This window comes from Homo sapiens, chromosome 12, assembly GCF_000001405.40.
Source record: "Homo sapiens chromosome 12, GRCh38.p14 Primary Assembly".
NCBI lineage: Eukaryota > Metazoa > Chordata > Mammalia > Primates > Hominidae > Homo > Homo sapiens.
In genome coordinates this window covers 31,351,615-31,924,182 of record NC_000012.12, presented here as the reverse complement: position 1 = coordinate 31,924,182, position 572,568 = coordinate 31,351,615, and the positions used below count along the sequence as shown (strand labels likewise).

The following is a 572,568-nucleotide window of genomic DNA, read 5'->3' as shown; positions in this document are numbered from 1 at the left end:
TGCAAAATGTTTACATCTTTGAGCCACCTAGAATTAACTGTAATGGAAGGTAAGCTGTAGGAGTTCAACTCTCGTTTTCCAGCTGGCTACTCAGTTGTCACAATACTATTTATTGAACAATTCATCCTAGATAAATATAGAATCAATTTTTGTGCATGTCCATTTTTTATCTATTGGCAACTAATAAGAAGTAAAACCAACACTGCAGACAAGCATATGAGAGAAGGTATTTTAATTGAGATCTTTTATAAATTGCAATTTGAGAGACACAAATCGAGCAAGCAGCTAAATCATATTCCATACAGACAAGCTGGGCAGGGGCTTATAAAGGTTCCTGGCAAGTTTATACAAGTGGAAAATTTTAGCACAGTCTATGATTGACAATGGCTGATTGACAGCTTAGATGTCTCTTGGTGATGAACGACCTAATTTGGCACAGCTGTCTTCTCAGGAGATTTGTGATCAGGCCCAGTGTAAACAGTTCACATCAAATTCAGCTGCTTCTTTAGGATGTTTGTGATTTGGTCCAATTTGAACATGTCAAATTTCATCTGAGTATATGGGTGATGGGGGTCCAACTCCTTATGCCCTCCTGGCTCCTTTTTAGAGACCTCTGGCATAATCATCTCCATTTTGGATTTCTTTTCAGATTTTCCCCTTTTGATTTAAATATTTCCTTAGAAACCACTGAGATCAATTATTTCAGTAAGCCCTTTGGTTCTGGAATAGATTTGTCCCAGGAAGTCATGTCCCATGGAGGAGGGAGTCATGGTAATGATAGTGGATGATCTGTGTCAAATGGAATAGTCCAAATTTGAGCAACAAGGAGGAGTTGAGGATGTGGGCCCCAATTGTGGTGCACATATGTGGTTAGGGTAGGATTCATGATTGTAGGCCTAATCTGTCAGTTCAATGTGTTGAGCCACCATAATTTTAGTTTCGTTGACAGCAACAGTGTGGCATCAAGCTGAGAGAGGAGAAAAGAAAGAACCAGCTAGGAAGGCGGTTAGGGCAGGTGCTCAGTAGAATTCTTTCAAACAAAGGAACAACCTGAAAACTCAGGCTACAGATACAGATAAGGGAACTAGCACAGGCAGCTTGCCTAGGATATACCCATAGCTGCACAGATAAGGAAGCAAGGCCCAACATAGAAGCACCTTTGTTCTTTGTGTAAGCAGCAGCCTTCCAGGAAATAGTTTCTTTTCCTTTTGTGGGCATGTAGATGGTGGGCTGTGGTGAGTACATTCCTTTCCTTTTTTGGGCATACTTTGGACTGTGAGCCAAACCTCTATGAATCATCACTCCAACACTAGGCTGGTTGTGAGCCAAGGCTCCAGTTGGTCCTTTACACCATCATGCCATTTTCTAAGTGGTGCCTTTTCTAAAGACAACCACCAGTCAGCCAGCACACTAGGGGTACAGGGTGGAGCTACCAGAAATTCACAACTTATGCAATTTCAGTTATGCAAATGAAATGCCCAGACCCATCTGGTTCCTCTGGGTTCCTCATAACAGCCTTTGTACTCAATTGTGAAATGGCAACCCTCTCAGGTCCCCTCTCTGCAGTGGAGAGCTTTCCTCTTTCACTTATTAAACTTTTGCTCTAAACTCACCCTTGGTGTCCACATTCCTTACTCTTCTTGGTCATGAGACAAAGAGCTCCAGGTAATACCTCAGGCAACAAGACTACCTCAAAGCCATTTAACAAGAATATAGTTTAACGAGGATAAACATGACTAGGGTCACAAACAAGAATAACAGGATAAGTTGGAACCCAGATCTTAAAATATTTCCAATAACTGTAGGAAGCAAACAAAAAAGATCAGAAAATTCAAGATTAACCCAATTAAAAAGACTACCAGAAGGTATACCTTTTAAGGATCTGACTAATCTTGGAATCTTCGAGGTTTCCAGTACTACCTGAATTTTTTTATTATTATTATTTTTTGAGACAGGCTATCACGTCGTCACCAGGCTGGAGTGCAGTGGTGGGATCTCAGCTCACCGCAGCCTCAACGTCCCAGGCTCAAGTGATCCTCCAACCTCAGCACCCCCTAGTAGGTGGGACTACAGGTGTGTACCACCACACCTGGCTAATTTTTGTAGTTTTATTAGGGATGGAGTTTCACCATGTTGCCCAGGCTGGTCTTGAACTCCTGCCTGCCTTGGCCTCCCAAAGTGCCGGGATTAGAAGTGTGAGCCACAGCACCCAGCCTTGAATTTTTTATTTACCCAAGCAGAACCAGAGGTGTTGGATATAGCAGACTCCTCCTTGAGCACTGAGTAAATAATCTGAAACTCTTCTATTATCTAATCTTTCACATGCTAGGGATTCTAAGGAGTTTTGTTGGGTCTAATGTCTCTTCCTACAAAGACAGCAAATTGTTACTGAACTTATGCAAATGACTATATTGCCATAAAAGAAGATTAATCACAAATGGTTTCCAAATTCTGAAGGGACCAGGTAGACAGAAATGCAAATGTTTCAATTCTGCTCACAAAAGTCTACTTTACCCAATTGATCTAAGCTATAAATAGCTTAAAGAAGAATAAAATTTTCCTTGACTCTGAAGAACAAAATATAAAGAATGTGGAATGCTTCAGATAAAAAGAACTCATAAAAAATTTCAATTCTTCATCAGTTGAGTCCCATGTAATTAATTCTTGTTTTTCTTGATGTCGGATTAGGAATCTTCATGAACACTTTAGTTTACTCATCAGAGTTCTGGAAGTTTTTACCTAGTCCAATGGTATGATCTCAAAAATTATAAAAAATCTGTATTCAAGAATGCTTGTTATGGTTTTTTTTCATGAATTTCCTTGAAGAAGCAGCAAATTTGGGGCTGCATGTCGTGTTTTATGCCTGTAATCCTAGTACTTTGCAAGGTCAAAGCGGGCAGATCACTTGAGCCCAGGAGTTCCAGAGCAGCCTGAACAACATAGTGAGACCTCATTTCTACAAAAAAATAAAAATAAATTAGCCAGCCATGGTGGCATGCGCCTGTGGTCCTAGTTACTTGGGAGGCTGAGGTGGGAGGATCACCTGAGCCCAGGAGTTCAAGGCTGCAGTGAGCTATGATCACACCACTGCATTCCAGCCTGAGTGGTGACAGAGTGAGACCCTGTCTCCAAAGAAAAAAAAAAAAAGCAAATTTTAGACTGTAGCTGATTATAAACCACCTTTTGAAGAGAATCAAGATCAAGGTAGGCCAGGTGCAGTGGCTCACGCCTGTAGTCCCAGCACTTTGGGAGGCCAAGGCGGGTGGATCACGAGGTCAGGAGTTTAAGACCAGCCTGGCCAAAATGGTGGAACCCAGTCTCTACTAAAAATACAAAAAATTCGCCAGGCGTGGTGGCAGGCACCTGTAATCCCAGCTACTTGGGAGGCTGAGGCAGGAGAACGGCATGAACCCGGGAGGCGGAGCGCTTGCAGTCAGCTGAGATCGTGCCACTGCACTCCAGCCTGGGCGACAGAGTGAGACTCAGCCTCAAAAAAAAAAAAAAAAAAAAAAAAACAAGGTAAAATAACAATTGCCTGTGGATGACAAAAGAGAATAGTCATGATTAATGATGGAACTGATAAGGAAGTATGGTTATTTCTGTGGTGTCAACAATTTAACACAATAATTAGAATTATGACTGATAACACATACCAAGATATATCAGATCTTTTTAGAAATTTTATACAATTTTGGAACACATATTAAAAATGCATTTATACAAATACAACTTCAAGAAGGTAAAACGTTATTTCTTATTTGACAATGAAATACCTCCTGTATAATTTAAGTAAAAGTTGATATTTAGGCTATGTATTTATACATATATAATACATATAAATCTTTTTTTTTTTTTTTTTTTTGAGAGAGAGAGGGTCTCACTCTATCACCCAGGCTGGAGTGCAGTGGTGTAATCATAGTTCACTACAGCCTCGAACTCTGGGGCTCGAGGGATCCTCTTGCCTCAGCCTCCAGATAGCTGGGATTATAAATGCATGCTGCCATGCTGGCTAATCAAAAAAATATATATTTGTAGAGACTTCGTCTCACTATGTTGCCCATGCTGGTCTTGAACTCCTGGCCTCAAGCAATCCTCCTACCTTGTTCTCCCAAAGTGTGGGCCATCTCACCCAGCCTGAATTCCTCTCCTCTTAAACTCCAGCTGACTATATGTGCTCCACCTCTCTGCTTTTTTTCTTGTTGACATTAATTTTGCCAAGGATAATGTAAAATTTATTTGGCTTTTTGGGAACAAGACCTCAAACTGGCTCCTCTAAGACTTGTTCTTCCATTTATATCCCTCCTTCCTCTTGCCACCTTTGCTACCACATGAGGGCAACTAACAACTATGTTTTATTATTTTTGTTTAATATTATTGAATTTTTGTTAATTGTTTGTAGAAAGAGGGTCTCGCTGTGTTGCCTAGGCTGGTCTTGAACTCCTGGCCTCAAGCAATACTCTCACCTCAGCCTCCCAAAGTGCTGGGATTATAGGCATGAGCCACTGAGCCCAGCTGGTAACGAAGACTTATAACAGTCCTGGGTCTCCTTGAGGACCCCTTGAAGGCCACATATTCCTTTTCTGGGGGTGGGAGGATCACTGTTTTCCTCGTAGAGCCCCAAGAGCTGTGGGTGGATAGGTTCCTCTCAGGTCTAACTCTCTACTCTTTTTCATATTTAACCTTGATCCTTTTGGCTTTTAGATACATACATGTGAGTTGGGCATAGTGGCACATGGCTATAATCCCAGGTACTCAGGTCGCTGAGGCAGAAAGATCATTTGAACTCAGGAGTTTGAGGCCATCCTGGACAGCATAGCGAGACCATGTCCCAAACAAAGAAACAAAGCCAAATAGACACATACATGTGTATGATATATGTTGTATCTACATGTATTTATATGTCTATACATATGTTTGTGTATTGTCTACATGGTACCAAATTAACTTAAAAATAAATGAGTGCTCATAAATAAGTTGAAATATTTTTTAAGTTTATGTGACTTTAGTAAATCTTTTGGTAGACAAGGCTAGTTTAATATTGTTGGTTTAATAAAAACAATTATGTCTCCTGAGTTGTCAGCAAAACATGCATGTATTTAACTTTAAGTTTCTTACTTTTATGATATTTACCTAACATACAGTAATAAAAAATGGTTACCTTTAGAATTTTGCTAAGCTAAATTAAATTATGGATAGTCATTGAATATCTAGGTCATTTCCAAATAAGATATAATGCTAAGACATTAATTACTAAATTCGAGTTTAAGCTTATATACTTTTGGCTCTGTTTGTTTGGTTATTTGAGACAGAGTCTCACTCTGTCACCCAGGCTGGAGTGCAGGGGCACGATCTCGGTTCATGGCAACCTCTGCCTCCCAAGTTCAAGGGATTCTCATGCTCTAAAAAGTCAAAAGTCAAAAGTCGATTTTGACTGTAGAGCTCTTAAAAAAAATCTTTTGACCAGATTTTAGATGGACAAATAGCAAACATTCCTATTTCTTGGCTTCATTTCTGAAATTTGCACCAAGAAGAAGCTTTTTGTTTTTGTTGTTTTTTGTTTGTTTGTTTTTGCAGGGGTGGGGGTATATTTGCCTATTAGAGGTCTAGAATAATCACTATTTTATTTATTTGTTTGTTTTTCCCGAGACAACTCTGTCACCCAGGCTGGAGTGCAGTGGCTCGGTCTCAGATCACTGCAACCTCCACCTCCCAGGCTCAAGTGATTCTCATGTCTCAGCCTCCTGAATAGCTGGGACTACAGGCGCGTGCCACCATGCCTGGGTAATTTTTGTGCTTTTAGTAGAGACAGGATTTCACTATGTTGGCCAGGCTGGTCTCAAACTCCAGGCCTCAAGTGATCCGCTCGCCTCAGCCTCCCAAAGTGCTGGGATTACAGGCGTGAGCCACCATGCCCAGCACTAGAATAATCACTATTTAAAGCTGTTGTCTTTGAAATGTTTTAATAAACTTGTTGAGTATGTGGTTCCATTTAGCTCAGGAGAGAAGGCTGAACAAACAAAGGAACAAAAAGTTTTCATAAATTTATAAATTTCATAAATTTAAATATAAACTATATAAATATTTTATATTTAAAATATAAACCGATGTTTAAAATCAAAGGTATACCTGAACAAATGAGAAAACCAACACAAATAAACACACAGGAGACCCAAACCAAGAAGCCCTTTTAAACCAAGCCCTTCATTAAAACTTGGCTTTAATCAAGTTTCCCAAAGAGGGAGCAAAAGTTAGCAGCCCTTACAGGATCCAGACCCTCCCAAGGACAGCTTAGAGAAAGCTTCCCTAGCAACAATTGGGGTGCAACCCCACATTTGTTCACCATATTCTCTATGGCCTCAGCTTTTCAGCCCAGTGTCTGCCAGACCTTCCACAAAGGCAGACCTTCCCTTGTGTGCCCAGCAGACAGACAATGAGAAGAGACAGTCACTAAAAGAGGAAAACAAAAGCTGCCCATGGGGGTGGAAAGAATTACAAATGGGCACCCCAAAACCTCAAGAGTCACACCAAAAATTCAAAACAATTAACCAAGCTAATTCTTATAAATGTTTCTCCCCTGAGCTAAAGACATCCCCTGAGGAAAGGAATTTTTTGGTTGGTCCGGAGAACTTTAGCTCTGTTTCAAATCCAATCTCGCTGGAATGCTGCTTAGCTAATTCCCTAAATGCTAACATTTCAAAAACATGGTAAGGTTTACATCTCCAAAGGACTGAGAAAGGCCTGGAAAATGCTGGAGTGACTTTAGTAAATCCTGCAGCAAAGTTGAGCAGGCAATTTGAACATTTAAAGAATTTTCTGCGGGTGTTAAAGGAGAACTCTCCAGAAAAAAAAGTTTTAGCCGTTAACAGTCCAAATTTCCAAAGGTTGGCCAGGTGCATTGGTTCATGCCTATAGTCCTAGCACTTTGGGAGGCCAAGGCTGGAGGATCTCTGAGTCCAGGAGTCTGAAACCAGTATGGGGAATATAGTGAGAAAGCCATCTCTACAAAAATTTTTTTTAAAAATTTAGCCAGGCATGGTGGCACATGCATGTATAAGTCTCTGCTACTTGGGAGGCTGAGGTGGGAGAATCACTTGAGCCTGGAATGTCGAGACTACAGTGAGCTGTAATTGTGCCACTGCAACCTCTGCAGCTTGTCTCAAACAAAACAAAACAAAATAAATTTCCAAAGGTATACCTCTAACTGGGACTCAAAACCTGTAAGCCTTTTTATGGTATATAATCAGATGCATAAATTATGCCTGAAGAGGGTGCAAGTATGCAGTTCCCCTCAAGATCTGAAATTTCTTCTGAAGATAGCCTAAGAAAGTAAAGACCCTCATTATCAAGGCAATGAAGGTTGAGACAATTAAGACAAATTTCCCTGAGAGATGACACATTTGAAAAAACAGACATTTCAGACCCCCGGCTGGACTCACAGCTGGCCATCTGACATAAGCTCAACAATGTACGCTCTCTGAGGTGGTAGAGACTGGAGAATAAATTTGCTGGTGACAAAGCCAAGCTTCTCAAGAAATTAAGCAGGATGAAAGGAGAATCTTATGATTTTTCCTCCTTATGAGAAGCCCTACAAAAAGAGAGCGACAAGGGAAATAAAGACCATCTTTGGAAACTAAAGAACAATAACCAACAGTACCTGAAGCAGATTCACAAGAGTCACATTTCAAAAAACTAATTGTTTTTTATTTGTAATTTTTTTTTCCTGCCAATCTGAACCTGGAAAAGAAGAAACAGGGAAATTTTTTACCTTCCTCTCTTGACCAGGTACCACAAATAGAAGTCTGGGAGAAGCTAGTTGGGCGCAGTGGCTCACGCCTATAATCCCAGTACTTTGGGAGGCCGAGGCAGGTGGATCACGAGGTCAGGAGTTCAAGACCAGCCTGGCCAACATGGTGAAACCCCGTCTCTACTAAAAATACAAAAATTAGCTGGATGTGGTGGCAGGTGCCTCTAATCCCAGCTACTCGGGAGGCTGAGGCAGGAGAATCGCTGTAACCCAGGAGGCAGAGGTTGCAGTGAGCCGAGATCACGCCACCATTACACTACAGCCTGGGCAGCAGGGGGAGACTCTGTCTCAAAAAAAAAAAAAAAAAAGAAGTCTGGGAGAAGCTGACTTTCATAAAAATCCTACCTATTTATATTGGCTTCTGCAAGTTCTCCCAGGATTCCACTTATAGGTCTTGGAGTGAGTGGAGTGTCTCTATTGGTCCCAACTGAGTTGCCAAATTGTAGAGGAGAAAATATAATTTTTTTCTTTCCCTCATAGGTTCTTATTTGAGACACTCCCCAAAACAATGAAGCCATCCTTGTAATTAAAAGTGGCAACAGAAAACACCTGAAAAAAGGCCTCAATCTGAACCATGTCAGGAGGTTTAGAACACAAGAGGACTCACCCAGTGAATTCCAGGGCTATCAAGATCAATGGAGTGCAAAAGCGTCCTGCAGGTACCTTTGCTTGGGTCCATGGTGGCATCAGAGATCAAGAGGGAACTGCTCTGTATCCCACTTCTGACACCACGTAATATAAACTAATAAGAAATAAAACCAACGCTGTGGATCAGCAAACAAAAGAGAAGATATTTTAGCCCAGCATGATGGCTCATGCCTGTAATTTCAATACTTTGGGAGGCTTAGGTGGGAGGATCACATGAACCCAGGGGTTAGAGACCAGCCTGGGCAACATAGTAAGACATTGTCTCTACAAAAAATAAAATTAGCTGGGCACGGTGGCGCATGCCTGTAGTCCCAGCTTGGGAGGCTGAGGTGGGAGGATCACTTGAGCCTGGGAGGTGGAGGTTGCAATGAGCCAAGATTGTGTCACTGTGCTCCAGGCTAGGTGACAGAGCAAGAGACCCTGTCTCAGAAAAAAAAAAAAAAAAAAAAGGTATTTTAATTGGGGTCTTTCATGACTTGCAATTTAGGAGACACAAATCTGTTCCATTCAGACAAGACTGGGCAGGGGCTTATAAAGGTTTCTTGCAAGTTTACACAAGTTGAAAATTTTAGCACAATCCATGATTGACAATGGTTGATTGACAGCTTGTATGTCTCTAGGCAGTAATGAGCTTAATTCAGCACAGTTGTCTCCTCAGGAGGTTGGTGATTAGACCTGGTGTAAATAGTTCAAATCAAATACAGCTGCTTCTTAAAGAAGTTTTAAATTTGGCTCAGTTCAAAGAGGTCAAATTCCTTCTGGGTGTGTACGTGACTGGGGTTCAACTCCCAACTCCTTATGCCCTCTTGGCTCCTTTTTAGAGACCTCTGACATAATCATCTCTATTTTGGATTTCTTTTCACTCTATCTATTATCTATATATCTATCTATAGTATATGTGTGTATGCATAAATACTGTTAAGAATTCCTTTGTATTTCACAGAATGCATAGATTAATTGGAAGAGATTTTCCTGTTTTTAATTTTTAATTTTATGTTGAGTCCTCTGATCCAGAGACTGTCTCTCCATTTATCCAGGTGTTCTTTTATATCCTTTTTTTTTTTTTTTTTTTTGAGACAGGGTCTTGCTCTGTCACCCAGTCTGGAGTGCAGTGGCATAATCTTGGCTTACTGCAACCTCTGCCTCCTGGGCTCAGGTGATCCTCTCACCTTAGCCTCCCAAGTAGCTGGGACTACAGGCATGCACCACCCACCACACCCAGCTGGTTTTTCTTTTTCTTTTTTTTTTTTTTTGAGACAGAGTCTTACTCTGTAGCCCAGGCTGGAGTGCCGTGGCTCAATCTCAGTTCACTGCAACCTCTGCCTCCCCAGTTCCGGTTCAAGCAGTTTTCCTGCCTCAGCCTCCTGAGTAGCTGAGATTACAGGCGTGTACCACCATGCCCAGTTAATTTTTTTTTTTTTTTTTTTTTGAGACAGACTCTCGCTCTGTTGCCGGGCTGGGGTGCAGTGGTGCAATTTCAGCTCACTGTAACCTCTGCCTCCTGGATTCAAGCGATTCTCCTGCCTCAGCCTCCTGAGTAGCTGGGATTACAGGCGCACACCACGCCCAGTTAATTTTTGTATTTTTAGTAGAGACAGGGTTTCACCACATTGGCCAGGATGGTCTTGAACTCCTGACCTCGTGATTCACCCGCCTAAGCCTCCCAAAGTGCTGGCATTACAGGTGTGAGCCACCATGCCTGGCCTAGTTTTTGTATTTTTAGTAGAGATGGGATTTCATCGTGTTGTCCAGGCTGGTCTCAAACTCCTGTGCTCAAGTGATCCTCGCGCCTCAACCTCCCTAAGTGCTGGGCTTACAGGCATGAGCCATTGCACCTGGTTGTTTATATCTTTTTATACAATCATACAGTTTTATGCAGTCTTTGTAGGTAGTCTAGTTTCTCCTGCTATTGTAAGGAAACTTTTCCATTGTGTTTCCTGATTTATTATTTTGTCCTATATATTTAGTTGTGATAAGTATATATAACATAAAACTTTGCCATTTTAGGCCAGGCACAGTGGCTCATGCCTGTAATCCCAGCACTTTGGGAGGCTGAGGCAGGTGGATCACAAGGTCAGGAGTTCAAGATCAGCCTGACCAATATGGTGAAACCCGTCTCTACTAAAAAAATACAAAAATTAGCCGGGCATGGTGGCGTGTGCCTGTAATCCCAGCTACTCAGGAGGTTGAGGCAGGAGAATTGCTTGAACCCAGGAGGCAGAGGTTGCAGTGAGCTAAGATCGTGCCACTGCACTCCAGCCTAGGCAACAGAGCAAGACTCCATCTCAAAAAAAAAATTTGCCATTTTAACAATACTTAAGTTGTTAAGTATTGTTAAAATGGCAAATTTTTATGTTATATATATCACAACTAAATATATAGGACAAAAGGATAAATTCACTATTTCCAATCTACTTAATACAATAATTCAGCATTAAGTATTGTGATTTCTCTGAAATGTATATTTGGTCTTCATCTTGTTTCTGGGCACACAACTTCTAAAATCCTTAGAATCTTCATTTAAAAAAACTATTTATTTATTAAAAAAAATAAAGACAGTGTCTCCCTATGTTGCCCAGGCTGGTCTCGAACTCCTGGGCTCAAGGGAACCTCCTGCCTTGGCCTCCCAAAGTGCTAAGAATACAGGCGTGAGCCACCATGCCCGGCCTCCTTAGAATCTTCAAAGTGATGTGTCTTTTTGTATGCTAACGAGTTGACTTAAATTTGGCAGCCTCTAGGTAGCTTCAGTGGGGTCTGGTTACCTCAAAAACCAACGTCAGAATAAGAATTGGGACTTTCAGCCCCACCCCTCAACCTCCAGGGAGCAAAGAAGGGCTGAAGGTTAAGTTGATCACCAAAGGCAAATGATTTAATCAATCATGCCTACGTACTGAACGTACTGAAACTTACATAACAAGAGAACAGGGTTCTGCGAGCCTTGGAATAGCTGAACATGTGGAAGTTCCTGGAGTGTGGCGCACCTAGAGAGGGCAAGGAAGCTCTCCATCCTTTGCCCCATACCTCGCCCTATGCATTGCTTCCTCGGTATCCTTTGTAATATCCTTCATAATAAATTGGTAAATGTGTTTTCCTGAGTTCTGTGAGCTGCTTTAGCAAATTAATCCAACCCAAAGACAGGCAACATAGTGAGATTCCTGTCTCTACAAAAAATTTTTTCAAAAAATTAGCTGGGCATGGTCGTGCACAGCTGCAGTCCCAGCTACTTTGGGAGGCTGAGGTGGGAGGACTGACTGAGGCCAGGAGTTCGAGACTGCAGTGAGCTGTGATCACACCACTGCACTCCAGCCTGGGCAACAGAGTAGTAATCTCTTTTTTTTTTTTTTTTTTTTTTTTTTTTTTTGAGAAGGAGTCTCGCTCTGTCACCCGGGTGGGAGTGCAGTGGTGCTATCTCGGCTCACTGCAAGCTCCACCTCCTGGGTTCATGCCATTCTCCTGCCTCAGCTTCCCCAGTAGCTGGGACTACAGGCGCCCGCCACCACGCCCGGCTAATTTTTTGTGTTTTTAGTAGAGACGGGGTTTCACCGTGTTAACCAGGATGGTCTCGATCTCCTGACCTCGTGATCCGCCCGCCTCGGCCTCCCAAAGTGCTGGGATTACAGGCGTGAGCCACTGTGCCCGGCCTGTCTCTTCTTTTTTTTTTTTGAGGTGGAGTCTCGCTCTGTTGCCCAGGCTGGAGTGCAGTGGTGCCATCTCGGCTCACTGCAAGCTCTGCCTCCTGGGTTCATGCCATTCTCCTGCCTCAGCCTCCTGAGTAGCTGGGACTACAGGCACCTGCCACCACGCCCGGCTAATTTTTTTTTGTATTTTTTTAGTAGAGACGGGGTTTCACCGTGTTAGCCAGGATGGTCTCGATGGGGTTGAACTAGGTGGCCTCTAAATATCTTTGCATCCCTGAACAGCAGCATTATACATTTAGCCCTTAACTGGAAGCCCTCAAGGAAACCCAGACTCTGTGCTTCCTCCTTCATACCTGTCAGGCCACTGAATATGACTTTTCATTTCTAGGCTACTTGCCTTTTCCTTTTTTCTTCTTTTTGTCTGCCTTCCTCCCTTCTCTCCCTGTTTTCTTCCTTCCTCCTCTTTCTTTCATTATCATGAAAAAATTTATCTCACATAATGAGAAGTCTGGGTGAAAACAATGCTGCCTTTTAATGGGTTTGGTGCAAAAGTAACTGTGGTTTTTGACATTAAAAGTAACGGCAATGGCCGGGCGCAGTGGCTCACACCTATAATCCCAGCACTTTGGGAAGCCAAGGCGGTGGATCACCTGAGGTCAGGAGTTCGAGACCAGCCTGGCCAACATGGCAAAACCCCGTCTCTACTAAAAAATACAAAAATTAGCCGGGTGTGATGGTGGGCGCCTGTAATCCCAGCTACTCAGGAGGCTGAGGCAGGAGAATCATTTGAACCCAGAAGGCAGAGGTTGCAGTGAGCAGAGATCATGCTGTTGCACTCGGCCTGGGCAACAAGAGCCAAACTCTGTCTCAGAAACAAAAAACAAATGGATGGCAATAACTTAATATGAAATGTATACTTTTTTTGAAAATCTTTTGGGGAAAGGAAAACACCTTGTGATTTTGATTACCCTGAGGATGTCCTAGGTATGGCTTGGGGATTTATGTAACTTTAAGGACCACCCTAGAGTAAGCATGTTAATTATGGTGGCTTTTGTCCACTAACTTCAGAAGTAGCCATTAAATAAAGCTGCAACCTAAGTCCTCAGTTTCCTAATCCTCCCTAGGGATTTATTAAGTTTACTTGTTATGGGATGTTTTTATATGACCAATCTTTATATTTCAACCATCTTGCCTCAGTTACCTCTTCTTGAGTCTTTTCCCACATCCAACTTGTCCTTGGTTTACATCAACCCTTCCAAACTCATACCCTACTGGCTGGTCTATTTTTTTTCCCAGTCTTACTTATTACCATTCCAGTTCAGGCCTTACACTGCAGCCTCACATACCTCACATACACCATAATATATGATGTAGGCAGTAAAAATTGTTTAAACCCTGGCTTCATGGAGTTTGGAATCTTTGGGGAAGCAAGATACATAGACATAAAACTATTATGAATCAATATAGTCTATGGTTGCTTTGAAAATGAGAATGATATAGAGTGTAAAGTCTCTCATCACATGCTATGAATAATGAAAGATTTTAAACCAAAAAAATAGAAAGTATAAAGATGGTGGCCGGGCGTGGTGGCTCACACCTGTAATCCCAGCACTTTGGGAGGCCAAGGCAGGTGCATCACCTGAGGTCAGGAGTTTGAGACTAGCCTGACCAACATGAAGAAACTCTGTCTTTACTAAAGATACAAAACATTAGCTGGGCATATTGGGGTATACCTGTAATCCCAGCTACTCGGGAGGCTAAGGTAAGAGAATTGCTTGAACCCAGGAGGTGGAAGTTGCGGTGAGCCAAAATTGTGCCATTGCACTGCAGCCTGGGCAACAAGAGTGAAAATGACCCAAAAAAAAAAAAAAAAAGATGGTAAGGAGATTTTACAAACTATAGATTTTTACATTTAAAGAATCCTCAAATTAAAAGACAAATAGAGAACAAAAATTTAAACAAGATGACAAATGGTTAATATCCTTAAGATAGAGAGCTGAATATTAAAAAGTCTTTATGTTATTAGGAAAAGTTCTACAGCCATAGTAACAAGTAAGTAGCAGAACTGGCTTAACCCACTGAAATCAATGGCAGCTTGCTTTGGTGAAAATGTCTTCAAAAACCAACTAATCAGAGACAGCTCAATGTCTGAAACGCAGCTAGTCAGCAACAGTCTTGCCAGGACAAGCTACTCTAGTCTCTGTAACTAACACAAGGCATAGTTCTATGATCCACTATTGCCTCTATAATCAATACAACTGTAAGGGTTTAAGGAAGAAGAAAGAAACACAAAAAGGGGCTCAATAATCACAGACAAGTGTATTTTGGAGAATAAACCTGAGAGGGGATTCTGGCTGGTTTAGGTCGGGGCCTTCTCTCTTATAGACTAAGAATATTTAAGGGTTTAGGGAGGGAGAGCTTATCGCAGATTTGGAATATTTCTGGGTGGAGGAGAGTTTTATTGTGGGGTTGGCATGTTTCTGGTCGGAGGGGGATTTATCTTGGGGTTGGAACATTTCCGGTTGGAGGTGTCATTTAATGGTCATGCTGACATTGGCCATTAGGGTGATGTTTCTGGGGCTGGATTAGGCGTTTTTTAATCAAGGGCAACTTAAAATGGCAGTGTTTGTCCAAGATGGTGATGCTCTTGCTCTGTCAATCCAGATCCTATAGTTATAGAAGGACAAGGGGCGGTGTGTTCTTTCTGGCTACTTCCTGCTAAGGGGAGGAGTGCGGAGAGTTCTTTGATCTCAGATTGACTGTAGGACTAATGCTGTCTGTAGATGTTTTTGGGTAGTTGTCTGTGAAATGGCCATGATCCTGTCAGTTAAAAATCTTTGAAAAAGGTTAATTAGGCAGGGTAAAAACATTAGTCCTAGGCACATCATTAGGAGAGGGCCCAGGAATGGGATGACCCATGTTGTGATTTTGTTCCAAAACCAACAATCTATTTGGTTGTTTTGGTATTCCCTTAGTCTTTTAGCCCTTTCTGTAAGTTTTTCAGCAGCATCTCTTACTAGGCTTGATTGGTTGAGGTATAGGCAACATTCCTCATCCAACGAGAGGCAGAGGCCATTTAAGATCTCCTTTTTCAGCCATTATAAGATCTAGTCCCCCTCTATTTTGGAGGATTACTCCAGCCAAGCAGTCTAGTTGGTCTTGGACTCTTATAAGACTTTGGGCTGTATCTTCTAAAGAACGCTGTAGTTCTGTTGAAAGAGCTTTAAAGTATGTTAAGGAGGTGGCCAATCTGCCTGCTCCCAATCTAAGTCCGGCGGTTATACCCAAGGTGGCCATCAAGGGAATGACATGGAAAGCCCTCCTCTTCCTAACATATTGGGCAGATGGAATGGGCAAAGGTTGACTAGGAGGAATTAGTCCAATGCAGGGAGAAAGATAAACTAGAGTACATGTTCTGGTACAGTTGGTGGGGAGACAAAGATATGTACTGGTTCCATATAAAAATAATAAGACTTGGCTGGGTGCGGTGGCTCACACCTGTAATCCCAGTACGTTGGGAGGCTGAGGCAGGCAGATCATGAAGTCAAGAGATCAAGACCGTCCTGGCCAACACGGTGAAACCCCGTCTCTACTAAAAATACAAAAAAAAAAAAAAAATAGCCGGGCTTGGTGGCACACGCTTGTAGTCCCAGCTATTCGGGAGGCTGAGGCAGGAGAATCACTTGAACCCAGGAGGTGGAGGTTGCAGTGAGCCAAAATTGTGCCACTGCACTCCAGCCTGGGCAACAGAGTGAGACTTTGTCTCAAAAAAAAAAATAAAATAAAATAAAAAATAAGCCTTGTTGTAAATATAGGCAGAGATATGGAAAGAAAGCAAGTGAATTAAGGCTGAAGTGTCTTTTCTTTCCTGTGGTTCATTACTCCAGATGGACAAGGAGGAGGCCAGAGAGACATCCACTATAGTAGAGATATAGGAAGAGTTATTCTTTATACATTTAATACAATCAGATGTTGCACCATTGATATTGAGCCATGAATAAAGCGGGCACTAGGGACAGCACAAATTAGGTCAGAGGCATCGGTTGAGGGAGAGGCTGTAAAACGAGCCAGTTGTGGAAATGCCCCATTTGCATCAGGTGATATGTGATAGTCAACTCGGTTAGTGTGATGGTCAGAGGGGTGTTTAACAATGATAGTGCATTGGTTAGGTGTTAAGGACCCTACAGGGAAATTTCCCTCACAGGCTGAAAAGCAAAGTGAGGCTTGTTGTAAAAGGGCGGTGTGTTTAGTTATGGGCCCTTCAATGGGAGGGCCTTGGGGCTTGAGGCATTGTAGGGAGTTGTAATAGGTTTGAAATGATTTGTTGGCTTGATTGGCCCTGGAAGGGGCATAATCACCTACCAGGGCGTCAGCTCTTTCAAAAAAGGAAGCTCCTTTTTGGAGTTTATAGATTATGGTTATGTTTCCTGTTAAAAGGTCATGAAAGGGTGTAGGAAGGGCTGTATAGGCTGAGGAAGACAGTGATAAGCACATCCAGGATTCTGGAGCAAAGGAAGAGTTAGCTTGCAGCATGAGGGATTGTGTAAGGTTTATAGAGCATTCCAGTTTGAGAGCAGTGAGGAGTGGTTGTATTGGTAAGGTTGATGTGATTACAGAATTTATATTGAAAGAAACAAGCAAAAGGAGAAAAAGGTTATTTGAGTAGGAGTAAAGTCCTGGAAAATTCCTTGAAGCCGTAAGTCCCATAGAATAGTAAGGAGCTGATCAGGATGGATAATGGGAGTTTCATAATGGTACCAATAAAGGTCTGTAACAAGATTGGTTGGGAAGCAATGAAAGTTTGAGAGAGAAAGAGACATAGCAGCTTATGTAAATTTCTCTTCCTTTTCCTCCAGGATTTGGTGAGGCGAAGGGAAGTGGGTCCTGTGGAGACACAAGAGAAGGCTGAAGGGGGTTTTGATTTGGTTGTTTTGGTATGTAGTGAAGTCTGTTGTCTTGAGAGATGTATAATGAAACCAGCTGGGGAGTCCCTGGGGTTTTGCTCCTGTGGTGTTGCAGGAATCAAGGGACAGAAGAGACCAATGGGTGGGACAGGAGGATTTATTAGGTGTGTACCAGCCCAGAGGATTAACATCCAAAGGCTGAGCCCCGAACAAAGACAGGGCTTGACTTTTATACATGCATCCAAAAGGGGGTTGGCTATACATGCATCCAAAAAGGGGCTCACCAGTTTGATGGTGCAAAACCTGTAGGGCGGGCAAGCAGGCTTACAGAAGCAGAACAAAGGCAGTTTGTGAAACAGTGACAGATTGTGCAACTTAAACATATCTTGTGACCTTATACAGAAGGAAAAACAGGAACTTACAAAACTTTGCAAAATAATTATGAGAATGGTAAGGGGGGAAGGGGAAGCTGAAAGAGGAGAAAAACTTGTTTTTCTCACCCCTGCTCCAAGATGGGAGGGAGAGGCTCTGGGGCTCATCCCTTGAGGGCCCTGGCTCTGCAGACAGGGCTATCAAAGCCCTGCCAGAGCCCTGCCTATCGCTGAGCCTCAAAGTGAGTTAGCCTAGTACAAGAAACTTTTTTTTTCCTGCTTAAGTGGGTGTAGTAAAGATGATCTGGTAAGACCCATTCCATTTAAGTGTGAGGGGAGGATTGAGGAGAGGACTGGGATCTTTTACCAGAACCCAGTCTCCTGGCTGTAGGAAGTGATTAGAGAAGTCGGCGATGGGTCGTGTCAGGTATTCGTCAGCATATTCCCAAATGAAATGGCAGATGGTATGTAGAAGTGGGGAAATGAGGCCAGGCACGGTGGCTCACACCTGTAATCCCAGCACTTTGGGAGGCTGAGGCGGGTGGATCACGAGGTCAGGAGTTCGAGACCAGCCTGGTCAATGTGGTGAAACCCCGTCTCTACTAAAAATACAAAAATTAGCCGAGCGTGATGGCATGCACCTGTAATTCCATCTACTTGGGAGGCTGAGGCAGGAGAATTGCTTGAACCTGGGAGGCAGAGGTCACAGTGAGCCAAGATCTTGCCGCTGCACTCCAGCCTGGGTCTCAAAAAAAAAACAGTAACAAAAAAGGTTTTAAAATTAGCTGGTTGCAGTGGTGTTTGCCTGTAGTCCTAGCTACTCAGGAGGCTGACGTGGGAGGATCATTTGAGCCCAGGAGTTCAAGGCTGCCGTAAGCTATGATCATGCCGCTGCACTCCAGCCTGGGTAACAGTGAGACCCCTGTTTCTGAAAAAGAAACAGAAAAACAAACCCCAAACAGCCAGTCTCTGTAACTGTGAGAAATAAATTTCTGTTATTTAAGTACTCAGCCTATGATATATTTGTTACAGCAGCCTAAACTGACTGAGACAACTACTAAGGCATTTAGTTTATTTACCTTTAATGAAATTAGTCTCAAAAAATCTATTGCCCTAGTTTATACTATCTTTCACTTCCTATTCTTTTTCTTTTGAGAGAGAGTCTCGCTCTGTCACCTAGGCTGGAGGGCAATGGTGTGATCTCGGCTCACTGCAACCTCCGCCTTCCGGGCTCAAGTGATCCTTTTGCCTCAGTCTCCTGAGTAGCTGGGATTACAGGCGTGTACCACCATCCCCAGCTAATTTTTATATTTTTAGTAGAGACGGGATTTTGCCATGTTGGCCAGGCTGGTCTCAAACGCCTATCCTCAAGTGATCTGCCAGCCTTGGCTTCCCAAAGTGCTTGGATTACAGGCATGAGCCACCATGCCTGGCCTTCCTATTTTTTTTTTTTGACTCTTTTTTGGTATTAATTATATTCTTCCTTGCTAGTTTGGAAGTTAAATACTCTATTCAGGTTTGAGATGCTTTTTTTGCCTTTTGTTTTTTGGGTTGATTTTTTTTGGTTGTTACCCTATAAGCTGCATTGTGATTACTTAAATTACAAAGTTAATCTATTTCTTTATCTCCTCCAGAACACAGACCTGTCATATGTTTTAATATTATCTTTTTTCTTTCAAATTTAACTATTACTAAACATTATCATTGTTTTATAGTTAATATTTTATACTTACCCAAAGTCTTTTTTACATGTTGTTTCTTCTTGTAGCTTCATTTAGGATCAATTTCCTTCTAGCTAAAATATATACTTTAGATTTTTCCTATAGGGAGAGTTTGCTGGCGAAAGAGTGAGTTTTATTTGTCTGAAACAATTTTATTTTGTCTTCATTAAAACAAATTTTAGGGCCGGGAGAGGTGGCTCACGCCTGTAATCCCAGCACTTTGGGAGGCCAAGTCGGGCAGATCACAAGGTCGGGAATTCGAGACCAGCATGGTGAACATGGTGAAACCCCGTCTCTATAAAAAATACAAAAATTACCTGGGCATCATGGCACATGCCTGTAATCCCAGCTACTCGGGAGGCTGAGGCAAGAGAATCACTTGAACCTGGGAGGCAGAGGTGGCAGTGAGCTGAGATTGAGCTCAAAAAAAAAAAAATTTAATTGGGTTTAGAATTCCAAATTTTCAGTTGCTTTTCCTCAGCAATTTGAAGATAACATTTCACTATCTTCCAGCTTACATTGTCTTTAAGCCAGCTGTCACTAACTCAGCTTCTTTTGAGATGATCTCCTTGCTGGCGCAGTAGCTCACACCTATAATCCCAGCACTTTGGGAGGCCAAGGTGGGTGGATCACCTGAGGTCAGGAGTTCGAGACCAGCCTGGCCAACATGGTGAAACCCCGTCTCTACTAAAAATACAAAAAAAAAAGTAGCTGGACATGGTGGTGGGTGCCTGTAATCCCAGCTACTTGGGAGGCTGAGGCAGGGAGAATCGCTGGAACCCGGTAGGCGGAGGTTGCAGTGAGCCGAGATCGAGCCATTGCATTCCAGCCTGGGTGAAAGAACAAGACTCTGTCTCAAAAAGAAAAAAGAAGATAATCTCCTTTCTCTCCTGCTGTTTTATAATCATTCTTTGTCATTGTTGTTCTGAAATTTCACCATTTTATGTCTGTGTGTGGGTTTCTTTTCTATGTACATAGACATACCTATGTACATAGACTGAAACTTATGCACATAGGTTTATTAAGATATATTCATAGGTTATAAACATATATACATAGGTTGTAAACATATAAACATAGCCTAAAAAAAATATAAAGCAAAAACATCACAAGAAGAAACAAGCTGGGTATGGTGGCTCATGCCTGTAATCCCAACAATTTGGGAGGCCGAGGTGGGCAGATCACCTGAGATCGGGAGTTTGAGACCAGCCTGACCAACATGGAGAAACCCCATCTCTACTAAAAATACAAAATTAGCCGGGCATGGTGACGGATGCCTGTAATCCCAGCTACTCAAGAGGTTAAGGCAGGAGAATCACTTGAACCTGGGAGGTGGAGGTTGTGGTGAGCCGAGATTGCGTCACTGCACTCCAGCCTGGCAACAGAGTGAGACTCTATCTCCAAAAAAAAAAAAAAGAAGAAACAGACAAATTTATATTCAATCATATTGGAGGATTTGAAAATTAATAATTGACAGAAAATGTTCATCGAGTAGATTTGATAAACATGATTACATATTTACTATGGTAGAAGCATAGAACGCTATACTAACAACTGCAAAAATCACATTCTTTTTAAGCACGCAAAATTTTTATTAATTGAAGACAGATTGTCTGTAAATCAAATCTCAAGAAAATTGACAGAATTAAAATGAGGACATTCTCTGACCATAGGCACATGTCAGAGATATTATAGGTTCAGTTCCAGATCATTGCAATAAAACAAACATCACAGTAAAGTAAGTCACACAATTTTTTTTGGTTTCCTAGTACATAAAGTTATTTTTAAACTATAATGTAGTCTATTTAGTATGCAATGGCATTATGTCTAAAAATATACCTTATTTTAAAAATAGTTTATCAGTAAAAAATGCTGACACAACGACACAAAAGTGAGCACATGCTGTTGGAAAAATGGCACTGATATACTTGCTCAACACAAGGTTGCCGCAAACCTTCGATTTGTAACAAAAATACAATCTAGAAAGCATGATAAAATGAAGTGCAATAAAATAAGGTATGCCTATGTATAATGCTATTAAGCTACAAATAAACAATAAAAAAAGCTAAAAAATTTCCTTTATGTGCTAGGAAATAAGAAAGACACAAATTAAACATTTTGAATGTAATAAACAGTATTACAGATGACGGCCGGGCACGGTGGCTCACGCCTGTAATCCCAGCACTTTGCGAGGCCGAGGCGGGCGGATCACGAGGTCAGGAGATCGAGACCATACTGGCTAACAAGGAGAAACTCCGTCTCTACTAAAAGTACAAAAAATTAGCCGGGCGTGGGGGCGGGCGCCTGTAGTCCCAGCTACTCGGGAGGCTGAGGCAGGAGAATGGCGTGAACCCGGGAGGCGGAGCTTGCAGTGAGCCGAGATGGCACCACTGCACTCCAGCCTGGGCGACAGAGCGAGACTCTGTCTCAAAAAAAAAAAAAAAGTATTACAGATGACAACTGTGGGATGCAGCTACGTAGTGTGTAGAAAGAAATGTATAAACTTGGCCGGGCGCAGTGGCTCATGCCCGTAATCCCAACATTCTGGGAGGCTGAGGAGGGCGGATCACCTGAGGTCAGGAGTTTCAGACCAGCCTAGGCAACATGGCGAAACCCTGTCTCTACTAAAAAATGCAAAAAATGGCTCGGTGTGGTGGCAGGTGCCTGTAATCCCAGCTGCTCGGGAGGCTGAGGCAGGAGAATCACTTGAACCCAGGAGGCGGAGGTTGCAGTGAGCCGAGATAGCCCCACTGCACTCCAGCCTGGGCGACAGAGCGAGACTCGGTCTCAAACAAAAACAAAAACAAACAAACAAAAAATAAATGTATAAACTTAAAAGACTTATATTAGTAAGTAATCATTTATAATAAGTCAGAAAAACAGAAAATAAATCCAAAGTAAAAGGAACAAAGCAGTTATTTTAAAAGACTACACAAAATTTGGCAAGAATGATCAACAACAAGAGAGAAATGTGAACATACATTTTACCAAATAAGTTATGTGAATGGCAAAAAACCAACATGAAATGATGCTCCACATCACTTGGTCATTGGGGAAATGTGAATTAAAACCATGAGGAAATATACTTCACACCCCCCCAAATACCACCTGTACCGCAATAACTTATGGAAATATAATAATAAGAAAATAAAAACTATACTTCACACCCACTAAAATGACTCAAATTAAAAAGACTAACAATATCAGGCGTGGAAGAGAATTTGGAGCATCAGGAACATTGCCGGTAAGAATGAAAATGGTATGTTCCTTAGTCCATTTTCTGATGCTATCATAGAATACCCTAGACTGGGTAAATTATAATAAAACAAAATTTCTTTCTTTCTTTTTTTTTTTTTGAGACAGAGTCTCGCTCTGTCGCCCAGGCTGGAGTGCAGTGGCGCCATCTCGGCTCACTGCAAGCTCCTCCTCCCAGGTTCACGCCATTCTCCTGCCTCAGCTTCCCGAGTAGCTGGGACTACAGGCACCTGCTACCACACCCAGCTAATTTTTTGTATTTTTAATAGAGACGGCGGTTTCACTGTGTTAGCCAGGATGGTCTCAATCTCCTGACCTCGTGATCCGCCCACCTCGGCCTCCCAAAGTGTTGGGATTACAGGCGTGAGCCACAGAGACTGGCTTTTTTTTTTTTTTTTTTAAGAAGGGGTCTCACTCTGTCACCCAGGCTGGAGTACAGCCGCGCAATCTCGGTTCACTGTAACCTCCACCTCCCGGATTAAAGGGATTCTCCTGCTTCAGCCTCCCAAGTAGCTGGGATTACAGGCACCACCACGCCCGGCTAAATTTTGTATTTTTAGTAGAGACAGGGTTTCACCATTTGGCCAGGCTGGTCTTGAACTCCTGACCTCAAGTGATCCACCCGCCTTGGTCTCCCAAAGTGCTGGGATTACCGGTGTGAGCCACCTCACCCAGACGAAATGTATTTGGTAAAGTTCTGGAAACTGGCAAGTGCTTGGATTCAAGGACAAGGAGTCACAACTGCAGGGGGCCTTCTTGCTGTGTCATAACATGTGAAGGCATCACAGGATAAGAAGAGTGCAAGGCTGGCTTTTATCACAAACCCGCTCTTGAGATAACTTATTCCCTTCCACTATAACCCCACTAATCTGTTAATTCATGAAAAGATTAATCCATTCATGAGGGCTTAAGGTCTGTCTCTTAAAATTCTCACCTCCCCTTTTTTTTTTAGAGTCAAGATTTTGCTCTGTTGCCCAGGCTGGAGTGCAGTGGCATGATCATGGCTCACTGCAGCCTTGACCTCCTGAGCTCAAGGTATCCTCCCACCTCAGCCTCCTGAGTAGCTAGGACCACAGGTGTGTGCCACCATGTCTGTCTAATTTTTAAATGTTTTGTACAGATGGGGTCTTACTACATTGACCAGGCTGGTCTTGAACTCCTGTCCTCAAGCAATCCTCTTGCGCTGGCCTCCTAAAGTTCTGGGATTACAGACGTGAGCCACCATGCCTAGCCTGGTCCCACCTCTTAATAGAGTCGCCATGGTAATTAAATTCCAACATCAGTTTTGGAGGGACACAAACCACAGTGGTATGAATACTTTGAAAAGAGTTTGGTGGTTTCTGATTATGTGAAAGACAGAGTTACCACATGACCCAGCAATCCAACTGTTACGTACTTCCCCAAAAGAAATGAAAACATGTCCACACAAAGACTTGTGTGCAACTGTTCATTGGAGTTTTTTTCATAGTATGTATCTCCCAACTGGAAACAACCAACTGGTGAATGGATACACTGTTTTACATCCATACAATGCAAAGCTACTTACCAAAAAGAGCTACTTTAGATTTTTCTGTTTGTGAGCCAAAACAAAATAGAAACACACAAACAAAAAACCTACCAATACACATCACAACATGTATGAATCTCGAAAGCATTATGCTGAAGACAGCTGGGTGTGGTGACTCACACCTGTAATCCCAGCACCTTGGGAGGCCGAGTGGGGTGGATCACTTGAGGTCAGGAGTTTGTGACCAGCCTGGCCAACATGGTGAAAGTCTGTCTTTACCGAAAATACAAAAATTAGCCAGGTGTGGTGGTGGGCGCCTGTAATCCCAGCTACTCTGGAGGCAGAGGCACGAGAATCGCTTGAACCTGGGAGGTAGAGGTTGCAGCGAGCCCAGATCACACTGGTGCACTCCAGCCTAGCAGGATTGTCTCAAAAAAAAAAAAAAAAAAAAGCATTATGCTAAATACAAGGAGCCAGACACCGAAGATTCTACGATATCATTCCACATTTATAAAATTTTAGAAAAGGCAAATATTGTATATAGTGATAGAAAGCAGACTGATGGTTAGATTAATGTGAAATATTTTGCCACATAATGCAATGGAAATAACATAAATAAAAATAAACAAAAAAGTCAGTGTCTATCATCAAGATAGCTTCTAAGGAAGCTTCTACTGATATTTACAATTTATTGTCTATATCAAAGGCTATTTTATTTGTGGCTTTTTGGAGAGGCCAGTGGAGATTACAGCTCTGCCAGATTACTTTTTTGTGAAGCAATTTGCAATCACATTCTTGTTATATGGAGAAAAATCCTTGTTCTTGAAGGGAATTCTTAAAGGGAAGGGATGGTTGCTGTCTTGCTCTTCTTCATTTTTCCTGCAGATATCTAATGTATATTCACTTGAAGTAAGTCTTATTTGGGGAGTGTAGCAATATGTCAAGGCACTTAACATTGTGTCAAGGGTCACAGTGCCAAGCACCATGTCAAGGCAGAGGGAAGATGATTGATGATGTATCCTGAAGAATACTGCAGTCAAAGCTTGGAGAATGAGTTGAGTGCTGTGGAAACCCTGATGACAGGGACTACAATGAGGAAGAAGACCCAGAGCAGCGAAAGCTTTGGCAATCTGGCCAGGGAGACTATTGGATAACTAGGTATCCTGGATTTATGCAAAGGCTCTACAATGAGATTACTCAGTTTATAATTTGGATTAACCTGTCGTTTCTGTGGGCTCACCCAGGAATTTTCCTTACAGTATGATGTAGGGAAATGCCTTTGACCACTCCCCTATCTCTTTATCAATACCAGGGTCACACCTCTACCTAGCCTCCTTCCTTCCTTCCTTCCTTTCTTTTCTTCTTTCTTTCTCTTTCTTTTCTTTCTTCTTTCTTTTCTTTCTTCTTTCTTTTCTTCCTTTCTTCTTTTTCTTTCTTTTTCTTTCCTTCTTGCTTCCTTCCTTCCTTTGTTCTTTCCTTACTTCTTACTTCTTTTTTTTTTTTTTTTGAGACGGAGTCTTGCTGTCACCCAGGCTGGAATGCAGTGGTACCATCCAGGCTCACTGCAACCTCTGACTCCCGGGTTCAAGTGTTTTTCCTGCCTCAGCCTCCCGAGTAGTTGGGACTACAGGGGTGCACTACCATGCCCGGCTAATTTTTGTATTTTTAGTAGAGACGGGGTTTCACCATGTTACCCAGGCTGGTCTCAAACTCCTGACCTCACGTGATCAACCCGCCTTGGCCTTTCAAAGTGCTGGGATTACAAGGGTGAGACACCACGCCTGGCCCCTTTCTTCTTTTTTTTCCTTCCTGCCTCCTTTCCTCCTTCCTTCCTTCTTTCCAGAAATTAGTGTCAGTTCATCCTGTTTCTTTTTTATTGACTAGATCGGGGTCAGAAAACTGACCTGCAGCCTGTTTTTGTATGACCCATGGGCTAAGAATGGCTTTATCTTTTTAAATGGTGGATAACAAATCCCCAACATGCCTGTCTTTTGAGTTATGCCTCTCCCAGTCCGGATCAGTTGCTTTCTACATTTGCTGTTTTTGATCCTGTGATTTTCCTTCGCCATCACTTTGCGTCTCTCCTGTTTCTTCTATTCCCTTCCCTTTCCCTCCCCTCCCCTCCCCCACTCCCCTTCCTCTCCCTCCTTCCCTCCCTCCCTTCTTTCTTTCTTTCCAGGGGAATTGGCAGGGGAGCAGGAAGTCAAATCATATGTCACCATGTGACTCTTGGGACTCCTTCTTCTCATGTTTCTTCTTCTTTGTAGTAGGGGCAGGGCCAGCAGCAGGAGCTACAGAGCCGGGGCAGCAGAGGCGGCCACAGCCTTGTGGGAGAGCACAATGGCAACTTGCCAATACCCTGGGCAATGACACCTTTAATGTTTTTTCCATTCAGCTCACTGATGATCTTGCTGCACTGGTTGCCATTGGCCTTATTGCTTATATTGTACAGGATCTTCTTGACGTCCTTGGTGCTGGGCAAGGGGTTGCCCCCGAGGGCAGCCAGTAGGTAGGAAGGACGACCTTCTGTGTCCCGGAGGAAAAGAAAGCCACACCTTCCTCTTTTAGTTTGTTTCTTTTCTTATTCCTGTGTTGCTGCTGAGAAACCCAATCCAATTCCGACTCCCCCACCACCCTTTTGTGCCACCCTTCTACCCCTTCTGGAAGCCTGAGAATCTCCTGTTTGTCCTAGATATTTTACATTTCACAATCATATGCTTTAGTGCAGGACAATTTTCATCTATTATGATGGACACTTTCAATTTGGTTCTTCTATTCTGAGTGTGTTTCTTCAACTATTTCTTTTTTTTTTTTTTTTGGAGATGGAGTCTCGCCCTGTTGCCCAGGCTGGAGTGCAGCGGCCCAGTCTCAGCTCACTGCAACCTCCGCCTCCTGGGTTCAAGCGATTCTTCTGCCTCAGCCTCCCAAGTAGCTGCGACTACAGGTGCATGCCACCACACCCAGCTAATTTTTTGTATTTTAGTAGAGACATGGTTTCACTGTGTTGCCCAGGCTGGTCTTGAACTCCTGAGCTCAGGCAATCCGCCCGCCTCAGCCTCCCAAAGTGCTAGGATTTCAGGTGTGAGCCACCACGCCCAGCCTGAACTATTTCATTGTTGATTTCTTCCCCTCTGTTTTACTCTTCCTGGAAATTCTATTATTTGGCTGCTGAACTTCATAGATTTCATAAATTTTCTTACCTTTTTTCTCTCATTTCCTATCTCCTTGTCTTTTTGCCACGCTTTCTGTGTAATTTCCTCAATTTTATCTTTCAATTCTTCATTAAAATGTTCATTTCTTATCATGTCTTTAACGTCTAAAATTTCTTCTTGTTCTCTGAATGTTCCTCTTTTTACAAAATAACATCTTGTTCTTGTTTTCAGAATGCAGTATCTTTTCTTATCTTATCTTTCTCAAGACTGAGAAATGGAAAACTACAGAAACCACAACTTGAAAAACAGTACAGAGACCACAATTTGCAAGACAGATAAACTATGTCAGCAACAGCTCAGCTTGGACCCAGGTGTTCAGGAAACAAAACCACAGACTTTTTCACAGACAGCCTTGCCTAGCCTATCGACACAGTCAGTGACTCAACTTTGCAACTTTTGACCAATTCTTTCCTGCCCTAACTCTACCCTTCCTTCCTGCCCCTCCCCCAACTCTTGTTATCCCCGCCCTAAAAGCATCCTTTGGCTAACGCCTCCTCAGTGAAACTGTATAAAACTCAAATGTTAAAGCTACTCGGCGTCCATTTGACTGACTCCATTTGCTCACTATCTCCCTTGCCTGGCACATTTCTAATAAACTAAGCTTCCTTAGTTATTGTTATTTGTTATTTGTTTGTTCTATGTTTTAACCATAACAGATTTCTTTGCTGCTCTTTTATGAGAAACTTTCTTTTTTTTTGAGACAGAGTCTCACTCCGACGGGGTTTCACCATGTTGGCCAGGCTGATCTCAAACTCCTGACCTCAAGTGATCCGCCCGCCTCAGCCTCCTAAAGTGCTAGGATTACAGGTGTAAGCCACCGGGCCTGGTCTTTTATTTATTTATTTTTTTGAGATGGAGTCTCGCTCTGTCACCCAGGCTGGAATGCAGTGGCGCTCTCGGCTCACTGTAACCTGCACCCCCTGAGTTCAAGTGATTCTCCTGCCTCAGCCTCCTGAGTAGCTGGGACTACAGGCGACCGCCACCATGCCCAGCTAATTTTTGTATTTTCAGTAGAGATGGGGTTTTACCATGTTAGCCAGGATGGTCTCGATCTCTTGACCTTGTGATACACCTCCCTCGGCCTCCCAAAGTGAGTGAGGGAGCCACCGCGCCCAACCGGCACCTGGTCTTTTATGAGAAGCTTTGACTGAACATGAGTTAGTTTTCTTTCATCCACATAGTATTCTGTTTCTCCAAGGTGCTTTCCCTGCTTGTGTGCTTTTTGTCTTGCATGATAGAGGCTTACTTTAGAGTTCTGGTAATTTTTGGTTTCTTACGATGAGGAATGAAGGACTACAGCTGATTGGAAGTTTGCAGTATATGGAGAGCTCTTGTATTTCTGAGTTTACTGTAGGGCCATTTATTTGTTGGGTAATCTTATCAGTTTCTCTTCTTTCCTCTTGGGCTGCTTTGATTCCTGAGAGAAAGGTGTGACAATCCCCTTCCTAGAGGGTAAAGATCTGGCTGACATGGTTTGGGCACTAAATGATTGATGAAGGCTGTGAGGCAGGAGGCAGGGGCTTAGCAATCAGCAAGCATGTGATTGTGTAAACCTCCATTTTTGTTTGGTATCAAAGCTCTCAGCTGTACTTGATGTTTCCCAGTCCACAGACTCCAACTTCTGCTGAAACTAGGGAGAAACAGTCATCCAGCAGCATGAGAGCAGGTAGAAGATCTGGGTCTGTTTGTGATTCTACAATATAATCATTTCTGTTTTCAATTTTTCTCTACTGTTGCCACATAATTCAGCTTTCTCAGTTCTTCTGAGTTAGTCTGCAATCATCTCTTTGCTTTTTAGCTTTCAAAGGTTTATCATCGGCCAGGTGCAGTGTGGCTCATGCCTGTAATCCCAGCATTCGGGAGGCTGAGGCAGGCAGATCACCTGAGGTCAGGAGTTCGAGACCATCCTGGCCAACATGGTGAAACCCCGTCTCTACTAAAAATACAATAATTAGCCATGTGTGGTGGCATGCGCCTGTAGTCCCAGTTACTGCAGAGGCTGAGGCAGGAGAATGGCTAGAACCCAGGAGGTGGAGGTTGCAGTGAGCCAAGCTTGTGCCACTGCAATCCAGCCTGGTGACAGAGTGAGACTCTATCTCAAAAAAAAAAAAAAAAAAAAAAAAAAAGAAAAAAGAAATGTGAAGACAGGAGATTTGAGAGGGGCCAGGGGCAGAATTATAGGGTTTGGCTGTGGCTGCACCCAAATCTCATCTTGAATTTTAGTTCCCATAGTCCCCACATGTTGTGTAAGGGACCCGGTGGGATGTAATTGAATCATGGTGGCAGTTTCTCCCATGCTATTGTTGTGATAGTAAGTTCTCACGAGATTTGATAGTTTTATAAGGAGCTTGCTGCTTCACTTGACCCTCATTCTCCTTCCTGCTGCCCTGTGAAGAAGAACATGTTTGCTTCCCTTTCCACCATGATCATCAGTTTCCTAAGGCCTCCTCAGCCATGCTGAACTGTGAGTCAGTTAAACTTCTTTCCTTTCTAAATTACCCAGTCTTGGATGTGTTCTTAGTATGAGAGTAGTATGAGAAAGGACTAATACAAGCTATTTCAATAAGCCATAAAAAGCAGTAAAAAGGCCAGACAGGGCCAGGCACGGTGGCTCATGCCTGTAATCTCAGTGCTTTGGGAGGCTGGAGGCAGGTGGACCACCTGAGGTCAGGAGTTCAAGACCAGCCTGGGCAAAATGGTGAAATGCCATCTCTACTAAAAATACAAAAAATTAACCAGATGTGGTGGCAGGCATCTGTAGTCCCAGCTACCTGGGAGGCTGAGGCAGGAGAATTGCTTGAACCCAGGAGGCAGAGGTTGCAGTGAGCTGAGATCGCGCCACTACACTCCAGCCTAGGTAACAGAGCAAGATTCTGTCTCAAAACAAAACAAAACAAAAAATGGGTCAGGCACAAAGGCTCATGCCTGTAATCCCAACACTTTGTGAGGCTGAGGTGGGAGGATCACTTGAGTCCCAGTATTTAAGACCAGCCTGGGCAACATAATGAGACGCATCTCTATTTATATAATCAAAAAAGAAAAAAGAAAAAAAAGGCAATATTCCTTTAACAGTGTGAGTGTCTCAATGAAATGGAATGGAAATCAGGTATTTCCATTCCCCTAGAGTTGTTTTTTTTTTTTTTTTCTCCCTCTGTTGCCCAGGCTGGAGTGCAGCGGCTCGATCTCTGCTCACTGCAACTTCTGCCTCCCGGGTTCAAGCGATTCTCCTGCCTCAGCCTCCTGAGTAGCTGGGATTACAAGTGCGTGCCACCACGCCTGGCTAATTTTTTGTATTTTTAGTAGAGATGGGGTTTCACCATCTTATCCAGGATGGTCTCTATCTCCTGACCTCGTGATCCGTCCACCTCGGCCTCCCAAAGTGCTGGGATTACAGGCATGAGCCACTGCGCGTGGCCGAGCATCTCTTATTTTCTCCACCCACAGGTAAAGAATACTTTCACCAATATTCTGAATTGTATTTTCTCAAGCCCATTTGATAAATCTGCACATTCTTGTCCTTTAAGCCAAGAGTCTTACCTACTAATAAGTAGGTGGAGCTGTACCTGTATATTAATTCAGTAGCATCACCTATGAGCAAAGTGTCCATTTGGGGTAATCAATATCATCACTAATTCTAATACAAAATGTTTTGGCATAGTCATCAATGACACGTAATTCCTCAAAATAAGTGGCTGTCATTGCTTCAGTCTCTTCATTCTGCCTCTGGTAGCTCCTTGCGCTCCCTTCAGCCATGTGGCCCCTAGAGCAGCCCTGGGGCTGGTGCTGAGGTCCAGAAGCGCAGGGTGGAATTTTTAGTTTCCAAATATTTTTTATCTGTGGTTGGTTGAATCCCCAGATGTGGAACCCACAAATACAGAGGGCCAACTGCGTGTGTGTGTGTGTGTGTGTGTGTGTGTGTGTGTGTACATGTTGAATGTTGGTGTTTATACCTTATGTTCATTTTTTAGAACTGTCTTTTTTTTGAGACAGGGTCTTGCTGTGTTGCCCAGGCTGGAGTGCAGTGGTACTATCATACTCACTGCAATCTCAAATTCATGGGCTCAAGTGCTCCTCCTGCCTGCCTCAACCTCCCAAGTAGCTGAGAATACAAGTGCTTGCCACCACACCCAGCTAATTTTAATTTTTTTTGTAGCAATTGGGTCTCACTATATTGCCCAGGCTGGTCTTGAACTCCTGGCCTCAAGTGATCCTCCCACCTCAGGCTCCCAAAGTGCTGAGATTGCAAGCATGAGCCACCACACCCAGCCTGATGTTTGGTGTTTTCATTGTATTAGTCCATTCTTGCACTACTATAAAGAAATACCTGAAACTGGGTAATTTTTCTTTTTTTTTTTTTTTGAAACGGAGTTTTGCTCTTGTTGACCAGGCTGGAGTGCAGTGGCACGATCTTGGCTCACCACAACCTCTGCCTCCAGAGTTCAAACAATTCTCCTGCCTCAGCATCCCAAGTAGCTGGGATTACAGGCATGCGCCACTATGCCTGGCTAATTTTGTATTTTTAGTAGAGACGGGGTTTTTCCATGTTGGTCAGGCTGGCCTTGAACTCCTGACCTCAGGTGATCCACCCACCTCAGCTTCCCAAAGTTCTGGGATTACAGGTGTGTGCCACTGGAAACTGGGTAATTTTTAAATAAAAGAGGCTTAATTGGCTCACGGTTCCACAGGCTGTACAGGAAGCATGCTGGGGAGGCCTCAGGAAACTTTCAATCATGGTGAAAGACAAAAGAGAAGCAGGCACGTCTTACAGGGCCAGAGCACGAGGAATAGAGAGAGTGGGGAGGTGCTACACACTTTTAAACAACCAGATCTCCTGATAATCCACTCACTATCACGAGAACAGCACCAAAGGGGAAATTTGCGTACAAGATCCAATCATTTCCCACCAGACCCCGCCTCCAACATTGGGGATTACAATTTGTCATGAGATTTGGGCAGGGACACAGACCCAACCATATCATTCATTATCACTCAATTTAAGTATGTCTTAAAATTTAAAAAAAAATTTTTTTTGTCTTATAACTGATGAAGTGGCAAATATTTCTTAATTTTTCTCATGACATCTGCTTGGTCCCAGGAGTTACTTAATGGTGCACTTTTAAGTTTCCAAGTAAATTTTAAGTAATCTTTTTTTTTTTTTTTTTGAGACAGAGTTTTGCTCTTGTTGCCCAGGCTGGAGTGTAGTGGCATGATCTCGGCTCACTGCAACCTCCGCCTTCTGATTTCAAGAGATTCTCCTGCCTCAGCCTCCCGAGTAGCTGGGATTACAGATGCCCACCACCACGCTTGGTTAATTTTTGTATTTTTAGTAGAGACGGGGTTTCACCATGTTGGTCAGGCTGGTCTCGAACTCCTGACCTTGTGATCCACCCACCTCGGCCTCACAAAGTGCTGGGATTACAGGCGTGAGCCACCACACCCAGCCAATTTTAAGTAATCTTTAACTTTAAAATTTTAATTGCCAGAAGGTCAGAGACTGTGGCCAGTAGAATATTCTGATTAGTAGATATTTTTTCCCTCCATTTTAACTCTAATGCCCTTTCCTTGAGCTAAAGCTTTTCTTCTTAACTCTGTCTTCCTCTAGAATAAGGGAAGACATTTTCGGGAGGTTCTTATTTTCCTCTGACCCCTGGCCACTAGTCCAACTAGTGCAACACATACCTGAATCTTAGAGTAAGTGGAGCACAGGATTAAACTGCAACTCGTGCCACACATGTCATTTTTAGCCCTCTCCACAGTGCATTGCACGTAGGACTAGTAGATAGCATTTCTTGAAGGCTCACCATGTGCTGGGCATTGTACTGAGAATATTGTATACAGTATCTCATTTAATCATCACAACACCTTTATTTTCTGCCATTTTGTGCACGAGGAAATGGAGGGAATGAGAAATTGAGTAACTTTCCCCAAGGCACACAGCTTAAGGTGATAACACCAAGAGAAGTGCCTAGTGTTTGTCTGACCACAGAGCCCACGCTATGTGAGCACTCACATGAGATGTGCTGAACAAATCTTATTTTGTCATTTGCTGAAATAAGATTTGTTCAGCAAATGAACACATTCAGTGAATCTGTTCAGTAGTTCACGGCCAAAATGGAATTCGTTGCCACTGGGTTATGCATCCACATAATCCTCTGTTATCACTTTATATAGTACACTCAACACTTGGGGAAAATCCTCAGGAATTTGGAATTATCTTCCTTTTGGACTGTTTTCAAACTATCTCTGAAACAAGAATGTGAAGAAATACAAGGCTGGTAAATTATTAAAGCTGCTACCTGTCTCTTAATGTCAGTGGTTTTCATGTTACATGTCTTTCTGACAAACCAATAGACACCTAACCACATCCTTGTTCTTAATGCTTCCTGTTAATGCTGTTAAAGCTCAGGAAATTGTGAACTTTCTAAATTACTTAAGATAATTTGCAATCATCCTCAAAAATCACTTTTTGTTGCTTCATCTTGTTGCATAACTTTGCTTTATCCTCACGATAGATCCCATTTTCCACAATTAATTACTTATATATTTTAAATTTGTGTTGTATATGTTCATACAAACAAAAATAAAACAAATTGAATACATATGGAGTACACTTTATTATTTATTTATTTTACTTATTTATTTATTTATTTTTTTCAAGAGGGAGTCTTGCTCTGTCACCCAGGCTGGAGTTCAGTGTCACAATCTCTGCTCACTGCAAACTCCGCCTCCCGGTTTCAAGTAATTTTCCCACCTCAGCCTCCTGAGTAGCTGGGATTACAGGTGTGCACCACCATGCCCGGCTAATTTTTGTATTTTTACTAGAGACCAGGTTTTGCTGTGTTGGCCGGGTTGGTCTTGAACTCCTGACCTCAGGTGATCCACCTGCCTTGGCCTTCCAAAGTGCTAGGATTACAGGTGTGAACCACCAACGCCTGGCCTTATTATTTTTAGTTTTGTGTGGTTTTTCTTTTTTAAAGTTTTCTTCTTGAATTCAATGACAACAAGCAATGTTTGAAATTATCTTTTGATTTTAAATAGCTACTGTTTCTACTTTAAAATGAAAGAAACACGATATGTACAAGTTAAAACAATAGAGCTGTTTATGATCATTTACTTTTTTATTGTGACAAAGTATATATTACATAAAATTTAACATTTTAACTTTTTTTTTTTTTTTTTGAGACAGAGTCTTGCTTTGTTGCCCACGCTGGAGTGCAGTGGCACGATCTCAGCTCTCTGCAAGCCCTGCCTCCCCGGTTCTCACCATTCTCCTGCCTCAGCCTCCCGAGTAGCTGGGACTACAGGCGCCCGCCACCACGCCCGGCTAATTTTTTTTTTTTTGAGACAGAGTCTCCCTCTGTCGCCCAGGCTGGAGTGCAGTGGCGCGATCTCAGTCACTGCAAGCTCCGCCTCCTGGGTTCACGCCATTATCCTGCCTCAGCCTCCTGAGTAGCTGGGACTACAGGCGCCCACCACCATGCCCGGCTACTTTTGTTTTTGTATTTTTAGTAGAGACGGGGTTTCACCGTGTTAGCCAGGATGGTCTCGAACTCTTGACCTCGTGATCCACCCGTCTTGGCCTCCCAAAGTGCTGGGATTACAGGCGTGAGCCACCGCGCCCAGCCAATTTTTTGTATTTTTAATAGAGACGGGGTTTCACTGTGTTAGCCAGGAAGGTCTCGATCTCCTGACCTCGTGATCCGCCCGCCTCAGCCTCCCAAAGTGCTGGGATTACAGGCGTGAGCCACCGTGCCCGGCCTTTTTTAACCGTTTTTAAGTGTAACATTCGGTGGCATTACGTACACTCACCGTTGCACAACTGTCGCCACTGAATTTCCCCCAGATTGCAGAGTTACTTTGGGAACACTATTTTGGTGATCTGAGGATTTTCAGAGGCTTTCACTTGAATGTTCTTAATATAATAGCCCTCCCTCGCTTCATCAATCAAAGAACAGTTGCTAAATATACCTTTTCCCACCGTTCATTCTGAGACTAGAGAAGTAACCACTGAATGGCTCCATCACGCCATTGGACACACTGGGAAACTGACTCTGGTCAAGGTTCCATCTATCACCTGGGTTCTGTAAACTTCTACTCTGAGTGGTGGACTATGCTGGATTTGTTGTTGTTGCGTTTGTTTCATTTCATCTTACTTTATTTTGTGTCTCCATGGATTAGCATCAGTTCAGAGCCAAAATCAATTAGCCCCCCCCTCCACCAAAAAAAATATTTACCTGTCTCCAGTTTATAGTCACACTGGGAAATGGCCCTACTTATTTCTGGGGAATGTTTTACTGAAGATCCACAAAACACACCTGTGGTCACATTGCAGTGTGCTTTCGGGCTCCAAGTCTGAACTAGCTTAGTTTGAGAAACTGGCTAAGAGTGTGTGAATTCCCACTACAGTGACTTAAACTAGGTTTCTGCCCACTAGACCTAGAATCATTGCCTGGATATGTGAAGAAGTACTTTGGGCTGCCCTTGTATTTAATTCCTACAGTCTTATGACTGATTACACGATGTTACATATCCCGAAAGTTCATACCCTGTGATCGTACACACTTCATCCCTGTGGGTTACTCTGGTAATTGTACTCACCTTGTGTTATGCAATTTGTGTTCCCCCAAAATCCGTAAGTTGAAACCCTAACCGCCAATGGGATGGTATTAGGAAGTGGGGTCTTTGGGAAATAATTAGGTATAGATGAGCTCATGAGGGTGGAGCTCCTGCTATAGGATTAGTGTCCTTAGAGAAGAGAAAGAGAAGAGCTCTCACTCTCTTTGCCATGTGAGAAGACAGCCATCTGTGAACCAGGAGGCAAGCCTTTACTGCAAACCAGCCATGCTGGCACCCTAATCTCAGGACTTCCAGTCTCCAGAACTTGAGCAATAAATGTTCGTTGTTTAAGTACCCATCTATGGTATTCTGACTGACTAAACCCAAACTGACTAAGACACCTTGTCACTGCAAGCTAAGGATTGCAACTGGCCTCTACCACTCCTGGATCCTTTATTCCAGCTGAGATCAGGAAATTCAATTCCATGGCAACATCCTTTGCCACCATCTCCTGCTGGCAAAGAACAGCTGCAACACAGTTTTATAAGAATGCTCAAGTCTCCTTACTGTTGCATCTGTAATGCCTGGGTATAGGGGACGTCCTCCAGGCTCTTCCAGGGATGACTGTCTTTCAGAGTGGCAGGGCAGGCTGTTCATAACAGATTCATGCATCATTCTTGTTTCCCTGGGCCTTTAGACTCCTTCCTCTACTTGTATACAATGTTCATAACAGCATTATTCATAATAGTCAAAAAGTGGAAACAACCCAACATGTGTTCATTGGCACCATCCTAAGGCTTAGTGTTCATCTGCCCTTTATTTAAGATGAAGAGGTTTTCCTTGCACATCCATTTATTCGCCCTGTTACCGAAATGCCAGGGGTTCTGTCTAGGTACTGCTGCTTGATCACTGAGACAATGGGTATTGCCAGGGAAGAAGGCTTTAGTTGGGTGCTGCAGCTGAGGAGATGGGAGATGAGTTCTAGATCAGTCCCAAATCCATCTCCCTGACTGATTAAAATTAAGGGTTTGTATAACAGAAAAGAAATGTAACCATTTTTGGGAAAACAAGAATTAGGGAGGGGTAAAGGGGAGGAGTTGGTCAACAAGAAGCAGGTGGTTGCTTAGGCAATCATGATGGGTGAGGGGTCTGGCTCCTCATTGTCCAGATGCAGTGATCTGGTAAGTTTCAGTTCCTTGATAATATCTGGGAGGCCTGATGGTTGGCTTCATGAGGAAGGAACTCAGATTAAGACAAATGTAACTTTCTCAAGTTTTAAGACTGGGAGGGTCAGTTTTCTTTCAGTTTCTTTCTTTTATTCAAAAGAAACCACAAATACCAGTTCTATCAGACAGTTGGGCCATTTTCAACTCAAGGCATCTGAGTTCCTCCTCATCAAGGTAGGGTGACTTTAAATGTCTACAAAGGTGGGATGTGGATTGTCCTCAGATTCTGTGTTTGTTTATAGGGGTGTGTGAAAAATTTCCCCTATCATTCAGCCTTCATGATGGAAGATCTTTTTCTCCTTTCTTCTTCCTTTAAGTCTCTATTTCCTTTCACTTTCCCCTGCAATCAAGCTGCTTGTTCTTCTATCTCCTTCCTATTCCCAGCTGTGATTTTATCTAGTCTTTGTGAATTAAGAAACTGGTTTAAGAAACTGGTTTCTAAGCATGCATTTTAATCATTTCAAGTCACAGTCAAGTTAGCAATTCTTGAACTTTTTTTCTGCAACATTGTGGCCTGGGGAAGGCGGGAAAGGAGCTTTTGGGGGATCATTAAGAGAGCAAAGCACAAAGGTATACAGCAAATATAAGCAAATGTATACTTCAGGCCCTAACCATGCCACGTTATAACAGAAACACTTTTCTCCAGGACTCTTGTTGGCATCACCCCTTAGGATCCAGATATGCTGGAGAAGATACAAATCATTCTGACTTAAAGAATCTTCAAATCAGTAAATATTTTTTGAGGATCATTGCCATACCATGTACCATGCAAAATGCCAGGAATACAGCAGTTAAACACAAACACACATGGTTCCTGAATTTGTGGACCATGTTTTTATGAACCTCATAGTACCGGCTAGAATTGTGAAATCATTGTAGGCACCATCTCTACTGCAGAGAAGAAAACTTTTGCATATATTGGAGAACTGAGCCTCTAGTCATATTTCAATATTGTCTCCAAGTCCCTTTTAATTCAAGGCCTTCTTCATTACAATCCACATCCTGGAATAGAAACTTAGACTAGTTGATAGCGTACAAGAGTTGACAAGGCAGAGGAGATGCTCAGAGATAGAAAAGGAGGCTTGTCAGAGTTTCCAAGCTAACTACATTGTATATCTCAGATGAGAGAAAAAGGGTTTCTCTCGTTAATTAAGAAATTCCTTTGGAGATTAATGAGGACAGAATGCAGGATGTACAAGAGAATATTCTCAAACCAAACAGCTTTTAACCTGGGAGAATAAAGAGACCCAAAGGGCTAGTCTTTGTCTAGAGCAGAGAAAACACAGAAGAAAATTTAAAAATATTCCTCCATTCCAATATTTGTATAATCTTGAGGAAAAGGCCTTTTTAAGCAAAAGACAAAATCTTTAATCCAGAGGATATAGAAGAAGAAAAAGATTTATGTTTGGCTACATAAAAATTAAAAACAGCATAGTAAAACATGTGACTAAAATGTTAAAAAGCAAAGAGCATTCTGGGGAAAAATATTTGCAACACTTAAGATTGGCACATATATTTCTTACAAGTAATAAGTCCAACAACTTAATAGGAAAATTGGCATTCTACTGACACTCGTTTGAATTTGGGAAAAAAGTTTTTTTAAAAAGAAAATTGGCAAAAGATATAAACCTACTGTTAAAATAAAAATAAATATTAAATAGCATGCATTAAATACTAAACAAAATAAATATGGCATATAAACAAATGAGAAGATGTTCAACTGCATTCATAATTAAGGAAATGCAAATTAAAATAGCAGAAAACCATTTTAACTTAGATGGATAAATCTCCATGGTGCTGGGGAATTTGCTGGAAAATAGACATACTTGGAACTATAAATCTTTGTAGCTGCATTGGTGGGCAATTTGGCATTTTTTTTTTTTATACTTTAAGTTCTGGGATACATGTGCTGAACGTGCAGGTTTGTTACATAGGTATACATGTGCCATGGTGGTTTGCTGCACCCAACAACCCGTCATCTAGGTTTTAAGCCCCGCATGCATTAGGTATTTGTCCTAATGCTCTCCTTCCCCTTGCCCCCCACCCCCTGACAGGCTCCAGGGTGTGATGTTCCCCTCCCTGTGTTCTTGTGTTCTCATTGTTCAACTCCCACTTATGAGTGAGAATATGCGGTGTTTAGTTTTCCGTTCCTGTGTTAGTTCGCTGAGAATGATGGTTTCCAGCTTCATCCATGTCCCTGCAAAGGACATTGAACTCATTCTTTTTTATGGCTGCATAGTATTTCAAAATGTAAAACACAATATTCTTTACATCAGTCATTTCCTGTTTGCTTTCCAACCCATTCCCTACCCTTCTGCTCTGCTCTGTCCCACAGAGGCTGAGCCCTGCAAACTACAGTTCCTAAGCCCCTTTGCTAACTGGCTTTTATTTAGAATCAGCCAATGGAAAGTGCTGGCAGGAGACTGAAGGGTGAATAATTGAATGGGAGAGCCAGCATATTTCTTTCCCCTTTCTGCATCTGGGGGTCTTCCCAGCAGCGGCTGCATCTGTCTCATATATGACCCAGCTCCCACCAGGCAGGACAGCCCTTCCCACCCAGCTTCTAGCCTCTGGTCACACCGGCTCCTCAATTTGTCCCTCTAGCCCTTGGTGGTTTTATCTTGTTGCTGATCTTTTTTTTTTTTTTTTGAGTGGGGGACACTGTTTCATTCTTGTTGCCCAGGCTGGAGTGTAATGGCGCCATCTTGGCTCACCACAACCACCACCTACTGGGTTCAAACGATTCTCCTGCCTCAGCCTCCTGAGTAGTTGGGATTACAGGCCTGTGCCACCACACTCGGCTAATTTTGTATTTTGGGTTTTTTTTTTGTTTTTTTTTTGTGAGACGGAGTCTCGCTCTGTCACCCAGACTGGAGTGCAGTGGCGTGATCTCGGCTTACTGCAAGCTCCGACTCCCAGGTTCACACCATTCTCCTGCCTCAGCCTCCCAAGTAGCTGGGACTACAGGCGCCCGCCACCACGCCCGGCTAATTTTTGTGTATTGTTTTTAGTAGAGATGGGGTTTCACTGTGTTAGCCAGGACGGTCTCGATCTCCTGATCTCATGATCCGCCCACCTCGGCCTCCCAAAATGCTGGGATTGCAGGCGTGAGCCACTGCGCCCGGCCTAATTTTATTTTTTGTACAGATGAGGTCTCACTTTGCTGCCTAGGCTGGCCTCGAACTTCTAGCCACAAGTGATCCTCCCGTTTCAGCTTCCCAAAGTGTGGGGATTATAGGTGTGAGCCACCTCACCTGGTCCAACCATTTTATTTATAATAATTTTTCCTTCATTCTTAGCTGTGTGAGCGTCTGCAGGCAAATACCTCAGCACAAGGATACTCAGTGAAGCATTGCTTTTAAGGGAAAATGCACAGAAACAATCTAGGTATTTATTGATTGGTGATTCATACAATGGAATACTATACAGCAAATTAAAGGAACGAGGTAGATTTATATACGTGGAAAGATAGGCAAGATATTGTTAAGTGAGAAAAGCAAGATGCCAAACAGCATGTACAGTATGAGTTAAAAAAAAAAAAATACACATAGGCCGGGCGTGGTGGCTCACGCCTGTAATCCCAGCACTTTGGGAGGCTGAGGTGGGCAGATCTTGAGGTAAGGAGGTGAGGAGATTTGAGACCATCCGGGCTAACATGGTGAAACCCTGTCTCTACTAAAAATACAAAAAATTAGCTGGGCATGGTGGCATGAGCCTGTAGTCCCAGCTACTCGGGAGGCCGAGGCAGGAGAATCGCTTCAACCCAGGAGGCAGAGGTTGCAGGGAGCTGAGATTGCGCCACTGTACTACAGCCTGGGTGACAGAGCGAGACGCCATCTCAAATTAAAAAACAACAACAAACAAAACAAAACAGCACAGCCAGGCGCAGTGGCTCACATCTCTAATCCCAGCACTTTGGGAGGCCAAGGTGAGCAGATGACTTGATGCCAGCATGTCCAGAATTGGTTCCTTCTGGTGGGTTCTTGGTCTCACTGAGTTCAAGAATGAAGCTGCAGACCTTCGTGGTGAGTGTTACAGCTCTTAAAGATGGTGTGTCAGGAGTTTGTTCCTTCAGATATGTCCAGAGTTTCTACCTTCCAGTGAGTTCATGGTCTTGCTGACTTCAAGAATGAAGCTGCCAACCTTCATGGTGTTACAGCTCTTAAAGGTGGTGCAGACCCAAAGAGTCAGCAGCAGCAAGATTTATTGTAAAGAGCAAAAGAAAAAAGCTTCCACAGCATGGAAGGTGACCTGAGTGGGTTGCCACTGCTGGCTGGGGGGGTGGCCAGCTTTTATTCCCTTATTTGGCCCCACCCACATCCTGCTGATTGGTCCATTTTACAGAGCACTGATTGGTCCATTTTACCGAGTGCTGATTGGTGCGTTTACAATCCTTTAGCTAGACACAGAGCGCTGATTGGTACATTTTTACAGAGTGCTGATTGGTGCATTTACAATCCGTTAGCTAGACACAGAGTACTGATTGGTATGTTTTTACAGAGTGCTGATTGGTGCATTTACAATCCTTTAGCTAGACACAGAGCGCTGATTGGTGCGTTTACAATCCCCTAGCTAGACAGAAAAGTTCTCCAAGGCCCCACTCAACCCAGGAAGTCCAGCTGGCTTCAGCTCTCACCAGGAGTTCAAGACCAGCCTGGGCAACAGGTCAAGACCTGGCTCTACAAAATTTAAAAAATTAGCAAGGCATGGTGGTGCATGTTTGTGGTCTTAGCTGCTTAGGAGGCTGAGAGAGGAGGATCGCTTGAGTCTGGGAGGTCGAGGTTGCAGTGTGCTGTGTTCATGCCACTGTACTCCAGCTGGGGCAACAGAGTGAGACCCTATCTCAAAAAATAAATAAATAAAATAAAAATTTTAAAGACATACATGCATACATGTGTGCTTTAAAAAATAGTGTCTAAAAAACACTCTGGAGCTAGACAGCCTGGGATTACATCTCAGTTTCACTACTTGATAACTTGTTGGGCAATTTACTTGAGTTCTCTGTTTTTGTATCTATCCCTGGTTCCTTATCTGTAAAATGGTGTTATGATAATAATCCTCATAAGGTTTTTTTGACTATTACATGAGTATAATTCAGGAGTTAGCAAACTAATAGCCATAGGCCAAATCTGGCTGTTGCTTGTTTGCTTTTTTTTGAGATGGGGTCTCGCTCTGTCACCAGGCTGGAGTGCAGTGGCCCAATGTCAGCTCACTGTAACCTCCGCCTCCTGGGTTCAAGTGATTTTCCTGTCTCAGCCTCCCAAGTAGCTGGGACTTCAGGCACGCACCACCATGCCCAGTTAATTTTTGTATTTTTAGTAGAGATGGGATTTCACCATGTTGGCCAGGATGGTCTCGATCTCCTGACCTCGTGATCTGCCTGCCTTGGCCTCCCAAAGTGCTAGGATTACTGGCGTGAGCCACTGCGCCTGGCGCTATAGCTTGTTTTTTTAAATAAAGTTTTATTGGAACATAGCTGCATCCGTTAGTTTACATACTCCCTATAGCTGCTTTCTTACTACAACAAAGTGTTGATTAGTTGCAACGGAGACCAAGTGCTCTACAAAGCCTAAAATATTTGCTATGTAACTTTAACATAAAAAATTTGCTTTCTGCTGAATTAATGCATATAAAGTGTTTAGGAGAGTACTTGACACGTAGTAAATGTTCAATGTTTATGGTGGTTATTGTATAAACATGGAAAATTTCTGCAAGGATTCCTGCTTGGGAGTCTGGGACACCATTCTTTGACACCATTTGACTTTTTCTTTTTGTCTTATACCTTTTTATGTTTGATTCTCCATAAATTATTTCTTTAGTTAAAAAACCAATTAGCAGGCCGGGCACGGTGGTGCATGCCTGTAATCCCAGAACTTTGGGAGGCCGAGGTGGGTGGATCACCTAAGGTCAGAGGTTCAAGACCAGCCTGGCCAACACGGTGAAACCCGGCCTCTACTAAAAATATAAAAATTAGCCAGGCATGGTGGCACTCGCTTGTAATCCCAGCTACTCGGGAGGCTGAGGCAGGAGAATTGCTTGAACCCAGGAGGCAGAGGTTACAGTGAGCCGAGATCGTGCCACTGCACTCCAGCCTGGGCGATAGAGTGAGACTCAGTCTCAAACAAAAACAAAAACAATTAACTTAAAAATAATTTTAATTGTCATTAATTATATAATTTATATTATTTATATTTAATGTCCTTTTACATTAAGATAAGCAGAACTGGAAGGGATCTCGTAGTTTGGCACACTATAAACCCTAAACTGGGCCAAGAGCAGTGGCTCACACCTGTAATCCCAGCATTTTGGGAGGCCAAGGCAGATGGATCACCTGAGGTCAGGAGTTTGAGACCAGCCTGGCCAACATGGTGAAACCCTGTCTCTACTAAAAATACAAAAAATTAGCTGGGCCTGGTGGCACGTGCCTGTAATCCCAGCTACTTGGAACGTTGAGGCAGGAGAATCACTTGAACCCAGGAGGCAGAGCTTGCAGTGAGCCGAGATCACGTCATTGCACTCCAGCCTGGGCAACAAGAGCAAAACTCTGTCTAAAACAAACAAACAAACAAAAACCTAAACTGTAGATTCTAAGATTTATGTGGTTTTGAAAGATACAAAGCTATTGGGGAACTTTAGGGGTCCATCTGGGATGGTTTGTCATATCCAGAGCTGCATTTGAGGGCTGGTTCATTTGCAAGTTCCCAGGAAGGCAGAGATAACATGAATTGGTATTTTCCACAGCAGCTTGTCAAGAGCTTTATCTTTTCTCCCATCTGTTTGGATTGGATACTTAACAGCTCTACAGCTGCTCTTTGGAGGAATCTTACAAATTCTGAGGAGAGAGCACTTTGCCTGGAAATCATGCTAAAGTTATCTTTGTAGCTACTTCAGTTATCTATTGCTAGATAATAAACCACTCCAAACTGCTCCTGTTTCTGTAGGTCTGGACACTAGACAGGGCTTGGCTTGATGGTTCTTTTAGTTCATGTGGTGACAGCCATGGTCACTCACTAGGATGGCTTCAGTGAGACGATGGGCTGGGGTTCTGACAAGAAAATCCACAATGGAGATGGTTGATGGTTTTGTTGGAGGTATCTAACAGTTGAGTTGAGAAGGCATGAAGAGTTGGACCCTCAGATGAAATCTGACTGTAACTGGGCCAAATTGTAAAACCAGCTGCATTTGATTTGAACTGTTTATGCTTTGCCTGATCATCAACCTGAAGAGTGTAAACCAAAAATTATATCCTAAGCCCCCAACCAACTGAACAGACAGCTGTCTAGGCCGAGGGGACCCCAGAGCAAGCTGAAAAACTAAATTCCAGGCCATGATGGGAAGGAAGGGTTGGACGTACCTCATTATACTCTCTCCCTTTTAAAGTTTAGGTATAACAGACCAGCATTAATATTAAAATAGAGATCATAAGACTGACAAAAACAGACTCTTTGGTAAGAAGATACCAAATTCCAACTGGTATAATATCACATGACAGATAACAGACCTTGAAGAAAATTAAAATATTTTACCTCAAAATATATTTCTTTGGCATATTTTGAAATGGTCCTGAGAAGCCATCTTTTGAGAAAGAAATTTTGCATCTGTAGAGGATCTTTATTAATGCAGCTAGGCTTTTCCCAGATCTAGCAGAGATTAACTAAGAGTCTGACACCTGTGAAATTCCAAAAGAGACGTTTACCATCTATTCTCTCTGAAGCCTGCTATCTGAGGCTTCATCTATATAACAAGAATCACAGCCCACCCCCCCTTATCTCAACCCAAGCATTTCTTTCTACTGACTTTGTCTTTTTTTTTTTTTTTTTTTTTTTGAGATGGAGTGTCGCTCTGTCACCCAGGCTGGAGTGCAGTGGTGCAATCTTGGTTCACTGCAAGCTCTGCCTCCTGGGTTCACGCCATTCTCCTGCCTCAGCCTCCCGAGTAGCTGGGACTACAGGTGTCCACCACCACGCCTGGCTAATTTTTTTTTTTTTGTATTTTTAGTAGAGACGGGTTTCACCATGTTAGCCAGGATGGTCTCGATCTCCTGACCTTGTGATCCGCCCGCCTCGGCCTCCCAAAGTGCTGGGATTATAGGCGTGAGCCACCACGCCCGGCCTGACTTTAAGTCTTCAGCTTAACTCTTTTGACCAATTCCAAATCAGAAAATCTTTGAATCCACCTATGACCTGTATTGCTCCTTCCTTAAGCTGTCCCGCCTTTCCTGGCCAAACCAATGTATACCTTAGATGTATTGATTTGTCTTTGCCTATAACTTCTGTCTCCCTACAATGTATAAAACCAAGCTGTAATTCAACCACCTCAGGCACACTTTCTCAGGACCTCTTTTAGACTGTTCCCTGGGCCATGGTCACTCATATGGGCTCAGAATAAAGCTCTTTAAATATTTTGCAGAGATTGGCTTTTTTTTTTTTTTTTTTTTACCGACAAGAGACAGCTATGCTGAACTAGATTGATCATCAAAGACGTACTAAATTGTTAACCAGCCATCATCCATTATGAACTATGCTAAAACCTTCCAGATGTGTAAACTCACAGTAGTCCTTCTAAGCCTCTGCCTAATCTCACCAAGACGGAACATGATTTTCCTATTTGCTGGATCTGTGTCTCCCAATTGCAATTCCTGAGACCCAGATTAAAATGCATTTTCTTTTGTTTGCCACTCCACAGTGTTGGTTTTACTTCTTATTAGTTGGCTGGCTCAAAAGTCCAAAAAGGCTTCACTCAATGCGTGGAGCCCCAGTGGTCCTCCACGTGGCCTTTCTCTCTCCATGTAGTCTCTTCTCTTCCAGTTGTCTTGGCTGAGCTTCTTCAAAGCATAGCATCTAGCTTCCTGAAACAAAAATGGAAGCTTCCAGGCCCCTGAAAATTTAAGCCTAGAACAGGAACATAAAACACAACTATACTGGGAATAAAACCTTTCCATCACTAAATTAGGTTCAAGTGGTGGTGGGGGGAGGAAGTGGGCCTGCAAATTTCCTGACATTAGACAGTTTAACTAGAGGGAAAAAGAACATGCTTTATATTCATACATGTGACAGCATTAGAAAGCAGTAGCTTGCTGAACAGCTAGGGGTAAGGGTATATTACAACAACAATTTAATAGGCAGAAGGAGCGGGAAAGCTAGAGCTTCTGTGGGAAGTACAAATGGGCTTTTAGGGAAACCAATGGCAGGTATTACAGTTTATGATAATGTTTGTTTATGCAATTTCTCACCCAGGTGCTAACAGTCAGGCTCCTTCCTGGCTGGAAGCTCCCCCAGAGAGGGGATTTATGGCAGCTTCATTCTCCAAAGGCCCTGCCTATAGTCAGATAAGGGAAGCTCAGAAGAGGCTTCTTTCTGCATCTATAACTTGAATGTCTTAAAAGAATCATTGTACCATAGGGTGGGTTGTGATTCCCTTTAACTTCCACCTCATTCTGTTTATTAGTCAAGGGAAGTCGCAAAACCAGACGGAATTCAAGGGAAGGAAACCGACTCCGCCTCTGATGGCTGCAACAGTATGCACATTCAGGGAGGAAAGGAATTAGCAGTGGTCATCTTTCTGGACCATCTACCACAGTGGCTAAAGTTAACACCTAGAAAGGAAGGTCGTGTTTTCAGCTTCTTTGACTGCTGCTCCAGGTGTCAAACCCTGAAGGGTGAGCTGACGCTAAAGACTGAGTGGTTATTTTTTCCAGAAGAGGAGAAAGATTGAAAATGTGGCCGGCCGATTCTCCCTGATGATCACACAGACAGACCTGCATGACAGTCAAACAGACAGGCCTGCATAGCACCCCAGTTACACAGACGAATTTCCCCAGAGCTGCCTTAACATTGAGCAAATAGTTAAACCTAGGGAAATTGGTGCCCAGACAGCAAAGCTAGAAATGAAACATATGGTCAGTAGGAGCCTTGCGTGGGCTTCTCCCTAACCTGGAGCAAACCAAAATAATAGAGACAGTCTTTCATTCCTAGTGCCAGGACCCGTCTCGGGTCAACGAAATCTGAGACAGTCAAGGTAACAGAGGCAGCTGTTCGAATAGATTCATTGGAGAGTCTAAGGCAGCCCTCCAGACCAAGCTGTAAAGCAGATAAGATAGAAATAATCACTCTGGTACCACAGTAGACAGGCCTTGTAGGTACTGGGCCGCTCACAGCTTAATCCGACTTAGAAAGCATTTTTGCCTCTGACCTTCTAGTTGAAACAAAATTAGTTACCAGTAGACTTAGGCAAATGCTACACTGCACACAGGCGCATAACCCCAACCTATATAAACACTAAGACAATTGTTGACACTTTGAGTTGGCCTGGTGGAATTATCTCCAGCCTTCTGCCTGTATCTGGTTACAGCAATAAATTCCCTTCTTTCCTAGTCTGTCTGCTTCTCGTTATTGGGCCTCAAGAAAATGCAGCCGGACCCGGCTTGGTTCCGGGAACAAAAATGCATATTTTAGGTAGGATGTAATTACAGGGATTGACAATCAAACACATACAACATACTGAAACCATGGACTATGTGTAGCATTAGACAGAAACAGGAAGCACCCAGGATAGGGAAATGGCTGCTTCCTGGAGTCTCTCCACTGCCACTCACCACTGCCACACTGGCTGCTCAGATATGTGGTTAAGAAGCCAAGGCTCACGTGCCCAAGAGTGTTCTGCCCAGGAGGGGAAAAATTCTTTTTCCTTCTACTCATTTTAGATTTACAGGCTGGGCCCTGTAAATTAGATTGACAAAAGACAGATTAACAAGATAAAAACGTTTTTATTTTATTTTATTTATTTTTTATTTTTTTATTTGTATTATTATTATTTTTTGAGACGGAGTTTCGCTCTTGTTGTCCAGGCTGGAGTGCAATGGTGCCATCTCAGCTCACCGCAACCTCCGCCTCTCAGGTTCAAGTGATTCTCCTGCCTCAGCCTCCCGAGTAGCTGGGACTACAGGCATGCGTCACCATGACCAGCTAATTTTGTATTTTTAGTAGAGATGGGGTTTCTCCATGTTGGTCAGGCTGGTCTCGAACTCCCAACCTCAGGTGATCCGCCCGCCTCGGCCTCCCAAAGTGTTGGCATTACAGGCGTGAGCCACCGTGCCCGGCCAAGAAAAAGTTTATTTTTATTTATTTATTTATTTATTTTTGAGACGGAGTCTTGCTCTGTCACCCAGGCTGGAGTGCAGTGCAGTGGCCCCATCTCAGCTCACTGCAAGCTCTGCCTTCTGGGTTCACACCATTCTCCTGCCTCAGCCTCCCAAGTAGCTGGGACTACAGGCGCCCGCCACCACGCCCAGCTAATTTTTTTCGTATTTTTAGTAGAGACGGGGTTTCACCTTGTTAGCCAGGATGGTCTCGATCTCCTGACCTCGTGATCCGCACGCCTTGGCCTCCCAAAGTGCTGGATTACAGGCGTGAGCCACCGCGCCTGGCCGAAAAAGTTTTTTAACATGTGCTGCCTGTATACACATGGGAGCATTCAGTGATGAGTAACTAAAAAGGGTGGCTAGAACTGGGGCTTGTCCAGCATCTTAACAAAATGATGAAGGGAAACAGTGACGGGTTAGTCAAAGCACATAAAATGGAGTCGGGAGGCCATTTCGGTTTGGACCTCAGGCCTGTCTTTTTAAAAAAAAAATTAAATTAATTATTTATTTATAGAGACAAGGTCCTACTACGTTGCCCAGGCTGGTTTAGAACTCCTGGGCTCAAGCAATCCCCCTACCTCTGCCTCCCAAAGTGCCAGGATTACAGGCATGAGTCACGGCGCCCAGCCACCCCACGCATGTCTTAAGCAGAGAACTTCCTGGCTAAACAACTGCCAAAACATCTGTGACTGCTTCCTGCTGAGCTGGGAAGTCCCCAGGAACAGGCCACCTTTTAAACAATTACAGCCTGTCTCCTGACTCCAAGACTGCTTTAGATACGATCACACTGATCATAATAGTTGAAAAACAACTTTTTTTTCCCTTCCCTTTCCTCCTTGCCTTTCCTCACCTCTTCCTTCCTCTCTTTCCCACCACCTCCCTTCCCTCTCCCCACGTTCTCACCCCCTCCCTACCTCATCTCCTATTGTCTTTCAGTATTGATGGAGCTGACATCTGACGGTGTGGGAGGCCTATGTGGATCCCAAGCCCTTGGTCCCTTGAAAAGTACAGCCTGAATCTTCATCCTGCCCCCCCACTGCAGCCCAGCCTGCAATGTCACTTATAAAGCAAACTCAACTTTGGTGTCTCCTCCTTCTCTTGTAGCTGTCACCACAGGTCTGGGTCCAACAGACCCTCTTGGCATCTGGTGGGCAGGGGAGGAGCCACTTGACTTCAAGAAGGTGTGTGAGCCACTGTCCACCTTCAGCATCCAGTCTCAGCCTGTGGAAGTCCTTAAGTTCTTTTTCTTTCCAGGCCCTGGGCTGAGGTGGTTAGTGAAGGAGAAACTGGAGAGACAGCAACTGCTTTGCTCTCGCCTCCCCTTCCCTTGCCAGGTCACACTGTGCTTTCACTCACCCAGTACCTGGTATTCTAGTGCCTGCCTTTCCAACCTCCCAGCTGACCCCAGGCCTGTTTATCTGCAGGATGAGAATGCTCCCATCTGCCCTGCATCTCCTGTGCTTCCTGGAAGATTTAGAGGAGCTTGGAAATGTTAGGTGCCGTGGACTTTTAAAGTTCCATTTTGCAAATGGGAAACCCACCTCCCCAAAGCCCCAGACCTAGCGAAAAACAACTTTTCTAGTCGCCCCTTTCCTGATTCATCCTTTTTTTCTTTTAAGGCCCGAGTCTCTTTTTTGATTTCTGGAGCACTTCTCAAGGTAACCTGGAAGTGTTTTCAGACTGCAGTCACTCACATTTGGCTCAGATAAATTATTTGACGTTTAAACCATGCCTCAGTTTTTTCTAGCTTCATAAGAAAGAACATTTGTAGAGAAATGATAATACAAAGGAAAACGACTTTAAGTTTCTAGGGTGATAAATTGTGGGAAAGTAAATATGTTTAAATGGGGGAACTAATAGATGGTAAGAGCTAGTTAATGAAGTTTGAAATGTAGATTCCTCTGGTGTCATCTCTGGGCTGATAAGAATCTACAGTTGTCTCCAGTGATTAACTTTGGTCCTTCCTGGTAGAAAGGGAAGGGCAGACACCTTTAAAAATTTTTGTCCTGGTGAACCAGGCGTGGTGGCTCACGCCTGTAATCCCAGCACTTTGGGAGGCCGAGGCGGGTGGATCACGAGGTCGGGAGATCGAGACCATCCTGGTTAACACAGTGAAACTCCCTCTCTACTAAAAATACAAAAAACAAAATTAGCTGGACATGGTGGCGGGCGCCTGTAGTCTCAGCTACGTGGGAGGCTGAGGCAGGAGAATGGCGTGAACCTGGGAGGTGGAGCTTGCAGTGAGCCGAGATTGCGCCCCTGCATTCCAGCCTGGGCGACAGAGCGAGACTCTGTCTCAAAAAAAAAAATTTGTGTCCTGGCTGGCGTGATGGCTCATGCCTGTAATCCTAGCACTTTGGGAGGCAGAGGTGGGAGGATTGCTTGAGCTCAGGAGGTTGAGGCTGCAGGGAGCCATGTTTACACCACTGCACTCCAGCCTGGTGACAGTGCGAGACCCTGTGTCAAAAAACAAACAAACAAACAAAAATTATGTCCTGCTTTTAGGCAAATATGGAGGGCAGGCAGAGAAGTTTTCTTGTATCTGCATCTGCTTCTGATACGGACAGGGGACAGGGAAAATACTGGTTAGAAGAGGGTGGATCCCTGGCAAAGACCTCACCTTCAAGCCTGAAGACCTGCGGCCCTAAATGAGGACAGGCATTCCTGTTTTCAAGACAAAGAGGTTGCCTTTTGTCCCTCCACACCCTCTATCCTGCCCCCACGTAAACCGCAAACCCCAAGCTCCACAGCAGAGCAGCAGGTGAGTAGAGGAGGATACCAGCAGATGGACGGTGGAACAGCACAGCAGGGAAAGAGAGAAGAGGAGAGACGTCTGGATGCCAAGAGGAGTTCAGCTGGGGGCGGTAGGAAAGGAGTCCAGCCGCTGGGCGGCCTGACTCCAGGGGAAGATCACCTTCCCATTCCATCCACCCACCGTCTGGCTCTCCATCCATCCCTCTGAAAGCCACCTCCACCACTCAATAAAACCTCGCATTCATCCTTTGAGTCCGTGTGTGACCTGATTTTTCCAGGACGCTGAACAAGAGCTCGGGATACAGCAAGCTATCATGTTGGCCCTCTGCCCTTGTGAAAAGGCAAAAGGTCCATTAAGCTGGTTAACATTCAAGCTGTCTTCGGGCGGCCAAGCTGAAAGCTTTGTAACGCTGGGGCTGCAGGCATCCACTCCTAGACACTACAGCCGGGCCAGACCCCAGAGCGCTCACCCCAGCCTCTGCACCTGCCTGTCTGCATGCTCTCTGTCTCACAAGGGGATTAAGCAGTGAGGCAACTGAACAGGTGAGCTACACTTCTGTTGCACGTCCTGCAAGGGGAATCAGGGAAGTATCCCATTTCCCTTCCTTTCACTGTCTTTATCTCAAAATAATCAATATGCCAAAGTGGCATGTTTGGAGTGGCATGTTTTGCTACTCTTCAGTTCACTTGAAGAATTCATTTGTGGGACTTAACCTTTAAGTTGCTTTTTTGTTTCCTTTTTTTCCTTCATTAAATGTCTCAGGAACAGTATAAAATATGATTTTCCTTCTCTCAACCTCCCAGCCCCATAACCTCCCATAGTCTAGCCTTTACATTCACCACCCTACTGAGATTCATCAGTTGAGCCTCACAGTGGCATTCTAATGAACAAATCCCATGGCTTTCTCAATTGCTCACAAATCCTCTTACGGCATTTGAGAGTATTGATCACTCCATACTTGACATATTATCTCTTCCTGGTTTTTCTGATATTCAAAGCCCTGGTTCTCACCTATCTGACCCTTCTGCTTCTCCTTCTGGGATATATGTATATATATTTTTAGATTAACTTTTTGAAGGCCAGGCATGGTGTCTCATGCCTGTAATCCCACCACTTTCAAAGGCCAAGGCAGGCAGATCACTTTGAGCTCAGGAGTTCCAAGACCAGCCTGTGCAACATGGTGAAGCCCTGTCTCTACAAAAAATACAAATATTAGCTGAGTGTCGTGGCGCACACGTATAGTCCCAGCTACTTGGGAGGCTATTGATATAGGAGTTAAAAAGAAATGATTTAGGCAGATAGTGAGGGTAAGAAAGTCCTCAGTAAGGTTTTCCTTTTAATGAAAAGCAGTCCCCAAGTCATTTCTTTTTGAAAAAGTCAGCCTGTAAAATTGAGCTGCAGACATAGATAAGCAAGCTGGAACCTTGCATGGGTGAATGCCGGCAGCTGTGACAATAGGAAAAGGTTACCTGGGGGCTAGGCATGTTCAACATGGCAGCTCCATCTTCCCTTTTCTTTGTCAACCACATGTCCAGTAAGGAACAGGCAACATGGCTCTGGCCAGGTAGAAAACCCATTTGCATAATAAAAGATTAAGGTGGGGTGGCCAGCTTCTTCGTGAGCTATGTAAACGTCACACCTGGTCTAACCAATCTTTGGGCCCTATGTAAATCAGACACTGCCTCCTCAAGCCAGTCTATAAAACCCGTGCACCTCACCATGGAACTGGAAGACCCACTCGGGCACCCCTCTCTCTGCAGGAGAGGGAGCTATTCTCTTTTCTCTTTCTTTTGCCTATTAAGCCTCTGCTCTTACTCATCTCTTGTGTGTCCGTGTCTTCGATTTCCTTGGTATGAGACAATGAACCTTGGGTATTTTCCCAGGCAAATGACACCACTTCACTGTGGTGGGAGGATCGCGGGAACCCGGGAAGTGGAGGTGGCAGTGAGCTGAAAATCATTATTTTCTATCTTCTTGGCTAGCTCTTCTTGTTTCTCTTGCCCTACCCTCCCATCTTCATTTCATCAGCCCCAGAGACTAAAAGAATTGGAAATAGACCCAGCCAAGTGGGCGCTGGGGGTGAAAGGGTGCTCAGTAAAGTTTTTGGTCTCTGGCAACAAGTGCGCCTCAGTGTACGTGGAATGATATGAGACCCACTGCAAAGACCTAGCATTGGTCGGGCCTGGTGGCTCACACCTGTAATCCCAGCACTTTGGGAGGCCGAGGCGGGAGGATCACTTGAGGTCAGAAGTTTGAGACCAGCCTGGCCAACATGGTGAAACCCTGTCTCTACTAAAAATACAAAAGTTATCTGGGTGTGGTAGTGCATGCCTATAATTCCAGTTACTCGGGAGGCTGAGGCAGAACCACTTGATCCCGGGAGGAGGAGGTTGCAGTGAGCCGAGATCGCACCACTGCACTCCAGCCTGGGCAACACAATGAGACTTTGTCTCAAAAAAAAAAAAAAAAAAAATGGCCAGGCGCGGTGGCTCACGCCTGTAATCCCAGCACTTTGGGAGGCGGAGGCGGGCAGATCACGAGGTCAGGAGATCGAGACCTTCCTGGCCAACACAGTGAAACCCCGTCTCTACTAAAAACACACAAAAAAATTAGCGGGGTGTGGTGGTGGGTGCCTGTAGTCCCAGTTACTTGGGAGGCTGAGGCAAGAGAATGGCGTGAACCCAGAAGGCAGAGCTTGCAGTGAGCCGAGATCACGCCACTGCCCTCCAGCCTGGGCAACAGAGCGAGACTCCGTCTCAAAAAAATAAATAAATAAAAATAAAATAGGCCAGGCGCAGTGGCTCACACCTGTAATCCCAGCACTTTGGGAGGCCGAGGCGGGCGGATCACGAGGTCAGGAGATCGAGACCATCCTGGCTAACACGGTGAAACCCCGTCTCTACTAAAAATACAAAAAATTAGCCAGGTGTGGTGGCGGGCACCTGTAGTCCCAGCTACTCAGGAGGCTGAGGCAGGAGAATGGCAAGAACCCGGGAGGCGGAGCTTGAAGTGAGCTGACATTGCGCCACTGGACTCCAGCCTGGGCGACAGATCAAGACTCCCTCTCAAAAAAAAATAATAAATAAAATAAAAGACCTAGCATTAAGAGCTCTCTTCAACAGACATACTGGTATGCAAGCAAAATTCTCCCAGAGATAGGAGTATCTAAGACAGGGCTAAGAAATGGGACAGTAGAAGGAATGGTCAATACTGCACAGTCTGTGTTCTGGAGAGGCTTGACAGTCTTATGGGAAGGAGAAGCTGAACAATGAAATTAGAGACTGTGATATTATGAAATATATATTTGGCCTTTGTCCTGTTTCCTGGCATAAGAACTCCTACAATCTGTGAAATCTGCAAAGTGAGAAATGTCTTTTTGTATGCTAATAAATTGACTTACGGCTGGCAGCCTCTAGGCTTCAGGATGGGGGCTGGTCACCTGAAAGACTAAGGTAGGATTTGCTGGTTCGAACTTTTAGCCCTACTCCTCAACCTCCTGGGAGGGGACAGGGGCTGAAGGTTAAGTTGATCACCAGTAGCCAATGGTTTAATCAATCATGCTTATGTAACAAAGACTCCATAAAAACCCCAAAAATCAGTGTTCAGAGGTTTTTCGGATGACTGAACACATGGAGATTCTTGGAGGGTGGTGTATTCAGAGAGGGCCTGGAAGCTCCATGCCCCTTCCCTCACCCCATGCCCTATGCATCTCTTCATCTGGTGTTCATCATTATTCTTCGTAATATCCTTTATAATAAACCAGTAAAGGTTAGTTAAGTGTTTTTCTGAGTTCTGTGAGCTGCTGTAGCAAATCCATCAAACCCAAGGAGGGGTTTTTGGGAAACCCGATGTATAGCTTGGTCAGTCAGAAGCACAGGTAAAACAACCTGGAGCTTGCAATTGGCATCTGAATGGAAAACAGGGCAGTCTCGGGAATTGAGTCCTCAACCTGTGGAATCTGATGCTATCTCCAGGTGGATAGTGTCAGAACTGAGCTGATTTAGAAGACACCCAACTGGTCAGGATTGATTGATTAGTTGCTGGTGAGAAGAAACCCCTACACATTTTGGTGATCAGAGGTCACAGGAGTCTTCTACGTTGATTGTTAGTGAGAGACTAGGAGAAACTCCTTTTTTTTTTTCTTTCCTATATTCTCAGAGATCCTAACCTGAGAGGAGAAATTTAAGTGCTGGAACACAAGGATTGCTACCAGCTGCTCCTGGGCAAATGGCCAAATTAACGTGCCAGGGATCTGACTGTGACCTTGCCTGTGTGTGTGTGTGTGTGTGTGTGTGTGTGTCCAAACTACTGGGGTTCCTAAGAGATAGCCACCTAGAAAACAAAAGCAAAGCAAGCAAAACCATAAATAATCAGTCTGGTCTGGTGGCTGGAGGGGACTAATGGGCAGTGATGTAAGAAACCCATAATTACTGAATCATAGCTATATTTATAGTTGTATCTTCTCAAATGCTAAAGATTTTACTTAACGTATTAATTAAATGAGAAAAGTAGGCAGATGTTATAACCTGTTCAAAGGCGTCAAAGAAGAAGAAATTTATGTGGAGTAAACAAATGTAGAAATGATTGTGCAAACTGGCTTGGGGTGGGGCAGGTGGGTTGGCCTCCCCCTAACAGACCATTGTCATATATATAGATAAGAATTATTTTACATTAATTCTTGTATCTTGTTATCAATATAGTATTAATTACTTTGCATTGCTAACAAACCTATAGAGTTATAAAGTAACTCTCATAGAATCAGATAACCAGGAAGGATGCAATTTATAAAATGCAGTTTTCGATGGAAGCACAAATTTCTCCCTAAAATGTAAAAGTCTGGAAGAATACATAACAAAGTCTTTGCCCTGTACAAAGGTGGGGGGTGCGGCCGGGAGCAGTGGCTCATGCAGGCAATCCTAGCACTATTAGGAGTCTGAGGTGAGTGGATTGCTTTTAGTTCATGAGTTCGAGACCAGCCTGGGCAACATGGCAAAACCCCTTCTTTACAAAAAATATTAGCCACGCATGGTGGCATGCACCTCCCAGCTACTCGGGAGGCTAAGGCAGGAGGATCACTTGCACCCGGAGGTCAAGACTACAGTGAGCCATGATCACACCACTGCACTCTAGCCTGGGTGACAAAGTAAGACCCTGCCACAAAAAAAAAAAAAAAAAGAAAAAAGAAGGTTGGGGATATATCTATGTGTTTTCCTTTAAACACTTATGTAAAGTTAAGTGCTTTTACAAGAATGTATTCATTGCAAAATTTGCTCTAAAAGAAAGAAACCACATTTAAAAGTTGACGTGAGTTGAGTGCCATATAGTCTAAAAGATGAGCAGAGCTCTGTAGTCAGTGGCTGGGTTTGCATCCCAGATTCACCCTTTACAGCTGTTTGATCTTAAGTTACATAGCCTAAGGCAGTTTCTTCAGCTGTGAAATGGAATGATATTAATACTGCCCGTTAAAAACATTTTAACTGGGGGCGGAGCGTGGTGGCTCATGCCTGTAATCTCAGCACTTTGAGAGGCCAAGGTGGGCGGATCACCTGAAATCAGGAGTTTGAGACCAGCCTGGCCAACAAGGCGAAACCCCATCTCTACTAAAAATACAAAAATTAGCCACACATGGTGGCATGCACCTGTAATCCCAGCTACTCAGGAGGCTGAGGCAGGAGAATTGCTTGAACTCGGGAGGTGGAGGTTGCAGTGAACCGAGATTGCGCCACTGCACTCCAGCCTGGGTGACAGAGGGAGACTCTTTCTCAAAACAAAACAAAACAAAACAAAACAAAACATTTTAACTGGGAGGCCATTAGGCTGAGATAGTCTCAGCTTTTTGGGTTCCTATGTAAGCAAACTGAGGCCCAATGTAAAAAGTAAAACAAAACTAGAGACTTAACCAACCAGAAACTGTCAATTAACTTCTAACTAGGGACTTTCCATGGGTTTATACCCAAATAAGGGCAGGTCTACTTGTAGCCAATCAGGAGATCTTTCCTCATTTGAAGATCCTGGCACTCTTCTTAAAAATGTTGACCATAAACATGTGGGTTTACTTCTGGACCCTCAATTCCATTCAATTGATCTACATGACAATTCTTAGACTACAGCCACACAGGTTTGAGTACTACAGCTTTTCAATAAGTTTTTTGTTTTTGTTTTTTTGAGACGGAGTCTCGCTGTGTCACCCAGGCTGGAGTGCAGTGGCATGATCTCAGCTCACTGCAACCTCTGCCTCCCGGGTTCAAGCAATTCTACTGCCGAGTAGCTGGGATTACAGGTGCCCACGACAATGCCCAGCTAATTTTTGTATTTTTAGTAGAGATGGGGTTTCACCATGTTAGCCAGGCTGGTCTCAAACTCCTGACCTCAGGCGATCTGCCCACTCGGACTCCTAAAGTGCTGGGATTACTGGTATAAGCCACTGCTTCCAGCCCTTATTAAGTTTTTACATTGCAAAGTGCGAGTCCTCCAACTTTGTTCTTCTTGATTGTTTTGAGTATTCTAGGTCCCTTGCAATTCCATATGAATTTTAGATCATTTTGTCAATTTCTATAACTAGCTGGAATTCTGATCAAATCTTCAAATCTGTAAATCTATAGATCAATTTGAGGAGTATTGCTTTTGTTTGTTTTGTTTTTGAGACAGGATCTCAGTCTGTCACCCAGGCTGGAATGCAGTGGTGTGATCACAGCTCACACCAGCCTTGGCAGCCTTGACTTCCTGCACTGAAGCGATCCTCCAACCTCAGCCTCTTGAGTAGCTGAGACCATAGGCGTGCACCACCACACTCAACTAATTTTTTTTAAATTTATTTAATTTATGTTTTTTGAGAGGGAGTGTTGCTCTCTTGCCCAGGCTGGAGTGCAGTGGCGTGATCTCAGCTCACTACAACCTCTGCCTCCTGGGTTCAAGTGATTCTTGTGCCTTAGCCTCCTGAGTAGCTGAGACTACATGCATATGCCACCATGCCAGGCTAATTTTTGTATTTTTAGTAGAGATGGGGTTTCACCATGTTGGCCAAGCTGGTCTCGAACTCCTGACCTCAGGTGATCCACTCACCTCGGCCTCCTAAAGTGCTGGGATTACAGGCATGAGCCCCTGTGCCTGGCTGGGCTAATTCTTAAATTTTTTGTAGAGATGGGGTCTTCCTATGTTGCCTCGGCTGGTCTTGAACTCCTGGGCTCAAGTGATCATCCTAGCTCAGCCTCTCAAAGTGCTGGGATTACAGACATGCACCACTGTGCCTGGCCGAGTATTGCTATCTTAACAATATTATCTCCCAATCCATGAACATAGAATGTTTTTCCATTTATTTGGATGTTTTTTAGTTTCTTTCAAGAATGGTTTGCAGTTTGGGGAGTATAATTTTTGCATTTCTTTTGTTAAAGTTATTCCTAAATAATGTATTCTTATTGATACTATTGTAGATGAAACTTTTATTAATTTTATTTTTGAACTGTTCATTGCAAGTGTGTAGAAACACGATTGATTTTTGTGTATTGATCTCATATCTTGCAGCCTTGCTAAAATTATTTATTAGTTCTAATCTCCCCTCTTAAGGCTTAAACTCTAGTTGGAAATCAAGGTTAGGGGAGGGGTACAGCCAAGGACTTACATTTCTTTTTTTTTTTTTTGAGGCAGAGTCTTGCTCTGTCGCACAGGCTGGAGTGCAGTGGCGCGATCTCAGCTCACTGCAACCTCTGCCTCCCGAGTTCAAGCAATCCTTTGCCTCAGCCTCCCGAGTAGCTGGGATTACAGGCGCCCACCACCCCACCCGGCTAATTTTTTGTATTTTTAGAAGAGGCGGGGTTTCACCATCTTGGCCAAGCTGATCTTGAACTCCTGACCTCGTGATCCACCTACCTCGGCCTCCCAAAGTGCTGGGATTACAGGTGTGAGCCACCATGCCCGGCCAGGATTTACACTTCTTATTGTTCACACTTCACTTTTTGTTTTTTCATTTTTACATTTATTTTATTTTATTTCTTTTTTTTTTTTTTTTTTTGAAATGAGGGTCTTGCTATGTTGCTGAGGCCGTTCTCAACCTCCTGGGCTCAAGCAATCCTCCCACCTCAGCCTCCCGAGTAGCTGGGATTACAGGCACATGCCACCATGCCCAGTCACTTTTTGACATATAAAACTATGCACATGTATTGCTTTCATAGAGATAAAAATAATATAAAAAGTATCCTGGCACAGTCCCCAGGACAACTCTTTACAGCTGCCACTCATCAGCTTAGTGTCTTGACAGTTAAGGCCAGGCCAAGGTCCCACTGTGACCTTTTTCCCTCCCTAAAGCTGCTTTGGGACTCTTTACCTTAAAGGGGTTAAAAAGAGGGAGAAATGTTTATAAATTCTAAAAGTAACTTAAGATAATATTTTAAAGTACTTAGCCATTAAAAGTAACTTTTATTTATCAAGATACAATTAGGTATCTGGCAAAGATGGCATGTCAAATCACTGAAGTAAAGAAAGACTTTGAAAAAATGCTAGAACAAATGGGTAGGCACTTGGAAAATATATATAGATGAATACTTCACACCATATGTAAGAATCAACTTCTAATAGATGAGGGATCTATATGTAAAAAAGGAAACCATTCAAGCACCATTAAAAGTAACAGCAGGGCTGGGCACAGTGGCTCATGCCTGTAATCCCAGCACTCTGGGAGACCGAAGTGGTCGGATCACCTGAGGTCAGGAGTTCAAGACTAGCCTAGCCAACATGGTGAAACCCCATCTCTACTAAAAATACAAAAAAAAAAAAAAAAATTAGCTGAGCATGGTGGCACGCACCTGTAATCCCAGCTACTCGGGAGGCTGAGGCAAGAGAATCACTTGAACCTAGGAGGTGGAGGTTGCAGTGAGCCAGTCGTGCCACTGCACTCTAGCCTGGGCAACAGAGCGAGACTCTATCTCAAAAATAAACAAACAAACAAACACATAAATAAATAAAAGTAATGGCAAAACCTCAATCACTTTTGCACCAACATATTAGAAAAACACACGGGTAGATTCCTCTTTAACTTCAGTGTAGGGAATGGCTTTTGAACTGGGGCTCAAAATTCAGACGTAATAAAAGATTGATAAATGTGATGATATGTAAATGCTTAAATTTGCGTGACAAAAGTACCATAAAGAAGGACAAAGGATAACTGACAAAAATAGGAGAAAATATTCACACATATACCATAGACAAGGAGTAAAATCCTTAAAATATAAAAAATGCTTAAAATTTGAGGACAAAGGACCAAAAACTCAACAGAAAAATGGGAAAAGATGTGAACAGACAACAAACAAAAAAAGATAGAAAAATGTCTCTCAAATATATGAAAAAATGTCAGACTCATTCATAATTAGAAAAATGCAGATTAAAACAACACTGAGATACCATTTTTACCTGGAAAAGTTTAGATAGACAAAAATTTAAAAATACAGACTGACAGTATATTCTGTTGGAGAGACTGTAAGGGAAATACACAGTCTCATTCATTACTGGTGGGAATGAAAATTGGTTCAACGCTTCTGGAGAGAAATTTGGTAATATCTGAATAAACGACATATGCACTTATATTTTGACCCAGCAATCTCATTTCTAGAAATTTACCCTGAAGATAAACTTCCAACAATATAAACATATATATGCATAAGTTTATTGCAGGTTTGATTTTTTGTTTTTGAGACGGAGTCTCGCTCTGTCGCCCACGCTGGAGTGCAGTGGCGTGATCTCGGCTCACTGCAAGCTCTGCCTCCTGGGTTCACGCCATTCTCCTGCCTCAGCCTCCCGAGCAGCTGGGTCTACAGGTGCCCGTCACCACGCCCGGCTAATTTTTTGTAATTTTTTGTATTTTTTTGTATTTTTAGTAGAGACGGGGCTTCACCATGTTAGCCAGGATGGTCTCGATCTCCTGACCTCGTGTTCCGCCTGCCTCAGCCTCCCAAAGTGCTGGGATTACAGGCATGAGCCACTGCGCCCGGCCAATTTTTTTTTTTTTTTTTTTTTTTTAAGACAGAGTCTTGCCCTGTCACCCAGCCTGGAGTGCAGTGGCGCGATCTCGGCTCACTGCAACCTCTGCCTCCAGGGTTCAAGTAATTCTCCTGCCTCAGCCTCCCAAGTAGCTGGGATTACAGGCATGTGCCACTACTTCAAGAATTGAAAAAACATACTGGTTTTTATACCTTTTGCATATTTATCTTTTTTTAAATTTTTTTAGACAGGATCTCACTCTCTTGCCCAGGCTGGGGTAGAGTGGCATGATCATGGCTCACTGCATCCTTGACCTTCTGGGCTCAAGGGATCCTCTCACCTCAGCCTCCTGAGTAGCTGGGACTAGGGGCATGCATCACCACACACCCAGCTAATTTTTTATTTTTTGTAGAGACCAGGTCTCGGCATGGTTCCCAGGCAGGTCTTGAACTTCTGCACTCAAGCAATCCTCTCCCACCTTGGCCTCTAAAAGTGTTGGGATTATAGGCATGAGCTACTGCATCTGGCCTGTATTTTTATCTTGAATACAACTACCATATCACTACTTTTATTGATTCAAGTAGTTTTTTTTTTTCTTCAAACCGGAGTCCTTGGGATATACAGGCATAAATCTTTTTTTTTTTTTTTTTTTTTTTTTTTTGAGACGGAGTCTCACTCTGTCACCCACACTGGAGTGCAGTGGCACGATCTCGGCTCACTGCAAGCTCCACCTCCCAGGTTCATGCCATTCTCCTGCCTCAGCCTCCCGAGTTGCTGGTACTACAGGTGCCCACCACCAAGCCCAGCTAATTTTTTGTATTTTTAGTAGAGATGGGGGTTTCACCGTGTTAGCCAGGATGGTCTCGAACTCCTGACCTCATGATCCGTCCGCCTCGGCCTCCCAAAGTGCTGAGATTACAGGCATGAACCACAGTGCCCGGCCGCATAAATCTTATAATCAGCTGAAAGATATCATTTTATCTTTTCTTATCCAATATATATACCAGTTGTTTAACTTTTTTGTATTATGTATTCTATGTATTTATCATAATATTTAAAATAATATAGTTCCACGTTCTAATAGTCCATCATTTAAAACAGGAAAAAGAAGAAAATCATATAAAGGGAAAGATTGATAAATTGTATTATATTAAAATTAAGAACTTCTGGTTTTCAAAAGATACCACAATGAAAATGAAAATATAAGCTACAAACTGGGAGAAGATATTTGGCACATAATTGACAAAGAATTATAACTGAGAAAAACATAACTAACTTCTACAAATAAGTAAGAAATACCAAACAACTCAGCCGGGCACAGTGGCTCACACCTGTAATCCCAGCACTTTGGGAGGCTGAGGTGGGCAGATCATTTGAGGTCAGGAGTGGGAGACCAGCCTGGCCAAGATGGTGAAACCCTGTCTCTACTAAAAAAATACAAAAATTAGCCAGGTGTGGTGGTATGTGCCTGTAATCCCAGCTACTCAGGAGTCTAAGGCACGAGAATCACTGGAGCCCAGGAGGTGGAGGTTGCAGTGAGCCGAGATCACCCCTGCACTCCAGCCTGGGCAATGCATCGAGATTCTGTCTCAAAAAAAAAAAAGAAAAAAATAAAGAAATACCAAACAACCCGTGAGAAAAATGGAAGAAAAACACATACATACATTTCATGAGTATACAACCCACAGAAACACGAACAGAAGCACAGTCTCACTACTTAACAGGGAAAGGCAAATTCAAACCATAATGAGATAATTTTATACCCACCATATTGCAAAAAAAAAAAAAAAAAAGGAGTTAAGTTTGACACAATCAAAAGATGGCAAGGATGTGGAGCAATAAGCAACCTTACACACGGCTGATAGGACTCCAAATTGGTGTATTGATTTTGGAAACCAATTTGGCATTATCTAGAACACCTGAAATGGATGTGCCCTATGACTCAGAAATTCCATTTACTGGGCATGTGCTCAGGAGAAACTCTTACATGTGGGCGCAATGAGGCAAACAAGAATGTTCAAAGCTATATTATGTATCATAACAAAAAACTAGAAACAGCCCTTATGTTCTCAATTAGAATGGACAAACAAATCCTGATATAACAAAATAATAAAATACTGAAAGCAATGAAAATAAACTACATCTACATGAATTAAAATCTATACATTTCATTGACATAATGTTGAGTAAGAAAAGAGCTAGCTGCCAAAAATATATTTATAATGTTGGTTTCATTCATATTAAGTTAAACGTGTAAAAATAAAAGTATATGTTTAAAACTATATGTTTTAAGGATACATGTGTATTTGATTAAACTATGATTAAATTAAATTAAACTTGATTACAGAATGAGGAAAACTATGGTTGGAGAAATTTGCAGGCAGGATCAGGGAAGAGTCTACAGCGTATTTCTTAAAACTAGATATTTCTTGCCTTGACATCTCAGCAAACAAACAAAACTGGGTATTTCTTAAACTAGGTGGTGGGTACACTGGTGTTCATTTGATGGTTATTGTCTATACTACTTGTTATTAAACTTGGCTGCAATTGGGATCGCCTAAAGGGCTTAAAAATAATACCGATGCCTCACTCCCACCTCAGAGATTTTGATTTAATTTCATGAGGTCTGGCAAATATTATCCTAAATGGAAACCCTAAAGATTCCTTAAAATGTATTACTCTAAAGATAAATGGCCTCATTCCTGATGTTTTTTAAAACTTTTCATTTTGAAATAATTTCAGACTTACCTCAAAGTTTCCAAAATAGTAGCGTTCCTGTAGTATCTTTTACCCAGCTTCCTCTAGTGTTAACACTTACGCAACCTAGTACAATGATCAAAACCGGGAAATTAACATTGCTAAATACTGTTCTTCAGCCGTTATTCAAATATTGCCAGTTTTCCCACTAATGTTCTTTCATTGGTCCAAGGTCTAATCCAGGATCTTACATTTCTCTAAGCCATCATGTCTTCTTAGTCTATTCCAATCTGTGACAGTTCCTCAGTCTTTCTTTGTCTTTCATGACCTTAATACTTTTGAGGACTGCTGATTAGTTATTTTACAGAGAGTAGCTGAATTTAGTTTGTCTGATATTTTCTTACAATTAGATTGAGGTTATGCATTTTTGGCAAGAATTCCACAGCAGGTATGTTGCCCCCTTCTTGGTGCATTATGTAAGGGATTATATTATGTTGATATATCTCATTACTGGTGATATTAACTCTGATCACTTAGTTAAGGTGGTGTCTATGAATTAATCAAGTTATCAAATCTCTCTTATTTCATTCTCAAAGGAAAACTCATCAATTATTGAGGACCTCTGACTGTCACTCTAATGCATGAATAAAGAGGTGCTGGATTAAAATACATGGGCATACAGACATACATGCACATATGTGCACATACAAATTAAAGACAAGATATTTCAACTCCATTATATTCATCAGTGATATGGTTTGGCTGTGTCCCCACCCAAATTTCATCTTGTATTGTAGTTCCCATAATCCCCACGTGTCATGGGAGGGACCCTGTGGGAGGTAATTGAATCATGAGGGCGGTTTCCCCCGTGCTGTTCCCATAATAGTGCGTTCTCATGAGATCTGATGATTTTATAAGGGGCTTTCCCCGCTTTTGCTCAGCACTTCTCCTCGCTGCTGCCATGTGAAGAACGAAGGTTTTGCTTCCCCTTCCACCATGATTATAAGTTTCCTGAGGTTTCCCCAGCCCTGCGGAACTGTGAGTCAATTAAACCCCTTTCCTTTAAACTACCAAGTCTCAGGCAGTTCTTTACAGCAGTGTGAGAATGGACTAAAACAGTCAGTTATTACCACAATAATGCTTCATAACACACCTCCTATGTCTCAGACTTACAACAACAAGTTCATGGATCTTTGCATGGGCTGGAGCAACCTTGCTTTAGGCTATAGGGTGCCTGAGTGTGGCTCTAGGCTTCTACTTGGGTTCAGGACTGCTCAACATGTTTCCTCAGTTCTTTGGACCAGCAGCTAACTGGGGCATGTCCTGTAAACTTTTTGTCTTGAAATAATTTTAGACTTACTACAGTGTTTCCAAAATAGTACAGAGTTCCTGTATATCTTTTACGCAGCATTCCCTGGTGTTAACATCTTACACAATCACAGTACAGCGATCATAACCGGGAAATTAACATTCATACAATACTATTCTTCAGCCATTATTCAAATATCGCCAGTTTTCTCACTCAAAGGAAAAACTCCTAAATCTTCGTTAAAAAAATCACAGGAACAACTGTGTGCAGTGGCTCATGGCTGTAATCACAGCATTTTGGGAGGCCAAGGCGGGCGGATCACGAGGTCAGGAGTTTGAGACCAGCCTGACCAACATGGTGAAACCCCATCTCTACTAAAAATACAAAAATTAGCCCTGCGTGGTGGCACGCACCTGTTAATCCCAGCTACTCAGGAGGCTGAGGCAGGAGAATCGCTTGAACCCAGGAGTTGGAGGTTGCAGTGAGCTGAGATGGTGCCACTGCACTTCAGCCTGGGTGACAGAGCGAGACTCCATCTCAAAAAAGAATAAATAAATACATACATAAATAAATAATCGCAGGAACATATCGGAAATTATTGTCTCTTGAAGCAAGAACTGTCACACCGTTCCTTCAACTCATAGTTCTTTTCTTTTTTTTATTATTTGTTTGTTTGTTTGTTTGTTTGTTTTTTGAGACGGAGTTTTGCTCTTTATTGCCCAGGCTGGAGTGCAGTGGTGTGATCTCGGCTCACTGCAACCTTTGCCTCCCAGGTTCAAGTGATTCTCCTGTCTCAGCTGCCCAAGTAGCTGGGATTACAGGCGTCCGCCACCATGCCCGGCTAATTTTTTGTATTTTTAGTAGAGATGGGGTCACACCATTGTTGGCCAGGCTGGTCACAAACTCCTGACTTCAGGTGATCCACCCGCCTTGGCCTCCCAAAGTGTTGGGATTATAGGCGTGAGCCACCATGCCCGGCCTCAACTCATATTTCATTAGTCAAAGTAACTCACAGGAAATACATCCCTTCCCTAGTGGGGAGAACTGCAAAGTCACATGGCAAAGAGTATAAAGGTAAAATTTGGATACAGAGTATGAAAAACTAAGAATAGTCATGTGATCTACCTAACTGACCTTGTGTTTTTTCAAAAGTGACAAGTTGTGAATAGTGTTGCAACGAAAAGATAAATAAAATCAAGTGACATGATCTTTGACATACAGTAGTCGCCCCTAAAGTAATTGGAGAAAAACATGTGTTTCTTACGGTGAGGATAGATCTAAGGGCTATGGCTAGATTAAGAGAGTACTAAAAGAACCCTCGGATAGTCACATAGTTTAACATAATTTAGTCATCCCTTCTCTCTGTTAAACTTAACTTTTTCTCAGTACACCTAAAATAATTTCAAAAAGATATGTTCTTCCTCACCTACTTCTAACTTGTTTCAAAGAACATAATTTGAGGCATAATGTAAATATTGACTTTTAAAAATAGAAGTTATATTACTTTTTCTGGCCGGGTGTGGTGGCTCACGCCTATAATCCCAGCACTTTGGGAAGCTGAGGTGACTGGATCATGAGGTCAGGAGTTGAAGACCAGCCTGGCCAATATGGTGAAACCCCGGCTCTACTAAAAATACAAAAAATTAGCCAGGCGTGGTGGCGTGTGCCTGTAGTCCCAGCTATTCGGGAGGCTGAGGCAGGAGAATCGCTTGAACCCAGAAGGCGGAGGTTGCAGTGAGCCGAGATTGTGCCATTGCACTCCAGCCTGGGCACCAGGGTAAGACTCTGTCTAAATAAATAAATAAATAAAAACAGACGTTATATTACTTCTTAAAGTGTATCTACCAAATCTAATTAGCATAGGGTTTTGGTATATTCCATCATTCATCATACAAGAGAGAAAATAACACTCTTCTTCAATAGACAGACATTTTATATAATTTATTTTATCTTTGAAAAATTTTTCATTCCTTTTCCTCACAAAATTTGATTTTAATATGTGTTCAAAAGTCTTTTATTAATCATCTTATCATATTTCTCTGAGCAAAAATGTGTCTAAGAATTGAAATTATTTTAAATTGTTTTTATTTCCTGTCATCTTAAAGTTCTTTTTTTTTTTTTTTTTGAGGCAGAGTCTCGCTCTCTTGCCCAGGCTGGAGTGCAGTGGTGTGATCTCCACTCACTGCAAGCTCCGCTTCCTGGGTTCACGCCATTCTCCTGCCTCAGCCTCCCAAGTAGCTGGGACTACAGGCACCCGCCACCATGCCCAGCTAACTTTTTGTATTTTCAGTAGAGATGGGGTTTCACAGTGTTCGCCAGGATGGTCTCGATCTCCTGACCTCGTGATCCGCCCGCCTCGGCCTCCCAAAGTGCTGGGATTACAGGCGTGAGCCACCGCACCCAGCCGATCTTAAAGTTCTAAGTGGTCAATGTTTCTTCTGGATTAAATGATCACTACAGTTATTAGTAATAAACAAACAATCACAAAAAGTAAATACACTTTTAAAAAATAATTGTTAAGCATTGTAAGAGAAACAATTCTCAGAGAATTGAAACTCTTGGTCCAGGTCCAGGGACACCTGGGAAGCTGACCCTGAATTTACTTTCTTGCAAAATTAGTTCTCAAAATGTACTAAGTTACGGTAAGTGTAGAATGTTGTGTGGACCATGCTTTTTCCACCTGAAGTGTATCTGGTTGTTGGGGCTATTTGTTGTATAACCTTTCATTGAGGTGCTACAGCTGCTCCCAAAGAATGTTATTTATGGCCGGGCGTGATGGCTCACGCCTGTAATCCCAGCAACTTGGGAGGCCGAGGCAGGCAGATCATGAGGTCATGAGTTTGAGACCATCCTGGCCAACATGGTGAAACCCCGTCTCTACTAGAAATACAAAAATTAGCTGGGCATGGTGGCATGAACTTGTAATCCCAGCTACTCAGGAGGCTGAGGCAGGAGAATTGCTTGAACTCGGGAGGTGGAGCTTGCAGTGAGCCAAGATCGGGCCATTGCACTCCATCCTGGGCAACAGAGTGAGACTCTGTCTCAAAAAAAAAAAAAGTTATTTATTAAGTTATACACACCCTGAGGAATGATATGACTAATAAGTTATAAAAAGTCAAAGAGCAGATAGTAGAAGAGCTTCCCAGTGCCAAGGTGGTCCATCTTGCTTTACCTTCATCCCTTGTAACTGAGCATGACCCATGAAATGATAAGCTTGGAAACTGTGCCTGGGATATTGCAAGGCCTTTTGCTCAAAGCAGTGCTTGCTTGGATGCTGAACTACCTGTCCTGCATCCTTTGAATAAAATAAGTAAACTGGTATTGAAACTGTGTCGTTTTGATCTGGGCGCAGTGGCTCATGCCTGTAATCCCAGCACTTTGGGAGGTTGAGGCTGGTGGATCACCTGAGGTCAGGAGATCGAGACCAGCCTGGGCAACATGGCAAAACCCTGTCTCTACTAAAAATACAAGCCAGGCATGGTGGCGGGCGCCTGTAATCCTAGCTACTTGGGAGACTGAGGCAGGAAAATTGCTTGAACCCGGGAGGTGGAGGTTGCAGTGAGCCGAGTTTGTACCATTGCGCTCCAGCCTGGGCAACAAGAGTGAAACTCCATCTCAGAAAAGAAAAAAGAAACTGCGTTGTTTTGTTAGTCTTTCCATCAATCCAGGTTTGTATCAAAAGTGGCGATTGATTCCGGTGCTTTGGGAGTGATGAAAAAGAAAAATTAAATTAAAAATAAAGTGGCAATTGATACGAAGACCTCTGACCCCGTAGAGGCAAAAAACCCTTATGTTGTAAGAAGATGAATAGGGAACAAATAATTTTGATGCCTGAAAGATTGCTTAACCATCATGTTGTTTGATATGACTCCATCCAAGAATTGCTCTTATCAGTGAAATTTAAAAAAACATTGATCTAATTCACTAAGAACTGATTAAATGGGTTGAAAAAAGAGAAGCAAGCAGTGCAGGGAAAAGCTAGAAATACTATCCCATGTTCGTTTCTTATGGCTTTTTTGGAAATGAAAGCATTGACAAAGAGAAGGGAAAGGAAAGCCAAGAGCTCTAAGCCTAGCAAAATCTGATCTTCATAGCTTCCCTAGTACCTGTGAGGGAAAGGGAGGGACAACATAGTTAAATCACACTGCCATCCCACTGAGATCCCTCCTTAATCAAACTAGCCCAGATCCCAATAGGGGCATGCAAGGCGTTACAGAGGACAAGCATTATAGTATAAAGAAGTTGAGTAATTTTGTTGAAAAATAACAGCAACTGCTTAAGAAATCCTTGTGATCTTGGATCCTTAGATAAAATGATCAGGATGCCAAAAATGTAATTGTGGATTCTGCATAATGAAGCAGTTTGCATGGAATAAGCATCTATATTATGGAAACAAATTGTATCTAATGAGTCCTTCTGTCATTCCTGAACTTAACACTAATAGCTGAGTTAGTGGGTGCTCCAATATGGAAGTAAAACATTACTGGAAATACTTATTTTAGTGAAATGGATGTCGTATGGATGCTCATGACTTTTTAATAAAATGCACAGGGTTCAGCATCAAATCCATGTAAACCTTTGGCAATGGGACCAGGCGTGGTGGCTCACGCCTGTAATCCTAGCACTTTGGGAGGCCGAGGCAGGTGAATCACCTGAGGTCAGGAGTTCGAGACCAGCCTGGCCAACATAGTGAAACTCCATCTCTACTAAAAATACAGAAAATTAGCTGGGCGTGGTGGCAGACACCTGTAATCCTATCTGCTCGGGAGCCTGAGGCAGGAGAATCACTTGAACCTGGGAGGCGGAGGTTGCTGTGAGCTGAGATCGCACCATTGCACTCCAGCCTGGGCGACAGAGCGAAACTCCATCTCAAAAACAAACAAACAAACAAACAAACAAAAAGGTTGGCAATGTTGAACTTTACCTGAGCATCATACTCCTGGAAAATAGCAATAGTTTAAAAATCCCTCCACTCTTTTGCGGTCCTGAAAATGGCTTACTGCAAAAATCCACCCTTCCCTATATGATTTAGATAAGACCAATGGATGACGACCCCCTTGTTTACCTAAGACAAAGACAACACAGGCTCTCCAAATTCCCATTATTTTATCTCATAAATGATTAGATGAACTGTTTGCACTGACCAGTCTGGACAAAATACCTGCTAATCTGACCTGACCAAACTCTAGTTAGGCTTCTCTTTTCCCCTGAGGCCCCTGAACTTTGGCCTACTGTTGAGTTTAAACAAGCATTGGAATGTGGAACAACCTCCTTAATGACCCTTCCAGAATTGGCTGACTGCAAAGAAAAATTGTCCAATGTGCCACTCTCTGATTCCATTTCCCCCATACTCTGTTCCTTCTAACCTTGTTTGCTCCAGTGGAGTATTCTTTCACAATAGCTTTCCCCCTGCCACCCCCATTACATAAGTCTTTTTGAAAAAGGCCTTTCTTTATCTAAGTATGGATTTGTTTTTATTGGACTCCTTGTAGCATAAATAGGTAGAATGGAATAGAAGGGGTTTTATTATAGTGATTTCATTCAATTATTTGAACTCTTTCTGAAGTATATGCCAAAACCCACATAGTTACTGATTATCAAAAGTTGATTTTTAATGAAATTTGGTATGTCAACTTTCTCAGCTCTCTTTCAATTTTGTTGAAAGCAAAGAATTGGGAAACATCTAACTTGCAAAAGATGCATTACTCCATCATCAGAGTCATCCACTTCCTCACTGGCCAGCACTGATATTTAGAAATGTATCTTTCCTGGAGCCCTGGAGGTTCCTCCTCCCATAAGCAATGCACCATAGTGGGTGTATATCAGTAGCAGGAGCTTGGATATAAATGGGGAGCTGGAAGAGTAGGACTGGGTAACATCTGAGAGCTAGCATGATAGAAGATCTCTTTTAAGAAAAAGCATAGACAGAAGTTGAGAATCTAGAAACTCATTTTCTAAAAACTAACTGCCAATGGTCCATTCTCTGTCTTCATCAGAGCTGCCATTTTGCTGTTGCCACTTGCTAGTGTTGAAAAAGCCTCCTGCTTCAGGTTCACTATCAGCATGAATGAAGAAAAGGTGGCCAGATTTCAGGCTCAGATCCAGAATGGTGATAAGGGTACCTTCCCTTACAGAAAGAAGATAACATATAGAATAGCAACAGCTGATGTCAAAAAGCCTCTTTTCTTTTTTAAAATAGCGGTGAGTAACTATTACTGGAATGGAATAGATAAACCTAAATAGAGGTAAAGGGGTAATCCCAGGACTCAGGCTTGCCTCTCTTATAGCATTATAATTACTCATCATGCAAAAGCCAAAACAGTGTCAGCAATGCTCCCTGGAATATTAAGGTAGCTGGGCACTGACAATGTTACAAGTTCTAGGAAGTTAGCCAAATAGTCTTTCTCGTAGCAAGTATTGAATAGCAAAACATGAAAAGTAGGAGACTAGTGGCTCTGTCCTCAATTACTGGCTTCGCGTTTCCTTTATTATTTTTTGGATTTTAAGCTTGCATACACTTACTAAATAATTGCATGTCAATCTTATCCCGTGTCCTAACTCTTCTTACTAGCACTGCAGAATTCTGTCTTTTCAGCAAGGTTGAAATTGTGAATGCCCTTTTTGTCCCTAACAACTATGTCAAGATATAATTCACATGCAATACAATTCACCCATTTCAATATATTTTGGCTAATTCGTTATTCATTTACAAATTGTGGTAAAGTATGTATAACATAAAGTTTGCCATCTTGGCTTTTTTAAGTGTATAGCTTAGTGGTATTAATGAATGATATTCACAATGTTGAGCAGCCACCACCACTATTTACTTCTGAAACTTCAACATGCCCAAAATAAACTCTAATTATTAAGCAATAACTCCCCAACCTCTGATAATCTCTAATCTACTTTTGTTACTGGAAAGGGGTCCTGATCCTGACTCCAAGAGAAGGTTCTTGGATCTCGTGCAAGAAAGAACTCAGGGCGAGTCTGTAAATTAAAGTGAGAACAATGTATTAAGAAAGTAAAGGAGTGAAAGAATGGGTACTCTATAGACAGCAGCCCCAAGGGCTGCTGGTTGCCCATTTTTATGGCTATTTCTTAATATGCTAAACAAGGGGTGGGTTATTCATGCCTCTCATTTTTAGACCATATATAATAACTTTCTGACGTTGTCATGGCATTTGTAAGTTGTCATGGCACTGGTGGGAGTGTAGCAGTGAGGATGACCAGAGGTCACTCTTGGTACCATCTTGGTTTTGGTGGGTTTTAGCTGGCTTCTTTACTATAACTTGTTTTATCAGCAAGGTCATTATGAACTGTATTTTGTGCTGACCTCCTATCTCATCCTATGAATCAGAATGCCTTAACTGTCTGGGAATGCCACCCAGTAGGTCTCAGCCTTATTTCACCCAGCCCCTTTTCAAGATGGAGTTGCTCTGGTTCCAATGCCTCTGACATTTCCCACCTTCCTTTTATAAGAGAACCCTTAATCCTAAGGGCTGCAGAGGGACAAAGATCCATTTTCTGTAACTTCTTTATGCTGAATAGGGGCAATGATATTCCTGCCTAACTATTAGGGTCTTTTGTGTTTACGGTAGAGAGGAGCTTAGTTAGAAAGCATTGGCCTGGGCGCAGTGACTCACGCCTGTAATCCCAGCACTTTGGGAGGCCGAGGTGGGCAGATCACCTGAGGTCAGGAGTTTGAGACCAACCTGGCCAACGTGGTGAAACCCCGACTCTACTAAAAATACAAAAATTAGCCAGGCGTGGTGGCGGGTGTCTGTAATCCTAGCTATTCAGGAGGAAGAGGCACGAGAATCACTTGAACCAAGGAGGCGGAGGTTGCAGTGAGTTAATATCGCTCCACTGCACTCCAGCCTGTGTGACAGAGTGAGATTTTTGTCTCAAAAAAAGAAAGAAAGAAAGAAAGCATTGGTATGTTGAGGGCCATTTATAACTTTTGAGTTCCAACAAAAGGTGATATTTGGAAGATTAATAAGTGTTTAAGAAAACATTGAGTAAGCTTATTTTGCATTGCTATACAAAGAGTACAACAGCAATATATTTCACCACACTAAAACAACATAAGCAAAATTATCCCAACTTAACTAAGTTAGAAGGCTTTCTATCAACTGGGCAAGTGTTAGAACCAAGCTGATAGGGGGTTGCTAGATGATTCCAGTATGTGCCCAGAATTAGATATTGATTCAGATTTTGACATTACCCATCCTCTCATTTCTTTTGAGCAGCAGTTAGAGATTACTGGTTGATTTACAGGAATAAGCAGAGTCAGTTTAATTTGCAGGGAAAAAAAATTTAAAGCAACTGATGAGACTAGAATTTAATAACAAGTGTACCACAGTTCTTGAAACATTAAGTTTTCTGTCTCCAGTTTCCCATTTTTATTAAAGACAAATTATGGTAACACCAACTTGCTTTATTATACTTGGCCTGATTGTTTGCATAAAGTGTAGCAAGAATAATTATTTTTCACATAAGCTTTTTGTAAATTGGAACTCTGTTCCATAGAAGGAATCTTAGATAAGATTTTTTTAGATCCGAGCCCTGCCATTGGTTTGTATGCTTAAATACCTATGAGCTAGGTAAATTCCTCTCCTCTTGAGGTTCCAAGATAACCTGGGGCTTCTGGGCCTGTTAGAAAGTGACATTCTTTACTTATCACAGGTCAGAAACCCTGTGCAGGGACTGTGTAGGCAAGGTATGAGGCCAGTTCTCCCAAGGGACTTGTATTGGCCCTATAAGTTAAATTTAATTCCTTAAAGGAAAACACACCATTCCAGTTAAAGCCTTGGTAAAATAACCAGTTTTTCCAATTGCATCCTGTTACAAAAGAAAATGGATTTTTATTGCACTTATGCAAATAACTATATTGCCATAAATTAAGAATACTTACAAATAGTTTCCATATTTTAGAGAAATCTGGTAGAGAGAAACAAATATGATCCACGTTTTGTTTACAGGAGTATACTTAATTGTTAAAAGCTGTAAATAGCTTCTATTAGTTTAGTCCATGCAGTTAATTCCTGTTTGATATTTATGAACATTTCAGCTTTCCGTGAGTCCGAAAGTTTTTTCCTGTATTTTAATATTACAGTGTTCAAAGGTATTAGAAACCTGAATTTAAGAGCACCTGTTAGAGTCCTATAGCTGATTATAAACCATTTTTTTAAAGAGGAATAAAACAACAAGTGTCCGTGGATGACAAAATGTCTTAGGACAGTCACAGTTAAAAACACAATTGACAAAGAAATTTGGTTACCTCTGTGGCATACAATGATTTTATGTAACAATTATAATTATTAATAATATACACTAAGTTATATTAGAATTATTTTGGAACACATACCAATAACATATTTATACAAATATAGCCCAAAGAAGCTAAACATTATTTTATATTTGACAGTGCTTCTTGTATGATTTTTATATAAAATAAGCCAAATGTCACTTTTACATTAGTGTACTATTACTGTCAAACCCAGTTTTTAATAAAACCTTATAGACAAATGTATTTAATCAGTTTGACCATAAGGTAAGATTTTTATAAACCTCTTTTATAACTACCTTTACAATATTTGTTAAAGAGCAGAGTAAAAGCAGGTTTTTGCTTTAAGAAAAACCTGTTGTGCTTTTATTCCAATGTTTAGTTTAAAACTGAATAATACCCCTTTAACTTTAGCCAATCTGTTCACACATAGATTTTTTTTATAATTAATTTTTTTATAAAACGTTTACAACTTGTTTAAACCTTTAGAATTTTCCTATTTCACTTAAAGCAATCCTTTAACCCTTTAGGCAAAAAAAATACATGCCCATGCCTTTTTATAATTTTTTACTAAAAACAAAGTTTACTTTTCTTACACACCTTGCATGTAAAACTGTTTCTTCAGTAGTCACAAATACATGTTACACTGTTAACTCTTAGTGACTTTAACTTTTGGTGAAAACCTTGGTAAGTTCAGGGTTTTAATTAGGTATGGAGCCGAGGACAGCAGACAGAAGTGCAGATAAGGTCTGATTTTTTTTTAGCATTTACGTGTCCCAGGCCTTACCTAGCTGTAAAGCAGGAAAGTTTTACAGTTACAAGTTATAGTGGCATTTTATGACACATTTAGGAAGCCTAATTACCTTTAAATTGTACAACATTTTTTGCATAAATTATTTTCATATTTTTATGACTTACACAGACCATTTATGACATGCTTGGACTTTCGGACTTGTCCTAAACATACCTCTTGTCAAACAACCATTTTACTTTAGAACAAGAATTTACCATACAAGATCCTTTGTTATATAAAATCTTTTTCTTTATAACCTTCTTTGTATAGCTAGGGGGCATGGCTAATCCCATATATCCCCAGGCCTTATCTAGAATTTAATGCTTTAAAATGAATTGAGGCTGGGCATGGTGGCTCAGGTCTGTAATCCCAGCACTTTGGGAGGCCAAGTGGGGCGGATCACTTGAGGTCAGGAGTTAGAAACCAGCCTGGACAATGTGGTGAAACCCTGTCTGTACTAAAAATGCAAAAACTAGCCAGGCATGGTGGTACGTGCCTGTAATCCCAGCTACTTGGGAGGCTGAGGCAGGAGAATCACTTGAATCTAGGAGGTAGAGGTTACATTGAGCTGTGATTGTGCCACTGCACTCCAGCCTGAGCAACAGCATGGAACTCCATCTCAAAAATAAATAAATAAAATAGAATAAAATAAATTGAACAATTTGTAAAAGTCAAAGAAGCAGTTTATGACCTGCCACTCTGCTTAGCACCCAATATCAAACTGGCAAGGCTCAAACTTGCCCCCTGTTGGGCCCCATCATCATTAATCCAACCTCTGACCAGAGAGTTTTGACTTGTGATCTCTGGGAAAGATGGTTACCCTGAGTAATAGAAAAAATAAGAAAGGGAAAGGAGAGAGAGAAAAGCCTTGCCTGTGGCAGGATGGGGAAGGTGAAGATCTCAGGGAGTTGAGAGAAAGACCCACCCATTCCAGCAACACTGAATCAAAAGTTCAGGTGGCCGCTTGTCAGCTGTGAAGGGATATTTTTCAGCAGTCCCATCAGCTCTCAAGTTTCCCCTTTTAGGGAAGAAAAAGCTCCCCATGTCCCACGATCCTGTTCATGCCTAATCCTGTCACCCATAGCTGTCAGCAAAGAGTGCAAGGCAGATTATTTGAAAGAGAATAGCAGTTAATAGTGTCAAACCCATTCTTAGCCAAGAAGGACTTTACTGAGAGAGGCCTCTAACTCCCTAAATCTTAGAAGGGATAACTCTTCTAATTTGGGCCTCTAACCCAAGGTTGGTTAAGCGTTCTTGCCTTTTATTAAGATGAGTCTCTAACCCACTCTGTTTCAGGAGAGACTCTAACTCCCCTAAGTTGCACCTCTAACCCAATCCCATCCTTTACTTGGGTACCCCAATTACCCAAAGTTGGCCAATTAGTGCTGCAGTCTGTTTCCTTTGGGTTGAGAAGTATTTTCAGTATTGTCCCACTTGTGGTTCATGAGAAAGATGTTATCAGACCCCAACACTTAACCAAAGTTAGCCTTTGAGTTGGGAGTTTCCACACTATAGTCCCCTCTGGGTCGTCAGAAAGATGTTACTGGAAAGGGGTTCCAATCCAGACCCCAAGAGAGTGTTCTTAGATCTTGCACAAGAAAGAATTCAGGGCACATTCATAGAATAAAGTTAAAGCAAGTTTATTAAGAAAGTAAAGGAATAAAAGAATACTCCATAGACAGAGCAGCCGGCTGCTGGTTGCCCATTTTTATGGTTATTTCTTGACGATATGCTAAACAAGGGGTGGATTATTCATGCCTCCCCTTTTTAGGGCCGGGCACGGTGGCTCATGCCTGTAATCCCGCACTTTGGGAGGCCAAAGCAGGCGGATCATGAGGTCAGGAGATCGAGACCATCCTGGCTAACATGGTGAAACCCGTCACTACTAAAAATACAAAAATTAGCCAGGCATGGTGGTGGGCGCCTGTAGTCCCAGCTACTCTGGAGGCTGAGGCAGGAGAATGGTGTGAACCCAGGAGTTAGAGCTTGCAGTGAGCCGAGATTGCGCCACTGCACTCCAGCCTGGGTGACAGAGCAAGACTCCGTCTCAAAAAAAAAAACAAAACAAAACAATAACAACAACAACAAAACACATACATACCAAAACCAAATGGCTTACAACAAGAATTCCTTTTTTTTTTTTTTTTTAGGAGTCTTGCTCTGTTGCCCAGGCTGGAGTGCAGTGGCGTGATCTCAGCTCACTTCAGCCTCTGCCTCCCGAGTAGCTGGGATTATAGCATGCACCAACATGCCCAGGTAATTTAAGAATTTATTTTTCTTTTATTTTGAGATGGAGTTTCACTCTTGTTGCCCAGGCTGGAATGCAATGGTGCCATCTCAGCTCACCACAACTTCTTCCTCCTGGGTTCAAGCGATTCCCCTGCCTCAGCCTCCCGAGTAGCTGGGATTACAGGCATGCACCACCCGCCTGGCTAATTTTGTATTTTTAGCAGAGATGGAGTTTTTCCATGTTTGTCAGGCTGGTCTCGAATTCCTGACCTCAGGTGATCCACCTGCCTCAACCTCCCAAAGTGCTAGGATTACAGGCATGAGCCACCATGCCTGGCCAAGAATTTATTTATCTTACTGGCAGATCTGCAGGTCAGCTGATAATTGTGCCTCAGACTGACACTCAGATGCCTAGGCTCTGGGGTTCAGGTTGTGCTCATATCTGTTTCCTGAGTCTTATTCTGGGACCCAGGCTGAAGAAGCAGTGCTGGTGGGACATGTTGTTCTTATGAACAATGGCAGGACTAGGAGAGCTATGTCAAACCAAGAGCCAAGTCAAACATATTCAAGGTCTCTCTCCTGTCTTTCCATTAGTAGTACATTTGCCAGAGCAAGTCACAGGGCCAGGCCCAAGAAGTATAATCTTCCCACAGTAGAAGGGAGAGGGGAGTGGATATTCATTGAACAATAAGCCAAACTACTGATCAACCTATCAATCATGCTCATGTTATTAGGTTGGTGTACAGATCTTACATTGGTATTTTGGTTGTACTTACATCGATGTTATCCATACACAAGAAATTACATATATATTCTCTCTTCACTCCCTTTTCAACACATAAGGTAACATTCAATACAAATACCTAATGTAACAGGTCATCTTTAAAATAAATTGTTTCCTGCCAGCAGAGGTGTGCTAAATCATCATCATCATCATCATCATCATCATCATAATTTATGAGAGATTTGGGGCTTTCCCACCTTCTTCTTTAATTCAAGATTGCTGTCCCATACATCATCGATAATTATGCTTTCTGCTGACATAGTCAGATTCAACACTTTAAGTTTGTCACACACATTGTTTTGATATTGAGTGCTTGATTTGGAAATTCTTACAACTGAAAGTGTTGGAAAGGATGAGATTTTTAAAAGGAAAATGAAGGGGAATGTCCAAAAGGAGAAGTTTAAGGGAAAAAAAACTTCAGAGACATTGAGACGACTGTCTGTGAATCTTCAGCACTCCTACATGTTTCGCTCCTGTGTGCCAGGATTATCTTTCTAGGAATGCCTAGTGCAAGCAGGCAGCCCTGGAGAGATAAAGACAAGGACTTCCCCTGAAGCAAATGTATTTACATTCCTAGATAAATAAAGATCAAAACGGTAACTTTCACCGAGAGATTTACAGACATCTTTCCCCAGAAATATTTGCTCACATTCCAGTGTAGAATGTTTCTCTCTGGAAGGGAGGATGGGCAGATTTTCCTGCAGCCCTATGCAAAATGTGAGCCTCCTAAACTCAGACTTCGCCTCCTGTATTGCACCTGAAAGCACCTGTAAGTACCATCTGGCCCTCCCTATGTTGCCTTATGGGAATTGGGGCTCAGGGAACCCAAGCTCTGAAGTCACCTTGGCTGCTGCTTTTACTGTGAATACACGTCTTTGTCTCTGACTCAGAGATCTCCTGTTTTCTAACACGATGTATATAAAAATTTGTGGGCCAGGCGTGGTGGCTCATGTCTGTAATTCCAGCACTTTGGAAGGCCGAGGTGGCTGGATCACCTGAGGTCAAGAGTTCGAGACCAGCCTGGCCAGCATGGTGAAACCTCATCTCTACTAAAAATACAGAAAATTAGTCGGGCATGGTGGCAGACGCCTGTAATCCCAGCTTCTCTGGAGGCTGAGGCAGGAGAATTCCTTGAACCCAGGAGGTGGAGGTTGCAGTGAGCCGAGATCACTGCATTGCACTCCAGCCTGGGCGACAGAGTGAGACTCTGTCTAAAAAAAAAAAAAAAAAATTGTGGCACGGTAACTTGTTAGCTTGCAAGTAGCAGAAAATCTCAGACTTTTCAGTTTCTGACTTCACAAGAAGGAATTAAGAAAAGTCAGGAAAAATGTGAATAAACTGAGGTATCTGTCCCATCCGAAAGTGACCGGGTGACTCTCTTAGTTTAAGAGGATTTATGGAACTGAAGGCAGAAATCTGAGAGGCCAGGTAGTTTGCTGTATTTCCACTCGGTGACATAAGACATAAAATATACGTCCTCAATTAAAAAATAAAGCATGGTCCCTGCCCACATAATGTTTTTATTCAAAGAATACAAGGGGCAAACACTTACAAGAAAAAAAAAAAAGGCTTTTGAAACCTCCAGGGAGGTATGACTCCAGTGCCAGATTGGTGCTGGGGGAAGAAAACAACAAGAGGAAGCAGCTGGCACCAAAAATAAACCAGTACACACTAAAAGGAATAATTTCCTTTTCATTGGAAAAATGGCCCATTCCAGGTCTGGGGCACAGAAATGTCCAATAAAAATAAATCTGGACTTAAGGAGATCATTTTTTAAAATTATTTTATTTTATTATTATTATTATTATTATTATTATTATTATTATTATTATTATTATTTGAGATAGAGTCTTGCTCTGTCACCCAGGCTGGAGTGTAGTGGCATGATCTCAGCTCACTATAACCTCCGCCTCCTAGGTTCAAGCGATTCTGCTGCTGCCTCAGCCTCCCAAGTAACTGGGACTACAGGTGCGTGCCACCAAGCCTGGCTAATTTTTGTATTTTCAGTAGAGAAGGGGTTTCACCATGTTGGCCAGGCTGGTCTCAAACTCCTGATCTCAGATGAGCCACCTGCTTTACCTCCCAAAGTGCTGGGATTATAGGCGTGAGTCATTGCACCCGGCCTATTTTTAAAGTTTTATTTATTTTTTTGAGACTGGGTTATGAGACTGGCTAATTTTTATTTTTGGTAGAGATGGGGTTTCACCATATTGCCCAAGCTGATCTTGAACTCCTTGGCCTCAGATGATCCACCCGCCTTGGCCTCCCAAAGTGTTGGGATTAGAGGCGTGAGCCACTGCAACCAGCCTAGGGAAATAATTTAACTAGAGAGAAAGACTATTGTAATAGTGTATTAGTCGGTTCTCATACTGCTATGAAGAACTGCCCTAGACTGGGTAATTTATAAAGAAAAGAGGTTTAATTGACTCACACTTCTGCATGGCTGGGCAGGCCTCAGGAAACTTACACTCATGGCAGAAGACATCTCTTCACAGGGAGGCAGGAAGGAGAAGTGCTGAGCAAAGGGAGATCTCGTGAGAACTCACTCATTATCATGAGAACAGCATGGGGGAACCACCCCCATGATCCAATTACCTCCACCTGGTCTCTCCATTGACACATGGGGATTACGGGGATGACAATTCAAGATGATATTTGGGTGGGGACACAAAGCCTAACCATATCAAATAGGGAGAGCACTCTGAACTCAGAAATGTATAAGCATCTCAAACTCAAACAGAAAAAAGTTTCCTTTTAGGGTAGGGGAGAGGAAGCAGAGATAAGAGCCTCTTTTAAGGGGAAGCTAGATAAGTAAGAAGAAATGACCAGTAGATCTGACAGGAAAGTGGGCTCGATGTGATTAGCCGACTCCCAGGAGAAGCTGATAAAGGGCAAGTTCTACTTCTTTTTGCTCAGATCTGGAGGCAAGCAGAGTTCAGGGGCCCATAGGAAAAAGAGAAGGCTTTGGTTAAGACAAAGCAGAGGGTAAGAAATGGGCAATTGTGAATGCTTAGTTAGAAAATACAGGCTGGGCACAGTGGCTCATGCCTGTAATACCAACACTTTGGGAGGTCGAGGTGGGTGGATCACGAGGTAAGGAGATTGAGACCATCCTGGCTAAAATGGTGAAACCTTGTCTCTACTAAAAATATAAAAAATTAGCTCGGCATGGTGACATGTGCCTGTAATCCCAGCCACTCTGGAGGCTGAGGCAGAAGAATCGCTTCAACCCAGGAGGCGGAGGTTCCAGTGAGCCGAGATGGTGCCACTGCACTCCAGCCTGGGCAACAGAGCAAGACACCATCTCAAAAAAAAAAAAAAAAAAAAGAAAAGAAAAGAAAAAGTAAAGAAAATATAAGGTATGCCTGGAACATCTTGTTGTGTCCCTAAAATTAGATTTTCTAGTTACAAATGATGACTCTACCACTTGCAGTTTGTTAAAATGAGCCTCCCAAAATTACGTACACAAAGACAGATGTTAAGACAAATATGATGAAATTAACAGTGATCGAGTCTAAGTGAAGGACATGTAGCTAATTCATTGTATTATTATTTCATTTATTTATTTTTTTAAGACAGGGTCTCGCTCCATCGCCCAGGCTGGAGTGCAGTGGCACAATCATAGCTCATTACAAGCTTCAACTCCTGGGCTCAAGTCATCCTCTCACCTCAGCCCCCCAAAATTCTGGGATTACAAGAGTGTACCACTACTCCTGGCTTCCATTGTACTTTTAAAATTTTCCTTGCATTTGAAAGTTTATAATAATAAAATATTGGGGGAAAATACACACAGAACAGACATATTTTACAAGAAATTTCAAGTGCTTAGGAATAAACCTAACGAAAGGCATATAAATCCTTCTTTGGATAAAATTATAAAATCTTATTGAGCTGCATTAAAGAAAACCTAAATAAGTTGAGAGACATAACCTATTTTTGGATAAGAAGGATCAATATCTCCAGCTGATTCTGAAAGTATTGTGGAATTGCTCACAGTCTTTCTTTTCAACTTGAACCTGGCAGAATGGCGCTGGCAAAGAAAGGAGAGGTGAAGAAGGGCCATTTTGCCATCCACAGGTGGTGACCTAAGAATACTGCCATCAATATTCATAATTGCATCCATGCAGTGAGCTCCAAGAAGCATGCCCCTCAAGCTGTCTAAGATATTCAGAAATTTGCCATAGGGTGATGGGGACTCCAAATGTGTGGATGGACAGCAGGCTCAAGGAAGCTGTCTGGGCCAAAGGAATAAGGAGTGTCCCATACCGTCTCCATATGCATTGTCCAGAAATGTAATGAGGATGAAGATTCACCAAACAAGCTCTCTACCTTGGTAACTCATGTACCTGTCACCACTTTAAAAAATCTACAGTCAATGTGAATGAGAACAAACTACTGATTGTCAAAGTTATAAAACCACCTAAATAAACAATAAAAAGTGTTATACAGGAATAAAGGGCCAAGCACAGTCAAACACTCTTGTTTGTAAGATTTAGTAGGCCGGGTGCTGGTGGCTCACGCCTGTAATCCCAGCACTTTGGGAGGCCGAGGTGGGCGGATCACGAGGTCAAGAGATGGAGACCATCCTAGCCAACACTGTGAAACCCTGTCTCTACTAAAAATACAAAAATTAGCTGGGCGTAGTGGCATGCACCTGTAGTCCCAGCTACTCGGGAGGCTGAGGCGGGGGAATTGCTTGAACCTGGGAGGCGGAGGTTGCAGGGAGGCGGAGGTTGCAGGGAGGCGGAGGTTGCAGTGAGCCGAGATTGCGCCACTGCACTCCAGCCTGGGCGACACTGCGAGACTCTGTCTCAAAAAAAAAAAAAAAAAAAAAAAAAAATTTAGTATTAGCTATAGGGTTTTTTTAAAAAGTAGGTCTATGAAACAGAAAGGAAAACCAGGAATGAAGTCCTATGCATACACAGAAACATGACTGGGGTGGAACACCACCACAGATCAGAGGAGAAAAAAAGATGGCTCCTGGGAAAATGGTTCTGAAACAACAGCAACAAAAACACAGTTTCAGAGAATTAAAGCCCTAAATGTAAAAGGCAAAATTATAACAACTTTTAGAAGCCAAAATAGGAAAATATTTTAAGACACTAGAGGGGGAAAATATTTATTAAACAATGTGTGAAAAACACAGGACAAAGGAAAGGATTGAGAAATTGAACTGCAATAAATGAAGAGCATCTATCAAAAGATAACCATAAAGTAAATGAAAGATGATGCCAAAGGAAATGACCAACAAAACGAAGATATCTGCATATCATATCACTGGAAGGATTATTACCCATAATATATTTTATTTAACTTCAATAAAAATGGAAAAATAAATACACAGAAAAATGGGCAAAAGGCAATTCATAGATAGGACTCAGGAATGTATTTTTAAAAGTTCACATGGGGCGCAGTGGCTCACGACTGTAATCCCAGCACCAGCACTTTGGGAGGCCAAGGCAGGCAGATCACAAGGTCAGGAGCTCGATGTATTGTTGAGGAATACATATACACTATAAAGATTCTAGTGTACATTCCAGATTGGTGGTGCAATCATAGTTCACAGCAGCCTCAAACTCCTGGGCTCAAACACTCCTCCTGCCTCCGCCTCCCAAGCAGTTAAGACTACAGCATGCACTATCATGCCTGGCCAATTTTTCACCTCTGTGGAAAGAACGGGTCTTGCTATATTGCCCAGGCTGATCTTGAACTCCTAGTGTTATGTAATCTTCCTACCTTGGCCTCCCAAAGTGCTGGGATTACAGGCATGAGCCTGGCCAGTTTATTTTCTTTCTTTCTTTCTTTCTTTCTTTCTTTCTTTCTTTCTTTCTTTCTTTCTTTCTTTCTTTCTTTCTTTCTTTCTTTCTTTCTCTCTCTCTCTCTCTCTCTCTCTCTTTCTCTCTCTCTCTCTTTCTTTCTTTCTTTCATTCTTTTTTCTTTTTTTTTTTTTAGACAGGGTCTTACTCTGTTGCCCAGGCTGGAGTGCAGTGGCATGATTATGGTGCCCGCCTGTAGTCCCAGCTACTCGGGAGGCTGAGGCAGGAGAATGGCGTGAACCCGGGAGGCGGAGCTTGCAGTGAGCCGAGATTGCGCCACTGCAATCTCAAAAAAAAAAAAAAAGATTTTGGAAGTTTGGCCGGGTGCGATGGCCCATGCCTGTAATCCTGACACTTTGGGAGGCCGAGACGGGCAGATCACAAGGTCAGGAGTTCGAGACCAGCCTGGACAACATGGTGAAACCCCCACCTCTACAAAAAACACAAAAAAATTAGCTGGGTGTGGTGGGCACCTGTAATCACAGCTACTTGGGAGGCTGAGGCAGGAAAATCGTTTGAACCCTGGAGGCAGAGGTTGCAGTGAGCCGAGATCATGCCATTGCACTCCAGCCTGGACAACAGGGTGAGACTCCATCTAAAAAAAAAAAAAAAAAATTTGGAGGTGAGATGTTTACCATTTTAGAACACTTCAAGGGATGACAAAGCCCAAAGCTGCACTGTCCAGCAGAAATAGAATGTGAACTACATTTGTAATTTTGAATTTTCTAATAGCCACATTTTCTTTAAAAAAAAAAAGTGAAAAGGCTAGGCACAGTGGCTCATGCTTCTAATCCCAGTACTTTGGGAGGCTGTGGTGGAAAGATCGCTTGAGTCCAGGGCTTCAAGATGAGCCTAGGCAATATACTGGGACCTCTACAAAACAAACAAACAAACAAAGGCAAAGAAAATGAAAGAAAAAAAATTAGCCAGGTGTGATGGTGTGCACCTGTAGTCCCAGCTACTTGGGAGGCTAAGGTGGGAGGATCACCTCAGCCCAGGAGGTCAAGGCTGCAGTGAGCCATGATCGTGCCACTGCACTCCATCCTGGGTGACAGATTGGGACCTTGTCTCAAAAATAATAATAAAATACAATAAATAAGGAAAAAGAAACATAAAATTAATTGGAAATAATTTTAATAATATATTTTCATATTATATATATGTGTATATATGTATATACACACACAAAATATGCTTTTAACATATAATCTATTTTATTTATTTTTTGAGACAGGGTCTTGCTCTGTTACCCAGGCTGGAGTGCAGTGGAACAATCACAGCTCACTGCAGCATTGACCTCCTGGGCTCAAGTGATCCTCCCACCTCAGCCTCCCAGGTAGCTAGCTAGAACTACAGGTGCATGCCACCATGCCTGGCTAACTTTTTTTTCTTTTCTTTTTGTGGAGACCAAGTCCCACTATGTTATCCAGGCTGGTCTTGAACTCCTGGGCTCAAACAATCCTTCTGCATCAGTCTCCCAACATGCTGGGATTACAGACATGAGCCACTCCACCTGGCCTATAATCAGTTTTAACAATGGGTATATCCAGTGATTGACAGCACAGACTCTAGAGTCACATAAAACTGGGTTTAAATCCCTGGTCCATCATTTGCTATGCTCCAACAACTTAAATCATTTATCCCTTACAATGATATCATAAAGAACTATTATTATCCTAATTTCACAAATGAAAAAACCGAAGCAAAAAGAAGTTAAACAACCTGCCAAGGGTTCTAGAGCTAGCTAAGTGTAGAGCTGAGAAATCACCCAGTCAGCCTGGCTCCTGGGCGCACACCAATGACTGCTATCTCTGCTCTTCTGTACAGAGCCTGACCTGGTATCCCAATGGAGATGCCCAGGAGGCCACTGAGAATCTGTAGCTAGAAAACGTTGGTGTCCTCAACCAGTAACCATTTTATGAGTCTCAACTCAGTGGGGAGTATATATGAAAAAATTATTTTTCCTCAAATCAGTGCTTTCAACCATATTATACTAAATCCCCTTTTCCTATACTTTAACAACATGCTGGACAGATATCATGATTTTCCATTTAGATTCCTCACTTTCAGTGTGAAAACTGAGTTCAGTCCAGCTGAAAACCACAATCACATACCTAATTCAAAACTTCCCTATCTGCTATGACCTGAATGTTGACGTCCCTCCAAAATTCGTATGTTGAAATCCTAACTGCCAGGGTGATGGTGTTAGGAGGTGAGAGCTTTGGAAGGTGATTAGGTTATGATGGTGGGGCACTCATGGATGGGATTTGTGCCCTTATGAAAGAGGCCTCAGAGAGACCCTGGCCTTTTCTGCCACATGAGGGTTCGTGGACCAGGGAGTGGGCCCTCACCAGACAGAATCTGCTGGTGCCTTGATCTTCAACTTTTCTGGAGAATTGTGAGGAACAAATTTCTGTTGTTTACAAGCTACCCTGTTTATGATGTTTTGTTATAGCAGCCTGAATGGACTAAGACACTATCCTTCATTCCTTGCTTAGAGCTACAGCTTGAGGAACCAAAAGAGGTGGCGGTCAGGAGGCGGGGATAGAGTCAACTTCATTATTTCCTCTACCACACTGAGGTGAAATCTGGCTTTCATTTTCTTGACTCCCATTCCACCCCACCCACACCCTGCCTAGCCTCTGACTCTTACTGCTGGAGTTCCCTTACCTGACCAACTATGTCTTGGGGCCAGCTAAGGTCCAAGAAAACATGTGTATCCCTGCCACCCAACCAGCAAGCAGCAGCAACTACTCCAAGGTTGCCCTCTCTCTTGTGCTGCCATCTCGAAGCCAAGGTTCAGTTGAGGCAAGAAATGCCTGTCTGGCCGGGCGTGGCAGCTCACGCCTGTAATCCCAGCACTTTGGGAGGCTGAGGGGTGGGGGGTGGATCACTTGAGCTCAGGAGTTCGAGACCAGCCTGGCCAACATGATGAAACCCCGTCTGTACTAAAAATACAAAAAATTAGCTGGGCGTGGTGGCGGGCGCTTGTAATCCCAGCCACTCAGGAGGCTGAGGCAGAGGCAGAAGAATCACTTGAACGCGGGAGGCGGAGGCTGCAGGTTGCTGTGAACCGAGATCGTGCCACTGCACCTGCACTCCAGCCTGTGTGAAAGAGCAAGACTCTGTCTCAAAAAAAAAAAAAAAAGAAAAGAAATGCAGCCAGGCGTGGTGGCTCACGCCTGTAATCCCAGCACTTTGGGAGGCCAAGGCGGGTGGACCACAAGGTCAGGAGATTGAGACCATCCTGGCTAACACAGTGAAACCCCGTCTCTACTAAAAATACAAAAAAAAAAAAAAAAATTAGCCAGGCGTGGTGGCGGGTGCCTGTAGTCCCAGCTACTCGGGAGGCTGAGGCAGGAGAATGGCGTGAACCCGGGAGGTGGAGCTTGCAGTGAGCCAAGGTCGCGCCACTGCATTCCAGCCTGGACAACAGAGTGAGACTCTGTCTCCAAAAAAAAAAAAGAAATGCCTGTCTACTTGTTGCAGGCACCCCCAGTCTCTCTCAGCGTTTCTACTGGAGGCTTCTCCCTCACTTAGTTTTTTGTTTTTTGGTTTTTTTTTTTCCTTTGAGACGGAGTCTTGCTGTGTAGTCCAGGCTGGATGGACTGCAGTGGTGAGATCTCGACTCACTGCAAGCTCCGTCTCCTGGGTTCAAGCAATTCTGCCTCAGCCTCCCGAGTAGCTGAGATTACAGGTATGTGCCACTATGCCCAGCTAATTTTTTTGTATTTTTAGTAGAGACGGGGTTTCATCATCTTGGCCAGGCTGGTCTTGAACTCCTGGCCTGAAATGATCTGCCCACCTTGGTCTCTCAAAGAGCTGGGATTACAGGTGTGAGCCACCGCGTCTGGCCACCCTCACTTAGTTTTGTGAAGGAAAGAAATACCACATGGCCAAGGGCAACTCTCATTTCCTCTGTCTGCTCCACTTCTCCCCAGCCTCTTTTCTATAGACGGGAGTTGAGGATAGGGTGAAAGCTGCCATGAATAAGGCTCATTCTGCTGTTCGTTAGTAAACCCAGGGGTAGAATCTAGCTCCAGTGATGGGTGGCTCTCTTTAAAACATATCTTTCTTGGTTCTTCTTTGCCTCGGCTTTTGACGTTAGTCCTTGATTTTGATTCAACAGAAGCAGCCACTTTTGGCATCTTGTTATAGATGCACAGGTGGTAATTGAAGCCATGAGAGTTAACCAATATATAAAGAACTGCAGACAGCTGAGAAGGAGTGCTATCTTCGTCCTTTATTAAGAGTCAGCTATTGGCCAGGCGCAGTGGCTCACGCCTGTAATCCCAGCAATTTGGGAGGCCAAGGCAGGCGGATCACGAGGTCAAGAGATCCAGACCATCCTGGCCAACATCGTGAAACCCCGTCTCTACTAAAAGTACAAAAAATTAGCTGGGCGTGCTGGCGGGCGCCTGTAGTCCCAGCTACTCGGGAGGCTGAGGCAGGAGAATCATTTGAACCTGGGAGGCAGAGGTTGCAGTGAGCCAAGATTGCACCACTGCACTGGTGACAGAGTGAGATTCCATCTCAAAAAATAAATAAAAAGTCAGCTATTAGCACCTTCGGAGGCTGAGGTGGGCAGATCACCTGAGGTCAGGAGTTGGAGACCAGCCTGGCCAACATGGTGAAACCCTCTCTCTACTAAAAATACAAAAATTAGCTGGATATGGTGGTGCATGCCTGTAATCCCAGCTACTCAGGAGGCTGAGGCATGAGAATCACTTGAATCTGGGAGGCAGAGGTTGCAGTGAGCAGAGATGGAGTGACTGTACTCCAGCCTGGGCAACAGAGCGAGACTCAGTCTCAAAAAAAAAAAAAAAAAAAAAGAAGATTAAAAAAATGTGATTATGCACTGGTGAAATAGCCATTGTAGAATCATGTCTTGAAATGTCCTATGTTGACTAAATGTATCCAGAATTGCCATGTGAAATGTGTGAAGGACAAGATGTTCTGTGTTTGGTAAATGTGTATGAGGAAGAGAGAAACAATTAGAAGTTCTCTGTCACACAATCTACACACTACCAGGAAGTTATTCTAGAAAAAATAACGTTCTCTAAAACGAACCATGCAATCTGACACCCGTCTTCCACCTCTCAGGGAAGAGAAACTTCAAAGGCAGGAGGCAGGGCCAATGCATGATGTGTTCTATTGTCCCAAGGAGACCTGCCTGAGCCTTGACCCTAGTTTCTGATGGCTTTCCGTGTTGAGTGTAGCCTAAGAAGCAGAAACTGAATCTACTGGAACCTTTCTGAATAGGGTTTATTTAATCACATGCACTGTTTCCTGTTTAAAGCATTTCCCAAAATGGCATAGCACCTCCTCTCCAATGGTGGTCAAATTGCGATGTGTACCCTTGGGGGAACTTGAAGAATTTCTATGATGTACATGGGCAGGAACAGCTTGAAAGGACCAATTTCTGAGTCTCAGCTTCCATTTGCACTCCGTAAAATTGACCTACCTGGGAATGTGTCTATGGTCTGCTAGTATTCCAGTCCCCCTTCTCCTAGCATACAAAATAAGGCAGACTTCTCACCCATCCCAAAACTTTTATGTTGTGTAGGGTGCAGGGGTGAGGGGCTGTACAAACTCTCTGAAACACAAAATAAAGGTACTATTCAGCCTTATTTCATCCAGATACCCAGATTCATACCTTGATTAATTAGCTATCTATCTATTGCTGCATAGAAAATTAGCCCAGAACAGCCAGGCACAGTGGCTCCCACCTGTAATCCCAGCACTTTGAGAGGCCGAGGTGGGCAGATCACGAGGTCAGGAGATCAAGACCATCCTGGTCAACATGATAAAACTCTATCTCTACTAAAAATACAAAAATTAGCTGGGCATGCGCCTGTAATCCCAACTACTTGGGAGGCTGAGGCAGGAGAATCGTTTGAACCCGGGAGGTGGATATTGCAGTGAGCTGAGATTGCACCACTAAACTCTGGCTTGGTGACAGAGAGAGACTCTGTCTCAAATAAATAAATAAATAAATAAAAATAAAAAAAATAAATTAGCCAATAACATAGTAGCTTAAAACAACAATAAACACAAATTCCCCAGGGTCGTTATGGTGGGATGCGACTTCATCACCAGATTGACCTATCAAGTGCAAGGAAACTTGGCTTCAGGAGAGGCTAACTTACTTCTGTGTAGTGTAGGGGGAAAAGAGAAAACACACACACACACACACACACACACACACATGTGCGCGCACGCACAGCGGTAAAGCAGAAGTTTCCAGCTGGGTTTTCTGTCCCTTTGGCCACATAATCAAGTCAGGTGATCTAACTTGTTAAAACCATCAGTAAAGAAATTGACCCTGGGGTTTCCCAGATTCAGTTTTTATTTTTATTTATTTTATTTATTTATTTTTTTTGAGATGGTGTCTCACTCTATCACCCAGGCCGGAGTGCAGTGGTGCCATCTCAGCTCACTGCAACCTTCGCCTCCTGGATTCAAGCGATTCTCCTGCCTCAGCCTCCCGAGTAACTAGGATTACAAGCGTGCACCACAACGCCTGGCTAGGTTTTGTATTTTTAGTGGAGACAGGGTTTCACCATGTTGGCCAGGCTGGTCTCAAATTCCTGACCTGGACAGAGGCCTGGCAGGTGATCTACCTGCCTCGGCCTCCCAAAGTGCTGCGATTACAGGTGTGAGTGACTGCGCTTGGCCCAGATTCAGATTTTAAACAGCACATGACAAATCTTGCTGCCCTTCTATCCGCTAAAGGTAAAAAACCAAACGTCCATAATTCTCCAAAGGCAAAGATAGAGTTTTTCCAGTACAGATGTAAGTCAGCCTATTATCCACACATTCCCAACAAATGGCCTTTAAGAGCCTTTGGTGCCAAATTCAACAAATGGAAGGGTTTTACACAGGTTAGGAAGATCACCAGATGCATGTGAGTCATGTTTACTTGAAGATCACTCTTCATGACACATATTAAATATTCTTAGTGCTTACATACTTAATGAAGCCTTATAGGTATTCTGTAAGTATTTATTGAGAAATAGGAAAGAAGAAGGAAGAAGAAAAAATACAATTCTTGTGGGTTCTATTTTCCTTTCTGCCTCTGCGCTTTCCCTATACTAAGCATTTTTGCTTCCTCATCTACATTGTAGTTCTACTCTCAGCTGTTTACACTTCACTTTCCTAAAAGCACCAGTGTGACCTTGATATCTGGCCCTAATTTAGCCTTTTGATGTCCATAGTTTCTGTTTTCTCCATCTGACACATGTTCGTTTCTCTTATTCTTGGATGCCTAGGTTCTGGGCTCCTATTGGGTTATCTTTCAAGTCATCCCAAGATAGAAGATAGACTTCCTGCTGAGAGAGAAGGCAGTTAGAGGCTGGTTAGGCAGATAGAGAGGGAGGGTCTCTGGAGAAGGGCAGTGTTCACAAGAACGCTAGCAGGACCGTACCTACACCGCCTCTGCAGCTAATGGGAAGAAATGTGGTTAAGAACTTCCCCTTATGCCAGGATGTTGCTCAGAAGGGACTGTCCTAACTTAGGCACAGGCGGAATAAATCAACCTAAGTGTCCTTGGCCCAGCTCATCATAGTGTCATTAACATGACATTTTTGTGGTTTTAGCCCCTTGGTGGGTTTCACTTAGGCACTCGTGGGTAACAACCAAGATGGAGTCACTCTGGCCAATCCCAGGCATGTGCAGATGCAACACCCTTAGGAGGGAACTTTACCCCTCCCATTTTGGGCAGAACCCACAGAAGACTTCCTTCCTTCCTCTTCCACATAAAAGACCCAGAACTCAGCCCCATTTCTGAAAACTTGCTTTCAGGGCACCTCTCTTTGCTGAGAGCTTTCCTTTTGCTTAATAAATCCTACTCTACTTACTCTGTGGTGTCTGTGTTCCTTATTCTTCTTGGTCCTGGGATAAGAACTCGGATGTAGCTGAACTAAGGAGTGATTTAGACTGCAATGCTGCTCCAGAAGATAGACTTCCTGCTCCAGAACATAGAAATGGGTGTGATATCTTCTCCCAAATTCAAAATAAATGACAATGGCTGAGCACGGTAAATTATGCCTGTAATCCCAGCACTTCGGGAGGCTGAGGCCAGCGGATCACTTGAGGCCAGGAATTCGAGACAAGCCTGACCAACACGGTGAAACCCCCTCTCTACTAAAAATGTAAAAATTAGCTGAACGTGGTGGCTGATGCCTATAATCCCAGCACTTTGGGAGGCAGAGATGGGCGGATCACTTGACGTCAGGGGTTTCAGACCAGTTTGGTCGACATGGTGAAACCCTATCTCTATTAAAAATACAAAAAGAATTAGCCGAGCGTGGTGGCACACGCCTGTAATCCCAGCTACTTGGGAAGCTGAGGCATAAGAATTGTTTGATCCTAGGAGGCCAGATCATGTCACTGCACTGCAGCCTTGGCAACAGAATGAGACTCTGTCACCAAAGAATAAATTAATACACAAATGAATAATAAAAAGTAAAATAAAATAAAACAACTCAATAAGCCCTACTTACCACTCTTTTCTAGGCAAATAGGTTAAAAGAGTTGTGTAACCTTTCATATTTATGTGATACCTTTCACGATTGATGCCATTCACTTCTTTTTTTTTTGAGACAGAATCTCACTCTGTTGCCCAGGTAAGAGTGCAGCAGCAAGTTATTGGCTCACTGCAACCTCTGCCTCCCAGGATTAAGCGATTCTCGTGCCTCAGCCTCCCAACTAGCTGGGATTACAGGCATGCGCCACCATACCCTGCTAATTTTTTTTTTTTTTTTTAGTAGAGACGGGTTTCCCCATGTTGGCTGGGCTGGTCTCAGACTCTTGGCCTTAAGTGATCTGCCTGCCTTGGCCTCCCAAAGTGCTAGGATTATAGGCATGAGCCACCATGCCCAGCCACTTCTTCTTTTTTTCTTTTATTTCAATAGCTTTTGGGGGAACAGGTGGTTTTTGGTTACATGGATAAGTTCTTTAATGGTGATTTCTGAGATATCAGTGCAACTATCACCTGAGCAGTGTACACTGTGCCCAATGTGTAGTCTTTCATCCCTCAGTCCCCTCCCACCTTTTCCCCTGAGTCCCTAAAGTCCAATGTCCATTTTATCATTCTCGTACTTTTGCTTCTTCATAGCTTAGCTCCCATTTGTAAGTGAGAACACACAATATTTGGTTTTCCATTCCTAAGTTACTTCACTTAGGGCCTCCCACTCCATCCAGTTGCTGCAAATGCCATTATTTCATTCCTTTTTATGGTTGAGTAGTATTCCAAGGTGCATATATACCACATTTTCTTTATCCAGTCGTTGGTTGATGGGCACTTAGGTTGGTTCCATATCTTTGCAATTGTGAATTGTGCTGCTGTAACCATGCACATGCAGGTGTCTTTTTCATATAATGACTTCTTTTCCTTTGGGTAGATACCCAGTAGTGGGATTGCTAGATGGAATGGTAGTTCTACTTTTAATTCGTTAAGGAATCGCCATACTGTTTTCCATAGTGGTTGTACTACTTTACACTCCCGTCAGCAGTGTAGAAGTGTTCCCTTTTCACCACATCCATGCCAGCATCTATTAGTTTTTGATTTTTAATTATGGGCATTCTTGCAGGAATAAGCTGGTATCTTATTGTGGTTTTAATTTGCATTTCCCTGATAATTAGTGATGTTGAGCATTTTTTCATATGTTTGTTGGCCATTTGTATATTTCTTTTGAGAATTGTCTATTCATGTCTTTTTCCCTCTTTTGGATGGGGTTATTTGGTTTTTTCTTGCTGATTTATTTGAGTTACTTGTAGATTCTCAATACTAGTCCTTTGTGGGATGCATAGTTTGTGAATATTTTCTCCCACTCTGTGGGTTGTCTATTTACTTTGTTAATTCTTTCTTTTGCTGTGCAGAGCTTTTTTGTTTAATTAGGCTTCATCTATTTATTTTTGTTTTTGTTGCATTTGCTTTTGGGTTCTTGGTCATGAACTCTTTGCCTAAACCAATGTCTAGAAGAGTTTTCCTGATGGTATCTTCTAGCACTTTTTTTTTTTTTTTGAAACAGAGTCTAACTCTGTTGCCCAGGCTTGAGTGCAGTGGCACGATCTCGGCTCACTACAACCTCTGCCCCCTGAGTTCAAGTGATTCTCCTGCCTCAGCCTCCTGAGTAGCTGGCATTACAAACACCTGCCACTGGGACCGGCTAATTTTTGTATTTTTAGCAGAGACAGGATTGCACCATCTTGGCCAGGCTAGTCTTGAAATCTTGACCTCGTGATCCACCCGCCTCAGCCTCCCAAAGTGCTGGGATTACAAGCATGAGCCACTGTGCCTGGCCTCTTCTAGCATTTTTGTGCTTTCAGGTCTTAGATTTAAGTGGTTTTTTTTTGTTTGTTTTTGTTTTTGTTTTTGACAGTCTCACTCTGTCCGAAGGCTGGAGTGCAGTGGCGTGATCTTGGCTCACTGCAACCTCTGCCTCCCGGGTTCAAGCGATTCTCCTGCCTCAGCTTCCCCAGTAGCTGGGATTACAGGCACCTGCCACCACGCCCAACTAATTTTTGTATTTTTAGTAGAGACGGGGTTTCACCATATTGGCCAGGCTGGTCTCAAACTCCTGACTTCAGGCTATCCCCCTGCCTCGGCCTCCCAAAGTGCTGGGATTACAGGTGTGAGCCACCGCACCAGCCAGATTTAAGTCTTTAATCCATCTTGAGTTGATTTTTGTGTAAGGAGAGAGATGAGGATCCAGTTTCATTCTTCTACATGTGGCTTGCCAATTATATCAGCACCATTGGTTGAATAGGGTGTCCTTTCCCCACTTTATGTTTTTGTTTGCTTTGTCAAAGATCAATTGGCTGTTAGTATTTGGCTTTATGTCTGGGTTCTCTATTCTGTTCCATTGGTCCTATGTTCCTATCTTCATACCAGTACCATGCTGTTTTGGTAACCACAGGCTTGGCACATAGCTTGAAGTTGGGTAATGTGATGCCTCCAGATTTATTCTTTTTATGTTGTATTGCTTTGGCTATGCGGGCTCTTTTTTGGTTCCATATGAATTTTAGGATCTTTTTTTCTAGTTCTGTGAAGAATGATGGCAGTATTTTGATGGGAATTGCATTGAATCTGTAGATTGCTTTTGGCAGTAAGTTCATTTTTGCAATATTGATTCTACTGATCCATGAGCATAGGATGTGTTTCTATTTGTTTCTGTCATCTATGATTCTTTTTTGTTTGTTTGTTTGTTTGTTTGTTTTTGAGACAGAGTCTCACTCTGTCTCCCTGGCTGGACTGCAGTGGCACAATCTTGGCTCACTGCAACCTCCACCTCCCGGGTTCAAGCAATTCTCCTACCTCAGCCTCCCGAGTAGCTGGGATTATTGGCATGTGCCACCATGCCCAGCTACTTTTTGTATTTTTAGTAGAGACGGGGTTTCGTGATGTTGGCCAGGCTTGACTTGAACTCCTGACCTCAGGTGATCCATCTGCCTTGGCCTCCCAAAGTGCTAGGATTACAGGTGTGAGCCACCACACCCAGCCTATGATTTCTTTCAGCAGTGTTGTGTAGTTTTCCTTGCAGAGGTCTTTCACCTCCTTGGTTAAGTATATTCCTAAGTATTTTATTTTATGTATATATTTTTTGCAGCTGTTGTAAAAGGGATTGAGTTCTTGATTTGATTCTCAGTTTGGTCGCTGTTGGTGTATAGCTGTGGTACTGATTTGTGTACATGGATTTTGTAGCCTGAAACTTTACTGAATTCATTTATCAGATCTAGGAGCTTTTTGGATGAGTCTTTAGGGTTTTCTAGGTATACAATCATATAATGAGTGAATAGTAACAGTCTGACTCCCTCTTTTCCAATTTGGGTACCCTTTATTTCTTTCTCTTGTCTGATTGCTCTGGCTAGGACTTCCTCCATTAACTTCTTTACAATTATCTTTGCAATCTGAGTTTACTCCTTATTAAATTTGTTCTCAATTCTTTAGGAAGATTGAATTTTAGTGTATAAATCCTGTTGACAAATGAGGTACTAGAATGATGAGAATTCTCTTTAAGAGGCCATTTCTGAGATAAATCTACATAGCAAGTAGGTCTAGTTGCTCAGTCCTTACACCTCCAAGGGAGCCTGGAATCATGATTGACCCTTGGCAAACCCTCGGAAATGTTCTTAGGATGTTCTTTATGTCACTAATTGATGATTTTGTTGTGTACACTTGGAGCAATGTACCATGCCATGCTGGCTTGCTAATTTGCTTTGCACAAACATTGAGATTGATGATGTACCCCTGGTCTCATTGTTGTGATCCTGAGTTTTGGTTGCTATGGCTAATCGCATAACAGGATATGTCTTTGTGATTGGTCCCTGATAAAAGCCTTAGACTCTGAAACCTGAATGGGCTTCCCTGAGCAGAGACATTTCACATATGTTCATTTCTAGAGAGAAAATACATCCTGTGTGACTTCAGATGAAAAAAGACTTGAAATATATGTTGGATCTCTCTAAATACTGCTACAGTCTCATCAATATACCATAATGTAGTAGTCTCTTGTTGTGTAGTATCACCAGGAGTTCTTTGTCTTATGACCATGCAAATTAAGGAATGTGGATGCAAAGCGTGAGGTTGGAGTGAAAGTTTAATAAATGAAAGAAGAAAGCTATCTATAGTGGAGAGGGGAGCCCAAGTGGGCTGCCGTTTTTACAGTTTAATTTAAAAGGTTTTTGGTTTGTTTGTTTGTTTGTTTGTTTGTTTGTTTTTTGAGATGAAGTCTTGCTCTCGTCCCCCAGGCTAGAGTGCAATGGTGCGATCTTGGCTCACTGCAACCTCCACCTCCCGGATTCAAGCAATTCTCCTGCCTCAGCCTCCCAAGTAGCGGGATTACAGGCACCTGCCACCACACCTGGCTAATTTTTGTATTTTTTAGTAGAGATAGGGTTTCACTTTGTTGGCCAGGCTGGCCTCAAACTCCTGACCTCAGGTGATCCACCCACCTTGGCCTCCCAAAGTGCTGGGATTACAGGCATGAACCACCGCACCCGGCCAGAAGTTTTTTTGTGTGTTTTTTGTTTGTTTGTTTGTTTTGGAGATGGAGTCTTGTTCTGTCACCCAGGCTGGAATGCAGTGGCATGATCTTGGCTCACTGCAACCTCCACCTCCCAGGTTCAAGCAATTCTTCTGTCCCAGCCTCCCGAGTAGCTGGGACTACAGGTGCCTGCCACCATGCCCGGCTAACTTTTGTATTTTTAGTAGAGATGGGGTTTCACCTTGTTGGTCAAGCTGGTCTCAAACTCCTGACCTCAGGTGATCCACCCACCTCGGCCTCCCAAAGTGCTGGGATTACAGGCGTGAGGCACCATGCCCGGCCTGATTTTTTAAAAGTTTTTATAGGAAACTCCTCTCATCTCTTTAGTTGTTGAGTAACTTATCTGTAAAGTCGTCTGCATAACTCCACACTATCTACAGGTGTGAGCCACTGTGCCTGGCCCAGGCTGACTCTTGTTAGGGACTAATGCAACCAATGACTTTAAGTTGGAGCCAGTGCTCACTGACCATTCTGAAAATCCTAGGGCTCGTAAGAATTATGCTAAGTTGGGCCAGTCGCGGTGGCTCACGCCTATAATCTCAGCACTTCGGAAGGCTGTGGCAGGCAGATCACTTGAGGTCAGGAGTTTGAGACCAGCCTGGCCAACATGGTGAGACCCTGTCTCTGCTAAAAATATAAAAATTAGCCGGGTGTGGTGGTGCACACCCATAATCCTAGCTACTAGGGAGGCTGAAGCAGGGGAACTGCTTGAACCCAGGAGGCAGAGGATGCAGTGAGCTGAGATTGTGGCACTGCACTCCAGCCTTGGCAGTAGAGTGACACTACATCTCAGAAAAAAAAAAAAAAAAGAATTATGCTAAATCTACTCTATTGCTCTATAATTGTAACAAAAAAGTCTGAATGACAGCACATCTGTTTACAGCATGATTTACTGAATTACTATTATTATTATTATTTTTTGAGACAGGGTTTCCCTCTGTCATTCAGGCTGTAGTGCAGTGGTCTGATCTTGGCTTACTGCAACCTCTACCTACTGGGCTCAAGTGAGCCTCCCACCTCAGCCACCTGAGTAGCTGGGACTACAGGTGCATACCACCATGCCTGGCTAATTTTTTTATATTTTTGGTAGAGTCAGGGTTTTGCCATGTTGCCCAGGCTGGTCTTGAACTCCTGAGCTCAACAAATCCACCTGCCTCAGCCTCCTAAGTGCTGGGATTACAGGCATGAACCACCACACCTGGCCAATTGACCGAATATTTTAATCCCACTGTTGAGACCTACTGCTCCAAAAAAAAACCTTCCTTTCAAAATATTACTACTCATGGACAATGTTCCTGGTCACCCAAGAGCTCTGATGGAGATGTACAAGAAGGTTAATGTTGTTTTCATGCATCCTAACATATCCACTTAGCAGCCCATGAATTAAGGGGCAATTCTGACTTTCAAGCCTTCTTATCTAAGAGATACATTTTGTAAGACGATGGCTGCTACAGATAGTGATTCCTCTGATGAATCTGGGCAAAGTGGATTGAAAACCTTTTGGAAAGGATTCACCATTTTAGGTGCCATTTGATTCATGTAAGTAGGTCAAAATATGAACATGAACTGGAGTTTGGAAGAAATTGATTTTAATCTTCATGGATGACTTTGAAGAGTTCAAGAGTTCAGTAGAAGAAGTAACTGAAGATGTAGTGGAAATAGCAAGAGAACTGGAATTATAAGTGGGGCCTAAAGATGTGACTGAATTGCTTCAATCACATGCTAAAAAAAGCTTTAATGGATGAAGAGTTGCTTTTTATGGATGAGCAAAGAAAGTGGTTTCTTGAGAGGGAATATATTCCTGGTGAAGATGCTGTGGATATTGTTGAAATGATAATGAAGGATTTAGAATATTCCATAAATTTAGTTGATAAAGCACCTTTAAAAGGATTTATTACAATTTTGAAAGAAGTTCTACTATGAGTAAAATGCTATCAAACAGCATAACATCCTAGAGAAATCTTTTGTGAAAGGAAGAGTCCACCACAGCCAGCATTATACTGATTGGGGAAAAGTTGAAAGCATTCTCTCTGAGAACTGGAACAAGACAAGGATGCCCACTTTTATTACTTCTATTCAACATAGTACTGGAAGTCCTAGCCAGAGCAATCAGACAAGAAAAAGAAACAAAGGGCATCCAAATCAATAAAGTGGAAGTCAAACTGTCCCTGTTCAGTAAAGTTTCAGAATACAAAATCACTGTACGCAAATCCGTAGCACTGCTATACACCAACAGCAACCAAGCTGAGAATCAAATCAAGAACTCAATCTCTTTTGCAACATTGCTGGAAAAAACAAAACAAAACAACAAAAGCAAAACAAAACAAAACAAAACCAAAAAAGCCACAAAATACTTAAGAATATACTTACCAAAGCAGGTGAAAGGCCTCTGCAAGGAATATGCTGAAAGAAATAACATGCTGAAAGAAATAACATAAACAAAACATGCTGAAAGAAATAATAGATGACACAAACAAATGGAAACATATCCCATGCTCATGGATCAGTAGAATCAATATTGCGAAAATGAACATACTGCCAAAAGCAATCTGCAGATTCAATGCAATTTCCATCAAAATACCATCATCATTCTTCACAGAACTAGAAAAAAAGCTGGGCGCGGTGGCTCACGCCTGTAATCCCAGCACTTTGGGAGGCAGAGGTGGGCAGATCATGAGGTCAGGAGATCGAGACCATCCTGGCTAACACAGTGAAACCCCGCCTCTACTAAAAATACAAAAAATTAGCCGGGCGTGGTGGCGGGCGCCTGTAGTCCCAGCTACTTGGGAGGCTGAGGCAGGAGAATGGCGTGAACCCGGGAGGCGGAGCTTGCAGTGAGCCGAGATTGCGCCACTGCACTCCAGCCTGGGTAACAGAGCGAGACTCCGTCTCAAAAAAAGAAAGAACTAGAAAAAAAATTCTAAAATTCATATGGAACCGAAAAAGAGCCCGCATAGCCAAAGCAATACTACATAAAAGGAATAAATCTGGAGGCATCACATTACCCAACTTCAAGCTATACTCCAAGCCTGTGGTTACCAAAACAGCATGGTACTGGTATGAAGAAGATAGGAACATAGGACCAGTGGAACAGAATAGAGAACCCAGACATAAAGCCAAATACTTACAGCTATTTGATCTTCGACAAAGCAAACAAAAACATAAAGTGGGGAATGGACATCCTATTCAACAAATGGTGCTGGGATAATTGGCAAGCCACATGTAGAAGAATGAAACTGGATCCTCATCTCTCATCTTACACAAAAATCAACTTAAGATGGATCACAGACTTAAATCTAACTCCCGAAACCATAAAAATGCCCTAGAAGATAATATCAGAAAAACTCTTGTAGACATTGGTTTAGGCAAAGAGTTCATGACCAAGAACCCAAAAGCAAATGCAACAAAAACAAAAATAATTAGATGGGACCTAATTAAACAAAAAAGCTCTGCACAGCAAAAGAAAGAATTAACAGAGTAAACAGACAACCCACAGAGTGGGAGAAATTATTCACAAACTATGCATCCAACAAAGGACTAGTATTGAGAATCTACAAGTAACTCAAATAAATCAGCAAGAAAAAACCAAATAACACCATCCAAAAGAGGGAAAAAGACATGAACAGACAATTCTCAAAAGAAATATACAAATGGCCAACAAACATATGAAAAAATGCTCAACATCACTAATTATCAGGGAAATGCAAATTAAAACCACAATGAGATACCAGCTTACTCCTGCAAGAATGCCCATAATTAAAAAATCAAAAACTAATAGATGTTGGCATGGATGTGGTGAAAAGGGAACACTTCTACACTGCTGATGGGAGTGTAAAGTAAATGCAAACGCATTTACCACTACAGAAAACAGTGTAGAGATTACTTAAAGAACTAAAAATAGAACTACCATTCCATCTAGCAATCCCACTACTGGGTATCTACCCAAAGGAAAAGAAGTCATTATATGAAAAAGACACCTGCATGTGCATGGTTACAGCAGCACAATTCACAATCGCAAAGATATGGAACCAACCTAAGTGCCCATCAATCAATGACTGGATAAAGAAAATGTGGTATATATGCACCATGGAATACTACTCAACCATAAAAGGGAACGAAATAATGGCATTTGCAGCAACTTGGATGGAGCGGGAGGCCATTATTCTAAGTGAAGTAATTTAGGAATGGAAAACGAAATATTGTATGTTCTCACTTATAAATGGGAGCTAAGCTATGAGGATGCAAAAGCATAAGAATGATACAATAGACTTTGGACTTTGGAGACTCAGGAAAAGGTGGGAGGGGAGTGAGGGATAAAAGACTATAGATCGGGCACCGTGTACAATGCTCAAGTGACAGTTGCACCAAAATCTCAGAAATCACCACTAAAGAAAGTATCCATGTAAGCAAAACCACCTGTTCCCCAAGAACTATTGAAATAAAATAAAATATTTTAAAAATGAGTCCATCAATGCAGCAAACTTTTTTGTTGTCTGATTTGAAGAAGTTGCCACATCCACTCCAGCCTTCAGCAACCACCACTCAGATCAGTCAGAAGTCATCCATGTTGAGGCAAGACTCTCCACCAGCTTTTTGCTGATGACACAAGATGACAACTCAATTAAGGCTCAGATGATTGTTAGCATTTTTTCAGCAATAAAGTATTTTATAATTAGTGTATTTATGTTGCACATTTATGACATAATGTTATTGCATACCTAGTAGGTTACAGTATAGTGTAAGCATAACTTTTACATGCACTGGGAAACCAAAAAATTTGTGTGACTTGCTTTATCACAATATTCACTTTATGGCAGTGGTCTAGAACAAAACCTGATATCACAAAACCTGATATTCCTGATATATGGGCTTATCTCTGAAGTATACCTGTATCTCAGTGAAGATGTTATTATTTATTTATTTATTTGAGACAGAGTCTCACTGTGTCACCCAGGTTGGAATGCAGTGGCACGATCTCCACTTACTGCAACCTCCACCTCCCGGGTTCAAGAGATTCTCCTGCCTCAGCATCCGAAGTAGCTGGGACTACAGGCATGTGCCACCACACCAGGCTAATTTTTTTTGTATTTTTAGTAGAGACAGGGTTTCACCATGTTGGTCAGGCTGGTCTCAAACTTCTGACCTCAAATGATCTGCCCACCTCGGCCTCCCAAAGTGCTGGGGTTACAGGCGTGAGCCACCGCGCCTGGACAAAGATGTTACTTGCTTTTTTTTTGAGACGGAGTTTTGCTCTTGTTGCCCAGGCTAGAGTGCAATGGTGTGATCTCGGCTCACTGCAACCTCCGCTTCCCGGGTTCAAGCGATTCTCCTGCCTCAGCTTCCCCAGTAGCTGGGATTACAGGCACCTGCCACCACGCCCAACTAATTTTTGTATTTTTAGTAGAGACAGGGTTTCACCATGTTGGCCAGGCTGGTCTCAAACTCCTGACTTTAGGCTATCCGCCTGCCTCGGCCTCCCAAAGTGCTGGGATTACAGGCGTGAGCCACCGCGCCCGGCCAAAGATGTTATTTTCTATAAAGGCAACCGTTAGAACCTTCAACTCATTATTTTTAGGCTGACAAAAACATCTGTTATTATTATACCACACTATGTATTGTGAATAGTTTATTTTACAAGCATAATAGAGTATTTTGAAATTACACTCTGCTAGAACCCCTTGCTAGTTGTTAATTTTACCTAGAAAAGACTCACAGATTCTTTGTTAAAATAAGAAATCTAGCAAAGTCAGACTTTTCTCCCTACCACCCCACCCAACCCCATTATACACAAAAGAAAAGAGGAACAGTCCAGATGTGGTGGCTGACACCTGTAATCCCAGTACTTTGTGAGGTGGAGAGTTGGGCAGATCACCTGAGGCCTGGAGTCTGAGATCACCCTGGCCAATATGGTGAATTCTCATCTTTACTAAAAACACAAAAATTAGCCGGGCATGGTGGCCCGTGCCTGTAATCCCAGCTACTTGGGAAGGTGAGGCACAAGAATCGCTTGAACTCAGGAAGTGGAGGTTGCAGCGAACAACCACTGCACTCCATCCTGGGTGACAGAGCAAGATCTGTCTCAAAAAAAAAATAAATAAATAAAATAAAATAAAATATAAAAAAAAGAGATGAGAAACAAATGATCAGATTTGCAGAGTAATCTTTCAAGAATTTATCCTATTTACACATGCAGAAATGTCAATTACAACATTACTATCAGGGCAACAAATTATCAAGTAAAGCTACCAATCAGAATTATAATCTATGAGAAAGGAGTTCACTCAGCTTATTTCCAGGAGTACCTGGAGTCACGGTACCAACCCTTAGCCAACCACTTGGGGCTAAGTCCTTGGAGTTAACATAGTCACCAATGAAGTTGTTTTGTGCTCCTGAGGCACTGAGGCATGACATGCTCAATTGCCAGCACTGCCTAACACAAATATCAAGATGTGCCATGAGCACCTGCCTCCTGGGTAAAGATCTGCACCATAGATTGTCACGTGGGAGGAATGTGCCTTGTGCAACCAGACTCCTGTAAGAACTCCGGGACCTCAGACCTAAGTGGACTTACGTGGGCAGAGACATCTCATATATGTTCGTATAATTTGTAGTCGTGCCAAAAGCACCTTACTGTGACCAGCATGGAGGGAGAACCTAGAAGTCTGCACCTAATCTTTCGGGTCTTCTTGTAGGCATAACTTTTTTCTGCTGATCCTGTATAATATCCTTTGCTGTAATAGGCTTTTAGCCATGAGAATAACCTGTTACTCAGCCAAATGCGTCCTGACAAATCTCAAAAGTAGTATATTCTCAGGACCCATAAAGCACAAGCATTTTTCCAAAGGTAATTTTCAAGGCCAGGGCAAGTAAGTTTCTAAGTCTTAGTTTTATAAAACTCTTTTTTCAAAGAAAATGACTTACAATAAGAAACCGAAGATTCACACCACTCTCCATATTGCACAAAAGAGAAAAAAGATTGATATTTTTGTCAATATCGACCATTTGACACTTTACAAAATCAGATATTTTGAATATGTGTTATATCTCAGAAAGACATCCTCCTCTCTGTGCTATAGGGGAGAGGAGCATATCCTTTATTTATTTCCAAGACTTCTGTTAATTACAAAGGCTCACATTGATAAGCCAAGCTCTGGATTTTCATTAGTTAGCATTATAAGCAAAAAGCAGGCCTGTGAGATCAATTTTACTGGCATAAATGCAGTAAAGAATGAATAAGATATAATAATAACTGAAATACAGAGCCTATAGCATTATTTTTCCACAATATGTAATCACATATTTATAAATCTGAAAATAAAAGAAATATCATTAGAATGTCACTCTGTACAAATTTATGGCAATATGCACAAAATACACTAAAAGCTGCCTTATTTTTATGCAGTTGCATGCTCACATATATATTTCTGTAACAGACAATTTTACTTTGATGTGACAGGAGATAATCGATCTTGAAGTTAAAGATAATAAATTTGGGTGTGACTAAGGTGTATAAATTTCAGTTGATCTATATAGATTTATAGCAAGATGGTTAAAATGTGAGGTTGCTCATCAGAGGCATAGGGTTATCTTAATTATCTCTGATATGTAAATCATTTACTTTTCACAAAAGGCCCTCTTTCTTGTGTAAACACAAACAACCATAAATTAAAATAAGTAGCAGATGACTAGTATGCTATTTTATTTTGCTTTATGAACAAAAGTAAACCTGCTTTGAAGACACAAATAATCTTTCTTGTAAGTAGGTACGTATCCGGCACCTTATTACATAGAAGAGAGCACCAGCACCAGACCCTGCCAAAATGAAACAAAACAAGAACTGGCAAAATGATTGTTTCTAATATAAGCCAGGAAATTGTTTCACAGGTCAAGAATGAGGAAAACTTTTTTTTTTTTTCCTAAGATCTTACCTCTTATTGTCTTTAGGAGTTCCTGTTTATTATTGAGGTCATGTGTTTTGTTACCAGGTCAACTAGCTTACTCCTGCACTGATGATCCTGGAATGAAAGTTTTTTTTATTGAAAGTCTATTTGCAGCCAGGTGTGGTGGCTCACACCTGTAATCCCAGCACTTTGGGAGGTTGAGGCAAAAGGATCCCTTGAGCCCAGGAGTTTAAGACAAGCCTGGGTTACATAGTGAGACCCCATCTCTACAAAAAATAAAAAATTAGCTGGGCATAGTCTCAGCTACTCAGGAGACTGAGGTGGGAGGATTGCTTGAGCCCTGAAGGTGGAGGCAGCAGTGAGCTGTGATTGTACCACTGCGCTCGAGGCTTGAGGACAGAGCAAAACACTGACTCAAAAAAAAAAAAAAAAAAAAAAGAAAGAAAGTCTACATCCAATAGCCAGAAGTATGTCTCTAAGGTCCTTGACCTTCCAAGTATAATGCAAAACACAGAAGAGATTGTTTTAGAATGATAAATTTGACTACTAAGCAAAAAATTATGCATGGCATAAGTCACAATTAACAAAGCCAAAAGAAAAATGACAAATATTTAATAAGAATATCTGGAAGCACTCAAGATCCATTAAGGCAATTGGAGTGTAATATCAGGCAGAAAGAACTAGAATGTAACTGAACTCAATATATTGATTGGGTTCTAATCCTAAAATACTGATTTTTATACTGTCCAAAGAAAGTTTGCAATCAAAACAAAGGTCAGAAGAGATAAGTAAAGGACAGCCAGAGAGCAAGATTTTGCACTGATTAGCTCTCACTATTCAGAGTCCAGAGAAATTTACTATAGTGGACACAAATACTCTAGTTGTTCCATAGTTATATACTATTGTGGGATAAGAATGGTTTATTTCAGTTTGGATAAAGTATCTCTTAAAACTATATAACTCCTGTTATTCCAGTTTCACTCTCCTTTAAGTAAACTGATTCTGTCAATACTTACCAGTTACTGGACAGGCACAGCAGCTCACACTTGTAATCCCAACACTTTGGGAGGTTGAGGTGGGTGGATCACTTGAGGTCAGGAGTTCGAGACCAGCCTGGCCAACATAGTGAAAACCCGCCTCTACTAAAAATACAAAAATTAGCTGGGTGTGGTGGCGGGCACCTGTAATCCCAGCTATTCGGGAGGCTGAGGCAGGAGAATGGCTTGAGCCCAAGAGGTGAAGGTTGCAGTGAACCACCAAGATCACGCCACTGCACTCCAGCCTGGGTGATGGAGTGAGACTCTGTCTCAAAAAAAAAAAAAAAAAAAAAAAAAAAAAAAAAAAAAAAAAAAAAAGATACTTACCAGTTACCAAAAAGAGAACATGAAAAATATATGTAATTTTCACTATAAATTTTTCTGGTAGATATCCTGGCTTACATAGTTTCTTATGAGTTTGGTTATCATGAATTCTTTGGTTATCCTGGTATTCATGGAATCTCATCAATTCTGGATTCATTCACAATTTTGAATTTTCACGCCTGAGAACTGGGGACCAGACTATAAGTTGATAACTCTTAACATTTTCACCTCTGAGCCCTTGCCCAAGTAGCCAAATGATCTCAAGATATGTCTGTTTCAGTTAGCCTTTGTTGTATAACAAATCACCTCTAGCCGGGTGCAGTGGCTCATGCCTGTAATCCCAACACTTTGGGAGGCCGTGGCAGGTGGATCACAGGGTCAGGAGTTCAAGACCAGCCTGGCCAACATGGTGAAACCCTGTCTCTACTAAAAATATAAAAAAAAATTAGCTGGGCCTGGTGGCGGATGCCTGTAATCTCAGCTACCCAGGAGGCTGAGGCAGAGAATTGCTTGAACCCAGGAGATGGAGGTTGCAGTGAGACGAGATCGCGCCACTGCACTCCAGCCTGGGCGACAGAGTGACACCATCTCAAAAACAAAACAAAACAAAACAAAAAAACAAAAAAAACAAATCACCTCTAAAATTAGTAGCCTATAATGGCATCTGTTTATTGTTCATATTTCTGTGGGTTGAAATTTGGACTGGAATCAGCTGAGTGGTGCTTCTGCTGATCTCCCCTGGAACCACTTGACTTGTCATCTCTCTAAGATGGTCTTTTGTTTACATACGTAGCACTTGGTGCTATCAACTTGTATACTTCAGGCCGTGGCCTCATCTTTAATACGCTATACTGAGCTTCTTTATACAATAGTCTCAGGGCAGAATTCTAAGAGCAAGAGCAGAAGCCAGAAGACCTTTTCAAAATGAAATTCAGAAGTCATCACTTCTCCATTTTATTGGTCAAAGTCACAAGACCAGCCCAAGATTCAAGAGGTGGGTAAATAGACTTCACCTCTTTTCAGGAGGGGATACAAATAATCTGTAGCTTTATTTATTTACTTATGCGACAGAGTCTTACTCTGTTGCCCAGGCTGGAGTGCAGTGGCGTGATCTCAGCTCACTGCAACCTCCACCTCCTGGGTTCAAGCGATTCTCCCACCTCAGCCTCCCAAGCTGGGATTAGCCCGCCACCATGCCTAGCTAACTTTTGTATTTTTAGTAGAGACGGGGTTTCACCATGTTGACCAGGCTGGTCTCAAACTCCTGTCCTTAGGTGACCTGCCCACCTCGGCCACCCAAAGTGTTGGGATTACAGACGTGAGCCACCTTGCCCAGCTCCCTGTAGCTATATTTAATTACCCACAACTTGTAACACCGATTCACAATAGTCCCAATAATGTTCTTTATAGAAAAAGAAGATTCTCTGGTCTGGGATCCAATCTAGGTTCACACAGTACATTTAGTTGTCATGTCTCTTTGGTCTCAATCTGTAACAATTCCTTAGTTTTTCTTTGTCTTTCATGATGTTGACAGTTTAAAATTTTGTCTTTTGGATTATGTGATGTTTTGAATTTTGTAACATGTCCCTCAATTTGGCTTTGTTGGATATTTCCTTGTGATTAGATTCAGATTTTGCATTTTTGGCAAAAAACTATATAAGAGCTATTATGACCATCTCATTGCAGTACAGCAGGAGAAAATGATGTCAGCTTGCCCCATTATTGGTGGTATTAACTTTGATTAACTGTTTTCACTGTCACATTACTATTTTTCTTTTGTAATTAATTAGTGGTAATTAATTGTGTTATGATAAGATGCTCCTTATCAAACTTTCACTGACTAGTTGTAGTATCAATTAATTACATTTAAAAATTTAAAGAAGGGCCGGGTGTGGTGGCTCACGCCTGCACTCCATCCTGGGCGACAAGAGCAAGACTCTGTCTCAAAAAAAAAAAAAAAATTTAAAGAAGAAACATTGTTTTAAACTTAGATTCAAACATCAGTTTGCTACTTATCAGCTGTGTGACCTTAGGGCAACTCACCAGATGGCTCTGAGCCTCAGTTTCCTCATGTGTAGATTGTAGATAATAATATTTTTCTCATAAAATTGATGTGGGTAATACATATAAAGTACTTAGCAGAGCGATTACCATTTATTTTATTTCACTAGTTTTTACGGAAATTCTTTAAATTTTAGTAGTGTGTAGGAAGAGATCATCTTTGTCCTAATAGAGATTATACTCTAGTCTAGAGTAGAGGTGAGCAAACTTTTTCTGTAAAGAGCAGATGGTGGCTGGGCACCGTGGCTCACGCCTGTAATCCCAGCACTTTGGGAGGCTGAGGCCGGCAGATCACCTGAGGTCAGCAGTTCAAGACCAACCTGGCCAACATAGCAAAGCCCCATGTCTACTAAAAATACAAACATTAGCTGGGCGTGGTGGTGCATATCTGTAATCTCAGCTATTCAGGAGGCTGAGGCATGAGAATCACTTGAACCCAGGAGGCGGAGGTTGCAGTGAGCTGAGACTGCACCACTGCACTCCAGCCTGGGCAAAAAGAGCGAAATTCCATCTCAAAAAAAAAAAAAAAAGCAGACGGTAAATATTTTAGGAGCCAAATGGGCAATACATAAATGAATGCATTTTACTGTATTCCAAAAACTTTATTTATAAAACAAGTGGTAGGCTGGACTTGGCCCATGGGCTGGAGTTTGCTGATCTCTGGTCTAGAGCAAACAGACCAACAAGAAAATATAATTACAAACAAACAAAAAACCCAGCCAAACAAAAATAAATAAAAATAATTACAAATCATAAGTGTTCTGAAGGGAAAAGATAGGTTTTAGGGGATTATATAACAGTGACCTCACCTTGTCTAGAATGTCAGGAGTAGCAACGCTAAAGCAGTAGCATTTACACTGAGACCTAGAAAGCAGGTAGTCATTAACTAAATATGTGGTGGCAGGGAGCTTATCAGGCAGAGCAAATAGCATATTCTAAGGAAATGAGGGAGAAAGTTACATAACTTTTTCTTTCTTTTTTTTTTTTGAGACAGGGTCTCATTCTGTTGTCCAGGCTGGAGGGCAGTGGTGCAATCATGGTCAGCTGGAGCCTTAAACTCCTGGGCTCAAGCAATCCTCCTACCTCAACCTCCTGAGTAGCTGGGACCACAGGCGTTCTCCATCATGTCCAGCTATTTTTGTATTTTTTTGTAGAGATGGAGCTCTCACTATGTTGCCCAGGCTTGTCTTGAACTCCTGGACTCAAGTGAGCCTCCTGCTTCACCCTCCCAAAATGCTGGGATTACAGACATAAGCCACAGCACCAGCTGAACTTTTTTTTCTGAGACGGAGTCTTGCTCTGTTGCCAGGTTGGAGTGCAGTGGCAAGATCTCGGCTCACTGCAACCTCTGTCTCCTGGGTTCAAGCGATCTCCTGCCTCCGCCTCCCAGGTAGCTGGGACTACAGGCGCATGCCACCACGCCCAGCTAATTTTTATATTTTTAGTAGAGACGGGGTTTCACCGTGTTGGCCAGGATTGTCTCAATCTCTTGACCTTGTGATCCACCCGCCTCAGCCTTCCAAAGTGCTGGGATTACAGGTGTGAGCCACCGCACCTGGCCAGCTTTGAATTCTTAAAAAATGTTCAGCTGAGGCCAGACACGGTGGCTCACACCTGTGATCCCAGCACTTTGGGAGGCCGAGGCTGGTGGATCACAAGGTCAGGAGATCAAGACATCCTGGCTAACACGGTGAAACGTCGTCTCTACCAAAAATACAAAAAAATAGCCAGGCATGGTGGCGGGCGCCTGTAATCCCAGCTACTCAGGAGGCTGAGGCAAGAGAATCGCTTGAACCCGGGATGCGGAGATTGCAGTGAGCCGAGATGGCGCTACTGCACTCCAGCCTGGGCGACAGAGCCAGACTAAGTCTCAAAAAAAAAGAAAAAAGAATTCAAAGCCAATGTAACTAGAGGGCAAAAAAGAAAGAAAAATGATGTGGGGAATCTCTGAATGAATAATCATTTGTTAAAAGATTCCCCACATCATTTTTCTTACTTTTCTTGCTGTGTGCTAGGCATTATTCTAGCTAAAAGGAATACACTGGTGAACAAGACTAATAAGGTCCCTGCCTCTATGGAGTTGACATTTGGGATAGAGGTGGGTGTTGGAGATGGACAATAAACACGTGAATACATAATTACATATTTAATATGTAATTATATAGACGTATGTGCATGTGTAAATGAATGTGTTTACAAATTACAAGTACCAAGAATAAGATGCATTTTGTTCTTTGAAACAGGGTCTTGCTCTGTCACCCAGGCTGAAGTGCAGTGGTGCAATCCTAGCTCACTGCAGCCTCAACCTCTCAGGCAATCCTCCCACCTCAGCCTCCTGAGTAGCTGAGACTACAGGTGCACGCTACTACATCCAGCTAATTTTAAACAATTGTTTGTAAAGGTGGAGTTTCACCATGTTGCGCAGGCTGGTCTTGAACTCCTGGGCTCAAGTGATCCTCCCACCATGGTCTTCTAAATTGTTGGGATTACAGGTGTGAGCCACTGTGCCCGGCCTGGAGAGGGCTTTCTGAGGAAGTGACATTTGATCCAAGACTTGAACACTGAGAAAAGGCCAAATACATGAAAGCAGAAAGAAGAATGTTAACAACTGTGAAACAACAAAAGCAGATGCCCTGAGACAATAAAGAACCACTGCTGAGGAAGGAACCTAGAGGGAGCCAAAGGGAGAGGGCTGTGAAACAAAATGGGAGAGGCAGGCAAAGGCCAGATCACACAGCACTGGAGTTCATGGTGAGAACTTTGGACTTCATTTGAAATGCACTGAAAATCAAAGGCAAGATTTTACTGAAGGGAGTGTGACATTACATTTTAAAAAGATTATTCTGGGTGCAGTGTGAGGAATGCAATAGAGAAAAAACAAGATTGAAAGCAGAAAGGAAGTTAAAAGGCTTTTGGACTAATCAGGTGAGAAACTATAAGGTAGTTAAAATGAGGGTGGTGACAGTATAGATGGAAGGAAATGAACAGATTAGAAAGATACTTAAATGATAAAATTGATGGAACTTGGTGATTTGTTAGATATGAATACTAAAAGAGAAAGATGGTCCCCAAGCTCCTGAAAGGAGAAATTGGATGAATGTTGGTGCCATTCAATGGGATATTCAAGTGGAAATGTTAAATGTGCAGTTGAATATAGGCGCTCAGGCCGGGCGCGGTGGCTCACGCCTGTAATCCCAGCACTTTGGGAGGCCGAGGTGGGTGGATCATATGAGGTCAGGAGTTTGAGACTAGTCTGGCTAACATGGTGAACCCCATCGCTACTAAAAATAGAAAAACTAGCCGGGCATGGTGGTGCATGCCTGTAGCCCCAGCTACTTGGGAGGCTGAGGCTAGAGAATGACTTGAACCCAGGAGGCTTGAACCCAGGAGCCGAGATCGTGCCACTGCACTATAGCCTGGGTGACAGAGTGAGACTCCGTCTCAAAATAATAATAATAATAATAATAATAATAATAATAATAATAATAATAATAAAAGGAAAATAGGAGCTCAGAGGCTGGGCACGGTGGCTTGTGCCTGTAATCCCAGCTGTCTGGGAGGCCGAGGCCAGTAGATCGCTTGAGCTCGGGAGTTTGAGACCAGTCTGGGCAACATGGCAAAACCCCTTCTCTACAAAAAAATACAAAAATTAGCTGGTGCTTGGTGGCTCATGCCTGTAGTCCCAGACACTTGGGAGGCTGAGGTGGGAGGATGGCTTGAGCACTGGAAGTCAAGGCTGCAATGAGCCATGATCGCACCATTGCACTCCAGCTTGGGTGACAGAGTGAGACCCTCTAAAAAAAAAGGAAAATAGGAGCTCAGAGGAGAACTGGGGACATATTTATCCACAGGTGGTAATCAGAGCCATGGATGTGGTTAATAACCTGGCCAACGTGGTGAAACCCCGTTGCTAATTAAAAAATACAAAAATTGGCCGGGCATGGTGGCTCACGCCTGTAATCCCAGCACTTTGGGAGGCTGAGGTGGGCAGATCACCTAAAGTCAGAAGTTTGAGACTGGCCTGACCAATATGGTGAAACCCTGTCTCTACTAAAAATACAAAAATTAGCCTGGCGCAGTGGCGCACACCTGTAGTCCCAGCTACTCGAGAGGCTGAGGCAGGAGAATCACTGGAACCCAGGAGGCAGAGGTTGCAGTAGGCCGAGATCGCACCACTGCACTCCAGCCCGGGCAACAGAGGAAGACTCCATTTCAAAAATAAAAAATAAAAAATTAGCCAGGCATGGTGGCACACGCCTGTAATCCCAGCTACTCAGGAGGCTGAGGCAGGAGAATAACTTGAACCTGGGTGGCGGAGGTTGCAGTGAGCCAAGATTGCGACACTGTACTCCAGCCTAGGGGATAGAGTACGCACTCCAGCCTGGGGGATAGAGCGAGACTCTGTCTCAAAAAAAAAAAAAAAAGAAGAAAAGAATTAGCTGGGCCTGGTGGCAGGCGCAGCTACTGGAGAGGCTGAGGCAGGAGAATCGCTTGACCCCGGGAGGCTGAGGTTGCAGTGAGCTGAGATCGCGCCACTGCACTCCAGCCTGGACTAAGAGCGAAACTCCGTCTCAAAAAAAGACTGGCAGAAGAGCATAAACTGACAAAGGAGTCTAAAAAGAAATGAGCAGAGATGCAGGCAGAACACCAGGAGAGCATCATGTCACAGAATGCTGCTGAGAGTTAAGGAATACGAGGATTGAAAAACAGCCACTGGATGGAAAGACAAAGGGGTCATTGATAGCGTTGGGAAGAGTCATTTTGGGGGAGTGGATGAAGCTAGATTGCAGTGTCAAGGGAATAAGTACAAGTGACAGGGAGTGTAGATGACTGTGAGAAACGTAGACATAAAAGGGAAGAGAGATAGGCCACAGACTCATCCCTCCATAAATAACAGTTTTGTTATTACTATTTACTAGTCATTTTTCAAAAGCAAAACTTTGAGACATTTATTTACTTCCCCACATTACCAATTATTACATCATAATTCTGAGTGGCTGTCTTATATCTTCTCAGAAAAAGTGCACTATTGAGTGGCTGGCATCTCATAGAGAGCTTCAGTCTTTGGTCATAGCATTAGGAGCCCTTGGTTTCACAGGTCATTTAATAGATTGTTTAGGTACTTACACTTAAGATTTTCTTTCTTTTTTTTTTTTTTTGAGACTGAGTCTCGCTCTGTCGCCCAGGCTGGAGTGCAGTGGCACGATCTCGGCTCACTGCAAGCTCTGCCTCCCAGGTTCACACTATTCTCCTGCCTCAGCCTCCGGAGTAGCTGGGACTACAGGCGCCCGCCACCGCGCCCGGTTAATTTTTTATATTTTTAGTAGAGACGGGTTTTCACCATGTTAGCCAGGATGGTCTCGATCTCTTGACCTTGTGATCCACCCGCCTCGGCCTCCCAAAGTGCTGGGATTACAGGCGTGAGCCACTGCACCCGGCCTACACTTAAGATTTTCACCTAAGTATCCAATTTACTTGTTTAGTGGATTTTTTGATTAATTAATTTTTTTTGGAAACAGAATCTCACTGTCACCCAGGCTGGAGTGCAGTGGTACAATCATAGCTCACTGCAGCCTCGACCTCCCAGGCTCAAGTGATCCTCCCACCTCAGCCTCCCAAGTAGCTGGGAACACAGGCATGCACGACCATGCCCGGTTAATTTTTTTACTTTTTGTAGAGATGAGGTTTCACCATGTTGCCCAGTCTGGTTCTCGAACTCCTGGGCATAAGTGATCCACCTGCTTCGGCCTCCTAAAGTGCTAGGATTACAGGTGTGAGCCACTGTGCCCAGCCTTAATTAATTATTTTAACATTAATTTTATTTTTTTAAAAAATAAGCAGGCCAGGCATGGTGGCCCATGCCTGTAATCCCAGCACTTTGGGAGGCCGAGGCAGGCAGATCATCTGAAGTCAGGAGTTCGAGACCAGCCTGGCCAACATGGTGAAACCCCATCTCTACTAAAAATATAAAAATCAGCCGGGCGTGGTGGTGCACGCCTGTAGTCCCAGCTACTCGGGAGGCTGAGGCAGGAGAATCGTTTGAACCCGGGAAGTGGAAGTTGCAGTGAGCCGAGATCTCGCCACTGTACTCCAGCTTGGTGACAGAGCGAGACTCCGTCTCAAAAAAAAAAAAAGCAATACATCCAAATGCTTCAAAATTCAGAAAGAGGCCAGGCACGGTGGCTCACACCTGTAATCTCAGCACTGTGGGAGGCCAAGGCAGGCGGATCACCTGAAGTCAGGAGTTCGAGACCAGCCTGGCCAACATGGTGAAACTCCATCTATACTAAAAATACAAAAATTAGCCGGGTGTGGCGATGCACACCTGTAATCCCAGCTACTCGGGAAGCTGAGGCAGGAGAATCACTTGAACCTAGGAGGCGGAGGTTGCGGTGAGCCGAGATCGTGCCACTGCACTCCATCCTGGGCAAGGGGGAGACTCTGTCTCAAAAAAAAAAAAATTCAGAAAGAACTAAAAGTTCAGTGAAAGTTTACTTTTCACCGTATTCCTGAACCCCTAGTTTCCTTCCTGGGGCAGCTGTACTTTATTTAACCAGGAGCCTAGTGATGAACATTTGCTTGTTAACAGTCTTCTATTATGAATGAAACAATGGATAATCTTGTATATGTCATTTTGTGCATACGTGAGTGTCTTCAGTCTATTTCCCTAGAAGCTGAGACTGGTGGAGCTTCGTAGGCAAGTGATTTATTAGGAAAGTAGTCTAGGTAGAAATCTAGGAGGGTGAGGGAGGGAAGCAGGCCAGGGGAGGGGAAGAAGGAAAGCAAGAATGGTTTCAGGGGAAGTCTAGACTCAGCCTATTCCTACCGGGAGCCCTGAAGCATAAAGTGCAAGCAGAATCTGTCTGCCCTTAGGCAAGGGACCAGAACATTTGTACCCTACCATAGACAGTCACTGGTTAAAGCAGCACATAACTCCCATGAACTTCATGTCCAGGTGGCTCTAATCATCCAAGTCCAGTCCCCTGGGGTTGTAGGTACAAACCATTACCAGCAGCACCCACAGCTCCTGGGGGAATGGGCACCACAAAATGGTAGCAGGGATCCCCAGGGATTGAGGTGGGGACACCAACAGGTTTCTGCCACAGTGGATATGTTGATGAAAAGAGTCAAACTCTGTTAAATATTTGAAGAGATTTATTCTGAGCCAAATATGAGTGACCATGGCCCATGACACAGCCCTCAGGAGATTCTGAGAATATGCGCCCAAGGTGGTCGGGGCACAGCTTGGGTTTTTTTTTTTTTTTTTTTTTTGAGACGGAGTCTCGCTCTGTCACCCAGGCTGGAGTGCAGTGGCGTGATCTCTGCTCACTGCAAGCTCCACCTCCCAGGTTCACGCCATTCTTCTGCCTCAAGCCTCCCGAGTAGCTGGGACTACAGGTGCCTGCCACTGCGCCTGGCTAATTTTTTGTTTTAGTAGAGACGGGGTTTCACCGTGTTAGCCAGGATGGTCTCGATCTCCTGACCTCGTGATCCGCCCACTTTGGCCTCCCAAAGTGCTGGGATTACAGGCATCAGCCACTGCGCCCGGCCAGCTTGGTTTTATTCATTTTAGGGAGACATGAGTCATCAATCAAATACATTTAAGAAATACATTGGTTTGGTTCAGAAAGGCAGGACAATGCAAAGCCGGGGCTTCCACGCTATAGGTAAATTTAAATACTTTCTGGTTGACAGTTGGTTGAGTTTATCTGAAGGCCGGGGATCAATGGAAAGAAAATGTTCAGGTTAAGATAAAGGATTGTGGAGACCAAGTTTTATTGTGCAGAGGAAGCTCTCAGATAGCTGACTTCAGAGAGAGCAGGTTGTAAAATGTTTCTTATTGAACTTAGAAGGGTGCCTGGCTCTTAGCTGATTATCTCCTGGATCTGGAAAGGAAGGAAGGAAAACAAAGGGGGAAAGGGGATTCTCTACAGAATGTGGATTTTTCCCACAAGAGACTTTGCAGGGCTGTTTCAAGATATGGCAGAGAAACATGTTTTGCAGTAAAATATTTTGATTTTCTTCCTTGTTATGCCAGAGTCAGATTGGAAAGTAAGTCACAATATACAGGATTAAATAAAACCCATCTGATGAGAATTGATGATTTGTAGGGCATGACTCCCCAGACCCCTTAGATAGGAATTTGGGCAAAAAAAAAAATCAGAGCTTAGTCCTCATATATCACTATAGGATACATTCCTGGAGGTAAAATTGCTGGATGAAGTCAACACTATTAGTTGCCTATTTAAAAAATATCCCCCTCTACACATACACACACACACACACACACACACACACACCCCATTTTTTGTAATAGAACCCTGCTTTTATTTGAAATAGCCATGTGTTCAATTTAAAAACTCACTTTCCCATCCTCATTTGCACTTGTGCTGGTCATGTGACGCTGCTTTTAGCAATAAGATGAAGGTGGTGGTTTCTGAGGGTAGTGTCCTTTTCAGAATAAAAAGACAAAGCTTATTTGCCTTCTTCTTCCTTTACTTTATATTCCTCTTTCTGCCAGGAATATAAATGTGACTCTGTGGTGTCACGCGCATCCGTGTGAAGAGACCACCAAACAGGCTTTGTGTGAGCAACAAGGCTGTTTATTTCAACTGGGTGCAGGCGGGCTGAGTCCAGAAAGAGTCAGCGAAGGGAGATAGGGGTGGGGCCGTTTTATAGGATTTGTGTGGGTAGTGGAAAATTACAGTCAAAAGGGGTTTTTCTCTTGCAGGCATAGGTGGGGGTCACAAGGTGCTCAGTGGGGGAGTTTCTAAGCCAGGAGAAGGAATTTCACAAGGTTAATCGCTCAGTTAAGGTGGGGCAGCAACAAATCACAATGGTGGGATGTCATAAGTTAAGGCAGGAATGGGCCATTTTCACTTCTTCTGTGATTCTTCAGTTACTTCAGGCCATCTGGATGTATACGTGCAGGTCACAGGGGATATGATGGCTTAGCTTGGGCTCAGAGGCCTGACATGTGGGTACAGCAGCTATCTTGTGACCATGAAACGGAGGCAGGAAAATGAAGACCTGTGCACCAAAATGCAGGAAGTCAACGTCATATGTATTAAAATACACTGCGGTAAGTGTCTTCTCTTTCCCAAGTCTCGGTGCATAATTATGTCAACAAAAAGAGTCAAACTCTGTAAAATATTTGAAGAAATTTATTCTGCCAAACATGAGTGATCATGGCCCATGACACAGCCCTCAGGAGATCCTGAGAATGTGTACCCAAGGCGAATGGGGTGCAGCTTAGTTTTATACATTTTAGGGAGACATGAGACTTCAATCAAATACATTTAGGAAATACACTGGTTCAGTTCAGAAAGGCAAGACAACTGGAAGGGGGCTGCCAGGTTGCAGGTAGATTTAAAAATTTTCTGGTTGACAATTGGTTGAGTTTATCTAAAGACCTGGGATGAATAGAAAGGAAATGTCTGGGTTAAGATGAAGGATTATGGAGACCAAAGTTCTGATGTGCAGAGGAGGCCTTCAGGTAGTGGGCTTGAGAGAGAATAGGCTGTAAAATGTTTCTTATCAGACTGAATTCTGTGTTGATATTAATGCCGGAGAGGTATAACAAGGCATGTCTGACCACCCCCTTCCATCACGGCCCGAACCAGTCTTTCAGGTTAAATTTTAAAAGTGCCCTGGCCAGGAGAAAGTCCATTCAGATGGTTGGGGGGCCTTAGAATTTTATTTTTGGTTTAGAATTATTACACAACTTTACTTTCATTTATATGGTATTTTATGAATTACAAGTATGCTTTCACAGACCTTTTCCTTCCACCTCACTTTATTTTTACAGTGTCTCCCATCCACATGACAAGTATTGGTGAGAGGTGACAGCGTGCTGGCAGTCCTCAGAGCCCTCGCTTGCTCTCGGCACCTCCCCTGCCTGGGCTCCCAGTTTGGTGGCATTTGAGGATCCCTTCAGCCCCCCCACTGCACTGTGGGAGCCCCTTTCTGGGCTGGCCAAGGCCGGAGCCCACTCCCTTAGCTTGCAGGGAGGTGTGGAGGGAGAGGCACGAGCGGGAACCGGGGCTGCCTGCGGCGCTTGCGGGCCAGCTGGAGTTCCGGGTGGGCGTGGGCTTGGTGGGCCCCGCACTCGGGCAGCCAGTCAGCCCTGCTGGCCCCAGGTAATGGGGGACTTAGCACGCGGGCCAGTGGCTGCGGAGGGTGTACTGGGTCCCCCAGCAGTGCTGGCCCACCGGCGCTGCGCTCGATTTCTCGCCGGGCCTTAGCTGCCTTCCCACGGGGCAGGGCTCGGGACCTGCAGCCCGCCATGCCTGAGCCTCCCACCCCCTCTGTGGGCTCCTGTGCGGCCCGAGCCTCCCCGACGAGCACCACCCCCTGCTCCAAGGCGCCCAGTCCCATCGACCACCCAAGGGCTGAGGAATGCGAGCAAACGGCGCAGGACTGGCAGGCAGCTCCACCTGCAGCCACGGTGCGGGATCCACTAGGTGAAGCCAGCTGGGCTCCTGAGTCTGGTGAGGACGTGGAGAGTCTTTATATCTAGCTCAGGGATTGTAAATACACCAATCAGCACCCTGTGTTTAGCTCAAGGTTTGTGAGTGCACCAGTCGACACTCTGTATCTAGCTGCTCTGGTGAGGACGTGGAGAGTCTTTATATCTAGCTCAGGGATTGTAAATGCACCAATCAGCACCCTGTGTTTAGCTCAAGGTTTGTGAGTGCACCAGTCTACAGTCTGTATCTAGCTGCTCTGGTGAGGACGTGGAGAGTCTTTATATCTAGCTCAGGGATTGTAAATACACCAATCAGCACCCTGTGTTTAGCTCAAGGTTTGTGAGTGCACCAATTGACACTCTGTATCTAGCTGCTCTGGTTGGGCCTTGGAGAACCTTTATGTCTAGCTCAGGGATTGTAAATACACCAATCGGCACTCTGTATCTAGCTCAAGGTTTGTAAACACACCAATCAGCACCCTGTGTTTAGCTGAAGGTTTGTGAGTGCACCAATCGACACTCTGTATCTAGCTGCTCTGGTGGGGCCTTGGAGAACCTGTGTGTGGAAACTCTGTATCTAACTAATCTGATGGGGACGTGGAGAACCTTTGTATCTAGCTCAGGGATTGTAAACGCACCAATCAGCGCCCTGACGAAACAGGCCACTCGGCTCTACCAATCAGCAGGATGTGGGTGGGGCCAGATAAGAGAATAAAAGCAGGCTGCCTGAGCCAGCATTGGCAACCAGCTCGGGTCCCCTTCCACACCGTGGAAGCTTTGTTCTTTCACTCTTTGCAATAAATCTTGCTACTGCTCACTCTTCGGGTCCAGGCTGCTTTTATGAGCTGTAACACTCACCGCGAAGATCTGCAGCTTCACTCCTGAGCCAGCGAGACCACGAACCCACCAGAAGGAAGAAACTCCAAACACATCTGAACATCAGAAGGGACAGACTCCAGACGTGCCACCTTAAGAGCTGTAACACCGCGAGGGTCCGCAGCTTCATTGTTGAAGTGAGACCAAGAACCCACCAATTCCGGACACATTGGTACTCTTGAAAAAAAAAATCTCCCGCAGTACTAAAAGCTAATAATTCATTGATGACTAATTTTGACTTAGTTTACTTTCCTTATAACAACTAGCTGAGATGAGCTACTCTAAAAGTATAGGATGTAAAATATGGGAAAAGTAATCTTGTAACAAAGAGTCTTTTGGGAAGGGATCCATACCCCAAAATAGAAGTACAGGGTAGAGTCCGGTGAGAGCACCAAAGATCAAAAAAAAGATGCAGTAAATGGGAGGGAAGGAGGGCAGAAGGGATACCCATGTGTTACTGAAGTCAACTTTTATTTATTCTGAAGTTTTGCACTATAGTCTGTGGGAAATACATTTTCTCTGTATTACTGAGTGTTCCTGCAAACTCAGGCTCTTGAACCACAGATATTAATCTACTATGAAAATGAAAATGCTTGCTTTCATTTCCCCCATAAATATTTGTTCTCTACAACCTTCATTATAGAGACACTGGCTTCCACTTAAAGGATAATAAAACTTCTCTTACCTGGAGGCAGAGCCTTACATTCCAGGATAGGGAACTTCCCCTCCTCCCTAGAAAGATCTCTGAAAGAATGTAGAGAACTATCTCTCCATGAGTTTGCAAGTCAAAAGTGGAGAAAAGCCTCAAAGAGGCTGATTTTATCTTCCCAGTAGAGATAGATACTTAGATTCCAAAAGGTGAGAATCCACAAACTCCTTTCCTTTTTGTTCCTAAGGAAAATGTGTTTACCTTAGGGAACAAAGCTTTTCCCTCTCCTTTGAGGAGAGTCTCTTTCCTATATGAATTCTCAGGCTTGAGGACAACTCAGCAATGTCGCTGTGGCTACTCTTATTGCTGTGAGTAAATAAAGCTCTGATCTTTGACTAGACGAAACCTGATGTTTCGTCTAGTATCTATTTATCATCTCTATCTATGTGCTTATTTATGACTATGCAAGTGGGGTAAGATCTCACATCCATCACAGTTGCCTTTTTTTTTTTAAGAGACAGGGTCTTGCTATACTGCCCAGGCTGGTCTGAAACTCCTGGCCTCTAGCAATCCTCCCACATTGGCCTCCCAAAGTGTTGGTATTACAGACATGAGCTACCTTGCCTGGTCCCATCACAGTTTTTGATTTGACATAATCCTCCTTTAAAAAATTGGTAAATTATGCTTGCTTCAGCATATATATGTGTATATGTGTGTACATATGTATATATACACATGCGTGCATGTATGTATATATGCACATGTGCGTGCACGTATGTATATATGTACATGTGCGTGCACGTATGTGTGTATGCACATATGTGTGTGTGTGTGTGTGTGTGTGTGTGTGTGTGTATTTTTTTGAGACAGAGTCTCGTTCTGTTGCCCAGGCTGCAGTGCAGTGGCGTGATCTCGGCCCACTGCAAGCTCCGCCTCCCGGGTTCACGTCATTCTCCTGCCTCAGCCTCCTGAGTAGCTGGGACTACAGGTGCCCGCCACGGCGCCCGGCTTATTTTTTGTATTTTTAATAGAGACGGGGTTTCACCGTGTTAGCCAAGATGGTCTCGATCTCCTGACCTTGTGATCTGCCTGCCTTGGCCTTCCAAAGTGCTGGGATTACAGGTGTGAGCCACCGCGCCCGGCCTAGCATATATATTAAAATTGGATGTTACGAAGAAGATTAGCATGCCTCCTGTGAAAGGATGACATGCTGACGTGGAAATTCGTGCTCCATATTTTTTCTTAACTGGTAAATTACTATTTAATAGTGAATCACCCAACATTGTGGGGTTTTTTTGTTTTTTTGTTTTTTTTTTTTGAGACAGAGCCTCACTGTGTCTCAGCCTGGAGTGCAGTGGCATGATCTTGGCTCACTACAACCTCCACCTCCTGGGTTCAAGCGATTCTTCTGCCTCAGCCACCTGAGTAGCTGGGATTACAGGCCGGCCCATGCCACCACACGCAACTAATTTTTGTATTTTTAGTAGAGATGTGGCTTTGTCATGTTGCCCAGGCTAGTCTGGAACTCCTGGCCTCAAGTGAGGCCCACCTCAGTCTCCCAAAGTGCTGGGACTACAGGCATAAGCCACCGCTCTGGGCCTGTATTTCTAATATATATATATACAAGATCATTTATGTAGTTTACTGCCAAAAATGGAAGAAACCTCATCATGAAGAGACATTTAGAAAACCTAAATTGATGAACATTCTAAAAATCTATTTGTCTGTGAAGACTAAGCTCTGATTTTTTTTTTTTCATCTTGCCTAAATTCCTATCTTAAGGGTCTGGAGAGTCATGGCCTACAAACTATAAATTCTCATCAGATGGGTTTGATTTAACCCTATATATCGTGACTTACTTTCCAATCTGACTCTGGCATAACATTATGTGACAAAGAAGAAAGTCAAAATATTTTACCCCAAAACATGTTTCTTTGCCATATTTTGAAATGGCCCTGCACAGCTGTCCTTTGGAGGGGAAGATTCACATCTGTAAAGAATCTCTATTAACATAGCTATATCTTTTTCTTCCAGGCCCTCCGAACCCTGAAGAGATCATCATATATATGTGCTGCCGAAGCGAGCACTCCTGAAGAGATTAACTAAGAGTCTAGCACCTTTTAAGGTCTGAATAGGAAACATCTGTCATCTATTCTCTCTAAGGGCAGCCACTATAAGAGTTCAAAAGAAACTTGCTCGCCACAATCTTTTTTTTTTTTTTTTGAGATGGAGTCTCACTCTGTTGCCCAGGCTGGAGTAGAGTGGCACCATCTTGTCTCACTGCAACCTCCACCTCCCAGGTTCAAGTGATCCTCCTGCCTCAGGCCCCCTAGTAGCTAGGATTACAGGCACGCATCACCATGCCTGGCTAATTTTTTTTTTTTTTTTGAGATGGAGTTTCATGCTGTTGCCCAGGCTGGAGTGCAATGGCGCCATCTTGACTCACTGCAACCTCCATCTCCTGGGTTCAAGCCATTCTCCTGCCTCAACTTCCCGAGTAGCTGGGATTACAGGCGCCTGCCACCACGCCCAGCTAATTTTTGTATTTTTAGTAGAGAAGCGGTTTCACCATGCTGGCCAGGCTGGTCTCGAACTCCCGACCTCAGGCTATCCGCCTGCCTCAGCCTCCCAAAGTGCTGGGATTATAGATGTGAGCCAGTGCGACTGGCCTAAGTGCTGGGATTACGGGAGTGAGCCGCTGCGCCTGGCCTAAGTGCTGGGGTACAGGCGTGAGCCACCAGGCCAGCGAAGTCTCCACAATCTTTTTTTTCTTTTTTTTTTGAGGCAGAGTCTCCCTCTGTCACCAGGCTGGATTGCAGTGGCGATCTCGGCTCACTGCAACCTCTGCCTCCCAGGTTCAAGCAATTCTCCTGCCTCAGCCTCCTGAGTAGCTGGGACTACAGGAACGCACCACCAACCCCAGCTAATTTTTGCATTTTTGGTAGAGACAGGGTTTCTCCATGTTGGCCAGGATGGTCTCCATCTCTTGACCTCGTGATCTGCCCACCTCTGCCTCCCAAAGTGCTGGGATTATAGGTGTGAACGACCGTGCCCGGCCCCCACAATCTTTTATCTTAACCTGAGCATTTCCTTTCTATGGATCCCAGGTCTTTAGACAAACTCATCCAATTGTCAACCAGAAAATGTTTAAATTTACCTATAGCCTGGAAGGCCCCCCGACCGACGCCCTCCCGCCCCCGCCCCCGCCGCCCCTCCACTGCCTTATCTGCTTTGAGTTGTCCCGCCTTTCTGGACCAAACCAATGTACTTCTTAAATGTATTTGATTAATGTCTCATGCCCTCCCTAAAATGTATAAAACCAAGCTGCACCCAACCACCTTGGGCACATGTTCTCAGGATCTCCTGAGGGCTGTGTCACAGACCATGGTCACTCATATTTGGCTCAGAATAAATTTCTTTAAATATTTTACAGAGTTTGACTCTTTTTGTCAACACTGTGCACTTCAAAAATGTTCATGTCATAGAAAACAAAGTTTGAGGAACTGTTCTAGATTAAAGGAGCCCAAATAGACACGAGAACTAAATGAAATGTGTGAAGGGAGAAGGATTGTTACAGAAGGCATTACTGGGACAATTGGCAAAATTTGAATATGGACTATATATTGATAATCATAGTGTATCAATGTTAAATGTCCTGAATTTGGTGATTGTACAGTAAGAGAATATCTTTCTTCAAGGATAGACACTAAATTATTTAGGCATGTTGGGTTGTGATATCTATAACTTAATTTCAAATGGAGAGAAAGAGAAAAAAACAAATGTGGCAAAATGTTTACTAACAATTAGTGATCTAGGTGAAGGGCGTTTCAGTTCATTGCACTATTCTTGCAACTTTTCTCTAGTTTATATTGTTTTCAAAATAAAAGGTTTTGTGAAAGAAGGAAAAACATTCCCAACAAGAAAAGCCTAGATCTGATGCTGTGGCTCACATCTGTAATTCCAGCAATTTGAGAGGCCGAGGCAGGCAGAACACTTGAGGCCAGGAGTTCCAGACAAGCCTGGCCAACATGGTGAAACCCGGTCTTAACTAAAATACAAAAATTAGGCTGGGTGCAGTGGCTTACCCCTGTAATCCCAGCACTTTGGGAGGCCAAGGCGGGTGGCTCACCTGAGGTCAGGAGTTTGAGACCAGCCTGGACAACATGGAGAAACCCTGTCTCTACTAAAAATACAAAAATTAGCCGGGCATGGTGGCAGGCACCTGTAATCCCAGCTACTTGGGAGGCTGAGGCAGGAGAATCGCTTGAACCCGGGAGGCAGAGGTTGCAGTGAGCCAAGATCACGCCACTGCACTCCAGCCTGGGTGACAAAGTGAGACCCTATCTCAAAAATAAATAAATAAAATAATAAAATAAAATACAAAAATTAGTTGGGCCTGGTGGTGGGCGCCTGTAATCCCAGCTAATCTGGAGGCTGAGGCAGGAGAATTGCTTGAGCCCTGGAGGCAGAGGTTGCAGTGAGCCAAGATAGTGCCACTGCACTCCAGCCTGGGTGACAGAGCAAGACTCCATCTGAAAAAAAAAAAAAAGGAGAAAAGTCTAACGTGTCAGGCACTGAGCTAAGCATAAGCCCTAGAGATGAGTAATGGATGTGATATATTCCCAGGCCACAAAATCCAACAGTCTAGTGAAGGAGATATGCAAGTAAATTAATATCATGTGACAAAATAAAAAAGGAAGGCTTTTTTTTTTTTTTTTTGAGACAGAGTCTTGCTCTGTCGCCAGGCTGGAGTGCAGTGGCACGATCTCAGCTCACTGCAACCTCCGCCTCCTGGGTTTAAGCGATTCTCCTGCCTCAGCCTCCTGAGTAGCTGGGACTACAGATGCAAGCCACCACACACAGCTAATTTTTGCATTTTTAGTAGAGACGGGGTTTCTCCATGTTGGCCAGGATGGTCTCCATCTCTTGACCTCGTGATCTGCCCCCTTGGCCTCCCAAAGTGCTGGGATTACAGGTGTGAGCCACCACACCCAGCCAAGGAAGCCTATTATTTTGGAGTATGATTATGGACATTTTCTTCACTTGGCCTCTGCAATATCATTGTATTTATTTATTTATTTATTTATTTATTTATTTATTTATTGAGATGGAGTTTTGCTCTTGTTGCCCAGGCTGGAGTGCAATGGTGTGATCTTGGCTCACAGCAACCTCTGCCTCCCGAGTTCAAGCCATTCTCCTGCCTCAGCCTCCAGAGTAGCTGGGATTACAGGCACGCGCCACCACGCCCGGCTAATTTTGTATTTTTAGTAGAGACAGGGTTTCTCCATGTTGGTCAGGCTGGTCTCAAACTCTCGACCTCAGCTGAACCACCCGCCTCAGCCACCCAAAGTGCTGGGATTACATGTGTAAGCCACCGCTCCTGGCCGTCTCTTTTTATTTATTTTCATTTTTTTATTTTTGGGACGGAGTCTTGCTCTTGTTGCCCAGGCTGGAGTGCAATGTCGCGATCTCGGCTCACCGCAACCTCCACCTCCCGGATTTAAGCAATTCTTCTGCCACAGCCTCCTGAGTAGCTGGGACTACAGGCGCACAACACCACACCTGGCTAATTTTGCGTTTTTTTGTTTGTTTGTTTTTGTTTTTGTTTTTTTGAGACGGAGTATCGCTGTCGCCCAGGCTGGAGTGCAGTGGCGTGATCTCGGCTCACTGCAAGCTCCGCCATTCTCGTGCCTCAGCCTCCCGAGTAGCTGGGACTACAGGCGCCCGCCAACACGCCCGGCTAATTTTTTGTATTTTTAGTAGAGACGGGGTTTCACCGTGTTAGCCAGGATGGTCTCGTGATCCGCCCGCCTCGGCCTCTTAAAATGCTGGGATTACAGGCGTGAGCCACCGCGCCCGGCCAGGGACACTTTCATCACATATCCATATGGCTTACTCTCTCATTTCTATTCAGATACCACCTTGACAGCGGAGCTGTCCCAGACTACCCTTGTGTAAAGCAGTATTTCCACACCCCTCCCCTGGACTACCTGTCCTCCTTACACTATAATAATTTTCTCCCATAACACCTATTATCATTTCTATAATAGACACATTATCTATCTATTGTAGTTTTTGTGTCACCCAATTAAATGTAAACTCCTTGACAGTAAAGACTTAGTTTCATTCACTGATACAGCCCTAGACCTAGACCAACACCTGTTGTATATACTAGACACTCAAAAAATATGTGTTGAATGTATGAATGGTTATAGTATGTAAAAAAATCCCACAAAGGATTTACACAGAATTGTAAATAATAACTGTATTAGGTTAAGAACCTTGGAAAATAAAGAACAAGGTCATATAGAGCGGGTATGTGGAGGATTTTTAGTTCCATGGAAAAGTCGCCCCAGTCAGCAGTGAGGGAGGAAGTTGAATAGTTGGTTCTCGGACATGAGATAAGAGAATGAAAACCGAATTATGTTTCGGCCGTAAGACTACCAGATCTCCAGTAAGTCAAGAACACTGGAAGCTGGCCAAAAAGGTGGGTAAAGGGCCCCACACAATGGGACTTCCCGGGCATGTCCTGGTTACTGTAGAAGTGTCTCCTCCTCAAGGCAATGTTATAACGACAAGTGAGGGAAATAGTCAACAAGGGCTGCAAAGCACGTTGGTCTAATTAGTGCCCCCTTGCCTAGAGATCTGGGGAGAAGTCTGAGGAGGGAGTATCCAAAGATGACATAACCTGAGTGCAGATTTTCAATTGTAAGTGAAAAGTGAGCTGAGCCTGTGCTCAAGGACTTCCTGCGTGCTGAGCACCCATGCTGAGCACTCTCTCTCACTAGCTTGCTGATTGGGGTTTGGGTTTATAAATTTCATGTTTTACTCACCAACACTAACTCATTTTATACTTCAATCGAAACAGAATGTGTGAGTCCAGGCGCGGTGGCTCATGCCTATAATCCCAGCACTTTGGGAGGCAGAGGCAGGCAGATGGCTTGAGCTCAGGCGTTGTAGACCAGCCTGGGCAATGCAGCGAAACACCATCTTCACCAAAAATACAAAAATATTAGCCAGGTATGGTGGCATGTGCCTGTAGTACCAGCTACTCTGGAGGCTAAGGTAGGAGGATTGCTTGAGCCCAGGAAGATGAGGGTGCAGTGAGCCAAGATCGCGCCACTGCACTCCACCCAGACTCTGTCTCAAAAAAAAAAAAAAAGTGGGTTTTTTTTTTCTGGAAGGAAATAGAACATATTCTCTAATATTCTCTAAGTGGTTTGTGTGCTTTGGCACACAAAAGAATGAAATGACGATGGCCTTTCTCACTGGTTGGTTTGCTGTTCCCGCAGTTAGAAGAGACTGCCCACATAGGGAGAGTGGCACAGAGGAGAGTAACATCAATCAACAGCGAATATGCACTTGATCGCGGTCTAATCAGCACCAGGCACCTCAGGGCAGCAGTATTGTCAGACGCATTGGAACCAGAGGGACTCCATCTTGAATAAGGTCTGGGTAAAATGAGGCTAACACCTACTGGGCTGCATTCCCAGGAGGTTAAGCATTCTTAGTCACAGGACAAGATAGGTCAGCAGGACAAGATAGAGGTCATAAAGACCCTGCTGATAAAACAATGCCATAAAGAAGGCAGCCAAAACCTGCCAAAACCAAGGTGGTGATGAAAGTGACCTCTAGTTGTCCTCACTGCTCACTATACGCTAATTATAATGCATTAGCATACTCAAAGACACTCCCAGCAGCACCACGACAGTTTACAAACGCCATGGCAACATTAGGAAGTTACCCTATATGGTCTAAAAGGGGAGGAACCCTCAGTTAGGGTAAATCCCTGCCCTTTTCCTGGAAAACTCATGAATGATCCACCCCTTGTTTAACATATAATCAAGAAATAACTATACGTGTACTCAGTTGAACATCCCGTGCCACTGCTCTGCCTATGGAGTAGCCATTCTTTTATTCTTTTACTTCTCTAATAAACTTGCTTTCACTTTACTTTATGAACTCGCCCCAAATTCTTTCTTGTGCAGGATCCAGAACCTTCTCTTGGGGTCTGGATTGGGACACCTTTCCTGTAACAGTATTAGTCATAACTATTATCTGAAAAAGTATATTTATATGGTACTTTACAAATTCAATTTTGCACAATAGACTCTGACTTATGTCATTCTCACAATCACCCCATAATGTCAATCCTCCCATTTCACAATAAAGAAATTGAGGCTCAGGCTGGAGACGGTGGCCCACACTTATAATCCCAGCACTTTGGGAGGCTGAGGCAATGGGATCATTTGAGGATCGGAGTTTGAAACCAGCATGGGCAACATGGTGAGATTCCAGTTCTACAAAAAAAAAAAATGTTTTTGGCCGGGCGCGGTGGCTCACACCTGTAATCCCAGCACTTTGGGAGGCCGAGGCGGGTGGATCACGAGGTCAGGAGATCGAGACCATCCTGGCTAACATGGTGAAACCCCGTCTCTACTAAAAATACAGAAAACTAGCCGGGCATGGTGGCGGGCACCTGTAGTCCCAGCTACGCAGGAGGCTGAGGTAGGAGAATGGCATGAACCCGGGACGCGGAGCTTGCAGTGAGCCAAGATTGCACCACCACACTCCAGCCTGGGCAACAGAGCGAGACTCCATCTCAAAAAAAAAAAATTGTTTTTAATTAGTTGGGCTTGGTGGGGCGATTCTAGTCCCAGGTACAAGGGACACTGAGGCAGGAGGATTGCTTGAGCCCAGGAGTTTGGGGCTGCTGCAGTGAGCCGAGATCACACCATTGCACTTTAGCCTGAGTGACAGAATGAGACCCTGTCTCAAAAAAAAAAAAAAGAAAAGAAGAAGAAGAAGAAGAAATTGAGGCTCAAGGAGGTTAGGGTGAATTGCTCAAAGCCATTCTGATGTGACCGACACCTAGAGTGAACATATGTCCTGATGTGTCCAGGACAGCCTCAGTTTATGCCTGCCTATTGTCCTGGTGTAATTATTAATAGCACCTTTTCACTCCCCGGAGTATCCTGGTTGGATAGTAAATTATATGGTCACTCTACCAAAACCTGTTTCTTTCATTCACTTAAATCCAATCTTTTATTTCATTACTGCCTTATTTCCTCCACTTAGGCAGCTTCAGGATGATTATAACAGCTGAAAAGGCTGGCTTCAGACCATGGTATCACTTCTATGAGAGAGGACATTTCAAGTTGCAAACAAACAATTCAACCAGTGACTTTTAAATTTGAAAACTACCAGTATAGTACGGCAGTGAAGAGATCAGGGTCTGAATCTCCATTAGCATAGACATTATTCAAAATGTCAGGCCTGAGAAGGAGCTAAAAAACGGCCTGTCTTGGGGGAAGAAACGGCAAGAATTTTATCGAACTTCAGCTGGAGTGGGAGAGGGGACTGTCAGCCAGAATGCGGCTAGTTTGGGGAAGAGTTGGTCAAAGAGATTCTTGAAAGAGGGAGGAATTGTTGTTGCAGATGAGCAGCCACTGTTTGGGCACTTTGGATTGATCAGCCTGGACAGGAGGAACAGTTAGGGGCTAAGATCCTGCACAGGAAGAGGTGGAAGGAACAACTACAGGCAAAGGGGACCTGCAGGGGAAAATGTTCCATGTGGAAAATGCTAGGACTTCAGGGTCTCTTAGGTTAGTTAACTCTTCTGAGCCTCATTTTCCTCATCTGTAAAATGAGGATGTTAACAGTTTAAGGTTGATTCTGAGGATGGAATGTACTCAGTACATAAGTGTTCAGCAAACAGTAGTAGCTCTTATTGTTTGAGTCTCTTCCCCGCCTTGTGCCCCTAGTGTAGTAGTAAGGGTACGGATTTTCTTTTTTTTGTTTGTTTTTGTTTTTGTTTTTGGAGGAGTCTCGCTCAGTCGCCCAGGCTGAAGTGCAGTGGCGCGATCTCCGCTCACTGCAAGCTCCGCCTCCCGGGTTCACGTCATTCTCCTGCCTCAGCCTCCCGAGTAGCTGGGACCACAGGCGCCTGCTACCATGCCCACCTATTTTTTTTTGTATTTTTAGTAGAGACGGCGTTTCACCGTGTTAGCCAGGATGGTCTCCATCTCCTGACCTCGTGATCCGCCCGCCTCGGCCTCCCAAAGTGCTGGGATTACAGGCGTGAGCCACCGCCCGGCTGGGTACGGATTTTCTTTACGCTGTATATAAAAGTCTGAGAAACTATCAATTGCTTATAATAAAGAATGAAAACTCCAAAGGCATCTGGGGTGAGGTTGAGGGTCTGCACAGAGATTATGGGGGAAGGGGACGTCCAAAGCTGTCATTGGATTCAGGCACTCAACAGATTGGAACACAGTGTAGAGATTTATGGTAGTGTGAAGGTGCTTTATTTGTTATGAATTACTCAGAGATTTTACTATATTTTAACCTGGGGCGGGGAACCCTTCCTTTTTTTGCCCTTTTGAAAATAAGGTAGATTTCTTCAGATGTGGAAAGTATCAATGGTCAATCCAATAGCTTTTCGTTATTTTATTTTTTTATTTTTGGAGGCAAAGTCTCACTCTGTTACCCTGGCTGGAGTGCAGTAGTGCAATCTGGGCTCATTGCAACATTTGCCTCCTAGGTTCAAGCAAGTCTCCTGCCTCAGCCTCCCGAGTAGCTGGGACTACAGGCGTATGCCACCACGCTTGGCTAATTTTTGTATTTTTAGTAGAGACAGGTTTTGCCATGTTGGCCAGGCTCGTCTCAAACTCCTGACCTCGTGATCCACCTGCCTCGGCCTCCCAGTGCTACCATTACAGGCGGAGCCACCACACCTGGCTCACTTTGTGGCATATTTCTAGAAGTTAAAAAACTCACCTGACAAAAGAGATACTTTGTGGCCAGGCACGGTGGCTCACTCCTGTAATCCCAGCACTTTGGGAGGCTGAAGTGGGTGGATCACTTCACGTCAGGAGTTCGAGACCAGCCTGGCGAAAATGGTAAAACCCCCGTCTCTACTAAAAATACAAAAATTAGCCAGGTGTGGTGGCAGGCACCTGTAATCCCAGCTACTTGGGAGGCTGAGACAGGAGAATTGCTTGAACCTGGGAGGTGGAGGTTTCAGCGAGACGAGATCGTGCCATTGCACTCCAGCCTGGGTGAGGACAGTGAAACTCCATCTCCCAAAAAACAAAAAAAAAAAAAAAAAAGAGAGAGAGAGAGAGAAACTTTATGATTTACTCCATGGAACAAATATCATATAGAACTGTAACATTTAAAAGTCAGATTTCTGTTTCTAAACTTTAGGTTTATACCTCTTGGCAGATGACTAGATGATTCTTTCCCCATTCCAAGAGTAACAGATATTCAGCCAACTTGTGTGTGTGTTTATCACATGTGATTCCACATTTCAGTTTGTTTCTCTATATTTTTTGTATTTTAAATTGGACAAGTATTACTTTTATAATAAGAAAAAAGATAATTACTAAAAATAAATGAGAAATACATATACATGTAGAATTTGCATAGTGTCAAGTAAATGATAAGGGTAGAAAGAGTGCAGAGAAAAAAAGGATGAAAACGAAGGTGGCTGAAGAATGCTTTGTGACGGAGGTGGGATTGAAATGAGCTTTGAAAGGCCGGGTGCAGTGGCTCACACCTGTAATCCCAGTAATTTGGGAGGCTGCGGCGGGCGGATCACCTGAGGTCAGGAGTTTGAGACCAGCCTGGCCAACATGGTGAAACTCCGTCTCTACTAAAAATACAAAAATTAACCAGGTGTGGTGGCAGGCGCCTGTAATCCCAGCTACTCTGGAGGCTGAGGCAGGAGAATCGCTCGAACCTGGGAGGTGGAGGTTGTAGTGAACCGAAATCACGCCACTGCACTCCAGCCTGGGCAACAAAGCGAGACTCCGTCTCAAAAAACAAAACAACAACAAAAAACGAAACACCGAAATGGGCTTTGAAGAATGGAAGGGATGCAGATAAAAGAGAGGAGGGCGCAGAGCGGTTTGGTCGTTCGTTGGACCAGTGTCGGTTCTTCGCTCGCGACTGCGGCTCTTCCTCGGGCAGCGGAAGCAGCGCGGAGGTCGGAGAAGTGGCCTAAAACTTCGGCGTTGGGTGAAAGAAAATGGCCCGAACCAAGCAGACTGCTCGTAAATCCACCGGTGGGAAAGCCCCCCGCAAACAGCTGGCCACGAAAGCTGCCAGGAAAAGCACCCCCTCTACCTGCGGGGTGAAGCCTCATCGCTACAGGCCTGGGACCGTGGCGCTTCGAGAGATTCGTCGTTATCAGAAGTCGACCGAGCTGCTCATCCGGAAGCTGCCCTTCCAGAGGTTGGTGAGGGAGATCGCGCAGGATTTCAACACTGACCTGAGGTTTCAGAGCGCAGCCGTCGGTGCGCTGCAGGAGGCTAGCGAAGCGTACCTGGTGGGTCTGTTGGAAGATACTAACCTGTGTGCCATCCACGCTAAGAGAGTCACCATCATGCCCAAAGACATCCAGTTGGCTCGCCGGATACGGGGAGAGAGAGCTTAAGTGAAGGCAGTTTTTATGGCATTTTGTAGTAAATTCTGTAAAATACTTTGGTTTAATTGGTGACTTTTTTTGTAAGAAATTGTTTATATGTTGCATTTGTACTTAAGTCATTCCATCTTTCACTCAGGATGAATGCGAAAAGTGACTGTTTACAGACCTCAGTGATGTCAGCACTGTTGCTCAGGAGTGACAAGTTGTTAATATGCAAAACGGATGCGTGATATTTCTTGCTTCTCATGATGCATGTTTCTGTATGTTAATGACTTGTTGGGTAGCTATTAAGGTACTAGAATTGATAAATGTGTACAACAGGGTCCTTTTGCAATAAAACTGGTTATGACTTGATCCAAGTGTTTAACAATTGGGGCTGTTAAGTCTGACCATACATCACTGTGATAGAATGTAGGCTTTTTCAAGGGTGAAGATACAAACCTTAACCACAGTGTAACTTATAGTTTCCTTTAAAAAAAAAAAATTAAACCTGGCAGCTATAGAATACAATATGTGCATTTATAATAGCTATTTTATATATTGTAGTGTCAACATTTTCAAATTAAATGTTTTACATTCACAAGTGGTGGGGAGTCTTGTCATTAAGGTGTGTGTAATTTAGAGTCCAGTTGGTTTTCTTCTGACTGCACTTGTTCTCATAGTAGTAAAATGCTATGTGCATTTATACCTTGCATAAATCCTCATTCTACCACATGTTAACTAACCCTCTAGCTGATAATGGAAACACTAACTGGGGGATTTTATTTATAAGGGCTCTAGAAAAAAATATGAGTTATTCACACCAGCATCATCTGTTAACTAATATTCTGAACTAGTGCAGCTTTTCATTGTGTTGTGTGGTTGGTCTCATAACTAGGTTGAGTTTTCTCCTCTGCTAAGAGGAAACAGTACTGAAGTTCTTTTTCTTGTGGCATTTGTATTATAAAAACTTGGTGTAGGGGAGGAGCACAAAGCTCTAGCCCACTGAACCTCTGCCGGTTAAGATGGTGTTAGGTTAGGTTACATCTGGTTACTGTCCTGGGAAAATCATTTTTATAGAGATGGCCTTCCAAGTGGTTTTAAAATTTATCTTATTGAAGTTTTTAGGTCAATTATGTATGTTGACTAAATTTACAAATAAACTTGTTTATCCAAAAAAAAAAAAAGAGAGGAAAAGAATCAGAAATATTGGAGAGTAGAAATGCAACAGAAGAGAACTATAAAGTTTATGTTGGGGGAAAACAATTAGTTTGTCTCAAGTGTAGTATTTACGCAAAGGAGAAAACTTTAGGGATGTAGGGCCCACATTGTAAAGAGCTTGGAATTAGGATTTAAGGAATTTTATACTCTATCCTGCAAAATTCACAGACAAATTTGAGAACTGACTAGCATTTTAACTTGCAAAAAAAGACAAGTTAGTACAGAACTAGCACATCTAATTTTTAAAAAAGTATTTGAACTATAACATGGTGAAATCCCGTCTCTATTAAAAATACAAAAATTAGCTGGATGTGGTGGTGGGCGCCTGTAATCCCAGCTACTGTCAAGGCTGAGGCAGGAGAATTGCCTGAACCCAGGAAGTGGAGGTTGCAGTGAGCCGAAATCGCACCATTGCACTCCAGCCTGGGTGTCAAGAGCAAGACTGTCTAAAAAAAAAAAAAATCACAAAGTCAGGAGATAGCTCAGATTGTTATATATTAGTCAACAATTCTGATTGGATAACTTTGGGGTCAGTCTTGATAAAAAGAAAAACAGTATGTTTCTGTCTTTTGCATAAAAAATAACTTCACGGCTTATCTTGGAATTCAAAGCTTTTGAAATATTTCTGGTTTTCGTGGCTTATCTTAGAGTGCAAAGCTTTTAGGAATGTCAGCCTTTTCCAGACTATGGTACAGGATGGGCTTGATTAGTCGATATAGTGGGCATGATATTCGTTTTACAGACTAGAGTTCACACTAAATGGCCATAGGCTCCCATAGGGCCACCAGGTAGAGTTGTGCAGATTGTATAGGCTGTGCACTGCACAACTTTTTATGTTATGTGCACAGTGCCCTCTGGAGTTATAAAATGCAAAGTCGGCTGGACGTGGTGGCTCTCGCCTGCAATCCCAGCACTTTGGGAGGCCGAGGCAGGCAGATCACAAGGTCAGGAGTTCGAGACCAGCCTGGCCAACATGGTGAAACCCCATCTCTACTAAAATACAAAAATTAGCTGGGCGTGGTGGCATGCGCCTGTCATCCCAGCTACTCAGGAGGCTGAGGCAGGAGAATCGTTTGAACCCAGGAGGTGGAGGTTGCAGTGAGCCGAGATCGTGCCATTGCACTCCAGCCTGGGAGACAGAGCAAGACTCTGTCTCAGAAAAAAAAAAAAAAAAAAAAGCAAAGTCTACTCAGCCATACCTGGAAGCCTAGACGCCAGGCAGGTAACACAAATCAGTGAAACCTGGGGCCCTTTGAAAGGATTCCAGCAAATTTAAAAATAATGGTCAGAGCACTGTGGAGTTGTAGAAAAACAAATTTGCAGACTATGTTCAGCCTTGGAGCTCAAGTTTGGGACCTCTGCCATATAAGGTAGAGGCAGTCAATATTTTTGTCAAGGTAATGATGCAAAGAGATATGTAAAATAGATTACCATAGAGAAAAGAGGCTACAAAGAAATAAAAAAGTCAGAAAAGTACTTCAATAATCTGGGCTGAGGAAACAGGGGCCTGGCCGGGCCAGAACTATGTGGATAGACATAGAAAGAAAAGAATTAGTAGAATTTAGTGATCAGATTCAGGTTTGATTCTGAACCAAATCAATTCAGACTTGATTTCTCATAAGACAAAAAAAAAAAAAAAAGAAAGGGAGACCAGAGTAATGCAAGGTTTTGAACTTGGGTCCTTAGGAAAATACCTGGAAGAAAAATATTTACCTTGGAAATAATTTCAGATTAAAAAATAATCTTTTGACCGGGTGTGGTGGCTCACGCCTGTAATCCCGGCACTTTGGGAGGCCGAGGCAGGCAGATCATGAGGTCAGGAGATGGAGACCATCCTGGCTAACATGGTGAAACCCCGTCTCTACCAAAAACACAAAAAATCAGCTGGGCGTGGTGGCGGATGCCTGTAGTCCCAGCTACTCGGGAGGCCAAGGCAGTAGAATGGTGTGAACTCATGAGGCGGAGCTTGTAGTGAGCCAAGATCGCACCACTGCACTCCAGCCTGGTCAACAGAGTGAGACTCAGTCTCAAAAAAAAAAAAAAAAAAAAAAAACTTTTAGGATAGGATAGTAAAAATCATGTTTTGAAAGCTTATGTAATGCTGGCCGGGCACGGTGGCTCACGCATGTTGGGAGGCTGAGGCAGGCGGATCACTTGAGGTCAGGAGTTCGAGACCAACCTGGCCAACATGGCGAAACCTTATCTCTACTAAAAATACAAAAATTAGCCAGGCTTGGTAGTGGGCGCCTGTAATCCTAGCTACTGGGGAGGCTGAGGCAGGAGAATCACTTGAACCTGGGAGGCAGAGGCTGCAGTGAGCAGAGATCGAGCCACTACACTCCAGCCTGGGCAATAAAGTGAGACACCATCTTAAAAAAAAAGAAAAAAGCGCTGGGAGCAGTGGCTCACCTCTGTAATCCCAGCACTTTGGGAGGCCGAGGTGGGCGGATCATGAGGTCAGGAGATCGGGACCATCCTGGCTAACACAGTGAAATCCCATCTCTACTAAAAATACAAAAAATTAGCCGGATGTGGTGGCGGGCACCTGTAGTCCCAGCTACTCGGGAGGCTGAGGCGGGAGAATGGCGTGAACCCAGGCGGCGGAGCTTGCAGTGAGCCGAGATTGTGCCACTGCACTCCAGACTGGGTGACAGAGTGAGACTCTGTCTCAAAAAAAAAAAAAGAAAAGAAAAAAGCTTATGTAATGCTATGGCACTGCTCATAATAAAAAAAATGTGAGAAAAAAGCAGACAAGAGGAAGACAAAAATTGGAAAAAAAACTATGCAAAAACATTAACAAAATGTTATCCTCAGCAATGTGATTGTAAGTTATAAAAATTTTCTTCCTTGTACTATGTTTCCAAACTTTCTACAATGAATGTTATATTTAAAAATAGAAAAAAATACTTTTAAAGATCCTAGAGGCTTCCCTTTTACAGAAACCATAAATTCAACCTTCATTATTTTGTTTTTGTGGTAACCATTTGTGACAGTAAGTGCTAACAGGCTTGGCTTTTTGGTTTTGGAAAAATTGGTCCTTGTGTACTAAATAGAAAGTCCTTGTAATCTCGAGGAGATAAAGATTTAATGTTGCCTAGTGATACAGATTTGTTTTAGGCATTATTTTCTTATTCAAAAACTAACTTCAATTGTTTTAATGATTTTTAGAAAAGATGGTTTTCCTTTTTTTTTTTTTTTGAGATGGAGTCTCGCTCTGTCGCCCAGGCTGGAGTGCAGTGGCGTGATCTTGGCTCACTGCAACCTCCACCCCCCGGGTTCAAGCAATTCTGTGCCTCAGCCTCCCAAGTAGCTGGGATTACAGGCACCTGCCACCATGCCCAGCTAATTTTTGTATTTTTAGTAGAGATGGGGTTTCACCATCTCTGCCAGGCTGGTCTTGAACTTCTGATCTCGTGATCTACCCTCCTCGGCTTCCCAAGACGCTGGGATTACAGGTGTGAGCCACTGCGCCCGGCCTCTTTTTTTGGAATTAGCTGTTAGCCCTTCCCAAGTTGTATTCATAGCTTAAAGCCTATCTAAGCTTTTGCCAAGAACATAAAGATTTAAGCAAAACGGAATGATAACAGTATTATTCTGTTTAAGGCCGGGCATGGTGGCTCACATCTGTAATCCCAGCACTTTAGGAGGCTGAGGTGATTGGATCATCTGAGGTCAGGAGTTCCAGATCAGCCTAGCCAACATGGTGAAATCCCATCTCTACTAAAATATAAAAATTAGCTGGGTGTGGTGGTGCATGCCTGTAATCCCAGCTACTCGGGAGGCTGAGGCGGGAGAATGGCGTGAACCCAGGCGGCGGAGGCTGAGACATGAGAATCACTTGAAAAGGAGGCAGAGGTTGCAGTGAGCCAAGATCGCGCCACTGCACTCCAGCTTGGGTGAGAGTGAGACTCTGTCTCAAAAAAGAAAAAAAAAAAGAAAAGAAAAAAGAAAAAATTCTGCTTATAGCAGTGTAAAGTTTTAAAAGATGGCTTCACATAGGCCTGGCACAGTGGCTCATGCCTATAATCCCAGCACTTTGGGAGGCTGAGGCGAGTGGATCACCTGAGGTCAGGAGTTCGAGACCAGGCTGACCAACATGGTGAAACCCTGCATCTACTAAAAATACAAAATTAGCTGGACATGATGGCGCATGCCTGTAATCCCAGATATTCGGGAGGCTGAGGCAGAAGAATTGCTTGAACCAGGGAGGTGGAGATTGCAGTAAGCCAAGATCGTGCCATTGCACTCCAGCCTGGACAAGAGTGAAACTCCATCTAAAAAAAAAAAATGGCTTCACATATATTTGATGCCAGGCTCATTTGACCTTTAAGAAGAAAAACAGGATGTAATTACAGCAGATTTTTTTCAGCTCTATTTTGTGGAGAAGACATTAAGGCTCACAGAGGTAAAGTCTCTTGCTCAGTATCACAGAGTTATCAAATGGTAAAGCAAGAATTTAAATCAAGGTCTTTCAAGTAGTACAATTTTTCTTACACACGATTAATTGAAAACCATGAGGACTGTCCTTGGCCCACAGGATTGGATCTCCTTGCTGTGCTGACAGCTGGATCTGTTCATCAACTCACCACCTTTGTCCAGCCCCATGACCTGGTCAAACCTCAGGCTATCAATGTGGTACAGCGGCTCCAGTACCCAGTAAAACCCAAAATACAACAAAGGAGAACAGAAGGTAGCTAACAACTCTAATTTCTTTAACGCGCATTTGGTATTTTAAACTTTGCACCATGGTTTCCACACAAGTCCTTCTTCAAAAGAATACAAGAGTCAAAGTCTGAGATAAATAATGAAAATTATAGAAAATTTTACAAGTTTGATGTAATAGTTCACATTCCACCAGCAGAATAATTTTTTCTGTGTGAAAATCTTGTACTTATCATAAATGGTTAAATTACGGGAGCACAGTTCCTGATAACCTGAAGCAGAACTTGAAGAATTAGCTTCAGTTCCACATGGTTACAGGCTCAAAATTAGTTTTCCCTTCATACTTCTTTTATATTATCCTATTTGGCAGTTATGCTCACTTGCTGCAGGAATTTCTCATTGTTCTGTGATCAGGGGTATTCATTTGTTTTAACTCATGCTATACAGTTCGTCATGCACACATGATTTTTACTTTGAATATAATTTTGGCTGGATACATTCTCACACTGTTCTTCACACATGCTTGGGTTTTTTGTATGTATCATTTTCTTCTGACAAGATGATTAACTTCTCATGTATACTGTTTGGGTATTTGTTTATACTTTTATGCTATTACCCATACTTCTTTGCTCAGTAAACCCTTCTTACTAGATAACTTGGATATACTAGCAAATAGCTCATTTATCACCCTACTAATCACTTTAAAAGCAGCATTGCTTTCTATAAAGTTAATACTAATGTCACATACAATAAATATTTATCAAATGAATGATTAAATGGATATCAGCTAAGAAAATAGGTATTATAGCCAACTTTGAGGATGTTACAAAAAGTAGGAAATTCTAATTTTATATATGTATTTATATATAAATATATACATTCATGTAAACATATATTTATTTAAAGACATATATTTAAATAAATATATGTATTTTGGAGAGAGGGAATTTTGCTATGTTGCCCAGGCTAGTCTTGAACTCCTGGCCTCAAGCAATCCTTCCACCTCAGCCTCCCTAAGTGCTGGGATGTTAGGCGTGAGCCACTACATCCAGCCTAAAATATTTTTTGATGAGCAATAAAAATGGCTTAAGTCTAGTTGTAACTTAGAATTTGAAATATTTTAAGATACCAAGCCTAAGCAATAAAGGGTAAACTTGAAGAACAAGATTTTACAAAAATGACCCTACATGGTAACTTCTCAGAGGAAGCAGTCTACCTTCCTGTTCAAAGCCAATCCCTCCTGTATTATCTATTTCTATATAACAAATTACCCAGACTTCACAGCTTAAAACAACAAATGTCTATTACCTCACACCATTTCGGATTTGAGGAATCTGGGAGCAACATGGCAGAGTGGTTCTGGCTCAGAATGTCTCATGAGAGTTACAGCCAGATGTCAACCAGGGCTGCCATTGTCTGAAGGCTTAACTGAACTGGAGGATTCCCTTCCAAGCTCCCTCACACGGTTGTTGGCAAGAAGCCTTAGTTCCTCACCATATGTGCTTCCCCACAGATGGCAGCTGGCTTCCCCCAGAGCAAATGATCAGGGAAGAGAGAGAAAGCAAGCGAAAGTCACCAAGACAGAAGCCACAGTATATTTTATAACCTAATCTCAGAAATGACATAGTGCCATTTCTGCCACATTCAATTAGTCACTCAGACCATTGTGGGAGGGGCTGACAAAAGGGCATGACTACCAGGAGGAAGGATCATTGGTGGCCATCTTGGAGGCTGACTACCAAACTTCCCTTGTATTCTTTATGATCTTCTCCCATCTCTTCAGGAACTTTGCTGCATCCATTACCCTCTTGCTCTTACAGTTTAACTAATTCCTCTTTACTAGTTCTCCTATCTTGGTTCTGGATACTCTGAAACTATATTCTGAGGTTTCACTCTATACTTCTTGTTTTCCTTGACTCTCTTTTGCCTTGACTAGTGTGACACCATTCTTCCCTGGCTTTTATCCACTGCTGACCTTCTTCCTTTAGCTCTCTATAAATGTTGGTATTTTTGACAATTTAGTCCTCATCTCTTTTTTCTTATTCTAAACACTCTCCCTTTCTTTTTCTATGTCATTGCCCTTAGCTGCCATCTGTATGCTGATGACTTCAAAATGCAAATTCCTAGATTTGTTCTCTTTTTTTAGTTCCATTATTATATCCAATTCCTTGCTCAAGAGTCTGAAAGTCCCACAGGTTTCCCAACTGATAGCTGTGTTGGTTCTGTTTGAGGGGATTGATTACTTCTGGGAGCTTTTGATTAGGAATAGAAACATTTTTTAATAACAGTATTCCAGGCCGGATGTGGTGGCTCATCCCTATAATCCTAACACTTTTGGAGGCTGAGGTGGGAGGATCACTTCGGGCCAGGAGTTCCAGACCAGTCTGGGCAACAGAGGGTGACTCCATCTCTACAAATAAATAAACGAACAAATATTTTAAAAAGTATGTAACTCCAAAATGAGTTGCATCTATTTGGTACAATCCCTAGGGCAAAGGCAAGATGGAATGTGGAAACAGCAAAAGTTTCCCTTTTTTTTCAGAGGACGCCACTGATATGTGCACCAAACCATTATTTATAGTTTTAGCTCATCATAAAAGCAGAAGGCTCACCCTAATTACCAGTTTATGCAGAAAATATAAAAGAGCTGCGCCCAGCCTCATAATCCACTTCTGTCTGCCAGCACCTTCTTCAGATACTTCATGGTGCCTATCCCAAGACTCAGAACCTTACCAAATCCACTCCTACGCAAATTGTTCAAGACCAACTCCTCCCTGGAATGCTCTAGATTTCAGACCTAAATTTCTCCTAAACCAATGTTATGAAACCAAGTTCTAAGAGCTGTGTCCCCCAGGGTGTCTCTAGCATAGACACTCTACATCCTGCAGCTATTGTCCCCACATTTCTATGATGTAACTGTGCTGTGAGCAAGAGTTCATAATGCAGTACAACATTTGCATATAATGCAATAATTATGCACTAAATATTATAATTATGGAATAACATCATTAGGCCCAATCACAAGCTACATGCAGCAGTAGCCTGCTCATACACATACAATATCAGAAACTGTTTTCACTTGCAAGTCGATATTGAAGCGGTAAAGTTTCCCTGTCCCCCTCGCAGAGCATGCAATGGGGGTGTGGCTCACTTCTTCAGTGCCTGGCTGCTCAGACCTCTAGGGGAGCATACAGACAGGCAGGCTGTGGGGCTCCGACCCCACGGCAGTGTCTAGGGGTGAATGTTTACGGCTCCTGAAGCCCCAGTGGGCATGTTACAGGATGCTTTTAGTTTACCGTCTTGTGTTAACCAGCTCAATTAGACCCTCTACCTTGTTGCAAGGACAGAGAGCTTTCTGTATCCCGGGTTCTTGCCTTGGTGTAGTGGAAGACTCGGATCACACGTGGACTTGGAAAATGAGTGCAAAGTTTTACTGAGCGGGAGCAGCTCTCAGCCGATGGAGGAGCCAGAAGGGAGATAGTCTTCCCCTGGAGTTGGGCCACTGGGCAGCCCTGGCTCTCCTCCGACTGTCCCGGCCAAACTGCACCTCCTCCCGCCTGCCGGTGGCGTCCCACCAGTCGATGGCCTGCCGACGTGCTGGTGCCTGCTGGTATGCTGGTGCCTGCTGATATGCTTTTCTCCTGGTGTGCTCCTTTCAACGACCAGCCACTTGCATCTTCTTCCACCAACGCCTTCCTCACAATGTCCAGCCACTGTGTCTGCCTGCCAGGGTCTCTGGTTTTTACAGGCCCAGGATGGGGGCGTGGCAGGCCAGGATGGTCTTGGGAAATGCAACATTTGGGCCGGAAATGCCTGTCCTCACCTAGGTCCGTGGGGGTGGAGCCCTAGGCAGGGACCACACCTTTCTCTATCCAGCACTTCCCTTCCTCCCTTTTGTATTGTTTAAAGGGACCACAATCTTCCCTTTCCAGCACTCCAGTATCAAAATGTATCCTTAATCAGGAACAAAACCTGATGTCAGGTGGATAGATGTTTCCTCTTATTCAAGCTATGAACCTTATTTTCACCAGTGAAATGATTGGCATTGAGATTGAGCACTCAGAACTTCTCCACATGCTTGAATCTCTAGAGCCTCAATGGTCAGGCTGATGAAATCATTTCTGTACTTCAAACCCATCTAAGTGGAAGAGGCTGCCTAGAAGCCAGTTAGTAGTGCCACAGTTCTAAAGTTTAAAACTGGTCGGGGACCACAAGAAGAAACACATTTCATCCAAGGAAACATCCCTCCCCTCCCCTGCCTTCCCCTCCCCTCCCCTCCGCTGCCCTACCCTGCCCTTCTTTTTTTCTTTCTTTCAACTATAGAGGTGAGGTCTCACTGTATTGCCCAGGTTGGTATCAAGCTCTTGGGCTCAAGCGATCCACCAGCCTCACCCAGTCAAAGTGCTGGGACTACAGATGTGTGCCACCACGCTCTGCTAGAAACGTGGGTTTCTAAACGTTAAAAATTTTCGGCCTGACGCGGTGGCTCAGGCGTGTAATCCCAGCACTTTGGGAGTCCGAGGCAGGCGGATCACCTGAGGTCAGGAGTTTGAGACCAACCTGGCCAACATGGTGAAACCCCGTCTCTACTAAAAATACAAAAATTAGCCAGGCGTGGTGTCAGGTGCCTGTAATCCCAGCTACTTGGGGAGGCTGAGACAGGAGAATCGCTTGAACCCAGGAGGTGGAGATTGCAGTGAGCCGAGATCGCGCCATTATGCTCCAGCCTAGGGGACAAGAGCGAGACTTCGTCTCAAAAAAAAAAAAAAAAAAAAATTCAGGGGACAGCCATGGTGGCTCACACCTGTAATCCCAGCACTTTGGGAAGCCAAGGCAGGCGGATCACTTGAGGTCAGGAGCTCAAGACCAGCTTGGCCAACATGGTGAGACCCCCCCATTTCTACTAAAAATACAAAATATTAGCCAGACATGGTGGTTTACACCTGTAATCCCAATTACTCGGGAGGCTGAGGCAGGAGAATAGCTTGAACCCAGGAGGTGGAGGTTGTAGTGAGCCGAGATTGCACCACTGCACTCCAGCCTGGGCAACAGAGCGAGAATCCATCTCAAATAGATAAATAAATAAATTTAAAAATAAATATAATAAAATTAATTTTTAAACAGGAAGAAAAATTGAAATATTTGTACTGAGAAAAATGCCATGTCCAACAAACTTAATGCTAGTCCTAGATTGTTTAGGTAGCTTTATAAAGGCAGGGAGGAAGGAAGGGAAAGAAAGAGGGTAAAAAGAAAAAATACATAAAGGAGGCCTCCTTATCCAGAAATCAATGAGAAAGGTTGGAGGCTTTGGTTCTGGATACCCCAAAACTATCTTTTCAAGTTGATCAACATTCTTTCATCTCATAGTGCTACTTTATATATATTGAGATTGCAGAAATTTATGGCTGATATGTTTGTAGTTTGGTATGTTGAGAATGCTTTCATAATTAAGACATACATACATTTTTTGTAGATGCATGTAATCTCGATGTTTGAACGTTTGAATGATTGACTGAAAAGAAGACACAAACAATTTCAAACAGTGTCTCTGGTACCAGGACAAACCAGGAACATTCTGATCCTAGAGTTGTTTAAACAAAGACTGGAGAGTACTGCCTTCTTTGGCGTACCAGAACCCACAGTAAAGTGGTAAATTACTGTGTAACCAGATGGGACCTTCAAGTCCAACACTATCAAATTATAAAGAAGAATTTCAGTAGCAGCTCGGATTACAACCTCACTCACTCCACTGAGCCACTCTGAGTATTGCAAAACACTTATAGGATGCAGGTATTGGTAAGGCGATTCTAATCAATGTCCTAATGTGTTTTTTCAAAAGTGTATTCTTGCAAACCTAGTTTTAAGACATCATGACCCTGGCATGAATCACAAGATCAAAAAAGCCTTCTGAGATTCTGCAAACATGGTATCTCTATCTCCTTGATGTTCACCTGTAACATTCCAGACAGGCTGTTGAGATTGAGGTAGAGATAGAGTGGGCAGCCTGAAGAAAATTGTAAATGTTTGTAAAACCCTCCGAGGGGATTTGGTGAAGCAGATGGCCCAGACCAAATAAAAAGACTGCCAAGCTGTGTTGGAGGTTCACCTGATTTTAGAGGGCATGGATTTATTGTGGCTATTGCATACTAGACCCCTTGAGTTTCTTTTCACATTTGCTCCTCATGACATCTTAATATGTAAATATAATTTTCCTGATTATGCAGGATTTAAATCACTAATACAAGCTGCCACCGCTAGTTAGGGTTTTGTAGTTGCAAACAACAGCAAATCACTTTTATCACAAGATAAAAGGGATTTCATTGGAAAAATATGTGGAAACAAGAGGGGCAAAACAAAGGGGGAGGTTAATGAACCAATATGTAAAAAACAAAACCAAAGCATTTCACAGGCCTCAGTAGTAGAAATGAATAGATTGATTATTTAGGACATAGCTGCCTGTATATTGCTTAATATCTTTGGATCACTCCACCCCAGAGTCCAATTCCAGAGAGAGGGGATGGTGGGGAGACACTGTCTGGCTTAGCTAGAGGCATATTCTTAGTTGGGGAGCTGCCTCCAAGACTGGAATACAGCATGGTGCAGATTAAGATGGTTTTGCCAAAGAAAGGAGGCTGGATAATGGTGAGCAAAAATGAGCATATGTCCACTGCAGATCACATATTTGTCAGATGTGAAACCTAATGTTATATGTTCTTTAGCTAGGTCTGTTGTCGTCTGGATGATTATAGCACAAGTGAAACAGAAGACTAAGAGATTTGAAGGCGTTAATGCTGGAAATAGTGATGGATAGTCACTATATTTCTGAGCTAGGGAAGAAAATGAGGCCAGAAGATAATTTGGAAACCAGGAGAACTGAGACAAGGTGGGTTTAAATCAAGTTTAGCTTAAAGCTGCCTTCTCACATGTTTAAGTTTGGCCTACAGGTTTTTCTGTACATCATGAACTGTAAAAAGTGGAGGTATACAGCCCACATCCGTGCCAATCACTGAGTTTTGGCCAATCAAATGTAGCCAAATGTTCAAACTGTGTTCAAGTAAGGCAAATGCCAAGCTGTAACCAATCCAGTTGTTTCTGTACTTCACTTCTGTTTTCTGTTCGTCACTTTCATTTTGCTGTCCATAAATCTTCTTCCACCAGGTAGCTACGCTGGATTCACTACGAATCTGCTGTGATTCTGGGGGTTGCCCTATTCGCAAATTGTTCATTGTTTAGCTAAACTTCTTTACATTTAACTCAGCTGAAGTTTTTTTCTTTTAACAGTGGTAAGAAATTTCTAAGAATCTTCTGAGATTTTTTTTTTTTTTTGAGACAGAGTCTCCCTCTTTTTGAGACATTGTTTCACCATGTTGGCCAGGCTGGACTCGAACTCCTGACCTCAAGTGATTCGCCTGCCTCGGCCTCCCAAAATGCTGGGATTACAGGAGTGAGCCATTATGCCTGGCCGAATCTTCTGAGATTATGCCAGAAATTATTATTATATTTTTTGAGATGGAGTTTCGCCCTTTTGCCCAGGCTGGAGTGAAGTGGCGTGATCTTGGCTTACTGCAACCTCTGTGCCCAGGTTCAAGCAATTCTCCTGCCTCAGCTTCCCAAGTAGCTGGGACTACAGGTGCCCACCACCACTCCTGGCTAATTTTTGTATTTTTAGTAGAGTTGGGGTTTCACCATGTTGGCCAGGCTGGTCTCGAACTCCTGACCTCAGGTGACCCACCCGCCTTGGCCTCCCAACGTGCTAGGATTACAGGCGTAAGCCACCATGCCCGGCCTATTATGCCAGAAATTCTATGATGTAAACCAAGCAAGAGGCATGCCATGAGAAATTGAGGTGCTATGAAGGGTCATCAAAGAGCAAATAAAGTTCCAATTGTGTTTTAGTTTCATGTATTTATTTATTTAAAATAGAACCAGGGCCGGGCGCGGTGGCTCATGTCTGTAATCCCAGCACTTTGGGAGGCCGAGGCAGGAGGATCACGAGGTCAGGAGATCAAGACCAGCCAGACCAACATGGTGAAACCCCGTCTGTACTAAAAATACAAAAAATTAGCTGGGCGTGGTAGCAGGCGCCTGTAGTCTCAGCTACTCGGAAGGCTGAGGCAGCAGAATGGCGTGAACCTGGGTGGCGGAGCTTGTAGTGAGCTGAGATCGCACCACTGCACTCCAGCCTGGATGACAGAGCCAGACTCCGTCTCAAAAAAAAATAATAATAAATAAAATAAAATAAATAAATAAATAAATAAAATAGAGCCAGGTACAGTGGCTCACTCCTATAATCCCAGCACTTTGGGAGGCTGAGGCTTTAGCCCAGAAGTTTGAGACCAGCCTGGGAAATATAGCGAGACCCTGTCTGTGTAAAAAAAGTTTTTAAATTAAATTAGCCCGGCACGGTGGGACATGCCTATAGTTCCAGCTACTCTAGAGGCTGAGATAGGAGGATCACTTATACCCAGGAGATTGAGGCTGCAGTGAGGTATGTTCACGCCACTGCATTCCAGTCTGGGCGACAGAGCAAGACCCTGTCTCAAATGAATAGAATAGAATAGAATAGAATAGAATAGAATAGAATAGAATAGGCCATACTGTCATTTATTTATTTATTTTTTTTGAAAATACAGATGGGAGCCGGGCATGGTGGCTCATGCCTGTAATCCCAACACTTTGGGAGGCCAAGGTGGGAAGGTCCCCTGAGGTCAGTAGTTCAAGACCAGCCTGGCCAACATGGTGACACACCATCTTTACTAAAAATACAAAAATTAGCTGGGAGTGGTGGTATACACCTGTAGTCCCAGCCCCTCAGGAGGCTGAGGCAGGAGAATCACTTGAACTCAGGAGGCAAAGGTTGCAGTGAGCCAAGATCCCACCGCTGCACTCCAGCCTGGGTGACAAGGCAAGACTCTGTCTCCAAAAAAAAAAAAAACAAAACAGACAGGGTCTCACTAAGTTAGCCACACAGGTCTCTAACTACTGGCCTCAAGCAATCCTCCTGCCTTAGTCTCTCAAAGTGCTAGGATTATAGGCATGACCCACTATGCCCAGCCATTTTTATGAGACGGGGTCTGGCTTTGTTGCCCTGACTGGAGTGCAGTGACACAATCTAAGCTCGCTGCAATGTCTGCCTCTTGGGCTCAAACCATCCTTCCATCTCAGCCTCCTGAATAGCTGGGACTACAGCTGTGCGCCACCACGCCCAGCTAATTTTTTTTGTATTTTTGGTAGAGATGGGGTTTTCCCATGTTGCCCAGGCTGGTCTCAAACTCCTGGCCTTAAGTGATCCTCTCGCCTTGGCCTCCCAAAGACCAAGGATTACAGGCACACCTGGGATTACACTGTTCAACCACTGGCTCAAGAAAAGCAGAAAGTCTTCTCAATGGCTCAAAATTCATTTTATGTTCAATGACAGGCCTTCTGCAAATTGAGACTCTGAGCTCGTTAGGGTAGTGACTGTAATTCTTCCTAGACACAGAAGGCCAACAGGGTGATTGTCACAACAGCACTGAGCAAAAGCCATTACATATTAGTAGCCAATGAGAATCAAGATTCAGGACCCTGCAGAGGAGAGCACTCTCATATGCCAGCAAGCAGAGTGGTGGAAGGGGAGCTTGGGTGCATGCTCATCCATTACAGCCAGTGGGAGGCTCTGAAGTCTAAGTAAGATGAAGACGCACTGCTGTACTGGTTGGCACCTAGGCAGTAAGTAACAATTCACTAGATAAAATTTTAGGTGGAACTACAGATTTGAAAAGTTCTGGGATGCAATATAATATCTATGGGAGCATTGCTATTAACATGAAAAGTCAGTATCTTGAAAACAAGTAGGGTCCCCTCCCCTGGAATATTGAAGAGATATGAAGACTGTATCTTCAAGTACCTGAGGGGAGACCTAATACAACGAGTTCTGTGACTTTCTGCCAGACCCGGTGCAGGGAATCCATGAACTGGTCAGGCCTCCTGCTCTGCTTGGGGACCCATAGCCAGAAAATGTGCTTTAGGTTCTAATACAGTCAGAATTACATTAATTATTTGGTTTACTGAAAACTCAGGCCAGGTGCAGTGGTTTACATCTGTAATCCCAACGCTTTGGGAAGCTGAGGCTGGAGGATTGCTTGAGCCCAGGAGTTGAAGACTAGCCTGGGCAACATAGGGAGACCCCCGTCTCTATAAAAAATAAAAAATTAGCTGGGCATGGTGGTGTGCACCTGTAGTTCCAGCTCCTCGGGAAGCTGAGGTGGGAGCATCCCTTGATCCCGATCCCAGGAGGTTGAGGCTGCAGTGAGCTATAATCACACCACTGCACTCCAACCTGGGTTGGAGACTCTGGAAAATAAAAATATAAAGAGAGAGAGAGAGAGAGAAAGAAAGAAAGATAGATTAAAAAAGAAAGAAAGAAAGAAAGAAAGAAAGAAAGAAAGAAAGAAAGAAAGAAAGAAAGAAAGAAAGAAAAAACTTAAGCAAGAGGGAGACAGGTCATTACCATAGCCTTTTTTTTTTTTTTTTTTTAAATCTGGGACAGAGTCTCCCTCCGACTCCCAGGCTGGAGTGCAGTGGTGTGATCTCAGCTTACTGCAATCTTTGCCTCCCGAGTCAAGCAATTCTCCTGCCACAGACTCCCAAGTAGCTGGGATGTCTTGCTCTGTCGCCCAGGCTGGAGTGCAATGGCACAATCTCAGCTCATTTCAACCTCCGCCTACCGGGTTCAAGCAGTTCTCCTGCCTTAGCCTCCCAAGTAGCTGGGATGACAGGCATGCAACACCAAATCTGGCTAAATTTTGTATTTTTAGTAGAGACAGGGTTTCTCCATGTTGGCCAGGCTGGTCTCGAACTCCCGACCTCAGGCGATCTGCCCACCTCAGCCTCCCAAAGTGCTGGGATTACAGGCTTGAGCCACCGTGCTGGTCCCTGTCATAACTATTAAAACAAAAAACAAAAAACAGCTACTCAAGATACTTGATAGCTTTTTGTTGAGCAAAGGAAAAATGAAAACTCTATTGATGATGGCATTTATAAATAAGAATGTCTGAAGATTATTTTATGAACTGACATTATTTTTTCTTCCCATCCCTTCTTCCCAAAGAACTGCCCTTTATGACTCCAGGGAATGCCCTCAAACAAGAGTGCTAGCAGAAACCTAGAGGCAAACTGTCTTAGGTTCCAAAAGATAGCCTGACTGGTAAAAGAAATTGAAAACAGGTGTTTTCATTTGCTTTGTATTAAAAGAATTGAAAGGCCGGGCACGATGGCTCATGCCTGTAATCCCAGCACTTTGGGAGGCTGAGGCGGGCAGATCACAAGGTCAGGAGATGGAGACCATCCTGGCTAACACGATGATACCCTCTCTCTACTAAAAATACAAAAAATTAGCCAGGCGTGGTGGCAGGCACCTGTAATCCCAGCTACTCGGGAGGCTGAGGCAGGAGAACTGCTTGAACCCAGGAGGCGGAGGTTGCAATGAGCTGAGATCGTGCCATTGCACTCCAGCCTGGGCGACAGAGCAAGACTCCATCTCAAAAATAAAAATAAAAAAAGGAAACTATCTCAGAGGAAATTTGCCATTTATGAGAAAAGTAGAGCGTAGTTAAAATGAATCTTCTGAGTTATGGGGAAGAACAGTATCTCCATCTCTTATGTTTCCAGATGCAGCAACTTCAGGTAGGTGAGTGGCTTTCTACCTCACTGCACATTGGTTCCCTGGGTGGCTTTGAACTGTGAGATTGGCTGAGAATCACTGAGTATCTCCCTGTTCCTCATTCGCCCCTCCCCAGGGAAATAGGAGTGAGCAGTCAGACATGTGAGTTAGTAAGAACAGACTGAGCTCAGCCCTTCCTCCACCTTTCTAGACCTGTGTGTTACAGGGAGTGGATCTGCTTCCTATGACCCTGCCTTTGCTGAGAAGCCTGTGTTGTTCAGCTGTGCCAGCAACCAGGCGGGGATGTCTGGGGAAAGTGTGAGCCTGCCCACTTGGCCACATCTTCCAGTTGACTTTATTAAGGTGATATTTTGATGCTCACTTATCCTGACTCCTGTATTTCTCTCAATTGATTCTGAATTCAAGAGGAAGAAAGATACTCTGAATTCAAGAGGAAGAAAGATACTCTGAATTCAAGAGGAAGAAAGAAAGATAAATATATTAGCCCACCAAGGAAGGAATTTTTGGCTGGTCTAAACTTTTGCCCCAGACCCAGGGACCCTGGGGATATGACCTTAGATTTACCTTCTTGCCACTCTGCTCCCCAGAATGTATTGATACAAGATAAACTTGGAATGTTAGCAGGTCAGATTGCCCCTGGCTTACAGAAGCATTCATTGTGAAACCCCTGATTGATGAGTTGCAGCTGCCCTGTTAGGCATGTGATTTAGCACTTTCTCCCAGAGGCTATGCAGCAAGCATGGACTACACATAGGTAGAGAATGGAAAGGGTGGCTGCCCAGAGGTCAAGTCTTCTGCACACGCTTCAGCCTCACCTCTTGCAGCTGAGCATGCTGTGTGGTGGAGGGGCATGGAAGCTGCACCCAGCATTGCCAGACATCAGAAGGTCTCTGCTGTTTAGCTGTGTGCATTGTTTACCGTGTACCTTTTAAGGCTAAGTAAACTGTGACTTGTGAGTCTTTTTTTTAAAAATCAATTTTGATCTTAGGACTAACAGATATTGAGTAACATGTATAGCAAATAGTCCACTAAATTCCTACACCTGAGTCCTGCCCTTCAATAATTGGATTATTAAAGTTGTTTGTTCAATCACTTACTTGTAGTCAATTCTGTAGGTTAGCTCACCTGTCACTCATTCCAACTCTTATTTCAATTTTCCTTCCTTCTTTAGAGAAGGAGGAAAGCTAAAAACTTCCCTTCTCAGATTTCCTTGTAGCTAGGGGTGGTCCCATGACTCAATTCTGGCTAACAAAATGTAAGCTGAATTTTGCTGGTACTGCCTCTTCCATTTCTTTTTTCCTGCCTGGAACCGGTGAGGATGCCTGAGGCTCAGCAGTCATTGCTAAGCATGGTAGTGATCAGGACACTAGGGGTCAGTTTCCTTGCTGGCATTGTTGAGGCCATCACAATCAGCCTTGAGCTTCCCGTTCCCAGATTTCCTGCTATAGGAGACAGAGAGATCCCTTACTTGTTTAAGCGGTCAAGTGCAATTCTAACGGATATATTTATAAATTCAATTTCCACGTGTGGTAGGAAGAATAAAGGTCCCCTAAACATGTTCGTGTCCTAATCCTTGTGACCTGCAAATATGTTAACTTACATGGCAAGAGGGATTTTGCAGGTGTGACTAAATTAAGGCCCTCAAGGTAGGAAGAGTATCCTTGATCCTCCAGGCAGGCTCAAGGTAATTGTAAAGGTCCTTACAACTGAAAGAGGGAGGACGAAGGGGTTGTCAGAGAAAGAGATATGACAACAGAAGTAGGGTCAGAGAAACGTTTGTTGCTCGCTTTGAAGAAGGAGAAAAGGGGCTGTGAGCCAAGGAATGTGGGTAACCTCTAGAAGCTGGAAAAAGAAAGGAAACAGATTCTTCCCTAGAGCCTCAAGAAGGAATTCAGCTCTTCCAGTATCTTGGTTTTTAGTCTAGTGAGACCTGTGTCAGATTTCTAATATACTGAATCATAAGATGATAAATTTGTATTGTGTTAAGTGACTAAATTTGTGGTAATTTGTTACAGCGGAAGAGAAAATTAATACACTATATTATGACCTTTTAATATAAAATTATGATAGGTCAAAAGAAATTAAAATTTTCAGTGCAAGATTCCTCTAGTTTTTAAAATCAAGACCAAGCAAAAAAAGATGGAACTTTTTTTTTTTTTTTTTTTTTTTGAGATGGAGTCTCACTCTGTTGCCCAGGCTGGAGTGCAGTGGTGCTATCTCAGCTCACTGCAAGCTCCACCTCCCGGGTTCACGCCATTCTCCTGCCTCAGCCTCCCAAGTAGCTGGGACTACAGGCGCCTACCACCACACCTGGCTAATTTTTTTGTGTTTTTAGTAGAGATGGGGTTTCACTGTGTTAGCCAGGATGGTCTCGATCTCCTGACCTCATGATCCGCCCACCTTGGCCTCCCAAAGTGCTGGGATTATAGGCGTGAGCCACCGCGACCGGCCTTCGTTTTTAGAATTTAAAAAAAATCCCCACAAACCTAGAAAAAGACTGATTTTTTTTTTTTTTAAACAGAGTCTCACTCTGTCACCTAGGCTGGAGTACAGTGGCGTGATCTGGGCTCACTGCAACCTCCGCCTCCTGGGTTCAAGCGATTCTCCTGCTTCAGCCTCCCGAGTTGCTGGGACTACAGGCATGTACCACCATGCCCAGGTAATTTTAGTATTTTTTGGTAGAGACGGGGTTTCACCATGTTGGCCAGGCTGGTTTTGAACTCGTGACCTCAGGTGATCCACCCGCCACAGCCTCCCAAAGTACTGGGATTACAGGTGTGAGCCACTGTGCCCAGCCGAGACTGAAATTTTTATAGCATGGTACCAACTAAACACCAATGCTTGTTTTAAACCTGTTGTAATTGATCAGTGATAGCTCCTTCAGCAAACACATCTAGGTAACAGAAAATGAACTTCTGTAACCCATGCTTTTATGACTGATTTTCCAAACTACTCCTGCCTCAGTAACCAATACACCCCATAACAAACCCTTCCCATAAAGCCTATATGTTTTTTGAGACGGAGTCTCGCTCTGTTGCCCAGGCTGGAGTGCAGTGGTGCAATCTCGGCTCACTGCAAGCTCTACCTCCTGGGTTCACGCCATTCTCCTGCCTCAGCCTCCTGAGTAGCTGGGACTACAGGTGCCCGCCACCAGACTCAGTTAATTTTTTTGTATTTTTAGTAGAGATGGGGTTTCACCGTGTTAGCCAGGATGGTATCGATCTCCTGACCTCATGATCCACCTGCCTCAGCCTCCCAAAGTGCTGGGATTACAGGCATGAGCCACCATACCCAGCCAAAGCCTGTATTTTCTTTGTTCAACAAGACTAATCAGCATAGCTTTGGGTTGGTGATCTCATCCTTTGATATACTGTATATTTTTCCTAAACAAAGGGAGACTTCATTTAACAAGGGTCAAGGCAAATACAGAATATCTAGTAGATAAAAGCAGAGTACCAAGTTTTGTACTATTCAATGAAGGGAGGTAGGAAAGTGGTATATGATAATTTGTTTTAATTATGTGAAGAAATAACTTTATGTATTGGTTTGAAACTCTTGATTTTTTCCTATGTTTTTATTTGAAAAACAAAAATGCTAAAAATGAATAAAATCCTTCATGATCCCACCATCTTCATATTTGAAATATTTAAAAAAGTAAAAGTCTTCCCCTTGTCTCCTTTCTAGCAATCCCATCCAACAGATGTAATTGCTATTAATAATTCTAGCCAGGCGTGGTGGCACACACCTGTAGTCCCAGCTACTGAGGAGGCTGAGGCAGGAGAATTGCTTAAACCCAGAAGGTGGAGGCTGCAGGGAGCTGACATTGCACCACTGCACCCCAGCCTGGTCGACAGAGTGAGACCCTGTCTCAAAAAAATAAAATAAAAATAAAAAGTTGTGTGTATCCTTTCAGATGTATACTTAGGCACGGGGTGTTATAATAAATCTATTTTAACCAACTGCCATAGTTGCTGGGGCCTTTAGAACCTATTTTATGTAATTGGATATAGTTTAGTAACTTCAGCATGCTTGTGAGCTTCTTGAGAACAGCAGCCAGGATACACTAATCTCTGTATAACAGATAATATTAAATAATAGGTTTCCAGCAAATACTGACTAATTGAATTAAGAATTAGGAATTTCTCTAATAAGATCCCACTTAATCTCTGGTATAAGAATACAATTTGTGGTCCTAAAGAGATGTGGGTTCAGATACTGGATCCAACTGTAGTAGCCTCTCTGGCATCTGAATGTTTAAAGTTCTGGGACAGCCTTGCTCAAAGAATAGTCAGCTGGTGGTCTATCAAGTAGTCAAGAGAGTTTGGCCATTTCAGAGGAAAAAAATAAAGAAGTATAATAATTTTGTTCAAATACATTTTATCAATGTGAAATTAAGATTAAGAATTATTTTTGGCTGGGTGCGGTGGCTCATGCCTGTAATCCCAGCACTTTGGGAGGCCGAGGTGGGTGGATCACGAGGTCAGGAGACCAAGACCATCCTGGCTAACACAGTGAAACCCCATCTCTACTAAAAATACAAAAAATTAGCTGAGCGTGGTGGTGGGTACCTGTAGTCCCAGCTACTCGGGAGGCTGAGGCAGGAGAATGGTGTGAACCTGGGAGGTGGAGCTTGCAGTGAGCTAAGATCACACCACTGCACTCCAACAGAGTGAGACTCCATCTCAAAAAAAATTTTTTTTACAGAAATTCTGCTATATTTTCAGTGTATCATTTATTTTTATTTTTTTGAGACAGGGTCTCACTCTTGCCCAGGCTGGAGTACAGTGGTGAGATCATGGTTCACTGCAGCCTTGACCTCCCAAGTTCACTCTATCCTCTCACCTCAGCCTCCTGAATACCTGGAACCTCAGGAGTGTGCCACCATGCCCTGCTAATTTTAAAATTTTTTGTAGAGATAGGATCTTACCATGTTGTCCAGGGTTGTCTTGAACTCCTGGGCTAGAGCAATCCTCCCCTCTTGGCCTCCCAAAGTGTGGGATTACAAGTGTGAGCCACTGTACCCGGTCCATTATTTACTTTTAAATTAGATGTGACTTTCATAAGACTCAAAATTGAAAAAGGTTAAAGATAAACAGTATAAGGTCTCCCCCTAACCACATCCCCTAAGCCAGTATTGATCAGCATGTGTATCCCCTTACAGAGATATTTTACAGTATACAAGAAAACACACACACATACACAAATACACACACATTTTGCCCCCCGCCTTTTTTTTTTTTTTTTTGAGACGGAGTCTTGCTTTGTCACCCAGGCTGGAGTGCAGTGGCACGATCTCAGCTCACTGCAACCTCCACCTCCTGGGTTCACGCCATTCTCCTGCCTCAGCCTCCCGAGTAGCTGGGACCACAGGTGCATGCCACCATGCCTGGCTAATTTTTTGTATTTTTAGTAGAGATGGGGTTTCACCGTGTCAGCCAGGATGGTCTTGATCTCCTGACCTCGTGATCTGCCCGTCTTGGCCTGCCAAAGTGCTAGGATTACAGGCATGAGCCACCACACCCGGCCCATTTTGCTCTTTTTTACACAAGCAACATAAGCTATACACTTTTCTGCACCTTACTTGTTCCATGAAACAGTATATCTAGGACAATGGTCTCCTACTTTTTTGACACTAGGGACTGGTTTTGTGGAAGACAATTTTCCATGAATCAGGGTGGGGAGGGATGGTTTCAGGATGATTCAAGCGCATTACATTTATTGTGCACTTTATTTCTATCATTATTATATTGTAATATATAATGAAACAATTATACAACTTGCCATAATGTGGAATCAGTGGGAGCCCTGAGCTTGTTTTCCTGCAATAAGATGGTCCCATATGGGGGTGATGGGAGACAGTAACAGATCATCGGGCATTAGATTCTCATAAGGACACTCAACCTAGATTCCTGAATGCTCTGGTCATGATAGGGTTCATGCTCCTATGATAATCTAGTGCCACCGCTGATCTGACAGAAGGTGGAGCTCAGGTGGTAATGTGAGTGATGGGGAGCAGCTGTAAATACAGATGAAGCTCTGCTTGCTTGCTCACTGCTCACCACCTGCTGTGGGGTCCACTTCCTGACAAGCCACAGACCAGTAGGATTGGGGACCCCTGGTCTAGGACTCTCCTCCCTCCCTCCCTCCCTTCCCTTCTCTCTTTCTCTCTCTCTCTCTCATCTAGGACTCTTTCTTTCTCTCTTCCTTTCTTTCTTTCTTGCTTTCACTGTCTCTCATCTAGGACTCTCTCTCTCTCTCATCTAGGACTCTTTCTTTTTTTTCCTTCCTTCCTTCTCTCCTTCCTTCCTTCTCTCTCCCTCCCTCCCTCCCTCCCTTCCTTCCTTCCTTCCTTCCCTCTCCCTCTCTCCCTCCCTCCCTCCCTCCTTCCTTCCTTCCTTCCTTTCTTCCTTCCTTCCTTCCTTCCTTCTCTCTCTCTTTCTTTCATTTTCTCTCTTTCTCTCTCTTGTCTAGGACTCTCTCTCTCTCTCTCTTTTTTTTTTTTGTTGAGATGGAGTCTTGCTGTTGCTCAGCCTGGAGTGCAATGGTGTGATCTCGGCTCACTGCAATCTCTGCCTCCTGGGTTCAAGTGATTCTCCAGCCTCCGCCTCCCAAGTAGCTGGGATTACAGGCACACACCACCATGCCTGGCTAATTTTTTTTTTTTTTTGGATTTTTAGTAGAGATGGGGTTTCACTATGTTGGCCAGGCTGGTCTCAAATTCCTGACCTCAAGTGATCTGCCCGCCTTGGCCTCCTGAAGTGCTGGGATTACAGGTGTAAGCCACCCACCGCACCCAGCCTCTTTCTCTCCCTCCCCTCCTCTTTCTTTTAATTTTTAGTAGAGGTGGGGTTTTACCATGTTGGCCAGGCTGGTCTTGAATTTCTGACCTCCAGTATTCTGCCTGCCTTAGCCTCCCAAAGTGCTGGGATTACAGGCATGAACCACCATACCTGGCCTAGGACACTTTCCATATCAGTAGACAAAGAACAGCTTCATTCTTTTTCATAGCTGCAGAGAATTCTTGAATGGATACAAAGACTGTTTTCTTAATTACAAAGAAGATTTTAATAAATAGCTTTGTACAAATGTCAATTTAGGCTTTCCTCTTCGTTTTGACTAGTTTTCTATCATTTCCCTTCTTCATCAAACGTACGTTGAATTTTTATTTTTTTCTGTTTGAACTTTCAAATCAGCCTGTCTTTTTTTTAAAAAAATCCTTAGAATTTGGGAGAGGAGTTATTATAAATTAATTTAGAAAGAATTGAAGTTTTATCATGTTGAAGCATCCTATATTATCAAGTTATGCCTTTTTATTTGTTCAAACCTTCTCTTTTTTTGAGACAGTCTGGCTCTGTTGCCCAGACTGGAGTGCAGTGGCACAGGCTTGGCTTACTGCAACATCTGCTTTCTGGTCTGAAGCCATCCTTCCACCTCAGCCTCATGAGTAGCTGGGACTAAAGGCTCAAGCCAGTAACGCCCGGCTAATTTTTGTATTTTTTGTAGAGACAGGGTTTCACCATGTTGGCCAGGCTGGTCCCAAACTTCTGAGCTCAAGTGATCCACCCACGTTGGCCTCCCAAAGTGTTGAGATTACAGGTGTGAGCCACCACGCCTGGCTGCAAACCATCTTTTATTTCCTTTAGTAGCGAGTTTAAAGTTTTCTTCGTTTAGATTTTGCACATTTATTGTTAGATTATTCCCAGAAATTATTTTTCTGTTGCTATTGTAAATAGATGTTTTTGAACTGCTTATTGTTTGTATATATGAAAATGATTGATTTTGACTGTTAATGTCATGCTAGTCCACCTGAATTCTCTTATGATCTATAAAATTTTGTGTTTTTCTCTCAGGTTTTTCCATGTATATAATCCTATCATCTAGAAATAATTTATAAAATTACCACATCCTTTCCCTGTAAAACCATTTTTTCCCTTTTCTAAAAGTTTAATTCTGTTATAATAAACTTAAAACTTAACCATATTTTTGAGATATAATTCAAGCACAAATAAATTTCACCATTTTAAAGTGTGTAGGTCAGTGATTTTTAGTGTAGTCACAAGGTTGTACAACCATCACCACTAGTTTCAAAACATTTTTATCATCCCAAAGTGAAACTCCGTAGCCATTATTAGTCACTCCTCATCCTTCCTTCCCCCTAAGCTCTGGCAGCCACTAGTCTATAGTTTGTCTCTGTGGATTTACCTATTTTGGACATTTCCTATAAAAAGGGAAGCTTTTTGTATATAGCTTCTTTCAGTGAGTACAATGTTTTTGAGGTTCATCTATGTTTTAGCATCTTTCATACTTCATTCCTTTTTATGACTAAATAATACTCGATTTTATGGATATACCACATTTTGTTTATCCATTCATCAGTTGATTAACATTTCAGTTGTTTCCTTTTTTTGCTATCTTATATGAACATATGTTTTCAATTCCCTAAGGTACGTACCAAGGAGTGAAATTGCTCATCATATTAGTAATTCTAGGTTTAAGTTTTTTTTTTGTTTGTTTTTGAGACGGAGTCTCCCTCTGTTGCCCAGGCTGGAATGCAGTGGCGCGATCTCGGCTCACTGCAAGCTCCACCTCCTGGTTTCTCGCCATTCTCCCGCCTCAGCCTTCCAAGTAGCTGGGACTACAGGTGCCTGCCACCACGCCCAGCTAATTTGGTTTCTGTATTTTTAGTAGAGATGGGGTTTCACCGTGTGGCCTCATGATCCACCTGCCTCAGCCTCCCGAAGTGCTGGGATTACAGGCGTGAGCCACCACACCCGGCCTCTAGGTTTACCTTTTAAAGGAACTCCCAAACTGTTTTTTTACTACCATTTCATATTTCTACCAGCAATTTCCATGGGTTCCTATTTCTCCACAACCTCATCAACACCTGTAATTGTTTTAAAAAATTATTATACGGCTGGGCCCAGTGGCTCACACTTGTAATCTCAGCACTTTGGGAGGCTAAGGCGGGTAGATCGCTTGAGGTTGGGAGTTTGAGACCAGATCGGCCAACATGGTGAAATCCTGTCTCTACTAAAAATTTAAAAAATAGCTGGGCATCGTGGCACATGCCTGTAGTTCCAGCTATTCAGGAGGCTGAGGCATGAGAATTGCTTGAACCCGGGAGGCGGAGGTTGCAGTGAGCTGAGATGGGATCACACCACTGCACTCCAGCCTGGGCTACAGAGTGAGACTCCATCTCAAAAAAAAAAAATTAAAAGTTAAAAAAATTAGAGTAGCCATCATAGTGGGTATGACTTAGTATCTCCTAGTTTTGATTTGTAATTCCCTAATGATTAGCAGCATTGAGCATCTTTTCATATGCTTATTGGTCATTTGTTGTCTTCTTTGAAGAAATGCCTATTCAAATCCTTTGTCTTGGCCTGTGGATGGCTCATGCCTGTAATCCTTGCACTTTAGGAGGCCGAGGCAGGCAGATCACTTGAGGTCAGGAGTTCAAGACCAGCCTGGCCAATGTGGGGAAACCCCGTCTCTACTAAAAATAAAAAATAAAAAATAAATTAGCTGGGCGTGGTGGCGGGCGCCTGTAATTCCAGCTACTCTGGAGGCTGAGGCAGGAGAATCACTTGAACCTAGGAGACGGAGGTTGCAGTGAGTGGAGATTGCGCCACTGTACTCCAGCTTGGGGGACAGAGCAAGACTTCATCTCAAAAAAAAAAAAAAAATCCTTTGTCAATTTTTTAGTTGGGTTGTCTTTTATTGCTGAATTGTTAGAGTTTTTTATATATTCTAGATACAAGTTCTTTTTTTTTGAGACGGAGTCTTACTCTGTCCCCCAGGCTGGAGTGCAGTGGCACGATCTTGGCTCACTGCAAGCTCCGCCTCCCGGGTTCACGCCATTCTCCTGCCTCAGCCTCCCGAGTAGCTGGGACTACAGGCATGCGCCACCACGCCCGGCTAATTTTTTGTATTCATAATAGAGACGGGGTTTCACGGTGTTAGCCAGGCTTGTCTCTATCTCCTGACCTTGTGATCCACCTGCCTCGGCCTCCCAAAGTGCTGGGATTACAGGCGTGAGCCACCATGCCCGGCCAATTCAAGTTCTTTACTAGAATGACTTGCAAATATTTTATCCTTTTCTATAGGTTGTCTTTTCAGTTTCTGGATAATGTCCTTTGTAGCACTAAAGTGTTTAATTTTGGAGTAGATCAATTTTTCTATTTTTTTCTTTTATAGTTTGTGTTTTTGGTGCCATAACTAAAAAAACATTACCTAATCCAAGGTCACAGGGATTTACATCTATGTTTTCTTCTAAGAGTTTATAATTTTAGCTCTTATGTTTAGGTCCTGATCCATTTTGAGTTAATTTTTGTATATAGTGTATGGTACTCAGGTGCCAAATTCATTATTTTGTATGTAGATATCTAGTTGTTCAGAACCATTTGTTGAAAGATTATTCTTTCCTCCATTGAACTGTCTTGGCAGCCTTGTTGAAAATCAATTGATGCAAGAGTCTGGGTTTATTTCTGGACTCTCAATTCATTGTCCTCAACTACATGTCTATTCTTATGCCCATACTACAGTCTTGATATTATAGCTTTAAGCAAAGTTTTGAAATGGGGAGGTGTGAGTCTTTCAATTTTTAACTTTTTCAAGATTGTTTTGGTTATTCAGGGCCCCTTGCAGTTCTATATGTATTTGAGGATCAGCTTTTACATTTCTGAAAAAATTAAAAATGCTGTTGGAATTTTGACAGGGATTGTGTTGAGTCTGCAGATTAATTTAAGAAGTACTGATATCTTAACAATATTAGATATTCCAATCCATGAAAACAGATGTTGTTTCAACTAGTCTTCTTTCTTTTTCTCTTTTTCTTGCTTCTCTTTTTGGTTTTCAGTAGGATCTTGCTCTGTCACCCAGGCTGGAGTACAGTGGCGCGATCATAGCTAACTACAAACTCAAACTCCTGATCCTCCTGCCTCAGCCTCCTGAGTCATCTCTTTCAATGATCTCTTTTTCAGTATGAGTCATCCATTTCTTTTGTTTGTTTGTTTCTTTTTTTTTTTTTTTTTGAGACGGAGTCTCACACTGTTGCCTGGGCTGGAGGGCAATGGCACGATCTCAGCTCACTGCAACCTCCACCTCCCGGGTTCAAGCAATTCTCCTGCCTCAGCCTCCCGAGTAGCTGGGATTACAGGTGCCCGCCACCACACCCAGCTAATTTTTTTGTATTTTTAGTAGAGATGAGGTTTCACTATGTTGGCCAGGCTGGTCTCGAACTCCTGACCTCATGATCTGCCTGCCTCGGCCTCCCAAAGTGCTGGGATTACAGGTGTGAGCCACCTTGCCTGGCTGAGTCATCCACTTCTTTTGTTAAATTTGTTGCAAAGTATTTTATTATATTTGATGGTATTATAAATGGAATTATTTTCTTAATTTTATTTTTGGATTGTTCATTGTTACTTTATAGAAATACAACTGATTTTTGTATATTGATCTTGCATTGTTGCACCATTCTGAGCTTGTTTATTAGCCCTAATGGATTTTTTGTGAATTGTTTAGGGATTTTTATCTCATCTGCAAAAAAAGATAGTTGTCCCTCCTCTTTTCCAACCTAGATGCCTTTTATTTTATTTTCTTGCCTAATTGCCTTGGCTAGAACTTCCAGTTCAATTTTGAATGCAAGTGATGACAGCAGGCATTGTTGTCTTGTTTCCAATAACTTTTAACTTCTAATTTTCCCCCAAATATAAAGATAAACACATTAGATAGAAAAATATTACTGATAATAGTAGTCATCATTATTTAAAATCTTTTGTTAATGGGAGTACTTCTAATATTTTCCTTTGAACATAAGCTGTCTTGAGGTTAAAATAGATTCATATTAAGGAAATGTCTTCTATTCTTTTTTTTTATTTTTCAAATTTAATTAAAAAAATTTTTTATTTCCTCATTCTTGCTGTCAACTTATATTCTTATTCTTTTATGATCATTTTTGATTGAAAAGTAGATGGGCCAGGCACTGTGGTTCACATCTATAATCCCAGCATTTTGGGAGGCCGAGGCAGATGGATCACTTGAGGTCAGGAGTTCGAGACCAGCCTGGCCAACATGGTGAAACCCCATCTCCATTAAAAATACAAAAATTAGCAAGGCATGGTGATGCATGCCTATAATCCCAGCTACTTGGGACACTGAGGCAGGAGAATCACTTGAACCCAAGAGGCTGAGGTTGCAGTGAGCTGAGCTGAGATCGCACCACTGCACTCTAGCCTGGGTGAAAAAGCGAGACTCTGTCTAAATAAATAAATAAATAAATAAATAAATAAATGTTAAAAGGTTTTTTTTTTGTTTTTTTTTTTTGAGATGGAATCTCACTCTGTCGCTCAGGCTGGAGTGCAGTGGTGTGATCTCAGCTCACTGCAACCTCCACCTTCCAGGTTCACGTCATTCTCCTGCCTCAGCCTCCAGAGTAGCTGGGACTACAGGTGCCTGCCACCACGCCTGGCTAATTTTTTGTATTTTCAGTAGAGACAGGGTTTCACTGTGTTAGCCAGGATGGTCTCAATCTCCTGATCTCATGATCTGCCCACCTTGGCCTCCCAAAAGCTTTTAATCAAATTATTTTTCAAAGTCTGTTGAGTTGATTGTCCTTGGGTCTCTTTATAAAATAGATTTCCTAATAATTTATTATCCTTGTATTTCTGAAATAATCCCCATTTTTGTCCTTTCATTCTTGTAAGGTATTACAGGATTCTTTTTCCTAGTACCTAGTATTATTTCATCAATACATATAAATGAGATTAGTGCTCAGGTTTTTTTCTACACACCTTGTTAGAGTTAGTGTCAAACTATTCTTGCTTCATAGAAGTATTTTAGATGGTTTCTTTCTTTTTTTTATGTGTTAGAAAAGCTCACATAGCTTTGGAATTGTTTCCTTAAAGGTGGAATATAACCACCTATGAAAATATCTAGACCTGGTACTCCTTTTGTGGAATAGCTCTTTATACTTCTTTTATGGTAATTATTTGCTTATTTAGATTTTCTGTTTTTTTTTTTAAGATCAGTTTTGGCAAGTCATACTTTCTTTAAAAATAATCCATTTTATCTAGAATTTCCAAATTATTGCATCAAGTATATTTTAGCTGTTTTTCCTAGTTAACTTAGCTAAAAGCCTATCTTTTTTATTTTTCAAGTAACCAGCTCTTGGATTATATATTTAATTCTACTTTTTTTCTAATTAAGTAGTTTCTATTTTTATTTTTTCAATTTCTTTGCTTTCTTAGCTTTGTTTGGCTGATCTTTAACTTCATTCATTTTGATGCTTTCCTTCTTTCTTTCTTTCCCTTCCTTCCTTCCTTCCTTCCTTCCTTCCTTCCTTCATCTTCTTTCTTTCTTGATGGAGTCTCGCTCTGGAGTGCAGTGGCACGATCTTGGCTCACTGCAATCTCCGTCTCCTGGGTTCAAGTGATTTTCCTGCCTCAGACTTGTGAGTAACGGGGATTACAGGTGCCTGCCACCATGTCCAGCTGTTTTTTGTTTGTTTGTTTGTTTGTTTTTTTGAGACAGAGTCTCCTCTGTCGCCCAGGCTGGAGTGCAGTGGCACGATCTCGGCTCACTGCAAGCTCTGCCTCCCGCGTTCAAGCGATTCTCCTGCCTCAGCCTCCTGAGTAGCTGGGATTAGAGGCATGTGCCACCATGCCTGGCTAATTTTTGTATTTTTAGTAGAGGCGGGGTTTCAGCATGTTAGCCAGGATGGTCTCCATCTCCTTACTGCGTGATCCACCCACCTCAGCCTCCCAAAGTGCTGGGATTACAGGCATAAGCCACCGTGCCCGGTCCTCACCTACTTTTTTAGTAGAGACAAGATTTCACCATGTTGGCCAGGCTGATCTTGAGCTCCTGACCTCAAGTGATTTACCCACCTTGGCCTCCCAAAGTGCTGGGATTATAGGAGTGAGCCACTGCACCTGGCCTATTCTCTTATTAACTAATACAGTGAAGTTTTCCAGCTGCCTTACGATTTGTTCACCTGTGGATGTGACCTACTTTGAATATTTGTAGAGCCAGATTCTAAGATACGTTTGTGTCAACATGACTTGGAATATATGCAATTTATATCTGCTTAAAAGCCAAAATCATTTAAGTGTGCACAGATAGCCAGTAACAGGGATGGTTAAACTTAGTGCTTCATGTAACTTCAGTCTGCTTTGACAAGGACAGCTAGGCCCTCAGCTTTATGCAAACTTTCTGCATTGTAACTTGTTTGCTCTCTCTCAGACCCAAACCCCACTCCATATACCTATCCACCAACTAAACTGTGCTGCCTTGTCCTTCCTTTTCTTTTTTGACACAGTTCATTAAGTTCAAGACTTCCCCTAGCAAACTGAATACACCCTTTTCTCTTTTCTCTTTCCACAGCTGCCTTTGCCACAGTTTCTGCTCACACACCCCTTCCCTGAGAGGTTTCTAGCTTAGGCTTTGAGTGTCTTCCTATTGTCATAGCCTCCTTTGATAAAGTCTTGCCTTGCTGAGGTCTAGACTTGCATTTTTGCTTTGGCACCACAAGAGATACTTTATTCCTAGAACTCCACTGATTTTTGGATAATTTTGCTGCTAGTGACTTTTGCTTATTAAATAGTATAACTATTTTACACATGCAGCAGGTTTTTGGACTCCCACAGTACAATCCCTAGATACAAATCCGGATCAGTATACATGTCATTATGGCATATTATTAAAGTATTTATTTTTACATTTTTTGTTTTGTTTCTTCCTTTTTTTTTTTTTTTTTTTGAGACAGAGTCTTGCTCTGTCACCTAAGCTGGAGTGTAGTGGTGCAATCATGGCTCACTGCAGCCTCAACTTCCCAGGCTCACGTGATTCTTCCACCTTAGCCTTCCCAGTAGCTGGTTCTACCTGCGCTTGCCACCACGCCAGGCTAATTTTTTTGTAGAGACAGGGTTTCGCCATGTTGCCCAGGTTGCTCTCAAACTCCTGGGCTCAAGCAATTTACCCGCCTCGGCTTCCCCAAATGCTGGAATTACAGGCGTGTGCCACCATGCCCAGTCAAATTTTTTGCTTTGTTTCTTTTTTTTTTTTTTTTTTTTTTGAGATAGAGTCTCGCTCTGTCGCCCAGGCTGGAGTGCAGTGGCGTGATCTCGGCTCACTGCAAGCTCCGCCTCCCGGGTTCACGCCATTCTTCTGCCTCAGCTCCCGAGTAGCTGGGACTACAGGCGCCCGTCACCACGCCCGGCTAATTTTTTTGTATTTTTTTAGTAGAGACGGCGTTTCACCATGTTAGCCAGGATGGTCTCGATCTCCTGACCTCGTGATCCACCCACCTCGGCCTCCCAAAGTGCTGGGATTACAGGCGTGAGTCACTGCGCCCGGCCTTGCTTTGTTTATTAATATTGTTATATATAAAGTTTCAGTGCCGCAAAAGAAATAGCACTCGAATATAAAATTTTCTTTTTAATTCTCAGCAAGGCAAGGTACTTCTATAGAAGGGTGCGCCCTTACAGATGGAGCAATGGTGAGCACACACTTGGACAAGGAAGGGGAGGGGGTTCTTATCCCTGATTCAGGTGGCCCCTGCTGCTGTGTCATTCCCCTATTGGCTAGGGTTAGACCGCCCAGGCTAAACTAATTCCGATTGGCCAATTTAAAGAGAGTGATGGGGTGAGTGGTTTGGCGGGAAAAATGGTTATGACAGAGCAGGTAATGGGAATGAGTCAGGGTGGAGCAGGTCATGGGAATGAGTCAAGGTGGAGCAGGTAATGGGAATGAATCAGGGTGGAGCAGGTAATCAGAACGCGTCAGGGTGGAGCAGGTGATTGAAATGAGTCAGGTTGGAGCAGGTGATTGAAATGAGTCAGGTTGGAGCAGGTGATCAAAATGAGTCAGGGTGGAGCAGGTAATTGAAAAAGGTTGCTTTATGAGGAAGTTTAAAAGTAGAAGGTAAATAATTGAACATACTGACATATTCTTTGAAAACAAGTTTAGAATTCATATCTAACAATATGACTTTTTTTTTTTTTGAGACGGAGTCTCGCTCTGTCGCCCAGGCTGGAGTGCAGTGGTGCAATCTCGGCTCACTGCAAGCTCCGTCTCCCGGGTTCACACCATTCTCCTGCCTCAGCCTCCCAAGTAGCTGGGACTACAGGCACCCGCCATCACGCCCGGCTAATTTTTTGTACATTTAGTAGAGACGGGGTTTCACCATGTTAGCCAGGATGGTCTCGAACTCCTGACCTCGTGATCCAGCCGCCTTGGCCTCCCAAAGTGCTGGGATTACAGGCATAAGCCACTGCGCCCAGCCAACAATATGACTTTTATTACTAAGTTCTGCATTTGTAATGAAGCTGCCCCTGCAAAATTATGACAGTAAAAGAAATCTGATGTAATTGACTCCATCCTGCTTCTTACCTCCAAGCTGTTCTTGGTCATACCTGGGCACAGACCAAGCTAACTCTGGGAGGAATGTAGTTGTCAATAGTTTAACTTCGGGCCAGGTGCGGTGGTTCATGCCTGTAATCCCAGCACTTTGGGAGGCCAAGGCGGGGAAATCACCTGAGGTCAGGAGTTCAAGACCAGCCTGGCCAACATGGTGAAACCCCATCTCTACAAAAAATACAAAAAATGAGCCGGGTACAGTGGTGGGTGCCTGTAATCCCAGCTACTTGGGAGGCTGAGGCAGGAGAATCGCTTTAACTCAGGAGGCAGAGGTTGCAGTGAGCCAAGATTGCCCCACTACACTCCAGCTCAGGGGCAACAGAGTGAGACTCTGTCTCAAAAATAAAAATATATAGTTTGGCTTTGAAGCAAAGATTATAATAATCCTTCCCTAAAATGAATTCCCTCCCTGTTCAGGGGCTGAAACTGCCTTTTTAAAACTAATGAAAGGCCATAAGATTAGGGTTATGGGAGGGGCCTGAGTTCTGCTAAAATGTAGGCATAGTTTCTACAATCTCTTATTGCTCAGGAGTCCTGTGGCCAGAGGTCACAGGATTTGTGACTTCTCCAATTGCTCCTATAGATAACACCACTACTGTAAAACCTGAGATTTTTTTTTTTTTTTTTTTTTGAGATTTTCTCAGACTGACTCCACCTGGACTCGTGACTCATGACTCAGCTGGTCCTGTGGCTCCACCAGAAGTGGACTAAGTGCACAAGGACTATTTTCCACACCCCTGTGATTTCCTCCCTGATCACTCAGCAGTACCCATTCCCTAGCTCCCTGCCCACCAAATTGTCCATTAAAAACCCTAATCTCTGAGCCTTCAAGGAAACTGACTTGAGGAGTAACACCATCTTCTGTGTGCCTGGCCTTGTGTCAAATTTTTCTCTACTGCAATGCTGAGGTCTCAGTAAATCGATTTTTGTCTGTGCAGTGGGCTGGAAGGAGTCAACAGGTGATTATAGTAATTCTATATAATATTCTTTAAGATAAGTGTAGAAAAGAATTTCAGAAATTTATTTCATTGTTCATAACTTGTAATAAAGATATTTAAAATACAATGTTTGAACACTGCTTCAGCAGTATCATATAGAGTCTGATGTGCAATATTTTTGTTATCATTACTTTTTAGATGGTCTGCAATTTCATTTGGATTTTCCTCTTGGGCCCGAGAGCTATTTAAAACCAAGATATTTTATTTCCAAATACGTAGGGGCTTTGGTTTCCTCCTTATATTATTGTCTTCTAGTTTTATTGCCTTGGTACTAGATAAAGTTGTCTGTACTGTTTTATCCTTTTTTTTTTTTTTTCTCTCTTTTTGAGACAGAGTCTCTCTCTGTCACCCAGACTGGAGTGCAGTGGTGCTATCTCGGCTCCCTGCAACCTCCACCTCCCAGGTTCAAACAATTCTCCTGCCTTCGCCTCCGGAGTAGCTGGGATTACAGGTGCCTTCTACTTTGCCTGGCTAATTTTTGTATTCTTAGTAGAGACGGGGTTTCACCATGTTGGCCAGGCTAGTCTCAAACTCCTGACCTCAGGCAATCCACCTGCCTTGGCCTCCCAAAGTGCTGGGATTACAGGCTTGAGCTAGTGTGCCCAGCTGTACTGTTTTATCTTTTTGAAATTTATTGAAGGTTTTTTTATTGGAAATATAAAAATATGTATTTTCTGTTTTCAGAAGCACAGAATTTGACATATATCTACCTTACTAATTATAAATTCACTATACCCTTGTTTGGCTTTCTGCATACTTTTGAGAAGAGTTAAAGTATCCCACCATTAATGTATTTCTCTCTACTTTTCTGTTGTAGACCTTGAAGGAAATTAAAATATTTTAGCCCCAAATATATTTCTTTGACATATTTTGAAATGGCTGCCCCTTGGTCAGAAAACGGAAGTGGCCTAGCAAAGCTGTCCTTTGTGGGGAAAATTTGCATCTGTAGAGAATCTCCACTAATGCAGCCCTGCCTCTCTTTTCTATTCCTTTCCCGATCCAGGAGAGACTGGCAGTCTGGCACCTTTAAAGGTGTGGAAATAAACTTTTACCATGTATTCCCTCTGAGGGAGGCTTCTCTGTACAACAAGGCCACCATTGCTAGCAAAGCCTCTTCCTTCCTTTCTTCCTCCCATAACCTGCCTTGCCACTAAATCCTGTTTTTGGACATACTCTGAGTCCGCATTGTTTCTGCAATTTCAAGGTGGTATATAAGCTTCTGTTACTTATTGGGAAATTGGGTCCGCATTCTGAAGGCTCCTGTGTATACATGTTAAATAAATTTGTACGCTTTTTCTTCTATTCGTCAATCTGCTTCATGTCGGTGATTTTTTAGCAAACCTTTAGGGGGTCAACAGCCCATGGCCTCCAACACCTTAACTTTTGCTTTAAGGGCTATGCTTATATCAATGCCATGTTATTTGTAAATAGATATTCATAACTGTTATTTTTGTGAATTTCAACCTTTAGCATATAAAGTGTCTGTGTCTTATTTAGCACTTATTCCCCCAAACTCAGTCATATTTGAATTTATTTATTTATTTATTTTACCAGAAACACGTACACTTTATTGAATGCCGTCGTAAAAAAGTGTGTGAGGATAAAGGGCTGATACAGGACTTGGCTCCGGGAGCAGGGCGAGGAATGGAAGGTGGAGTACAAAGGATACAGGTCATGGGTAGATCTCCTGGCCTCAGTGATGTCTCCTGATCTATCTATGGGCTTGGAAGATTAATACTGGGATGATGATGAGCAGAATGGTCATGAGGATGCCCAAAATCAGGGCCCAGATGTTCAGGCACTTGGTGGTGGAGGCATAGGCCTGGGCCCCAGTCACGTTGCCAACCATCTTCCTGTCCCTAGACTTCACGGAGTAGGCAAATGCTATGAAGCCCAGGCAGCAGGGGTTCATGAAGAGGGTGTTGAACAGGGACCAGACGACATGGTGGGGCACGGAGGTCTTGCTGCGGATGTGGATCACGGTGGACGTTGGGGGAGCAGGGTTGTGGGGCACCCCCAGCACAGCCACCTTGTGCTCCTCCTTGAGCATCTCATAGTTGGGGGGCTGGCCGCTGTTGACAGGAGAGAAGAAGGTTTGGACAGTGTGGTTCATGGTGTCCAGCGAAGACCAGCCGTGGTTGAGTTACTGGGATGGTTCTCAGTGGACCCTCCCTTTCCCCAGTAGTTTTGTTTTCTCCATATTTGAAATTAAGATAACAATTACTTTCGTTTGCATTAGCCTAGTACAGGTTTGCCCATTTATCTTTTTTTCTCTTCATTTTCTGTCCTTCTGAATCTATTAGTTTTAGGTTTGTCTTTGTTTTTATGGTATTGAATTATTTTTTATTTGTGGTTCTATCTGACTTTTTCCCCTTTTACTAGATGAATTAAACTCATTTACAATTATTACAATTGTTTAAAATTTTTGATATGAAAGACATGTTTGGTCATGACTATATCATGTTATTTCATGTTATAATTCATGGTTTCAAAGTTAAAAATATTTTCGTATGTGAGATGTTTTCGTATGTGAGATGTTTTTGTTGTATGTCCATTTCTTCTGATAATTATGCATGTTTGTATTTTGTCAAATGTCTGATCTTCTTTCTTTTTTTTTTTTCTTTGAGATGGAGTCTCGCTCTGTCACCCAGGCTGGAGGGCAGTGTCGCGATCTTGGCTCACTGCAACCTCCTCCTCCCAGGTTCAAGCGATTCTCCTGCCTCACGCTCCTGAGTAGCTGGGATTACAGGTGTGTGCCACACCACCAGGCCCAGCTAATTTTTGTATTTGGTAGAGACGGGGTTTACCATGTTGGCCGTGATGGTCTCCATCTCCTGACCTTGTGATCTACCTGCCTCGGCCTCCCAAAGTTCTGGGATTACAGTCATGAGCCACTGTGCCCGGCCCTGATCTTCTTTCTTTAACCACTATTATCAATGCCCTATTCTGATAATTGCTAATAATTAAATTAGTAGCTTTCTTCTTCCTTCCACCTCCTTTTTCTCTCTACAACTTCTCAATTTTTGTTAATTATATTATGTTTCTTAATGTGTATATTTGTTCTGTTTAATAACAACAATCCCACATTTATTTTAGTTTTAAGCCAATTTACCAGCAGCGCTTATGCTATCTACCCAGTGCTTTCTAGTCATCTCTGGTTTGACAACATTTGTCCATTGGTGGATTCTTCATGTGAGTTAATACAAACAATACCCTTAAGATGTTGTGTTTTCAAAACTCTTTGGCTTTATATACATACATACATATGTATGTATATAAACAAATATATATATGTGTGTGTGTTTGTTTTGTCTTGTTTTGAGACAGGGTCTCACTGTGTCACCTAGGCTGGAGTGTGGTGGTGCAACCATGGCTCACCACAGCCTCAATCTCCTGCACTCAAGCGATCCTCCCACCTCAGCCTCCCAGGTAGCTGGAACTGTAGGCATGCATCATCATGCCTGGCTAAATTTTTTTTTAATTTTATTTTTATTAGGGACAAGGTGTCACCATGTTGCCCAGGCTGGTCTTGAACTCCTGGGATCAAGGAATCCTCCTGCCTCAGCCTCCCAAAGTGCTAGAATTAGAGACGTGAGGCACCACACCACCTACCTTTATATTTAAGCAACAGTTTGACTGCATACAAAATTCCTGGGTCACATCTCTTTGCTGGAGGATTTTATTGGTATGTATACATAATGTCTTCTAAGAACAAATGCTGTGGAGAAATCTGAAATCAGCCTGTTTTTCTCATTATAAGTGATTTATTCTCTGGCTTTTAAATAATTCTTTTTGAAATCTAATAATTTTATCAGGACATAGATTGCTCTTGACTACTTGGAATCTTTTTTAGTAATATGCCATTTTACATTTTTAGACTCGTTTCCTTTTTCTCTGCAATTTTTTAAAAATTATATTTTAAATTTGTTTCCCTGTTTCCTTATTTTTTTTTTCTTTGCTTTCAAGATCTGTGGGTATATGCTTCTCACCAGTTCTGGGAAATTCACAGCCATTATCTCTTTACACATTGCCTCTACTCTTTTCTCACTATCTTTCTAATTGAAACTAAGTGTATGTTAAATCTTCTTGATGCAGAACTGCTGGGCTCCAGGCTAAACTTCACCCTCAAGCCTGGAACCTCAGTCCTAAGTGAAACAGCTGACCCCATTTTTTCCACCCAAATGATTGCTTTTTTGGCCCGCTCCACCCCCTGTCATATGCCTATAAATACCAGACCAGCTAGCAGAACAAAAGGAAGAAAAAGAGCAACCTCAGCAGCTGATGCAAGTGGTCGGGGATACAAGCTGCTGAGCATCAGGAATACATGCAGCTGAGCATCGGAAACTACAGATAGACACGGCTTCAGAGAAAGAGCAGTTTCTTCCCATACCATCCCCTTTCCAATTCCCCATCCTGCTGAGAGCCACTTTTATCACACAGTAAAATCTTCCATATACACTACCCTTCAAAAAGTTTATGTGACCTGATTCTTCCTGGACTCTGAATAAGAATTCGGGTGTCAAGAAGGGCAGGTGCAGAAGGCTGTCAGCCTGGGCTGTTAACACTTAGCCATCCACGGACTGCAGGCTGAGTGAAACAAGCCACTCCAGTTCCTGCCCACAAAGGGGGTCAAGGTCAAGACTTGACCTTGAACTATGAACTATCCTGTCTCATTCTCATCCTATCTTACATATCTTTTAACCTTTTTTTCATATTTTCCATTTCCTTGTTTCTCCCTGTGCATTCTGGATCAGTTATTTAGATATATTTTCTGGTTCACAAATTCTCACTTGAGTTATCTAATCTGCTAGTTCATCCCTCCACTGAGTTCCTACCACCACTTCCCCATCCCCGACCTCATTTTTTTTTTTTTTTTTTTTTTTTTTGTTTTGAGACGAAGTCTCGCTCTGTGGCCAGGCTGGAGTGCAGTGGTGCGATCTCGGCTCACTGCAACCTCCTGCCTCAGCCTCCCAAGCAGCTGGGATTATAAGGCGCACACTGCCACACCTGACTAATTTTTGTCTTTTTAGTAGGGATGGGGTTTCATCATGTTGGCCAGGCTTGTCTTGAATTCCAGACCGCAAATGATCCACCCTTCGGCCTCCCAAAGTGGTGGGATTACAGGCATGTGCCATCATGCCTGGCTAATTTTTGTATTTTTGTAGTGACGGGGTTTTGCCATGTTGACTGGGCTGGTCTCAAACTCCTGATCTCAAAGGATCCACACGCCTTAGCCTCACAAAGTGCTGGGATTACAGATGTGAGTCACCCCATTATATTTTTAATTCCTGGTTCTTTTTGGATTGTTTCCAAAATGTTTCTGTTCATTCCTGTTTCTAGTTGAAGGCTCACTTTTTAAATTATATACTTCTTTAAACACTTCATACACAGCTGTTTTATGTCGTATATATGTAATTATAATTCTAATACTAGAAATATTTGAGAAATCTAAATCAGTTGTTTCTGCTGACTCTCACAGTGATTGCCTTCTTGTGTGTTTGGTAATCCAGTTTGTGAGTTGATGGCTTCATCATAATCTGTGGGAGTCCTCTGTACCAAACTTGGAAAGTTCTCCTCCAGACAAGGTCGGTTTTCATTCCTGTCTGTAATGTTGAGGCTTAGAAACCAATTCCCCAAAATATGGCATGTTTACATCCTGAACTAAGAAGACTCAAGGTCTCTCTGATCTACCCACCCCTCACCAGCTCTTCCAAAGAGGCTCAAGTTCCTTTACCTGCCTAAGCTCCAGACCCACCAAGGAGAACAATAGTTTTCTTCCCTTCCCTGGGAAACCTGCCCAATTGTCCTGTAGAGGTGATGTTTATGGTTCTTTTTAATAAACATAGAAATTTATCCTCCTGGTCTTAAAACTTGAGAAAATTACATCTGTCTTATCTGAGTTGCTTTCTCAGAAAAGAAACCATCAGTCCTCCCAGACAGTATCAAGGAGCTGAAACTTACCAGATCATCACATCTGGACAAAGGGAGCCAGACGCCTCACCAATCATGACTGCCTGCTTCCTGTTGACCCCTTTCTCTTCCTTACCCCTCCCTAAAATTCCCGTTTTTCCACACATAGTTACATTTCTTCCCTGCTATACAAATCCCAAATTTTAGACAGTCAGGGAGTTGGATTTGGGACTGATCTCCCATCTCCTCTGCTGCAGCACTGGATTACAGCCTTCTTCCCTGGCAATACTCATTGTCTTAATGATTGGCTTTCTGTGAGGGGAGCAACAGGACCTAGACTGAATCTTGGGTGTTTTGGTAACATCTGTAAGACCGAAAATGTAACCACACCTAAACAGACCCTTTTTCAAGATAATGACTGACTCTCTCCAAGGATCATTTAAATTCCAAAGAGAACTACCTACAAGTTAATTTCTGTTCCCTGATCCAGTCATTCTCCCTAGCAATCATTTATTACCCCTCATCTAATCTAATCCCAAACCCTAAATCTAATAAAATACTTCTAAAATCTGCACCCCTAATGCCCTCCCACACTCAACCATTCCACTTACTTTGTAATTTAGAGAGGCCTAAATTTTGTTAAAATAGAGGCACAGCTAATAGATGTTTGTTACACTTACTTTCTTTCCCTTTGACATTTTCATCTACCAGGCATGATTACGTAACATAGTCCTTTTTTTTTTTTTTGTGATGAAGTCTTGCTCTGTCGCCCAGGCTGGAGTACGGTGGTGCGATCTCAGCTCACTACAGCCTCTGCCTCCCGGGTTCAAGCAATTCTCCTGCCTCAGCCTCCCGAGTAGCTGGGATTGCAGGCGTGTGCCACCACGCCCGGCTAATTTTTTGTATTTTTAGTAGAGGCGGGGTTTCACCATGTTGGCCAGGCTGGTCTCGAACTCCTGACCTCAGGTGATCTGCCAGCCTCTGCCTCCCAAAGTGCTGGGATTATAGGCATTGAGCCACTGCCTGGCCAACACGGTGAAACCCCGCCTCTACTAAAAATACAAAAAATTAGCCAGGCGTGGTGGCACATGCCTGTGATCCCAGCTACTCGGGAGGCTGAAGCAGGAGAATCGCTTGAACCCAGGAGGCGGAGGTTGCAGTGAGCCCAGGTTGTGCCACTGCACTCCAGCCTCGGCGACAGACCAAGACTCTGTCTCAAAAAAAAAAAAAAAAAGAAAAAGAAACAATGATCTTTAAGTCATGCAGACTGCCTTTGTATTTTCCAGAAGTTGGATCAACTGAGGAGTGCAAGCAGTTTCAATCACCAGGGAGCTCACCTCTTAAGCTGTAGGCGTAGTTGAATGATAGCCCATCATTGTTCTCTTGTTTGCTTTTCTATAATTGCTTATTGCTCAGGAGTTATGTAACAGGCAGTCACAAGCGCTATTGTGAAACCTGAGACTGATCTCTGAGATATTTTTCAGACTTTGCCTTCAGGTGAATCAACTGACACCAGCTTGAACAGTGACCGTGACTGCAACAAAGGAACTGACTCAACCGGTCCTCTGACCACTCCCCTGCAGGAAATGACTCAGCACATGAAGACAGTTTCAACACTCCTATGATTTCATCCCCCAACCAATCCACAACATCTGTTTCCTAATGCCCTACCTGCCAAATCATCCTTAAAAACCTTAGCCTCTGAATTCTTGGTGAGGTGGATCTGGGAAATGTATCCCGTCCTCCTCACTCTATTGCCTTGCAATAATCAAACTCTTTCTCTGCTGCAACTCCTGCTGGCTCAGTGTTTTGGTTTTATCTGTGCAGTGGGCAAGAACCAGTCAGGTGGTAACAGTTCTGATTGTTACTTTTGGGTGATTTCCCCTACAAAGAGGAAAAATACTAATTTTGAACCACCATATTCAATTCTTAAGGCTTCCTATATTCTTAGTGATAATGTCATTTTTGAAGATAACATATTTCAAAGTACAGTAGCTTTGAAGTATATTTGTATTTTGAAGATACATGTACTTGAAAAATTGAGTTTGGCAATGTGTTTCCACTAACATTAATTTAACAGGTAAGGCCGGGCGCAGTGGTTCACGCCTGTAATCCCAGCACTTTGGGAGGCCAAGGTGGGCAGATCACGAGGTCTAGGAGTTCGAGACCAGCCTGGCCAATATGGTGACACCCTGTCTCTACTAAAAATACAAAAATTAGCTGGGCGTGGTGGCTCGCACCTGTAGTCCCAGCTACTCGGGAGGCTGAGGCAGAAGAATCGCTTGAGCCTGGGAGGCGGAGGTTGCAGTGAGCCGAGATGGTGCCACTGCACGCCAGCCTGGGTGACAGAGCGAGACTCCGTCTCAAAAAAAAAAAAAATTTACCAGGTAAAAGTCATCTTGGTTTAAAATATTTTCACAACACTTTAATTTTTCATGTGGTTACCAGTGTGGCCTTATATCGCCAATGTTTAAAAAAATGTTATGGACTCCTGCCTCAGCCTCCCAAGTGGCTGGGACTACAGGCGCCGGCCACCATGCCTGGCTAATTTTTTGTATTTTAAGTAGAGACGGGGTTTCAGTGTGTTAGCCAGGATGGTCTCTATCTCCTGACCTCGTGATCTGCCCACCTCAGCCTCCCAAAGTGCTGGGATTACAGGGGTGAGCCACCGTGCCTGGCCAGAGGATAGTAGAAAATGAGAAGATTAATGCAGAAAAGTCATCAAAGCAGAAGGTAGATCTCCAGTCTTTGCCAACTCGTGCCTACCTGGATCAGACAGTTGTGCCTATCTTATTACAGGGACTTGCTGTGCTTGCAAAGGAAAGATGAGGAAACAGACTTGGAGAGGTTAAGTGACATGCTCAAGACAACACTGCTGGGTCTTGCTACGTACGTTGACCAGGTTGGAATGCAGTGGCGTGATCATGGCTCACTGTAGCCTCGACCTCATGGGCTCAAGTGATCCTCCCGCCTCTGCCTACCAAGTAGCTAGGACCACAGGCGAAGCCACCATGCCCGGATAATTAAAAAATAAAAAATTTATAGAAAAAAATGTTATCGAGGACTTTGAAAGTATTTCACTAAACCAAAACATAGTGATGAAAATAGTAATGTGAATATTAAAGTAGAGAATGTCACAAATATAAAAAATTAACAAGAGCCCCATTTTCACTGAGGAAATAGGTGAATATGATAATTTTATAGAAACAAGTAAAGAAAAATGTGAATAGAAGTATGAAAGTGGATATCTGAAAATGAGCAATCCAGCTACTCTTTTTTTTACACCATGTTTATCTTTTAAGTAAGTCTGTCAAGTTTTGACATGAAGTTAATGATGCTTTCATTTTGATTTTTTTTTTCTTTTCTTTTTTTTGAGATGGAGTCTCGCTCTATTGCCCAGGCTGGAGTGCAGTGGCGCGATCTTGGCTCACTGCAACCTCCACCTCCCAGGTTCACGCCATTCTCCTGCCTCAGAGTAGCTGGGATTACAGGCGCCCGCTGCCAGGCCCGGCTAATTTTTTGTATTTTTAGTAGAGACAGGGTTTCACCATGTTAGCCAGGATGGTCTCGATCTCCTGACCTTGTGATCCACCCACCTCGTTCTCTCAAAGTGCTGGGATTACAGGCGTGAGCCACCGCGCCCGACCTTCATTTTGATTTCTAACAAAACACTGAGCACTGGTAAACCAATTAAATTTTTCATTTCTAAAACAAAACAGCATAGTAAAAAATTAAATAATTCTTTTGCTAAAGTCAGAAAGAGGCCAAAACTAGATATCCATTCAGATTTGCACTTCTTATATCCTAAAACAGACAGTTCTTACTGCTGTCAAAAGGTTTGTAAAAACCTAATGTGAAATTATTCAAAATATGCTCAGAGAGAAAGCAAAACACACTGCTACTGGAAAATTACATTGTCAAGTGACTCATCTGACATTGTGTAACATTAGTAGCATTCATTATGAAAGAGGAATTACGGTCTTGTGTGCATGCTAGCAAATATCCTGTTCAGAATTGGATAAAGCCACCGACACTTGCCATCTGCCACAAAACATCCCCTATCAAGCTTGCCAACCATCTTTATCTTGCCAAATCTAATGATTTGTTCTCTATCCAAATCACAGTTAATTTCTCAGTAGTAGCTGACCATTATTTTCTTTTTGAAACACTTTCTTCTTGAAGTTTTCCTGAAGCCACACTGTTTCCCCTCTTTATCACTGGCTGCTTCTTCTCAATCTCCTTGCTAGTACCTGCCTCTTTTTTCTCCTCATCTTCTAAATATTAGGACTCTCTAGAGCTGGGTCCTTGATGCTCTTCTGTTTTTTGTGTACATTCTTTCCCTATTTAATCTCAGTCAGTCCCATAGCTTTATGACAAGCATGTTACGGATTCCCAAATGAATACCTAGAGCCCTGTTTTCTTCCCTGAACTCTGAATTCATATATCATTTGCTGCTTTATTATTATTATTATTATAGATGAGGTCTCACTACGTTGTCCAGGTTGGAGTGCAGTGGCTATTCACAGGTGTGATTGTAGCACACTGCAGCCTTGAACTCCTGGACTTGAGTGATCCTCCTGCCTCAGCCTCCTAAGAATAGCTGTGACTACAGGTGCATGCCACCCATAGCTGGCTAATTTTTAAATTTTTGTGGAGATGGGGGTCTCACTATTTTGCCCAGGCTGGTCTCAAACTCCTGAGCTCAAGCAATCCTCCTACCTCAGCCTTAGTAACTGGGACTACATCCATGTTCCACCACACCAGGCTCCAATTACATTTTGACTTCTCCACTTGGATGTTTAAAATGCTTCTCAAATTTAACATATCCTAAAGATAATTTTGTGTCTCCCCACAAAACTTGCTCTTTTTGCATTCATTGCTGTCTTAGTTAATGGCACCACCATCCATACTGTTACTTTAGCCAGAAACCTTTGAAACATCCCAATTGGTCTTTCTGATTTTCTCTGTTTCACAACTTATTCTCCACAGACAGGATACTCCAAACAGTACCCAAAGCCATTGTCTCTTATACTTTTCAATCTATAAAATATACATACATAAGAGTATATAAAATATATTATAAAGTAAATATCCATGTATCCAAACACACAGGTTTAGAACTGGAACACAATATGCAAAAGAATAATATTGGACCCCCTACCTCATGTCATATACAAAAATTAACTCAAAATATACCAAAGATCTAAATGTAAGAGCTGAAATTATAAAACTCTTCAAAGAAATCATAGGTGTAAATCTTTGTGTCCATGAATTTAGCAAGAATTTCTTAAATATGACCTCCAAAGCACAAGCAATCAAAGAAAAAAAATAGATAGGTTGGACTTCAACAAAATTAAAAATTTTCATGCTTCATAGAAACGGAACACTTTCAGGACATCATAAGACCTCTTCTTGCTCACATTTCCTCCCTTTCTGCAAAGATAAATGCAGTTCTTTGTGTGCATGTATTTGTGTGTGTGTGTGTGTGTGTATGTGTGTGTGTGCGTGATGATCATTCTCTTGCTTTAGTTTTATCTCACACTTATATCCATAAGCAATATCACCAATATTACAACCTAAACAATATAGTTTAGGTTTTACCCATCTTCAAGTTATATAAATGGAATCTCACTATTTTTTTTTTCTGTGACTTGCTGCTTTTTGGCTCAATATAATGTTTGTGAGCTTCATCTGTCCTTATGCATATAGCTGTAGCTCTGTATAGAATTTCATATATTGTAATTAATATCATAATTTATTATACTCTTTAATGGACTTTTGGGTGTTTTCAGTTATTATTAGTGCTACAATAAACACTTTGATACATGCTTTCTGGCACTTACATGCAAGAGTTTCTCTAAGATATATAACTAGGAGAATGTAGATATCAGACTGTCTAATAAACTTGAAGATGCACAGCCTTTCTTTTCCAAAATGGTTACAACCTGTTTAATGCTCTACCAAAGGGTGAGTTTCCATTGGTATTGTCAAAGTTCCTTGAGAGTGTCAGATTGTTTTTCCTACTTTTACCATCCTAGTGGCTTGTACAGTTTTTTGGGGGGAGTTTTTTGGAGACGGAGTCTTGCTATGTTCCCCAAGCTGCAGTGCAGTGGCTATTCACAGGCATAATCATACTGCACCATAGCCTTGTTAGATATGAGTTCTAAATTTCTTTTCAAAGAATTAATGTCAGTATGTTCAATTATTTGCCTTCTACTTTTAAACTTAACTTCCTCGTAAAGCTACCTTTTTCGATTACCTACTCCACTCTGACTCATTCTGGTCACCTACTCCACCCTAACTCATTCTGATTACCTGCTACCTGCCCTGCCCTGACTCCTGCCAAAGCACACACCCTGTCATTCTCTTTAAATTAGCCAATTGGAATTAGTTTAGCCTGTGAGGTCTAACCCTAGCCAATAGGGGAACCACACAGCAGCAGGGGCCACGTGTGTCAGGGATAAGAACCCCTTCCCCTCCCTTATCCAAGTGTGCGCTCACCATTGCTCCATCTGTAAGGGCACACCCTTCTATTGAAGTACCTTGCCTTGCTGAGAATTAAAAAGAAAATTTTATATTCGAGTGCTATTTCTTTTGCGGCACCGAACCTTTATATATAACAACCTCAAACTCCTGGGCTTAAGTGATCCTCCTGCCTCAGCCTCTAAAGTAGTTGGGACTACAGGCTCCTGTTACTGCCTCTGGCTTTTGTACAAGTTTTTTTGTTGTTGTTGCTTGTTTTGTTGTTGTTGTTTTTTTTTTTAGACAGAGCCTTGCTCTGTTGCCAGGCTGGAGTACAGTGGCGCAATCTTGGCCCACTGCAACCTCCGCCTCCTGGGTTCAGGCGATTCTCCTGCCTCAGCCTCCTGAGTAGCTGGGACTACAGGCATGTGCCACCACACCCAGCTAATATTTTGTATTTTAGTAGAGATGGAGTTTCACCATGTTGGCCAGGATGGTCTCAATCTCCTGACCTCGTAATCTGCCAGCCTCGGCCTTCCAAAGTGCTGGGATTACTGGCATGAGCCACCATGCCCGGCCTTGTACAAGTTTTAACATGTGGAAGTTCGTTTTTTGTTTTGTTTTTTTGAGGCAGAGTCTTGCTAGGTCACCAGGCTGGAGTGCAGTGGCGCGATCTCGGCACACTGCAACCTCCACCTCCCAAGTTAAAGCAATTTTCTTGCCTCAGCCTCCCAAGTAGCTGGGACTACAGGTGCGTGCCACCACGCCCGGCTAATTTTTGTATTTGTAGTAGAAGCGGGGTTTCACCATGTTGGCCAAGATTGTCTCAATCTCTTGACCTCATGATCCGCCCACCTCCGCCTCTCAAAGTGCTGGGATTACAGGCGTGAGCCACTGCGCCCGGCCAACATGTGGAAGTTCGAACATGTATTTCCCTGGTTGATTAACAAGACAGAACATTTTTCATATGCTTTTGACCATTTAGATTTCCTCTGTGGGGAAGTGCCTGCTTAAGTATTTTGCTGATTTTCCAATTGTGTGTGTGTGTGTGTTTTCATCATATTGATTTGCAGTACCTTTTAAAATCTAGATACACATCCTCTTCAGTTACTTGTGTTACATATATTTTCCCCAAAATTAATCTATTAAAAATGCATATCAGATCCTGTCATGTCCTTGTTCAGAGCAACCCTCCAACATTCTCCCAATTGCACTTAGCTGTAACCAAATCTCTATGATTCTCAAGGCACTATGTGATCTAGTCCCTGCCTACCTCTCTGTCTTTATCTCCTTCCCTAAGCTTCAGCAACACTGGCCTTCTTTTCCTTCCTCAATTACGTGTGTGAGACAGACTTGCACTCCCTCTTTTGCACAGTTTGGACAAGTGCCAGTTCTTAGTGAATGCTCAGTTGCACCTCTGCACTTCTGCAGGAAGTTGAAAGGCCCACCTGCAATGTTCATAACCTAGCTCTGATAAAATGTTTTCTGGCAGTTGTGCAAACCCAGGAAAAAAAAATTATAATGAAAATAACCCCACCCATAAAAAGGTAAGAGAAAATTAGGTAATATCTATTGCTAAGGCTTATATCCAATGGAAAAGCACCAATTTAAGTAGTAGACCAGATGTCACACATTAGGAGAATTAGTAAGTATAGAAGAAGCCCTGTAAGTCGGGTGCGGTGGCTCACACCTGTAATCCCAACACTTTGGGAGGCTGAGGCAGGAGAATCACTTGAGTCCAGGATTTCAAGACCAGCCTGGGCAATATATTAAGATCCTATCTCTACAAAAAATTACGATAAATAAAATAAGAAGAAGCCCTTCAGATGAGGCAAAGTCCCACCTAATCCTGGCTGCAGGTCTATTGAAGGCCACATATTCTGAGCAGCTTGAAGCCTAGGAAAACTGCATTCCTGGGAAAAAAACACCGATAGGAAATATCCCACCTGAAAATATAGGGTATTTCTCTATCTTCCATTAGAAGCTCGGTACTTAAGTTCCATACTGTTTTTTAGCAGATTAACAATAATTAAAGGTCTATTATGAAAATTTTTCACTGAATCTGACCCAGTCAAACCATTCTTATAATTCATATCAAGCTTGTCTTGTCTCAAGGTATTACATTACTATTCTTTTTTTAAATAGCAGCTTTATTAAGGTATGATTCATATACCATACAATTCACCCATTTAAAGTATATATTTTTAGTATATTCACAGAATTGTACAATTATCACCACAATCAATTTTAGAACATTTTCATCACCCCAAAAAGAAACTCTGTACCTCTAAGCAGTATATTTGCTCTTCCTTACCCACCCCACGGATTGCTAGTCCGCAGATTTCACAAGTCTGACAATTTCTTGGCAAATCTCAAGTAAAACATTGCCTCTCTAGAGAGACCACCTTACTACCCCTTTTAATTCTTCCTTGAATCTGTGGAGGATGGTGCTTGTTGTTTATAGTCATTCCTTCTCCCTTCCTCTTCTTTTTTAACAGAATCCTGATTTTGTTCAGGTATCAGATGGCCATGTGCTATAGGGGTATTCAGACTCATGCCCATCCTGAGGGATGAATTATGATTGATCTAAGTCATATCTCATTTCCCTTGGTAATGATTGGTTTAATCATAGCAAGTGCCATAGTACTGAGGATGCTGCTGTGAGTTCTTCTAGGCAAAGATTTTGTGTTCTTAACAAGAGAGATGTGAGAAAAATACAAGTACATGTTACCTGCCTCCAGGAACTTTAGTGTTCTCCTACCCTACCCTACAGTGTTATATTTCATTCAACAAACAACTGAGTGCTTAGTATGTGACAATGCATTGCTTATTTCTTAAACAGTGGCAAAAACAAATGCTTGAGAATCAGAAATATACTCAATTTTACTTTCTGTCTAACATGTCTAATGCCAATTCCAGCTGTCACATGCGTATTTCACAAGTAAAATGGAATAAGTCAAATAAGAGGCTCAAAGTAAAGCAATGAACTAGAATTTTCCTAACTTGCATCCTCAGTGCAAGGATGTATTGCTTGGACCTGCAGAGCCATCTTGAAAGCATGAGAGGAAAACTCAAGGGAATCACAGAGGTTCTGAGCAGGAATTATAATGTCATTAAGCCACTGAACAACCAACCCTGGAACTATCCTATTCTGACCTCCCTCCTCTTATTCTGACCTCCCTCCCTCCCCCGCTTCCTCTCTTCCTCTCTTCCTTCTCCTTCCTTCCTTTTCTCTCTCTTTTTTTTTTTTTTTTTTTTTTTGAGACAGTGTCTCACTCTGTTGTCCACTGGAGTGCAGTGGCACAGTCTTGGCTCATTGCAGCTTTGACCCCCCCCAGGCTCAAGCGATCCACTCACCTCAGCGTCCTAAGTAGCTGGGACTACAGGCATGTGCCACCACAGCTGGATATATATATATATATATTTGGAAGAGATGAGGTTTTCCCATATTGCCCAGTCTGGCATTCTGACTTTTCATGTGAGATTAAAACCTTATTTTTTTCTAGGACATAACCAAACACAATAATATTTGCAGTGGAAGGCTTTGTGGTTTGTGGTGGAAAGACTCTTAGTTGGCCCCACGATCCTTGCCTCCCCTTATGTGATCCTTTCCCCTTAGTGTGGGCAGGATCTGTGGCTCGCTTCTAACTGAAAGAAACAGTAAAGATGATGGGATGTATGTGATTGTGTGTACATGATTGGGGTCATGTTACATAAGATGGTAGCACCCATCTTTCTCCCCCTCCCCCAGTTTAGCTTTGAGGGCGCAGATGGCCATGTTAGAGGACTCTGCATGGCAAGAAATACAGGCAGCCTCTCAGAGCTGAGGGCAGCCTCCAGCCAACAGCCAACAAAAAACTTGAAGCTCTCAGTCCTACGACCTCAAGGAACTGAATTCTGCCATTAACATGAGTGAACTTGGAAGTGAGTCCTTCCCCATCTGAACCCAGGTGAGACTGCAGTCCCTGATGACAGCTCGATTGTAGCCTTTTGAGACCATAAGCAGAGGACCCAGTCAAGCCATGCTCAGACTCCTGCTACTTGGTAAATGTGTATTGTTACAAAACAATGAAACGCTAATAAGGGTATGGCTATTCACACCTTTTCCCCCTAATTTTTAAAATTTATCAATAAAAATTATTATTAAAAAATATAAATAGGCTGGGCGTGGTGGCTCACGCCTGTAATCCCAGCACTTTGGGAGGCCGGGGTGGGCGGATCACCTGAGATCAGGAATTCGAGACCAGCCTGGCCAACATGGTGAAACCCCGTCTCTACTAAAAATACAAAAATTAGCTGGGCATGATGGTGGGCGCCTATAATCCCAGCTACTCGGGAGGCTGAGGCAGGAGAATCACTTGAACCCGGGAGGCGAAGGTTGCAGTGAGCCGAGATCGTGCCACTGCACTCCAGCCTGGGTGACAGAGCAAGACTCCATCTCAACAAAGAAACAAACAATTAAACAAACAAACCAAAAAAATATATAATTTAAATAGCTTCACTCTCCTGTTCACCTGTTCAACTCCTCACTCCTCTTCCCATTCATTAATTGATTCCACATTTATCCACTCTTCACACAGAAGAGTCTGGGCAGCAAATACAGGAAAATCCTTTTGGCTTCAGAGTTTTTTGGGCTTCCAAATTGCAGATAAAGGACTGTGGGCTTTTAGTATATAGCCATAGAATCACTGGGGGATGGAACAAGACACTATTTGTAAAGGCTTGGAACAAGATTCAGCACACAGGAAGGGCTCAATAAATAATAGCTGTTATGGTGATTAGAATTAGAACTCCTGGGGCAGGTCTCTCTGACTGCTCTGTTACTCCTTGCAAGTCACTTCCTTTCTCCGGGCCTCAGTTTCCCCATTTTTAATAGGAGGGCCCCTCAGAGAAGCTCTCAAAAAGAGGGTTGAGCTCCTGTTCTGGAGGTGGCTCTGGACTGGGTGCTCATGAGCTGCAATACGAATTGCTCCTGAGCGAATGGTACACAGTCTGTTTGCGGCCTTAGTTTGTGGCAAGCCTGGGGAAATGGCTTCTCCTTGCCTAATCTCAGGTTCTCTACTGTCAAATGGGGCCAGAAGGTCACTCCCACCTAAACACATGAGAAAAGAGGCAGGACAAGGTGTACTCACTCTGGACTGGGCTTGTTTGTTTTTTAAAATATCATTTGAGGGGAAGAACAGATGCAAGGGTTTGCCTGGCTTCTCCTCATATACACAAAAGAACCCCCCACCACCCTAATCCCAACCCCCATCTCCACCCCAGCACAGAGCAGAGAGGAGTGACTCCTTGTCTCTGGCCTAGTCTTCTGTGCAATTGGAGTGAGGGCTGCAGGTCTTCACCTGCCCAGACCACCACACCCACCTCTGCATTCCCCATTTCTTTTTTTTCCTTATTTATTTATTTATTTTTGAGACAGAGTCTCGTTCTATCGTCCAGGCTAGAGTGCAATGGCACGATCTCGGCTCACTGCAACCTCCACCTCCAGGGTTCCAGCAATTCTCCTGCCTCAGCCTCCCAAGTAGCTGGGATTACAGGCGCATACCACCACACCCAGCTAATTTTTGTATTTTTAGTAGAGATGGGGTTTCTCCATGTTGGCCAGGCTGGTCTGGAACTTCTGAGCTCAAATGATTCACCCCCCTTGGTCTCCCAAAGTGCTGGGATTACAGGCGTGAGCCACTGCTTCCCCATTTCTTATGCAGTAATGATCTCTATCAGTGTTCCTCTCCTACCTCCCCCACCAGACTGTGAGTTCACGCCTAGCACCCTGCGTGTACCTCGATAAATGTGGAATCAATGAACAAATGGGAAGAGGAGTGAGGAGTTTACCAGGTGAACAGGAGAGTCAGACAACACTTTCAGCCTGGGCGTGCACTCAGTTGACAGCCCCACAGATGTTCAGCAGTGGTCAAATTTGAGTACATTTTGAAGACTGAGCCCAGAAACTCATTGAAGGATTAGAGGCAAGGAGGTAGAGATTGGAAAGAGACAAATCAAAGCTTTGTTCATTCATTCATTTTCAATTAGTAATTATTGGTTATTCACTAGGTATCATGTACTGTTTAAAGTGTTTCAGGCACAGTGGCAAACAAAAGAAAAGTCCCTGATTTCAAGGAACTTACATTCTAATTGATGGAGACAAGCAACAAACAAACAAATTAAGATATTACAGAGTGTTAACTGCTAAGAGAAAGGTAAAAGAGGGTGATGTAACAGATTTTTAGGAAGAATACATGTGGCTGAAAACCCAACTCAAAATGGGGTGTCTCATAATATCCAGTCATATGTACCATAATAGCTTTCTAAAATCTTGAAAATTTTGAATTCTGAGAATTGCCTGTCCTCATGCACTTTGAATAGGCTTTATATTACTATCCCCATATTACAGGTGAAAAAATAGAATTACTAAGGAGTCAAGTGATTCATTTTAGGCCAAAATAAGGATTCAGAAGCTGTAGTCAGAGACCAAGCTCTTAGTGACACAGCCTCCGTGGTTCTGAGATTCAAGAGCCTGTGATACTAAGATATCAAGTGTTATCACTGTCATCACAGCAATGCAAGATTGAAGGCAACAGATCCAGGCCCAAAGGTCCTGCAGATGCAATGCTGCTTGCCACCACCATCACCTCCTTCTCGGTCCCTGAAGGGCTTCCCACCTTGTGAGGAAGCTAAAGATTCTAGAGGGGATTAAGGAGAGGCATAGCCTTCGGGGAAGCCACCACCAGGCTCTAACCTATTCAAAACATGCTGCAATTCACTCCCCAAAGCCCCCTCCATTCTTCACACTGCCGCCCAAATGGTATTGAGGTAGGAGGTGGGACTCAACTCCAGACCAGATTGAAGACTGGCTGAAACAGAGAAGCATGGAAAGCACTTCTTCATAAGACACTCCTACCAGTGACGCGACAGTTTACCATTGCTGTGGCAACACCTAGAAGTTAGCACCACTCTCTCTGGCAATGACCTGGAAATTACCACCCCTTTTCTAGAAATTTCTGAATTACCTGCCCCTTGATTTGCATGTAATTAGAAGTGGGTATAAACATGATTAGAGAACTGCCTCTGAGCTGCTCCTCTCAATACACTGCCTATGGGGTAGCTCCGCTCTGCAGGAGCAGTCATGGAGCTGTCACACTGCCACATCAGAAAAGCTGTTTTCTGGCTGGGCATGGTGGCTCACACCGTAATCCCAGCATTTTGGGAGGCCAAGGTGGGAGAATCAGCTGAGGTCAGGAGTTCGAGACTGGCCTGGACAACATGGTGAAACCCCATCTCTACTAAAAATACAAAAAATATCCAGGCGTGGTGGGGAGCACCTATAATCCCAGCTTATTGGGAGGCTGAGGCACGAGAATTTCTTGAACCCAGGAGGTGGAGGCTGCAGTGAGCTGAGATCATGCCACTGTACTCCAGCCTGTGTGACAGAGCGAGACCATGTCTCAAAAACAAACAAACAAACAAACAAACCTGTTTTCTACTATCAGCTCACCCTTGAATTATTTCCTGGGTAAAGCCAAGGACTTCCCCAGGCTAAGCCCCAATTTTGGGGCTCACCTGTGTTGCACGGGTATCATTCCCCTTCTTTAAAACTTCAATACTGTCATTTCATTTTGAATAAGATTCAAAGTCAGGTGTGCAAGTGAGTGTGTGTGTCTGTGTGTGTGTGTTGCTTCTTCACAGCCCTGATGCATCAAAGTTAGTTTGGGTTTTTTTGTTGCTATGTTTTTTTAGAGATAAGGTCTTTCTCTGCTCTGTCAAAGACTTCAGGAAGAAAAAAAGAAAAAGAGGGCCTCACTCACTCTGTTGTCTAGGCTACAGTGCAGTGGCATGATCATAACTCACAGCAACCTCAAACTCCTGGGCTCCAGGGATCCTCCCACCTCAGCTATGACTACAAGCATGAGCCACCATGCCTGAATCAGACAGTTTGTTTGGGGGTTTTTTTTGTCTTTTTTTTTTTTTTTTTTTTTTTAAGATGGAGTCTGGCTCTGTTGCCTGGGCTGGAGTGCAGTGGCACGATCTCGGCTCACTGCAACCTCTGCCTCCCAGGTTCATGCCATTCTCCTGCCTCAGCCTCCCAAGTAGCTGGGACTACAGGTGCCCGCCACCAAACCTGGCTAATTTTTTGTATTTTTAGTAGAGATGGGGTTTCACTCTGTTAGCCAGGATGGTCTCCATCTCCTGACCTCATGATCCGCCCACCTCGGCCTCCCAAAGTGCTGGGATTACAGGTGTGAGCCACCGCGCCTGGCTTCTTTTTTTTTGAGACGGAGTCTCACTCTGTCACCCAGGCTGGAGTGCAGTGGCACAATCTTGGCTCACTGTAACCTCCACCTCCCGGGTTCAAGCAATTCCCCTGCCTCAGCCTCCCAAGTAGCTGGGACTTCATGTGCACGCCACCACACCCGGCTAATTTTTGTATTTTTAGTAGAGACAGGGTTTCACCATGTTGGTCAGGCTGGTCTCGAACTCCTGACCTCAAGTGATCTGCCTACCTCAGCCTCCCAAAGTGCTGGGATTACAGGCATCAGTCACTGCACCCAGCTGTTTTTTTTTTTTTTTTTTTTTTTTGAGACAGAGTCTGGCTCTGTCACTCAGGCTGGAGTGCAGTGGTGCCATCTTGGCTTACTACAACCTCTGCCTCTGAGGTTGAAGAGATTCTTGTGTCTCAGCCTTCCGAGTGGCTGGGATTACAGGCACCTGCCACCACATGCCAGGCTACATTTTGTATTTTTAGTAGAGATGGGGTTTCGCCATGTTGGCCAGGCTGGTCTCAAACTCCTGACCTCAAGTGATCCACCTGCCTCAGCCTCCCAACGTGCTGGGATTACAGGCGTGAGACACCAGGCCTGGCCCAAAGACAGTTTTTTGATCGTCAAGGTTTTACCTGATTTGGGCCCAGGCTCAGCCAATCCCATTTCCTCCTACTCCCTGCTCCATTCAGCCACACTGACCTCCTTCTGTCCTTCAAATGCTATCAAGCACATTTTTACTTCAGTGCCTTTCTTTTCCCTCTGTCTCTAAATCTCTGCATAGCTGCCTCCTTTTTAATCCTCAGATCTCAGCAGAAGTGTCACAGCGTCAGAGAAGCCTTCCATGACCACCTGAGCAAAAATAAATCTCTCTCTTTCTCTCAATCCGTCCTCCCCATCTTGTTCTTTATAGTTCGTATCTCCATATGCTGTTTTGTTTGTGTGCTTTTCTATCTCTCACACTAGAGTGTAAGCTCCTAGAGGACATATTCATGTACTGATACATCCCACCTGGTATATAACAGGTATTAAATATTTGTTTGAATGAATGTAAGTAATGGGGTTTGAAAGTCTGATTATCTGACAGAAATACCAGGCATTTGATTCCATTGCAATAACCAGTAATTGTGAGTTAGGAATTACATAACTTTCTAAAAATAAAAATAACAAGTGAAGCTAATCAAAAAAAGATGGTGGTTTAAGCTGTCATTGCGCTGGCTCCCAGCATCTTAGTGAAAGACCACAATTGTCATCCCTCTCACTGTTATGAAACTATAATAGGCTGGGCACAGTGGCTCGCGCCTGTAATCCCAGCACTTTGGGAGGCTGAGGCGGGAGGATCACCTGAGGTCAGGAGTTGAAGACCAGCCTGGCCAACATGGTGAAACCCCATCTCTACCAAAAATACAAAAAAAATTAGCTGGGCTTGGTGGTGGGCTCCTATAATCCCAGCTACTTGGGAGGCTGAGGCAGGAGAATCACATGAACCCAGGAGGCGGAGATTGCAGTGAGCCAAGATCACACCACTGCACTCTAGCCTGGGCGAGAGTGTGAGACTGTCTCAAAAAAAAAAGAAAAAAAGGAAACTATAATAATTATTATTTTGGCTCAGATGAAGCTATTCTTATTAATTTTCAAAATGTTTTTGATATTTAATCCCTTTACCAAAAAAATCAGTAATCTGTTGATGAGTTACTTATTTTCTAATTTCTCTCCTTCTCTACTCTAGGCTCTGAGAAGCTGACTTTTATTGATCGCATAAACGGGGATGCTTTGAGCTCTAACTTCTGGTTGGCTGAAGCAATGACAGCCGACAGCAGGACATCAAAAAGGGGATGAAGAATGGAGCTTGAAGGGTATTCCTGTAGCCCCTTCCTGGCTGGATCACAACAGGCTGGCTAGGTTGCCTTATCAAACTGAAACCGCCTTTGCAAAATTATCACTGAGACGGTGAAAGAGTTTTAACTTAACCGACTCCATCTTGCTTCTAACCTCCTTGTTCGTTCAGCATAGGCTGAACTAACTTTGAGAGAAACTTATAGTTTAAAACAAAGATGATAACAGCCCTTTCCCAAAGCACACCTCCTTCTTGCCTGGGGACTAGATTCCCTTTGTAGGACTAACATTAGCTACAAGATTAGAAATTATGGTTTAAGAGTCATGCAACTAGAGGCTTCAAGATTTTCTTCAAATATCTCAGTGCTTGAGATATTTTCCAGACCCTGCAATTGCCGGATCAGCTGGCACCACCCAGATGGATAAACTGGCTAATCTGATCTTGTGGCTCCCACCCAGGAAGTGACTCAGCACAAGAAGACAGCTTCAACTCCCTATGATTTCATTTCCGTCCTGACCAATCAGCACTCCCGGGTCACTGGCTTCCCCCAACCCACCAATTTATCCTTAAAGATTCTGCTCCTGGCTGGGCGTGGTGACTCGCACCTGTAATCCCAGCACTTTTGGAGGTTGAGGTGGGTGGATCACCCGAGGTCAGGAGTTCGAGACCAGCCTGACCAACATAGTGAAACCCCGTCTCTATTAAAAATACAAAATTAGCCGGGCGTGGTGGCACATGCCTGTAATCTCAGCTACTTGGTAGGCTGAGGCAGGAGAATCACTTGAACCCAGGAGGCAGAGGTTGCAGTGAGCCAAGACAGCGCCACTGCACTCCAGCCTGGGTGACAGAGCAAGACTCTGAAAAAAAAACACAAACAAAAAAAAACTCTGCTCCCCAAATGCTTGGGGAGACTGATTTGAGTAATAATAAAACTGTCTCCCGCACAGCTGGCTCTGTGTGAATTACTCTTTCTCTATTGTAATTCCCCCGTCTTGATGAATCAGTTCTTTCTAGGCAGGGGGCAAGGTGAACCCCTTAGGCGGTTACAAATTCAAAGGCCACAGTTCCTTTCAGGTGGCTTCACCTGTGGTCACTCTGGCAAGGTTTTGGTTTTGCCCTCCAGGACCAGAAGAGGTAAGGTCTTCCTGCTATTGTAGCGCTATGGTATTGAACTACCTTTACCCTTGCTCTGCCCTAACTCTGTCCACACCTTTGGGAACAGCTCCTTTATTAACATCTCCTTGCTTCTCCTGTTTGAACTTGCCCAACTCTTAACCTGCTTGGATCCTGAGTCATCCATTGTATGACTCAGACTCCTGAGAATTTGAAAGTCACAGATCTCTAACCTAGAAACAAAGCAAGTGTTTCTAGCCAATGGGAAATTTCAACAATGTATAACAATCCATGAGCATGGGCACTGTTATTTCCAATTTGGAGTGTGATATTATAAAACAAGCTATGAAAAGAAACTAAATAAAAAGACGTGTTATTTTCTCAAAGGACACTTGGAGAGTTAAGAGCAATCCTATTTGAAAATAACCTACACATGGTAGGATAATAAAGTAGGGGCTCACTTGGCTTAGCTCCGTTCTGTTCTTGTGAAAGCACACATTCATATAAATAAGATATACTTGTTTTATATATATTTATTGTATTTTAAAACATGGGTCCACATACAGCTCATATATTACATTATGAATTAACAGCATGATTTAAGAAAAGTAATTTTGTTAATTATTTTTATAAAACAAACCCAGAGGCCGGGTACGGTGGCTCACGCCTGTAATCCCAGCACTTTGGGAGGTCGAGGTAGGTGGATCACAAGGTCAGGAGTTCGACACCAGCCTAGCCAATATGGTGAAACCTCGTCTCTACTAAAAATACAAAAAAAAAAAAATTAGCCTGGCATGGTGGCACATGCCTGTAATCCCAGCTACTTGGGAGGCTGAGGCGGGAGAATTGCTTGAATCCGAGAGGCAGAGGTTGCAGTGAGCCGAGATTGCGCCACTGCACTCCAGCCTGGAGTAAAGTAAAACAAACCCACAGCAACAATCTATGATAACGTTTACTTTGTATGGTAGCTATGGTAGGAAGTGGAGGAGATTCTGAGCTAGAGGAAACTATATTAAAGTGGGCACAGCAAACAGAGAGGAGAAAAGGAAAATATCTTGCCCTTAGCCTAACCCTGCCTACAAATCACTTACCATACACTAGAAAAGACTTTCATTCCCAATAACTTTGCATTCAAAGATAAACCATGAATAGCGGGAACCTCCTAAAAGCCTTGACTAACGGGAAATCCTAAAAGCTTTGCCTCCAGAGATAAGCCACAAAAACAAGAACATCCTGTTTTCCTTACCACAAAACAGGAACATCTTGTTCTTATCCAATTGGAATGAACTGCCATATCTGAGCTATAAATATCTGCCATTTCATCTGAGCTATAAATTCCTCTATTCTATTTAGCGAGCCACTCTCTGAAAGTCTGATTTTCTTGAACTGCAAGTAAAAATGTCTCTCTGTGCTCATATTTGTCTTTGATTTTTATTTTGACATAGGGTTCCTGAACTGATTTTTGGGGGGGGGAATCCTGAAGTTGGACGCACCCAGGGCTGGCTTCATGGGTGGGCAAAATGTGCAGTCACACGGGCCCCACTCTGGGTTTAGTGCTCTGCTATCACCATCTTAAAATTCGTAATTTCTTTGTTTTTTTTGAGGTAGAGTCTCACTCTTGTTGCCCAGGCTGGAGTACAGTGGTGTGATCTCGGCTCAGTGCAACCTCCGCCTCCTGGGTTCAAGCAATTCTCCTGCCTCAGCCTCCTGAGTAGCTGGGATTACAGGCACCTGCCACCACGCCCAGCTAATTTTTTTGTACTTTTAGTAGAGTTTCTCCATATTGCCCAGGCTGGTCTCGAACTCCTAACCTCAGCTGATCCGCCCACCTTGGCCTCCCAAAGTGCTGGGATTACAGGCGTGAGGCATGTGCATTTTAGCTTTCTAGATCAGGTGAGGGCACATGGACAAATGGCTCAAGGGTCAAATCCAGTCCACTGTCTGTTTTTGTATAGCTTGCAACTTAAGGATGGCTTTTACATTTTTCAGTGGCTGAAAAAGATCAAAAGATGAGTATTTCATGACAGTTGAAAATTACATAAAATTCAAACTTCAGTGTTTAGGATAAGGTTTTATTGGAACAGAGACCCACCCATTCATACTGTCTATGGCTAATTTTAAGATACAAGTTGAATAGCTGTGACCAAGCCAGCATGACCCACAAAACCTAAAATATTTCTTGTTTGGCTCTGGGAAGCTAAAAGACAACAAAGAAAGAATTCTCCAAAGATACTGAGTTTCTTTGGGAGTGAACAAAAAGAATTATAATCCAAGATGTACAGCTATGGCAAGCCACGGGTCTGGAGAAGGGAAGAATAGGGGGAAGATTTTACTGGTAAAGGAGGGAAGTTCACATAAACTCTTGGAAACTAAGTTGATTGGTTCCCAAGGCTCAAATCAAGAATTGGAGTCCGTTCATTGGTGGAGGTCCTGCTGCTGGGCCAAACGTCCTTTCGACAGTATCTTATCTGAACTGCTGCAGTTTTAAAGAATATTTAGCAATAAATCTTGTCATAGAAATGTGCGCATATTTGCAAAACAAGCAAGTTGTGCAAAACATTAAATGCATGAAAGATGTGAAGAAATTGTGGGTTTTTTGGTTTATTTTTTAAAGTCCTTGAGGCAGTTCGTTCTTTCTTTTTTTTTTTTTTTGAGACGGAGTCTTGCTCTGTCGCCCAGGCTGGAGTGCAGTGGCACGATCTCGGCTCACTATAACCTCCTCCGAGTTCAAGCGATTCTCCTGCCTCAGCCTCCTCAGTAGCTGGGATTACAGGCGCCCGCCACCACACCCAGTTTTTTTTTTTTTTTTTTGTATTTTTAGTAGAGACGGGAATTTCACCACGTTGGCCAGGCTGGTCTCAAACTCCTGACCTCGTGATCCGCCCGCCTCGGCCTCCCAAAGTACTAGGATTACAGGTGTGAGCCACCGCGTCTGGCCTTGAGACAGTTCTTATCTCAGACATACAAGCATGAGTTTCCTTCCTTTCTGGTCTCTAGGCTCCAATTTGTCTGGGTCTGACAATAGTTACTTCTCCTGGAATCTGCAACTTTCAGAGCACTTTATGGAAAAAGTCGGCCAACCCCTGCCCTACACTCACTCTTGATCACTCTCCAGTGTAGCCATCCCAAACTATTTGCAGACCACCCTTTTCTCTCTGATCTGTATCCCACCCCCATGGGTGCTTCCATAGAACTAACCCCATCTAAGCATTTAACAGTTATTCTAATTGCCCTTTTACTTGTCTGACCCAAGTGTTCGCCACTCAATCCTCAGCACCCAGCACGATCCCTAGCCCTCGTTCAGCGCTTAATAAATCCATGTTGATTCAATGTGTAGCATCCTGAACAGGCAACAGCAGTGGGTTCCAACTTTCAAGGAGCTTAAAAAAGGAACTCAGCATACAAACAACAGACTAATCTACAAGGAAGAATGAGGGGGGTGGAGGGAGCACTAAAAAGCAGCAAGTACTCTGCAGCAGAACCAAAGATAAAATTCCACCTAAAGGTGCCCTTTCTTCAGGATCCTTCCTAATTTGAATACAGGTTCCCTTCTCCTCCATGACGAAATTCTTAGTGAGGTTACTTGTTGGTACGCAGTGTCCTCATCTGTAAAATAAGGCTAAATAATTACGATTTCACCGGATTATAATGAATATGGTTAAGTATTGAACTAAGGCCTAGAAAGCACGTAGCTCAGTGCACGCTTCCTAGAAAGTGCTCAGTAAACTCGGATCCTCTAACACGCTCCGTTTGATGTTAATGGAGTCCGTATCCGAGCGGGTCTCCAGTGTGCATCGCCAAGGGTATGGCCCAGCATCCAACGCATCCTTTTAGTAAGAGTAGCGACTTCTCAGCGCTCCCTTCGCCCCAGGAGAGTTCTCGGCTCGCGGCGTCGCGGCGGGGCTGCGCGCTGGGCTGAACTCCCAAGAAACCTCCTGCAGCTGAACCGGAGCAGACGCCCGCCAGGTGAAAGAACTACAACTCCCGTCACGTTGCATCCGAGTTTAGGGCCTCTTTATAGTTTATCACACCCAGCCTCTTCCGCGCAGCCCTCAGTGGCTCCGCCCCAAAGGGGGCTCTCTTCTTTCCTTGTGGAGTCCGAAGCGTGGCCACGCCCCGGTCACCGGAAAAATCCGTGTGACGTCACAAAAACCTACGCGTCGCGCGGTGGGCGGGAGTTGGCGGACGGTCCCTGGCTGGGTTCTGGAGGCCCTGGGACCGCGGAAGAGGCTTCAGACGCTGCAGCGATGCCTCGCCCACGGCGGGTCAGTCAGCTCCTGGATCTGTGAGTCTACCCTGTCCCGCCTCCCTTCGCGCCGCCCCAGCACCTCCTCCAAACGGCCAGGCCCTGCGCTGCTCTTCCTCCCCGCCCCTTTCCCACCCCCCCCGCCGACCTCTGAAGAGGCCCCGCGTGTGTTTCTGTCCCTGGGTTCCTGATCTGTCGTTTCCTGGCTGAGGACAGTTGTGCAAAGTGGGTCTCTTGGCGGGCTTGCCCCTCCAACACTCCGCTGCGCGATGAGCGTCCATTCCTCCGTCAGCCTTGACAGCTCGGCGCCCCGGCTGTTACTGGCAGTGGCCTCTCTCTTAGCAGCTAAAAGCCTTGGTAGAAAAAAACACAACGCTAGATGAGGTTCTCAAAAGCTTCTAGCAGAATTCCACCCCTGTAACTGGAATAAACATTGACAGACCCTGGGATAAAGGTAACAAAGTGGTTAAGACCACGGATCCCTGGCTGAGATTGCTGGGTTCAGCCCCCGGCTCTGCCATTCACCAGCCACGTGACCATGGACCGGTAACGTAACCTCTCCCTGTGCCTAGGTTCTTTATCTATAAAATTTTTGTGATAATAGCACCCATCACATGGAGTTGTCCTGAGGGATAAATTTAAAACATGTAAAACCCTTATAAGGATGCCCAGCAAATAATAAACACCACTAAGTGTTATTGTTATTATTATTTCCTACCAGAAATTGTACGGAAATGGAAGTTACAAGGGCAATTGCGTCTCTCCAGGAGCTTTCAGTCCGTTAATATTGCCATGTAAAAAATAGACATCTTAAGGATAAGGAGAACAATCTCCTTAATCTACTGAAGGCTTTCTGAAACAATGGCATCTGATATTTTACATTAAACTTGGGAGGCCGAGGTGGGAGAACTGCTTGAGCTCAGGAGTTCGAGACCAGCCTGGGCAACGTGGCGAAACCCCGCCTCTACTAAAGATACAAAAATTATCTGGGCACGGTGGTTCACGCCTGTAATCCCAGCACTTTGGGAGGCCGAGGCACTTGAGATCAGGAGAGTTGGAGACCAGCCTAGCCAGCACGGCAAAACCGCGGCATGTACTAAAAATACAAAAATTAGCCAGGAGTAGTAGTGGCGCCGGTAGTCCCAGCTACTCTGGAGGCTGAGGCAGGAGAATCGCCTCAACCCAGGAGGCAGAGGTTGCAGTGAGCTGAGATCGCGCCACTGCACGCCTAGGCTGCTAGGCGACAGAGCGAGACTGTCTCAAAAAAATAAAATAAATAACTATAATATATGTAGAATAATATCACAAGCGGGAGAGTAACAAACTTTTGAAATTTCTAATAAGGAAAAGAATAGGAGAAAGCTTTGTCAAGGGGGTTATTTTTGAACATTGGTAGTATCTGACGGTTGCAAATGGGAGGAAATGTATCGTAGAGAGTGAAATAAAAAGAGTAAAGGTTTGACAGGCAGGAAAGGTAGAAATATGAGAGAAGACCAGAAAGTAGCGCTCCAATGTGAATGGAAGATACAATATGAATAGCACAGTAGTGAGACATAAAGCCAGGTCATTGGGAATAGAATCTTAGGGACCAGGATGAAGTAAGAGCATTTCCTCTTTCAGTCATGGGGAGCTATCAAAGGTTTTAGAACTGTACTGTGAGCAGAGAGAGATTTGAATTAGGCAGAAGTTGGAAATAGGGAGACACTTAGAAGACTGTTACAAAATCTTAAGAGGTGAAGAGCCCAAACCAGGAGACACATGAAGATGTTCTTTGCAGAATTATTTCTGGTGGCATGGAGCTGGAATGGGAGAGTTACCATGGAATATTATGCAGCTGTTAGAAAAGCAAAGGGTAGGCCAGGCATGGTGGCTCACACCTGTAATCCCAACATTTTGGGACCCTGAGGAGGGTGGATTGCTTGAGGCCAGGAGTTGGAGACCAGTCTAGGCAACATGGCAAAACCATGTCTCTACCAAAAATAAAAAGTTAGCCAATCTCATAACCTGGTCTCAAAATAAATAAATAAATAGATAAATAAATGAAAGAAAAGCAAAGAGTAGATTCATTTGGATAGAATTTTAAAACACAGTGCTTAGTGAAAAAAAGAGGAAACAGACTAACAATGTTAAGAAAAATTCTTCAGAACTTGGGGCTAAGACAGGGATGACTACATGATCTTCATTGTCATGCTAGAGTGTGGTCCCTAGGTAAAGGTCCATATTTGCCCTTAGAACCTAATTTTGTACCCTTCTGGGACAAGGTACAGTCTGAGACTGGCAGTTGGTCAGCAAGCTATTTCTGGTTTGTAACAAAGTAAGAAGCTTGAGCCAGACTAGTAATTAAGTGTGTCACTAAGCACATTATTTAGTCCAGCTGATGAGGCTTTCTCCATGAAGGAAACAGGGCTTGGTTTATGTTCTTGCATAAACTCCTTATCTCCTCACTGACCAGCACTTTAACACTGCTTTAGAGAATCCTTTGGATCTGGGACATGAATAGTTTTGAATAGAGGGACCGAGGAAAGAGAAGAATTAGAAATTACTCTTTTAGTTGGGGGCCGTGGCTCACGCCTGTAACCCCAGCACTTTGGAAGGCTGAGGCAGGTGGATCACCTGAGGTGGGGAGTTCGAGACTAGTCTGACCAACATGGAGAAACCCTGTCTCTACTAAAAATACAAAATTAGCCGGCCGTGGTGGTGCATGCCTGTAATCCCAGCTCCTTGGGAGGCTGAGGTGGGAGAATCGCTTGAACCTGGGAGGCAGAGGTTGCGGTGAGCCGAGCTTGCACCATTGCACTCCAGTTTGGGCAACAAGAGCGAAACTCCGTCCCCCCAAAAAAAAAAAAAAGAAATTACTCTTTTAGTTTTAGCTTCGTTGACAGGTAGAATGGTGATTAGACTATTATGGAGGAAGAAGTGTCTTACGGGGAAAATGAATCAGAATATCCAGTAGAAATATCAAGCAGGCAGTTAGAATATAATTTTGAATCTGAAAGAAAGATCAAGGATTAGGCTGGGTGCAGTGGCTCATGCCTGTAATCCCAACACTTTGGGAGGCCGAGGCAGGTGAATCACTTGAGGTCAGGAGTTCGAGACCAGCCTAGCCAACATGGTGAAACCCTGTCTCTACCAAAAATACAAAAAAAATTAACTGGGCATGGTGGTGCACATGTGTATTCCCAGCTACTTGGGAGGCTGAGACAGGAGAATTGCTTGAACCCAGGAGGCGGAGCTTGGAGTGAGCCAAGATGGTGCTACTGCACTCCAGCCTGGGCAACAGAGTGAGACTCCATCTCTAAATAAATAAATACATAAATACACAAATAAAATGAAGAGAGATCAAGGATTGAAACTAAGATTGGGGGTATAACTTTGTAGATGATAGGAAGCCATGGTTAAGTTTAAAAGAGGGCTATAGAGAGAAAAAAAGAAAGTCAAGGACAAAATTTTATGTAACACTTACATTAGAAGCAGTCCATGTTGCCAAAACTCTTTTATTTGTTAGATCAATTCACCATATGATGATTTGGCCAAATAGTAATAGGTTGTTTCTTTTAAGTATAAAACGTAGAGCAACTATTATTGGTTGGGATATCCACCCGTCTCCCCAATTGTTTTACAGCTTTTAAAGATTATAAGTTTTAGCTGACTTCTTTTCATTTTGTCTTGAGAAATGAGACTGCCTGTGCCAACTGTGGGGCCTGAGAATCAACACCACTTATGTCAACCTAACTTTTTGCTCTAGGAAATTTTTGCAAATCAGTTTATCTAAATAAACAGCTATCAGGACAAACATTTTGATTTTTAGGACAAACATTATGTTTATCTGGACAGATTGCTCATCAAGCCTGGCTTTTTGTGTCCATCCGTTTTAAACTAAGTCACAAACTTTGCCTAATCCTTACCCATTCGCCACTGTGGGGGGAGAAGCACCCACTTAAACTGGTGGCGTTTATATCCCAGAAACTTATGTATACTCTTGCCTAACATTCCTCTATTGAAATGCTACCAAAACCCTGTCAAGATGATCTCCCTTGCTGTAGTAAATGTAATACATGATTTGACAAATTTAATCAATTTGTTTGACCAGCAGGGTTTCTGGATGGGCTTTGTGGCCATTCAATAGTCCTCCCAGAATTTTAAGAACTATTTGATTTGTTTCTGTCCCAACTCCCTGCTATTGCAGCTGGAGGGAACTGGAGCAGAAAGAGGAAACCATTTACTTTGGGAAACACATGGTACAGCCTCTGCACTGCTGAGCTCAGAGAAGAGCATACTAAAGGGCTAAGATGAAAGAGACTGAGAGAAAAAGGTGGCGGTGGGGGGCAGAGAGCCATGTTGTAGGAAAAAGGTAACATATTGAAATATACCTGAAATCTTGCATAAAGCAAAATACAGTAGTCTCTCCTTATGTGCTGTTTTGTTTCGGCAGTTTCAGGTACCTGCAGTCAACCATGGTAAAAAAATATATATATATGTTAAATGGAAAATTCTAGGAAGAAACAATTCATAAATTTTAAATTATGCACCATTTTGAGTAGCATGATGAAATCTCATGCCACCCTGCCCTGTCTGCCCAGGATGTGAATTCTGCCTTCGTTCAGCATATCCATGCTGTCCATTTAGTAGCCTTCTTGGTTATCAGAGCTATTGTCGCAGGGCTACTGCATTCACATAACCCTGATATTACTTAACAATTGCACCAGAGCACAAGAGTACTGATGCTGGCATATTGTTACATGTATTTTTTATTTTTCCACCCAATCCTTGTAGATGTTGTTATAACTGTTCTATTTTATTGTTGTTGTTGTTCATCTCTTACTGTGCCTAATTTATATATTAAACTTTACCACAGGTATGTCTGCATAGTAAATGCAGGGTGTATATATAGGATTTAGGATTCAGTACTATCCATGATTTCAGGTGTCCACAGGGAGTCTTAGAATGTTTTTCCCATGGATAAAGGGGATCTGCTATATAACAGGAGTGATTGTCAGTCACTTCAAATGCTTTACTTTTCTCTAATCCCCTACTCACAGAGGTCATGTGCAAGAGGAACAAGAGCATTTTTATAAAGTTTACACAGACTTACCTTGTTTCCTTGCTTGACTGGTGTGGGTCACTGTAGGGGTACTTGGTGAGCAGTATCCTCAACCAAGTGGTAGTTATCTTTGTTATCTAGGGCAGGAGTTGGTAACCTTTCTGTGAAGGGCCAGAGAGTAATATTTTCAGCTTTGTAGGCTACACACCCTCTGACACAGTTACTCAGCTCTGCCATTGTAGAACACAAGCAGCCACAGACAACACATAAAGAAATGGCAGCAGCCTGAGGATGATAAGGGGTGTGAAACATCTGTTGAATACCTTGACTATCGGCTCATTGTTGAGCAACCTTTGCAGTAAAAGACCTATCATTGTCAGAGTGAAAGTGGTCTGCTTTGGGAGGCCGAGGCGGGTGGATCACGAGGTCAGGAGATCGAGACCATCCTGGCTAACATGGTGAAACCCTGTCTCTACTAAAAATACAAAAACTTAGCCGGGCATAGTGGCGGGCGCCTGTAGTCTCAGCTACTCAGGAGGCTGAGGCAGGAGAATGGTGTGAACCCAGGAGGCGGAGCTTGCAGTGAGCCGAGATCGCAGTGGTCTGGAAAACCAAAAACATAACACACTTTGATCAGTGTGGCTGGAGTTGGTTGATCAGACTGAAACCATGAAACCATAACCTGAAAAAATGTCAACAACTGTAACACATTAACAATAGCCCCAGGGGTGGTGTGTGTGTGCGTGTGTGTTTGTGTGTGTGTCAGTCAAAGGCAGTGTTCCAATAAAATTTGATTTCTTTCTTGTTTTTTGAGACGAGGTCTCACTCTGTTGCCCAGGCTGGAGTGCAGTGGCCCGATCTCAGCTCACTGCAACCTCTGCCTCCCAGGTTCAAGTGATTCTCCTGCCTCAGCCTCCCAAGTAGCTGGGATTACAGGCATGCACTACCACACCTGGCTAATTTTTTGTATTTTTAGTAGAGACAGGGTCTCACCAGCTTGGCCAGCCTGGTCTTGAGCTCCTGACTTCAGGTGATCTGCTTGCCTCAGCCTCCCAAAGTTCTGGGATTACAGGTGTGAGCCACCGTGCCAGGCGTAAAACTTGATTTCTGAAAACTAGCAGCTGGCTACATTTGTCCCACAGGTCATAGTTTGCTGACCCCTGATCCAGGTTTCAGTACAACAAGAGAATCCAGGTGGCTGAACCAGAATTAAGTTTGAATTTCCTAAGTTCCCTTTTGCCAGACTGCCACCCAGAGAGTGTACCAACCAGGCTGACTTGGAGTCATTGTTTGGAGAAAGAAAGCTGCATATCATGCCCAGGAATTGTCAGAGTGGAATCCCAGAATATCAGACTAAGTCTAGCAAACCCTCCCCTTTTCATCCTGATCATTATATAGGAGGTGGCTAGGAGACTATGAACCCTTTCAGGGTGCCTTTTTTGTGACCAAACTACCTTACTAAGATGCATGGACCAGGAGAGTGTGAAGGAGGTAGAGTCAGAAATTTCTTTTAGTGGATTTTTTAAAAGTCCGTTTTACTTCTTGTTGGAGCCAACACCCTAAGGATGATAAGGGGTGTGAAATATCCGTTGAATACCTTGACTTATTGGCTCATTGTTGAGCAACCTCTGCGCAGTAAAAGACATATCATTGTCAGAGTGAAAGTGGTCTGGAAAACCAAAAACATAACACATTTTGATCAGTGTGACTGGCGTTGGTTGAACAGACTGGAACAATGAAACCATAACCCGAAAAAATGTCAACAACTGTAACACATTAACAATAGCCCCAGGTGTGTGTGTGTGTGTGTGTGTGTGTGTGTGTGTGTGTGTGTGTGTCAAAGGCCTGATATAGTCAACTTGTCAGAAGTAAGAGGGACCACACACCATAAAATACGGTCTATTTCACTGAGACAAAACAGGCTGACTTTTGAAAGGAAGCACAAGACCAGCATGCAATGGTAGCGTCAGATACATGTAATCTTTACTCTGTTCCTAGGCCATGATGGCAGATAATGTTGCTATGTGCAGTGTGTTGTTACAGTGTGCAGACTGCTGATCCTGGCAGCAGTGGCAGCAGTCTGGATGGTGTATACTTGATTAGCAGCATCATTGCAGTCTATTCCATTAGAGAATGAGCCATTACCATGGACATCTGTCTGATTCTCTGCTGTGATTTGTTTTCACAGTTCACAGTCCTAAAGAGGAGTGTCTGTAATCCGCTAGTTTGTTTTCTTCCAAGTGGCAGACCAGGTAACATTGTCAACAGCCCAAGAGTCAGTAAAAATATAATATGCCTTGACCAAGGACGTGTTGTTTGTTGACTAAGGCAGATATTGGCAAACTTTGTAGGCTCCACCTGCAGTGTCACTTTAGCCTCTCTTCCCCACTGAAGACTTTACCCAGACCTCATCAGTTGCATTTGGTTGCCTTTTTCCCCTAAGGGATCAGAGACCAAGGAGCTTAATGTGTGCCCAAGTTATGAATTATAGCAACAGCCAACAGGAGACTGCTGTTCACCAGCTGGAAGTGTGGGGAATGCAGAGTGGCAGGGAGGTTGGCTCACAGGGAATGCTGAGGGTGTTGAGGATGATATTTCCCTCTTGCTGTCCACTCCTGTATTGATGCCACCCCAGTATTGATACCTGAGCATCAGATACCCAGCTTCCTCCCCTGGGTACCTCCCATTGAGCATCCAAACCCGGAAGTCCTTCTTTTTCTTCCCCAGTGGAAACCGCTACATTTTACTCCACGGTCCTTGATAATTTCGGCCACCCATATGCCCAGCACCCCATCATCCTCACCAATCAAATCAGACTGTCGCAGGAGCCAGATATATAAGCAGCTGGCTTTGCACTGTTAGGCAAGGCTCTGCATTCACTTTTGTTTTGAGAGACTGCTCACCTGTGGCTCAACCAAATAAATGAGGCTGGTCTCAAACTCCTGGACTCAAGAGATATTCCCACGTTGGCTTCCAAAGTGCTGGGATTATAGATATGAGCCACTACACTTGGCCTACAATTCTGCTACAATTTGACTTCTAAGTCTATACCCAGTTGAATTGAAACTGGGTACTCAAATACTTGTACATGAATGTTCATAGCAGCATTATTCACATTAGCCAAAGGTAGAAAAACCCAGACAGATGTCCATCAATTGATGAATCAATAAACAAAATGTGGTATATTTGTATAGTTGAATGTTATTCAGCTGTAAAAAGGAATGAAATACTGATACATACTACAATGTGGATAAACCTTGAAAACATGATGCTAATTGAAGGCAGCCAGACACAGAGGCCACATATTGTATAAATCCAGATAAATCAATAGTGACAGGAAGCAAATTGGTAGTTCTGAGGTATTACAACCCATAATTGGTATTTGTGAGAAAAAGGAGGAATGGGGATTGACTTTTTTTTTTTTTTTTGAGACAGAGTTTCACTCATGTTGTCCAGGCTGGAGTGCAGTGGCACGATCTCAGCTCACTGAAACCTCTTCCTCCATGGTTCAAGCGATTTTCCTGCCTCAGCCTCCCAAGTAGCTGGGATTACAGGCACCTGCCACCACACCCGGCTAATTTTGTATTTTTGGTAGAGATGGGGTTATACCATGTTGGTCAGGCTGGTCTCGAACTCCTGACCTCAGATGATCCACATGCCTCAGCTTCCCAAAGTACTGGGATTACAGGTGGGAGCCACCACACCCGGCAGGGACTGACTTCTTAATAGAGATAAGTTTTCTTTTGGGCTGGTGAAAATGTTTTAGAACTAGATACAGGTGGTAGTTGCACAACATTGTAAATGTACAAAATGCCACTGAAGTGCACACTGTAAAATGATTAATTTCATATTATCTTTCATCTCAACTTTTTAAAAGAAAAAAGTAAAGCAATGTATGTTGACAATGTCAAATGACAACGGAATGGAAAAATTAAATGTAGTATATTCACACAATGAAATATATATATACACACATACATGTATCATCTATATATTATAACATATATTGAGAACGAAATGAACTGTGGCCGCATGCAACCACTTGAATAAATTGCACAAACAAAAGGTTCCATTGTATAACTATATTGTAATTCATTCTATTTACTGTGGATGGTAATTTGAGTTGTTTTTAGTTCTCTCTGTTACAAACAATGCTGCTGTGAGTTTTGTTGTCTACATCTTCTGACTCAAAAGTGCAAGGTTTTCCAGGGTTGATACCTCCAACTGGAATTGCTAGATCTTAGGATCTATACATCTTTAGCTTTACTAGATAAGGCCAAACAGTTTTCTCAGATGCTTGTACCAAATTACATGCCTACTCTCAATGTTTGAGAGTTCCTGTTGACTACCATCTTGACCAACATTTGATGTTCTCCATACCTTTCTGAAGTCTTTGAAGTCTCTAAAGAGATAGGGAGGCTTGATAAAATGCTACATAAGTTCTTACAATCACTAGATCTACAGTGAGCAATACAAATAACATATTGTATATTCCAGAACAAATATAATTTTATATGTGTATAATTGTATATATTTTTACTTCCCTAACAAAATGTCTAACCTTTTCTCTACATTTTTGAAATTTCTGAAAAATTTGCTTTTCTGATCCTAGTGATGCTTAGGAAAGATTTTATATCATTAAAAAGAAATTGGGAGGTCACTTCCAAGATGGCTAAATGGGAACAGCTCCAGTCTGCAGCTCCCAGCAAGATTGACGCAGAAGATGGGCGATTTCTGCATTTCCAACTGAGGTACCTGGTTCATCTCACTGGGACTGGTTGAACAGTGACTGCAGCCCACGGAGGGCGAGCTGAAGCAGGGCAGGGCGTCGCCTCACCTGGGTGCAAGGGGTCGGGGGATTTCCCTTTCCTAGTCAAGGGAAGCTCTGAGTGACTGTACACTCCTGCCCAAATACTGCGCTTTTCCCACGGTCTTCCCAATCAGCAGACCAGGAGACTGCCTCCTGTGCCTGGCTTGGCAGGTCCCATACCCACGGAGCCTTGCTCGCTGCTAGCGCAGCAGTCTGAGATCGACCTGGGATGTGGGAGCTTGGCGGGGGGAGGGGCGTCTGCCATTGCTGAGGCTTGAGTAGGCGGTTCTATGCTCACAGTGTAAACAAAGTGGCAAGGAAGCTCACACTGGGCGGAGCCCACTACAGCTCAGCAAGGCCTACTGCCTCTCTAGATTCCACCTCTGGGGCAGGGCATATCTGAACAAAAGGCAGCAGACAGGTCTATAGACCCAGGCAAACAGGGTCTGGAGTGGACCTCCAGTAAACTCCAACAGACCTGCAGCTGAGGGGCCTGTCTGTTAGAAGGAAAACTAACAAACAGAAAGGAATAGCATCAACATTAACAAAAAGGACATCCACACCAAAACCCCATCCATAGGTCACCAACATCAAAGACCAAAGGTAGATAAAACCACAAAGATGGGGAGAAACTAGAGCAGAAAGCCTGAAAATTCCAAAAACCAGAATGCCTATTCTCCAGAGGAACACAACTCCTTGCCAGCAAGGGAACAAAACTGGACAGAGAATGAGTTTGACGAGTTGACAGAAGTAGGCTTCAGAAGGTTGGTAATAACAAACTCTCCAAGCTAAAGAAGCATGTTCTAACCCAACACAAGGAAGCTAAGAACCTTGATAAAAGGTTACAGGAACTGCTAACTAGAATAACCAGTTTAGAGAAGAACATAAATGACCTGATGGAGCTGAAAAACACAGCATGAGAACTTCATGAAGCATATACAATATCAATAGCCAAATTGATCAAGCAGAAGAAAGAATAGCAGAGATTGAAGATCAACTTACTGAAATAAGAGGCAAAGACAAGATTAGAGAAAAAGGAATGAAAACGAACAAAGCCTCCAAGAAATATGGGACTATGTGAAAAGACCAAACCTACGATTGATTGGTGTACCTGAAAGTGATTGAGAGAATGGAACCACGTTGGAAAACACACTTCAGGATATTATGCAGGAGAACTTCCCCAACCTAGCAAGACAGGCCAACATTCAAATTCAGGTTGAACAATGAGAACACATGGACACAGGGAGGGGAACATCACACACTGGGGCCTGTCGGGGGGTTGGGGACAAGGGGAGGGAGAGCATTAGGACAAATACCTAGTGCATGCAGGGCTTAAAACCTAGATGACAGGTTGATAGGGGCAGCAAACCACCATGGCACATGTATACCTATGTAACAAACCTGAATGTTCTGCACATGTATCTCAGAACTTAAAGTAAAATTAAAAAAAAAAAGTTAACTATAAATCTTAGTTACCAAGAAATCCCAGTTTCTGATACTGCCTCTTGTGAATTAAATAAGACTGAATTAAATTAGACTGTCTGTAGACAGATTAGAAGGCACCACAGAAGAGTCTTGAATTAAAACAAGTTTAAAGTAGCTTGACACTAGAGAAGAATTTATTTAATCTTTCTTCATAACGAATGTGTTTATCCAGGAATACCATTTGACCCAGCAATCCCATTACTGGGTATATACCCAAAGGAATATAAATGATTCTATTACAATGAATGTTTGCTTATTGCACACATATGTTTATTGCAGCACTATTCACAATAGCAAAGACATGGAACCAACTCAAATGCTCATCAGTGATAGACTGGATAAAGAAAGTGTGGTACATATAAACCATGGAATACTATGCAGCCATAAAAAGAAATGAAATCACGTCCTTTGCAGGGACATGGATAAAGCTGGAAGACATCATCCTCAGCAAACTAACACAGGAACAGAAAACCAAACACCGCATGTCATAAGTGGAGCTGAATGATGAGAACACATGGACACAGGGAGGGGAACAACACACACCGGGGCCTGTGGTTGGGGGGAGCAAGGGAAAGGATAGCATCAGGACAAATAGACAATGCATGTGGGGCTTAATACCTAGGTGTATATCCCGGAACTTAAATAAAAATGTAAAAAAAAAAATCAGTTCCTGGTGGTTTGTAAGTCAAAAAGGAAAGGTGAAACAATAAACTTAGTGAATTCTTGTAGAAGAAAACATAGGAGAATATCTTCATGAACTTAGGACAGGGAAAGTTTATGAACAGGACAAAAAATCACCTGCTGTAATGGAAAACACTGATAAATTGGACTGTATTAGAATGTACTTCTCTTCAGCAAAAGACATGATTAAGAAAGTGGAAAGGCAATCCACGGAATGGGGGAATATATTTGCAACGTATATAACAAACAGAAGGTTCATATCCAGCATATAACAGGAATTCCTATATATCAGTAAGAAACATAATTAACCCAAAATGAAAGAGGGCAAAATACTTGAGTAGATACTCCACAAAAGAGGATATCCAACCAGACAATAAAAAGATGAATGTGTACCCATATTAATCAGAGATTGCAATTTAATGCCACATTGCATTGCTATTATATACCCACTAAAATGACTAAAATTTAAAAGATTAACAATGCCAAGTGTTGGCAAGGATATGGACCACAAGAATGCTCATTCACCAATGGTAGGATTGTGATTGGGTACAACCACTTTGAAAAACTGGCATTAAGCTAAACATATGCCTACCCTATGAGCCAGCAGTTCCACTACTAGATATATACACTCAGTTGAAACACAGATACGTGTGTACCAAAAGACATGTCTAAGAATATTCATATTGATATTCATAATAATAAAGAGTTACAAATGACCCAACTGTATATTCACTGTAGAATAAATTGGTCAAACAACAGAATATTATACGTTAGTGAAAATGGACATGAACAACGTGAAAATGGAAATGAATAATCTATAGCTACATGTAACGATACAGATAAATTTCACAAACATAATGTTGAGCAAAAGAAACCATGGAAAAATGATGGAGCAATACTGAAATCAAACAGAATAGTCTCTAAAGTGAAAAACATGAATACGGATAAAGAGAGACATTACTTAATGATAAAAGGAATATTCCACAAGAAAATATCATGAATTTGCAACTGACACCAGTCTTACAAAAAGGAAACCTGTCATGTAGTTTAGTCAAATTTAGTCACGTTAGGAAACTTAATAAACTACTCTTAAATTTTATAAATACAGAAAACAGCTCAGAGTGTGGTCAGGTGGCTCAGATCTAGCAGAGTTTTCCTTATCCCAGTGGATTTTGTAGAATACACTGCCAGTCTCTTGTCTTTCATTCATCATGGCTACTTCTGATATCCAGGTGAAAGCACTGGAGAAGTGTGCCTCAGGCTAGGCTTTTGAACTGATTCTCAGATACCATCAAAAGAATCCATCCCAGAGTTCCTTATTTCCCCTCCAAAGAAGAAAGATCTTTCCCTGGAGGAAATTCAGAATAAATCAGAAGCTTCAGAAGAAAGACACAAGCCCTGCGAAGCTGAGGCCTTGAAGCAGCTTGCTGAAAAATGAGAGCAGGAGAAAGAAGTGCTTCAGAAATCAATAAAAGAACAGCTTCAGTGAAATAGCAGAAGAGAAACTGACCCACAAAATGGAAGCTAACAAAGAGAACAGGAAGGCGCAAATGACTACCACACTGGAGTGTTTGCAGAGAAAGATAAGCACGTTGAAGAAATGCGGAAGAGCAAAGAATCCAGAGATCCTGGTGATGAGGCTGAAGCTGACTAATTTGTTCTAAGAACTGACTTTCTCCCCGCTCTTCTTCCTAGATATTCAGACTATACTGGCCAGTGTCATTTTATTTTTTGCTCCTGACAAATATTCTAGAAGCTGATGTAGGACTAGATAGGTAAATCCAGCCTGTACAATGTTGTTTTAGGAGCTAAAGGGAAGAAACTGAAAGAGTTTTACTCTTTTTCTAAAATGTTGGTCTTTCTAACATAGCTATTTTTCTTGTTGCATCTTTGCTACTTCAGTACACTTGGGTTAATGGCTAGTACTGTACTGGCTTTGTGAAACATATTTGTGAAAAGAGTATGTAGTGGCTTCTTTTGAACTGTTTGATACGGAATATTTGTTCATTTTTTAATCCCAATTCTGTCCTAATTTTACCAGATGCTACTGGACTTGAATGGTTAATAAAATTGCACAATGTTGTTGGTGGCAGTGACTTCTTTCTGTTCAGGTAATAAGTTAAAAAGATCCTCCTAGTTTATATTTGTTTCAGGTAGAGCTTTTAGGTCAATGGAAATAACCAGCATACACATTACTGCAAAGTCTCTGCTTTTGAGTTTCTTGCTCCAGAGTTGTTTGTATTGTCTTCTACAATCATTGCTTTGTTTCAATGCCTGGACCCTGATCAGCTGTTGCTATATTCTTTCAAATGTTTATTTGCAAACAATCTTTTTTGTTCTGTGTTCCTGTTTAAAAAGCAGATTAAGGCCGAGCACAAGGCTCATGCCTGTAATCCCAGCAGTTTGGGAGGCCAAGGTGGGAGGCTCACTTCAGCCCAGGAGTTCAAGACCGGCCTGGGCAACATATAGAGACCCCATCTCTACAAGAAATACAGAAAATTAGCTGATTGTGGTGGTGCATGTCTGTAGTCCCAACTACTTGGGAGGCTGAGGTAAGAGGATCACTTGAGCCTTGGAGGTTGAGGCTGCAGTGAGCTGTGATTGTGCCACTGTACTCCAGCCTGGGCAACAGAGTGAGACCTTGTCTCAAGATAAATAAATAAAAATTTTAAAGGCAGATTAAAGGCACAAATGGTGTTTCTAGAGAACAATTTAGAGGGAATCTTAAGATCCTAGTTGGAGATATCTGGTGGTTTGCTTGCTTTATGTTACAGGTGGAGGTGTATTCTAATGCTTTCCTGCCGTAAAAGCTATAATTTGAGAATTGGAAAATTTTTTGGGCTTTTTTCTTTACCCCCGACTCATAGTACAGCTTTGAGAATATAATAATATTAAAAAAGCTTTCCATGCTGCTGTAGCAACTCCTGTGAAATGATTTAAGGGAACTTTATTTATATTTTAAAAATCAATAATTTATTTATAGATATATGTATTAGTATTAAAAGTATAATTAAATAATGGACAGGAACTATTTTTAAAACTTTATGGTAGTAATTGTCTCTACAAACAGAGATACATAGAGTAAACCAGTCGAGTATATAAAAGTGGCTTTAATTTTATCAGAAAATTTTTTTTTTCTTTTTTTGAGACAAGGTCTAGCTCTCTCACCCAGGCTGGAGTGCAGTGGTACAATCACAGCTTACTGCAGCCTCACCTCCTGGACTCAAACAATCCTCCCACCTCAGCACCCCCGCACCCCAGGTAGCTGGGACTACAAGTGAATGCCACTACACCCAGCTAATTTTTGTATTATTTGTAGAGACAGGGTTTTGCCATGTTTCCCAGGCTGGTCTTGAACTCCTGGGCTCAAGTGAGCCTCCTGTCTCAGTCTCCCAAAGTGCTGGGATTATAGACATAAGCCACCATGCTCAGCCTTAATCAGAAATGTTTTATGTCTTGAGATGTCTGACACAAATATGATAAAAGAGTAACAAAATTCTAGGTTTGAGGTACATAGATGTATATCACCCTGTTTTATATTTCTGTATTTTTGAAATTTTTTATTATAAAACAACAAGCAAAAACTTGCAGAAATGAAAAGAAGACTTGATTTTAAATTACAAATATCATAAACTAGAAATTCCACATTTAGTAGAAAAATAAGAATATAGTAGAATTAGATAATACTGTAAATAAACATATATACATTAAACATATTTATGTGCAAACACATATACATACATGGAGAGAGATACTTATACATACATATATATATAACACACAGAGAGAACATTACATCTCTCACGTAGATAATATACATTCTCTGAATATATAGAGCATGTATTTGGCCACAACAAAGAGCTCTTACAAATTTGTCAACAAATAACAAAATGGTCCTCAAAAAACTAAAAATGGAACTACCCTATGATTCAGCAATTTCACCACTGGGTAAATATCCAAAAGAAAATAAATAAATATATAAAAGAGATATCTGCACTCCCATGTTTATTGCAGCACTATTTGTAATAACCAAAATATGGGCCGAGCATGGTGGCTCACACCTGTAATCCCAACACTTTGGGAGGCCGAGGCGTGTGGATCACGAGGTCAGGAGTTTGAGACCATCCTGGCTAACATGGTGAAACCCCGTCTCTACTAAAAAAGAAAAAATTAGCTGAGTGTGGTGGCATGCACCTGTAGTCCCAGCTACTTGGGAGGCTGAGGCAGGGGAATTGCTTGAACCCGGAAGGCAGAGGTTGCAGTGAGCTGAGATTGTGCCACTGCACTCCAGCCTGGCAACAGAGCAAGACTCTGTCTCAAAAAAATAAAAATAACCAAAATATGGAATCAACCTAAGTGCCCATCAATGGATGAATGAATAAAGAAAATGTGGTATAATACATATATATGATGGAATATTATTCAGCCATTAAAAAATAATGAAATCTGCTGGGTACGGTGGCTCATGCCTGTATTCCCAACACTTTGGGAGGCCAAGGCAGGCAGATCACGAGGTCAAGAGTTCAAGACCAGTCTGGCCAACATGGTGAAACCCTGTCTCTACTAAGAATACAAAAATTAGCCGGGCGTGGTGGCATGTGCCTGTAATCCCAGCTATTTGGGAGGCCAAGGAAGGAGAATTGCTTGAACCTGGGTGGCAGAGGTTGCAGTGAGCCGACATTGCACCACTGCACTCTAGCCTGGGCGACAGAGCAAGACTCCATCTTGAAAAAAAATAATAATAAAATAAAATAATAATGAAATCTTAGTCAAGTGTGGTAAGCATGCCTCTAGAAGCTGAGGCAGGAGGATCTCTTGAGCCTAGGAGGTTAAGGCTGCAGTGAGCTGTGATTGCACCATTGCACCCCAACCTAGGCAACAGAGCAAGACCCCATCTCGGGAGAGAGGGAGGTAGGGAAGGAGGGAGGGAGGGAGGAAGGGAGGGAGGGGGGAATGAATGAATTCTGTCATATGCAGCAACATGGATGGAACTGGAGGTCATTTTGTTAAGTAAGCCAGACACAGAAAGACAAATGTCACATGTTCTCATTCATATGTGGGAACTAAAAAAAAGTGGATATCATGAAGATAGAGAGTAGATGGGTGGCTAACAGAGGCTGGGAAGGGCAGGGGATGGCGGCATAGAGAGAGGTTGATTAATGGGTATAAATACACAAATAAAAAATAGTGTTCAATAGATGGGTAGGGTGACTATAGTTAATAATAATCTATTATACACTTCAAAATGGTTAGAAGAGAATAATTTGAATGTTCCTAGCATAAACAAAAGATAAATATTTAAGGTGATGGATAACCCAGTTACCCTGATTTGATCTTTACACATTATATGAATGTATCAAATTATCACATGTACCCTGAAAATATGTACATCTATTATGTATCAGTTTTTAAAAATAACAAAACAGGCAAAGGATATGTATAGATTGTTTATGGAAAAGCATATCCAGATAGCCAGCAAGCTCATGCAAGGATGTTGTTTATTGGTAATTAGAGAAATACAAGTTAAAGTAATAGTGAGACATCATTTTCACCTGTTAGGCCTTCCAACATTTAAGAGTAGGTGATCTTGAAAACAGTGCTGAGTGAAAAACTAAACAAATCTATGACAAGTCCCATGTTTATAAATTAGAAATGCATGCATACAATAAACATGTTAAAAGGAAATATACAATGAAAGGATACACATTAAACATGAGAATGGTTTCCTAGAGGGGTGGGGAATGGGAGTGGGAAATGGAGATAACAAAGAAATGGAAAGAATAAATAAAATTAAAATTAAATATAAAATAAATAAATAGGGCTGGGTGCGGTGGCTCATGCCTGTAATCCCAAGTGAGGAGTTTGGACCATCCTGGCCAATATGGTGAAACCCCATCTCTATTAAAAATACAAAAATTAGCCAGGCATGGTGGCACACGCCTATAGTCTCAGCTACTTGGGAGGCTGAGGCAGAAGAATTGCTTGAACCTGGGAGGCAGAGGTTGCAGTGAGCTGAGATCATGCCACTGCACTCCAGCCTGGGTGACAGAGTGAGACTCTGTCTCAAAAAATAAATAAACTAGCCATGATATCTATTGCTGGAAGGATGTAGAGGGAAAGGAGCTTTCTGACACTACTAATAGAAATATGAAGTGTTTTCCAGACTTTCTGAAAAATAATCTGACAACATATCCTAGAAATAGTGGTAATGCTTGTCAGCATACAAGTCACTAAATAGATCATCCGTACTGTGAAATATGATGTGACCATTAAGGGAGAATCAGTACTGTGTCGGATGCCTTGAAGGGATTTCATAAGATACTGAATGAAAGACAGTGTATAAAAGTAAGTGTACTGTGGTGCCGTTTTAGGAAACAATGACCCCTCCCCCACACAAGCCTTTAAATGTGTGTGTGTGTGTGTGTGTGTGTGTGTGTGTGTACAAGAACAGAGAAAAATAAGAAAGAATATATGCTACATTGGTGTAGAGAGCTAATGGAGGGGGAAGGACAAGAGAGGAAACTGTGTAGGAAACCAAAAGAGGAAAAAGAAAAAATTAACATTGCACTAAAAAATTAATCACAGGTATATGATCACATTCACTCATGAATGTAAAATTTTGTATATATGGGGATATTTGTAGACAGAAATTAATAAGATTTGTATTTGTTTCTTTAAAGTATGAGTTTTTCAGATGGTTGGAATTTCAGGACACAGATAAGATATGTTGGTCATAAGATTCTTGGTTGTTGCCTGATAACTCTACTTTCTGCCTATACAACCCTGGCACTGAGTTTGATATCTCTGTGATTTGTAATATTTGCTGAATCTTTGTGGTTATGGTTCTTTCTCTAGTGATTTCATTATCCACATAGTTTTCAAGAAAAATAGTAAAAACAAGTTTGCTGGATTAACAGATAAAACTTTTCAATTAGTGGGTCCCAATATAAAGCTTATTTAGGAGTATGTGTCTTAGAAATTAGACACTTAGGAAAAACATTCTTGTTGGTCATTTAAAATGCATTTTGATAAATGAGGTATGCATAGAAAAAAATTGTAGAGGAAGAGCATCTTGTCCGTAATTTAACACAGACTAGGTTTTTGAAGCTTACAGAGCTAAAGTTGTAAATATAGTATTAATATAAAATGTATATACTTTTTTTTGAGACAGGATCTTGCTCTGTTGCCCAGGCTGGAGCGTAGTGGCACAATCACAGCTCACTGCAGTCTCGACCTTCTGGGCCCAAGCGATCCTCCCACCTCAGCCTCCCAAGTAGCTGGGACTACAGGCTCACATCACCATGCTCAGCTAATTTTTGTATTTTTTTTCTTTTTTTGTAGAGACAGGGTTTCACTATGTTGTTCAGGCTGGTCTCAAACTCCTGAGCTCAAGCCATCCTCCTGCCTGGGCTTCCCAAAGTGTTGGGATTACAGGCGTGAGCCACCACACCCAGCCAAAATGTACACACTTTTATGAAAGGGCTAAGTGCTAACAAATAGCATTAAGACAAGTGTTAGGAATCAGTACAGGCCCAGTGTGATTTACTATATTGTATTTGTATTTCAGATGCCTTTGGTGCTTCATGAAGAATATTTCCAGATATCTCACAGACATTAAGCCTTTGCCTCCCAACATAAAAGACAGACTGATTAAAATAATGAGTATGCAGGGACAGATAACAGATTCAAATATAAGTGAGGTAAGAGTATGAATAACTGTAAAGCAAGCATATTATATTTTCTGTTTAGATATGGTTTTAGATTTTTGGAACAATGGTATATGGTAAGACTGGTAATCATTTTTAATTTTTTTTTTTTTATACAGGGTCATGCTCCGTTGCCCAGGCTGGAGTACAGTGGTGCAATCTCAGCTCACTGCAACCTCCGCTGCCTGGACTTAGGTGATCCCTCTTCAGCCTCCTGAGTAGTTGGGACTATAGGTGTACACCACCATGCCTGGCTAATTTTTGCATTTTTTGTAGAGACAGGGTTTCACCATGTTGCCCAGGCTGGTCTCGAACTCCGGAGCTCAAGTGATCCATCCGCCTCAGCCTCTCAAAATGCTGGGATTACAGGTGTGAGCCACCATGCCTGGCCCACATTTTAGAATATTATAAAGTATAAGGGTTTGTTTTTTTCCCTCCAGATAACCAAAATGTCCATATGTAATTATCAGAGGAACCTGCCCCCAATATTTCAATGTAGGTTCTTTCTATTTTTCCTAAGTGTCGGCTGGTCTGAGAAATAAAGAGAAAGAGTACAAAGAGAGGAATTTTACAGCTGGGCCGCCGGGGGTGACATCACATATCGGTAGGACTGTGATGCCCACCTGAGCCACAAAACCAGCAAGTTTTTATTAAGGATTTCAAAAGGGGAGGAATGTACGAACAGGGAGTAGGTCACATGCTTTAAAGGGCAAAAAGCAGAGCAAAGATCACATGCTTCTGAGGAAACAGGGCAAGGACAAAATCAGAACTCCTGATAAGGGTCTATGTTCAGCAGTGCACGTATTGTCTTGATAAACATCTTAACAGAAAACGGTTCGAGAGCAGAGAACCAGTCTGACCTCAAATTTACCAGGGCTGGGGTTTCCCAATCCTAGTAAGCCTGAGGGTACTGCAGGAGACCAGGGTGTATCTCAGTCCTTATCTCAACCGCATAGGACAGACACTCCCATAGGACAGACACTCCCAGAGTGGCCATTTATAGACCTCCCCCCAGGAATGCAATTCTTTCCCTAGGGTCTTAATATTCCTTGCTAGGAAAAGAATTTAGCAATATCTCTCCTACTTGCACGTCTGTTTATAGGCTCTCTGCAAGAAGAAAAATATGGCTCTTTTTGCCTGACCCCGCAGGCAGTCAGACCTTATGGTCGTCTTCCCTTGTTCGCTAAAATTGCTGTTATTCTGTTCTTTTTCAAGGTGCACTGATTTCATATTGTTCAAACACATGTTTTACAATCAATTTGTACAGTTAATGCAATCATCACAGTGGTCCAGAGGTGACGTACATCCTCAGTTTATGAAGATAATAGGATTAAGAGATTAAAATAAAGACAGGCATAAGAAATTATGAAAGCATTATTTGGGAAGTGATAAATGTCCATGAAATCTTCACAATTTATGTTCCTCTGCCATGGCTCCAGCTGGTCCCTCCATTTGGGGTCCCTGACTTCCCGCAACATGTAATAGTTCCTAAAACATCTTCTACCATTGTCTCAGTTACTTCTCTTGTGTCAACCAGAGTCGTGGAGACTGAAAATCCAAGCAAAAAGGTTTATTGGTGGTTTTAGAATTGAATTCAAGGAACACAGATTCCAGAGGCATCTGAAATCATGTCCTAACTATTTAATTCATATGTCCTAAGAGATATATGAGGTCTTTTAAAGAGAAAGGTGGGAGAGGGTTATCAAACAATTCATTAGTTAGAATAAGGGTTTCTAGGCAGAAGTCCTTGATTCAGGGGTTTGGAAAAAGTTCAGTCATCAGCATAGCATAGTCTTTTCAGAAGTGGCAGCAATTTCATCTGCAGCATCAGCAAGTACGTTCTACAGTCAAGCAGTTGCAGAATGACATTCAGGAACAAAATGGTGTTGTTCTGGTCAGCTCCCATTAGCCTTCCATACACACTTGTCTTCATGGTACCTGTACCCTTGACCTCCGTGTTTTCAAAAAGTTTAAAACTTTTTGATCAAGACTCACAATAAGAAATATACGTTACATTGTGACTGTAGTACACAAACCACACTTAGGTGTAACAGTATAATGTATAGTACATTTTGGTCTTTTCTATTTAATTTTATTCTATTTAGTCTTATTTTACTGAAAAAATATTGATCACAGTCTGCTAAACTGATTTTGTAATCCATTCATGGATAATGACCAGTAGTTAAAAAATCACTCTTCTCATCTATACTGTTCTTTTTTCAACTGCTATATTTTTCATATTTAATATTTCCAATTCACCTTTTTATGGTTTCGTTTTATCTTATTAATCTTTTCTTATTTCTTTTAGCATATTATTATGCTTATTAATATATTTGGCCTCTCTGTTCTAATTCCTCTGCTCCTGATGGAATCAGTAATCTTTGTTTTTCTTTTGAAATAGTGGTGCTCTCTAGATGTCTTGTTTTGGCCTGTGAACATATCTCTGTATACTCTCTGGTAGTGGTAAGAGTAAAGGAGGCCAGACCCAAGTCTGTTTCGGCCCTACTAAGCTGACATAGGGGGTGGAGGCCTGGAGAGGGGCTGGAGTGATGAGCTCCAAGGCAGAGAGCCCCAAGCACTAGAAAAAGATGGTTAATCACTCTTTGTTCTGCTAAACAGCCCGTGAGATTAGGGCTTAACCTTCAGCCTCTGATTTTAAAGGTTATTAAATAGCAGAGTAGATAATTTCCTTCGATACTACTCCTGTGTTATCTTTTGTATTTTTGCTATTTGTGTTTCAAAAAGTGAAAATGCTAGTTAGTAGTTTCTACACTACTTACATTTAAATATTGTCTTTGGGTTTGCAGCCACCACCACTCTGCAGCCATCACCATCTAGTCTGCAGAGACTAGAACTGCCAATTGCTGTTGGGGGTGAGCGGCATCTATCCAGGCTGGTGGGATGGTGGTAAAAGAATTTACCAAGACAGTTGTAGGTAAAGAAAGGCAGATTTTTTTTTTTTTTTTTTTTTTTTTGAGACGGAGTCTTGCTGTTTCACCCAGGCTGGAGCGCAGTGGCATGATCTTGGCTCACTGCAACCTCTGCCTCCCAGGTTCACGCCATTCTCCTGCCTCAGCCTCCTGAGTAGCTGGGACTACAGGCGCCCGCCACCACACCCAGCTAATTTTTTGTATTTTTAGTAGAGACGGGGTTTCACCATGTTAGCCAGGATGGTCTCGATCTCCTGACCTTGTGATCTGCCCGCCTCAGCCTCCCAAAGTGCTGGGATTACAGGCGTGAGCCACCGCGCCCGGCCAAGAAAGGCAGATTTATTAGAGAAAATATGAAAATACATTGCAAGGGAGCAACGGGCAGAACCAGCAAGAGAGGACCCAACTGCCAGGAGACAAAGGCTTGCTGGGGATTTTATAGAATGGAACTTGGGCTGATTGACAGCACCAAGGTAGGAGGGAACTAACTTGCATCCTTCTGTCAGCCGAGGTGTTTGATGATAGATCAAAGTGTTTGGTGATAAGCAGGAGGTTTATGAGTTTTGTATGTTGTCTGCACAGGAGGGCTATATGTTCTGGGCCATAAAGAAAGGCAGACCTATAGCTTATCTGCTTCTTCTTTTTGTTTATATGTTCTGGACCATGAAGAAAGGCAGACCTGTAGCTTATTTGCTTTCCCCTTGTCCTGCCAGCCTGACTCCTTTTCCCTAATTAGGACTCCACAATTGCTCTGACTTCACTTCACCTTCTGCCTAAAGCCTGTAATCAAAAGGAAGCAAGGTCTGATGATAGCACTCCAGCATATGTTTTTCTGTGGTTTTTGCTTGTTTGTTGTTTTTTTTTTGAGACAGGGTCTCACTCTGTCACCCAGGGTAGAGTGCATAATCATGGCTCACTGCAGCCTCAACCTCCTGGGCTCAGGTGATCCTCCCACCTCAGCCTCCTGAGTAGCTAGGACTACAGGCACCCACTACCACATCCAGCTAATTTTTGTATTTTTTTTAGAGACAGGGTTTCACCATGTTGCCCAGGCTGGTCTTGAACCTCTGGGCTCAAGCAATCTGCCCACCTTGGCCTCCCAAAGATCTAGGATTATAAGTGTGAGCCACAGTGCCCAGCCTACATGCTAGAGCATGTGACTAACCCTGTGACTTTACATTGGAATTGCACTTTAACCTGTTTTTAATGTTTCTTCTGCATTAACCTGATATATCTTTATTATAATGCTTTATTTTCTTCATGTTAGCTTGCATTTGAACATAGATACCTTAGTGGTGTAGTTTGCTTGGCTCTGTGGAAGTAGAATAATATCTCCACGTTCTTATTGTTGATGGTTCTGTTGAAGTATGTAATGTTATATGTGACTCATAGATGAACCATAATGACACTGTAGAAAAATGGTGGTTTTCTTCACTTTTCCACCATCCACATTTCTTACTATCCCTTTAGCTTATCCTTCAGTGACTTAGGTTTTTGTTTGATGGCAATCCTTACCATTTTTTAAGCCTAATTTTAGCTGAATTTAAAAGGAGGGGTGAAGAGGGTGAATGAGATAGAAAAACAAGACATGATTTTTCTGGGTACTCTCCCTCTAGTCTCCATCCTTAACAAGAGTCTTGCTTATGACATTATTCAAAAAGCCAGATACAACATCCATTACAAAGTGACACACATCTTTGGATGGCTGTTTTTGAAGTATTTCATAAATCTTTTTATACTCTCTGGATGGAGAAGGCCTTTTTAAACATGATACTAAAGTTGGAAACCAAGAAAAAAAGTTGGATGGATTTGATTACATAAAAATACAGACTTCCTTATGGCAAGAAGAAAAAAAAAAAAGAAACAAAGTCAAAAACTTGGAAAAATATTTACAGTATGTATGAAAATCTAGGGGCTTTTTTATCTTGACAATATAAAGAATCCCTCCAAGCCAATAAGAAAAAACAAAACAACCAAATAAAAAACCAGAAGAATCAGGAAATACTCAGAGGAAAAAATACAAATCTCCAATAACATATCAAAGGATATTTAACCTTACTAGTCATCAAAGTGACAGTTTGCCTTTCAGTTTGGCAGAGACTTTAAAAAAATCCCAAAACCCAATGTTAGCAATAGTGTGGAGAAACTGTCACTTTTATCTCCTGCTAGTGAGAGTGTAAATTGATTTAAAAAAACCTTTTAGACGGACAGTTTGGCATTATTAAAAATTCTAAAGATTTGCTTATTATTAATTCAACAATTTACTTCCTGTAGAAATCTCAGGAAGATAATAGAAAAGTACACACATATATTCATTATAATATCATTTATGATAATAAGCATAGTTATATATAGCATATGTTATAAGCAAGACACCTTTATTTCTCACAACATATCCTGTTTTAGTAATAAGGCTAGTAAAGCACAGAGAGAAAACTGAGCTTGATGGCAATCATAGGGTTCCAGGTTGGGCAGTCTGCTTGCAAAGCACATGTTCTTAATCACGGCATAATATTGCCTACCTAAAGCAACCTAAATGTTCAACTCAAGTGTTTGCCAGTGTAGGATGCATTTAATAAGTTATGATACTTGCAGAAAATGGAATAATATACAACCACAATCTATTGATTTTATAAAAAGTGCTCATCTTATATGTGATCTGATCCTGTTGTTCTTCAAAGCGTTTTTTAAACTCAAAAAACATCAAAATGAATATATACAGCCATAAAATCATGTCCTTTACAGCAACATGGATGCAGCTGGAGGCCGTTATCCTAATGAATAAATGCAGACACAGAAAACCAAATACTGCATGTTCTCACTTATAAGTGGGAGCCAATCGCTGGGTGCACACAGACATAAAGATGGGAAAAATACACACTGGGGACTTCAAAAGGGAGGAAGGAGGAAGGGAAGCAAGGATTGAAAAACTACCTGTCAAGTACTGTGTTCACTCTTTGGGTGATGGGTTCAATTGAAGCCTAAACTTCAGCATCATGCAGTATATCCCTGTAACTAACCTGCACATGTACCCCCTGAATCTAACAGTTTTAAAAAGCTAATATAATTTTATCTCTGGGTATTGGTATTATGGGTAATTTTAGTTATAGAGGTTAAAAGGTTAGGCTTTGGAATTAAAAGGACCTGGGTTCCAATCCCAGCTCCACTCCTTTTGGCTATGTTCTTTATGTTGGCTACTTAAGCTCTCAGGGTCTTAATTCCCGATTTGTAAAATGGCAATGACCAATCCCTTGGGGGCGGGCAGTGGGGTGGTGGGCAGTGGAAAGAGAGAGAGAGAGAATATTAAATAACATAATGTAGGCCAGGCACAGTGGCTCACGCCTGTAATCCCAGCACTTTGGGAGGCCAAGGCGGGCAGATCACCTGAAGCCGGGAGTTTGAGACCAGCCTGACCAACATGGAGAAACCACATCTCTACTAAAAAATACAAAATTAGCCAGGCGTGGTGGTGCATGCCTGTAATCCCAGCTACTGGGAGGCTGAGGCAGGAGAATCGCTTGAACCCGGGAGGCGGAGGTTGCAGTGAGCCGAGATCACGCCATTGCACTCCAGCCTGGGCAACAAGAGTGAAATTCCATCTCAAAAATAAAATAAAATAAAAAATAATATAATGTATATGACAGTACCCTTCCTGGTAAGCATCTAATAAATAGAAATCATTATTCTTATAACTTATTATAATTTTTCTAAATTGTCTGAGTGTTTTACAATAATAATACCTTATTTTATTTTCAGAAAGGTAAAGCCATTTCTATTTTGGAAAAAAAATAAAGAACAGAAAAATACAGGAAAGAGCTCAGAATGCTTAGGAATTAATCTATTATTTGTCAACCTCAAGAAAACACCCAATAATACTGGGGTATTTTATTAGCTCCCAAAAATAATGATATAGAAGGTAAATGTTCTAGATAAGCAGTACTAGTGCTCTGTAAGCACTTGGTACACAAGTGATTAAAGACTCATACTTCCTAAGCACAGAGGCCCATAGGGAGAGTCTCTAATGCCAGCAGCTACCAGAAGATTATTACTCACTGCCACATTGGTTAAGCTTCTCAGGTCTATGGATCCTTCCCCTGAATTAGCCATCTCAACAGTGCTTTGTGTCCCAAGAAGGACTTTGCCAGCACTGAAAGCTGCACCTCCTGCTGGAAGTAGAAGTGGTTTTCTCCTGCTTTGTGTGTCTGTCTGCACATGGATATGCTTCTGTATTCTTTGCTGTATTTTACATCAGCCACTTGTCTGTTATGACCACCAAAACACTGAATATGGAATAAATATTTGTATTTATAGAAAGAAATAATTTTTTCAAAATCACTTATTTGTTATAGATTTTACATCCTGAAGTCCAAACTCTAGATCTACGGAGCTGCGATATATCAGATGCTGCTCTCCTGCACCTGTCTAACTGTAGAAAACTGAAGAAATTAAATTTAAATGCTTCAAAAGGGAACCGAGTTTCTGTAACTTCAGAAGGTATGTTTATTAACACTGAGTACATTGGTAGATTACTATTCACTATCTGGTAAAATTGTGGAGTAAGGGAGAAAATACGTCAAAAGAGAGTATGAAGAAGTCAGAGAAATATGAATTATATTTATCAGTAAAAACATTCAGACTAAGAAAATAATCCAAGTTAGAATTCTTGCTTATAATCAGTGCTCAAAGTTAAGAAAGACACTGGGTAAGTCACTACCTTGTATTTTAAACATATGTAAAATAAACATGGGCCAGGCTAGGTGGCTTATGACAGTCATTCCAGCACTTTTTTAGCTGGGAGGCCGGCAGACTGCTTGAGCCAAGGAGTTCGATGCCAGCCTGGCCAGCATGATGGACCGCCCCCGACCCCTACCTCATCTCTACAAAAAATACAAAAGTTAGCCAGGCATGGTGGTGCACCCTGTAGTCCCAGCTACTTAGGAGGTGGAGGCACGAGAATCCCTTGAGCCTGGGAGGTAGCAGTTGCAATGAGCTGAGATTGCACCACTACTCCAGCCTGGGTGACATAGGGAGACTCTATCAGAAAGAAATAAAAAATAGGGCCAGGTGCGGTGGCTCATGCCTGTAATCCCAGCACTCTGGGAGGCCGAGGCAGGTGGATCACCTGAGGTCAGGAGTTCGAGACCAGCCTGACCAACATGGAGAAACCCTGTCTCTACTAAAAATACAAAATTAGCCAGGCGTGGTGGTGCATGCCTGTAATCCCAGCTACTTGGGAGGCTGAGGTAGGAGAATCGCTTGAACCTAGGAGGTGGAGGTTGCATTGAGCTGAGATTGTGCCATTGCACTCCAGCCTGGGCAATGAGAGCAAAACTCTCTCAAAAATAAACAACAACAACAACAAAAAATTGGCCAGGCGTGTTGGCTCACGCCTGTAATCCCAGCACTTTGGGAGGCCTAGGCGGGTGGATCACGAGGTCAGGAGATCGAGACCATCCTGGCTAACATGGTGAAACCCCGTCTCTACTAAAACTACAAAAAATTAGCCGGGCATGGTGACACGTGCCTGTAGTCCCAGCTACTCGGGAGGCTGAGGTAGGAGAATCGCTTGAACTGGGGAGGTGGAGGTTGCAGTGAGCCGAGATTGCGCCACTGCACTCCAGCCTGAGCAACAGAGCAAGACTCCGTCTCAAAAAAATAAATAAAATTAAAATTAAAACTAAAAAAAAAACAAAACATGGATACATACGTCTGTATTTTAAATATTTTGCCTGGTATAGTGGAAGAAGAAATGACCAGTTCATATTTTGTTAAGGCTTTTTTGATGCCATATTACAAAAGAATTAATCATCAGATTAAATTTACTAGGTACTCTCCTATCAGTTTGTGTAATGCATAGCTTTTTATAGCTAGACAAACTGCATTGTTCAGTGTCACTATTACATGAGTTAGTGAATCTTTACCTTTTTTCCTCTCTATAGACCTCTTTTTTTCAATATTTGGTTTGCATTAATACTTATTTTTATTTATTTATTTAAGACAGTGTCTTGATCTGTCACCCAAGCTGGAATGCAGTGGCACAATCTTGGCTCACTGTAGCCTCAGCCTCCCAGGCTCAAGCGATCCTCCCACCTCAGCCTCCCAAGTAGCTGGGACCGCAGATGTGCACCACCACCCACTGCGAATTTTTTATTTTTAGTAGAGACGAGGTCTCACTAGGTTGCCCAGGCTTTTTTTTTTTTTTTAAATATAAGAAAGAGGGACTTTTTTGGCCTCTTAGAATTCTGGAAAACTGTGTGGGTAGTTGAGTATATTTTGCAGTCATCTTGGTTAGCGAGTTAGGATATTCATAATATTGCAAACACGCATAAGTTTTAATATGTTTACATAAATAATAACTCACAAAAAAGAACTTCTCCAATAAAACCACATTTCTCTACACTCACACCACACTTCTGACAGCAAATGTGTGGGGTTTTTTCACACCAAACAATTCTCCAACTCTCTGGACACCAGCTGGGTGCGCTACAATTTAATTCAATTCTGACACTATCTACCTGGAGTTAGCCTCAGATCCCACAAGTTAAGGGCTCAGTCCCACAAGACTATCCCCACTTCAGATGCCAATTGCAAGGCCAGGCCTCTGGTACATATGACTGACCAACTATAAATGGAGGGTTTCCATGACCTCCTCCTCCATTCAATAATTTGTCAGAATGGCTCACAAAACTCAGGGAAACACTTTTGTTACATTTACCAGTTTATTCTAAGAGATTATAAAGGATACAGATGAACAGCAAGATGAAGAGTACATAGGGTGAGGTCTGGAAGCGCAGGAGCCCCTGTCCCCATGGAGTTGGGATACACTGCCCTCCCAGCATGTGGATGCATTCACCAACCCAGAAGCTCATCAAGTCTTCTTGTTCAAGAGGTTTTTTGTTTGTTTTTTCTTCTTCCTTTTTCTTTTCTTTTCTTTCTTTTTTTTTTTTTTTTTTTTTTTTTTGAGACAGAGTCTCACCATATTGCCCAGGCTTGAGTGTAGTGGTGCCATCTCGGCTCACTGCATCCTCCACCTCTGGGTTCAAGTGATTCTGATTCTCCTGCCTCAGCCTCCGGAGTAGCTGGGATTACAGGCATGTAACACCATGCCCAGCTAATTTTTGTATTTTTAGTAGAGACAGGGTTTCACCATGTTGGCCAGGCTGCTCTCAAACTCCTGAGCTCAAGTAATCTGCCCGCCTCGGCCTCCCAAAGTGCTGAGATTACAGGTGTGAACCACCACACCCGTCCCAAGAGTTTTTATAGAGCTTAATCCCCATCCCCTATTCCCTGCCGTCCCTGACCCCCACCTCGCCAAAGGTCTGTGGACTGAGCTGAATGTTCTAACCCTCTACTCACTTGATTTTTCTGGAGACAGGCCCCAACCTTAGGCTATCTAGGGGTCACATGCTGTCACCTCATTAGCTTAAACTCAGGTATGATCAAAAGGGGCTTATTATGACTAACAAAAGGCACTCCGGTCACTCAGGAAATTATAAGGCTTTTCGGAGCTCTGTGTCAGGGACTGGGAACAAAGATCAAATACAGTTCTTATTGTATCACAACTTCCATGCTGGACACTGATAAATAAAATAACTGGTCTTAAGAAAAAAAAAAAGTTCTTTCTTAAGATATGGAAAACAGTAAAAATGACCTACCCATGAATTTACCATCTTCCCTTCTGTGTATTTTGCCCATAAAGGTATCTTTTAACAGTGCTACCATGTTTGTTTATGACCAAAGGGCCCAGGATCCCCGAAGTACTCTTTTATTTATGTGCACCCATCTCCAATGGGCACTTATATCAGCTTAACTGGATTTAAAGACTTCTCTTTTTTGACCCTCAGGAAAATGTAAGATTGGTCCAGGCTAACAGAAGGAGCATGGTGGTAGAAAATAAATTCACTTTTGAGAACAGAGTCAAAGTGGAGCGAGAGAGAACACATAGGCATAGCTATAAATTTCTAACCGCAAGCATGAAGATCATGACTGAAACCATTTGGGCAGTTTAACTTTTGGTTTGCCTCCAAAGTCCACTAGAAAAGTAATTTGATTACTTGAAAATTTTTGTTTTAACCAAAAGGAGAATCGCCTACTATTTCACTATCTAATTGGGTTCTGAATGACTTTTGCCTATTTCCTAAAAGGAATTCAACCTGTGGACAATAAAGCCTTGCCATTAATTGCAGATACTACAGACTGTGTAGAGAATTCCTGAAACATTCCAAAAGAGTTCTGAATAATGACAGTATCACTGGAAAATCAGTATTTCCTCACAGGTGGACTACTTTGAAAAGGGCTAACACTGAACTGGTGATTGCTAAAATGAAAATCAGTCACATTTCTCATGTATACATATACACACATATAGCTCATTGATATATAATTATATTTTCCCCCAGGAATAAAAGCTGTGGCTTCATCTTGTTCATACCTACACGAAGCTTCTTTGAAAAGATGCTGCAATCTCACTGACGAAGGAGTCGTTGCTCTTGCACTCAATTGCCAGCTGCTAAAGATCATCGATTTAGGTGGCTGCTTAAGTATTACTGATGTGTCCTTACATGCATTAGGAAAAAACTGCCCATTTTTGCAGTGTGTCGACTTTTCAGCTACTCAGGTAAATGACATATAGGCTACAAACATATAGACTATGTGTTTACCAAATGTATTTTCATGACTAATGAGAACATATCATAAGGAGTTCATTTTGTTTTTGTTGAAACTATTGACCACTTCATGCTTTTTGTGGTTAAGTAATTGAGATATATATTGGCATATTCCTCTCAATTAAGTAGCAAGGGTGAAAGGTATATATGGCTAAAACACATGTTTGATGAATGGGAGGCATTAAGACTATATCTAAATAATGAATACATTTTGGAAAATTCTACTTCCGTTGTCTGGATTCATGGACTGTGTTTCTTTTTCCCTTTGCTTAGGTATCTGACAGTGGTGTGATTGCACTTGTTAGTGGACCTTGTGCGAAGAAATTAGAGGTAATTTTAAAACAATTATAAAGATGGTGGTGATTAAATTTTTATATTCTTAGAAATTATGTTTAAAACCTAGCGGATAACCAATGCTTTATCAATTACGTATTTTAGGGACTTTGTTGGTGGGTGTTCTATCTCTTTATTGCCAGAGTAAATAAAAATTGTTAGGATATAAAATAAAGGTGCTTTAAAATAAAAACTCATTTTACTTCCAATAAAAGGCCTTATTTCCCCGAAGTTTTAGCTTCTAACAGATTTAAGAATCATCTTATTATGGATGAAGATTATGAATGTTTATCAGTGTAAAGTGATATTATTTATAATAGGATTTCAGGTCTTAATGATATTTCTACCAGGAGTATTAATTCTCTTGACATCCTGTCATCCTATTTTTCTTGATAGCCACATTGTACGATCATTTAAAAAAGTTTTTTTTTTTTTTTGAGACGGAGTCTCCCACTGTTGCCCAGGCTGGAGTGCAGTGGCATAATCTCGGCTCACTGGAACCTCCACCTCCCAGGTTCAAGCACTTCTCGTGCCTCAGCCTCCCAAGCAGCTAGGATTACAGATGTGTGCCACCGACTAATTTTTGTATTTTTAGTAGAGACGGGGTTTCACCGTGTTGGCCAGGCTGGTCTCGAACTCCCGACCTCAGGTGATCCGACCGCCTCGGCCTCTCATAGTACTGGGATTACAGGAGTGAGCCACTGCACCCGGCCTAAAAAAGATCTTAAATTTGTGTTCATCCTTTGAATTGAATCACTAATGCACTTGTAACCTATTTCTAAATATATTAAGAAGCCTTTTATCCCAGGATTTTGGTTTCTGTCTTCCCCAGTTGACAAGTGGTTTAATATAACTATGCTATTTAACAGTAAGCTACATCAAATCCTTTTTGGAAGTAGGCAGGCTGTAAATTAATTATAAAAATGTTAGTAAAAATAACTATTTTAATAGGGCACAGTGGTGCATTCCTGTAGTCCCAGCTACTCAGGGAGGCTGAGGCAGGAGGATCCCTTGAACCCAAGAGTTGGAGTCCAGCCTGGCAACATAGTGAGAACTTATATCTTAAATAAATAAATACTTTTTTATTTTAATTTTAATTAATTAATTTATTTATTTATTTTGAGACGGAGTCTTGCTCTGTCGCCCAGGCTGGAGTGCAGTGGTGTGATCTCAGCTCACTGCAACTTCCATGTCCCAAGTTCAAGCGATTCTCCAGCCTCAGTCTCCTGAGTAGCTGGGACTGCAGGCATGTGCCACCACATCCAGCTAATTTTTATATTAGAGACAGGGTTTTGCCATGTTGGCTAGGCTGGTCTCAGACTTCTGACCTCAGGTGATCCGCCCCCCTCGACCTCCCAAAGTGCTGGGATTGCAGGTGTGAGCCACCGTGCCCTGCCATAAATACATTTTTTAAAAAGCCAACTATTGTAATGGAATGACAATGCCACGTTTTTGCCAAAATATTTATCCTTGAGTTATTGCCCAAAGAGATTCTTTTTTGTGATTTTATATATCTGGGTCTTGGTAGCATATATATTTTTTAAATATTTTATTAAGAAATTACCATATTAGGTTGGGCATGGTGGCTCACGCCTATAATCCCAGCACTTTGGGAGGCCGAGACAGGTGGATCACCTGAGGCCAGGAGTTCAAGACCAGCCTGGCCAACATGGAGAAACCCCATCTCTACTAAAAATACAAAAAATTAGCTGGGCATGGTGGCAGGTACCTGTAATCCCAGCTACTTGGGAGCCTGAGATAGGAGAATCACTTGAACCTGGGAGGTGGGAGGTTGCAGTGAGCCGAGACTGCGCTATTGCATTCCAGCCTGGGCAACAAGAGCGAAACTCCATCTCAAAAAAAAAAAAAAGAAAGAAAGAAAGAAATTACTATATTTATTATTATACCAAGTTTTGAATTCCAAATTGCATCCTAAATGCAGGAACAGTAATTTTTGGTATTTTAAGTGCAAACATTTGTCGAGCACTTACTGTTATGCCAGGCTGTATACTAACTGCCTTATATTCACTAGGTTATGTAATGCTTACAACATTATCTTGTAATTACTATAATTTTAAATAAAGTTCTCAGTTAAATTAGTTTATCACCTTCAAATAAAACCACCAAGAAATTAGTTGTTATGCATGATAGTAAATATACTGACCTATTTACCTCAACATTATAAAATTAAGAGCACCAACCTAAGTAGAATGAGAAAAAAATGCAATAACCAGTGTGTTGGTGATTATAGTGCCATATCATTACATTTTTTATTTTTTCAGTTTTCCAAAGATTATTCCAAAGTGCCAAAACATTTTAATGGAAATGTCTCTAAAATTTATTAGAACTTAATGCCTTACTTAAACAAAGTAGGGTGAATATACTTTTTAAAAAAATTGTTTTGTTTTGTTTTGTTTTGTAGAGACAGGGTCTTTTTATGTTGCCCAGGCTGGTCTCAAACTCCTGGCCTCAGTGATCCTCCTGTCTTGACTTCCTAAAGTGCTAGAACTATAGGTGTGAGCCACATGCTTGGCCTGAGTGAATATACTTTAACCTTTGGTTTATAGCATCCTCTGACTCAAACTGAAGGACAAACTTAAATTTTGTTTTTTGAGACAGGGTCTTGTTCTGTCACCCAGGGTGGAGTACAGTGGCACAATCATGGCTTACAGCAGCCTTGACTGCCCTGGCTCAAGCAATCCTCCCACCTCAGCTTCCTAAATAGCTGGGGCTACAGGTATGTGCCCCCACTCCTGGCTACTTTTTTATTTTTTGTAGAGATGGGTCTTGCCATGTTGCCCAGGATGATCTTGAACTCCTGGACTCAAGCAGTTCTCCTGCCTTGGCTTCCCAAAGTGCTGGAATTACAGGTATAAGCCACCATGTCTGGCCTTAATTTTTTTTTTTTTTTTTTTGAGACAGAGTTTCGCTCTTGTGGCCCAGGCTGGAGTGCAATAGTGTGATCTCAGCTCACTGCAACCTCCGTCTCCCAGGTACAAGCAATTCTTCTGCCTCAGCCTCCCAAGTAGCTGGGATTATAGGCAGCTGCCACCATGCCCAGCTAATTTTTGTATTTTTAGTAGAGCCAGGGTTTCACCATGTTGGCCAGGCTGGTCTCAAACACCTGATTTCAGGTGATCCACCCTCCTTGGCCCCCCAAAGTGCTGGGATTACAGGTGTGAGCCACCGCACCCAGCCCTAATTTTTTTTTTTTTTTACTAACTACTCTCATAGGTAATGCGGAGGCCTACCTTTCATCACATTTTAATCTGTTGCTTTTAATTTGTTCCATTCTGGGAAATTAAATTATTAATGTTGCTAAATTATTTATAATTTGGAAATCAATTTGATTAAAGGTCTAAGGACCTTTCCTAAAGATTGACAAGAGGCTGAATGTGGTGGCTCACTTCTGTAATTTCAGCACTTTGGGAGGCTAAAGCAAGTGGATCCCTTGAGCTCAGGATTTCAAGAACATCCTGGGCAACACAGTGAAACCTTGTCTCTATGAAAAATACAGGCTGGGTGCGGTGGCTCACACCTGTAATCCCAGCACTTTGGGAGGCTGAGGTGGGCAGATCACCTGAGGTTGGGAGTTTGAGACCAGCCTGACCAACATGGAGAAACCCCGTCTCTACTAAAAATACAAAATTAGCTGGGTGTGGTGGCGCATGCCTGTAATCCCAACTACTTAGGAGGCTGAGGCAGGAGAATTGCTTGAACCCAAGAGGCAGAGGTTGTGGTGAGCTGAGATCACACCATTGCACTCCACCCTGGGCAACAAGAGCAAAACTCCATCTAAAAAAAAAAAGAAAAAAGAAAAATACAAACATTGGCTGGACATGGTGGCTTACGCCTGTAATCCCAGCACTTTGGGAGGCCGAGGCAGGTGGATCACATGAAGCTGGGAGTTCAGAGACGAGCCTGACCAACATGGAGAAACCTCATCTCTACTAAAAATACAAAATTAGCTGGGCATGGTGGTGCATGCCTGTAATCCCAGCTACTCAGGAGGCTGAGGCTTGAACCTGGGAGGTGGAGGATGCAGTGAGCTAAGATCACGCAATTGCACTCCAGCCTGGGCAACAAGAGCGAAACTCCATCTCAAAAAAAAAATTAACCAGAGGTGGTGGTGCATGCCTGTACTCCCAGCTGCTCAGGAGTCTGGAGTGGGGAGATCAATTGATCTCCTTCAACTTGGGAGGTTGAAGCTACGGTGAACTGTGTTTGCACTACTGCACTCCAGCTTGGGGAACAGAGTGAGACCGTGTCTCAAAAAAATTATAAAATTAAAGAAAAAAAGATCAACAAGCACTTAGTACAAACTTATGTTACAGCATTTAGCAAATATCATGATCGTTTCTGAAATCTCTGTTGATCATTGTGTTCATCATTTTGTTCATTTTATCCTCAGCTTTTAATACAATTCTAGATATGTGGTAGTACCTCAATAAATGTTATCACATTCTTAGCCTTATATTACAGTCATTTCATAAGTTTCTTTAATCCTTATAATTAAAATTTAATTTGCTGTATAAAATTTCATTTATTAATAAATATTTATTAAGCATTTACTGTTCTAGATCCTGGCATATCAGAGAACAGACTGTCCGTATAATGTAACATACTTGTTTTTTATTGTTGGTAATTCAGATTGTTTCTGGTTTTTAGCTATTAGAAATAATTATATATTGGGACAGTCACTTTTCCTTCCGTTGCTATAATGAATTCCCAAAAATGGAACAAATGGATTAATAGGTATGAATATTTTTTTAACAGTCCTAAATTGTTTTCCATAAAAGTTATGCTATGAGTATGCAATTTCAGTAAGACCCTAATCTGCCAGAAATATTTTCTTTTTTTTAATGCCTTAATTTAATATGTTTTTTTTCGTTTGTTTTTTTTTTTTGAGACAGAGTCTCACTTTGTCACTCAGGCTGGTATGCAGTGATCTCGGCTCACTGCAACCTCCACCTCCCGGGTTCAAGCGATTCTTCTGCCTCAGCTTCCCAAGTAGCTGGGACTACAGGTGCACACCACCACGCCCAGCTAATTTTTGTATTTTTAGTAGAGACAGGGTTTCACTATGTTGGCCAGGCTGGTCTCGAACTCCTGACCTCAGGTGATCTGCCCGCCTTGGCCTCCCAAAGTGCTGGATTTGTTCTTTTTCTAAAATAATGTTACAGCTGGGTGCAGTGGCTCACACCTGTAATCCCAACACTTTGAGAGGCTGAGGCGGGTGGATCACTTGAGGTCAGAGTTTGAGGCCAGCCTGACCAACATGGTGAAACCCTGTCTCTACTAAAAATACAAAAATTAGCCAGGCATATTTGCACATGCCTGTAATCCCAGCTACTTGGGAGGCTGAGGCAGAAAAATCACTTGAGCCCTGGAGGCAGAGGTTGCAATGAGCCAAGACTGCTCCATTGCACTCCAGCCTGGGCAACAAGAATGAAACTCTGTCTCAAAAAAATAAATAAAGTAAAATAAAATAAAATAATGTTACATCTAAAGCCCCGCTCAATTATTCTCCCTTTCTGCCTTCAGAAGTAACCACTATCCTAAATATGATTATGTATCTCTCCTTGCATGTTTGGATACCTTTTCTTTTTTTTCTTCCTGTGGACCCTGCTCAGACAGAAATGGATACTTTTTCTATTATGTACAAATCTATAAATAAGATATAGCCTTGTTTTATATGCTTTCAAATTTTACATAATAGCTTCATAATATATGTCCCTTTACAATTTGTTATTCAAAATTATGTTTTCTGAAATTTTTCAGGTATAATTGAGGTATAATTTACATACAAGAAAATTCACTCATATTATGTGCATAGTTGGATAAATTTTGGTAATTGTTATACAGCCATATAACCACCACCACAATTGATGTATAGAACATTTTCATCACCCTAAAAAGTTGTCTGTGTTCTCTGTGGTTTTATTTTGTTTTTTTGTCTCTGGTCCTTTGTAGTTGATCCCCTTCTGTGACCCTCTCTTAGGCAACCACTGATTTACTTTGTCATTGTTTTGGCTTTTCTATAATTGTATATAAATTCAATTTTATATACATATAATTTTATATAATGGAATTCTGCAGAATATAATATACTATTTTGGTTTTTATTTCTTTATTTTACTTCCTTCACTTAGCATAGTGTTTGTGAGATTGATCCATGTTATTGCATATGTTAATATTTCATTCCTTTTTTTTTTTTTTTGAGACGGAGTCTTGCTCTATCACCCAGGCTGGAGTGCAGTGGCATGATCTCGGCTCACTGCAACCTCCATCTCCCAGGTTCAAGTGATTCTCCTGCCTCAGCCTCCCAAGTAGTGGGGACTACAGGCATGTTCCACCATGCCCAGCTAATTTTTTTGTATTTTTAGTAGAGACGGGGGGTTTCACCATGTTAGCCAGGATGGTCTCGGTCTCCTGACCTCATGATCCACCCACCCTGGCCTCCCAAAGTGCTGGGATTACAGGCATGAGCCACCACACTCAGCCCCTTTTTATTGCTAAGTAGTGTTCCATAGTATGGATATGCCATAATTTATTTATAATTTTACCATTTGATGCAAAGATAAATAGCTGGGAATTAAATGTAAACAGCTTTTGCACAGCAAAAGGAATAGTCAGCAGAGTAAACAGATAACCCACAGAATGGGAGAAAATCTTCACAATCTATACATCTGACAAAGGACTAATATCCAGAATCTAGAACAAACTCAAACAAATTAGCAAGAAAAAAGCAAACAGTCCCATCAAACAGTGGGCTAAGGACATGAATAGACAATTCTCAAAAGAAGATATACAAATGGCCAACAAACATGAAAAAATGCTCAACATCATTTGTGATTACGGAAATGCAAAGCAAAACCACAATGCGATACCACCTGACTCCTGCAAGAATGGCCATAATAAAAAAAATAAAAAAATAATAGATGTTGGTGTGGATGTGGTGAACAGGGAACACTTCTACACTGCTGGTGGGAATGTAAACTAGTACAACCACTATTGAAAACAGTGTGGAAATTCTTTAAATAACTAAAAGTAGAAGTACCATTTGATCCAGCAATCCCACTACTGGGTGTCTACCCAGAGAAAAAAGTCATTATACGAAAAAGATACTTGTACACACATGTTTATAGCAGCACAATTTGCAATTGCAAAAATGTGGAACCAATGCAAATGCCCATCAATCAACGAGTGGATACAGAAACTGTGGTATATGTATACAATGGAATACTACTCAGCCATAAAAAGGAATGAATTAATGGCATTCACAGCAACCTGGATGGGATTGGAGATTATTCTTCTAAGTGAAGTAACTCAGGAATGGAAAGGCAAACATCATACGTTCTCACTCATAAGTAGGAGCTAAATTATGAGGATGCAAATGCATAAGAATGACATAATGGACTTTGGGGACTCAGGGGGAAAGGGTGGGAAGGAGGTGAGGGGTAAAAGACTAAAAATCGGGTTCAGTGTATACTGCTTGGTTGATGGTTGCACCAAAATCTCACAAATGACCACTAAAGAACTTACTTATGTAACCAAATACCACCTGTTCCCCAAAAATCTATGGAAATTTTTAAAAAATTTAAAAATAATTTTATCATTTGATGGACATTTGGGTTCCAATTTTGGACTGCTGCAGACATTTGCATACAAACCTCTGTGTAGACATATGTTTTTATTTTTCTTGGGTAAATGCCTACGAGTGAAATTGCTGGGTCATATAGCAAATACATGTTTAGCTTTATAAGATACTACCATACTGTTTGCCAAAGGGTCTGAACTAACATGTTTGAGATTTATGTCTATTAATACAAGTAGATATTTTTCATTTTAGCTGTTTTCTATAAAGCATTGATTTTCCCGTTCTCCACTTTTTTTACTATTACAAGTAATACTGCAAAGGGCATATTTATAAATTGTTTCCTTGTGCACATGTAGAAGAGATTCTCTGTAGATCAACAATTGGAATTGCTGAGTTCTGGGGCATACTCATCTTCAGCTTTAATAGCTATTACACATTACTTTATAAAATGGTTGGGCATTTAACTTTTTAAGCTGCTCCTTCCAAATTACTTCAGACTTATATTGGTCTTTTCTATATACTTTTTTTTTGCAAGTAGATATCTGGTTCTTTTTGTATCAGAATGTTTCTCAAAATTGTTCATACTGTTATTATAGATCTTTGTTTTCATTTGACTTTATTTTCTTTATTTTTGCATAGGAGATTCATATGGGACATTGTGTAAATCTGACTGATGGGGCTGTCGAAGCTGTCCTTACTTACTGTCCTCAAATACGTATATTACTCTTCCATGGATGCCCCTTGATAACAGGTTAGTGCAATAGATTGCTTGGGTTCAAATTCTGGCTTCATCTTTTACTGTGTGACCTTGAGTACATTACTTAACCCATTTCATTATTCAGTTTCCTCATCTGTAAAACAGGCATAATGAGAGTACCTACCTCATAGACTTAGTCATGATTATCTGACAATTCTTTATTTTATTTTATTTTATTTTAATTTTTTGGGAGACGGAGTCTTGCTCTGTCACCCAAGCTGGAGTGCAATGGTGCAATCTCAGCTCACTGCAACCTCCACCTCCTGGGTTAAAGCAATTCTCCTGCCTCAGCCTCCTGAGTAGCTGGGACTACAGGTGCACGCCACCATGCCAGGCTAATTTTTTTTGTATTTTTAGCAGAGACGGGATTTCCCCGTGTTGCCCAGGCTGGTCTCTAACTCCTGAGCTCAGGCAATCCGCCTGCCTTGGCCTCCCAAAGTGCTAGGATTACAGACGTTAGCTGCCGCGCCCGGCCTCTGACAATTCCTTATGTGGTGGCCTTGCACATAGTAAGAGCTCAATAAATGTTAGTCATGATAACGATAAATGAAGGTGGTAATGGTGGCCAGTGCTCAATAAATGTTACCTATGAAGAAGATTATGATGGCAGCAGTAGTTGTGTTCATGATATTGAACATGATGCTTTATGTAAACAATAAGAAAATTTCAAGTTTATAATATTACATCTATCAAATACACTAAATGACTTGTTAACTATTATCAAACTGTAGACATTAGGATCAGAATAGCCGGGCGTGGTGGCTCATGCCTATAATCCCATTACTTTGGGAGGCCAAGGCGGGTGGATCACCTGAGGTTGGGAGTTCGAGACCAGCCTGACCAACATGAAGATACCCCATCTCTACTAAAATTACAAAATTAGCCAGGTGTGGTGGTGCGCACCTGTAATCCCAGCTACTCGGGAGATTGAGGACGGAGAATCACTTGAACTCGGGAGGTGGAGGTTGCAGTGAGCTGAGATCACGCCATTGCATTCCAGCCTGGGCAACAAGAGCGAAACTCCGTCTCAAACAAACAAACAAAAAGTCAGAAAAATTTGGACTCTTAGGCTAATGTGGCTCTTCACTGGAGGAGAACAAAACAGCAGTAGCCCATTTTGCCTGTATAAGAGCCATGGTATATATCCTCCTACCCTAGAAACCATGGCACCCTTTCATATTACCCCTATAATAGGTCCACACCGTAATATAAACTGGATCTAACTTGTAAATCAGTAGTTATGCCCAGTCCTTCCAGCTCATTTTTCTTATTACAGTCTAAATAATTATTCCAATTATTCTTTTTTTTTTTTTTGAGACAGAATCTCGCTCTGTCACCCGCCGAGGCTGGAGTGCAGTGGTGCAATCTTGGCTCACTGCAACCTCTGCCTTCCAGGTTCAAGTGATTCTCCTGCCTCAGCCTCCCAAGTAGCTGGGACTACAGGCGCATGCCACCACATCCAACTAATTTTTGTATTTTTAGTAGAGACGGGGTATCACCATACTGGTCAGGCCAGGCTCCTGACCTCATGATCCACCCACCCCAGCCTCCCAAAGTGCTGGGATCACAGGCGTGAGCCACCATGCCCAGCCAGTCTAAACAATTATTCTGTAGGTTAAGCTATTATCCTGGAAGTCCCTTTGACAACTTCTCTTTTATTTTTAGGAAGTCCCTTTGACAACTTCTCTTTTTTATTTTTAGGTTGCCAGCCTTAACCAAGGCTGTAACCATAGATTGTATCTGGGTATCAGTGACATCTGTAGTGAAGATTAGATCTTTATGCAAAGACATTTCTTAAGAAACTAGAGCCAGTAAGGACACTGGTGGCCGGGTGCAGTGGTTTATGCCTGTAATCCCAGCACTGTGGGAGGCTAAGGTGGGTGGATCACTTAAGCCTGGGAGGTCGAAGCTGCAGTGAGCCATGATCACCCCACTGCACCCCAGTCTGGGTAACAGAGTGAGACCCTGTGTCAAAAAAAGAAAAAGAAAAAAGAAAAAAAGAAACTGTTAACTGGGGTTAGCTGCACAGAAAGTTGTGAAGGAACAAGAGTAGGAAAAAAAATGTCATTGTATACCCTTTTGTATCTTTTGAATTTTATATCATGTGGATTATTTTTAAACTATTAAAAATTAATTGGTTGGACGTGGTGGCTGTCAGCACACAGATGATCCCTGACTTAAAATGATCAATTTACAGTTTTTCGACTTTACAATGGTGCAAAAGCCATATGCATTCAGTAGAAGCCATACTTCAAGAACCTGTGCAAGCATTTTTTTCACTTTCAGTATAATATTCAATAGATTACATGAGACAGTCAACACTTTATTAAAAAATAGGCTTTGTGTCGGAAAATTTTGCCCATCTGTAGGCTAATTTAAGTGTTCTGAGCATGTAGGCTAGGCTAAGCTATGTTGTTCAGTAAGTTAGGTATATTGAACACATTTTCGACTTTGTGTATTTTCGACTTATGAGTTTGTCAGGGTGTAACCCCATCATAAATTGAGAAGCATCTGTAGAGAGAAGCAATAAATACCAATTTTCTTTTTTCTTTTTTTGAGGCAGAATCTCACTCTGTCACCCAGGCTGGAGTGCAGAGGCATGATCTTGGCTCACTGCAACCTCCACCTCCTGGGTTCAAGTGCTTCTCCTGCCTCAGCCTCCCAAGTAGCTGGGATTACAGGCTTGCACCACCCTACCCAGCTAATTTTTGTATTTTAGTAGAGACAGGGTTTCACCATGTTGGCCAGGCTGGTCTTGAACTCCTGACCTCAGGTGATCCACCTGGCTCAGTCTCCCAAAGTGCTGGGATTACAGGCATGAATCACCATGCCTGGCCTAAATACCAGTTTTCAAGTCTGGAAAATATACTGGAGTGGTTAATCAGATTTTCAAACCAAGGAGTCTTTTGAGATAAATTATGTCATTATGGAGATCACTAGTAACCAAAGATATGTTAACAGATCATGGATTTAAGATAAATGCCTAGTTGATGTGATTTCAGACACCAGGAAAGCTTAATGACACTAAATGATTAATGAGTGCAATGAGCTTAATCACACTAAATGATTGCAATGAGCTGAGATCACGTCATTGCACTCCAGCTTGGGCAACAAGAGTGAAACTCCGTTTCCAAAAAAAAAAAAATAATAACAAATGCGGTTGAGCATTCCTTTTTTCTTTCTTTCTTTCTTTTTTTTTTGATAATGAGTCTTGCTCTGTCGCCCAGGCTGGAGTGCAGTGGTGCAATCTTGACTCACTGCAACCTCCGCCTCCCAGGTTCAAGTGATTCTCCTGCCTCAGCCTCCCAAGTAGCTGGGATTACAGACGCCCGCCACCAGGTCTGGCTAATTTTTGTATTTTTAGTAGAAATGGTGTTTCACCATGTTGGCCAGGCTGTTGTCGAACTCCTGACCTCAGGTGATCTGCCCGCCTTGGCCTCCCAAAGTTCTGGGATTACAAGCGTGAGCTACCACGCCCAGCTGTTTGAGCGTTCTATAGTGGAAAAAATGTGAAAGTCATGGTATTAACTAAATTTTCATTTAAGAGTGTGGGAAGAATGATCCTTCAATGGACAGCTTTGGAGGGACCAAGGGAGACAAAAGTAGAATTGCTGTTAATGTTGAACCTTAAGAGCCATCTTTGTTCAACATACAAATTAAAATACCATTATAGGCCAGGCGAAGTGGCTCACGCCTGTAATCCCAACACTTTGGGAGGCTGAGGTGGGCAGACCACTTGAGGTCAGGAGTTCAAGACCAACCTGGCCAACATGGTGAAACCCTGTGTCTACTAAAAATACAAAAATTAGTTGAGTGTGGGGCTGGGTGCCTGTAATCCCAGCTACTTGGGAGGCTGAGGCAGGAGAATAGCTTGAACCTGGAAGGCAGAGGTTACAGTGAGCCAAGATCTCCGCACTGCACTCCAGCCTGGGCAAGAGTGGGCAGGACTCTATCTCAAAAAAAAAAAAATAATAATTATGGAAAACAAAATTTATAAAAATCTAAAAGATATGTGATATAAATGTAACTCACTTAAGAAGCATCTTAGATTTTGTATTCCCCGTATGTTTCAGAGCAATTCTATTGGTTTTACCTTCGTATTTTTATGTTGGTGATGAGAAAACACTTAACCATTTGTAGGTTTCAGTAATTGAAATAATACTTTCTGGTAGTATTTTTCAAATAGACCCCAGGACCCATTTACATTCTTAAAAATTATTGAGGATCCCAGGCCGGGCGCGGTGGCTCACGCCGGTAATCCCAGCACTTTGCGAGGCCAAGGCAGGTGGATCACAAGGTCAGGAGATCGAGATCATCCTGGCTAACACGGTGAAACCCTGTCCGTACTAAAAATACAAAAAAATTAGCCGGGCATGGTGGCGGGCGCCTGTAGTCCCAGCTATTCAGGAGGCTGAGGCAGGAGAATGGCATGAACTTGGGAGGCCGAGCTTGCAGTGAGCCAAGATCGCACAACGGCACTCCAGCCTGGGCAATAGAGTGAGACTCCATCTCAAAAAAAAAAAAAAAATCACTGAGGATCCCCAAAGAGTTTTTGTTTATGTATATTTGTTAAATTAAAATTTCTATTAAAACAGATAAATTTTAATAGACATTCATTTTTTAAAAATCGTAAATCTATTACCTAGAAAAGAGATATATTTTCATTCAGATCATCACTTTTCAGATCATTGTGGATACTCTTCTTTGATACCCCAAAACTCAGCAAGTGGTAATTTCTTATGGGTTGTTGCAATGTGGAACTTGAAAACATATCAATGAACTTTGCGTACATTTTGTTATGATGCACTTTTCATACATTTGTGTTATGATGCACTAGTCTGTCTTGAATTTTGAGTTGATCTTTACCAATGCATGATTTTGTAACATCATGCATTGGCAGTTCGGAAAATATTGGTTCTCTGAGTTATATAGATCTTTTAAATATTGACACATTTTATTATCCAAAACAAAAATCAGTTGTTAACATAATAACTGATGTCATTAGAAAGGTCCTGGATAGCTTTCAAGATCACAGTGGCAGCTACGAGGCTTCCAAAATTCACTTGAAAGCTAAAGCTTTATCACTGACAACAAATTCTGTCATTTGTTTTCTTTGAAATGACAGCCTCATTTCTTCTATTTTCATGAAATAGTCTGCCAAGTACTCAAATAAGAATAACCTTACACTGTAGTCATTGTATTAGTCCGTTTTCACACTGCTGATACAGACATACCCAAGACTGGGTAACTTATAAAGAAAAAGAGGTTTAATGGACTCACAGTTCCACGTGGCTGGGGAAGCCTCACAATCATGGCTGAAGGCGAAAGGCACGTCTTACAGGGTGGCAGGCAAGAGAGAATGAGAGCCAAGAGAAGGGGTTTCCCCTTTTAAAACCATCAGATCTCATGAGACTTATTTACTATCATAAGAACAGCACAGGAAAGACTTGCCCCCATGATTCAATTACCTCCCACCGGGTCCCTCTCACGACACATGGGAATTGTGGGAGCTACAATTCAAGATGAGATTTGGGTGGCGACACAGTCAAACCATATCAATCATTCTTTTAAAAAGTAAAAATGGTGTTCCATGAGAAAAGTAACTAGTTCAGTTCACAACCCTGAAAGGGTCTCAGACTACAGAATATGCAGACTACACTTTGGGAACCACTGCTTTATGGTAAAGAAAAATTATCAGTCAACTTCAACATTTGCAGCAAGAATAGCATATCATTTTCTGGCCAGGTGTGGTAGCTCACGCCTGTAGTCCTGCACTTTGGGAGGCCAAGGCAGGCAGATCACTTGAGATTAGGAGTTTGAGACCAGCCTGGCCAATATGGTGAAACCCCCTCTCTACTAAAAATACAAAAATTAGCTGGGCATGGTGGCGCACGCCTGTAATCCCAGCTACTCTGATGGCTGACGCATGAGGATCACTTGAGCCTGGGGGGCAGAGGTTGCAATTAGCCAAGATTGTGCCACTGCACTCCAGCCTGAGTGACAAGGTGAGACACTGTCTCAAAAAAAAAAAAAAAAAGAATAGCATACCCCTTTCAAATCACTTCTTATATTTTTGTGTGGCTGCCAGAAGTAGTGGAAGTAGACATTGAAATGGCAGGAGTTCAAAATATTTGGAATAAAAATATTTTTGATCTGGAAGATCACAGTTGGTAAATGCTGGACTAGGTGTTACCGTTACATGATCTAAAAATGACCTTTGGGGCCCTGTGTTGTTTACTTCTTCACAGCAACCAGGACTGTTAGCTCAAAAGCCCATCATCACCAAATCAAATGTTTACACATCCAATTGTTTAAGTATAGCCTAAATAACCAAATTATTAGCCATCTATCTAGAGCCCACCTGCTTTACATACCCTGCAAACTACACTCAACGTCTACTATCCATAGATAAAAACCCCAGGCTATAAAAGACCCCAAATCACTGCTGCCCTTTGGAGCTCTGTAACCCAGAGACACCCCCCCACCCGCCCCGCCGATCTTGCTGCTAAACAACGTCATGACACATACACCCTCTCTCTAGTCCTCCAGGAATTCTCTTACCCTCCCCCTTCTGAGTAGTGGCCGCCCTACACTGTCGCTGCCTTTGGAAGGTCTCATGCTGTGAGGGACTTCCCGGCATACAAACCTGTCAAAGCGCTGTCCAAAGAGAGCTTGTTGTGTCCCACTGCCACCTTGTGGTCACATCTTTTTCTTTGTTCTGCCCTGAAATCCTTCAGATTCACTGCAGTTACATGGTGTGCCATAACATAAAACAAAAAGTGTTTATATGTCCAAAAAGTTTGTGAAGGGCAACATGCCACTATTATGAATGTTAATTTGTCAAAGGCTCTGAGAAATACTATAGCTAAGAAACTGTTTAACTTCGTTTGTCCAAGCATTTCCAAATTTCTAGCACAGAACACTTTTTTGATTACCCTAGCCAACTCCATCACATTTTAAAATGTTATTTTTCTGATCCCTGATTTCACAGAATAGGAAAGTGAGATATTGAAATGTTATTTGTGTCAGGGTGCGGTGGCTCATGCCTGTAATCCCAGCACTTTGGGAGGCCAAGGTGGGTGGATCGCTTGAATGCAGGAGTTTGACACCAGCCTGGGCAACATAGAGAAACCCTGCTTCTATAAAAAATTGTTTTAATTAGCTGGGCATGGTGGTGCACACCTATAGTCCCAGCTACTCGGGAGGCTGAGGTGGGAGGATCGCTTGAGGCCCCAGGGGTTTGAAATCAGCCTGCACAACATTAACTGAGACTTGCTGTCTAATAAAATAATAATAGTGCTAAGACTAAAACTAAAATCTTAAGATACAGTAAAACGAACGCTGATCCCATCCACGCCATCTCTCCAGAACATCGAATAAATCACTTAACTCTTATGGATCTCGACTTTGCCTTGTGCATAATGGCCAATTATCATAACATTGAGAGATCTAATATTAATAATAATGCAAGAGGCCGGGCATGGTGGCTCACGCCTGTAATCCCAGAACTTTGGGAGGCCGAGGCAGGTGGATCACCTGAGGTCAGGACTATGAGACCAGCCTGACCAACATGGTGAAACCCTGTCTCTACTAAAAATACAAAAATTAGCCAGGCATGATGATGTATGCCTGTAATTCCAGCTACTCAGGAGGCTAAGGCAGGAGAATTGCTTGAACGCAGGAGGCAGAGGTTGCAGTGAGCCAAGGTCATGCCACTATACTCCAGCCTGAGCAACAAGAGCGAAACTTCGTCTCAAAAAAAATAAATAAAAATAATAATGCAAGAGTTCATACAATATATTCTACCTTGAGTCATCACATCAAAAAAAATAAATTTTTTAAATAGTTCATATAAAATGGCTTTTATTAATAAACTAAAGAGAAAAAAGCTGAAGAAATTTTAACTACCCAGATCACTTCTACTCTTCCCACTTAACCATCAGTACCCCTAAATCTTCTATAATGATATATTTTTGCTAACATCATTGAATGGAAGTAAAGTGGGCTAACATGTTCACCTTATATTTGATTTTTAATTTCTTCTTTTTCCAAGGAAGATAAATGCTGGTTGTGTTTGTGGGGGTTTTTTGTTTGATACATGGAAGGCCTTTCTTCTTTCGTGACACCTTATATAACATGATTCCTCTTATATATTCATATGGTTGCTCACATATGAGTATTTAAGACCATAAAATTTATATTATATAGAAAGTATTTACTATACTTGCATATGCATGTGCAATTATAATATTGTTACCCTCAAAGCAACCTGACTCCCAGATTAGCACTGCTCACTGTAATTTCCCATCAGATCTCCTGAATTAACCTATTTTCTCGACTATGTTTCTAAGTATTTATAAAATTTCTTAACCTTAGTTAGAATAAAACATAACTTCACATTATGAATTAGGACTTGAAACTGTTAGAAGTACTCTGAGTTGGTTTCTGCAGAAGAGATAAAAACTAAGCTGCTATTAGAAATATGAAAATTATGGTTTTGGCTGTGTATGGTGGCTCACGCCTGTAATCCCAGCCCTGTGGGGGGGCCGAGGCAGGCGGATCACCTGAGGTCAGGAGTTTGAGACCAGCTTGGCCAACATGGTGAAACCCCGTCTCTACTAAAAATACAGAAATGAGTCGGGCGTGGTGACGGGTGCCTATAATCCCAGGTATTTGGGAGGCTGAGACAGGAGAATTGCTTGAACCCGGGAGGCGGAGGTTGCAGTGAGCCAAGATCACACCACTACACTCCAGCCTGGGCAACAAAGAGCAAAACTCCATCTCAAAAGAAAAGAAAAGAAAAGAAAATTATAGTTTTATAGATGTTACAACAGCATGAAAATAATTTTTAAACTTACTAAATCTTTTTTTTTTTTTTGAGATGGAGTTTCACTCTTTGTTGCCGCCTGGAGTGTAGTGGTGCGATCTTGGTTCACTGCAACCTCCACCTCCCGGGTGCAAGCGATTCTCCTGTCTCAGCCTCCTGAGTTGGGATCACAAGCGGGTGCCACCACACCCGGCTAATTTTTTGTATTTTTAGTAGAGACAGGGTTTCACCATTTTGGCCAGCCTAGTCTCGAACTCCTGACCTCAGGTGATCTGCCCACCTCAGCCTCCCAAAGTACTGAGATTACAGGTGTGAGCCACCAAGCCTGTCCTAAAACTTACTAAAGCATTTTAATTCAATTAGGTCTTCAATGATTATCAGTAAGTTCACCTCACATACCTTTGCTAATCTCCTACAGCAGACATGCATTGCCGTTTCTCATAGTTATCTAAGCATGTTTGACAGTATTCAAAGACATGGAGGATTTTAGAAGGGCAATAAAGCAGTTAGAGAGTCCTTATGTTTTACCCTGAGAGGCAGGAGAATCCAACAGGAAATCTGCCGCTTTCAATTTAGTCGACTTGAATTTTAATCTTATCTGAGGATTTGTTTTAACCTGATTTAAAGGCAAGTTCTTTTTTTTGAAATGGAGTCTCACTCTGTTGCCCAGGCTGGAGTGCAGTGGCACCATCTCAGTTTACTGCAACCTCCGCCTCCCAGGTTCAAGCGATTCTCCTGCCTCAGCCTCCTGAATAGCTGGGATTAAAGGTGTGTGCCACCATGCCTGGCTAATTTTTTTGTATTTTTTTAGTAGAGATAGGGTTTCACCATGTTGACCAGGCTGGTCTTGAACTCCTGACCTCAGGTGAGCCACCTGCCTCGGCCTCCCAAAGTGCTGGGATTACAGGTGTGAGCCACCACACCCAGCCAGCAAGTTCTTTACTTAGATTCTGGATAATGTAGATGTCAGGATTTACCACAAAGAGCCAAAACAGTATTTTAAATTTTTATTTATTTATTTATTTATAAATAGAGACGGGGTTTCGCCATGTTGGTCAGACTGTCTCGAACTCTTGGGCTCAAGAGATCCACCCACGTTGGCCTCTCAAAGTGCTGGGATTACAGGCGTGAGCTGCCATGCCCAGCCAAAACAGTATTTTAAGACCCAAGTGGTTTGCTTCAGGGTTTCCCTTTAATTAAAGCTGGTTCCTTGCTTAAAGGAGAACTCATTTTTTTATTTCATATTTGTCTTAATCCTGTATTATTCTGTTTCCTCATTATTCATTCATTCATTACTAATCCTACATGACATGTTTATTTTTGCCAGATCACTGTAATGAAACATTAGGACTTTGATCATTATTTGTAAAAATGTGTTCAGCCATACTTTTTTCACTGTGTGTTCTCTAAAAATGTCTAAATTACATTTCCTTTGAACATTTGAAAAAAATACTTTGTTAAAAGTTTGTATTCTTTGGCCGGGCACGGTGGTGGCTCACGCCTGTAATCCCAGCACTTTGGGAGGCCAAGGTGGGCGGATCATAAGGTCAGGAGTTCGAGACCAGCCTGGCCAATATGGTGAAACCCCATCTCTACTAAAAATACAAAAATTAGCCGGGTGTGGTGGTGGGCACCTGTAGTCCCAGCTACTCGGGAGACTGAGGCAGGAGAGTCACTTGAACCCAGGAGACGGAGGTTGCAGTGAGCTGAGATGACACCATTGCACTCCAGCCTAGGCGACAGGGTGAGACTCTGTCTCAACATAAAAAAAAAAAAAAAGTTTGTATTTCCCATAGTTTCTTCTTCTTCTTGGTGTTCCAAGTGCTCCTGCCATGAATCTTTCAAAAAATGCTCTCCATCTATATTGTCATAGATTTTTACAGAGGTGGTCAACAGTTCCTTAGAGGTTGGGAGGCAGAAAGGTATACCTTTCCTCACCCATCATAAGGGTCAAGGCTGACAGTCCTATACGAAAAGGGAGGTTAATAAGAGAAAGGCGTAACAGGTTTATTTGGTCAAAGATTTATAAGAGACTTCAGAAATGAAGAGCCAAACACCCAGGGAAAACTGCTTGTTTTTATGCTTATGAAGCATGGACAGCCATGTAGAGATGTGACTGGAAAAGAGAATGAACTAATAGTAAGAGTGGAGAAACCCAGCAAGGCCTGTTCAGATTCTTCTTGGCCTTTCTGTGTGACCTTCCTTTTTCCAGGGTATAGGGCGGGGCCACTCTGGAATGAGGGCCTTATGATCTCCTATCTGACAAGGGTACATCAGAGAATTTCTTTATGGCCAGCTCCTAGGCAGAAAGGCTGGGGAAGTTTAGAGTAATATTTGTAGGTTTTATGTCTTCCTTTGGGGAAAAGGGTTCTAGTTTCTGTGACCCACCTTGGGGAAGAGGAATCCTGGTTTCTGTGACTCACTTGCGGAGAATGAAGGGTAAGAGATAGGAGGGCAGGAGAAGGTCAGAGACCTTGGTTCTGAGGTGGATTCTGAGGCCTTCCAATGTCCTTTAGTTCAAAGTACTCAGCATGCCAAAGTGCCATACTTTGGGGAATCCTTTTCTGAGCCCCAACAAGGTCATCTATACAACTCCCTCATTTTAAAGATAAGGGAACAGAGATACAATTGATTTAAGTGGCTTGCCCCACATCTTAGAAATAGTTGATAGAACTGGAAGTAAAACCTAAGTCATCTGAACCACAATCTATAATTCCTTCCTGAGCCTTTAATGTAAAGTGGCTTAACTGTTACTAGGATAGAGAAACAAATAGGAAGGTGACATCAAGCATCAGTCGGGTGATTAGCATAAATGACCCGTTAGCCCTTTTTCAGTCTGGAGAGTATGTGATTCTTTTTCTTTTTCTTTTTTTTGAGACGGAGTCTCGCTCAGTCACCCAGGCTGGAGTGCAGTGGCGCGATCTCGGCTCACTGCAAGCTCCGCCTCCCAGGTTCACGCCATTCTCCTGCCTCAGCCTCCCGAGTAGTTGGGACTACAGGTGCACGCCACTACGCCCAGCTAATTTTTTTGTATTTTTTAGTAGAGGCGGGGTTTCACCATGTTAGCCAGGATAGTCTCGATCTCCTGACCTCGTGATCCGCCCGTCTCGTCCTCCCAAAGTGCTGGGATTACAGGTGTGAGCCGCCGCGCCCGGCCAAGAGAGTATGTGTTTCTATAAAATGTTCTGCCAAGAGATTATGAAATACTTAGCGACCCCATAGTTTTTCCCTGTAGCATAATAAAGGCATTGAATATTCTTATTTAAACCCACAGTCCTAAATACTCTATCTTCATGGGAAGAAGCTGCCTAAGGAGACTGTAATATAACACTGCCATCTGGCATCAAAAATTTTTAATTACATAAAAATGTTACATGCTTACTATTGGAGGGAAAAGCATCTTCCTATAATGTGCAATAGTGAATTCAAAACAGAATAGTGACAAATGTAGACAGAAGACAAATTTTATATATGTTTGATAACATATTCACAACTTGGAAAAATGCCAAAATGATTGTAGACACACCAGCTAAAATGAAATTGGGAAGTGTTGGCCAGGCGCGGTGGCTCACACCTGTAATTGCAGCACTTTGGGAGGCCAAGGCGGGCAGATCACGAGGTCAGGAGATCGAGACCATCCTGGCTAACATGGTGAAACCCCATCTCTACTAAAAATACAAAAAAATTAGCTGGGGGGGCCAAATTCTGGCTAATTTTTGCATTTTTAGTAGAGACGGGGTTTCGCCATGTTGCCCAGGCTAGTCTCAAACTCCTGAACTCAAGCGATCCACCTGCCTTGGCCTCCCAAAGTGCTGAGATTACAGGTGTGAGCCACCTTACCAGGCCCCATCTTATTGATTTCTGCAAAAAATAAAAAGCCAGCTTGTATTTTGATATGAATTTCATTGAATCTATAGGTAATTTGGGAAATATTGCTATCTTAATAATATTAAGCCTTCTGGTTTGGATTTCTTTATTTAGGTCTTTAATTTCTTTCAATAAAGTCTTATAGTTTTCAGAGTATAAGTTTTTCACTTTCATTTGATTTATTCCTAAGTATTCTATTCTTTTTGATGGTAACATAAATGGAGTTATTTTCTAGTTCATTTTTGGATTATTCATTGTTGATGTATAGAAATACATTTGATTTTTATATATTGTTCTTGTACCTTGCTGAACTCATTTATTCTATTTTTTTAGTGAATTCCTTGGGATATTGTATACACAGTATAACATCTACAAATAGATAGTTTTACTTCTTCCTTCTAACCTGAATGCCTTTTCTTTTTCTTGCCTAATTTCCATGGCTGGAACCTCTGGTACATGCCATTTCTATGTTGGATAGAAATGGCAAGAGTGGACATCCTGGCGGGTAACGGTGGCTCACGCCTGTAACCCCAGCACTTTGGGAGGCCAAGGCAGGTGGATCAGGTCTCAAACTGCTGAGGTCAGGAGTTCAAGACCAGCCTGGCCAGCATGGTTAAACCCCGTCTCCACTAAAAATACAAAAAATTAGCTGGGCGTGGTTGCGGGCGCCTGTAATCCCAGCTACTCGGGAGGCTGAGGCAGGAGAATCACTTGAGCCTGGAAGCCAGGGTTGCAGTGAGCCAAGATCACATCATTGAACTCCAGCCTGGGCAAAGGGTGAGACTCTGTCTCAAAAAAAAAAAAAAGTGTGGATATCCTTGTCTTGATCCTAGGGAGAAAACATTTAATTTTTCACTATTAGCTATAGGTTTTTCTTGTTTGTTTTTGAGACAGGGTCTTGCTCTGTTGCTCAGGCTGGAGTGCAGTGGTGTGAACACACTCACTGCAACCTCTGCCTCCCAGGCTCAATTGGATCCTCCTACCTCAGCCTCCCAAGTAATTGGGACTACAGGCATGTGCCACCACACTCAGCTAATTTTTAAATTTCTTTCGCAGAGACAGGGTCTCACTATATTTCCCAGGCTGGTCTTGAACTCCTGGGCTCAAGTGATCCTCCCGCCTTGGCCTCCCAAAATGCTGGGATTACAGACATGAGCCACTGCATCCTGCCATCTATGGGTTTTTCATAGACGCCCTTTATCAGGTTGAGGAAGTTATCTTCTATTCCTAGTTGGTTGAATGAGCATTGGTTTTTGTCAACTGGTGTTTCTTTTTTTTTTTTTTTGACACTGGGTCTTGCTGTGTTGCCCAGGCTGGAGTACAGTGGCACCATCTCAGCTCACTGCAATCTCTGCCTCCTGGATTCAAGCGATTCCCCTGCCTCGGTCTCCTGAGTAGCTGGGATTACAAGCACCCACCACCATGCATGGCTAATTTTTTTTTTTGTATTTTTAGTAGAGACGGGGTTTTCCCATCTTAGCCAGGCTGGTCTTGAACTCTTGACCTCAGGTGATCCGCCCTCAGCCTCCCAAAGTGCTGGAATTACAGGCATGAGCCACCGTACCCAGCCAATTGGTGTTTCTTTGTCTATTGAGATGATCATGTGGTTTTAGTTCTTTGTTCTATTAGAATGGTGTAGGTGGTAAGCTGAATAATGCTCTCACCCACCCAATGATATCCACGTTCTAATGCCCAAAATGTGAGTATGTTATGTTACATAAGGTTGCCAATGGAATTAAAGTTGCTAATCAGTTGATTTTTAAGTAGGGAGATCATTCTGTATTATCTATGTAGGCCCAAAATAATCATAAGGGTCCTTAAAAGTAGAAGGAGAGAGGACCATAGAGATGGCAGCTTGAGAAGGACTGTGCTCAATGATGCCCACTTTTTTTTTTTTTTGAGATGGAGTCTCACTCTGTCACCCAGGCAAGAGTACGATGGCATGGTCTTGGCTTACTGCAATCTCCGCCTCCCTGGTTCAAGCAATTCTCCCACCTCAGCCTCCCAGGTAGCTGGGACTACAGGTGCATGCCACAGTGCTCGGCTAATTTTTGTATTTTTAGTAGAGATGGGGGTTTCACTATGTTGGCCAGGCTGGTCTCAAACTCCTGACCTCATGATCTGCCCGCCTCAGCCTCCCAAAGTGCTGGGATTGCAGGCGTGAGCCACCGCACCCAGCCCAATGTTGTTCACTTTAAATAAGCAGGAAGGAATGCAAGGAATGTGGTAGTTTCTAGAAGCTAGAAAAGTAAAGGAAGTAGATTCCCCTGTAGAGCCTCCAAAAAAAAAAAAAGATAAGACTTTCCTCTAAAAAGTAACGCAGACCTGCCCACACCTGATTTTAGCCCAGTGAGACCCATTTTGGAATTCTGACCTTCAAAACTGTACAATAACAAATTTGTTGCTTTAAGCCACTAAATTTGTGGTAATTTGTTACAGCAGCAATAGGACATTAACACAGTATATTATACTAATTGATTTTCAGATGTTAAAGTAACCTTGCATTCCTATGATAAATCTCAGTTGGTCATGGTATGTAATCCTTTCTTCTAGTGGCTGGATTTGGTGTGCTGGTGTTTTGTTGAGCATTTTTTAGTCTACATTAATAAAAGATCCTTGTCTGCAGTTTTCTTTTTCATGTGATGTCTTTGTCTGGCTTTGGTATCAGGGTAACACTGGCCTCACAGAAAGAGTTGGAAAGTGTTTCCCCCTTCTTCTATAGCCACCCAGCTTTGTCATGGTTGCCATTTAAATGGTATGTCTTTGTCCATTCTTTTACTTTCAACATAATTTGAATCTATCTTTGATTGAGATTTCCTCTACAATAACCAATAATATTTTTATGACCATGAATAAAACTGCATTTATCTTACTAGCTGCTTTTTTAAAAAATTGTAAACCTTTGTTTTCCCAATGATAATAACTTTTCATTTCTATACACTCTCTGGTTCTCTTGCTGGCAATAAACCTTGGTATTTTTGCTTAATTTTGTTAAACTTAAAATAAAATTTTGTCACTGTATATGTTGGGCCCATCTTTTTTTTTTTTTCTACTGGTCTGTGAAATCTGTCTAGGAACCACCAAATTACAGGATTTCCAAGACTAGGTTAGAGATATGTTGTACATAAAACATAGGTTGTATCTATGGAAACAAGTTTATTAAACTTATGAGTAATATTTAAACTAACAAAATTTTATCAGTATTTTTGCTTTAATTCAGATTTTTAAAAGACATCCTAAAACTAGGATGGAAACCATATCAAAATCACGACTGTACATTGTGAAAAACTGAAAACATCTAAATGTCCAATAATATAGATTGGTTAAATTACAGTGTATTTATATAATGGTTATCTATTTAAAATCATGCTTTATAGTAGTATTATACAGACATGGAAAAATGTTCAGCTACAGGTCAACTTGTCACGTTCGGTGACTACTACCTCCTTTAACCCTTTGGGTGTGTTGCAGCTTCCCAAGGTGGTTTACCGTACCTATTGGCTTTCTTTAATCCTACTTTTTTGGTAAATATTCCCTTCATTAAATGCTGTTCAGTCACCCCACTTTAGTGAATCATCTATTTCCGGCTAAGATCCTGAAAAAAGTTATTAACCATTAACACAGGTTAATGGTGAAATTAGACCATTACTCTGGTTGGTGGAATTATGATGAAATTACAGAGAAAACAACAAATGCCTGTTTTTTTTTTTTAAACAAGTAATACCATGATAGGTGCACTACACCTAATAATAGTGAGGGCTACCATTAATTAATTATTAGTGAGTTAGTTGTATATTGTGCTTTATAGATCACCTCCTTTAATCCTTTAAATAACTGTATAATAATTAACATCACCTCCAGTTAGACATGAGGAAACATTAAACATTTTTTATTGTCAATTAATATATTGTCATTGTTTTCTTTTATAGATCATTCCCGAGAAGTGTTGGAGCAATTAGTAGGCCCAAACAAACTAAAGCAAGTGACATGGACTGTTTATTGATGCTTTTTTGAAGATGATCAATGCTAGGAAAGCTTATCAAAACTACTTTCCCAGGAAACCATCTATAGAGATTTGCATTCTACTTAATGTTAACACTATTTTTAATTATTTTATTGTCTTAAGTTATAACTCTCAGAGAATTAGCTAAGTCTTGGTATATACATGGTTTGTGCTTTACTCTTAAACATCTTTAAAGTGCTATTATTCTATATCTGTTGGATGAGTCATTATTTTTGAAATGATAATCCTAGCATGAACTCTGATCTATGGTGTTGGATTCTGTTTCTTAAATAACTTTAAAATTAACTGTTTTCCCTTGAGATTTCCTTCTCCTATGTAGGTATTTGAGCTATTGTTCTAAGTTTACCTGTAAGTATAAACCTTGGGAGAATCTAAGTAAACATATTTCTAAAAGCATAGTTACCTTCCTATTTTCTGGCTCTTACCTTCTTGGAGTATTTAAATGCCCATTTGCCAAAAGCAGACCTGAACATCAAGCCTGTTAATTCTTCAAAGAATTTAGGTATTTGTTTCACCGAAATGAAGTGACTTATTAGCCATTCAGCGTATTAGTATTACAGAGGCTCTTGCCCAGCCACATCCATTCATTGATTTTTATGGCTACTCTTCCCAGTTACATTTTATGCATCTGTAAGCTTTCCTTCCTTAGCAAAATTGCATTCAAAAATGTGTAAAAATGAGTAAATACAGAATATCACTACAGAGACTTGTATCCTCAGGTTTATTGATTTCACATTGTGAAATAAACAGCAAAGGTCTTAGTTTTCAAGTGAAAACTTTTTGGTAATCACAAAATTACCTGACACATACCACGCTTAAACCAACCCCCAAATTTAGCATATTCATTTTGCCATGAGCCAGTCTTGAGATTTTCTTAAAAGATTTCTTATTTTGCCTCTGATGTAGTGAAAAACGGGGTAAGTATGCTAACTTTCTTGTATATGTTGGGGGGTACTTATTCAACTCCATTTCTTGTCCTTACAAGATTTATAAATGTGGTATGTTTATAGTGTGGATATATATGTTGCCACTGCAAAGGTGGTGCATATGTATATATGTGCAAAATGGGTAAGGCCTGTTCTAACTATGAAATTTTTCTAAAGACAAATTCAATAAAATTTAATACTGAATATTTAACCAAGTCAATCACATTTTCCCCTTTTTGCAGAAACTAGTTTCGACATCTAAATTGTGAGCTTCTTTGGGTCTATGAAGGATTTATCTTCCTAAAACAGTTTGCAGTTTGATATTTCTCCTTTTTTATGTTGCTAGCTGTATTAACTATTTCTCACCACTCTGTTTAAAATATCTGTACCCCATCCAGTACCCAGTATTCCCTATTACCCTTACTTCTTTTTCTCCTTACTACCTATCACCATCTGATGCCTGTTTTCATTTGTTCATTATGTCTCCCTACTCTAGAATACAAATTTCATAAGGACAAAGTATTTATCTTTTTTTTTCATTGCTGTATCCCCATATCCCCAGTGCCTAGAACAGTGCCTGGTATATAATAAGCACTCAAATATTCATTGAATAAGTAAATATGGAAAGAAATAAAGGAGGAAAGAAAGAAATACCCAGTAATACCCAGCCTGGCCAATGTAGCAAGACTCCATGTCTACAAAAAATACAAAATAAAAAAACTAGCCAGGCATCATGGTGGTGCATGCCTACAGTCCTAGCTACTAAGGAGGCTGAAGTGGGAGGATTACCTGAGCCTAGAAAGTCGAGGCTGCAGTGAGCACGGTCGCATTGCTGAACTCCAGCCTGGATGAGAGAGCAAGACCTGTCTAAAAACAAACAAAACAAAACACCCAACAACAACAACAAAAATTTCCAGTCTCTAGTCTGATTTATATTTTCTAATATAAAGAGATTGGAAGTCATCATTCCCATCCTCACAATAAGAAAAAAGCTCAATAAACTGAAAAGTCAACAACACTTAGATCCATTAGAGAATTAAGGTTAAAGAGAGAATGCCTCACAAATTAGAAACGCAAATACAAAGAACCATAGCTTACAGGGAGCAGAAGCCTGTTGCTGGAGCCAGTACCAATAGGAACATTTATGCTGTAATTCCTGAGTTGCTGGAGGCTCCATGTGGATGGACTTAAGAATCAAAAGCTCCAGCCTGGCACAGTGGCTCACACGTGTAATCCCAGCACTTGGGGAGGCTGAGGCAGGTGGATCACCTGAGGTCAGGAGTTCGAGACCAGCCTGGCCAACATGGCGAAGCCCTGTCTTTACTAAAAATACAAAAATTAGCTGGGCATGGTGGTGCATGCCTGTAATCCCAGCTGGGTTTGGTGGTGTATACCTGTAATCCCAGCTACTCAGGAGGCTGAGGCAGGAGAATCACTTTAACCCAGGAGGTGGAGGTTGCAGTGAGCCAAGATCACGCCATTGCACTCCAGCCTGGGCAATAAGAGTGAAACTCTGCCTCAAAAAAAAAAAAAAAAGAATCAAAAGCTCTAGGAATCTGTCCATAAACGTTATCTAACCAGGTGTGGCAACCCTGCAGTCACTCTGAACCTATTCTGCTTTTGGGAGCTGCCCAATTCACAGATTGTTCTTTGCTCAATTAAACTTTGTTAAATTAAAACAAACAAACTCCAGGGGGCCCACTCCTAGGGGAGACACCACACTTTCATAGTTTTACCTCCAGGATACCTACCAGGTTCTCAGGGTGAGGATCAGAGAAAAATCCCCTCTTCTGGTATGAGGATAGGGAAAGTAACCATTTTGAAATATGCCCAAGTGTTCAGTTCTCCTTAACAAAAGCCAGTTCTCAAGGGAAACTATTTTACCAGAGCCTCGTTGACCTGGGGGAAAGGAAGCACCCAACTCCAGCTGCCTCTAGCCTTCCTGTCTCACCAAAGTGACAAAAGAAAAGCTGAAAGCACTTGTGAAGGTCACAGCAGGGGCACAGGCTGACTTAACTGACTGAGACTTAATCACAGGACTATAGAACATACCTTCTCCCATACCTTATCACATCAGTTAGGCTACTGTATAATAACAGGGAATTACAGGTGAAAAAAACTGCAAGCTTCAGACTCTATATAAGAAGGAATCTCTAGGGAAACTCAAAGATAACAGAGGAGACAATAGCCAGGACACTAGAGGAAAATTTAGCCTGTAATATCTACTCTACAGCAAACAGTAGCCCTACCCAGATTTTAAAACCTCATGCTACCTTAGTTTACTTGTTTATTTATGCAATACATCATGTCTAGCTATCAACAAAAAATTACAAGGCATGCTAAAAGACAAAAAAACAGTCTGAAAAGAAAACAAGCATCAGAACCAGACTCAGTTATGGCAGACATTTTAGAATTACCAGATCATAAATTTAAAATAACTGATTAACATGCAAAGGGCTCTAATGCGAAAAGCATACAACACGCAAGAATGATGGGTGACGTAAGCAGAGATAGAAGCTATAAGAAAAAATCAAAAGGAAGTGATAGAAGTAAAAAACATCGTCAGGCTGGCGTGGTGGCTCACACCTGTAATCCTAGCACTTTGGGAGGCCAAGGCGGGTGGATCACCTGAGGTCAGGAGTTTGAGACCGGCCTGGCCAACATGGCAAAACCCCGTCTCTACTAAAAATACAAAAATTAGCCAGGCATGGTGGTGCACACCTAAAATCCCAGCTACTCTGGAGGCTGAGACAGGACAATCGCTTGATTGGGGGAGGTGGAGGCTACAGTGAGCCGAGACATGAGTCACTGCACTCCAGCCTGGACGACAGAGCTGAGACTCCATCTCAAAAAAAAAAAAAAGCCCAGAGTTCAAGGCTGCAGTGCCCAATGATTAAGCCTCTGAATAGCCACTGCATTCCAGCCTGGGAGCAAAGTGAGACTGTCTCTAAAAAAAGAAAAAATATATATATAGTCTTCTTCTGTTTTGTTTTGTTTGTTTAATTCAAAGTTACATCACAGTTGTCCTCGACTACAGAAACAGATCCAGCTACAATGTTTAATTCTTCTCCATTACTTAAATTAAATGCTGCCACCATTGAGTATGGCATTGTATAATCATATTCCTTCAGCGGTTAAAATAGAAAAAAAAATGCAGATAGAGATGTGTATAATTGGCATGCATAGAAATACAGAACCAGTTACATGACAAAAGTAAACAAAACTCTAAACCTTCATATTTTAAAAACAAGATTTTCCATTTAACAAGAATTACATTCATTAAACTGGAGAGTATCTCCTATAGAGAAAACTTTTAGAGTCAGATCCAAACATTACTATATTCATACTTGGAAGCACTTTGACAACTCAAGGCTGAAAACCCCACACTGTGCTTGTTGTCAGTCCACTGTTTTCCTGCCTAGTAGACTCCAAAAGTGAATATTCTACCACTTTGTGCAGGTGATGCTGAATGCTGTGTCCACTGAACTGGGGCCGCCCAGGGTCACCAATCAGTACTCGAGTTCTATAGGTCCAGAAGCACTTCTTCAGCCACTGATGAAGACTATCTGCAAGGTCTTCATCATAAAACATATCGCCAAGAACAACAAGGTCCCACTTATCTTGTTCCAAATTCAAAATGTTTTGGATTAAAATAGGAAAAGGATTCAGTCTGTTCAATTCACAATTTAGTGTAATAGCCATTCCTGCAACTTAAAAAAAAAAAAAGCACAAAATGAATTGGTATATGCTAGGCTGTTATAATTCCATGTTGATTAAATAATTTAGAAGATCTGCTAACAATATATTTTTCTTCCTTTTTGATGAAAGTTGTTTTTTAAAGTAGAGAAGTATAAAGGTTATCCCAATATAAGCTATACCACAATTTCCAAATACATGACTGGATATCCTGAAAACAAACAATTCAAAACACCTAGAAATGCTGGGACTTTTAGGAATATTTGCTGATTTCATTAACCAAAAGATTTTGTTTTTTTACTGTGGACAGGGAAACGAGACTTGGGCTTGATTGAGCATGGCAATAAATTAGAACTGAGACCCCTTGGCTGGGCGCAGTGGCTCACGCCTATAATCCCAGTACTTTGGGAGGCCGAGGCGGGTGGATCACCTGAGGTCAGGAGTTCAAGACCAGCCTGGCCAACATGGTCAAACCCTGTCTCTAATAAAAATACAAAAATTAGCTGGGCATGGTGGTGCATGCCTGTAATCCCAGCTACTCGGGAGGCTGAGGCAGGAGAATCACTTGAACCCACGAGGTGGAGGTTGCAGTGAGCCAAGACCGTGCCACTGCACTCCAGCCTGGGCAATAGAGTGAGACTCTGTATCAAAAAAAAAAAAAGAAAAAAAAAGAACTGAGACTCCTTTATAAAATAAAGGTTTTCAGCCAGGCGCGGTGGCTCATGCCTGTAATCCTAGCACTTTGGGAGGCCAAGACGGGCAGATCACGAGGTCAGGAGATTGAGACCATCCTGAATAACACGGTGAAACCCCATCTCTACTAAAAATGCAAAAAAAAAAAAATTAGCCAGGCATGGTGGCAGGCACCTATAGTCCCAGCTACTCAGGAGGCTGAGGCAGGAGAATGGTGTGAACCCGGGAGGCGGAGCTTGCAGTGAGCTGAGATTGTGCTACTGCACTCCAGCCTGGGTGACAGAGGGAGACTCTGTCTCAAAATAAATAAATAAATAAAATAAAATAAAGGTTTTCAAGGACTATATTCTCAGTGAAAGGGTAGACCAGAAGAAAATCAGATCAAATAAAAACTTACCTGTCTCAGCCTGGGTTCTAATGGAATAAAAATAACCCTCAAAGACAGGTCAATACTCACTTGGGTTTGGGGTCAAATAAACACTATTTACATATTTCAGGAAATTCCTAGCCCATAAATTAACATAAGTGCTTACTCTGGATGTCTGGCAGACACAAATCCTCTTGGGAAAAATGCACCATCTACTCAGACCTCAGGGGATTCCTACAGATAATGTCCCAGTGCACAGAGATTCACAATGTCCAATCACAAAATACATATAACGATAAGCTACCACACTGAGCATGTGTACATATTTATCCCAGAGAAAAAAAAAAGATGAGCCTTAAATATTTTAAAATATGAATCCTTACTAGGGTCTATGTCATTGGCCAAGATCCTTGATGCCCCACTCATCTTAGCAGCAATAGCTGTAGCTCCACATCCACTCCCAAGATCTAATACAGATTTTCCTCTGACAACATCAGGATTATCCAAAAGATACCTAAATTAAAAAGGAGAAACATGTCTCAGAGAGATGAGGAAAAATAAATGTTGGGAACAGGCCCCCCAAAATCTGGCCATAAACTGGCCCCAAAACTGGCTATAAACAAAATCTCTGCAGCACTGTGACATGTTCATGATGGCCATAACACCCACGCTGGAAGGCTGTGGGTTTACCGGAATGAGGGCAAGGAACACCTGGCCTGCCCAGGGCAGAGAACTGCTTAAAGGCGTTCTTAAACCACAAACAATAGCATGGGCGATCTGTGCCTTAAGGACATGCTCCTGCTGCAGATAACTAACCCAACCCATCCCTTTATTTCAGCCCATCCCTTCATTTCCCATAAGGGATACTTTTAGTTAATCTAATATCTATAGAAACAATGCTAATGACTGGCTTGCTGTTAATAAACATGTGGGTAAATCTCTGTTCGGGGCTCTCAGGTCTGAAGGCTGTGAGACGCCTGATTTCCCACTTCACACCTCTACATTTCTGTGTGTGTATCTTTAATTCCTCTAGTGTCACTGGGTTAGGGTCTCCCCAGCCGAGCTGGTCTCAGCAAATAAGAGGTATGCAAAAAAAGAAAAAAGAAAAGAAAAGGAAAAGAAAGAAAAGAGATGTCTTTAGGTTGACTGGACAAAAGAAATAGTGAAAAGTAGCAGAACTTGGTCCAACCTTGGCAAGTTTGGTCTGACTAGAGTGACACAAAAAGTCCATCTCCAGAGCTGGGCAGAGGTGGCAGAAGAAAGGACCTAGTCATTTGGTCTTTCTCTTCAGCAGGTGTGAAGCACAGTACCACACAACTGACTGATTATGCTATTCAAGTCAATTTTTTTCAAAAAAAAGTTGTAGGCTGGGCACAGTGGCTCCTGCCTGTAATCCCAGCACTTTGGGAGGCTGAGCAGGTGGATCACCTGAGGTCAGGAGTTCGAGACCAGTCTGGCCAACATGGTGAAATCCCATCTCTACTAAAAATACAAAAATTAGCCAGGTGTGGTGGCGGGCACCTGCAATCCCAGCTACTCGGGAGGCTGAGGCAGGAGAATTGCTTGAACCCAGGAGGCAGAGGCTGCAGTGAGTAGAGATCAAGCCATTGCACTCCAGCCTGGGTGACAGAGTAAGACTCTGTCTCAAAAAAAAAAAAAAAGAAAGAAAGAAAAGAAATGTATAAATGGCCAGGTGTGGTGGCTCACGCCTGTAATCCCAGCACTTTAGGAGGCAAGGTGGGTGGATCACCTGAGGTCAGGAGTTCGAGACCAGCCTGGCCAACAGGGTGAAACCCCGTCTCTACTAAAAATACAAAATTAGCCAGGCGTGGTGGTACATGCCTGTAATCCCAGCTACTCGGGAGGCTGAGGCAGAGAATCGTTTGAACCCGGGAGGGGAAGGCTGCAGTCTGCCAAGATTGTGCCATTGCACTCCAGCCTGGGCAACAAGAGCAAAACTCCATCTCAAAAAAAAAAAAAAAAAGAAAGAAAAAGAAATGTATAAATACTGTGCCTCCTAAAAACCTCTTAGAAGAGCACAGGCCACAAACTTTTCTGTGACTTGCATTTTTCTTGGGCTTAACAAACCTTGACTGGTTGAGACTCATGCCTCAGTCTCTCATTTCGGCTGACAAAGTATTGAATACTTAGTATGTTCCAGAAACTACCGAGCACCACGAATTAAGACTGACAAAATACTGCTAAAACAAAGACTAAAATTAGTAAACTCAATCCAAGAGTCACTGTCTCCTCTTGACTCCATCATAGAGTGATTTTCCTGCTGCTTGAAATGTAGTATAATGACCTCTCTGGTAAAACTCAAAGTCCAATTCAACCAAGGAATTTGGACTGGAGCTAAATAGTTACCAAACAAGCGAAGAGGGATGGAGAAACGCTGAAATAACAAATTTCAGCTGACTCTTGATCTTCGGATTGGAGTAATAAGGAACAGTGGGTACTACTGAGGCAGGAGAATGGCAGAGGAAGTCAGGGGTGAAGGGGACCCGTTGGACATAGGCTAGCTGAAGCAATACCAAAAGCAAAGCATACAAGATAGCAGAAACAGGACATATGAAATAAGACAGTAAGCAGTAAGAGATACGGGAGTAAGCAATGAGTTAGAACATGCAAGATAAGGAAAATAAGTGGAAAGGGGTTGCAGTAGCAATTTGGTTACAAGAACTAAAAGTAAAGATGAGCAATTTTGTCAGAAAAGATAAAATAAGGTTAAGCAAGGATGCACAATTAGCTTATGAGAAATAAAGTGCGGTTTAGGCACAATGAGGGAAAGGCCAGGATGAGCAATTCACTTACGAAAAACAAAGTAAGGTTAAGCAAGTGAGGAAAAAACATATAAAAGGCCATGAACTATAACAAACTGGGGCTGATACCACTCGCAGGTCAGCCTGATCCGTTGCTGATTGCATTCTGCTTAACAAACTGTTTGCTGCCTTGCTACTTGTATGTGTCATGTCCAATTCTTTGTTGATGGCACTAAGAACCTGGGACTTGACATCAACCAGTTAACACTATGGCAAAGTAGAGGCATACATGCCCTGTCTAAATAGCTGCTACTGCCAGGCACGATGGCTCATGCCTGTAATCCCAGCACTTTGGGAGGCCGAGGCTGGCGGATCACTTGAGGTCAGGGGTTCGAGACCAGCCTGGTCAACATGGTGAAACCCTGTCTCTACTAAAAATACAAAATTAAGCCAGGCGCGGTGGCTCACGCCTGTAATCCCAGCACTTTGGGAGGCCGAGGAGGGCGGATCACGAGGTCAGAAGTTCGAGACCAGCCTGATCAACATGGTGAAACCCCATCTCTACTAAAAATACAAAAATTAGCCGGGCATGGTGGCATGAGCCTGTAGTCCCAGCTACTCAGGAGGGTGAGGCAGGAGAATGGCGTGAACCCGGGAGGCGGGGCTTGCAGTGAGCCGAGATCACACCACTGCACTCCAGCCTGGGTGACAGAGTGAGACTCTGTCTCAAAAAAAAAAAAAATTTTTTTTTGTAGAGATAGGGGTATCACTATGTTGCCTACGCTGGTCTCAAACTCTTGACTTCAAGCTGTCCTCCTGCACTGGCTTCCTAAAGCACTGGGATTACAGGCACTGCACCCAACAGAAGAGGGAAACTTTGAACAGCCCACTCACTCACAGCTCCTGTTTTATGGGAAAATAAGCAACTCTGGAAGGAATGTGAGGTTTATGGAGCGACATTCACTGAATTAAAGGAGAGCGAAAGGACTGGGTGTTTAGCTTCCATCTAGGAACTCTGCAATGGTCATGCGCTATGAACTATGAACCTCCTAACAGGTGAGATTTCTGGATCACTTATAGCTATCCAGGGTCTTGACAGCTGACTCTAGGATTTCTCTTGGGGAGACAGTTACTTGGGAAAATAGCTTGATAAGCTTGGGTTAGAATGGGAAATTACGCAACAAGGCAACAAAAAATATGGCTAACCTGAGGCTAGGCTCAGAGGCTCATGTCTGTAATACCAGCACTTGGGGAGGTTGAGGAGGCCAGATGTTTAAGACCAGCCTGGACAACATAGCAAGATCCTGTCTCTACCAAAAAAAAAAAAAAAAAAGAAAGAAAGAAAAAAGAAAACAACAAGACTGAGTTTTGCCGGTTTCTGTTTTGTTTTTGAGACAGGCCAGGCGAGAGTGCAGTGGCAGGATCACAGCTTACAGCCTCAGCCTCCCAAAGTACTGAGACTACAGGCATGAGCCACCACGCCTAGCATTGCTCTGGTTTTTTGTAGAGGTTGGAGGGAACTGAAAACAGCAAAGATCTGTAGCGCCTTAAAGGTTTCATTAGGGTAGTACCTAGACAGGGCTTGGCCTCCTGGCCAGTAGATTGCCCAGTAAGGATCACTGTGGGGCCACAGGTCAGCTCTCTCCCACCAGAATTTGCATCTGGGGGTCAAAAGCCGCAACTGGATTTCAGGGGTGAGGCTACCACTGCTGGTGACTTCAGTGTTCTCCTCCAGGAAAGCCTTTATCTCAGGGTCCAAAAAGCTTCCAGCTCCTCTCCAGGGACACTGGCCACAGGGAAACAAGAGAAGACCACTGCTTCGCAGAGCCTGCAAGAGGAGACCACAGTGGTTCCTGTGTGCTTTCCAACCTAGACTCAAAGCCATCAGTCCTTTCCCCAAACACAGGTTCTGTCAATGTTCTGTTGATAATAGCTGCTTCTCAAGGAGAATGAACAAGGGTGTGTCTCCCAACTTGATCTCAACCGGAACCTCTGACTCTGAAAAAAAAAAGAAAAGTAATACTGAGAATTCTGAGGAAGAGCAACATTTCTAGATCCTATTACATAATAAGAAAATATTGGCCGGGCGCGGTGGCTCACGCCTGTAATCCCTGCACTTTGGGAGGCCAAGGCGGGTGGATCACGAGGTCAGGTGTTCAAGACCAGTGTGGCCATCATGGTGAAACCCTGTCTCTACTAAAAATACAAAAAATTAGCCAGGCGTGGTGGCGGGTACCTGTAATCTCACTACTTGAGAATTGCTTGAACCCGGGAGGCGGAGGTTGCAGTGTGCCGAGATCGCACCATTGCATTCCAGCCTGGGCAACAAGAGCAAAACTCCGTCTCATAAAAAAAAAAAAGAAATAAAATATTACAGTGTATATTACTGTATCTGATGATTCACATGTGCAAGTTCATTTCAGATGAAAGCTTTGGTGCATCAATTGGGAAAATCCAATCTTTTTAAATGATACTTTTCACAAGAGAATCCTTTTAGTAATTTAACACAACAAATATACAAGCATTTGATTTTGAAAGAATCCTCAAGAAAATGCCTCTTACAGGAAATCAGCCATACAGTCATCCTTCAGTATCCTCAAGTGATTGGTTCCGGTATCCCCTGCTTCCAGGATACCACAATCAGAGGATACTCAAGTCCCTTATATAAAATGGCATCATATTTGTATATAAACTAGGCATATGCTGTGGTATACTTTACTTTAAATCATCTCTGGATGACTCATAATACTTAATACAACGTAAATGCTATATAAGTAGTTGTTACACTATTTTTGTGTTATTTTTATTGTTGTAATTTTATATTGCTATATTGTTATATTGTGGGCCAACTGTACCTTTAAAGTTCTTTCATAAATTTAACAAAGTAGGCATGCTTGGTAACTGTGAACAAAATAACAGAAGTCTTCTGTCTTCAGGAAGCTTATATTCTAGTGGTGGGATAAAGCAGTTAACAGGGCAAACACAGTTTTTGCCTTTATGAAGTCTAGCCAAGAGTTCTGGGGGTTAATGAATTTATAATTGTCTGTGGGCAGAGATATATTAATACAAATTATATTGACTACTCTATTTCATTAAAGATTGTTGTATCATAAAACAATGCAATCAAGATTCAGGTTTTTTCCTTTAAAAATACTGTATGCATTTAATTGTAATAAAAGAACATCAACTCCTAAATCTCTTTCTGTAAAAGTATCTGATGGTTCGATTTTACCAAGCCTAAACTGAAAAGATTTGCTCCAACAGAAAAACACCTGTGCAATTGATCACTAAGATTTGTTTAAAAATATATATATATAGAAAAACACCCGGATTAGAATAAATGAGAATGAGGAACAACTTAAACACAACTTATACACCCAGTTGTTTGGGGACCTCGGATCTCTTCTGCATAAATGTTTTAAATGGTCTTAAATCCACTAAAGTATTTAGGGGTCAAAAATCCAAATCCCCACAAGGGGCTGGACATCATAAATGAGTGATGCAGGCTGGCTGTAAAATAACAGAGGGGCTGTGGCAAGCTGGAGACTGTTTTCAAACAGTTCAAAAAGGCTAGGCAGGACATGCTGCCAGATCCTCCGATTTCTCAAAATCATCAAAAAAATCTAGATATTGACACATTAGCTTCCACCTTTTTTTTTTTTTTTTTTTTTTTTTTTGAGACAGAGTCTCTGTTGCCCAGGCTGGAGTGCAGTGGCGTGATCTCGGCTCACTGCAACCTCCGACTCCCAGGTTCAAGCGATTCTCCTACCTCAGCCTCCCGAGTCCTGGGATTACAGGGGCGTGCCACCACGCCCGGCTAATTTTTGTATTTTTTTTTTTTTTTTTTTTTTTAGTAGAGACGAGGTTTCGCCATGTTGGCCAGACTGGTCTGGAACTCCTGACCTGAAGCGATCCTCCTGCCTCGACCTCCCAAAGTGCTGGGATTACAGGCGCGAGCCACCACGCCCGGCCAGCTTCGGCTTGTAAACATCAGCAACTCATTCAAATATCAAAACACAGGGCAGGTCAAAATGCATGTCAGGTCATACATAGCCTGTGAACTCAGCGTAGACTTCCAGTGGGTGTTAGTTACCCCACATCAGTGTCCTGGGATCGTAGGGGTCTCTCAGGGCCTGGTATCCCACTAGACTAATTGTTAAGCAGTACTAGGCTGTCACTTGAATCACACAACGCAGCCTAAGTTTAAAGGTAACGCAGAGCAAATAGAGATTATTTGGGATTTGGACCCCATGTCATTTAGATCGGCGCTTCCCTCTCCCGTCCCAGCACCGATGAGGCATGGGTTATGAAGTATGTGACTGTGGTGACCACTTGGTATTTCTCTTAATGAGAAGGAGAGCTGATGGGATGAAAAGAGTTACGTTCCACAACGGGTAGACGGCGGCGTCATTTTCCTCCAGAGGCGGGGTGGAGTCGATCTTAAAGGGGCAGGCACCGTCCTCCCTGTCTCCTTACCTAGCTTTGCTGACACCGCCCTCGGAAGTAAAGCATAGGGCTCGCCTGTCACTCGCCCTGGCGACTGTTCCCGCTCATGCTTTACATTTCCGGGGTCCCGCTACCAAAACTGAGCCACGCTCTAGCAGAGCGCCGCGGCCCGGCAGGGGGCGGGACGGACGGCGGCCCCTCGCGGCCCCGCCCTTTTTCCCAGCAGCGCTTTCTTTCTCCTCCACTTTCTTAAAGGGACAGAAGCGCGAAACCAAAGGGCGCCCTGACCTCACCTGGAAAATAAGGGAACGTTAAATCTGTGTGCAATGTTTGTAGAATTTTGATTCCTAAAAAGTTCATTCTGAAACTATGCAACACCTACTATGTGCCAGTCGCACTTCCAGGCACCGGGCATAGAGTGGTGAGCAAAATAGACACCGTATATTTAAAAAAAAAAAAAAAAAAAGACACAGTATAAGCCCTCTGTGCTGCCTACATTCAACTGCGATTAAATCATAATGAATGTCCTTTCTTTTCTAATAATTCATAAATTCACTAGCAATTTATTTGCAGCCTATATCACTCGAGTCTGGATCTACATATATCCACCTTTCAACTGGACCCACATCCCACTGGCCCCTCAACTCAACACTCAAAGTTAACTCACCATCTGACCTGACAACAATTAAAACCTGCTCTGGCGTGCTAGAGGGGGGAAAACGGTCCAAAACTAAGAAACAGGAAAATCGTGTTTCTGCATTTTAGTTTGCAGTTTGAGAAATGCACTGGCACCTGCCTGTTCAAAATTAGAATTTGTCGCTTGGGTTCTGCGCTCCTGCCATGGGTGTGACAGCTTTCTGTCTTTCCATGTAAACTGGAATCTTTAGGAACTACTACAAGGAAAGGAAACTTTGTGCTTCCAGTCAACAGCCCCAGATGCAGCCTTATCATTTCTTTCTTAGTTGAATGGTGTATTTGCTACATTCTTGTTGATAAGCTATACACCTTGCATTTCACAGTATTCTGCCTTAGATTTCCTGTGTAATAACTGATATAATGTGTTTATGAACTGCATTCATCCACTTATGAGCTGCTTTTTTCTTAATTAGTTGCTGATGTAAACGCTTGTTTTCTCAACTATAACTTTTCATTACCACACACTCTCCGATTCTCCTGCTAGCAGTGAACCTTGATCCATGTTCAAGATCAATTTCTATAAGAAATATTGTTTTTAACCAGCTTCGGTGTTCTATCCCAATTAATAGTTTGAACATCCCAGTCACTGCCCAAGAAACCAGAACGAACAGGCTAACCTAACATTTTTACAAAAGAGGGTTGGTTCCTGGAAAAAAGCTTGGTAGTCATCACTGAAGATGCATTTAATAATGTTTGGATAACTCATTCAAAACTTGCAACTTGGCTGAAGGGACTGCAACATGCCTTTCCTGTCCCATAATGGATTTAAAACTGGTCCAGTTCTTTCTATCCCTCCTGCCATTGCCTTAGTTTGGCATTATAATGGCTTGCCTGGGTTCCTATAACTTGTCTATCTCTAATTCTGCCTTCCTTAAAACTATTCTTTTTTTTTTTTTTTTTTTTTTGAGATGAAGTCTTGCTCTGTCGCCCAGGCTGGAGTGCAGTGGCATGATCTCGGCTCATTGTAACCTCTGCCTCCTGGGTTCAAGCCATTCTCCTGCCTCAGCTTCCCCAGTAGCTGGGATTATAGGCGCACACCACCACACCCAGCTAATTTTTGTGTTTTTAGTAGAGACGGGGTTTCACCATGTTGGTCAGGCTGGTGCCCAACTTTTGACCTCGTGATCCGCCCACCTCGGCCTCCCAAAGTGTTGGGATTACAGGTGTGAGCCACTGCGACCGGCCAAGATTATTCTTTATATTGCAGCTTAAATGATTTTTTTCTGAAACTTAGATTCCATAGTCTAGAAAAGGCCTGCCCTTCCTTTAGTCCCAGACAAAGCATGAAAAACAGGGATATATGGATTTTCTTTTCTGTTGTTTGGTGTTGATGCATTGTAATGTCTTAATAGAAAGGACCGTCTAGATTTTAACAAAATTGACCCACATACATCCAAGCAGACTTGTGAACTGATAACAATTTGAGCTGTTGTCTATCCTTGTGATTTTTTTACTTTAAATACCTGCCCTACATTTTTGTTTACAAAGCCAGTTCTCTAATAATCGGTCCCTCTTGCAGGTGCAAGTAAAAAATTCTATTCCCTACACAACTTTGTCTTTAAGGGTTTTTTGGTTTTTCAACAAGTTATTCAATTACACTTATTAACTGTATGATCTTGGACACATTGCTAAACCTTCTTAATAATCAGTTTCTTCATCTGTAAAATAGTGATGATAGTAATAATGTTTTAGGAAGATTTAATAAGATAAAAGCACATCTTGTTTAGCCCAGTTCCTGGCATGTAGTAAATGCTTGCTAAGTATGCTATTACAGTGATGATCATTATTAGAAACACAGAGATAGTGTTGATGAGCAGCAGATCAGGTTTTCAGTTAAAGGTGAGAGGATCAAACTTGAATTTTAGAAAAATGTTTTATGCTGCAGGTAGCAAAGAGTTAAAGGCGGGGCAAGACTGAAGACAAGGAAACCGCCATTGGAGGATATTATGGTAATCCAAGCAAACAATAATGGAGACAGAACTAAGGTAACTGCGATAGGGATGGAAAGAATTGGAACATTTGAAAATGATTAAGGATGAGCTATTAGCAGGACTTGGAGACTAATTAAATACACTCGTTTAACCGTAATGCTAGCCAATCTAAGGGCAAGATGGTTTCTCTTGCTCCACTCGATTGGCCTGTGCTGTTCATCAGCAGGCTATCTGTGTTCTCCCTTGCTTAAAACCTGCTCTAGCTCCCCAGACCTTCAATGGTACAGCCGGATTCCTGACCACAGCTTTCCTGGCCCATGCTGATCAGTCCCGACTTAACCTATCCTGCCTCTTTTCAAAACACTCCTCTTCTCCCCTCTCTGCTGCAATTTGTTTTCCTCCCACAGCGCCTTGTTCTCTCATCCCTAGGCCTTGTTGAAGACAGAAAGCTGCCACTGCTAACCGCTCCTCACTGTCCAAACCACCTACTCGTCCTTCAGAACTCAGTTCAACGTTAAGGTCCTCTGAAAAGCCTTCCCCAACATGCCAGCCTACACGCTAATCTTCCTATTTTCTTAGCTTCCTATGGGCATGTACAACAAGCATATCAAGCAGAACCGTCACTGCCTAGACTTGAAAGCAGACCATGTCATACCTCTTTTAGCCTCTGGCACAGACACTCAATAAACTCTGTTAAATGAAAGAAAAGGCAAATAAATACATGAGTAAAATAACAAACATTACATATCAGTATCTCATTTAAAAAATTTACTTTTAACAGCTTTATTGAGGTATATTTGACTTCACATTGGCAACTTTGCATGTTTACAGAGTACAGTCTAATGTCCTGACATATGTATTGTCAACCCAAATGAGAGACTGAGGCAAGAATCTCAATCAATCCAGGTTTATTGAGCCAGAGCTTAAAGGTGTGCCCAGGAAAACCCTGAGTCACAGAAACATGAGTCTGTGGCCCGTGCTCCTTGGGAAAGGCTTCAGGAGACTCGGTATTTACACATTGCTTTAAGAGAAAAGACATGCAGGAAAAGGGAGATAGGCGTGAAGCAAATGATGACATTCTTGTGAGATTTTAATTAGTGCCCAGTACATCTATGCTATACATGAGATAAGGCAAACATTCGAAAATAGGGAGTAAAGGAAGAATTCATTATTCAGACTTCTCAGGATAGGTAGAAGAATAATGGATGTCATCTTTGTTTTTGCACTTGGGAAGATAAGGCTTATAATTGACACAGTCGGTGTGAAATTTACCAGACTTTAGGTTCCTGGACAAGGAGTTAGACTTAAGTCACAGACTTAAAGTGACAGTTGACATGTCCTTGTTTATGGGAGGATTTATTATACACCTTGAAAGGTTTAGGAGCCAGGAAAGAATTTTCTTAGGCGCGATTTGTGAGGGCAGTTATCTGGAAATGCCTGAGACCTTTTCCTTTTGTAGGGATCTGGCTAATGTATAGCGCTTTGACACAAGGTTGTGAAGTAAGCAGGCTTAATTTTCCCTTTGGCATAATGAGTTTGGGGGTTTTGAGAGTTTTTATGTTCCTTTACAGTATATACTCATGAAACCATCACCAAAATCAAGATAGTGAATATATTCAGTGCTCCTGTGTAATTCCTCCCTCCAGTTCTTCCCCTACTTTTTTTTTTTTATCTTTTTGTTCTGTTTTTTTGTTTGTTTGTTTGTTTCATGAGACAGAGTCTCACTCTGTCGCCCAGGCTGGAGTGCAGTGGCGCGATCTTGGCTCACTGCAACCTTCTCCTCCCGGGTTCAAGCAATTCTCATGCCTCAGCCTCCCGAGTACCTGGGATTACAGGCGTGAACCACCACACCTGGCTAATTTTTATATTTTTAGTAGAGACAGCGTTTCACCATGTTAGCCAGGCTGGTCTCTAATTCCTGACCTCAAGTGATCTGCCCACCTCAGCCTCCCGAAGTGCTGGGTTTACAGGCATGAGCCACGGCACCCGTCCAGTCCTTCTCCCTTCTACCACAACCATTCTTGGCTTTCTGTCGCTACAGATTACTTTGCTTTTTCTAGATTTTCATATGCATGCAATTGTATAGAGTTTATACGGTTTTTGTCTTATTTCTTTCATTAGTAATTATTTTTATTCATCCATGTTTCCTGCATCAATAATTCATTCCTTTATATTGCTAAGTAGTGTTTCATTGTACATATAGATAAGCTCCCATGTTTATCCATTTACATGTTGATGAACATTTGAGTTCTTTCTTTCTTTTACTATTACAAATAAAGCTGTTTTGAACATTTGTGTACAAGTCTTTGTACAGACTTAGGCTTTCTTTCCTTTGCATAAATACCTAGGAGTGCAATGGCTAGATCATATGGTAGGTGTATGATTAACTGCAAACTTTTTCTAAAATGGTTGTGCCTGCTGGGCACCATGGCTCATGCCTGTAATCCCAGCACTTTGGGAGGCCAAGGTGGGAGGATCACCTGAGGTCAGGAGTTCAAGAACAGCCTGGCCAACATGGTGAAACCGTGTCTCTACTAAAAATACAAAAATTAGTCGGACATGGTGGCGTGTGCCTGTAATCCCAGTTACTCAGGAGGCTGAGACAGAAGAATCACTTGAACCCGGGAGGTGGAGGTTGCAGTGAGCTGAGATCGTGCAACCACACTCCAGCCTGGACGACAGGGTGAGGCTCTGTCTCAGAAATAAAATAAAACAAAATAGTTGTGTCATTTTACATTTCCACCATCATTGTATGAGATCTCCAATTGCTCCACATCCTAGCCAACACTTGCTATTATTTGTCTTCTTTATTTTTTTTGAGACAGAGTTTCACTCTGTCACCCAGGATGGAGTGCAGTAGCGCTATCTCAGCTCACTGCAACCTCTGCCTCCCAGGTTCAAGTGATTCTCCCACCTCAGCCTCCCCAATAGCTGGGATTACAGGCACCCGCCACCACACCCAGCTAATTTTTTGTATTTTCAGTAGAGACAGGTTTCGCCATGTTGGCCAGGCTGGTCTCAAACTTCTGGCCTCAAGTGATCCACCCACTTCGGCCTCCCAAAGTGCTGGGATTACAGGCCTGAGCCACCGCACCCGGCCTCTCCCTAGACTTTTGAAGGAAGTTTGTAGTTTTGGGTTTTCTGGAGCTTCAGCTTCCTTCTAGCTTCTCTCTACCAAACTGCCCTTGCAACAAATCTATGGGCACCGTGTCTGTGTAAATTTGTGTGTTTCCTTTTTTCAATTCCCTATCTGCAGTTTGTACTTGTTGCTCCCTCAGTTAGTAACCGGGCAAACTTTTAAGCATAGGTCACTGAGTCACACCTAAACATCCGACAACTGACACTAGAATCCTCACTCCCTGCAAAACCCAGAAATCTTCAGCTAACTAAGACTGTGGTGCCATCTACTGATAATTTAGCTTAACATCGGCCAAGTGTGCTTCAGCTAAAACAGTAAAAGCAAAAACAAAACTGAAACTTAAACAGTTATGTATAAAGAGCAAAGATTCTCACCCACAATGTTACTACACACTGGTACCTTTTTTTTTTTTTTTTTTGAGACGGAGTCTCGCTGCATAGCCCAGGCTGGAGTGCAGTGGCACGATCTCAGCTCACTGCAACCTCTGCCTCCTGGGTTCAAGCGATTCTCCTGCCTCAGGCTCCTGAGTAGCTGGGACTACAGGCGCATGCCGCCAAGGCCGGCTGATTTTTTGTATTTTAGTACAGACGAGATTTCACCGTGTTGCCCAGGCTGGTTCCGAACTCCTGAGCTCAGGCAATCCGCCGGCCTCGGCCTCCCAAAGTGCTGGGATTACAGGCATGAGCCACCGCGACCGGCCTGGCACATTTCTTTAGTTGTAAGATATGATGGAAATACTTATCATTGGTCATAAATAGTTCAGGCTTAAAGCTTAAGAAAGATTTGGTATAATCTATAACACATTCTCTCTCAATCTTTCTCTCACACACACGTGCACACTCCACAACTAACCCACTAGCAAATCCAAAACACTGTCTATGCAGAATCTGACCACTTTTCACCACCTGCATTGCTTTCCTCTAATATAAATCACCATCATCTCTAGCCTGGATTATTGCTGATGGGAGGATAAATTCTCCTCTACTCCCTTGGGATCGTCTAAAGCTAAGTCTAAGAATTAAATGGACATAAACCAGATTAACAGAAAAGCATACAAGTGTTACTAATTTTTACTTGCACATGAAGACTCTCACAAGATGAAAGGGGCGACGACCTGAAGAAAATGGCCAGAACAGAAAGCTTTTATACCTTTTGGACAAAGAAATGATAAATTTATGAAGAAATGATAAGACAAAGGGATTTGGACTAGGGGCAGTAAATTGCGGGGGAATCACTAGGAGATATATGGTGATGAAGGGACCATACCACTGTCTGCGGTATAAACCCGGGGTTTGTCGTCAGGCGCCAGGAAAATTTAGGACACTGACACACACAAGGAGTGTAGGAGCAGAGGTTTAATAGGCAGAAGAGAAGGGAAAGAGAAACAGCTTTCTCTATAGAGAAATGGATCTGCGAGTGGAAAGGACCAGCCGGCAGTGGATGCGCCGAAGTTTATAGTCAGGTCTGAGGAGACGGTGTCTGATTTACATAGGGCTCATAGATTGGTTTGATCAGGTATGACGTTTACACTGTGCGCAGGGGAAGCCTGGTTACCCCACCCTAATCTTATTATGGAAATAGACTTTCTAGTTGATCAACACCATCTTGTCTGCTCCTTACAGTACACGTGGCTGACAAAGGGAAGGGAAGATGGAGCCTCCAATTTGAACATGTGTACTCCGAAGTTCCTCCCTGCGTTCACTCGTGCAAGCTCCCAGCTTGCTTGTCTGTGTCTGCAGCTCGGCTTTACAGAATGCTCTTTGTTAGAAAATGATTTGGGGCTGCTTTTCATGAAAAAGAAAAGCCTTACTGAGGATTCCCATACTCCTACTATCTGCCTAAGTGATTTCTTCTAAACTCCTGTATCAGTGAAGTGCAAAGCTAGTGAAAGGTAAGTGTTCGTTTAGTAAGTTTATCTGTATAGGTCCATTGTAGCATCAATTCCCAGTCTCTGGAGATAAGGGTTATTTTCTCTTTCTACTAAAGGAAGGCATCGGCCGGGCGCGGTGGCCCATGTCTGTAATCTCAGCACTTTGGGAGGCGGAGGCGGCTAGATCACACCTGAGGTCAGGAGTTCCAGACCAGCCTGGCCAACGTGGTAAAACCCCGTCTCTACTAAAAATACAAAAATTAGCCATGCGTGGTGGCACGCACCTGTAATCCCTGCTATTCGGGAGGCTGAGGCTAGAGAATTGCTTGAACCCGGGTTGCCTCACTGCAACCCGGGAGGTGGAGGTTGCAGTGAGCCGAGATTGCGCCACTGCACTCCAGCCTGGACGACAGAGCAAGACTCCGTCTCAAAAAAGAAAAAAAAAAAAAGGGAAGGCATCTTTCTCAAAGGAATTTTTATGGCTTCCTAAAGGTAGGAATGGACACGTCAGTGGGGAGGGCAAAGCAACTCCATCCTGGATGCTAATCCATGCTGGTTTCTGATTAACGCCAGTTCCAGGAAGTCTTGTAAGACTTCCAGTTTATCTATTGTTCCTTGTGTAAGAGCACGTACTGACTGTAAATCCTGCCCTTAGGTCAAGTGGCCTTGATGTTATCATACTTAAGTTGTTCTCCACGTCCCTTCTGAATCACTCCTCTCCTGGGGTATATAAGCCCTGGGTTTGAGGGGTAATGGTGCGGGGATCCACCATCTTGTCTCACTGCTTCCTGAGATACAGACATGGCTTCTGTTCTAAGTCCCTAGTAAACGTTTCTTCCTAAGAAACTGGATGTGTCAGCCTCTTTCTTCCACCTCTCAGCTTCCTTGGCCGCAGGTTTGCATAGACCCTGTCCACTGTGAAACAGTGAGCTAGCTCTTCCTGCAATGACAGTCTCTCAAGTACCTTCAGCTTGAAATAATCAGTATGCCAAACTGGCATATTTGGGGGTGGCACGTCCTTAACTCTTTCATTGCAAAGGTCTTTGAACTAACCTCCTTATCCCTCCTTGCTTCCTTTGGTCTCTTCTCAACAGAAAAGCCAGAGTGATTCTTTAAAAAAAAAAAAAAAGGTCAGGTCATTTCAATCTTCCACTCAAAACCCTCTTAGTGTTACTGGAAAGGGATCACGATTCAGATCCCAAGAGAGGGTTCTTGGATCTCACGCAAGAAAGAAATCAGGGCAAGTCCATAAAGTGAAAGCAAGTTTAAGAAAGTAAAGAAATAAAAGAATGGCTACTCCAAAGACAGAGCAGCCCCAAGGGTTGCTTGTTGCCCATTTTTTATGGTTATTTCTTGATGATATATGCTAAACAACGGGTGGATTATTTATGCCTCCCCTTTGAGACTATATAGGGTAACTTCCTGATGTTGCCACAGCATTTGTAAACTGTCATGGCACTGGTGGGAGTGTAGCAGTGAGGACGACTGGAGATCACTCTCGTTGCCATCTTGGTTTTGGTGGGTTTTGGTTGGCTTCCTTACTGCAACCTGTTTGATCAGCAAAGTCTTTACAGCGACCTCCTATCTCATTCTGTGACTAAGAATACCTTAACTTACTGGAAATGTAGCCCAGCAGGTTTCAGCCTCAGGTTAACCAGCCCCTATTCGAGATGGAGTTGCTCTGGTACAAAGGCCTCTGACAGCAGGGCTGAGTGCAGTGGCTCATGCCTGTAATCCCAGCACTTTGGGAGGCAGGTGGATCACTTGAGGCCAGGAGTTCGAGACCAACCTGGCCAATATGGCAAAACCCCACCTCTACTAAAAATACATAAATTAGCTGGGTGTGGTGGTACGTGCCTGTAATCCCAGCTACTCAGGGGGCTGAGGCAGGAGAATTGCTTGAACTTGGGAGGTGGAGGTTGCAGTAAGCTGAGATCATGCCATTGTACTTCGCTACGGAGAGAGATTCTGTCTCAAAAAAAAAAAAGAAAAGGAAAAGAACACACACATTTATCCATTAAGTTCACCATCTTTCATGGGTGCTCCAAAACAATTACAATAGAAACATCAAAGATCTATGATCACAGATCACCAGAACAGATAATCATATTAGGTTGGTGCAAAAGTAATTGTTGTTTTGGCCATTACTTTTAATATTAATGAAAAAAATTTAAATACTGTGAGGATTACCAAAATGTGACACAGAAACACGAAGTAAGCACACTCTGTTTGAAAAAAAAATGGCACCAATAGACTAGCCCGACACAGGGGTACCACAAACGTTCAATTTGTAAAATTCACAATATCTGTGAGGCACAATAAAGCCAAGCACAGTAAAAGGAGGGATGCCTGTGAGTGGAATCATATGCAGTCCTTTGTGACTGACTCTTTCATTGAGCATAATGTTTTCTTCATTCATGTTGTAGAATGAATAAGTACAGTCAGACCTCTGTATCTGTAGGTTTCACATCCGTAGATTCAACCAACCGCAGATTGAAAAAATTGGGGAAAAAAATTTGTATCTGTACTGAACAGCATGTATAGACTTTTTTTTCTTGTCATTATTTCCTAAAAATATAACAACTATCTCCAGCCTGGGCAACACGGTGAAACCCCGTCTCTACTAAAATACAAAACATTAGCCCGGCATGGTGGTGGGCGCCTGTAATCCCAGCTACTTGGGAGGCTGAGGCAGAGGTTGGCATGAGCCAATTGCACGCCACTGCACTCCAGCCTAGGTGACAAAGCGAGACTCCGTCTCCAAAAAAAATACAACTATTGGTCGGGCGTGGTGGCTCATGCCTGTAATCCCAGCACTTTGGGAGGCTGAGGCAGGCGGATCACAAGGTCAGGAGTTCAGGACCAGCCTGACCAACATGGTGAAACCCCGTCACAGGGCTGGGCGCGGTGGCTCACGCCTGTAATCCCAGCACTTTGGGAGGCCAAGGTGGGCAGATCACAAGGTCAGGAGATCGAGACCATCCTGGCTAACATGGTGAAACCCTGTCTCTACTAAAAATACAAAAACTTAGCCAGGCGTGGTGGTGGGCCCCTGTAGCCCCAGCTACCTGGGAGGCTGAGGCAGGAGAATGGCTAGAACCCGGGAGGCAGAGCTTGCAGTGAGCCGAGATTGCGCCACTGAACTCCAGCCTGGGAGACAGCGAGACTCCGTCTCAAAAAAAAAAAAAAAAAAAAAAAAGAAACCCATCTCTACTAAAAATATAAAAATTAGCTGGGCATGGTGGTCCATGCCTATAATCCCGGCTACTCAGGAGGCTGAGGCAGGAGAATCGCTTGAACCTGGGAGGCGGAGGTTGCAGTCAACTGAGATGGTGCCATTGCACTCCAGCCTGGGCAAAAGAGCGAGACTCCATCTCAAAAAAAAAAAAAAAAAAACTATTTACATCATATTCAACATTATAATCTACAGATGATTTAAAGTAATTATGCAAATACTACATCATTTTATATAAGGAACTCAAGCATCCATGGATTTTGATATCCTCAGGGGTCCTGAAACGAATCCCCTGTGGATACTGAAGGACAATTGTACTACATTCCTTTTGTGGCTAAATAATATTCCATTATGTGAATATTCAGTACTATATTGTGTTTCTCCATTCATCTGTGATAAACATTAAGGTGGTTTCCACTTTCTGGCTATTATGAATAATGCCACTATAAACATTAATGTACACATTTATGTGGAGACATATGCTTTCAATTCACTTGGGTATATACCTAGGAATGGAAGTGCTGGGTGATATAGTAACTCTATGCTCAAATTATTTAGGAATTGCCAGACTGTCTTCCAAAGTGACTGCACAATTTTACATTCTCACCAGCAATTTATGAAGGTTCCAATTTCTCCACATTCTTATCAACACTTGTTTTTTTTTTGTTTGTTTGTTTTCTTTGGTTTTGTTTTGAGATGGAGTCTCCCTCTGTCACCAAGGCTGGAGTGCAGTGGCGTGATCTTGGCTCACTGCAACCTTCGCCTCCCGGGTTCACGTGATTCTCCTGTCCCAGCTTCCCGAGTAGCTGGGATTACAGGCACCTGCCACCACACCTGGCTAATTTTTGTATTTTTAGTAGAGACGGGGTTTTGCCATGTTGGCCAGGCTGATCTCGAACTCCTGACCTCAGGTGATCCACCCGCCTCAGTCCCACAAAGTGCTGGGATTACACGCGCCCAGCCCCTAAATTACCTCTTTAAGCTTCAAAATAAGCATAGGATGTAGGTATACTATTATGACCTCTGTTTTAGAGGTAAAGAAGTGAAGTCACAGGAAGGTTCAGTAACTTGCCTGAGGGCTCATAAATAGCTGGCAGTAGAGTTGGGATGACACACATGTCGTCTGGTTCCAGAGCTGCACTTAAACACAGGACGTAGACTCGGTAATGAGAAAGAGGAAGCTATTTCAAGCACGAGCCAAAGGCAGGGATTTACAAGTTCATTGCAGAAAATAAACAGCCCAGTCTGACTACGAAGAGCACTCACCGGAGCCAGGTTGCGGGAGATGAAATGAGGATAGGGTGAGGCAGGCTGGTGGAGGGCCTGGACTGTGAGGCTTAGAGGCTTGGATTCCATTAAGAATATTAATTGGGAGTCATGGTTGGTTGGTGTGTGGTCAAGGGAACAATAAAACAAAAACAGCAGCTCAGTGGCTGTCGACATGTTAATGGCCTTTGAAAATAAAGTATACAAACAATGAGTGGCAGGAAGGCGAAAAGAAAGCTTTCTCATCACCAAGCTCAAACTACTCTGCATTATAATTACACAATATAAAAAGATGGAGGATCATGCCTGTAATCTCAGCACAAGATCCTTAGGGAGGCTAAGGTGTGAGGACTGTTTGAAGCCAGGAGTTTGAAACCAGCCTGGGCAACATAGCGAGGCTTTGTGACAAAAAATACGAAAATTCCAGCCTGGGCAACATAATGAAACCTGGTCTCTACAAAAATTGTAAGAACTAGCTGAGCATGGTGGTGCACACCTGTCATCCCAGCTACTCAGGAGGCTGAGGCAGGAGGATCACCTGAGCCCAGGAGGTTGATGCTGCAGTAGCCATGTTCAAGCCACTGCACTTTAGCTTGAAGGACAGAGCAAGATGCTGTCTCTAAGAAACAAAACGAAACAAAAAAAGGCTGGGCGAAGTGGCTCACGCCTGTAATCCCAGCACTTTGGGAGGACAGGGTGGGCAGACCACGTGACATCAGGAGGTCAAGACCAGCCTGGCCAACATGGTGAAACCCCATCTCTACTAAAAATACAAAAATGAGCTGGGCGTGGTGTCATGTGCCTGTAATCCCAGCTACTTTGGAGGCAGAGATTTGAAAATTATTTGAACCCGGGAGGTGGAGGCTGCAGTGAGCCAAGATCATGCCACTGCACTCCAGCCTGGGCGACATTGCAAGACCCTCTCTAAAACACAACAAAACAAAACAAAACAAAACAAAAGATGGAAAGATTGTAAGTTATCCTTACCAAACTTCTCTGTCCCCTTCAGACACATTTAGATGTTCACATCTATAATTAGCCATTGTCAATGGTAATGAGATTCTAACAACCGCGTATCGCCTGTGTGCAATGTGCTGTGTACAAAGTTTTTAATCTCCACAGCAACCAGTTCAGAAGAGGAAGCTGATGCTTGGGCGGGTAGGGGGAATGTTATGTCTCTTTCCTTTTCTCTGGAAAAAAACAACAACTTTCATGTCATCCAGGCTCTCTCTCATCAAACATGAATCTTCTCTACAGCATCTGAAGGCCTCTAGGATTCTTCCTATTAAGTCACATCTGCCTCTGAGCAGGGGGACAAGGCAGCGTTGCACAAAGCCTGTCTCCACCTCTCTTAGCCCACAGTGACCCCAGGAGCTAAAAGAACATCAGAGAAAAACATCACTAATATCTCAAAGATACTGAGTGCTGCTTAGAGTTGCAGTGGCAAAAATTTTTATCCATGTAAAAATGTAGTCCAGGAAAGATTAGTTTGTCTTCCCCTGCTGGACTCCAGCCTATTTCTACCTAATTATTTTTTCATGTGCCAAAAGTACAGGTAGGGAATTCAGGGGGAAGTAAAATAGTGTTTATTGAGTGCAACTCTATGGCAGGCTCTTTATTCACATGATCTCATTTAATTCCCTTAACAATCTTGTAAGGTAAAAATTGTTATTCCCGGTGTTAATGCAATATATGGACACTGAGGCCAAACAGCTTAAGTAACTGGCTGAATGCACAAAGGCCTGGAAGTGGCAGAACTTGGACTCCCATCCAAGTTCTAAAGACTTCCTTCTATGTCCCTTGCACTCTCTGATCGCCCACATTCTCTTTCCCAGCAGTCTCTAGTTACCAAAATTGCTCTCCTTAAAAAAAAAAAAAAAAAAAAAAAAGGCCAGCCACAGTGGCTCACGCCTGTAGTCCAGCACTTCGGGATCCTAAGGCAAGAGGATCACTTGAGCCCAGGAGTTTGAGACCAGCCTGGGCCACATAGGGTGACCCTATCTCTATTAAAAAGAAAGAAAATTAGCCAGGTGTGGTGGCACACACTTGTGGTCCCAGCTACTCAAGAGGCTGAGGTGAAAGAATCACCTGATTACCTGAGGATCACTTGTGGTTCCAGCTACTTGGGAGGTCGAGGCTGCGGTGAGCCAAGATCATGTCACTGCACTCCAGCCTGGGCAACAGAAAGAGATCCTGTCTCAAAAAAAAAATTGCTCTCCCTCGACAGCCTGCTTAGACGGCACCTGGCTTCAACAAATAATGCCTTGAACATTAGTAGCAGTGCTGGGGAGGAAATGAGCTGAACCCAATACACTGGAGATGGTGGCCAGGGGGCCTCTCACAATTCCTGCTCCCACCTCATCCTGTAGCAAAAGAAGCACTTTCTTCCACTTCCTTATTGGTTCTGTGAGGGTTAATTCTATGTGTCAGCTTGACTGGGTTGCAATGTGTTCAGACAGTTAGTCAAACATTCCTCTGGGTGTTCCTCTGAGGGTATTTCTGAAAGAGATGAACATTTGAGCCCGGGCGTGGTGTCTCACGCCTGTAATCCGAACACTTTGGGAGGCTGAAGGAGGTGGATCACCTGGGGTCAGGAGTTTGAGAACAGCCTGGCCAACATGATGAAACCCCATCTCTACTAAAAATACAAAAAATTAACCGGGCGTGGTCGACAGTGTCCCCTGGCACCGCTGTATGTGCAGCAACAGATAGGTAAAATCTAAGGTTTTAGGACAGATGTGTGAAGGCTGCTGGTGAATGGATGGGACCAGGACAAAGAGGGTACCTCAAGTACAAGGTGCTCTTTGATCAAGCCAAGGACCATTACGGGTTGCAGGGTTGTTTCCCTCCCGGTCAGCCCTGACAGCTAAAGGGACATCATTTATGCCAGTGCTCCAAGCCACCCTTCAGCTCTTTTGGTTAAACCAACATGTATGGCTCTGGGCTGGGCATGGTGGTGCACGCCTATAATCTCAGCAGTTTGGGAAGCCGAGGCGGGAGGATTGCTTGAGCCCAGGAGTTTGAGGCTAGCCTGGGCAACATAGCGAAACCCCAACTCTACAAAAAAATACAAAAATTAGCCGGGTGTGGTGGAGTGCACCTGTAATCCCACCTACTTGGGGGCTGAGGTGTGAGGCTCACTTGGGCTTGGGCAGATGAATGTGCAGTGAGCTGTGATCATGCCACTGCACTCCAGGCTGGGTGACAGAGGGAGACCCTGTCTCAAAAAAAAAAAAAAAAAAATGTATGGCTCTGGCATTTTTCACGTTTGCTGAAGCATGTTCCTTGGGGGCATAATGAGAACACAGGAACCTTGTCTATAATGCATAATGACCATCGGAGGAAAGAATCCCCAGCTAGCTCCATTGTCAGCAACTATCAAGAACCTGCTAGGGGGCCAGGTGCGGTGTCTCATGCCTGTAATCTCAGCACTTTGGGAGGCCGACGCAGGCGGATCACTTGAGGTCAGGAGTTCGAAACCAGCCTGGCCAACATGATGAAACTCCGTCTCTACTAGAAAAAATATAAAAATTGTCCAGGTGCGGTGGCTCACGCTTATAATCCCAGCACTTTGGGAGGCCGAGGTGGATGGATCACTTGAGGTCAGCAGTTCAAGACCAGGCTGGCCAAAATGGTGAAACCCTGTCTCTACTAAAAATACAAAAATTAGCTGGGCGTGGTGGCATGCCCCTGTAATCCCAGCTACATGGGAGGCTGAGGCAGGAGAATCGCTTGAACCCAGGAGGCAGAGTTTACAGTGAGCTGAGATCGCACCACTGCACTCCAGCCTGGGTGACAGAACAAGAGTCCGTCTCAAACAAACAAAAACGAAAAACAAAAATTAGCCCTGTGTGGTGGTGTGTGCCTGTAGTCCCAGCTACTCAGGAGGCTGAGGCAGGAGAATTGCTTGAACCCGGGAGGCAGAGGTTGCAGTGAGCTGAGATCACGCCACTGCACTCCAGCCTGGGCAACAGAGTGAGACTCCATCTCAGAAAAAAAAAAAAAAATTTGTGGGAGAAACAAAAATGAATAAGACTTCGGTCCTACCTTCATGGAGTTTTAATATGAATCTGAGTAGTTTCAAAATATGCCTAATGAGACTCAAAATAATCCATATGTCACAGAATGAATTCTGTTAAAGGGCAGAACAGAGTGGCTCTAAAGTCAATCTGTTCCACCACTTACTAGCTCTGTGAGCTTGATTAAGTGCCGTAACCTCTCTGTGCTTCGGTGAATTTGTCTATAAGATGAGAGAACAAGGCCGGGCACGGTGGCTCACACCTGTAATCCCAGCACTTTGGGAGGCCGAGGTGGGTGTATTGCTTGAGCTCAAGAGTTTGAGACCAGCCTGGGCAACATGGCGACACCCCATCTCTACTAAAAGTACAAAACAAAATAAAATTGAAAAATGAGAGAACAAGAAGTACCTACTTCATAGGTTGTGGTGAGGATTAAATGAGTCAATGCCTATAAACTTCTTAAAGCAAGGCCTGGAACATAGAAAATGTTCTATTAATATTAATAATAATTATTATTTAAACTATCAACAAATATTGTGTCTCTGCATGAGACGTAACAACCAAGAGTTTTATAAAGGTGGCACAAGGATACCTCATCTCTTGGTTATTTTGGGAGTCGGAAACATTGTAATGGAGACACTTAGTTTCCAGGCTCTCAAACAAAAGGTTCTCTAAGCCGTGTTATCACTTGAGAGTTGCATGTTTTCAGTTTAAAGACAAATTTAAGACCATTCTATTGTAATAACCGAAAATTAAATGGCACACTGATAAAAAGAGAACCAGCAGCGTTTTATTTACCTTGAAAGGTGGTAATTTAAGAAAAACAGGGGAGATTTTAACAGGATGAAGAGGAATATAAAAATTTGTGACAAGATGAAAAGAAATATCGGGGTACTTGAAAGGTTTTAGAGGTTGAGACTCAAGTATTTTTTTTAGAAAGTCTTATTTCACCCTGGGACTTACATGACTTTTTTTCCCCAGCCATTACTAGAAGGGGTTTTGCACCTCCACACGGTATTAAAAGCGACAGAAGAGGACAAAAGGAAGATATGTATACAGGAGGGAGAAATAAATTATGTGCAATGGAATTAACTCAGCTTTAAGAAATAAGGGCAGGATGGAGAGTCTTCAAAAGGAAATATAAAATATTCCCAGCAGTCCGGGACCTCTATACCTTCAATGATCGTGTTACCGGAAAAGGGATCTCTATCCAGACCCCAAGAGAACGTTCTTGGATCTCGAGCAGGAGGGACTTCAAAACGAGTCACAGAGTGCAGTGAAAGAAGCAACGTTATTAGAAACTACACTGTTAGAGTAGGGCATCCTCAGAAAGCAAGAGGAGGAACGCCTCGACTTTGTTTTTTGTTTTTCTTCTCTAGAGATCTTGTCTATATAAAGGCTAAGCTAAGCTGTGTCCACGTGTGGGTGAGCAGACAGCATGACAGAATGTATGACTACTGATTTAAAGAAAACTGGCCTTGACATTCTAGTGTGTGGATACATCAAAGCAAAACTATTATTATCTTGAAAACAGAGATTGTTATGGGTATTGGACATCTGGACTCTTGGCTGTAGTAGGAGTGTGTCCTTGTAGGTATCTTTAGGCTGTTTCTTCCACTGTAAACAGCCCATGAATGTGGGTCGTGACCAGCAGAGAATGGGCTTTACTATTTCTCAAGATGGAGCTGAACTTAAAATGGTGCTACTCTGGCCCTCCTAGGCTCCTGGTTCCCTAACATTACCCCCACTAATTTTGAGGGAACCCTTAATCTTTTTGTTTTGTTTTGTTTTTTTGAGACAGGGTCTCGCTCTGCCACCCAGGCTAGAGTGTGGTGGTGCGATCTTGGCTCACTGCAGCCTCTGCTTCCCGGGCTCAAGTGATTCTCGTGCCTCATCCTCCCAAGTATCTGGGATTACAAGCATGCGCCACTATGCCCAGCTAAGAGAGCCCTTAATTTTAAGAGGAGAGGAGGGTGAAGGTCATTCTTCTGTAACTTCTTCCTGCTGATAGTGGACATCGATTGCTGGGACAGGGTCCTTTCACGAAAGCATGCAGTGAGCCTCCTCAGGGAGCCAGGTGGTTCCTTGCTTGAGCAATGTCCCAATAGTTCCTATAAAGGTAAAATATGAAATGAGTAAATAGATGGGCAAAGAAGTTGCTGAGCTATTTTATCTTGCAAACCTACACAAGTGCAACAGAAGTAAAAAGCACAGCAATTTATAATAACGAGTATTACAATACCAAGCATGCTGAAAAGAAATGCTTTCCAAGTACTGGATAGCTAACAAACCAGGCCATTATGGGGCCTTGAGACAGAGAATTAATGCTGTAATGTGAGTTTCCAAGGAACTCATAGCCTGGGATACATTATGGGAATACTCAGGAATATAAATACAACATTCAGTTTTGATCAGGGCAAAAATTCCCCCTTGGGCTGCAGTTAAAATGTCTAAAGCCATACAGTTTTGTAGAGCCATTTGTCTTATTTGGTAAGTCTCTTCTGTCAGAAGGGTGATAGCCTGGTAAGTATTTTTTTTTTTTTGAGACGGAGTCTCGCTCTGTTCCCCAGGCTGGAGTGCAGTGGTGTGGTCTCAGCCCACTGCAAGCTCTGCCTCCCAGGTTCACACCATTCTCCTGCCTCAGCCTCCCGAGTAGCTGGGACTACAGGCGCCCGCCACCATGCCTGGCTAATTTTTTGTATTTTTAGTAGAGACGGGGTTTCACCATGTTAGCCAGGATGGTCTTGATCTCCTGACCTCGTGATCCGCCCACCTCGGCCTCCCAAAGTGCTGGGATTACAGGCGTGAGCCACCGCTGCTGGCCCTGATGAGTATTATTGAAAGCTACAGTGGGCTGAGCCTGGTGGCTCACACCTATAATCCCAGCACTTTGGGAGGTTGAGGCAGGTGGATCACTTGAGTTCAGGAGTTAGAGACCAGCCTGGCCAACGTGGTGAAAACCTGTCTCTACTAAAAAAACAAAAATTGGCTAGGTGTGGTGGCGCACGCTTGTTGTTCCAGCGACTCAGGAGGCTAAGGCTAACCTGGGAGGTGGAGTTTGCAGTGAGCCGAGATGGCACCACTGCTTTTCAACCTGGGTGACAGAGCGAGACTCCCTCTCAAAAATAAATAAATAAAAGCTGCAGCTGTGTGTTTTGCCAGGGCTTCTACTTGTAATTCAACATCTATAGCCACTGCTTGAGGAGAGAAGACAGCCATAGAATAAAATCACCAAGAAGCCCACTTTTTCTGTCTATGACGGGCTGTCACTGTTTCCCAATTGGTGGGGAGGGAATCTAGATGTGTAAGGACACCTGGGAGATAAGGACAGTCTCAAGTGTATTGTCCAGTCCAACTGTAAGGTGGATATGGTCAACTGTGAGACTCACATGCTCATAACCATCCCCAAGGAGAGGAATGGGCACCCAATCTTAGAGATGTATTTTGCTGTCCTATCCACATCTGATCAGTTAAGGGGAGGGTTTGATTGCGTTGGTTGGGTGGCAGCCATCCATGTTATATATTTCAGCCTGGAGGCTGCTGTTTTCATGCCTCTCAAGGCATAAAGGTACTTTGCTTACTACTTGAATTTGGGTAGCCATTAACCAACTAAACTCATTATATATGGTGTAGCCTAAAGTAGGGATGTTATTGGGAGGCCAAGGCAGGTGGATCACCTGAGGTCGGGAGTTTGAGACAAGCCGGACCAACATGGAGAAACCCCGTCTCTACTAAAAATACAAAATTACCCAGGCGTGGTGGCACATGCCTGTAATCCCAGCTACTCAGGAGGCTGAGGCAGGAGAATCACTTGAACCGGGGAGGCAGAGGTTGCAGTGAGCCGAGATCACGCCACTGTACTCCAGCCTGGGCAACAAGAGCGAAACTCCATCTCAAAAAAAAAAAAAAAGTAGGGATGTTAATCATTTGTTTGTGGATTAACTGAAAAAGGCATTTCTTAGCTTCAGTGTAGAAAGAAAAGGAATAGTGACTGGTATCCCTTTGGTGCATTGGAGAAGGAAGATACTCATTTCTTTTTTGTGTGTGTGGTTTTTTTTTTTTGGAGACGGAGTCTGTCTCTGTCCCCCAGACTGGGGTGCAGTGGCGCGTAATCTCGGCTCACTTCAAATTCCACCTCCCGGGTTCAAGGGATTCTCCTGCCTCAGCATTCCGAGTAGCTGGGATTACAGGCACGTGCCATCACGCCCGGCTAATTTTTGTATTTTTAGTAGAGACGGGGTTTCCTCATGTTGGTAAGGCTGGTCTCAAACGCCTGGCCTCATGATCCGCCTGCCTCAGCCTCTCAAAGTGCTGGGATTACAGGCATGAGCCACCGCGCCCAGCTAAGGTGTGTTATTTCTTACAGACTACTTATAGAAGTGGCTCCAAAGGCTTAAATCAGCCTATTGAATATGCCAAAATAAGCCTGAGGTCGATGAAAGAGGTAACTCATGGCTTACCGAACAATTTGGTTTTGCAGGGGGAGAGAGTTTGTGCCCAATCTGCAAACAAATTAGTTTCAACTCTATAGCAAAACAAGCTTAATATTAAGGCCGGGCGTGGTGGCTCACGCCTGTAATCCCAGCACTTTGGGAGGCCGAGACGGGCAGATCACGAGGTCAGCAGATCGAGACCATCCTGGCTAACATGGTGAAACCCCGTCTCTACTAAAAATACAAAAAAAAAAAAAAAAAAAATTAGCCGGGTGTGGTGGCAGGCGCCTGTAGTCCCAGCTACTCGGGAGACTGAGGCAGGAGAATGGCGTGAACCCGGGAGGCGGAGCTTGCAGTGAGCTAAGATTGCGCCGCTGCACTCCAGCCTCGGCGACAGAGAGAGACTCCGTCTCAAAAAACGAAAAACAAAAAAAAAAACAGTAACTTCATTTTGTGAGTGGTACCCATTCACTGGATGGCTTTTTCTTGAAAAGAAGCTTTTTTTTTTTTTTTTTTTTTTTAAGATGGAGTCTCACTCCTGTTTCCTAGGCTGGAGTGCAGTGGTGCGATCTCAGCTCACTGCAACCTCCGCCTCCCAGGTTCAAGTGATTCTCCTGCCTCAGCTTCCTGAGTAGCTGGGATTACAGGCGCCCGCCACCACACCTGGCTAATTTTTGTATTTTTAGTAGAGACAGGGTTTCACCATGTTGGCCAGGTTGGTCTCTAATTCCTAACCTCAGGTGATCCGCCCCCTTCGGCCTCCCAAAGTGCTGGGATTACAGGTGTGAGCCACTGCGCCTGGCCTGAAGAGAAGCTGTTGATCCTTTATTGGCTCACAGGAGTGTTCCAGAACAGCGGCCCCTGTGTGAGATGCCTGTGGCATGTAGCTCCAGGAGAGACAGGTTTAATTCCGGATAAGTGTACCCAACTGCATACTGATATTCACAAAGTGCCTTTTGTACCTGTCGAAAATTAATATATTTTTGCAATTGGTGGCTGTTTTCATGTATTAGAAAATCTGCAGTCAAGAAAGGCCTGCTGCCCCGGCACAGTGGCTCACGCCTGTAATCCTAGCACTCTGGGAGGCTGAGATGGGTGGATCACCTGAGGTCAGAAGTTCAAGACCAGCCTGGCCAACATAGTGAAACCCTGTCTCTACTAAAAATACAAAAATTAGCTGGGCATGGTGGCACAGGCCTGTAGTCCCAGCTATTCAGGAGGCTGAGGCAGGAGAATCACTTGAACCTGAGAGGCAGAGGTTGCAGTGAGCCGAGATTGCACCACTGAGCTCCAGCTGGGGCGACAGAGTGAGACTCTGTCTAAGAAAAAAAAAAAAGGAAGAGAAGAAAGAAAGAAAGAAAGAGAAAGAAAAAAGAAAGAGAGGAAGGAGGGAGGGAAGGAAAGAAATATTTGAAAATTGTGAAATGAAATTAAACATTTGATTATCCATTTTAATTCTCTGGAAATGGAAATCCCCATAACATGTAAACTCACATAGAGTATATAAATCCAACTTTTTCACTTGATTTTCAGAAATACTGTGCATATGTGCAAAAGTAAAGGCATGGTCTGGCCGGGCACGGTGGCCCATGCCTGTAATCCCAGCACTTTGGGAGGCAGAGGCGGGTGGATCACTTGAAGTCTGGAGTTCAAGACCAGCCTGGCCAATATGGTGAAACCTCGTCTCTACCAAAAATACAAAAATTAGCCGGGCTTGATGGTGGGCGCCTGTAGTCCTACCTACTCCGGAGGCTGAGGCAGGAGAATTGCTTGAACCTCGGAGACGGAGGTTGCAGTGAGCCGAAATCGCCACTGCACTCCAGCCTGGGCGACAGAGCAAGACTCTGTCTCAACCAGCCAACCAACCAACCAACTAACCAACCAACCAACCAACCAACCAAAGAATAAAGGCATGGCTGGCACAAAGCCAGGAAGCACGCCTGGCCGGGTGGCTCCCCACATTGGCCACCAGGGGGCACCATCATCTCATAACTGTCTGGCTCTGGGACCTACACATGCGAGAGAGGAATTTTTTAGTGCGGTTTGAGAAGGAATAAGCAACCTGCTGTTTAATGTGTTCATTCAATGGGTCTTTTACAAATTGCTATTTGTAACCTAGAGCGTGCCAGTTATTTAGGATATAATTAGGTTTTTGCTGTTTCACTAACATACCTCACATACCTCGTATAAATGCTTTTTTTTTTTTTAACACACCTCTATACTAAAGAGGAAAATGCTTTTAAATGTAATCTTGAGGTTAATTGACTCTCACTTCTCCTTTCTCTGAAGGGCCTGCAGAACTCTTTCAGTTCTGACGTGGCCCCAGTAGTTTTTTGGTTTTATTTTTTTGAGATAGGGACTCTCTCACCCAGGCTGGGGTACAGTGGCACGATCATAGCTCACTGCAGCCTCTGCCTCCCAGGCTCAAGTGATCCTCCCTCCTCAGCCTCTTGAGTAGCTGGGGCTAAAGGCATGCGCCATCACGCCCAGCTAAGCTTTGTTTGTTTGTTTTTTGTTTGTTTGTTTGTTTGTTTGTTTTAGAGACAGGGTTTCACTATGTAGCCCAGGCTGATCTTGAACTTCTGAGCTCAAGCAATCGGTCCACCTTGGCCTCTCGAAGTGCTGGGATTACAGGCGTGAGCCACCTGGTCGTTTTTTGTTTTTTTTTTTTTTGAGATAGAGTCTCACCCTGTCGCCCAGGCTGGGGTGCAATGGTGAGATCTCGTCTGACTACAATCTCTACCTACTGGGTTCAAATGATTCTCCTGCCTCAGCCTCCCGAGTAGCTGGGATTACAGGTGCCTGCCACCATGCCCAGCTATTTTTTTTGTATTTTTAGTACAGACGGGGTTTCACCATGTTGGCCAGGCTGGTCTTGAACTCCTGACCTCGTGATCCGCCCGCCTCAGCCTCCCAAAGTGCTGGGATTACGGCGTGAGCCACCACGCCTGGTTACCACCTAGTAGTTTTTATCTGGTGACATCTCATCTCTTTGAAATCTGAAACACCAAATCTAAGTAAGAATCTGACTTTAGATTTTGATGTCTTTAAATTAGATAAACTAGCTGGACGCGGTAGTTCAAGCCTATGATCGCAGCACTTTGGGAGGCCAAAGTGAGAGGATCGCTTGAGTCCAGGAGTTCAAGACCAGCATGGGCAACATGACAAAACCCCTCTCAATAAATAAAATAAAAATAAAAGAATACAAATAAATAACTAAATTAGGTAAACTGTTGCACTTAATATTTATCTGAGCCAGTGGTGTTTATGTCAAGATGGGGTCAGATTCTAGACTAAATCAAACTCTCAGACAAGAAAATGGCCTCTTGCCCTGTCATGCTCTCTGTCATGTTATGCTGCGGTAAGAAGGCCCTCACCAGATGCAGCCCAACAGCTGTGGACTTTCAAACCTCCAGAACTGTAAGAAATACGTTTATTTTTAAAATAAATTTAAAAGGCTGGGCATGGTGGCTCATGCCTGTAATCCCAGCACTTTGGGAGGCCGAGGTGGGTGGATCACCTGAGGTTAGGAGTTTGAGACCAGCCTGGCCAACATGGTGAAGCCCCATCTCTACTAAAAATACAAAAATCAGCCAGGCGGGGTGGCACGAAGCCTGTAATCCCAGCTACTCGGGAGGCTGAGGCAGGAGAATCGCTTGAACCTGGGAGGCAGAGGTTGAAGTGAGCCAAGATTGTGCCGTTGCACTCCAGCCTAGGCGACAGCAAGACTTTGTTTTTTTGTTTTTTGTTTTTCAAAAAAAGAAAGAAAGAAATCTCCAGCATGGGGAACATTATGAAACCCTGTCTACAAAAACTGCAGGAAAAAAAAAATCACTGAACATGGTAGTGGGCACCTGTAGTCCCAGCTACTCGGGAGGCACAAGAGGATCATTTGAGCCAGGAAGGCAGAGGTTGCAGTGAGCTAAGATTGCACCATTGCACTCCAGCCTGGGCAACAGAGTGAGACCCACCCTGTCTCCAAAAAAAGAAAGGAAAAGAAAGGAAAGGAAAAGGAAAAAGAAAAAAAAAGGAAAGCAAAGGAAAGGAATCTCATGTCAAATAATCATAGTAGAAGTTAAAGTACATAACAATGGCATCTATTTTCATTGCCATGTTACTGCAGAGAGTAGTTTTTGGTGGTCATTGCATTTTTTTTTTTTTTGAGACATGGTCTCACTCTGTCACCCAAGCTGGAGTGTAGTGGCGTGATCTCTGCTCCCTATGGTCTCCACCTCCCTCCCACTTCAGCCTCCAAAGTAACTGGCATTATAGGCGCACATCAGCATGCCTAGCTAATTTTTGTATTTTTTGTAGAGATGGGGTTTTGCCATGTTGCCCAGGCTGGTCTGGAACTCCTGAGCTCAAGCAATCTGCTGGTCTTGGCCTCCTAAAGTGCTGAAGTGCTGGGATTACAGGTGTGAGCCACCACACCCGGCCTGATTATTGTCTTTAGTCTGCTGTAGTCATACTACGTAGAATTGAGTTTCCACTTCATATATTTATTATGCATTCATGTGACCAAAGAAGTTCCAGATATGTGCTGCTATCATTATTTCATCTGGGCCACAGTCTTGAATTGTTACATAGCACATTGTTACATGCCTCTAGAAATAATAAAAGAATGTTACAACAAAAATAAACTTTTTGTTTTCTTTTTATTGAGACAGAGTCTCGCTCTGTCGTGAAGGCTGCAGTGCAGTGGCGTGATCTCGGCTCACTGCCAAACTCTGCCGCCCAGGTTCAAGCAATTCTCATGCCTCAGCCTCCCAAGTAGCTGGGATTACAGGTGCCTGCCACCATGCCTGACTAATTTTTTTGTATTTTTAATAGAGACGGAGTTTCACCATGTTGGCCAGGCTGTTCTCGAACTCCTGATCTCAGGTGATCCACCTGCCTTGGCCTCCCAAAGTGCTGGGATTACAGGCGTGAGCCACCGTGCCCGGCCAAAAATAAACTTTTAAAGTTAAAATTAACAAGGAAGAATAAATTCTCGCATCCCATTGCACAGTAGGGTGGCTGTAGCCAACAATAAGGTATTGTATATCTCAAAATAGCTAGAGGAGAGGATTTTGTATGTTCCCACCACAAAAAAAAATTAATCTTTGAGGTGGTGAGTGTACTAGTTACCCTGATTTTGTCATTACGCAATATATACATGTATCAAAACATCACATTGTACCCTATAAATATGTACAATTATTACATTTGAATTAAAAATAAAAATTTTTAAAAACCACTGTACTACTTGCTATGGACTGAATTGTGTTCCTTCAAAATTTCTCTGTTGAAGCCCTAATCTCCGGTGTGATGGTATGTGTTTTTGATTTTGTTTTGAGATGGAATTTTGCTCTGTTGCCCAGGCTGGAGTGCAGTGGCACGATCTTGGCTCACTGCAGCCTCCACCTCCCAGGTTCAAGCAATTCTCCTACCTCAGCCTCCTGAGTAGCTGGGATTACAGGCGCCTGCCACCATGCCTGGCTAATTTTCGTGTTTTTAATAGAGATGGGGTTTCACCATGCTGGCCAGGCTGGTCTCAAACTCCTGACCTCAAGTGATCTGCCCTCCTTGGCCTCCCAAAGTGCTAGGATTACAGGTCTGAACAGCCACGCCCGGCCTCTTTTTTTTCGACTTTAAAGTTCTGGGGTACATGTGCAGGATGTGCAGGTTTGTTACATAGGTAAATGTGTGCCATGTTGCTTTCCTGCACAGATCATCCCATCACCTAGGTATGAAGCCCAGCATCCATTAGCTATTCTCCCTGATGCGCTCCCTCCTCCCATCCCCCGACAGGCCCCAGTGTGTTGTTTCCCCCATGTGTCCATGTGTTCTCATCGTACAGCTCTCGCTTATAATCGAGAATATACGGTGTTTGGTTTTCTGTTCCTGTGTTAGTTTGCTGAGGATAACAGCTTCCAACTCCATCCATGTCCCTGCAAAGGACACAATCTCGTTCCTTTTTTTTTTTTTACCTCTTTTTTTAGAGAAAGAGTCTTGCTTTGTCTCCCAGGCTGGAGGGCAGTGGTGCAATCATAGCTCATGGCAGCCTCGACTTCCTGGACTCAAGCTATCCTCCTACCTCAGCCACCTGAAGAAAATAATTAGCTGTCTGGACAATTTTATCCTTTACCTCCAAGGCCTAAACAATACAGAAGTAAACTTTGGCAAGAAGAGCTTTGGTGGAGATGCTTCTGTAGTTCCTTTTCCCATTCAGAACCTAATGGTAGGATCAGGGTCTCTGCTGACCCGTCCCTGCCACTTTCAGGTGTACGTAAAGCCACAGGGACCTACAATGCCTGGGCTTGAGCTTTCCCAGCTGGGAAACTGAGGTGAAGAGGACTAACTTAGAGAGGTCTTTTCAGTATGGTAAAACATTAGCCCAAAGGAGATAATGCCTTCTCTGTAGAATGGGAGTTGCAGTGGAGGAGTTGGGAGAGTAAAGAAGAAAGAAGGCTGGGTGTGGTGGCTCACACCTATAATCTCAGCAGTTTGGGAGGCCGAGGCAGGTGGATCACCTGAGGTCAGGAGTTTGAGACCAGCCTGACCAACATGGTGAAACCCCATGTCTACTAAATACAAAAAACTAGCCGGGCGTGGTGGCACATGCCTGTAGTCCCAGCTACTCGGGAGGCTGAGGTAGGAGAATCTTGAACCCGGGAGGCAGAGGTTGCAGTGAGCTGAGATGGCGCCACTGCACTCCAGTGTGGGCGACAGAGTGAGGCTCCGTCTCAAAAAAAAAAAAAAAAAGAAGAAGAAGAAATGCTGGGCAGAAAAGAGGAAGCAATCCCAGGAGTGGCCTTTCCCGAACCAGCTGAAGTCAGAGCACCCTCCATTACGGGATGTATCCACGGGGAGACGCATGGGAAAGCATTGCGTTCAGGTGCGCAGATGGGGCCAAGCTTGTGTTGAAGCTCACCAGTCCCTTAGTTCATCTGCAGCGAGAGTCAGCTTTATGATTTGGGTTTACACACCCTAGGGAAGTGTGGTCTAGGTAAGAGGCCATTAGGAGGGGCTTATAGTAGGATTTGAGTTTATGTTAGATGACTTGGGGAAGGGCTGAGCCGAGCGAGGCCTGCTCTGGACTGGGTGCAGTCAGATAGTGTGGGCAATTTGGTGATTGAGTATCTTAATGATTTTTATTTAGAAAGTGGCAGGAACCAAGCCCCACTCAAAACCTCATTGATAAAGAAGCCTCAGCTGCTTATAGTAGCCAGGAAAGGGAGGTGTTTGGTCGCTTCTGTAGTTTACACAGTACGTGCACTTGTTTCTGTCTGTGCTGAGGGCATGGGCATGATTACACACTGGTCTCTTCTTTGTTTCACTCCATTGTGTTACGCATTGCTTTGCTGTGAAATGGTCTGTTTGGCAGGTGCACATTGTGGGGGAGAAAACATATTTTTTCCTTTTCTTTTTTAGGTTTTTAGTTGAGATACTCTCCTGAAAACAAAAGTTAGATTAACAAAAAAAAAAAAAAAGCAGAAATTTATTAATGCATGCAGTACCCATCACACGGGAGAGGCCTCAGTTCAAAAGTATTTCTCTCTCAAGGCAGTGGCTTAGGGGCTTTGCTTAAATCATAGTTTAACAAAGAGCCATAAATCCTACATAGTGACAAGATGAAAGAGAGAGCAGTTCCAGTCTTTTCAAAGGCGGAAAAATATGGTGTGATGGTTAATACTGAGTGTCAACTTGCTTGGATTGAAGGATACAAAGTATTGATCCTGGGTGTGTCCGTGTAGGTGTTGCCAAAAGAGATTAACATTTGAGTCTGGGCTGGGGAAGGCAGATCCACCCTTAATCTAGTGGGCACAATCTAATCAGCTGCCAATGAATATAAAGCAGGCAGAAACCATGAAGAGGTGTGACAGGCCTGGCCTCCCAGCCTACATCTTTCTTCCGTGCTGGATGCTTCCTGCCTTTGAACATCAGACTCCAAGTTCTTCATTTTTGGGACTTGGACTGGCTCTCCTTGCTCCTCAGCTTGCAGACAGCCTATTGTGGGAGTTTGTGACTGTGTAACTTAATACTTAATAAACTTCCCTTTATCTCTATCTATCCATGTATCTATGTATCTATCTACGTATGTATGTATGTATGTATGCATCTATCTATCTATCTATCTATCTATCTATCTATCTATCTATCTATCTATCTATCTCTTTCCTATTAGTTCTGTCCCTCTAAGAGAATCCTGACTAATACATGTGGGAAGAGAGTAAAATCTGTTCCCAGTTTCCGCTGGTGCCTGCTGGTGCCTTCTCTGGGCCAAAAAGCAAGTGCTGTCTCCAATAAGGAAGGATTTATGCCCCGCCATCAGGCACACAGAGGCTGAGGCACAGCGGTCCCCTGCGGTTTAGTGTCTTCAACTAACAATCCTCAATATTTTGGGGAGAAATATTTTGGTTTCCCTCAGTGTTCGGCAGGTGGACACCATACTCTGGCTGTTGTGCTTGGCTAATTCCCAGCTGACAGTTTCTTTTTCACACGCTTCTATCCAGAGATACCAGACACCGAAAGGAGCATTTCCAAGAAGCCGCCTCTTAGGAAAGCCCATAGCATGGTGATTACAAGCCCAACCATGGCCTCAGACTGACCTGCATTTGCGTCCCAGCTCTGTCACTCACTGGCTGTGTGACCTTGACTAATTTAACTGAGAGCCTCTGTTTCCTGTCTTATAAGACAGGGCTAAAAATAATACTTTCCTCTTATGGAAATTGGGAAAATTAAATGTGATAACAAACATAAAACACATAAAATAGTACCTAGCACATGATAAGCATTTAACTTAGGCTCTCTACCCATATCATTGTTTGTCAGAGGTCACATTCTCTTGGCAAGTCCCACTGCACTCTGGCAACCCATCCGGGGGCTGAGGAATCAAACAATATGCGGTTTCTATGGAATTCCTGGCGCTAGAAGGAGCTCAGAAGACGAGCTGATGGGTTGTCTTCCATTTCTGGTTTGTCAAATAAAAAAAATTCTGGATGTGGTAAAAGAGAGACCTTCATTCGAAGGAATTATTGCCAGGGCATTGCGGGGGTACTCCTGCAATGGAGGGAGGGGAATGCTGGGACTGGAAGGTCTGTAAACATCTCAAAGGTTGCAAAGGGTTTCTCTATGGTAGGAGGAAACAAGGCTAGGATGAACCAGATGTGGGAAGCAGATGAAAGAGTAACAAATCGAGCAAATTGGAATGTTTGGCCCTGAAGCCACCCTGTTCTCTGAAGGGGCTCAGGCCAAGGGTAAACAAAGTTCTGAGGCTCTGAGGAAGGAGAGAAGCCTAACCAAAGTTTGGGTAACATGTATTTTGCTCTAGTTCTTCAGTGAGGACAAGCAGTTCAGCTAATCATCTGTGAGGCAAAGAAAGGAAATTTTGAGGGTCTGTGTCTGGTCTTAACATAGGTAAAGAAGAAGAGCATCTGTGAGTCTTACTGAAGTGACATGTGGAAGGGTTGGGGGGTGGTCTTTGCAGTAAGCCCTTTTGCAGAACATGAAGGGTGGGGGATTTTCTTTCTTTCTTTCTTTCTTTCTTTCTTTCTTTCTTTCTTTCTTTTTCTTTTTTTTTTTTTTTTTTTGAGACTGAGTCTTGCTCTGTTGCCAGGCTAGAGTGCAGTGGCCTGATCTCGGCTCACTGCAACCTCCGCCTTCTGGGTTCCAACGATTCTTCTGTCTCAGTATCCTGAGTAGCTGGGACTACAGGTGCCTGCCACCACAACGGCTAATTTTTTTTGTATTTTTAGTAGAGACAGGGTTTCACCATGTTGGTCATGGCTGGTCTCGAACTCCTGACCTCAGGTGATCCTCTCACCTCGGCCTCCCAAAGTGCTGGGATTACAGGCGTGAGCCACCATGCCCAGCCCGGGTAGGGGATTTTTCTTTTTTTTTTTTTTGAGATGGAGTCTCGCTCTGTCACCCAGGCTGGAGTGCAGTGGCGCGATCTCGGCTCGCTGCAAGCTCCGCCTCCCGGGTTCACGCCATTCTCCTGCCTCAGCCTCCCGAGTAGCTGGGACTACAGGTTCCCGCCACCACGCCCGGCTAATTTTTTTTTGTATTGTTAGTAGAGACGGGTTTTCACTGTGTTAGCCAGGATGGTCTTGATCTCCCGACCTTGTGATCTGGGTGGGGGATTTCTTAACCTTCACTGTTCACCAGGCCCACAAGGCTCAGGTAAAATTCAACTTTGTCAGGTTACAAATCATGCATTTCCTATTTCTCAAATTGTATTTCAGATAAAAGAGTGAAATGTAGGCTTTAACACGACTTGAGGCACTTCTGGGTCCTTACATAGAGGGTCAGGACTATTTGGAAGAGGAAACTGGGGAAAGGGGCATGTTTATTTGTGACTCCCTTGCCAAGCTGCACCGTTTAGAACATAGGTGCTTGGGACTGTAGCTTGTGTGACTCTCTGACCTGCAAGTGATCAATGAGAAATAAAATGTAAAATGGGCCAGGCGCGGTGGCTCATACCTGTAATCCTAGCACTTTGGGAGGCCGAGGCGGCTGGATCACCTGAGGTCAGGAGTTCAAGACCAGCCTGGCCAACGTGGTAAAACCCCGTCTCTACTAAAAATACAAAATTAGCCGGGCATGGTGGTGCGTGTCTATAATCCCAGCTACTAGGGAGGCTGAGGCAGGAGAATCACTTGAACCTGGCGGCGGGGCAGTGTGGAGGTTGCAGTGAGCTGAGATTGCACCATTGCACTCCAGCCTGGGCCACAAGAGCAAAACTCTGTCTCAAAACAAAAACTAAAAAACGTAAAATGAGGCAACATCAGCACAAATGCTGAAACCAGACTTCGTTTCAACCCATATTGGTTGACCAGCTACTGAGGGCCTGCAGCTCTCTTTCCTGGTGCTTTGGCCAATTCCCTGTCTTTGGCTCAGCACTGAAATGCTGCTCACTGACAGACTTCCGCTTCAGGATTCTCTCTGCCTTCATGGATGTCTAAATGTTTTCCTGTGTTGCTTTGTCTGCCTCTCTTGGGAGAATTCAAACATCTTGCTTGCTTGCGTTGCAGGGCTTTCCATGCCAGTTTGCACCTATAACATCTCCCCCTCATTCTTTTCTCTCTTTTTATAGCCTTTTGTTCTGCAGTGACTTCACTTGAGGGCCACTAATTCATTCTGCAACAGAGCTGGGAAATCTTGGCATTCTTACCACTTGCAGTATTTCTGGAAGCCAGCCTGGATCTGGAGTAGATCCTGAGAGACCACCGCAGAGTCCTCAAGCCTGCCCCCACCCTGGGATGACCATGACCATCTTTTTTTTTTTTTTTTTTTTTTTTTGAGACAGTCTCCCTCTTGTCACCCAGGCTGGAGTGCAGTGGCATGATCTGGGCTCACTGCAACCTCCACCTCCCAGGTTCATGCAATTCTCTTGCCTCAGCCTCCTGAGTAGCTGGGATTACACGTGCCCGCCACCATGCCCGGCTAATTTTTGTAGTTTTAGTAGAGATGGGGTTTCACCATGTTGGTCAGGCTGGTCTGAAACTCCTGACCTCAAGTGATCCGCCCGCCTCGGCCTCCCAAAGTGCTGGGATTACAGGCATGAGCCACTGCGCCAAGCTGAACATCTTTATTAAATGCTCCTGCCAGGTTCTGGGCAGACAAGCTTTGATTTACTTTCCCTTTCAAGAGCCAAGGGAATAAAGCTACCAAGTACGAGTTGATGATTTGAACTAATTCTGAAGATTTGTGAAAATGCTCAAAATCCAAGTGGGGAGTGAAGAGCAGCCGCCTGACAACTAAAACTGGGAAATGGGTGTTATTTGTCTCACAGTCCCCGCTTGCCCCTGCCTGCGCTGCTCCATCTCTTCCCCTCCTCCCTGCCACTTCAGGAGCCCATGCCCTCTCCCCTTATTGAAACCAAAACAAACACTGCTGTTCTAAAAGAAAGGATGTGAATAATAGAATCCTTCGATAACTAGGAGGGCCTTTAGTGAGTTATCTAATCCAACTCCCTCATTTTGTAAAATACTTGTCACTCCACATTTGGAAATCTAAATCTGGCCCTTTTTCCTTACATCTTGGAAGGTTCTAATTATGTATTTTCCTAGAAGTGGAAGAAAAGAAGTCACTTCTCATCTGTTGGTCTCCTTCCTTTTCCTGGAGCCTGCGTCTCCAAGCAGAGAAGGGTATTTTGTGGCACCTCAAAAGAGAAGCAATAAAACATTACACATATCCATGCACCCAGTACCCTGAAGGGTTCCAAAGCCATGTGATATGGTGTGGCCACGTGATATGGTGTGTCCCACCCAGATCTCACCTCGAGTTGTAATAAGCCCCACGTGTCAAGGGTGGAGCCAGGTGAAGATACTTGAACCATGGGGGTGGTTTCCCCCATACTGTTCTTGTGGTGGTGAGTAAGTCTCACAAGATCTGATGGTTTTATAAAGGGGAGTTCCCCTGGGCATACTCTCTTGCCTGCTGCCGTGTAAGACTTGACTTTGCTCTTCATTCACCTTCTGCCATGATTGTGAGGCCTCCCTAGTCATGTAGAACTGTGAGTCAATTAAACTTCTTTTATAAATTACCCGGTCTCGGGTATGTCTTTATTAGCAGCGTGAGAACAGACTAATACACCATGTGAACCATGAGGATAAAGATTCTTAGAGGGGACACACTGGTTAAATAGGGGAGTGGGTGTGGATAGAGTATTAGTCAAAGAAGGTTGTGATCTACCTTTTTTTTTTTTGAGACGGAGGGTTGCTCTGTCGTCTGGGCTGGAGTGCAATGGCATGATCTGGGCTCACTGCAACCTCTGCCTCCCGGTTTCAAGCAATTCTCTTGCCTCAGCCTCCAGAGTAGCTGGGATTACAAGTCCATGCCACATTGCCCGGCTAATTTTTGTATTTTTAGTAGAGACAGGGTTTCACCACATTGGTCAGGCTGGTCTTGAACTCCTGACCTCAGGTGATCCACCTGCCTCGGCCTCCCAAAGTGCTGGGATTACAGGCGTGAGCCACTGCACCCGGCCGATCTACTACTCTTAACACATTTATGTCTGCTGAGAACGCATAAATAGTAGTCAAACAGAGATAGGTGGGGTGTGCTGATTTGCAACCACATCTTAGAGTACTCCTATTTTGCTCTGGGGAGACTTCTGTTCCCCACTTTCAGTCCCTGTACTCCAGATAAAGCCAACTCAGCTCTAGAGGTGGAACATGTGTCCAAGCCTAAGCCAATCAGAACATGCTTATACCCCTGGCCACTGGGACTGGTTCAGAAATGGGCACCTCAGAAATGGGGCCATCTAAGATGGTCCACTCGTTGGATCCTAGGTCTTGCTGCAGCTCCCTAGAACGATTTCTCTCTCGCTCCCTCTCATTGAACTTGAGCCTCAGAGGCTGAGTCGAGAGCTGCTACTTCGACCAACTGCTCGGAGCCTGAGAAAGAAACCAGCACACAGAGAAGAGCAGTCAGCCAAGAAACAGAAAAATCCATTTCCCCTTCACATTGTTGAGCCCTGAGTTAGGCCTCTCCTGAAACTGGTCCTCCATTCCACGAGCCAATAAATTCCCATTTGCCTTAATCCAATTTGAGCTAGTTTTCTATACTGCATACTCAGAGTCCTACCTGAGAGAATCAGTATGCTTAACCCATAATAGGTGTTCAAAAGGTTTTTGTTTTTGTTGTTGTTGTCTGCTTTTTTGTAGAGATGGGGTCTGACTCTGTTGCCCAGGCTTATTTCCAACTTCTGGCCTCAAGCCATCCTCCTGCCTCCCAAAGTGCTGGGATTATAGGCTTGAGCCACCATGCCCGGCCTCAAAAAGTTTTTTTGAATGAATTAGTGAATCAAGCTTTTATCTTAATGTACCATTAAGTTATACACAGATATTTCAGCTTCCTTCCTGGTTCCTTTCGCCAAGTGAGTTAAAAAAAACTTCATGTGTTTAAATTTAAGGTAGAGAGGCCAGGCTCGGTGGCTCATGCCTGTAATCCCAGCACTTTGGGAGGCTGAGGCAGGTGGATCACCTGAGGTCAGGAGTTCAAAACCAGCCTGGCCAACATGGTGAAACCCTATCTCTATTAAAACTACAAAAATTAGCAGGGCGTGGTGGTGGGCGCCTGTAATCCCAGCTGTTTGGGAGGCTGAGGCAGGAAAATCACTTGAACCTGGGAGGCGGAAGTTACAGTGAGCCGAGATCTTGCCATTGCACTCCAGCCTGGGCAACAGGAGCGAAACTCTGTCTCAAAGAAAAAAAAATTAAGGTAGATAAATGGTAGGTATTACTGTGATTGTGATTATTATTTTATAATCTTTGTGGCAGTTTTTGTTTGTTTATTTGACATGGGGTCTTATTCTGTTGCTCAGGCTGGAGTGCAGTGGCGCAATCATAGCTCACTCGAACTCTTGGGCCCAAGCGATCCCCCTGCCTCTGCCTCCCAAAAAGCTGGATTACAGGCATGAATAACCATTCCCACCAGTAGGTATTATTTTATTTATTTATTTTGAGATGGAGTCTCGCTCTGTTACCCAGGCTGGAGTGCAGTGGTGCGACCTTGGCTCACTGCAACCTCCGCCTCCCAGGTTCAAGCGATTCTCCTGCCACAGCCTCCTGAACAGCTGGGATTACAGGGGTCTGTCACCACACCTGGCTCATTTTTTTGTATTTATAGTAGAGGCGGGGTTTCACCATGTTGGACAGGCTGGTCTCGAACTCCTGACCTCAATTGATCTGCCTGCCTTGGCCTCCCAAAGTGCTGGGATTACAGGCATGAGCCGCTGTACCCAGCTGAGTAGCATTTACTTTTGTTTGAAGATGAGCAGAGCAGAAGATGAGAGAGAATTAGGGAGAACAAGAAGGAAGAAAACTAGAGCTGGTGAAGATAAGAAAATTAGTGGAGGACTTCCAGAGTAAGGGGTTACCTACTCAGAAAAGAGGCAAAATTTAAATGCCCTCTAAAAAGCTGGACACTATGGCACCTTAAATGAAGAAACTCAGACTCAGGGCAGAGAACAGTCTTCTAAGGCTTGCACCCTGAAAAGCACAGACTCTTTAAGGGCACTGCAAATTGTATAAACAGGATCAATCTATTAGAAACTCTTGCCAGTGTGTGGGAAAAGAAAATTTATCTTTTGACCTGTGTTTCAAGTACCTTTATATTAGGTAACTACTGACAGACTTGACGGCTTAATACAAGTTGAGTATCCTTAATGCAAAATGTTTGGGACCAGAACTGTTTCAGATTTTGGAATATTTGCATATACATAAGGAGATCTGTTGGGAATGGAGCCCAGGTCTAAATATGAAATTCATTTATGTTTCATATATACCTTATGCACATAGACCGAAGGTGGTTTTATATAATATTTTATTTTTAATCATTTATTTATTTATTTTGAGACAGGTTCTTGCTCTGTCACTCCAGTTGGAGTATAAGGGTGTGATCTCAGCTCACTGCAACCTCAACTTCCCAGGTTTGAGTGATCCTCCCACCTCGGCCTCCCAAGTAGCCGGGACTAAAGACCCATGCCATCCTGCCCAGCTAATTTTTGTATTTTTTTCTTTAATTGAGACAGGGTGCCACTCTGTTGCCCAGGCTGGAGTGCAGTGGTGCCATCTCAGCTCACTGAAAACTCCACCTCCCAGATTCAAGCCATTCTCGTGCCTCAGCTTCTCGAGTAGCTGGGATTAAGGTGCATAGCACTATGCCCAGCTCATTTTTGTTTTTTCAGTAGAGATGGGGTTTCACCATGTTGGCCAGGCTGGTCTCGAACTCCTGGCCTCAGATGATTCACCCACTGCAGCCTCCCAAAGTGCTGGGGTTACAGGTGTGAACCACTGTGCCCAGCCAAATTTTTGTATTATTATTATTATTGTTTTGGTAGAGACAGGGTTTTGCTGTATTGCCCAGGCTGGTCTCGAACTCCTGGGCTCAAGCTATCTGCCCACTTCAGCCCCCCAGAGTGCTGAGATTACAGGTGTAAGCCACTGCGCCCAGCCCATACAATATCTTAAATAATTTTGTATATGAAACAAAGTTTTTATTTTATTATGCTTTGTGGATGCGCTTGCACGAAGGAATCTGAACAGATGCAGAAAAGATATCACAGCTGAAGAGGACTGGGAGGGTCTTTTTTCCTCTGAGAATGCTAAGTAAACTGTGTGCTGTCAGCCTTTGTTTTGACTTCAACTCATCACATGAGGTCATGTGTGGAATTTTTCTCTTGTGGCATCATGTTAATACTCAAAAAAGTTTTGGATTCTGGAACATTTACGATTTTGAATTTTCAGATTAAGGATGTTCAACCTATATAACCATTTATTTTGCATGCAGTTTTGTGAGTATGAAATTTGGGAAGGGCTCTGCTAGACAGTTTGTCTGCCTGGCTTTCTGTCGGGTAATGAGATCTGGAACATGCACTTCCCAGGTGGTGTCTTTCCTCACAGTCTCTCAAATGCTCTGGAGCTTTTCTTGTTCTATACCTAGCACTGGAGCCCCTAGGGCCCCTTCATGTGGCTTGGACTTCTCATAGCATGGGGGCTCTCAGAATAGTTGCACTTCGCCGAAGTGGGAAGTAGATGTTACCAGGCCAAACAAGGGCTGCACCTGAAAAAGCGCAATGTCACTATTACCATATTCTATTGGTCAAAGCAGTCACAGGGCCCAGGTTCAAAGGAGAGTGACAAGATCACATTGCAGAAGAGCACTAGGATCAGGAGGATATTGTGGCTGCTTTTGGAACATACAATCTGCCACAAGCTATAATTTATTTATTTTTTTGAGACAGGGTCTCGCTCTGTTGCCCAGGCTGGAGTGCAGTGGTGCGATCTCAGCTCACTGCAACCTCTGCCTCCCAGGTTCAAGCAATTCTCCTGCCTTAGCTTCCCAAGTAGTTGGGACTACAGGCATGCGCCACCACCCCCAGCTAATTTTTGTATTTTTAGTAGAGACAAGGTTTTGCTATGTTGGCCAGGCTGGTCTCGAACTCCTGACCTCAGGTGATCCACCCGCCTCGGCCTCCCAAAGTGCTGAAATTACAGGTGTGAGCCACCGTGCCTGGCCACAACCTATAATCATATCCTTATAAATGTATTACGTAGAAATAATCCAAGGAATATATAAGAACAGAAAAGTTCGTCTCAACTTTAGTAGGGAAAAAATTTGGAAAAAACCTACATGTCTCCTGATAGATAAATAGCTAAGTAAATTATCACATACCAACTAACAGGAATATGAAGCTGTAGTAATTAAGATGATTATGAAACAATTTGAATGAAAGTTGGTATAAATGGAGAAAAAGTAAAATTAAGAAGCACATACACTGTGATGATAATTATGTAAAAGCCTGTATGCATCTGGACAAAGTCTGGAAGGAAATCAGTGGAAATGGAGATAATTGCATTGAGGTGGTAAGATTATGTAAGCCTTAGATTTTCTTCTTTATTGTTATAGCATCACAAAAAATAAAAATGAGAAGAAAAGAAGAGAATTACAATTTTAATGGTCAGTGCTCAATACTTGGTAGGTACATGTACTAAGTGCAGGGAAGGCAAAGGGGACACTCATTACACTCTAATTCACTCAGATTCAGAGAAACTTCCAGGCCAGAGGAGCCACAGATATTTATAATTAATAACCTGTTTTGACCCCTTATCTTTGGAATGCTGATTAACATGAAGCAATAATTACTATTAATATATTAGTCTTTCAATATTGCTGAGACTATTCATAAGACTGAAAACCCTTTAAAAAGCTCCCACGACGGCCGGGCGCGGTGGCTCACGCCTGTAATCCCAGCACTTTGGGAGGCCGAGGCGGGCGGATCACGAGGTCAGGAGATCGAGACCACGGTGAAACCCCGTCTCTACTAAAAATACAAAAAATTAGCCGGGCGCAGTGGCGGGCGCCTGTAGTCCCAGCTACTCGGGAGGCTGAGGCAGGAGAACGGCGTGAACCCGGAAGGCGGAGCTTGCAGTGAGCGGAGATCGCGCCACAGCACTCCCGCCTGGGCGACAGAACGAGACTCCGTCCCAAAAAAAAAAAAAAAAAAAAAAAGCTCCCACGACACATAAACATAAGGTGATATTTTAATCTTTATCATAATGAATTTATCCAATCCAGGGTTTCTAAAATTGTCAGTGGTAATTTGGCCTGGGAATTTATCCTAGAATACTCTGACGAGAACTAGATTAATTCTGGTCTCCCACTTCACAGTGTTCTGTTTGCCTTGGGACTCATTGTAGGTAAAAAGGATGTGGAGTCTGGAATAGTCTATGCTTATGAAACCGCAAGCAAAATTCCTAGAGTGGCCCTGAATTCAACCCATCTTCCTGGGACTATGACACTCATGGCTATGGGTGAAACCAACCTTTGAACAGTCATTGCATTCCAGTACTCCCATAACTTGCTAGTCATTGCATTTTTTTCAAGGCCTCTTTTGAAGAGTTATTAAGGAAGGTAAAAGTGCATAAAGGTCAAAGTCTTAAGAAAGTCTGATTAAATAATTGCAAAAACAATTTTTTTTTTTTGAGGCAAAGTCTTGCTTTGTTGCCCAGGCTGGAGTGAAGTGGCATGATCTCGGCTCACTACAACCTCCGCCTCCCAGGTTCAAGCGATTCTCCTGCCTCAGACTCCTGAGTAGCTGGGATTACAGGCATCTGCCACCATGCCTGGCTACAGAAATGTTTTTTTAAAAAAAGAACATATCATGAGTTGGCATAGCCACTAATTATGTTAACATAGTTAATAACTGGGGAAAACCTGAATGAGGGAAGTGTTTAGATTACATCTTGGTAAATTATTTTGATTTGGTTCAATTGCCTTTTGGGAAGTTAAAAAAAGGGAAGGGGCTATCTACTGGTTGCCAAAAAAATTACTGATATTCTTAGACTTGTCAAAAGACAAAGTTACAACAAGTTTAGTTTAAATATCTCAGTTGGGCTGGGTGCGGTGGCTCATGCCTGTAATCCCAGCACTTTGGGAGGCTGAGGCGGGTAAATCACTTGAGGTTAGGAGTTCAATACCAGCCTGGCCAACATGGTGAAATCCTGTCTCTACTAAAAATACAAAAATTAGCCGGGCATGGTGGTGTGCACCTGTAGTTCTAGCTACTTGGCAGGCTGAGGTGGAAGAATCCCTTGAACCCAGGAGTTGGAGGTTGCAGTGAGCTGAGATCTCACCACTACACTATAGCCTGGGCAACAGAGTGTGACTCTGCCAAAAAAAAAAAAAAAAAAAAAATCTCAATTGGCTTTATTTGCAATTCTAGAAACAGGTAACACTTTGTTCCACAAAACAGAATCATGAGCTGAGCAGAAGGCATTGGCTTCACAGAGCAAGAAGGAATGAAGAAAGAAGCAGGCTGGGTGCAGTGGCTCACACCTGTAATCCCAGCACTTTAGGAGGCCCAGAAGGGTGGATCACTTGAGGTCACGAGTTCAAGATCAGCCTGGGCAACATGCTGAAACTCCATCTCTACTAAAAAATACAAAAATTAGCCGGGTGTGGTGGCCCATGCCTGTAATCCCAGCTACCCGGGAAGCTGAGGTGGGAGGATCATGGTGGACCAGCCCATGAGGTGGAGGTTGCAGTGAACTGAGATGGCACCACTGTACTCCTGCCTGGACGACAGAGCGAGCCTCTGTCTCAGGAAAAAAAAAAAAAAAAGAAGAAGCAAAGATTATGTCCATTGTTTCAAAGTGACTTTTCTTGTAAGATGAGACAAGGAGATAGAACAACAGAAAAATAACTGATTAGTTAACATCAGGCTTCTTGGGGCTACTTTTTCTGTGTGTGAAAGGATTAAAGCAGAGGGAAACTCATTATCGTGACTCTTGAAGATTAAGTGACCTGTTTGGGAATTTGGCTATCTCTCTCTCCTGCTTTCTCTTGAGACAGGAATAATACAGGGTGGTTGCAAGAGAACAGAAAATTCCAGGCAGCAGTTTCACATGCCTAGCAAAATGAAACTGTTGAAATAGCTCCATAAACTGGGGACTGATAAGACCATGAAAAACAGGATGTGGGCCAAGCTGGCTAAAACCAACTGGACCCAACAGAGAGCAGGATTTGACCTAGGTTTCTCCTAGGACCTCATTATTCACCCATTAATAAACAAATCGCACACCCACCTACACTGTGACAAGAACACTGTATTTGGTGTTAAAATGGGCAGCATCACAGTTCTGAGAAATCTTCACCTTTTTCCAGGAATCTTCATGAATAGTCCACCCCTTGGGTAAAGAAACCCATATAAGAAACCCCAAGCCCCTTTGTGCAGCTCTCTCATGAGTATGCCCATGCTCCCCTTTCTTGAGTGTGTATTTTTACTTTGCAATAAATCTCCGTACTTTCACGATTTTCTGACTCATCCTTGAATTCCTTCTCATCATGGTATCAAGAACCTGCACACTGGCCTGGGTCAGGGTTTCATCAGTGTTTGGGAACTTCCCCCAGCCCACTGGTCTCACTCTGAAGATCAGATAACAACTTATTGAAGTTTGGTGACAGAACTTTAGCATGGGTGACTCCATTTTGATTTTTGGTTTTGTCTGTTGGAGCATAGTACAGAAACTTAATCCAAAAAAACAACCTCCTATACTTTTTATTCAACAGAATCAACATTTCAGGTTTCTTTTTTAACCTGAAATTGGTGTTTCATTTAATAAATGCTTACCTAGTAGTTACTCGGTGGCATTATCCTGTACTTTACAGACATTAACTAATTTAGTTATCAATAACCCATTGAGTAGAAAAAACAGTTTTTCCTCTGCTCTCACACCAGTCTCACAGAAGACTTCTGTGACCAAATGTGTGGGAGTTTCTCTCCACCAGCAAGAAATAAAAAAAATTAGGGGGAAGGGCAAGGGGGTGCACCTATGGTCCCAGCTAGGGATGCTGAGGTGGGATTACCTCTTGAGCCTGAGAGGTTGATAGGCTGCAGTAAGCCTTGATCATGCCACTGCACTCCAGCCTGGGTGACAGAGCAAGACCCTGTCTAAGAAAAATTCTGCAATGGACACTAGCTGGGTGGTGGTGGTGGCAGCAGGGGGTGGGGGGGGCAGGTCCTCTAATTCAATCCGATTCTCATACTATCTACTTGGGTAGTGTCAGATGCCATAGGTTGAGGACTCAGTCCCACTTCCAATGCAATTGCAAGCCCCAGGTTGTTTTGTCTGTGCTTCTGACCTACCAACTATAAATCACGGTTCCATGACCCCCTTCTTGGGGGATTTATTTGCTAGAGCTGCTCACAGAGCTCAGGGAAATACATATCTACATTTATCAGTTCATTATAAAGAATATTATTGGCAGGTGCCTGTGATCCCAGTTACTCAGGAGGCTGAGACAGGAGAAACGCTTGAACAGGGAGGCAGAGGTTGCAGTGAGCCAAGATTGTGCCATTGCACTCCAGCCTGGATGACAGAGTGAGGCTCTGTATAAAATAAAATAAAGTAAAGTAAAAAGGCTGGGCACGGTGGCTCACGTCTGTAAACCCAGAACTTTGAGAGGCCAAGGTGGGCGGATCATGAGGTCAAGAGATCAAGACCATCCTGGCCAACATGGTGAAACCCCATCTCTACAAAAAATACAAAAATTAGCTGGGCATGGTGGCACGTGCCTGTAGTCCCAGTTACTCAGGAGGCTGAGGCAGGAGAACCGTTTGAACCAGGGAGCTGGAGGTTGCAGTGAGCCAAGATCGCGCCACTGCGCTCCAGCTTGGTGATAGAGCAAGACTCCGTCTCAAAAATATATATATATTGTAAAGGATACTTGAAAGGATGCATAGGGCAAGGTATGGGAAGGGGCATAGAGCTTCCATGCCCTATGTGGGGTGAGAGGCACCCTCCAGGAACCTCCATGTGTTCAGCTATCCAGAAGCTCCCCCAGCCAGACCTTTGGGGTTTTTATGGAGGCTTCATTATGTAGGCATGATTGATTAAATCACTGGCCGTCAGGATTAACTTAACCTTCAGCCCCTTCCCCTTCCCAGAAGTTGGATAGGGCTGAAAATCATAACTCTCTGATTTTGTCTTGGTCTTTCACGTGCCCAACCTCCATCCTGAAGCCACCTAGGGGCTGCCAGCCATCAGTCAACTCATTAGGTTACAAAAAGACACTTATCACTTGGGAGATTCCAAAGATTTTATGCCAGGAGATGGTAGGAAGACCAAATAAATATTTCACAATATCACATCCCTAATGTAGGTCCTATTATCACCATTCTCATTTTGCAGGTGAGGAGACTGAAGCATGAGATTAAGAAATCAAGACCGCCTTCCCCCTGTAGGGCCGGCCGGCGAGTCCCAGTGAGAGCGGAGGGTGCCAGAGGTAGGGGGCCGAGAAACAAAGTTCCCGGGGCTCCCTCCGGGGCCGCGGTCGGGGCTGCGCGTTTGACCGCCCCCCTCCTCGCGAAGGCAATGGCTTCCAAACTCCTGCGCGCGGTCATCCTCGGGCCGCCCGGCTCGGGCAAGGGCACCGTGTGCCAGAGGATCGCCCAGAACTTTGGTCTCCAGCATCTCTCCAGCGGCCACTTCTTGCGGGAGAACATCAAGGCCAGCACCGAAGTTGGTGAGGTGGCAAAGCAGTATATAGAGAAAAGTCTTTTGGTTCCAGACCATGTGATCACACGCCTAATGATGTCCGAGTTGGAGAATAGGCGTGGCCAGCACTGGCTCCTTGATGGTTTTCCTAGGACATTAGGACAAGCCGAGGCCCTGGACAAAATCTGTGAAGTGGATCTAGTGATCAGTTTGAATATTCCATTTGAAACACTTAAAGATCGTCTCAGCCGCCGTTGGATTCACCCTCCTAGCGGAAGGGTATATAACCTGGACTTCAATCCACCTCATGTACATGGTATTGATGACGTCACTGGTGAACCATTAGTCCAGCAGGAGGATGATAAACCCGAAGCAGTTGCTGCCAGGCTAAGACAGTACAAAGACGCGGCAAAGCCAGTCATTGAATTATACAAGAGCCGAGGAGTGCTCCACCAATTTTCCGGAACGGAGACGAACAAAATCTGGCCCTACGTTTACACACTTTTCTCAAACAAGATCACACCTATTCAGTCCAAAGAAGCATATTGACCCTGCCCAATGGAAGAACCAGGAAGATGTGGTCATTCATTCAATAGTGTGTGTAGTATTGGTGCTGTGTCCAAATTAGAAGCTAGCTGAGGTAGCTTGCAGCATCTTTTCTAGTTGAAATGGTGAACTGATAGGAAAACAAATGAGTAGAAAGAGTTCATGAAGAGGCCCTCCTCTGCCTTTCAAAAGGGTGGTCACCTACACATGTTTAAGGTGTCTCTGCACATGTCTCAAGCCCATCACAAGAAAGCAAGTACAGTGTGGATTTCAAATGGTGTGTAACTTCAGCTCCAGCTGGTTTTTGACAGCTGTTGCTGTGGTAATATTTTTTACATGTGATGGTGATAGTCTCTGGTTCTCCCCATCCCCACAAAGGCTGTTGAACCACAGCACCAGGAAGCCTGAGAATGAATCCTGAGGGCTCTAGCCCAGGCTTTGTCCCAGGCTTTCTGGTGTGTGCCCTCCTGGTAACAGTGAAATTGAAGCTACTTACTCATAGTGGTTGTTTCTCTGGTCTTGAGTGACTGTGTCCACAGTTCATTTTTTTCCGGTAGGAATAACTCCTTTTCTACATCCACACTCCATAGAGTCTCTCCTTTTCAGATATCCTGGGATGAAAGAATTTGGCTTTTTTTTTTTTTTTTTTTTTGACATCTGTTTTCACTCTTAGGCTTTTAAACAATAGTTATTGCTCTTATCCCTCTCAGATTCTAATAACTGAGAGTGATGGGGCTATATTGAATCTCTGTATGCACTGAGAACTGAGCTATGAAGAGGATCTTATTAAACTGCTGGTCTGACTTTATGGATTGACACTGTTCCTTTCTTTTATTGTGAAAAAAAAAAAAAACCCTGAAAGTCTTGGGAACCCCCTAAAGTCTTTTGGGAATCCTCAAAAAGCATGGGAAGTTAAGTATTTAGCTACATAAATGTTGTAAGATCATATCTTATGTATAGAAGTAATAAGACCATTTGGAATTACTGGACTAATTGAATAGTTAAGGTTTCTATTCGGGACAATAAAATGTATTTTGAAAGTGCTGCTAACTATTGATGCTGACAGTGTTTCACTCCTATGAGTGACCCAAACATATTATAAATATGTGGTAAAGGGAATGGAGCCTGTGGGGTTGAGCAGAATGTTGTACTAGCTGTGCCTGGACTGAGTATAGCAGCTTTATGATTATGAGAAAACAAATTCTTTATTTTTTTTTCTGTTCCAAAGATTCATCCTATGGGGTGGCCATAAAGTCTAGAATTAGATACTAATATTTTGTCATTCATTATAACATATCAATAAACCATTTGTTAAAAGATTTGCCTGGTTTCCAGACTTGGTGGCCACCTTGAATAATTCTTGCTGTCTTCTGGGAAGGATGATGAAATTTATTCCTGCTGCCTTAAAAATATGTATCCCTTCTTCACCCATCATGACTGTCCCCAGTGAGTGTCCTTTACTATTCTTGGGAGTGACTCCTGTCTAACTTTTCATACTGGCGAGAAGAAAAGAGGCCTATTTTAACACTTTAGTGGTGTTGAAACACATTACTTACTTTCTGAAGATGTCCCAGTGAATCCTCTGTCAATTCACTGCCATATGTAATCTATATGATAAGGAATGCATCTTCCAAGTACTGCCCAAACTCTTGCCAGCTCCTCTCCCATTGTCCCTTCATGTGAATATTTCTTGGCTACCTTAGTGGAAATATAGATCAGTCTTCTCCCCATCCATCCTCTCAAACATAATGAGATTGTTTACTTTTTAGATTTATGCAGTGAAAATGCCCAGTCAGGTCTGAATCGTCAGTGCATTATATTGACCCTGAGCACTTTAGAATTTAGAGTTGCAATTGAATGCCAGCTGTGGAGATGGGGTGCATATCAGATATATAAATAAAGCTCAGGTTTGCTAGGGAACCAGGTATAGAGAAAAATAAGTCTGATATGAGGAAAATTGCACAATTTAGAGTAGTTATGCCGTAGAGAAAATTTCCACAAACTAGGAAATGTAGAGAGTTATTCTATAGAATACTCAAAAGAGGAAAGTATGTGATTTTTGGAAACAGGAAAATCTTCAAACTTCTTTCTTCACTTCCCTTTGTGTTTAGCTGACCCTCCAATGTGATCATTGCCTTTGGAGTTTGGGAGAGGTACGGGAAGTGGCCTGATGCCTGCTTCCATACTTCACTCCTCCATCCATCCTTCCCTCCCTCTTCCCCTCCAGCTAAATGGACAATTCTAGCCAACATTGAGTCACTCAATAAGTCTCAACAGTGGGTGTGTTTGCTGAGATTGTCCAGCAGTTGAGCAGTTTGGTCTCACCTCCCTCGCTAGTTGAGACCAAAAAGAGACAAATAACTTTTTCATGGTCTTTGAAACATAATGCTTATTTCGTGGTCAATGGCTTTAAAAAAATCTGTTTCTTGTTTTCTTCAACAAACTCACTAGTTTTCCCTTAAATGATATTGTAAAAATTAAAGTAATCTTGAAAATGTTTTGACAAAAGTAAAATTAAAGGGACAAAAAAAAAAAAGAAATCAAGACCACTAGTGAGTAAGCAGCCCAGGTAGGACTCAAACCCAGACAGGCAGCCTCCAGAGTCCTGTACTTAACTGCTATACTATGCTGTCTGGTTAAGAGAATAGATCTTTCTTTCTTTCTTTCTCTTTCTTTCTTTTCTTTTCTTTCTTTCTTTCTCTTTCTTTCTTCTTTCCCTCTTTCTCTCCTTCCTTCCGTCTTTCCTTCTTTTCTTTTCTTTTCTTTCTCTCTTTCTTTCCTTTCTTTCTTTTTCTTTCTTTCCCTCTTTCTTTTCTTTCCTTTCTCTCTCTCTCTCTTTTCTTTCTTTCTTTTGACAGTGTCTAACGCTGTCACCCTAGCTGGAGTGCATGGTGTTCATAGTTCACTGTAGCTTTGAATTCCTGGGCTCCAGCAATCTTACTGCCTCAGCCTCCAAAGTAGCTGGGAGTACAGGCATACGCTACCACACCCGACTAATTTGAAAAAATTTTTTTGTAGAGAAGTAGTCTCTTTTTTTTCTTTTTTGTAGAGATGGGGTCTTTTTTTTTTCTTTTCTTTTCTTTATTTTTTTGAGACGGAGTGTCGCTCTGTCACCCAGGCTGGAGTGCAGTGGTGCAATCTCGGCTCACTGCAAGCTCTGCCTCCTGGGTTCACACCATTCTCCTGCCTCAGCCTCCTGAGTATCTGGGACTATAGGTGCCTACCACCATGCCCGGCTAATTTTTTGTATTTTTAGTAGAGATGGGGTTTCACCGTGTTAGCCAGGATGGCCTCGATCTCCTCATCTCGTGATCTGCCCACCTCAGCCTCCCAAAGTGCTGGGATCACAGGCGTGAGCCACCACGCCCGGCCAGAGATGGGGTCTTGCCATGTTGCCCAGGTTGGTCTTAAACTTCTGGACTCAAGCAATCTGGCCACCTTGGCCTCCCAAAGTGCTGGGATTACAGGTGTGAGCCACCTTACCCAGCTTGGAAATTTCATTATAACACATATATCTACAAAGAGTTTGTATAACAAAATATTTCCATATCTAGGTGTATGCTTTTTGATCAAGTTGCTGCAAAGACTCCTATACTCAAAATAGTTCATAAGCCCTCTCTACTCTAGTTTGTACAACTCTGCATTAGGAAAGATGCTATAGTTTGCAATACAGCTGAGCCATTTAGAGTATTTCTTTTTTCTCAGCTGCCAGATAGTCATACAATAGGTAAAATATACTGAACCTTGGCATGGTGTGCTTGCCAGTTTCATTGATTACCTCCACCTCCCTTGACCCCATGAAACACTCCTGGTATGCAGGCCCCAGTATAGTTCCTTGAATCTAGGCTGGCCTTGTGACTCTATTAACCAATAAAATATGGCAGAAGTGATGCTGTGCTAAGTCCAGGCTTAAGTATTGGAAAGACTGGTATCTTCCACATTTTGCTCTTGGGAACCCTGACCTGCACTTAAGAAGTCCAACTACCTTGCTGTACAGACCACATGCAGATGCCATGTGAAGAGGGATGTGGAGCGGGGAGCCCAGGCCTGCTCTTCCCAGGGGCAGAGAAGTCAGGGTTTGAGGAATGGGGGAAGAGAATCTGGTAGGTTCGGGTTGGGAGTACAGGGTAGTAGCTGGTTACCAACCTTTTCAGAAGAATTTTAATATTTTAACATTGAGTGCAACAATAGCAGTACAAACCAGTTGAAAAGTAGCCATGGCTTTAGCAAGTAGGCTATCAAGATATTACTCCTTTTCTGAATTCAGAGAGGTTATTTTCAAAAGCAGAGAAGTTGGATTTCAGTTTTGCTGTTTCTTGTCCTGTAATCAACTTGCTATATTCCTAGACCTTGGATAAAATTAACCAACCTATCTGTTAAACATGGGAATGTGGTTTATATGTTCAGTTTAGGGTAATTTTAATACAACAAACAATTCAAGTATTACATGGAAATAATCTCAAAAATTTAGATTCCTATATAGTTCAATTTGAAAACATTTTATATTACTACTAAATATTATCTAAGCTATGTGACTATAAGTAAGACCTATTTTTTTATTTTTATTAAAAAAATTTTTTTTGTAGGGATAGGGTCACCCAAGCTGGTCTTGAACTCCTGGGCTCAAGTGAACCTCCCACCTAGGCCTCCTAAAGTGCTGGGATTACATGCATGACCCACCGTGCCTGACCAGTAAGACTTTTAATATTACCGACTGTATGTTATGTGATATTAAGGGGTTCATTTTTTGTAGATGTGACACTGGAATTCTGATTGTGCCTTGAAAAGACAAAAAGAGTTTTATCTCCTAGATATACGTATTACAGTATTTTCTCATGGAATGACCTGATGTGATATCTGACAGTTGATTTTTTTTTTTTTTTTTTTGAGACAGAGTCTTGCTCTGTTCCCCAGGCTGGAGTTCAGTGGCACCATCCTGGCTCACTGCAACCTCTACCTCCCAGGTTCAAGTGATTCTCCTGCCTCAGCCTTCCGAGTAGCTGGGATTACAGTTGCCTGCCACCATGCCCAGCTAATTTTTGTATTTTTAGTAGAAACAGGGTTTCACCATATTGGCCAGGCTGGTCTTGAACTCCTGACCTCAAGTGATCTGCCCACCTTGGGCTCCCAAAGCGCTGGGAGTACAAGCATGAGCCATCATGCCTGGCCTGACAGTTGATTTTTTAATTTATTTTTCTAATTTAATTTTTAAAATTTTAATTTATTATTTATTTATTTATTTTTGAGACGGAGTCTTGCTCTGTCGCCCAGGCTGGAGGGCAGTGGCACAATCTCAGCTCACTGCAAGCTCCGCCTCCTGGGTTCACACCATTCTCCTGCCTCAGCCTCCTGAGTAGCTGGGACCACAGGTTCCAGCCACCACGCCCGGCTAATTTTTTGCATTTTTAGTAGAGATGGGGTTTCACTGTGTTAGCCAGGATGGTCTCGATCTCCTGACCTCATGATCTGCCCGCCTTGGCCTCCCAAAGTGCTGGGATTACAGGCATGAGCCACTGTGCCCAGCCTATTTTTAATTTTTTTATTATTTTTTATTTTTTTGAAACGGAGTCTCGTTCTATAGTCCAGGTTGGAATGTAGTGGCACAATCTTGGCCCACTGCAACCTCTGCCTCTTGGGTTCAAGCAATTCTCCTGCCTCAGCCTCCTGAGAAGCTGGGATTAGAGGTGCACACCACCATGCCTGGTGAATTTTTGTATTTTAGTAGAGACAGGGTTTCACCATGTTGGCCAGGCTGGTCTCCAACTCTTGACCTTAAGTGATCCCCCTGCCTTGACCTCCCAAAGTCCTGGGATTACAGGCATGAGCCACCATGCCCTGACCAACAGTTGATTTTAAATAATCTAGTGTGCAGGGGGTGAGAGCAGAGGGGTTGTAAATGAAATAGATTGGCCATATGTTGATAAATGTTGCCATATGTTGATAAATGTTGAATCTGGGTAATAGATACATGGGTGCTCATTATTCTATTCTTTCTATTTTGTGTGTGTTTGGAAATTTCTATAACAAAAAGTTTAAGAAAAAAGCTCAATAGTTATTCGAGATTTGTTCAAAACAGACATGAGATTGCAATTGTTTTCTACCTTTCACTTGCTTTAGGGTTGCTTTTCTTGAAAGGATTTTGTGAAATTGTATGTTTTAATACGAATATAAAAAGTAGTGTGTATTTAACCATAACCTCTTTTATAGTAGCTTCTGGGTGCCTCCTATACACTTCCAATCTTAGCAACAAGAATAAATAATTCCCTCTAATTTGGCCTCAACACTCAACTGCTGTCACATTAATTGCTACGTTTGTGTAGCTAATGCCTGCCTGTAGCCAGTGATAACATTTTAAAATACATTACAAGATGGACAATATTTTAGTGCCTAAATTCAGATATTAACCTTATAAGCTTTCCATTTTTTGGTAACTTTTTAAAAGTTAAACATTTTAAATTCTGTTATTGTCTTATTTCTTTATTATAATCTGGCCGTATGTTATCTTAGAGGCATCTCCAGAACTCACTTTTTACCCAACAATGTTGACAAGGTGGCTCCACCATATTTTAAAATTTCTAGCTATACCTTATATAGTATATATCCCTAAGTAAGATATTCTTCACTCACTCTTTTCACTGGTATTTATAATGGATTCAGTTTATAGATAACTATAATAGATTTGTAGAAAGGGAATTTATAAAAAGGCTTAAGTGGGTATTGTAAGCTTGAATTTTATGTTCTTTTTTTAATTTTATGTTCTTAATAACTTAAAATTTCAAAACTGATGTCTGAGGGTTACCTATTATTTTCTCTATTCATTTCTATTTTTCATTTTTATGTATTTTCATTTTTTTTTTTTTGAGACAAAGTCTAACTGTGACACCCAGGCTGGAGTGCAGTGGAACAATCATGGCTCACTGCAGCTTTGATCTTCCAGGCTCAAGCAACCCTCCTGTTAGAAGTAAAATGTTGTGTTTTTTTTTATTTTTTTATTTTATTATTATTATACTTTAAGTTTTAGGGTACATGTGCACAATGTGCAGGTTAGTTACATATGTATACATGTGCCATGCTGGTGTGCTGCACCCATTAACTCGTCATTTAGCATTAGGTATATCTCCTAATGCTATCCCTCCCCCCGCCAAAAATGTTTATTTAGAAATAGAATGCTTGTTCCTTGGTACCACAAGGAAAAATCAGCATTTAGACAAAAAGTTTTCTCAGCAAGGCAATTTTACCTTCTGCAGAAAGGGTGCTCCTCACAGATGGAACAATGGTGAGACCACACCTGAACAAAGGAGGGAAGCAATTTTATTCCTTACACAGCTTGTCCCTGCTAATGTGTCCTGTCTCCATTGGCTGGAGCTGGACCTCACAATCTAAATTAAACCTGACTGGCTAATAACTTAAAACTTTCCTAAATAGGTAAAAGCAAAGGAGAACAAAGAAAAAGAGGAAGTTGCTTATGAAAGGAAACAAATATCTTGGTTAAAGTACAAAGACATAGAATGTACTCATTCCCTTATATCTAGCAGCTACATAGGATAGGGCTTAACCAAGAGTTATTAGCATAAAGCAAGGAGGCTTGAGGGAAGTTACTCTTTAAAAGAAACTATTACTTCTAACACTTATGATTTATTCTTTAACAAGAAGGGAAATTTTGAAGAGAAAACTTTTTACTTTCTACACATCCCATCTCAGCCTCCCAAGCAGCTGGGACTACAGGCACATGGCACCAAATCTGGCTGGATTTTGTATTTTTTGTTGAGACAGGTTCTCACTATGTTGCCCAGGCTGGTCTCAAACTCCTAGCCTCAAGTGATCCTCTCACATCAGCCTCCCAAAGTGCTGGGATTATAGGCATGAGCCCCTGCACCCAATCTCTACTAATTTTTAAAGGCTAAAATATGCTATTATTTTTGTGATTTTTTAGTAGTCATTTAAAAATTTTTCTTATTGAATTAATTAAATAATTTTTAGAAATGGAGTTTGCTATGTTGCCAGGCTGCTCTGAAACTCCTGGCCCCAAGTGATGCTCTGGCCTCAGCCTCCTGAGTTGCTGGGATTACATGCATGAGCCACCATGCCCAACTCAGAAGTCTATTTCATATCACACGTATGATAATAATTTAATCACAAAGGACCGTACATTTAATAATGTTTATAAGAGCTAAGGAGATCAAGCAAAGATGTGTGAAATGAGTCAAACCTTCAATCCTCTCAGTCTGGTATTTACTAGTGTAAGAAAAAAATTAAAATGTATAACTTGAATTACAGTTGACTCTTGAACATAGGCGTTAGGGGCACCGACACTTCCTCAAGTAGAAAATTTGCATTTAACTTTTGACTCCCCCAGAATTTAACTACTAATAACCTACTGTACAGCACAAGCCTTATGGATAATATAAACAGTTGATTAACACATATTTTGTATGTTATATGTGTTATGTATTGTATTCTTAAAGTAAGCTAAGTAAAAGAAAATGTGAAGAAAATCATAAGGAAGTGAAAGTATGTTTACTGTTTATTAAGTGGAAGTAGCTCTTCATAAAAGTCTCCATCCTCATCATCTTCATATTGAGTAGGCTGAGGAGGAGGAGGAAGAACAGGCTGTCTCAGGGGCAGCAAAGGCAGAAGAAAATTGGCATATAAGCAGACCCACACAGTTCAAACCAGTGTTGTTCAGGATCGGCTGTATAATCTACCTTAGAGAAAAAATTTCACTTTTTTTTTCTTTCTTTTTTTTTTTTTGAGACGAAGTTTCCCTCCTGTTTCCCAGGCTGGAGTGCAATGGCGTGATCTCAGCTCACTGCAACCTCTGCCTCCTGGGTTCAAGCAATTCTCCCACCTCAGCCTCCCAAGTAGCTGGGATTATAGGTGCCCACCACCACGCCTGGCTAATTTTTGTATTTTTAGTAGAGACAGGGTTTCACCACCTTGGCCAGGCTGGTCTTGAACTCCTGACCTCAGGTGATCTGCCTGCCTTGGCCTCCCAAAGTGCTGGGATTACAGGCATGAGCCACCGTACCGCACCCGGCCTTTTTTTTTCTTTTTGAGATGGGATTTTGCTGTGTTGTCAGGCTGGATTTGAACTCCTGGGCTCAAGGGATCTTCCCACCTCAGCCTTCTGAGTAGCTGGGACTACAGGTGCCTGCAAAATTTCACTTTTGAAAAATATGGGGCAAGTTCAATGGCTCATGTCTGCCGTCTGTTATTCCAGGACTTTGGTAGGCAGAGGCCGGAAGATTGTCTGAGCCCAGGAGCTGGAGACCAGCCTGGACAATATGGTGAGGTCCTGTCTCTACTTAATAATACATTTTTTAAAATTGAAAATAGAAAAAGAAAAATATGGCCAGGTGAGGTGGCTTACGCCTGTAATCCCAACACTTTGGGAGGCTGAATTTGGCAGATCACCTGAGGTCTAGAGTTTGAGACCAGTCTGGCCAACATGGTGAAACCTTGTCTCTACTAAAAATACAAAAAAAATTAGCTGGACATGGTGGCACACGCCTGTAGTCCCACTGCACTCCAGCCTGAGCAACAGAGGGAGACTCTATTTCAAAAAAAAAAAAAAAAAAGTAAAAGAAAAGTATGATTTCCCCAATTTAAATTGAGATTAGAGGTAATGCATATGTTAGCTAGATTTAGTCATTATACCATGTATATATACTTCAAAATATTGTTATACACAGTAAATACATATAATTTTATCTGTCAATTCAAAAAAAAATTAAAACTGAGATTACCCTTTTTGTGTTGGGCCATTTATTTACTAGTCAACCTGTTTGAGGAGCTTGATGTTTTTTTCAGCTTATATAGACAACAATTTCGCTGAATGATAGAGAGTTTGCTTATATATTAAGGACAGAGAAGCTAAACACAGGGACATAAAGTTATTTTATCCATCGTAAACTCTAAAGGGGAGTATAAATCTAAAGTGGTTGATTCATGCTCCTGGCTTTTTGCTACTAGATAATGCTCTCTCCTACTCTTAGGTAATAACATGCATAGCCAAAATTAAGCCTCTTATGTTGCCTTGGATTCTGTTACTTTAAATAGGCACTCACCAGATTATAATTTTGGCTCGTTTGGAGATTGCTGCAGTCTGATACTAATTTTTTTCCTCCCCCCAACCCACAAAATTACAATGGGCAAGCTAGAAGTCAGGAACAATTATTCCAACAGTACAATTAAATGGGCTTTTCTCCTGGCATTTTTCTTGCCATCTTTAATTACTGTTTGAGTCTGAAGTTAAAGGAAATAGTCACAGGAGAAGAATTCTTAAGAGAGAGAGAGGAGAATGAGTCCATACTTTTCCTCAAACAGAATAGATACTTTCCAAAACATTTTCCAAAAACTATTATGTAAGCTAACATTGCTCCTTAGAAATGATGCCTGTGGAGGGGATATAGACTTGGAGGATGATGTTTGCTTAGAAGGGAGCCATGGCAAATAAACATCCTGAAGTTTCTAAGATTTCAAGCCTAATTCAATAATGGGATTATGGCTAAATTGCTAAACTTAAAATAATTGCCTTATGAACAGTCACATTGATTATGACTAAAAAGGACAGAGGATTTGTGTTCTATTTTTAGAGTAGATATACGGCCTTTGTTGGGGAGGCTGAGGGATGCATTTAATCAATCAATCTTCTGAAAGTATAAACTGTGTGATGTGTGGATGTGAGGTGAGAGAAAACAGCTCCCTACCTCCGGAAGCTCTTAGCTGCACAAGTAGGGAAGAAAACATTAATGTTATTGTCTGAATGTTTGTGTCTTCCCCAAATTCACATGTTGAAATCCTAACCCCCAATGTGAGGCGTTGGGAGGTAGAGCCTTTGGGAGATGATTAGGTCATGAAGGCGGGTACCTTATCAGTGGGATTAGTGCCTTTATAAAAGAGACCCCAGGAGAACTAGTTCTTTTCTTTTTACCACCTGAGGACACAGTGAGAAGGTGCCATCTATCATCCAGGAAACTAGCCTTCACCAGACAATGAATTTGCTGGTACCTTGGACTACCCAGCCTCCAGACTGCAGTAAATAAATTTCTGTTGTTTATAAGCCACTCAGTTTATGGCATTTTGTCACAGCAGGCCAAACAGACTAAAACAATTAATACACTTAGAATAATATTGCAATACTAAAAGGTGTGGGACCAGTTACAAGTGCCTCTGAATTCAAAGTGGGAAAGAATAGATGAGTGAGATTTCTGTGATTTAAAAGAGGTGTTAGAAATTGCATGTGAAGGCCAGGCTCCATAGCTCATGCCTATAATCCCAACACTTCACAAGGCTGAGGTGGGCAGATCATTTAAGTCTGGGAGTTCAAGACCAGCATGAGCAACACAGCAAAACTCAGTCTCTACAAACAAACAAACAAACAAACAAACAAAGAAACATTAGCCAAGTGTGCTGGTATATGCCTGTGATCCAGCTACTTGGGAGGCTGAGTGGGAGGATCACTTGAACCTGGGAGGTGGAGGCTTCAGTGAGCCATGATTGTGCCTGTACTCTAGCCTAGATGACGGAGTGAGACCTAATCTCAAAAAAAAAAAAAAAAAAAAAGAACAAGAGAAATTGTATGTAGCAGGGGGCATGGTGGCAGGCACCCATAATCCTAGCTACATGGGAGGTTGAGGCAGGAGAATCACTTGAGCTCGGGAAGTGGAGGTTGCAGTGAGCTGAGATCGCACCACTACACTCCAGCCTGGGTGACAGAGTGAGACTCCATCTCAAAAAAAAAAAAAAAAAGAAAAGAAAAAAGAAAAAGAGAGCGAGAGAGAGAAATCACATGTGAAGTCTGTAACAGAGAACTCAGGTTCAAAGTCTGGCATGTGGCCAGAGTTTAAAGATGCTGGATCCAAAATATACTCAGATCAAGACTGATAGTGTTATTCCGTTGGCTACTGGAGTGTTTTCAACCTTAAGGTTTTTAGATGGAATTGAGAAAGATTACAAATTTGTAACATAAAATCAAGTTAATCACTGAGTAGCCAAATTGGTTTTTTTGATGATTGAAAATTATGCAAACTTTGTTTCATTTCTCTTTTTTTACTTTTTTTTTTAAGAAACAAAGTCTCTGTTCTGTCACTCAGGCTGGAGTGCAGTGGTGCGATCATAGCTCACTTCCACCTGCAACTCTGGGCTGAAGCAATCCTCCCACCTCAGTCTCCCTGGTAGCTGGGGTTATAGGCACATGCCATCACACCTGGCTAATCCTTTCAATTTCATAGTTATTTATACTCTTCAGACTATTTTGAATGTATATATGTACAGCATTATATATCTCTAGGATTTTATTCATTGATATATCCCTGGAACATTACCTGGCATATAGTAGGCATTATAAGAATTGTTGAGTAATTAATGAATGTTCATGCATCCATGTATACATATGCATATATGTATAGTTATTCAAATTAGTCTCACTAATAAGTCATTATAATAGTTACAAATTTGAGTGATTTATATAAGAATAGCCATGATTCACAATGCTGATCATCTTTTCTCACAGAAACACACACGGACTTAAGAAAGAAAGGCTTTGAATTACAAAAAGCAATAGATGCCTGTTGTCAATTTTTAACAATATAGAAATATGAAAAATAACAAATGGAAGCTGTTCAGATGTTTTCATGCACAAACATGTATACAGTTTATTTTTAACACAAAAATAGGAACTATATATTTTTCTTTTCTTGCTTTTTTTTTTTTTGAGATGGAGTCTCATTCTGTTGCCCAGGCTGGAGTGCAGTGTCACGATCTCAGCTCACTGCAACCCTCCATCTCCCAGATTCAAGTGATTCTTCTGACTCAGCCTCCCAAGTAGCTGGGACTATAAGTGCGCACCACCAAGCCTGGCTAATTTTTTGTAATTTTAATAGAGACGAGGTTTCACCATATTGGCCAGGCTGGTCTTGAACTCCTGACCTCAAGTGATCCGCCCACCTCAGCCTCCCAAAGTGTTGGGATTATGGGTGTGAGCCACCACACCCAGCTGTCTTTTCTTGCCTTTTATATTCAGCCATATATTAGATATTTTTTCCATCAGTGTAACCTCATTCTTAGCATGCATTGTATCAGATATACCAGAATCTATTTAACCACTTCATTTTTTGTCTTTTTTATTTTTATTTAAAATTTTTTTTTATATTTTTTACTTTTTATTTTTAATATAGGCAGAGTTCCATCATGTTGCCCAGACTGGTCTTGAACTCCTAGGCTCAAAGGAACCTCCTGCCTCCCAGAGTGCTGGGATTACAGATGTGAGCCACCACACCCAGCTAACTGCTTCCTATTTCCTATTGGTAGGAATAAGATTGTTTCCACTTTTAAATATAATGAGCAATGTTTCAGGGGACGTTGTACACATATTCTTTACTTGCATATTTCTGTAGGAGAAAGTCTGAGATGCAGAATTGATGAATCAGAGGGTATGAGTATTCTAACTTTTGATAGAAAATCTGCATTTTAATTTCTACTCATATACTCTTGATTTTGGTTTGATGGAAGGAACCCAGCCAACCCAGGAAAATACCTTCTGCAGAAGGCTGCTAAAATTTCTTCCTCATCTTGGGCCAGGCGCAGTGGCTCATGCCTGTAATCCCAGCACTTTGGGAGGCCGAGGTGGTTAGATCACAAAGTCAGGAGTTCAAGACCAGCCTGGCCAAGATGGTGAAACCTCGTCTCTATTAAAAACACGAAAATTAGCTGGGCGTGGTGGCACACGCCTGTAATCCCAGCTGCTCAGGAGGCTGAGGCAGGAGAATCGCTTGAACCCGGGAGGCAGAGGTTGCAGTGAGCCGAGATTGCGCCACTGCACTCCAGCCTGGGTGACACAGCGAGACTCTCCTTCTCAAAAAAAAAAAAAAAAGATTTCTTTCTCATCTTATGGGCTGATTTCCAGGAAAGCCTACCTTAGCTGCCTGAAGCTCTAGTGCAGATCACTGTCACATCCTTAAGAAGAGCTAGTTCTGGCCGGTCGCGGAGGCTCACGCCTGTAATCCCAGCGCTTTGCGAGGCCGAGGTGGGCAGATCACGAGGTTAGAAGATTGAGACCATCCTGGCTAATACGGTGAAACCCCGTCTGTACTGAAAATACAAAAAAAAAAAAAAAAAAAAAAAAAAATTAGCCGCGCCTGGTGGCGGGCGCCTGTAGTCCCAGCAACTCAGAAGGCTGAGGCAGGAGAATGGCGTGAACTCGGGAGGCAGAACTTGCAGTGAGCCGAGATCGCGCCACTGCACTCCAGCCTGGACAACAGACCGAGCCTCCGTCCCCCCAAAAAAAAGAAAAGAAGAAAGAAGAGCTAGTTCTGGGGCTTTTTCTAGAATATGGAATTATATTTCTTTCCTTTCAGTTTTTTTTTTTTTTTTTTTGGAGGCGGAGTCTCGCTTAGTCGCCCAGGCTGGAGTGCAGTGGCGCGATCTCAGCTCACTGGAAGCTCCGCCTCCCAGGTTCATGCCATTCTCCTGCCTCAGCCTCCCGAGTAGCTGGGACTACAGGCATGCGCCACTACGCCCGGCTAATTTTTTGCATTTTTAGTAGAGACGGGGTTTCACCGTGTTAGCCAGGATGGTCTCGATCTCCTGACCTCGTGATCTGCCCACCTCGGCCTTCCAAAGTGCTAGGATTGCAGGTGTGAGCCACCGCGCCTGGCCTCCTTTTAGATTCATAAGGTTTTTTTTTTTTTTTAACTGGACGGGATCTTAGAGACTATTCCCCTTATTTTGAGAGTAAACATTCAGTTGAAAGTTAAAGAAAATAACTCAAACTGGCTGAAACAATAAAAGGAATTCATTGGCTCACATTAACTGACAAATTCCAGATATTGAGTAGGCTTCCTGTATGATTTGAGCCAGAGTTTATAATATAGTCTACTTTTCAGTGATATTCTTGGCTCTGCTCCATTCTGTATATTGGCTTCATCCTTGGCCTGGCTTTCCTTGTAAGGCTACTGGTAATTTTGGGACGGTATATATCATATTTACACCCAAGGTAAGAAGAGGATGTTCCTTTCTCCAACTATCAAACAAAAGTTCTGAACCTCATCCTAATTAGGCCAGCTTAGGATAACTGTTCATCCCTGAGTCAGTAACTCTTAAAAGGAATATAGGTTCACAAAGACATCCTAGAGCTAGGTGTAAACCCAATACCATGTGAAGGACATGAACACTACACAACGAAGGAGGAGGGGATGGATTCTGATTAAACAGCCACCTATTAGGGAGGAACTTCCTTTCCTCTTGCCTCACGTTTCCATGTAGAGGAACTTCTACTACAGTAACACTGTTGGCCCCCACTTCACCCCTCCCCTGCCTGCTAGGTTTGCAAAGTAGTTCATGGTCTTCATTTCTCCATTGGATGGCGCTAATCTAATTAAAGTTAGCAAGCATTGGAGAGTCTTCTATTTCCTTCCCACCTGGGGCTTACATGGGACAGCAATACTGAACTAAATGTAGATGCTCTACAGATTCAAATATCCCCTTCGGTGGCCTGAGCCAGGGTTTGGTCAGCGGGAAGAAAAGATTGAAGGGATGGAAAGTAATGTAGCAAATCTCTGCCACAGACCTGCTCTTTCTTCAGATCAGCTTTACCTTTTTTTTTTTTTTTTTTTTTTTTTTTAAAGACAGAGTCCACTCTGTCACCCAGGCTGGAGTGCAGTGGTGCTATCTGCACTCACCACAACCTCCGCTTCCCAGGTTCAAGTGATTCTTCTGCCTCAGCCTCCCGAGTAGCTGGGATTACAGGTGTGCGCCATTGCACCTGGCTAATTTTTGTATTTTCAGTAGAGATGGGGTTTTGCCATGTTGGCCAGTCTGGTCTTGAACTCCTGACTTCAGGTGATCTGCCCACCTCAGCCTCCCAAAGTGCTGGGATTACAGGTGTGAGCCACCGTGCCCAGCCGGCTTTAGCATTAACAGAGGCTACATTTAATAATAGAAACTGTTCTCCATCTGTTGGCATCCTATATCTTATTTCTCAATTGGTTCCAATCTTAGGGAAGAAAGATGAAGTTGTTGATTGACCTTTTAAAACCCAAATCCTGCTGGGTATAGTGGCTCATGCCTGTAATCCCAGCACTTTGGGAGGCTGAGGTGGTAGGATTGCTTGAGCCCATGAGTTTGAGACCAGCCTGGGCAATATAGCGAGACTTTGTCTCTGCTTTTAAAACAACAACAACAACAAAACAACAACAACAACAACAACAACACCACTACCCTGTTTCAGTTTCTGGTCTATTTAGAGCTTTTCCTTCCCATAGATGAGGACACTTGATGTGGATTTTCAGGCCTATCCCTGCCCCATTTTCTGCTACAAATGGGTTCTGCTTGGACCTTCTACCAAGTCCTGTCACCGTCTTTTGTATTTAGACTTTGTCATTGTACGTAGGTCCTTAGAATTTAGCTTCTGCCTTATATGCAAGTGTCTCTCTCCAGGAGCCCTCGGTCCTAGTATCTTGGGTTCCGCTCTGGTAACCTACCTAGGTCTCTAGTTCCTTTTTCAGGCTGGGCCCTTGCAGGTTCCCCTCTACATTAATTTCCTAGGGCTGCTGCAACCAATTACCACAAACTTGGTGGTTTAAATAACAGAAGTTAATTTTCTCACAGTTTTAGATGCCACAAGGCTAAAACCAAGGTGTCAGGAGGGCTGATTCCTTCTGGGGGACCCCCAGGGAGAATCCATTCCATCCCTCTCTCCTAGCTTCTGGTGTCTGCTGGCAATGCTTGGCACTCCTTAGCTTGTGGCAACAACATTCCAAGCTCTGTCTCTGTCTTCACATGATCTTCGCCTATGTGTGTCTCAATATCTCAAATCTCCCTTTTCTTATAAGGACACCAGTCATTGGGTTTAGGGCCCACTCAGCTATAATTGCACTGCATTAAGGATCTCAAGATGAGATCCTCAATTACATCTGCAAATATTTTATTTCTGAATAAGATCACATTCACAGGTATAGGGATTAGGACTTGGACACACCTTTTTGGGGACACAATTCAACCCACTATATCCTCTTGACTTCTTATTACAACTGGAGAGAACCTGTGATTCCATGATAGACTTCCTGAAGCTGCTTGCCTGGAATTTTATATTATATTATTTTACTTTTTGGAGACAAAGTCTCACTCTGTCTCCCAGGCTGGAGCACAGTGGTGCAATCTCGGCTCACTGCAACCTTCACCTGCCTGGGTTCCGGCGATTCTCCTACCTCAGCCTTCCAAGTAGCTGGGATTATAGGTGTGCGCCACCACGCCTGGCTAATTTTGTATTTTTAGTAGAGACAGGGTCTCGCCATGTTGGCCAGGCTGGTCTTGAACTCCTGACCTCAGCTGTTCCACCTGCCTCGGCCTCCCAAAGTGCTGGGATTACAGGTGTGAGCCACCACCCCCCCACCCCCGCCACCTTGCTTGCCTGGATTTCCGAATGCCAGATGCCTTGGATGCTCCTTTCTGTCACCATTTGCAACAACTAAATCTTACGGCCCCTTTTGCTGACCGTGTAGACGCCATCTAGAGATGGTGGCCCACTTTGGATGCTAAGTTTGACTGCCACATTGAACTTCTCTTGTCAACACAGCACAGGCTCAGTGACCCCAACCCCCCTATACCCCTCTCAGTATTTATCATGTCTCATTGAGTGGGCCTGGAACTAGGGTCTGCATATCTCCATTGGCCCTATCTGATTAAAGTGATCATGACCTATTGTATTCTGAAGTGCTACGCAAGAAGTGCTAGACCTCTTGGACTGATTTTCATGACTGGGCGTGGTGGCTCATGCCCACTTTGGGAGGCCAAGGCAGGAGGATCATTTGAGTTTAGGAGTTCGAGACTTACATTGCACACCTGGGCAATGTAAGGATACCCTATCTCTATTAAAAATAAAAATAAAAAGTTGGCCAGGCGGGGTGGCTCACACCTGTAATCCCAGCACTTTGGGAGGCTGAGGCGGGCATAGCACTTGAGGCTAGGAGACCAGCCTGGCTAACATGGTGAAACCCCAGCTCTACAAAAAATACAAACATTAGCCGGGCATGATAGCTTGTGCCTGTGGTCCCGGTACTCAGGGAGCTGAGAGGTGGGAGGATCATTTGCACCCAGGAGGTGGAGGCTGCAGTGAGCCTTGATCATGCCACTGCACTCCAGCCTGGGTGGCACAGTGAGACCTTGACTCAAAAAATAAAATAAAATAAATAAAGAATTAGCTGGGCATGGTGGCATGTGCCTGTAGCTGCAGCTCCTAGGGAGGCTGAGATGAGAGGATCACTTGAGCCTGGAAGATGGAGGCTGCAGTGAGCTATAATCACACCACTGCACTTCGCCCACAATCCCTCGCACTCTTCCTTTCCAACTTGGGCCCCTCAGAATGCCTCCCGCAAAGAAGGGTGGTGAGAAGAATTACAGTTCTGCCATCAGTGAGCTGGTGACCAGAGAATATACCATCAACATTCACAAGCGCATTCATGGAGTTGGTTTCAAGAAGAGTGCCCCTCGGGCACTCAGCGAGATCTGGAAATTTGCCATCAAGGACATGGGAACTACGGATGTGCACACTGATACCAGGCTTAACAAAGCTGTCTTGACCAAAGGATTAAGGAATGTCCCATATGGCATCCCTATGCTTTCAAAAATCTACAGACAGTCAATGTGGATGAGAACTAACCACTGATTGTCGAATATATCAAATAAAATTATAAAACTGCCTTCCAAAAAAAGAAAATCACACCACTGCACTCCAGCCTGAGCAACAGAGAGAGAGAAACTGTCTCAAAAAAAAAAAAATCAAAATAATGAGATAGAGTATGTTAAAATGTCTAGCTCAGTGTCTGGCACACAGAAACAATGAGTTACATATATTGAATACTTTCTATGTTCTAGGGACTGTGCTAAGCACTCTACATGTATTATCTCCTTCAAACTTCACAATAACTTAATTTTGATCTGCACTGGACAAATAAGGAAATTAAAGCTAGAGTAACATTAAGCAGATTGTCTTATAGATACTAAAAGAAGTGAGATTTGAACCCAGGTAGTGAGAGTCTGGAGGTTGTCCCCTTTATCAGCACACCAAACCACCCCAAAACATACTGGTTGAAAAAAAACCAAAATTGAATAAAATTTTTGTAAGAATTTGGATCAGTCCTTGTCAATCAACCAAAATGAGTAGAATTTTAGGAAATGTAAAGTTTTGAAACTTTACAAAAGTTTTTGAAAATGAGTAGGATGCAATAAAAACTGGACATAAATCTTTTGGCTCTTTTTTGTTTGTAAATAGATTTGTGAGTACAATTTTATTTATTTATTTATTTATTTATTTGTTTGTTTGTTTGACAGGGTCTTGCTCTGTTGCCCAGGCTGGAGTGCAGTGGCACAATCTCAGCTCATCAAAACCTCCATCTCCTGGGTTCAAGCGATCTTCCCATCTCAGCCTCCTAAGTAGCTGGGACCAAAGGCATACGTCACCATGCCCAGCTAAGAGGTACAATTTATATATATTAAAATGTATTTGCTAGCCAGGCGCGGTGGCTCACGCCTGTAATCCCAGCACTTTGGGAGGCTGAGGCGGACAGATCACCTAAGGTCAGGAGTTCGAGACCAGCCTGACCAATACGGTGAAACCCTGTCTCTACTAAAAATACAAAAATTAGCCGGGTGTGGTGGCGTGCACCTGTAATCCCAGCTACTCAGGAGGCTGAGGCAGGAGAATTGCTTGAACCCGGGAGGCAAAGGTTGCAGTGAGCCGAGATTGAGCCACTACACTCCTACCTGGGTGACAGAGTGAGACTCCATCTCAAAAAAAAAAAAATGTATTTGCTGTAAGAGTACATTGGGTTTTGACAAATATATCTGTCTGTGAAAGCACTACCACAATCAAGGTACAACATTTTCCCATTGCTCCGGAAAGCTCCCTCCTGCCCTTTTGCAGTCAATTTCCCACCACATCACCTCTGGCCCCAGGCAACCACTGATCTGCTTCCTGCCCAGTCTAGAATTTCATATGAGTAGAGGGATACACTATGGACTCCTCTGTGCCTGGCATCTTTTGCTTAGCATATTTTTGACAGCCATGCACCTTGTGGCATGTATCAGTGGTTCATTCCTCTTTACTACTAAGTAGTGTTCCCTTGTATGAGGATACCAATTTAATTCTCCATTCATCTGGTGATGGACATTTGGCTTATGGATTAGTCAGGAGATAGAAACCAGTAATTTGAACACGAAAATTTATTATAATTGTTAGCTAGTAAAAAGTGGTTAACAACAACAAGGGGTAAAAGAGGGTTCTAAGGTGGCTCAAACCTGTAATCCCAGCACTTTGGGAGACTGAAGCAGGTGGATCGTTTGAGCCCAGGGGTTTGAGACCCGCCTGGGCAACAGGGTGAAACCCTGTCTCTACCAAAAATACAAAAAACTAGCTGGGTGTGATTGCACATGCCTGTGGGTGGTCCCAGCTCTTTGGGAGGCTGAGGTGGGAGGATTGCTTGAGCCAGGGAGGTGGAGGCTGCAGTGAGTCGAGATTGTGCCACTGCCCTCCAGCCTGGGTGAGTGACCCGCCACCCCCCCAAAAAAGAGGGCTGTAAGGGATCGAGAAGTAGCAAATACGATGAGGAGAATGGACTCTCCAAAATATTTAAGTCGTGTTAAGGAGAGGAGAGGTTATTTTTCTCTTTTGATGCTATGACAATCCTTGTCAACACCGTTCTTCACCACCACACTCCAGCCACATATAAACAACCAAGAAAGAAGGGATTGATTGCTAATGTAACTATTTAGAGCCCAAAACATTCATTGGACCACATTTTACTGGTAGTCAGAGTCACCATGTGCCACCAGCTTAGCAGTGCTATCAATCTCTCATTCCTCCACTTCCGCAGACCGTGGCAGGACTCAGCTATCCCAAGCATGCCATGCCGTCCATTTGAGGCTTTACCAGTAAGTCCTTTGGAGACAGCAGATCATTGCTCAGATTTTTGTTCACTGAGCTAATTTACTTCTCTGTCATTATTTCAGAGGACAATCTGCATATAATGATACATAGCTAATTCTTGAGTATCCTTTCAACTTCGTTTCATTGTAGCTTAATGCAGAATATACTTACACAGTGTCATCCTGAAGTGATAATTAAAAAAGTATACGGATATTTTCAAATTAGTGTTTAATTTTGTAATGTGTGACTATTTTCCTAAAAGCTTTAGGAAAGATTTTAGGAATTCTATTTTTATGAGATTAGTATATTTTAATTGCATGCATTGTTTGTTGGTGATTCAATTTTTTTCACCTTAAAAATATTAATGTGGGGCTTACAAACTCATAAATCAGTTACTGGTCAAATTTAAAAAAAAAATGACGTGCCTTGGCTAGTGCAAACAGTAAATCAGTTTTTTTACTGTGTTTGTTTGATTCGCTTGGAATCTAACAAACATTCTGTAAGAAGTTACCACCGAAGACAGGAGAAACAGATACCTGGCACTTCCTTCCTTACTAATGAAATGTTATGCATTTCAGTACTTTCTACGTGAGGAAAAGCAATATTGCATAAGAGTAATTAAAGTGTTCACAATTAGGTCCATACTCTGGTTTCTCTTCAGATCGTATACGTCTTTTGTCTTTTACTAAAGATTTCCGTGGAAGGGAACAATTCTGAGTTTTTGACTAAGTTTTGTTTTGTTTTGTTTGAGACGGAGTTTTGCTCTGTTGCCCAGGCTGGAGTGCAGTGGTGCGATCTTGGCTCACTGCAACCTCTGCCTCTTGGGTTCAAGCCATTCTTCTGTCTCAGCCCCCCAAGTAGTTGGGACTACAGGCACTCACCACCATGCCAGGCTAATTTTTGTATTTTTAATAGAGACAGGGTTTCACCACGTTGGCCAGTCTGGTCTTGAACTCCTGACCTCAGGTGATCTGCCCCCTTCGGCCTCCCAAAGTGCTGGGATTACAGGCGTGAGCCACCGTACCTGGCCTGACCAAGTTTTGAGGCCTTGCATATGTGGAGCTTATTTTTATTTTTATTTATTTTTTAATCTTTATTTTATTATTATTTTTTGAGACAGAGTCTCACTCTGTCACCTGGAGTGCAGTGGCATGATCTTGGCTCACTGCAACCTCTGCCTCCCGGGTTCAAGTGATTCTCGTGCCTCAGCCTCCCAAGTAGAGCTGGGATTACAGGTGTGCACCACCACACCTGGCTAATTTTTGTATTTTTAGTACAGACGGGGCTTCACCATGTGGATCAGGCTGGTCTCGAACTCCCGACCTCATGTGATCCACCTGCCTCGGCCTCCCAAAGTGCTCGGATTACAGGTGTGAGCCACCATGCCCAGCCCAGGACTTATTTTTTAAAAAATGTTACAGATATTAAAGTTTGTATATTTTTCTGGTAGAATCAACAACCTGTTATCACCTAGATAACTGCTCTTCTTTCAACACTCAAATATAAATTGAGGGGCTAAATAGGACCAGAGTTCTGCTAGATACCAGAAAAGTGAAGAACCACAGAGTCCAACTCTTGCTCTGTGGAGTTTACAACACAGCTAAGAAGACACAGAAAAGCCATTACAAGTGTTTTTGAAGAAGTACAGGGTGCAACATGACCTAAAGGTCAATTACCCAGACTGTGGCTCACCCTGATTTCTTGATTCTTCTTGTATTTTCTTTTCTTTTCTTATTTTTTTTGAGACAGTCTTACTCTGTTGCCCAGGCTGGAGTGCAGTGGCGCGATCTCGGCTCACTCTAATCTCCGCCTCCCAGGTTCAAGTGATTCTCCTGCCTCAGCCTCCCGAGTAGCTGGGACCACACGTGCGTGCCACCACACTGGCTAATTTTTTGTATTTTTAGTAGAGACAGGGCTTCACCATGTTGGCCAAGATGGTCTCGGTCTCCTGACCTCGTGATCCGCCCGCCTTGGCCTCCCAAAGTGCTGGGATTACAGACATGAGCCACTGCACCCGGCCAATTCTTCTTATATTTTACTAATTATTATTTTATTGATTTTTTTTTTTTTTTTTTTTTTTTAGTAGAGACGGAGTTTCACCATGTTGGCCAGGCTTGTCTCAAACTCCTGACCTCAAGTGAGCCTCTCGCCTTGGCCTCCGAAAGGACTGGGATTACAGGCTTGAGCCACTGCACCCGGCCTCATTTTATTTTTATAGAGACAGGGTCTCTCACTATTTTGCCCAGGTTGGTCTTGAATTCCTGGACTCAAATGCTCCTCCTGCCTTGGCCTCTCAAAGTGCTGGGATTACAGGCCTGAGCCACCATGGCCAGCCTCTTTCATTTCAAAATTGAAGAAAGAAAGTGAAGATACAAGCTACATTAAATGATGGTATGCACGCACATGTATCTTCTAGGAAGAACATTATTCAGTCAAATAATCGAGGTTCTCTCAGGCAACCTCTCTGGAAGGTTTGCTTGTATGTCTAGTGGTAGATGCCCCAAATCCCCAAAGAAGAAAGCAGGGAGTGGTGTGGAAGGGGTTGCCATGTGGAGATGAATTGCATTCAGTTTTCTATCTTTTAAGTTTTATTTTTACTTACATGGCCGGGCACAGTGGCTTATTATGCCTGTAATCCTAGCACATTTGGGGGCCAAGGCGGGAGGATCACTTGAACCCAGGAGTTTGAGAGCAGCCTGGTCAATACAGTGAGACCCTGTCTCTTAAAAAATTATTTTTTAAATAAATAAATGTTATTTTTTTACTTAGATGGAGACAGAGTCTCCCTCTATTGCCCAGGCTGGTCTTGAACTCCTGGTCTCATGTGATCTTCCTACCTGGGCTTCCCAAAGTGTTGAGTAAATTACAGGTGTGAGCCACTGAGCCCAGCCAGTTTTCTTTCAAAGGAAAAAGAACTGGTTGTCGAGTTCCTTCCGAGAAGGCAAAAGACAGCTGAGCAGGGCAAGAAAGCCGTGCCTTTGGGAGGAGCAGAGTTCATGGTCTAATTCCTGTTGCTTTAGCCTCCGATTGTTACTTGCGGGGAGAGCCGATAACATCGGATGGGTACAGGGCTGCGGAACTGGAGCGCCTTGGCTATTTACACTGACCTGGAAAATGTCAGGATAAATGACAGAAGGCGGGGGTTGGTGACTGCACTCCTTCTAGAAGTCTCAACGCTTTGTGGGTATTGAGTTGTGTTTTTTCCCCCTCACGGTTGACTTGTCACTAAGTCACTAAGGATGGCCTGTAAATGGGGTGACGGCTGGGGGAAGGGAGGACCTTAAAGTGAGACAGGCACCCCCACACAGGTCACAGTTTAAAAGACGATGGTTCAGACCGTTATGCGAAATGATCTCAGAGCGGCTGTTCACCTTCCCCAAAGCTGCATTAAAAGAAATAAGGATGGGTGACAACCCCTTTAGAAGACAGACCCCCACACTGAGGCTAGCCCTCTTATCGGCTGGCCAGGGCGAGGAGGGGTGTGTGCAGGGTCGCCCTCGATGCCGCAGCCGGGGCCAGTGGGCACGAATGCGGCCCCACGCCAGGCTTGGCCTCCGAACCCGCTAGGCGCGCGCGCACGGTAGAAGCGCGCGCCTCCGTCCCTCGCGAGCGCGCCCCCCACCCCTCTCCGTCGCACGCGCCGAGCCCCGGCGCCCCCGCCCGCCCCGCGCTCCCACAGCCCGAGCGCCGCTCAGCTGACCCGCGGGCGCCAGACGCGGCGGCTCTCAGCTCGCGAGCGCAGCTGCGGCTGCGAGGGCCTCTCAGGCCGACACTCCCCCCGCGCCCCTCCCCCACCCGGCCGGGCTCCGGACCCGCCGCGCGCGAGCCCGCGGCCGCTTCCCCCGCGCCGAGCGAGGAGGCAGGCTGCGGCGGCGAGAGGCGGCTGCGCGGCCATGGGCGCGCCAGTGTCGCCCTAGGGCGGGCGCACAGACCACAGCCGGAGCGGTGGTGGCAGCCTCCGCAGAAAGCCTTCCCGGGCGGCGGCGGCGGCGGCCCCTGGAGCAGCGCGGCCGGGATGAGCGGGAGCTGCGCGGCGCCCGGCCCGGGCTCGGGCTCCTCCCCGGCCGCCTGCCGCTTCGCGCACTACTTCGTGCTGTGCGGGATCGACGCGGACAGCGGGCTGGAGCCTGACGAGCTGGCGGGTAAGGCCAGGGCTGCGGCGGCGCTGAGCCCCCTCAGGGGCGCGGGGGACGCTGTGGGGACGCGCGGGAGGCGGGGTGCAGGCTCCAGACAAAGTCAGCTCCCGGTGGCGCCCTCCCGCCGCTTTCTGGCCGAACTGGCGCTCGGGCGCGATTTAATGACATTGTTATTTATTCCGCGTGCGGGCTTTGCGGCTGCGCCCACCGGGGCTTTCGCCTCCAGGCGCTGGGTTATTAATAACAGGCGCGGGGGTGGCCCCAAGGGCACGGACCCCGCCTGGCGCGCCGGCCCCTTCGCTTGCAGCCGCACTCGGAGGCGGCCGGTGAGTCACCGGGCGCGCGGGCTGCCCCCCGACCGCCGTGCCTGCCTCCCACCCGCCAGCCACCCGGCCCCGGCCGCGAAGTTTCGGCCCCGCACGTGACGCGGCTTTCGGGCCTCTTCGGGAGACGGGGAGTCGGACTCAGCTCGGCTCCCGCCGGGGTAGCGTCCGCGGAGGAGCCGGTGGCCGTGCGGAGCGAGCGCGGGGCGGGGACCGGTCGGACTCTGCCCTCTGCGCCGCCTGCCGCTCTGCGGTGCCGGCCAAGTCACCTTTTGGAATCCTGTGGATTTGGCCGCGTCTGGGAGCTGGCAGGGACCTTTGGACGCTCGGGACCCAGCACCGCGCTTTGTTGACACTGCCTACACTGTTCCCGAGTTTAAATTCAGTTGGGTGCACCGTGTGTTAGTGCCTGGTTTTCCCGGAGGGGTACCGGTCCTTCCGCTTGACTCATTTGATGGCGCAGTGCGGGGCTGTGCTGGGCAAACGACGCCGTTAAAAGGGGCCGCTAAAGGGCGATGGGCGGGGGCAGGGCAGCGGAGTGCGCAGTGTCGAGAGGAGGCCGGGGAGAAACAACTGATTTCATTTTTCACGCCTGTTCCTTTCTGCTTGCCTCCGCGGGATCTGAATCTTGATTTGTTGTTGTTGTTAAATGGGTGAGAGAAGTGACATCTACCGCCTGAACTTTGTGTTAAAGACTTAGGTCATAGCCTTTCAGAACAACTTCCTTTGGACAAATAATTCCTTATTGATTGCACTAACGTAAATTTTTCGCTTTTCCTTTGGTGGGGGTGGGGAGACTGGGAAGAATATATTAAATAATAAACAATAGTAAACAAAACTGTTCAGCCTTAAAATACAGTCCCCATCAACCCACGTCTTGGCTATCTTCTTCTTAACTCAGCTTCAGAGCAAAACATTTTCTTTTTTTCATATTCTTCGGAGGTAGAAACACAAAACATTTTCAACAAAAACTGTAAGTCTAGTTTTAGTTAAAAAAAAATTTGGAGAGATAATAGAATACCAAGTTTTTCCGTATGTGTAATTATGTAATCACATTGTTTCTTCAACTAAGATTTCATGTACATGTTAAGAATGGCTTTGTTAAAGGATATGAAGAAAAAATGTCTGCAGAGAGATTTGGAGAGATTCTTCTCGAGATTGGTGAAGGAATATTGTTATTTTTCTAGACTCCTTTCTTCCCTAAAGATCCTAAACATTTGTGGCACCAGGGTCACTTGGAGGCCTTCTGTCAGTGATGACTAATGAAAGGAAAAAAGCCTGTATTTTTCTTTTCCGTTTGCCTACTGAAGCTAAAACTGTACCTTTTAGGTGTGACCTAGGACTCTTTAGGCACAGAGAGAATGATGTTAACAAAACCATCAATTAGACTTTAATGCATTTTTAAGAAACAAACTATGATGTCTCTTTTTGCAAAACTGTGTGAGTGTGGGTGATTGGGATTTCTGCTTCTCATAATATTTAATGTATTCAGGTAATAATGTATTTTGCCTTGTAATATTTCAGTATCATTCATCCAACAGTTTTGAAAGCATCTATCTGTAGTCGGTTTTTTAGGCACTGGGGACAGCTGTGAAGAAAGCAGTCAGAAATCCCTGCCATCATGGAGCATACGTTCTAGTGTAAAGAGATAATGAAAATACAATCATCTCTCCGTAACCATGGGGGATGGATTCTAGAGTGTCCCCCACACCAAAATCCTCGGATGCTGAAGTCTCTTATAATAAAATGTTGTAGCATTTGTATATAACCTATGAACATTTTCCTGTACACTTTGTCATCTCTAGATTACTTACAATACCTGTTACGTTGTAATGTTATGTAAATAGTTGTTATACTGTATTGTTTAGGGAATAATGACAAGAAAAGAAGTCTGTACATGTTCAGTACAGATGCAACCATTGTAGGCCTAACTACATTTTCAATCTGTGCTTGGTTGAATCTGTGGATGCGGAGTCCACGTGAAGTGCCGACTGTATATAGTTCTCCAGATGTTAATAAGTGCTATGAGGAAAAATAAAGCAGGGGAGTGGATTTAGGGACATGCCAGCAGAGTGGTGGGATGGTGGGGTTGTGATTTTAAATAAGATGGTTAGGGAAGGCCTCACAGGGAGGGTGACATTTGAACAGAGCCTTGAAGGACATGAGGAAGCAGGCCAGATGGATCACCTGGGGGCACAGCATTGCACGCAGAAGAAACAGCAAGTGCGAAGACCCTGAGTGGGACAGTCACTAGTTTGTGCTGGTAACAGCAAGGAGTCCAGTATGGCTGGAGCTGAGGGAGAGGGAGAGTAGTAGGTAAGATCAAAGAGAAAGGGCAGGGGAGATTGTATAGGGCCTCATGCAGTTTTTAGGCTTTTAACTCTGAGATGGGAAAGTATTGGAAGGTTTTGAGCAGAGTAATGACAAGATCTGATGTGCCTTCTAAAATGACTGTTGTGGCTGCCATGTTGGGTAGACTATATCAGGGCAGGGGTAGAGGCAAGAGACCAGTTAGGGAGCTCTTTCAGTATTTGAGGTGAGAGGCTGGATGCTGTGGCTCACGCCTATAATCCTAGCACTTTGGAAGGCCGAGGCAGGTGGATCACTTGAGGTCAGGAGTTCAAGACCAGCCTGGCCAATATGGTGAAACCACATCTCACCTGAAAATACAAAAAGCTGGGCGTGGTGGCACATGCCTGTAATATCCCAGTTACTCTGGAGGCTGAGGCAGGAGAATCGCTTGAACCCAGGAGGTGGAGGTTGCAGTGAGCTGAGATCGTGCCACTGCACTCCAGCCTGGGCAACAGAGGGAGACTCTGTCTCAAAAAAAAAAAAAAAAAAAAAAAAAAAAAAAAAAAAAAAGGTATTTGTGGTGAGAGAAGTTGTTGGCTTGGTGAAGCAGCAGGAAGGACTCAGATTCTAGATAGATGTTGAAGGTAGGCCCAACGAGATTTGCTGATGATTTATATGAATATGTATGAATTCTATGAATATGGTAGTCATATTCAAAGAAGTGATCAAAGATGACTCCAAGATTTTGGGGCTGAACAATTATAAACTTCTCTCCTGAAATAGGAAGACTGATGGAGAATCAGACTGGAAATCAGTTCAGTTTTGGATGTATTAAGTTTGATGTGTCCATTAGACATTCAAATGGAGATGTCACATAGACAAGACATCTCTTGGGGGAAGATCTGGACTGTAGGTATAAATTTAAAGCCATGAAATTACTTAAGGGTTGAGTATAGATAGAAAAGAGAGGAGGACACGCAAATGATTGAGCCCTGGGGCCATTCTAGCATGCATAGGTGGGGAGGATGAGGAGGAGGAGGCAACCGAGGAGATTAAGGAGTGTGGATAGTGACATGGCAGGAAAACAGGAGAATGTCATATCATGTTCTCAACTAAGAATTTTCTTGACTATTTCCGTAGAGCAACATTTGGGGATCATGAAACTGTGTTAGGCAAATTAGCCAGAAGGTAGTTTCTGTTTTGCTGCATTAATTTCAAAGTTAATGATAGTCAAGTTTCTATTTTGCCTTGCTGGAGCTGATCTGTCTTTATCACACTTTCTTAGCAAGTTGTCACCGTGCCTCTAGAAGGTCTTAATTGACTTCTATTAAACATAAATTCTACCAGTTGCTTCATAGACTTTCTTAACATACGCATATTCCTAGAATTCACACTCTGCAGGTGGTGGGACATTGAAATCAAAGACAACAACAGTTAAATAGACTAAGACCTTATAATAAAACTTATCAAGGCTTCAAATGGTTTTTAGACCCTCCTAGTAAAACCAAGCTTAAACAGCAATGGAAGAGACTTCTTTCATCTCAAATACGTAGAACTCTTAATAGCTGAAAATAATTTAACTATATACATAAAAATATATTTTAAAATGGAGGACTTAGAAACTTTATGGTGATGTCCACATGTATATACTGATATACTCATATTACCTGTCGTCCTTTCTGTACCACATCGAAGTTCTTGTGCTTCTCCTACCCACTGTATATTTTCAAGAGGTACTTTGCCCATGAACAAAACGTCCTTTGGGAGAAATGTTTAAATTCCCTTTAAATATTAAAGATAAGGAAAAGGTTTCAAAACGAGATTCTTTATTGCATGTAGAAGAAAGGAGGTATAAATGGAGGTAAATCATGCAATTAGTTGATGTCAGGGAAGGCAGACATCATTTTGAAATCTTATTTTATAGCTTTTATTTCCTTTAAGACCTGGCTGTAGGAGTACACATGGCTTAATTTACAGCAGTCAATCTTTTGAGCAATGGGAAAATGAAGGACATGATAAGGCCTTGATTAAGTAAAATAAATATACAAGCCCTCTAAGAGAGAAGGGACTTTGCCTCTTTCGTAGTACCTTATATACAGTACACAGTGTTTAATAAGGGAATGAATATAAGTTTACATGAGTCTACAAATTATGTGATGACCAGAATATTCTTAAAGTGTTCCCTTGGTAGCCTGGATTCAGCCCTCCTAATAGTTGTCGAAGTCTGATGGATGAGATCTCTGCCATAGAACTTTGTTTAGATCTTTTCCTTAGTGTCTCTCTCTAGCTATTTTTAGCTTTGGTTGTGTTGGGTGTGGTTTTCAAAAGAGCGTAGAGACGGTGGAGACCATGATCTGAATTCAAATAAGCAGAACATTTAGTCAAGACTGACAGAATATCATGTCACGTTAGTTCTTGAAGGGACCTTAGACATATTTATGGTAAAGAGACTGAGGCTCAGAGATTAAGGGCCCTCTCAGATTACATTTGATCAGCAGTAGACACCTGACTAGTGCCTGGTGGTTCCAGTCCACTATGCTCCATAGTTATTCTATTTAAACTCAGAAAAAAGATGAGCTTGACTCATTCAACAAGCATTTCAGGATTGCCCTTATTCCAGACTGAATGTCATAGTCAAGACTGTGCTGAAGTGTGTTTTTTAAAAACAGTGGCCGGGTGTATAGGCTTAATTGGGATAGAAGCTGCCGTGATCCAAATACCATTGATACTGTGTCAATTGTTAGCTTTGTTGACATCCTTGGCTCACAATAGGTTCTTGGGAGTTTGGAAGGTCTGCCCCGGGTAGCTCAGGGGCTGGGGAAGGAGTAGTACAGGGATCAGCCTTCATTTTAATGAGGCCAAAGAAGATTCAAGATCTGGTTGCTGTGTGCTAGTTTGGCTCTTTGTCCCCAAACCTCATGTTGAAATTTGATTCCTAATGTTGGAGGTGGGGCTTATTGGGAGATATTTGGGTTATGGGGGCAGATCCCTCGTTAATGGCTTGGTGCCCTCCTAGAGGTAATGGGTGAGTTCTCCCTTTATGAGTTCCCACAAGAGCTAGTTGTTAAAAAGAGTCTGGCACCACTCCCCTACCCTCTTCGTTCCTCTCTCTTGCTATGTGATCTCTAATTGGCTAGCCTTCTGCCATGAGAGGAAGCAGCCTGAAGCTCTCACCAGAAGTAGATGCTGGCGCCATGCCTCTTGCGTAGTATAGCCGCCAACTATTTCTTTTCTTTTTCTTTCTTTTTTTTCGGGGAGGGTGGGTGGGGGGTGTGGGACAGAGTCTCTGTTACCCAGGCTGGAGTGCAGTGGTGCAATGTTGGCTTATTGCAGCCTCAATCTCCTTGGGCTCAAGCAGTCCTTCACCTCAGTCTCCCTAGTAGCTGAGACCACAGGCATGTGCCACCATGCCTGGCTAATTTTTGTATTTTTTGTAGAGATGGGGTTTTGCCATCTCTACAAAGATGTTGCCTAAGCTGATCTCAAACTCCTGAGCTCAAGCAGTCCACCCATCCTTGGCCTCCCAAAGTGCTGGGATTACAGGCAGTGAGCCACCATGCCTGGCTGCGCCATTTCTTTATAGACTACCCAGCCTCAGGTATTTTCTTTATAGCAACACGAAAACAGACTAAGACACTGTGGTATAATGATCATTTAATTTTGGAAATCTACTGGAAATAAAACTCTTTATAGTGAAATTGGCCCAAGAGTGAGTGAAGCTAAATTCTCTGTGATAACCCCAAGGCTCAGGCTTATGGCCCATTTTGTTAATACAGGACACACCAGCATAGACAACTGGGAAGACAAGGGAGGGGAAGAGGGTGAGACATAGTGTCTTTGAGGGAGGAGAGAAAGGGAAAGAAAAGGGGACAGGGAGAGAGAAAGGAGGCTGGAGGAGTACAAGTTCTGTTTGCTGCTAAGGTGTTAAGACAGACTGTCCTAAAATTCCTGTGCACATCCTTTTGCTTGTATTTCCACTGTTGGTCACAGATACTCTCAGAGTAATAAAAGTAAATATCTAGAATACAATGCATTGTTAGTCATGATTTCCATAAAGCTTCATACGGAAGAAAACAATTTCCTCTTCTATAATTTACTGAATGGTAGAGATGGTTCTATACAGGATGCTTTAGGAAACGTGCCATATGCCTGATCCTTAGCATTTTTGTTTAATAATGACCTAAATTTTGTTTTTGGTAAAACCATAACTAGCTATTATATTTTGGATTATTTAATGTTAAATGCTTACAGTGTGTCAGATTCTGGAGTACATACGTAAGTGGTGGCCACTGTCCTATAAGAATCTGTGATGAAATAGTAAAATAGCTAACATTTATAGAGTGCTTTCCACATGCCAGACACTGTGCTAAATTCTTGTTGTTGTTGTTGTTTGTTTTTGTTTTTGTTTTTGTTTTTTCCCAGACACAGTCTTGCTCTGTTGCCCGGGCTGGAGTGCAGTAGCGTGATCTCGGCTCACTGCAACCTCTGCCTCCCAGGTTTAAGTGATTCTCGTGCCTCAGCCTCCCAAGTAGCTGGGACTACAGGTGCGTGCCACCATGCCTGGCTAATTTTTGTATTTTTTGGTAGAGACGGAGTTTCATCATGTTGGCCAGGCTGGTCTTGAACTCCTGACCTCAGGTGATCCTCCTGCCTCGGCCTCCCAAAGTGCTAGGATTACAGTTGTGAGCCACCCCACCCAACCACTGTGCTAAATTCTTTATAGTCAGTACCTCATTCAGTCTGGACAACAACCTTAGGAAATAGGCATTCTTTTCTCTCTCTCTCTCTTTTTTTTTTTTTTTTAAAAGACTGAGTCTCACTCTGTCGCCCAGGCTGGAGCGCAGTGGCGCTATCTCTCCTCACTGCAATCTCCGCCTCCCGGGTTCAAGTGATTCTCCTGCCTCAGCCTCCTGAGTAGCTGGGATTACAGGCACACGCCACCACACCTGGCTACTTTTTGTATTTTTAGTAGAGATGGGGTTTCACCATGTTGATCACGCTTATCTAAAACTCCTGACCTTGTGATCCACCCACCTTGGCCTCCCAAAGTGCTGGGATTACAGGCGTGAGCCACCACGCCTGGCCTGTTTTCTCTTTTGTACACAGGAGGAAACTGAGTCTAGAGAATGAATACTTTACTTCAGTTCCTATAATAAGTAAGAAGCCTGGATTGAAGATCTGTCTGACATAATTCATCCATACCCATAACATCCATACCCATAACCACTATATTTGCTGTCTCCCTAGTAACATATGCTGTATCATACAGATTGTAAAATCTACCAGAATATAGATCCCAAATGGGTAACCTTATCGTCAAGTGAAATTATCTTCTTATTCCTCTATATGGGAAAGATATTAAAGGCGACACTATCGGGCAGGCCTTTATGACCTGACCTAGCTTGTTTCTTCTTTGGTCAGCACTAGTAATTTCTCTTGCATGCATTTCCTCATTCATTCATCACAGATTTAGATTTAGAAGATTATATATTTAATGATATTTTTGCTTTTGTCAATGAATATTTTTAAAGATAAGGTGTTACTGTATAAAGGCTTTTACTATGAAATATACCACTTTTAACTTTTTAAAAAACCTCTTTGCTCTTCTTACTGGGTTTTATCATTTCTTAGCATAAATAATTTGTCATTAGGTGAGTTTATAGTTTTTTAAAGGAATGTATGAATGCTTGTGAAACCATAGCTGGCAGGGCAGTGAGTACAGCAGTTAGAGCTGAATGCACAGTCAGAAGCTGAGATTCCATTCCTGGCCTGTCACTTATGACAGCCGCAGGCATCAGTGTTCTCGTCTGTCTTGAAAAGGGTTAAATGAGATGAATGATTTCTAACTACCACCCTTGGGGCCTGAAATTGTTTTTGAGTAAAAAAACTAAGTTTATCTGTTAAAAAAAAATTAATCCTAAATGTCATAGAACAAGAGGACGAGTACACACCACATGTATAGTCAGCCCTCCATGTGTGTGGGTTCCACATCTGTGGATTAAACCATCATCAAATTGAAAATACAGTGTTCCAAAAAAAATAAAAACCAAAAATTGTGGTTGCATGTACGTGTTTTTTGTTCTCGCTATTGTTCCCTAAACAATACAGCATAACAACCATTTACATGGAATTTGCATCGTACTGAGTATTATAACTAACCAGGAGGTGACTTAAAGTGTACGGGAGAATGTGCGTATGTTATCTGTACGTACTACACGATTTTATGTAAGGGGCTTGAGCATCCTGGGAGTCTTGGAACCAATCCCACACAGATACTGAGGGATAACTATACCACATGAGGAGCGATTAAGTAATTAGAAAATCAGCCACCAGGAAAGGGAGAAAATCAATTAGTTTATACAGTTCCCTTTCCAGAAAAGCTACTTTTTTTTTTTTTTTTTTTGAGACAGAGTTTCCCTGTTGTTGCCCAGGCTGGAGGGCAATGGTGTGATCTCGGCTCACCGCAGCCAGCGCCTCCCAGGTTCAAGCGATTCACCTGCCTCAGCTTCCCGAATAGCTGGGATTACAGGCATGTGCCACCATGTCCCTCTAATTTTTTTTTGTATTTTTAGTAGAGACGGAGTTTCACCATGTTGGTCAGGCTGGTCTCGGGCTCCCGACCTCAGGTGATCTGCCCGCCTCGGCCTCCCAAAGTGCTAGGATTACAGGCCACTGTGCCTGGCCGAAAGCTACAATTTTTAAGAAGCATTTTGAAATCTTAATGTCAATTAATGGACTCCCAATTATTATCTACATGGACTTTTAAGGACCCAGGGGTTCCTGTTTGAAATTACTGTACTAATCTCTAGATTATTACTGTAGTATGGATGATACTGCCAGTTCCCAAATATAGTCATTGAGATCTTAGAATAATTTTTTTCTACTTAAAATTCTCTAATAACTTCCTTTGTATTTAGAATAAGATTCAAACTTTTAGGTATTTGTTTATAACAAATAAATATTACATTTATTTGTTTATTTATAACAAGAGTGAGACAGGGTCTTGCTCTGTTGTCCAGGCTGGAGTGCAATACTTCAATCACAGCTCACTGCAGCCTCAACCTCCTAGGCTCAAGTGATCCTCCTACCTCAGCCTCCCAAGTAGCTTGGACTGTAGGTGTGCACCACTATGCCTGACTGATTAAAAAAATTTTTTTTGTAGAGATGGGGTCTGTGTTGCCCAGGGTGGTCTTGAACTCCTGGGCTCAAGGGATCCGCCCATCTTGGCCTCTCAAAGTGCTGGGATTACAGGGGTGAGCCACTATGCCTGGCCTATGTGTGGATTTTAAAAACTCTAAAATGGACCAGGCGCGGTGGCTTAGCCCTATAATCCCAGCACTTTGGGTGGCCGAGACGGGTGGATCACTTGAAGTCAGGAGTTTGTGAGCATGCTCACCAACATGGCGGAACTCTGTCTCTACTAGAAATACAAAAATTAGCTGGGCGTGGTGGTGTTTGCCTGTAATCCCAGCTACTCGGGAGGCTGAGGCACGAGAATCGCTTGAACCCAGGATGTCAAGGTTGCAGTGAGCTGAGATTGCGCTGCTGCACTCCAGCCTGGTTAACAGAGTGAGACCCTGTCTCAAAAATTAAAAATAAAATAAAATAAATAAAAACAGTAAAATGGAAGCTAGAGTTTTCTTAAAAATGAGAAGCTTGAGATTGATGAAAAAGCAAGATAATGGATAAATGATTTCTAAAAAAAGGTATCTAACAGCTTTGTGAAGGGCTAATAAAATTTCTTTCAACTATAAAATGTATTAGCCTATTCCTTTCCTCTTCAAATAAGATACGGTAAATAAAATTAACCATTTTTACCAGGTATATGCAAGCAAGCATGCAGGTACCAACAAGGCTTTGATTTTTTTTTAAGCAAACATGTCTTATTTATTTATAAACTAGTGCCAAGTGATGAGCATGTAAATGATGGGCAGTATTTATGAAATTTCAGAAAGTGGTTGTACTAAAGAGCACTTGTAGCTTCAGTTGTGGTTTTAAAGGAATATCTTAGGAAACTGCATTTACAGATTTGTTCTTCATGGCACCTACATCAGCTTTGGGCACAGTCAGTCAGTACAGTTCTCTTTGTTTCAATAAAGTTTAATCCTATATATATATTTTTTTATATATATTTTTTTCTGTTTATACTCTCCTATTGTGCTTTACAATGCACTGTTCTACCTAAGGCTTGACTTTTTAAGATGGCACCATGTAAGGTCCTCTTGGCCAGAGATTCCAAAAATTTTTGATATGGGACTGTCTTTCCCCATTACTCTTCTCTCTTCTCTCTTCTCTCCTCCCTCCCTCCCTCCCTCCTTCCTTCCTTCCTCCCTTCCTCCCTCTCTCCCTTCCCTCCCCTCCCCTCCCCTTCCCTCTTTCTCTCACTCTTTCTCTCTTTCTCCTTTTCTTTCTCAGAATCTCGCTGTGTCTCAAAAAAATAAATAAATAAATAAATAAACCCAGGCTAGAGTGCAGTGGCGCAATCTCGCCTCATTGCAGTATCTGCCTCCTGGGTTCAAGTGATTCTCCTGCCTCAGCCTCCCAAGTAGCTGGGACTACAGGCACTCGCCACCAAGCCTGGCTCATTTTTGTATTTTTAGTAGAGAAGGGGTTTCAGCTTGTTGGCCAGGCTGGCTTCAAACTCCTGGCTTCAGGTGATCACCCCCCTCGGCTACCCAAAGTGCTGGGATTACAGGCATGAGCCACTGCGCCTGGCCTCCATTACTTTTCAAACAAAATGCAGCGATGACTGGTTGAGTGTGAGGAGGTAAGAACTCAGAATTCTAGGAATGAAAGTATTAGTATTTTATCTGCTGCTGAGACAGCACATCCTGAGGATAGAAGAGGCCGCAAGATTAGCTTTCTCAGATGTTCTGCACCTTTTCCAAGAATCTATGACTTTACTAACTTTATTTGAAATTAACTCTTGTAACTATTTTTACTAACATGGGTTTCTTGGGTTACCTTTTATTTTTCTGTTAGAAACTTGTGTATATCACTCATGCAGAAAGCTAATTTTGAAATAATGCTTTATTTAAATGACTTTCAAAGATATGTGCTAGCATTATTAAGTCAGAAGTAATCCCAGGAAGTCACCCTTATTCTATGATGCTATGAAAATAGCTAACATTTATGAGGCATGAACTGTGGTTGGTGATTTATAAACGCTAATTCTCACAATAACTTGAAAATATGACTTTTCTCATTTGATAGATGAGAAGGATGACATTCAGTGAGTTGCCCAAAGACAGGAAAGGCCATAGCTTGGATTCCATCCCAGGCTGTCTGGCTGCAAACTAGCCTTTTTTCCTACGCCCTGCTGCCCCTCTGAGTCCTTCAGACCAGCTGTCCTCAACTGCTGGGTGGTGACACATTAATGGGCCTACTGTTCATGAGCTAGGTCACAAGTAATTATTAACAGTAGTAGACATACTGAGGTTATGATATATATTTTAAAATAAGTGGAATGGATTCAAGGTCTTCCCTCTAATGATATTATTTTTATTCAGTTCCATTCCTGTATGCTTTTACTGGGTGGGAGAGAAAGGTGGCATTATATGCATCAAACCAGTAATTGTGCATAGCCCCATACATAATGGGAAATCTATTTTATGCTACTGGTAAGCTACCGTTACTGATGAGCTATGAATAGTTTCCACATATTAATAAAGCCTTTTAGGAATATCACTGCAGAAGTAGTCAGTCTGTTTGCTTTACTTTCCTCTAGAAAACTATTTTGTGCATTATCTGAGGACACCCATGGGAGTGTGTGTCTCAACACTTTTGCTGATCTGGATTGTTTCTAGATACTTTTCTCAATTATACAATGTGACAGTGTTTTGGAAAGAGTATTTATAAATTACAATAAAAAATGATCCAAAAGGTGATCTGAGCTAAAGACGAACAAACAAAAATGTGATGGAGTTAATAATGTTAGGGTTGTAGTTTTTTTTTTTTTTTTTTTTTTTTTGAGACAGCGTCCCACTTTGTCCCCCAGGCTGGAGTGCAGTGGCATGATCTTGGCTCACTTCAGTCTCCACTTTCTGGGCTTACGCAGTACTCCTGCCTCAGTCCCCCAAATAGCTGGGACTATAGGTGTGTGTGCTACCACGCCTGGCTAATTTTTGTATTTTTTGTAGAGATGGGGTTTCACTATGTTGCCGAAGCTGGTCTCGAACTCCAGAGCTCAAGCTATCAGTCTGCCTCGGCCTCCTAAAGTGCTTAGGTTTACAGGCGTGAGCCACTGCACTGGACCCTGTAGAATTTTTTCATTCAGTTCTGCTGTGAAGACTGAAGTGCTGAATCCTTAAATATAGTTTGTGGACCTCTAGATTTTAAACTGTGAAACCCAGTTTAAAGATTTTTTTTTTTTTTTTTTTTTTTTTTGAGACAGAGTCTCGTTCTGTCGCCCAGGCTGGAGTACAGTGGCGCAATCTCAGCTCACTGCAAGCTCTGCCTCCCAGGTTCACGCCGTTCTCCTGTCTCAGCCTCCTGAGTAGCTGGGACTACAGGCGCCCGCCACCACGCCTGGCTAATTTTTTGTATTTTTTAGTAGAGACGGGGTTTCACCATGTTAGCCAGGAAGGTCTCGATCTCCTGACCTCGTGATCTGCCTGCCTCGGCCTCCCAAAGTGCTGGGATTACAGGCGTGAGCCACCGTGCCCGGCCTAAAGATATTTTTAAGTTTAAATATTTTTAAGTTTAAATCTATTTTTATAGATTCCCAGAGACCTTCTGATGAAAATCCACTTAATTTTGCTTAATTTTTTCCTGTCCATGCCTGGAGAATCCAGGTTTCTGCTTTGTAGACTATATTTTCTTGCCCCTCCCTTCTCTTCCTCTTTTCTAGTACAACATACTCTGTCATTTATTTAAACAGGAAATTATCCTATAGTTTGAGAAAACATCAATGTAGAAGTGATAATGTAAATTAAGTAAATTTCTGATCATCTTAATTCCTCAGTACAGCTTGACACAAGATTGCTCATAGACCAGGCTTTTGTACTTTTTTTCTCTAATCCCTTCTTCAAAGATCACCCTTATTTTCACCTTGGTCCTCATGATGCCACCTCTTATTGCTCTTTTGGTTGTCCCTTTTTGAGAAAAACCTGTAGAAGAAGAAATATTCTTTTGACAAAAAAGTTCTTGTATCATTATGTAAAACCTCATAGTGAAAAAGCTCGCTCTTTTTTTTTTTAGAAATAAGGTCTCACTCTGCTGCCCAGGCTGGAGTGCAGTGGTGTGATCATAGCTCACTGCAGGCTTGATCTCCCAAACTCCTGGGCTCAAGTGATCCTCCTGCCTCAACCTCCTGAGAAGCTGAGACCACGGCTGTGCGCCACCATGACCAGCTAATTAAAAAAAACATTTTTTTTTTGTAGAGATGGGTTCTTGCTTTATTGCTCAAGCTGGTCTCGAACTCCTGACTTCAAGTAATCCTCCCTCCTCATCCTACAAAAGTGCTGGGATTATAGGTGTGAGCCACCACGCCTGACCTGAAAAAACTCTTGGAAATGTCTGTCTGAATCTTCCATTTACCTTCATTTCTAGCAGAAACTGGGAAATTTCTTTTTTTCTTTTTTCTTTTCTTTCTCTCTTTTCTCTGTCTCTTTCTTATCTTTCATTATTATTACTTTTTTTTGAGATGGTGTGTTGCTCTGTCTCCCAGGCTGGAGTGCAGTGGCATGATCACGGCTCACTGCAACACACTCTGTCTCCCGGGTTCAAGCGATTCTGATGCCTCAGCCTCCCGATTAGCTGGGATTACAGGCGTCTGCCACTACGCTTGGCTAATTTTTGTATTTTTTAGTAGAGACAGAGTTTCACCATGTTGGCCAGACTGGTCTGGAACTCCTGACCTCAAATGATCCACTCACCTTGGCCTCTTAAAATGCTGGGATTACAGGTGTGAGCCCCTGTGCGCGCGGCCTCATTCTTCTTTTTTTTTTTTTTTTTGGAGACAGAGCCTTGCTCTGTCACACGGGCTGGAGTGCAGTGGCACAGTCATAGCTCACTGTAACCTCAACCTCCCTGGCTCAAGCAGTCCTTCCACTTCAGCCTCTTGAGTAGCTGGGACTACAGGCATGTGCCACCATGCCTGGTTAACTTTTTTCTTTCTTTCTTTCTGTTTTTTGAGACAGTCTTGCTCTGTCTCCCAGGCTGGAGTGCAGTGGCGTGATCTTGGCTCACTGCAACCTCCGCCTCCCGTGTTCAAGTAATTCTCATGCCTCAGCCTCCCAAGTAGCTGATATTACAGGCATGTACCACCGTGCCCTGCTATGTGCCTGGTTAATTTTTAAATTTTTTTGTAGACATGGGGTCACACTGTGTTGCCCAGGCTGTCTCGAACTCCTGGACTCAAGCTATCCTGCCTGGGCCTCCCAAAGTGCTGGAATTACAGGTGTGAGCCACCACATCCAGCCTGAAACTGGGCAATTTCTTATATCTCACATCTTTTCGGGTTTAGTACCTTTTATTTCCAGTATCTGTTCAGTTTTCTTCCTCTTCCTTCTCTTGTGGTCCTTTGAGAAAACAGGGACAATCTGCTAGTCTAAGGATATTCTTTCTAGATATTAAATTTATATCAATTTTTTATTGCTGTAGATCAGGACTAAAACAGCAAAAAGGAATTGTTTCCTTTGGGCAGAGATGTGACTTGCTTTTGAAGGGGGAAGTGGGTAGTCACAATCTACTCTTACGTAATTCCCTGATGTAGTCCTCCTTTGTTACAAGAATCAGCACCAACATTATCAATTGGAATTCTATGAGAATGACATACTAACTTTAATAAGAATACATTGAGCAGTAGGAATTTATGGCTGGTTATAGGTTTAAAGCTTGTAGGTGATTTACTTTTAGAACCACAGTGTTTTCTATTTTTAGGTTAAGTTATCCTCAACTTCAACTCTAACTTTTAAGGAAATATAAATGGCTGGGGTAACAAGATAACAGATTGTTTAAAACTATTTCCTATCTCCTGTCTCAAGTGTATGTATTTTCTTAATAAATAAACTTTTGTCAGGATTTCAAAATATTCTTGCTCAGCTCGAGGAAAATGAACTTTCACACTGGACTTAACTTGTTTTGTGCCATTGTTCACCAGAACAATGACTGTGATTTCACAGTTAAAACACAGGCATTGGTACCCTTGAGGTGACTATGTGAAAATAGGTTATTTTGTTTGGTCATTCTCACTCCTGTCTGGCAGTGCTTCATTTTTTCACTGGCAGCTCTAGCTACAATCTGATTTTAATTAAATATGTGAAAGCTGTGTGTACTAGAATGTAAAATCTTGTATATTCTTCATAGTGAAGGACTGACAGGACCCGTTTACAGTGAACCACTTGTAAATCATCTTGTTTCTGGTGGATGGGGCCAATGGGGAAATAATTAAAGTATTGAGTGTATGGAGAGGATAGAAGTTGGTAGAAAACAAAAACTTAAGAACCATACTGGTGATTCCAAAATTCCCCCTCCACCTCCCTTTTATTATTTTATTTTTTATTTTGAGGCAGAGTCTCGCTCTGTCACCCAGGCTGGAGTGCGGTGACGCAATCTCAGCTCACTGCAACCTCCGCCTCCCAGGTTCAAGCGATTCTTCTGCCTCAGCCTCTCGAGTAGCTGGGACTACAGGCATGCACCAGCATGCCCAGCTAACTTTTGTATTTTTAGTAGAGACAGGGTTTTGCTGTGTTGCCCAGGTTGGTCTCGAACTCCAGACTTCAAGAGCTCCACCCGCCTTGGCCTCCCAAAGTGCTGGGATTACAGGGAGCCACCGCGCCTGGCCACCTCCCTTTTAAATTATTATTATTATTATTATTATTATTATTTTTTAGAGACAGGGTCTCATTCTCTCACCCATGCTGGAGTGCAGTGGCGCGATCACAGCTCACTGCAGCCTCGATCTCCCGGGCTCAAGTGGTTCTCTTGCCTCAGCCTTCCGAGTAGCTGGGACCACAGGCACATGCCACCACACCTGGCTAATTTTTTTTTTTATTTTTGTAGAGACAAGATCTCACCGTGTTGTCCAGGCTAGTCTCAAATGGTCCTTGCCTCAAATGGTTCTTCCACCTTGGCCTCCCACTGTTGGGATTTCAGGCATGAGCCACTGTGCCTTTTTTTTTTTTTTTAAGAGATAAAGAGTCTCCCTTTGTTGCCCAGAATGGAGCACAGTGGCTATTAACAGGCCATCATAGCTCACTACAGCCTCAACCTCCTGGGCTCAAGGGATCTTCCTGCCTCAGCCTCCTGGGATAGCTGGGACTAATGGCGTGCACCACGGTGCCTGGCCAGAATTCTCTTTATCTCTTTGATACCTCTATCACCCTCTCTGCCACTTAGAACACAAAATTTGTGGTTAGAGTAGAAGTGGTAGAGGGATAGCCAGCAAATGCCCTAGACCCCAGAGCTTCTGTAGATTTAATTGTCCATTGAAGAATCATGGAGTCATTATAAGAGTCTCTTGCACAAGTGTTGAGCCTACTTAATGAATATTGAACGAAATTACATTCACTTTTCCCTGGAATGAAATCTCTAAGCAAGAGTAAAAATTTAGCTTTTTCTGAATGTGAACATAAGGCCATGAAGTAGACATACCTTGTTGAATCATTATGGGGCAGAGGCCCAGATATGAAATGTCTGTTGACATGTATGCACATTCAGTATTTATTTCAGTGCCTTATTGAACTCTATTGAATAGGTCAGGTGACAGCTTTTATCTGAACATCAGTCTTTGAGGGACAGTTGAAGCACTGGTATATGTGTGAGCGAGAGATTGGTGTTTTTTTCAAATGTAGAAGAGGTAACTTCTTACATTTTTTGCTCTTAAAAGTATATTATTTCATAATATTCAAATTTGCCTTGGGATTTAAAGTATAAATTGTCATTTTAGTAACACAATTGAATATTTTTTAATATCTCTGAACTAATGAGATACAGTTTTCTTTCAAGTGTGGGAACTATTTTGTACCCTGTTCCCTGACCTCTGCCTTTTGACCCTGTCACTTTGTGATGAGATTATAGATAGGCCTTTGAGCTTTTCTCCAGTCTGCTCAGGTTTCCTTACACAGCAACATATAAAGCTTTAAGGTCCTTTAAAAGATGCTCTTAGAATTAAAGAGAACATTCAGATTTAATTGGCATGAGTTTCGTAAATATTTTTTCTTTAAAAAGTCTTTTTCTTCCTTAATGCTTTCCTGTCCCCCAAATCTATTTAATTATGTTTTCTAAAATGGTATATTTCGGGAGAGGCTAACAATTAGAGCTTTCTAGGATAAGGAAATCCAAGAGAGATTCAACTGTTTATTCCCTATTTGTTGTCTCTAGGTATGAGAAGTTAAAATCCAGAATTAGAGGGTGTCATACAAGAGCAGGAGATTTTTTTCAGAGAGAATCAGTGCTTTAACCTTCTTATAATAAGCACTTTTTAGATAACACCTTTTAGATACTTTTTCAGATGCCTAAAATAGAGTAGGAAGAGAAACAAGGACAGAGAAAAGGAGACTGATTTCATTGGCTATGTGTTAATAACTCGTGAGTTTTTTTTTTTTTTTTTTTTTGAGAAAGAGTAAAATTAGTGACAAAAATAAGGGCTTGGGGATTTGATATTTATTTTGTTATTGTTTTACATCCTATCTTCAAGATTATCCAGAAAATTAAGTATTTGCTTTGTTTCAGACATTTTTTAATAGGACTTTCTGAGGAATGTCTGTTTTACGCACCATCAGAAAGATTTGTAACAATGAAGCTGTAGGACTTTGGTTTGCGTGGGGGCATTCTTGCTACTTAACAATGAGTGAGGGTAAATAAAATGATTGTTTTGAAATAACAAAAGGCAATATGTGCTTTATGTGCCTTTTTTTCTTTTTTTTTTTGAGACAGAGTTTCGCTCTTGTTGCCCAGGCTGGAGTGCAGTGTTGTGATCTCGGCTCACCACAACCTCCACCTCCTGGGCTCAAGGGATTCTCCTGCTTCAGCCTCCCAAGTAGCTGGGATTACAGGCATGCGCCACCACACCTGGCTAATTTTGTATTTTTAGTTGGGATGGGGTTTTTCCATGTTGGTCAGGCTGGTCTTGAGCTCCCGACCTCACATGATCCACCTGCGCTGGCCTCCCAAAGTGCTGAGATTACAGGCATGAGCCACTGCACCTGGCCTGGCAATATGTGCTTTTAAAAAATTGTAGCTTTTGGCTGGGTACGGTGGCTCTCGCCTGTAATCCCAGCACTTTAAGAGGTCAAAGCGGGCAGATCACCTGAGGTCAGGAGTTTGAGACCAGCCTGGCCAACATGGTGAAACCCTGTCTCTACTAAAAATACACAAAAATTAGCCGGGCGTGGTGGCTCCCCAGCTACTCAGGAGGTTGAGGCAGGAGAATCGCTTGAGCCCGAGAGGTGGAGGTTGCAGTGAGCCGAGAACGTGCCATGGCACTCCAGCCTGGGCAATGAGTGAAACTCCGTCTCAAAAAAACAAAAAAAAAAATTGTGGCTTTTAAATTATTTTTCTAAAAAAGAAAGAGTGAATGGATAAAATGGAGTTTTCTAATTCAGGTGTTTACTTTTGAGAGATAGAAATTAAATCCGTAGTTCTTGCAACTTTTTTTTTTTAAACCCAAATCCTTTCTACAATTAGTAATTAAAGTGAAATGAGAAAAGAAAGAGTAGCTTTGAATCTCACTCAGTTGCTTAATGCTAAAATAATCTATTAAAATTTTTTTTTCTATGGAAAGGGGAAAACACTAGTGACAAATAAGATGGGAAGACAGGAAGAAGCTAGTTAGCAGAAGAGGCAACTCAGTGACAAGATAAACTCTTGATCTCTATCTTACTGGTCCGATTTGTGTGTTGTCACGTAGAATGAAAATATGTTTAGACGGTATAAGAAACCTCTGATGGAAAAATCTGGTTGTCTCCCTGCAGGTTGCTAAGAAAGAGTGATGTTTCAGGGAGGCTGAGTCTTGAAGCAGCAGCAGCAGATCTGACACTTGTCCTTCACAGCTCCTTTCCTGTCTCCCATAGTAAGGGCTATGTAAACATTTCATGATCAGTGCTGGCACTTGCAGCCGAGAATGCGGAGAATGCTTGCAGTTTCCCTTTTCATGCAGCAGAATGATAACAGGGACAATCTTTTGATTGTCTTATTATGTTTTGGCTTTTGTTGCTTTTAAAATTCCCAGTTTGTGTTGCTGTAAGGGAGGTAACATTTCTCACCCTTTCTGTAAATGAGTTTCCTGCCAAAACCTACCTGTGAGTTTCAAATGTTTAGACCAATCAACCAACCAAAGACCTTGAGATAACCTAAGAAGGTATAACCTAAGAAGGGACAGTTACACAGTAATTGGGAAAACTTCTGCAAGGACAGATGTGCATTTCTCATTTTCTTTAAACCTATCAATTTACTGAAAATGAATATGATTTTTGTTAATAATGACAGTGCCAAAAAAAATTACTAAAATCTTTTTGAGTAAATGAAACCAAACTCCTAAAAAAAGAAAACTTTTTTTTTTTTTTTAAAGAGAATTTTGGCTGGGTGCAGTGGCTCACGCCTGTAATCCCAGCACTTTGGGAGGCCGAGGCGGGTGGATCACGAGGTCAGGAGATCGAGACCATCCTGGCTAACATGGTAAAACCCTGTCTCTACTAAAAATACAAAAATTAGCCGGGTGTGGTGGCGGGCGCCTGTAGTCTCAGCCACTCGGGAGGCTGAGGCAGGAGAATGGTGGGTGAACCCAGGAGGCGGAGCTTGTAGTGAGCCAAAGTCGTGCCACTGCACTCCAGCCTGGGCAACAGAGTGAGACTCCGTCTCTTAAAAAAAAAAAAAAAGAGAGAGAATTTTGATTAGTTCTTATCTGGAGATATATTGCTTATAATTTTTTTCTCTTGGTTTTTTTGTTTGTTTGTTTTTGAGATGGAGTATTGCTGTGTCACCCAGGCTGGAGTGCAGTGTTGGCGATCTTGGCTCACTGCAACCTCCACCTCCCGGGTTCCAGTGATTCTCCTGCCTCAGCCTCCTGAGTAGCTGGGATTACAGGCACCCGCCACCATGCCCAGCTAATTTTTTGTATTTTTAGTAGAGATGGGGTTTCATCGTGTTAGCCAGGATGGTCTCGATCTCCTGACCTTTTGATCTGCCTGCCTCAGCCTCCCAAAGTGTTGGGATTACAGGCATGAGCCACCGCACCAGGCCATTTTTTGGTAATTTTTTAGAATGAGTTGAATTGAGATGAATTTTAGTTGTTCCTAAGTACTGTGTACTGTGACTGGCAGTGGCTCTTAACTGTTATTTTTTGAGACAGAGTCTCACTCTGTTGCCCAGGCTGGAATGCAGTGACACAATCATGGCTCACTGCAACCTCTGCCTCCTGGGCTCAAGCTATCCTACTGCCTCAGCTTCTTGAGTAGCTGGAATCACAGGCATGTACCACCATACTCGGCTAATTTTTTTGTGTGTTTTTAATAGAGACAGGGTTCACCACATTGGCCAGGCTGGTCTTGAACTCCTGGCCTCAAGTGATCTGCCTGCCTCTGGCTCCCAAAGCACTGGGATTATAGGCATGAGCCATCGCTCCCAGCTGGCATTGGCTCTTTAAAATTTTTGGGAGGAGAATATAACACAGTCACAAAATAATGTAAGGGGGCAAATTGTGGAAAAGAAGGTCTATTTATGCCCAGCTCACTGCTCCTACTTTTTGTTTCCAGAGCCAGATATATATGTTACACACATAAAAGAGGTATGTAGGCCAGGCGTGGTGGCTCATACCTGTAATCCCAGAACTTTGGGAGGCAGGTGAATTGCTTGAGCTCAGGAGTTCGAGACCAGCCTGCGCAGCATGGTGAAACTCCATCTCTACCAAAAATACAGAAAATTAGCTGGGTGTTGGCAGTATGCGCCTGTGGTCCCAGCTACTCGGTAGGCTGAGGTGGGAGGACCACCGGAGCCTGGAAGGTGGAGATTTCATTGAGCCTAGATTTCACCACTGTACTCCAGCCTGGGTGACACAGTAAGACCCTCGTCTCAAAAAAAAAAAAAAAAAAAAAAAGGTATGTTGCTGGGTGTGGTGGCATGTATGTACCTGTAACCCTAGCTACCTGGGAGGCTAAGGTGGGAGGATTGCTTGAGCCCAGGAGTTCAAGACCAGTCTGAGCAACATACCAGACCCTTGTCTCAAAAACAAAGAGGAATATAGATTAGCCCACTTCAACATTTTATGAAGTGGTGGGAGATGACTTGGGAAAAGAGGTTGAATCAGCCTTTGGAGTTCTCTATCAGTTAGAATGCTGTGGTTTATAGGTCAAAGAGGAGATAAAGGAATTTGGCTGGTTCACAAAATTTAAAAGGAGTTTTTGGGGGCATGTGTTCAGGGTGTAATTTGAACGTGGCTCCAGCTTCATTTCACTGCAGCTGTTTAGGCGCAACCTTTATGCACTGTTGACTTCTCTTCTGGTGGCTTCCCTCAGAGTTATTAAGTGGCAGCAGAAGTTAAGAGTTTGTATTCGCACATCACACCTTCCTTAGAAGAGATTTAACTTTCCTCCTCTAGCCTTCACTCCTGTCAGGAAACAAAAATATGGGTGTTTGCTGTGGCCTGTCCTTTAACAAATCAGTGTGGCAAGTAAAATGGGATTAAACTGATTACTGAGACTAATTTGGGATGAAAACTATATAGCTAGTTCACAGTAGAAGAGGGAGGGAAGTGGCTGCTGGGAAACATTCCCAATACAGGTTGAGTATCCCTTATCCAAAATATTTGAGACCAAAAGTATTTAGGATTTTGTGTTTTTTCAGATTTTGGAATATTTGCATATACATAATGAGATTTCTTAAGGGTGGGACCTAAGTCTAAACATGAAATTCACTTATATTTCATATGTACCTTATTCATGTAGCCTGAAGGTAATTTTATACAGTATTTTAAATGATTTTGTGTACCCATCACATTAGTTCAGGTATGGAATTTTCCACTTGTGGTGTCATTAGCAGTCAAAAAATTTCAGATTTTGGAGCATTTCATATTTCTGGATTAGGGATGCTCAACCTGTATTCTCTACTTGTTGAATGCTAGACTATAAAGATGGCCCTCTGAAGGACAGAAAAGAGGCCAGTTGTGGTGGCTCACATCTGTAATCCCGTACTTTGGAAGGCCGAGGTGGGAGGATGGCTTGGCTTGAGCCCAGGAGTTCATGACTAGCCTGGTCAACAAAGCAAGACCCTGTCTCTACAAAACAAAACAACCCCCTAAAAATAGAAAAGAGCCACTGAAAGGTGTTTTGTTGTTGTTGTTTTTTAAAGAGGTGGAATCTTGCTCTGTTTGCCTAGGCTGGAGTGCAGTGGTGAGATCATAGCTCACTGCAGCCTTAATCTCCTGGGCTCAAGCAGTTCTCCCACCTCAGCCTCCCAAGTAGCTGGGACTGCAGGTATGCACCACCCTAAAAGGTTTTGAACAAAGGAGTGGCTTGCTCAAAACTGTAGCCTTAGGAATATCACTCTGGATGGAGGATATAGCATGGAATTAAACTGGGACGAGATTTGAAGTGGGGAAACCAATTAGGATGCTTTTTTTTTTTTTTTTTTTTTAGACAGAGTCTTGCTCTGTTGCCCAGGCTGGAGTGCAGTGGCACGATCTTGGCTCACTGCAACCTCTGAGGAGGCTGTTCTGTAAGACAAATTAGAAGGCAACATTCTGAATTAGAATAGTAGTGGTGGGAGTAAAGAAGATGGGGGATGGATAGGAAAGATAGGACACACAAGTAAATTGAATTTGGCAACTTCTTTTTTTTTTTTTGAGACAAGGTCTTGCTCTGGCACACAGGCTGGAGTGCAGTGATGCTATCACAGCTCACTGCAGCCTCCATCTCCTGGGCTCAGGTGATCCTCCCACCTCAGCTTTCCAAATAGCTGGGACTACACCCACGTGCCACCACACCCAGCTAATGAATTTGGCAACTTTATTGTATGTTGGGTTTGTCAACCTAAATAACAAATAGGGATAGGCTCTCTAAAAGAAAATTATTTTTATTTTGAAATAAGGTGTTGCAATAGGAATATACATGCGATAGTAAACTGTGTGTTCTTTAACATTGTGGAATTTGTATAGCTTACCAGTTTGAATGTCTGCAAGTGCTTGCACTGGGTTCTAACCTCCGCCTCCCAGGCTCAAGCAGTTCTCCTGCCTTAGCTTCCCAAGTAGCTGGTAGAACAGGCACACTCCACCGAACCCAGCTAATGTTCCAGTCATCTGGTACTACCATAGAAAAATGTTTACCAATTAGCTGTATAGAAGAATCTGATGTTGAACTGCCTGCTATTGGTTGATAATGCTTGTATAGTACTTACTATGTAGCCTGGCAGGATGTAATTGCACAATAAATATTAGCCACATTTTCATCATCATAATTAATTGGTTTAAACCTTGGGCAGTTTGATGATGAAATTTAAGGTATTCCTGGAACTCTCCTTTAGATATTTTTTCTTTAAAAAATTTTTAAAAAATTATTGTAGATACCTGGTCCTGCTATGTGGCCCTTGCTCGTCTTGAACTCCTGGCCTCAAGTGATCCTCCCACCTCTGCCTCCCAAAGTGCTGGGATTATAGGCATGAGCTACTGGGCCCAGCCTATGACATGTTTTATCGTAGAATATGCACCTAATTTTAATATATATATATCTGTTTTACCATGTTGCCTTTTAATCTCTTAATTTAATAACAATAATAAAAGTATTGCTTGAATTACACACACACACACACACACACACACACACACAGTTTTTAAGAGAGAGGTTCTCACTATGTTTCCCTGGCCGGAATGCAGTAGCTATTCACAGATGTGATTACAGCACACTATAGCCTCGAACTCCTGGGCTCAAGCAATCCTCCTGCCTCAGTCTCTTGAGTTGCTGGAACTACAGGTGTGCACCACCATGACTGGCTTCAAATTATATTTTTTAATTTTTTTTGAGACAAGAGTTTCACTTCTGTCACCCAGGCTTCACTGTAGTGGTGTGATCTCAGCTCACTGCCATCTCCACCTTCTGGGTTCAAGCGATCCTTCCACCCTAGTCTCCCAAGTAGTTGGGACTACAGGTGCATGCCACCATGCCCAGCTAATTTTTATATTTTTTTTTCTAGAGATGGGGCTTTACCATGTTGCCCAGGCTGGTCTCAAACTCCTGGGTTCAAGCAATCCACCTGCCCTAGCCTCCCAAAGTGCTGGGATTACAGGTGTGAACCTCTGTGCCAGGCCACTATTTTTTAGTTTTTATAGCCAGTCAAATATGGTCCCTAGTTTGCAGCTGGCAATCATGTTTAGAGACGTTAAATGAATTACCTAAGTTTGCATTGCTAGTGGCAGAATTAGAACCACAACAGAGATTCTTCTGGGTCCAAATCCAGGCCCCTTTAACTATAGAGAACAGTCTCAGAGAAACTTAATCATTCTCATGTGTAAAAGAGCCCACCTTTTAAATCTGATAGAGAGCAGGGCATTTATATACTTAAAAGGAACATTAATAAACCTATTATATGTTAACCTAAATCACATTCTAAATGAAAACAAGACTAACTTTGGGCCTTTTATGCATGAAAATTACAGATTTTGTTGGTTGTGCATCTGTTTTAGGAGTAGACTATCTACGTGTAAGCGACCAGAGGCATCCACATAAGCAAGATGTATAAATTGCTTAACAGGACTCAACGTGAGTGTAAAAGGACTCAATAGATTTACTCCTTTCTTTTCTTTCGTTTTTTTGTGAGATGATCTCAGCTCACTGCAACCTCTGCCTCCTGGGCTCAAGCGATCTTTCTATCCTAGTCTCCCAAGTAGTTGGGACTACAGGTGTGTGCCGGCACACCTAGCTGGTTTTTTTATTTTTTTGTGGAGACAGAGTTTTGCCATGTTGCCCAGGCTGGTCTCAAGTGAGCCACCTGCCTTGGCCTCTGAAAGTGCTGGGATTACAGGCATGAGCCACTGTGCCCAGCTAATCCCTTAATAGATGCAGTAGTCGAATTGGCAAGGTTGTGAATACCAGGAACCAAGAATCATTGAGGGTCATCTTGAGGCTGACTGCCACATTGATTAAATCTGTTAGGATCTATAATCTTCAGCAGTGGTTTTAAGTAGAGCATACTAAAGCAATAGTAGTGTGCAGGATTTTGATGCCATCTCCGCTGAAGGAAATAATACAATCTGCTATCTTTAGAATTGCAGTATGGCATGGGCTGGTTGTGGTGGCTCACACCTGTAATCTAGCACTTAGGGAGGCAGAGGTGGGAGGATCACTTGAGGCTAGGAGTGTGAGACCAGCCTGGGCAACATGGCAAAACCCTGTCTCTAAAAAAAATACAAAAATTAGCAAAGGGAGGTGGTGCCTACCTGTAGTCCCAGCTACTCTGGAGGCTGAGGTGGGAGGATCACTTGAGCCTGGGAGTTGGAGGTTGCAGTGAGCAGAGATCTCGCCACTGCTCTCCAGACTGGGTGACAGAGCCAGACCCTGTCTCAAAATAATAATAATAATAATAATAATAATAATAATAATAATAATAGAATGAAAAGAGAGGGGTGGTAGTGGAAGGGAACTGAAAAGTGCATGATAAATTATGTAAGGAAGCATTAGGCTTTGGTCAGAAATGTTGTTAGCCAGCTGCAAGTGAACCCATCTGGCACACTTTTTCATTATTCTTCTGAAATATTCATGGACTCTTAACAGTTCCTACCTTGTTTGCACTAGATCCTCACATACTCTTACCTTCTGGCAGCCAGTCTATGGTTGCAGTGGGTTGCTCTTGTTTTGTTTCTTGTTGCTGAGGATGTAATCAATAAAGAGTAGATACTCAAGGTAAAGTTTATGGATACTCAAATTCACTTACAAATAATGGCTAATCACTACATTTTATTATGCTTTAATGTGTATATATATAATATTTTATCTCTGAATTATGAATCTATTCTAGTCATTAAATAGTAACATTCATTTTCTTTTCTTTTTTGAGCTGGAGACTTGCTCTGTTGCCCAGGCTGGAGTGCAGTGGTGTGATTCTGGCTCATTGCAACTTCTGCCCCTCTGGGCTTAAGCAGTTCTCCTGCCTCAGCCTCCCTAGTAGCTGGGATTACAGGCATGCACTACCATGCTCAGCTAATTTTTATATTTTTGGTAGAGATGGTGTTTCACCACATTGGCCAGGCTGGTCTTGAACTCCTGACTTCAAGTGATCCACTCACCTCAGCCTCCCAAAGTGCTGGGATTACAAGGATGAGCCACCACAACCGGCCCACTTTCATTAAAGAAGTTTTTTTTAAATTTAGAGAGCATATGATTAAAAGTTGACTTAAATTTTTTTATTTGCAAAAGGCATTTGCATGTTTCTTATTGGTTTCCAAGAGATCTCTTGAAATCATTTAGGAAGTAGATGAAGAGAGACAGTAAATAATCCTTTTATTTTTAAAAATTAAATTATCTTCAGATCATTGATAGTAGGTTTATCTAGGATTCAAAAATGTTTCTGAAAATTGGTCTTACAAACTCAAAGTTCGTAAGACTGCTTTTTGCACTGAATAGTAACTTGAGTTCACTTAGGTGTTCCTGCTTCTGTTTTAGGAAGAAACTTTGCTGCTTTGTCTTTACAATTAAAGTATGATCTTCTTACATTAACTCTCTGCTTTACACAGGAATGGAATCCTCAGTTTTTGTTTTTGTTTTTACCCCCAAAGGAGGTTAGCAGTTGGAGTTCATTAAAAAATGCTGAGATTTTACCTAGTTGAGTGATAGATTTAGATTTTAGAAAGAGTAGGATCAGTCTTTCCATTTTTTGTAGATTAACACTGTGATGGCGGTGTTGAAAAAGGTGGGCTGTTTGTGTTATAAATTTGTATGATACGGATTTTCATGTTTAAGTCCAGTCTTCCTTTGGCTTCTCTTCTTTTAGCTTTGACTCCATTGTCTGCTTTGGCTTTGCAAGGTGAAAAAACATGGCCCCAGGGTCAGTGCTTCCCAGAAACCTAGCTGACTTTGATGGTCAGTAGAACTCATTTGCCACCTTTTAAACAAAAAGTTTGTAGACTTTGCAGGCTCTCCATCTGTCTCACCAAGCTAGGTGCAGTTATTGTGCAGAAAGTTTGCTTAGGGGCAGAGGAAGCCTTATCTACGTAAGTATTTAGAATTTGTTAAAAAAAAAAAAAAAGGAAAAAGGAAAGCAGTTTATAGATGAATACTTAAATAGTTTCATTTTGTACAAGTCACCTGGTTTTGTTCCCATGTGTTAGGAAGAAATGAGTTGGACAGAATTAGAAGTCTTGTCACTGAAGTAATTAAAGTTATTACAGAGCAGCTTTTTTAGATTAGAAAGGAAGAAGCTAGAAATTAGTCATTGGTTGCTTTCATTATCTATTATTTGCTTTCATTTTATTTTTCTTACAAAACTGCTATCATTACACAGATCGTATACAACTACAAGCCTTTTATTTTATTTTATTTTATTTCATTTTTTTTTTTAAAGACAGAGTTTCGCCTTTGTTGCCCAGGCTGGCGCGCAATGGTGCGATCTCGGCTCACCGCAACCTCCACCTCCCGGGTTCAACTGATTCTCCTGCCTTAGCCTCCCTACCTGGTAGCTGGAATTATAGGTGCCCGCCACCACGCCCAGCTAATTTTGTATTTGTATTAGAGATGGGGTTTCTCCATGTTGGTCAGGATGGTCTTGGAACTCCTGATCTCAGGTGATCCGCCTGCCTCGGCCTCCCAACGTGCTGGGATTATAGGCATGAGCTGCTGCGCCCGGCCCATTTATTTTAATTTAAATTTATCCTTTAGAAAGCAATTCTGTAGTATGAAATGTGTGTACTCTTTACCTGTGGGTACATAAATTGCCATTTTTATTTATTGGACTTTTGGGTGGTAATGAGGTAGGGCTGGCCAGATAGTATTAATATGATTTCTAAGCATGTCTTTCTGACTTCTAGACTTGAAGCTACTTGAGGGAAACAGTTTAGCATAATAGTTTATCATCTCTAAAATAGGGAAGTATTTAATTTATAATGGTGGCTAAGTTGATGAATGAGATAATGTACAGAGTCTGGGGTATATGGGAAGTACCCAATTAATGTAACCTGTTATTTATTTATATTTGTAGTCCTTCAGCATCTACTACAGTGCTTGCACTTAATAGATGCTCACTGCAACTTTGTTGAATGAATGATGTGGCTTAAACTTACGGAGAAAGTTCCAGAATATATAGCCATTGTCAGCATGATTGATGAATCTATTACAAAGGGAAAAAATGCTCATGTGTTTGATATTTATACCTCATTTTGACTGTAGTTACTACACTCTTAATGCCATACTAGCTCCTGTCACAGGCCTGACAAATAGTAGGCGCTCAATGTATGTTTGAATAAATTATTGATTTTTTGTTCTTCCTGGAAATGGCAATGTTTTCTATTTGTCACTTTATGTTATGCTAAACAGGTTTGAGTTTTAGGAGTCCTCTTTACTATAAATTGAGGTGGTTAGATGTTGGCTAATCAGGTTTCAAAATATGTATATATATATTTTAAACGTAAGCATCAAGTCTCAAGTAAGCCCCTTTTCCTAGAGATGAACTGTTGCAGGCATGTGGAGCATAAATTGTTGTTGTTGTTATTATTATTATTTGAGACAGGGTCTCACTATGTTGCCCAGACTGTTCTTGAACTTCCGGGCTCAGGTGATCCTTCCTCCTCAGCCTCTCAAGTAGCTGGAATTATAGGTGTGTGCCACCACGCTTGGCTTAGGAAATTATTGTGAAATGTATTTGTGTATGCTATGCTTGAGCTGGGATATATTTTCTTGCTGTTTCTCTTTTGCGATATGTGGATAAGGAAATGCTTTGCTGTGCTTTAAATTGCGGGCTTTGCCCCCTTGAGATGCGTACATGAGTATGGTGCAGCTGTGTATCTGTGACTCGGACAGATCCTGAGTATAGATCCTTTTTGGTAACTGATCTCCTCTTTTCTTCATCCCTTACATACGGAGTTCTCTTTTTAAATCCCTGAACATAACTGGGATCTTGACAAAGGTTCCAGCAAATCTCCTATTCTATTTTCTCGTAAGAATACTCCCTCTGATCTTAGTACTTTCTTCCACGGTCTCTGCTAGGTGAAATGAGCTCACTAAGCATAGTTTACTCTCTCTTTTTGGTAGTAAAGGAGCTGGTTGCAATATTAAACAAGGTGTTCAGGGTAGCCCTCACTGAGAGGTGATCTTTGAACAAAGACTTAAGAAAGTAAGGGAGTTAGCCAAGTAGATATTTGGGAAAAGTATCCCAAAGTAAACATCAAGCGGTCACCTGGTGAGTTCGAGTAACCCTAAAGAGTCTGGAGGAGTGAACAAGAGGAATGAATAATAGAAGGGGAAGCCACAGGAGGCCCCATCATGAAGGGCCTTATGTTGTTGAAAGGACTTTGGTTTTTACTCTAAGAGAATGGGGGGAGCCATTGCCTGATTTGAACAGGGTAGAGAGACCTCTGACTTAGTTTTAAAAGGATCATCCTGGCAGCTAGCTGTATTAAGACTAAATTGTGTGTGTGTATGCAGGGAGGTTCAAGGGTAGAAGCAGGAAGATCTGTTGGGAAGCCTGCAGTAATTTAAGTAAGGGATGATGGTGGTGGCTCAGGCCACATAGTAGCAGTGGAGATAGTGAGATGTAGTCAATTTCTGGACATATTTGGAAGATTGAAACAATAGGATTTTGTTATCAAAAGGCGGGGTGTGAGAGAAAGGGGATGAATCAAAGATGACTCTAAAGGTTTTAAACTTCAGTAAGTTGAAGAAAAATGGAATTACCATCAACTTAACTGGAGAATACCATAGTATGGGTTGCATAGGTTGGAGGAGGGTTGGCACAGCTCAGGAATCCATTTTTGGACATTCTGAGTTTGAGACACCTGTAAGATATTCTGGTCAAGTAGGCAGTTAGACGTATGAGTCTGGAGTTAAGAGAGAAGACTGAGCTGGAATTATACATTATGGAGGCAAAATATTTAAATCCTTGAGTTTAGATAAGATCACCAAGGGAGAGAATGTGGATAGAGAAGAGGAAGAGGGCCAAGGATAGTTCATGGATGTTCTAACAGTAAGATTGGATCAGTAAGCACATTTACAACATTTTAGGGGAAAAATTACTAAGTATTTTTTGAATATATGGAGAATAGAACAGTAAAGAAGGAAGGCAGCAGCAGCACTAAGAGTATCTCTTTTTTCTTCCCTTTTTTCCTTCCGTTGTAAAATTCCTAAAAAATTTCCATGTGGTAATAGACTCAAGGTCAGAGTGAACACACAGCTAACCCTTTTCTTGGTGGATTAATGCCTTGATTCTATTTCTTTCACTGTTGTTTTTCTTTTTTCTTTTATTTCTTCTTTCACTATTTTATTGAAATTCTTAAATCCATGATTAAACTTCAAGTGTATAATTGCTAAACAGATATTAATAAGTGCTGTCAGATTCTTACATTTCCATTACACTTTAATTAAGCTAAACAGTATAGGCAAAACTTTCCTAATGTTAATAAAAATTAAAGATGTAAATTCTGAAAATCATCAGCGGTTGAACATAATAGGATTTTAACATTTTTCTTGTGTTTTTACTCTTTGTCTGGAGATAACTCCAAAATATTTGTGTTTCAGCTACTTTACATGCTTAAGCAGTACATGGTAATGAATGATAAATACCTGGTCTAGTTGATGGAACATCCTTGCCAATACTTTGAATTAGATTAACTAATTCTGGACTATAATATGGCATAGGAGACAGTGTCCTCTTTTATTCTTTTATTCTGTGTTTCCAGTTTTGTAAGCTTGTCTTTGAGTTTGATTTGTTGAGGAAAAATAACTTAGGGAGGGTAGCTTAATTTGCCATGAGTTCATCGTTTCCTCCACTAATGTGAAGGTTTAACTAAAATAGACCGAAGACTGACTGTTTTTCCCTACTCTCCCATGAGAATTTTCTATCAGTACGAGGATGGTAGAAAGTTTACTTTTCATTTTTCATCTGGGGTTAGAACTTATGTTCCAAGTGACATATTTACCAGTGAATTAAGGTGTATTTGATTATATGATCTATATTTGAAGGGACAAGTATATTTTCTTTCTTTCAGCTGTTTTTCTTTTCGTATTACAAAAAGGTAATGCTTCCAGGTGCTGAATAGATGATAGTCAAGAGTCTTCAGTCATTCCTAGAGAGGAGATGAAATGGTGTTAGTTGCATTTGTTAGTAAAAATCATTTATCTGGCTATATTCCTGAAGAACCACAGAATTTCAAATGCTAAAATAAACTTTCATTTGCTAAATGGATGCATAGTTAATGCTTAGTCATGAGATTGATTCATGTTTGGGTTCTACTACTGAAATTAAGCCAGTCCTTTAGGAGGAGGCAAGCAAAGGGGAGTTGATTCAGTGTTGTGTAAAGTGTTATCCATCAGTATGAGTATTTTTCATGTTTTATTCATGAGTAATAGATTCAAAGAAGTTTTAATAAAGTGCCCAATTTTATTTGCATAGGTCAGAATAAACTTTGTAAATAAGTTTGTGATACCTGGGTACAAACTAAAAGGCTAGGAATGAAGTTATTTGGGTCTTATGCCTAAAGTTTAGGAGTTCCAGGAAAATTTTTCTGTTAAGCCCTGGAGGTCTACATGTTTCTGTAGATCAAAGAGGTGAGAACCATTTCTCTTATTGTGCTGTTCTTGTAGTTGCACTGTAATAATCTTTCATGGAACAACTGAGAACTCATGTCATTGTGGAGAGTCACCAGTGCAATTGCCTCTTGCTCCAAGCCCAGGAAAAAGAAAACAAGGGGGTTGGGGGGTGGGTTCTGATTCATATATGTATAAGGAAATTAAGAACACCATCTATGAGGAATTGCTGAAAAGAACAATAAAACTGTCTGGTCTTTGATACACGTCTACATTATTTTAGAAAGGGCTCAGTGTCTGAGTATCTCTAGCGCTGTTATCAAGGTAGTGAACTCCTAAGACTAGTCTATGCGATTGCTTTTGTTTGGGGTTTTTAGACTTTTTTTTCTAAGAGACGGGATCTCTTTTGCCCAGGCTTTAGTGCAGTGGTGAGATCATAGCTCACCGGAGCTTCAAACTCCTGGGCTTAACCAGTCCTCTCGCCTCAGCCTCCAAAATAGCTGGGACTACTACCATGCCTGGCTGAAGGGTTGGGAGACTTCAGAGCAGCTTCTTGCCTGCATTGGTTTTGATGTGGCTAAAGTGGTGAGCATTTCTGTGTCTTTTTTTTTTTTTTTTTTTTTTTGCCACCACAGCTCCCCAGTTTCTCTGGTTTTAATAGGTTGTATATTGTTCCCACGTTTCAGCCCTTTCTTTTTCTCTCTTCTCCTTTTCCCTACTCTCTAAAATACCTAAAGGGTAGTAGTCAGATAGGTTATTTTTTTTCAATTGCTAAACTTCCTATTCACCTTATGCCTTGAATTTGTACGTTTACTTTTTGCCTTTAAAAACAAAGTTCGAGATCAGCCTGGGTGACATGGTGAAACCCTGTTTCTACAACAAATACAAAAATTAGCCTAGTGTGCTGGTGCATACCTGTAATCCCAGCTACTTGGGAGGCTGAGGTGGGAGGAGGATCAGTTGAGCCCAGGAGGTTGAGGCTGCAGGGAGCCATGAGCATGCCACTGCACTCCAGCCTGGGTGACAGAGCGAGACCCTGTCTTAAAAGAAAAAAGAAAAAAATGAATATGAATATAACTATATTTTTAAATTCTGATATGCATTTTATAGAAAATTTAAGCAATACAGGAAAATGTAAAGAAAGTAAAAATGAACAGCAACTCAACTGTTTAGAGATAACTACTAATACATTTAGTAGCCATTATGTCTCTCTACTCTCTATGCCTGTATAATTAACTTTAATATATATTGTTTGATTTTAATATTTGTATTTAATGTCTTACTAATCATATGTAGTAAAATCATTATGGATGCTGTCTTAACCTGTTTAAACCCAATGATATATTGTGGAGATAATTCCATTTTATATCTACATTATCTAGAATACCATGTACTTTACACCCTTATTTACAGGTATATCCTTATTTACAGATTCTCTTACTATAGATTCTGAGGTTGTTTTGATTTTTTTGTTATTTTAAGCAGCATTGAGGAGAACCTCCTAGTGGGAAAATCTTTGCACACATTTTTAATGATTCCTTCAAGTCACATTTCTAAGGAAACTGCTGGGTCAAGAGGCATGCATATTTCTTTTTTTTAATCATATTGCCAATTTACTCATCTGCTAGTATTCTTGAAGGAATATAAACAGTTCGGCAGTATTTTTACACTTCAGTGTGTATTTTGTTAAGAAAACAGACCTGACTGAAAGACCTAGAATCACTTTATTCTGTAAACAATAGGTTTCTTTTCTTGTTTTCTATTTTTATTTTTTATTTAAAGTAGAATAGAGATAGGGTCTTGCTATGTTGCCCAGGCTGGTCTTGAACTCCTGACCTCAAGCCTAGCAAACAGTAGTTTTCTTAATATTGTTCTGCAAAGCCTCTGAAATTCCCAGATGTCATAAAGTTCTCTTTTGAAAATTAAGAATGGCCTTTTAGCTGGGCATGGTGGCTCACGCCTGTAATCCCAGCACTTTGGGAGGCCGAGGCAAGTGAATCAGCTGAGGTCGGGAGTTCAAGACCAGCCTGACCAACAATGTGAAACCCTATCTCTACTAAAAATACAAAAATTAGCTGGGCATGGTGGCAGGTGCCTGGAGTCCCAGCTACTTGGGAGGCTGAGACAGAACTGTTTGAACCCAGGAGGCGGAGGTTGCAGTGAGCCGAGGTCATGCTGCTCCACTCCAGTCTGGGTGACAGAGTGAGACTGCATCTTAAAAAAAGAAAAAAAAGGGGGGAGGAGCCAAGATGGCCAAATAGGAACAGCTCCAGTCTACAGCTCCCATTGTGAGCAACGCAGAAGACGGGTGATTTCTGTATTTCCAACTGAGGTACCGGGTTCATCTCACTGGGGAGTGCCAGACAGTAGGTGCAGGACAGTGGGTGCAGCGCACCACGCGCAAGCCGAAGCAGGGCGAGGCATCACCTCACCCGGGAAGCGCAAGGGGTCAGGGAATTCCCTTTCCTAGTCAAAGAAAGCAGTGACAGAGGGCACCTGGAAAATCGGCTCACTCCCACCCTAATATTGTGCTTTTCCAACGGGCTTAAAAAATGGCACACCAGGAGATTATATCCCGCACCTGGCTCGGAGGGTCCTACTCCCAGGGAGTCTCGCTCATTGCTAGCATAGCAGTCCGAGATCAAACTGCAAGGTGGCAGTGAGGCTGGGGGAGGGGCACCTGTCATTGCCAAGTTAGTTGTTTGATTAGGTAAACAAAGCGGCCAGGAAGCTCGAACTGGGTGGAGCCCACCACAGCTCAAGGAGGCCTGCCTGCATCTGTAGGCGCCACCTCTGGGGGCAGGGCACAGACAAAAAGACAGCAGTAACCTCTACAGACTTAAATGTCCCTCTCTGACAGCTTTGAAGAGAGTAGTGGTTCTCCCAGCATGCAGCTTGAGATCTGAGAACGGGCAGACTGCCTCCTCAAGTGGGTCCCTGACCCCCGAGTAGCCTAACTGGGAGGCACCCCCCAGTAGGGGTGGACTGACACCTCACACGGCCAGGTACTCCTCTGAGACAAAACTTCCAGAAGAACGATCAGGCAGCAGCATCTGCGGTTCACCAATATCCGCTGTTCTGCAGCCACTGCTGCTGATACCCAGGCAAACAGGGTCTGGAGTGGACCTCCAGCAAACTCCAACAGACCTGCAGCTGAGGGTCCTGTCTGTAAGAAGGAAAACTAGCAAACAGAAAGGACATCCACACCAAAAACCCATCTGTACGTCACCATCATCAAAGTCCAAAGGTAGATAAAACCACAAAGATGGGAAAAAAACAGCAGAAAAACTGGAAACTCTAAAAATCAGAGTGCCTCTCCTCCTCCAAAGGAACGCAGCTCCTCACCAGCAACGGAACAAAGCTGGACAAAGAATGACTGACGAGTTGAGAGAAGAAGGCTTCAGATGATCAAACTACTCTGAGCTACAGGAGGAAGTTCAAACCAATGGCAAAGAAGTTAAAAGCTTTGAAAAAAAATTAGATGAATGGATAACTAGAATAACCAATGCAGAGAAGTCCTTAAAGGACCTGATGGAGCTGAAAACCAAGGCACGAGAGCTACGTGACGAATGCAGAAGCCTCAGTAGCCAATGTGATCAACTGGCAGAAAGGGTATCAGTGATGGAAGACGAAATGAATGAAGTGAAGCGAGAAGAGAAGTTTAGAGCAAAAAGAATAAAAAGAAGTGAACAAAGCCTCCAAGAAATATGGGACTATGTGAAAAGACCAAATCTACATCTGATTGGTGTACCTGAAAGTGACGGGGAGAATGGAACCAAGTTGGAAAACACTCTGCAGGATATAGGAAAACTTCCCCAATCTAGCAAGGCAGGCCAACATTCAAATTCAGGAAATACAGAGGACGCGACAAAGATACTCCTCGAGAGAGCAACTCCAAGACACATAATTGTCAGATTCACCAAAGTTGAAATGAAGGAAAAAATGTTAAGGGCAGCCAGAGAGAAAGGTCGGGTTACCCACAAAGGGAAGCCCATCAGACTAACAGCAGATCTCTTGGCAGAAATTCTACAAGCCAGAAGAGAGTGGGGGCCAATATTCAACATTCTTAAAGAAAAGAATTTTCAACCCAGAATATCATATCCAGCCAAACTAAGCTTCATAAGTGAAGGAGAAATAAAATACTTTACAGACAAGTAAATGCTGAGAGATTTTGTCACCACCAGGCCTGCCCTAAAAGAGCTCCTGAAGGAAGCACTAAACATGGAAAGGAACAACCGGTACCAGCCACTGCAAAAACATGCCAAATTGTAAAGACCATCAAGGCTAGGAAGAAACTGCATCAACTAACAAGCAAAATAACCATCTAACATCATAATGACAGGATCAAATTCACACATAACAATATTAACTTTAAATGTAAATGGGCTAAATGCTCCAATTAAAAGACACAGACTGGCAAATTGGATAAAGAGTCAAGACCCATCAGTGTGCTGTATTCAGGAAACCCATCTCACGTGCAGAGACATACATAGGCTCAAAATAAAGGGATGGAGGAAGATCTACCAAGCAAATGGAAAACAAAAAAAGGCAGGGGTTGCAATCCTAGTCTCTGATAAAACAAACTTTAAACCAACAAAGATCAAAAGAGACAAAGAAGGCCATTACATAATGGTAAAGGGATCAATTCAACAAGAAGAGTTAACTATCCTAAATATATATGCACCCAATACAGGAGCACCCAGATTCATAAAGCAAGTCCTTAGTGACCTACAAAGTGACTTAGACTCCCACACAATAATAATGGGAGACTTTAACACCCCACTGTCAACATTAGACAGATCAATGACACAGAAAGTTAACAAGGATACCCAGGAATTGAACTCAGCTCTGCACCAAGTGGACCTAATAGACATCTACAGAACTCTCCACCCCAAATCAACAGAATATACATTCTTTGCAGCACCACACCACACCTACTCCAAAATTGACTACATAGTTGGAAGTAAAGCACTCCTCAACAAATGTAAAAGAACAGAAATTATAACAAACTGTCTCTCAGACCACAGTGCAATCAAACTAGGACTCAGGATTAAGAGACTCACTCAAAAACACTCAACTACATGGAAACTGAACAACCTGCTCCTGAATGACTACTGGGTAAATAATGAAATGAAGGCAGAAATAAAGATGTTCCTTGAAACCAAGGAGAACAAAGACACAACATACCAGAATCTCTGGGACACATTCAAAGCAGTGTGTACAGGGAAATTTATAGCACTAAATGTCCACAAGAGAAAGCAGGAAAGATCTAAAATTGACACCCTAACATCACAATTAAAAGAACTAGAAAAGCAAGAGCAAACACATTCAAAAGCTAGCAGAAGGCAAGAAATAACTAAGATCAGAGCAGAACTGGAGGAAATAGAGACCAAAAAAACCCTTCAAAAAATTAATGAATCCAGGACCTGGTTTTTTGAAAAGATCAACAAAATTGACAGACCGCTAGCAAGACTAGTAAAGAAGAAAAGAAGAATCAAATAGGCGCAATAAAAAATGATAAAGGGGATATCACCACCGATCCCACAGAAATACAAACTACCATCAGAGATACTATAAACACCTCTACGCAAATAAACTAGAAAATCTAGAAGAAACGGATAAATTCCTTGACACATACATCCTCCCAAGACTAAACCAGGAAGAAGTTGAATCTCTGAATAGACCAATAACAGGCTCTGAAATTGAGGCAATAATCAATAGCTTACTAACCAAAAAAAGTCCAGGACCAGATGGATTCACAGCCAAATTCTACCAGAGGTAGGTACAAGGAGGAGCTGGTACCATTCCTTCTGAAACTATTCCAATCAGTAGAAAAAGAGGGTATCCTCCCTAACTCTTTTTATGAGGCCAGCATCATCCTGATACCAAAGCCTGGCAGAGACACAACCAAAAAAAGAGAATTTTAGACCAATATCCTTGATGAACATCGATGCAAAAATCCTCAATAAAATACTGGCAAACCAAATCCAGCAGCACGTCAAAAAGCTTATCCACTATGATCAAGTGGGCTTCATCCCTGGGATGCAAGGCTGGTTCAACATACACAAATCAATAAATGTAATCCAACATAAACAGAACCAAAGACAAAAACCACATGATTATCTCAATAGATGCAGAAAAGGCCTTTGACAAAATTCAGCAGCCCTTCATGCCAAAAACTCTCTATAAATTAGGTGTTGATGGGACGTATCTCAAAATAATAAGAGCTATCTATGACAACCCACAGCCAATATCATACTGAATGGGCAAAAACTGGAAGCATTCCCTTTGAAAACAGGCACAAGACAGGGATGCCCTCTCTCACGACTCCTATTCAACATAGTGTTGGAAGTTCTGGCCAGGGCAATCAGGCAGGAGAAGGAAATAAAGGGTATTCAATTAGGAAAAGAGGAAGTCAAATTGTCCCTGTTTGCAGACAACATGATTGTCTATCTAGAAAACCCCATCGTCTCAGCCCAAAATCTCCTTAAGCTGATAAGCAACTTCAGCAAAGTCTCAGGATACAAAATCGATGTGCAAAAATCACAAGCATTCTTTTACACCAATAACAGACAAACAGAAAGCCAAATCATGAGTGAACTCCCATTCACAATTGCTTCAAAGAGAATAAAATACCTAGGAATCCAACTTACAAGGGATGTGAAGGGCCTCTTCAAGGAGAACTACAAACCACTGCTCAATGAAATAAAAGAAGATACAAACAAATGGAAGAACATTCCATGCTCATGGGTAGGAAGAATCAATATCGTGAAAATGGCCATACTGCCCAAGGTAATTTATAGATTCAATGCCATCCCCATCAAGCAACCAATGACTTTCTTCACAGAATTGGAAAAAACTACTTTAAAGTTTATATGGAACCAGAAAAAGAGCCTGCATCGCCGAGTCAATCCTAAGCCAAAAGAACAAAGCTGGAGGCATCACGCTACCTGACTTCAAACTATACTACAAGGCTACAGTAACCAAAGCAGCATGGTACGGGTACCAAAACAGAGATATAGATCAATGGAACAGAGCAGAGCCCTCAGAAATAATGCCGCATATCTACAACTATCTGATCTTTGACAAACCTGAGAAAAACAAGCAATGGGGAAAGGATTCCCTATTTAATAAATGGTGCTGGGAAAACTGGCTAGCCATATGTGGAAAGCTGAAACTGGATCCCTTCCTTACACCTTTTACAAAAATTAATTCAAGATGGATTAAAGACTTAAATGTTAGACCTAAAACCATAAAAACCCTAGAAGAAAACCTAGGCAATACCATTCAGGACATAGGCATGGGCAAGGACTTCATGTCTAAAACACCAAAAGCAATGGCAACAAAAGCCAAAATTGACAAATGGGATCTAATGAAACTAAAGAGCTTCTGTACAGCAAAAGAAACTACCATCAGAGTGAACAGGCAACCTACAAAATGGGAGAAAATTTTTGCAACCTACTCATCTGACAAAGGGCTAATATCCAGAATCTACAATGAACTCAAACAAATTTACAAGAAAAAAACAACCCCATCAACAAGTGGGCGAAGGATATGAACAGACACTTCTCAAAAGAAGACATTTATGCAGCCAAAAAAACACATGAAAAAATGCTCATCATCACTGGCCATCAGAGAAATGCAAATCAAAACCGCAATGAGATACCATCTCACACCAGTTGGAATGGCGATCATTAAAAAGTCAGGAAACAACAGGTGCTGGAGAGGATGTGGAGAAATAGGAACACTTTTACACTGTTCTTGGGACTGTAAACTAGTTCAACCATTGTGGAAGTCAGTGTGGCAATTCCTCAGGGATCTAGAACTAGAAATACCATTTGACCCAGACATCCCATTACTGGCTATATACCCAAAGGATTATAAATCATGCTGCTATAAAGACACATGCACACGTATGTTTATAGTGGCACTATTCACAATAGCAAAGACTTGGAACCAACCTAAATGTCCAAGAACGATAGACTGTATTAAGAAAATGTGGCACATATACACCATGGAATACTATGCAGCCATAAAAAATGATGAGTTCATGTCCTTTGTAGGGACATGGATGAAACTGGAAACCATCGTTCTCAGCAAACTATTGCAAGGACCAAAAACCAAACACCACATGTTCTCACTCATAGGTGGGAATTGAACAATGAGAACACATGGACACAGGAAGGGGAACATCACACACTGGGGACTGTTGTGGGGTGGGGGGAGGGGGGAGGGATAGCATTAGGAGATATACCTAATGCTAAATGATGAGTTAATGGGTGCAGCACACCAGCATGGCACATGTATACATATGTAAGAAACTTGCACATTGTGCACATGTACCCTAAAACTTAAAGTATAATAATAATAAAATTTAAAAAAAAAAGAAAAAAAGAATGGCCTTTTATGATTCCTCAGAGATCTAGAACCAGAAATACCATTTGACCCAACAATCCCATTACTGGGTATATACCCAAAGGAATATAAATCATCCTGTTACAAAGATGCATGCATGCGTATGTTCATTGAAGCACTATCTGCAGTAGCAAAGACGTGGAATCAACCCAAATGCCCATCAATGATAGACTGGGACCTGGGAGCCATTATCCTCAGCAAACTAACACAGGAGCAGAAAACCAAACACTGCATATTCTCACTTACAAATGGGAGGTGAATAGTGAGAACACATGGACACAGGGAGGGGAACAACACACACTGGGGTCTGTTGGAGGTTGGGATGGGGGAAGAGAGCATTAGGAAAAATATATTTAGTGCATACTGGGCTTAATACCTAGGTGATGGGTTGATAGGTGCAGCAAACCACCATGGCACACATTTACCTGTGTAACAAACCTGCATATCCTGCACCTGTACCCTGGAACTTAAAATAAAAATAAAAATTAAAAAAAATAGTCACATTAAAAAAAAAGAATGGCCTTTTATGGAAACCCATAGGACCCAAGAAAGTAATAATTTTCTAAAGAATAGAAAATTAGAGCCATATAGATAGCGTAATTAAAATAATAATATTTGTTTCAGAATAATTTTAAAAATTGTAACCTTAAGTTTTATGCACATTTTTTAAAAAATCAGGATTCCTTTTCTTAGAATTAAGGAAAAAGTCAGTGCCGTTTTACGATAACAAGAAGACTTGGTTATCATTGCTGATAGGGGCAGATGCTACATTTTATCTCTCATTTCTAAACTTTCTTACTAAAGTCAGAATTTAAAAATGAACTTGGCCAGGCATGGTGGCTCATGCCTGTAATCCCAGCACTTCGGGAGGTCCACTCGGAAGGATCACCTGAAGCCAGGAATTCAGAAACAGCGTGTACAACAAAGCGAGACTTCGTGTCTCTAAAAAAATTTTTAAAGAATTAGCCAGGTATAGTGGCAGGTGCCTGTACCCCGAGCTACCCAGGAGGCTAAGGCAGGAGGATCACTTGAGCTCAGGGGTTCAAGGCTGCTGTGAGCTATGATCGTACCACTGCACCCCAGCCTGGGTTGACAAAGCAAGACCCAGTCTCTAAAGGAAAAAAAACCCTTGGCTTTCAGTAGTACTCTGTTTATTGATGTTATGCCAAAAGGAACCAGTTTTCAGCTGTACCCAATAATATATTCTCTGCATATGGGGACTGTAGTTCTGACCTTAGAAAAATACATAGCCATTAATTAATTAAATTGGTCTCCTTGAAAGCACACTTGTTGAAAGGTCTGTCCTTTTACCCAAAGGAGGAAGAGGTTTGATTAATTTACAGATTCTGCTCTGGTGTATAACACAACATTTGAGAAAATGTCAGGTTCTCATGAGTTGAAAATTATACAGGAAATTTATTTATTTATTGTTGTTTGACAAAACGAGTATGATCTAAACATTTATTTGTTTATTGAACTAGGTTCAGGAGTCCAAGAGGTCTTGTGATGTAGTCAAGTTTTTAAAGTGGCAGTATGTCTTGCCAGGAAAAGAACCTGGTCTTAGATACTGTGGGTTCTGCTTCTGGTGAGAGAGTCGCTTAAATTCTTTTTTTTTTCTTCTTCTTTTTTTTTTGTTTTTTGAGACAGATGTTGCCTAAGCTGCTGTGCAGTAGAGCGATCACAGCTCACGGCAGCCTTGACCTCCTGGGCTCAGGTGATCCTATACCTCAGCTTTCCGAATAGCTGGGGCTATAGGTATATGCCACCATGTCTGGCTAATTTTTAAAACTTTTTTTGTAGAGGTGGGGTTTCACTTTGTTGCCCAGGCTGGTCTTGAACTTCTGCGCTCAAGTGATCCTCCTGCCTCGGCCTCCCAAAGCACTGGGATTACAAATGTGTCCCACTGTGCCTGGCTGGATTCTAATGTGAACTATATTAGATGTTAAGTTTAATATTTTAATATTTTTAATATCTTACGTTTTAAGCGAAAGAAGACAAATGCCTTTAAAACTTTTTAGAGGCTGGGTGCGGTGGCTCACACCTTCAGTCCCAGCACTTTGGGAAGCCGAGGTTGGTGGATCACCTGAGGTCAGGAGTTTGAGACCAGCCTGGCCAACATGGTGAAACCCTGCCTCTACTAAAAATACAAAAAAGTAACCAGGCTTGGTGGCAGGTGCCTGTAATCCCAGCTACTTGGGAGGCTGAGGCAGGAGAATTGCTTGAACCCGGTGGTAGAGGTTGCAGTGAACCAAGATCGCACCATTGCACTCCAGCCTGGGCAACCAGAGCAAAACTCCGTCTCAAAAAACAAAACAAACTTTTTAGTTTGAGGCCGGGTGCAGTGGTTTACGCCTGTAATCCCAGCATTTTGGGAGGTGGGGCGAGTGGATCACGAGGTCAGAATTTCAAGACCAGCCTGACCAATATGATGAAACCCCATCTCTACTAAAAATACAAAAATTAGCCAGCTTGGTGGCATGTGTCTGTAGTTCCAGCTACTCAGGAGGCTGAGGCAGGAGAATCGCTTGAACCCAGGAGGCAGAGGTTGCAGTGAGCCAAGATTGTGCCACTGCACTCCAGCCTGGGTGACCGAGACTCTGTCTCAAAAACAAAACAAAAAACTTTTTAGTTTGCTAGCCGGAAATTTTCATCTAATCATGTCTAAGATTTCTTTTAAAATACTTCAATGCCTGCTCCCTGTCTTAAAAAGTTGGGAGGGGAGTAGATAAAACAAGAATAGTAAACTATTGATAATTATTGAAGCTGGGTAGTGAGTACATGGGAGTTCATTATACTTTTCCCTTTTTCTCTGGCCTTAGATATATGTTTAACAATGTGTATGTAAAAAAAAGAAAAGTAACACAACAATAAGTGCAAATCTGCTGAGATTGCACACAGGCACAGGTTCCTCAGTGTTAACTTGTCTGATAGGAAGCAACATGGCAGTGACCTCAGAGAAACTCTAGAGGAAAAAAGCGTAATGGCTAATGAAGCATATTTGCTGGAAAGAGAGAAAAACTCAGAACTGTCATTCCCCATGTGTGACTCTTTGTTTCTGTTAAACATAGCAGATATGTCTGTGCCAATTAAACTTGAATGTTAGTATGATATTTTTAGAAATTCATGTTGCGGACTGTAAACTCAAAATAAATTTTGGTTGCGGTTGTCGAATGTATCAAACAAATATTACCATATTTTTATAGAACAAGGAAACTTAGTATACAGAAAGTACACTTCCAACAAATGTTTTTCACTCCTCCCTGGGTCTTTTAGATGTGGGGTTATAATGTTGCTTTTAAATGCAGAATAATTTTATACTCTTGGAAATAAAAATTTTTTGAGATGGAGTCTCGCTCTGTCTCCCAGGCTGGAGTGCAGTGGCGTGATCTCGGCTCACTACAACATCTGCCTCCTGGTTCAAGCGATTCTCCTGCCTCAGCCTCCTGAGGAGCTGGGATTACAGGCGCGTACCACCATGCCTGGCTAATTTTTGTATTTTTAGTAGAGATGTGGTTTCACCATGTTGGTCAGGCTGGTCTCGAACTCCTGACCTCAAGTGATCCACTCACCTTAGCCTTCCAGAGTGCTGGGATTACAGGTGTGAGCCACCGCACCTGGCCAAAATAAAAACTTTATTCCCACTAAATATGTATTACTCAGGGAGGAGTTGAAAAGAAATATAATGGAGAAAGAATTTAAGAGAGCTTTGTTTTGGTAAAGATTTGGGGAAATGTTCAGAAAATGGTTATAGAACGACACCGTGCTTAATAAATAACATTTTGAAATGGGAAAAACAAATATGCTGTAACATAAAGCCAACTTACCTAGATTTGTTATTATATGGGTCATATATATAGCATATATATATAGTTTCTAATTTGAGAAAGAATTTTTAAAATCACAGAAAATGCCTGGTTATTAAAACTAGAAAGCAAAGAAAAAATAACTTGAAAGTACAAACACTAGCCATACAGTGTTAATATTTCACTGTATTTCCTTTCCATTTTTAAAGCTTTTGTGTAGATTTTCTTGTTACCTTACATATTCCCCCACTTTTTTTTTTTTTTTTTTTTTGAGACAGTGTCTTACTCTCTCACCCATACTGGAGTGCAGTGTTGTGATCCTGACTCACTGCAACCTCTATCTCGAGTGATCCTCCCACCTCAGCCTCTTGAGTAGCTGGAACTACAGGCATGTACTACCATACCTGGCTAATGTTTGTTTTATTTTGTTTTGTAGACATGGGTTTCACTGTGTTGCCCAGGCTGGTGTCAAACTCTTGGGCTCAAGCCATCCACCTGGCTTAGCCTCCCAAAGTGCTGGGATTACAGGTGTGAGCCACCGCGCCTGGCCCATATATCCTTTTATCCTGATTTTTCACTAAACATTTGAAATATGTACTTTTCATTATTATATATCCTTTTCATTACTACATACATTTTAGAGGCTGTATAATATTACATTCTGGGTATGCCTTAATTTGCTTAACATTCTTTTGTCATTTATAATTTTTCACTGTTAAAACCATGCTGTCAAATACCACATGTTCACATTTGTAAGTGGAAGCTAAACATTGGGTACTCATAGACATAAAGATGGCAACAACAGAAACTGGGGACTATTAGATGGAGGAGAAAGGAAGGAGGGGAATGGTTGAAAAACGGGTATTATATTCAATACTTGGGTGACGTGGGAACATTTGTACCCCAAACCTCAGCATTATACAATATACCCAAATAGCAAACCTGCACCTGTACCCCCTGTATCTAAAATAAAAGTTGGAAAAAGAAATAAAAATAGATAAATAGGAAAGGAAATGAAAAAACATGCTGCTAACATCATCTTTTTGTACGTGAATTTTTTAGTTTTTTTGGATTCTTTTTCACAGGATAAAATCCCAAGGATGTAGGCTCTGGCTCTGATAAGGACTTTTTAGTTTATTATGAATGGACTGAGAAGCTTCTGTGTGTCTGTGGTGGGGGCGATTGTCTAAAAACTGATTCCCCTTCCCTTTGTTTTTATGCTTTTGATTTTTTCAAGAAACTAGGTTATTTTCCCTGTAGAATGTCCCATATTTTGGATTCTTTGTTTATTGTCTATTTCTTGGTGGTTAACTTGTTGCTCTATCTCCTGGATTTCTTAAGAACTTTCCTCTAAAGTCTTAATTAGATTCAGGTTCAACATTCTTTGGGGGAAAGAATAAATATTTTATTAGTGGTTTTATATAGTTCATAGTGCATCCTATCAGGAGGGCATAATGTCTGATTGTCTCAAGCTGTAGATATTTTCATTAGTTTATTCTTGCCTTTCCACTTTTGGTGGTGTTCCTTTTGATGCACAGGAGATTTAAATTTTTTTTGTAGTTGAATTAATATTTTCCTTTTTATTTCATTGTAATTTCAGTTTCACTCTATTCATATTCATAGATTTGATAGTTATTGGCTGGGCATGGTGGTTCACACTTCTAATCCCAACACTTTGGGAGACTGAGGTGGGAGGATCACTTGAGCCCAGGACCTCGAGACCAGCCTGGGCAATACAGGGAGACCCCGTCTCTACAAATAAAATAATAAAAATTAGCTGGATGTGGAGGCACATGCCAGCAATTCCATCTGCTTGGAAGGCTGAGGCAGGAGGATTGCTTGAGCCCTGGAGGTTGAGGCTACAGTGAGCTGTGCTTGTGCCACTGCACTGCAGCATGGGTGACAGAGTGAAACCCTGTCTCAAAAATAAAAATTAAAATTAAAAATGTGACATTGATAATATCTTCTAAAATATTTTTATGAATTAACTTTTAAAATGTATTTTAATGTGTATTAAAGTTACTTATTACATATTTAATTAATTCATTCATTAATTTTGAGATGGAGTCTCACTCTGTTGCCCAGGCTGGAGTGCAGTGGTACAATCTCAGCTCACTGCAACTTCTGCCTCTCAGGTTCAAGCGATTCTTGTGCCTCAGCCTCCTGAATAGCTGGGAATACAGGCTTGTGCCACCATGCCTGACTAGTTTTTGTATTTTTAGTAGAGACAGGTTTTCACCATGTTGGCCAGGCTGGTCTCAAACTCCTGACCTCAAGTGATCTGGCTGGCCTCCCAAAGTGCTGGAATTACAGGCGTGAGCCATTGTGCCGGCCATATTTAGTAAATTTAAATCACTTTTTATATGTTGTTTGTATCTTATGGATAGAGAGTAGATAGAGATGTGATATACTTGGAATTTATTTTGCTGTAGGGTAAGGATCTGAGTAGATTATTTTTCAAAAACCAGCCACATGTTCCAGTCTGTGTTTATTGAATAAACATTCCCTTTCTGTTTTCTAATTTTCCTTTTATTACATGCTAAGTAATTACATATACTAGTGTCTGTGGGCTTTCTCTTTTTTTCCTAGCAACTTGTTTGTATGCTGCTATACTTTTGATGATTGTCATAACGTTATAAGAGAATTTCTAATAGGACTAACCTTTTTCTAATTTCTCACCTTTTTTCAAAATGGTAGCACAGTATGTTTGATCTTAAACTTCCGTAACAGCCTAGTGGGTTTTTTTCCAGATAAAATTTTATAAGTCACTTACCTTATAAAAACTTTGAAAAGGTATCTATGCTGACAAGCAAGGAGCATAAATTACTTTTATAAAAAGTCAGATCTTAGTAGCAGGTACTGTCAAAGAAGCAAGCTAATGACTTGGAGTGTAAGGAGTGATACCACACACATCATCTTACTCCTAACATTTTCTGTTACAAAACATATGGAAACTCTACGTAGCAGTTTTGCATCTTTATGAACCATTTGGTATGAAATCTCTCTTGTTTTTTGAGACAAAGTCTCACTTTGTCACCAAAGCTGGAGTGCAGTGGCCCGGTCAACGCTCACTGTAGCCTCAACCTCCTGGAGTCAAGGGATCCTCCTGCCTTAGCCTACTGAGCCTCCCAGGTAGTTGGGACTACAGGCATGGGCTACCATGCCTGGCTAGTTTTTGTATTTTTTGTAGAGATTTAAGTGTTGTCTACCAAAAAAACCTTTTTTGTCTCACTACAACATTTTTTTCAGTACCATTTACTTATTTGAGACAGGGTCTGGCTCTGTCGCCCAGGCTGGAGTAATGGTGGCACAGTCTTGGCTCCCTGCAACTTCCACCTCCCAGGCTCAAGCCACCCTCCACCTCAGCTTCCTGAGTTGCTGGGACTGCAGTTGCATGCCACCACACTGAGGTAATTTTTATATTTTTTCATAGAGATGGGGTTTTGCTATGTTGCTCATGCTGGTCTCAAACTCCTGGGCTCAAAGAATCCACCCGTTTTGGCCTCCCAAAGTGTTGGGATTACAGGCATGAGCCACCGTGCCCTACCCATTTTTAAAAAATTTTAATTTTTGTGGATACATAGCAGATGTATATATTTATGGGTTACATGAGATATTTTTATACATGCATTCAATGCATAATAATCCCATCATGGAAGATGAGGTATCCATCCCCTCAAGCATTTATCATTTGTGTTACAAACAATCCAGTTATACTCTTAATTATTTTAAAATGTACAATTACATTATTTTTTTCCTATAGTCACCCTGTTGTGCTAGCAAATACTAGGTCTTATTCATTCTGTTTTTTTGTGCCCATTAACCATTCCCACTTTCCCCCATCCTACCTTCTACCCTTCTCAGCCTCTGGTAACTATCCTTCTACTTTCTATGTTCATGAGTTCAATTGTTTTAATTTTTTTTTTTTTTTTTTGAGACGGAGTCTCGCTCTGTTGCCCAGGCTGGAGTGCAGTGGTGCGATCTCGGCTCACTGCAACCTCCACCTCCCAGGTTCAAGTGATTCTCCTGCCTCAGCCTCCTGAGTAGCTGGGACTACAAGTGCCCACCACCACGCCCAGCTAATTTTTTTGTATTTTTAGTAGAGACAGGGTTTCACCGTATTGGCCAGACTGGTCTTGAACTCCTGACCTTGTGATCTGCCCGTTTTGGCCTCCCAAAGTGCTGGGATTACAGGCGTGAGCCAATGTGCCTGACCAGTTGTTTTAATTTTTAGCTCCCACAAATAAGTGAAAACATGTGAAGTTTGTCTTTCTGTGTCTGGCTTATTTCACTTAACATAATGACTTCCAGTTCAATCCACGGTGTTGCAGACAACAGGATCTCATTCTTTTTATGGCTGAATAGTGCTCCATTATGTATAAGTACCACATTTTCTTTATCCATTCATCTGTTGATGGACACTTAGGTTGCTTCCAAATCTTAGCTATTGTGAATAGTGCTGTAATAAACGTGGAAGTGCAGATATCGCTTCGATATACTGATTTCCTTTATTTTGGGTATATACCTAGGAGTGGGATCACTGGATCATATGGTAGCTCTATTTTTAGTTTTTTGAGGAACCTCCAAACTGTTCTCCATAGTGGTTGTACTAATTTACATTCCCACCAGCTGTCTACAAGGGTTCCCCTTTCTCCACATCCTTGCCAGCATTTATTATTGCCTGTCTTTGTATAAAAGCCATTTTAACTGGGATGAGATTATATCTCATTGTAGTTTTGATTTGCATTCCTCTGATAGTGATGTTGAGCAGCTTTTCGTATACCTGTTTGCCATTTGTATGTCTTTTGAGAAATGTCTATTCAGATATTTTGCCCATTTTTGATTGGATGATTAGATTTTTTTTCCTGTAGAGTTGCATGAGCTTCCTTATGTATTTTGGATATTAATCCCTTGCCAGATGGGTAGTTTCAAAATATTTTCTCCCATTCTTTGGGTTGTCTCTTGTTGATAGTTTCCTTTGCTGTGCAGAAGGTTTTTAACTTGATGTGATCCCATTTGTCCATTTTTGCTTTGGTTGCCTGTGCTTGTGGGGTATTACTCAAGAAATCCTTGCCCACTCCAGTGTTCTGGAGAGGTTCCCCAATGTTTTCTTTTAGTAGTTTCATAGTTTGAGGTCTTAAATTTAAGTTTTTAACCCATTTTCATTTGATTTTTTTTTTATATGGTAAGAGATACGGGGTCAACCTTCATTCTTCTGCGTAAAGATATCCAGTTTTCCCAGCACCATTGACTGAAGAGACTGTCCTTTCTCCATTGTATGTTCTCGGCACCTTTGTCTAAAGTGAGTTCACTGTAAATGTGTGGATTTATTTCTGCATTCTTTATTAGACTGTTTCACTGGTCTAATGTGTCTGTTTTTATGCCAGTATCATCCTGTTTTGGTTACTCTAACTGTAGTATAATTTGAAGTCAGGTAATAAAATTCCTCGTTTTGTTTTTTTCCTCAGGATAGCTTTGGCTATTCTGGGTCTTTTGTGGTTCCATGTAAATTTTAGGTTTGTTTTTTTCTCTTCTTTTCTTTTTTTTTTGGTGGGGGGGTTGGGGGGCGGGACAGAGTCTGACTGTGTCGCCCAGGCTGGAGTGCAGTGGCACAGTCTTGGCTCACTACAACCTCTGCCTCCCAGGTTCAAGCGATTCTTGTGCCTCAGCCTCCTGAGTAGCTAGGATTACAGGTAGTCGCCACCTCACCTGGCTAATTTTTGTATTTTTAGTAGAGACGATGTCTTACCATGTTGGCCAGGCTGGTCTGGAACTCTTGGCCTCAAGTGATCTGCCCACCTTGGCCTCCCAAAGCACTGGGATTGCAGGCATGAGGCATCACGCCTGGCCTAGAATTGTTTTTTCTACTTTTGTGAAGAACATTATTGGTATTTTTATAGGGATTGCATGAAATCTGTAGATTGCTTTGGGGAGAATGGGCATTTTAACAATATTGAGTTTTCCAACCCATGAATATGGAATGTCTTTCCAGTTTTTTGTGTCCTTTTCAATTTCTTGCTCCAGTGTTTTAGTTTTCATTGTAGGGACTTTTCACTTATTTGGTTAGTTCCTAGGTATTTAATTTTATTTGTAGTTATTGTAAATGGGATTACTTTCTTGATTTCTTTTTTAGATTGTTTGCTATTGGCCTATAGAAATGCTAGATTTTTGTAGGTTGATTTTGTATCCTGCAGCTTTACTGATTTTGTATGAGTTCTAATAGTTTTTTGGTGGAGTCTTTAGGTTTTTCCAAATACGAGATCATATCATCTGCAAACAAGGATAACTTGACTCCTTCCTTTCCAATTTGGATACCCTTTATATCTTTCTCTTGTCTGATTGCTCTAGCTAGGACTTCTAGTACCGTGTTGAATAACAGTGGTGAAAGTGGATATCCTTGTTGTATTCCAGATCTCAGAGGAAAGGTTTTTTTTTTTCCTCATCAGTATGATACTAGCTGAGAGTCTGTCATATATGGTGTAATTATATTAAGATATGTTTCTTCTATACCAAGTTTTTTTAAGGTTTTTATTATGAAGGGATGTTGAATGTTATCAAGTGCTTTTTAAGCATCCATTGAAATGATCATATGGTTTTTGTTCTTCATTTTGTTGATATGATGATATATCAGATTGATTGATTTGCATATGTTGAACTATCCTTGCATCCCTGGGATAAATCCTATTTAGTCATGATGAATGATCTTTTTAATGTGTTGTTGAATTTGGTTTGCTAGTATTTTGTTGAGGATTTTTGCATCAATTTTCATCAGTGATATTGGTCTGTAATTTTTTTTCTTTTAATATGTAATATGTCTTTGATTTTGGTATACAGGCCTCATAGAGTGAGTTTGGAATTATTCCCTCCTCCTCTAGTTTTCAGAATAGTTTGAGTAGGATTGGTATTCGTTCTTTAAATGTTTGGTAGACTTCTGTAGTGAAGCCATCAGGTCCCAGGCTTTTCTTTACTGGGAGATTTTTTATTATGGCTTTGATGTTGTTGCTTGTTATTGGTTTGTTCAGGTTTTGGATTTCTTCATGGTTCAATCATGGTAGGTTGTAGTATCTAGGAATTTATCCATTTTCTCTAGATTTTCTCATTTATTGGCATATAGTTGATCATAGCAGCCACTAATGATCCTTTGAATTTCTGTGGTATCAGTTGAATGTTTCCTTCTTTATCTCTGGTTTTACTTAGTTGTGTCTTCTCTTTTTCTTAGTCTGTCTAGCAGTTTGTCAATTTTTTTTTTCAAAAAAAAAAAAACCTTTTGTTTCATTGAAGTTTTGTATTTTTTTTGTTTCAGTTTCACTTATTTCTGCTCTGATCTTTATTTTTTGTTTTGTTTTGTATTTTGAGATGAAATCTCACTCTGTTGCCCACCCTGGAGTGCAGTGGCACAATCTCGGCTCACTACAACCTCCACCTCCCAGGTTCAAGCTATCCTCCTGCCTCAGCCTCCCGAGTAACTGAGATTACAGGTGCACACCACCATGCCCGGCTAATTTTTTTGTATTTTTAGTAGAGATGGGGTTTCACCAAGTTGTCCAGGCTTGTCTTGAACTCCTGACATCAAGTGATCCACCTGTCTCAGCCTCCCAAAGTACTGGGATTACAGGCGTGAGCCACTGCGCCTGGCCTGATTTTTATTATTTCTTCTACTAATTTGGGGTTTGGTTTGCTCTTGCTTTTCTAGTTCTTTAATATACATCATTAAATAGTTGTTTATTTGAGGTTTTTTTCTTTTTTGATGTAGGCACTTATAGCTATAAACTTGCCTCTCAGTACTGCTTTTGTTGTATCCCATAGCTTTTCGTATGTTGTGTTTCCTTTATCATTTATTTCAAGAAAATTTTCAATAATTCCACTTATTATTGATCTCTAGTTTTATTCTATTGTGGTCAGAGAAGATGCTTTATATTATTTCAGTTTTTTTAAATGTTTTAAGACTTGTTTTGTGACATAACATATGGTCCATCCTTGAGAATGATCCATGTGCTGAGGAAAAAGAATGTGTACTCTGCAGCTTTGGGATGAAATGTTATGTATGTATCTATTAGGTCCATTTGGTCTGATTAGGTCCATTTGGTACAGATTAAGTCTGATGTTCATTGATTTTCTCTCTGGAAGATCTGTCCAACGCTGAAAATGGGATGTTGAAGTTACCAGCTATTATTATATTGGGGTCTGTCTCTCTTTTTAGCTGTAACAATATTTGCTTTATGTATCTGGGTGCTCCAACACTGGTATATGGATCCAGTGTTGGGTCCATATACAATTACAATTGTTACATCTTCTTGCTGAATTGCCCCCTTTATCATTATATAGTGACCTTCTTTGTCTCTTCTTATAGTTTTTGTCTTGAAATCTATTTCGTCTGATATACGTATAGCTACTCCTAGTCTTTTTTGATTTCCATTGTCATGGAATGTGTTTTTCCATCCTTTTATTTTCAGTCTATGTGTGTCTTTGTAGGTGAAATGTGCTTCTTGTAGGCAACAGATCACTGAGTCTTGTTTTTTTGTTTTTTGTTTTTTTAATCCCTTCAGCCACTCTGTCTTTTTATTGGAGAATGTAGTCCATTTACATTCAGTGTTGTTATTGATGAGCAAGGGCTTATTCCTTCCATTTTGTTACTTATTTTCTGGTTGTTTTATGGGTCTTGTCTTCCATCCTTCCTCCCTGTCTTCCTTTTAGTGAAGGTAATCTTCTCTGGTGGTATGATTTTAATTTCTTATTTTTTATTTTCAGCGTATCTGTTGTATGTTTTTTGATTAGAGGTTACCATGATGCTTGCAAATACTATCTTATAACCTATTATTTTACACTGATAGCCTAACACTGTTTTCATAAACACACAAGCAAAAAGAAAACTAATAAAAACTCTACACCTTAACTTCATCCCCCTGCTTTCTAACTTTTTGTTGTTTTTATTTATATCTTATTGTACTGTCTGTGTCTTGAAAAGTTGTTGTAGTTATTTTTGATTTATCTTTTAGTCTACTTAAAATAAGAGTAATTTACACACCACAGTTACAGTGTTATTCTGTGTTTCTCTATATAATTACTGTTACCAGTGAGTTTTGTACCTTGAGATAATTTCTTAATGCTCATTAGTGTCCTTTTCTTTCTGATTGAAGTACACCTGTTAGCATTTCTTCTAGGCTAGATCTGGTGTTGATGAAATCCCTCAGTGTTTGTTTGTCTGGGAAAGTCTTTATTTCTCTATGTTTGAAGTATATTTTAGCCAGATAAATTATTCTGGGGTAAAAGTTTTTTTCCTTCAGCACTTTAAATATGTTATGCAACTCTCTTCTGGCCTGTAAGGATTCCACTGAAAATCTGCTGCCAAATGTATTGGAGTTCAGTTGTATATTGTTTCTTTTCTGTTGCTGCTTTTAGGATTCTTTCTTTATCCTTGACCTTTGGGAATTTGATTATGAAATGGCTTGAGATAGCTTTCTTTGGGTTAAATCTGCTTGGTGTTCTGTAATCTTCTTATATTTGGATATTGATAACCTTTCCTAGGTTTCTGCTATTATTTCTTTGAATAAACTTTTTTTTTTAAATACATCTTCTATTCCTATCTCTTTTTCTGCCTCCTCCTGAAGACCAGTAACTCTTAGGTTTGCCCTTTTGAGGCTATTTTCTAGATCTTGTAGGTGTACTTCATTCTTACTCTTTTTTCTTGTGTCTCCTCTGACTGTATTTTCAAATAGTCTGTCTTCAGGCTCACTAAATCTTTCTTCTGCTTGATCCTTCTGCTATTAAAAAACTCTGATGCATTCTTCAATATGTCAGTTGCATATTTCAACTCCAGAATTTCTGCGTAGTTCTTTTTTAATTATTTAAATCTCTTTGTTAAATTTTTCTGATAGAATTCTGAACTCCTTCTCCGTGTTATCTTGAATTTTGTTGAGTTTTCTCAAAACAGCTATTTGAATTCTCTGTCTGAAAGGTCACTGTATTAGTCCATTCTCGCATTGCTATAAATATCTGAGACTGGGAAATTTATAAATAAAAGAGGTTTAATTGGCCTATGTTTCCACAGGCTGTACAGGTAACGTGATTCTGACATCTGCTCGACTTCTGGGGGTGCCTCAGGAAACTTAGAATCATGGTGGAAGTCAAAGTGGGAGCAAGACGTCTCACATGATTAGAAGCAGGAGGAAGAGGGGCGGAGAGCTGCTACACACTTCTAAACAACCAGATCTTGCGATAACTCACTATCAGGAGGAACAGTACCGAGGGGATGGCTCTAAACCATTCGTCAAGGACCACCCTCATGATCCAGTCGCCTCCCACCAGGCCCCACCTCCAACATTGGAGATTATAATTTGACATGATATTTGGTGGGGATACAGATTCAAACCATATCAGTCACATATCTCTGTTTCTCCAAGATTGGTCCTTGCTACCTTGTTTAGTTCATTTGGTGAGGTCATGTTTTCCTGGATGGTCTTGATACTTGCGGATGTTTGTTGGTGTCTGGGCATTGAAGAGTCAGGTATTTACTGTAGTCTTTGCAGTCTAGACTTTTTTTTTACCCACTCTTCTTAGGAAGGCTTTCCAGGTATTTGAACTTGGGTATTGAGATCTAAGCCGTGTCTGCCTTAGGGGGCATCCCAAGCCCAGTAACCTGTGGTTCTTGCGGATTTGTAGAGTTACCACCTTGGTAGTTTCGGATAAGACCTGGATGAATTCTCTGGATTACCAGGCAGAGACTCTGGTTCTCTTCGCTTACTTTCTCCCAGACAAACTGAGTCAGAGTGTGTGTGTGTGTGTATGTGTATATATGTGTGTGTGTGTGTGTGTCTCTCTCTCTCTCTTTCTCTGTGCTAATTCACCTGGAGGTGGGGTGGGGTGACAGAGTCACCCCTGTGGCTACCACCACTGGGACTGTGCTGGGTCAGACTGGAAGCCATGAGTATATCTTTATCCCTAGTGTTCATTAAGTAGCCTGCAGTGGACACTTAGGTCCCTGAGCTGATAGCACAAGAGGCAGATGTTCATGCAGTGATGGCGGATGGCTGGACACCCCTGCACAGTACTTGCAAGTGGTACCAGAGTGGCTTCTTTCTTACCTCAGTGTGATGCAGATATCAATGCCCAAACAAAAGCCTTTTTTTTTTTTTTTTTTTTTTTTTTTTTGAGACAGAGTCTTGCTCTGTCACCCAGGCTTGGGTGCAGTGGTGCAATCTGCGCTCACTGCAACCTCCACCTCCCAGGTTCAAGCTATCTTCCTGCCTCAGCCTCCCAAGTAGCTGGGACTACAGGCACACGCCGCCACACCCAGTTAATCAAACCAAAGCCTCTTGACCCCTTTGCATCTTGCTGCTGGGAAAGGAGACAGCAAAGATAACCTAGAACTCCTCCTGATGAACCATTACATCAAACCAGGGCTGAAAAACAACTTCAAAGAAACGGCATTTGATATTGCCAGGAGGACAAGTATCTATCACTCCTTCTTTGTAATGGTGGAAGGCTATACAAATTCTTCACCTCAGTCTTAATGGTTCTAGTAATTTTAGGTGTCTAAGTACCAGTGGCTCCTTCGTGCAAGATATAAAATATTCCCATAAGACAAAGTTGATTTAAAACGTCTTACTACAAAAATTCAGTGGTAAGGTAGTTACTATTATGTTCTTTAAAGTGAAATGCCTGACCTGATATCAGAATGTATTTGAAAGATGTTTGGATATATCTTTAATTATTTTTGTGGAGCTCGTGATTTTTATCAGAGATAATTTTAACTTGCCTAGACCTAAAAACTTGACATGACTTTGGGAGGCCGAGGCAGGCAGATCACTTGAGGTCAGGAGTTCGAGACCAGCCTGGCCAACATGGTGAAACCCTGTCTCTACTAAAAATACAAAATAAAAGTAAAAATAAAAATAAAAAGCTGAGTATCGTGGCACATGTCTGTAATCCCAGCTACTTGGGAGGCTGAGGCATGAGAATCGCTTGAACCTGGAAGGCAGAGGTTGCAGTAAGCCGAGATCGCACCACTGCACTCCAGCCTGGGCCACAAAGTGAGACTCAGCCTCAAAAAACCGACAAAAAAAAAACTTGACACAAGTTGAACAGAAACTGATTATTTTTGGTGCTGATCCAAGAGAAATGTATTTTTAAATACTGTACATCCTGGATCTTTGTTGAGTATTTAGTATATTGATATATATTTTTATAAGGTGAGGTAACTCAAAATTTAAGTCTTAAATATTGATGCAGTCATCTGTCTTCTCTACATTACCATAGCCAGTTACTTTCATTTTAAACCAGAAGAACTAACATATTAGTGACTTGAATCTTCATAAGTTAAAGGAAAAAAAAAAAACACTAAAAAGCCTAGATGTTTGTCTTTTAGACAATAGATAATTTTTAGGAAAGCAGTTAGCTAGGTGTTTCATCCATGAATGTTGTATACTGCCTCCCCTACCACAGTTCACACAATTCTGTGGATAGTCCTCCCTGGTCAACCTACATGTGATCTTTATTCTAATGGTGAATCAGTATGACCTTTTAGACATGCATACAACTACATTGTGGTCAAAGAGATCATAGTGTATCTGCCATCCAACTGCTTTTACCTGCCTAATCCTGCTGATTTGGGCACTGCTTACATAATCTCTTGAGTTCACAGGAAATGTTGATTTTCCAAGGTCTTTGTTTTATAGAAACCTTACAAAGCAAAGTGATAAGGGAAAAGGAATTCTAAAAGTGAGGGGATGATTATTATATTGAGGCTGAAACCACACAGTGGCTCAGGCTTAAAAACAGTATGGATAGTGACAAAAAGCATAATATAAACATTCAAGAAAATAAAGTATAAGTTTTAACAACAAAAATGATTTCTAGATTACTTACAATAGCTAATACAATGTAAATGCCATGTAAATAGCATGTACTGTATTTTTTATTTGTTGTACTGTATTTTTTGTTGTTGTATTGGCTTTTTAAATTGTTTTTTTTTCTTCAAATATTTTCAATCCACAGTTGGTCATATCTTCAGATGCAGAACTGTGGATTTGGAGAGCCTGCTGTAATAGGAGGGCAAATTTAAGCATTCATATTTTAACAATATTTAATAGCTCACAATATTTAATGTGAGCTTATTTACATGTAGTTTCTTTAATCAGATCAAAAGGATGATTATCCAATGACTTGTGCAAGCTCTTAGTCTCCAAAGCTTAGGAAAGAACTGCAGGTGATGTAGTCCAAGTCAATGAAATAAGCCTCAGAAAACCGATGCCTACAAATTGTGACTTGTTAAAATCAGAGTCCTGTTTATAATGTCTGAACCCAGAACTTGATCCTAGGTCTTCTGGTCCCACGGGAACCTTTTCTCTCATTGTACAAAATAATTCAGCCAGTGAAATAATCATCAACATATCTGAGATGGAACATGCTTTCATTTCAAACCAGATCCTCTTCCAGCCTTCCGTTTTTGAACAAGTTGGTACCACAATCTAACTAGTTGCCAAAGCCAGAAACTTAGAAGTTCTGAATACTTTATTTTTCCCAATTCCCCCATATCTAATTTTATCCTCAATAACTTATCAGGTACCATCAATTTTATCTCCTGTATAGGTCTCAAATCTACCTGCTTCTCTCTATCATTCTCCCACCTCCCTATTTCACTACTATATAACTCACTAATTTTCTCACAGGTCTATCCTGACCATTCTCCCATCTGTGTTCTCCATAGTGAAGCCAGAATGATCTTTTTAGAATGAGAATTTTTCCCCCTCCCTGCCTGGTCTCTTCTACACCACTTAAAGCCACCTCAGTGATTTTTCCATTGCTGTTATATTGAGGTCTATGAGCCTAAATATGTTAGCAAGCCCTGCCCACCCTCTTGTCTTAAACCTCCCCTCTCTTCCTGTATCTTTGCCCTCCAGACACATTGGGCTTATTTTGATTTTGGAATGCTTCTTACCTACTCCCCCTATCCCCCAGTCTTTGCCTAATTAATGACTAATTATTCTTTAAGTCCTAGGTCAGGCATCTGTCACTCAGGGAAGTCTCTGACATCCCAGAGTACTCCATGCCACCCCTTTATTTTAATCAACATTAAGTAAACTGTGCTTCTTTCTTCAGAGAATTATCTCAGTTTATAGCCATGTAGTCATAATTGCATTCCTTTGATTAATGTCAGTCTTCTCCCCAAACTGGAAATTCCATGAGAGCAGGCATTTGTTATTTTTTGTCCCCTGGTGTATTTTTTTATTTTCTATTATATTTCCAGTACACAGCACAGTGAAATGGCTCCATAAACGTTACCTGAGTAAGTGAAGTAATTCTCTGTAAGGTCTGGCTGAAGACCTTCATGTCTCCAAATAAGTAGCCTACAAGTATCTCTCTATTCTGATTTTACTTCTAGGCCAGTTCCAGCTTTTCTGTTGTAGTGAGTAGAATGGAGATATAAGCTCAGTTTCTGCTGGGCGGATCAAGGAAGTTGCAGGGTCCGTCAGTATTTAAGTGAATTTTGAACTTAATGAGATTCTTCAATTCATTCTGGAAGGAATGTAATTCTGGGTTGACTATAGCCACAATAGCATGATGCCAGGAATCAGGACTTAAAAGACTTTTCTTATGGAAGTAACTTCTGACTCAAACCCTAAAGTAAACCTATAGTGCTTACTGTCAGTCCAAGGAGTTCATCTCAGAAAAAAAAATCATTTTACCATAGTATATGTGAATTAAATGAGTTAATACAAGTTAGAGCTGGCTGGGCACGGTGGCTCACGCCTGTAATCCCAGCACTTTGGGAGGCTGAGGCAGATCCCTTGAGGTCAGGAGTTCGAGACCAGCCTGGCCAACATGGCGAAACACTGTCTCTACTGAAAGTACGAAACTTAGCGGGACGTAGTGGCATGCGCCTGTAATCCCAGCTACTTGGGAGGCTGAGGCAGGAGAATGGCTTGAACCCAGGAGGCGGAGATTGCAGTGAGCCGAGACTGCGCCATTGCACTCCAGCCTGGGTGACAGAGCGAGACTCCGTCTCAAAGTAAAAAGGAAAAAAAAAAAAAGTTAGTTCTAAGAACAGTTATTAACTCGTAGTAGGATATAAAAGTGTTAGGTAATGTGTGTAGAGCCAAAGAGACTTTGAGTCAACATTATGCCTAATATTAAATGTATTAAGAACATTTTAATTCAGGAAAGCATGCATTTCTTTGAACACTGCATAATGAACTGTGTTGAAAATAATTACTTAGCCTGTTTCTGCTTCCCTTTTGTGTTTCGGACCTTTCTCAATTTTACCTATTCTTATTATAATTTAAAAGCCCTTTTGAGATCCCTAGAGTAAAATAGGAGATGAATCTTGGCTGATTACTAGAAATAGAAAGATTTTAGCTGATTACCTCACTGGCAACTTTGATAGCAGCAACTTAAACTTGAGATCCCAGGCTTGGGTTCCTCTAAGGCTTAAAGCTTTCAGAAGTAAATGTACTTATTTTGTTAAGGAAATTCTTTGGAGACTCTTTTCATTAAATAATTTTCATTATGTCTGAACATGGCTTTAACTTGCCAAATTTCCCTTCTTTGTTTAGTATAATTATTTTTAAAGAGCGTGAAAATGTGTATTCTATTTTTAAAATTTAATATTTTTTCAGTGCTGACATATTCAACTATGATTTATTTTGATTTTCAGGTCTTTAGCAATGTTAATTCAAACCTGAGAGTTTTAAACTATGTTGGAATAATGGATACCATTGAGAATATAGTAAAATGTTTTGAACCTTCTTTCTAGAAAAATGTTTGCATATTCAAAATATTGTATACAGTGTTTCACTTTTCACAAATAATCCTGAAACTGATTCATATATTGTTTTTATTTTTATTTTTTTCGAGATGGAGTCTTGCTCTGTCACCCAGGCTGGAGTGCAATGGCACGATCTTGGCTCACTGCAACCTCCACCTCCTGGGTTCAAGCCATTCTCCTGCGTCAGCCTCCCAAGTAGCTGGGACTACAGTCATGGGCCACCACGCCCAGCTAATTTTTGTATTTTTAGTAGAGACAGGGTTTCACCATGTTGGCCAGGCTGGTCTCGAACTCCTGACCTCAAGTGATCTGCCCGCCGCTGCCTCCCAAAGTGCTGGGATTACAGGCATGAGCCACCGCGCCCGGCTGCATGTATTTTTTTTAAATGTTGCTCCTCTTTAGATATGTGACTAGTATATTTTCATTTAGTTAACATGTCCAGTTGTATTCAGTTTCATTAAAATTGATTTATAGTGCTATGGTGTTTAATTTGTATAACACAAAGTTTCTAGATCCTTCTTCTGGAAGCAGTAATAAAATAAAAAAGTGCAGTTGTGCTAAGTGCATTTTTGGGAGAATGCAGCATTTTAAGCCATGGCTATTCATATGGCAATTATAGCAGTTTTTATCACTCTGTGTTTTAAAAATGTAAGAGATTCTTAATAAAAACTGATGTGATTTTGTGTTGGGCATTTTTTAAAGGATGTTTTCTTTTTTAAAAAAAATTATTTTTAAATTTTTATTTATTTATTTATTTTGAGACTGGGTTATGAGACTGGCCAATTTTTGTATTTTTGGTAGAGATGGGGTTTCACCATGTTGCCCGGGCTGGTTTCGAACTCCAGGGCTCAAGCGATCCCCCCACCTTGGTCTCCCAAAGTGAGGTGTGAGCCACCGTGCCCAGCCTAAAGGATGTTTTCTTGAGTGATGGCTGTTGAATTATTTTGGTAGGACTTGGAATGCTTTTGTGGAATGTTTAAGTGGAATATTGGTTCTAAGTTTCCTATCTCAGGGATCCTGGACCTGCCATTTGATTAGCTGCATACATTTTTAAATTGAGGGGAACCAGAAAATCTTCCAAGATCTTTGAGTGCTGTGGACTCCTTTGGATGCAGTTTTCTTAGAGAACTGCTGGGTCCATCCAATCTTAGGATGACTGAGGTTATAAGATTTTCTCTAGTTTTTTTCTGCCCTGTCAGGCATCTTGTGATTTCATAGATTGCTGTCATCATCTTCTCCCTTGGTTATCTCATCCAATACCTCATGCCTTTTTTCTTTTCTTTTTTTTTTTTTTTTGAGACAGAGTTTCGCTCTGTTGCGCAGGCTGGAGTTTAGTGGCGCTATCTTGGCTCACTGCAACCTCCGCCTCCCGAGTTCAAGCAATTCACCCTACCTTAGCTTCCTGAGTAGCTGGGATTACAGGCACCCGCCACCAGACCCAGCTAATTTTTGTGTTTTTTAGTAGAGACGGGGTTTCACCATGTTGGCCAGGCTGCTCTTGGACTCCTGACCTCAGGTGGTCGCCTGCCTCGGCCTCCCAAAGTGCTGGGATTACAGGCATGAGCCACCGTGCCTGACCCTCATGACTTTAATATGATCCAATATCAGCTCTTTACAAATGAGTCCTAAATCTACCTCTCTAGCTCAGACCTCCCTCCTGAAATCCAGACTTAAATTTATCTGACTGCTGTCTTAACATCTCCAGTTAGAATTGGCATCTCAAAATCAGTATGTTCAAAACTGGATTCCTATTGTTTCCTCAGAAATGTAATCTTCCCTTTGTCAGTTGACAGTGCAGTCTCTCAAAAGCCTTGCACGCTTTCTTTATTACTCTCTTTGTATCATACTCCGTGTTTGGTCTGTTCGTATTATTGCCTCACCCTTCAAAATATATCCAGAATTCAAATACATCTCACTATCTCCGCTGCTACACCTTGGTCAGAGATACTTTTACCTCTTAGGTAGATTAAATGTCAGGTCGTAATACCTGGAACCTGAATGTTACATTATTTGGAAAAAAAATATCTTTACAGATGTGATTCAGGATCTTGAGATGCGGAGATTATCCTGGTTGGCTCTAAATGCTATCACATGCACCCTTCTAGAGAGAGGCAAAGGGAAGTTTGACACACGCAGGAGGAAGTGATGTGAAGACAGGCAGAGTTTGGAGTGATGCAGCTGTAAGCCAAAGAATGCGCATAGCAACCAGAACTTGGAAGAAACAAGAAATGAATTTTCCCCTAGACCGTCTGGAGGGAGTTCGGCCTTGCTGACACCTTGATTTCAGACCAGTAATACTGATTTCTGACTTCTGGCCTCCAGAACTGTGAAAGAATAAGTTTCAAGCCATATCGTTTGAGGTCATTTGTTACAGCAGCCATTGGAAATTAATACATTCTCCTGTTTAGGATTTCAGTCAAGGTTGTTCATTATGTTCGGTTGTTATGGCCTTGTTAATCTAAAATAATCTCCCTCACCTTTTTTGTTTTTCATGACACTGACTGTTTTTAATTTAAAGAGTCTAGGCATATTGTCTTGCAGACTATCCCACGTTGTGGAATTACCTGATTGTTTCCTCATAATTAGATTCACATTAAACATTTTTTCCAAGAATACCATATAGGTGATGTTGCATAAAGCCTATTATTAATACAACTGTCAGAGTGATTTTTTTTTTTCCCCAAATGGAGTCTTGCTCTGTCACGCAGGCTAGAGTGTAGTGGCATGATCTCAGCTCACTGCAACCTCCACCTCCCGGGTTCAAGCAGTTCTCCTGCCTCAGCCTCCCGAGTAGCTGGGATTACAGGTGTGGGCCACCATGCCTAGCTAATTTTTGTATTTTTAGTAGAGACAGGGTTTCACCATGTTGGCCAGGCTGGTCTCGAACTCCTGACCTCATGATCCGCCCGCCTCGGCCTCCCAAAGTGCTGGGATTATAGGCATGAGCCACCACGCCCAGCCTGGAGTGATTCTTTCAAAGCGCAGCATTCCTCTGTTTGAAAGTCTCCAGTGACTTCCCATTTGTTCAGAGGAAAAGCCAGATCCCTCATATGATCTGGCCGCCCGTAACCTCTGGAGCTTTCTCTCCTCTTCACTCATTATATTGCTTTTGTCTTGCTCTTTTCCAGACAATCTGAGCATGCTCCTGTCTTATGATCTTTGCTTTAGCTGTTCTGGTTGCCTGGAAAGCTCTTCCCCCCAAGGATCTTTTGGCTCACTGTCTCACCTCCTTCATGTCTGCCTAAATGCCCTGTGTCAGTGAGTCCTTTCCAGATGACTATTTTTAAAATTGTGATTCTCCACCTGCTTCCCAGTGCTGATCCCTCAATGCTCTTTACTGTCATGTTTTTCCATATCACCCTCTCTCATACCGTGTAACTTATTTATTATGTTTATTGTTTATTGCCTGTTTTCCCTACTGAACTATAAGCACCATGGTGGCAGGAATCTTTGTTTTGTTCCCAGAGTCATCCCAGAATGTTATGTTCATAGCAGGCACAAAATAGTTTGTTGAATGGATGAATATGAAAATACTTTAGATTAATATATCCTTCTTTGCCTTAATTCACAGTAGAGTCACAACAGTATTTTGAAATAACTTTGGATTTGCGGAAGAGTTCCAAAGACAGTGTAGAATTCCTGTTTACCCTTCACCCAGTTTCTCCAAATGTTAACGTTTCACATAACCATGGTACATTCATCAAAACTAAGAAATTAACATTGGAATAATACTGTTAACTAAACTCCAGGCTTCATTTGGATTTCGTGAATTTTTCCACTAATACCCTTTTTCTGTTCCACTGTCCAATCCAGGATACCACATTGCATTTAGTTATGTCTCTTTAGTCTCCCCTAATCTCTGCAGAGACTACTTCTTAAAGGATTCTTGTGGATTATTTGCTCAAGTGAATATTTCTTTTATTTATTTATGCCTCAGCATTCACATCGTGAATATTTCTAAAGGAAGGAAAGGTTGTAAAACTTAGGAGCACTAGAATATATAGCTACAGGGCATTGTTGAACTTTAGACAAGATCATAGGATTTGACATGTTTTCTGGGTCAAATGCAGAGTTTATCTAGCGTCTTCTCTTCTGCCATCAGAGCTTCCCAATCCTTTCATGTTGTCATTTGAAGAGGTGAATCCTAGCCTAACCATTAACTGTTTGTGACATTTTAATGGGTAAATGTAAATATTTCTGTAGTAAAGACGTGTTAGGTACCTACCCTGTGTAATGAACTGTATCGAATTCCTCCTTGTGAAGGGGGATGTAAAGAAATTTGAGTAAGTTTTTTACTAGCCTGGGTTCTAATATAGGTAATATATAACTAACAGACTGTAATAACAACTGGTTTGACAGCACAGAGGAAATTATTAATGTTAACTGGGTGAGGTGAGAAATAGGGAGAAGATCACATTTAAACTTGCCCTTAAAGTATTAATAGAATTTTTTAAAAAATTTATTCGAGACAGGGTTTCACTTCCACTGCTCAGATTGGAGTGCAATGGTGCAATCTCAGCTCACTGCAGCCTCTGCCTCCTGGGCTTAAGCAATTCTCCCACCTCAGCCTCTGGAGTAGCTGGGACCACAGGCACTTGCTACCACACCTGGCCAATTTTTATATTTTTCTGTAGAGAAGGGGTTTCTCCATGCTGCCCAGGCTGGTCATGAGCTCCTCAGCTCAAGCCAATCCACCCATCTCAGCCTCCCAAAGTGCTGGGATTATAGTGTGAGCCACCGTGCCTGACCTCATAGAATTTTTTTAAATGGCTTTATTGAGATATTATTAACGTATACATATCAAATGCACCATTTAAAGCAAACAATTCAATTGCTATGCATATATTCACAGAGTTGTGCAACCATTCCACAATAAATGTTAGAACATCTTCATCAGCCACAAAAGAAACCCCATACCTGTGTTCACTCCCCATTCTCCCCTTCACTCAGCTCCTGGCAACACATATTCTTTATATGTCTGTAAATTTGCCTATTCTGGTATTTCATATAAATAGAATTGTACAGTATGTGTCTGACATCTTTCACTTTGCATATTTTCAAGATTCATCCACATTGTAGCACTCATCAGTACTACATTCCTATTTATGGCCAGATATTCTATTTTATAGAAGTATATTTTAGTTTTTCATTCATCAGTTGATGGAAATTTAGGTTGTTTCTACTTTTGGGCTATTATGAATAATGCTGCTATGAACATTCAGATTTTTGCATGGACAGACATGTTTTTATTAATGTTGGGTATATACTATGTTTAACCACTTGAAGAATTAGCAGACTTTTTCAAAGCAGTTATTATTTTACATTTCCACCAGCAATGGATGAGGGTTCCAATTTCTTTACATCTAAGCCAACATGTGTTAATGTCTGTCTTTTCTATTTTGGTCATGCAAGTGGGTGTGAAGTGGTATCTCATTGTGGTTTCGATTTGTATTTCCCTAATGACTAATGATGTTGCATCTTTTCATGTGCCTATTGGTCATTTGTGTATGTTCTCATGAGGTGTATCATTTTAGTAGATGAAGAAAGGGGAATGGAAGGGAGCAAGAGAACAGGGACAAAGGCCTGAGAAATGGTGAGAGAATCAGTAAAAGAGAGTAGGGCTCTCAGATGATAGGAGTTAAGAGAGGACTATAGAAAACTGGGTCTCTAAGCTGATGTGTCAAGTCACACTGTCCTCTGCTTATCCTAAGCTTACCTTGCTCAAATTTCTTTTTTTTTCTTTTTCTTTGTTTTTGGTTTTTATTTTTTCTTAAATTTCAAGGATATTCCTTCTTTTGTAAATGTCACAGAGTATCATGGCTCTGTCGCCGAGGCTGGAGTGCAATGGTGCAGTCTCAGGTCACTGCAACCCCTGCCTTCCAGGTTCAAGCGATTCTCCTCCCTCAGCCTCCCAAGTAGCTGGGATTACAGGCACATGCCATCATGCCCGGCTAATTTTTGTATTTTTGGTAGAGATGGGGTTTCACCATGTTGGCCAGGCTGGTCTGGAACTCCTGACCTCAGGTGATTTGCCCACCTCAGCCTCCCAAAGTGCTGGGATTACAGGTGTGAGCCACCGTGCCCGTCCCAACCAGGCTTCTTAAATGAATTCTAAGATAGAAACAACAGGAGCTTCCAGGACTCTCTTAAGGGCTGAACCTAGGACTGTCACAGTGACATTTCTGCCATATTCTGCTGGTCACAAGGCAAGCCCAAATTCAAAAGGAGAGAAATAGACCTCTTAGAGTTTCCTAATAAAAGGTAATTTCATTAAAAATACAATTCATAAATTAGCCCTATGTTTACTACTGTCTTTTCAGCTCTTTTTTTATTCCATGCATTAATTGATTCGTCACCACTTGGATTGTGCCACCAATGTTTCTATGACATGATCTAAAAAAAAAAAAAAAAAAAAAAGGGCTCAGTAGTTTTCACTTAAAAGACAAAGAGGCCCACTGAGCTATTACAGATGTTAATTAGGATTCATTTACTTTAATATGGTAGAAAGAATGCTATGATACCACTTTAGTGATGAACAAAATAAGCTTAATCACATCCTAGGAGCTAAGTATTCTGACATTATAATCTCTTCTCTCAGAGTCCCATCACAGCAGTCTTAGGATTCAAGATCTATTCTTGGGAAACATTATAGAACCAGTGTGTCATGTACATACAAATGAGGGAAAATATAATGGCTTTGGTAATCCTGTAGTTATCTTTCTTGTCATATACTCTTTTTTTCATTTTTAAAAATTGGGGCAAAATTTATATAACATAAAGTTAACCATTCTGAAGTGTACAATTTAATGGCATTTAATACATTCACAGTGTTGTACGACTTTTTTTTTTTTGAGGAAAAGCATATTTTTAGGATAATGTCAAAACAGATTAATAAGATGCTAATAAGATGGCCAGACATTCACTCAGAAGTGTTTTTTGTTTTGTTTTGGTGAAATGGTATGAGAGATATGTTGCCTTACACTTAGGCCACTGCATTCCCGCTTAAGTGCCAGGATTGTGTCAGCAACAGGATGGCCTAAACAATCTCAGTCTTGTCTCCTGCCAGCCCCCTAAATCTTCCAGAATTGCAAGAATAGGCCAGGTGTGGTGGCTCACACCTGTAATCCCAACACTTTGGAAGGCCAAGGCAGGCGGATCACTTGAGGCCAGGAGTTTGAGACCAGCCTGGCCAACATGGCAAACCCCCATCTCTACTAAAAATACAAAAATTAGCCAGGCAGGTGTGGTGGTGCATGCCGGTAATCTCAGTTTCTTGGGAGGTTCGGGTGGGATGATCGCTTGAACCTGGGAGGCGGAGGCTGCAGTGAGCCGAGATCACGCCACTGCACTCCAGCCTGGGCGACAGAATGAGGCTTTTTCTTTAAAAAAAAAAAAAAAGGAAAAAAAAAGGCACATTTATCTCACCTTCCCTCCTATTCTGGGAATGCTAACATCCTCAGGGAATCTCCCATATTGGTCCCCTATAACCCAAGACTTGGGAGTTTCACAGCCCCACTCTAGGTCTGAAAACAACACAAAAGTTGTTCTAAGGGATGAAGCCACCCTCAATAAAACTGGAAGTCAAAGCCTGCATATAAGCCCCACTCCCTCCTGCCTAAAAAAGGAAAGGTATTTAGATGTTTTTGTCATGGATACTTTACTGGGATCAGGTAAGAACTGAACAAATGCAGTAAGTTATTGGAGAGTTAAAGGTTAAAAAAGGCCGTGTGCAGTCGCTCACCTGTAGTCCCAGGGTGAGGCCAGGGCAGGTGTGTCGCTTGAGCTCACAAGTAACGAGACCAGCCGGGGTAACGTGGTGAAACCTCATCTCGACAAAAAATACAAAATTAGCCGGGCATGATGGTGTGTGCCTGTAGTCCCAACTACTTGGGAGCCTGAACTGGGGAGGATGGCTTGAGCCCAGGAGGCAGAGGTTGCAGTGAGCTAGATCGTGCCACTGCTCTTCAGCCAGGGTAATAGAGCCAGACCTTGTCTCAAAATAATAATAGCAATTTTAATAGTTTTAAAATTTTGAACTAGTTAGAACCTCTTTGATATTTACCTCACCTAGGAAATTGGGATCAGCCCAGCTTTCAAAGGGAGGTACATGAATTTAGGACTGCAGAGTACAGCAAATTTTAGTTCCTGATATGGCCATGCTTTCCTAAGAAGTTTCCAAAGGTTATTGACTCTCAGCTTAGCCTTTTCTACTGCACAATGTGATAGATGCTGTAAATCAGCGTTTAGAGGTGTTTATCTAACTCTCCCTAGTGGGAGATGGGGAAATTTTCACTGAGAATGTAACTCTGCACCATGAGCAGATGTTTGCTAAGTGGGCAAGGATTGAGTGGGGGATGTCTTAAACTGAGGGAAAACATTTGTAAAAGCAGAAAGGGGTGAGGATATGACAGCAAATTTACTATAGCTAACATGAGAGAGAAGAGGAAGGGTAGTAAATAGAATTGAAGAGGGTAGCCAAGGGCCAAATATAAATTTGTATTACAAGCTAAGGAATTTTTATCCAGTCATAAAGAGCCACTGAAAGATTTTATGCAGGGGATTATAATGATCAGATTAGCATATTAAGAAGATGATTTTGGCAATAGTATGGAGTCTGGTTGATAGGGAGGCCAGGTAGGAGGCTACTGAAGTAGTCTGGACAAGAGATGAAGTGTACCTAAACTAAGGCATGGGGATGGAACGGAACTTAGCATTACAGGCAGTTACTTAAATGGCTAGGGGAAGCAAGAGGAAGCAAGAATCATTCCTTGGTTTAATGGTTTGGATGGATGGTGGTGGTCTTTGTTGACGCTAGATATACAGGAGTAGAAAAGCCACTAAAAAAACCCACACACATTTCTGTTTTATGTAGGCATCTTGTATAGGACAGACTAACAAAAATGAAACTGTTTCTTAAATTTAATTGAAATACAATCAGCAATTTTCTCATTATAATTTTACTTAACCCTGTACAGTTCAGTCTACAAAAATAAGTATTGGTAGAATAGCCAGGTGCAGTGGTGTGTGCCTGTATTCCCAAGCTGCTCTGGAGGCTGAGGCAGGTGGATCACTTGAACCCGGGAGTTCGAGTGCAGCCAGAGCAGCATAGTGAGACGCTGTCTCTAAATATTAAAAAAAAAAAAAAGTTTTTTTGTACTAAAGTGAATGTCTGATATCTGCACACCCCACAGAATGTACAGTGGAATTCTAATGCCTTATCTCTGAACTTACTATATATAACATTGATATAACCTTTTCTATTGTTTTTGACGCCTATTTTATTCAGTTAGCATTATTTCCCTTGGCATCCTTATAGCCAGGCAATCCCTTATGATGAAATTAAAAAAAAAAAAAAGACCAACTTTAATGATCTAAGGCTGTGCTGCTTGATATGGGAGCCACTTAGCCACATGTGACTTGAGTATTTGAAACTTGACTAGTTCAAAATGAAATGAGCTGTAGATGTAAAATACTCACTGGATTTCAAAGATTTAATATCTCACTAACATTTTTGTATGTTTATTACATGTTGGAGCAATATTTTGGATACAAGAAGTAAAATTTATTGTCATGATGAATTTTTCCTGTTTTTGTTGTTGTTGTTGTTGTTGTTGTTAACTATTTTTAAAATGTAGCTACCCCTGTAATCCCAGCACTTTGGGAGGCCGAGGTGTGTGGATCATGAGGTCAGGAGATCGAGACCATCCTGGCTAACACAGTGAAACCCTGTCTCTATTAAAAATACCAAAAATTAGCCGGGCATGGTGGCACACACCTGTAGTCCCAGCTAGTCGGGAGGCTGAGGCAGGAGAATCGCTTGAACCCAGGAGGTGGAGGTTGCAGTGAGCTGAGATCACACCACTGTACTCCAGCCTGGATGACAGAGTGAGACTCTTTCTCAAAAAGAAAAAAAAGTAGCTACTAGAAAAATTTAAATTATATATATGGTTCACATTATCTTTCTATTAACTTTCTTTGCTTACTAAGTTTATTTCAGTTCCATTATCTGCCTAGTTTCTATGCTAGGTGTGCCTAACTTCTATACTAGCTAGAGATTTGCTGCATATGATTAACAGCTGTTTCATTTTAATTCATTATAAGTGCCTGGAAACTGCAATAATGCAAAATTGTCTTCCCATATTTTGGAAACAAGGTTAAAAAGTTCTATAGCACCCTATAGTTGATTAGTAAGAACTTCAACGCAGAATATCTGCAGGAAACTGATTTTTGTAGATGTTATCACAATTCATTTTGATATCTGTAAGTTGGATAGTGTTTATTAACTCTTCTGCAAATAAATTATTTCTTAGAATGAAAGTCTCCAAGCTGGTACATGGATAGGATTGGACTAGAGAAAAAGCTTATTTGAAACACATTTTATGAGGGTTTTCATTTATTGCCTAAACACTATAAAATTTTTTTGCCATGTTCCAGTTGACACAGGCCAAGAAATGCCTGAACAGGTAGCAAACACACCTAGCAAACAGGGATGGCTACCATATCAAAAAGTCTCTCTGCTAAGGTGAGGTGCAGGGTTTCTTTTTGGGGTGATGAAAATGTTCTAAAATTAGATAGTAGTGATGCTCACACAACTCTATAAATATACTAAAATCACTGAATTGTATACTTTAAAAGGGTGAGTGTAAGGGTATGTGCAATATAGCTCAATAAAGCTGTTATAAAAAAATTCTGAAGCATGCTTATCTGTTGCAGTTACTGATTTACTAGTCATTTAATGAGAATTAAGTGAGCAGACACAGAAAGCAACCATATGTTCAAGAACTACAGTGATCAGACAAAAATGGACTGTCCTTTTTTGACTTCTGTGTGAGCCCCACAGATCTGGTGGCATTTAGGGAAGCCTAATGGCCTTCTTTTGTGAGTACTTGTGAAAGTTACTAACAATGTATTAGATTGCTAATACATTCAAATTCTAATGTAAAATGAATGTGATACACTGAAAGGTACAGACTGAATCCAGCAGATGAGTAGAAAGAAAACCACTCCAATATTTAATCATTTGTTGTTAAGGAATTTATCCATTAACAAAGTTTTTAGACAGAGTTGTTTATATCTACTCAAGGTGTCATTATGCACATCTGTTTCTTGTACCTCAGGTTCATCCTATAGAAAATCATGCTAACTCACAAGTCATGCAGTGTTTTCAAAAAGACAAGTCATGCAGTGTTTTCAAGTTCAGAGAGTAGCAAAGGATGCAAATCTAATTTCTTTACCATTTGCTACCATCTGAAGTTAGTAACATTTTTTGGCTAATCACCAAGCACCCAGAAAGAAAGAAATAGAGCAAATTTGGTGCATCGTTTGTCTTCCGTATCTCCTTTCGAAGTCATTTCCACAGGATAAGTGCCAAAGCACAGAAAAGAAGCTAGGCCCCACTTTTACTCTCATGAACAAAAGTCTTCCCATAGATTTTTACATAGCTGCTGCATTTGTCATCCCTTTCCTGAAGAGCTTTGTTGCTGTGGTCTTGCTCTAGGGCTGCTTTCAGCAACATTTCTGACGCAGGTTTAATGCTGATTAGCCCTAAAACAATTCTAGGGCAGGGCTCCCTGCCAGGATAAAGAATGAACAAAATTGGTTTGCATATAGGCCAGCTGCAGTTGCTGCAGCTAGAGTCTGTCAAACTAGGACCATTTTCTTGTTTACCAAGATGAGGTTAAATTAGCACAGCATGAGGCAAAAAAAAAAGATTTAAAAAACCCAGAAAATTAGCTATGCTTTTGAGTATGATGCAGTGAGTGTGGAATTAAGGTGATTTTAAGTTAGTTTGAGAAGGGAAGGTAATATACAGTACTAAAAGCTTGATTAAAAGCTGCTTGAAGATATTTGCTTGCTAACTATCTTAGTAAAAAAAAAAAAAGGTATATTTGAATAGTGCCTCAAAGCTCACAGATTACATGTAGAAAAGTCTGTTGGCCCATTTTTATTGAGTATGTGCCTCATGCTTACATGCTTAGCCCTGGTCCTGGCACAAGGGTACAGAGGTGGACATTTAATAGAGGAAGACACTGTCTTTGAGACTGGGTTTCTGGAGACTCTTAATTCAAGCCTCAGCTCTGTCTTTAATTCTCACCTTAGGCAAACCATGTTAGCTGAGCATCTGTGTTCTCCTAATGTAAACAATGAGAGAGGGAGAGGGACTGCTCAGGCTCTTAAAGATAATTCAAGTCTAACATTTTTTGAATTATTTGTTTGTGTAGTGTTATTTCCTAAAATATTTGAATCAAGTTTTATGTGTTCATAGTCTCTGATAGTGGGACATCCAGTCTGGTTGAGGAGGAAAGATGAGCTGTGTAATCAGAGAAGCTGAATGTGAGAGGTTTCTGACTTCCAGAGCTTCAGTTTATAAAGCTCTTTCCCTGCCTCTCCACTTTGCACTGCTCCCATTGCAGAGACTGCCCGCAGATCTACCTTTGGGAACTCAGGCTTTTTATTCCAGCAATGCAAGGCTGAGTTGAGGGAAGGAGCCCCCACTTTCTCATCCACCTGCAAAGGCAAGAGTACATAGCTGCAGGTAACAAGTTATAGGAAGGGTTAGTGTGAGGCAGAAAGGCACAGTAAAGGATAAACTTCATAGTGTTTGATGATCCCCAAAGTGTCATTTGACTTCTTAGACTCCCAGAACCCCTGTGCTTCACTTCCCAGCCCTTCATCAACTCTGGATTCAAGGACTTCTGAACTTGATCTCTGTCACTTTCTCCTCCCTGACCTTCCCAGATCCCAGTCTTGGATCATTAAAAGCACCCCTACTAGTTTAGGGCTGGGAAATGAGGAGACTTAATCATCTTATAACATTGTTCCTATGGGAGGTGAATTCTTTTACAGACTAACGTCCAAATACAATCGTTAGTAAAACTAAGGCTACAGCTGTTAATTTAACTGAAGCTTGTGTAGTTATGGAGAGATTGTTTCTTTTATCAGTTCATATTTCTATGCACTTCTCATTCAGTACTGTGCTATACTTTTCACTGCCCTTCACCTCAGCTAAGATGGTTTTCACCTTAAGTCTCAAGACAAAGGCAGCAAACAGCCAATACAGAATTAGGGCATAGAGCTGGGTGTGATACAGGGTGCTAACTACTCATAGTCCGCTTTAAGCGCAGGATAGAGGACATTCTCACAGAAAAACAAAACAAAACAAACATTTGCCTATATTAGATAATCAAGTGGGTAGGGCTTAGAGAAAAAAGGAATCACCGTGGGTTGTAGTGGGGTAGTTTATACATGTAGGAAACAGTCCTGAAAGATATGGATGTGCAGAATGGAGGCTGATGTTCTGAGCTCCAGCTGAGGGAATTTTCATTTATCTAAAGTTTTTATTTCTGTTTTTTTTTCCCCAGCCGAATTTAAGATTCATATTTCTGTTTTAAAAAGTTGTGAAATGAATATAGCAAAGTGTTAACATTTGTTGAATTCAGGAGGGAAGGTATCTACACACAGTGTTAATTATTTCTGTTTTACTTCTCTATATGCTCTAATTTCTTCTTTTTAATTTTTTTGAGATAGGGTCTCACTCTGTTGCCCAGGCTGGAGTGCAGTGGCACGATCAGGGCTCACTGCAGCCTCAACATCCTGGACTCAAGCAGCCCTCCCACTTCAGTCTCCCAAAGTGCTGGGATTAGAAGGTGTGAGCCACAGGGCCCAGCCTGAAATTTTTTAAAATTACAGACAGGAAAATAAATTGCATTAAAGTTGAGCAGCCCAAGAAACAAAGGAAAGAACTTAAATAATATATAGATCAGATGGTCAGCTCTTGAAAAGGTAGGTGTTAATGGCAGTCAGATATTATATCAGTCTTGAAGGAGCACATAAATCGTATATTGTTTTGCAACCAAAGAACAGAAAAATGACTGCTATCATCAATGATGAAAGCTCAAATGTGATGAAGAAATGGAAAAAATAGATAATGGGCCAAGGTTTCTTCATGGCTTGGGGTTAACTTTTTTTTTTTTTTTTTTTTGAGACAGGGTCTCACTCTTATTGTCCAGGCTAGAGAGGAGTGGCGTGATCACAGCTCACTGCAACCTCACCATCCCTAGACTCAGGTGATCCAGTTCAACCTCCCAAGTAGCTGTCTGGGACTATAGGTGTGCACCACCACAGCTGTCTAATTTTTATATTTTTTGTGGAGACAAGGTTTTGCCATGTTGCCCAGGCTGGTCTCAAACTCGTGGGCTCAAGTGATCTGCCCACCTTAGCCTCCCAAAGAGCTAACAGACGCGAGCCACCGTGCCCACCCATGCTTAATTTGTTTAGGTGCGAGATATACTAACACAGAGAATATGCTGTACATCATTAGAGAAAATGAATATAAATAAATGACATACTTTAGTAATTATCAAAAGGAGCAAGTTCAGCCCAATAAACAAGGGGCAACCTAGTTTTCATACCCATACATCTACGTGCAAGATAAGTGTAATCACTTTTTTCGGAAAGAGTAGCTTTTAATGCATATATTTAAATTATTTTAAGATATGCTCTAAAGCCTCTCCATTGTGCTATAATTGTCTCTAACAGTTGAATTTTTGCCTTTTCAAGAATTTCTTCTATAAATGCTGAGGGAAGAACCATTACTGATAAATTTTCTATATTCCTAATATGCTTGGCTAAGCTTGTAGCAAGGCTCAATATATTTGTTGGTTGGCAGTACAGAATTTTGAGTAGTCTATTTATACCAGTAATATTGTGTTACTAGTGAATAGATGAGTTTAATCTTAGTGTAAAAAGCATATCTATGTAACAGTTTTTCTACTGATTAATTGTATATAATTGAACAGAGTTCAAGTTCATTCCTTTTTTTGTTCATTCCTTCATACAAAATGGGAAGTTGTTTAGAACTCATCCTGAAAGGAATTGACATACTGTAGTCTCTCACAGAAGTACAACTTAATAAACATTTATGGCAATAAAATTTACCCACCATGTAAGTATATCTGCAAAACTATAAGTATGTGGAATGGTCTTACAGAAGTACAAAATTAATAATGTAGTTTCCCTGGTTATTTCTCATCTATTTCTATATCATACTGTGAAAGAATCCAATACTGTTACAATAATAATAATAATGATAATTTAAACATAATTTCAGTATAATTATAATCGCAATTTTAAAAAATGTATGTGTATGTATTTAGAGATGGGGTCTCACTCTGTCACCCAAGCTGAAGTGCAGTGGCACAATCATAGCTCCCTGCAGCCTTGAACTTATGGGCTCATGTGATCCTTCCACCTCAGCATCCCAAATAGCTCGGACTGCAGACATGCACCACCACACTCGGCTTATAATCGCAAGTCTTACGTTCTGTTTTCTTTTTAGAGACAGGGTCTCACTCTGTTGCCCAGGCTGCAGTACAGTGGCACTATCAGAGCTGACTGCAGCCTTGAACTTCTGTGCTCAAGTAATCCTTTCACTTCAGTCCCTTGAGTAGCTAGGACTGCAGGTGTGCACCACCATGCCTAATTAAAAAAAAATTTTTTTTTTTGTAGAGAAAAAGGTCTTGATATGTTGCCCAGGCTGGTCCAAAGTGATTCTCCTGCTTCAGCCTCCCAAAGTGTTGGGATTACAGGCGTGAGCCACTGCACCCAGTGTCACAAATCTTAATTTTTTTTTTTTTTTGAGACGGAGTCTCACTTTGTCACCCAGATGGAGTGCAGTGGTGCAGTCTCAGCTCACTGCAACCTCTGCCTCCCTGAATCAGATTCAAGTGATTCTCCTGCCCTAGCCTCCCGAGTAGCTGGGATTACAGGCACGCGCCACCACACCTGGCAAATTTTTTGTATTTTTAGTAGAGATGGGTTTTTACCATGTTGGCCAGGCTGGTCTCAAACTCCTAATGTCAAGTGATCCACCCACCTTGGCCTCCCACAGTGTTGTGATTACAGGCGTGAGCCACTATGCCCAGCCTTAAATTTTTATTAAATAACCTTCATAGTCCTACAAAACCATTATTGTAGAATTTGTACAAACAAGGTAAAAATCTTTACACAAAGTCAGTAGTATTCCTGTGTTCTTTCAACTAGCCCATGTTCATAATTATTCGTTTATTCTCATATGCCTAACGATGAGGATACATTCTGAGAAAATCACTATTAAGAGGTTTTGTTATTGTGCAAACATCATAGAGTGTGCTTATATAAAACTAGGTAGCATAGCCTACTACAAACCTTGACTATATGATACAGCCTGTTGCTCTTATTGTTATAAAAGATTTAAACATTTTATTTATAAACTGGTATTACCAACTTTCCCCTATTTCTGAATATTTAGGTAAGAAGCAAAAATAAGTTATCCTGGCTTTGTGTAGTGGCTCATACCTGTAATCACAGCACTTTGTGAGGCTGAGGTGGGAGGATTGCTTGAGCTCAGGAGTTTGAGACCAGCTTGGGCAACATAGTGACACCCTGTCTCTCTCTACAAAAAATTTTAAAGAAGATTAGCCAGGTGTGGTGGCACATTCCTATAATCCTAGCTACTTGGGAGACTGAGGCAGGAGGATTGATTGAGCCCAGGAGTTCAAGGTTACCATGAACAATGATTGTGCTACTGCATTCCAGCCTGGGTGACAGAGTGAGACCCTGTCTCTTAAAAAAAAAAAAAAATGTTATCTGAGGGACTTACAAGCAATGACACCCCAGAGGTCTTCATTTCTAATACCATTTTCCAATTAAAGGAGCAGGGGGTCCTTGGAGAAATGTCTGATTTCTAGAAATGGGGCAAGAAATATGAGCCTTATACTGCTGGCAATTAAGGAAGTGCTCAAAAACCCAAAACAGAACAAAGAAGCCACACAACACATAGATGGGGGTGCATCAAATGGGCATAGGAGCCAAATAAAAGAGTTGTAAATGGCCCAAACTGGAACACACTGAGCAGAAAAATAAAAGTCTGTCATGACTTAAAATATAAAATAAATATGCATGAGTCCATACTGATGTAAATAAATGATCAGATAAATTAGTAAATGGAGAAGAGACAAATCTCCCTTACAGAAGAATTCCAAATGATAGAGGTAGATACGTACTTTACCCTCAAGAGGTGAAGTATAACTCTCTATTTCTAAAATGTGGGTTGGGTAGAGTGATTTCCATCTGAAGATTGCAATATAGAAAAGGAGAGAAAAAAGAACTTTTCTGTGGAGAAGCCTGAAGAACACTATCTTAGCCAAGTGATCAAGGTTAACATCAACTGTGATGTCATATTGACAGTATGAATCATTGATATTAAGTGATGAAAATGGCACTTTACCTGTGTGGTCTTCCCCAAACCTATAAACTCAGTATAATCATGAGAAAAACATCAGACAAATCCCAGTTGAGGGACCTTCTACAAAATACCTGACCAATACTACTCAAAACTATTAAGGTCATCTAAAACAAGGAAAATGTGAGAAACCGTCACAGCCAAGAGGAACTTAGGGAGGCTTGACTGCTCTAATGTGGTATTTTGGGTGAGATTCTTGAACACAAAAAGGATCTTAGGTAAAAACTCAGAAAATCTAGATAAAGTTTAGACTTTCGCTAATAATGTACCAAATACTGGTCGTTAATTTTAATAAATGTACTAATGTAAGATGTTACTATTAGGAGAAACTGGTTTTAGGGTATGTGGAAACTTTACTATTTTCCCTATTTTTCTGTAAATCTAAAACCATTCTAAAAATTAAATTTACTTTTTAAAAAGTTTCTTAAAACAATGAAATGAGTTTGACCAATGCAAAGCTGAAGAAAGAAGATAACCATGAAATCTAGGATTCAAAGCAAAGGTTAATAAAATTTTGATTATGTGACACCATGACGGATATACAGTACAATAATAATATCCCTATGTTTGAAATAAGGTAGGTATCAAATTTTAATTTACAAACCAACACAAATTATTAAAGGAATAAAATATTCTAAAGAAAATAGGCTGAGTGCAGTGGCTCATGCCTCTAATCCCAGCACTTTGAGAGGCCATGGTGGGAGGATCCCTTGAGCCCAGGAGTTTGAGACCAGCCTGAGCAACATAGCAAGACCTTATCTCTACTAAAAATTAAAAAAAAAAAAAAAAAAATTAGCCAGGGGTGTGGTGGTGTGTACGTGTAGTCCCAGCTACTCTGGAGGCTGAGGTGGGAGGGTCGCTTGACAAGCCCATGAGGTCCAAGCTACAGTGAACCGTAGTTGTACCACCACATGCCAACCCGGGTCACAGAGCAAGACTCTATGTCAAAGAAAAGTGCAGTGGAGGCTGGTGCGGTGACTCACGCCTGTAATCCCAACACTTTAGGAGGCCGAGGCGGGCAGATCACAAGATCAGGAGTTCGAGACCAGCCTGATTAACATGGTGAAACCCCGTCTCTACTAAAAATACAAAAATTAGCCAGGCATGGTGGCACGTGCCTGTAATCCCAGCTACTCAGGAGGCTGAGGTAGGAGAATCGCTTGAACCCAGGAGGCAGAGGTTGCAGTGAGCTGAGCACTGCACTCCAACCTAGGCAATAGAGCGAGACTCCGTCACAAAAAAAAAAAAAAAAAAAAGGGCAGTGGAGGGGATGTTTTTATTTCTTAAATTATATTTTAGTTTATATATAGTCAAGGCTTTGAAATGAATCATTTTCAAAGCTACCAATATTTTAAATAAGTGACTTAAAAATTTTGGAGTATATAATTCAGACCTAAGAGTACAGTTTTTATTCATCTATCCATTTACTCAACGAACATTTTTATTGCCAGGCACAATATTAAGTAGGTGTTGAGGATGTAAGGGTGAATAATGTGTTGAAGAGCTTAATTTATAAAGGGGAAGATATAATTTAACAGTGTTAATGTAATATGGTAAGCAGACAACAATATGCCATAGCAATTATGAGAACAAAGTTCCAAGAACTTCACAGTGCTATCTCTGTTAAAAAAAAAAAAAAAGACATCATATTCACGTATTATTAAGATAACCAAGAAAGGAAGATAAATGCTTTATCTTGAACCTTACTGTTGAGAAAAAATTTTATTTTAACACATCAATTAATATTTGTTTAGTACAGTGTTTGTACGATAGTGGTTCATTTAAAAATTAAGCTATGGAATTTTTAAAATATTGGACCATAAAAATCTGTTCTAATTTGTAGATTTTGTAGCGTTATGGAAGAAACTCCTCTCTTCTGGACAGGTCAAGAAAGGTTTCCCCAGGAGGTCTCTTCTGAATAGAATCTTTGTTTTTTTTTGAGACAGGGTCTCCCTCTGACACCCAGGCTGGAGTACAGTGGTGCAGTCACAGCTCATTGCAGTCTGGAACTCCAGGGCTCAAGAGATCCTCCTGCCTCAGCCTCCTGAGTAGCTGGGACTACAGGCTCATGCCACCATGCCTGGCTAATTTTTTAAAAAAAATTTTTTTGCAGAGATGGGGTCTCACTGTGTTGGCCAGGCTGGTCTCAAACTCCTGGGCTCAAGTTATTTCCCCCGCCTTGACCTCCCAAAATGTTAGGATTACAGGCATGAGCCACCACACCCAGCCCTGAGTAGAATTCTTAAAGATGTGTAGGAGCCTAATAGGCAGACATGGAAGGAGGGGTGTGGTAGGCAGAATTTTTAAAATATTCCCAAACATTGTCTTCTGGGTATTCAGTTAAAGAGCAGTCTAGGTTCTGCTGTTAAGGAATTTTACAGATTTAATTAAGGTGACTAATTAGCTGACCCTAAAATAGGGAGAGTTGCTTGAATTATCCAGGTGTGTCCTGTATAATCACGAGTCCTTAAAAGCAGAAAATCTCAGCTGCTGCAGAAGAGAGAAGAAATTAGAGAGATTTCAAGTGCAAGATGGTTTGATTTGAGATGTTGGGTGCCATATACAAGGACCAAAGAGAGATCTTAGGTGCTAAGGGCAGCTGGCTGACAGCTTGCAAGGAAACGGGGACCTTAGCTCTACAACCATAAGGAACTGAATTCCAGCAATAACCGCAGTGTGCTTGAAAATGGATTCTTTAGCCAGGTGTGGTGGCGGGCGCCTGTGGTCCTAGCTACCCGGGAGGCTGAGGCAGGAGAATTGCTTGAACCCCGGAGGCAAAGGTTGCAGTGAACTAAGATTGTGCCATTGCACTCCAGCCTGGGTGACAGAGGGAGACTCCATCTCAAAGAATAAGAATAAAGAAAGTGGATTCTTCTTCAGAGCCTCCAGAAAGGAATGCAGCCCTGTCAACAGGATGGTTTCAGTATTGTCAGACTTGGAGTAAAGGAATCAGCTGAGCCATGCTGTGCCAGACTTCTGGCTCATGGAAAATGTGAAATAATAAATGTGGGTGTGTTAAGCTGCTAAATTTATCATAATAACTTGGGGCAATAGAAAATTATTACAGGGGAAAAGTTGTTTCAGACACACGAAGTCTAGCAAGGACCCATAAGATATCGTACTTAAAAGGGAACTGCACGTCATTTGGCGTGGCTCAAGTGCAGGAGCCTCAGAAACTAAAGTAGGTCCAGCTAGATCATGGTGGTCCTCAAATGCCATCTAAGGAATCTGGACTTAGTTGGCAGGGACTGAATTTGTGACACTGGTATCTTAGTTCACGTTGATTTTCCCAAGGAGGTAAGATTAATTCTCTGTCTCCTTCAAGTTTGCTCAAACATCACCTCAATGAGGGCCAACTTGATCATCCTACTTAATACTGCAACTTGTGTACTGCTGGCTTTCCTCACTTTATTCTTTTTTAACTTTCCATTGCACCTTTCATCTTCCAACATACTATATAATTTATTATACTTATTATCTCCCTCCTCTTAGAATGTAAACTGTGAGAGCAAGGATTATTTTGGATATTTTGTTCACTATTTTTTCCAGTTATTTATTGTTGCATAATAAACTATCTCAAAATTTAGCCACTTAAAACAACCAAACTTTTTTAAAAATTATTTTTATGTATTTATTTTGAGAAAGAGTCTTGGCTCTGCAATTCAGTGGCACAATCATAGCTCATTGTAACCTCTTAACTCCTGGGCTCAAGCAGTCCTCCTGCTGTAGCCTCCCAAGTAGCTAGGCCTGTAGGCATACAAAACTATGGGTCTCTCCCCTTAGAATGCCTCAGCCTCCCAAAGTGTTGGGATTATAGGCGTGAGCTGCCACACTTGGCCAAATTAACTCCTCTTTAGGGATGAATAAGTGGATAATAATACTTAGATGGCTACATGAATTGTGGCACTGTCGACAGAGGAAAAGCTTTGAGGGGAAAAATGAGCTTGGTTGTGTAAACGTTGATGTTGAGGCTGCTGAGTCTGAGACAGCAAGTGGAGATTCTTGGTGGATAGTAAAAGTCATGAATTGAAACTCAGGGCTGGGGATCATCTTGAGGATTTTCTTTTTATGTTTTTCTGATGGAGGGAGGAAGGAAGACTTTGTTTTTCCCATGGAGAAGGGGAAAATTCTGCTCCCTTCACCTCACTTTTTTTGGTTTTGGTTGCTTTGTTTTATGTTAATTTTGCAGACTTCAAAAAGTGGTTAAAATGGCTCCACCTCGCCCCTCCCCCAAAGGTGACTTGACTTTTTTCTATTTCAAAAAAGTACGTTAGGTAGTAGCTTTGAGAATCACAGTCTCTGATAGAACTGGGAGGGTCTTAGTCATCTTATAGGTCATTGTTCTCCTCCTGATATATGTGATGTGTGATTTTCAGTCTGTGCAGAACCTTAATACTATTTTAAAATCTGGGTCTTCTAACACCAAACATAGTAGGGGAGGGCCTTGAAGGCCTTTAGATGAAAGGCCACACACTAACGCAGAGAGACTCAGATAACTGCTTTTGTTTAGCACAAATCACATCAACTGAACCATTTTAAGCTTCCAACAACTTCATTTAATTGTTAGAATAATGAGACTTCTGTTTGATTCTTACAGGAAGATTCTCTTTCCCAGTGAGTCTCGTTTCTAACATATTTAGCCCAGTTTGCTCATGTTAGGATAATTTCATAGACCATGAAACAGGATAGTCTATTTACTAATAGACTGCATTGACTAATGTGATATTTTACATTAGTAGAACAAATGTACCCCCTTCTCTACCTTGTAATTTATATCTTTCTTTTAGAGAACTTTGTTGATTTCTAATGTAGGAGGAAGAAAGTGGTATTTTTGTGTAAGCTTAACTGAGTTCCTTGTGTTTTTGACTTCTTATAAAAATTTTTTTGGTGATAGTATGTATTGGCAGCAAAAGTAGTTAATGGAAATGGAGGGAAAGGTCTACTTTACCTCTGACCAAATGACTGCTTCTTTGAGTCATGCAGCAGGAAAGTTTGTTTGAATCAGCTTAGCAGTGTTGCTCCATAGTGTTACTTGTCAGCCCTAAGTTTTTTAATGTTGAGTTACTTTCTTTTGTTCTGGAAGGCAAAGCGTGGCTCTCTTGGTGTCTCTTTAGCAAAGAATATGTTCTTTAGTAATGGGGAAAGATTTGTTTTATATTGAATAATAAAATGTGACATGGATAACAATATGCTTTCCCAGAAATACATTGGATAAATAATTTCCATAGAAGGTAAATACTTAAGAATAATTAATAATGTGTTTCTAATTTAGTAATAAAATAATGTGTTTTCTATAAGAGAAAACTCTTGCTCAAAGACATTGTGATTTGCACTAGGCTACTAGACCAGCATATTCAGCCAGAACCAGAACCTTGTTTTCGTGGCTGTATTTATTATTTGAAAATCACTTAGATGTTCTTCAGAATAATAAAAATTATTTACTAAGCACTGGCAAGCGCATGACATTTATTAATCTAAAAATTATGGACTCTTTCCTCTTAGAGTTTCATAATAGCAGTTACAATACTTAAATTACTTAAAAAATTTTTTTTTCTCACTTCAAATTTTATTATTAGTATGACAAACATGGGCTAGGATCAAAAACTTTGTTTATTCCTTATTATCAGAGAACTCTAGATCTTGAATTCATTGCTAAGGTTATTTTTGCAAGTAAATAATCTGCTGTTGTGTTCTTTGATTGGTGGTAAGCTGCACAGCACCTAAAACTGTCGTATAATAATTTGGCCAGGTGCAGTGGCAAATGATTTTAATGCCAGTGCTTTGGGAGGCCCAGGCAGGATCACTTGAGGCCAAGAGTTTGAGGCCAAGAAACATTTTTATTTTTTTGTTTCCATGAAAAATAGAAATAAAAACTCATCTGGGCATGGTGGCGTGCACCTGTAGTCCTAGCTACAAGGAAGGCTGAGGCGGGAGTTTGAGGCTGCTGAGCTATGATCGCACTACTGCTCTGCAGCCTGTCTCTAAAAAAAAAAAAGGAATTTGTCTGGTCTTTGTCTGTGTTTCCTGAACTTCTCAAACCCTTGGAATTTCCTGAGTGACGACGGGAATGTTATGCTAATCAGGTAACTAATGATGGGCCTCTGGATAGCTTCAGGATAGGCGCTGTCTCTGGAAGGACCAACTATGTGGTTGGGACTCTGAACCAACCTGGCCTCTGGAGAGGGAAAGGAGTTGGAGATTCAGCTTAGTCTTGTAGCCAATGATTTAATCAGTTGTGCATATGTAGTAAAGCCAGTAAAAACTCTGGACACTGAGATTTAGTGGAACTTCCTGGTTGGTGAAAACACTGATGTATGCGCAGGGGAAAGTAGGTGACATGCCCTTTTTCCACAAGAAGAAGGCATGGAAACTCTGCATTCTCTCCTTGATCTTACCCTATATATCTCTTCATTTGATTGGTCATCCTGATTTGTGTCCTTTGTAAGAAAACTGTAATTGTAAATACATCACTTTCCTGAGTCCTGCAAGCTCTAGTGAATTTAGTGTACCTGAGGGACTTGTGGAAACTCTCAAATTTATAGCCAGTCTGTTAGAAGTGCAGGTAGCCTGGGACTTCCAAAGTGTGGCTGGTGTCTGAAATAAGGGCACGCCTATTTGGGAGCGTACCCTTTTACTTGTGGGGTCTGTGCTAACTTTGGGTGGCTGATGAGAGAATCGGATTGCAGTACACTCAGTTGAGATTGAAACAGAATAACTGTGTTGTGAAATTTTGGTTTTCAGTGAATAAATTTTAGTAATTGCAAGTGTATTTAGGCAGGTCCGAGTGCAGTGGTGTTGATAACTAATTCATTACAATCAGTTACAGATTTCTTTGTTCCTTCTCCACTCCCACTGCTTCACTTGACTGGCCTTTAAAAAAATAAATAAATAATAAATTAAAAAGAGAAACTATATTTAGTGTTAGGTAAATATAACATGGCTCTTTAATTTTGATGTAATCAAGAGGAAAGATATTGTGAATCTCTTAAAAACTCAAAGCTTACTGGATTGATGTTGATGTACTCTTACTAAAATCTTAACTAAGTCTAGGCAAGGTGGCTCATGCCTGTAATTCCAGCACTTTGGGAGGCTGAGGCGGGCAGATCACTTGAGCCCAGGGGTTCAAGACCATGGGCAGTGTGGCGAAACCCTGCCTCTACAAAAATGTTTTAAAAATTAGCCAGGCATGAGAGTATATGCCTGTAGTCTTAGCCATGTGGGAGGCTGAGGTGAGAGGATCACTTGAGCCTGGGAGGTCCAGGCAGCAGTAAGCCATGATCGTGCCACTGAACTCCAGCCTGGACAACAACAGAGTGAGACTCTGTCTCAAAAAAACAATTAATTAATTAATTAATTAAAATAAACTTTAATATTACCTGGATTTAAGTTTCTGTGTTGTTGAATATTCCTTAATGGAGTCGATGAATTTGCAGAGACCCCTCCAAGATTCTTTTGTTTGATTCCTTTCATGACCATCACCCTAGACCTTCAAGTTTGCTGACTAGATTTGGGGGTTGTGTGTTTAGAAAGGATAACAAGCTTGTCATGGGCTAGAACCTGTGGTCTTCATAAATAGCTTAGTAGGATATATGGCTTTTTCTATGAAAGGTGGAGAACATGCATTAAAAATGGGCAAATTCTGGCCTGGGCATGGTGGCTTATGCCTGTAATCCCAGCACTTGGGAGGCTGAAGCGGGCAGATCATCTGAGGTCAGGAGTTTGAGACCAGCCTGGCCAAAATAATGAAATCCTGTCTCTACTAAAACTACAAAAATTAGCTGGGCATGGTAGCACACCTGTAGTCCCAGCTACTTGGGAGGCTGAGGCAGGAGAATTGCTTGAACCCAGGAGGCAGAGGTTGCAGTGAGCCAAGATCTCAACGTCACACTCTAGCCTGGGTGACAGAGTAAGACTCTGTCTCAAAAAAAAAAAAAAAAAGGCAAATTCTGTCTTATACTTGGAGAACTGTACTCGTGTATTTAAACATGTAACAAGCAATGTAGACAGTTACCAATAGAAGGTACGATATAGTCAGGGGTTAGTATTATAGTCAGAAAGTCAAAACGAACACAAATAAAAACTCAGGCTAGTAAACACATGAATAGCTAACTGCTGTAATAACAACCCCATAATACTTCAGTGGCATGAGACAATAAAAGTTTTTCTCATTCACGTTTAGTGTAATGTAGGCCAAGGTGGGAGGCACTCTACTTCACAAAGATATTTAGTGACTCAACTTTCTTCCACTTTGAGAACTGTCCATCTTTTAAGGCCTCCTTTGCATTTAGCTGATAGATGGCAGAGGAAAGATAGATTGTGTGCCTTGACCCGGAAATGACGTCATTGCTGCCCACATATCATTGGCAAGAACTAATCGTTTGACCCCCACCCAGAAGCAGATTTTCTTTAAAACTTCTAGGCTCCTGGGGTTATCTGTCAGGGCAGGAAGAGAGGGAAATAGTGTGAGACTTAGCTTTGTTTTGTGGAGAAAGTCTCTGGTCACAAACAGGCTATGATGGAAGTGGATAGTGCAGGAGGTAACTTACTGGGGCCCTCCTAGTGGGAAGGTTTAGGGAGGAGAGTGAGTGAAGAAATATTTAACCATGATGATCAGGCTGAAAAACAGCCCCCAAGGTTCATAAATCTCAAATATTCCTCTTCATTTGCAACCCCACAAGCATGCTATAGAAATCTCTACCAGTAACTTTGAGCTGGGGATGGGGTCCCTATTTCCACTGCCAACTGAGAGGAAGCGTGAAGCAACCAGAAGGCCAGATCTCATATTCCTTTGGTGAAGAGAGATGTGTTCTTGGCATTCTAACATCATCTACATTCATAGTAGCAGAACTTTTGTGCTATATTTCATGTATTTTATGGAGATTGAGAAATTTTAGGAGTTCAGTATTTCCAGAGCTGCCCATGTACATTCTAGTATGTTAAGTTAAAAAATTAGTCACACTTCTTTTTAAATTATACATTATCTGTTTAAATATATGTCCTATAAAGTAGACTTTAAAGTCCAAACTTTATATAAATGGTGATTTACGTTATAGCGCACTTGAATCAGATGTACTTATTTCACTGGAAATTCTCTGAATTATTTAAACTGAAGTTAATTGGACTTTGGTAATCTAGAGGCAAGGATGAAATATTTGAATATGTAAATCTATTAAAATGATTTTTGCTTATGTGTAGTTCTCTATATAACTGGTTAAATTGACCTGGAATAGCTTTCATGTCTCATTTTATTAATGATTTTGTTTAAAACTAGGCTTCTGGGGTTACCTGTCAGGACAGGAAGAGAGGGAAATAGTGTGAGACTTAGCTTTGTTTTCTGGAGAAAGTCTCTGGTCAGAAACAGACTATGATTTTATCAGTGAGACATGAAATCAAACATGATAAACCTCTCTGATAAAACCGGAAACGAGGACTATGTGAAGTAATTGGAACTATTGGTAAATATTCCTAGTGATAACCTGAACATAGCCAAGAGTTTCTGCCTTAATCAGGGGAAAATACAGGCTTAAGATAGGAGCTGGGCAAAATTGTTAGACCAGTTAATGGATTTGTTTCCCTACTTTGCATCTCATTTTGTGGAAGTGATTTTCAGTGTCAATTGTTTGTTTAGACACAGAGTTTGGCCCTGTTGCCCAGGCTGGAATGGATCACAGCTCGTTGCAACCTCCACCTCCTGGGTTCAAGCCATCCTCCCACCTCAGCCTCCTGAGTAGCTGGGACTACAAGCACCTGCCACCACGCCCAGCTAATTTTTATATTTTTTGTAGAGACAGGGTTTTACCATGTTGCCTAGGCTGGTCTCAAGCTCCTGAACTCAAGCGATCTGCCCACCTCCACCTCCCAAAGTGCTAGGATTACAGGCATGAGCCACTGCACCCAGCCTTCATTGTCAATTGTAAAGCTCATGCTTGCTTTTCCTAACGGGGAGATTTTTGTGTCATAGTGTAATTCCCCTCTCTCCTCCTCTCATGAGTAGCTGTTATCCCTGTAAACTAAAGGGAAGAGAAATACCTGTAGTATATATTTAATTATTGAGGTCTCCTTCTTGAATTCTTTCATGCTAGTCCCATATGTAACAATTGTTTCCCTCCCAGAAGTGTGTTTCTGGAGGAGGGTGCTGACTTCTGTGCCCTCTGTGGCACCCTTAACCAAGGACTTGGATGTTTGCTCAGAGGTCTTTCAGCTATCTATCCATGACCATGGATGTCAGTTCACAGCCCTGGCTGTTCCTCAGAGATCTAAGTAACCACTTTGATGATTTCAGGGTTCTCTTAGATATTTGTAATAAACCGATTCCTTTATTACTCTAGTTCAGTTCTGTAGGCAGCTTTCTCAGCCCTTTGTTGTTTTTGTTGAGGAGAGAGTATGAAAGGTTTCTGTAAACCTTGTTTGGGATATTCAGTTCTCACAGTATCTGTGGGTAAGTAGCCCCCCAGCGTAGAAGCTTAATATTTGTTGCTGTCCTTGGATCATCAAACGTTGGGGGTGTGGATAGCAAGCTCTCTTGGCCATTGGTACCCTACATTATCATTATTGACTATTTAAAAGAAAGACTCTGACATCTCTTTAAAGATATCTGAGTTTTAGACATCTGAGTAACCAATAAAAGACATTCAGAAGTTTTTACACTCTTCAAAGCTGCTAAGTTATAGCCTGTGTCGTTACAGTAGTAAACTTTCCTCCAAGAGTTGACACTTTATAATTATGCTTAGGAATATTATTGACGAAATGGGATATCAGTATAAAGCAAATTTCAGCTTATGTTTGCATTGATAAACATGATTTATAAAAGGTAGATTACTTATAAGATTGAATATAATGTTTTTTTTGTTTTTGTTTTTGTTTTTGAGACAGCTTTGCTCTGTCACCCAGGCTGGAGTGCAGTGGCGTGATCTTGGCTCACTGCAACCTCCACCTCCCGGGTTTGAGGGATTCTTCTGCCTCAGCCTCCCAAGTAGCTGGGACTACAGGTGTGTGCCACCACACCCGGCTAATTTTTGTATTTTTAGTAGAGATGGGGTTTCACCATATTGGCCAGGCTGGTCTCGAACTCCTGACCTCGTGATCCGCCCACCTCCGCCTCCCAAAGTGCTAGGATTACAGGCGTGAGCCACTGCGCCCGGCAAGATTGAATATAATGTTGCTGGTGTTTTTACCTTAAATACTGGAATGTAATTTCTAAAATAAAGTTGTTTTTATATTTGCAGAAAAATTGAGAATGGAGTTCCCATATACTTGCCTCACCCCACACACACAATTTCCCCTATCATTAACCTCTCGTAGTATGGTACATTAGTTATAATTAATGAATAAATATTGATACATTATTGCTAACTAAAGTCTACACTCTATTTAGATTTCTTTTTTCTTTCTTTTTTTTTTTTTTGAGATGGAGTTTTGCTCTTGTTGCCCAGGCTGGAGTGCAGTGGCGCGTTCTCAGCTCACTGCAGCCTCCACCTCCCGGGTTCAGGCAATTCTTCTGCCTCAGCCTCCCAAGTAGCTGGGACTACAGGCATGCACCACCATGCCTGGTTAATTTTGTATTTTTAGTGGAGACAGGGTTTTGCCATGTTGGCCAGGCTGGTCTCAAACTCCTGACCTCAGGTGATCCGCCTTCCTTGGCCTCCCAAAGTATTGGGATTACGGGCATGAGCCACTGCGCCCGGCCTCTATTTAGATTTCTTTAGTTTTTACTTAATATTCTTGTATTCGTCTGTTTTCATGCTGCTAATAAAGATAGACTTGAGACCGGGCAATTTATAAAGGAAAGAGGTTGAATTGACTCACAGTTCCATAGGGCTGGGGAGGCCTCAGGAAACTTACAATTGTGGCGGAAGGGGAAGTAAACACATCCTTCTTCATATGGCAGCAGCAAGGAGAAGTGCAGAGTGAAGTGGGGGAAAGCCCCTTATAAAACCATCAGATTTTGTGAGAACTCACTATCCCAAGGACAGCATGGAGGTAACCAACCCCATAATTCAATTACTTCTCACTGGGTCCCTCCCACGGTGTGTGGGGATTATGGGAACTACAATTCAAGGTGAGATTTGGGTGAGGACATAGCCAAACCATATCAGTCTTTTTTCTGTTGAGGTATCCCATCCCCATAAGTTGTCATGTCTACTTAGGCTCCTTTTGGCTATGACAGAATCTCAGACTTTCATTGTTTTTGTTGTCCTTGATAGTTTTGATGAGTACTTATCAGATATACTATAGGTTACTCCTCCTGGAATTTGATGTTTTTCTTATGATTAGACTGGAGTTATGGGGTTCTGTGATAAGACTGTTTAACCTTGTAAGGAATTGCCAAACTCTCTTCCAAAGTGGCCGTACAATTTTGCATTCTCATCAGCAGTGAATGAGAATTACTGTCACTTCCTATCCTTGTCAATATTTGGTATAGTCAGCTTTTGGGACTTAAGCCATTCTAATCAATATGCAGTGGTTGGGATGTAATTTTTTTTTTTTTTTTTTTTTTTTTTGTGACAGTCTCACTTTGTCATCCAGGCTGAAGTGCAGTGGCATGATCTCAGATCACTACAACCTCCACCTCTTGGGTTCCAGTAATTCTCCTGCCTGGCCTTCCTGAGTAACTGGGATTATGGGCACCCACCACCATGCCCAGCTAATTTTTGTATTTTTAGTAGAGATGAGGTTTCACCATGTTGATCAGGCTGGTCTCGAACTCCTGACCTCAAGCAATTCACCTGCCTCGGCCTCCCGAAGTGCTGAGATTACAGTTGTGAGCCAACATGCCCAGCCAGGATGTAATTTTTTAAAGTTGGTCATTTAGTCTTACTGTCATACTTTTTAGGTTGAGCATTCCTAATCCAAAAATCTGAGATCCAGAATACTCCAAAATTTGAAACTTTTTGAGGCCAGTATTCTAATTTTCTAATTAGGGATGCTCTTTAATTTTTAAAGTTGGTCATTTAGTCTTACTGTCATACTTTTTAGGTTGAGCATTCCTAATCCAAAAATCCGAGATCTAAAATGCTCCAAAATTTGAACTTTTTGAGTGCCAGTATTCCAATTTTCTAATTAAGGATGCTCAACCTGTAAATATAATGCAAATATTTCAAAATCTGAAACAGTCAGAAATCCAAAACCCTTCTTGGTCCTAAGCATTTTGGATAAGGGATACTCAACTTGTATGATATCTGACTATAGAAGCATTAGCTTTCTCCTAATATTCCTCTTTAAGTAAGCATTAAGAAGAGAATATGTGTGCTATTTCCCATACAAAACCTGTTAGAGATATTTAATAGCATTTCACTTATTTTGTTAAAATTACCTATTCTCTTTGCTTTCATTACTAATCCCTTATCAGCTACATTCCATTGGTGTTAAGCTACATTCTAATGTTAATGTCTCCTGTGTGATTGCTTTTGGTTAATTATTCTCATTTTCCATTCTTCAAAGTCATTTTTGCTTTTTGTTTGTTTTTATTTGTTCATAAAGCTTTTTTGTTTCTGTTACATTATGTAGTTTTGTACCAATGGCTAGAAGCAGATCGTCATGGCAAGAGCCAAGGTGCTGCAAATACGACTTCAGGTAAAAATAAAATTAAGAACAAGGATGGGCTATTATAAATCATTATTTTAATTGACTGCAAGCCCATTATAAATGTTTCTTTATTCAGTTTTGCTTGGTCAGACTTGTAGATGTTATTTTATGTTTCTCTTCTCTCATCTGCATCTTAATTTTCATAAAGACTTCATTTGCTTCAAGCCTTGAAAACATGTATTCAGTAGTCTTTAAGCTCTCTTGGCAGATATTTCCTACTTTCTTAGGAGGAAAGGATTAATTGCAGCTTCAATTTAGTAGGAGGTTATTTGGCAGTGTTACTTGGAGTTAAGTTGATATGTAGTTGTAGCAGTCGTACAAATTTATAGTCCTTGTTTGTTTCAAGATAATATTTAAAAGGTAAATTTTAAGTACAGGATGCTTATGTAATTTTTCATTTCCTGGGAATCCAAATTCTTAGACTTGGTTATTTTCCTGTTTTTTTTTCCCAGCAGTAAATTCTAAGTTAGAGGTAAAACTTGTGTTTAAAATGAGAAGTATAGGTTGTTCCCCCATCTCTCATCCCCAAAAGTCATCACCAAGATTCTCTTCTTTTGGCCAGTGCTAGTAGGAATAGCTGCATCCAGTCATTTCTAAATTCTCTTTTTTTTTTTTTTTTTTGAGACGGAGCCTTACTCTGTCACCCAGGCTAGAGTGCGGTGGTGTGATCTTGGCTCACTGCAACCCCCACCTCCCGGGTTCAACTGATTCTCCTGCCTCAGTCTCCTGAGTAGCTGGGATTACACGTGCATGCCACCATGCTTGGCTAAGTTTTGTATTTTTAGTAGAGACAGGATTTCAGCACGTTCGCCAGGCTGGTCTCGAACTCCTGACCTCAAGTGATCCACCTGCCTCAGCCTCCCAAAGTGCTAGGATTACAGGCATGAGCCACAGTGCCCGGCCCATTTCTGAATTCTTAACAGTGATATCAGAATTTCTACATAGTTAGTTCTTCCCCTAATATCCTTCCAAATCATATTTGCCAAGACAGCTGTGTATATATAGCAATGATCTTTCCTGTTACCCCTTTTTTAAGCAGTCTAATAAGCAGTGGTGGTGGTGGTTTTGCTTTTCTTTTGTTAGATTTGTTACTGTTTTGTGGCTTTTTTTGTTTTTGTAAAATTATTTCTTTCTGGAGGTGGTTTCCTTCTTGTTGATTCTTTGTGTGTCAAGAAGGTGCAATGTTCCTTAGTTAACAGAACAATTATATTGAGAATGGCACTTTCATGACCTTTCTGATATATCTCCTGTCCCATTAATAACTTGATACATGAATGAAGATAATGTTATTTTAACTATACACAGGCAGGACTGAATTAAAAGGTAAGTGTTGCAAGGAGTTTTATGATAGGTTATGTCTTGTTTCTTCTGCTTCTGCAGTGTTTCATATTTTATTTACATTTGTGGATAATAAAAGCAAGTATTTCTGGTGTTAGAGGGTAGGTGAAGGAGAGGGTTTCTTGATGGCTATCATGAAGTTACGCTGTTGCTGTGTCAGTACACTATCAGCAGCTTAGACTATAACTGGGAGGAATTTTGTTTTTTCTCTAAAGTGAAATGAAAAGTAACCTAAAAAATCAATCTATCTTTCTTTTCTTTTCCTTTCTTTCCTCTCTTTCTTTCCCTTCCCTCCCCTCCCCTCTCCTCCCCGCCCCCTCCCCCTGCCCTTGCCCCTGCCCCTGCCCCTACCCCTCCCCTTGCCCCTCCCTGCCCCCTCCACTGCCCCTCCCCCTCCCCTTGCCCCCCCTGCCCCCTCCCCTTGCCCCTCCCTGCCCCCTCCGCTGCCCCTCCCCATGCCCCTCCCCCTCCACCCTCCCCATGCCGCTCCCCCTTACTTTCCTTTCTTTCGAGATGAGGTTTCACTATGTTGCTGGTCTCAAGTGATCTGCCCACCTCAGCCTCCCAAAGTGCTGGGATTACAGGCATGAGCCACCACATTCTGGCCAAGTAACTTTTTTTTAAATGAAGAAGTGAATAATTTACAATTTCTTAGTGTTCACAGGAAAATCTAGCATCAGCTTAAAAACATCATGGACTCTTCCTGAAATCAGTTCTGAGCCCTGAATCTGTTCTTCAGCCACATTGACTCTCATGGACAGTTTCACATTCCTCTGCTGACTTTTTGATGCTTACATACTCTAGAAGCTTGGTGCAAAAATTGATAAACTCTCCTTAAGGATGTCTGACAATTTCTCTTCTAGAAATGAATGCTCTCAACTCTTAGAAGATGGAAGTATGGAGTAGAAAAATACAGAGATGAAATGTTTGCCTAAATAAGTCAGAGGAATCTAAAGAAAATAATGATCATTAGCCAAGGACTTCAGTTAGAAATAGTAGTTTAGTTGCCTAAGCAAATGTATTTAAATTATGTGTCCTTGTTCAAAAAAATTCCTATGTATTTTATATTGTTGTCTCCAGCAAGATTTTTGAGTGTGACTTTTTCGTCCTTCTGCGATCTGTTTTGCATTCCAAGGTGGTTTTTTTTTTTCATATTTTTACCCAAAATAGAAACTGAGTCTAACTAGAAGTCAAATACAATTCATAAATCAAATTGCTTTGTGATATTTTTAATAGTATAAATACTGGTAAAGTGACATTTATCTTTTGCTGTAACAGCTAGTATTTTGCACTTAATTAGAACTCTAAAAGTAGGAAAACACACAACACAATAAAATTGTTGCAAGATCTTCTAGTTCCTTGATCCCAAATTTTTGACATTGGGAATTTAAGATCCGTCTACCTTAAAATATTTCATGAAACTAAAACATTTAGGGATAATAGGTCTTAAGGGAATTACTCTGGTTGAGGAGGTTAAAAAAACTAATCTGATAGCTATTATTGAATTTTCAATGTTTTACTTTTTAAAAAATTTATTAAAAAAAAAATAGGAAGAAAAGAAACGGGGTCTCACCATGTTGCCCAGGCTGGTTTCAAATTCCTGGGCTCAAGCAATCCTCCTACCTCAGCCTCCCAAAGTTCTGGGATTACAGGCATGAGCTACTGTGCCTGGCCTGAATTTTCTTAGTAATTAAAATGTAGCCTACTTTTATGTTTCCAGAATTTTGCCAGATAATGAATTTAACTTAGGATAGCTCATTTATTTTAAAAGGTTAGTATGTTTAATGTGTTCTGTCTACTAAACAGGATGACTCAGCAATGATGTTTCTAATTCTGTTAATTTTGTTACTGGAGAACCTGGATATGCAATCACATTTCTCAGAGATTTTTGTGGAAACTCAAGCAAAATTGCTTCCTTTGAGCACTGTAGCATGGGGGTCTAAGTGTGTATAAAATTTTAGGATCATAAGACATATGATTAGCTTAATGTAAGACTTTTCTTTTCTGAAGTAAATGTTTTCATATAGTTTATTATTACCACACACTGAAATGTGGACCATAATTAGGTTACAGCAATGATTATATTACCATATTTTGATTTTTAGTATCAGTTGAGTAGCCAGGATTTTAAAATTCAGATTCTGAAGTTTTAAATGCTGCTCTGTTGTTAACAGTTTTTTAGTTGTCCATCGGGATTTTACAATACAGATGGTTAGAGGCAGAAATTGAATCAGATCTCAACATTATCAGTCAGTAGTAGGACTATAAAATAAATAGAAAACTATGACATGCTTTTGGAAAAGTTCTAGATATTAACTATGTATTATTTGTTGTAGGCGAAAATTTTGACCAGAGTCCTTTGAGAAGAACATTCAAATCCAAAGTTCTCGCCCACTATCCTCAGAATATAGAATGGAACCCTTTTGATCAAGATGCGGTGAACATGGTATGTGTTTTTTTTCCCCTCATTTACTCTTTAGCCTTGTTTTCACTTTATTAATATGAAGGTAGTGACTGTATTTTGAATGTCTACCTTATTTCATTTCATTTATTCTTTAAGTGATTTTATAAGAAATGTGAGGCCGGGTGTGGTGGCTCACACCTGTAATCCCAGCACTTTGGGAGGCCGAGGCAGGTGGATCACCTGAGGTCAGTTTAAGACCAGCCTGACCAACATAGTGAAACCCCGTCTCTACTAAAAATACAAAAATTGGCCAGGTGTGGTGGCACATGCCTGTAATCCCAGCTACTCGGGAGGCTGAGGCAGGAGAATCACTTGAACCCAGGAGGCGGAGGTTGTGGTGAGCCGTGATCACGCCACTGCACTCCAGCCTGGGCAACAGAGCGAGACTCTGTCTCAAAAAAAGAAAAAAAAAGAAATGTGATACTCTCCTCATTTTAAAGATCTGGAAGCAGAAGCTCAGAGAAGCAAGTTACTTGCCCAGGGTTTCCATAGTTAATAAGTTTATACAATAGATCCTAAAAGCCCATTTTAGTTTCCTACTATTAAACTGTGTTGTGCATTTGTATTAATATGTAGAAGCTTTGATAAACAGTGATATTACTTTATTGGCCTGAGAGGAGCCTGATGGAAAGAGCCTGATTACAGTTCTCATGTTTCAAGGAATATTGTATGGTAGGCCTATAATTTGTCATTTTTACAGACAGTGTAAAGATGAAAAGCAACTTAATTGCGTTATTTAGGTACAGTAGAAATCTGAATTTGTATTATTGTTACCGGTGGATGGAGTCCAGCTTCTTGGTGTCTGGAACAAAAAATTGGACAAAACATACAAACAAAGCAAGGAAAGAATGAAGCGACAAAAGCAGAGATTTATTAAAAATGAAGGTACAATCCACAGGGTGGGAGCAGGCCCGAGCAAGCAGCTCAAGAGCCCATTATAGAATTTTCTGAGGTTTAAATACCCTCTAGAGGTTTTCCATTGGTTACTTAGTGTACACTCTATGTAAATGAAGTAATGGCCCACGATCAGTCTGTTTGGTTGTGGGAGGATATCAATCAGAAGCTGAAGCAAAGTTACACCCTACACAAACATACAACCAATCAGAGGCTGAAGTGAAGTTACAAAGTTACACTCCTATGCAAATGAAGACTTGGCCCACGACCATCCTGATTGGTTGTGGGAAGGAAACAATCAGAGGTACTTTCAGTTTTTAGTCTGTCATGCAGAAAAAGGGTAGGGGGAAGGTACAAAGGGAGTAGCCACTGGTCCTTTTGCTACTTGGGCATGGAAAGTTGGGGTTTTCCTTTTGATTTAGTTCTAGAAAGTCAGCATGAATCGGCCTTAGGTTCCCTGCCTCCAGACCCTGTTCTCCTGCCTCATAATGAGTTACCAGTGCTGATTAAATGTCTCTTTTATCCCTGCATGATGTTGTGCATCTATAAGCCCAGCTACTCAGGAGGTTGAGGCAGTGTGACTGCTTGAGCCCAGGAGTTTGAGACCAGAATGGGCACCATAGCAAGACCCTGTCTCAAAATAGGTAGGTAGGTAGGTAGGTAGGTAGGTAGGTAGAGGTAGGTAGGTAGGTAGGTGGATGGATGGATGGATGGATAGATAGATAGATAGATAGATAGATAGATAGATAGATAGATAGAAGATAGAGAGATAGTCAACCTTGAGAGGGTCTTAGAAATAAAGTAGGTCATAGTTTTCAGATTATTTAGGAAGGGCTCTTCTTAGAAGCCTGAATAATATTTGAGATGTTCATAAACTCTATGATTATATAATTCAGGGGGCCCCAAAGTAAGGAGGTAGCAGGCATGATAGATATAGAAATGAATTGGGTATATACGTAAGAATGGGAAAAAAATAAAAAAGATACAGAAATGATTAAAGGTGAACTGAGACACAGTGATAGCCATTGCTATTTTTGAGTTGTTTTGTTTGGTTTTTGTTTTTGTTTTTGAGATAGTCTCGCTCTGTCACCCAGGCTGGAGTGCAGTGGCACAATCTTGGCTCACTGCAACCTCCACCTCCTGGGTTCAGGCAATCCTCCTGCCTCAGCCTCCCGAGTAGCTGAGATTACAGGCGCACACCACTATGCCCAGCTAATCTTTTGTATTTTTAGTAGAGACAGGGTTTCACCATATTGGCCAGGCTGGTGTTGAACTCCTGACCTCAAGTGATCTGCCCTCCTTCAGCCTCCCAGAATGCTGGTATTATGAGCACATCCCACCACACCTGGCTCATTTTTGCATTTTTAGTAGAGATGGGGTTTTGCTATGTTGGCCAGGCTGGTCTTGTACTCCTGACCTCTAGTGATCCACCCGCCTCAGCCTCCCAAAGTGCTGGGATTACAGGCGTTAGCCACTGCACCCGGCCTCTTTTTTAGTATTTTAAAGATATTGTTAAAAGACTCCATTATAACCTGATAATCTAACAGAAGGAAATTAATATTCACTAGATGCCTGCTAGAGTACTTTATGTATGTTATTTTCACATACATGTTTACATGTACCCAGTGAGAATTCTTATATTTTCAAAGGTTAAGTAATTTGCCCAAAGTTAGGCAGTAAGACTCAGAAATTAAATCCAGATCATTTTTACTCTCTAGCTCACTTTTTTTCTCAACTGCCTTGCTGCCTTCCCAAAAGAAAAACTGTGTAACTGAGTTTTGATCTACACTGGAAATGTTATGGGTCACACTGGACCCTTTGTGATATTTTTGTATCACAGTAAACTCTTTCCAGCCTGGGCTCGCTCTAGGGAGGGGATAGCATGGTGCTATTTGTAAGGACAAATGCCTAAAGCACTTGGCACTTTGACTTTGATTCCTTACAGAGTACAATGTGGTTATTTTCCTAAACTGTTATACAATACTAAAATAATCAGAGATGCCATTTTGCTGGAAGTTAATATTGTAGATGCCTAGCGTCATCTTTGGTGAAGACTCTACTATAGATATTATGTAGAACACAACTGTTAGTTATCTTTATAAGACTTGGAAGAGTCCAGACAAGCATCTGACTAAAATAGTTGAACAGCAGTGACAAAAAAATAACTTATGAGCTGCTTATGCAGCAAATTAATAGAAAGGCATTTAGGAAAAGAGTGTTTAAATCAAGCAGTGGAAAACTGGATAAGAATATGAATAGATCACAATACTTAATCTTCTTAAATTAGTAAGATATTTCAAAATATAACTTATTCTGTGAGAAATCAGAATGGTATTCAAAGTGAGGTTCTAGCCTAAGCAACATAGGGAGGCCCTGTCTCTACAAATTAAAAAAGAAATAGCTGGGTGTGGTGGCACCATGCCTGTGGTCCCAGCTACTCTGGAGGCTGAGGTGGGAGGATCACTGGGGCCTGGGTACAAGTACGTTCTTACTATATGAATCCACAGTCATTTGGAACAAAATGCCACCCTTCATGTGTTTTCTTTCTTTTAATCATTTGAATGAATTAATAGTGAGATATCCATGATAGCTTTTGCCTCTATCTGCAAAACATTAATCTTTAAAGTAATTATCAGCTTCCTTGATCTTTGATATTTTCTTTACTCCTTGCCCCTGAGGTTATTTTATGTAAGCAGCAAAAGTTTCCCCCTGAAGAATAATCGCAAAGGCTGTGTTTTGATGGTTAAGCACCACATAGCATTTTTTTTATTGCTGCAAATCTAAAAGGATTTGCTTGTACTCCTGGAAAATCTCTGAAAAGCATCCCATTAAAGTAGTTTGCATTCGGGTCACAGATTTACTGCCTTTAATTTCCTCTTTGATTTACTAGTAAGTGCGTTTGTATGAAGCTGTAATTTATTCCCACCTAAAGATATAAAGCTTTGTCTTGCCTTTAGCAAAATTCCACCGCAGTGAGTCATCACCTTCTGTAATATTAGTCATTCCTCTAACAACAGTAGTGCTTTGAATAAAAGGTCATTAATTTCATACATAAATTAAGTACCCAAAGCAGTGAACTTTGTTAAATAAAATGTTTAATGTGTATGAGTACAGTGCAAATAAAATAGAAAATAAATACAAGTGACAGGTGAAATAATTCCTGAATTAGTTTTTTTTCCTCAGTTGCTGATCAGAGATTTTTATGAAAAAAAGTAAATATCACAGAACAGAAAGAACAATACAATAAACAGTCAATGTATGTATTAATCACCTAGAACTAACATATGTCAACATTGACATGTTTGCTTCAGAGCTCTACATTTCCTTTCCTTTCCCTTTCCCTTCCTCCCTTTCTTTGCTTTCTTTTCTTTCTTTCCCTTGTTTCCACAGTCTCACTCTGTCTCCCAGATTGGAGTGCAGTACATTTAATTAAATTAATTAATTTATTTGAGACAGTCTCACTCTGTCACCCTGGCAGTTCAGTGGTGCAATCTTGGCTTACTTACAACCTCTGCCTCCGGTGTTCAAGTGATTCTCATGCTTCAGCCTCTTGAGTAGCTGGGATTATAGTCGCGCACCATCACGCCTGGCTAATTTTTGTATTTATGGTAGAGACGGGGTCTCCCTATGTTGGCCAGGCTGGTCTCAAACTCCTGGCCTCAAGTGATCTGCCCGCCTCGACCTCTGTGAGCCACTGTGCCTGGTCTGCATTTCATTTTAAATGAAATAAAGCATTGCAAACAGAGCTGAAGGTCCCCCACCCCACTTTCACATCTCTTTGAGGTAATCTGCTTATTGGCATCCATGACTATGTAATATTCTAGTTGATAGATCTTATCTTTAAGCCTGTGTTGTACCTAAGAATTCATAGGAAGAAAACATGGTCAATAACTTTTAAGCAAACTGTATGAAAATATAAGGATTCTATTTTTTATGTCTGTCCTAATGAAACATCATAAATATATTTTAGGTAACAAAAGAGTAATAACTATTATAAAGCTCTTACTTTATAATTTGCTGTTAACTTTGATTACAAAGAAGGATATAGTGGAATGAAGAGCAAAGAGTAAACGGTGAAAGGTTGGCTGAAGAAACCTATTCAGATGCTTATCTTGTAAGAGTAAAAGGAAAAAGGGCTATATATACTTTTTGTAGACTTAGCAATTACTTGAATTTGAAATGGATAATCCCAAATTACATTCATAGGTTTGACATTAGAATGAAGATAAGCCCTCATTTTGAGCCAAGTTTAGGTTCAAGCTCACAATAAAATTTTTTTTTTTTCTTGAGACAGGTTCTGACTCTGTCATCCAGACTGGAGTGCACTGGTGCAATCTTGGCTCACTGCAGCCTTGACCTCCCATGCTCTAGCGATCCTCCACCTCAGCCCCCCAAGTAGCTGAGACTACAGGTGTGCACCACCACGCCTGGCTAATTTTTGTACTTTTTGAGGAGACGGGGTTTGGCTATGTTGCTTAGGCTACTCTCGAACTCCTGGACTCAAGCAATCTGCCCACCTCGGCCTCTCAGAGTGCTAGGATTACAGGTGTGATCCACGATGCCTAGCCATATCTCACAGTAAAATTATAGGAATGGGGCTTTCATTGCTGGAGGACCATTGCTGGAAGACCCTTTTGCCCCCGCCACCCCCATCCTCTCGCCCGTTTCCTTAACATTGCAGCTAGAATATTTCACTGGCATCTCAAATGCAACATATCCAAAACTGAATTCATTATTCGTCCCACCAGTCTTTTGTCAGTGAATGGTACAACCATCCACCTACTTGCCAAGTCCAACAATGTACACATCACCCTGAAAGTTCTCACTTACTCACCCTCTCCCATATATAATCAGTTATCTGTCTACTTCTCTCTGTTCCGTATACTCACCTTGGTCCAAACCATCAAGATCTCTTACCTGGACTCCTGCAGTAACCTGTCCATTTCATTCCTCATACTATAGCTTCTGCTTCTGCTGTTCCTTCTCTCTGGAAGGCTCTTCCACCTCTCCTTCACCTAGTGAATTCTTACTATTCCTTCAGACTTCACTGTAAACATTTATATAGAGAAGCTGCTCCTGACCATCACCTTCCACCGTCTTCCCAGCACTCAGGTCACCTTAGGTTCTCTTAGTACCTTGTATACCTTTTTGTAGCACCTATCTCAGTTGCAGTTAACCAATTACTTAGCTAGTAGTCAACTGTGTATCTCGTGCTTAATGTAAGCACCATGAGAACAGGAGCAGTGTCTCTTATTCATTGTTATATCCCTAGCTTTGCGCATAGTAGATGTTCAAATTGTTGAATAAATGAAGTGATACTTGCTTACAATACTTCTCTTCCCTGTCCTTGACTAGGTGTGACCTCCACTGCAAAACCATCTCTTAAGCAGGAGTAGTTACTCTGTCTTTTCTTATGATATCTCGAACAGAGTCCGTAGCAACACTGATCACATTTTTTTGGTAACTGCTGGTTTCTGTGTCTGTCTTTCCTACTAGACTGTGAACTCCCTAAAGGAAAGGATTATTTTTATCTTTGTCTTTTGAGTTACCAAGATCTAATGCAAAACATGGGACAAAATAAGTGTTTATGGAAGGAGGGAGAGAAGAGGGGAGGGAGGGAGGGAGACATTCTGAGAAATGTGTTGTTAGGTGATTTTATTGTGCAAACATCATAGAGTGTATATACACATACACAGACCTAGGTGATATAGCCTACTATACTTCTAAGTTATATGGTATAACGTATTGCTCCAGCCGTTGTCCTATAGGCAGTCCATTGTTGACCAGAGTGTGGTTATACAGTATATGATTGTATTTGCATAATGAGGGAGAGGCCATGGAAGTCATAGAACTACAAGATGTGGAAAAAGGAATTTTAAAATTCTAGCCAAACTGCCTGAAACGGTCTAGAGAAATATAAGAACATTTGCTGACTCAAACTGGGAAAGTTACACACTTGTCATTATAAGCCTGCTTTGGCTAAAGTAATCTGGTTACTAGTAGTAGTCTGATCATCAGTGACACCTCTAATTTTTAGTTGTTTTATTGTGGGATGGTGAGGGGGTATTGTTAGTAGATAGCAAAGTTAAGGGTTAATTAGAAATGTTTAATACCGTGATAAACAAATCTTGATTTATATTTCAGGTTTTCTGAGATTTCTTGTAGTTCCTGACAGTTTAACAATTCTGATGAAACTCAGGTTTTCTGAGAAAGTATCTTGTAGTTCCTGATATAAAACAGTACTGTATATCTTTTAAAAATGGAAAAATAATAGCATTTTGCAGTTCATGTTTCCCGATTAGATATATAGTTCTTACTTTTTTTGATTTGTTGGAAGAGCATTTAGGAAAAATTCTTACATCTGTTGTCTGTAGCATAGAAAGCCATTCTTCACTTTGAGTACAACTTTTGGCAAGCTTTTTCTGTAAATGTTTGAATGTGCGCTCAAGAAAGCTACAAACCCTTAAGGGAATATTTGGCAGCTGTTCAACAGCAGTTGAGCTATGATTTTGTGATTTAGGATGACAGGAACGCCTATCAATTAAATTAAATCTTTATGTTGACTTTGGTGGTCACTATGTTTCTGTATTGCCTACTTGATGGAAAAAGAATTACAAGCTGAAGTCCAGGCACTGTGGCTCACACTGTAATCCCAGCACTTTGGGAAGCTGAGGCGAGTGGATCACTTGAGACCAGAAGTTCAAGACCAGCCTGGCCAACATGGTGAAACCTCGTCTCTACTAAAAGTACAAAAAAAAAAAAAAAATAGCCGGGTATGCACGCCTATAATCGCACACACTTGTAATCCCAGCTACTTGGGAGGCTGAGGCAGGAGAATTGCTTGAACTCAGGAGGTGGAGGTTGCAGTAAGCTGACATCACACCACTGCATACCAGACTGGGCGACAGAGTGAGATTCCGTCTCCAAAAAGACAAAAAAAGAATTACAGACCAGATCAAGAGGTGAACTAAGCCTGGTGCTTTACCCCCAGCTGTTTTTGTTTGTTTTCTTGTTCATTCATTTATTCATTCAACCAATTGTTATATGCCATGCACTGTGCTAAACAAGTTTGAGTTTAGCCTGGAGCAAGAATAATTCAAATTATCCCTTCTACAATCTTTATTGACTACAATAAATGTGTCAAATGAAGTTTTTGGGTTTTTAGGGTTTTTTGTTGTTTTTGTTTGTTTGTTTTTTTGAGACAGTCTCACTCTGTCTTCTAGGCTGGAGTGCAGTGGTGCAGTCTTGGCTCACTGCAACCTCTGCCTCCCGGATTCATGCGATTCTCGTGCCTCAGCCTTCCAGGTAGCTGGGGCTACAGGTGTGTCCCACCACGCCCGGCTAATTTTTTGTATTTTTAGTAGAGGCAGGGTTTCGTCATGTTGCCCAGGCTGGTGGTCTTGAACTCCTGAGCTCAGGCAATCCACCCGTCTCAGCCTCCCGAAGTACTGGGATTATGGGTGTGAGCCACTACACCCAGCCAAATGAGTTTTTATTCATGCTATCAGCAGAGCAACTCATTAACTTGTTATGATGAAATCAGCCTTAATGTGAACGTAGAATTATTAAAAGATTCTGCCATAGCCTTTCCTTATACAGTTATTCCTAAGACTAGGAATAAGTGGCTTTTACCCCCTACCAAATCCAGGTATTCATAGGTTTTACCTAAGTCTATATCTCATTCTATCCAAATATACATAGTAATTTAATATGTAAAAGAATTGAGTAAATCTGCCTTAGTCCTTTCCACATCTCATATTCAATGATATGAAATATGAAGACATTTTCACTGGTGCACTAATGCTGAGCTTCACAGTTTTTTCTTTTTACCCATGTTATCAGTCACCACCTGTTATGGCCCCAAATGGTATATTATTCCATTGCAGTTCCCTTGAATGTTTAAAGTTATTGAAATGAAGTACTAGCCCTTGAGTAGCTGGCAATGTAGAGATCAAACAGAATTATACAATACTAGTAATGTGTATGTTTATATAATGTACATATGTTTACAGTGGTGCAAGACTTTAATTGCTTCTCCACAATAAATACTTTTTAGAGGAGTAACATTTTATGGCATGCAAAAGATGAAGAGAACACTATTTTTTATGGAAAGGTAAAGGAAGACCTCTCTAAGGTAGTATTTATGTAGAGACTTAAGGGAAGTAAGGAAGTATTTTGATTATCTATCGCTGCATGACAATCCATCCGCCTACCAGTTAATGGCTTAAAATAGGGCTTGGCAATTTTTTTCATGAAGAACCAAATAATAAGTAGTTGAGGTATTGTGGGCATACAGTTTCTGCCACAGTCACCCAGCTCTGCTGTTGTAGTGTGAAGGCATCCATAGACAGTGCATAAGTGGATGGTTGTGACTGAATCCCAGTGAAACTATTTACAGATCAGGTGGCAGATTGTATTTGACCTAAGGGTTTTTCTTACTCCATTCCTCCTGCTAAAATAAAATACTTCAGACTGAGTAACTTACAAGGAATAAGAATTTATTTCTCACAGTTCTAGAGGTTGAAAGTACAAGATCAAGGTGTCTGTAGGTTTAGGGTCTAATGATGGCCTAGTCTCTGCTTCTAAGATGGTACTTTGTTATTGTGTACTCCAGAGAGGACAAATGTTGTATCCTCACATGGCAGAAAGCACTAGGGTGCTGCTCCCTTCAACCTTTTATAAGAAGGACGAATCCTTTCATGAGGGCAGAGCCTGCATGACTTAATCACTTCCCAAAAGTCCCCACCTTTTAATACCGTCACCCTGAAGTGATGTTCCAGCATATGAATTTTGGAGGCACACATATATTTAAACCCATAGCAGGGCTGTTGTTTGCTGACCCTTGATTTAAAGCAACAAAATCATTACTTAGCCTACATATCTGCAATGTAGGTAGCTTTTGGTTGGCTGCGCCTGTATTCTACTTGGTGTTAGTTTGGAAGGTTTGAAGTCTGAGGACTGAAATCATCTGAAAGCTCACCCACTCACAGGCCTGTCTCCTGGACCAGGCATATAGCTAGGGCTCCTTCTGTCTCTGTGTGGTCTTTCATTTGGTCTCACCAGTCAGGCAGCTTCAGGCTAGCTAAACTTTTTATATGTTGCCTCAGGGCTCCCAGAGTGTGTTACCAGGTTACCAGAGAGAGAGAGAGAGAGAGAGAGAGGAGATGGAAGCTGTATTGCCTTTTTTAGCCTCTGCTCAAAAGTCACTCTGTCACTTGTCACTGCTGTTGCATTTTACTTGACTAGGCCAGGGGTGGGCATACATGGCCCCCAGGCCAAATCTGTCCAGCTGACTGTTTTTATAAATAAAATTGTGTTGGAACAAAACCATACTTACGTGTTTAAAGGTTGGTACAAAAGTAATTGTGGTTTTGGACAGAATTTTAAATCATAACTAGGCTCAAGCACATCCTTATTAATCAAAATAAGAACCATTACAATCAACACATTTTTGCCAATGAGAAATAAGTTTGTTTATTCCTGTAACGTAAAATATCCGTGCTTTGGGATTTGATGAACTCTTGGAAAGCATTTTCTGCATCCTGCTGGTTGTGGAAGCGTTTTCCCTGCAAAAAATTGTCGAGATGCTTGAAGAAGTGGTCAGTTGGCAAGAGGTCAGGTGAACATGGTGGATGAGGCATGACTGCATAGCCCAATTCGTTAAACTTTTGAAGTATTTGTTGTGTGATGTGCGGTCAGGCATTGTTGTGGAAAAGAATTGGGCCCTTTCTGTTGACCAGTGCCCGCTGCAGGCTTTGCAGTTTTTGATGCATCTCATCGATTTGCTGAGCATACTTCTTGGATGTAATGATTTCGCCAGGATTCAGGAAGCTGTAGTGGATCAAACCAGCAGCAGGCCACCAAACAGTGACCGTGACCTTTTTTTGGTGCAAGTTTGGCTTTGGGAAGTACTTTAGAGCTTCTTCTTGGTTCAGCCACTAAGCTGGTCATCGCCGGTTGTCTAATGAAATCCACTTTTTGTTGCACATGACAATTTGATTGAGAAATGGTTCGTTGTTGCTGTGTAGAATAAGAGAAGACGACACTTGAAAATGATGCTTTTATTTTATTTTGTTTTGTTTTGTTTTGTTTTGTTTGAGATGGAGTCTCACTCTGTTGCCTAGGCTGGAGTTCAGTGGCACAATCTCGGCTCACTGCAACCTCCGCCTCCCAGGTTCAAGCAATTCTCCTGCCCCAGCCTCCTGAGTAGCTGGGTCTACAGGTGCATGCCACCACGCCCTGCTAATTTTTTGTATTTTAGTAGAGACAGGATTTCACCATGTTGCCCAGGCTGGTTTCAAACTGAGCTCAGGCAATCCGCCTGCTTCAGCCTTCCAAAGTGCTAGGATAACAGGCATGAGCCACCGCACCTGGCTCCAAGATGACGATTTTTTAAAATTTCCACTCAGCTCATGAGGCACCCACTTACCGAGTTTTTCCACCTTTCCAATTTGCTTCACATGTCAAACGGCCATAGAATGGTCGACGTTGAGTTCTTCAGCAACTTTTCATGTTGCTGAAGAGGGTCAGCTTCAGTGATTACTCTCAATTGATCATTGTCAACTTCTGATGGCCAGCCACTATGCTTCTCATCTCCAAGGCTGCCATCTCCTTTTCAAAACTTCTTGAACCACCACTGCACTGTGCGTTAGTTAGCAGTCCCTGGGCCAAATGCATTGTCGATGTTGTGGTTGTCTCCACTGCTTTACGACCCATTTTGAACTTGAATAAGAAAATTGCTCGAGGCCGGGTCGGGTAGCTTACACCTGTAATCCCAGCACTTTGGGAGGCCAAGGCGGGCAGATCACTTGAGGTCAGGAGTTTGAGACCAGCCTGGCCAAAAATGGTGAAACCCCGTCTCTACTAAAAACACAAAATTAGCTGGGCATGGTGGTGCAGGCCTGTAGTCCCAGCTACTCGGGAGGCTGAGGCTTGAACCTGGGAGGCGGAGGTTGCAGTGAGCCAAGATTGCGCCACCGCACTCCAGCCTGAGTGACAGAGTGAGACTCTATCTCAAAAAAAAAAAAAAAAAGAAAAGAAAAGAAAACTGCTCTAATTTGCTTTTTTGTCTAACATTTTCAGTCTAAAATCTAAAATAAACAGCAAGTAATAAGTCATTAGCAAAAAAACATAAAGCGAGAAATGCCCATTAAAATGATGGTCCAGGCTCAGTGGCTCAAGCCTGTAATCCCAGCACTTTGAGAGGACGAAGCAGGCGGATCATGAGGTCAGGAGTTTGAGACCAGCCTGGCCAACATAGTGAAACCCATCTCTACTAAAAATACAGAAATTAGCCAGGTGCAGTGGCAGACGCCTGTAATCCCAGCTACTTGGGAGGCTGAGGCAGGAGAATTGCTTGAACTTGCGAGGCAGAGGTTGCAGGGAGCCGAGATCGCGCCACTGCACTCCAGCCTGGGTGACAGAGCAAGACTCCGTCTTGGAAAAAAAAAAAAAAGATGTATACTATAACCACATTTATTTAAAAAGTGTATTCCAATGTCAAATGGCAAATTCCAACAATGCAAAAACCACAGTTACTTTTGCACTCACCTAATACAATGTGGAGTGGAGCAGTTGTGACAAAGACTGTAATGGCCTCCAGAGCCTAAAATACTTATCTGTCTCTTTATAGAAAAAGTTTCCCAGATCCTGGTATAGGCACTCTCAGCAGCCCACCCAGGTTCAAGGAGAGTGAGCTCCACTTCTTAATGGGGAAGTGTCAAGGTTTGGAAGAGTGTGTGAAAGTAGAAATATTATTGGAGCTATATCTGCCACAAGGAATGAGTCATGTGGATACCAAGGGGAAGAAAGCTGCTGGAAAAGGGAAGAGCAGATTTTGATGGGAGCACGCGGGGTGTGTTCATAGAACAGTAACGTGCCATTGTTGCTGGAGCAGAGTGGGTGAGTTAGAGAGTATAAGATGAGGGCAGAGAGGTTGTTGGGGGCTGAGTCATGCAGGGCTTCCCTGCAGGCCATTATAAGGACATCAGCTTTTAGTGAGATAAGAGTCCATTGGAGAATTTTGGCAAGAGTGACAAGATCTAACATATTTTTTAAGGATTGCTTTGGCTCTTATAAGGGAAATAGATTATGGGGGACAAGGGCAGAAACAGGCTGTTACATCCAGACAAGAAAAGAGGGTGACTTAGATTAGAGTGGTAAGCGTAAAGATCAAAACAATTACTTTCTGACTCAGGAGGCTGAGGCGGGAGGATTGCTTTTACCCAGGAGTTTGAGGCTGCAGTAAACTGTGATTGTACCACTGCACTTCATCCTGAGTGATAGAGCAAGACCTCACCTCTAAAAAAGAAAAAAAAAAAGAAGCAACAGCAATTAGTTTCTGCATGTATTTTTGAAGATAGAATTGATAATATTTGCTGATGGATTGGATAATGGGGTAAGTGAGAAAGAGAGGAAGAAGTTAAAGATGACTCCAAGGTTTTTGTCCTGGGCAAATTAGATGGATGGAATTACAGAAAAGACTGATATAAGAAGAAACTGATTTGGAGGAAGAAATCAGAACTTCAGTTTGGGACATGGTAAGTTTGAGTTGCCTATTAGACATCTTGATGGGATTGTCAAGTAGTTACTCAGTTAAGAGTCAGGTTCATGAGATTGTAGATTTGGGAGTTGAAAGAGTATATTTAAAATCATGGAAGAAGTTGCTCTGGAAATGAACTTGGATAGAAAAGAAACCCAAAATGTGGCACAATCATGACATGAGCTTCAAAGCCAATAGTTTTTAGGGTAAAGGAAAGGACCACAATCTGAAATGGCTGTGAGGAGCAGTTTGGACACCCACCCGCCTTCATGCTTAATGACAATTGTGTTGCATTAATCCTATCCCACCATCAAGATTTTGTTTTTAAGCAGTGGGAACCCAGAAATCTTAACACTGAAAGAATTCCACTCTACAGAATAAATGAAAGTGGAATGTGCATAGGGGAAGAAGGGACACTGGCCCTCTCAACTTCTTCCTCTAGCCTCTCACTCCCTTCCAAGGCCCTGAGACATTCCTGCTGCCTCTTTGGAACCCCTTTGAAAACCACTCCCCTTAGTGTTCCAAGATGGATGTGCTAAGAGGCACGTCTAATTCTGTCCCTCTCCTAAAAACCCTTCAGAGGTTTCCCATTGTCCTCCCCACAGTTCTAACATGGCCTACCAAGGCCCTTCATGGGCTAGCCCCTGATTATTTCTCTTGCTTTCTCTCACGTCCTCCCACCTTGCATTCTCTGCCCCACCCACACTGACCTGTTCAGTTCCTCAAACTCTTCTGGGCTTTTGCACATGTCCTCTCTGCCTGGAATCTTCTTTATCCACTAAGACCTATACTCGTCCTGAGGTTTCAGTTGGGCTTCATTTTTTCCTGGTAGCTCCTTCTTTTCTAATGTGTGTCTTCCTACTATTATATGTTTTTCCCATAGCAACCCTTATTTACCCTATCATAGCACTTCCCTTACTTTATAGTTTATGATTTTTAAAACTTACCTGTTAACCTTACTCGACTGGAAATACCATAGGACCATGGGCCATGTCTGTCCTTCCCACCATTGTATCATAGGGCCCCTCTCATAAAAGGCACTTAATAAATGTTTTTTGACGGTTTGAATGAAGAAATAAAGGAATTGTATTTTCTTGGTAATGTGGGGATGTGGGAGACAGTCTAAATTTTGTACCACATCAGTTATTAAATATAGAAAAATAGTAATAATATATGGTTAAATTATTTCTATGTAAAAAGCATATTGCAATACAAAAATAGAAATATCTAAATATGAATAATGAGTATTAGGATGGTTGAATTACAAGTTCTGTTTTCCTTAGTATATTTCAACTTTTCTGTAATTTCACTTCTTTTATTTAAAATGTTTTAAAGAATCAATTCTAATTTTCTGTGCATTTTAAGTGTCTTAAATATAGCATCTTTAGCTCCTCTGGGTAATTTTGTTCTCAAGTTTCCTCAATCCTGGGTAGTTCCCAAGAACTAGAGCATAATCTCTACTAGAAGTAATCTAAAATGCCTTGTTTCTGTGCTTCTGCTTTAGTAGATCAAAAAGCTTTCAATTTCCAAAGTTTCTTTTTCTTGGATAAAATACCATACTATTCAAAATAGCAAAGATGACACTGTTGTTTTTATTATTCTTTGTTTAACTTTTTTCCACTTCCTAAATGAGCCTTTTCCTATTTCCCTGTATTAAATACTTGAGTACTATTTTTGTGAAGTGCTTTTTAATATTTGTGAAATGCTTTTGCCTACTCTGTCTTCAAGTCGTTGATACAGCAACTATTGTAGATAAAGGAACTGAGGCTCACAGAAGTTATATGGCTTGCTAAAGGCCACAAGCTTGGTTAGAGGTTTACTCTGGGACTAAATCAGTGATTCTCTTGTTCTTAGTAAAGCCCCTTGCATGTAACATCACACAGTAAAAGTTTTTCCCTTGTATATACTCCTTTTAAGAATAATTTTATATACATGTGTATGAGGAATTTATAATATATTTCTAATTTAAGGCTATTGCGAATATTAAATCTGGATAAAACCTGTCTTTTTGAATCCTGTTATGTTAAAAAAACAACATTTATTTCTGGCTTGAAGTTATTTGTGTACTGCATTCTGATTTTTTTTTTTCTTTCTTTCACAGTTGTGCATGCCTAAAGGGCTATCTTTCAGGACACAAACGGACAATAAAGACCCCCAGTTTCACTCATTTATAATTACCAGGGAAGATGGTTCTCGCACCTATGGTTTTGTTCTCACTTTTTATGAAGAAGTTACAAGTAAGCAAATCTGCACAGCAATGCAGACACTTTACCAGATGCACAACGCTGAGCATTACAGCAGTGTGTATGCTTCATCTTCCTGCAGTATGGACTCATTGGCAAGTAGTCTTGATGAAGGAGATACAACTTCCCTTTTGAAACTCCAGCGATACAACTCCTATGATATTAGCAGAGACACCCTGTATGTTTCAAAAAGTATATGCTTGATCACACCGTTACCATTCATGCAGGCCTGCAAGAAATTCCTTATCCAGCTTTACAAGGCTGTTACCTCACAGCAGCCACCACCCTTGCCACTTGAAAGCTATATCCACAATATTCTTTATGAAGTACCCCTTCCACCTCCAGGGAGGTCACTGAAATTTTATGGTGTTTATGAACCTGTCATCTGCCAGAGGCCTGGGCCCAGTGAACTCCCCCTCTCTGATTACCCCCTTCGGGAGGCATTTGAGCTCCTGGGATTAGAGAACCTGGTGCAGGTGTTTACCTGTGTTCTTTTAGAGATGCAAATCCTTCTCTACTCACAAGGTAGGTTTTCCTTGGATTTTACATTTTCCAAAAACAAGTACTTTTGCTCCCAACTACTGTGTTTCCATGGGGTATATTATTAGAACCGAATAATGATCACAGTCTTTTCTGTTTTGTGTAAAGGGAGCAGGTATGGTGGGACCAGCGGCTGAGATGAGACTGCTGTTTCTCTTTGAGGTGGCAGTCAGTGACTGCAGAGAGAAATAGGAAGGAACACAAGTGTTAACTTGGCTGATTTGGGTATATTTATTTATTAATGGAAATAGCCCTTTTTTCCTGATAATATATAATCGTCATTAAGAAAACATTTTTTCTTCATCATAATGAGAGTGAGAGAACTCTGTTACTACCAGAAACGTGTAGACTTCCCATTCTTTATGGATTAGTAAAGGTTCACATCAAAACTCAGCGAACATTGAAAAGGGATAAATGAAATTGTTGACTCTGCAGCTTCCTGAGGCAATCAACTTTGGATCTTTGCCTGTGGGAGCATTTCATCTGAGTGAGAGAAAAGGTGAGCAGGCATGAGACAGATGACTTTCCCAGGTCTAACAGTTCTGCCAGAGTTGTGTGTGTGTGTGTGTGGTTTTTTGTTTATGTTTTTTAATCTCAGAAGGAAGTTATCTTTGTGGTATCTTTCATTCAAAGTTCTTCCAACACATATTAAGAAAATAACAAACTATGGATTTTATTTTACCAGTACATTTGTGAAGACTAATGCTGAGCCTAGACTAGGATACTAGTTGTCATCTGAATATGAATGTGTAGAGAAAATAGAGATGCTATGTCTTAATGGATAGTGAATTGAAGGAAATTATAAAATAGTACCTGTACACTGATAGATTCTTCAAAAAAGGTTACACAAATATTTGGATTCACTTTTTTTTTTAGACAAGTTCTCACTCCGTCACCCAGGCTGGAGTGCAGTAGTGCAATCATGGGTCACTGCAACCTTGACATCCCGTGCTCAAGCTGTCTTCCCACCTCACCCTCCTGAGTAGCTGGTACTATAGGAATGTGCCACCGCATCAGCTAATTTTTTATTTTTTGTAGAGACGGACTGTCACTGTCTTGCCCTGGACTCTCAAAATCCTAGGCTCAAATGATCCTCCTGCCGTGGCCTCCCAAAGTGCTGGAATTACAGGCATGAAGCATTGCACCCAACTGGGGTTAGCATTTTGCTAACTTGTATTTAAGCTGGCAGAATTGTAGTGCAATCCCGACTGGTGCCGTCAAGCTTATTTTACCACTTTCCTTTTTTTATTTTTCTATTTTAAATTATAAGTGGGGCTGAGCCAAGTAGACTATATTTGTACTTCCCCATCTTGTGTGTATGTTGACACTATTTGTGTGTTGACAGCCGTTCACAAGGTTGTATTTTCTTCAGTTTATCCAACATAATGTTCTTTGATAATGTGTTTCATGTCTCAATTTTTGTTGTCAGGAAGTTATTCTCTAATGACCAATCTAAATTCTTTCCTTTCTTCTTTCACCCACTTTCTTTTTATATGTATATATTTAAAATATATTTTAGTGAAACACTTTCTCATCATCTTTAGATAAAAAAAAAATCCATTTTTTAATCTGAAGCTCCTTGGGCATTAGGAGTTAATTGCTTTCTGCTCCACAGATTTCAGATGCCACTGCACTAATTCCCCAGTGCTCTTGAGGCAGAGCTTAGACATGTCCTCCTCAGTTGGAAATCCTTGTGGCAACTTCAGGGGCTTGATTCTTACTGACTGTTAAACCACTTTCAGTTTTGCATTCACTGAAGCAATATGCTTGTGAACTTGATGGATATGTGTGTTTTCTAATCTGAGCATCTTTATTATGTCTTTTTCCCAATATGGACACCTTTTTGTACTTTTTTATTCTGGTAACAATATGCAGTTTCTGAGGATTCTGTGGATCTCCGTCATATTTTTCATGATCTGCAAGTGAAGGCTGAAACGCTTTATATGGAATTCTTGACCTGGTAAATTTGTGATGAATCCAATCTATGTAAACGAGAGACTTCACACCTTTTGTCCCAGTCTGTAGTTCATTTTGCCTCTTGAGCTACTGACAGCAAAGTCCCTGCCATAAGTGTGGTGGCTGTTCTCTTTAGAGAGAGCGCCTGCTAAATATTCAGCATGAACCTTCCCACCAGCAGAAGCTGAGGACTCACTGCTTCCATTATTACTTACAGATCACCTTTTTGTATCTGAAAAATTTTACCTTAAGTAATTCTCTCTTCCTTTCTTCCTTTTATTTCCCTGAATGGAGTAGGGATTAGAGAATGGCTAGAAGGGGCAGAGGCTTGGAGCTTAATACCTTATGGTGTTTTAGCCCATTAGAAAAAAATAACTTTTTTTTTTTTTTAAGACAGAGTCTCGCCCTGTTGCCCAGGCTGGAGTGCAGTGGCATGATCTTGGCTCACTGCAACCACCGCCTCCCGGGTTCAAACAATTCTCCTGCCTCAGCCTCCCGAGTAGCTGGGACTATGGGTGCGCACCACCACACCCAGCTGATTTTTGTATTTTTAGTAGAGACAGGGTTTTCACCATGTTGGTCAGGCTGGTCTTGAACTCCTGACCTCATGATCCACTCGCCTCAGCCTCCCAAAGTGCTGGGATTACCGGCGTGAGCCACTGTGCCTGGCCGAAAAAAAGAACTTTGTATTCTAGACTTAGAAGAAATCTTAAAGGCCATTTTCTTGAATCTTGAAGTTCAATTTATTTATGTTCTGCCTAGAGAAGCAATTTGGGTTAGAAAGAATATTGGGGGTGGGTGGGTTCTTTTGTTTTGCCTTTAATTTTTAGAGATGGGGTCTCACTGTGTTGCCCAGAATGGAGTACAGTGTATTCACAGGCACAGTCTTAGCACACTGCAGCCTCAAACTCCTCAGCTCACACCATCCTCCCATCTCAGCGTCCCGAGTAGTTGAGACTGCAGGCACATACCACCATGCCTGGTTTAGAGTATTGGTTTTTGAAGTCATAACAATCCTGGGTTCAAATGTCTACTCTGTCATTTATTAACTATACCCATGGGCGAGTTAGGTAATCCTCCTGTGTGACAGTTGCCACATCTCTATAGGGATAATAGTTTGGGTTTTTTTTTTTTCTCCTTTCTCACTGATCTATTATGACAATTAAATAAGAAAACGTGTATAAAATACTTAGGGTATAATTGACACTGACTAAATGATAGCTGATGCTATTATAATAATTACTAGTTTTATTAGTCCCATATAATCTTCTATAAATTACACTTATCTCTAAGTTGTGAAGGTTCAACATATTACTACATTTAACATAAAACCTTTTTAAATGATACAGTCAAGAGTTTATTCCAGAGTTGAGAACCTAATAAATGTTCTTTTATATTGTATACCATGCTTTTTTTAGAAGGCAAAAAAAAACTCCAAAAGCTTCCATTATCACACTTCCTCTTTTATTTTTTATTTTTATTTTTTTTTATTGAGACGGAGTCTTGCTCTGTCACCCAGGCTGGAGTGCAGTGGCGCAATCTCAGCATATTGCAACCTCCACCTCCTGGGTTCAAGCGATTCTCGTGCCTCAGCCTCCCAAGTCCCTGGGACTACAGGCGCGCACCACCATGCCTGGCTAATTTCTTTGTATTTTTAGTAGAGATGAGGTTTTGCCATGCTGGCTAGGCTGGTCTCGAACTCCTGACCCTAGGTGATCTGCCTGCCTTGGCCTCCCAAAGTGCTGGGATTACAGGTGTAAGCCACCGCACCCGGCCCACACCTCCTCTTTTAAGTAGCAGGTTATGTCTCACCGTTTGTGGTCTGTCCTGAGCTCTCCTATTTCTGCTCTTTTTTTGTTTGTTTGTTTTGAGACAGGGTGTCACTCTGGTGCCCAGGCTGGAATGCAGTGACATGATCGTAGCTCACTGCAACCTCAAACTCCAGGGCTCAAGCAACCTTCACCCCTCAGCCTCCTGAGTAGCTGGGACTACAGGCATGCATTACCATACCTGACTAATGTTTTTTATTTTTAGTGGAGATGAAGTCTCACTACACTGCCCAGGCTGGTTTGAAACTCCTGGGCTCAAGCGATCGTCCTGCCTCAGCTTCCCAAAGTGTAGGGTTTACAGGTGTGAGCCACTGCTTAGCTTGTCCTGTTTGGTTTGTGGAGTCTGTTCAGGAGTTTTAGCTCATTAATATCTACCAATTTATTTCAGTTTCAAATGAAGAAGAATAAGCATTTATGGATATGGTTTTATACTCTATTTTTTTGTAATCTGTATGCCGAGAACAACAGAGTGAATCCTGAGATTATAGAGCTAGATTTTTAAAAAATTTAAAGTGACATACCCCAAAAAATTGCCATACAGTAAATTTATAACCATTCACTAAAATCACTCTATGTTAGGAATTGTGCTACAAAAAGGCATTGTATATTTTGGATCTTTTCCCTACATTTAATCCTCTCAACAGCAGTGAGTTAGTGCTGTTGTGCATTTTTTGTTGAGGAGGAGATTGAGGCTTGGGGAAACTAAGTAATCTGCCCAAGATGATACAGCTAGTAAGTAATGTAGTACTACTAAGAATTGGGTTTCATCAGTCTTTTTTCAGATGCTTAACCACTGTGTTAACTGTATTGGGCACTGCACTTAACCTCTCCTTATCTGTCTCAATATTTATTTTTAAATGATTAACTCATTCTGTGGGTCTATTGTAAAGGTGTCATGCGAAGTAATTGTAGAGTATAAAATGAAAGCGCTGTGTAAATCTAGATTTTAATATTGACAATGTCTCTTCTATTAGAGAAAAATATTTCAGTTAAATGAATGAAATAGGTGTCCTTATGTTGATTTGTACTTGGGTGCCCTCCTTTACTCTTCTTAACTGTGTTAAGGGGGTTTTAATAACATGTGATACTTCATTTCTTACTCACTGATAAAGCTATGCCATAAATTTAAAAACATTGCGTGTGCTGAAGAGTTACCATGAAAACCCAAAGTGAATCAAAGTAGGTGGATTTCAGTGATGAAAATGTCCTTCTAGACTGATTTGAAATTCTGATCCACAGCCCATTTAAACCAATTCAATCTGTTATTTAGGAAATGCATATATCACTGTCACTTTGCAGTGGTAACTAGCTAGAAATTCTAAGTAGAGAAAATGTACCCAGGATGTGAAGGCTCTTTTCTAGGACCCCAGATCAGAAATGGGCACTTTGTTCTGCAACTGGGAAATACCTGGAGCAGCACAGTATGAAAATCAGAGTATGATTCTTTTTTCAAAGAACTAGTGGAAGAATAAAAGGGGAATTTAAACACCATTGTCTAACTTTTGATACCAATAATTGAAGTCTAAGAAACATTTTTGGGCCTTGCTTACCTCCTTTGGTTCTTCATAGTGGAAATAAACCACTACCCACACCACACTGCATGCCTGTGTGCCTTTGCAGTGCTTGTCTGCCATCCCTCTGTTCGTTTCATTCCTCTTTGAGTTGTATGTGAATTAACCTTGTCAGAAGGTGGAAGCTACTTAAAGTTTTCTTGAAAAAGTTGGGAGCTTTCTCATCACAAATTGCTAGGCATGCTCAAGTGGACATCATAGTTCTCCTTGGAACTGCCATCCATAAACCAAACAGTACTTTGCTGGTCAACTGAGAGGTATTTATAGGGCATTGTCCAAGTGACAATTAAATGCAGAAGGTTCTCCTACAGTTCCAAAGTCAGTCCAAGGGAAAAAGAGGCTCCCTATATGTGAGAATCTCTTCCTTGCATTCCTCTGGTAACAAGATCCAGTATAAACCATTTCTTTTTCAATAGGGATCTCTTTTGGGCACTGTCCTCTCCCATTAGAGTGTTTTTCCAAAATCGCCTTAGATACCGTGGATATTTCAAGTTTCAGCATTGTTTTATGTCCTTCAGTCATAGGGGCACTTTAAATCAATATCCAATAGCAAACTTAGTAGTTGCCTCTGAAATGGAAAGTCTGTAGTCCAGCACCCTGATAGTTGTCACTGGGAGGCACTCGCAGGCTTTCGACATAAGCCCTAGCCCACACTCCACATACAGAGAATTTGTCTGTACCAGTGCTCCAGCTTCTCGGTTCTACACTGCGTGAGCTCAGGCAATCTAATTCATTCCCATTTAGCATGTCCAATTAATAATGCTTGAAGGGTAGATTGACACTGTGCCCTCTGTTTTACTGTACTAGGTAGGAGAAATGGGGTGAAACAGTCAAACCTAAGATCCACTCCCATAAAACATTTAGATAAAGTGTGTTTAAACATTCCAATTTCATTCAAACTTCCTCCTTAATCCTATCAACCTTAACACTTTAATATATTATCATTCTAATTGTAGCCTGCGTTAAGGCTGTAAGCCACTGTGTTGAGGCAATGGCTCCTGCCTGTAATCCCAACACTTTGGGAGGTTGAGGCAGGAGGATCACTTGAGCCCAGGAGTTTGAGACCAGCCTGGGCAACATAGCAAAACCCCATCTCTACTAAAATACAAAAATTAGCTAGGCATGGTAGTGTGCACCTGTAGTCTCATCTACTACAGGGGCTGAGGTGGGAGATCGCTTGAGCCTGGGAGGTGGAGGTTGCAGTAACCTGAGATTGTGCCACTGCACTCCAGCCTGTGTGACACAGTGAGACCCTATCTTTTTTTTTTTAAAAAGACTTCACTAGAAGATTTTGGTGCAACAGCATATAAGGCTCTCAAATGAGTCCCAGAAACTTCTCCATCCCTTGATTATTTGACCCACTCCTGTGCATTAGGTTTTGGGTGTTCAGCAAGGTATCTTGGCCCTTTTGTGAGTCTTTATTTTGATTAATTTACCTTACTATATATCCCCAAGCAATTCCAGATCATGTTTCTAATTGTAATCTTTCCCTTCTTACATTTTAAATTTCTCTGTGCTGGGGCAAATAGAGCAGATTTGTTTGAGCCCTTTAATTTTGGGAAACCATCTGAGGGTCCTTATAGTCCATGCAACCTTTGGTAGTGCTATATTAAGACTTTCATTTCAGGCTGGGTGCCGTGGCTCATGTCTGTAATCCCAATGCTTTGGAAGGCCGAGGTGGGCAGATCACCTGAGTTCAGGAGTTTGAGACCAGCCTGGCCAACATAGGGAAACCCTGTCTCTACTGAAAATACAAAAATTAGGCAGGCATGGTGGTGTGCCCCTGTAATCCCAGCTACTTGGGAGGCTGAGGCAGGAGAATCGCTTGAACCCAAGAGGTGGAAGTTGCAATGAGCCGAGGTCGTGCCACTGTACTGCAGCCTGGGAGACAGGGCAAGACTCCATCTCAAAAAAGACTTTTGTTTCAGTCCCATCAAGGTCTGTTTTATTCACCCTATTTCTTAATAGACACTTAAAAATTTCCACCCTGCTGGGTTGAGTCCTTTGACTCATTATTAATGTTTTTATTAGCATCTGTAAGATGAGAGTAAGCTGAGATAGCAAATTCAATAAGGCTTCTCGTAATGTTAGATTTTGAAGCAGTAAAGTTACATGGAGTGCCCACATAAAAGGAGCCTCCCTAACCGCAGCATTTGCCCTGGGTAACGGATGTATTCAGCGGGTGAATATCCCGATTATCATAAAGCCAGTCCTGCGTGGCTTTTGTGCAGAGCATATCAGCTTCTTCATCTGGGGTGTTCCACTTGGAATTTATAGGGGGAATTGGGCAGTCTCCCTTCTCAAGGTAAACAGACTTCGAGTAGCTTTTATCCAGTCCTTGAGACTGGCTGGTCCCTCAAGGATTGGATAAAACAGTTCAATTCATTTCTGACTGAATCATCACCTTTGTGTCTGGATCACATATAGCCATCTGTGATTGTTCCATAGTGAGCTGTGGGCCCTGTGTCAACCCAAGCATGTTCTTCCACGCTGCAGCATTTAAAAATAAAGATACTGCCTCGAAATTAGTTCCTGTAGCAGAGATTCATCAGGAAGTGGATGATACTTATCTATAAAATGAGACTTCATACTATCCCCTGGTTTCTGTTGAGGGCAGGAGTTCAAGACCAGCCTGGCCAACATGGTGAAACTCCATCTCTACCTCCCTTGTGGCAGATTGCTTGAGGTCAGGAGTGTGAGACCAGCCTGGCCAACATCACGAAACCCTGTCTCTACAAAAAAAAAAAAAAAAAAAATACAGGCATGGTGGTGTGCGATTGTAATCTCAGCTACTTGGGAGGCTGAGGCCCGAGAATTGCAGGTTGCAGTGAGCTGAGATCATGCCACTGCATTCCAGCCTAGGTGACAGAGCGAGACTCCTTCTCAAACACAACAAAATTATGTGGAAACAACAAAGAGTGTCTCTAAGATCTCTGGTCACCAGAAAGGTACTCCACATGGGGGAACCACAAAACCAAGAAACTACAGAATACCTAAGGGTGTTGGTGAGGAAATGCCCAGGCGGTTTCCACATAATTTTTCCCGTTGGGAGTGGCTTTGAGGCTAGTTGTCACGCCCTGACCAGCAGAAATCTGAGCTTGGTCCAGCATCAAGGTTGACCTAGCACTCTTTTAAATTTCATTTTAGCTTTTACATAGAACAATAACCAAGGGATTTTATATTTAACTTTTTTCTGTTGGTTTGCATTTCCTTATATATCCAGTGAATCCCACTCCCTGGGAGGTGGATTCATCTCTAAATTCCATTAGTTACTTTTACCTTCAGTAAATGGTCTCAGCACAGCTACTGCTCCATCCCATGAGTGGCCACCCAGGAATTAAAGGTTCCTAATTCCCCACCCTCTCATTGTCCCTCTTCCCAAACCACAGGTTTCCATGAGCCTGGGCTGTTATAACAAATCTCAGTTTTTCTGACACCAAGTGAGAGAGTCTTTCCTCCCCAACACCTGTCAATTTGTGATACCAACTGGATGCCCAACAGTTCAATTCATTCCTAACTGAATGTCAGACTCCACAGGTTTAAGAGTTCATTCTCACAAGACTGTCCTCACTTCTGATGCCAGCCACAAATGAGGTATCAGGTGTCTTGGTTTATTTGTGTTACTGTAAAATACCTGAGGCTGGTTAATTTATAAAGAAAAGAAGTTTGGCCTGGTGCAGTGGCTTACACCTGTAATCCCAGCACTCTGGGAAGCTGAGACAGGCAGATCTCTTGAGCCCAAGAGTTCAAGACCAGCCTGGGTAACATGGTGAAACCCCGTCTCTACAAAAAAATTAAAAATAAGGCCGGGCACAGTGTATCACGCCTGTAATCCCAGCACTTTGGGAGGCCGAGGTGGGTGGATCACCTGAGGTTGTGAGTTCGAGACCAGCCTGACCAACATGGAGAAACCTCATCTCTACTAAAAATACAGAGTTACCCAGGCGTGGTGGTGCATGCCTGTAATCCCAGCTACTCGGGAGGCTGAGGCAGGAGAATCGCTTGAACCCTGGAGGCAGAGACTGCAGTGAGCCGAGATCGCACCATTGCACTCCAGCCTGGGTAACAAGGGAAACTCCATCTCCAAAGAAAAAAAAAAAAAAAAAGCCAGACATGGTAGTGTATGCCTGTAGTCCCAGCTACTTGGGAGGCTGAGGTCGAGGATCACCTGAGCCCAGGAGTTAGAGGCTGCAGTGAGCCATTATTATGTCACTGCACTACAGCCTCGTGACAGAGCGAGACCCTGTCTCAAAGAAAAATAAAAGAGGTTTATTTGGCTCACAGTTCTGTGCATGTGCTAGCACCTGCTTCTGATGAGGGCCTTGGGAAGCATCTACTCATGGCAGGAGGTGAAGGGGAGCCAGAATCACATGGCAAGAGGAAGGAAGCAAGAGAGAGGAGGGAGATGCCAGACTCTTTTCAATAACCAATTTTCATGGAAAGTAAGAGTGAAAAACTACTCACTCACAACCATGAGAATGGCACAAAGCCATTCATGAGAGATCCACCCCCAGGACCCAAACACCTCACCTCCAACATTGGGGCCAACAAACCATGTCCAAACCGTAGCACCAGGCCACATACATTTTTTCTTGGATGACTACAAAATCAGGGGTTCCCCAACACCATCCCCCAACCCCTCAAGTTCTATAAATTCCCAGAATGATTCACAGAACTCAAGAAAGCACTTTACTTATTGCTAACTGGTTTATTATAAAGGATACAACTCAGAAACAGCCAAATGGAAGAGAGGTGCAAAAGGTGTAGGGGTGGGTGCAGAACTGCTATGCTTTCCTTGGACTTACCCAGCACCTTAATGTATTTGCCAGTCCAGAAGCTCCTCTATATTTCTTCTTCTTCTTCTTCTTCTTTTTTTTTTTTTTTTGAGATGGAGTCTGTCTCTGTCACCCAGGCTGGAGTGCAGTGGCGTGATCTTGGCTCACTGCAACCTTTGCCTCCAGGTTCAGGTGATTCTCCTGCCTCAGCCTCCCGAGTAGCTGGGATTACAGGCACATGCCACCACAGCTAGCTAATTTTTGTATTTTTAGTAGAGACAAGTTACACCACGTTGGCCAGGCTGGTCTTGAACTCCTGACCTCCAGTGATCCACCTGCCTCGGCCTCCCAAGTGCTGGGATTACAGACCTGAGGCAATGCACCTGGCCACCTCTATTTTTTTCTTGAATAAATTTTTGTTCCTTGCTATTTTCTCTAAGAAAATTTTTATTAAGCTTTCAATATATTAGCAAAAAGTCTTAATATTTCCTTGTTTTCTTGACCCCTGTTATATCTGTAGTTTTGTCCTCCTTTTCATTCCTAATACTGTTTGTGCATTCTCTTTTTCCCCCAATTATTTTTACCTGAAGTTTGTCAATTATATTACTTCCTTTTGTTTGTTTGGTTTTTTGAGACAGGGCCTCACCCTGTCGCTCATCCTGGAGTGCAGTAGCACGATCTAGGCTCACTGCAGTCTTGACCTCCCTGGGCTCAGGCAATCCTCCTGCCTTAGCCTCCCACGTAGCTGGAGCTACAGGTGTGTGCCACCATGCCTGGCTAATTTTTTTTTTTATTTTTTGAAATGACAGGGTCTCACTGTGTTGCCTAGACTAGTCCCAAACTCCTGGGTCCAAGCGATCCTCCTGCATTGGCCTCCCAAAGTGCTGGGATCACAGGTATGAGCCATTGTGCCCAGCCCTATTACTCTTTAAAGAACCAGATTTTACTTTCATTGGTATCTTCTGTTGTACCTTTGTTTTCTGTTTTATTAATTTATGGTTTTGTTTTTATTATTCACTTCTTTCTACTACTTTTTTTGGGCTTATTAAACCTTTCTTTCTCCCCACCTGCCCACCAAAACCAGTATCTTAAGCACTTGAGTCCTGTGTTAGCTACATCCCACAAGTCTTAGTATCTGATACTTTCATTATCATTGAATTCTAAAAATAAATAAATAAATAAATAATTTGAGACAGGGTCTTGCTCTGTTGCCCAGACTGGAATGCAGTGGTGTGATCACAGCTTATGGCAGCCTCAACTTCTCAGGGTCAGGCCATCTTCCCACCTCAACCTCCCTTGTAGCTGGGACTACAGGTGCATGCCACCACACCTGGCCAATTTTTAAATTTTTTTTAGAGGTGGGGTCTCTGTATGTTGCCCAGGCTGGTCTTGAACTCCTGGGCTCAAGCAATTCTTTCACCTCGGCCTCTCAAAGTGCTGGGATTAGAGGTGTGAGCCATCATACCTGGCTAGTTCTAAGAATTTTTAAAATTTCATTTATTTTGGCCATTTGTCTTGCTTTTCTCTCTCTCTCTGTTTTTGATGTTTTGAATTGATTTAAATTTTTTTCTCATTGCAGTTTTTTCTGTTTAGATGTTATATGCTCTTTTTCTTAATGATAAATTTTGAGATTTCAACATGAACAGTTACTCTTATGTTATAGAATCTTCACAGATAACTATAAAATGCTTTAACTCCATGCCCATTGTGGCTTACTTGTTATGATTGTTCAGTTTTAATAATCCCTCAAATTAGACATTTTTATTCTATACACTTGGTTTTGTTTAAATTTACTCATAGTGACCTTATTTTGTTTTTCTTTGAAATAAGGTCTCACTCTGTTGCCTAGGCTGGAGTGCAGTGATGCGACTGAACTCCTGGGCTCAAGCAATCCTACTGCCTCAGCCTCCTGATAGCTGGGACTACAGGCACACGCCACCATGCTGGGCTAATTTTTTTCTTACTTTTTTTTTTTCTTTTTGTAGAGATGGGGGTCTCACTGTCTTGTCCAGGCTGGTCGTGAAGTCCTGGGCTCAAGCAGTCCTCTGCCTCAGCCTCCCAAAGTGCTGGGATTATAGGTGTGAGCCACTGCACCCAGCCTCAGTTATTATTTTTTGAAAATTCACATTTTATTTCATATCTTAGAGATTTCTTTTGAGATCAGTCTTCTTCCTAACATGTGTTCTTAGAAGTTCCTTTCCTGAGATAGCTTTCTCTATTAGATCTTATTTTGTCCTTGTTTTTGAAAAATAGTTCATTGGATGTTAAATTCTATGTTAAAAGTTTTTTTTTTTTCCTTAGTACTCTGAGGATAATATTCTATCATCTTAAATAGTTCATTGGATGTTAAATTATATGTTAAAAGTTTTTTTCTCTTAGAACTCTGAGGATAATATTCTATCATCTTCTGGTTTCCTGTATTGCTGTTGAGAAGTCAGCCATCACCTCTAATGTCATTCTAATGAATGACTCTCATTGTTACTCATTAGCCAGAAATCTGTCTTTTCAACTCTGGTTATATTTAAGATTTTCTGTCTTTGGTGTGTGATATTTTGACTGATTTATCTGAATGAGGCTTTATTTGTTCTGCTTGTGGTTCATTATGTTTCCTGAAATTTAAGAATTAATGTCCTTTACCCATTTTGGAAAATTCTCAACTATCTTTGTAAATATTGCATTCATGTATCTTTTTTTAATCCTCCTGAAATTCTAGTGAAACTTTTTTTTGTTGTTGTTGTTGTTTTGTTTTTGAGACAGAGTCTCACTTTATTGCCCAGGATGGAGTACAGTGGTGCAAACTCTGCTCACTGTAACCTTCGCCTCCTGGGTTCAAGCAATTCTCCTGTCTCAGCCTCCTGAGTAGCTGGGACTACAGGCGCATGCCACCATGCCCAGCTAATTTTTGTATTTTTAGTAGAGACGGGGTTTCACCATGTTGGTCAGGCTGGTCTCGAACTCCTAACCTCAAGTGATCCACGCGCCGTGGCCTCCCAGAGTGCTGGGATTACAGGCATGAGCCACTGTGTCCAGCCTTAAACATGTTAATCTGTCTTGCTCAATCTTCCATTATCTCTCAACCCTTTTTTTTTTGGAGATGGAGTCTCACTCTGTTGCCAGGCTGGAGTGCAGTGTTGCAATCTTGTCTCACTGCAAACTCTGCCTCCTGGGTTCAAGTGGTTCTCCTACTTCAGCCTCCCGAGTAGCTGGGACCACAGGTGTGCACCACCATGACCAACTAATTTTTGTGTTTTTAGTAGAGACGGGGTTTCACCATGTTGGCCAGGATGGTCTCGATCTCTTGACCTTGTGATCCGCCCGCCTTGGCCTCCCAAAGTGCTTACAGGCGTGAGCCACCACACCCAGCCTCATTCCAATTTTCTGTGTGTCTCTGTGCTGCATTCTGGGTAATTTCTCCACATCTGTCTCCTGCTTTATGAATTCTCTCTTTACCTGTGTTTAATCTACAATTAGCCCTTTCTTTGACATTTTTTGGTCACAGTGAAGCTTGTTACAGACAAACATGTTTAGGTTGGGTGGCTTAGGTGGTGTGGTGGCTCCACATTGATGTCATACTGAGGACAGGGGTCAAGTACTCCATGATTAGTCTTTGCTCTTACTTCAGGAGCTGCCAGAGGCTGTGCCTTTCATTTTCTAGTGCCGTAGGTCATTGTTGGCAATACCTGAGATGAATTTCTGTGAAACTAGGGAGATAAGCCAAATTATGCATGTGTCTGAGACCTCAAAGCCAACATAATTCAGATAATGCTCAGTCACATTGGGCCAGGCGCATGGCTCACGCCTGTAATCCCTGCATTTAGAAGGCTGAGACAGGTGGATTACTTGAGGTCGGGAGTTTGAGACTAGCCTGGCCAACATAGTGAAACCCCGTCTCTACAAAAATACAAAAATTAGCCAGGCATGGTGGTGTGCACCTGTAATCCCAGCTGCTGGGGAGGCTGAGGCAGGAGAACCACTTGAACTCAGGAGGCGGAGGTTGCAGTGAGCCAAGTTCATGCCACTGCACTCCAGCCTGGGCAACAGAGCGAGATTCCATCTCAAAAATAAAAAATAATCAGTCACAGCATCCAGGATCATAGGTGTATAATCCTCCAGCTACATCAGGAAGTCCACCAGAGGCATGCTGGATACCACCAGCAGCTTCACATCTCCATTGGCAGTGCTTGGCAGGGCATAAGCCTTGCTAGACACAGCTCCTGGTCTGCACCACCATGGCTCCTGTGCCGCCAGCCACAGGTCCAGACCTAGACCCCTCTGTTGCCCTTGAGGGGCTGACCTTATTCTCCACAGTGATGCTGGTGGACAGCATGGCAGGGGCTGAGGCAGCAGAGGCCATTGCCACCTTGGGATCTGTGCCAGAGCCATCACTAGGCACATTTTTGACAGTATGTTTTTATTGTATAATATAGTCAAGCATAATTTTTTAATGTCTACTTTTATTTCATTTTACATGCCTTAGATGTTAACATATTAATTTCTCAAAGCACGTTTACTGGCTACTCATCATGTAGTAGGTCATATGTTGAATGTTAACAATTCTGAGATTAGAAATACAGATATGTCCAGGCACAGTGGCTCATGCCTGTAATCTCAGCACTTTGGGAGGCGGAGGCAGGCAGGCAGATCACTTGAGGTCAGGAGTTCAAGACCAGCCTGGCCAACATGGCGAAACCCCTTTCTACAAAAAACACAAAAAATTAGCCAGGCGTGGTGGTGCACAGCTGTAATCCAAGCTACTCGGGAGGCTGAGGCATGAGAATCACTTGAACCTGGGAGGCAGAGGCTGCAGTGAACCAAGATCGCACCACTGCACTCCAGCCTGGACGAGAGAGTGAGACCCTGTCTCCAAAAATAAATAAATAAAAAGAAAAATACATATATTGCTCTCTAGGAGATGATGGGGTATTGGGGAAGAGAGACCATGAAGAGAGAATTATGATAGAATTGTAATGTTTCAGTGAGATGAATAATTCCTGGGATGGAAATAAAGATAGGGTACTGTTGAAGCATGTAGATAGTACTCTGGTGATAATAAGAAGTGTTAGGGAAGGCTTTCCAAAGAAGCAATTGCCTGAGGAAAAAGTGGAACCTAGTCAGGCAGTGCAAGAGGAAGGGACATTCTGGGCAGAGGAAAACAATATACAAGGGGCACAAGGCCTGTGAAAACATGGACTGCAAGCAAGTGGTCTTACTGCATATGGAGTGATGATAAGGAATGAGGCAGACAAGGGCCAAATCATGAAGAGCCTCATGTGCCTTGCTGAGGCCTGTCTTAAATATTAAAATAACTTCTTTTATACATTCATCACTTTGAGTATCAATTATAAAAAGACTTTCCTAAAATATTTAAGTTTAAAAAAAATGCTTAAAGAAGAAAACTCTGCCTTTTATTTCTTGATTCAGTTAAAAAGAATTGTCTTATTTCTGCTGAGTAATTGCATTATTAAAAAGCGTGTGGGCTGGGCACAGTGGCTCACGCCTGTAATCTTAGCACTTTGGGAGGCAAAGGCGTGTGGATCACCTGAGGTCAGGAGTTCGAGACCAGCCCGGCCAACATGGTGAAACCCCATCTCTACTAAAAATCCAAAAAAATTAGCCAGGTGTGGTGGCGTGTGCCTGTAATCCCAGCTACTCAGGAGGCTGAGTGAGGCAGGAGAATCGCTTGAACCCAGGAAGTGGAGGTTGCAGTGATCCAAGATTGAGCCATTGCGCTCCAGCCTGGGCAGCAAGAGTGAAAACTCGATCTCAAAAAAAAAATTAATAATGTGTGTGGTACTTCAACCAGTCTTGAAGAGAATACAGAACTGGAAAGAAGAATAGACATAGAACACTCACAACACATGGATGGAATAAAATCTAAGCATGTCTTTTTAAGTTATAGATATCTAGCAAAATTATATATATTCTTATCCCATCATCATCTATTCGTTCAAAAATATTGTTTTAGCCTCTATTATATGTCAGATACTGTGGTAGATACTGAGGTTACAAGAATATAAAAGGCCCCAATCCTTGGTTGAAATGATGGCCACAGAGCAGAATCTAAGGAGATTTCTCTGGATTTGGTCTTCATAGTCTATAACTGTAAATTACTGTCTCTGCCTACTCCTGGTGAGTTTTTGTTGTTGTTGTTGGGTTTTTTGTTTGTTTGTTTTTTGTTTTTTTGAGACAGAATCTCACTCTGTCACCCAGGCCTGGAGTGCAGTGGTACGATCGCAGCTCACTGCAACCTCTGCCTCCTGGGTTCAAGTGATTCTTGTACCTCAGCCTCCCAAGTAGCTGAGATTACAGGCATGTGCCACTATGCCTAATTTTTATATTTTTACTAGAGACAGGGTTTTGCCATGATGGGCGGGCTAGTCTTGAACTCCTGGCCTCAGGTGATTCTCCTGCCTTGGCCTCCCAAAGTGCTGGGATTGCAGGTCTTGAGCCACTGTGCTTGGCTTTTTGTTTTTTGTTTTTTTTTCTGAGACGGAGTCTCACTGTTGCCCAGGCTGGAGTGCAGTAGTGCAATCCCGGCTCACTGCAACCTCCGCCTCCTGGGTTCAAGCAATTCTCCTGCCTTAGCCTCCCAAGTAACTGGGATTACAGGTGCCTGCCACCATGCCCTGCTAATTTTTGTATTTTTAGTAGAAATGGGGTTTCACCATGTTGGCCAGACTGGCCTCTAACTTCTGACCTCAGGTAATCCACCCACCTCGGTCTCCCAAAGTACTGGGATCACAGGCATAAGCCACTGTGCCTGCCCGGCCTTTTTTTGTATTTTGTTAGGATTCTGTTGAACTTAAGAGGAAAAAAAACATAACATTTAGTAGTTATCAGTAAATTTTAGTCAGCACTGGGTGTGAAGTGGGCCCTATGCTTTATGGGTAAAATCAGAGAAAGTGGATGCCACTCTGTCCTTAGGAAACCCACAGAGAGGAGAGACAGTACGGGGGCCAAGTGCCATAATGGAGTCCTGTGATAGTGCAGAACTTCAATTAGTTCTGATTAGGGCACAGTTTCTACTTCTAGGGGCCATCCAGCCGACCTCAGGGGTTTCAGGTCAGCTTTTCATCCTCACCCCGCCCCCGCCCCTGGGATAAAAGACCCATATTGCCTACAGTTCAAACATCTGCCTGATTATCCTAGCAGAGTGGTAGGAACTGATTTTCTGATCTCCTCTACTACCCGCCTCACCTGCACAGAGAGTACCAGCTGTCTCAGCCTAGCTTCTTCAGTGGGCCTTGGCTGTAAAATGTGTGTATCCACCCCAGGTAATTAGGTTAGCTCTTTGTGCTCGTATGACTGACCCCTACCTTTTAGGCCACCTGGTGTTTGTTCTAGAAGTTATTCCTATAAACAGATTTTCACCTAAAATTTGAATCTTTATGAATCAAATAAGGAAAATTTTAAGTAAACTTGGGCTGTGGATAACTGATGATTCATTACCAAAAAGGTAGTCATTTAAAATTATAAAATGACACAAAAAATTTAAATGGAAAACATCCTGTTTATGCTTGGTCAGGTCTTTGAGTTGATGTGACTCAAGTAACATCTGATCATTTTCTTAACCTTTTTAAAAAGACTCCCCTAAATTCTTCCTCCCAAAGATTTTACTGTGTTTGTTCACAGTGGGTTCTGTGAAAGGATTATTACAAGCCCACAATCCATTATCCTCAATTCTACAAATCCAAAAAATTCTGAAAACCAAACATTCTTTTTGTAACTCATTCATCAGCAAAACCAGACCTGAACCAAAGTGACCCTATTCATATTCTTTGATTATCTGTCCTACTGGGACATATATGGTTTGCTGCAGAAATATTAATGTATTTAATTATAGGATACTGCCCTAGATAGTTCATATATGTGGTATATGCACCATACTGCTTTTCTAAATTAAAAAATCTGAATTCTAAAGCATATCTACTTCCAAACATTTAAATCGGACTTGTGGACATATGTAAGTATAAAGCAGCCTTTGCAGAGTGGTTTAAAAGGCTGCTTTACTATTGTGGGGAGCTTTTAATTTTGATAAACTAGTGAGTTCATGTAAATAAAACATAACAAAAACACTAATCCTTAATTTTCTGTTAACTCGAGAATACCCAGATATGATAGTTTTGTGGCTAGGGGTTAGACATAGAAAGTGTAACTATGAATGCATGTATCTGTTTGACTTCTTGTACCCCCAAAATAAAGGCTAAAATAAATATAATCAGCTAACCAAAGCTATAGCCACAGTCATATATACTGTGTAAGAAAAAAGCCTCTGATGGAGGTTGCAGTGAGCCGAGATCATGCCACTGCACTCCAGCCTGGGCGACGGGGCCAGACTGTCTCAAAACAAAAGAAAAAAGAAAAATGGGAATTGTGTAAGCATTCATGTATAAAAAAATGATCAAAAATGTTACACTGGCCTGGTGCGGTGGTTCACGCCTGTAATCCCAGCACTTTGGGAGGCCGAGGTAGGCGGATTGCTTGAGGTCAAGAGTTCAAGATCACCCTGGCCAACATGGAGAATCCCCATCTCTACGAAAAATACAAAAATTAGCCTGGTGTGGTGGTGGGCGCCTGTAATCTCAGCTACTTGGGAGGCTGAGGCAGGAGAATCGCTTGAATCCGAGATGTGGAGGTTGCAGTGTGCCAAGATCGCACCATTGCACTCCAGCTTGGGCAACAAAGCGAGACTCCATCTCAAAAATAATAACAATGTTACACTGTATCTTGTACATTTTTAGTGGGATAAATGCCAAGAGCAGTTTTATTAGTTCTTGATTCCTCCACACTTTAAGAGAATATAAGTTCGTCTACCCATGATTTTAAGAAGCAAAGAGTGTGATGTTTCCCACCTACCCACACCCCCTTAAAACTATTCAAATGAAACCATTTAATTCTTTAATTATAGTGGAATAGAACTGACCTATTTTCTGTATGATCATAAAGAAATATTTACTTTTAACGCAGAAATTTTTTTCTTAAGATCCACATTTTCCAGCTTAATGAAGTGATTGTGTTTTTACTTGGACTCTTCCCTTTCCTTTTTCCTTGTTCTGTGCAGATTATCAACGCCTGATGACTGTGGCAGAAGGCATCACCACACTTTTGTTCCCATTTCAATGGCAACATGTTTATGTGCCCATTCTACCTGCTTCTCTGCTACATTTTCTTGATGCTCCTGTCCCTTATCTGATGGGCCTTCAGTCAAAAGAAGGAACTGACCGTTCTAAACTAGAACTTCCTCAAGAGGTAAAACTACAATGAATGATGAAGCATTTGCTGTTTGCTGATTTAGGTCAAGGCGACTTTCGTTAGATTGCATTGTCTTTGTCAAAATTTTATCTGTCTCTTTGACTCTCCTAAATCTCCAAGTATGGCTAGGGGAGAGCCTGAGCTATAGAATGCAGACTCTTGATGATGACTACTACATAGTCATTAAACCTGGTTTAAAACAAGACAGTGGCTGATTTTCACAACTATAAATTTCTGAAGATGGAGCAGTGGTAGCATGATCTCATTGCTTTATTCTAGTAACATATTTTTTTTCTTTATTCACGTTATAAATTTTGTTTTTAAACAATACAGCCCAGGTTTTAGCATCCTTAAATCATTGTATCAATTGAATTTTATTTTTGACCTCTATCAAATGAAAAGTAACATGTTGCAGCAAACTAGGGATAATGGAAATATCAAACACTTCAGTATTCTCTGTTTTCAGATACAAGGCCAGTTATTTGTTCTAAATGTCAGCTTGGCTTGGTGGTTGAGATAAAAATTCTAACACCTAGTTTTTATGCCACCTTAAAGTTATACTTTCTGTGTGTTGTACTTTCAAATGTTTAAAAAAATAGGCCAGGCGTGGTGGGATTACAAGCGCTTGTAATCCCAGCACTTTGGGAGGCCAAGGTGGGCGGATCACAAGGTCAAGAGATCCAGACCATCCTGGCTAACATGATGAAACCCATCTCTACTAAAAATACCAAAAATTAGCCAGGCATGGTGGCACACACCTGTAGTCCCAGGTACTTGGAAGGCTGAGGCAGGAGAATCGCTTGAACCCTAGAGGTATAGGTTTCAGTAAGCCAAGATCGTGCCACTGCACTCCAGGGTGACAGAGCGAGATTCCGTCTCAAAAATAAATAAATAAACAAGAATTATTGAAAGCATATTTCTGATCTATAAAGTAAGAATAGTAACACCTCCTAGGTGTTGTTTTTACTTTTTTTTTTCTTTTCTTTTGAGATGGAGTTTCGCTCTTGTTGCCCAGGCTGGAGTGCAATGGCGGGATCTTGGCTCACCGCCTCCTGGGTTTAAGTGATTCTCCTGCCTCGTCCTCCCGAGTAGCTGGGATTACAGGCATGCACCACCACGCCCAGCTAATTTTGTATTTTTAGTAGAGACGGGTTTTCTTCATGTTGGTCAGGCTGGTGTCAAACTCCCATCTTCAGGTGATCTGCCCGCCCCGGCCTCCCAAAATGCTGGGATTACAGGCATGAGCCACCGTGCCTGGCCTAATTGTTACTTATTGTTAATGGTACTGAGGATTACCATGTAAGGTCTTTGAAATGAAATATGGATAAGAGTGTGCCACAGCCTTTTACAAAACATAAGATGATTAATTACATTATATCACTAGCTATTTAATTCACATCTTTCTTAATAGAATCTCATGCTGAGATTCACCTTTATTTGTTCTTATTTCCCATAGAGATTCTCATTTTAATAAGTGAATTTAACACACTAAGCCACAGCCATTATTTCCTGTAATGATTCTCATAATCATCCACTGCTTACTTTTATTCTAATGAATATTTCCCCACAAAAATTAAGGTTTTTGCTCAAAGGAAAATAGCATGATTCAGATCACATAAGAGACATATACAGACTATTGTTCTTTTTGGGCTTGTGCATGTTTTTCTTCTCTGTTTTACCTCTTTTCTCTATTCCTTGAATGTTCTTGTTTTTGCTTTCATTAAATTAGTCAAGTATGTTATTTGCTCCAAGAAGTTAATCCTTTAAATTTTCAAGGAAAAAGAAATAGACTAGCCAAATGCATTTTGTTTTGAAGACTTAATGATATTTTAGTTTCTTGTTGAGTGACTGATCTATTTTGTATGTTAATCCATGTAATATTTTATAAGATAATTTATATGTATGTTGTCTTTCCATTTTTCATAACAATTGTTGAGAGATTTTTAAATGGCAGCTTGATATATCTGTAGTTGGGAAACCTTTCCATCTCTATGCCTGTTTGTATCCACTAAAGATAAACAAATTTAAGGATTCTGAAAGCTCCTACAGTAATGTCTGTGATTTTCTAATTTTTCATTAATGAGATCAACACTGCTTAATAAATACGTATACTCATCTGTTCATAGAGTAGAATAATATGAAATAACCTGAATTAGCTGTGAAAATAGCAGTGCTTCGGCTGGGCGTGGTGGCTCACGCCTGTAATCCCAGCACTTTGGGAGGCTGAGGCGGGCGGATCACGAGGTGAGGAGATCGAGACCATCCTGGATAACACGGTGAAACCCTGTCTCTACTAAAAATACAAAAAAAATAGCCGGGCGTGGTGGCAGGCGCCTGTAGTCCCAGCTACTCGGGAGGCTGAGGCAGGAGAATGGCATGAACCCGGGAGGCGGAGTTTGCAGTGAGCCAAGATCGCATCACTGCACTCCAGCCTGGGCGACAGAGCGAGACTCCATCTCAAAAAAAAAAAAAGAAAAGAAAATAGCAGTGCTTCTGTGTAGAAACTATAAATTAGGACATCATTGTTTTATAAGAAAAGGCTAACAGCCTCTTTGTTCTGGTATCATTTTACAATGAGGTGAAATAATCTGCTTCACATAATTTTGGAGAGGAAGTAGATATAAAAATAGTCATTTAAAAAAATGACTTAAATGCACTCACTAGTAATACTTTCCTCCACCTTTCCCTGAAAAGTCTAAAATAAAATAATGGCTAAAAATAGTGACAAGACTTCTAAACATAGTTACAAAAATAACAAATTTGCAAAATGATTATTTTAAGAAGGTATGATTTTAGTTGCTAGCTAACTAATATAACTACATAGATTTATAAATTAATCACCAATTAGCTATCCTCATGATTTAAGAGTGATACCCACAAGTAGCCATTTGTAATACTGTTTTTTAGGGAGTAGGATAGAGAGAATGAGAGTGGAAGGAAGGCACTGAAGATTAATTGCATGGAATGTACCTCACTTTCTACTGTTCTTACTCATCTTCACAGTAACTGGTAGACAAAAAGTTAAGAGAAAAACTGAAACAGAGCTGCTTTTGCAACTTTGTTCTTGTCATATCTTGCCCTGAGATTCTGAGGAAATAATTTATTTTATTTTTTAGACAGGGTCTCACTCTGTCACCCAGGCAGGAATGTGGTGGCACAGCTCACTGCAGCCTTGACCTCCTGAGCTCAGGAGATCCTCCCACCTCAGCCTCATGAGTAGCTGGGACGAGAGGCACACACCACCACACCCAGCTAATTTTTTAAAATTATTATTTGTAGAGATGGAGTCTCACTACATTGCCCAGGCTGGTCTTGAACTCTTGGGCTCAAGCGATCCTCTGGCTTTGGCTTTCCAAAGATTACCAGCATCATCCACAGCATCTGGCCCAGAGGGAATATTTTAAATGCTCTCCTCTCTCTGGCTTACCCTCAAGCTGGCTTAACTTCAGACACTGAGAAGTGAGATCACTTACTAAACATGAAGAGAGCTGCATTAGTCTCTCATTTGTGGATACTTCCTGCTCCGGCCTACAGTTTTAGGGTTCCCCCAAATGACCATCTCCTCAGAGCTTATTCTTTCATTTGCCAAACAGTTGTCTCATACACTATTTGTGTAGAATACAGTGGGAGACACCAAGTCAAAAAGAGGTGATTTCTGCTTTTCAAAAAAGTCATTTACAAATACCAATAACACAAGTTAAAAAGTAAGTCAGTAAGAGGAATGAATGAACAGAGAAGATCCAGAGGAGATCAGAATGCCTTTAGGGTAAGGGTATAGGAAGGTTTCATGACAGAAGAGATGATTAAGCTTTAAGCCTTTGTTTTCTTACTTTTGAGGGAATTTTTTTTTTTTTTTTTTTTGAGACGGAGTCTCACTCTGTTGCCCAGGCTGGAGTGCAGTGGCGCCGTCTCAGCTGACTGCAACCTCCACCTGCCAGGTTCAAGTGATTCTTTTGCCTCAACTTCCCAAATAGCTGGGATTACAGGTGCACGCCACCACACTTCGCTAATTTTTGTATTTGCACTAGAGATGGGGTTTCACCATGTTGGCCAGGCTGGTCTTGAACTTCTGACCTCAAGTGATCCACCCACCTCAGGCTCCCAAAGTGCTGGGATTACAGGCATGAGCCACTGTGCCCGGCCACTTTTGTTGTTGTTGTTGTTTTGTTTTTGAGACGGAGTCTCACTCTGTCGCCTGGGCTGGAGTGCAGTGGCATGATCTTGGCACACTGCAACCTCTGCCTCCTGGGTTCAAGTGATTCTCCTGCCTCAACCTCTCAACTAGCTGGGATTACAGGCGCCTGCCACTACGCCCAGCTTATTTTTTGTGTTTAGTAGAGACGGGCTTTCACCATGTTGGTCAGGCTGATCTCAAACTCCTGACCTTGTGATTTGCCCACCTTGGCCTCCCAAAGTGCTGGGATTACAGGCATGAGCCACCATGCCCAGCCCACTTTTGTTGTTTTTAATAGGAAGTAGTTACATATCATGAAGGCTTGTGAGCAGTGTTGATCAGTAGAAATATTTAGTCCTAAAGCAATGTCAGATTGAGGTGTTGAGTAAATTTTTATCATGTAATACTTATTGAGCTCTTCTGAATTTTTTTTAATTTAATGGTGTTAAAAGTGAGAAGCAACTTATCAGAATGCCCTATTATAGAGTTCTCGTTTGTTTTGGAGAAAGGGCTTTTTGGTTTTCTTCAATACATTTTCATAACACAGTTTGTATTTCCTGTTCTACTTTGAGATAATCAAAGCCCCAGCTTGGGCCCTTCTTAAGCAGACATAGGAGACTTTTGTGGGATCATGAAGACAGACCAGTAGCTATGGTGTTGGAACTCCTACTTTGTAGTACACTCAGCTCAGCAGTGATTTCATGACCATAATAAGCTTTAAAATTTCAGAAAATGTATCATTTTCCCTTTTCATAGGAGGAGGAGAGGGATAGAAAAAGGTAGTAGGAAGGCATTAGTGAAGGTGATAGTACAAAATCTAAGTGGTGGGAGGTTGCTGGTTAACATTTAGATTAGCAAATTAGTAAATTTTTTCTTCCATTTTAAAGATACTGAATTGGCCGGGCGCGGTGGCTCACGCCTGTAATCCCAGCACTTTGGGACGCCAAGGTGGGCGGATCACAAGGTCAGGAGATCGAGACCATCCTGGCTAACACGGTGAAACCCTGTCTCTGCTAAAAATACAAAAAAAATTAGCCGGGCGTGGTGGCAGGCACCTGTAGTCCCAGCTACTTGGGAGGCTGAGGCAGGAGAATGGCGTGAACCCAGGAGGCAGAGGTTGCAGTGAGCCAAGATCGCACCACTGCACTCCAGCCTGGGCAACAGAGCAAGACTCCATCTCAAAAAAAAAAAAAAAAAAAAAAAAGATACTGAATCATCCATTCAAATTATGTGACCTTCATTTAAGCCTTTCAGTGTAAAGAATGGTGTAGGCCGGCCAGGCGCAGTGGCTCACACCTATAATCCCAGCACTGTGAGAGGCTGAGGCAGGTGGATTACGAGGTCAGGAGTTCAAGACCAGCCTGGCCAAGATGGTGAAACCCCATCTCTACTAAGAATATAAAAAAATTACCCAGGCATGGTGGTGGACACCTGTAATCCCAGCTACGCGGGAGGCTGAGGCAGACAATTGCTCGAACCCAGGAGGCAGAGTTTGCAGTGAGCTGAGATCGCACCACTACACTCCAGCCTGGGTGACAGAGCAAGACTACATCTCAAAAAAAGAAAAGAAAAGAATGGTGTAGGCAGTGCTACTGTCTTCAGCAAGATGCGACATTTCAGCTCTTTATTTATTTAGAGAAAACTGCTGACATTGGAGGTGAGGAAAAATAGCAGGGAAAGGCCATAAGCCACCAGGCTGTTTGAGGGTGCACATTTGGAACAGGTGCCAGGAAGTCACCTAATTTCTTGGGCCTCGGTTTCTTCATCTGCAAAATTAAAAGACTGGATTCAAAGATTACATCAGGCTTTAGGAATCATTGTTGATCATCTGGCTTTGAAAGGAGGGAAACCGAAATTTTTTTTTTTTTTTTTTTGGCCAAAGTCTCGCTGTGTTTTGCCCAGGCTGGAGTGCAGTGGCACGATCTTAGCTCACTGCAACCTCTGCCTCCTGAGGTCAAGTGATTATCCTGCCTTAGCCTCCCGAGTAGCTGGGATTACAGGTGCATGCCACCATGCCCAGCTAATTTTTATATTTTTAGTAGAGACAGAGTTTCACCATGTTGGCCAGACTGGTCTTGAACTCCTGACCTCAAGTCATCCTCCCGCCTCAGCCTCCCAAAGTGCTGGAATTACAGGCATGAGGCACCATGCTAGGCCTCATTTTGAGTTTTTATTGAGCTTAATTTAGAGTTTCACTATGCTGCTTGCTAATTGGTATCTAACATGAAGAGCAAGGATCAAAAGAGAAAAACAAAGACCCGACTGGTTGCTTTCCCCTTTCCCCTTACTTTGCCGTCTAGGATCAGAGAGCAGTGTGAATTTTCCCCTTGGTGCCTGGGGGTGGGGGAGCCAGGGAGAAACACATAGTGAAGCTTCCTATTTTGTTTATTAACTTCCACCCCATGTCTTATGTTCAACCATTGATGTAATCAATATTATTTTTATGTGATGGGCTACACTTTTGGCACTCCACCCCCCAATCTAGAAACACAACCTTCTTTTTAACTAACAACCTTGTCCTGATTAAGAGAGTATGGACAGTAGAGGTTAAATACTGTTTGAAGTCTACTACAGATACCTGAGGGATAATCAGAACTTTATACATATGCTTGGCCTCTTGAATTTTCTATATCTACTTGAAAAATATTTAAAATATTTATTCAAAATAAATTCCAAATGTAGAGTGTAAACAAACTCAAACATTTCTTCTGATTTCTGTCACCTCTTCTACTCAACTCAAAAATATCTTGTGTGAACTCTTAATTATTCAAAGGTTAATCAAGTGCATAGTTACATATGCACTTGCCTCTACCACCTCTCTCTGCCTCCTGCATTAGGTATAATGACTTCTGAAATGGTTTTGCTCTAGGAGGTTTAGTGAATTTTGAGTAAAGTTAAAATTTGTGGATTATCTGTGAATTGGATTGATTTTGCCAGTTTCATCCTATTGGGAGATACTACAGCTGCTGGTTTTTGGTGATTATTGTCAATTCTGCATTACAGATGTTAGAGCAGTGGAGTGGCAAAGAAAGTTCAAGTGCATACAGTGAGCATTTTACCTAATATCATGTATTTGTAAGGTCTTATGAGTCTGGGCACGCTTACCCACATAGGAATGCCTAAATGGATGCCAATTGTTAGAAAATCATATTCAGATTATAATATATTGCTGAGACCCAGAGAAAATTATTCATATATATTAAGTATGGTATAAAAAACTCACATAGGGAAAAATGATGGAAAAAGAGGTTATTTTTAAAGAATAAGAAATTCTAAACCTTGCAAAGATTAACATAAAAGGCACCATAATCTATGCTTTTGTTTGTAATAGTTGGCAAGAATTTTTTTTTCTTTTTGTAGAAACAGAATCTTGCCGTGTTTCCCAGTCTTGTCTCGAACCCCTGGGCTCAAGCGATCCTTTTGCTTTGGCCTCCCAAAGTGCTGGGATTATGTGTGAGCCACTGTGGCTGGCTGGCAAGAATATGTTAGCACATACAATTCCTTTATTTTAAACCTTTGTATTTCATTTTTCTCTTTCAGGCTAATTTGTGTTTTGTGGACATTGACAACCATTTTATTGAGTTGCCTGAAGAATTTCCACAGTTCCCCAATAAAGTGGATTTTATCCAAGAACTCTCTGAGGTTCTTGTTCAATTTGGGATCCCTCCTGAGGGCAGCCTACATTGCAGTGAGAGTACCAGCAAACTGAAGAATATGGTTCTGAAAGACTTGGTCAATGACAAAAAGAACGGCAATGTCTGTACTAATAACATCAGCATGTATGAGTTACTGAAGGGCAATGAAACCATAGCCCGCTTGCAGGCTCTGGCCAAGCGTACTGGTGTGGCTGTGGAAAAAATGGACCTCTCTGCTTCTCTGGGTGAAAAAGACAAGGATTTAAAACTGCATTGTGAAGAGGCAGAACTAAGGGACTACCAGCTCAATGTACAGCTCCGAGAGGTCTTTGCTAACCGTTTTACACAGATGTTTGCAGATTACGAAGCATTTGTCATTCAGACTGCCCAGGACATGGAATCCTGGCTGACCAACCGGGAACAGATGCAGAACTTTGACAAAGTAAAAAGAACCATAGTTTTCCTTTTGTGGTTATTAGTGGCTTTATTATTGATTTTAACATTTTTAAATTTTTTATTCTTCTGTGCCTATGCTTACCCATATATTATTGATTTTGTTAACCTTTTTTAAATGCAGACTTTTTGTCTTCCAGCCCCATTAAGAACTTTTCTTTACCAAGTATTTTTACATTAGATAAAATAATTTTACAAGCAAATAAACCAGCTCATTGAACTGGTCATTAAATTGTGCGTTAAATTGCCTGTAATCTCATTTTCAATTTTTCTTTACCTTAAAGATGCTTAAATTATAGAAACTCAGGCCGGGCACGGTGGCTCATGCCTGTAATCCCAGAACTTTGGGAGGCCGAGGCGGACGGATCACAAGGTCAGGAGTTTGAGACCAGCCTGGCCAATATGGTGAAACCCCGTCTCTACGAAAAATACAAAAAATTAGCTGGGCGTGGTGGCGCACACCTGTAGTCCCAGCTACTCAGGAGGCTGAGGCAGGAGAATCGCTTGAACCCGGGAGGCAGAGGTTGCAGTGAGCCAAGATAGCGCCACTGTACTCCGGCCTGGGCAACAGAGAGAGACTCCATCTCAAAAAAAATAAATAAATAAATAAAAATTTATAGAAACTCTTACATTTTGCAGGTTTTCCAAATCTGTTAATACTGTTTAACCTTATAACAGTTTTATTTACTCTTACTTTATGATCAAGTATGGTTAAATAAGCCTACTCCTTTTTGAAGAAATCTATTTATTTAGTCTAGAAATCATTTATTTAGTCTTTATCCTATCAGGAAGTCACAACTTGTCCATGTAAAGTTAACAGTTTGGTTTCAGAAGCCAAATTTCTCTATCTCATTTTAAGATAAAAGGAGAAAAAGAGTGACTAAATTAAGTTTTATGGCTGTAAGTGTAAAACAATTCCAAAGATTTTGGAAAGAGAAGTCAGAAAATATACCAGCTTTCCTTGTCCTGTGATTTCTAAGGGGTACTGGATTCTTCTGCCAGTTTTTTTTCACCTATCTCCCAGATTTTATTTTTCAGACAGATGCACTTAGGGTTGTATAGTAACTCTTTTAGGTCACCAGGGTACAGTTTAGTTCTTTACTGCTGTGATTGCTGAGGTATAATACTGCTATTAGAATGTATCATGGGTTTCACTAAGTGGCCTCTTTGGGTCATGAAAGGCCTTCTAAAGGGGCTGATACATTCCAAGAGGCTAATCTACAGTACTGGAGAATTTTTGGAAATAATGAAAAATTTTCGTAAAGGTACATAGTGGCTGGGCATGGTGGCTCACACTTGTAATCCCAACACTAGGAGGTTGAGGCTGGAGGATCATTTGAGGCCAGGAGTGTGAGACCAGCCTAGGCAACATAGTGAGAACTCATCTCTACAAAAAATTTTAAAATTAGCCGGGCATGGTGGTGTGCTCCTCTGGTCCCAATGACTCTGGAGGCTGAGGTGAGATCACTTGAGCTTCAGAAGTTGAGGCTGCAGTGAGCCAAGATGATGCCACTGCACTCCAGCTTGGGCTAGCGAGTGAGACCCTGTCTCAAAAAAACAAAAGATAATTTTTTTACTTCATCAGATATTTTTTCTGTTGGAGGATGATATTGTATGTTGAACAGTTACGTTCTGGTGTTCTTTGTTTTTCCCCACATCAGACAGGTAATGTTCTAACATGGTAACAAAGTTTGAGGAAGGTACATCTCACACATGAGCATGAAAAGCCAATTATTACATTTATGAACTACAAAAGCATCCTGATGCACTTACGTTTGAGAAAACTTCTTTAATATTAACAAGACTTCACTTCTTTAAGTGTATGCCCTTAGGTTCCTTTTTCGTTAGTCTTAACCATTTTCCATACTTTTTCCTATCTAGCTTAGAACTAATCTGTGGGCTGGGCACAGTGGCTCACGCCTGTAATCCCAACACTTTGGGAGGCTGAGGCGGGCGAATCACAAGGTCAGGAGATCGAGACCATCCTGGCTAACATGGTGAAACCTCGTCTCTACTAAAAATACAAAAAAATTAGCCGGGCGTGGTGGCAGGCACCTATAGTCCCAGCTACTTGGGAGGCTGAGGCAGAAGAATGGCATGAACCCGGGAGGTGGAGCTTGGCAGTGAGCTGAGATCACGCCACTGGACGCCAGCCTGGGCGACAGCGAGACTCTGTCTCAAAAAAAAAAAAAAAAAACTAATCTGTGTATATCCATGGTTTATCCTTGGGACAATTCAAATTCTTACCTAAATCAAGCCCTGATACTTCCTTCCTTCTTAATCTTTATGTAGCCTCAAACTATATAAATGGAATTCTTTTTACATAACCCCTAAAGAAATGAAAATTTTCTGTTGGATTCCAGAAGGCTTATAAGTACCTTTCACTAGGAAAATCTGCAGGACATACTAGTCGTACAAGCCAAATCGTTGTTGACCTAAAATTTTATAGTTTATGAGGGTCTGAATATCAAAAGCCAGATCTTTGGCCCACTTTTTTTAAAAAAAGGCTATTTGATGTATGAAAAGTAAGATGTTTATTGGTGAAGGTGAACTGATTTCTAGACTACTGTGAATCTTTCTGTGGTTATTTGGATTTATGTATATACACCTGAACTATGGAACTACTTAAAGTGAATAAGTGGATTTCTATAAGGAAATTTTAAGAAGACCTCCTAAATTTCAGAATGAAAGTAAATATGCTAGCAAGAAGCTGATGAGTATTTTTAAAAGTCACCTTATGTCAGAACTTATTTCTCTTTCCTCTTTCCCCTTTCCCCTTCTGGCTTCTGCCATGCAAAAATAAAAACCAACCCAGCAACCAAAATAGGAATTTACTTCCAAATTTACTTCCAGATTTTAGTACTGCATTGAATGTAGAATCCCTGTACACACATGAGCATGGAAGAACAACAGAAAAAAAAATGACACTTTTAATTAGGAACTGATTACGATGTACTGAACCATCCCATGCATCAGACAGGCTAGTAACAGGAAAGGTGTACAGCTTATTGTACTCGTTCTCCAAAGGCTTGCTTCTGATGGTTTTTCAGGCAATGATTTGTTTTTGTTTGTTTGTTTTTTTGGAAATGCGGTTTCACTATGTTTCTTTAGGCTGGCCTCAAACTCCTGGGCTCACAGGATCCTCCGGCTTCAGCCTCCCTAGTGGCTGGGACTGTAGGTGGCCACCACCATGCCCAGCTTCCAGGCAGTGCCTTTTTTAGTTGTTAAGGCTGAGACTGTTGTGTCAGCACAGGTGTGGAAGGAATTTTTCCTTGGCTTAACACTCATCTATTGATTTCTCACAGAGTTAAAGAGTCTAGAAAAGCATTCACTTAAAGAAGAACAAAAGAACTTCACCCATAAGCATAAATTCCATGTCTTTTTTAAGATTAATGCTGATGTGTTTATTGTATCAGTTAATCATCTCACTACCTTGTGGCTTGAAAGTATATTTCATAGGCTAGGAATAGAGAACAGAAGGAATTACAACTTGTAGCTGGGCGCGGTGGCTCACGCCTGTAATCCCAGCACTTTGGGAGGCCGAGGCGGGCGGAGCATGAGGTCAGGAGATCGAGACCATCTTGGCTAACATGGTGAAACCCCGTCTCTACTAAAAATTCAAAAAAATTAGCCGGGCGTGGTGGCAGGCGCCTGTAGTCCCAGCTACTCAGGAGGCTGAGGCAGGAGAATGGCATGAACCCGGGAGGCGGGAGCTTGCAGTGAGCCGAGATCGTGCCACTGCACTCCAGCCTGGGCGACAGAGCGAGACTCCATCTCAAAGAAAAAAAAAAAACGAAATTACAACTCATTGGGGAAAGGGATAAAAATTTTTAACTGCAAGTGAAGTGGATGATTGACAATTGTATAGCAACTTATCTGCCATCTTTCGTTACTGATGCCCTCTTTGCTACATAATGGTCATAAGGATCAGAATGTAAATTTTGTAAGGTAAGATCAGTGCTAAAGACCTAAGTGACGTACATTCTCTAAATTTAGGAAAATGGAAAGAAAAGTGGATTTTTAAGGATTTTTGAATTTCAAGTGTCAGTTTTATAAGATTTAAAAAAGGAATGTCCTGAGTTAACATAATTTTCAGGCTTATCATGTAGTGTTGAGATGGTCTCTTTGCACTAATAATTTCCTAATTATCTCATTACAGGCTTCCTTTCTGTCTGACCAGCCTGAGCCTTACCTGCCATTTCTTTCACGCTTCATTGAAACACAGATGTTTGCCACCTTTATTGATAATAAAATTATGTCTCAGTGGGAAGAGAAAGATCCTTTGCTTCGGGTCTTTGACACTCGGATTGATAAGATAAGGCTGTATAATGTAAGGGCACCCACCTTGCGGACATCTATATATCAGAAATGCAGCACTTTAAAAGAAGCAGGTACATTTGCCATGCCTTTTAAATTAAATTAAAATCCATTATCGCTTTTTTCCCACAAATTGCTGGCCTTACGTACAACAAAATTAATTTTCAGTTTTAGACTTCATGGCTAATCCTGGTACTATATCACGAAATGCTTTGTAAATTTTTCTTTCTGAGTCCTACTCCTACTTGACGTTCCTCTTCTCTTAGAAGAGGAAAAACAATAATAAATTGAATCAAGTATGTCTGGAAGGTTGCTATGATTTTTGTTTTTGTTTTTGTTTTTGAGATGGTTCTCACTCTGTCACCCAGGCTAGAGTGCAGTGGCGCAATCTTGACTCACTGCAACCTCCGCCTCCTGGGTTCAAATGTTTCTCCTGCCTCTGCCTCCCAATTAGCTGGGATTACAGGCACGCACCATCACGCCTGACTAATTTTTGTATTTTTATAGAGTTGGGATTTCACCATGTTGGCCAGGCTGGTCTTGAACTGCTGACCTCAGGTGATCTGCCCTCCTCAGCCTCCCAAAGTGCTGGGATTACAGGTGTGAGCCACCATGTCCAGCCTGACTTTTGTTTTATTCTCTTTATTGCCTAAATGGAAAAAATGTTAATTTCTGTCTTGCTACTTATGTTTCTTTTTCTTTTTCTTTTTCTTTTTTTTTTTTTTGAGGCGGAGTCTCACTCTGTCGCCCAGGCTGGAGTGCAGTGGCGCCATCTTGGCTCACTGCAAGCGCCACCTCCCGGGTTCACGCCATTCTCCTGCCCCGAGTAGCTGGGACTATAGGCGCCCACCACCACACCCGGCTAATTTTTTGAATTTTCAGTAGAGACGGGGTTTCACTGTGTTAGCCAGGATGGTGTCGATCTCCCGACCTCGTGATCGCCCACCTCGGCCTCCCAAAGTGCTGGGATTACAGGCGTGAGCCACTGCGCCCGGCCTTATGTTTCATTTTTACTTCTCACCTCTTCTCTATATCCAAGAAAGGATATTTATTTAAAACAGTAAATCTTAGATTCTGCTTAATTTACATACTAAAACAGTATCTTTGCTTTAGTAGTGCCATTAATTATAATAGCTTCACTTATTGAAATTAAATCTGACTCAGGCTGGGCGTGATGGTTCACACTTTTAATCCCAGCACTTTGGAAGGCCAAGGCCAGCGGATCACTTGAGGTCAGGAGTTCAAGACCAGCCTGGCCGACATGGCGAAACCCCATCTCTACTAAAAATACAAAAATTAGCCAGGTGTGGTGTCATGCGCCTGTAATCCCAGCTACTAGGGAGGCTGACATAGAAGAATCACTTGAACCCGGGAGGCGGAGGTTGCAGTGAGCCAATGTGGCACCACTGCACTCCCGCCTGGGCAACAGAGCAAGACTCCGTCTCAAAAAAATAAAAAGAAAGCAGTTAAATCTGAGTCTTAGCCAGTCTTGTCTAGGAGTGTAATATAGTCCATTAAATAAATAATCATATTAATAGCCAACATGAGTATTTACTATGTCAGTCATCATGCCAGGTGTTCACGAATTTTTTTTTTTTTCTTTTGAGACAGGGTCTCACTTGTTGCCTAGGCTGGAGTGCAGTGGTGCCATCATGGCTCACTGCAGCCTCAACTTCCTGGGCTCAGGTGATGTTCCTACCACAGCCTCCTGGGGAACTGGTACTATAGGCATGTGCCACCACCCTCGGGTAATTTTTTGTATTTTTTGTAGAGACAGGGTTTCACCATGTTGCTCAGGTTATTATCTTACCTTGGTTGGTCTTGAACTCCTGGGCTTAAGTGATCCACCTGCTTCAGTTTCCTAAAGTGCTGGGATTACAGGTGTGAGCCCAGCACCCTTTTTTTTTTTGAAACAGAATCTCGCTGTCACTCAGGCTGGAGTGCAGTGGTGCCATCTCGGCTCACTGCAACCTCTGCCTCCTGGGTTGAAGTGATCCTCCCACCACAGCCTCCCAAGTAGCTGGGACTACAGATGCATGCCACCATGCCTGGCTAATTTTTTGTATTTTTGGTAGAGACAGGGATTCACGATGTTGCTCAGGCTGGTCTTGAACTCCTGAGCTCAAACAAAACACCTGCCTTGGCCTCCCAAAATGCTAGGATTACAGGCATGAGCCATCATGTCTGGCCTGGAATACTTATTTTTATTTTGTTTTATTACTGCCCTCATTTTACAATTGAGAAAACTGAGAGGTTAAGTAACTTGCCTGTGGTTGGTGGTTGCATAGCTAGTGATTGGTCGAGCCATGGTTTGAATCCAGGTCTGATTTCTGGCACAGGAAGCCTTAACATCATGTTAGCTGTTCATTCAAGAAAGAACTATGTAAAATGTACTAGTCCACACTTATTTTATACAATTATGCCTGGTCCTTAACCTGTTCTTTGCCAGATAAGCAGATACCTATCACCTGACGGCCCTCCCTTTTATTTCTTTCCCTTCAAATGTTGGAGTTATTTGACAGCAACTTTTCCTCTGGAGAAAAAGGAGGCAGCAAATGTGGAGCTTCCTTGATCTGTCTCTCTTGATTGCTTGCCTGCCTTTCCCACTTTACTTAAATAGATCAAAGTCAGGAATGATGATGCTGAAGCTTTAGCGTATGTAAGGGAGAAGTATGTAAATGATGTCTTTTATGTAACCATAGAAACATCACCCTGTTGTATTCCCACGAATCAGGGTAGATCCCTGGAGCCCCTTCAGGAAGTGGCAATTACCTATGTGGTTTTGGAAATTGAGAAAGTAGAATTAATGAAATTGTCTATCCTTGTTCAGAGAATAAAATGACTTCCAGTGCCTTAATAGCCATGTGAATAGCATAATGCCTTGTTGCACAAATTTTATTTCTCCCTTCCTGATGGAATTTTTTAGATGGAACTAAGCACCAATACCTTAATTGTGTGCTTCCAGAAAGTCTTTCCAATTAAAATAGATTTTCTTTCAGCCTCTCAGAGAGTTTGGTACTCCCACTGTCATCACAGAAATTATATAATACTCTTGAAAATACCACTGTGGCCAGGCACAATGGCTAACGCCTGTAATCCCAGCACTTTGGGAGGCCGAGGAGGGCAGATCATCTGGGGTCATGGGTTCGAGACCAGCCTGGCCAATGTGGTGAAACCCCATCTCTACTAAAAATACAAAAATTAGCTGGGCATGGTGGCGGGTGCCTGTAATCCCAGCTACTCGGGAGGCTGAGGCAGGAGAATCGCTTGAACCCAGGAGGTGGAGGTTGCAGTGAGCTGAGATTGCGCCATTGCACTCCAGCCTAGACTCCATCTGAAAAAAAAGGAAAAGGGGCAACATAAACTGATTCTATGAAATATTTATAAAGGCACCTGGTTCTTCTCTTAAATCACAAAATTAGCAGCTCCCACAGTGTGTTCTGTTTATCACACAACTACCATTACTGCTTGTTCTCCCCTTTTAAGTAATCTCTAGGCAGAGGATCAGAGACCTAGGCTTGCTTCTAAAATATATTTTCTCTTGACAATTCAGTTGATTAAAATGTTTAAGATCAGGTTTTATTTATTTGTTTACCTGAGAAATAGATCACTGTTTCTGGGGACTTTGAGACATCTTCCAACATCCCTGACTCTTAGTGGTTTTAAAATAGAAATGTTTAGTAATCCTATCTTAACATTCACCTATTTTATTCTTCAAAAGGCCAGTTTCTTATCCTCTGGACATTTTCTAAATGCCTGCTTATATGACTTTTTGCTGTATTACCTTCTTGATCTAATAAACACTCCAAAATGACTCCTACTAATGAGAACGTGACTGTTGCTAAAAGTGAGGTAATAAACTTCACACCGTTCCTTGTTTTTACAGATGGAGAACCACGAATATTTAATAGGTCTTTGTATAAAGAAGTAAAGTTAATAAGGCCATTGTGCTTGCGTCTTCTCTTTAACTTGTATTTCAGCTCAAGAAAAATATTTTATTTGCTATCATTTTCTTTAATGTTGTACTTAGAACCATATTTTTGTGTAAGAATATTGAATTTCTTACTTAAGAGAAACTGTTTCAATACAAAATTGTAGGCTTTTCATCCCCGCGGCCCTGATTTTGACAAAGGCAGAAAATACCATGAAAATTAATCATCCAATATTTACTTAAAGTTAACTTTTTATACTTACATTATACTAATTTCTGAAGAGCCCTTGTAAAAATCTATTTCAAGACCGGGCGTGGTGGCTCACGCTTATAATCCCAGCACTTTGGGAGGCCAAGGAGGGTGGATCACCTGAGGTCAGGAGTTGAAGACCAGCCTGAGCAACATGATGAAACGCCATCTCTACTAAAAATACAAAACTAGCTGGAACTGGTGGTACATGCCTGCGGTCTCAGCTAGTTGGGAGGCTGAAGCAGGAGGATCGTTTGAACCCAGGAGGTAGAGATTGCAGTGAGCTGAGATCGCGCCATTGCACTCCAGCCTGGGCAATAAGAGTGAAACTCTGTCTCAAAACATGCATATATGCGTGCGTGCGTGCACACACACACACACACACAATATCTGTTTCAGAGTGTCAGAGTGATTGGGTTCTCTGTAGGTGCATGAGTGGAGGAAGCATTATTTTTGAAGGGCTAGCAATGAAATGTCTCTAATTTATTATAAATTTAATTTATAGCCCAATCAATTGAGCAGAGACTGATGAAAATGGATCACACTGCAATCCACCCACATCTACTTGATATGAAAATTGGTCAAGGCAAATATGAGCAGGGGTTCTTTCCAAAGTTACAGTCCGATGTCTTGGCAACAGGACCAACCAGTAACAAGTAAGCATGTTCTTCACTTGAGTAGTTGGTTGAAGGAATGAATGAAGGGTGGGGTGCTCTGCAACTCAAATGGACAATGCTTAACTATTAAACATCTATCTGATTACTTTTTTCATGACCACATTAATGCATTTGAAATATGGATTGACACTTCTGTCAGTGCTTGACCTTTAAATCCATCATTTAAAAAAAAAAAGAAAAAAACAAAGGCTAGAGATTTTTTTTTCTTTTTCAAGCAAAGTACACTTGGAAAAGCCACACTTTAAATGGCGATTTAAATATAATGATAATACTATCTAATGGAATTTAGAAAGGTTAGACCTTTATCATCTGTGTTAGTTTCCTAGGGCTGCTATAACAAAGAACCACAAACTCAGTGGCTTAAAACAACAGAAATTATTCTTCCACAGTTTTGGGGGGTAGAAATTTGAAATCAAGGAATTGGCAGGGCCACGCTCCCTTCGAGGCTTCTAGGGAATGATCCTTCCTTGCCTTTTCCAGCTTTTAGGAGAACATAAGAGAGTTTAGCAACAGCCTGTCACACCAGTCTAATGAGATCCTTCCAGATGAAAGAGCCTTCAGATGTCTCACCTCTGCCTTAAACTGGGTTCTGTTAAGAGGAGTGGTTCCAGAGAAGACAGGATAGTACTTTGGGTAGCAAGATATATTCTTAGGCTCTATCTTCCCTCTTGAAGAGCTAAAGAGAAAATTTTTTGAAAAGAAAATTTTTAGTTTTAGTATCCTTTTAAATATTTAGAAAAGGAACACCAAACAGTAAAGTGAAAGAATTGTGGCCAGGCATGGTGGCTCACGCCTGTAACCTCAGCACTTTGGGAGGCCGAGGCAGGCAGATAGCTTGAGCCCAGGAGTTCAGGACCAGCCTAGCCAATGTGGCGAAACCCTGTCTCTACAAAAAAGATAGAAAAATTATCTGGGCATGGTGATGTGCACCTGTAGTCCCATTTACTCAAGTGGGAGAATCACTTGAGCCCCAGGAGGTTGAGGCTACGGTGAGCCGTGATTGCACTACTGCCCTTCAACCTGGGAAACAGGCCCTGTCTCAAAAAATAAAAATAGTATTAAAAAGAATTGTGGATTAAAAACAGCAACAACAACAACTTCATTTGGAGCTGGGTGTGGTGGCACATGCCTGTATCCCTAGCTACTTGGGAGGCTGAGATGGGAGGATCACTTGAGCCCAGGAGTTGGAGGTTGCAGTGACCTATGATCACCACTATTATCCAGCCTGGGCAACACAGCGAGGCCCTGTCTCAAAAAAAAAACTTGGGCCAGGCACGGTGGCTCACGCCTGTAATCCCAGCACTTTAGGAGTACGAGGCAGGAAGGATCACTTGAGCCCAGGAGTTTGAGACCAGCCTGGGGAACATAGGAAGGCCCTGTCTCTACAAAAAAATACATACATTTTTTTTGAGACAAGGTCTTGCTCTGTTGCCCAGGCTGGAGTGCTGTGGCCCGATCATGGTTCATTATAGCCTTGACCTCCCCAGGCTCACGTGATCCTCCTGCCTCAGCCTCCCAAGTAGCTGGAACTAAAGGCACATGCCACCACACCTAGCTAATTTTTGTATTTTTTTATAGAGACAGGATTTTGCCTTATTGCCCAAGCTGGTGTTGAACTTCTGGGCTCAAGCAACCTGAACTCCTTGGCCTCCCAAAGTGCTGGGATTATAGGTGTGAGCCACCAGGCCAAGCCCCTACAAAAATTTTTTTTTAAATTAGGCCAGGCATGGTGGCTCATGCCTGTAATCCCAGCACTTTGGGAGGCCTAAGCAAGTGTATCACTTGAGGCCAGGAGTTAAAGACCAGCCTGGCCAATGTGGCGAAACCCCGTCTCTACTAAAAATACAAAAATTAGCTGGGTGTGGTGGTGCATGCCTGTCATGCCAGCTACTTGGGAGGCTGAGGCATGAGAATCACTGGAGCCTGGGAGGCAGTCAGGCATGCAACTATAGTCCCAGCTACTGGTGAGGCTTAGGTGGGAGGATCACTTGAACCTGAGAGGTCTAGGCTGCAGTGAGCCATGATGTGATCGCATCACTGCATTCCAGCCTGGTCAACCTTGCAAAGACCCTCTTTCAAAAAAACAAAAAACCCTTCGTTTGATTGACCTTTCATTTAAAAGGCTGTCTCAACTTTAATGAAGGCAGTACTAGAGGATGGTTCACTAGAAATGTGGAAAAGTTATATATTCAGAATGAAATTTTCTCCTCTTGTAGAAAATGCACGTTTATACCAAAGTCTTGGGGAGGAAAATTGTTCAAGAGCATTTAATATGCTGCTTACAAGACAGAAGCAAATAACTAATGACTGAAATTTTTATTGTACTTGCCTTAGTTTGCAGGGTTTCACCCTCCAGTGAAGGGGTGGCCCTGCTTTTATACACACTGAACTTAAAAAATGTGCTAAGATGCGAGGCCTGGTGGCACTCCCCAGTACTACCTACTGGGAGGCTGAGGAGGAAGTATTCCTTGAGGCCAGGAGTTGGAAGCCACGACGTGCAATGATTGTGTCTGTGAATAACCTCCAGCATAGGCAACATAATGAGACCTCATCTTTATTTTAAAAAAAGAAAAAAAATGTGCTAATAGATACTGATGGTTGTGAGGGTTCAAACTTTCCAGATAATGGTACTAGATACAATATTCTATTTTTCAGAAGTGGATGATAATTAAGAGAATTTTCCATAAGAACAGATTAGCCATCAGTTTATTAATTTTTTCTTTTATTTGTGAAGTATCCTAATTGTTCGAATCACTTTGATCTGGATAGACTATTAGTTTAACAGTTTTTGTTTCCTTTTTTTTTTTTTTTTTTTTTTTTTTTTGAGACGGAGTCTCCCTCTGTTGCCCAGGCCAGAGTGCAATGGTACGATCTCAGCTCACCGCAACCTCCACCTCCCAGGTTCAAGCGATTCTCCTGCCTCAGCCTCCCTGAGTAGCTGGGATTACAGGCATGCGCCACTACGCCAGGCTAATTTTATTTTTTTATTAGAGACAGGGTTTTACTATGTTGGTTAGGCTGGTCTAGAAATCCTGACCTCAGGTTATCCGCCCACCTCGGCCTCCCAAAGTGCTGGGATTACAGGCGTGAGCCACTGCACCCGGTGCTTTTTTTTCCTTTTGATGGCATTAGATTGTTCATTCATTCATTTGGCAAATATTTATGGAACTCTTACTATATGTGAGGACTGTCCTAGTCACCACGAGTTTATTAATGAACAAAACAACAAAAATCTCTGCTTCCAAGTGCAAGTAAACAAAAAAAAAAGGAACCTAATATGTCAAGTAACATGTCAGATGATAAGAGTTATGAAGAAAAACAAAGTAGGAAAGAAAAGTAGAGAGTGCTTAGGAGGGAGGAGTTTAATTTTGAAATCTTATAGCCTTATTTTCTTGCTTTTGCCTTATATATAATCTTATGGTTTCCCATTTCCACACGAAGCCTCAGTCATTACGTTTTCAGGTAGATATAGTCAAGAGAAAAGATCTCAGAACAATTGCAGGGTAAATGGATTTATAACCATGCCTGTGGATCAACTGTTGAGAGAACTTCATATGCTGTTTACAAGACAGAACAAAATAAGCAGTCTTTAGTATTTCAGCAATTGTGATTATCATTGGTAAAATTATGCTTAGTAAATAAAGTTTAATAATGCAAAGAATAAATTAATTACTTAACAAGACCAGGAATGTGTGGACTTCATAGCAGTTTGCTTAAGCGCAGTGCTCATTTCCCTGTTTTGAAAATAAAATTAAGTAGGCCATTTTGTTCCACAGAGTGTATAGTAAGAGCTAGTTATATTTAAGTTAATCTTTATCCTTTTCTGCCTGCCAAAGACACAGTTTTATGCCATTTATATTTTTGTGCCTTCCTTTTCGTTTATTATATAAGTCCGTTAGCTAGTATTTATATTCTGTTTCATATTTTTACTATTTATTTGGACTACCTTGCCCATTAACCCTAATTTTTAAAATCCCTGAGCAAACTTTGTGTTATACTGACCTTTTTTGCTACAGGGCTGTTTTCAAGGCCTCCATATCAAAGATCTACACCCAGGTCTTTGTACATTTTGTTTGTTATTTATATTCTATTCTTCCCCTTTAAAGATCTTCAGGTTGTGTTTATATTCTGTTTCAGAATCTTAATGTGTTTTTTGTGGTTCATAATTTTCAATCACCCCCGATTCTTTTTGTATCCTTTTTACAGTCTTACATTGCTCTTTTGCTTTGGAGACATTTCCAGGGATTCCACTTCAAAGATCTGTAACTAGATCTTTGCACATTTTTCCCTTATATAAACCATAAACCTACTCCTCTTCTTAAGAAACTATTTTGAGAGGGGCTACCTTCCTTGATACCATTGTAAAAAGAGTAAGTATTCTTAGGATAATGAATACATTTCATGAGGATGATAGGTAAGAGCTGAGAAAATTTTAAAAAATAGATGGATACAATATTTGCTCTTTAAAAATCTGGAATATTGGCCAGGCGCAGTGCCTCATGCCTGTAATCCCAGCAGTTTGGGAGGCCAAGACAGGTGGATAACAAGGTCAGGAGTTCAAGGCCAGCCTGGCCGAGATGGTGGAACCCCATCTCTACTAAAATACAAAAATTAGCCGGGCACGGTGGCTGGAGCCTGTAATTCCAGATACTCGGGAGGCTGAGGCAGGAGAATCACTTGAGCGGCAGAGGTTGCAGTGAGCTGAGATCAAGCCACTGCACTCCAGCTTGGGTGACAGAGTGAGACTTCGTCTCAAAAAAAGAAAAAATCTGGAATACTAGAAAGTGATGGGGTTAATTTTTAACCACTCAGAATCGCATCACCATGGAATGTTAAAATGTGATATTATGCTCTTACATAGCAAGGTTGGGGGAGCAGGAGAACGGGAGTGCACACATCTTGTTTTTGAAACAAAATTAAAATGTTTATAGAATGTTATACCTTTTTTATTACTGTATCATTAGCATTCTCATATTATTAGAAATTTGAATTTTTTAATGACTGCATGAGATTTCATTGTATACTACCCTCTACTGTTGAACATTTCGGTTGTTTTGAGTATATTTTCTTGATTCTACTGTTGGTTGTACGATCTGCAATTAACTCAAAGGCTTTTAGGAAAAAGTATATATTAAACATGCATATGGACTGAAAGATGCATCCTAATTTCAGGAACATTTAAAAGCCAAAATGTGAGTCTTGGAATAAAGGAAATACAGTTTGTTATTACATATCTATATGCTGTGATGAACATCTGTAAACCTACATGTTAGACTGCATCTCTGTTTACTTAATTGTATTTATACAAGGGGCAGATGATGGCCAGGCATGGTGGTTCACGCCTGTAATCCCAGCACTTTGGGAGGCCGAGGCCAGAGGATCACGAGGTCAGGAGATCGAGACCATCCTGGCTAACACAGTGAAACCCCGTCTCTACTAAAAATACAAAAAATTAGCCTGGCGGGTGCCTGTAGTCCCAGCTACTCGGGAGGCTGAGGCAGGAGAATGGCATGAACCCGGGAGGCAGAGCTTGCAGTGAGCCAAGATTGTGCCACTGCATTCCAGCCTGGACGACAGAGTGAGACTCCGTCTCAAAAAAAAAAAAAAGGGGGGGGCAGGTGCTATAGTAGACTTTGCCAGTAAGATGGCTGACAGACAAGATACTGGCCCTTCTAGAGGAGATTTTATAGAAAATGGAGATAAGTAACTATAATACTCTGTGATAGATACTATAATTGAGGCGTACAGGATGGGTAGCTAACTTAGATTTGAAAGAGTCATAGAACACTTTCTGGAAGCAGTGGCCTCTAATCTATCTGAAAGGTGAATGAAAGTTGGGAGAAAACTTCATGGACAAAGGCTCAGAGGTGACAGAACTTATTTCATTGGAAACACTGAGGTTGAAAATTGCAGGAGCTGGGTCGGGCGCAGTGACTCACGTCTGTAATCCCAGCACTTTGGGAGGCTGAGGCGGGCGGATCACCTGAGCTCAGGAGTTCCAGACCAGCCTGGCCAACATGGTGAAACCCCGTCTCCACTAAAAATACAAAACTTAGCTGGGCATGTTGGCACATGCCTGTAATCCCAGCTGCTTGGAAGGCTGAGGCAGGAGAATTGCTTGAACCTGGGAGGCAGAGGTTGCCGTGAGCTGAGATTGCGGCATTGCACTCCAGCCTGGGTGACAAGAGCAAAACTCTATCTCCAAAAAAAAAGAAAATTGCAGGAGCTTAAAAGTAGAAAGAGCGATCAGCAGTACTAAATGTAGAAGAGGTTTTGAGTAAGCTAAGGATCAAATAATAGCCATTGGATTTGGCAGTTAGGGGTTTCAGTGGCTTCATCAAGAGGATTTTTAGGATTGGGCACGGTAGCTCATGCCTGTAATCCCAGCACTTTGGGAGGCCGAGGCGGGCAGATCACTTGAGGTCAGGAGTTCGAGACCAGCCTGGCCAACATAATGAAACCCTGTCTCTACTAAACAATACTAAAATTAGCTGGGTTTGGTGGCACATACCTGTAGTCCCAGCTACTTGGGAGGCTGAGGCAGGAGAATCACTTGAACCCGGGAGACGGAGGTTGCAGTGAGATCACGCCACTGCACTCCAGCCTGGGTGGTAGCCTGAGACTCCGTCTCAAAAAAAAAAAGTGGGGGGGCTTTAGGCAGCTGGGAACAGACACACCTGTAATCCCGGCACTTTGGGAGGCTGAGACAGGCAGATCGCATTAAGCTCAGGAGTTCAAGACTGATCTAGGCAACATGGTAAAACCCTGTCTCTACAAAAAATACAAAAATTAGCTGAGCATTGGTGGCTTGCACCTGTAATCCCACCTACTTGGGAGGCCGAGGTGGGCGGATCACATGAAGGTCAGGAGTTCGAGACCAGCCTGGCCAACATGGTGAAACCCCATCTCTACTAAAAATACAAAAATTAGCCGGGTGTGGTGGTGTGCACCTGTGATCCCAGCTATTCGGGAGACTGAGGCAGGAGAATCACTTGAACCCAGGAGGTGGAGGTTGCAGTGAGCCGAGGTCTTGCCACTGTACTCCAGCCTGGGCGACAGAACAAGACTCCGTCTCAAACAAACAAACAAACTAAAACAAAATTTAAAAAGCGTTTTCAAGGGAAGTAGATGATTTGAAATGAACTGAAGATCCAAACGTAAATAAGTAGAAGTCTTACATCTAAATATTTTAAGAATTTTTACATCAGAGGTGTGAAGAAACAGATGTTAACATGACTACAGAGGGCCACGAGGGAGACCAACATGCTTGTCAGCTGAAGAGATTCCACTGAGAAAAAGATTGGCGATACAGCAAAGGAGGTGACTAATGGAGCGGGTTGAAAAGACGGGAGAATTGGTCAAGGATGCAAGTGGAAGACACAGTTTTGAGCCTTGGCTAATGTATTTTATACTTTGAGATTAGAAGAAAGATGAGGATGTTTATGTGTGTGTATTGTCTAAGTAGAGGGCAGGAAGAAGGAGGCAAGGGTACCTGAGGGTGAAGAGTTTGCAGTAGTCTTTGAGGAGAATGGGGAAGAGTTGATAAAAGGCAGGTGAAGTGATTCATGGGTAGTCGTGAGAGAAATTGGGAACTAGTCTGTGTGGGTACGGGAATAGGGAAGTGAGGGGATAGTCTTCATCCGGGGTTTGGGGCTCTGGTGGGCAGGTAAGGAGGGAAGTAGAGGATTATTACAGAGGAGAGAGTGCTAGAATGGGAGTAGTTTAGGTGGCTTTCCGCAGAATTTATGTTCATAACAGAAAGACGAGAAAGCACCAGGGGTCTTAAGTGAGAGTCAAGGCATGGAAGAGCTAATGTAATGGGAGATGGGGGTCAGTGGCTAAGATGGTGGAGTTCAGGATTTCTGAGGTAGAGGAGTTCTGGATGACCATTGGATTTGGAGAGGAGTTCTGGATGACCATTTGATTTAGTGTGATGTCCTGGTTGCGTCTAAAGCTGAGTGGAGGTGAAGTTGCATGTTAGACGACCCCAGAATTTTAAGACAAAGTTATCTATATAGTCTTTGTACTTCCCATAGCAGGGAAGAAAAGAAAACTGAGCCAGGTTCCAAATTCTTCACTGAATGAAGATGATAGAAAGGAGTGATTAAGGATAATCGCTGGATGGTTGAGTCTTACACACTAAGCTGGAGCCTGTAGGTAGCTAGGCTGGCGACAAAAGGACCTTTGAATAAGGGAAACATTATATATTTTTAAGCCCCTCATATCATCCAGGGCAGGTCTGGGTCTAGGGCACATGAGTTGAATCATTATTAACCAAAAACAAAGGTATTTGAGCTGGAAGGCAACTTACATCTTCGGCCATACCACCTTGAACGCACCTGATCTCATCTGAAAGGCAGTTTCGATACCAGCAGTTTAGTAGCAGAGAAGATTATTATAGAACTAGCACTGATTTTATCAATCATTTAGAAACAGAATGGAGGTTACTATACTGGAACATAGTAATTAGGGGAGAAGTGATATAAGATCAGAGAGAATGAAGCAGAGGTCTTTATATTTAAGAGTTTTATAGGCCTTGGAAAAGAGCTCAGGTTTTATTTTAAACTCATTTGTCCTGCATATTTTGATACTGAGTTTATATTATAAATATTTTCTAAAACTGATAAACACAAGCTATCACTTCAGAAACACAGTCATGAAATTTTAGAGCAAAAAGGAATCACAGTGGTCTTTGAGTACAACCCTTAGACTTTACAGATGAGGACTCACTCTTATGAGTTTGAATCTTTCTATTTATCTTGAGATGGGATATCACTGTCATCCAGGCTGGAATGCAGGAGTGCAGTCGTGGCACACTGCGGCCCCAAACTCCTGGGCTCAAATTATCTTCCCACTTCAGCCTCCCAAGTAGCTAAGGAGGCTAATTTTTTAAATTTTTTGTAGAGACAGTCTCACTATGTTGCCTAGGCTGGTCTCGAACTACTGGCCTCAAGTGATCCGGCCAAAGTGCTAGGATTACAGGTGTAAGCCATTGCAACTAGTCAAGTTGGATAGAAATCTTTCCTTAAAAGGTTGGAAGCTTCATACATTTCTATTCTTTTAGGACGCTAGAATTAAGTAATTCTAAATTATGGGTTTTGAGAATATTCTTTGTATTAAAAAATATTCATAATATTTACTTTGAGCAAGTCAAGGCATTACTATTATATGTCAATATAATCAAGGACTAACTCGGTTAAGATTTGACTTATTGTTATGTATGTAAGTATCTAAAGTGTATTGATACTGTGCCTTTTTGACCTCAGTTTTTAAAAATTCTGATTGTGGTGATGACAGCACATATCTGGAAAGATACTAAAAACCGTTTGGTTGTATGTTTTAAATGGGTGCATAGTATGGTATTTTAATTATATTTTAACAAAGCTGCTATATATTTTTTAAATAATTGATTTTAAAATGTGTGTGTCAGTCTTTTGTGTTGAATGGTTAATGCTTTCTATTTTAAAGATAAGGAACACATTTTTAAATAATTTGATTGTTTCAGTCGCTGGGTAAGTCGGAGTGCCACTGCACAGCGCAGGAAAGAACGCCTTCGCCAGCATTCTGAGCATGTTGGGCTGGACAACGACTTGAGGGAGGTATGTGGTCTACCTTCCTGGGGTGCCTCACAGCAAGCGCCATGAACTAGGCTTATTCCTTCCAGCAGATGTCATTGTGTAGATTCTTAATGTTCTTTAAAAAAAAAACTGTTTAGTTATAGTTTAAAATATTAATCCTTTTGTACGGACATATAGCAGAAAACACCCTTTTTTCCATTTTTGTAATTTCAAGACATCTATAATAAGGCTCTAAAACAAGTCTTTCTGTGTATTACATCAAGTAAAGATCAAGTTGAGGATAAATTTTTAGTTACTATGTCTCCTATAGGAGAAAAATTGTCTGCATGAGAAGCCTAGACATTTCTAAGTTTCAAGCATAATTATAAGGAGTAGTGTGATGTACTTGCCTATGCTTTGTTCTTGGCTTGCTGGCACCAGTTTTTTTTCTTGAATCTCTAAATCTACTTTATATTTTTGAAAGTGTTTTAAAACTATTTTTAAATTAAGATCCTTACACTTTTATTTGTACTCTTTGAAAATAAGACCATAATTATACAACAAGTAAGTTTTGATTTTTTTCTGTGTGAAATCTGCATATATATATAGTGTCTTGCTATGTTGCCCAGGTCTTGAACTCCTGGGCTCAAGCAGTGCTCCTGCCTCAGCCTCCCAAAGTATTGGGATTACAGGTGTGAGCTGCCATGCCCAGCCTGATTGTTTCGTTTCTTATGATCAAAAGAGAAATGCAATCAGAAGACTTGTTAACTGTTTTCTAGTATCAAATTTGTAAAAATAAAGCAGAAAACATCATCCCAAACATCTCTTGTTTTTGTTGTGTTCATACATATATGATTTTAAACATTTTATTAAGAACTGAGGCATCACCTGTGTAGTGCTTTTTTTTTTCCGGCTACTGTATTTTCTTCCCTTCCCTCTCTTTTGCTGTGATTTTATCATATGCATGCTTGTTCTGCTTGTCTCTTTCTCCCTATCCTTTTCTTTTTTGCTTTCCTGTCATTGGCATTTCTCCATCCTCTTAGCCTTCCGGGGAACTTTTGGTCTGTCAGAACTCCATGGCATTCTGGGAGTGGGACCAGGGTCCACCTCCTCCTGCACGACTTCCTAAAAAATCCTTCTCTGAGTGCTGCCTGGTATGTTCTTTGCTTGAAAGTGCTTTACCAGATGTTCCCCCAATCTTGTCTTTGGTGTTACTTGAATGTTACACATGTGTGAGTGCACATAGCTCTAGAATGCCTCACATGACCTTGAGATGTGAACTCACACTCCCCATTTTGCTCTCTGCTTCTTGTTATGTTTAGTCCCTTTCTGTGTTTGTGTGTGCTAATATGAGTAATTCTATGCTGCTGACATGTAAAACTAATCATTTGGGTCTCTAATCAGTGGGATTTTTTTTGTGTGCTAGATAGCAAATTGCCTTACTTCAAAGGGGGAAATGTATTAAATATACAAACTCCCCTTTATTTAAGCGTTTTCCAGAAGTACAGATGTGATTGAATTTCAAATAGCCTTTCTTTTGCTGGGTTTTATCTCCACAGAATTTTAATTTCCCCTTCCTGGTCTGTATTTTATGTGGTCAGAAAATTCAGTCATCAACATAGAATCTCAGTGCCAAGAGGAATCTTTAAGGTCATCTTGTCCAATTTGACATGATTAAATTGAAGTCCAAGAGATTAGCCCAGAGTTAAAAGCACACAAAGACAGAGCTGGACCTATAGCCCAAGACTCCTGACTTCTAGGCCAATATTCTTTCCATTTACCCTGCATGCCAGCTTGCACTAACCACTGTTCACTTGAGGCAACAAGCAACTTAGAAATCTTGCTTATAGTTTTCCCCCATTATGTCATACTAGCTTAAATCTATTTTACAATGGTCTTCTCTTCACAAGTTGAACACCAACTTGTAAAGGGCTAGGGCGTTTACTAGAAAATTCTGGGAGAGCCTGTATTAAAGAGCAGTTAGTTCAGTGTTTATTGAATAATAGGATATATTTTCATAGGTAGTTCCTAGTGGTTTGTTTCATTTGTCTTAAGCAGAAATAAAGAAGAGCACAGTAGTAATCTCAGAAGAAATCTGGGGTTACTTCTAGACTGTATTATAAAAGCATTTCTTGTGAAAAGTCTCTCTCCTATATTTTTCATCTTGAAATATGTTTTTTCCTCCAGATGTTATTTTTATCATCACTTGTTTATTTTAAAGGCAGTTGCTCTGTTTTTGCAATTTGCAGAGGCAGCCTCCCTTCTTGCTGTGAAGAGAGGCCTTTTGCCGCCCCCTGTATCCTTTCTGTGCATGTCCATGGAATGTTGCTATTTCTATGGCTCCAGCAGAGATGCCCAGAAGGAGACTTTGCACATGGCCCTATGGAATCCACTGTTGGCTAATAACTGTACCTGCCCCATATGTACTGGGGGCTCAGTAAATTGGTCACTCATAGGACAGCCACCGTCTAGCTTGTTTTCCTTTATATAAAACAGGACATAAACTTTAAACAGTGCTTAATTTTTTGTTTGTTTTTGAGACGGAGTCTCCCTCTGTCGCCAGGCTGGAATGCAGTGGCGTGATCTTGGCTCACTGCAACCTCCACCTCCTGATCTTCCTGCCTAGGCCTCCCAAGTAGCTGGGACTACAGGCACGTACCACGCCCACCTAATTTTTTTTTTTTTTTTTTTTTTTTTTTGTATTTTTAGTAGAGACGGGGTTTCACCATGTTGGCCAGGATGGTCTCGATCTCTTGACCTTGTGATCCTCCCACCTTGGCCTCCCAAAGTGCTGGGATTACAGGTGTGAGCAACCTTGACCAGCCGACAGTGGTTAATTTTTAATCCAGTAATTGACTTTAAAAAGTATTCAGGGGCCAGGCGCAGTGGCTTACACCTTTAATCCCAGCACTTTGGGAGGACGAGGCGGGCGGATCACTTGAGAACAAGAGTTCGAGTCCAGCCTGGCCAACATGGTGAAACCCCGCCTCTGCTAAAAATACAAAAACTAGCCGGGTGTGGTGGCATGTGCCTGTAATCCCAGCTACTCAGGAGGCTGAGGCAGGAAAATTGCTTGAACCTGGGAGGCGGAGGCTGCAGTGAGCTGAGATCATGCCGCTGCACTCCAGCCTGGGCAGCAGACCAAGACTCTGTCTCAAAAAAACAAAAACCAAACAAACAAAAAAGTATTCAGGCTGGGCGGTGGCTCACACCTATAATCCCAACAGTTTGGGAGGCTGAGGTGGGGAGATCATTTGAGATCGGGAGTTCGAGACCAGCCTGGCCAACATGGTGAAACCCCATCTGTACTGAAAATACAAAAATTAGCCAGGTGTTGTAGCACGCGCCTATAATGCCAGCTACTTGGGAGGCTGAGGCAGGAGAATCAGTTGAACCCAGGAGGTGGAGGTTACAGTGAGCCAAGATTGCACCACTGCATTACAGCCTGGGCAACAGAGTGAGACTCTGTTTTAAAACAAAAAAAACCAGGCAGGGCGTGGTGGCTTACACCTGTAATCCCAGCACTTTGGGAGGCCAAGTTGAGTGGATCACTTGAGGTCAGGAATTTGAGACCAGCCTGGCCAACATGGCGAAACCCCGTCTCTACTAAAAATATAAAAATTAGCCAGGTGTGGTGGCCAGCACCTGTAATCCTAGCTACTCGAGAGGCTGAGGCAGGAGAACTGCTTGAACCCAGGAGGCGGAGTTTGTGGTGAGCCAAGACCGAGCCACTGCACTCCAGCCTGGGTGACAGAACGAGACTTCGTCTCAAGAAAAAAAATAATAATAATAAATAAATAAAAACTAACCTTCAGACCATTTATATAGACCTTGTTACATTTGACTTCTCTGCTGGTAATGGTTGATAGATTTTAAAAATCAAATAAACTCGCTGGGCAGGGTGGCTCATGCATGTAATCCCAGCACTTTGGGAGGCCAAGGCGGGCAGATCACGAGGTCAGGAGTTTGAGACCAGCCTGACCAACATAGTGAAACCCTGTCTCTACTGAAAATACAAAAATTACAGCCGGGCGTGGTGGCTCACGCCTGTAATCTCAGCACTTTGGGAGGCCGAGGTGGGCGGATCACAGGGTCAGGAGTTTGAGACCAGCCTGACCAACATGATGAAACCCCGTCTCTTAAAAATATAAAAATTAGCCGGGCGTGGCCGGGTGCAGTGGCTCACACCTGTAATCCCAGCACTTTGGGAGGCCGAGGCGGGTGGATCACGAGGTCAGGAGATTGAGACCATCCTGGCTAACACAGTGAAACCCTGTCTCTACTAAAAATACAAAAAAATAGCCGGGTGTGGTGGCAGACGCCTGTAGTCCCAGCTACTTGGGAGGCTGAGGCAGGAGAATGGTGTGAAACCAGGAGGCGGAGCTTGCAGTGAGCCGAGATCGCGCCACTGCACTCCAGCCTGGGCGACACAGGGAGACTCCGTCTCAAAAATAAATAAATAATTAGCCGGGCATGGGATGTGCACCTGTAATCCCAGCTACTCAGGACGCTGAGGCAGGAAAATCACTTGAACCTGGAAGGCGGAGGTTGCAGTGAGCCGAGATCAAGCCATTGCACTCCAGCCTGGGTGACAGAGCGAGACTCCGTCTCAAAAAAAAATACAAAAATTAGCTGGGCATGGTGGCGCGTGCCTGTAATCCCAGCTACTCAGGAGGCTGAGGCAGGAGAATTGCTTGCACCTGGGAGGCAGAGGTAGCAGTTAGTTGAGATTGCACCACTGCTGTTCAGCCTGGGTGACAGATCGAGATTCCGTCTCAAAAAATAAAAATAAACTCTGCAGTTCTCATAACATTTATGTATACTTCTTTCTGCTGCAAACATTTTTTTTTTTTTGAGATGGAGTCTTGCTTTTGTCACCTAGGCTGGAGTGCGATGGCACGATCTTGGCTCATTGCAACGTCCGCCTCCCAGGTTCAAGCAATTCTCCTGCCTCAGCCTCCCGAGTAGCTGGGATTACAGGCACCCGCCACATTTTTGTATTTTTAGTAGAGATGGCGTTTCACCATGTTGGCCAGGCTGGTCTCGAATGCCTGGCCTCTGCTTCAAACATTTTTAAGAGGGTCAAAGAAATAAGAGAAAATTGAGAATTAGAGACAACTGTTAAAATGATTGGACTGGAAAAAAACATTATTTTGTTAATTTTGCCTTTCGTCACAAAGGTTGGGAGGTAGCAGGTAAACAGATTAGTGGAATCCCTAATCAGTGGGATTTTTTTTATTTGTACCAGACTTAGCAGATTATTTTCTTCCAAAGGAGAAATATATTAAATGTACAAACTCTCTTTTTTAAAGAATGCAAAGGATTTTACACATCTTCTTTTATAATATCAAGCTCTCCTCTGAAGATAGTAAGGATAGATTTCACATATGTGCCCGTGGGAGGATGTGCTGGCTTGCCGTCTCAGTCTCCATGCTGCCCCCCACTACCAGCCAATAAACTGCTACTTTTACTATATAATGTAGAGCAGTTATTCTCTAAATATGGTCCTAAGTCACTTGGACTTTTTGGAAAATTCTGCCCTGTGATCCTGATGTAAACATAAGGTATCCAGATGATTTTTTTTTTTTTTTGAGATGGAGTCTTGCTCAGTTGCCCAGGCTGGAGTGCAGTGACGCCATCTCCACTCACTGCAATCTCCGCCTCCCAGGTTCAAGCGATTCTTCTGCCTCAGCCTCCCGAGTAGCTGGGATTACAGACGTCCACCACCACGCGTGGCTAATTTTTGTATTTTTAGTAGAGATGGGGTTTTAACCATGTTGGCCAGGCTGGTCACGTGCTCCTGACCTCTGGTGATCCACCCACCTCGGCTTCCCAAAGTGCTGGGATTACAGACGTGAGCCACCGCCTGGCCTCTGGATGAACTTTTATAGACAGCATAGAAAGAAGAGAGAGAGCACATGTCTTGCACTAAACACATGTAGTGATTTTTTTAATAGAAATTCACTAACCAAAGCTCAAGAGCATTTGGTTAAGTTTCTGTGATACCTTAGAGTTACCACAAACCCCAAAAGTAACACTGTAATTCACTTTCTCTTGATTATAGAACAAGGCAAGGTAGGGCTTTAGCAAAAACATCACAGAAAGAGGCCACCTTCACTTGGAGCACATCGTGCTTTTCAGAGTGATCCTATAGCCTTTTGGGGAGGTAGGGGGGCATGTTTTATGCCCATTTAACAAGCTGAGATGCACAAACATTAGTTGATAACACCTGAGTCATAAAATTAGTTACAACCAGATTCGAAAGCTCCTGATTTTACTGTTGTGACTTGATTATAGAGCAAAGGGTTAGATTGGAGAGCACTGCCCAGGAGGCTAGAGGTATGTTAAGTCTTACTGTATGGGGAAAGGAGTGGAGGAAATCAGTGATCTGAGAACAGCTGGGCTCCTGCAGAACCTTGGATTTGTGATCTAAACACCTAAATTTTTTTGTCCCAACCACAGTCCTGACTTCACAACCTTTTGTATTCCCAATAAAAAGACTAAATGAAATGAAATGTCATCTCACTTTGAATGAGTTTTAACGTGATGGGGTTTCTGTCACTTTACTTCTCACAGGAGTTAACAGTTGTTATGGGGTGGCATATGAGTGTCCTCTGTCTTTTAGTACACTAAAACATTAATTGTTGTTATATGCACATACACTTACGGACTTTTTTGCATTTCATTTGTCTCTGCACTTGTTTGTATAAGGTTAAGAAGATTAGAAGAATAGCTAATGTTTACGCATTAAAAATACTCCTTGATTTTTTAGAAATATATGCAAGAGGCACGAAGTTTAGGAAAAAACCTGAGGCAACCCAAACTGTCAGACCTCTCTCCTGCAGTTATTGCACAGACCAACTGTAAATTCGTAGAAGGCTTATTAAAAGAATGTAGAATGAAGGTATGTATTATTCACTGATGCCAGACAGTGTGCATTCATGTTTACACCATGTGTGAGGCTAAGATGAACTGAGTTAACCCCCATTTAAGCATGTAATTTTGCTAGAAGAAAACTTTTACTGTGGCATTGACCTCATGTGCTCTTTACTCGGGTATTGAACCTCCATGGGTTCTTCATTCCCCACAGAATCAATGACATGAGAGCCTTCTACCATTTTTCTCACCTTTTCAGACATTGCTCTCCTCCTCACCAACATGAACGGATGTCTTAAGCCACTCATAATTTGCGTCAGGAATGTTGTCATCTTATGTGAAAGGCAACACTTTTGTGTCTGTGTATGCACCTGTGTACAACCTTATTTGTGCCTGTACATGGTTTTTGTCCCCATAAGGAAAAATACCTTAGCTGTGTTGTAGGTTTGTGTATATTGCACAACGTTCTCCTCTCAGAAACCTGTGTTTATTGGAGGTAGCAGTACAAATTGACAAAACTTAAAACATCATTTTAGCTAATGATTTTATTTATTTATTTGACAGTCATTTCTTGAGTACCTTCTCTGCATATTCAATAAATGTACTACTATTTTCAGCATCAGTATATAGTGGTGAATTAAAGTTCTTGCCTAAAAGAGCTAGATTCTCTCTCATTTTACATTTTATAAAAGCTACTAAGACTGATGCAAATTAACTTACATGAAACTGATTTCCATTTTCTTTCCATTTTTTGGTGCATGCTTGATGAACAAAGAAAAGATAAAAAAGGAGAAGTAAAGTCCTGGTTCATTCACAAATTAGAGTTCTCAAAAAATTTAGAGCTGCCCATTTGTATTCTGGTTTTTACCTAAGTGCAATCAAACTAAGTGCAAGAATCTTTAGTATGCTAAGATGCTGGGGCAGTGATAGGGCAAGTTGTGGTGGCAGGATGGGGTTCCATATTCTGACAGTACATTTTCTTTTTTTATTGTTTCTTGTTTTTTGAGACAGAGTCTCGCTCTATCACGCAGCGGGCTGGAGTGCAGTGGCATGTGATCTCAGCTCACTGCAACCTCTACCTCCTGGGTTCAAGCAATTCTTCTGCCTCAGCCTCCCAAATAACTGGGATTACAGGCGTGTGCCACTACTGCCCGGCTAACTTGTATTTTTAGTGGAGACAGGGTTTCACCATGTTGGCCAGGCTGGTCTCGAACTCCTGACCCCAGGTGATCCACTTGCCTGGGCCTCCCAAAGTGCTGGGATTACAGGTGTGAGCCACCATGCCCAGCCCTGACAGTACATTTTCTAAGTCTGCTGTAATTCCCCAATATCACAGAAGTTAATAATTTGACAACTGTTGTATATAAGCATCTTTTCAACATGGGGATGCCTTACAAATATTATCTTATATTCTCTTTAGTCACACTCCATTTTTCTGACAAAATAGTGACATATAAATTATATTAGTCCAGTTAGTTGAACATCAAGATTAAGAGATTTTTTTCCCAAGGTGATTACAAATCTGCAAATAGAAGTATAATGAAGGGAAACCAAGTCTCCTACTTTAGTAATTGACTTGTTGGTTTTTGGTTTCACTGCTGGGGTGCCTTATGACTACACGTGATATTCTTAGACAAAGCGCATGTTGGTGGAGAAGATGGGACATGAAGCGGTGGAACTTGGCCATGGAGAAGCAAACATCACCGGCCTGGAGGAGAACACCTTGATCGCCAGCCTTTGTGACCTGCTGGAGAGGATATGGAGCCATGGCTTGCAGGTCAAGCAGGTAACAGTTTTAGGAGGTCCTGGTGACATGGCCAGTTAAGAGCCCTGTTAAGAAATGTAACAAGGAGACAAATATGTCATTAAAAAAAAATAGGCTCTTTTGTCACAAGGGGACTAGAAAAATGCCACAGGCATTTTAATTTCAGAAAAAGAAAATATAACCCATGAGCAGGAGGTGGTTTGGGCTCTTTCCTGCTAAGCGGGAAAGGATGAAATAGCACATCATTGCAGAGGCTGTATCCCTAGTAAGTTCCATTAAATGTTTGCCTTTGTCACTGTCCAGAATTAACAGTTCCTTACCATTTTAAGTTATCTAATAATTCAGGGTGAAATCATTCAAATGGTCTCTTTGCTTTTGTCTCTCTAGTCTCCCTTTCTGATTTTTTTCTGATGTGTGCATGTTTCTTTCTTCTTCCCTTTTTCTCTTTCTCCTCTCACCTCGATTTTTTTCTCTTATCGCCACTCCATATATCCAAACATATTTTACATGTAGATGTACACAAGTACATTCTGTGCTGCTAGAGCATTTTAATTCCATGGTTACTAATGTAGCCCATGTAGACAGCCCTAATTACATACAACCAAGTAACAACCTAGCAGACATCAGAAATCTTCTGCCTGCCATGCTGGCCCTTTGCTTAGCTGCTTCCTTTTCCCAGGCTCTTGGTAGTCTTGTCAGTGAGGTACAGGATGACCTTTATGATACATGCAGAAGATGCTCAGAATGTCATACAACTAGGAATGAGTGAGCTTGGGTCACCAGACTTCTAAATGGCTATTGGAATATGAATGATTTGGATGAGAAATTATTTTTTGATGAATTATTTCTTATGAAATTTTTACACATCTTGTACTTTCAGGGGAAGTCGGCTTTGTGGTCACATTTAATTCAATTTCAGGACAGAGAAGAGAAACAAGAGCACCTTGCAGAATCACCAGGTATGACATCATTGGTAAAGAACTAGCAGCACTGGACTCTGAGAAGACTCAATACTATTTGGCCTTGTCTTGATCTCTTTCTCTCTCAAGCTAAAATTTACTCATTTTGCCAATAATGGGATAAAGTAGAAGGAGCAATATTACTTACTAACTGTGAGACCTGGGAAAAGTTACTTGCCCTTTCTGAAGTCCTGCTTCGTCATCTATAAAATAGGAAAAATGAGATTACCTAGGCTAGAACGGTCATGCTGATCAAATAAGGTATCATGTGAAAACCCCCAATGAATTGTAAATGGCCATACAAGGATACATTACTCTCACTAGCATTAGAATTTTTTTTTTTCTTACAAGTTTTATGCTAGGCACGGTGGCTCACACCTGTAATCCCACCACTTTAGGAGGCCAAGGTGGGCAGATCACCTGAGGTTAGGAGTTTGAGACCAGCCTGGCCAACACGGTGAAACCCCATCTCTACAAAAAATGCAAAAATTACCTGGGCGTGGTGGCAGGTGCCTGTAGTCCCAGCTACTGGGGAGGCTGAGGCAGGAGAATCGCTTGAACCCGGGAGGCAAAGGTTGCAGTGAGCCGAGAAGGCGCCACTGCACTACAGCCTGGGTGACAGAGCAAGACTCCATCTCAAAAAAAAAAAAAAAAGTTTTTATAACCATCATTAATGATCTTTCAGGGAGAAAATATGTACATATGTCTCAAAAATTTCAGGAGTTGAATCTCTCTTCAATTTATAGAAAATATAACATGTTAGAAGTGTCATAATTTTTTAGCTAATTATGTAGGATTTTTTAAGCTAAGTGTTCTACCTACTGTGTATTTTTCACAACAACACATGCTTTTCTTTATGTAAAATAACCATTTATTTCACAAAAAAGTAGAAGTAACTATGGGAAGCTAATTGAGATAAAATTGCTTTATACTGAATCAGCCATTTCGGAACCTTTTCAAAAAGTATGGATGACTTTGGACATTCAGAAATGTTTTAGATGGAGTCTCGATCTTGTCACCCAGGTTGGAGTACAGTGGTACGATCTCGGCTCACTGCAACCTCTGCCTCCCAGGTTCAAGTGATTCTCCTGCCTCAGCCTCCTGAGTAGCTGGGATTACAGGTGCATATCCCATGCCCGGCTATTTTTTTTTTTAATTTTTATTTTTGAGACACAGTCTCGCTGTGTCGCCCAGGCTGGAATGCAGTGGCGCGATCTCGGCTCACTGCAAGCTCCACCTCCCGGGTTCATGCCATTCTCCTGCCTCAGCCTCCCGAGTAGCTGGGACTACAGGTGCCCGTGAGCACGCCCAGCTATTTTTTTTTTTTTTTTTTGGATTTTTAGTAGAGACGGGGTTTCACTGTGTTAGCCAGGATGGTCTCGATTTCCTAACCTCGTGATCCACCCGCCTCGGCCTCCCAAAGTGCTGGGATTACAGGAGTGAGCCACCGTGCCTGACCTTAAAGACCCTTTTATTCATCCTAATTTCTTTTCCCTCACTGCCCCTAGAGGGCAACACTATCCTAAATGTAGTATTTATTGTTAGAAACCTAGTGTTTAAATGTATTTAATCAGACAGCTAGGAATATAAGCTGACTACATTGCCCTGGAGCTCCTGTAATCAGAATGCCAAGGTTCTGTTGTCCTTGGCTGTAACTATATTTATAAAGATTCAGATCAAGTTTAAAAGCATTCTCTAGTGTCCATCTTCTCTGCCAGTTTTTCTGTTAAAAAAATAGTAATGAGGCCAGGCATGTTGACTCAACGCCTGTAATCCCAACACTTTGGGAGGGCAAGGCAGGCGGATCACCTGAGATCAGGAGTTCAAGACCAGCCTGGTCAATATGGTGAAACCCTGTTTCTACTAAAAATTAAAAAAAATTAGCCGGGCATGGTGGTGGGCATCTGTAATCCCAGCTACTCAGGAGACTGAGTCAGGAGAATCGCTTGAACCTGGGAGGCAGAGGTTGCAGTGAGCCAAGATTGCGCCACTGCATGCCAGCCTGGGCAACAGAGCAAGACTCCTTCTCAGAAAAGATGTATATTTATAGGAATATGAAATATGTATTAAAACATCAGTTTAAATTGAAATCTCTCATTCTTAAGTAATAAGTTGTAATTATGCAAAAATTAAGTTTTTAAAATCTGGTTTTCCACCAAATACTTTTTTTGCCAATTATTAAGCTTCCTAATGAATGGCAATAAACAGTCTGCATTGTCATATTTAGGAAAGATCCTTAAAGATTTATGATGGGCTGGGCACGGTGGCTCATGCCTGTAATCCTAGCACTTTGGGAGGCCTAGGTGGATGGGTCACTTGAGATCAAGAGTTGGAGACCAGCCTGGCCAACATGATGAAACCCACTCTCTACTAAAAATACAAAAATTAGCCAGGCATGGGTGGCAGGTGTCTGTAATCCCAGCTACTCAGGAGGGTGAAGCAGGTGAATCGCTTGAACCTGGAAGATGGAGGTTGCATTGAGCCAAGACTGCTCCGCTGTACTCCAGCCTGGGCAATGAAGTGAGACTCCATGTCAAAAACAAAAAAAAATTTTGATGGGTTTGAACATTATTCTTACTAGCACTGAATCATGATGAGACTAGATGCTGGATTATTATCATGAGTCTTCAGAAGCAGCACTAAACAGGAGTCAGAGACATTTTAAGAGTTGCAGAGGAATGGAAAGATAGGGACCATAGTGGGTAGGCAGTATTAATTTTGATCTAGTGATCACTGCACCTAGTAGTTTGAAATCCTATTTCAGAGAAAGAAGTTCAGAATACAATTGGTCCTAGAACAAAGACTGTTCTTGACATATCACTCAAAAGTTTTAACCTTTAAATTCGTTGGGAGGACTGAGTGTGGTGGCTCATGCCTGTAATTCCAGCACTGTGGGAGCTCAAGGAGGACAAATTACTTGAGGCCAGAAGTTCAACACCAGCCTGGCCAACATGGTGAAACCCCGTCTCTACTAAAAATATAAAAGTCAGCCAGGTATGGTGGTGCACACCTGTAATCCCAACTATTCAGGAGGCTGAGGCATGAGTATCTCTTGAACCCAGGAGGCAGAGGTTGCAGTGAGCCAAGATCACGCCATTGCACTCCAGCTTGGGCAACAGAGCAAGATGCTGTCTCAAAAAAAAAAAAAAAATTGTTGGGAGGCTGGATATGGTGACCCAGTTCTGTAATCCCAACACTTTGGGAGGCCAAGGTGGAAGGATCACTTGAGCCCAGGAGTTTGAGACCAGCTGAGGTAACATAGTGAGACCCAGTCTCTACAAAAAAAATTTATTTTTCTTAATTAGCCAGGTATAGTGACACATGCTTGTGGTCCCAGATGCTTGGGAGGCTGAGGTGGGAGGATCACTTGAGCCCAGGGGGTTGAGGCTACAGTGAGTGCTGTGATCCCACCACTGCACTCTAGCTTGGGTGACAGAGCAAGACCCTGTCTCCAAAAAATAATAATAATAAATAAAAACGTTGAGCCAGTTCTTAAACTTTGCACCTTCAGACAAGGTTCTACTAAACTGGAAATGGATTTTGGCAGGGGGTAGGTGTAGAGCCCTTCCACTGAAGGGAGTGGAAATGCTGCCTTTTTTCCTTTTTTTTTTTTTTTTTTTTCTGAGATGGAGTTTCGCTCTTGTTGCCCAGGCTAGAGTGCAATGGCGCAGTCTTGGCTCACTGCAACCTCCACTTCCTGGGTTCAAGCGATTCTCCTGCCTCAGCCTCCTGAATAGCTGGGATTACAGGCGTGTGCCACCACACCTGGTGAATTTTTCTATTTTTAGTAGAAACAGAGTTCACCATGTTGGCCAGGCTGGTCTCAAACTCCTGACCTCAGGTGATCCACCCGCCTCAGCCTCCCAAAGTGCTGGGATTACAGGTGTAAGCCACTGTGCCTGGCCAGAAATGCTGCTTTTAAGTGGTTATTCTGGATCTAACCCAGGAATTTTGAGTCACTCTTCATCTTATCTTCATCAGAAATTATCTATTAATTACTTACCTACCTATAGACTGTACATGGTACTGTAGAAACATACAGTCCCTGCCCTCTACAAACGTGCTGTCTGTGCTACATTTATAAAATTCACCACTCCAAATAGAAAATAAATAAAATGTTTAACTTGTGTTCATTCTTTTTTTTTTTTTGGAGATGGAGTTTCGCTCGCTCTTGTTGCCAAGACTGGATGCAATGGCATGATTTCGGCCCACTGCAACCTCCCGAGTTCAAGAGATTCTCCTGCCTCTGCCTCCCAAGTAACTGGAATTACAGGCATGCGCCACCACATCTGGCTATTTTTGTAGTTTGATTCAGGCAGATGAGCAAATTCTCGTAGCCAAGAATTAAATCCATGAATCTTTATTTTGAAGGAGAAAGTGGCCTATTGTTTGAGTATTTTCAATTAAGAAATAGTAATGGAAGTATACATTTACATAGTTTATAAAATTCTCTTCTAGCTGGAGTAGGATTCATGGAAACCTTCTTAGATTTTAGGTCTCTAGATAAAAGAAGTGGTTCCATTTCCTAACCCCTAATTTGCCCTCTGCTCACAGGCTTTTAAACTCTTCTCTCCAGAGTCACTAATAAATTACTGCATTCATTTCCTAGGGCTGCCATAATAGAGTACCACAAACTGTGTGGTTTAAACAACAGGAATTGCCAGGCACACTGGCTCGCACATGTAATTCCAGCACTTTAGGAGGCCAAGGTGGGAGGATTCCTTGAGCCAGGCGTTTGAGACCAGCCTGGGCAACATAGTGAGACCCCCATCTCTATTATTTAAAATGAAGTTTCTCACTTGTTCTCTAGTTTAAGAGGCATGATTACTTCTGGTTGTCGTGTCTCCCTCTAGCCAACTTGTTAATTATGGTTTCAACTCCCCTTTTTTCCTCTGTCAACCTATTTCTTACCGCCTGTGTGGCCATCTTTCATTCTGTCTAATCATCTGGAGTGTAGAGGCCTTCTCTGAGCCATCTCACTTTGTCCTCAAAAAGAAAGCTGTGGCCGGGTGTGATGGCTCATGCCTATAATCCCAGCACTTTGGGAGGCCGAGGCAGGCAGATCGCTTGAGTCCAAGAGTTTGAGTCCAGCCTGGGCAACATAAACATAGAGACAAAACCCCGTCTCTACAAAAAAAAAACACACAAAAATTAGCCAGGTGTGGTGGCATGCACCTGTAATCCCAGCTATCAAGAAGCTGAGGTTGGAGGATCGCTTAGCCCGGAGGTGGAGGCTGCAGTGAGCCGAGATCATGCCACTGCACTCCAGCCTGGGCGACAAGAGTGAGACCCTATCTCAAAAAAAAAAAAAAAAGAAAAGAAAAAAAGATATGCTTTCTTTAATAACATGTAACACATTCCCTGCAAGTCTGGAACAATTTCTTCAGCATTTATTACCTCTTGGGTGTCAAGATGAATGGGTCTAGTGCCCCATTGAAACTCCCTCCCAAAATCGCCACAACAAATGTCCTATTTATCATCCACATGGTATGGAAGGCCCTTGAAAGTAGTGCTTTTAGATTGGACTGGCCACAACCTCTTCCTTCTGGCAACCCCATCAGTACTCATTTATACCTGCTAGTGTCAAAAGCATAGGGATCCGAATACACCAAAATGTTCCCTATCTTCCTTTAGTGCCAACTTCATATATATTTATGTGTTTTGGTATTGTATCCCAGCCCCCCAAAGTAGAATGAATCTAAAACCTGAGAAAATGGCAGGTTTAATATACAGCAAAAATTCACATTCTAAGTTCTACTTATATAGGTGTATTTGCTGAGTATGATGTTGGAATTTCATTTTTATTTATAGATGGGAAGATAGAAATGAAAGGCCTAAACTCCATGGCATCTCATTGAGCACGAGACCAAACACTGCAACTACAATATATTAGCCAATAGATGTTTGCTTAGCCGTTGCTATATGAGAATAATCTTTCTTCTTTCATACATAAGAGACAAAACCCCGTCTCTACAAAAAATACAAAAATTAGCCAGGTGTGGTGGCACGCACCTGTAATCCCATAATTGTTAGCTTTCATAAATGTTAGCTATTCTTAAATAAATGTTAGCTATTCAGGCTTCATAAGAGAATACTCATGGACATTATACTTAGTGTCTATTTAGATTACTCACTTTGCATGCTGTAATTACTGTAGTTTGGACTCTGAACTTTAAGGTAGAAACTTATCAGATTGAAGAGTCCGAAATCTTAGATTTTTTTTTTTTTTTTTTTTTTTTTGAGACAGAGTCTTGCTCTGTCACCCAGGCTGGAGTGCAGTGGCATGATCTTGGCTCACTGCAAACTCTGCATCCCGGGTTCATGCCATTGTCTTGCCTCAGCCTCCCGAGTAGCTGGGACTACAGGCGCCCACCACCACGCCCAGCTAATTTTTTGTATTTTTTAGTAGAGATGGGGTTTCACCGTGTTAGCCAGGGTGGTCTCGATCTCCTGACCTCATGATCCGCCCGCCTCGGCCTCCCAAAGTGCTGGGATTACAGGTGTGAGCCACAGCGCCTGGCCTTTTTTTTTTTTTTTCAGAGACAGTCTCATTCTGTTGCCCAGGCTGGAGTGCAGTGGTGGGCTCAGATGATCCTCCCAACCTCAGCCTCCCAAGCAACTGGTGCTACAGGTGAACACCACCATGCTCAGCTGATTTAAAAAAAAAAAAAAAAGCTAATTAAAAAAAAAAAGACATATATATATTTAGCTTCCCATTGTCCAAACCCATATAATTATTTGCAAAAACGGGGTCTTTCTGTGTAGTCCAGGCTGGTCTCCCTATGTTTCCCAGGCTGGTCTTGAACTCCTGGGCTCAAGTAATCCTCCTGCCTTGGCCTCCCAAAGTGTTGGGATTACAGGAGTGAGCCACCGTACACAGCTTAGATTTTTTTTCAAACACTCAAGAGTTTAATTGTGTGACTTCAGTTCATGAGCCCAGAGATGTTTCACATTTTTTAGTAGCTTAATTTATATACATTGCTTTCATGTGTAATTATCTAGAGCTATTAGAACAAGTAACTAGAAAGTAACTGGCCAGGCATGGTGGCTAACACCTGTAATCCCAGCACTTTGGGAGGCCAAGGCGGGCAGATCACTTGAGTTAAGGAGTTCGAGACCAGCTGGCCAACATGGTGAAACCCCGTCTCTACTAAAAAATACAAAAATTAGCTGGGCGTGGTGGCGCACTCCTGTAGTCCCAGCTACTCGGGAGGCTGAGGCATGAGAATTGCTTGAACTCAGGAGGCGGAGGTTGCAGTGAGCCAAGATCACGCCACTGCACTTCAGCCTGGCAACAGAGCAACAGAGCAAGACTATATTTAAAAAAAAAAATACAAAAAAAAGTGCCTGGTCCTTATGGCCAAAATTTGTACACATTGCATTGTTTGCTAGGTAGTCTTTTGTGATTCATTTAAAATTTCCAAAAGCAGTTCCAGATTACATAGAAAGAAAATAGCTGGGTCTGGGCACGGTGGCTCACGCTTGTAATTCCAGCACTTTGGGAGGCCGAGGCAGGCGGATCACCTCAGATCGGGAGTTCAAGACCAGCCTGACCAACATGGAGAAACCCTGTCTCTCCTAAAAATACAAAAAATTAGCCAGGTGTGGTGGTGCATGCCTGTAATCCCAGCTACTCGGGAGACTGAGGCGGGAGAATGGCTTGGACCTGGGAGGTGGAGGTTGCGGTGAGCTGAGATCGTGCCATTGCACTCCAGCCTAGAGAACAAGAGCGAAACTCCATCTCAAAAAAAAAAGAAAAGAAAATAGCTGATTTACTGTGTTAATAATATAGCCCAGCCTGGGCAACATAGGGAGACCCCGTCTCTACAAAAAATTTTAAAAATGAGCCATGTGTGGTGGTGCACACCTGTAATCCCAGTTACTCTGGACAGGGCTAAGTTGGGAGGATCGCTTGAGCCCAGGAGGTTGAGGCTGCAGTGAGCCACGATCATGCCACTGCAAACTGCACTCCAAGCTCAGTGACAGAGCAAGACCCTATTTTCTTTAAAATTTGTTTTTTGACATTTTGGGCTAGATGATATATATTGTTAAAATTTGTTCTTATCGAAGCAGTTTCAAAGTATTTAATATGAACCATGTATATTTTTTATTACTTTTCTAATATTTTGTTGATATTTTTCTACATAGTTGCCCTCGGACCAGAAAGAAGAAAATCTGACTCAGGAGTTATGTTGCCAACGCTCAGGGTCTCTCTTATTCAGGACATGAGGTATTTGTTATTAATACATGTGTTAGCATGTGGTGATAACTTTGAAGTATTTTGTGGCTTTTAACTAAATTGCTCAAATGATTATGGCTGTGTTTATTTTTGGCTTATGTATTCTGAAGAAAGCATTTTTTATGATTTCATTTATCTTATTTTTATACCATTGTAGTGTTTCCTGACATTAAATCCAAATGGAAGATGCAGCTGAGAAGAGTTTTAAAGCATCTCTAAATTTTTTTATTTTATTTTACTTTTGCGACAGGGTCTTGCTTTGTCACCCAGGCTGGAATTCGGTGGTGCAATCACCACTCCCTGCAGCCTCAACTTCCCAGGCTCAAGCAATCCTTCTGCCTCAGCCTCCCAAGTCGCTAGAATTACAGGCACCTGCCACCATACCCAGCTAATTTTTTTGATTTTTAGTAGAGACAGGGGCTTTTTTTTTTTTTTTGAGATGGCGTCTCATTCTGTTGCCCAGGCTGGAGTGCAGTGTCGTGATCTCAGCTCACTGCAACCTCTGTCTCCCGGGTTCAAGCAATTCTTCTGCCTCAGCCTCCTGAGTAGCACAGGCATGCGCCACCATTCCTGGCGAATTTTTTGTATTTTTAGTAGCGACAGGGTTTTACCATGTTAGCCAGGATGGTCTCGATCTGACCTCATGATCCACCTGCCTCAGCCGTCCAAAGTGCTGGGATTACAGGCGCGAGCCACTGTGCCCGGCCGAGATGGGGTCTTAAATTGCCCAGGCTGGCCTCAAACTCCTGGGCTCAAGTGATTCTCCCGCCTCGGCCTCCCAAAGGGCTGGGATTACAGACGTGAGCCATTGTGCCCGTCCTAAACTATTTTATAGCTTCTTTTGTTCAGTTTTTAAAACTCCCTTAAACACCTCTGCCCACCGAAGAAGGTACAGAAGAAAAATTCTGCAAATAATGGCAGGATATGTGGCAGAACAATTGCAATCAGGTAGATTTAGTTTGAAGCAAATACATATCTGAGAATCATCACTTGGAATTACTGTTAAGAAATCTTTAGAAGACTTCAAGATATCTAACACAGATTTATTGAATGAGGAAGGCAGAGGCTTTTATCTTTTAAATATTTTAGGTACAATACTTAGTCAACTCTTACAATGTATGGGTTTAAAGCAGTGTCATAAGATCCAAGTGCAGTGGGTCATGCACTTTGGGAGGCTGAGGGAAGAGGATCATTTGAGACCAAGAGATTGAGACCAGCCTGGGCAACATAGCAAGACCCTGTATTTTAAAATATTTAAAATAATTAAACAATTAAAGATTATCAATGCAGTCTGGCTTATTTTCTCTAATGCCATAGAAAGTAAGATTTCATATTTTCCATATGTTGTCCAGTGCAACTTGAAAAGTAATTCAGTGGATTAAAGTTGTGACTGATATTTAATTATGCTATAGAACAGTTATTTTGAAAAGAAACTTGAGTATTCACCCTGTTTCATTACTTTTTTTGGAGCATCAGGAATAACCAAATTCTTATTTACAGATATCTATGAGTCTGCCACAAGGACATAATAAAGCCTGAAAGAGTGAATAAGTGTTAAATGCTTTATCTTACCACATTGTCCGTGTGCTTGTGTTGTAATGGCAATTATGATGTGAGACTAACTTCATGATTCAGATGGAACCTTCAAAGATTTAATCAACATCAATTGTATATTATCCATTGCTCCCTTTAAGTATAAACCTTTCTGTGCCCAGTACTGTTCACTCTTTACTTCTTTTCTAGTCAGGGTTATCCTTAAAATCTACATCTTTGCTGTTGCCACTATTCTTTAGGCATATTCAAAACATGAGTGAGATCAAGACTGATGTTGGACGAGCTCGGGCGTGGATAAGACTGTCTCTAGAAAAGAAGCTCTTGTCCCAGCATCTTAAGCAGTTGCTTTCTAACCAACCACTCACCAAGTAAGATACCATCTTTGATACATTTCTGTTTCTATAATCCATGTGCATACAAAACAAGTTGCATAAACTGACAAACTGGCTTCTTCAGTATGAAGTGCTGTATCCTGTGCACATGCATTCTTCTTTATCTAACAGGCGTGTGCTTTGAAAACTGTTTTGATGTAATACTTGATCGTTTTGGGGGGACACACCAAATTTAACAGCCAAAGGCCAGATTGCAGTTGGGCATGGTGGCCATTGCCTGTAATCCTAACATTTTGGGAGGCCAAGGTGGGAGGATCACTTGAGTCCAGGAATTCAAGACCAGCCTGGGTAACATGGTGAAACCCCGTCTCTACAAAAAATAAGTTAGCAGGGCATGGTGCCGCACACCTGTAGTCATGGCTATTCAGGAGGCTGAGGCAGGAGAATCACTTGAACTTGGGAGGTGGAGGTTGCAGTGAGCTGAGATCATGTCACTGCGCTCCAGTCTGGGCGACAGTGCAAGACCATCTCAAAAAAAAAAGGCCGGATTGCTCTGCCAGAATCAGGCAAAAAGCTGGCTAGTTCACACAAGCTGACAGTAACATCCAAAAGATCGGATGAATTTATATAAACCTTATATTATTTTGTATAAACCTTATATTGTAAAACCTGTATACAGGTTGTATACAGATAAAACCTGGAGTAAAAAAAGAAAGAAATAATAAAGTTCTGTGAGGAGGTCCCAGTAAAGGGCTTCTTCTGAGAGCCTTGCATTCACTAGTTTAGGGCAAGGGTTCCCAGCCCTTGGGCCATGGACCAGTACTGGTCTGTGGTCTGTTAGGAACCAGGGCTGCACAGCAGGAGATGAGCCGAGGGCAAGCAAGCATTACCGCCTAAGCTCCGCCTCCTGTCAGATCAGCAGCATTAGATTCTCAAAGGAGCATAAACCCTATTGTGAACTGCGCATGTGAGGGATCTAGGTTATGTGCTCCTTATGAGACTCTAATGACTGATGATATGAGGTGCAACAATTTTATTCTGAATCCACCTCCCCCTCCCCAGCCCCTGCGACAGCCATGGGAACATTATCTTCCATGAAACAGGTCCCTGGCGCCAAAAAGGTTGGGAACCACTGGTTTAGAGCCGGGAAACCAGTCAAGTACATGTCAATTAATTGTTAACTTTTAATTTCTTCTGTTTACTCTATCAAGAAACCCTCTTCGAGGTCAGGTGCAGTGGCTCACACCTGTAATCCCAACACTTTGGGAGGCCAAGGTGGGCAGATCACTTGAGGTCAGGAGTTCGAGACCAGCCTGGCCAACATGGCACAACCCTGTCTCTACAAAAAATAAAAAAATTAACCGGGCATGGTGGCAGGCACCTGTAATCCCAGCTACTTGGAGGCTGAATCAGGAGAATCATTTGAGCCAGTATTGGGCCACTGCACTCCAGCTTGGGCAACAGAGCGAGACCCTGTCTCAAAAAACAAAAACAAAAAAAAGAAGCTGTCTTGGATGAAATATATTGCCCTTATATTTACATTAGTGCTAATTTGAAGGCTAAGGACTTTGACTTCTAAGGAGCAAAGTTAGGCAGAGAATTCAACAAAGACCTCAAACAAGATAGCCTATTAGAGTTCCAGTGCTTTTTGTAGTTTTGTATTTGTATATATCACACTTGGATTACATACCCCCTGGAGCATTTTCAGATGAGTTTTAATGTCCAAACAGTAGGTTTGATAAAGCATGAAGTGTTGCATATAGCCTGTGAATCTGACCTTGTTTTCTTAAAACTGGCGTGGTTTTTTTTTCCAATTACAAAAAGTTATTGGCTGGGCGCAGTGGCTCACACCTGTAATCCCAGCACTTTGGGAGGCCGAGGCAGGCAGATCATGAGGTCAGGAGATCGAGACCATCCTGGCTAACATGGTGAAACCCCGTCTCTACTAAAAATACAAAAATTAGCTGGGTGTCGTGGCGCATGCCTATAATCCCAGCTACTTGGGAGGCAGAGGCAGGAGAATCACTTGAACCCAGGAGGCGGAAGTTGCAGTGAGCCGAGATCGCGCCACTGCACTCCATCCAGCCTGGTAACAAAGCGAGACTCTGTCTCAAAAAAAAAAAAAAAAAAAAAAAGGCCGGGCGTGTTGGCTCATGGCTGTAATCCTACAGTTTGGGAGGCCGAGGCGGGTGGATCACCAGAGATCAGGAGTTCGAGACTAGCCTGACCAACGTAGAGAAACCCCATCTCTACTAAAAATACAAAATTAGCCAGGCGTGGTGGCACATGCCTGTAATCCCAGCTACTTGGAGGCTGAGGCAGGAGAATCGCTTGAGCCTGGGAGACGAGAGGTTGCGGTGAGCCAAGATCGTGCCATTGCACTCTAGCCTGGGCAATAAGAGCAAAACTGTCTCAAAAAAAAAAAAAAAAAGTGATTTATGCTCATAGTGGCCAAAGTACAAAGAGGAAAATGATAATCACTTACAATCCTGCTATATAAAGAACACTAAGTATTTCACATTTTCTTCTGTACTTTTCTTCTATGCATGTTCTCTTATTAAGATACACTATATGTGCGATTCAATATCATCCTTTTTATTAGCTTAACAGTGTACCATAAACATTTCACCGTATCAGAAGAGTTTAAAATCTGAAGTCTGAATGCTTGTGTTCAAATATTGCCTTCTCTAGTTAGTGTTTGAATGACCTCGGACAAAATATTTAACTTTCCTGTATCTCTCTTTTCCCCATCTGTAAAATGACACTAGGCTGGGTGTGGTGGCTCACTCCTGTAATCCCAGCACTTTGAGAGGCCAAAGTGGGAGGATTGCTTGAGCCTGGGAGTTCAAGACCAGCCTGGGCAATATAGTGAGACCCCATCTCTACTAAAAATAAAAAATTAGTTGAGTGTGGTAGCGTGCACCTGTGGTCCCAGCAGCTTGGGAGGCTGAGGTGGGAGGCACACTCAAGCCCAGGAGGTCAAGGCTGCAGCGAGCTGTTACTGCATCGCTGCACTCCAGCAACCTGGGTTATAGAACGAGACCTCATCTCAAGAAAAATAAATAAATAAATAAATAATAAAAAGGCACTAATAGACTTACCTCATAGAGTGAGAATTAAATGTATTAATACCTATAAAACACTTGGGAAAGTGCTTAAATGTAAGTGTTTAATGAAATCTTTGCCCCATTTCATCTGTTTCTTTAGGACTGAATCCTAAAAGTAAAATTGATGAGTCAAGGGGTATGATTGGTTTAAAGTAATTGTTACCTGAATTGCTTTCCTGAAATTTTCAGTCTCACCAACTGTGAGAATGGCATTCATTTCTTCCTTGTCAACACTGGTCATCACTTTTAAGTCTTTATTAGTTTGATAGATAAAATAGATGCATTTTTTCCTTAATTATTAGGTTAAAAGTGTTTTATTAACTGTTTATATATCCATTTTTATGAATTGAAATAGAATGAATCTATTTTTTCAAGATTAAAGGTGTTTGTCTAAGAGGAGCTATTTATTTTTAGTCAAGGCTTAATGAGGGCCAGCCCCAGTGGCTCATGCCTATAATCCCAACATTTTGGGAGACTGAGGCAGGAGGATTTCTTGAGTCCAAGAGTTCAAGACCAGCCTGGGCAATATAGCGAGACCCCATCCTGGAAAAAAGACATAATGGGAAAGAAACAAAAGAAAAAAAATGGCCGGGCATGGTGGCTCATGCCTGTAATCCCAGCACTTTGGGAGGCCGAGGCAGATGGATCACCTGAGGTCAGGAGTTGGAGACCAGCCTGGCCAACATGGTGAAACCCCATCCCTACTAAAAATACAAAAATTAGCCTGGCGTGGTGGCACATGCCTGTAATCCCAGCTACTCATGAGGCTGAGGCAGGAGAATCACTTGAACCCAGGAGGCAGAGTTTGCAGTGAGCTGAGATTGCACCATTGCACTCCAGCCTGGGCAACAAGAGAGAAACTCTGTTTAAAAAAAAAAAAAAAAAAAAAAGACATAATGAAAAGTACATGATACTACTGTCTTGGTTTTTTTTTTTTTTCTTTGATACTACTGTCTTGTGCTTGTCTTACCCTTTCCTAGGAAGCTTTATAAGCGATATGCTTTTCTACGTTGCGAAGAAGAAAGAGAGCAGTTTCTTTACCACCTTCTTTCTCTCAATGCTGTGGACTATTTCTGCTTCACCAGTGTGTTCACCACTATCAGTAAGTCTAGAGAATTGACCGTTAAGGGTTACTGAGGTGACCAATGCAATAAAAGCATTTATATTTTTTAAAGCAAGATATGCCATAGTACATGTGACATTGTGACATACGCCCAGGTCTCTGTTTAGGAGTAAAGGATATTCCCCAAATGCTAAGAGTGCTACAGGAAACCCTTGGCTGTCAGGCTTTAGAGAACGCCTTACTGAAGAAAAGTACCTCACTGGAGATGATACCTTCTGTCAGTTCCAGCCAGCATCCCATGACTGAACAAAGGGCTGTCCCGGAGCTCACCATGGGGGTTAGATAGATGAGGATTTCATTGAGACTGCATCGAAGCTTAACATCTTGCTTAACCAATCCTGCTTTCCTTCTCACATGTTGGTCCCAGGAGCAGCATTGTCCATGCTAATTTCTGACTCAGAGATTTCTTCCCAAGAAACCCAGTCTTTGATAGGAAATGTTACCTACAATAGATGAGAAAAGGAATGTTTTATTAAGTAAATATTTCAATATCTTAACGAAAACACATAAAATCAAAGTATCTGTGTGTTAATAATAAACTTATGCAATTGGACATCATTCAACTTTGGAAGGAAATGCTGATTGGAGAATTTTTTTTTTTTTTTTTTTTTTTTTTTGATAGAGTCTCACTCCATCACCCAGGCTGGAGTGCAGTGGCACGATCTCAGCTCACCGCAGCCTCCACCTCCTGGGTTCAAGGAATTCTTGTGCCTCAGCCTCCTGAGTAGCTGGAATTACAGGCACGCCCCACCACACCCGGCTAATTTTTGTATTTTTAGTAGAGATGGGGTTTCACCATGTTGGCCAGGCTGGTCTCGAACTCCTGACCTCAAGTGACCCACCTGCCTCAGCCTCCCAAAGTGCTGGGATTACAGGCATGAGCCACCACGCTGGACCTGGAGATTTTGTTGTTTTTGTTGTTGTTATTGTTTTTGGTTTTTTTGAGATGGTGTCTGGCTCTGTCACCTAGGCTGGAGTGCAGTGGTGGAATCTCAGCTCACTGCAACCTCCGTCCCCTGGGATCAAGCGATTCTCCTGCCTTAGCCTCCCAAATCACACATCTGTATATAGGCATATGTCACCATGCCCGGCTAATTTTTGTGTTTTTAGTGGAGACAGGGTTTCACCATGTTGGCCAGGCTGGTCTCAAACTCCTGACCTCAGGTGATCCATCCGCCTCAACCTCCCAATGTGCTAGGATTACAGGTGTGAGCCACTGAGCCTGTCCAAGAGATGTATTTTTTATAGAAAGCCGAATGATAGCATTTATTCTTTCCTTCATTGCTAATTCTTATTTGCAGTGGGTCCTCTTCCTTACTTTGGAGAATTTTTACTTGTATCAATTAGGAATTGCATTTAGCTGCAAGTATCAGAAACTTGAAAACCAGTGGTTTACAGCATAGTAATTTCACTTACATAATAAAGGTCTCAAAGTAGGCAGTGGGCAGTGCTGTCACGGACCCAGGCTCATTGTCTTTTTCCTGTTAGACATGCTCTGTGTGTGCTAGTTACCTCATGGTTTCAACATGGCTGTTCTCAGCATACCTTCCAGCAGGAAGGAGAGAGTGCCAAGGAGGGGCAGGATCTGTGCTAGAAAGACATAATTTTCCAAAAAATCTCAATAAATATCACTAACATTTCACTGGCCAGAATTGTGTAGGTTTTGGCTTTCCAGTCTCTGGTAACGGAAGACAAAGGAAAAGGGAATTGGAATGGGGATTAGGCCATCCTGTAATGCCTGTCAAGTTACTATTCGTTGATTAGGTTACTGCAGGTGTAAGAAACTAAAAAGTTATATACAGTTTTAAAATTGGGCCGGGCGCGGTGGCTCAAGCCTGTAATCCCAGCGCTTTGGGAGGCCAAGGCAGTTGGATCACAAGGGCAGGGGTTAGAGACCAGCCTGACCAACATGGTGAAACCCCGTCTCTACTAAAAATACAAAAATTAGCTGGGTGTGGTGGTGGGCGCCTGTAATCCCAGCTACTCAGGAGGCTGAGGTAGGAGAATTGCTTGAACCCGGGAGGCGGAGGTTGCAGTCAGCCGAGATTGCGCCACTGCACTCCAGCCTGGGCGACAGAGCGAGACTCCGTCTCAAAATAAATAAATAAATAAATTAATTAATTAATTTAATTAAATCGAAGAGGCCAGGCACAGTGGCTCACACCTGTAATGCCAGCACCTTGGGAGGCCAAGGCGGGTGGATCACATGAGGTCAGGAGTTCGAGACTGACGTGGCCAACATGGTGAAACCTCATCTCTACCAAAAAATACAAAAATTAGCCGGACGTGGTGGCGCTTGCTTTAGTCCCACCTACTCAGGAGGCTGATGTGGGAGAATCACTTGAACCCGGGAGGCAGAGGTTGCAGTGAGCCAAGATCACACCACTGCCCTCCAGCCTGGGTGACAGGTTGAGACTGTCTCTAAATAAGTAAGAAGTAGTAGCAGTAGAGGATTCCTAAAATCCTCCTTATATCTGTAGATTTCTCTTCATCTGAGTAACTCTTTCAATTTGAGGAATTCTTCATGAAAGAAATTTTTAAATTTAATCATATTGCTTTTTCATACTTAAACTATGAAATCACTGTTGTGCATCTGTGGGCCTTTTGCAGCCACAGAACTGCTGACCCTAAACATGCCTTTTTCTGCAGATTTTCTTAGCAGTGCAAGAAATGAGAAAAGCCTCTGGCACCTAAAATAAAGTCTTAACACTAACCTCTTCTGCTTTCAGTTTCAAAACCCATTTGATTCTGATGATTACTAAACCGTGAATATATGGCCTTTTCTCTGACATTTTCCTATCCTAAAGCCAAAATAAAAGGACACAAAGGGAGACTCTTCACCTAACATAAAGAAAGTCTTTTATGTAAAATTAGGGAAATGAACCATTTATCTCATTTGTTTTCCTCATCTAAGAGTGCACTGAACCATGAGCTCATATTGTGAGGCTATATCTAGGCACCTTCTTTAGTAAATGTTTTTCATCCTACTTGTAGATCTTTCACGGAGGGCTTCTAACACCCCCTCTTATGATCAAATGGGCAGAAATCCCAAGGATAACAACAAATATTGATTCTACCCTACTTAAAAAAAAAAATGGCTGGGCATGGTGGCTCACACCTGTAATCCTAGCACTTTTGGAGGCCGAGGTGGCGGATCACCTGAGGTCAGGAGGTCAAGACCAGCCTGGCCAACATGGGGAAACCCTGTCTCTACTAAAAGTACAAAAATTAGCTGGGCATGGTGGGCGCACACCTGTAATCCCAGCTACTCCAGAGACTGAGGTAGGAGAATCGCTTGAACCCGGGAGGCGGAGGTTGCAGTGAGCTGAAATCGCCCCACTGCACTCGAGCCTGGGCATCAGAACAAGACTTCTTCTCAAAAAATAAATAAATAGTGGCCAGGTGCGATGGCTCACACCTGTAATCCCAGCACTTTGGGAGGCCTTGGTGGGTGAATCACGTGGTCAGGAGTTCAAGACCAGCCTGGCCAAGATGATAAAACCCCGTCTCTGCTAAAAGTACAAAAATTAGCTGGGCACGGTGGCAAGCCCCCGTAATCCCAACTACTTGGGAGGCTAAGGCAGGAGAATCACTTGAACCCGGGCGGCAGAGGTTGCAGTGAGCTGAGATTGCACCACTGCACTCCAGCCTGGGAGATAGAGTGAAACTCTGCCTCAAAAATACATACATACATACATACATACATACATACATACATACATACATACATGGCAGGTGGCTCATGCCGGTAGTCTTAACACTTTGGGAGGCCAAGGCAGGCAGATCTCTTGAGCTTAGGAGTTTGAGACCAGCCTGGGCAACATGGCAAAACCCTGCCTCTACTAAAACTACAAAAAAATAGCTGGGCGTAGTGGTGCACACCTCTGGTCCCAGCTACTGGGGAGGCCGAGGTGGGAGGATCACTTGAGCCCAGGAGGTGGAGATTGCAGTAAGCTTGAGATCGTGCCACTGCACTCTACCCTGGGTGACAGAGCGAGACCGTGTCTCAAAAAAAAAAAACTTTAAAATTTTACAATCAGGCCAGGTGCAGTGGCTCATGCCTGGAGTTCCAGCACTTTGAGAGGCCAAGGCAAAAAGATCGCTTGAGTCCAGTTCAAGACTAGCCTGGGCAAAATAGTGACATGCTGTCTCAACAAAAGAACAATTAAAAAGTTAGCTAGGGGCCGGGCACGGTGGCTCATGCCTGTAATCCCAGCACTTTGGGAGGCCGAGGTGAGCAGATCACCTGAGGTCAGGAGTTCGAGACCATCCTGGTCAACATGGTGAAACCGCATCTCTACTAAAAATACAAAAAATAGCTGGCCGTGGTGGTGTGCAGTTGTAATCCCAGCTACTCAGGAGGCTGAGGCAGGAGAATCGCTTGAGCCCGGGAGGCAGAGGTTGCAGTGAGCCGAGATCATGCCATTGCACTCCAGCCTGGGCCACAAGAGCAAAACTCTGTCTCAAAAAAAAAAAAAAAAAGCTAGAGGTCGGACGCGGTGGCTTATGCCTGGAATCCCAACACTTTGGGAGGTTGAGGCCGGTGGATCACCTGAGTTCAGGAGTTCGAGACCAGCCTGGCCAATATGTCAAAACCCCTTCTCTACTAAAAGTACAAAAATTAGCTGGGCGAGGTGGCAGACGCCTGTAATCCCAGCTACTTGGGAGGCCGAGGCTGGAGAATCACTTGAATCCAGGAGGCAGAGGTTGCAGTGAGCCAAGAATGTGCCACTACACTCCAGCCTGAGCGACAAGAGTGAAACTCTAAATAAATAAAGTTAGCCAGGTGTGGTAGCGTGCACCTGTAGTCCCAACTGCTGGGGAGGCTGAGATGGGAGGATTGCTTGAGCCCCAGAGATCAGGGCTGCAGTGAACACTGATTGGGCTGCTGCACTTCAGACTGGGCGACAGAGCTACATCCTGTCTCTAGAAAACCAACAAACAAAAAACCAGAAATGTATGGCTGTGATGGACAAAAATGCTTATGTGCTTAAACCATCTGCCCCCTTTTTGTTTTGAGATAGGGTCTCGCTGTGTTGCCCAGGCTGGAGTGCAGTGGTGGGATCAGAGTTCACTGCATCCTTGACCTCCCTGGCTCAAGGGATCCCCCCTCCTCATCCTCCTGAGTAGCTGGGACTACAAGTGTGTACCACCAGACCTGGCTAATTATGTTTTTTATTTTGTATAGAGACAAGGTCTCACTTTGTTGCCCAGGCTGGTCATGAACTCCTGAGCGCAAGTGATCTGCCCACCTCAGCCTTCCAAGGTGCTAGGTAGGATTACAGACATGAGCCCCCGTGCCTGGCCCTGTCTGCACTTTTTTTTTTTTTTTTTTTTTTTTTTTGGAGATGGAGTTTCACTCCTGTTGCCCAGGCTGGAGTGCAATGGCACAATCTCGGCTCGCTGCAACCTCTGCCTCCCGGGTTCAAGCGATTCTCCTGCCTCAGCCTCCTGAGTAGCTGGGATTACAGGTGTGTGCCACCACACCTGGCTAATTTTTGTATTTTTAGTAGAGACGGGGTTTCACCGTGTTGGTCAGCCTGGTCTCAAGCTCCTGACCTTGTGATCCACCCACCTCGGCCTCCCAAAGTGCTAGGATTACAGGCCACCACATCCAGCCGTTTTCTTTTTTCTTTCTTTTTTTTTTCTGAGGCAGAGTCTCACTCTGTTGCCCAGGCTGGAATGCAGTGGTGCAATCTCAGCTCACTGCAACCTCTGCCTCCCGGGTTCAAGTGATTCTCCTGCCTGAGCTTCCCAAGTAGCTGGGATTTCAGGCGCCTGCCACCACACCCGGCTAATTTTTGTACTGTTAGTAGAGACGGGGTTTTGCCATGTTGGCAAAAAAAAAAAAGAAAAAAAAAGAAGGGAGGACATGCATAACATCTAACCTCTCGTGCTTCCACATTTGAGCAAAGGACAGTGATAGGGCAGTGACATCTAGTGGTCTGTCTGTGGAAGAGCCTCCCTGGGCTCCTCTTGCGTGTGAGTCACCTTAATAGCTTTCAAAGTTGTGGTTTATAGACTTCACGATATGTCCAGAGTGGAGGTTCCATTGTTTATTATTTGTGGTTTTTGCATATTGTTCTGTAAACTTGGGACAGGAAAGTTCTGAAATGCAGTGCTTTAAAGCATTGCCCAAGAAACTCAATACTGTCCAAGAAGTCATCCACCCCTCTTTTTATATAAAACCATATCAGTAATCATGTTCATTTCTATTCAATTTTGTTACAAAATTAATTTTTAAGAAAATTTAAGCAATGAAAACACAATATACACAGTCAGTGTTCACATCTTTAGGTATTCTCGTGCTAATGCTTGAGATTGTTCATACGTTTAATGTTGATATATGCATCATACATACATGATGATATACATGCTGTGAAAACCACTGCTACGAGTATTGAGACTTCTGGTTTGCAAACTAGATCTCATCTTTCTAGACTGAAAGGTTATGATCTCAACTTTTCGTATAAGTACATCTTGATAGCTCATAAAAAGCAAATTATCAATGAAAACCAACAAGAGTTCTTAATATATGTTTTGTTATAAGGAGAATTTTATTCCCGCTTTTTAATTAATTTCTGCATTTTTCTTTCAGTGATTCCGTATAGGTCAGTGATCATCCCAATCAAAAAGCTGAGCAATGCAATAATCACATCAAACCCTTGGATCTGTGTATCAGGAGAGCTGGGAGACACAGGAGTAATGCAGATTCCCAAAAACCTCCTCGAAATGACCTTTGAGGTAGGTTCAGCTAATACCTTTCCTAGAAGAATGTATCACGTGTAGTTTTACAGATGATTCTGTCTGGCTTTTTCATTTTTCCTTGAATCAAATAAAATAGAGGAACACTCAAAGCGTGCAGGATCATTTTTGTGATTATATGTCTAAAGTTGTCTTAAGCAGCTTATATACTAATTTGTTTTGCATTTTCATTGTTAAGCTCTATTTTTCACTTGTAATGATGTGCTTTGGGGCTTTCTAGGTCTTCTCCTACTATTTTCAGGGTCTAGCACAGATTCTAGCAAGCAGGAAATATTCAAATAAATGTTTTCCCCGCGGTGGTTCTCCTCCCTACTGTAAAATGTTTTCTGCCCAAACCTGGTCATCCTTTGGCAAAAGGACAGGAGAGCTGATATTCATGCTTATGGATTTTTTTTTTTTTTTTTTTGAGACGGAATCTTGCTCTTTCGCCCAGGCTGTGCAGTGGTGTGATCTTCACTCGTTGCAACCTCCACCTCCTGGGTTCAAGCATCTGCTTACTGGTTTTAGACCACATGGTGACATTTATAGAATGATTCTATAAAAATGCCTTTTGGCCAGGCGCAGTGACTCATGCCTATAATCTCAACACTTTGGGAGACCAAGGTGAGCAGATTGCTTGAGCCCAGGAGTTTGAGACGACCAGCCTGGGCAACATGGTGAGACTCCATCTCTACAAAAAATACAAAAATTAGCTGGGCATGGTGGCATGCACCTGTAGTCTGGGTACTTGCAAGGCTGAGGTCACTTGAGCCCAGGAGACAGAGGTTGCAGTGAGCCAGGATTGTGCCACTGCACTCCAGCCTGGGTGACAGAGTGAGACTGTGTCTCAAAAAACAAAACAAAACAAACAGCCACCTTTTAATATTGTAGTCAATTTTCAGTCTTACTTGGTGAAATAGTTCCATGGGGTTAAGCCTGTACACAGGTTGATCTTGGTGGAGGAAGAGGACAAATAATTGTTGTGTTTGAGGAAGGAAATGGTACGAACTGAATGTCCCATTCTCATGTTCCTTGGGGTCTCGAAATAGCAGTTTCCACTTAGAGTCATGATGCCCTCCCGCCCCCAGGAGCCCAGTTTGGCCTTATCCATGCAGTAGACTCAAAGCCACCTGTATATAAAATATTAAAACCCTTGGCTTTTCTTCATCTAACAATAATGAAAGTACATTAAAACCCCCATCATTGCCATTTCTAAGCTGTCTCTCTCATGTCTACCTACTTCTTTCCATCTCTGCTGCACAACTAATTCAAGATGCCATCATCCCTAAGTTAGAGCATGGTGATGCCTTCTCACTGAGATACAAAGAATAAAGTGCTTTAAGAACTCGTAGCTCTGGCCGGGCCAGTGGCTCACGCCTGTAATCCCAGCACTTTGGGAGGCCGAGGCAGGCGGATCACCTGAGGTCGGGAGTCTGAGGCCAGCCTGACCAAAATGAAGAAACCCCCTCTCTACTAAAAACACAAAAATTAGCCGGGCATGGTGGCACATGCCTGTAATCCCAGCTTCTCGGGAGGCTGAGGCAGGAGAATCGCTTGAATCCGGGAGGCGGAGGTTGTGGTGAGCGGAGATTGCACCATTGCACTCCAGCCTGGGCAACGAGAGCGAAACTCTGTCTAAAAAAAAAACAAAAAAAAAAAACTCGTAGCTCTAATGGGTACAAAAAAATAGAGTGAATAAGACCTAGTATTTGCTAGCACAGCAGGGTGACTATAGTCAACAATAATTTAACTGTACATTTTAAAATAACTAAAAGTATAATTGGATTGTCACACAAATGATAAATGTTTGAGGTGACAGACACCCCATTTACCCTGATACAGTTATTAGGCATTGCATGCCTATATCAAAATATCTCAATTAATCCATAAATATACACATCTACTAGGTACCCATAAAAATTAAAAATTAAAATTAACCAAAAAAAAGAACTTACAATTCTGATGTTGTCATCCAGCACATTGTTGGGGTCAGTGATCTTTTCATTATCAGATTTTAGAAGTCAGAATTTAATTAGTATTCATTTTTGCTATTCCTATTATCATTGCTTTATTTTGTACTTGTCCACAAAGGACCAGTGAAGATAACTTATTGATAACTATGCCTTTTAAAAAATAGCTTCAAAGACTTCTAGTATATGAGGTCTGAGGTCAGTTCTGCCTTAGTATCTTATTGGAACAGAAAAATATCAACATCTCATGTACCCTATAAATATATATACCTACTGTGTACCCACAAAAAATTTTCTAAAAAAGAAAAGAATATCAGTGTCAGTGATTTTTAAAATCTATAATTGTTTTCTTGACCTCTTTGTAACAAAATCTAAATAGCATCTTTTTCCTGTTTTTAGAAATTATTCTTACCCTTCAAGGCACAAGTCACTGTCTGTGTTGTTTGTGGGTTCCCCAAGTAGAAGTAACTGTTCCTTCCCCAGCGTTCTTCTAGCACTTTTTACATCTCTAATCTAGCACTGTGTGCAGTGCCCCTCATTTGGTAGTTAATGTCCATATGTCTCCTATCTCATTATGTGGGAGCTCCCTGAGAGCAAGGAATATATGTGAATATATTTCTCTAGTGCATAGCTGAATACATTATGCAGGGTTTGTCTCTGCAGTTGTTAAATTAGACGGAACCAAAGTACCTGTAAAGCTGAGATGTAACAGGATGGGATTGGGTACTAAATAACCTAAGGTCCTGTCCCTACAGTGCCAGAACTTGGGGAAGCTGACCACTGTTCAGATTGGTCACGATAACTCAGGACTGTTAGCCAAATGGCTAGTGGATTGTGTCATGGTCAGAAATGAAATCACAGGACATACATACAGGTAAGTAAATGGCCTTGGGAACTCAGAATTCTTTGTTTTAAGACTCTTCAGGTAAGAAAAGGTTTAAGAATTGTAGGCCAGGCACAGTGGCTCACACCTATAATCCCAGCACTTTGAGAGGCCAAGGCGGGTGGATCACCTGAGGTCAGGAGTTTGAGACCAGCCTGACCAACATGGTGAAACCCCATCTCTACTAAATAAAAAAAAATTAGCAGGGCATGGTGGTGTACGCTTGTAATCCCAGCTACTTGGGAGGCTGAGGCAGGAGAATCGCTTGAACCCGGGAGGGGGAGATTTCAGTGAACCGAGATTGCACCGTTGCACTCCAGCCTGGGCAACAAGGTGAAACTCCATCTCAAAAAAAAAAAAAAAAAAAAAGAATTGTTTGAACTCTTCCACTGCCTTCTGAATTTTAGGGTTTTTTTTTCCAGGTGAGGGGGGCAATTTTTTTTTTGTTTATGTCATACAAAATTGCCCCCCAAAAAACTTTTTTTTTTCTTTCTCTCTCTTTTTTTTTTTTTTTTTTGGGCTGAGACAGAGTTTCACTCTTGTTGCCCAGGCTGGAGTGCAATGGCGCAATCTCGGCTCACTGCAACCTCTGCCTCCCAGGTTCAAGCAGTTCTCGTGCTTCAGCCTCCCGAGTAGCTGGGATTACAGGTACCTGCCACCACGCCCGGCTAATTTCTGTATTTTTAGTAGAGATGGGGTTTTGCTATGTTGGCCAGGCTGGTCTCAAACTCCTAACCTCAAGTGTTCCACCCACCTTGGCCTCCCAAAGTGCTGGGATTACAGGCATGAGCCACCATGCCCAGCCTCAAAAAACTTTTTAAAACAACAGATGTTTGCTGCTATTGCTTAGTCCACAAGTGTTGGAAAGATTAATATAACTCTCAGAAAAAAAAGAAAATAAAAAAGAAGCCTAAAATAATTTCAGTGGGAGGAAAAGATCTCTTGGATTCCACTAGTCACAGCCAACACTACTCTATGGAAACATTGTCCTCTTTTCTTCTGTGCCTGAACTCCCAAATTAATTTCTAGTTTGAAAATATTCTGACCGGGTGCAGTGGCTCACACCTGTAATCCACACACTTTGAGAGACTGAGATGGGGGGATCACTTGAGGCCAAGAGTTCAAGACCAGCCTGGGCAATGTAATGAGACCTCTCTATAAAAAACACAAAAATTAGCCAGGTGTGGTGGTGCACACCTGTAGTCTCAACTACTCAGGGGGCTGAGCGGGAACCCTGTCTCAAAAAAATAAAAAATAAAAAACTTGTTTTCTGTCCTACCAGATTCCCATGTGGGCGGTGGCTGGGGAAAGGCATTGATGATGGGAGCCTGGAGAGAATTCTTATTGGAGAGTTGATGACATCAGCATCAGATGAAGATCTAGTAAAGCAGTGTCGGACTCCACCCCAGCAGAAGTCACCCACCACGGCTAGGAGATTGAGCATCACTTCACTGACAGGAAAAAACAACAGTAAATTTATTTAAATTTTTCTTATGTGCTCCTATGATGTAGGCTTCATGTGACCATTTGATAGAAAACAGTTGTGTTAATGAATGTAGTGAGGAGATTTTAAAAAGAAGAAAGTTGAGGAAAATTCATAAATATTCAAAAGCCGGAAGAGTTTAGATGTTAAAATCTAATTTTTTAAAAAACTTGCATGCTCTGTTTTTATTAAGCTGTGGAAATATGAGTAAATATTTTACCTGAAACTTTTATTTTTTGAGACAAGGTTTCACTCTGTTACCCAGGCTAGAATGCAGTGGCACAGTCTCAGCTCACTGCAGCCTCTGCTTCCCGGGTTCAAATGATCCTCCCACCTCAGCTTTCCAAGTAGCTGGGACTACAGGCACACAACATCACACCTGGCTAATTTTTGTATTTTTTATAGACTGCCTTTCGCCATGTTGCCCAGGCTGGTCTTGAACTTCTGAGCTCAAGCGATCTGCCTGCCTCAGCCTCCCAAAGTGCTGGCATTACAGGCGTGTGCCACCAGACCTGGCCTTGCCTGAAACTTAAAAGAGAAATAATAATAGTTATATATTACAGTACTCCCAGATAGCCATATCTAGCCTTTTTTTTTTTTTTTTTTTTTTTTGTGAGATGGAATCTCACTCTGTCACCCAGGCTGGAGTGCAGTGGTGCGATCTCAGCTCACTGCAACCCCCGCCTCCCGGGTTCAAACGATTCTCCTGCCTCAGCCTCCCAAGTAGCTGGGATTACAGGTGCCCGCCACCACATCTGGCTAATTTTTTATATTTTTGGTAGAGACAAGGTTTCCCCATGTTGGCCAGGCTGGTCTCAATCTCTTGACCTTGAGATCCACCCGCCTTAGCTTCTGAAAGTGCTGGGATTAGAGGCATGAGCCACCACGCCCGCCCCAGTGTCTCTTATTCTAAGAGATTAAAATTTCCTTCTACCCCTTCTGTCCCAACTTTCTTCCTATAGTAAGGATGAAACAAAATACTATAAAGGAGTGAATTTTATGAATATTATACTATGTTCATGTGTCATTTTTAGTAATATAGTAAACTTCTAATTTATACTAATGTAGGCTTTAATAGACTAAATTACTAATGTAGGCTTTAATAGACTAAATAATGTCTCCCAAAAATATAAAATTCTAACCTCTAGAATCTGTAAATATTGCCTTATTTGGAAAAAGGATTTTTGCAGATGTGATAGGGATCTTGAAATAGGAGATTGTCCTGGATCACATCTACGTGGACCCTAAATGCCATCATATGTATTCTTTCCCAACACTTTGGGAGGCCGAAGTGGGCAGATCACTTGAGATCAGGAGTTTGAGGCCAACCTGGCCAACATAGCAAAACCCCGTCTCTACTAAAAAAACAAAAATTAACCAGGCATGTGGTGCATGCCTGTAATCCCAGCTCCTCAGGAGGCTGAGGCATGAGGATTGCTTGAACCCAGGAGGTAGAGGTGAGGTTGCAGTGAGCCGAGCTCATGCCACTGTATTCCAGCTTGAGTGACAGAGTGACACTCTGTCTTTTTTGGGGGGGTTTTTGGTGCCAATTTTAAATAGTTTTATTTAAAACATTGCATTTTCCACTTACAATACAGTGTTTATAAAGTGCAATGTTATTTCCTTCCCCTGTGCATATGTTCCACATTCAAGTATTGAGAAAAATATGGAATGCTTCACCAATTTGCTTGCCATCCTCGTGCAGGGGCCATGCTAATAATCTTCTCTGTATTGTTCCAGTTTTTTAGTATATGTGCTGCCGAAACAAGCATGACTCTGTCTTTAAAAAAAAAAAAAAAAACAACAACAACAACAACAAATGCTGGCCAGGCATTATGCTGAGGTGGGTGGATCACCTGAGGTCAGGAGTTCAAGACCAGCCTGACCAACATGGCGAAACCCCGTCTCTACTAAAAATACAAAAATTAGCTGGGCATGGTAGTGTGCACCTGTAATCCTAGCTACTTGGGAGGCTGAGACAGGAGAATTGCTTGAACCTGAGAGGTGGAGGTTGCAGTAAGCCAATATCGTGCCACTGCACTACATGCACTACAGCCTGGGCAACAGAGTGAGACTCCGTCTCAAAAAAAAAAAAAAAAAAAAAACAAGGAATGCCAACAGCCACCAGAAGCTAAAAGAGGCAAGGAAGGGATTTTCCCCTAGAATTTCAAGGGAATACAGCCCTGCTGACACCTTGCTTTTTTTTTTTTTTTTTTTTTGGCCCAGTGATAACTAAATTTTGACTTCTGGCCTGCAACAAAATGTATTTCTGTCACTCAAGCCACCAAGTTTTGTGAGTCTATTACAGCAGCCACAGAAGGCAGCCACAGAACATGAATATAGAGGCGGTATTTAGGGAAAAATCACAGAAGTTTATCAGTGAAGGGGCTTTTTATCTATAGATTATAACCACAAGTAGAATAACAAAGGTACCTAATAGGTCCTTAGTTTATTAACAAAGCAGTTTCCCTAGATTCTTCTATTAGTCTCTATCCATTTGCTAGCACATGATTGTGTATTAACTATGAGTGCAGTTTTTTTGTTTTTTTGTTTTGTTTTGTTTTGTTTTGACTGAGTTTTCGCTCTTGTTGGCCATGCTGGAGTGCAGTGGTGCGGTCTCATCTCACTGCAACCTCCGCTTCCCAGGTTCAAGCGATTCTCCTGCCTCAGCCTCCCAAATAGCTGGGATTACGGGCATGCACTGCCACGTGAGGCTAATTTTGTATTTTGGGTAGAGACGGGGTTTCACCATGTTGGCCAGGCTGGTGTTGAACTCCTGACCTCAGGTGATCCTCCCACCTTGACCTCCCAGAGTGCTGGGATTGCAGGCGTGAGCCACTGTGCCCAACCAATTTAAAGCACTTATAGCAACAAATATTGGTGAGGATGTGGAGTAACAGAAAGCTCATGCATTGCTAGTAGGAATACAAAATAACATCTTGGCATTTATAAAGATACATGCACACTTACCGTACGCTTGGCCCAGCAATCTTACTCCTAGATATGTACACAAAAGAAATGAATACATATATCTACACAGACTTGTACCCAGATATTTTGAGAGATTTATTCATAATAGCCAAAAATGGAAACAACCCCAATATACATCAACTGGTGAAAGGATAAACAGATAGTGATATATATCTGTTTATATATCAGATCTCTATAAAAGCAATATAATAATAGAAAGTAGATCATTGGTTGCCAGGAGTTAGGAGCTAAGGAAGGTAACTGAAAAGAGCACAGGATAGGCCGGGCACGGTGGCTCACGCCTGTAATACAGCACTTTGGGAGGCCAAGACGGGCGGATCACAAGGTCAGCAGATCGAGACCATCCTGGCTAACATGGTGAAACCCCGTCTCTACTAAAAATACAAAAAATTAGCCGGGCATGGTGGCAGGTGTCAATAGTCCCAGCTACTCGGGAGGCTGAGGCAGGAGAATGGCGTGAACCCGGGAGGCGGAACTTGCAGTGACCTGAGATCGCTCCACTGCACTCCAGCCTGGGTGACAGAGCGAGACTCCGTCTCAAAAAAAAAAAAAAAAGAGCACAGGGTAACTTTTGGGGATGATGGAAATGTTCTGTATCATGATTGTGGTGGTGGTTACATGACTATCCATTTGTCAAAGCTCATCAAAATTGGTGACTTTTATTACATGGTGAATTTTAATTATGCTGATTTAAAATTTAAAAGTAGGTTTCAGCTCAATCCATCCTAATTATTATAACATCTGAGTCAGTCCAATTTCATGGGGGTATTATCTGAGAGGCTTTTATCCCCCATTTTTTTTTAATCGTACTTTCTTTTCTCATGCTATAAGCAGAAAAGTCTAAATGACCCAAGACTCAGAAATGGATAACGGTATTTTCTCACAGTATGTTATATGTAAAATGGTATTCAGAGAACTGAAAATTTTTAAAATCAGTTTTATAATAATACTGATCAAAGCTCTTTTGGAATGGGTGACAGTTTTCAAAATAGACTTCATGTCTAAAAGAAAAAATAGAGAAAGGTAAAGGTAAAAAAAACAAACAAAAACTACTGGGTAAAGAAACCACTAGGAACAAGAGGCCATGGTATCAGTACTTCAATTATAAGAGGTTTTCATTTTAACAATTTTTATGCATTAGTGTAGAAAAAACCTACTTGAATTTTACTGAAAGAAACGTTAGCCGGGCATGGTGGCTTACGCCTGTAATCCCAGCACTTTGGGAGGCTGAGGTGGGCGGATCACCTGAGGTCAGGAGTTCGAGACCAGCGTGACCAATATGGTAAAACCCTATTTCTACTAAAAATACAAAAAAATTAGCCATGCATGGTGGCCGGCACCTGTAGTCCCAGCTACACGGGAGGCTGAGGCAGGAGAATTGCTTGAACCTGGGAGGCGGAGGGTGCAGTGAGCCGACATTGCACCACTGCACTCCAGCCTAGGAGACAGAGCGAGACTCCATCTCAAAAAAGAAAAAAGAAATGTTCATGCAAGAAATCCTTGAGCAGTATGAATTCAGAGATTCTTAAACATGAGGATGTATGGGTTTTCCTTTATAGTGTGTTAAGTAAATTAGAACTACAAGAAAATCTGAACTATATACCTTTTCTGTTGTTACCTACTTCTGAAATGTTTACCACCTTTTTAAAAAAACAAACCATTCCTTGGGTTTGGTGGACAAAAGTGATTTAGGTCGCATTCAAGCAGCCCACCAACCTGTCCCTCAGGAAAGTGGCCTAGAAGAGCAAGTACTGGCTGGCAGAAGGAAGCAGTGCTGAGACAGATTGACTAGCCAGGAAGGGAGGGAGTTCTGGGCTTCAGGCCCAGATGCCACAGGGTACCTGGCATCTTCCCCTTATTTTAAACACAACAGCAAATCTTCAAACTCCAGGTTAACTATCCAGAGCGCCTGAAGCCTTAATCTATGCCCACTGACAGGCTTGTAGGTAGGTAGCATAAGGGAACATTCCACTAACAGGCTCGTAGGTAGATAGCATAAGGGAACATTTCACTAACAGGCTCGTAGGTGGGTAGCATAAGGGAACATTTGAGGAGTGATGTTGGGACTTCTCAACCTTGCTTCTCATATTTGGGGGCTTGCTAGCATTTTGTGACAGGCGCCATGCTAGTTATTTACTCCTATAACTTACCAGTTTTCCCAGTGAGGCGTGTATTTTTCCTATTTTCAGTTGAGGAAACTGAAAGCTCAGAGGAAGTTAGACACTAGGCTAGGGTTATAGATTGCAGATGGTAATGCTGGGATTTGAATCTAGGGATCGCTTGGATTATTTTCCATTTTGCCAGGATGCTTCCCACTTGGCCAAACAGGCCAGAGGCAAGTTCTATGGAGCCCCTGGCAAAGCCAGCCTGCTCTGATGACGTATTTCCTGCCTAGGTGGACACAGTTGATGTCCCATAGTACTTTGGTTTATTTCTCTCCCATGAGAATGCAGCCACTGTTTATTATTTTACAGAACCCAATGCTGGGCAGATACAAGAAGGAATTGGAGAAGCTGTGAACAATATTGTGAAACATTTTCATAAACCTGAAAAAGAGGTATTTATGGGCTATAAAACTTAGTATAGTGGGACTTTTAAAGATGCTTTTATATGTGATACACGAGGCAATATGGGGTGCTTGAATTTTCATTTGTAAGCTTTCTGGTAGCTGTAAAAACATGCTTCATATAGCTACCTTCAGCACTTGCTTCTCTAGTGTTTTTTTTAGACATAGATGCAGGAGATTTTTCTTTGGCACTGTGTGTTATGCCCCACAGAGAGGAAGCCTCACCGTGTTGCTGTGTGGAGAAAATGGCCTGGTTGCAGCCCTTGAGCAAGTTTTCCACCATGGGTTCAAATCTGCCCGCATCTTTCACAAGAATGTCTTCATCTGGGACTTCATAGGTAAATAAAGTAGATGTGTATTACATTAAGGTCACTGAAGCCTTTCTTAGGAACTCAAAGACCCAGGAATCTGAGTGAATAAGGGTTAGTGATAAGGATATATATATTTTTTTTCTTTTTTTTTTTTTGAGACGGAATCTTACTCTGTTGCCCAAGCTGGAGTGCAGTGGTGCGGTCTTGGCTCACTGTAACCTCCGCCTCCCAGGTTCAAATGATTCTCCTGCCTCAGCCTCCCAAGCAGCTGGGACTACAGGTGTGCACCACCATGCCCAACTAATTTTTGTATTTTTAATAGAGAAGGGGTTTCACCATATTGGCCAGGCTGGTCTTGAACTCCTGACCTTGTGATCCACCCGCCTCAGCCTCCCAAAGTGCTGGGATTACAGGAGTGAGCCATCGTGCCCGGCAAGGATATATATATTTTAAAATAAATATTAAATTAGCTGGGTGTGGTAGCACATACCTGTGGTCCCAGCTACCTGGGAGGCTGAGGCAAGAGAATCGCTTGAGCCCAGGAGCCTAGGAGGTGAAGGCTGCAGTCAGCCATGATCAAGCTACTGCACTCCAGCCTGGGCGACAGAGTGAGACCGTGTCTCAAAAAGTGTATATAATAATGATAAATAAATATCAAGTATTGTCTTTGTTTTTCATTTACTCAACAAATTGTAATATGCACAATATTCCAAATAGTATTTGAGTTGCTCAAGATATACATTAGTAAACAAAACAGAAATCCTATGGTTGACAAACTTATACTCAGGTCGGTGTGGGAAACAAACAATACACAAAAACATAACAAATATGTAATTCATATGGTATGTCAGAAATGTGACCATTGATCTGGAAAGAAATAGAGCAGTATAAAAGGAAATAAAGTGGGGAGTGGTCTTTCAAATGGGGTGGTTTTAGATTCTGCTGAATGTCAAGGTACATTGGAGCACAGACTTCATGTAGGTGAGGAAGTGAGCCATGTAGATATCTGGGAGGAGGGACTCCAGGTTGACAGCACTGCCAGTGCTAAGCCCCAAGGCGGAAGTGTTTCCATGGAACTCCAAGCCCAGTGTGACTGGAGCACAGCAAGAGAGAGAAAGTAGGAGATTGGGGGAGGGGGTGTTTAGTGCCAGTGCCAGGTTGTGTAGGGCCTTCTAGGTCATTGGAATGATTTCAGCCTTTATCCTGAATGAAACTGGAAGCTGTTGGAAGGTTTTGAGCTAAGTAGTGACATGATAGAACGTTTTTGTTTGTTTGTTTGAGACAGAGACTCACTCTACTGCCCAGGCTGGAGTGCAGTGGCCCCATCTCAGCTCACTGCAACCTCTGCCTCCTGGGTTCAAGCGGTTCTCCTGCCCCAGCCACTGATTAGCTGGGATTACACCTGCCACCACACCCCTAATTTTTGTATTTTTAGTAGAGATGGGGTTTTGCCATGTTGGCCACGCTGGTCCCAAATTCCGTCCTCAAGTGATCCACTTGCCTTGGCCTCCCAAGGTGCTGGGATTACAGGTGTGAGCCACTGTGCCTGGCCAATTTTTGTAAAAGGATTCCTCTAGCTCTGTGTTGTCCAGTATAGTAACCATTAGCCACATATAGCCATTTAAAATTTAAATCTATTTAATTTTTTTTGTTTGTTTTAGATGGAGTCTCGCTCTGTTGCCCAGGCTGGAGTACAATGGTGTGATCTTGGGTCACCGCAGCCTCTGCCTCCTGGGTTCAAGCAATTCTCCTGCCTCAGCCTGAGTAGCTGGGATTACAGGTGCCTGCCACCACGCCCAGCTAATTTTTGTATTTTTAGTAGAGATGGGGTTTCACCATGCTGGCTAGGCTGGTCTCGAACTCCCGAACTCAGGTGATCTGCCCGCCTTGGCCTCCCAAAGTGCTGGGATTACAGGCGTGAGCCACCATGCCTGGCCAAATCTATTTAATTTAAATCAAATGTAAATGTAAATTTCATTTTCTTAATAACACTGGCCACATTTCAAGTGCTCAGGAGCCACTTGTGGCTACCAAATTGGACCTTGTAGATAGAGAACATTTTCATCATCACAGGAAGCTCTTTTGGAGTGTTTCTGTTCTAGCTTGCTAAGCTTTGTGATCTTTCTTTTGGTATGCAGCTCTTCTAGAATTCCTAGTTTCTTTAAATGGGCAATTAATCATTTTGTGTTTTCTAAATAAGGCCTAGATGAAGTAGTTTATTTCATCTAACTTAGAATAGACAAAAAAAGGAAAGTTGTCAGAGATAGGCCCCCAGGAGTGATTTTTTTTTTTTCTTCTGGAATGCCTAGAATCTTATTGCTTCTGCTTCTCATGTGTATATACATATATCTCTCTTTGTCAGGTACTTATTCAGGTACATTTCAAGGATCTTGTTGCAAAGTGTTAGCAAGTCATTCTGTAACTAGAACATGGGGTATTATTTCAATGGCTACCGTGTCATTGCTGGTTACTCCTAGAAGGTTCCAGTCTTAACAGAAGATGCTATTTTTGTTTTCTTTTTTGCCAGTTTCTGTTTCCTGAAGGTATTTTAAAGGGAGTAAACTTTCCAGTCTTCTGGAATGCAGTCTAAATTAGAAAATAAATTCCTGGGAGCATATTTATTGTTCTACCATGAAACATCGACCCCTAAAATCAATGATAAAGTAATGATATTGGCTTCAGGACTGACTGTATGCAAAGCATCGTTAGTGTTTCCATAATAAATTAAGTGATGAATCTTTCTATATATGAAGTGTTGACACATATTGTGACATAATTCTGACTTTTTTCCTCAGAGAAAGTGGTTGCTTATTTTGAAACAACTGACCAGATTCTAGATAATGAAGATGATGTCCTTATTCAGAAATCATCCTGCAAAACCTTCTGCCACTACGTAAATGCTATTAATACTGCACCCAGGAACATTGGGAAGGATGGCAAATTCCAGATTTTAGTTTGCCTTGGAACAAGGTACAAAACCAGTTTTTTATTTTCCCTATCTTTGTCACATGTTGAACTAGAGTCCAGAAAAGGTTATACCAGATCATACCCCTTCCAGAGCTCTCCTTTGGGTTTCTTTCCTTTTACTTTTTCTTTTGAAACAGAGTCTCACTCCATCGCCTAGGCTGGAGTACCGTGGCATAATCTTGGCTCACTGCAACCTCTGCCTCCTCCCTTGGGTTTCTTTAATTCACCACCACCACTACATGAGGTAGCAACCGATTTTTTCATTTTAAAGATGAGAAAGTAGAAAATAGATGAGGCACACGTAAGTTAGCAGACTTTCCCAAGATCACACAGAAAAATGAGACAGAGCCAGGTTCACACCCTGTCCCACTTCAGAGCCCAAGCTCTCCACCATGACTGTATACTGGCTCGACAGATAGATAGGTAATAAGGAAGTTGTTAGATAACTAGACACATACACTGTACATATTTACTAAGTAAACCTTATATAGTGTATATATACCACTATATTTACATTTAATAACATTATGGGATTCTTGCTATATAAATATCATCTTCTCTTTAAGACTATTTCCTACCCCTTTATTTTTTGAAAGTGGCACATAGGAGCGATACAATCCATTACTTTTAAAACAGATCTCAGAATTGTAAGAAATGAAACATACAGACCTTTAGATTTCTTTTTTTAAGTTACCCATGTAGTATTTGTTTTTTCCTGAACCTTAAGAGCCCCAACTTGAGACTGAAGATGGCCTGATTGGGGATGCTCAATAAGGATGTCTTAGGAACTTAGCAATGGGTTACTAATGTCAGGTTTGATCAGGAAACATTGAAGATGTGAGGTTTTATCTTCCTGAAACAGCTGGTTTACAGAACTAAGTTCTGTATTTCTTCTTCATAAAAGGAGCCCAGTTTTAGCTGTGCTTTTAAAGTTTCTTTTGAGCATGATCTTTATCTCCTTTTATCTCTATACTCTTCTGATTTATTAGACCATTGCAAACTCTCATCTGGTTTATAAAATCTACTTAATGTTTTTCTGCTTTGATTTTGTTCCTCACCCTGTTATGTTATATAAGTTAAAAAAAAAAAAAAAAAAAAAAGCAAGTCCCTACAGTTTAGTGTAGTCTTTCTTCCAAAAGGTCAGTATACTGTGGCATGCCTTGCCACAGAGTAACACTCCTATTAAAAAAAAAGACATAGAAAATGACATTCTGCCTCTTTCTAAAGGTGGTAAAATCAGAATAGAGAATGTCTTTAATGTGCATAGACTTTCTAATGTACTTTAAACTCTTAAAGTACATTAAATTGGGTTTAAAATAATGGGTTTTCCCTTTAGCTTTCTTTACACTGTCTCATCACTGTCTTTTTACCAGAAAATATTCAACTTCTTGGCTTTGATTTCCTCTCTCCTGACCTCTTAGCTTGGATACATTTTGTACCATCAAGTCCCACACCTTCCCATTCATACAGACTCCACTGTGTGCCTTGTTCTGCAGCGAGGCCAGCAATGCTCAGGAATTGTTTCTGTTTGGGTCTGTAGGGATCGCCTGCTCCCACAGTGGATTCCATTGTTAGCTGAGTGTCCTGCCATCACTCGAATGTATGAAGAGAGCGCTCTCCTGCGAGACCGCATGACTGTCAACTCCCTTATCCGAATTCTGCAGACCATTCAGGACTTCACCATAGTCCTAGAAGGATCACTCATCAAAGGAGTGGATGTGTAACCCAACTGGCTAGAAACTCTCAGTCCAAACCTTGCTCCTTCCCCAACTAGGGGACCGATTTGGACTTGTCTGACAGTAGTGAGTCACTGCAGGGGCAGCCAAACATATGCCCCATTTGGAACAATCCTCACTCTACAGACAAGGCAAAATGTTGTATTGTAGTTCATTTGAACCTGGAATTTAGTATAAAATAGAGTATTTTCATGTGTTAGATGTGTGTAAATATGCTATCTTCTTTAAGAAATTATATTACTCTAATAAGATGCTTTTCTTAGATTGAATATTCCTGTGACTTAAAATAAGTAGCTTAAAAATGTTGGGGGTTGGGGGGAAGAGTGGTGCTAGCCAGGAAGAAGCCAGTAAACATGTAAATATAGTGCAACCCAGTCGGGCTTTTTTTTTTCTCCAGGTATCACAAAGAAACCCAGAATGCATTGTTATGTAGTAGCCATCCATCTTGGAGTCTGATCCTTTGTATTGTGGATGCACACAGCTTTACCTACTGTACTGGTAGTCTTCACTTCTATCTTTTAAGTTACAAACTGTTTTATATATTTGAATCGCTAGTCACTTTTCCAGTCTTTTGGAAAAAAATTTCAGTCCGCACAAGATGATATAATTGGAGTATTTTAAACACTAGACCCCAGGAGCTTGGCTGAACTGGAAAGAGAACATACAAAGCTCTGAGAAATGTGTTCAATTGTGGGATTATAACTTCTTTACACTTCGGAAAGATTAGCCTAGACTAACTTCATTCTTGGCATTTTTATTCTTGTTATTTGAGGTACTTTGGGAAGATGTGAATTTCAGTGTTAGATTCATAGTGATAAGAACTGCAAACAGCAATTTGATTCTGTACTTTTAATTTGGCCATCTAAACTGTGCAGTGGTCTACCTCTTAAGGATAACCATGAGCCCTGTCTTTGTTAGGGTCTAATCACCCACCTCTCCAGGGCCCATCCCCCCTCGGGAAATGGAAGGAATGTCTAAGGAGGAGGAGGGCTGTGTGTGGCTTGGAATGTTTTTGTGAAAGCATTTGTTGACCATGATAATGCAAATAACAGAAGGAGAGAGAGAATGAACCCTTTCTGGGTGTTTCAGGGCAAGCTTTACGTTCCTTTGTAGGAAGGGGAGTAATAATGTAAAACAACTGACCCAGAGAAGCTAAAAGCCACTGGCAGCACAGGCTGACAAAATGGAAGCAAAGCAAGAGGTGGCAACAATTTTGAAAGACCAAAAGTTGTGAGTAACTTTCCAGTTTGATAGTTTATAAAGAAGTTAAGTAAATGTAGTATTGGCTAGTTACTGTAAGTCCTCATCTTCTGGTAGGTCCTGTAACTCTAATTAGGCATTTGTACATTTTTAGCAGCAAAATTGCCTCAGCAGAGCTCCCAGTTTTATTCCCAGTTGTGGCTGAAAAGCAAAGCCATGGCATCAGTATCCTTGTGCAATCGGAGGTTGCTGGGCTTTCACCACCTGTGTTGTTAACCTTATTTCCTGGAGGAAGAAACAGATGAAACAAGTGCCTAACTCCCTTTATCAAACACAGCCAAGGACAGCCTCTTTTAACATGTGACTTCATACTTGAGGAAAAGGAGAGTTGACAGCTGTATTTAAAAACCCATGGAGCCGGGTGCGGTGGCTCACGCCTATGATCCCAGCACTTTGGGAGGCCGAGGCAGGCGGATCACAAGGTCAGGAGATTGAGACCCTCCTGGCTAACACCGTGAAACCCCGTCTCTACTAAAAATACAAAAAATTAGCCGGGCGTGGTGGCGGGTGCCTGTACAGGAGGCTGAGGCAGGAGAATGGCGTGAACCCGCGAGGCGGAGCTTGCAGTAAGCTGAGATCGCGCCACTGCCCTCCAGCCTGGGCAACAGAGCAAGACTCCATCTCAAAAAATAAATAGATAAAAATAAAAACCCATGGAAATGGTTTAAGAAAATGGTTCTGGGTACACCAGAAATTTGTTTGCCTGAAGCTAAAGTGTGTCTACAATGGTACAGCTCTTCCAGGGACATGGGAAGTTTATCGTGGGAGATATCCAGAACCTGTTTTACACTGGGCTCCTACTGTGTTTGGTGATCAGAAACTATAGAGGGGTCCAACCCAGGATTTCATGTTTGTATCTTCATAAGGCCATGCTCCTGACAGGTCTAGGCAACCTGGGGGATGACTTAGGTTAATGTGCTAGGATTGACACACCTCATCCAGCCTTCTTACTTTGTGGATGGGAACACTTAAGGAATAGAGAGATTAAATCTTACACTTACCCCACAGCTGGTTACTGACAACACAAGCTCTAGAATTCATGTTTGTTTGTTTGTTTTATTTCACCAGGCTGCATGAGACTGACCTTCCGGCATTCTTACTAATAGTCTTTCTATTATACTATTGGATCTTTATTCATCCACCTATACAAGTAGGAAATAAGGATGAATATTCATTTAGAAGAATTAATATTCATATTAACACATTGCTCTCAGATTATTGGGAATTAACATCTTGTAAAAACTGGGAGCAGGCCAGGTACGGTGGCTAACGCCTGTAATCCTGACACTTTGGGAGTCTGAGGCGGGTGGTTCATCTGAGGTCAGTCGGGAGTTCAAGACCAGACTGGCCAACATGGTGAAACCCCGTCTCTACTAAAAAAAAAAAATAGACAAAAATTAGCGGGGGGGTGGTGGCAGGGCCTGTAATTCCAGCTACTCAGGAGGCTGAAGCAGGAGAATCGTTTAAACACAGGAGGTGGAGGTTGCAGTGAGCCGAGATTGTGCCACTGCACTCCAACCTGGGTGACAAGAGCGAGACTCCGTCTCAAAAAAAAAAAAAGAAAAAAACTGCAGCCAAAGTTGGATTTGCGGCCTATGAATAAAACCATTACTTTAAAAAGTAATACCCCCAAAAAAGTTACACCTGAAGTTTCATCTTCATGCCTTTGTGTAATATTACTATAATGGTGAAATGATGATTTAAAAAAAACACATCAGAACTGACACATCCTCTTGGATGATGGGTCCTTCAGTCACCTTGTGAGCCCATGTACTTATTCCGTTGATACAGCCTGTGCTATAAACATGTGGGGCCCTCCTTGTGTGAGCTGCTTGAATGGCCAGTACCCCCATTCTTTTGAATATTCCCAATGGCAGTCAATCTTGGCCTTTAAGAATAAATTTAAATATTTGGAAATAGTCCTTAGGATCCAAGTTTGATCAATGAAAAGGATGCTTAAGCTGAGTTTGGGGTCACATAAGAAGTGCAGTTATAAAGAAATAAGACATGTTGGGCATGGCAGTACACACCTGTAGTCCCAGCTGCTTGGGAAGCCAAGGCAGGAGGATCACTTCAACCCAGGAGTTTGAGTCCAGCCTGGGTAACATAGGGAAACCCCATCTCAAAAAAACAAAACAAAGGACTTAGTTTTTATGTGGCTCATAAGTGTCTCTAAGTTATACCAAAAGTTTGAGCACAACAGTAGTAGCAGAATGCTTAGAATAAATGCTTGACTTTTAAGCTGACTTTTGGAAGGACCATACCCACATAGAGGCATCTTTTCTGCTGTGGTAATTTTTTAAATTAATACATTGCTTTAGGATTACATCTCAAAGTAAATAAAAAAATCAATATTTAATTTGTTTTTTTCCTGCAAATAAATTAAATGCTGGGACCATAATGATTATTTTTGCATAGTAATAGCTGGTGAAGAAGTTGTTTTAAAATTAAATTGCCAAAAGTATTACCTCTTGAAAAATTTATTTTCCCAAAGTTTTTCATATGTCATGAAACCCCTAATCTTGACCTTTATGACACAGTGGCATTACACTGATGTTGGAAGCATGTGTGAGATCTGTGCCCTGGTCGGGAGTCATATGCCTTAAAAATGACTGCGAGTCAGTGTGAAGTAGTATAAAGTGGAGTCCTACGTGGGAAAAAGCAGGCTACTGAGGACAAAAACCTCCCAACCCTCCCCACCTTGTTTTCCACTGGGAATGAGAATTTGATATGAGAAACTTCAACCTTGCAGAAGTGTGGATTTCCCTCTGAAATTTAAATGTTTCACACATTTTTGTACCTTTTGTAACCTTGTGGTATTTACTTTCACATGGCTTTTTAAAAAATTATTTTAATGAACTTCTATCACACTATATGAATGATATGGGGGAAATACTGAACTGCTCATATTTCCTTTTTTGGCAATAAAGCACTGTTATATGTAAATGTAAGTGAAAAAGAGGTTCAAGACTATACAACAGCTTATGTGTAGTATATGTTGACATCCCTAAGGTATTTTGAAACATGAGGTGACAGACAAGGACCTCAAATTTCCAGGGAAATATTTATTTCACAACATTAGGAGTGTAGCTCTTCATAATGAAATATCTTCTTTCTGCTAAAGATTACAATTTTTCATTTAGGGAACTGTGAATATTTTCTGTGAGGTTTACAGAAACTAGTGTATCCTTTTCACTATGTTGAAAAGACAATCTGAACTTTAGCTATTTATATTTCAGTATTAACACACCTTCACTGATTGAGAGTCTTGAGCCCTTCTCTACTTTTATAAAGTGAATCCTATTTCCAAGTCATCCATGTCTTTTGAAGTCTGTTTCTTATATAAGTATTTATTACTTTACTGTTTAGCATAAATAGGAGACAGAAAAGGATAATAAACTACTAGGTCCTTTATTCCTATTAAAATAAATTTATAAATCCCTTGAATCAACTGAATTCTAAGCTTTTTGAAGAGGTTGCTGATGTAGTGTGATCAAAAGAATCTAAGGAGAACCTCCTCTCCAAAATCTGATTGGAGCTGTTCACCCTCTCAAGGACAAGATAAAGATTGACTTCAGAGATATATCACATCAAGCTAGAGGAAAAAAAAAAAACCTCAAATAAAATTTTTCCTCATTCGAAGGGATCCAGGGTATCCTTGGGTTATGTAGGAGGGAATCATATTTGTTCTAATTTACCTGAATGTACTTGTGTGTGAATCCAATCTTGATTCTAAACACCAAATCTTGTCAACAGTAGAGAAGTATAGTAAGGAGTTCCTGTTGTCAATCAAATGAGGGTGTGAAACATTTAGAATGCTCTGTGTTACACTTGAACCATGTATAAATGTAACCTGTGTATCTTTTTTTTAATTAGCTTTTCTGAATTTAAATTATATTGTTTTTCTTTGTATTGTTAGCAAAATGCATCAGAACTGGATTTTTTTTCTCATCTGAACATAATATAAAATTTGAAAGAGTATTGTGATATTAAGCACTTTAACATACATATCAGACAAACTGACGTGGGTTTTTCAGGTTTGGGAGTACATTTAAATATGACTTTTCATGCTTTGTTCTTTACAAATAAAACTGTGGGATTGATACTTTGTTTTGCTTCATTGTTGTAGAATCTTGATAGTGTTTCATAGGATAAGAGACTTCAGAAAGCAGAGAGATCAAACCAAAACCATTATGTAGAAAAAAAGAGCCTTCTGAGTAAGGGGTGAAAATTTGAACCCTACCTCACACCATACAGAAAAATCAATTCTTGGTGGCTTAGCAACCTAAATGTGAAAGATGAAACATAATTTTTAGGAGAAAATACAAAATGTACTTATTAACTTGGGAAAGGGAAGTTTTCTTAAGACATTTAAATTATAAAGGATAAGTGATAAATTTGACTATGTTCACAGGTGTTTTGCTATAAAAAAATTGACTATATAAAAATTAAGAATTTCTGGTCATCAAAATATATCATTAAAAAGGAGAAGGCCTGTAATCCCAGCATTTTGGGAGGCCAAGGCGAGTGCATCACTTGAGGTCAGGAGTTCAAGACCAGCCTGGCCAACATGGCAAAACCCTGTCTCTCCTAAAAATACAAAAATTAGCTGGGTGTGGTGACAGGTGCCTGTAATCCCAGCTACTCGGGAGGCTGAGGCAGGAGAATCGCTTGAACCCGGGAGGCGGAGGTTGCAGTAGCTGAGATCATGCCACTGCACTACAGCGTGGGGGACAGGAGTGAGACTTCATCTCAAAAAAACAAAACAAAAACCATGAAATTCTTTTTTTTTTTTTTTTTTTTTTTTTTTTTGAGACGGAGTCTCACTCTGTCACCAGGCTGGAGTGCAGTGGTGCAATCTTGGCTCACTGCAACTTCCACCTCCCAGGTTCAAGTGATTCTCCTGTCTCAGCCTCACGAGTAGCTGGGACTACAGGTGCGTGCCACCATGCCTGGCTAATTTTTTGTATTTTTAGTAGAGATGGGGTTTCACCATATTAGCCAGGATGGTCTCGATCTCCTGACCTCGTGATCTGCCCAACTCGGCCTCCCAAAGTGCTGGGATTACAGGCGTGAGCCACTGTGCCCGGCCCTAAAATACACGTTAAATTATTGCTCTCATAGTTTATATTCCAGTGGAGGAGTTACATAATAAACATACGTAATAAATATAGTAATTAGATAGCAATAATAGTGGCGGGATGCAGTGGCTCACGCCTGTAATCCCAGCACTTTGGGAGGCCATGGAGGGTGGATCACAAGGTCAGGAGTTCGAGACCAGCCTGGCCAACATGGTGAAAACGTCTTTACTAAAAATACAAAAATTAGCCAGGCGTGGTGGCATGCACCTGTAATCCCAGCTACTCGGGAGGTTGAGGCAGAAGAATTGCTTGAACCTGGGAGGCGGAGGTTGCAGTGAGCCAAGATTGTGCCACTGCACTCCAGCCTGGGTGACAGAGCAAGACTGTCTCAAAAAAAAATAAATAATAATAGCAAATGGCCGGGTGTGGTGGCTCATGCCTGTAATCCCAACAGTTTGGGAGGCTGAGGCAGGCAGATCTCTTGAGGCCAGGAGTTCAAGACCAGCCTGACCAACATGGTGAAACCTCATCTCTACTAAAAATACAAATATTAGCCAGGTTTAGTGGTGGGCGCCTGTAATTCCAGCTACTGGGGAGACTGAGGCAGAAGAATTGCTTGAACATGGGAGGCAGAGGCTACAGTGAGCCGAGATCATGCAACTGCACTCCAGCCTGGACAATAGAGTGAGAATCTGCTCAAAAAAATAAAAATAAAAAATAAAATAACAGCAGAGAAGAGGGATTGAAAGTATAGTTGGGGCTGCTGACTACAATTAATGGGTTGCTAGGGAAGGCCTTACTGAAAAATGGAGTTGCCTTTAACTGAGATTGGAAAAGCTGTAAAAGAAAACAAGTTTGGCTGGGCACGGTGGCTCATGCCTGTAATCCCAGCACTCTGGGAGGCCAAGGCAGGCGGATCACCTGAAGTCAGGAGTTCAGGACCAGCCTGGCCAACATGGTGAAACCCCGTCTCTACTAAAAATACAAAAAACTAGCTGGGCGTGGTGGTACACACTTGTAATCCCAGCTACTCGAGAGGCTGAGGCTGGAGAATCACTTGAACCCGGGAGGTGGAGGTTGCAGTAAGCCAAGATCGCACCATTGCACTTCAGACTGGGGGACAAGAGCGAGACTTCATCTCAAAAAAAAAAAAGGAAAAAAAGAAAAGAAAAGTTTGTGGGAGGAGCATCAAGAGCTACTTTTGGGGATAACAAATTTGCGATGCTTTTGAGACACCTTTTAGACATCCAGATAGAGATGCTGGGTAAGCATCTGCACATATGGATTGGGAGTTCAGGAGAGAATAATAGTGTATTCATCACGGTCCAATCAGGAGACAGAAACCACACAGCAATTTGAACTGGGGTAGTTGAATGTAAAGAATAATGTAGGCTGGGCGTGGTGGGTCACGCCTGTAATCCCAGCACTTTGGGAGGCCAAGGTGGGTAGATCATGAGGTCAGGAGTTTGAGACCAGCCTGAACAACATGGTGAAACCCTATCTCTACTAAAAATACAAAAAGTAGCCAGGCGTGGTGGCGCGTGCCTGTAACCCCAGCTACTCTGGAGGCTGAGGGAGGAGAATTGCTTGAAGCCGGGAGGCGGAGGTTGCAGTGAGCCGAGATCGCACCACTGCACTCCAGCCTGGGCAACAGAGAGGGACTGTCTCAAAAAAAAAAAAAAAAGTATAATGTATTAGGGTTCTCCAGAGAAACAGAACTAATAGGATATGTTATAGATAGAGAAACATTTTAAGGAATTGGCTCACACAATTGTGGAGGCCTGGGGAGTCTAAATCTTTATTGTGGGCCATCAGGTTGGAGACTCAGGGAAGAGACAGTTCAAGCCAAAAGGCAGTCTGCTGGCAGAATTTCTTCTTGCTCAGGAGGAAGTCAGTCTTTTTTATATTAACTCCTTAAACTGGATGAGGCCCACCCATATTACGGATAGTAATTTGCTTTACTCGAAGTCCACCAATTAAAATGTTAATCTCGCCAGGCACTGTAATCCCAGCACTTTGGGAGGCCGAGGTGGGTGGATCACAGGGTCAGGAGTTCGAGACCAGCCTCACCAACATGGTGAAACGTCGCCTCTACTAAAAATACAAAAATTAGATGGGCATGATGGCACACGCCTGTAATCCCAGCTACTCAGGAGGCTGAGGCAGGAGAATCGCTTGAACCCAGGAGGCAAAGGTTGCAGTGAGCCGAGATCATGCCACAGCACTCCAGCCTGGGTGACAGAGCAAGGCTCCATCACAAAAAAAAACAAAAAACAAAACCATTAATCTCATCCAAAAACACCTTCATAGTAGTATCCAGAATAATGTTTGACCAAGTTTCTGGGCACCCTGGCCCAGTTAAGTTGAACTAAGATTACCTATCACAAACAATAACAAGAAATTGGAATAATGGAGGATCTGATGCCAGGTGATGAAAACAAAACTCTTAATATAAGAAAAACATTTATAGGGAACAGCCATTAACTATAGGGCTGAGTTGGCTGGGCGCCGTGGCTCACATCTGTAATCCCAGCACTTTGGGAGGCTGAGGCGGGCGGATCACGAGGTCAGGAGATCGAGATCATCATGGCTAACATGGTGAAACCCCATCTCTACTAAAAATTAAAAAACTTAGCCAGGCATAGTGGCGCATGCCTGTAGTCCCAGCTACTCTGGAGGCTGAGGCAGGGGAATCGCTTGAACCCAGGAGGCAGAGGTTGCTGTGAGCAGAGATCACACCACTACACTCCAGCCTGGGCAACAGAGTGAGACTCCGTCCCCCCCAAAACAAAAACAAAAACAAAAAACAAAAAAAACCGATAGGCCTGAGTCAAGGCAAATCTAAATGAGCCCCCTCTGCCTGAGGTTGAACCAGACCCTGACAGAGGGTACAACCTTCTCTCTGGGTGGCAAAGAAGTTTACTGAGGCTGGGCACAGCGGCTCACACCTGTAATCTCAACACTGTGGGAGGCTGAGGCAGTCGGATTGCTTGAGCCTAGGAGTTCGAGACTAGCCTGGGCAACATAGCAAAACCCCGTCTCTACTAAAAATACAAAATATTAGCCTGGCGTGGTGGCACGTGCCTGTGTTCCCAGCTACCTGCAGGGCTGAGGTGAGAGGATTGCTTGAGCCCCAGAGGTGAAGGTTGCAGTGAGCCGAGATCGTGCCACTGCACTCCTGTCTGGGCAATAGAGTGAGACCCAGTCTCAAAAAAATAAAAATGAGTTTACTGAGACATTTAAAATAAGTGGACTTGTTTGGAATCTGCCCCCAGGTGCCAAGGACACATCCATGAGGAGGTGCCATACTCCAGAACTTGCTGGGACACCACAGAGGAAATTCAATGTCTTGGTCTGGATTTGGGGAGCTATAGCTGGACTTTAGATATAAATTTGGGAGTTTCCAGCATGTATAAATGGAACTTAATGTCATGAAACCAATATTAAATCATGTGTTCATGAGAACACAAAGGGATTGAGTTATTAAATCTAAAACATTGATTTTAATTTTGTGATATGGATGTGGCATGATTTGTTTGACATTTAGATTACTCTCATTTTTTTCACTATTCTGAACAATGTTACGATGAAAAACGTTACAGGCACGGTGACTCAACCCGTAATCCCAGCACTTTGGGAAGATGAGGCAGGAGGATCACTGGAGCCCAGGAGTTCAAGACCAGCCTGGGGAACATACTAAGACCCTGTCTCTCTACTAAATAAATAAATAAATAGAAAAGAAAGACATCTAAATAGCTCCCAATGTTTCTCTATTCCAAAAAAACTATAATGAACAAACATCCTTATTTTGTAAGAAATTACCTCTTTTATTTATTTATTTATTTATTTATTTATTTAAAGATGGAGTTTCGCTCTTGTTGCCCAGGCTGGAGTGCAATGGCATGATCTCGGCTCATCGCAACCTCTGCCTCCCAGGTTCAAGCGATTCTCCTGTCTCAGCCCCCCTAGTAGCTGGGATTATGGCATGCGCCACCACGCCCGGCTAATTTTGTATTTTTAGTAGAGACGGGGTTTCTCCATGTTGGTCAGGCTGGTCTCAAACTCCCGACCTCAGGTGATCCGCCCACCTCGGCCTCCCAAAGTGCTGGGATTACAGGCATGAGCCACCGCGCCCGGCCTAGAAATTACCTCTTTTAAAGGTCAAAGGCAAATGTTAACAACTCCATAGGATTCAACCTAATATTTTTGATAATTCTTTTGATTCTTTATCCTGACATGTACTGTACTTTGATTCAAATATATACGATTTTAGAACATGTTGAAAAAAGGAAAAAAAAAGAGCAATTAATGTGGGTTGCAAAGCCTAAAAATAAGTCACTCAAATGAGGGCTGGTGCGTGGGCCAGATGCTCCCTGTTCTCTAGAATAATATAAGCTTGAGGTCTATCATTTGCTTAACCCATAGCCTGTGTTCTTTTTTTTTTTTTTTTTTTTGAGACGGAGTCGCCCTGTCGCCCAGGCTAGAGTGCAGTGGCATGATCTCAGCTCACTGCAACCTCTGCCTCCCAGGTTCAAGCAATTCTCCTGCCTCAGCATCCCAAGTAGCTGGGATTACAGGCATACACCACCACACCCAGCTAATTTTCTTTGTATTTTTAGCAGAGACAGGGTTTCACCATGTTGGCCAGGCTGGTTTCAAACTCCTGACCTCAAGTGATCCACCTGTCTCGGCCTCCCAAAGTGCTAGGATTACAGGCGTGAGCCACTGCGCCTGGCCAACCTGTGTTCTTAAATGCCTCAAAACTTTCTTGAATTTCTCACTTATATCCTATTCAAAAATAACAAAAAGGCTGGGCGCAGTGGCTCACGCCTGTAATCCCCCTACTTTGGAAGGCCGAGCCGGGCGGATCACAAGGTCAGGAGATCCAGACCATCCTGGCTAACACGGTGAAACTCCGTCTATACTAAAAATACAAAAACATTAGCCGGACGTGGCGGCGTGCGCCTGTAGTCCCAGCTGCTGGGGAGGCTGAGGCAGAAGAATGGCGTGAACGCGGGAGGCGGAGCTTGCAGTGAGCCGAGATGGCGCCACTGCACTCCAGCCTGGGTGACAGAGCAAGACTCCGTCTCAAAAAAAAAAAAAGCTTCAAAACATGAAGAAGGAAAAAAGCCTGATGGAATCAATGAGAAATAGACAAATCTTCAATTATAGTCAGATCCTGTTGTCAATAATTGATAGAATAGAAAATCAGGGCCGGGCACAGTGGCTCACGCCTGTAATCCCAGCACTTTGGGAGGCCGAGGCAGGTGGATCACGAGGTCAGGAGCTCAAGACCAGCCTGGCCAGCATGGTGAAACCCCATCTCCAGTAAAAATACAAAAATTAGCCAGGCATGGTGGTGTGCGCTTGTAGTCTAGCTACTCAGGAGACTGAGGCAGGAGAACTGCTTGAACCCAGGAGGCAGAGGTTGCAGTGAGCTGAGATCGTGTCACTGCACTCCAGCCTGGGTAACAGAGCGAGACTCCATCTAAAAAAAAAAAAAAAAAAAATTCCAACAAAACAACAGCAGAATATGCATTCTTTCCAAGTACACAAAAATCATTTATCAAGATTGGTCAGGCCGGGCACAGTGGCTCATGCCTGTAATCCCAGCACTTTGGGAGCCCAAGGCAGGCTTATCACTTGAGGTCAGTACTTTTGAGAGCAGCCTAGTCAACGTGATAAAACCCCATCTCTACCAAAAAATACAAAAATTAGGTGAAAAAATTAGCTGGGCGTGGTGGCAAGGGCCTGTAATCCCAAACTACTCAGGAGGCTGAGGCAGGAGAATCACTTGAACCCAGGAGTCGGAGGTTGCATTAAGCTGAGATCATACTACTGCACTCCAGCCTGGGTGACAGAGCGAGACACTGAAACAAATAAAATAAAACACAGGGAAAATCTTTTTCACCAAAGATTTCTTAGATACAACAAGAAAATGCAGTACATAAAATAAAAACTTGATAAAGTGGACTTCACAAAACTTTTTTCTTTTTTTTTTTTTTTGAGACAAAGCCTGGCTCTGTCTCCCAGGCTAGAGTGCAGTGGTGTGATCTCAGCTCACTGCAGCCTCTGCCTCCCAGTTTAAGTGATTCTTGTGCCTCAGCCACCCGAGTAGCTGGGATTACAGGCACTAGCCACCACACCCAGCTAATTTTTGTTATTTTTAGTAGAGACGGAGTTTCACCATGTTGGCAAGGCTGGTCTCGAACTCCTGACCTCAGTTGATCCACCTGCCTTGGCCTCCAAAAGTGCTGAGATTACAAGTGTGAGGATGTCATAAAATTAAGAATGGCCAGGCATGGTGTTTCATGCCTGTAATTCCAGGCATGGGATTATATCCTTTGGGAGGCCAAGGTGGGAGGATCACTTGAGGCCAGGAGTTTGAGATCAGCCTGAGCAACACGGCAAAACTCTGTCTGTCTCTCTCTCTCTACAAAAAGAAAAGAAAAAAAAAAAGATGGGCCAGGCGCAGTGGCTCACACCTGTAATCCCAGCACTTTGAGAGGCCAAGGCAGGTGGATCACCTGAGGTCAGGAGTTCAAGACCAGCCTGGCCAACATGGCGAAATCCAGTCTCTACTAAAAATACAGAAATTAGCCGTGTGTGGTGGCGCTTGCCTGCAATCCCAGCTACTTGGGTCGCTGAGGCAGGAGAATCGCTTGAACCCAGGAGGCGGAGGTTGCAGTGAGCCAAGACTGCACCACTGCACTCCAGCCTGGGTGACAGAGCAAGACTCTGTCTCAAAAAAAAAAAAGAAAAAAGAAAAAGATGGACAGTGTCTTTGTTCATTCAGGCTTCTATAAGAAAATACCAGCCTGGGCAACATAGGGAGACCCCATTTCTACAAATATCAAAAAATTGGCCAGGCATGGTGTCATGCACCTGTTGTCCCAGATACTTGGAAAGCTGAGGTGGGAGCATTGTTTGAACTCAGGAGGTTGAAGCTGCAATGAGCCATGATCATGCCACTGTACTCCAGCCTGGGTAACAGAGCAAGACCCTGTCTCAAAAAAAGAAAAGAAAAAAATACCATATGCGGGATGACTTATAAAGAATAAACAACAGGTCGGGTGTGGTGGCTCATGCCTGTAATCCCAGCACTTTGGGAGGCTGAGGTGGGCGGATCACATGAAGTCAGGAGTTTGAGACCAGCCTGACCAATATGATGAAACCCCATCTCTACTAAAAATACAAAAATTAGTTGGGCTTGGTGACGGGTGGCTGTAATCCCAGCTACTCGGGAGGCTGAGACTGGAGAATTGCTTGAACCTGGGAGGAAGAGGTTGCTGTGAGCTGAGATTGTGCCACTGCACTCTAGCCTGGGCAACAAGAGCAAACTCTGTCTCAAAAACAAAACAAAACAAAACAAAAAACAGACATAATTGTGGAGGCTGGGAAGTCCAAGAGCCAAGGTGCTAGTATCTGGTGAGAGCCTATTCCTCACAGACGGTGCCTTACAGCTGTGCACTCACATGGTGGAAGGGGTAAACAATCTCCTTTGGCCCTCTTATAAGGGCGTGAAGCCCATTCATCACCTCTCAAATGACCCCAACTCTTAATACTATCACATTGGAGATTAGGTTTCAATGTACGAATTTTGAGGGGATACAAAAGTTGTGACCATAACAATGATCAAGCTCATATGCTTCTTATTCTGACCAAAGATCTGGTGGAACATGTTTGCAGCAGAGGCCTTGGGTCCTGAAAGAAATAAATCTGCCAGGCCCAGGACTAAGTACTCTTCTACCAGAATGTATGCTCTCTGAAAGAAATTTAGGAGAATGCAAAGATAAGCCACAGACTGGTAGAGAATATTAGCAACACACATATCTGGCAAAGGGCTTGTATCCAGAGTATATAATGAACCCTCAAAATGCAATAATAAGATAAACAGCCCAACAACAAAAAAAGGGCAAATGGCCGGGCGCAGTGGCTCACTCATGCCTGTAATCCCAGCACTTTGGGAGGCCGAGATGGGCAGATCACGAGGTCAGCAGATCAAGACCATCCTGGCTAACACGGTGAAACCCTGTCTCTACTAAAAATACAAAAAAAAAAATTAGCCGGGCGTGGTGACCGGCGCCTGTAGTCCCAGCTACTCGGGAGGCTGAGGCAGGAGAATGGCGTGAACCCAGGAGGCGGAGCTTGCAGTGAGCCGAGATCGCATCACTGCACTCCAGCCTGGGGGACAGAGCAAGACTCCATCTCAAAAAAAAAAAAAAGCGTGCAAATGATTTGAATAGGCACTTCACCAAAGAAAAACATAAAAGGATGTCAAAAAGCCCACAAAAGGCTGGACACAGTGGGTCATGCCTTTAATCCCAGCACTTCAGGAGGCCAAGGCAGGAGGATTGCTTGAGCTCAGGAGTTTGAGAACATTCTGAGCAACATAGCGAGACCCTGTCTCTACAAATAGTTTAAAATTTAGGCCAGGCTCAGTGGCTCACACCTGTAATCCAAGCACTTTGGGAGGCCGAGGCGGGCAGATCACGACGTCAAGAGATGGAGACCATCCTGGCCAACATGGTGAAACCCCATCTTTACTAAAAATACAAATTAGCTGGGCGTGGTGGCGCCAGCCAGTAGTCCCAGCTACTTGGGAGGCTGAGGCAGGAGAATCACTTAAACCCAGGAGGTGGAGCTTGCAGTGAGCCGAGATCGCGCCACTGCACTCCAGCCTGGCAACAGAGTGAGACTCCATCTCTAAAAAAAAAAAAATTAGGCTGGGCACGGTGGCTCACTCCTGTCATCCCAGAAATTTGGGAGGCCAAGGCAGGTGGATCACCTGAGGTCAGGAGTTCAAGACCAGTCTGGCCAACATGGTGTAACCCCGTCTCTACTAAAAAAATACAAAAATCAGCCAGACCTAGTGGTGCGCACCTGTAATTCCAGCTACTTGGGAGGCTGAGGCAGGAGAATCACTTGAACCTGGGAGGTGGAGCTTGCAGTAAGCCAAGATGGCGCCACTGCACTCCAGCCTGGCAACAGAGCAAGTCTCCGTCTCTTAAAAAAAAAAAAAAAAAAATTAGGCCGGGCGCGGTGGCTCACTTCTGTCATCCCAGAAATTTGGGAGGCCAAGGCAGGTGGATCACCTGAGTTCAGGAGTTCAAGACCAGCCTGGCCAACATGGTGTAACCCCGTCTCTACTAAAAAAATACAAAAATCAGCCGGGCCTAGTGGTGCGCACCTGTAATTCCAGCTACTTGGGAGGCTGAGGCAGGAGAATCACTTGAACCCGGGAGGCGGAGGTTGCGGTAAGCCAAGATCACACCACTGCACTCCAGCCTGGGCGACAAGAGCAAAACTCTGGCAAAAAAAAAAAAAAGAGAGAGAATTACCTAATTCTCATAGATTTTAGTTTACGTATTTGTCTTTTTTTTTTTTTTTTTTTTTTTTTTGAGACAGAGTCTTCTCAGTTGCCTAGGCTGGAGTGCAGTGGTGCAATCTCAGCTCACTGCAACATCCTCCTCCGGGGTTCAAGAGATTCTCCTCTCTCAGCCTCCCGAGCAGCTGGGACTACAGGCACGAGCCACCTGGTTAATTTTTCTATTTTTAGTAGAGCCGGGGTTTCACTATGTTGACCAGACTGGTCTCGAACTCCTGACCTCAAGTGACCCACCCACCTCGGCTTCCCAAAGTGCTGGGATTACAGGAGTGAGCCACTGCGCCTGGCCTTGTATATTTAGTTTAGAACAATGCCTGGCACACAGTAAGAAAACAAAAAATGTTACCTACAAAAAAGAAAAAGGAATCCTACCTCTGAGTGCAGTCTCACCTGAATTCTTTCCCTCCCACCCCCACCTCTGGGTTTGTTAAGTCATTCTCCCCTCCCACAGGATCTGCACCACTGTTCCTCCTTTATCACACTCACTTGTCACACAAGTTTTTAACCTTTGGGCAGCTATAAATTCCTTTGACAATCTAAGGAAAGCTACACCATCCCCAGGAAAACACACATATGCACGCACACACACACTCTTAGGTACAATTCTGGGGTGCCTATAGAACTCTAACACTAACCTGCCTTTTTAGATCCCTGAGTTAAATGGACATTAATGTCAAAGACTCCTTATTCCTTTGGAGCAGCAAACCTCAACAGGTCACAGGAGATTCCCAGAGCAGATCCTTACTGCAAGGATCAGAGTCCAAACGAGGCTTCACCAATCTGAGCTCATCTGAGATGCAAATTGCATTTCTCCCAGGCGGGGAGAGGACTCTCATTGTTCCTTCCTGACTGCATTTTTAGAGCTGACCCTTCACCCTCATGGGGGAAGGGCGCTACAGGGATGAGGGCAGGGAGGAGGCCGGTTACCAAATGAAAGAATGGGGCTGCTGGAGATTCTAAGATCATTTATTTATAAACTTCTGCAGCCCTGCTAACATCCATGCTTGTGATTTACCTCACCTCTGTCTCCCAGTTGGTAATCAACAAACCCGTACTACCAAAATGACCTATGCTTCTGTCTTCTGCCGCAGGAGAGGGTGATAACACGGGAGGCTGCTCTCCCACCCCACCCTTTGAGAAAAAGAGGAAGACTGGCCAGTATAAACGTGGCAAATAGCCCTGTCACTTCCCATAAGTTCTGTAATCTCCGTGAGCTTCCATTTTGCCTTTAGAGTGGGAATAATAAAACAGACCTCATACTTTTGTGTGAAAGCGAGGGAACTGCAAATCTCCTGCCCCTAGTAGCACTAATAATTGTTAGCTGCTGCTTCTTAATATTACATAGCACCTGGAAGGATGACGGGCCTGCTTGCTAAAGCTGGCTGTGAGTTTGGGGTCGGCTTGAGGAGAAGAGCAGAGTGCAGGGAGCTTCCTGGAACAGGGCCTGTCTGTCTTATACTTTCACTCTAGACAGCCCTTTCCCGTTTTGGTGTTCAGGAAATATGCCCCAGATCTTCAAGGGCTTCACCGTCCCTTCCCTTTAACTAGGATTCAGATGCCCTCATCTACAGACGGTTCCGTCATAAGGCCAAAAATGATTGGATTCAAAGGATCTGAAAGATTGGTCCAGCCCTTTCTTTATTCTGATTAGAAACAGTCCCAGAGGTGACGTGATTTGCCCAAAGTAGCGCAACTTCCTGGAACGAGAAACCAATCCTAAGATTTCCATGTCGGCGTTCTTTCCGCGGTGATCGGGTTACCTCCCAGACATAGGATTTACTTTTGAAAGAAAAGGAGCGGTCACACGGGAGAGGCATTGAAGGAAAAATTATTTGAATTTGGCAACTGCTTGTGGTGGGGGGATGAGAGGTGGAGGGTGATAAAGCGCCCCCTCACACTCACACACAAATAATGTGAACAATTTTAAATTGCTTTACTTTAGGAGATCATGGATTTTCCAGGGGGGCTGAGAACTTACCTGTTTACCCAGCCAAGTTAACAATACTCTGCATTGTTTACCTAACGCAGAGTAGGTACTGAAGAACTATTTGTCGCACGGATGACTGCATGACCGGATGCATCCCATTCCATCATAGAGTCAGATGAGGATTTGCAGAGCCAAGCCCCACCTGGGAGGCATGTTAAGTCCTTTCCAGTTCTTCTCAATTATGGCTCTGCAGTGAGTATCTTTTGTTCATAAATTCTTGACTGCACATCTTGATTATCTCCTCAGGATATTTTCCTAGAAGTGGGATTACTGGATTGAAGGGGATGCACATATTTAAGATTCTTGATTCCGAACCCCTCCAGCAGTATAAAAATGAGTCCGCTTCCCAGCAAGCTGGCCCAAACAGGCTATTATCAGGCTTAATTTTTATTTTTTATTTTTGTGCCCTCCTAATAGAACAAAAATCGCATCTCGTTTGGTTTGCATCTCTTTGGGGACTAATTAGATCGAGATTGAACTAGTTTTGAAGAAACACTCTAAGGAGTCCAGAGAAATCCTGTGTGGGGCAGGAGATCCATGAAAGGAGGCACATCCCGCCCACTGAGGTGAAACCAAAGGGCTTCTATTGTTTGGTGTGATTTAACCTTAAGATGGAAACATCTGAGCCTTGCTAGAGAGGCTTCCCCGGAACAACGGCTGGGGGTGGGGAGCTGTGACTTATCAGCTTCCCTATGTTTATTTTCATTTCCTGATGGAGAGTAAATCTTATAAACAAATGAAAAACCTGTGGACTTATCTTTAAAGACTACAAGGAAAAGGGGAACTGGGCAAACTATTGCAACTCAAAGTCGTGGAAAGGCAGGAGGGGGAGTGGGGAATTTAGAAAGATATTTCCAAGAGATGGCAGATAGGTCCCTGGGGGCCTGTGGCCAGCCTGGAGAGGGAGAGACCAAGCCAGAGGCTGTGGAAAGCTCTAGAGACTTTGTACTAGAAAGGCTGCTGTTGGTGGCAGAGCTTACATGGCCAGGGATCCCGGAGGACCTGGAAGGGGTTTTAATGGACTTTTGAGAATCAAAGTGAACTGCCAGGGACAAACAAGAGTGGCGAGGAAATGGAAGCAGTCATACCACTCAGGCTGGAAAATCGCTCTAGGAATGGCAAGAAGGTAGGTGTGGCGTTTTCCAAGAGAAGAGGGTGATGGTCAGCTGGGAGCTTTCCTTGACTATGAAACAAGGAAGACTTCTCCCCCATCCAGAGCCAGGAGCTGTCCCTGCTCTTCACTTAAGCACTGGGTTCTTTTACAAACCGTACCCAGGAGGATGACTGATTTACAAATGTTTATAGACAATTTTATTTACTAATCTAGCTCTCACTCTCAACTAAATTTATAATCCTAATTATAGTCATCAGCATTTTCTTGATAACAAACCTACAGGATTTTTTTTTTTTTTTTTTGAGACAGAATTTCGCTCTTGTTGCCCAGGCTGGAATGCAGTGGTACAATCTCAGCTCACCGCAACCTCCATCTCCTGGGTTCAAGTGATTCTCCTGCCTCAGCTTCCCGAGTAGCTGGGATTACAGGCATGCGCCACCACACCTGGCTAATTTTGTATTTTTAGTAGAGAAGGGATTTCTCCATATTGGTCAAGCTGGTCTCGAACTCCTGACCTCAGGTGATCCGCCTGCCTCGGTCTCCCAAAGTGCTGGGATTGAGCCACTGTACCCGGCCTACAGGATGTATTTTATAGTTGTTTTTTAAAACTTTGTGGAGAGTTTATTTTCTTGATTGCTTTAAGTTCCCTATTAAAGTCTTAAATTTAACAATTGGCTTCTAACAGTTTAGTAATCTATGAATATTTTGTACCGCTTTATTTATTCTAAAAGGGCTTAAAGTCAAAGAAAAATGAGTATTTCTTTTTTTTTTTTTGAGACGGAGTTTTGCTCTTGTTTTCTGTTTTGTTTTGTTTTTGAGATGGAGTCTCGCTCTGTCACCCAGGCTAGAGTGCAGTGGTGCGATCTCAGCTCACTGCAACCTCCGCCTCCCGGGTTCAAGCAATTTTCCTGCCTCAGCCTCCCAAGTAGCTGGGATTACAGGCATGTGCCACCATGACCGGCTAATTTTGTATTTTTAGTAGAGATGGGGTTTCACCGTGTTGGTCAGGCTGGTCTCGAACTCCTGACCTCAGGTGATCCGCCCGCCTCGGTCTCCCAAAGTGCTGGGATTACAGGCGTGAGCCACCGCACCCGGCCAAGGAGTTTTGCTCTTGTTGCCCAGGCTGGAGTGCAATGGCGCAATCTCGGCTCACCGCAACCTCTGCCTCCCGGGTTCAAGTGATTCTCCTGCCTCAGCCTTTCGAGTAGCTGGGCTTACAGGCATGTGCCACCATGCCTGGCTAATTTTGTATTTTTAGTAGAGATGGGGTTTCTCCATGTTGGTCAGGCTGGTTTCGAACTCCTGACCTCAGGTGATCCACCCGCCTCGGCCTCCCAAAGTGCTGGGGTTACAGGCGTGAGCTACTGCGCCCAGCTGAAAAGTATTTCTTAGAGGTTTAAATGAGTGATGTCAAAACTCTTTGAGGTGATGGATATGTTAATTACCCTGATTAGATCATTACACATTGTATGCCTATATCAAAATCTCACATGGTACCGCATAAATATATACAATTATTATGTGTCAATTAAAAATAATAAAAGCAGAAAACTCCAAATAAAATGTTTAAAAAGCTTGTCACACTTCAAAGTCACTTGGCACATTAAAAAATAGTTTCTCCTGCTTCACCCTTGAGAGGTTAATTTTATGGAATTGGGGCAAACCCAGAATCTGGTTTTTTTTTGTTTTGTTTTGTTTTTTTGAGACAGAGTCTCACTTGTCGCCCAGGCTGGAGTGCAGTGGCTCGATCTCCGCTCACTGCAAGCTCTGCCTCCTGGATTCATGACATTCTCCTGCCTCAGTCTCCCGAGTAGCTGGGATTACAGGCGCCCGCCACCATGCCCGGCTAATTTTTTTGTATTTTTAGTAGAGATGGGGTTTCACCGTGTTGGCCAGGATGGTCTCGATCTCCTGACCTCATGATCCGCCCGCCTCGGCCTCCCAAAGTGAGCCACCGTGCCCGGCAGAATATGTATTTTTAAAAACCACCCAGGTGATTCCTAAATTGCTGCTACAAAGACCAGTTTGGGGAACTTGTGATCTAAATGCTTATCTATATTTTGTATGTTTGGTTTTTTTCAAAATGAATATAAAAAGTATGAGGCTGGGCACAGTGGCTCGCGCCTGTAATCCCAGCACTTTAGGAGACTGAGGCGGGTGGATCGCTTGAGCTCAGTAGTTTGAAACCAGCCTGGGTAACATAGTGAAACCCCGTCTCTACCAAAAATACAAAAATTAGCCGGGCACAGTGGTGCATGCCTATAGTCCCAGCTACTCCAGAGGCTGAGGCAGAAGAATCCATTGAGCCCGGGAGGTGGAGGTTGCAGTGAGCTGAGATCACGCCACTGTAGTCCAGCCTTGGTGATAGGAGTGAAACACTGTCTCCAAAAAAAAAAAAAAAAGGAATGCTTGATGAATTTGCGTGTCATCTTTGTGCAGGAGCCATGCTAATCTTCTCTGTTACCGTTCCAGTGTTCCAATTTTAGTACATGTACGGCCGAATCAGGCACTTTGTTTTTTAATGGTGTTTGGAAGTGACAGTTTTAATTTTTTTTTTTTTTGAGGCGGAGTTTCACTCTGTTGCCCAGGCTGGAGTGCAATGGCATGATCTCCACTCATTGCAACCTCTGCCTCCCAGGTTCAAACAATTCTCCAGACTCAGCCTCCCAAGTAGCTGGGTTTACAGGCACCCACCACCACGCCCAGCTAATTTTTGTATTTTTTAGTAGAGACGGGGTTTCACCATGCTGGCCAGGCTGCTCTCAAACTCCTGACTGCAGGTGATCCTCCTGCCTCAGCCTCCCAAAGTGCTGGGATTAGAGGCGTGAGCCACTGTGTCCAGCCTTTAAAACATTTTTAAGTAATGGAGGCCAGGTGTGGTGGCTCACACCTGTAATCTCAGCACTCTGGGAGGCTGGGGTGGGAGGATTGCTTGAGAATCAGGAGGTGGAGGCTGTAGTGAGCCATGATTGTACCACTGCACTTCGGCCTGAGCAACAGAGCAAAAAATATAAAATAAAATAAATATAATATAAAATAGGCCGGGTATGGTGGCTCACGCCTGTAATCCCAGCACTTTGGGAGGCTGAGGCAGGTGGATCACAAGGTCAGGAGTTCGAGACCAGCCTGGCTAATACGGTGAAACCCCATCTCTACTAAAAATACAAAAATTAGCCAGCCATGTTGGTGGGCGCCTGTAATCCCAGCTACTCTGGAGGCTGAGGCAGGAGAATCACTTGAACCCGGGAGGCAGAGGTTGCAGTGAGCAGAGATCGTGCCACTGCACTCCAGCCTGGGCAACAGAGCCAGACTCCATCTCAAAAAAATAAAATAAAATAAATATTAAGTAATGCTTTGCATTTCTGGAAAACATTCCTTTTCTCCTTCCTCCCCACCCACAGTGGGCTTCAACTCACCGGCCTCCTTTCAGTCCTTACCTAACCTACTGTGCTGTTCTCATAGTACTCGAAGCTCTCTTCTGGCTTCCCGTGATTCCTGGCTTTCTCCTGTCCTCTCTGGCAACATATTTTTGACTTTCTTTTGTGAATGACAATTGGCAAGACTTTCTTCCTTTACTATCTTTCAAAGCAAGCACTGTTGCTGCGTAAGGTGTCCTAGAAACTCTGGGAAAGGGTCCCAGGGCCATGTTAACTACTCCCATCACGGGCGTCTAGGTGCTTGGATTTTCAAGTCTCCATCTCTCACCATTTCTTTAAGAGGCTTTCCAGATCCCCGCATGTCAACTGCCTACGAGGCATTTATTCTCAGATGGCCTACAAAGCACCTCAAACTCAGTATTTCTCAAATATTAAGTTTCTGTCCATGTTTGCCCTCTGTGCCTCACAGCTTAGAGAATAGCTCCACCCAGTTACTCAAGCCAGAAACCTTGGGGTGTCCTAGTCATTCATCTAGTGCCACTGTCCTAAACGCTGGGGATACCAGAGACTACAAACAAGAATCCCTGTCCTCATTGAGCTTATGTTCCAGAGGAGGAAGACGGACATAAGCAGTCAGTTCCTACACCCAGGGACGCCAGCTCTGCAGCAGCGCTGCTGCCAGCCATTCAGCCTCTCCAGCACCTCAGTTCAATCCCCCCACCTGCCGCACCCGCCAGCTGGCCTTCCTCTGCTCTTTTACTCTCTTCAATCCATTCTCCCCACAGCAGTGATAACCTTCCTTCTTTTCTTTTCTTTTTTTTTTCTTTCTTTTTTTTCCCTTTCCTTTCTTTCAGATACAGTCTCACTCTGTCACCCAGGCTGGAGTGCAGCGGTGCCATCTTGGCTCACTGCAACCTCCTCCACCTCCCGGGTTCAGGCGATTCTCCTGCCTCAGCCTCCCGCATAGCTGGGATTACAAGCACCCACCACCATGCCCAGCTAATTTTTTTGTATTTTTAGGAGAACCAGGGTTTCACCATGTTGGCCAGGCTGGTCTCGAACTCCTGACCTCAGGTGATCCGCCCACCTCAGCCTCCCAAAATGCTGGGATTACAGGCGTGAGCCACTGAGCTGGGCCAGCAGTGTAATCTTTCTAAAGCCAAATCTTAACCGTTAGCCTCAAGCTTTAGGATCTTCATGCTTGCAGGATAAAGTCCACCCTTACAAACCTGGGTTAAAAGATGGTACAAGTTCTGGGCCCTGCTGGCCTCTCCACAGCACTGCTCACCCTCAGGCAGTGCTCTCTGTGCAGCCATACTGAGTTACAACCATGGTTCACTGCACCTGCCGTCCCCCAACTCCCTCCTGCCTCCCTGCCTGGTGAACTCCTGTCATTCTGTAGGTCTCAGCTTGGATGCTGTGACAGGGAGCCTCTAGAATGGCCCCCAGTGACCCCTATCTCCTAGTAATCCCTTTCCCTTGAGTGAGCTGGATTTACAGATGCAATTTTGAATAATAGAACCTTGTAGAAGGGATGAGTTGTCACTTCTGAGATTAGGTTATATAAAGACTGTCACTTCTTTCTAAGGGCTCTTTCTCACTTGGATGGTCCCCAGAAAGTCAGCTGCCATGTCACGAAGTGCCCTGTGAGAAGGACCTGTAAGGAGGGACGGAGGGAGGCCTCTAAATGACAGCCTTCGAGGAACTGAATCCTGCTGGTGACCATGTGAGGGAGCTTGGACTCCGGTCCCCCTGTGTTGAGCCTTCAGATGAGTTGGCAGCCCCAGCTGGTGGCATGACTGTAACGTCCTGAAACACCTTCAGCCAGAAAGCATTCAGCTAAACCACACCTGTATTTCTGACCCAAAGAAATTGTGAGATAATAAACATTTCTTCTCTTGAACTGCTATACCTTAAGCTAATTCGTTACACAGCAATAGATAACAAATACTACCTCTGGACCCCTGCCTGCCACCATACCAAATTCCATGCTCTGAGTTCTAGAGTCAGTGGTGTTTCCACCTGTCATGCCCAGCCCTTCACTGCTAGTATTATAATGAGGGCTTGCCCATATCTCTGCCCCCAGATGGCAGACTCTGTACAGGAAAGAAGGAAGGAGGAGTGGGAAGTCACCACTTTCTTTCTCAAGACTCTGAGTCTCTATTCTGCTGCTGGCCACATGTTTATACCCACAGTGTCAACAGCGCCTGGCCCCAAAGTGCAGCTGCAACTTCAGGAAGAGACTCAGGCCAGCCAGAGCCAAAGCTCTATGGCAGCCACCTTCCTCCACCTCCTTCTATTACACTTCCCTCCACCTCCCTCCATCTCCTCAGTCTTCTCAGCCAGCTTCCCCTGACCCTTGAGCACCAGGCAAGCATGCACACACACAGGCACATGCAGGCATGCACGCACGACACCAGGCCCACAGCCTCTCTTTACTCCAGAGGAGCTAGGTGGAGTCACTCCTCCCTCCTTTCACACACACCCTGGGGCCACGCTTTTGTGGCTTTTCTGAATGAAAGGGGAGGTGAGGTGGGGGTGGGGGAAGCCGTCTCTGCCTTTGAACTGCCCAGTTCCTCCACCTTTATTTCCAGCTAACCACCGAGTGCCTGCAAAAAAACAAAACAAAACAAACCAGAAAAACTAAAAAAGGAGCCCAAGTGTCTCTTGCTGCTTTCAGTTTCTGGAGAGCCAGCACACAGGTCACCCACTATCCCTGCCGAAACCCTGAGGTCTGAGGAAGGCCTCTTCACACTGCCTCTGGGCGCTGCCTTTGGCTTCCGGGAGCCCCCCATGCACTTCCCTGGAAACAGGTGGAGCTCTGTCCTGTGGCTCTGATTCACTCTCCTGTCCCTCGGTACACCATTGCGCCGTGTCCTCCTGCTGGCCCTTCTGTTACCCTGTACTTGCTGTACACTACCACGGTGGCCGGGGGCCTCAGCACCAGGAAAGCAACTTCCCCCGTGTCCTCCCCAACTCCTGAGTCCAATCCTTCAAGTCTATGGTGCCGAAGCAGGGGAAATGAATGTTGGAGAGACATGCCTGGGTCTGAACTCACCTCTATTGAAGGAAAACAAAGCTCACTAAGATTGCACCCTACGGTGTGTGCTTCTGTTCTCTCCACCTACCGTCAGCACTCTCAGCAGTTTTCCTCTTGGCTCTGCCTCCTGCAATTACTTTCTGCTCAGCTGCTTGCTGTTGCTAAGAAGGGTTATGCCCATCAACTGTGCTGTAGACATGCAGTATTGTGACGATGGGAGGGACATGGCTTGGAAGGTGGCTTTAATTTGAATTCTGCCATTTATGATATTTGGCCCTGGGTGTGTTACCTGATCGTCCTGTGCCTTATCCTCTGCGTCTGCTAATAGACCGTTTCCCAGGGTTGGGCAGAGATGAAATTAAATAAAACCACACACACTACAGTGCATGGAATGTACTAGGTGTTCAATAAATGTTTCCTTTTTTTTTTTTTTTGAGACTGAGTTTCGCTCTGTTGCCCAGGCTGGCGTGCAATGGCGCGATCTTGGCTCACCGCAACCTCCGCCTCCCGGGTTCAAGCGATTCGCCTGCCCCAGCCTCCTGAGTAGGTGGGATGACAGGCACGTGCCACTATGCCCAGCTAATTTTTGTATTTTTATTTTTAATTTTTTCGAGACAGAGTCTTGCTCTGTTGCCCAGGCTGGAGTGCAGTGGCGAGATCTTGGCTCACTGCAACCTCCACCTCCTGGGTTTTAAGCAATTCTCTGCCTCAGCCTTCTGAGTAGTTGGGATTACAGTCACGTGCCACCATGCCCAGCTAATTTTTTGTATTTTTAGTAGAGATGGGGTTTCACCATCTTGGCCAGGCTGGTCTTGAACTCCTGACCTCATGATCTACCTGCCTTGGCCTCCCAAAGTGCTGGGATTACAGGCATGAGCCACTGTGCGCGGCCAAATGTTTCTTGTCTTGTGTTTCAAAAGGACTTTAAGGCCAGGCACAGTGGTTCATGCCTGTAATACCAACCCTTTGGGAGGCTGAGGGAGGAGGACTGCTTGAAGCTAGGAATTTGAGACCAGCCTGGGCAACATAGCAAGACCCTGACTCAACAAAACTCTTAAAAAACCAAAAGCATTAGCCTGGCGTGGTAGCATGCACCTGTAGTCCCAACTTCTCTGGAGGCTGAAGTGGGAGGATCACTTGAGCTCAGGAGTTGGAGGCTGCACTGAGCTATGACTGCACCACTGAACTCCAGCCTGGGCAACAGAGTGAGACCCTGGTTCTAAAAATAAATAAATAAATAAATAAATAAATAAATAAATAAATAAGGACTTTTAACAACCCTTGTACTTTTTTATTGGAAATACGCATAGAAAGCAAAGAAGATTTTGAGGTCTAGCTGATAAAGGGCCACATTCAGTCTTTTATTGGTTTTTTGGTGAAGCAGGAAGACGTTGAGGGTGGTATGAGGATACTACTCTTTTATTGGTTTTTAATCTGACTTACCCTGCCGTGCTGAGTTAATGCTGTGGAAAACAGCTGCTCAAATGCCAGAGGAATGGATGTGCCTGAACCTGCCCCTGACTCCCAGGTGGTAAGGTGTTTTTCATGTTTGTGTTCAGGTCTCTGTGCCTTTGCTTTGGCCTCACCACGATGGAAGGGAAGTGCCCACATCGCAGGGAGCACACAGAATATGACGGCTAACATGCTACATCCAGCCTGCCATTATCCGCAGGGGTATGGCGTCATTGGATTCACATTTATCATTCAACTTCCAGATCAACAAAGCTTGTCTTCATAAATTAAGTGCATCCAAGTTTCTTTATATTGGCCACAGCAGACACAGAGGATCCGCAGCAAATCATGGATTTCAGTGGTCTTTTCAAATCAGTCAAGTTTAGGTCTAGTATGTGCTAGTGCCTAACTCTAAGCATAATAAGAAGAGGAGCCAAACACATTATGTTGAGATTTTTAGAAATTTAACTCAAGGTTGGGCGTGGTGGCTCACGCCTGTAATCCCAGCACTTTGGGAGGCCGAGGAGGGTAGATCACTTGAGGTCAGGAGTTGGACACCAGCCTTGGGCAACATGGTGAAACCCCATCTCTACTAAAAACTACAAAAATTAGTGTGGTGGCGGGTGCCTGTAATTCCAGCTACTTGGGAGGCTGAGGCAGGAGAATTGCTTGAATCCAGGAGGTGGAGGTTGCAGTGAGCCGAGATCACTCCAGCCTGGGCGACAAAGCAAGAATCTGTCTCAAAAAAAAAAAAAATTTAAATCAATTGTAGGAGTTTCTATACACACAGAAAATCCATTATTAAAATAGTTCAACTTTTTCTCTACAATGTGAAAAACTACCGTAGTTCTGTAAACCAAGGTTTAATCAAGAGCAGATCAAAATTGAGTTCTGAAGTCTACATACTAACTTCTTGATAACATAAACAGGAAGAGGTATAAAAGGCTATTTTGGGCTGGGCACAGTGGCTCACGCCTGTAATCCCAGCACTTTGGGAGGCTGAGGCGGGCGGATCACGAGGTCAGGAGATCAAGACCATCCTGGCTAACATGGTGAAACCCTGTCTCTACTAAAAATACAAAAAAAAAAAAAAAAATTAGCCAGGCGTGGTGACGGGCGCCTGTAGTCCCAGCTACTTGGGAGGCTGAGGCAGGAGAATGGTGTGAACTTGGGAAGCGGAGCTTGCTGTGAGCCAAGATGGTGCCACTGCACTCCAGCCTGGGGGACAGAGCGAGTCTCCGTCTCAAAAATAAATAAATAAATAAATAAATAAATAAAAGGCTATTCTGACAGTGGGAGAGGCAATTTAGCATTTTATATAACTAAAATCAGCACTTCAAAGAACACTGCAGAGGGGCTTCTACTCTCAGCCAGTCTCCAGGACAATGTCTGAACTTGCCCTCCACCAAGCCATTTAGGGTTGTTTGCCATTTAAAATGATAAATACTAGTCATCACTTATAATAATTGGTATGGCACTTAAAGAAAGCAAAATAAAGTTGTCAGAGAAGGAGGCTGGTTGGGTTTGACTAGTTGCTCAGACAGTATTGTGTTGCTTTATTTAGGTCATAATGCCCAAATTCTCAGCTTTGGAGGGCCCCAACTCTCCTATTTTGCTAGGATAGTTGAGGTGATCACTCAGGCTCACAGAGCTAACAGTAACCAAACTCCTAAGAGACAGATGTGCAAGCCAGGTGCCAATGTGTAGTTTTATAGTAAGAAATATAATGCCAAGAGGAGCAGATGGTCAGTGTGGTCTCCCTTATGGGAGTAGATGTGAGACAGTGGGAAGACAGAAGTAAAACTAGAATAATGGAAGTCAGAGACCAGCAATTCTAAGTTTAGGACCTCAGAAGGGGAGAAGACCTTCATTACTGTGGTGAAGTGAAAATTCAGGTTACAATATAGGATGTACAGTGTAACCCCAGCTTTATTTAAAGGTGATAATACAGCCTGGCCAACATGGCAAAGCCTGTCTCTATTAAAAATACAAAAATTAGGCCGGGCGTGGTGGCTCATGCCTGTAATCCCAGCACTTTGGGAGGCCGAGGTGGGCGATCACGAGGTCAGGAGTTTGAGACCAGCCTGACCAACATGGTCAAACCCCATCTCTACTAAAAATACAAAAATTAGCCATGCATGGTGACACATGCCTATAATCCCAGCTACTCAGGAGGCTGAGGCAGGAGAATTGCTTGAACCCCAGAGGTGGAGGTTGTAGTGAGCCAAGATCATGCCACTGCACTACAGCCTGGGCGACAGAGCGAGACTCCGTCAAAAAAAAAAAAAAACAAAAACAAACACACACACACACACACACACAAAACCAAAAATTAGCTAGGTATTGTGGCACGTGCCTATAATGTGAGCTACTCGGGAGGCGGAGGCAGGAGAATCACTTGAACCTGGGAGGTGGAGGTTGCAGTGAGCTGAGATCGCACCACTGCACTCCAGCATGGGTGATGACAGAGCAAGACTCTGTCTAAAAAATATAAATAAATAAATAAATAATAAAGGTAATCATAAGCCTGAAAAGCATATATAATAATGAGGAGGGCAGTTATAATCTCTGAATAAATGGTCTATGAGCAATTTTTCTTTTTCTTATCCCCACTTTCTTTTTTCTTTTTTTTTTTTTTCTCATCCCGACTTTAAAAATAATTTCTATAGGCTGGGCATGGTGGCTCACCCCTGTAATCCCAGCACTTTGGGTGGCCGAGGCGGGCAGATCACAAGGTCAGGAGTTCAAGACCAGCCTGACCAATATGGTGAAACCCCATCTCTACTAAAAATACAAAAATTAGCTGGGCGTGGTGGCGGGCACCTGTAGTCCCAGCTGTTCAGGAGGCTGAGGCAGGAGAATCGCTTGTACCCGGGAGGCAGAGGTTCCAGTGAGCTGAGATCTCGCCAATGCACTCCAGCCTGGGTGACAGAGCGAGATTCCGTCTAAAAAAAAGAAATTGTTACAAAATAATTATGAGTACCGATTGAGGTAAGCAAATAAAGAGAAACTAAATGTCCAACATTAAAGACTTTGTTAAATAAATCATGAAAATCTATATGGACTGTTATGCCATCATTAAAACTCATGTTGTAGAAGAGTTTTCAATGCTTGGGGAAGTAACTGTTAGTATTTATTAAGTTTTATTGGAGGCAGGGTGCAGTGGCTCACACCTGTAATCCCAGCACTTCAGGAGTCCCAGGCAGGAGAATTACTTGAGCCCAGGAGTTCAAGTCCTGCCTTGGCAACATAGTGAGACCCCATCTCTACAAAAATAAAATTAGCCAGGCTCAGTGGGCACGCCTGTTGTCCCACCTACTCTGGAAGCTGAAGTGAATTACTTGAGTCTGGGATGTCGAGGCTACAGTGAGCCATGATTGTGCCACTGCATTCCAGCAGGAGAAACAGAGCAAGATCCTATCTGAAAAGAAAAAAAAAATGGCCGGGCGTAGTGGTTCACGACTATAATCCCAGCACTTTGAGAGGCTGAGATGGGTGGGTTGCTTGAACCCAGGAGCTCCAGACCAGCCTGGGCAACATGGCTGAACCCTGTCTCTACTAAAAATACAAAATTTAGTGGGGTGTGCTGGCGCAGCCTGTAGTCCCAGCTATTCTGGGACCTGAGGCAGGAGAATTGCTTGAGCCCAGGAGGTCAAGACTGCAGTGGGCCATGGTCTCACAACTGCACTCCAGCCTGGGAGACAGAGCAAGACCCTGTCTCCAAAAAAAAAAGTTTTTTTGGAGCACTGCCATGCTCATGCATTATATATTATATATTGCCTATGAAATGCTTTTTATTTTGCTACAATGTCTGGCATGAGTAGTTGCAATAGTGAGTAAAAATATTTACTGCAAAGCTTAAAATATTTACTATCTGACCCTTTACAAAAGTTTGCCAAGGCCGGGCATGGTGGTTCACGCCTGTAATCCCAGCACTTTGGGAGGCCGAGGTGGGCAGATCACCTGAGATCAGGAGTTCAAGACCAGCTTGGCCAACATGGCAAAACCCTGTCTCTACTAAAAATACAAAAATTAGCTGGGTGTGGTGGCGTGCACCTGTAATCCCAGCTACTCGGGAGGCTGAGGTAGGATAATCACTTGAACCTGGAAGATGGAGGTTGTAGTGAGGCAAGATTGGGCCAGTCTCAGTCCTGGGTGACGGAGGGAGACTCCATCTCAGGAAAAAAAAAAAAAAAAAGTTTGCCAAAAGTAGCAGCTGAGGGTTTGTACTGTTTATAATAGTGACATGAAGAAGGCTTTTATTTTATTTTATTTATTTTATTTTATTTATTTATTTTTTGAGACGGAGTTTCGCTCTTGTTGCCCAGGCTGGAGTGCAATGGCGTGATCTCAGCTCACCACAACCTCCACCTCCCAGGTTAAAGTGATTCTCCTGCCTCAGCCTCTCTAGTAGCTGGGATTACAGGCATGTGCCACCATACCCGGCTAATTTTGTATTTTTAGTAGAGACGGGGTTTCTCCATGTTGGTCAGGCTGGTCTTGAACTCCTGACCTCAGGTGATCCGCCTGCCTCAGCCTCCCAAAGTGCTGGGATTACAGGCATGAGCCACCGCGCCTGGCCTAGAAGGCTTTTATTAATCAGTGGAAGTAGCCATCTCCACCTTTGTCCACACTCCAGAACCTTCCTTAGGCAGTCAGTTGTCCTCCTTAACTTGTTTCCCTTCACAGTTATGGCTTGCCCTGAAAGACAGTGGGTAGGAAGTTAATTTTATGTTTATTATTCTTTAGAGGCAGAATCCTGTTACGTTGCCCGGCCGTAGTGAAGGCTACTCACAATCGCAGTCACTGTTCACTGCTGCCCAGAACTCCTGGGTTCCTGCGATCCTCCGACCTCAGCCTTTCAAGCAGATGGGACTACAGACACGTGCCACTGTGCCCAGCTTTGGCAGTACACATTTTAAAGTGCATTCCAGGTCTTGTATGCTCATGTTTATATATTTAGGTTGGTCCAAAAGTGTGGATTTTGCCATTACTTTCAATGGCAAAATAGCTCAGTAATATATTTTGTATTTAGCTTCCACAACAATCTCAAGACAGTGCTATGGTGACCCTAGTTTTACAGATGAGGACACTGAGGCTTATAAAACTTAGTTAATTTATTGGAAAAGTTTACAGCTTAGGAAGCGGCAGTAATAATAATTTTCTGTAATGTGTTCAGTAAGTGTTCTCACCACACACGCTGCCTCTCTGTGCCTCTCATGCTGTTTCACATGCTTTGTTTATTCTACTCTACATGACCCTTGGTCACTTCCTGTTAGGGGTGGGCCCTCTGATCCCACAAAGAAATCAAACATCAATTCTACACCAAGGTGAATAGCTAATTCTCTGCCTAACATGTACTAATGGGTCAACGCTAACCTCAGTTACCCATTTGACTCCTCGGCAACATTTTAATCCCAGTATATTTTAACCCTATTTTTCTGGGGCCTACGTTACTGCCTTTGTATATTTCAAATGGGACACTATTGGTGGACGTTCACAGTGGCAAGAGAGTGCAATGACAGGTTGAGAGGAATTTCTATTTAGACAAATGTGACTCCATTAAACTCACACTATGCAGACATTCACCTTTCCAAAGGGCACTCTTTTTTTTGTTGTTGAGGTGATGTCTCGCTCTGTTGCCCATGCTGGAGTGCAGTGGTGCGATTTCGGCTCACAGCAACCTCCGTCTCCCAGGTTCAAGTGATTCTCCTGCCTCAGCCTCCCGAGTAGCTGGGACTACAGGTGCGCACCACCACGCCCGGCTAATTTTTGTATTTTTAGTAGAGAGGGGTTTCACCACCCTCGCCAGGCTGGTCTCGAACTCCTGACTTCGTGGTTCGCCCACCTCGGCCTCCCAAAGTGCTGGGATTACAGGCGTGAGCCACTGCACCCGGCCCTCAAAGGGCACTTTTGTAATGCTGTGTGCGTTCAGTTTTACAAAGTGAAAAGTATTTTTTCCTTTGTACTTTTGTATTTGGGTATCTCATGCTGACTGCTGATGACAATTCATGACAAACTAAAGACCCATAGATAATGTTAAATTCAATGACAGCAGTTTCTATTTTTTTCCTTAGAGACAGGGTTCTTGCTCTGTCACCCAGGATGGAGTGCAGTAGCATGATCTTAGCTCACTGCAGCCTTGACTTCTGGGGTTCAAGTGGTCCTCCTGCCTCAGCCTCCCCAGTAGCTGGGACTAGAGGAGCACACCACCATCCCCAGCTAAATGTTTACATTTTAAGTAGTGATGGGCCAGTCTCATTATATTGCCCAGGCTGGTCTCGAACTCCTGGCCTCAAATGATCCTCCTGCTTCGACCTCCCAAAGTGTTGTGATTACAGCTGTGAACCACCACACCTGGCCAGCAGTGTTTCTCTGTGCCAAGCTTATTAGTAAATCTTGGTGCTGTTTCTTCCTCTTTCATGTAAAAGCTGCACCTACATTGTTCCTATTTTTATAGCCTTTTTTAGACTGTTACTTCGATTCAGACTTTTCCCTGCTTGGCACATTTAGTTTCTTCTGCTTTGAGGCCATCTTCATGTGACCACTCAGAACCTAGGGCAGGCCAAGAGGAAGAGAGTATAGGGTTCCCTTGCTAGCTTGGCTTTGAAGCAACATTGTCCAGTAACTATGCTTGCAGGAAGTATGCAAAATCCTTCTGTGAGCCCACAGATTTTACAGAGCCTTCAAGACCCAGTCAAAGCAGTCTTACGCGATTGCTGCTTTCCTGGAATAGCAAGTTTTAAATAGTAAATGACTGTAAAGAAACTCATTAGGGAAGGCATATTTTACCTCCTTTTCTGTCGTCATTACAATAGAGGATTCAATCAAGTTTAATTTATTCAGCCAGGTGCCCGTGGAAGCTGCCTCGTTTGTTTGGCTTTGTTTTCATGAAATCCCTCGTCACTTGTGTTCCGAGCGTCAGTGAGCTAATCCTGCCCCTCTGTCAGTTCCATGGAAGACAAAGGCCACTAACACAGAATCTCCACAATGAGAACGGGCAGAGAATCTATTAATGTGTCAGTTGCCTGTGAATTATGGCCAAGATAGTTGCCCAACATATGGCACAAGGTTATCACATTGTAAAAGCAACTCATTTGAAGCAAAGCATCCATGCACACAAACAGACACTCATAACTACTTAGGGGTACAAAAAAATTATACCCAAGGACAAGTATTCTTGGGCATTTGAAGAAACAACTACGTAATAGTAGAGTTAATCTATTGGGAGTATTTTACTTTCTGTAGGATAAAAATAAAGATAAAATAAAAATTACAGCAGCCATGAGGGATGAAGTGGGAAACAGCCATGTTTAGTCCTAATCCTCAATCAGAGGACACCTCTTAGGATAGAGGGACAGGGTCCGTAGGCAGGAAAGAGTGTTATCACCTGAATCCATTTTATTTTATTTTATTTTATTTTTTGAGACAGAGTCTCGCTCTGTTGCCAGGCTGGAGTGCAGTGGCAGGATCTCGGCTTACCGAAACCTCTGTCTCCCAGGTTCAAGCAATTCTCCTGCCTCAGCCTGCCGAGTAGCTGGGATTACGGGCGCCCGCCACCACGCCCAGCTAATTTTTGTATTTTTAGTAGAGACAGGGTTTCGCCATTTTGGCCAGGCTGGTCTTGAACTCCTGACCTCACGATCTGCCTGCCTCAGCCTCCCAAAGTGCTGGGATTACAGGTGTGAGCCACCGTGCCCAGCCTGTTTTATTTTTTATTTTTTTATTTTTGAGACAATGCCTTGCTCCGTCTCCCAGGCTGGAGTGCAGTGGTACCATCTCAGCTCACTGAAACCTCTGCCTCCCGGGTTCAAGCGATTCTCATACCTTAGCCTCCCGAGTAGCTGGGATTACAGGCATAAGCCACCTCGCCCGGCCCCTGAATCCATTTTATCCATGGAAAGGAACAAGCTGATATCATGGAGACAGCTATCATCTAGTCATCCAGCTTTCTGTTAGACACCTCCAGACAGGCCCAGGAAGGTTGGTCTTTGCCTTTGCAAATTCAGAATCTTAAACTAATTAGCAGCAAAGTTAACATATGTTTTATTTTATTATTATTATTTTTTTGAGACAGAGTCTCACTCTATTACCCAGGCTACAGTGTAGTGGTAAAATCATGGCTCACTGCAGTCTCGACCTTCTGAATGCGTGATCCTCCCTCCTTAGCCTCCTGAGTAGCTGGGACCATGGGCTCCTGCCACCACACCCAGCTCATTTTTAAATTTTTTGTAGAGACGGGGGTCTCACCATGTTGCCTAGGCTGGTCTCGAACTCCTAGGCTCAAGTGATGTTCCTGCCTTGGCCTCCCAAAGTGCTGGGATTACAGGTGTAAGCCACCACACATGGCCTAAACGTATCTTTTTGGGGGACACAATTCAAGTCATAAAGGCAATCTCATTATTTCTGCATGAACGATAGTGTAGTGGGCATCTGCTAACACTGCCTCACATCTTTTCTCTTCTGCTGGTACTGCACCTCCCTCCTCCCTTCCTACGGGAAACTCTTCCTCACCTTTCCAAACCTGTGAGTCCACACCCTTGGCCACACGGGACTGAGAGGTAACCCAAGCTGGGCATGTGACTGATCAATTAATGACCTTCCCTCAGATTTTTCTAAATAGACCTGTGGAGGAAGGCTCTTTCCTGTCTGGGATGTGGGACTTGGGCACAAAACCTTGGAACTGCAGCAGCTACATCCCCAAATATAACATGGAGAGAAGTTGTCTGAAAAAAGAGAAGATGAAGCCAACAGGAGGAGAGCAGCTGAGACGAGAGACAGAGGGCAGGAGCCGGATAGCTTAGAGGTTCTCGATTACAGTTTTCCTTAAGGTTTGGCCCTGGCGCATCCAGGGTTATGAGAATTAACCAGGTCTTCTTTGTGGTCAACTAGCTTGAATTGAGTTTTTGGAACAAAAACGGTCCTAGGACAAACCTGTAGCATAGTGAGGATGAAAGGGACAGAGCATTAAGTGGATCCTTGAGGGCTTTATCATTTGGGAAAGCCAGAGGAGAGACCCTGGAGACATACATCTTTCCAGAGGAGCAGAGGGCTGGGTGGAGAAGTGGACCCTGAGAAGTAGTTGGGGATCCTTCAGGAGCTGAGGCCTGTGGCTCTCTAAGAGAGCCAACATATCAGGAATTTGCGTGTTAAAGCTCAATTACAGCCTCTGTGGGACCTGAGGCTATTTAAATTAAAAATGAAAAGGCAAATTATCGGCCAGTGTGGTGGCTCATGCCTGTAATCCCAGCCCTTTGGGAGGCCAAGGTGGACAGAT

General features: G+C 42.4%; 4 protein-coding genes, 8 long non-coding RNA genes, 2 other non-coding genes and 11 pseudogenes across 54 annotated transcripts, besides 49 other annotated features; 14 read left to right on the top strand and 11 right to left on the bottom strand.

Moving 5' to 3' along the window:
* Positions 17,063-17,212: an enhancer, noted in NCBI's record as "active region_6179". NCBI's record gives its function as "activates an Ori minimal core promoter by ATAC-STARR-seq in GM12878 lymphoblastoid cells {active_cell/tissue: GM12878}" and the evidence as "EXISTENCE:reporter gene assay evidence [ECO:0000049][PMID:35858748]".
* On the bottom strand, positions 26,054-26,363 carry RPLP2P4 (ribosomal protein lateral stalk subunit P2 pseudogene 4; annotated as a pseudogene).
* Positions 28,102-28,201: a silencer, noted in NCBI's record as "silent region_4331". NCBI's record gives its function as "represses an Ori minimal core promoter by ATAC-STARR-seq in GM12878 lymphoblastoid cells {active_cell/tissue: GM12878}" and the evidence as "EXISTENCE:reporter gene assay evidence [ECO:0000049][PMID:35858748]".
* Positions 36,980-47,214, top strand: LINC02422 (long intergenic non-protein coding RNA 2422). The gene is made up of 2 exons (NR_135029.1): positions 36,980-37,016; positions 46,290-47,214. It is a non-coding gene; the product is annotated as a long intergenic non-protein coding RNA 2422 (long non-coding RNA).
* Positions 48,474-48,768: an enhancer, noted in NCBI's record as "tiled region #8897; HepG2 Activating non-DNase unmatched - State 24:Quies, and K562 Activating non-DNase unmatched - State 8:EnhW". NCBI's record gives its function as "activates a minimal TATA promoter and a strong SV40 promoter by Sharpr-MPRA in HepG2 and K562 cells {active_cell/tissue: HepG2 | K562}" and the evidence as "EXISTENCE:reporter gene assay evidence [ECO:0000049][PMID:27701403]".
* Positions 64,175-64,414: an enhancer, noted in NCBI's record as "active region_6178". NCBI's record gives its function as "activates an Ori minimal core promoter by ATAC-STARR-seq in GM12878 lymphoblastoid cells {active_cell/tissue: GM12878}" and the evidence as "EXISTENCE:reporter gene assay evidence [ECO:0000049][PMID:35858748]".
* On the top strand, positions 121,093-121,225 carry RNU6-1069P (RNA, U6 small nuclear 1069, pseudogene; annotated as a pseudogene).
* H3-5 (H3.5 histone) lies at positions 131,885-132,998 on the top strand. Its single transcript, NM_001013699.3, has one exon. It carries the CDS (start codon positions 132,017-132,019, stop codon positions 132,422-132,424), a length of 408 nt encoding a protein of 135 aa, NP_001013721.2. The 5' UTR covers positions 131,885-132,016; the 3' UTR covers positions 132,425-132,998.
* A 5,077-nt stretch (positions 132,999-138,075) lies between these two features.
* Positions 138,076-145,121, top strand: LOC107984470 (uncharacterized). Of its 2 annotated transcripts, none has more exons than XR_001749064.3 (3): positions 138,076-138,305; positions 143,751-144,067; positions 144,997-145,121. It is a non-coding gene; the product is annotated as an uncharacterized LOC107984470 (long non-coding RNA). The 2 variants fall into 2 exon arrangements; XR_001749065.3 differs by having other exon boundaries at positions 143,751-144,073.
* Positions 157,253-157,466: a silencer, noted in NCBI's record as "fragment chr12:31919651-31919864 (GRCh37/hg19 assembly coordinates)". NCBI's record gives its function as "represses an EF-1alpha promoter that drives an FKBP-Casp9 reporter gene in an ReSE screen in K562 erythroleukemia cells {active_cell/tissue: K562}" and the evidence as "EXISTENCE:reporter gene assay evidence [ECO:0000049][PMID:32094911]".
* Positions 166,914-167,208: an enhancer, noted in NCBI's record as "tiled region #3097; HepG2 Activating DNase matched - State 8:EnhW, and K562 Activating non-DNase unmatched - State 8:EnhW". NCBI's record gives its function as "activates a minimal TATA promoter and a strong SV40 promoter by Sharpr-MPRA in HepG2 and K562 cells {active_cell/tissue: HepG2 | K562}" and the evidence as "EXISTENCE:reporter gene assay evidence [ECO:0000049][PMID:27701403]".
* Positions 167,082-175,050, top strand: LOC105369724 (uncharacterized). 3 transcript variants are annotated; one of them, XR_931501.3, is made up of 4 exons: positions 167,082-167,311; positions 170,847-171,035; positions 172,830-172,935; positions 174,745-175,050. It is a non-coding gene; the product is annotated as an uncharacterized LOC105369724 (long non-coding RNA). The 3 variants fall into 3 exon arrangements; XR_001749077.2 differs by lacking the exon at positions 172,830-172,935; XR_931502.3 differs by lacking the exons at positions 172,830-172,935; positions 174,745-175,050 and adding an exon at positions 171,446-171,811.
* On the bottom strand, positions 168,900-169,510 carry IFITM3P2 (IFITM3 pseudogene 2; annotated as a pseudogene).
* Positions 174,207-174,791: an enhancer, noted in NCBI's record as "OCT4-NANOG-H3K27ac-H3K4me1 hESC enhancer chr12:31902326-31902910 (GRCh37/hg19 assembly coordinates)". NCBI's record gives its function as "activates a minimal SCP1, AML or CMV promoter by ChIP-STARR-seq in primed H9 embryonic stem cells {active_cell/tissue: H9 hESC(primed)}" and the evidence as "EXISTENCE:reporter gene assay evidence [ECO:0000049][PMID:30033119]".
* Positions 174,207-175,563: a biological region, named in NCBI's record as "P300/CBP strongly-dependent group 1 enhancer GRCh37_chr12:31901554-31902753".
* Positions 174,364-175,563: an enhancer, noted in NCBI's record as "P300/CBP strongly-dependent group 1 enhancer chr12:31901554-31902753 (GRCh37/hg19 assembly coordinates)". NCBI's record gives its function as "activates an origin of replication core promoter dependent on BRD2, BRD4, P300/CBP, MED14 and CDK7 cofactors, with strong dependence on P300/CBP, by STARR-seq in HCT116 cells {active_cell/tissue: HCT116}" and the evidence as "EXISTENCE:reporter gene assay evidence [ECO:0000049][PMID:35650434]".
* Positions 174,654-174,948: an enhancer, noted in NCBI's record as "tiled region #4305; HepG2 Activating DNase unmatched - State 5:Enh. and K562 Activating DNase matched - State 5:Enh". NCBI's record gives its function as "activates a minimal TATA promoter and a strong SV40 promoter by Sharpr-MPRA in HepG2 and K562 cells {active_cell/tissue: HepG2 | K562}" and the evidence as "EXISTENCE:reporter gene assay evidence [ECO:0000049][PMID:27701403]".
* Positions 174,792-175,377: an enhancer, noted in NCBI's record as "OCT4-NANOG-H3K27ac-H3K4me1 hESC enhancer chr12:31901740-31902325 (GRCh37/hg19 assembly coordinates)". NCBI's record gives its function as "activates a minimal SCP1, AML or CMV promoter by ChIP-STARR-seq in primed H9 embryonic stem cells {active_cell/tissue: H9 hESC(primed)}" and the evidence as "EXISTENCE:reporter gene assay evidence [ECO:0000049][PMID:30033119]".
* Positions 174,800-174,979: an enhancer, noted in NCBI's record as "active region_6177". NCBI's record gives its function as "activates an Ori minimal core promoter by ATAC-STARR-seq in GM12878 lymphoblastoid cells {active_cell/tissue: GM12878}" and the evidence as "EXISTENCE:reporter gene assay evidence [ECO:0000049][PMID:35858748]".
* Positions 175,000-175,069: an enhancer, noted in NCBI's record as "active region_6176". NCBI's record gives its function as "activates an Ori minimal core promoter by ATAC-STARR-seq in GM12878 lymphoblastoid cells {active_cell/tissue: GM12878}" and the evidence as "EXISTENCE:reporter gene assay evidence [ECO:0000049][PMID:35858748]".
* Positions 181,007-181,096: a silencer, noted in NCBI's record as "silent region_4330". NCBI's record gives its function as "represses an Ori minimal core promoter by ATAC-STARR-seq in GM12878 lymphoblastoid cells {active_cell/tissue: GM12878}" and the evidence as "EXISTENCE:reporter gene assay evidence [ECO:0000049][PMID:35858748]".
* Positions 189,764-190,963: an enhancer, noted in NCBI's record as "MED14-independent group 3 enhancer chr12:31886154-31887353 (GRCh37/hg19 assembly coordinates)". NCBI's record gives its function as "activates an origin of replication core promoter dependent on BRD2, BRD4, P300/CBP and CDK7 cofactors, and independent of MED14, by STARR-seq in HCT116 cells {active_cell/tissue: HCT116}" and the evidence as "EXISTENCE:reporter gene assay evidence [ECO:0000049][PMID:35650434]".
* Positions 190,997-191,224: a transcriptional cis regulatory region, noted in NCBI's record as "candidate enhancer chr12.953 targeted for multiplex CRISPR interference". NCBI's record gives its function as "positively regulates DENND5B gene expression with high confidence in K562 cells {active_cell/tissue: K562}" and the evidence as "EXISTENCE:mutant phenotype evidence [ECO:0000015][PMID:30612741]".
* On the bottom strand, positions 192,979-194,918 carry AMN1-AS1 (AMN1 antisense RNA 1). The gene has a single exon (NR_198987.1). It is a non-coding gene; the product is annotated as an AMN1 antisense RNA 1 (long non-coding RNA).
* Positions 194,249-194,881: an enhancer, noted in NCBI's record as "H3K27ac hESC enhancer chr12:31882236-31882868 (GRCh37/hg19 assembly coordinates)". NCBI's record gives its function as "activates a minimal SCP1, AML or CMV promoter by ChIP-STARR-seq in naive and primed H9 embryonic stem cells {active_cell/tissue: H9 hESC(naive and primed)}" and the evidence as "EXISTENCE:reporter gene assay evidence [ECO:0000049][PMID:30033119]".
* Positions 194,654-194,853: an enhancer, noted in NCBI's record as "active region_6175". NCBI's record gives its function as "activates an Ori minimal core promoter by ATAC-STARR-seq in GM12878 lymphoblastoid cells {active_cell/tissue: GM12878}" and the evidence as "EXISTENCE:reporter gene assay evidence [ECO:0000049][PMID:35858748]".
* Positions 194,894-195,243: an enhancer, noted in NCBI's record as "active region_6174". NCBI's record gives its function as "activates an Ori minimal core promoter by ATAC-STARR-seq in GM12878 lymphoblastoid cells {active_cell/tissue: GM12878}" and the evidence as "EXISTENCE:reporter gene assay evidence [ECO:0000049][PMID:35858748]".
* AMN1 (antagonist of mitotic exit network 1 homolog) lies at positions 195,009-253,046 on the top strand. Of its 7 annotated transcripts, none has more exons than NR_103522.2 (9): positions 195,162-195,212; positions 204,827-204,965; positions 209,232-209,301; positions 222,176-222,320; positions 226,226-226,443; positions 226,766-226,822; positions 235,065-235,176; positions 250,545-250,631; positions 251,806-253,041. NR_103522.2 is itself a non-coding variant. In NM_001278412.2 (9 exons), the coding sequence occupies exons 4-9, from the start codon at positions 214,774-214,776 to the stop codon at positions 251,877-251,879; spliced, it is 723 nt and encodes a 240-aa protein (NP_001265341.1). In that variant the 5' UTR covers positions 195,162-195,212; positions 204,827-204,965; positions 209,232-209,301; positions 214,758-214,773; the 3' UTR covers positions 251,880-253,041. The 7 variants fall into 7 exon arrangements, 5 of the variants coding, with proteins under 5 accessions (XP_016874454.1, NP_001265341.1, NP_001265340.1 ...); NM_001278412.2 differs by lacking the exon at positions 250,545-250,631 and adding an exon at positions 214,758-214,890; XM_017018965.3 differs by lacking the exons at positions 204,827-204,965; positions 250,545-250,631 and adding an exon at positions 214,758-214,890 and having other exon boundaries at positions 195,009-195,212; positions 251,806-253,046.
* LOC105369722 (uncharacterized) lies at positions 195,293-200,394 on the bottom strand. The gene is made up of 3 exons (XR_931497.3): positions 200,266-200,394; positions 199,544-199,615; positions 195,293-195,526 (listed from the first exon to the last, which is right to left on the bottom strand). It is a non-coding gene; the product is annotated as an uncharacterized LOC105369722 (long non-coding RNA).
* Positions 195,294-195,373: a silencer, noted in NCBI's record as "silent region_4329". NCBI's record gives its function as "represses an Ori minimal core promoter by ATAC-STARR-seq in GM12878 lymphoblastoid cells {active_cell/tissue: GM12878}" and the evidence as "EXISTENCE:reporter gene assay evidence [ECO:0000049][PMID:35858748]".
* Positions 204,601-205,107: an enhancer, noted in NCBI's record as "H3K4me1 hESC enhancer chr12:31872010-31872516 (GRCh37/hg19 assembly coordinates)". NCBI's record gives its function as "activates a minimal SCP1, AML or CMV promoter by ChIP-STARR-seq in primed H9 embryonic stem cells {active_cell/tissue: H9 hESC(primed)}" and the evidence as "EXISTENCE:reporter gene assay evidence [ECO:0000049][PMID:30033119]".
* Positions 205,108-205,615: an enhancer, noted in NCBI's record as "H3K4me1 hESC enhancer chr12:31871502-31872009 (GRCh37/hg19 assembly coordinates)". NCBI's record gives its function as "activates a minimal SCP1, AML or CMV promoter by ChIP-STARR-seq in naive and primed H9 embryonic stem cells {active_cell/tissue: H9 hESC(naive and primed)}" and the evidence as "EXISTENCE:reporter gene assay evidence [ECO:0000049][PMID:30033119]".
* STMN1P1 (stathmin 1 pseudogene 1) lies at positions 208,309-209,139 on the top strand (annotated as a pseudogene).
* Positions 208,577-208,716: an enhancer, noted in NCBI's record as "active region_6173". NCBI's record gives its function as "activates an Ori minimal core promoter by ATAC-STARR-seq in GM12878 lymphoblastoid cells {active_cell/tissue: GM12878}" and the evidence as "EXISTENCE:reporter gene assay evidence [ECO:0000049][PMID:35858748]".
* Positions 241,647-241,736: a silencer, noted in NCBI's record as "silent region_4328". NCBI's record gives its function as "represses an Ori minimal core promoter by ATAC-STARR-seq in GM12878 lymphoblastoid cells {active_cell/tissue: GM12878}" and the evidence as "EXISTENCE:reporter gene assay evidence [ECO:0000049][PMID:35858748]".
* ETFBKMT (electron transfer flavoprotein subunit beta lysine methyltransferase) lies at positions 251,069-277,023 on the bottom strand. 6 transcript variants are annotated; one of them, NM_001135864.2, is made up of 4 exons: positions 276,928-277,023; positions 261,916-262,342; positions 257,966-258,096; positions 251,069-256,536 (listed from the first exon to the last, which is right to left on the bottom strand). In NM_001135864.2, the coding sequence occupies exons 2-4, from the start codon at positions 262,227-262,229 to the stop codon at positions 256,193-256,195; spliced, it is 789 nt and encodes a 262-aa protein (NP_001129336.1). In that variant the 5' UTR covers positions 262,230-262,342; positions 276,928-277,023; the 3' UTR covers positions 251,069-256,192. The 6 variants fall into 6 exon arrangements, with proteins under 6 accessions (NP_001129336.1, NP_776163.1, XP_024304693.1 ...); NM_173802.4 differs by lacking the exon at positions 276,928-277,023 and adding an exon at positions 264,821-264,980; XM_024448925.2 differs by lacking the exon at positions 276,928-277,023 and adding an exon at positions 263,200-264,495.
* Positions 261,981-262,100: an enhancer, noted in NCBI's record as "active region_6172". NCBI's record gives its function as "activates an Ori minimal core promoter by ATAC-STARR-seq in GM12878 lymphoblastoid cells {active_cell/tissue: GM12878}" and the evidence as "EXISTENCE:reporter gene assay evidence [ECO:0000049][PMID:35858748]".
* Positions 264,548-264,707: an enhancer, noted in NCBI's record as "active region_6171". NCBI's record gives its function as "activates an Ori minimal core promoter by ATAC-STARR-seq in GM12878 lymphoblastoid cells {active_cell/tissue: GM12878}" and the evidence as "EXISTENCE:reporter gene assay evidence [ECO:0000049][PMID:35858748]".
* Positions 264,548-265,137: a biological region, named in NCBI's record as "H3K27ac hESC enhancer GRCh37_chr12:31811991-31812492".
* Positions 264,625-265,126: an enhancer, noted in NCBI's record as "H3K27ac hESC enhancer chr12:31811991-31812492 (GRCh37/hg19 assembly coordinates)". NCBI's record gives its function as "activates a minimal SCP1, AML or CMV promoter by ChIP-STARR-seq in primed H9 embryonic stem cells {active_cell/tissue: H9 hESC(primed)}" and the evidence as "EXISTENCE:reporter gene assay evidence [ECO:0000049][PMID:30033119]".
* Positions 264,828-265,137: a silencer, noted in NCBI's record as "silent region_4327". NCBI's record gives its function as "represses an Ori minimal core promoter by ATAC-STARR-seq in GM12878 lymphoblastoid cells {active_cell/tissue: GM12878}" and the evidence as "EXISTENCE:reporter gene assay evidence [ECO:0000049][PMID:35858748]".
* Positions 270,736-270,945: an enhancer, noted in NCBI's record as "active region_6170". NCBI's record gives its function as "activates an Ori minimal core promoter by ATAC-STARR-seq in GM12878 lymphoblastoid cells {active_cell/tissue: GM12878}" and the evidence as "EXISTENCE:reporter gene assay evidence [ECO:0000049][PMID:35858748]".
* Positions 271,076-271,135: a silencer, noted in NCBI's record as "silent region_4326". NCBI's record gives its function as "represses an Ori minimal core promoter by ATAC-STARR-seq in GM12878 lymphoblastoid cells {active_cell/tissue: GM12878}" and the evidence as "EXISTENCE:reporter gene assay evidence [ECO:0000049][PMID:35858748]".
* Positions 272,125-297,908, top strand: LOC124902913 (uncharacterized). The gene is made up of 2 exons (XR_007063269.1): positions 272,125-272,447; positions 296,457-297,908. It is a non-coding gene; the product is annotated as an uncharacterized LOC124902913 (long non-coding RNA).
* On the top strand, positions 307,600-309,940 carry AK4P3 (adenylate kinase 4 pseudogene 3; annotated as a pseudogene).
* Positions 308,832-334,260, bottom strand: DENND5B-AS1 (DENND5B antisense RNA 1). The gene is made up of 3 exons (NR_046909.1): positions 334,064-334,260; positions 322,329-322,503; positions 308,832-309,023 (listed from the first exon to the last, which is right to left on the bottom strand). It is a non-coding gene; the product is annotated as a DENND5B antisense RNA 1 (long non-coding RNA).
* On the top strand, positions 326,775-327,077 carry RPL31P50 (ribosomal protein L31 pseudogene 50; annotated as a pseudogene).
* RNU5F-4P (RNA, U5F small nuclear 4, pseudogene) lies at positions 329,977-330,090 on the top strand (annotated as a pseudogene).
* Positions 332,237-332,466: an enhancer, noted in NCBI's record as "active region_6169". NCBI's record gives its function as "activates an Ori minimal core promoter by ATAC-STARR-seq in GM12878 lymphoblastoid cells {active_cell/tissue: GM12878}" and the evidence as "EXISTENCE:reporter gene assay evidence [ECO:0000049][PMID:35858748]".
* Positions 332,897-333,186: a silencer, noted in NCBI's record as "silent region_4325". NCBI's record gives its function as "represses an Ori minimal core promoter by ATAC-STARR-seq in GM12878 lymphoblastoid cells {active_cell/tissue: GM12878}" and the evidence as "EXISTENCE:reporter gene assay evidence [ECO:0000049][PMID:35858748]".
* DENND5B (DENN domain containing 5B) lies at positions 333,047-541,957 on the top strand. 27 transcript variants are annotated; one of them, XM_047428420.1, is made up of 24 exons: positions 333,047-333,477; positions 383,152-383,263; positions 424,512-424,577; positions 428,264-428,373; positions 443,928-444,594; positions 463,802-463,989; positions 471,707-472,243; positions 476,414-476,645; positions 481,258-481,408; positions 490,935-491,028; positions 492,030-492,140; positions 497,759-497,890; positions 499,496-499,648; positions 500,508-500,586; positions 508,735-508,816; positions 510,619-510,747; positions 514,799-514,920; positions 521,540-521,685; positions 524,411-524,529; positions 525,821-526,008; positions 531,487-531,569; positions 531,790-531,916; positions 534,685-534,859; positions 536,397-541,957. In XM_047428420.1, the coding sequence occupies exons 4-24, from the start codon at positions 428,371-428,373 to the stop codon at positions 536,578-536,580; spliced, it is 3,702 nt and encodes a 1,233-aa protein (XP_047284376.1). In that variant the 5' UTR covers positions 333,047-333,477; positions 383,152-383,263; positions 424,512-424,577; positions 428,264-428,370; the 3' UTR covers positions 536,581-541,957. The 27 variants fall into 27 exon arrangements, with proteins under 27 accessions (XP_047284376.1, XP_005253387.1, XP_005253383.1 ...); XM_005253330.4 differs by lacking the exon at positions 383,152-383,263 and having other exon boundaries at positions 443,928-444,063; XM_005253326.3 differs by lacking the exon at positions 383,152-383,263.
* Positions 333,257-333,526: a silencer, noted in NCBI's record as "silent region_4324". NCBI's record gives its function as "represses an Ori minimal core promoter by ATAC-STARR-seq in GM12878 lymphoblastoid cells {active_cell/tissue: GM12878}" and the evidence as "EXISTENCE:reporter gene assay evidence [ECO:0000049][PMID:35858748]".
* Positions 333,677-334,016: a silencer, noted in NCBI's record as "silent region_4323". NCBI's record gives its function as "represses an Ori minimal core promoter by ATAC-STARR-seq in GM12878 lymphoblastoid cells {active_cell/tissue: GM12878}" and the evidence as "EXISTENCE:reporter gene assay evidence [ECO:0000049][PMID:35858748]".
* Positions 334,447-334,526: an enhancer, noted in NCBI's record as "active region_6168". NCBI's record gives its function as "activates an Ori minimal core promoter by ATAC-STARR-seq in GM12878 lymphoblastoid cells {active_cell/tissue: GM12878}" and the evidence as "EXISTENCE:reporter gene assay evidence [ECO:0000049][PMID:35858748]".
* Positions 348,782-348,982: a silencer, noted in NCBI's record as "peak1655 fragment used in MPRA reporter construct". NCBI's record gives its function as "represses an SCP1 promoter by STARR-seq MPRAs in K562 erythroleukemia cells {active_cell/tissue: K562}" and the evidence as "EXISTENCE:reporter gene assay evidence [ECO:0000049][PMID:32103011]".
* Positions 352,303-352,803: an enhancer, noted in NCBI's record as "H3K4me1 hESC enhancer chr12:31724314-31724814 (GRCh37/hg19 assembly coordinates)". NCBI's record gives its function as "activates a minimal SCP1, AML or CMV promoter by ChIP-STARR-seq in primed H9 embryonic stem cells {active_cell/tissue: H9 hESC(primed)}" and the evidence as "EXISTENCE:reporter gene assay evidence [ECO:0000049][PMID:30033119]".
* Positions 352,990-353,149: an enhancer, noted in NCBI's record as "active region_6167". NCBI's record gives its function as "activates an Ori minimal core promoter by ATAC-STARR-seq in GM12878 lymphoblastoid cells {active_cell/tissue: GM12878}" and the evidence as "EXISTENCE:reporter gene assay evidence [ECO:0000049][PMID:35858748]".
* Positions 388,936-389,468, top strand: ANKRD49P2 (ANKRD49 pseudogene 2; annotated as a pseudogene).
* Positions 404,629-405,165: an enhancer, noted in NCBI's record as "NANOG-H3K27ac hESC enhancer chr12:31671952-31672488 (GRCh37/hg19 assembly coordinates)". NCBI's record gives its function as "activates a minimal SCP1, AML or CMV promoter by ChIP-STARR-seq in primed H9 embryonic stem cells {active_cell/tissue: H9 hESC(primed)}" and the evidence as "EXISTENCE:reporter gene assay evidence [ECO:0000049][PMID:30033119]".
* Positions 404,629-405,703: a biological region, named in NCBI's record as "NANOG-H3K27ac hESC enhancers GRCh37_chr12:31671414-31671951 and GRCh37_chr12:31671952-31672488".
* Positions 405,134-405,428: a silencer, noted in NCBI's record as "tiled region #725; HepG2 Repressive non-DNase unmatched - State 10:DNaseD, and K562 Repressive non-DNase unmatched - State 22:ReprW". NCBI's record gives its function as "represses a minimal TATA promoter and a strong SV40 promoter by Sharpr-MPRA in HepG2 and K562 cells {active_cell/tissue: HepG2 | K562}" and the evidence as "EXISTENCE:reporter gene assay evidence [ECO:0000049][PMID:27701403]".
* Positions 405,166-405,703: an enhancer, noted in NCBI's record as "NANOG-H3K27ac hESC enhancer chr12:31671414-31671951 (GRCh37/hg19 assembly coordinates)". NCBI's record gives its function as "activates a minimal SCP1, AML or CMV promoter by ChIP-STARR-seq in naive and primed H9 embryonic stem cells {active_cell/tissue: H9 hESC(naive and primed)}" and the evidence as "EXISTENCE:reporter gene assay evidence [ECO:0000049][PMID:30033119]".
* MRPL30P2 (mitochondrial ribosomal protein L30 pseudogene 2) lies at positions 446,131-446,756 on the bottom strand (annotated as a pseudogene).
* Positions 446,336-446,385: an enhancer, noted in NCBI's record as "active region_6166". NCBI's record gives its function as "activates an Ori minimal core promoter by ATAC-STARR-seq in GM12878 lymphoblastoid cells {active_cell/tissue: GM12878}" and the evidence as "EXISTENCE:reporter gene assay evidence [ECO:0000049][PMID:35858748]".
* On the bottom strand, positions 458,277-459,121 carry LOC100422622 (TAF10 RNA polymerase II, TATA box binding protein (TBP)-associated factor, 30kDa pseudogene; annotated as a pseudogene).
* Positions 473,910-474,013, bottom strand: LOC124903111 (small nucleolar RNA U13). The gene has a single exon (XR_007063647.1). It is a non-coding gene; the product is annotated as a small nucleolar RNA U13 (small nucleolar RNA).
* Positions 517,883-518,052: an enhancer, noted in NCBI's record as "active region_6165". NCBI's record gives its function as "activates an Ori minimal core promoter by ATAC-STARR-seq in GM12878 lymphoblastoid cells {active_cell/tissue: GM12878}" and the evidence as "EXISTENCE:reporter gene assay evidence [ECO:0000049][PMID:35858748]".
* Positions 518,933-519,072: an enhancer, noted in NCBI's record as "active region_6164". NCBI's record gives its function as "activates an Ori minimal core promoter by ATAC-STARR-seq in GM12878 lymphoblastoid cells {active_cell/tissue: GM12878}" and the evidence as "EXISTENCE:reporter gene assay evidence [ECO:0000049][PMID:35858748]".
* RNU6-618P (RNA, U6 small nuclear 618, pseudogene) lies at positions 527,682-527,793 on the bottom strand (annotated as a pseudogene).
* Positions 552,625-553,233: an enhancer, noted in NCBI's record as "OCT4-NANOG-H3K27ac-H3K4me1 hESC enhancer chr12:31523884-31524492 (GRCh37/hg19 assembly coordinates)". NCBI's record gives its function as "activates a minimal SCP1, AML or CMV promoter by ChIP-STARR-seq in primed H9 embryonic stem cells {active_cell/tissue: H9 hESC(primed)}" and the evidence as "EXISTENCE:reporter gene assay evidence [ECO:0000049][PMID:30033119]".
* Positions 553,234-553,841: an enhancer, noted in NCBI's record as "OCT4-NANOG-H3K27ac-H3K4me1 hESC enhancer chr12:31523276-31523883 (GRCh37/hg19 assembly coordinates)". NCBI's record gives its function as "activates a minimal SCP1, AML or CMV promoter by ChIP-STARR-seq in primed H9 embryonic stem cells {active_cell/tissue: H9 hESC(primed)}" and the evidence as "EXISTENCE:reporter gene assay evidence [ECO:0000049][PMID:30033119]".
* Positions 554,882-560,702, top strand: LINC02387 (long intergenic non-protein coding RNA 2387). The gene is made up of 2 exons (NR_146469.1): positions 554,882-555,434; positions 560,388-560,702. It is a non-coding gene; the product is annotated as a long intergenic non-protein coding RNA 2387 (long non-coding RNA).
* LOC124903091 (U6 spliceosomal RNA) lies at positions 557,817-557,919 on the bottom strand. Its single transcript, XR_007063617.1, has one exon. It is a non-coding gene; the product is annotated as a U6 spliceosomal RNA (small nuclear RNA).
* Positions 559,165-559,664: an enhancer, noted in NCBI's record as "H3K4me1 hESC enhancer chr12:31517453-31517952 (GRCh37/hg19 assembly coordinates)". NCBI's record gives its function as "activates a minimal SCP1, AML or CMV promoter by ChIP-STARR-seq in naive H9 embryonic stem cells {active_cell/tissue: H9 hESC(naive)}" and the evidence as "EXISTENCE:reporter gene assay evidence [ECO:0000049][PMID:30033119]".
* Positions 560,703-572,568: the final 11,866 nt, after the last annotated feature.

Coding starts and splice junctions, on each gene's coding strand:
- DENND5B (XM_047428415.1), top strand. CDS start 423,625: ATGGGCACCCACCACCATGCCCAGCTAATTTTTGTATTTTTAGTAGAG. Junction 428,374..443,927: donor ATCAAGATGCGGTGAACATG/GTATGTGTTTTT, acceptor TTTCTTTCACAG/TTGTGCATGCCTAAAGGGCT. Junction 510,748..514,798: donor TCTAACCAACCACTCACCAA/GTAAGATACCAT, acceptor ACCCTTTCCTAG/GAAGCTTTATAAGCGATATG.
- AMN1 (NM_001113402.2), top strand. CDS start 195,175: ATGCCTCGCCCACGGCGGGTCAGTCAGCTCCTGGATCT. Junction 195,213..214,757: donor GTCAGTCAGCTCCTGGATCT/GTGAGTCTACCC, acceptor TTTGTATTTCAG/ATGCCTTTGGTGCTTCATGA. Junction 226,444..226,765: donor TCGACTTTTCAGCTACTCAG/GTAAATGACATA, acceptor CCCTTTGCTTAG/GTATCTGACAGTGGTGTGAT.
- ETFBKMT (NM_001135864.2), bottom strand. CDS start 262,229: ATGGCTTTGAGTCTAGGTTGGAAAGCACACAGGAACCACTGTGGTCTC. Junction 258,097..261,915: donor GGAGGCCAAGCCCTGTCTAG/GTACTACCCTAA, acceptor TTTTTAATTTAG/GTATCTTTTGGATAATCCTG. Junction 256,537..257,965: donor GGCCAATGACATAGACCCTA/GTAAGGATTCAT, acceptor TTTTTTTTTAAG/TTGCAGGAATGGCTATTACA.
- H3-5 (NM_001013699.3), top strand. CDS start 132,017: ATGGCCCGAACCAAGCAGACTGCTCGTAAATCCACCGGTGGGAAAGCC.